Genomic DNA, 576,716 nt, shown 5'->3' with positions numbered 1-576,716 from the left:
GTTTCCTACCAACTTAATACACCCTGCTCCTTAATAATAGCAATCTGTTTTATTATTATAATAAAAGCATACATGTATTGTAGTGTGCTGCTATTAGGTTAAGTCCTTGATGAATCCTCACCAGAGCCCAAGGAGTAAGGTGCAATTTCTTTTCAGTTCACCTGTGGTAAATCTGAGGCTTTTGGGGTTTAGAATGACTTGCCTAAGATCATATGGCTAATGAGTGGCAAAGCTGAACCCATCTTCTCTCCTGACTCAGAGGGGCAAGCCTCTCATTGTTGTAGCACATGAGAATCACCCGCACAGACTTCAGAGAGGCAAAAGCCAGAGGCAGGGTGGTGCCGTGGAGGACAGAGGTACCAGCCTTGCTGGCAGCTTGGCTTGCTCTTGGGCCCTCTGTGACCTGGAGCGAGGCACGTCCTTCTCCAGAATTCAAGATGCCTGAGGTTAAGGAGGCGGCAGCCCATATGAATTCTAAGGTCTATTCCAAATCCAAAGCTTACATTTCCCCTTCTAGGTTTTTATTAACGACTTCCTTCCTGGCTCACTCAGACAGAACACTTCCATCCATGGGCTTTCCCTGACTCATCCCCCCACCTTCCATTACCTAGCACAAGATACTTCAGACCCATTACCCCTCATTCCATCAACACATAAAGGCATAGGATAAACGCTCCATTATTTGGCAATGATTCAAAAATGTTTTGTGTTTTTCTCTACCTTTTTTATATATGTCTTTTCTTTCAAACTTATTACTAAATTGTTCCATGAGTAGGACCAAGCTTTTTTCTTATTTTTTACCTCCAAGGTCTCAATGACGGTATCAATCAATAAAATTGTAAATTTCTTAAGAGAGAATGACCACTTACTGTTCATTTCTTCTCCTACATTGAGTCTAATTATAGCCCAGTTTCTGCCAAAGAGTAGCTAAGACACTAATGTTTGTTAAAATGTACTGATTTCTCAAAGGAAGCTGTAAAAGGGATGCAACCATCAATTTCTGTCTCCCAAAGGAGGTTTCTGGACATGTCTCCAAACTATTTATCTGCCATTCTAAGTATTTTCACGGATTTACTTTGCCATTTGGAAGGTCTAAATCTACAGACCTTCAGATCATACAGAATCTGAATGCTTCCGTCACTTTGTTTCTAAGTGCACCTCCCACGAAGGGCAAAGTGAATACAGGACTGGAGGGAGGGGCCTGGGGAGGAGGACGGGAAAAAGAACATTTCGTATCAACATTCAGATTTGATGTACATTATGTGCGGCAGGATCCAGGAGGTAAGGACTCTGCCAGCTGGGGGCTGTGATTCCAGAGGAAACAGCTGTTTTGAGATTAGAGGAACAAAGGAAGTTTCGGGCCGGAAGGAGAGCAGGAAGCCACTTCAGTTCCTCTGAGTGTCTGTTGTAACTACTCCTCCTACTAGGCCTGTGAGCCCTGCACTCCATGTTCCCTGAGACAAATTAATGTGGGAAAAAAAAAATAAAACAGCAAACAAATTTTTTATTGAGTTTGTCCTTTGGCTTGGTTTAAGCTAAGGGTTCCTGGTTTTTGCAAGCTCAACTCACAACCCTGCTGCCTCATGGAATTGTCCCCTGTGCCCTGGTAACAGGTCATAAAACATTTTTAAAACAGCTCCCTACTGTGGGAATGAAATTTTTGTTCAGTAAAGACGCTGTATTTTAAACTTTCCACCTCCCACGTGCAGCTTTAGACTTCTCCCACACAAATGTCTCTCCCTCACAGCTGCTTTCCTTCTCTCTCTTAACAGAATAAAGAATCCTCTTAAAATATCAAGTAATTAAAGTTCTTCATGGGTGAACTCACCCATTGAGAGGGATCCTTTAATATATGAAAAGGTGGTTCCATCAGATTCTAAATTTGTTTTTAAAAAAACCCAACATATTAACATGTTATTTTTCTGAATTTTGCCTGTAAAAGAACTAATTTTGTTCCAACACAATATATATATATATTTTTCTTTAACTTAATGGCTTTATATTTCCAAGCTCTTCTGGGGAAAAATTCCCATTGACCAGAACAGGTTAGAGAGAAACTAAATAGCTACCTACATATATTATTTTTTTCCTTGGGTGCAATCGTAATTTGTGTTCCCAGATAAATAGAGTGAGAAATCAGGACTAGGGAAAGTGAGAAGAAATGACGATAGGAAACAAATGGAGTTGTCTTTTCTTTTTTTAATTGCCTCCTTGTTACTTGGAGGGAAAAAAAAAAAAAAAAAAACACCCTTCCTAGACAGCACACTCAAGTCCATGTCTGCTAATCGGGCTGTGATGTGTTTGACTTTAATTTGTGCAACCAGCCCCCCTCTCAGGCCTTGTGCAGATGCCATGTCCTTTTAACATCAGCAGCCACTGGCCTCATTCTCATCCTCTGAAACATGTTCCCTGGAAGAATCTTATAACCAGCCAGGATGGGGAAGCAATCCTGAATTCAGGCAAAAGCAAAAAGCAAATTGGGCTTGTGTCAAAATATTTAGGCAATTTTACTTTCAATGAGATGTTTTCATTTTCCTCTATTTGGGCTTACGTGTAAACAGAGGGTGTGTTTAAGAAATAACCGTGGAAGGGAAATATATTTAATATCCTGTGATAAAACCATAAAGGAAGAGAATATGAAAAAGAATGTATATATATGTGTAACTGAATCACTTTGCTGTATAGCAGAAATTAACACAACATTGTAAATCCACTATACTTCAATTAAAAAAATGTTTAATAAATAAATAAAATAAAATAAATAGTCATGGAGAAAAGCAAGTCAGGAGTGATTTAATACCTGCTCCTGATGTGTACATGCACAGTGTGAAATTTCTTCTTCCTGGGAAGAAAATGGTGAAAAGGACAATTCTTTCACTACCCTTGCTGCCAAGGAACTCAGGTGGATATTTAATTCCTCACTTACAGTCAGAGGAAGGATGAATACAAGAAACTTGATTTGGAGCTGTCCATGAAAGAGCCCCAGAATAGAAGTTCGTATTGGCTTCCAGGCAATGATCAGAATTCCAGAACACACATTCAAGAAGCCATCTCACTCCTCACAGGTGAATTTGACTCTTCTCTTTAAGTGACATTTCTCTTTAAAGACAAGGCTAACCATAGTTAGCCAATTGTTGAGAACTCTGAGGTTGCCTCACGGTTGTAGATTGCTTTGCTTCCTGTAGGAGACTGGGAATAAAAACCAAAAAAAAGGGGGGTGGGGCAGCCACGTGGGCCTAGTGCTCTAAGGGACTCTAGGTGCCATGTGGTCCAACAGCAGCATTTCATGGAGGAAGAAATGCAGCCAGGGAAAATGTAGTGCCAGGCAAGATCCAAGCCTTGGATGGTAGGGCCAGGCAGGACCCCTATGACCTGTGAGCCTGCCTTTGCGCAGCTCAGGTTGCCTTTCTCAGTGGATTTCAACCTTGTAGGTTCTCTTTGATAAGACAGAAGGGCTAAAACTGTAGGCCAAAGAGACAGATGAAGGAGGGCAGGAGAGGTTAGAGGGAAGAGGGAAGAGAGACACTAGGGGTGCAGGCTGCAGGGAAGCCTGTGTAGGGAGTCAGAGCCGGAAGGTTAGGGGGGGAAATCTTTAAATTTCCATTCTGCCCGCTTTCTTTTTCCCATGATTACTTACGATAGTGAGAATTGGTTAAACTACGTTTTGAGGCTTTTTTCTTTTCCTTGGATAGCAATAATTAGTTGTGTCAAGATGACTACTCAAATGACAATGTGATTTCAATGAGAAAAAGTTGCAGAATAAACTATAATTATTTGGACAGTCATTTGATCAGGTTTTCTTTTCCTTGTCACATTTTAAATGATTTATGAAGTTATATGTGGGTGTCTGCTGAAGAGTTTACTTAACATGTTTTAAAGTCTTTTTTTTTTATTCTTTTCCATTTCAAGTGATAACACTTTGGGGGACTTTTTTTGTCCCTTCACTTTCAGTTTGGTTTAGATAGAATAATAGGCCAGTTAAGGTAATTTAAACTCCAATGTCACTTGCTCTTGACATTAGCAATCTTAAAAAGTAGCATTTTTCTTTGTCAAGTAGTCTAAAATATGCATCACTGCACCTAGCAACACATTTCCTAAAGTAAATTCCTTGAAGAATTAGACCAGTAAAGATGGTCTCAGAAAAAGAGATTTGTGGTTAAAAAAAAAAAAGAGAGAAACAGCATAAGTACATCCTCCACTGAGAAACTACAAGCTACTTTGCACATTAAAGGTTCTGGGAAGTTCTACATTTAATACAACTCTTTGACAAAGTTTAAATCAGTATTTCTCACTTTTTTGACCCAGAGTCTCTTTAGTTTCCTAAAATTTACTAATATTTTTGGGGATTATGTTACACAAAAAGCACTTTGGAAAATGTTGATTTAGCTGATATACACAAAATTCAATTGTATAATGTTCATCCACTGTCTTTCTCCAAACAAGAAAAAAATAATTAGAAAATGAGTGCACCAAGGGTGAATGTTCTGAAAATCAAAAATCGAAATATTTTGACCATGGGGGAAATCACAGCTTTAAAGGAGGGTTCCCAGAAAATTTTGCCTTGAAAATATTTTAGAGAGGTGTGAATTTGACATAGTTTAATAGCAATTCTCAACACCCATCACATCCGTACTCTGCAACTCCTGAGTCTTGCTTTGTAATCATCCTCTTAGAGCCCTCCTGGATTCAAACAAGTTCTGCTACAGTTGATTTCAAGTGGCAGCTAGAGGAGTCATTTATAATCACTAGACCTGGAGTTCAGTACCTGGGATGCTTGTACTGGTTAGAAAGGTCAAGTAATAAGGTCATGTCTATGAGCAAGGCACAGTAACATCTTTGAATGGCAAGGGGATTGTTTCCCTTTTATCTTTTATTAAAGGGTATCAGGTGTTTGCCCATAAGAATTGCACTCCAAGCAACATGCGGTTCTATTCTGGAATATGCCCATAAACTAGAGATATGTCTGTTTAAATAAACATAAAAGCATGAATATCCTACAGCCAAATGAGACAGTGGCATTTAGGAGTAAAGGCAGACAAAAATCCACTTAACTTTACTTACTTTTTTTTTTTCCTTCCTGAATGAATGACTTAACTTTGAGATTATCTAGATCTTCCCAGAACAAAGAACAAATAATCATGTACATTCTAATATTTACATATGTCCCTTGGCATATTTTCTAATTTGCATCCTGCAAAAACAAGCACATAAAAGGGGATTTTTTAAATCGAAGGCCTGTAAATATTGTCCCTGAAATGATACAAAATTTATTAAAGAATTCAGGGCCAACATTCTTGCTCAGAATAAGGTGTATTCTTTACTTTTCTGTGCTCGGTCGCACCCTCCTTTTCTTCAAGTCAGACTAGAGGGGAATTATTAGTTGCACTAGCCTCAGCGTTTTTGTATCTACTTATTTTGAAACCTTTCATTTGTTGCGACAGCTGCAAGGTGTCCCTTCAAGGATTTTGCTTTTTTGATTTATACTTTTATACACTCAAATCTCAATTGAGATATCCGAGCCTCATTCTATTTTCTGACCTTACACTATCAAGCCGGAGTGACCCCCAATCTCTTAGGACTGGGCTACATTCCAAACCAGGTTATGGAAGGACAAGGGCAGAGAATCAAAGCCACACATCACCCGGGCCCCAAGGAGACACTTCATGTAAAGCGGAGTGAAGGCCAGCCAATCGGCAGACCTCATTTATTCACCCACGTGAGAATTCTCAACTCTCCACCCTTTGAACTTTTGACATTATTCTTGAGTGTGTGTAAGTCCTGTTTATTCCAAACACAAAAGCCAGACAGATGTTCAGTTTGGCATGGAAATTGGCTTCATGGAAATAAATGTTCTTTCTTTTCCGATCTTTTTTTTTCCTGGTGGAGATGCACCCCGCCTGACATGCATCGTAGTTGCTGACATATTAGTGACTCTTCCCTGCATCTGTTTCTGGCTATTGTTCTCCTCACGACACACCTGTCATTGTGCCCACGCAGTGAGGCGTTTCAGATAATATAAACCCCTCTGAGCCTGGTCAAATGGACGTGGTAGTCAATAAGGCTGTGCACTAATGTATCTGGAAATCAACTCAGCATGAGTGCCCGAGCACTTTTCTGCTCTCCCAGCCCCCATGTCAGGAGGATCGTGTTCACTTAGATAGATGCTACCTTGGTTGGAGAGAGAAATACACTGGAATCCACCTTCCAACAGAAATCTTTTCAAAATGCTTATTTCCACTGAACACCAAGTCTGATTTTCGGGTGTGGGGAGGTGGGTATTAACCTGCTTCAATATAGATTTTAAAATATTATTCACATTGATGTAAAAATGTAATTTTGGACTCTGTATGATGTATCCTTGCTTGTTACCGAGTGTGAACATGGATGTTGAGCCCTGGGTACCATGCCTAGACATGATACACATTCAACACACTAAGTTGTTGTTCTTTTTATGGCAGTCACAGTGAGTCTAATAACACCCCAGGGAACTAAACGTATGTTTATATCCTTGGTGCACATGTGAGGAAACTGGCTCACGGGGACCAAGTGGCTTGCCTCACCCACATCACACGTCCAGTAAATGGAAGAAGCTGTCACCTCCCCCGCATCCGTGGGAAGTGGTGATGACATCCTTGCCGTGGAGAAGTAGGAATGAGCACACTTCTTTGCAGTGTAAACCAGATTCATGGTCGGTTTATGGCAGGCTACCAAACAACTCAATGATCCCGAAAGCTTCCCTGGTGGCGCAGTGGTTGAGAGTCCACCTGCTGATGCAGGGGACGCGGGTTCGTGCCCAGGTCCGGGAAGATCCCACATGCCGCGGAGCGGCTGGGCCCGTGAGCCATGGCTGCTGAGCCTGCGCGTCCGGAGCCTGTGCTCCGCAATGGGAGAGGCCACAGCAGTGAGAGGCCCGCGTACCACAAAAAAAAAAAAAAAAAAAAGTTCTTTAAATAACAACTCAAGTTTGGGTACAGGCTATTTCTAAACCCCAATTTATATCCTATTGAAGAGCTATCCTCCTCTGTGAATGAGACCAAGATTGAGAACAAAGGAAAATAGCATCCTCTCTCTTTTCAATAGTGTCTCGTGAATGTTGTAAGTGTCAGTTGAATTGTCCTATTTATAAGGCCTTTGTTTTTCCTTACTGTAAACTCTTAAGGACACTCCATTGCCCAGTGCAATTCAATATGACTGGAGATCTCAGGGGTCCTGATCTCCACATATAGTGCACCACAGGAGTGATTTATAAACCACAATCCCAGAGCATCCCAGGACCGGGAATGAATTGAGGCTTCTAAGTGAACACAAGTGCTATGAATCCCAATGTTAGACCAGCACAAGAAATGTCCCTAAACTCATTTCCTGCAAGTGAGAATGGGGATGTGGTTGGAGGGAATTAGGGGGAGCGGCAAACCCCATAAGGAATGAGGCTGGTACCCAATTAGCTTCTTTTCATATTATGGGTTTAGGGAGGCCAAGTAATCCCAAGATGGCTCCAGACATTTTCACGTTGGCAAAGAGGAACAATATCTCTTTTTAATAGTGTGAGGTCGGAGGACAAAAGGGCAGAGGGAGGAAAGGGGAGAGTTATCCTGAGGAGGACTGAATGCTCATAATTCCCTGGGTATGAACATCCTTGCAACCAAAAGAAAGCAAGAAAGGAGATTAAAAAATTAATAACTTGAATGTGTGATCAATAAAAATAATTATCATCACACAGTCCATTTTTCATAAAGCACTCAGTGGCCTGAAAGTAATTTCTGACATGGTTACAAGAGCAAAGCACTTGAAATGCACAATTACCCCAAATTTTCTCTTTTACAAAAGACTTTCCTGCTCAAATCTCAATGTGTTTTTTCTTCATGTCTTCTCTGCTCAACCGTTTGGTCTAAAGACAGTCAGGGAACTAAATATATATTAATTAGAACTCTTGGGGCTGGCATCAGTGAGATACAATTATACCAAAAGGATGCCATTCCGGGCTCTGATTGCTTCATTTAAATTCCTGAATAAAACATGAAATATCTTTAATGAGAAATGAATATAGTTGTCAGGAGGGAGTAGTTCTGATATTGTTACTGGTTGAGATGTAGAAGATGAAGATATAGTGTGAATACCTCCCATCTTATATAAAAATGATGGTTGTTAGAAAAGACAGATCCCTCTTTGGAGACATCACGTGTGCAGCAAAATCAAAAAATTACAGAACCTAACAGCACAATCTCCTCCCGAGGAACTGCAGCATTGGAGCTTCCGTGAATTCGCCGGCACAAACCCTCTCTGTCACCAGGAAAACGGATCGCCACCAATGGCATCGATGAGAGCAAACACGTGTGGCTCCCTAGAGCAAGTCACTTCTTCCTTCCAAGCAAGAGTTGGATACAATTTCACAGCCATAAACATTTTGTTGAGAGTAAAAGAGATCCATGCTTGTGCGCACTTATCTCCGATTGCTGTTCTCCAAAACAGCCACTGCTCCGAACAGGGGGAAGTGGGTTAATAAAATCACACTGTCAAGGAGATGAGCTCCTCACAGCTTGTCCCTCAAGAGGCCAGGCCTCTTTGATCACAGGCCCTGGGCAGCCCGAGCCTGAGCCCCAGCCTCTGGAGAAAGCCTATTCACCTGTTGGGCTGTGGCTGGTATTTGCTTCTCTTCTTTCCAGGGGCTTCCCTTTATTCATCTTGTCTTTGATAACTCAAATAGCAGCAGGCTACCTTCCATTCAGGCTGCACCTGTCTTAATCCCAGGTGACCTTCAGGCGCTTTAGAAATATGACCAACAGTAATGGGTGCTTGATCTGCCTGCCATTGAAATGGGAGGGCCAGTCTTCAGCCTGGGAGACTGGGAGGTGGGAGAGACAGAACTGGCCAGCAATTGGTCTGGAGCAACAGAGGAAGAGGAGGGTCTATTTTTCCCCTGTATCACCTGTCACCGTGTCCCACCCCACACCCCACACCTATATCGCCCATCACAGTGCTGAGCTATTTTAAAAGATAGAATGCCACCTCCTTCTCTTCTTCTAAGAGACACGATACAACTCTGCCTTTAGAAAGTAGATTGAGAGGCCAGGTGAAGCGACTGGGATGGTCAGTTAATAAAGATCTCGGCTTCCTGTTACTTTGCACAGCATCCTTTGGACAAGCAGGTGGGTATCCGTGTACAACTGCCCCAGGAAGGTACTGAGATGAATTGCGCTGGGTCGCTGCCTTTGCAGGGCTAATGGCAGCAATTTCCAAATTGCTGTTGCATGTGAAGTCTCTCCAAGATCTGCTCCCTGCCAGCTCTGCAGTCCATCTCTCACCCTGTGAGAGTGGAGGCTGCGACGCTGTGCTTCTAACCAAGCTCCCGGGTGATGCTGGCGTTGCTTGTCCCAAATGAGACTTTGAGTAGGAAGGATGTAGCTGGCTGAGTTTTCTGACTCTTCCATGCCTCCAGGTCTTCACTTGCATCACTCTCTCTACCAGGACTCACCTCTTCCCCTGTCTGTCTCTCAGGACGTTGCTGTGTTCCCTGCAGTCCTCACTTCTGGGGCCCCCAAGAGTCCTAAGGGCATCTTTTGTATCAAGTATGTATAACCTTTTTTTGAACTTATTGATTTGACCCTTGCTGCCTCATCTGCTAGGCTGAAAACTACTGTTGAAAGAAACCATACATTTTCTGTGTCTAGGCCAGTGCCTGACACATAATAAGAGTTCAAACAAAAAACCAAACTCATAAATACAGAGAATAGAGGTGTAGTTGCCAGAGGGAAGGAATCGGAAGTAGGGTAAAATGAGTAAATGGCATCAAAAAGTACAAAGTTCCAGCTACAAAATAAGTAAGTCATGGGGATATAATGTGCAGCATGGCAACTGTAATAATAATACTGTACTGCATATTTGAAATTTCTAAGAGAATAGATCTTAAAAGTTCTTATGGGGCTTCCCCGGTGGCGCAGTGGTTGAGAGTCCGCCTGCCGATGCAGGGGACGCAGGTTCGTGCCCCGGTCCGGGAAGATCCCACATGCCGCGGAGCGGCTGGGCCCGTGAGCCATGACCGCTGAGCCTGTGCGTCCGGAGCCTGTGCTCCGCAACGGGAGAGGCCACAACAGTGAGAGGCCCGCGTAACGCAAAAAAAAAAAAAAAAAAAAAAAAAAAAAGTTCTCATTACGAGAAAAAAAATCTGTAACTGTGTATGGTGACGGATGTTAACTAGACTTGTGATCATTTTGTAATATATATTGATACAGATATTGAGTCTTATGTTGTACATCTGAAACTAATATAATATTATATATCAATTATAGCTCAATAAATAAGTGTTCAAATGAACATGTGTTGACTAAATGGGTAAACAAATAAATGACGGAAATAGATAATATAACCTGTTGAGCTTTTCTAAGTTTATACCTTGCTGTGTAAAATAAATCCAAAGATCTGCTTTGTCCATGCTTGTATGAAGTGAAGAAATCTGGATAAGCAGGAAAATCACATTAAATTTTGTTTTTTCCTTCCATGAGACCAAATAACAATTTGGCTAACATGCATTTATTTTTCACTAGTGACTTATTTTTCAAAAATTGATTAAATCAACCATTTGTTTTGATCTTGTCCTTTTGGTTTTTGTTTGTTTGTTTGTTTGTTGCGGTACACAGGCCTCTCACTGCTGTGGCCTCTCCTGTTGCGGAGCACAGGCTCCGGACGTGCAGGCTCAGCGGCCATGGCTCACGGGCCCAGCCACTCCGCGGCATGAGGGATCCTCCCGGACTGGGGCACAAACCCGTGTCCCCTGCATCGGCAGGTGGACTCTCAACCACTGCGCCACCAGGGAAGCCCTGTCCTTTCGTTTTTAAGCCTCTTCTATAATTGTCTTTTTGTTCAGGGATGGATCAATAATAGCAATGATGGTCCTAGCTTACTTTTACTGAGTGCTGCAGGAGTGTTTCACATATGTTAACTCAATTCATCCTATCCAAACAATTTCCATACCCTCGTGAAGAGACAAAGGAACAAAAGAACTGAGAGGTTAGTGTTCTTACCCAAAGTCCACCAATCATTGTACATAGCTAATGGCCTAGTCTTTATCTCTGCAACAAACAAAGCAAGAATATGAATGATAGCGTTGCACGACAAGAGACTGAATCGACATAGGGAGAAGTTCCCGTGTCCTGACATGTTGAAGCAGGTTGCCCAGATAGAATAGCCTTGACTTGAAACAGTTTAACATAAAATAACATAGATTTTAAGCATTTGCCAGCCTGCTCAGGAGATATGGAAAGCTGCATCTTGTCCCAATTTGTGACTGAAAAGCCACATCTTGTCCCAGTTTGTGACTGAAAAGTGTCCTTGTTTCACTGCCAATTGGTTTTGACTTTGGTGTCCTAGGCGTGCCCTGCTTGGGCCATCCTGGCCTTCTTCCATCAAGACTCTAGCCTATGGCAGCCTCCCTCACTCCAACGGATGCAGCTGGGGGTTGGTTTGTGAGCACAGACCTAGGGGTCCCTCTGCATGGGTGGAGCCCCATGAGTCACAGCCTACCCCACTGCTTGTCATGGTTTCAAGATCCCTCCCCATTTCCCTGTCACCTGTGTACCCACTGGAGCTAAAGCCTCATCTGCTTGTCTTAGTATATTTAGGTCTTGTGAATTCCATTCCCTAAGTGGGGGGCAGGAGGGATACAGAGGACACAGACTGCTTTCTACTCCTTCTAATGTTCTGAAAGTCTGTGTGGCACCTTCTCCAGGGACGTTGGATCCTTCTTCCTGGTCACTGTCTGGGGTCTTGCTAAGAAAGCCTGGAATATTACATTAGAAATTCTCAACTTTGTGGAACTGGCAGAGCCATGGGATGGCATCGCTAATCAGTCAGCACTGAGCTGGACACAGCCTCAGGACTTTCCTCGAAAGACAATGCCTGACAAAGCCCACCTTTCACCCCTAGATCCCAGCCTTGATCTCACAGCCTGCCCACGTGAGCCTAAGCCTCCTCCGTTGCCTGGATACCTGACTGTGTCTGACTTTAACCCTGATGCCTACTTGAACCACAGATGCTTTGTCTCACTCCATCGACCCCCCCACCCCCCGCCACTGGTCTTCTCAAGCCAGACTGGGTTCTCCTTGCCCACCCAACCCTGAAGTCTTCCTTTTTACCCTCCTTCCACATTGGTGATGATCCACCATGGTTTTCAGGTCAACCTTCCCAATTGAAGCTAAGTAGCTAAAATAACTAAATGAAGAATGACAAGCCCAAGGAAGAGATGCCTCTGCCATACATAAATTTCAGCCATATTCAATGTCAGCAAGATTGTTGGTCATGTGAAAGTCTAACCATGACAATAGCTGTCAGTTAGTGTGTGTATCCTTTGTGTTCAGCTGAATGCTGGTCATGAATTATCCTACTGGATCTCAATGAAATTAAAGACACTTTATGATCTGGCCTCACCTACTTCTATGGATTCATCTCTCACCTTGTCCCCCTTGAACTATATTCTCCAGCCACAATGAGCTCAGTAGACTCTCGCATGCTTACATGTGTCCTACGAGGTGCTATATTACAGAGGAGTAAACTGAGGTTTGGAGTGGGAAGTAAGGTTGCACAATGGGAATGTGACAGAAATGGAGATCAAAGCCTCGCTTCTAACTAAACTCTTAACTACTCAATTATACCAGGAGAGGACCCCCCCCCCAAAAAAAAAAAAAAACTTTTCAAGTTTCTCCCTCTTCCAAACACCAGGAGAGAGCACATTCAAGATGTAATGGCTTTGCAGGACTGGATTTGTGCATCCTGGTTGTCTATAAATACTTCCATTAAACAAGCACATTGGAGACCCTGGAGGCAGCTGCAGTTCTCTGTAAACAGTGGTCTAGACAGGAAATGGGAACAATGTATATTCCCCATTAGCGGACACATAACCTTCAGATTTTAGCAGTTTGGTCTGGGGCACCAAGAGTCCAGAAGTTGCCTCTTTGGGGTTTGAGACATCTGACTACAGAACGGAAAGTTTTTGCAGGAAACTATTCCTCATCCTAAGGGTTTTCCCTATTTCCTCCTTCCCTACAGGATGGAAGCCTGTGATAATGGGGTTGAACTGGGGAAGGTGGGGCAGAGACAGGACTGGGATTAGGGTGAGGTGAGGGAGGCACTGGCCTTGGGCATACAATTCAAGAGATGCCCCAAAACTAGGTAATCAAGATAAGTAATATTTTAATGCAATATTTTAAAAAGTCAGAATTAATGCAAAAATCCATGACCAACAATCAAAATTTTAACTAAACACAGGATCAGTACTACTAATTTTCCCCTTTATCTTGGGCTCCAAAATGGCTCACTGTGGCACTGGCTAGGGATGAAATTGGGGGAGGAAATTTAAATTTGAAGAGCTTATAAAATCTCAACTAACTAGTCACTTCCTGAGTCAGACCCAACCAGAGAAGGCAGAAAACACAGTTATCCAGGCCTTTTTTTTGAGGGCTCAGTGGTTATAAGGAGGAAGTATTTGATCTTTTCTCCCCAGAGCTCTGGCACAGCCATTCTGGGATCCCAAACCTCCCTACCTGCTTGTAAACTTGAGCAGGACCCAAAGCTTTTCTAGTCATCACTCCTCAGTGAATAAATCATCTGGTCACTTTTGAGTAATAGAATATCAAGCCCAGGACCACTTCAAACTTCCACGCCCAATGCATTCAAAAACTCTCTTTTCGTCTGGCTCAGAATTCAATCCCTGGGCAAGGGAACTTGCAGAGGAAAAGAAGTCAGGGTCAGATTTTCCTCTTCCTTGAGCCACTTTCTCTATCACTTGTTCTTCCTTGTTAGGACCCTCCAGGAAGGAGGAGAGGTGAGGTGCAGGAAAAGGCTTCTATCTTGGGCACTGTTGAAAGCTGACTTTGATGGCTTCTGGGTGTGGCGGAAACCAGATGCTGAATCTTTTTCTCATAGGACCACTTGGGGCGGGGGATCTTCAGACACCTCCTTATTGTTCATGGTCTTTAGTCCCCAGTTCCCTTGATATGGACAAAGCCTCCTTCAGATGGACACTTAAAGTCAACAGTAGTCCTGTTTCCATGGTTCCACTCCTAAGTCCCCTCCCATAGTCTTCTTGGTTGGAGCTCTCTCAGCTGGACTCAGTCCTGCTTCTTTCCAAGAGGCCTTTGCCACACTCTGAGGATTTCAAGTTCATGGGCCCAGCCAATCTCAGAGCATAGACACCTCCCAATACAGCCTGGTCTCTTAGCTCTAATGCCCTGTAAGGGCATCACTATCTCTGGCATCCATCTGAGAATCAAATATCTGTCCCCACTTCCAATACCCACACCTACTCATCAGTGGGCACAGGTCAGACTTTCCAATTGGTTCTCCTAAGGTACCTACCAATTAGCCCAAGAAAAATGGAAAGACACACCCTCCTCTAAAAGGGTGAGGTTGGGAATCACAGGGAATAGACACCACTCTCTCTTTAGAGAAATCCTTCAACTTCTAAACTGACTCTTAGCCTTTTCTTACATAGTCTAGAGTTGTTCCCATAATGTCACACCAAAAAGTTATATAAAGGTTATGTTTTTAATTCTCCCTAAGCAATATGGGAGAAATCGTATATGGTCGAATTGTTTATTTTATTTTATTTTTTTATAAATTTATTTATTATTAATTTATTTATTTATTTTTGGTTGTGTTGAGTCTTTGTTGCTGTGTGCGGGCTTTCTCTAGTTGCAGCAAGCAGGGACTACTCTTCATTGAGGTGCACAGGCTTCTCTTGTTGTGAAGCATGGACTCTAGGCACACGGGCTTCAGTAGTTGTGGCACATGGGCTCAGTAGTTGTGGCTCACGGGCTCTAGAGCACAGGCTCAGTAGTTGTGGCACACAGGCTTAGTTGCTCTGCAGTATGTGGGATACTCCTGGACCAGAGATCGAACCCATGTCCCCTGCATTGGCAAGCAGATTCTTAACCACTGTGTCACCAGGGAAGTCCGAATTGTTTATTTTAAATATAAAATATAGGATAAAAGCAAAACACAGTTCAATGTGGCATTATTAGAAATAGTGTCTTTCCTAGATACAGTGAAATTTTATATAGTGAAAATGATAACACACACACATACACACACACACAGCAACCTAAATACAAATGGAAGAAATAAAGTTAAATATAAAGCCATGTTCTCAGATAATGTGGGGGTAATTTCTCTCAGCCAGATTTATGGATTTTTCCTTCAAAGCTAACTTCTATCCATTCATTTCCTCTCCTACTGCCCTCAGGCAGGACTCTGTTGATTCATGCCTGATCTCCCATGCACTGAGCCTCCAACCTAGTCTTCCTGAAAGCATGTTGCGTCCCCTCTTCTAGGACACACTGCATACCTCTGCCTACTAAATCTTCTTAAAATAAAAGTTGATCCTGCATTTTCCCTCTAGAGCCATCAATGGTTCCCTAGCACCTACTGAATAAATTTCAAATATCTAGGCATGGTTTCCTTCTGTGACTTCACTTCTTGTCTCCTTCATACAAATACTTCTATTTGATCCAAATTTATTGGGATCCAAAACAGCCACAATTTCCTACCTCCACACGCAATAGATATTTAATAAATGTGTTGAAGAAGGTTTTAAGTGCTCATGCTGTTGAAAAATTAGTGAGGAGGCAGTGCTTAATGTGTAAAGGGTATTTGAACAATGTCCATGAGTATATACCTATCATATTTCAATTCAATTGCCTCGTTTTGTGTATATTTTCCTAATTCATTAGGAATTTTTTTTTAAGGGCAAAATCTGTGTCCTTTTATCAATATAAGCCTGCTGTCTGGCAACCAATAAATGTTTGCAAGGCAAATAAATGAATGTTTCCTAAAGTATACCAGAGGTCAATTGTGTTTAAGAGATTGAAACACAATAAACTGACATTAAAATATAAGAAGTACAAAGCAAATGAAATAGACCAAAAATATAAGATAGGTAAGTTTTGGTCAGGGTAGGCTAGGTGAGCTGCGTAACTAAAAAGCCCTGCATCTCTAGGGCTTAATGCAACAAAGGTTGATTCTTGCTCCTACAGTGTCCACTATGAATGCTCCTGGTTGGCAATTTCCTCCTAGGAGACTCTCATCAAAGTGGTCACTTAGGACCACATTCCTTTCATCAGCTCAATATCCTTTGAGTCTTCCTTAAAGTCCTGTCCTGGGTCTTCTGCATCCAACCAGCCGACAAGCCAAGAATAAAAGCCTGAAGGGATCTCCTAAAATGTCGTGTTTCCAAAACCAGGCTGTGTGCATCTGCCACTTTTTTATCAGGGTCCTCCTCCATCTGGATTCAAAGTGAACTGGGAAATGTGGTTTACATTGTACAGAGGAAGGGGAGGAAAACCAGATCTGGTGAATATTTACAGTCTTTCCTGCACTAGATTTTTCTGTGTAGTTTCAGGGCAACTTCCATCAGTCCTACAAGCTAGACCTAGACAACCACAACTGAGGGAGATTATATTAGTTATCAATGACTGCATAACAAATCACTCCCAAATGTAGTGGCCTTATACAAGGACATTTATTATTGCACAGCGACTGTGGGTCAGGCAACCGAATGTGACTTAACTGGATCACCTGGCTCTGGTCTCTCCCAGGCTGCAGCCAAGGTGTAAGCCAGGGCTGAAGTCATCTCTGGGCTCAACAGAGGAGTCGATCCGCTTCCAAGCCGATTCAGTGGCTGTTGGTGGGATGCAGTTCCCTGTGAGATCTTACACTGAAGCCTCAGCTCCTTACTGGCTGTTGGCCGGAGGCAGCCCTCTGACCCTCGACGAGCAGACCTCCCCGTAGAGTAGCTCATAACGTGGCAGCTCAGCTTGTCAGCGTGAGCCACCCAAGAAAAGCCTGGGAGAGAAGGTGAGCAAGCCAGAAGTCAGTCATTTATAACCTAGCCTCACAAGGACATCCCATCACATTTGCCAATCTGTTCATGGAAAGCAAGGCACAAACTCAAAGGAGAGCCAAACTCAAGGGAGAGGACTCCACAAGGGCATGTGTATCAGCAGATGGGGATCACTGAGAACTATTTTGGAAGCCTCCTACCACAGAGATCATGGAAAAGACAACTCTAAATGCCCAAACTATGGGAGTTGAGTAATTGGATGGTGCACTTAAATGGTACCATCAGGAGATTTGGTACACAGCCCTTTGGTGATGGAAGGGAGAATGACAGAGGAGATTTGGGGGGGAAAAGAAGTCAAGTCAATGAAAGTTTGTTCAGGATATGGAGGGCATGAGGTTAAAGTGAAGCTTTACTGTGAAAAGGGGAATTGCTGCTGAGACGCTGGAAATAGCACACTGAAGAAGAAAATGTAGTTAAAAGCCAAAGAGTGATTTAAGCATAAAACATATTGCAAAGATTTCCGCGGTGAGAGTCATACCTCTCACAAAGGTTAGTGCTGAGAATTCAGTGAGATGATGAGTCTGAGATACCCTATTTCAGCAGGGCTCAGTGACAGCTGAAAGTCCTTTAACAAGCTTCTCCAATGACCTGCATGCTTCTGGTCTTTGGACCATACTTGGAGTAGCAAAGAGCCAGCAGAATGAGAGGCCTGTGGAGATGCAATGAAAACCTTATCTCAGCGGTCCTCACACTTGAGTGGGCATCACAGTGGCCTGCGGGCTGTGTCACCACTCACCTTGCTGGTCCCCTCAGCCGAGTTTGGGTTCAGCAGATCTGGGGCAGGGCCCCAGCTGCTAAGGACAGTAAATGAGGAAGTTATGTCATCATCCTGCCCTGGAGAAGTTACAATTTATAATTTGGAAGGCTTCCCTTTTCCTCTTGAGGAAAAGCTGTTTATAAACCCAGCTACCTGGAGTATAAGACACCTCAGAGCTATTAAAACACAGTAACGAATGCCTTAATTAGGGCAGGAACAGGGAGTGTTGTAAATCTCTCCGGGTCCCTCTGAAATAGCTTCCCACACTCATACAACCAGGAGTTCTTTTTCACTTTATAAACATTCCTGAACAACAACGTTAAAGCCCTCTAAAAGAGAGATTATAAACATTAAGTGCTATTTATGACTCTCATGATAGAAACTACAGTCGAATTCATTTTAATATTGTCACTTAATAAATGTACTGCAGGTTTTGCTTTTCCCCTGTAAATTATTTCAAAGATATTCAAAATCCTAGCTCAGAAATAAGGTAAACTCTGATCGTGAATGGCAAGGACTGGGGGAGGCACAAAATTCAATGAGCTACAGGCCCACCCCGACCCCAGGAGCCCAGCACGCTTAGATCGTAGGAGGCAAACTGGAAATCACCTGACCAAGTTCACTTCCAACTCCGGCCTTTGCATTGCGATTTTCTCTGCTGAAATATGCTGCCTTCCGAAGTTTGCTGGGCCTCTACCTTTTCTCCAGTCCAACATTTCACCTAACCTCGTTTTCCTTCCAGAAGAGGAAAGATCTTTATATCAGACTGGAAGATGGGGACGGTTTCCCAAGAGGAGTTGATGGCAGCTTGGATTGACCTGCGAGGGATAAGAAAGCATCTCTCAGATGTTGAGGGAGAGGGTGAGCGGTCCAGGCAGAAAGGAGAGTCCAGGTGCAGGCGCTGGAAGCCCACGAGGCATTTAGGTGCCCCACCAGCACCCGTGCTTGAGGGGAAGTGATGCACAGCCCTGTGGAATCTGGGGTGGGCAAGGAACAGACCGTAGTGTCCTGTTGGGCAGGATTTCAAGCACTGGAACTTCATGATGAAATCTGAAGGGCACTGTTGAGCAGGAGACAGGCATCCTGGGGCGCATTTTAGGAAGCTGACAGTGAGGAGTCAAAGAATGGAATACTGGGGCCCCGAGTGAAAGAAGAGCTCCTGGCTGGGAGACCAGTGTGTTCCTACAGGCAGAAGGGATGGGTCCTGAGCAGAGACTCAGGCAGCAGGGCCACAGGGCAGTCATTTCTCATTTTTAGGAAGCCTGGCTGAGCAAATCCACCTCATTCACATTCGTTTCATTTTTTCCAGAATGAGACTACCTGGATGTTTTGATCGCACGTTTGAAACCTAATCCATAGGCCAAATCCTCCCTCTTTTCACAGGTTCCCTAAAGTTCCCAGGTTGCTTCAATTGCCTGATCTTTCATCATTTCCTGCTTTCCCTTCTCTCAGGACAGTGACCATCTATTTCTCAAAGAAGCTAAGCTCATCTCCAACTCAGGGCTTTTGCCTTTGCTGTTCCCTCTGCTTGGAACACCGTTCCCTGTAGTTCTGACATCACTGACTCTTTCTCCATTCAACTTACTGCTCGACCATGACCTCGTCAGGGAGCCTGTATCCCAGGGCACCACATCACCAACTTTTCTTTTCCCTGCACTATCACCATCTAAAATGACCCAGCATCCTCATTTGTTAAAGTGTTTATTCTCACCTTTCTCTCAGTAGAATGTCTGGGTCAACAGAACAGAGATTTTTCTCTGACCAGACATCTTCATTGCCTCCATCTCCATCCCTACCACAAGGCATGACACATAGTAGATGCTCAATAAATTCGTATTGAATGAGGGACCTGAGGAACTGGAAAGATGGAGAGAATTGGATTACAAGATGCTGTGTTGCTGGAGAGCTACACTTGACTTCCCTTTTCCCAAGGACATTCCCTTGCTCTCTGATCATACTAATTCACCCACAATGAAGGGACAGACTAGCATCATTGGAAAAGCAAATTCCCAGGGAGGGGGTATGTGAGAGGAGAATAACCCGCAGCAGGTTTCCCCCAGTGGATGTCAGTTCCAGCAGAGGAATCGCTCACTTTTTCTCCAGGCCAGGTACATATCTGCACGACAGCCTCTGACTACAACAACTACCTCAGAGACCAGACAGGAGGCATTAAAAATTAAACACCACAAGAGTCGATTGGCTTCCAATCTCGAGTTTATAGACAGGAAAATGCTTAATGACAGGTGGTCTCTGTAACAGAGGTGGCCTCTGAGAGACATTTCTCTTGATTTTATTTTTTAATTAACTTTTATTTTCAGTATTTTGTCCCTTTTTTCTGCTCCTGCTGGAATGATATATAAATGATAAAAGGCCCAGCACTGTTTCTGGAGCAGTCCAGGCCACCTCTCCACCCAGCTGCAAGCAGAGGAAATCTTTAAAGATCACCCTGTCTCGGAATTCTAATATTGCCAAGTGGCACACACAGATCTCATAACACGGCCCTCAACTGCAGTTCTGAAAGCTGAAGAGTGCAGTACTTCACGGCTTTGCACTGACAGGCTCCTAATTACCCATTCCGAGCCCTGGGAAACAGCATCTTCCTAGTTAAGGACTGCTACCATCTGATGCAAAACACACCAGTGAGTTGAGTATATTTTATTCAGCATCTATCGAGGGTGCATGAAGAGTAAAACAGGCACAGTCCAAGTCTAATGATGTGGCATTAAGATGAATATATCCTGACTTAGAATAGGGTCATGATTGGATTATGTATGTATATGCACACATGTATACACACAGACACGGTATATAATACAGTCATTAACAGCAGGAAGCAAGTCTTATCTCAAGGCCACTGTTCTCTCAAGACCATGATCTCATCTGATTCTCACAATCACCCTGGGAGATAGCAGTCACACCTTAGTCATTTTATAGAAGTCAAGGCTAAGGCTCAGAGAGGTTGGGTAACTTGCCTAAGGTCACACAACTAGTGACTGCCAGGGCTGGGATTTGAACCCAGGCAGTCTGACTCCAGAGACTGTACTCTGAACCCCCTCACAAGTTAGAAGCATGTAGATGTGTCCTGGGGAAAAGGGAAGGAGAAAGAAAAATAATTTGGGAAAAGTAGCAAGAGCTAGACTGTGCAGGATCTTAAATGCCACCAGAAGTCATTTGGCCTTTATTCTTCGTGTCTCAAGGAAATATCAGGGTTTGAATGTGAGATCTTTGAATAAAGGAACTGACAATCAACGTCAATCCTCTAGTTTATCACCATCAAAAATTATACACATACATGTTTATTTGTTACGTGCACATTGTGTCTCTTCCTTTGTCCCATGAATAGGTTTTAGTTTTCTGATGCACCCTCAATGCCTTAACAATGCCTGGCACATGTAAGGCATTTAATAAGTGAATGAGTCAAGGACCCCAGGTTTAGAGTTCTAATGCTACTCCAAGCCTGGATCATCTGGGTTCTTAAACATACCCCAGGCTCCTTAAGCAGCTTTCCCCCCATAAAACTGATCAGAATGGCTCCTGGACCTGCCTCCATCCAACTCCACTCATTCCTCACCCCAGACTTGGACTACAAATAGCCTGGCCTCAGGTTTTCTCTGTGGGCAAGATAACCTTGTTCTGGTCCACTGATTGCAGGCTACCTCTCCGGATTATCTAATTTTATAGGGAGTCCTGTCAAAAGAGGTCATCCATGCCTACCTGCTGTTCAATCTCCCTTTAATATTAAATGTTGTGTTACATAGCTTTGTTTGAACAATAATAGAGGAAAAAAATTCACCCCTCCCTGTTCACTCTGACCCTCGCTTCATTACCTCTTCCAGATACTCCACATTTAGTATAGAGCACTTAACCTTCCACAGGATATTTTTATGCTCCATTTTCTGTGCCATTATGAAAGGAGATGAAAGTAAATGGACTTCACTTTGGATGGGTGCTACCGTCATCCATGGACGTGCTCTCCCACCCTCCCTACTTCCCAAAAGAGAAACACAGATGCAAAGAGAGCGAAGGTGTTTTCAAATTAAATGCATTTCAGAAAGTCAGGTGGCCGGAACAAATGCCTTTTTTGGGGAATTTCATACAAGGAAAGCACCTCCAATTGACCCACACAGACAAGAGTATTTACTTAGCAACAGAACAGACCAGGACAAGACCAGGTTAGCTTTCTTATTTACTCTCCCCTGGGGGTCTTGTATGTCTCCTTTCTAACACTTAGCACAAATAACTACTTGTTTAATGTCTCCTTTCAAAGATATTGTTATGGTTAGCTATGCTTATGTAACTTGTAGCTTAAAACAAAAACAGGCATTTATTTGGCTCACAAATATGCAATTTGGGGCAGGCACCAGCAACAGCACATGTTAGCTTCCCACAGGGTCCATTGTGTTAGCTCCACTGGAGAGCCAGCTTCCAAGATGGCTCACTCACAACTGGCAAGTTGACATTGGGGAACCAAGTCAAGACTGTTGGCTAGGAGTGCCCAGTTCCTCTCCAGATGGGCCTCTACATGAGGCCATTGGGTTTCCTCACAATATGGTAGCTGGTTTCCAAGAGATAGGAGGTAGAAGTGGTCAGTCTTTTATGACCTGGGCTCAAATACTGACTGTTATGGGGTGAATTGTGTTCCATAGCAAAAGATGTATTGGAGTCTTAACCACCAGTTCCTCAGAATGTGACCTTATTTAGGCTCTTGGCAAATATAGTCAAGTTAAGATGAGGTTATTCAGGCGGATTTGCTTCCAACATGACTGGCATCCTCATAAAAAGGGGACATTGGACAGGGACTCAGACATGCACAAAGAGAAGACGATATGAAGACACACAGGGAAAATGTCTTGTGAAGATAAAGGCTGAGATTGGAGGGATGCAGGTACAAGCCAAAGGTTGACAGCAAACCAGCAGACACTAGGATGGAGGAGTAGATCTCTCCCAAAGTTTTCAGAAGGAACCAATCCACCAGCACTTTATCTTGGACTTCTAATCTCCAGGGAGTACATGTCTATTATTTAAGCTAACAGCTTGTGATATTTTATTACAGCAGCCCCAGGAACCTATACACTGACAGAGCATTACTATTGGCCAAGATAGTCACAGAGCCAGCCCAGATTCAAACACAATCTCAGTGTCAAAAAATCCTTGGCCATCATGAAGCCACCACAGATACTGAATCAAAGGTTGTGGCTATCTTGCTTTCTGCTCTTTTACCAGTGTCTAACATGTAAGTGATGTACAATAAATACATATTGAAAGAAAGAAAATGAAGAAAGTTCAATATTTTGTTTTTCTGACTCAAATTGGTAGAATGTTACCCTTCTTAGCATAACATTTCTTTCTGAAAAAGCCTAGCTTTCAGTAAACAGACAGAATGGCACCATTGTGATCAGTGGTAGCTGCTTCACTTCTGCATTCCAAATCACAGTGTTTCAAAGAAATGTCTGACCTTCCATCCTCTGAGCCCTTAGCCACTGTATGTGTATAGGAAAGGGGACTCAGAGCCTGGTTGAAGCTCTAAAGATTGAAAAGCTGTCAAATAATCAGACTTGCATTATATTTATAGTTCCTTTTGCATTCATGACACCAACGAACCTCTGTATCCATTTGAGAAGGTCTAATTGGAAAGCCAAGCCGCTGTGCATATGACCATGCCAAACAAGGTCACAGTCAGCTGAAACCTCCTCATAACAGGACTCAGAACTAACCCTTATGCTCTACAGTTCCCCGAATTACAAAAAAAAAAAAAAAAAGAAGAAGAAGAAATAGAAGAAAAAGGAGAAGAAGGAGGAGAAGAGGAGGAGGAAAAGGGACAGAAGGAGAACAGTTATCATTACAACACTACCACCTACCTGATATTTTATATATGTTGCGTTATTTAATTACCATGAAATGTCTATGTCATAGGCATACTTCTACCTGTTGCACAGCGGAGGAAACTGATGCTGAGAGGAGTTACAAGACTTGCACCCAGAGCACACACTAGAGAATGGTGAGATTGAGATTCAAGTTCAAACAACTCTGAATCTTGTTTCTCACCACTACCCTGAGCTGCCCAGGCAAAGTGGATGAACTAAACTGAACGCCACAGGGCACTGTGCAAGATGGGATGCCCCAAAGAAAGCAACACAGAAAGAGTTATCAAAAGTCACCTGGTGGTGTCGCAAAAGAGATGGAAAACCTGGGACACGAGTCCCTGTTCTTTATTTGCAGACACTCTACCTTATTCTCTGAAATCAAAGAACAAATTTTCCCCTAAGTGCATGAAATCCCACTGTACAATTTCATGTCAATTCACAGGCACACTTCCTCACTCAGTGCTATTCCTCTTAAATATACCATTGGCACTTTCTTAATAACTGTGGTCTCCTGGGGAAATCATGTGAAATGTATCCGTTTCTATTTAAGACTGACAAAGGCAGGAGGAGAAAGGGGGACCCTGGCATTCCAGTAGCCTGCCTGCCGCCTTTTCCTGACCAGCATTGCTGGACACAATGGTTCAGGTCCGAGAAACGGTATTCATTTCGCTCCCCTTGGCTTTCTGGGCTTGATACTTGAGGCCTCGCAGTCTGGAGGAAGAAGGAAGCGGGGAGAGGGAGGGATGGGAGACAGGAGGGCATCACTGATAAGAACAAAGGCCCAGCAAACTCCGGAAGCCCATGCAGCAGGCAGCCAAGAGGAGCTGACTTCCAGCAACATGAAAAGATGAGTGAGGAGAGGATTACGGGAACTTCCTTTTCTTGAGGTGTGGCCGGGATCATTATGGTGTTGTGGTTACACAGCAAAGACTCATTAAAACAATAAATAAACCACAATCACTATAGCTAGGAGTTCTCTTTTCCAACATTGTTTGCTGAAAGAGGCTGGGTGCCTGTCTGCTGCCATTGACTAGCAGTGCTCCGGGTATAAGGCGAGATGAATTTAGAACAGCCAAGAAAAGCAGAAATCCCTTGCACTCTGTTATATAGTATGAGATGAGGGTGAAGAGAGGTGCAGGTATTTAAGTATTCAAGAAAAAGCATGGCCGTTGGATCTTTCTGGATAATAATGAGGTCTCAATTTAGAGTGAAATTCCACGTTCAGAGCACAGTTTTCTTTGGGATCTGTAGAAAAGTCCTATTGCATACTCTCACTCAAGAATACCTGGTTGCATTTTCAAAATGCTTCCCTAGGTGGTTCCATGCATTTGAATTAATGAAAGAGGTGGAAATGAAGAGCTGAAAGCAGGTAATTCAATATAACCAGTTGGCACTTTAAAAATTCCTTACTTCTTTAGGACCTTTTCCTTAACTCATCTAAAATGACAAACAGCCTCTTCTAGGATAGATACAAATAGCCCTATCATTTCAACAATACAAGATTGTAGGAGGATTTAATTCTAAATTGTCCATTTCTAAAATGTAAATCTGAACAAACTATAGGTCATCCAAGCTCTTTCTCAATTATTATATAAATGTATGTGACAAACACATTTGTTATTCCAAATCTTCAAATCAATATTTTTCCCCAGTCAGCACCAAGTGATATCCAAACTTTTCAGCCTGTCCTTGAAGGACTTTCAGGTTCAAGTTCTAGCTTGTCCTAGTCCTCAAATCTTTTCCCCAAGGCAGTCACAGAAGCTAACGTGGATTCCTCATTGTCTCCAAATAGGCCAAGCGTGTCTGCCCTTGGTGGGGCTACCTTCACCTCATGCCCTGTCTAAATCACTCTACCCCATGGTGCTGCCCCAAGGGTTAAGAGCATGAATTTGGGCATCAGGCAGACCTGGAATTGAATTTCTGTCCCACTACTTATCAGCGAGGTGATCTTGGGCAGAGAAAGCACTGACTCAGTTCAAAATGTTAATAAGAGTATTTACATCATAGAGTTCTTGCAAGGATTCAATGAGAAAATAAATCCAAAGAAGTTAGCAGAGCACTTGGCATGAAGTAAGGACTGACTAAAGCAAGGTTATTGTTGCTACAAATATTATTACCTGCAGGTGTCAAAATTCTTCAATCCAATCAAGACCCAAATGCAACCTCCAAAATTACTCCAGTTAGAAGCACCCTCTTTCCCCTCTGAGCTCCTAAATGGCATCTCACATAGAGTTTTTTAATGTCATTATTGCAGTACAATAATAGAAACATCTAGTGCTTATATATGTGTTAATCACGACTCTAAGCACTTTATATACATTTGTTTGCATTCACTCCCCACCAGAACTCTGGGAGCCGTGTACTATTATTATCCCCATTTTACAGATGTGATACAGTGAGATTAAGTCATCTGTCTCAAGCTTACACAGGTATTTAAAGGTGACACTGGGATGGGAAGCCAGCCAGGTAGGCTCCAGGGGCTCTGCTCTGAACTGTATGTGTCCTTCATCTTTGCTTACATCTTATCAGGGTGTGAGTGACTGCAGCGGCCACCTCACTTGCCTCACTGCAGTCCTGGCCCTATAATCTTCTTGCAATGGAAACAAAATGAAATTTAAGGTCATAGACTTGGCCTCAAACTCCATTTTAGCCACTCGATAACTGTGCGATCTTGGGCAAATCATTTACTATTCCAAATTTTTTCTAATCTAAATTTCATTTGCAAATCTGGAAAGTGAAAATTCTTAAAAGATTAGGAAAAATATATATCAAACACTTGGTATCCACCATATGGTAGGTACTCAACTAATATATTTTGTCAATATGTTTGAATACTGTAGGCAGCAGAAAAATCACATTTTATATATTTTCTTTGTTCTTCTGAATCTCAGAAAGAATCCCACATATTCCCTTGCACAGAAGAACCACTCAGCATATATTTATGGCTTGAATAAGTCAATGCGTAAATAAATAATGGTGTGACATAAGTAAATAGTTCTAGAAGAACATGGAAAATGGTGAATTTGGCTGTACCTAAAATCCTTATTAATAAAACAGCACACATTCTTTTATGTTGCAGTGACATTTAGAGTTTCCTGTAACATAACAAGTGATCTCTCCAACCCTGAGGCTGCCCTCATTCAAGGCCAGGGTCCGATCTGAGGTTCACGCAAAGGGAAACAGCACCACCTACTGAACTGTGATTTTTTCCATATTCCAGAAGACCACAATGGGAGCTACGTCAAGGCCACACCACAGCCCTTAACTCCAAGTCTAAACAGAGCTTAAGTGAAAGCTACATGATTGTGAAAAGGACAACGTGTCCAGGAAGCAAAGGGTTATCTTGCCTGCTCTGACTTCTATGCTCTGATGGGCTCTTGTCAAAGAGCTTCAGTGACTCTGGAAGGCAGGCAGCCAGTGGCTCTGATCTTAGCCATCAGTGAGGGACCACACCAGAGTTTTTCAACACTCGTCTTCTGCATAATTTGGCTGCACTTTACTAAGAAGTGTGACTTTGTACAAACACTGACTGAGGTCACTGAGTCTCTTCTGAGGACAGTGGGCATTTAACCAAAACATTCCGCAGCACGATGGCCTTGGATAAAGGGACAAGGTCAGCACTGCCTGGAAGTCTGTCCTTGATGAGTCACAAACAAACAACATTTGATTTTGACTTAGTTACCTGCTCATCTCTTCAGCGTCTGCCCACTTTCCTGCACATCATTAATTAAGGGGAAGAATGGAAGAACCCAAACTTTAAGATCCCGTTATGTTGGACTTGCTAACCCCAAACCCCATGAAGCATCTGACCCAGGTCCTGGTGTATAGTAGATGCTTAATAAGTGCCTGGTACATGGATGAATGAAACTCACCAGCCATCCGGTCTGGAAGTGGGAAGAGGCATCACTCCCTTGATGGCAAGCACTGCAGGTACCACATGGGCAAATCCACTGGGAGCACCACGTGGCCTCCTTCTTTCAACACCTCAGTTTCTGGCTCCACTTTTCTGTCCCTACATTTTATGCATCGTGATCCTGGTGACCATCACGTGGGATGCTTGGGGATCCAGATAGTAAAGCCCTTAATTAAGGAGATCCCCCACTAGGTTCATTTCACTGATTTATTCCCAGTGTTGCAAAAATATTGTAGAACATAGTAGGTCCTCAGTGAATATGTGTAGAATGAGTGAGTGAATGGAGAATGAATAAAAATACTAGCAAGGGGCTTCCCTGGTGGCGCAGTGGTTGAGAGTCTGCCTGCCGATGCAGGGGACACGGGTTCGTGCCCCGGTCTGGGAAGATCCCACATGCCGTGGAGCGGCTGGGCCTGTGAGCCATGGCCGCTGAGCCTGCGCGTCCAGAGCCTGCGCTCCGCGACGGGAGAGGCCACAACAGTGAGAGGCCCGCGTACCGCAAAAAAAAAAAAAAAAATACTAGCAGGGAGAGCCTTCACAGAAGAAAGGATGAGGAAGAGAGGAACAGACCGATGGAGGGGAGGAGGGAAGGAGAGGAAAGAGAAGGGTGGGCCTCTGGGGAGAAGAGAGGCAGGGCTGATGGGAGAGAAAAAGCCAGTACATGTGTCTCCAGCTCGGCCAGAAGGAATTCTCATTCCTTCCACCTCTGTTTCTCTACCTGTCCAGGCCACCCCTTAACTCCTTTCCCAAGCCTGCCCTGGATCTCCATTCTTAGGGGAGCCCCAAGCCAAGGGCTGGTGACCAACCATTCCCTCCGGACCAACAACCCTGCGGCTAAAGCCTTGCTTTCCAGATGGCCATGCTCTTTCTCCACTCCAGAGCCCAAAAGGTCTCTCCCATAACAAACTCTGCAGCTTTGTCTGTGTCTTTCCGTGTCTTCTGTTCTGTCTGGAGGTCTGTATGTCTCGTGCTTTTTTACTGCTGTCCTCTTTTTGTCTCTCTTTCTTTGCCTCACTCTGTTTCTCTTTCCCTCTGAGTGTGTACGTCTCTGTCTCTCTGTCTCTGGGTCAATCTCTCTCTCTGTCTCTCTCTCTCTCTCTTCTTTTTGTATATATCTCTCTCCCTTTGTCTCTCTCTGTCTCGTTGTCTCTGCTACTCTCTATCAAATTGTTTTTTCTTTATGTATGTCCTTGTGGCATCTTAAATATAAAACAACTATGTCAGGGCTTCCCTGGTGGCGCAGTGGTTGAGAGTCCGCCTGCCGATGCAGGGGACGCGGGTTCGTGTCCCGGTCTGGGAAGACAACTATGTCTCCCATGCCTCCCTTCATCCCATACTAAGATCCCCGGTCAAGGCTCTCGACACCACTTATTTAAATCACGGGATTGCAGAGTTCTTTATGGTGACGGCCGCACTTTGGGGGAATACGCATCACCATCCTCTCAGCTTCGATAACCACACGAAGGCCTGAAATACAATGTTCTGTAAACACATTACCTCCTTGACTCTCCCTGGAATGTCCAGAGAAGTCATCGGTTCCTGGGTCATTTGGAAACTCCCTAAACTGTGTCCACTGGGGTGGCCTGGGCTCTGCAACGGGGGGCGAGCAGGAGGCCTGAGAGAGAAGGCCATTAGGAAGATTTCGTCTTGGTGCTTCCCTGTGCTGCAGTCCACGTCTCAGCGCGCTGACAGATAACTGGCAGCTCTCCCTCCCTGGAACTTGACTTACCAGACTGAGCCGCCCAGACAGCAGTTTAACCCGAGGGTCAGAGGGCATCCAGGCGTTGTCTACCAACTGGCTGCCTTCCTCCGCCTCACTGAGTTCCGCCTTCCTGTATAGACACTGACAGGAAGGGCCCAGCCTCGGGGCTCCCCGCCAGGATTTAGAGATGCGAAGAGCCTTTCCAACCCCCATCCCCTGTTTTAAATGAATGAAACTCAACGCAGATTCCTTATTAACAACATATACCAGAGGGTACATCCTGAGACCCAGGAGATGAGAGTGACAGCTCATCAATTTGGGGTGTGCACCACACACACACACACACACACACACACACACACGTGTGCGTATCAAAGCCATCTTGCAAATCTTCAGCTGATTAAAGATGAGGGTTGAAACACATCTTAATAACCAGAAATAACTTACAATCTAACATCTTGATTGTACTAGATTTCAAAGGGCAGCAAGATGTGTTGAAATGCACATATCTAATCACTAGTGGAATTAACAGATTTGCCAAAGTTATGCTTGAGAACATTATGTGTAGCTGTAACACAGCATAATCAAATTTCCATTTAATTGTATTAATGCTAAAATTCAGACTATTTGCACATGACCCTTTTTTTTCTCATTTTAATTTGGAGGTTCTTGAGAAAGCACATTTTGAAATGTTTTCTTTCTCCTCGCTATTTTTAAAGCAGAATCACATGCTTTCATGGCATATGATTCACTTGAATGAGAGCATTTCCCCTCTGTTTTTTAACCTTGATCTCACAAACCAACTCAGGTCTGTGGAAACCAAGTTGGAAAGCTACAAAGTCCTCAGCCTCCTGGTCCAGGAACTTGTGGCATGCATTCTTTTGGCTGTTTTTCTTTCCTTTTCCTTTATCTGCCCACCACTCCCAGTCTGACTGTCAGTAATGTTTACACATTCAACCCATTGTCCTTCGCCTGCTGGCAGTGGCCCGTGCTGTTTCCCTCTTGCTCTGCAGCTGGCCTGGCCTTGCATCTCAGGAGCACGAATCCCAGAATACTCCTGTCACTCACCTGAGCCCTCCCTGGGCCAGAATCCCATACCCTCTGTGCATCAGATTCACCCTGATTAGGGGGTGGGATATGGCACAGAGCAGAGCGTGAATTTTAAAACAGAGACTCACATGATAAAAATGGCATCAGGATTTTATTTTTAAAAGTAGAAAGAAGGGATAGGAATTTGAGTAACAAATAGTTCAACGGCATGGCAGTGGTTTTATTTAATGCACACTGCAGTCAGGCACATAGAAATCAACATATTAAACCATTTATTGTGATTGGGCTTAACATTCAGGTTACTGGTTATGTGAGGGGTTTAGAGAAGGGAGGTAGAAGATAGAAACATGAAAGGAGAAAAAGACTAGTCTTACTTGGATTACCTAGCAGAGTTTGAAACATCACATATAAAATAACCTCAAAATGGTCACATCTTTAGAAACGCCATTTTTCCTGTTCATTGGAGAACTGTGGCTTGGAGTCAGAAGATTTGGGTTCAAGTCTGTTTTATCACTTTATAGCTGTGAAACATTAGTCAAGGAACCAAGTCTCTCTGTGCCTTGAAAATGGCCTCTGTGCAATCGTAATGATTATAATGCCAATTCACCAGAATTACTTCAATGATTTATTGAGAAGGACGGTATATATCTTAGTACTCTGCAAAAGAAAAAGCCATACATATAAGGTGCTATTTATATATAATGTTATTTATTAACGTAATTCTGGATAAATTTACTTCTTTCACATATAAAAAAAATAGCATGTCTTGGGGACTTCCCTGGTGGTGCAGTGGTTAAGAATCCACCTGCCAATGCAGGGGACACGGGTTCAAGCCCTGGTCTGAGAAGATCCCACATGCCGCAGAGCAACTAAGCCCGTGTGCCACAACTTCTGAGCCCAAGTGCCACAACTACTGAAGCCTGTGTGCCTAGATCCCATGCTCTGCAACAAGAGAAGCCACAGCAATGAGAAGTCCGTGCACTGCAGGAAAGAGTAGCCCCCCGCTCAGCAACTAGAGAAAGCCCGTGAGCAGCAACGAAAACCCAACACAGCCAAAAATAAATAAATAAAAAATAAATAAATAAATTTATTTTCAAAATAGCATGTCTAAATGCTCTTCTTTTCTGTATAATGCCTACACCTTTTTATTTGTGCAACCGTCTGTTTTGGCCTGAGACTTTAGGCAATGTCTTATTTATTGGAGCACAAAAAAATTATTGGAATTTGGGAACGTGCTTGTGCTTCAGAGTCATTCAGGCCTCAGTTCCAGTCCCAGTCCAATCACCAACAAGCTGTGTGACCTTGACTATTCCATCTAAACTCTCCATGTGTCTGTTATCTCAGAAAGAAAGGATGAGATGATACTCACTGCTTGATTGGGGAAGATTATAGATGATGTAAAAGGAAGCTGAGACATAGAGACATTTTATATTGGTCAAGAACCATACAGATATTAGTATCAGAAACCAAATTCAAGTTGATCCATGGGAATTTGTTGCCTCAAGTCACTTGGAAGTCCAAGTTCAGACACAGCTCCACCCCTAGTCTCAAGCTCTATCATCGAGTCTTCATCTCTCAGCTTCGACCCTCATAGTGCCTTGGTCTCATTCTTTTGGGCTCCAGATGTTTTCTTTCTTATGGCCAGAGGCAGATTGCAAAGGGAAGAGTCTTGTATGTATATATCATAGCTCACTTAGCAGAAAGAGAGCATTGTTTTTCACACATACATAAAAAGTACACACACACATGCACTTTCATCTATGGCCATCCATCTACAGATATATACCTATAGACAGATAAATAGAGAGATAATGGATAGGTAGATAAACAAAGAAAGAGAGAGAAAGAGAATATCTTGAATCCTATGCCCTTTGCTTTGACCTGGAACTGGGCAGAGTGCTGTGTTGGAAGGTCCCACTGAGTCATATAAATTGAGAGAAGAGTCAGTTTTCCCCAAGAGGAAGGGATATCGAACAGACAAAAACCATACACACCCCCTACAACTCATCCAGGGCCATGCAGCATCCATGTACCTGCCATTTTACTGTATATTTATTTAAAATCATTTTCTTGATGCCATGAACAACTGCAACCCACTCACCTCCTTTCCAAAAGGAGTCTGCACAAAGGCACGTCCACGTGCTTCATCTTGCTCAAACTACAGACTCTCTGGGTGATATGCATTCTTTTTAGTTGGGTCCAAATGTGGAGGCCTCCAGTCTGTTAATCTGGGATAACTACAAATAAAATCCCTATTTGGAGAAGGGAAACAGCATCCTGTAATCATCGGTGCATTAGGACACGACCGTTCCAAAGGCTTATTCCCAGAACCTGCAGATGAGGTGTTAGCCACGCAGTCAGTTCCACCTAGATCATGGGGAGGATCACAGTTATCCATCGCCCTCTATGACTGCACTTGAGAAGGATAAGAGGGGTCAGTCCCCTTTGGGGGCTGAATCACTTTAGCAGCAGCCACTTTCATTTAGTTAAGCTACCAGGACTGGGAGATTACTTTAGAAATGGAGCAATCGCAAGTCCCCAGTTGCTGAGCTTGGACTTTTTCTGGCAACACACTGCCTTAGCTTGATTTCTCGAGTCTTCCTGTTCTAATAAGTAACATCAAACATCTTGCTGAATCGTGTTTCTTGAATAACGAGCCCACTTTTGCATGTGTGTCTCCTAGCGACATAGCTGATGCTCTGGCCATTTCTCTAGCCTTCACTGACTCCCTCTGTGGCTTGGGTTTCAGGGTAATATAAAACATCACCTTTAGAGGGACGAGTCAGGGCTAGCACACTACCTTTTGTTCTCTTTCTTCCTCCTGGCTGGATCTGGTGGCCAGCATTCTATAGGCAGGGAGTGCATACCGACAGATAAATTTAGGGAAATACATGGAGATCAGGCTTCCCAAAATTCTTTCTGCGTCCTGTCAATTCAACTAGGCTGAACCATATTTCACAGAATTCCATTACCTATATGTTTCCTTTTGCGGACGGCCACAAGAGAGTTTCTGGTGTGAGATTAGATGTGAAGCCGGGGCCATTTTGTAGCTCACACATGTAGTTGCTGAGAGACTGACCCCCCCCATTTGGCATGAGGCAGTAGCCTGTCCTGCAACAAGTTCAGCTTCCTCATGGATCCTCCAGGAGCTTCTCTGATTCCTGGGCTGTGTCATGTTTAGCTCCACGATGTAAGACCCAGCTTCCACAGGACACGGCATCCACACCCACAGCAAGGGCAGAAGCAACCGGGACTAACACAGGTGAGAGTCCATCTTCGTGGGCTTTGGCTCATATTTATGGGTTCCTGCTCGGTCTGGCTCCCCCTCACCTTGCATCCACCTGTCCATCTTCTCTCCCTCCCTGTCCCATGGTCTTCAAGTTCCAGCAATAGACAAGAAGACTGCAGCCTTTACAGAGATCACAACTGTGGATGGTCAAATCACAGTAGGATTATCTGCAGTTACACATCTATATCTATCTATCTATCTTAGTGGTTCTACTTCTCTGATTGAACCCTGACAGATTCACCTTTCCATTCTAACACTTTCCTCATTCCTTCTCTTTGATAACCTTTAACCCTGGGTTGAAATGTTGGCTTCTACAGTTCCAAAGGTACCTGATTATCTAAGCCCCATTCATCCCGTTTGCTATTCACAGCACAGTGAGCTTCAGTTCTAACTCTGGATCCACTTGCTGTCTGCTCCCAGAGCACTAACCAATGGGATTCTTCCATACACCTGGAGAAGGTGGCCATTGTTAGCCAGAGTTCTACATCCTTCCAGATTGCCTGGTTCTTTGAATTCCATTATTCCCAGCCATAAGTCTGTGTGTTCATATCAATGGCAACAATGTCTAGTTACTTGTACTAAAGTACAAGTGGTTGCTCCCGTCAAGTAGGATAATAGGAAACTCCCAGTTGGTGTTTTTTTTTTTTTTTTTAATTTCCCCTGGTGATAAGAGGGGAGTAATGAGAATCTCTACCTATTCCAGGAAATTTGTCCTTTTTTCTGTCAGGGTTCCCACAATGAGGAGTTTCAATGCTTACCCTAACCAATTTCATAGCCGTATTGAGTAGATTTATTGTTAACCACTCAACCGATCACTTTTGAATGAGTTGGGTTTTCATCTTCTGGATAAACAGTTTCAACACGAATGGTCTTATCAGATATGTAGTCAGCCCAATTCTGTCTTAAGAGAAGATGCTCAGATGGTTGTTTTGAATGTTTTCCACCACACCAGTCATGTTCTCAATTCCCCATTATGACCACAGCTGGAAGTGTTTACACTTTATTAATGACACTGAGTTCAAATTGTTACTAAAGCAGCCAGCCATAGGGGGAATCTGGAGGAATCAAGGAATATGCAGTTGTTGTCTACAAGGGGAGATGGTTTAATTTCACCTTTGGGTCAGCAACTGACCTCAAGACCCATACATTAAGTTGAACCACATGAAATTTCTTTTTTTTGTAAGCAAAGAATCATATATTGGCATTCGCGTTTGTTACCCTAATAGAAAGTCCTTTAACACAGCGTCTATAATTTGAATATTTGCAAGAAGATAAAACAAGAAAACAACCAAAAACCAAGCTCAAAAGTTAGTTAAGTGAAGGAAATAATTATGAAGAACAAAAGCATCTCCACTACCAAACAGATAATTTAGGGAGAATAAAAATAACAATATAAACACACACACACACACACACACACACACACACACAACCATTTTTATTCCCAGAGGCCAGGGCTAATTGTGAGGAAATTAAGAAAGAGTTTATTCCAGATTTTCAGTAAATTAATTTAACCTCAACATTAGTCTATTTCTTAAGAAATTCACCTGCTTAACTGTAAAGCATGTTCTCATCATACTTCCTAATAATTTAGCTGTCAGGGTGACCAAAGAGACAATTATATGAAAAAATTCTGACTACCCATACCATTGAAACTCAACTGAAACTCACAATAATTAGAGTTCCCCCCTTTATATTATTTTATATATGTATTTTTAAATCTGAATTTAGAGTGTAAGGTTTGTTGTCTGTTTCTCTCCCATCTTAACTTCGTAACCAACTCAATGCAGCATATATTGCCAACTAACTATTGCTTCACACTAAGGTCATCCTTCTAAGTGAAATGGAATAGATGGAACTAGCAAAGAGACTTTAGTTATGATGCCAGAATGACATGATGCATTCTAAACAGGTGCTGTATATATAATGGGCAAGATTTTTTTTCAAAAGAAAGAGAGAGAAAGGAAAAAGAAGAAAATGATTCCATAGCCATTGGTTCTAAGAGAAATTCCTGAACCAGAATAACCAAAAGCCATTTGTATCTCCAGCTGTCATGATGGAGAGGCTCAGACAAGGCATAGAGAAGTCTGGCGGTGATACAGGACTAGGGAGGAGGTGAAAGAAGAAGAGGAGGAAAGGAGGAGAATGACGGTAAGGAGGAGGGGAAGCCTCAGCTTAGTGGGACCTCAGCCGGGAGTGAGGGTATGTTAAGACATGATCTCATTTCCTAGGGAGGGGGCTACTGATTGCCAGGTGGCATCTCAGGGCTCCAGTCAAGAGAGCTTGGGTTTAGGGTAGTGCCCCTGGGCTAGGAGGGCTATAGGAGTGCATGTATGTGTGGCAGAGAGTTAGGCAGAGTAACCAAGGAGAGTGTCACTGTAGTTTTGGGAAATTGGGCAAGATAGAGACAAGGAAACTGAAGCAGGGGCACAAGGGACATGTCTGTGAGTTTCTGGGACTAATCAGTTGTCACTATGTGAAGGACTTGGATGATGTAATAAAAAATGTTATTTTCTCTCTACATTCCACCAACCATCACCTTCAAATATACTCCGTGGGGGCTTCCCTCATGGCGCGGTGGTTGGGAATCCATCTGTCAATGCAGGGGACACAGGTTCGTGCCCTGGTCCGGGAGGATCCCACAGGCTGCGGAGCAACGAGGCCCGTGCACCGCAGCTGCTGAGCCTGAGCTCTGGATCCTGCGAGCCACAACTAAAGAGCCCGCGTGCTGCAACGACGCAGAGCCTGCGCGCCTGGAGCCCGTGCTCCACAACAGGAGAGGCCACTGAAATGAGAAGCCCGCGCACTGCAGGGAAGAGTGGCCCTCGCTCGCCGCAACTAGAGAAAGCCCGCGTGCAGCAACGAAGACCCAACGCAGCCAAAAATAAATATATATATTTTTTTTAAGGAAAGTTCACATTTCTAAAAAAAATAAAAAATACTCCGTGGTCCCAGGCTTTCCCCATCCCTCAAATGAAGTCCAGGGCAGGGCTCATGATTTTTCTAGCCGCTCAAAAGCATTCTTCTGCCACATTACTCGCTAAAACAGTCAGTTAGTAATTAGCCAGTCCAATATGATAATCAATATTAGAACTTCATCAAAACTAAAGCTTCTCGGGGCTTCCCTGGTGGTGCAGTGGTTGAGAGTCTGCTTGCTAATGCAGGGGACAGGGGTTCAAGCCCTGGTCTGGGAAGATCCCACATGCCGTGGAGCAAATAACCCATGAGCCACAACTACTAAGCCTGAGCGTCTGGAGCCTGTGCTCCGCAACAAGAGAGGCCGCGATAGTGAGAGGCCCGCGCACCGCGATGAAGAGTGGTCCCTGCTTGCCACAACTAGAGAAAGCCCTCACACAGAAATGAAGACCCAACACAGCCAAAAATAAATTAAAAAAAAAAAAAAGCATTAAAAAAAAACACTAAAGCTTCTCCACTCCCCTGGGCTGCAGCTTGACGTTAATAAGGTGGTGTGTGATCAGTTTCTTCCCTCTGCCCGCTCCTCCTTTCTCCACCTTCGGATAAGATTCCAGTCCCCCCAGCAACCTGCAGGTAACTCCTCACTGACTGGCTTTCACCTGGCCCAGAGTGCCTACTGTCTGTTGGAGAAGGGGCACCTCCTATAGCTCTCCACTTTGCTGCCCTAGCTGCTAAGGCCAGACTCAGACCCTCAAGACTTTTTTTGCGCCTGAATCAAGCAACATAGGCTTCAGGCATGCATGGCAAATTCGCCAAGAGATCTTTACTCATTCACCCAGTTCGAGCCTCTTGGGACAGCCAGACCATGCTCTCCAATCTCCAACTTCTCCTGTCTGGGTCTCTCCAACCTTTTTTATAAACAGGGGTAGGTAGACACTTATAGTCCCCAAACCAGTACTCACCTTCCTCCTTTAGAAATCTGTCTGAGGAGCTCTGGAACTATTACCAAACAGGGTTCTTGGCCTCCTTAATCAATAGAAATTGATGAGAGGCCAGACAAGAAATTCAGGCAAGGCTTTATTGGTGCCCCTGCTGCAATAGATGGGAGCGAGAACAAACAACAGATTCCTTTGCTTGCTCTCTCCCCAGGAGCGGGATGGGTTGTGTCAAGTTGGTTCCTTATAGAGAATGAGGGTAGGGGTATGTCCAGGGGTTGGGCTGGAGGGGGTGCTTAGGTAGTCTACCCACCGCTTTGGTGCTGTTGAGTGCAAGGGGCATGCACAGTACCCTGCTTTTGCTCCTGACACCCTGTTTTTGTTCCCGGCTCTTCAGAAGTGGCAGTTGGGATTTTTGGTCTTTTTGTATCTTGCTGTCCATAATTTGCCCCAACTGTGCATGCATGCAGTTATTTTTAGTCCCTTATAGTTTCTTTGTATTTTGTTGCTCGAGGAGACGTTTGTCCAGGTGCAAGCACTGCAGCAAAGGGTCCCAGGTCCCAGGTCCCAGCCTGTCTCAGAACCAAGCTTTAGAATAAGGAGTAACTGGCACCCAGGATTGAGACTGTACCATTTTATCAACCTGAAATCCAGACTCATTTGTAAATGTGAAGGTGTATCTAATACCCAGCCCATACCTGTCTGTGCATAAAATGAAGTTTTATATCCTCCTCTTAATATCTGAAAATATTCTTATTCCATGGTCCCTTTTGAGGAAGCATTTGGTTCAATATAAAATTCTATTGCATTTACTTTTAATGACCTAATTATGGCATTTGAGACCCTGCAGTCCTGACTGTTGAAAATTAATATCCCTCCAAGTGTCCTCCAGTTATTTCTGGTTCAAACCACTCTGTGTTCTGCAGTCTCCACACCACAGTGGGCCTGCTCCCCGTTCCTCTCCCAGCTGTCCACGAGGCCTCGGTCTGATTATTGCTACTCATCCTGGGACCTAGAAGCAGGATGCCAGATGCTCTGGAAGCTTCTAGGCCTTGGTTGCCAAACATCACTGTGTTCTTGAGACAAGCTGTGACCCGGGACCTGGGACACTTTGCTGCAGTGCTTGCACCTGGACAAAAGTCTCCTCAAGCAACAAGATACAAAGAAACTATAAGGGACTAAAAATAACTGCATGCATGCACAGTTGGGCCAAATTATGGACAGCAAGATACAAAGAGACCAAACAGACCAACTGCCACTTCTGAAGAGCCGGGAACAAAAACAGGGTGTCAGGAGCAAAAGCAGTTACTGAGCATGCCCCCTGCACACAGCACCACCAAAGGATGGGCAAACCTTTTAAGCCACACCTCCGGCCCAACCCCTGGACACACCCCTACCCTCACCCCATATAAGGAACCAGCTTGCTCCCCCTTGGAGAGTGAGTGAGCAAGGGAACTTGTTACTTATTCTCACTCCCCCCTGCTACAGCAGGGACCCCAAGAAAGTCTTGCCTGAATTTCTTTTTTGTCCTCTTATCAATTTCTATTGATTGAGGAGGCCAAGAATCCTGGTCGGTAACATTCTGAGCAGAGATGGGAGAACAGCTTCTCTCTGACTGTCCACCAGCTATTTTGACTCAGAGTAGCCCAGCTTCTGCCCCCCAAATCTCCCCTAAACAATTCTACCAGCTTCAAGTGATGGTTCTTGTCTGAAATCTTCTGAAAATTTTCATCAAAAACAGTTCCTTCAGTTACTCCCCTTGCTGTCTTCTGACTGAGGGGGCTCAAATCTAGCTCTGGAGGCTGGACCAGTGTAAGGATTTCAGGTGGGATGACCTGAAATGTTAGGGCTGGGGAATAAATTCTAAATTGGCTTTGCAGGATGGAGCACCAGACCTGAAAATGGACTATAGGACCAGACACATCTCAGTCGTTATAATATCAGCCACTAATCAAGAGGTCCTTTCCCTGTTAGTAGGCATGGCTTAACGAGTCCCCCACCCTTGTATTTTTTGTGCCATCCTAGAAAAAGGAGACACCCCAAAACTGGTATACATTCAGATATCTCACATCTAGGTGTGGGGGCATTTAGATTGAGATTGAGTTCATTTTACAAACATAAAATGTGGCAGTTCTTACTCACATATTCTTTACAACATCCCAGAAGGGAGCTACCATTATCAGACCCTTTTTTTGGATAAAGAAGCTGAAGCATGGAGAGTTAGTCATGCAGACAGCACATGGCTGACCTGGGCTTTGAACTCTTGAAACTTGACTCAATGTACTCTTCAGTAAAACAGTTACTGTGCTGTTCACCAGGGATGAAAAGATCACTAGGAGATTCTTACCTTTGAATTCAGTGTCTAGCACACTTATGTTTTTCTACCACTGGAGGGTGATTTATTGGAGCCACACGCTAATCTTAATGCATAAGAAACAAACATTTGACCTTGTCCACGTTAGGTCACATTGGGTTCCTGCCAAAAATCTGCCCAGTAACCAGGATTGTAAGGTGTTCTCATTTCGTTGTCTGTGACGATTTTATCTAAGCTGAGGATGGCCTCGATCTATCAGAAATGCTGCCCCGGGAGAATTTCTAATAACCACCAGCGTAAGAGTCAGTTAGGTGGGTCTCAACCTGAGTTCAGTTGGAAATATTTTATCTTTGGCCAAGGCCAAAAGATTTGTCCCCACTCAAGACCCTTCTCTTGTATCAGACATCCAATAAAACTGATATTTAATGCCAAATAATCACTTGAATAATTAACCTCTAATTAAGATTGCTTAATTCTGAATGCTAGTTAATGCAATTTCAAACATATTAACTCATGGTGTCCAAACTCTAGCCCCAAGAGTAAAAATATTTAGCCTTACTTGGCATCTTACAGAAGAGAGGAGGCACTGTCTCTCCTGCCATAAATTACTCTCTGACCCCCAAAGAGGAAGCTTGGGGCAGGTCTCCCTACAGCTTGAAGGCATAGAGCTCAGATAGAGGATGTCCCAGCACATTCTGGGCTCAGCTACAAGCTTGTGGTAAAATTGACTGAACTCTCCCCTACCTTCCCCAGAAGAGGAGTTTCTCTAATGGCTGCCATTGCCTCCCATTCTCTACTTAACCAACCAGAGTTTGGGATGCTGAACCTCTTCTGCAGCCAGGAGCCCTAATACTGACCTTGTCCATGGACTGCATGGAGCACTTGGGTCCCAAGCAGGAGTTATGAGGGTGTGGGGCATGCGTAGACCATGAGGATCTGGGGTCCTGATTTGGAGTAGATGACTAGGAGACACAGCATGATTGTACCCAAGGACTTCAGGGTTCATATGCGCTTCGCAGTGGTGTATGAGCCACTGGCCAGAGTACCTTGCATGGCTGTGCTTCTGTTCATCCACTCCGGCTCTCTCACTCTCTCACTCATTTATTTGGTATTTCTCCTCCATTCTAGGCTGGTACAAAAATATGTACTGGACATGCCATGGAAGAACATGACACCCTCAAAACCAAAAGCTCTGTGCAGCTGAAATGAGGAGTCATGGAGTAAAGAAAGGGGGATTAGGAATGGAAACTTGGGACCAGGTTAGACTTTTTTGGAGACAGTGGGAAACCACTGGGGATTATGTTGGCTTAGGAAAATGTCCAACACTCTTCTTCTGCATTCAACACAATGTATTAACATTGTAAAAGTTTGGTTTGACTCTGCACAAGAATAACAGATCAGTTCATATCTGAGAAGCACTTATTTCTAATTTTTAAATATAATGGATGTCATTTTAGAGATCACTAGATACATGTGATAGTTTTATGTGTCAATTTGACTAGGCAGTAATCCCAGTTATGCAATGAAACTCTTATCTAGATGTTGCTGTGAAGGTATTTTGAAGACATGATTAGTATCTATAATCAATTGACTTTATATAAAGGTGTTTATCCTGGATAATGTAGGTAGAACTGATCCTATCAGTTAAAAGGCCTTAAGAACAGAACTTTGTCCCTGGGGAAGAAGAAAGTCAGCCTGTGGACTGTGGAGGTAGCTTCTGGGAGAGAGTTTCCTTCCTGGTCTTGCTGACTCCCTGCCATTCAGATTTCAAACTAGCCTAGCCAGCTCCACTAATAGCACAAACTAAATCCATGCAATAAATCTCTTTATAGATCTGTCTGATACAATAAATCTCTTTATAGATATGTCTGATACCATGTGCATTGAATTAACTTTATTGTAAAGTTGTATTGTGATCCTGAATTTTTTATATAATTCAATATCATTTTCTTTCTTTCTTCCTCCCTCCCCCCCTCCATTCTTGCTCTCCCTCCTCCTCTTCTTTCTCCTTTTTCTTCTTTCTCTCTGTCTTCTTTTTTTTTTTTTTTTTTGTGGTACACGGGCCTCTCGCTGTTGTGGCCTCTCCCGTTGCAGAGCACAGGCTCTGGACGTGCAGGCTCAGCAGCCATGGATCACGGGCCCAGCTGCTCCGTGGCATGTGGGATCCTCCTGGACCGGGGCACGAACCCGTGTCCCCTGCATCGGCAGGCAGACTCTCAACCACTGCGCCACCAGGGAAACCCTGTCTTCTTTTTTTGACCCTGTAGAAAAGTAACTCTTGAGAGGCAGGCCATGTTCTGTTCTGGTCCAAAAGTATGCTCTTCATTAAACTACATGGAACAATCTAAAAAGGTCATGCCCAGCATATCCCAGGTCTTTCCATGACTTCTTGCAACTTAATGTGATATCACATTGTTATTCAGCCCAAAATATCAATGTCAATCCAGCCCCTTCTTTGCCAAAGTTCACAAGAAAAGAGGACAGGGAGGTTCTCACCTTTTCCAAGATCATCCTTACCCTTGAAGGACAGGGTCCACCTCTTGAGCTTCAGCCTGATTCTGAGGGTCATGCTGAATGTGACAGATGTCCTGGGTGACCACCATCTGGGTCACCTTTGCTGGGTCTGCCCCAGCAGACCCACTAATGCCTCATTGACATGATGATTGTAATAACTGTACATTAATAGACACCAGCCAGTACAGTTGGGTCCTGGGAGCCAGACCTTGTAACTGAGCCCTCAGATCTCCCCACCCCGTTCACAAACCATGAGCCTCATCCCAGAGTCCTCCTCCAAAGGGGCTGCCTGAGGTTTCGGAGCCATATGACCTCCTCAGTCCTAAACCAGACTTCTGTAAATCTGAGATATATATATATATATATATATATATATATATATATATATATATATATTTAGAAGATGTTGGGGATAGGAGTTTATTAATTTATTTATTTATTTTTGCTGTGTTGCGTCTTCATTTCTGTGCGAGGGCTTTCTCTAGTTGTGGCAAGCGGGGTCCACTCTTTATCGCGGTGCACGGGCCTCTCACTATCGCGGCCTCTCTTGTTGCGGAACACAGTCTCCAGATGCGCAGGCTCAGTAGTTGCAGCTCACGGGCCTAGTTGCTCCGCGGCATGTGGGATCCTCCCAGACCAGCGCTCGAAACCGTGTCCCCTGCATTAGCTGGCAGATTCTAAACCACTGTGCCACCAGGGAAGCCCTGAGACATATATTTTTACAATACATGTCTGAAAGCAGAATTCATCTTATCATTGATGAGCACACCTGCCGTTTTTGTTCTTCTCCATTTTGTTTTTATCCATTTGTTGTTCCCTAACTCCCCAACCCCACCAAAAAAAAAAAAAATCTATTATCAAATTGGTTCATCTACAGTCAAAGGTGTCTAAGAAGTGACACTTCGGCAAAAGATATGGGGTTCAGTAATGAGGGAGAGCCCCACCCCAGCATCCCAGTAACCCTGATATAAACTAGCTTTGTGAATTATTTTGATAAGCCCATCCTTCGTCAAGGTCCCCTCAGGTCCTCATTAACTCCAGGAAACTTTGACCTCAGACCAGCCCACAGCCTTGCAATTCCCCTGTCTCTCTACTTGGATTTGACAAGCCTCATTCTGTTGCTCTGTGTCAAACCACAGCCACACACATAACACAAGTCTTATCTCAGAAGTTAGATTTAGGTATCACAGCAGAATCTCTACCAACTGTCCTTATGTTCTATCACAGGGAGTCTCATAGCACCTGTGTGAACTCTCAGGCTGTCTAAGAGCATTTGCTTATTGGCATCTCTATGGATCTCTTACTTCCACTCCCAATATCAACTGCTTGAAGGTCTCTGCTTTAGACAGTCACCCATCAGGAGGGATAGAGTGACCACATAGCTTATTGTCCGAACTGGAACACTCTCAGAGTGCAAAGGAGAGCTATTAATTATGCCAAGATAACATGGATACATCAGGATCTTCCTGGGTAAACAAGGATATACGTATTCTCCTCAAGTATCAGCCACACTGGATTGGCCTGCAACAGATCAAGGAGTAATTTACTGGGGACTTCCTGGAACATCCCTTTGAATTCCAAATATTCCAACAGCAACTTCCAGAAATCAGGCTCCACTATCAGGAAGACACAACACGGCAAATGCCGAGCTGAGTGTTGACCACTTAACTCCCACAGCCAAATTGTTTTCTAAGGAGGTGATGGTGGTGGGGATGGTTGAAATGGATCAGACAGCTAAGAAATGCACTTTGCAAAAGGGAAAAGATGATTGGCACTTCCACACTAACAGATGCAGAGCCAACAGATGTAAACACTACATTCATTAAGTTCTCAGTCTTGAGGTTGAGAAGGTTCCAAAGGAAATGGGAAAGGGTAGGGGTGGAGCCAGCCAAGGAGAAGTTTGTTGCCCCATCTGGGGAATCAGGAAAGCTGCAGTCTCTGAGAGAGGGGCAAAACATGCAACACTGAACCCCAGTCCTTTGTGTCCCCCTACCAAGGTCAGTTCTTTCTTGCCCAAAAGAGAGAAACACCAATGGAATAAACATCTTCAAATGTCAGGGAAGCAGCAGGAGCCTAACCAAGTGTGGCAAACCTATGTGCAAACCCAGTGTGATTTGACACCACAGTAGAAGTTAAAAGCTTCTGTTTGAAATCATTAATAAAAAGGAAGAATTATTGTCAAAATCTTTGTAGATGAATTAGAAATGAATCTAAATGCATCTCTGTGTGTTTCCTCAATAATTATTTTAGAACTACAAGGTCAAATCAAGGAAACCTAAGTTGTTCTCATAACCTTTCTTGGTTCCTTCATTCTCCTCACCAGAGGCTGTTACTGGTTTCTTATTTAAACTTTACAGATATCTCTGAATATACACCCATTATGAATGGTCCTTGAAAGGAAAAACAAAAGCAAAAACAAAAAAACAAATGACAGTATACTTTACACATTTTCCAACATCTCTCCTCTTTCATTTAAGTATATCTCTTGAAGCTCCTTCCAAATAGCTTTATATAGAATTGCCTTATTCTTTTCTTTTTTTTCTTTTCTTGTCTAGTATTCTTGTCTAGTATGAATATGCCATAATTTATTTATAGTACTCTATTTATAGCCCTCTTGTATTTTTACAAACTTGTACTATTAAACCAGTGCTTCCATAAATATCTTTGTACCCATGTAAATTCCTTTGTGCTTTTCTCAGTAGCATAAATTCCTAGAATTCAAATTTCCAGATCAAGGAGTACACCGAAATTTAAAATTGAACAGATTTTGCTCAGTTTCCCTCTTAGAGGTGTACCATTTTCTTTTTAATATTTATTTTTTTATTTGGCTGCACCGGGTCTTAGTTGCAGCACACTGGTTCTTCGTTGCCATGTGCAGGATCTTTGTTGCAGCATGCGGGATCTTTAGTTGAGGCATGTGGGAATTTTAGTTGTGGCATGCAAACTCTTAGTTGCAGCATGTGAGATCTAGTTCTCTGACCAGGGATCGAACCCGGGCCCCCTGCATCGGGAGCATGGAGCCTTAGCCACTGGACCACCAGGGCAATACCAGAGGTATGCCAATTTTTATTCCCATTAGCAAAACACAAGAGTGTGTATTTTCCTTGAATTTCTTCAACCTCAAAGTTTTTGATCTTTGCCAATCTTATACATAATAAAATTTTCCCCATAGTTTTAATTTTTATTTCTCTTATTGTAAGAGTTATTGTTTGAGCAACTCTTCATAGGTCTAATAGTCTTGGGCACTTCATTTTCTGTTAGTTGTCTAATTCTTGCCCTTTTATCCTTAAGTTCTTGGTCTTTCACTGTTGATTACCCAGAGAATTTAATATGTTAGTGAAAGTAGATTTTGGTCTGTTACATGAATTGCAAGTATTTATTTTCCAATTTTGTGGTTGGTATTTTAATTTGATGGCCTTTTATTATTTTTTGTCCTGTAGCAATTTTTGACTTTTATCTAATTGTATTTAGACTTTTTCTGACATCTGGGATTTTGTCATTCTTAGAAAAACCTTCCCTGTTTCATAAAAATAAATTTTCCTATTTTATTTATTTAATATTTATTTATTTTTGGCCGCACTGGGTCTTTCTCTAGTTGCGGCGACTGGGGCTACTCTTCATTGCAGTGCATGGGCTTCTCATTGCGGTGGCGTCTCTTGTTGCGGAGCATGGGCTCTAGGCTCATGGACTTCAGTAGTTGCAGCATGTGGGCTCAGTAGTTGTGGCTCATGGGCTTAGTTGCTCCGTGGCATGTGGGATCTTCCCGGACCAGGGATCGAACCCGTGTCCCCTGCATTGGCAGGCGGATTCTTAACCACTGCACCACCAGGAAAGTCCCTCCCGTATTGTTTTGAGCATTTTATGGTTTCAATATTTACTTTTAAAAATCTTATATATTTAGAATCTATTTTGGTATAAATTGTGAGATACGGCTCCAACTTTTTCCTTTTGATCAAGATTAGCATTCACCCTCTATTAGGTCAGTCGTATTTTGTTCACTAATATAGCCTTCATTATATAAAATTCCTATATGCATTCCAGCTATCACCAAACTTTCTCTTCTTCACATGTCTTAATTATTATGATTTTTTAAAATAATAAGGGTGGTGTCTAGTGTAACTAGTTCTCCATTATTTTCTTTGAAATTTTTTTCCTGGAAATTCTGTTTATCTTTTCTACTTGAAACCCTAGAATTTTTTTATTTTGTAAGACGGGCTCATGGTAACTCTATTTCTTGAATTCTTGCATGTTTGAAAGTGTTTTTCTGTTGCATTTATACAGTAATAGGACTTTGGTTGGATATAAAATTCTGGAGTCATCTGCTCCTTTTTCCTTGATGATATTGTAACCACTACTCTAATCTTTTGTTTTATATGTATATATATTCATGATAAAATCTCTTATATATACATTATATTGTTACATGATGGATGGTGGGGAGAGAGACAGGCATGGAAAGAGAATAAGAACTCTTAGGCCAGCCTGACTTTTTTTACTTTTTAGGGATTAGATACTTTTACCTGGATTTCCAAAGGCTATTTCTTTATTCTTTAAATGCAGTAAGTTTAGTAGTATATGTCTTACTGTTGGATTGTTCTGTGTTAATTTTTTATTCCCTAGACACTGAGTACTTTTTTTTTTTTTTTTTTTTTTTTTGCGGTACGCGGGCCTCTCACTGTTGTGGCCCCTCCCGCTGTGGAGCATAGGCTCCGGACACGCAGGCTCAGTGGCCATGGCTCATGGGTCCAGCCGCTCTGCAGCATGTGGGATCCTCCCGGACCAGGGCACGAACCCGCGTCCCCTGCATCGGCAGGCAGACTCTCAACCACTGTGCCACCAGGGAAGCCCCATAGAAGACTTTTGATTGTATGGACTTTATTTGTATGCTACCTTACATTGTTTGTCAACAATTAATATGTGAAAGAAAATGAGTCACTTGTAAATTTATGATTTTATTTGAAAATCATGGTAATCTTGTCCCTTTCTTCCCTATTCTCTCTGTTCTCAACAGACAATTCATCTATCCTAGGAATAAACATTAATTAGTTACCATTATACGACAGTTGTAGGCAAGAAAACAAGAACAAATTTGTGAGTTCTAGTCTTTCAGACCAAGTAAGAAAATGATACCCAAGATAAGGTCTTATTTTAAGCCTAAATAGATATGCTTCCTCACCAACAATATGTTAAAATTCAACATCAATGATCATACTTTTCATTATCAATGCAAAGCAAATCATCCAGAAAAATTAATAAACAATCCCCACCACGCTCTGTCTATTGACTGTAAGTTGTGCTACAAAACTCATATCATCCTTTTGACCCTCTTTGAACAGAACCACACATTTTCTTTGAGATTTATCTCCAGACTTTAATAACAAAAGGCTTTGTCTTAGTATGTCTAAGAGCATGTAAACTATAGCACCATTACCACAAAGTATAGAGACAGACTTTAGAAGAATGGACTCTCCCAATTAAATGTATTCAATTGACTGGACATGTTGGCAATTTATTGAAAAAATTAATCGGCCCTCTATGTGACATTAAATAGCCTTTTAACAACAGTGCACTTAGATCCCACACCAACTCACACAAAATAAATAGCACCGAATTGCCTAACAATCAAATAAGGATTTGTCTTCCATTTCAGTTTAAATTACTCTGAACGATAAGCAAACCTAAAAAGCTAATGGAGGAATAAATCCCTATCTATTATGGTCTATTTGACACATATGTAACCCTAGTTGTCTTTGGGAAAATAAAGCCACATTATTTATTTGTATTTTCCATATACCAGTCATTAATGTATTCTCAGTAAATAGCACTAAATGGAATACAATAAGGTTATAATATTGTCACCAGTGAACATAAAGGGAGAAGAATTGGATGTTTCCAGAGAGAGGGACACTTCTTCTTGTGCTGTGAAGGATGAAGGAGAATAAGAGGGGGGATAAGAATTAATATTTGGAGATAGCAAGGAAAACAATTGATAGAACTCAAATCACATGGCTTGAAACATCTTCATGTACCAAAGACCTGTTTATCCACCAAAATGAAGACATTCACAGTGGGAGAGACACAGAGAAAAAGAAACATGGAAGTTGCTTTAATAGCCAAATAACATAGGCACTATGATGTCAATAGGACACTGAAGGAAGACTATAGCTGTAAGGACCCCACAAAGTTATAGCCACGTAGTGGACTCAATCCACAATTTTTTTCTCTTCCCCTTTACTCATCAAAGCACACACACACACACACACACACACACACACACAATAGAACTAGAATAAAAGAAAAATAAGCATAGAGGACGTTAACCTGAAAGATGAGAATGGCAGACAGTCAAGTGGGTATGAATTAGCAGATTACTCCCTTGGTATGAGCGTCAAGAAAATACAGAGCTGAGTGACAGCAACATATGTGATAGAATAAGAGAACAAGGAAGAATCAAGGGGTTCAAAGCATTGTAGCAGACTGTAATACTGTACCCACATATTTGCCTCCCCATTCCCTGTGAAAGAATTATGTATTCTTGCCTGTTGCTATTGCCTAGCAATTCATTACCTGCCCCCAACCTTGCGACAGGTACAGTCCCGCTCCACTGATGTCAGGCCCAGCCATACATGTGACGTAACGTGGCCAGTGGGAAGTGAACAGACTTACCATCTCCCAGTAGAAGACATAAGAACCTTTACTCTCTTGGCTCTTGCACTTTTCTCACTATCATGCGAACAATACGTCCCAGGGTATAATCCAGATGGGGCCACTAATAGCCTGCACCCTGGAATGAGACATGAAACAGCGCCATGACAGCCCACAGCCAACTTAAAATAAGGACCATTATCTTTTCCTATGATGGCATCTAAGAATGGGAAGAGCATCAGTGACTTTAATAAGAGCAGTTTTGGTGCAGTGGCAGGGGTAGAAGCGGACTTCGGCAGATGACAAAATAATTGGAAGGTGTTGGTGTGTGGGTAGCATCCATAAAACTCTTGAGAAGTGTGGCTGTGAAGGTGAGTAAAGTGAAATGGTGGTAGCTGGAGTGATGTGAATTTCAAGGAAAGGTTCTATCTAGCTTTCATGCCTGTTTTTGTTGAGGAGCGAGCATCAAGCAAACTTATCTGCTGATGATGGGAAGATGATTCAGATATTGGGCAGAAAGAAAATAATAAGGTAGTGCAATCCCTGGGAGCCAGCACTTGGAAAAATCTTCCTTTGATAGGACGGTGAAGTGCAAGCTGATGAGAGAAATAGAATGTTTGCTAGACATTAATGAGAGCCCAGCTGAGGCAGGTGATTCAAAGATTATGAATTCATAATGATCATAATCTGCCTAATTGTGTGATTTTTTTCCCTAGTTGAGCTTAATTTTTAGGATGGATATGAGAAGGAGAATGCAAGTGATTGGGTTTGCCTGGGTTGGGATTTTGCTCTTGCTGAATGGACAGAGAGGCAAGGGAGATAAGCATAATTGCAAAAGAATGTCTGCCTCAATGGAGCAGATGCTCTAAGCTGATGAACACAAATTGGATAAAAGAGAAACTGATTGATAGAGAGAATGGGGAGGGGTCAAGATTGGAACTCCAGGTGTGATAAAGTATTGTGGCAGAGGTACTTGAGCAGGGGCACTTGGAGGTTACAGGGTTACCTTGGGAAAATTAATTGTTTCTACTGGTGATTTCAGAAATGGTACAGTTTCTGCCAATTCTGTTCAGGGTGTGAGAATAGAAGTGAGTGGCTGAGGTGGGGAGATGAGAACAACATTGGAAAAGATGAGAAGCCAGACTGTCATTGGTTAATGGGAAAGAGTTGAGATGGAAAGGGAGACTGTAAACCAGTTGCCCACGTTTTCAGTGATTAAGGAGGAGTGACAAGGAGGATAGTAAATGTTTGACATGGGAAAGAAAGAGGGATGTATAGGCAAGCAGATGGAGCCTCAAAGGATTAGAGATTTAGGGGAAAAGTAAGGAGAACAATCATGTAAGAGCAGAAATAGGGAGCAAGGATGACTCACATCCACCGCAGACCCTGATGGCCGTTAAGGGTGGAAGAATGCCCAGTCATTTTGCTTTAACCACTATTTTTCTCTGATCCATCCTGCATTCCCCCAAAAAATGCAGGAGTCCTGTAACTTGCCAGATGGCTCTGCTTCCTGTTCACCAACTACTGAGGAGCTCACTTCAATGGCATCCTCTAGCTGGTGAATTATAAGATGATTAAGGAAGAGGTTACCATTGTTTCTCGGTCCTCGAATCTGCATCCTAGATACAGTACCTGAGTATGAGGTGCTTGACCTGGGGGAGGTTCTCAATCTTTCATCTGCTTGGGAATCAACCTAGTTGCTGATTAAAATGTAGGTTGCCAAGGTCCAATTCCAGAGACCGAAATTCAGAAGGGCAGAGCACAGGTGCTTTTCCTACCTTCCTTCTCAATAATTCTGAACAGGGGCACAAGGACTTCATTTTGATAAAAACTGAAGTATGGAAGAAAACATACAAACTGAACTTTAATTCAGGTTTCAGCCAAGCTGTGTGGCTGAATCACACGGACTACATATTGTGAGCTCGATCCTAGACCTGCAGTCCTACCCCCCTGCTCTTTCTGTATGACTGAGCTTTAGCCTGCTCACAAGGAACATGCCCAAGCCAGAGAGGTTCCCTAACAACTTTTACCCTTGCCTTCATCTGATATGAAAACTGGAAGAATGTCTTTTTTTTTTAAAATAGATATTTATTGGAGTATAACTGCTTTACTGTGCTAGTTTCTGTTGTACAACAAAGCGAATCAGACATATGCATACATATGTCCCCATATCCCCTCCCTCTTGAGCCTCCCTCCCATCCTCCCTATCCCACCCCTCTAGGTCATTGTATAGCACTGAGCTGATCTCCCTGTGCTATGCGGCTGCTTCCCACTAGCTATTTTACATTTGGTAGTGTATATATGTCGATGCTACTCTCACTTCGCCTCAGCTTTCCCCTCCCACCCCGTGTCCTCAAGTCCATTCTCTATGTCAACATCTTTATTCCTGCCCTGACAGAGTTGGAGGAATCAGGCTCCCTGACTTCAAATTATACCACAAATCTACAGTAATCAAGACAGTATGGTACTGGCACAAAAACAGAAATATAGATAAATGATATAGGATAGAATACCCAGAGGTAAACCCATGCACACGTAGACAACTAATTTACAACAAAAGAGGCAAGAACATACAATGGAGAAAAGACAGCCTCTTCAATAAGTGGTGCTGGGAAAACTGGACAGCTACATGTAAAAGAATGAAATTAGAATACTACCTAACACCATACACAAAAATAAACTCCAAATGAATTAAAGACTTAAATGTAAGACCAGACACTATAAAACTCTTAGAGGAAAACATAGGAAAAACACTCTTTGACATAAACCACAACAAGATCTTTTTTGACCCACCTCCAAGAGTAACAGAAATAAAAACAAAACTAAACAAATGGGACTTAATTAAACGTAAAAGCTTTTGCACAGCAGAGGAAACCATAAACAAGACAAAAAGACAGCCCTCAGAATGGGAGAAAATATTTGCAAATGAAACAACAGACAAAAGATTAATCTCTGAAATATACAAGCAGCTCGTGGAGCTCAATATCAAAAAAACAATCCAGTTAAAAAATGGACAAAGACCTAAATAGACATTTCACCAAGGAAGACATACAGATGGCCAAGAGGCACATGAAAACATCAGTAATTATTAGAGAAATGCAAATCAAAACTACAATGTAGTATCACCTCACACTGGTCAGAATGGCCATTATCAAAAAATCTAGAAACAATAAATGCTGGAAGAATGCATTTTGCTGATTCAGGTGATTAATGGTCATGGGAACCCCAGAGGTAGGAAAATACCTTGGTTCCCATGGGTGCAGACATGTTTCTCCCTAGTAGTCAGATTTTATTTTTATCTTTGGCCCCTTTTACACCCCCTGTACCCCTTGCAGTACTGTATGTAGAGTGCTGTTGCAAATGCTTCTGAATCATTAACTGCCTGATCGTAAGTTACCCACAATCAACTTCATAATGGCATTTCATGGAGCTGCCTGCTTCGTTTTTGGTCTCAAAGTTCCTTCTCATTCTACGAAACAGAAACAGACTCACAGACATAGAGGACAGACTTGTGATTGCCAAGGGAGAAGAGAGGTAGGGGAGGGGTGGATTGAGAGTTTGGGATTAGTAGATGCAAACTATTATATATAGAATGGGTAAACAATAAGGTCCTAATGTATAGCACAGGGAATTATATTCAATATCCTGTGATAAACCGTAATGGAAAATAATATGAAAAAGAATGTATATATATGTGCATAACTGAATCACTTTGCTTTATAGTAGAAATTAACACATTGTAAATAACTATACTTGAATAACATAAATTTTTAAAAATATCCACCCTCCAACACAAGCACTGGGGCTGTATGGTCATGGATGAGTCATATCACATCCCTGAATCCAAGTCTTCTCATATGTACAAATGCTGTGTGTTGGTTAGAGATGGGTTACATGGCTTATCACAATAAGCTTCAATCAACCATCTTAAATTAGATAGAGCTTTGTTCTTCTCTCATAGCAAAGAAGAATGGAGAGAGGCAGGTCAGTGTTGATACGGTAGCTTCATGAGCAGCAGAGAACCCAGGTCCTTCCACTGTTCTGTCCTACTATTATAGCACTGGCTTCTGTGGCTCCTGGAACTCCAATCCTCATAAGTGAATTGAATTCCAGAAGAATTAGGAAGCAGAGTAGTCTAAAAATGAGAAAAAGAAGAAAGAAATTGCCAATTATACCTCAATAAAGCTGAAATTTTTTAAAAGGAAGGGGGAAAAAAGCCCTCACTGTTCCCTCTTTTTTAGAAGCCTTTTAAAGTTCTCCACAACTTTTCACAGTACCTTTTACTGGCCCAGCCAACTGCAAAGAAGGCCGGGAAATATAGGCAATATTTCAGGTAACAATGTAACCAGTTAAAAGTTGAGATTGTTTCACTAAGGAACAATGGAGACTGGGTATTTGGAAAGTAGCCATATTTGCCCAGTGGGTGTGATACCACTGTATTAGTTTGATAGGGTTGCTGTAACGAAGTCCCACAGACTGGATGGCTCCAACAACAAAATTTATGGTCTCAGAATTCTGGGGCTAGAAGTCTGAGATCAAGGTGTCAGTGTGCTTGGCTCCTTTTGAGGTCTCTAAAAAAAATTTATTCTATGCTTCTTTCCTTGCTTCTGGGGATTTTCTGGAAATTTTTGGTGTACCCTGGCTTGTAGATGCATCCCCCAATCTTGGCCTTTATTTTCACATGGCATTCTCCCTGTGTCTATCTACATGTCCAAACTTCTCCATTTTATAAGGACACAGTCATCTTGGATTACAGCTTACCCTAATGACCTCATATTAATTTGATTATCAGCAAAAACCCTATTTTTCAAATAAGGTCACATCCACAGGTACTGAGTGTTAGGACTTCAATTTCTTTGGGGGAGACACAATTCAACCCATAATATCTACTTAATAGCTGAAATCCTGTGGCCCAGCCTGTCTAACCTATCCTCTCTACTCCTTGCTCCATATATTTCTTCTTTTCTGGTCCTGGGACATCCAACTCTATATGTATGTCAACCTTGATTCTTGGCCTTCAAAACTAGAAGCTCAGTGTCTGACCACCTCTTTTTATTTCTCTGTGCTCATTTCAAAGGCTCAGACTGAGCTGGTCTTCATATCCAGCGCCTCATCTGCTTCTTTCTGCTTCAACACACCACTGTGTCATAGACCCTAATATCCCACCTGCATTTATTAGTCATCCATCTTCAACTAACCTCCTGGCTGTGAACCCTGATTGCACAGAATCTCACCATCCATAGATACTACTAGCCCTAAGGCACTACTGACTGTGGTGCTGCCTCACAGCTTGCCCTGTTCAAGTTCTGCCCAATTCAGCTCAGAAAAAGAGAATGTAAGACCATCGTTGCTAGGCAGGATTATTATTATTTGCACCTGATAAAATATCTCCCACTGGAAATAAAAAATTCTCTACCCGTGGCTTCCCAAATTGGCTGCTGGGGTGGATTATATTGTTTCAAACACCAGAGCATGGTCGCAGGTAGAGATTAAGAAGCTGATGCACTCCTCAGCAGCCCATATCCAGCTTCAATTCACGCAGTTTTCAGAAATAAGGGATTGAATAGAAAACAGGGAAGCCAAGAGAATCTATAAAGAAAGAAGTGGCTCTAAATTAAATATTTTTCAATTTCTTGAAATTAGTATCAGCTGCTTGTTAAATATTAAGCAGAGAAATCTCCATCTGACTGTTACAGGAGTATTACAAGGGGAGGAAAGGCTGGTTTTCTAATCTCTGACATGGTAGGAGGGGGATAAGGGGCCACGGAGCTGGGATAATTTATCAGAAAAAAAACAGTGGCTTCCAGCAAAAGGTTCACAGATGTTGCCTTCTAATTAAAAATTTTTAATTTTAGAACACAATTTTACAGTCTCTATATCTGCAAATGAATGCCTCACACCACATGGTGTCTCCCAGTGTACTGTGAAGGGAAAAGCCAGGGCAGCTTTCAATGGCTTATGCCTCACTCTATGCCCCTGATCTTCTGTTTTGTGCTGCCAGAAACCACAAAAGGGGAAATTAAATTAAAATGAAACACTAGGTGTCCTGCATGGGTTTCAAAGTTACCTGGGCCAGTGAGATTGTGTTCTTTAAGATGGCAGAAGTTTCACAGGCTGCATCTGTTGTTTCTGAGGATTAAGGAGTCAGTAAATGAGCCATAAGCCCAGGGAACAAGCATGCTGTTGTCAACATCATCCAAAGGGAGGTTGTTTGGGAAAAGAACAAGAAGAAGTGTGGGAAATTCATAGCATCTTTCATCCTTGACCAAGAAAACTCTTTTCCCTGAACCCAGACATGACCTTATTACTCTCAAGACTCCAATAGCCACTAATAGCTGCTCAGAATTTGCAACTTAGATGGAATGCATTTGTCACCCTTTGTCTAGAGAGTTCGTTTTATTGAGGAAAAAAATTGAGACCCTGAGAATTTAAAATGTGAGGAAGAGATCTAACCACCTTCCCTTAGGATATGAAATCAAAAGGAAGTTAATACTTTTGAGATGATATCTTCTGTTCCCTAAAGTGAGAATGCCAAATTGTCCTGAATACAACCCATTGCTACTTGAGACATATTTGAGATAGTTTGAGAAGTGGCATTGGAGACTATCTGGATGAAAAAAGTACTTTGATTTTTTTTTTAGCAGTGTCTACCATGGTCATGGAGGAAGAGAATGGTCTCTATCCCAAAGGAGTTATTCCTAAATCTGGTGCATCACAAAAAGGGGAGGAACCCAAATTACATTTTAGGTTGCAGATCTCAGACCCTTAGACTCCGGCTTTTTGACTAGTGTCAGAGCCCCAACAAAAAACTATATGTATATATTTGTGAAGAGGCTGAGTCTAAGGAAATTAGGTTCCTACTCTAAAGCCACTGACTTTCCATCCTTGATTCATAAGGACTGGGAGTTAGGGCTGATAAAAGAAGGCAAGTTCCAACACTGGACCATATCATGAGCTAAAGGCTAATGGATGCCTCAACTCAGGGACTATTATAAGAGCATCATGTTAACCATTGGCCCCCACACCCTAGTGATGTCAGCTGGTCCTCTCAACCCAGGTTAGTACTTACTGAGCCTGGAGCCAATTGTGACAATGTTGTTTTGGTCTTCAAACTTAGAAACTTTGTTAAAGCATGTCCTATAAATTGCCTATTTAATAGAAAATTCTATGTATTACATATCTCAGACACCCTTAAGGGAAAAATTGGAACACAAAAATTTTTAATTTGACTTTGTTCATTTCGTTTATAAAACAAAATGTCAGTAGTCAGGGTCTCTATTTTACCATTATAAAGGTTAGTGGGAAGATGTATCTGTAAATAATTTTAAGTGAGAAATCAGTTAAGACAGAATGTCAAATGCTACTTAGCTGTATAAAAATAACAAAAAATTAAATACTTTAGTTTTCTCTATCTCTCTCTCTTACCTGGATAAGCAGAACATAAATCCACCAGATTGATAGATTCTGAGCTACTCATTAAAAATTCAGAATGGAATAACGTATGTGATACTTATTTTGATGACAATTAAAAATAGTGGCCAAACTTCCTCAAAAGGAAAGAAGATTCATTAATTTTAACTTTACTGATTTTCTGATCAAGTTAACATGTGCATTTTAGTTTGTTTTGACTAAATGCATCCTGTAGCAAAGAGTTTTGTATTTTTCCTCAATGATCATAAATAAGAATCAAGTGAATTTCTAGAGGTAAATCTATACAAGAAAATGTTTCAAAACTATCCCATCACAAGTTCAGATATCTCTTTAATGTTTATTTTTCATCATTCTGTCCTTGAGAATTCCAATAATCTAACAACTGTACTGAGATACTACAAGGAAAATTATATACATATTAGTTTATTGATTAGAGTATGTCATTTGGTTTTCAAAGAACAGCCATTCTAAAAGGTCACCCAAGGTTTTGAGAAATGGTTGACCTACCTTACCTATATAACCCAAAGACCCCAAGGCTCTCCAAGGAGCAGCATGAACTCATAGTTCTAATGAGGACAGAAGACCGAAAATGATCAGGCTATTTCAATGCTGAGTTACTCTAATCATCACATGAAGGTACATACAGAATTCCAAGCCCACAGATCAGGAGGCTAGCCCCAGGTCCCCCTCTGGGGGTCTGATGTAGGCCAGGAGTAGAAGTCCACTTACCAGAAGCTCCATAATACAAGACAGAGGAGGTGATCAATTATTAAAATGATAAATCTCCTAAACTCAGGTAGCTCTAAGCCATGTGGCCTAAAATAAAGATTTTTTTTCCTGGAAATAAAAGTCCTATACACTCATTGTGGAAACATTCCAAAGTAAAAGATAATGAGAAACAAGTAAATAAAGCTAACTGTCTAGAAAATATAGAGGTATATCTGAAACAATAAATTTTATCAATTTTTTTTGCATAATAGTTATATAATTATGAATATGTGATCATACGTTCTACACAGTTTTATGTTTTTGTATCAAAATGTTTTTGTATTTGTGTTAAAATGTTTCTATGTTTTCAAAAATTCTTTGATTTTAGTGAGGCATGATATTTCCTTATAAGGATATAGTATAACCCTTCATTCTCAACAAATATTTATTGAATACTACTATTATACATACCAGGATGTATGCTAGACCCTAGTAATACAACAATTTTCAAAGCAGACGTATTGTCTGAATACATATTTCTTATACCTAAAGATCCTCACTAAACAGCCATGAAGGAGGTATGCATTAATCAATGACTCAGCACATAAACATACATTTATAACTAAGAGATATAATATAGTAAATGTACATTGGGATATGAAAGTGTGTGATGGAGGAATTGACCTGATTAGAGCAATAAGAAAATGGAGAAAAAATTACTGAACTGAGATCTGAAGGATCAGTCAAAGTGAAATGGGAAGAAAGAAAGAAAGAGAGAGAGAGAGAGAGAACGGAAAGTAGGAAGGAAGGAAGGAAGGAAGGAAGGAAGGAAGGGAGGGAGGGAGGGAGGGTTAGGGAGGGAGGGAGTGAGGAAGAAAGAAAGAAAGAAAGAAAGAAAGAAAGAAAGAAAGAAAGAAAGAAAGAAAGAAAGGAAGGAAGGAAGGAAGGAAGACTATGCCAGGCTGAATGAGGGAATAGCTCATGCAAAACCAACTGACAAGAGAGGTCTTGGTATATCTGAGGAAATGTAAAAAGAACAATATAACTAAAACACAAGGGCTAGGAGTAAATGATGAGAGAGAAGGCTGGAGAGGTAGGTGGGGTTCACACGAACAAGAGATTATAGATCCTGCTAAGAGTTTCTTTCTGTTCTGTGATGTGTTTTAAACTGCTGAAGGAAGCCATGTGAGGAGGTGTGGAGATGGCGGTGAGGTGATTTGGGTTTCAGAAAGATCATTCTGACTATATTGAAGAGGATGGGCAGGAACATAAGTGAGGTGGAAGGATCAATTAGCAGCTGATTTCAGGGGATCATAAAACAGACTGGTCTCCAAGGTAGCTCATATTACCACAGACACATGGAACTAACTAGAGGGTGATGCACAGGATCGTCTAGGGTTGGGGATTTGTCAGATACAGGACAGATGAAATCAGTCCAAACTGCCCAACCCCCTTCGGTTGAGTGAATCACCTGAGCATCTGTTTCTGCGCTCACAGATCTTTGGTGATTTACTCTCACTGCTTCATAAAGTGTCAAACCTAGTGGATATTCACCAACTATTTCTTGAATAAGTAAATGGATTAATAACTAAAATTTTGCTCATCTAGAAGAGAATTTGGTTCTAGAAGACTGGGAATTACCTACTTTAGTGCTAAGTAGATAACTTCAGAGCTCCAGAGTCCTTATCTGTAAAATAAGTATAATAATGTCTTCCCTACCAACTTATTAAATTATTGTTGAAGATATGAGAAAATGAGATACTTTGCAAATTATTTAGTGGTATATAACGATGAGTTGTTTGAAGAATATTAACTTAATATATGCTTACTCATTGGCTGGGAATAGCTCATGGGAGGTGTGGTCTGGGTGCAAACAGGACAATGGTTTTCAGAGCACAACAGCTGAGACTCTTGGCCACTTAAACTCCATGAAGCTGAACATCAGAAGGCACACTCTCACGGCCATCAAATTTACTGATAGTATCTATTGATGCTTTTAACTTATCACTATGGACCAGCAGAATTAGTTTGCTGGGATGGCTGAAAGTTTCAGGGGAGAGGTGAACATAATGAGACCACAATGCAAACCCAAAATGCTTTTAGCAGGCAATTCTAGAGTTACACTAAATTTCCATAAACATAATTTTCTTTCACAATGGTTGAAGTTTTGGTCCAAACCATTCCACAAATACTCCTTATTCATAGTAAGTTGTTTTTGCAATGTTTGTACCACAAAAATATGTGCTATTATTGACATATCTTGCCACAAGAAACCAAGAATATATCACAATAGACACAATGGTAAAACAGTAGGATGTAAAACACTTGGCCAAACTAATTCGATTGGCTTTAGGTAATGCCAAGAGTTAGATACCTTCTTGTAAATATTCTACTTAATAGAAAATGCCAAGTATTTAACAGTTTTAGGTATCCAAAAGGAAATTTTGGAAAAATTATGGAAAAAAGTGAGGTAAATTTTTTGAAGTCAGTTCTAGGAATATCTATGCTTAGCATTCCAATAAAATTAAGAAGGGTCCACACCTCCTTACCTTAAGTCAGTGAAATAGCAGCACCATTGGTAATTAACTGATGCTTCAGGTGAAGCTGACTCAGGTTTATTGCTGGTGTTGGCATTTGGATATAGCAGAGCCCATCCAGTTTACCTGTACTGCCTTTTCACAGAGGAGATCTAATGGAAATTCTGTACCAACTTTACCTGAAACGTCAAGTCACACCTGAACAGAAGAAATGAGAAGAGTACAAATAGATAGGGTTGACCTCTCAGCATCCTCCCAAATTGCCAGAAAGATGGCAATTTAAAGTGCAGCCAGGACATGCTAATTTCAACTACCCCCCCAAAAAGGGAAGAACAAGTCAAAGCACCAATAAAATGGTTCCAATGTGGTAATGATATCCCACATTAAGTAGCTCAAACAAGGACTTTTTTGTAACCAAATTTAGAAAAGACTGACTTAAGTTCTCATTTTCTCTCTGTGGTTTCTTTATACAAAAGAAGTTTTCATTAAAAAAAAAATGAAAAATCTCAAGCCATGCCACTTAATTTCCCCTCAATAGACCCTCTACATTTGGAAAGTAAAAAAAAAAAAAAAAAATTAAGAAAAAAAATAAAGGAAAGAAAATGGGAGGAGGGGGGAGAAGGAAAAAAGAAAAGAAAAAAAAGGAAGGAAGGATAAACAGAAGAAGGAAGGAAGGAGGGAAGGAAGGAAGGAAAGAAGAAAGGAAGGAAAAGCCTGCTTTTGTAAAATTTCTCTGAGTATTTATACCACTTTGTTTTTCATTCACACAAGGGAAATAACAAGAGGTCCTCTGATGAATGTTACAGATCGCCATGGTTACGGTTCAGAGATGCGGCAAAAAGCAATTATGGTGGAACAGAAGAAAGAAATGCACCTCTTTGTCAGAATTTCATAGCAGCTGTAATAACACTAGAGCACCAAAATGAATGTAAAATAACTGAAATATTGTGGCATGTTAAATGCCAGCACATTAAAAAATTGTATTTCAATGTCACATTATTTAAAACGACAGGAAGCATTAATTCCAGCTGCACCAAGGAGCTTGTTAAGAGACACAGGGGTGGGGGCGTGTAATCCAGCATCTACACAGGGAGGAGACTTCCACATGATGTATGAAACACAATACTGTTTAGAGAGAGAAAAAAAGCAGGAATGTAAAAGAGCAAATTTAATCTGATACTCAGAATTAGTTCCCTTATTCATTATTGAGGTAAGTCCCCTCACCCCTGCCAAATCCTCTACAGAGTTAATCACTTAATCTTTCCTTGCAGAGTGTGCCCCAAATATTTATATTAATTAAAAGTTTTCCTGCTGAGGAATGTTATACCCATTTTATAGTAGAACTAAATGAGGCAGTAATGCCCAGATTATTGTTTATACTTCATCCTTAGGAGCTGGATTTGAGAATGAAGTCTTCGGCAAACAGCAGAGTTTAGGGATTCCTTTCGTTTCCAGTGAGAGAGAATTCTCTTTCATCTTGAATAGCTCAAAGTTCCAGGTTTTGAAACGTTAGTGACAAAGGATATAGGATCTAACATTTATGGAAAATCATGTCTCTATTTAGTACTCTTCAAATATCATTCCCCTTAGAGTGAAAAACTTAAATAGATGAGACGTGCCTCGGCCACATATACAGATTGCTCGGTTCTTCTGACACTCAGCCTGCTATTTCCTCTAGTTAGAACCTGTGCTCCCTTCCCGGCTCATATGCTGTCACAAGATCCAGATTCAAAATGGACCATGAGCCATGCCTTATATTTCAACGACCAATGGGATGGATATTATGGATATTTTAAATGGTCTAGTCATTCTAGTTATTCCTGTAGCCTCTTACTATGTTAACTGGGCTAGAAGACAAGCAATTGTCAATAGGATCAGTATGAAATCATCTTCACCACAGAGAACACATAACTCTTAAGAATAGCTATTACTTCTGTAACGATATATAGTTTAGAAAGATAATGCTTCTGTATGCATTACCAGGATTCTCTTTTTTTTTTTACTAGAATAGAACTTTATTTGTGGCATCAAGTTTTTTAAATGATTTTATATTTTAAAGTGTGCAATAAATTTTGATACATTAATCTTTATATTGATATATTTTCCCATATAATCTTCTCCTATGAGATTTTTAAAAACAATGTCAAGTGGCTTATAATCAAAACAAATTATTTTTTTTAATTTTTATTGGAGTATAGTTGACCTACAAAGTTGTGTTAGTTTCAGGTGTACAGCAAAGTCAACCTTTCTTTTTCAGATTCTTTTCCCATATAGGTTATTACAGAAAATTGAGTAGAGTCCCCTGTGCTATATGGTAGGTCCTTGTTAGTTACCTGTTTTATATACTGTAGTGTGTGTTCATCCCAATCTCCTAATTTATCACTTCCCCCCACATTTCCCCTTTAGTAATCATAACCAGGATTCTTATAACTCTGTGACTACGTTAGGGAAGGCGGTGGAATTCCTCTTCTGGGGAATAGCACAACCAAAGCTGAGTCAGCAGCCACATGTGGCATCGGGACCCATGTCTCTCTGATACTGATCCCCCAAGAGCTCTCCGCTGCACACCTCAAGTGTGGCTCATCCTTGCACACACAAAGAGAGCTCAGTCTCTCTAGCAGAATGACATTGGTCAAACATAATTAAATTTTAGATTTTTTTAGGTTCCTGTTCTTATGACTATTGCTGTCAAACAAACTACCCCAAAACTAACTGACTTAAAATAATGATTTTAGTATGCTCATGGGTTCTATGAGCCAGGAATTCAGTGAGGGGACCATGGGGATGACTAGTTCCTCACTGCCTGGGACTTTGGCTGGGATGGCTGGCAAGGACTGGAATCATCTGAAGGCTCCTTCCTTTATATTGTCTGGTGCTTGGGCTGAAATGACTCAAAGACTCGCCATTTATGACTCAGTCTCAGAACTCATATTTACATTCTATTGGTTTAAGGTGTGTTCAAGGGATGAGACAAAGACAGAACTTCTCAATGAGAGGAAATGTCCAGGAATTCTGTGGCAATGTTTTAAAACCGCCACAGCTCCTAACCAAAATCTACTTCATTGTGTTTGTATACATGCCCTTGACAAAAATGCTAAAGAGAAATCCAGACTAATGGTTAACTTTGGAATAATTAAACCCAAGATAGTATGGTGTATGGTGGTTAAGGTTGTTTACATTTGCTTTTGATACAAGGAGAGTGATTTTCTTTTTTTTTTTTTTTTTTTTTTTGCGGTGCGCGGGCCTCTCACCGTTGCGGCCTCTCCCGTTGCAGAGCACAGGCTCCGGACGCGCACGCTCAGCGGCCATGGCCCACGGGCCCAGCCTCTCCACGGCATGTGGGATCCCCCCGGACCGGGGCATGGACCCGTGTCCCCCGCATCGGCAGGTGGACTCTCAACCACTGCGCCACCAGGGAAGCCCAAGGAGAGTGATTTTTGGAAGCGTATAGAGAACTTTGGGCAAATTATAAAGAAGGTGAAGCATTATAAATGTCATAAATTTATGTCTCTCTAGAAACACTATAAATTAATGCTTCTAGAGAGACATAGGACTGAGGGTGAGTGAGGGGTTCTGCTTGCTCCAAATTGGTCGTATTTGTTCACCACTACACTGTCACCCATTTTAATGGAAAGGACTTCAATAACCCTCCCACATAGCCCCTAGTCTTCAGGGACATAAATGTCTTATTATCTTCCTTATACAGATAAAAACCAGTGAGAGAAGCAAGTGGCATGTGATATGGTCTGGAGACACCCTTCAATCCAGGCCATTAATCTGATTTCTAAGGTTTTCCCCTAGAGTAACATTTGAAAAATACAAATTAAAAATCAGCCACATTGGGCTTCCCTGGTGGCACAACGGTTGAGAGTCCGCCTGCCGCTGCAGGGGACACGGGTTTGTGCCCCGGTCTGGGAAGATCCCACGTGCCGCAGAGCAGCTGGGCCCGTGAGCCATGGCCGCTGAGCCTGCGCATCCGGAGCCTGTGCTCTGCAATGGGAGAGGTCACAACAGTGAGAGGCCCGCGCACGGAAAAAAAAAAAAAAAAAAAAAAAAAAATCAGCCACATTAGTTTTGAAATTCAGGGAAGACTGACCTCAGGGTAAAAAATATTTATGTAGACTTTTAATTGAGATACAGCAAAAGGCCCCAATCATTGGTGAACAGTTTGATGCTTTTTCACATAGTGAACACAGATGTGTAACCAGCACTCACATCAAGAAACAGAACTGAGTTGCCACATGATCCAGCAATCCCACTCCTGGGCCTATATCTGGAGAAAACTATAATTTGAAGAGATATGTGTACCCCAGTGTTCGTAGCAGCACTACTTACAATAGCCAAGACATGGAAACAACCTAAATGTGCATCGACAGATGAATGGATAAAGAAGATGTAGAATATATACACACTGAAATACTACTCAGCCATAAAAAAGAATGAAATAATGCCATCTGCAGCAACACGGATGGACCTAGAGATTATCATACTAGGTGCCAGAATGAGAAAGACAAATACCATACATCACTTACATGTGGAATCTAAAGTATGACACAAGTGAACTTATTTACAAAACAGAAACAGACTCACAGACATAGAAAACAAACTTATGGTTTCCTATGGGGAAGGGGGGAGGAGGGATAAATTAGGAGTTTGGGATTAGCAGATACAAACTGCTATATGTAATACAGATGAACAACAAGGTCCTACTGTATAGCACAGGGAACTATACTCAATATCCTGTAATAAACCATAATGAAAAGAATATGAAAAAGAACGTGTATATATGTATAGGCACAACTGAATCACTCTGTTGTATACCAGAAACTAACACAACATTGTAAATCAGCTATACTTCAATTAAAAAAAAAAATTAACAGAACTTAACCAGCACACTTAACCTCTTCCAGCCACCTCCTTCCCCCAGGTGGTAACACAACATGTGCTCTTTTTGGTTTGAATTCTTTATAAAACATACTGTGCTTACAAGCACTGTGCTTCACCTAACTTCCTAATTGTTCCCTAAAACTCCTTAACAACTTTACGTTTCATGTGTATTACATTTCATTACTTGTCAAAATGGTGTGATAACTGAATGTGTGCCCAATATTATTTAACAATTCAATACTGTGTTTTGGCTTGTTTATTTGTTTTGCTTTTAAAAGTCAGTACTTATGCAGAGAGTATTGCATTGTCAGAATAAAATGGAAGTCTGAGGTTCTTGTCTCAAATAAGCCCTTAATCATCTGCATGACCTTGAATAAGTTACTTCCCATTTCCGTCTTTGATCATCTCCTCAGAAAAGTCAGTGTAGAAATATATAATCCCTAAGATTCTTTCCTTCCTGAAACCCTCTGCTGTTGAGTCATTCACACTAATTTCATGTCATCATACTTTTGTATCTTTCTTTAAAAAGAAAGCCAAATAAATATTCTGTAAGTCCTTTCTTCTCAAAGAGATGACTATTCTAGAAAAAAAACTTGCAGTAACGTTAGAATATTTGCAAATTGCAATGTTTAAGATGCGACTGTTTGCCTGTTTTTTGTCCAATGAACAAGTGTCAATTGGCTGCTGGGTGACAGCAAAATAAAAATGCTAATAATCTGGGCAAATGTGGCAGTGTCATTGTAATGACTGAATATGTCCCTCCTTGGAGTGGTTTCCCTTCTGAGTTCAGCAGAATAGACCGGGGAGAGGAAGCAGTTTGAGCCACTGCCACTGTGGCATCTTCTGGAGGCAAGGATAGGATTGTCACAGCTTCTGTTGCGCTCTGGGCAATTGGAATTTAAACAGAGAGGAGGTAAAAGACTGGATTTTAAAACAAATATTTCATTTCCAAGTGCTGGTGCCTCATGGCTTCTTGTTTGCTGTATTCTCCCATCAGATAAGTGGGCTTGGAAAGCACCTTAATTACAATTGAGGATTATGCTGGGCCAGAATGTACTGGACATCAGGCCTTTTGGTGGGAACCAAAAATACAGCCCAGACTCATCAGAACACTGGGCAGACTTGAGGGTTTTACTGGAAAATAGACTTTAAGTAGCACAAATTTCTCCTGTGTCTTTCTCCTCCTTCCAAAATCTATTAATAATTTTCCCCTTCTTTAACATCTCAAGGAAAAAGAATAATAACTATTTTTTTTCCCAAGAAGAAATTCAAATACCTGAGAAGACAGCATAAATATGCCATGATTACAGAGGGAGTAATTTAGAGCAACAGAAGGAAATATTTGTCAGCTGGTTGCAAAATATTGGAGTTGTTGGTATCTCAGATTGTCATTTAGAATTTTCTATAAATCTAGGTATTTCTCCCATTAGCACTATAACTGGTCATTAATAAAGTTTTACTACCATGTCTATCTTCCTTATTAACAGATATGCTCCATGATAGAAGGACCAGGTCTCTCTTATTCTCTACTATATTCCCAGCATCTTTGATGACACGTGTTCTCTTCCCCCTGGTGGCACTCCATACTTTACTAACTAATGATTTATACTTGTTGATACTAATCGTACAGAGATAAAAGAAAATGCACTATAATTTTCTGAGCAACAACTTGCTCTTGTGGTTGAATGAATAAATGTGTTTTAGAGGGACAATGCCTGAGCGTATTCTATTGAGGGACTTTCTTGGATGAACCAAAATATGTGGTTGACACCTCCTTTTAGGACTACTCTGAAAACTATCTTTGAAAAATAAGCACTAGGTTCTGCTTCCATGTTACCAATGTACTTTGGCTGTCTTGCTCTTACGTTGAACAATAAAAGTTTCCAAGGTCTCGATATATTTATTAGTTGTTGGCTCTGGGTAAGAATTATTAATGAGGGAAGTGAGAGTTGGAAAGGAAGCAGTAAGGTGAATTAGGCTTCATAACGGCAGTGATGGCTTGGGGAAACAAAAGAAAGGTGAGTCAAAACACTGGGGGCTTAGACTGACTTCCTGTCAATTTGGGGAGAAAAGAGCCAAGATGTAGATGAGGGTCTGCTAGCTGCATGTCAGAGTTCTTCCGGTCCTTAATCTGATTTGGTCCATGGTAGGTGATTCTGAATAGAGAAGGAAGGGATTCATCAGAGAAACAGCAGTGAGTACTTTGACCCTAATGGGTTTACATATCCTTCCTTCCACCCTCTCTCCCCTCCTCCCTTTCTTCCTTCCTCCTTTCCATTCTTTCCTTCCTTCCTTCATTCTTTCTCTTCTTCCTTCCTTCCCGTATTTCTTCCACTTTTCCTTCCTTCTTTCCTTCTTTCCCTCTTTCCTTCCTTGTTTCCCTCCTTCCTTCCTCCCTTTCCCCTTCTCCCTCTACCTCATCACACCCATATCATTTACATTTTTCCTTGTTTCCATGTAAAGCTGGACATTAAGTCCATGAAGGAAGGAACCATTCTATATGTAGCTCTAGCACCTACACCAGACCCTGACATAGAAAAGAACTCAGTACTATTAGGTGGGTGGGTGAATTCCACAGAAAGCAAGGTGGCTATTCAATTTGATAGAGAAACTAAATCTCGGGGGCAAAGTTCATCCCATCTTATGTTAAAAGCAAAGAAGCTATTTAGTAATAGCTACTCCCCCCGGGTATATAAACTTTCCTAAAACCTACAAAGTATGAACAAGTTAGTCTTGTTTTCTCTGGTCCTAGTCTTAATGGCATGATTGCTCCTTAGGTTGGAGAGGCATCCAACATTAGGGATGAAGAGGAACGATGTTCCCAATGGCTTCTTCCTTACATGGAAAGGTACAAAAAAGACAGGTTATTACTCAGACCACTACAGTAAGTCCCCTACATACGAATCTCCAAGTTGCAAACTTTCAAAGGTGCGAACGTGCGTTCGCATATCCAATCACGTAAGTTAGTTCATGTGTCTGGCATACATTGTCACGTGTGGGCATCTTGTACAAGTGGTTGTGCTTTTCTGTACTTTACTGTACAGTACTCTATAGAGTATCTTTATTTATACTGTACTCTATACAGTATCTTTATTTCAGGCCCTGGATGTCGGAATCAAGCGTAAAAGCAGCAGTGTTGTAGCTGGTACTGCTAAGAAGCACCAGCTGTTGTACAGTACTACTATACTTTTCAAGGTACTGTACTGTAACATTAAAAATGTTTTCTTTATTTTGTGTGTTTGTTTGTTTTTTGTGTATTATTTGTGTGAAAAGTATTATAAGCCTATTACAGTAAAGTACTATATAGCCGGTTGTGTTAGTTGGGTACCTAGGCTAACTTTGTTGGACTTAACGAACAAATTGGACTTACGAACATACACTTGGAATGGAACTCGTTTGTTTGTAGGGGACTTATTTCATGCAAATACACTGTGGAAGTAACATGCTAAACAATTTCTTTTAAAATGTGAGTGGGGGGCTTCCCTGGTGGCACAGTGGTTGGGGGTCCGCCTGCCGATGCAGGGGACACGGATTCGTGCCCCAGTCCGGGAAGATCCCACATGCTCCGGAGCGGCTACGCCCGTGAGCCATGGCCGCTGAGCCTGCGCGTCCGGAGCCTGTTGCTCCGTAATGGGAGAGGTCACAACAGTGAGAGGCCCGCGAACCGCGGGAAAAAAAAAAAAAAAAATGTGAGTGGGAAGAGGCTCTTCCTACCTCAAGCTTTCAGTGGTTGACTCCTTGGCCAAGGTTTAGCATTTAAGCAAAATAATTGTTTACTTACCACTGATCTTCCAATTCCTTCCAAAAGAAGAGAGTAATTTAACAAAGCAAAAGTGGGTCTGCCTCTCCAGGTTGCTAATGCCTCTCTTGACTGAGGATACACACGAGACCTAAACTGAACGGTCCCTGATAACTACCCCAGTTGATTTTATCAACATTGGCTTGATGGGCATCATGAACATCAATGTCAAACCCCCTTTTCTTTTTTCAAATTTTCCTCTAACTCATATTAATACAGCCTTTGCTGCCTTTAGATCGAAGGGCTAAGAGAATTCAGAAAGTGATAATTGGTCAGTGTAGTTTATATTTCTGGATAAAATATTGTTTCTAGAACAACACTTTCAAACCTTAGGCTAATATTTTGCTAATGCCATGAGGCTTATCACACACCAGAGAACATCCACACCTCATTATGTCTAGTTGTCTCAGAGTTTTAAAAATAAAATTCATAATTATCAGTTTTGACTATTTTCAATTTTCAGTCCCTACTGTATTTCTTACAAAGAAGCTTTCAGTTCTGTGCCTGAAACCAGGTAATGGAATCCGTTTACCATTTAAGCACCTACTATTAAACAGCAATTACTTATGATCATTCCAGTCTTGAAAGGGAAATGGGACAGAGGGTATAAGACAAGATCAAATTCATAAAAAAGAGGGAGGCAATACTAAAATCAACTTGGTTGTGGACTTTTCAGGTAAGATAATGAATTTGTCCCATAACCAATGAGACGTCATTTTTATAATTCTAACTCCATGAATTTCAAATCCCACCTAGCCTTATAGGCATCTCAATATCCCAGTAAGCTAGGACCTGGATGGTTGTCACTAAAATGTTCTCCTTTTAAGCTAGATATATTTTTCTGCCTCGAAGAGAAAAGTTAAAAAAAAAAAAACACGTTTAAAGAAAATCTAAAGACGGAGAAAAAAAGAAGTCTAATAAATGTGTGACCGTAGTTTCAAGGGAACTAAAAATTGACAAAAAAGGACTGTTGATTCCTGACACAATGTAAAGCAGGTCCTCTTTCCCAGTTGTGAAAAGGATGCTGTGACTGACTGTAGCTGAGTGCATCATGCTTAGGAGGTCTCTGTCTGAATCTATTATTGACAGCAGAGCTAGAGCAGATACCATTATGCCCCGCCCAGCCCACTAAGCCCTCTCCATTATGGGATATGCCAATGGAATTCTACCCAAGCAGCTACCCAAGCATCTACACCCAGTATTCTTCCCAGGGCTTTCTCTTAGGAAGAGTTCTGGGGATTGAAGTAGTTTAATATCAATGAGGAATGGAAATTAGTGTATAAATACTCCAGTTTCCTCACCCATCTCCCAAATCTCCCTGGCAAGGTGGAGTTCCAGTTGTTGGCAGCAGTTACTTACTCATGAATGCACCTCATCGGCTTCTTTCTCCTTATTCTCCACCCCACTTCCCCTCTACTCTACTGGTGCTTCTTGGAAAACCACTTGCTCCTTGTCTCAGAGAGAACTGAGCCCGAGACAGTGAAGATAGTCAAAGAAAATGACCAAGTTCCCTCTCCACTTTCATAATAATACTTCTGATTCCTTACTTAGTGAGCTCTTGGCCTGAATAAACATGACCCCACACAGCCCCAAGATCATTGTAACAGACTGAGTTGACTTCTGCCATCAGCTCTCCTAGTCAGCTTTTGATGTCATAGATGTAACACTTCAAACAGCTCTATGATGATGGCAGAATCATACAAACACATTTTTCCTCTTACCCTCCTCCTGTATCATTTTGGTTTGTTTTGTTTCCAGTGGAGGTTAATTAGGGGCTAGGAAGTATAGAGAAAGCTTCATGAGCACAAAAATATATTCAATATATAACTGACTACATTGATTAATCAATATATAACTTTTGTGTCAATAGAAATTGTGCTATAGACTGAACGTTTTATGTGTCCCCCACCAAATTCATATGTTGAAATCTAACTCCCAAGGTGATGGTATTAGGAGGTGGGGCCTTTGGGAGGTGATTAGGTCATGAAGGTGGAGCCTGCCTGAGTAGGATTATTGCCCTTAAAAAGGAGCCCCCAGAGAGATTCCCCAACCCTTTCTGATATCAGAGGACACAGTAAAAGACACTGTCCATGAACCAGGAAGTGGGCTCTCACCAGGCACCAAATCTGCCAGTGTCTTTTTCTTGGTCTTCTTAGCCTCCAGATCTCTAAATAAATAGATGTTTGTTGTTATTAAACCATCCAATTTATGATATTTTTTATAGCAGCTCGATGGACTCAAACAAATGACAAACTTTATGAGATATATTAGAAGTATAATGCATGATCTCTGTCTTCAGTGAGCCAGAAATCTGAGGCAAAGAAAAAAAAAAAAATGGACGGCATACAAGGAGTGTGCTGTGAGGAACAGACTGTCTCACTGGCCCTTAGCTATGTTCCCACAGGCCACTCTTGTTCCCCAAGACAGTCAATGATGCTAACTGTTAAAATCATATATAATCTTATTTTTACTAATTTATGGAAAGTATTATGCTATTGGATAGAATTTTCTTATTTTTAGGTTTTGTTCTCATTTATTTTTTTCTAGTACATTTGGTACCTAGTACTACTTGACCATTCTAGACTTAAGTATAGCAAGGATTCTTAGCATTTTTTTTCCTTCATCCAACAATTATTAATACAGTGCTTGCTACATGTGAGGCACTGTTTAAGACACTGGGCTGTAAAGGTGAAGAAAATAAATAAGATCCCTACTCTTATGAAGTATTTATGCTACTGGTGTGGTGCAAAACATTAAATATGCAAACTAGTAAATGAGCAAGATGATGTTAAATAGTCACTTCTATGGAAAAAATGAATTAGGGTAATATTACATAGACTGACTAGTGGTGTTGGTCATTTAAATTGAGTCATCAGAGAATGCCTACATGAAGTGACAGTGTTTGAACTAAGAACTGAATGATTAGAAGAAGCCAACCATGTGAAGCTCTGGGGACAGGCATTTTCAAGGCAGAAGGTAGAGCAAGTGGAAAAGAACTAGAGCATCACTGAGCTTGAGATGTTTTATGACCATGAGGAAGAACTCCATATCTAAAGCTTGATGAGCAATGGAGGAATATCCAGAAATGAGATCAAGGAGAAAAACAGTGCTCCTCAAAATTGTGGTCCCCAGCTTGGTGCTGATCCAAGCAGTGTTTGTTCCTGGTCCATTATAAACATTACTGCAGGAATTATGAGTAAGGGAACTTCCCTGGTGTTGCAGTGGTTAAGACTCTGTGCTCCCAATGAAGGGGGCCTGGGTTTGATTCCTGGTCAGGAAACTAGATCCCACATGCATGCCACAAATAAGAGTTCACATGCCACAACTAAGGAGCCAGTGAGCCGCAACTAAGGAGCCAGCCTGCCACAACTAAGACCCAGCATAACCAAATAAATAAATTTAAAAAAAACCAGAATTATGAGTAAGCACTTAGAAACTTTACATTTGACAGAAGATATTACATTCACTGAATCTAAATTCACAGTTTCCAAATTATGTCCTGGGGGGCAGGGAGGGGCAGGGAAGGGAGTTAGCCACAGGGCACCATGGGATATTTCAAAATTTCAAGGAAATCACAGAAATACTCAACATCTAGTGGGACACTGTGCAAGGTCAGGGTCAATGTTCCCAACTAATTGGAGCTATGTTTCTTTTGATGGTGTCATACCTTTGCGAAGCTGGGTTTTCAACAGCTGTGATATAAAGCAAGCACTGTGCAGAATCAGTGTGGAACACTCAGTGAGACTGATGGTGATGTCAACTTGATCTCAAGGTTTGTGGAGCTGGGCAAGTGTCCAACAGGCACACACATCCCACTGGTAAGTGATGAGGATTATTTCAGAATCAAACACAAATATGCTTTTTTTCTGTCAAAATTATGTGTATTACTATTTTTCAACCTGGCCCTACCCCTTACCATTAATCTGCTTGGAGAACTGTTCATAGTTATATCAACTTTCTCATGGTCAAAGCTCACTATTATCCTAATAGGAACCAATATTGTAATTACAGCCCTATACTCTGTGTATATACTAATCACAACACAATGTAGCAAATATAAACACTATATCAATAACATTATGCCCTCCTTCACGTGAGAACACACCCTTATAGCCCTCCATATCCTTCCACTTCTACTCCTGTCACTAAACCCCAAAGTCATCCTGGGTCCCCTATACTGCAAATATAGTTTTAAAAAAACACTAGATTGTGGATCTAGCAACAGAAGACTAAGATTTCTTATCTACTGAGAAAGTATCACAAGAACTGCTAATTCATGCCCCCATAGCTAATAGTGTGGCTTTTTCAAACTTTTAAAGGATGGTAGTTATCCATTGGTCTGAGGAACCAAAAAATTGGTGCAACTCCAAATAAAAGTAATAAACCTATTCTCTTCTTTTGCCCTAATCACATTACTAGTACTAATTATCCCAATCATGATAACTAGTACAAACTTCTACAAAAATGATAAATACCCATCATATGTAAAAAATACCATCTCCTGTGCTTTCATTACCAGTCTAATCCAACAATAATATTCCTTCACACAGGCCAAGAAATATTCATTTCAAACTGACACTGAAATACTGCCCAAACCCTTAAATTGACACTTATCTTCAAAATAGATTATTTCTCAATTATATTCATATCGGTGACATTGTTCATCACATGATCCATTATAGAATTCTCAATATGATATATACATTCAGATCCTTGTATCATCCAATTCTTCAAGTATTTGCTCCTCTTCTTCATCACCATACTAATCCTTGTTACAGCCAACAACCTCTTCCAACTTTTTATTGGATGAGAAGGGGTAGGAATCATCTCTTTCCTGCTCATCGGATGATGACGTGGACCAGCAGACGCAAACACAGCTGCTCTTCAAGCAATCTTATATAACTGCATCGGAGATGTCAGATCCATTATATCAATGGCATGGTTCTTATCTAACACAAATGCATGAGATTTGCAACAAATTTTCATACTCGACCGAAATCCTTTAAACATCCCTCTCACAGGACTCGTACTAGTCACAGCCGGAAAATCAGCCCAATTTGGACTTCACCTCTGGCTCCCCTCAGCAATAGAAGGTCCTACCCCAGTCTTGGCCCTACTCCACTCAAGCACAATAGTTGTAGTGGGAACTTTCCTACTTATCCGATTTTACCCTTTAACAGAAAACAACAAACTCATTCAAACAATAATGCTTTGCCTAGGAGCCCTTACCACCCTGTTCACAGCCATATGTGCTCTTACCCAAAATGACATTAAAAAAATAATCGCCTTCTCTGCCTCAAGCCAATCACGTCTAATGATAGTAACAAGCGGTGTCAACCAACCTCATCTAGCATTTTTACATATTTGCACACACGCTTTCTTTAAAGCCATATTATTCATATGCTCTGGATCCATTATTCACAACCTAAACAACGAGCAGGACATTCGAAAAATAAGACGCTTATTCAAGACCTTACCCTTCACTGCAACAGCCTTTATCATTGGATGCCTAGTGCTAACAGGAATACCTTTTCTCACCCGGTTTTACTCTAAAGACCTAATTATCGAGACCGCCACCACATCTTATACCAATCTATCAATAACTCTAACCACTACCTCCTTCTGAGTTGTCAGGACAACTATTCAAATTCGGATTTAATTGGTCGATAATTCAACCTGGGCACCGGGACTTTCATAGCTCCTCCGTGACTGCAATGCGCAGAGGAAGAGGAACACTCCCAAAGTGTGTCTAGGCTAGAGACAGGAAACACTATAGACCAAGACTATTTTGGAATCCCAGCTCAGAAAAAGTCCTGCTCTGACAGAAATTTGCTTCTGTAGCAGATGAGGGACTCAAGCAGTGAGAGCCTGGGTGCAGGACCATGATGGGAAATTCTGCTGCCACATGTCACAGGGAGACACCCTAGAATCTACTATAAAGATATTCCATGTGTGTGTCTGTGTGCTGCAGCCTTGTCACCCACTGTGAACTCATCAGAAATGCACAATCTCAGACCCCACCCCAGAACCATTAAATCAGAACCTACATTTTAACAAGATTTTGAGGTGATTCATATGCATGTTGAAGTGGGAAAAGAATGGGTTTATAAGCAACGAGCTGATTTTATGAGGCAAACCCTTATGTACCAATCAAGGTAGAGTCTCTGAAGGAGGCAGCCTGCTCTTTTCACCTTAGTACCTGCATCTTCCCACTCTCTCCCCCTTCTCAATGATCAGAGGAAGAAGAGTGGTCTCTCCACTGCCCTTGGGATTCTATCGCCCTCTCTTGTCTTGGGAATCTGCAGCTTTGCCCACTCTTCTGGCCCCTTCCATGATGTTTAAACAAACTTAAGACTCACCCTGTATCTTTAAAATATTCACCTTGACCTCAGCCTTCCTGCAGGTTCCCTCTGTCCCTCAAATCTCTTTCTCAAAGCTCTTGGAAAAAGTTGGCCACACCTGCTAATGGCATGTTCTTATCTTACCCACTCCTCACTCTCTGGCTTCTACCCTCATCACCTCAACTTCTTCTCTCATCATAGTTGTTGATGGCCTCCTAGTTAGAGAACACCTTCTCCTACTTGATTTCTTGCGAATTCCTTCATTCTTGACTAACCGTCCCCACCCTACCTTTAAGAAACACTTTCAAGTTCTGACTTTGATGACCTCTTCCTATCTCTCTGCTCTAATACCTTATTTTCTCTGCAAAATCTTCTTCCTAGGCCCATCCCTGAAAGAAAGGTCTTCTCCATGGTTCTCCACCAGGGAGGCCTTCTTCTTATCTCATTGTCTGCATTATCCATCGGGACCTCATCTCTGTATGAATGGATTTCAATGGCTCCAGGCCAGCTCTTACTCTTTCCCACCAGAGAGTTCTATTTGGTTGTTGTCCTGGCAACCTTCAATCCATGGATACAAAATGAAACTCATTTTCTTTTCCCATCCCAACCACCCCAACCCTAGCCCACCTCTGATGTCTCTTGTATAAGTGAAAGTCATCACTATGCACCTGTTGCACTGGAGCCAGTCTTGAGCCTTCCCTTCCTTACTTTCCATATCCGGTCAATCACCAAATCCTATGCTTCCGTTTCTTAAAATGTTTCAAACATACCTTCCTCTCTGAATCATCACCATCCAGAAATTATCACCTCTTGATTGATTTGCTTTAACAACCACCTTACTGGTATCCCTGCCTTTACTTGTTCCCTCCAGATCATGCTTCTGGTTAATCCCCATCAGTTCAGAGTGGTGCTTCTGAAATGCAAATAGTATCCACTCCTTGGATCTCCAATGTCTAGAAGATAGAGTCCAGACTCCTTAATATGATTTCCACACTCAGTTGTGACCTGACCTTTCAAGCCTCATCGTAAGCCTTCCCCCATTACAACGTGACAGGAGACATTTTGAATTTTCTCTCATTCTCTTTTTCTTTCTTTCTCCTCATCCTCCATAGTTTCCAACCATGTTCATATATTTTTCATCTCTACCAGTAATAGTCTTCCCTTTTTTGTCTCTGGCTAATTTATATTCTCCTGTGGTGTCTTAAACTTAATTTCTCTTTGAAAGTCTTCCCTGACCCCTTTACACGGACTTCGGGGTTTCTTTAACATTGCAATTTCCATAGTAAAGTTTCATAACACCTATTTTGTTGTGTGTTTCATTGTCTCTATGTGGGCAAAGACTGTGTCCATCTTTCTCACTATTTCATCTGATCACTAAGCACAGTTTCTTGTACACACTAATGACAATATTTAATGTCAAAGTTGACATTTATTTTGTATTTATTATGTGGCTGACACTCTTCTAAATATATTATGTAAATTAACTCATTTAATTTCACAACTAGCCCTTGATGAGTCACCAGTATTATCCCCATTTAGGGAAGGGTAAACTGAGGCACAGAGAGGCTAAGTGACATGTACAAACAGCTAATAAGTGACAGACCCAGGATTCAAATGTAGACAGTCTGGCTCCAGAGACCATGCTCTTAACATTGATTCTTGATGAAACAGATGAGGATAAGTGAAGTGGTGGGGGTTTGGATTAAATTTAAAGGGGTCAAATTTATTTCCCCATGCCATACAGCTGGGACGTGCTGGAGCTAGGAAGGCATTCTGAGCCTTACGACTCCAAATTTCATGCCTTTACTGACTATTCCACACTGCCCCTTATATTTTTAATTGTTTTAAAAGCAAATGCATTTTTGCTCTCTGTGGACACAGTTTTAATAAGCCTATTTAAGTATTCATAATTCAAATGCAGAATCCCCTGCTGTAGCCTTCTCTGACTCACAGACTTCAGTAAGTGGCCTCTGCCCTTTACGGTACAGACCCCAATGAACTGACTGGCCCCATGTTTATCCCACTTCCTGTCTGATCAGACGCTCTGAACAGACTGCTGAGCCAGGGGGTTACAAGATTCTGTCATTGCTTCCAAATTATTAATTGGATGGTAATATTTTTGCTCAATAGGCAGCTGGTTCATAACCTCACTGGAAAAGTGCAAAATGGTGATAAAAAGTTGCTCAATTCTAGGAGAAATGAAAATGTTTCAGAATATCTCACAAGTTACCTGAGCTGGTGATTTTTTTCCCTTCATTTTCGCAAATGCACATTCACCAGACATCATTCAACCCTGGGATAAGATGTTTGAATCCAAATCTGTGACTCTCAGGCTTTTCTCAGATTTCTCCTGTATCCCCAGCAAAATCAAATGTGGAGTGCAGGTCCTACATTTTTATCCAAGCTTCCCTTAATTATCTGCGGTTTGGAGGTAAACTTTATTAAGTTATATTCTCAGTGTCTAAATTAATGTCACTTACATATTTTTTTCCTGAATAAACTTTGGAAGGATAGAAGGAGGGAAGGGGGAAAAAGGAAGGAAAAAAAGAAGGAAGGAAGGGAGGGAGAGAGGGAGGAAAGAAGGAAGGAAGGCGTTATCCTAACCCCTCATTGTTCTCTCCATTCTTTGAAGCAGATCAATAAATATATGTTTTGTAGCACAAAATTTCCACCATTATGTTCACATATGTTTGTATGATAGACCAGCAGAAGGCATAGTTCTCTTTGTGAAACACCATGAAATTCAAGATACTTAAAGTCATGTGATCTTCAAATATATACATTGTATTATCCTCCCACATCATTGACCCCTCTTCCTTACTCTCTTTGTCTGGTCCTTTCCTCTCTTTACATCTCCCTCCAGTGGTATGTGTCCTTATTACCTTCTCTTTCTCTTTTCCTGCCCAGTTCCATTGTTCAAACACCCTCTACATATGAATGATTTTCAAATTTTCATCTTCAGCCCTGACCTATCCAAGAAGTATGCAACTCATTTATCCACCATAGTAGCGGTATCCGATACGTATCCAGTACCGCAAAGTATTCCTCTCCTAGTCTTTGCCATCTCAGTAAGTGACTTAATCACAGGAGGAGGTTGTCGAGTAAAATACAGGACAACATGTATTCTGCAAGCCTACAGATGGTAGTTTGGCAGGAGTGTTGCCTGTAAGGAAGGCAAATTCGTATCCAGAGTCAGTATCTATTTCCAGTAAGAAAAAAGTACTGTCCCATTCACGATGGAAGTAGTTTGATATAACAAACCTGCCACCAAACCACTTCGGGTAATTCATGCATCTGCATCAACAGGTAAGTAAGGAGGTTGCTATACTGGCTAGAGTGATTTCTCCTGATTAACAAGTGTAACCTGAGCTGCTACTATGCAATGGATATAAGAAGGGTGTGCCTGGAATACAGGCAATCTCTTAGGGTTATCTCTTAGTACTGCTACATTCTCTGATTAAAGTCAGTGGAAAACTACAACAACAAAATCAGCAGAAGTGCTAGTAGCCCGAACTTTTCAGGAAGGAATGTTCAAGTTAGCCCAACAGGCAAAGAACCATGACTAGATGAGGCTTTCACTGACAGCAAAGGGAATATAGAATGGGCAATGAAGGATGACAGTTATCAATACAGCTATGACTATGTGACCAGTTGTAGAAGTGAAGACCTTAATAGCTATTATTTTCCTTATTTTTTATGAATATGTTTACATATATGTTTACATATTTATTAATTAAATATATTGTGCTTTCTCCCCTCTCTTATATCTTTATCATCTAACATAAGATGTATGAATTATTGTTCATTTTTATATTACAATATTTAAGTTACAGGACATCAGAGGAGAAGAGTGAACATACCCCAAGTACTTACATTCTCTTCTGGGGAAAGTGTTAGCTTTTTTGTTTGCTGGTTTGAAAGCAGGAAGTTATATCATATTAGGTGAAAATATAACTTTGTTATCTTTTTTGGAGATTAAACATCTTTTAAAGAGATGTGTATGGGTGCCAGGTTGACAAGGGGTGCACTGTGATGTCTTTTCAATGTGCCCATTTGACTAGGCAACAGCCCTCAGTTACTCAATCAAACAGGAATCTTGTGTTGCTATGAAGGTATTTTGTAGATGTGATTAAAGTCACTAAAATCAGTTGACTTGAAGTAAGGGAAATTATCCTATATTATCTATCTTCTAGATGTCACAGATAATCTTGGTGGCAAGCTTCAATTATTTGAAAGGTCTTAGAAAGCAGAATTGAGGATTCTCTGAGAGAAGAAGAAATTCTGCTTCTTTTTCTAGAATCTAAAATTTAACTGGGAGTTCAGCTCTCAAGAGTGCCAGCCTGCCCTGCCTGATGACCTATCCTACGGATTTCAAACGTTCCTAGCCAGTCCCCATAATTATGTAAGCCCATTCCCTGCAATAAATTACTTAATATAAATGTCCTACTTATTCTGATACTCTGGTTCAACCCTAAAGGATACACTAAATCTGGCAACCTTACACTGGGGTCAACTTGAAACCTCTCTTTCCATGCCTTACTTCCCCATTCAATCCGTCTGGAAGTTCCATTGGTTCTATCTCCTGAACATACACTGAATTGTATTATTTCTCAATATCTCTACTAATAATAATCTGGTCCAAACCAAGCCAGGCTTCTGTTTTAAATTCTTAAATTTCTGCTCACTGAACCTGAAGTAAAATCTTAACTCTTTACCATTGTCTAGAACAGTAGTTCTAGACCAAATTTTTAGTCTCAGGATCAAAACTTACAGTCTTAAAAATTATTGAGAACTCCAAACAGCTTTTGTTTATTTGGGTTATATCTATCAATATTTACAGTATTGGAAATTAAAATTCAGAATTTTTAAAAGTAGTTACTAATTCATTTAAATTGATAATAAACTTACTTTATGTTAAAATAAATGACATATTTGGTGAAAATAACTATATTTTCAAATAATTAGTAAGACAGGTAGCATTGTTTTACTTTTTTTTTTTTTTTTGGCTAAGGTCTTCAATATCTGGCTTATTAGAAGAGAGCTTGAGTCCCTTACCTGCATCTTTATTCAGTCTATTACAATATATTATTTTGGTTCGAGAATATAAAGAATGTTTGGTCATATCAGATATATAGTTAGAAAAGGGAAGAGTATTTAAGAACCTACTTGATAAATGTAGGTATTCTTTTACCATATTACACCAAAACTTGACACGTAATAGTTTTAAAAGGTGAGTTGCAATGTGGAATCTGAAACTATGTGAATGAACATCAAACTCCACTAATTCATCTTTTAGTTTGAATGAATCTGTTTCCAATGTGTGATTTTGTAACATCTTGCTTTGATCATTTGGAAAATAATGATTCACCAAGTTAGACAAACATTCCAAATCTTGATACATTTCATATATGAGAATGAGCAGTCATGTGCATTGATACCACCAAAAATCTCAGCAAAGAACTGTTGAACTCAACGGATGATGCAAGTTCTCTAAAAATTCTAATTTTCTCTTGAAAGTCTACATTTTGTCATTTGCAACAAACACTGTCATTTATCTTTAAGTGACAGGCTCACTTTGTTTACTTTCAAGAAAATGTCTGCCAAATACCCAAGTCTGAATAATTATACTTTGTCAGTTGTTCTTTCAAGTAAAAACAGTGTTCCATGAAAAAGTGGCTAGTTCAGCTAATAACTCAAATAATCACAGAAGTGTTTTTCTGAAGATAACCATCATACTTTGCTATGGAACAGAAGTGCTTCATGTGAACTTCCTATTTTGCCTCAACAAAAACATCAGAGTTAATAAAATAAATAATCTATATTGCTTTCACAATGACATTCTTTTTTTTTTTTTGCTAGTTTTTTAAACATCTTTATTGGAGTATAATTGTTTTACAATGCTGTGTTAGTTTCTGCTGTATAACAAAGTGAATCAGCTATACATAAACATATATCCCATACCTCCTCCCTCTTGTGTCTCCTTCCCACACTCCCTATCCCACCCTTCTAGGTGGATAAAAAACACCGAGCTGATCTCCCTGTGCTATGTGGCTGCTTCCCACTAAATATCTGTTTTATATTTGGTAGTGCATATATGTCCATGCCACTCTCTCACTTCGCCCCAGCTTAAGCTTCCCCTTTTCCGTGTCCTCAAGTCCATTCTCGACGTCTGCGTCTTTATTCCTGTCCTGTCCCTAGGTTCTTCAGAACCATTTTTTTTTTTTAGATTCCATATATATGTGTTAGCATATGGTATTTGTTTTCCTCTTTCTAACTTACTTCACTCTGTATGACAGACTCTAGGTCCATCCACCTCACTACAAATAACTCAATTTTGTTGCTTTTTATGGCTGAGTAATATTCCATTGTATATATGTGCCACATCTTTATCCATTCATCTGTCGATAGACATTTAGGTTGCTTCCATGTCCTGGCTATTGTAAATAGTGCTGCGATGAACATTGTGGTACATGACTGTTTTTGAATTATGGTTTTCTCAGGGTATATGCCCAGCAGTGGGATTGCTATGTCATATGGTAGTTCTATTTTTAGTTTTTTAAGGAACCTCCATTACTATTCTCCATAGTGGCTGTATCAATTTATATTCCCGCCAACAGTGCAAGAGGGTTTCCTTTTCTACACACCCTCTCCAGCATTTATTTTTTGTAGATTTTTTAATGACAGCCATTCTGACTACTGTGAGGTGATACTTCATTGTAGTTTTGATTTGCATTTCTTTAATGATTAGTGATGTTGAGCATCCTTTCATGTGTTTGTTGACAATCTGTATATCTTCTTTGAAGAAATGTCTGTTTAGGTCTTCTGCCCATTTTTGGATTGGGTTGTTTGTTTTTTTGATACTGAGCTGCCTGAGCTGCTTCTATGTTTTGGAAATTAATCCTTTGTCATTTACTTGGTTTGCAAATATTTTCTCCCATTCTGAGGGTTCTCTTTTTGTCTTTTTCATGGTTTCCTTTGCTGTGCAAAATTTTTAAGTTTCATTACATCACATTTGTTTATTTTTTGTTTTTATTTCCATTTCTCTATGTGGTGGGTCAAAAAGGATCTTGCTGTCATTTATGTCATAGAGTGTTCTTCCTATGTTTTCCTCTAAGAGTTTTATAATGTCTGGCTTTACATTTAGGTCTTTAATCCATTAAGTTTATTTCTGTGTATGGTGTTAGGAAGTGTTCTAGTTTCATTCTTTCACATGTAGCTGTCCAGTTTTCCCAACACCACTTATTGAAGAGGCTCTCTTTTCTCTATTCTATATTCTTGCCTCCTTTATCAAAGATAAGGTAACCATATGTGCGTGGGTTTATCTCTGGGCTTTCTATCCTGTTCCATTGATCTATATTTCAATTTTTGTGCCAGTACCATACTGTCTTGATTACTGTAACTTTGTAGTATAGTCTGAAGTCTGGGAACCTGATTCCTCCAGCTCCATTTTTCATTGTCAGGATTGCTTTGGCTATTCGAGGTCTATTGTGTTTCCATACAAACTGTGAAAATTTTGTTCTAGTTCTGTGAAAAAAGCCATTGGTAGTTTGATAGGTATTGCATTGAATCTGTAGATTGCTTTGGGTAGTATAGTCATTTTCACAATGTTGATTCTTCCAATCCAAGAACATGGTATAACTCTCCATCTGTCTGTATCATCTTTAATTTATTTCATTGGTGTCTTATAGTTTTCTGCATACAGGTCTTTTGTCTCCTTATGCAGGTTTATCCCTAGGCATTTTATTCTTTTTGTTGCAATAATAAATAGGAGTGTTTTTTAATTTCTCTTTGAGATTTTTTGTTGGTAGTGCATAGGAATGCAAGAGATTTAAGAGCATTAGTTTTGTATCCTGCTACTTTACCAGATTCATTGATTAGCTCTAATGGTTTTCTGGTAGCATCTTTAGAATTCTCTATGTATAGTATCATGTCATCTGCAAACAGTGACAGCTTTACTTCTCCTTTTCCAGTTCGGATTCCTTTTATTTCTTTTTCCTCTCTGATTGCCGTGGATAACACTTCCAAAACTATGTTGAATAATAGTGCTGATAGTACGCAACCTTGTACTGTTCCCGATCTTAGAGGAAATGGTTTCATTTCTTCACCATTGAGAACGATGTTGGTTGTGGGTTTTTCATATATGGCCTTTATTATATTGAGGTAGGGTCCCTCTATGCCTACTTTCTGGAGAGTTTTTATCATAAATGGGTGTTGAATGTTGTCAAAATCTTTTTCTGCATCTGTTGAGATTATCATATGGTTTTTCTCCTTCAGTTCGTTAATATGGTTTATTGCATTGATTGATTCGCATATATTGAAGAATCCTTGCATTCCTGGAATAAACCCCACTTGATCATGGTGTATGATCCTTTTAATGTGCTGTTGGATTCTGTTTGCTAGTATTTTGTTGAGGATTTTTGCATCTATGTTCATCAGTGATATTGGCCTGTAGTTTTCTTTTTTCGTGACATCTTTGTCTGGTTTTGGTATCAGGGTGATGGTGGACTCATAGAATGAGGTTGGGGGTGTTCCTCCCTCTGCTATATTTTGGAAGAGTTTGAGAAGGATAGGTGTTAGCTCTTCTCTAAATGTTTGATAGAATTCGCCTGTGAAGCCATCTGGTCCTGGGCTTTTGTTTGTTGGAAGATTTTTAATCACAGTTTCAATTTCAGTGCTTGTGATTGGTCTGTGTATATTTTCTATATCTTCTTGGTTCAGTCTCAGGAGGTGGTGTTTTTCTAAGAATTTGTCCCTTTCTTCCGGGTTGTCCATTATATTGGCATACAGTTGCTTGGAGTAATCTCTCATGGTCCTTTGTATTTCTGCAGTGTCAGTTGTGAATTCTCCTTTTCATTTCTAACTCTACTGAGTTGAGTCTTCTTCCTTTTTTTCTTGATGAGTCTGGCTAGTGGTTTATCAATTTTGTTTATCTTCTCAAAGAACCAGCTCTTAGTTTTATTGATCTTAGCTATTGTTTCCTTCATTTCTTTTTCATTTATTTCTGATCTGATCTTTATGATTTTTTTCCTTCTGCTAATTTTGGGGTTTTTTGTTCTTTTTTCTCTAATTGCTTTAGGTGTAAGGTTAGGTTATTTATTTGAGATGTTTCTTGAGGTAGGATTGTATTGCTATACTTCCCTGTTAAAGCTGTTTTTGCTGCATCCCTGAGGTTTGGGGTGGTCGTGCTTTTGTCATTTGTTTCTAGGTATTTTTTAAATTCCTCTTTGATTTCTTCAGTGATATCTTGGTTAATTAGTAGTGTATTGTTTCGCCTCCATGTGTCTGTATTTTTCACAAATTTTTTACTGTAATTGATTTCTAGTCTCATAGCGTTGTAGTCCGAAAAGATACTTCATACGATTTCAATTTTCTTAAATTTACCAAACCTTGATTTGTAACCCAAGATATGATCTATCCTGGAGAATGTTCCATGAGCACTTGAGAATAAAGTTTATTCTGTTGTTTTTGGATGGAATGTCCTATAAATATCAATAAAGGGGCTTCCCTGGTGCCGCAGTGGTTGGGAGCCCGCCTGCCGATGCAGGGGACACGGGTTCGTGTCCCGGTCTGGGAAGATCCCACATGCCTCAGAGTGGCTGGGCCCGTGAGCCATGGCCGCTGAGCCTGCGTGTCCGGAGCCTGTGCTCCGCAACCGGAGAGGCCACGACAGTGAGAGGCCCGCGTACCGCAAAAAAAAAAAAAAGAAAAAAAATCAATTAAGTCCATCTTGTTTAATATATCATTTAAAGCCAGTGTTTCCTTATTTATTTTCATTTTGGATGATCTCTCCGTTGGTGAAAGTGGGGTGTTAAAGTCCCCTATTATGATTGTATTACTGTCAATTTCCCCTTTTATGGCTGTTAGCTTTAGCCTTATGTAATGACGTGCTCCTATATTGGGTGCATAAATATTTACAATTGTTTTATCTTCTTTGATTGATCCCTTGATCATTATGTAGTGTCCTTCTTTGTCTCATAATAGTCTTTAAAGTTTATTTTGTCTGATATGAGAATTGTTACTCCAGCTTTCTTTTGATTTCCATTTGCATGGAGTATCTTTTTCCACCCCTCACTTTCAGTCTGTATGTGTCCCTAGGTCTGAAGTGGGTCTCTTGAGGACAGCAAATATACGGTTCTTGTTTTTGTATCCATTCAGCCAGTCTATGTCTTTGGGTTGGAGCATTTAATCCATTTATATATAAGGTAGTTATCAACATGTGTGTTCCTATTACCATTTTCTTCATTGTTTTGTGTTTGTTTTGTAGGTCTTTTCCTTCTCTTGTGTTTCCTGCCTAGAGAAGTTCCTTTGGAATTTGTTGTAAAGCTGGTTTGGTGGTGCTGAATTCTCTTAGCTTTTGCTTGTCTGTAAAGGTTTTAATTTCTCCCTCGAATCTGTATGAGATCCTTGCTCAATAGAGTAATCTTGGATGTAGGTTCTTCCCTTTCATCGCTTTAAATATGTCCTGCCACTCCCTTCTGGCTAGCAGAATTTCTGCTGAAATATCAGCTGTTAACCTTATGGGGATTCCCTTGTATGTTATTGGTTGTTTTCCCCTTGCTGCTTTTAATATTTTTTCTTTGTATTTAATTTTTGATAGTTTGATTAATATGTTTCTTGTCTCTCCTTGGATTTACCCTGTATGGGACTCTCTGTGCTTCCTGGACTTCACTGGCTACTTCCTTTCCCATGTTAGGGAAGTTTTCAACTATAATCTCTTCAAATATTTTCTCAGTCCCTCTTTTTTCTCTTCTTCTTCTGGGACCCCTATAATTTGAATGTTGGTGTGTTTAATGTTGTCCCAAAGGTCTCTGAGACAGTCCTCAATTCTTTGCATTATTTTTTCTTTATTCTGCTCTGTGGTAGTTATTTCCACTATTTTATCTTCCAGGTCACTTATTCGTTCTTCTGCCTCAGTTATTCTGCTATTGATTCCCTGTAGCGAATTTTTAATTTCAATTATTATGTTGTTCATCATTGTTTGTTTGCCCTTTAGTTCTTCTAGGTCCTTGTTAAACCTTTCTTGTATTTTCTCCATTCTGTTTCCGAGTTTTTGGATCATTTTACTATCATTACTCTGAATTCTTTTTCAGGTAGACTGCCTATTTCCTCTTCATTTTTTTGGTCTGGTGGGTTTTTACCTTGCTCCTTCATCTGTTGTGTATTTCTCTGCCTTCTCATTTTGCTTAATTTACTGTGTTTGGGGTCTCCTTTTCACAGGCTGCAGGTTCATAGTTCCTGTTGTTTTCGGTGTCTGCCTCCAGAGGCTAAGTTTGATTTAGTGGGTTGTGTAGGCTTCCTGGTGGAGGGGACTGGTGCATGTGTTCTGGTGGACGAGGCTGGATCTTGTCTTTCTGGTGGGCAGGACAGAGTCTGGTGGTGTGTTTTGGGGTGACTGTGAACTTATTTTGATTTTAGGCAGCCTCTCTGCTAATGGCTGGGGTTGTGTTCCTGTCTTGCTAATTGTTTGGCATAGGGTGTCCAGCACTGTAGCTTGCTGGTCATTGAGTGGAACTGGGTGTTCATGTTGAGACCGAGATCTCTGGGAGAGCTTTCACCATTTGATATTATGTGGAGCCGGGAGGTCTCTGGTGAACCAATGTCCTGAACTCGGCTCTCCCACCTCAGAGGCTCAGGCCTGACACCAGGCTGGAACACCAAGACCCTGTCAACCACACGGCCCAAGTTTACAGTTGCTCCCAAAGTCCACCGCCTCAATTTTGTTTTGATTCGTGTCTATTCAGGTATTCCACAGATGCAGGGTGCATCAAATTGATTGTGGAGATTTAATCCACTGCTCCTGAGGCTGCTGGGAGAGATTTCCCTTTCTCTTCTATGTTCACAGAGCACCTGGGGTTCAGCTTCAGGTTTAGTCCCACCTCTGAGTGTAGGTCACCTGAGGGCGTCTGTTCTTTGCCCAGACAGGATGGGGTTAAAGTAGTAGCTGATTCGGGGGCTCTGGCTCACTCAGGCCAGGGGGACGGAGGGGTACAGAATGTGGGGCAAGCCTGCAGCAGCAGAGACAGACATGACATTGCAACAGCTTGCGACACTACGTGTGTTCTCCCGAGGAAGTTGTCCCTGGATTACGGGACCCTGGCTGTAGCAGGCTGCACAGGCTCCCAGGAGGGGTGGTGCGGGTAGTGACCTGTGCTTGCACTCTGGCTTCTTGGTGGCTGCAGCAGCAGCCTTATGTTTCATGCCCGTCTCTGGTGTCCGTGCTGATAGCTGTGGCTCGTGCCCATCTCTGAAGCTTGTTTAGGCTGTGCTCTGAATTCCCTCTCCTCGCGCACCCCGAAACAATGGTCTCTTGCCTCTTAGGCAGTTCCAGACTTTTTCCCGGACTCCTACCCACCTAGCTGTGGTGCATTAGCCCCCTTCAGGCTGTGTTCACCCAGCCAATTCCAGTCTTCTTCCTGGGATCTAACCTCTGACACCTGAGCCTCAGCTCCCAGCCCCCACCCGCCCCTGCAGGTGAGCAGACAAACCTCTCAGGCTGGTGAGTGCTGGTCGTCAGTGATCCTCTGTGCGGGAATCTCTCTGCTTTGCTCTCTGCACTCTTGTTGCTGCGCTCTCCTCTGTGGCTCCAAAGCTTACCCCCCACCACCCACCACCCCTGTCTCCACCATTGAAGGGCATTCCTAGTGTGTGGAAACTTTTCCTTCTTCACAGATCCCTCCCAGAGATGCAGGTTCCATTCCTATTCTTTTGTCTCTGTTTTCTTTCTTTTTTATTTTGCCCTACCCAGGTACGTGGGGAGTTTCTTGCCTTCTGGGAAGTCTGAGGTCTTCTTCCAGCATTCAGTACGTGTTCTGTAGGAGTTGTTCCACATGTAGATGTATTTTTGATGTATTTGTGGGGAGGAAGGTGATCTCCATGTCTTACTCCTCCACCATCTTGAAGCTATCTCTCTCAATGACATTCTTAAGTGAAACTTGGCTATTATTTCCCTGAAATTGCAAGGTGGTAAAGAAACAGAGTTTGATGGCATTGCAATGATTCACTGTAAGGGTCATTAGTTTTATCCATCATCACTTTTGTTCCATCAGTATAAACCTCAACACAGCGAATTAGGCAAAGAACATCTTAGTATCATTATGACAATAATTTTGATTTTGTAGGTCCTCTGAAAGGAGGGTCTCAGAGATCCTCAAGATTCCAAAACCATATGCTGAGAATATCTGCTATTAGCTATATCTAGTCCTACTGCCTGCCTCACCCTCATACCCCTGCCAATAATTTGAATTCCACTGAAACCCCAGCCATTCAGAAGTCATGACAAGCAAGAAGATGTCATGCTGACTCCATTACTCTAATCTACAGAAATCTGAGTGCCGAGATGCTGTCTCCTTATTATTGGGCATAAATAAATCACATGTGTTCTTCCATGGAACACCTTCTATGTATTTCATCTACATAGCTGTACTGGGTTAGACAGTAGTTAAGTCAGGGTTCTCAAGAGAAACAGAGCCAGTGTGTGCGTGTCTGTGTGTGTGTGTGTAGTGAAAGGGCACGGGGTGGGGGAGGAGATTGATTTAAGGATTTGTCTCATGCAATTCTGAAGGCATGAAGGCTATCAAGTCCAAAATATGCAGATCTGGCAGACTGGAGACTCAGGAAGAGGCAGTGCTACAGTTTAAGTCTGAAGGAAGTCTGCTGGCAGAATTCCTTCTTGCTTGGGGGAGGGTCAGTCTTTTGTTCTAGTGGGACCTTCAACTGATTGGACAAGGCCCACCTCTATGGTGGATGGCAGTTTGCTTCACTCAAAGTCCACTGATGAAAATGTTAATCTCATCCAAAAACACTCTTACAGAAACATCCAGAATAATATTTGACCACATAGGTGGACACTGTGGCCCAATCAAGTTGACACACAAAATTAACCATCATAGATAGTGTTCCCCAAATTCACCTCCTTCCCAGAACCTCAGATGTGACTAGGGTTTGGAAATAGGGCCATTACAGATGCAATTAGTTGAGATGAGGTCATAGTGGAGTAGGGTGGGCCCTTGGTGCAATATGACTGGTGTCTTCAAAAGAAGAGGAAAGACAGAGCAAGAGATGCTTTGGCAAAACATTATGGGATGCCAAAGGCAGAGACTGGAGTGAGGTGTCTGTAAGCTGAGGAAAACCAAGGATTTCTGGCCACACCAGAAGTTAAGTGAAAGGCAGGGAACAGGTTCTCCTCTAGAGCCTTCAGAGAAAGCATGGCCCTGCCAACCCTAGACTTCAGACTTCTGACCTCCAGATCTATGAGGGAATACATTCTGTTGTGTTAGGCCACCAAACTTGTGGTACTTTATTATGGCAGCCCTGGGAAACTAATCCAATTGCTATATTACTATGTAGTTTAAAGCGTGTAAAACTAAAAATCTCTTTGGGGGTAAAAATAAATAAATCATCAGGATTTCCTCTCCTAAGGGTGGGGAAGCAGGAGCATGACCCCTGACTCAGACATGCACAGTGACCTGTAGTGTGGAGAGAGATTCAGCAAAAAAGCCCCGACAAAAGATGGAAGACAGTGAGATGGACCAGAAACAGAAGGAGTCATCTGCAAAATGAAGGATGCCAACTGAGGATACAGGAAGGAAGGGTCAGACACATCTTACTCATTTTCCTCTTTGATGCAGGTATCTATCCCAGAGAGCTTTGCAGGGAGATATCACACAGTCACTCAGAGGGGCCCAACGCTGCCTCCTGTAAAATTAGGAATATGAAAGAGAGTGGAAGAGGAGAGCCAGAGGGGTTGAGAGGAAGAACCAGACCTGCTGTCACTCTGGAAGGGAAAAGAAAGTGTCAGATCGCAGCTGGTAAATAAGATGTTACAGTGAAGCTTGAAAAGCTGGGTTCCTTCTCCTTTGTAAAGGCTCTACCTGCATCCCATGAAGGGACTCAGTGACAGACACATTAAAACACCATTAAAGTGTGAAGTAGAACACAGTGTGAAAATAGATCTAACCTTCACAGCATATCGATCGCTACCTCGCACTGTGACCAAGCTTTGGACAACTGTTTGATAATAGGTTTTACTTATTTTCCTGTTGCTATTTTGACTTCCTCCAAGGAGGGTGTTATTTCTTTTTTTTTTTTTTTACACACATGTTCATAGCAGTTTTATTTGTAAGAATGAAAAACTGAGAACAACCCAACTGTCATCAATAGGTGAATGGATAAACACAATAAACACACTGTGTTGTATTGATATGCACGGAATACGAAGGAATAAATTTTTGATTAAAACATAGATGAACTACAAAATAATCAGTCTAAGTGACAGAACAAGACAAAACAGAGTACATAGTATATGATTCCATTCACATAAAAATTTTTTAAATGCAAAGTCGTCTATAAGAAAGAAAACAGATTCTTTTTGTCATGGTATAGAGGAGAACAGGGAAACACAGGAATAAAGAAAGAGTAAAGAGGTATTAGGAAACTTCGGGGGCTGAGGGCTACGTTCATTATCTTGATTATGATCATAACTTCACAAGAGTATAAGTATGTCAAACTTACCAAATTGGACATTTTAAACATGTACATTTTACTGGTTGTCAACTTTATCTCAGGACAGGAGTAAAGACACAGATGTAGAGAATGGACTTGAGGACACGGGGAGGGGGAAGGGTAAACTGGGAAGAAGTGAGAGAGTGGCATGGACATATATACACTACCCAACATAAAATAGAAAGCTAGTGGGAAGCAGCCGCATAGCACAGGGAGATCAGCTCGGTGCTTTGTGACCACCTAGAGGGGTGGGATGGGGAGGGTGCGAGGGAGACACAAGAGGGAGGAGATATTGGGATATGTGTATATGTATAGCTGATTCACTTTGTTATACAGCAGAAACTAACACAACAATGTAAAGCAATTATACTCCAATAAAGAGGGTGTTATTTCTAAAAGCTCCTGACAGCGGAGAGAAGCAAGGCTTCCCTCTCAGGGAGCACCTGGCCTTGGAATGCTCCTGTCAGCTGCTTCATAAACAGAAATCAGTTTTGTGAAAGTGAGGAATGATTTCATGGTGGCTGCTGGGATGACAGATGCCCAGGGATGAGGAGGAGAACATTGCCAGCTTCCCAGGGAAGGGGAAGGAGACAGGGTTGGGTCCATACAATTATAAATAATGGCAGGAGTTGGGTACCTACATCTCTTGTGACTTAATTTAGGCACCCAAGGATGATGGACTATTGCTGCCTTGTAGGATGGCTCTTATGTTTTATTTTTTTCTTCAAAATGTGTACACACACACACACACACACACACACACACACAGAAAACTCTTTTCAAAATAAGGGAGAGGGGCTTCCCTGGTGGCGCAGTGGTTGAGAGTCCACCTGCCGATGCAGGGGACACAGGTTCTTGCCCTGGTCCAGGAAGATCCCACATGCCGCGGAGCGGCTGGGCCTGTGAGCCATGGCCGCTGAGGCTGCACGTCCGGAGCCTGTGCTCCGCAACGGGAGAGGCCACAACAGTGAGAGGCCCGCGTACTGCAAAAAATAAAAAAATAAAAAAAAATAAGGGAGAAAAGAGATTCAGTTCCCTGTAACAAAAATGAACAAGGAGCTGTAATTCTCTAAATAATTTTCTGAATAAGTTTTTGACCTACATGAGAGCAGATTAACAAAGAGGAACATAAAGACAGTAAAATCACTTTTCAATAAAACATTCATATTTAATTTTGTAATGGCGTAGAAGAGTAAGCAAATGGGAAGATACATTTGTATCTCAGAGTTAATAATAACGAGCTCAGGTATCCCTCTATGTGGGACTTATCTCACTAGTTTTTCTTCAGCCATCTTATTTGTAAAATGAGCATCGAAGGAATAGCCCCTTCCTAAATCGTAGCAGAATCAGAGAAAACTTATAATGAAAAGATCAGTGTGTGGCAAAGCATTCAATACATTTGCATTGTAGGCCATGAAAAACCAAAGAAGCCAATATTTAATGGTGTTTTATGCGGCCCACAAGACCACAGATCATCAAAGGTGGAAAAACTACCCATGAGCGGACTCAAATCTGAAATTTCACAGCTGTGTTTCCCAAATCATATTCTTAATATTCACCAAATTATGAATTCAAATAAATTTGATCAAACTGAGCATTATTTTTTATACAAAAACTGTTCATAAAAAAGGATAAAAAAAATTTTAATGGAAAAAAAATCTATGCCAGAGTAGTAACTGCATCAGGCTTAATGGTGAATGAATAAATTCTCTTTGGGTTTAGAAACATGACAAAGTTACCTACCCTCATTTAACTATTGTTATTTAGAATTACTGTGTAAATAATAACTGATAAATTAAATACAAATATGGAATAGTAGCTCTAATAATGAAAGCGATAATGAAAAACTTGTAGATCATATGATTGCCTAAGTAAAAAATTCAGTAAGATCTACTGAAGTCATTAAAACAATTGATTTAAATACACTTGTTGATTAAAAACTATATATAAAATACCAGTAATTTCCTGTGTAAGAAATATATCTAGTATGGAAATAGAATAAGAACAGAAAAAGAACCCTCCCCTCCAAAAAGATTGCACCCAATTGAGACCATAAATATAAAATAAAGTGAGAATAATCCTTATAGGAAATGTGTGGAAATCATATGAATAAAACTATAAAATATTATGTCATGTTCACATACTGAGAGATTATTATTGTAAAGAACACAAATCATTCCCAAATAATTTATGAATGTAATAAAATTCCAGTGGATATCTCAGAGCATGAAAAAATATCTTCCAAAAAAATTTATGTAGAAGACTAAGCTGGGTAAATAGCCTGGGACTTTTTTTTTTGCGGTGCGCGGGCCTCTCACTGTTGTGGCCTCTCCCGTTGCGGAGCACAGGCTCCAGACGTGCAGGCTCAGCGGCCATGGCTCACGGGCCCAGCGGCTCCGCAGCATGTGCGATCTTCCCGGACCGGGGCATGAACCCGCGTCCCCTGAATCAGCAGGCAGACTCTCAACCACTGCGCCACCAGGGAAGCCTGCCTGGGACTTTTTAAAATGAAGAGTGAGAGGAGATGACATGACCAATCAAATGTCAATCATTCATTAAGTAAATAATTGAGGACCTACTGTATGTGTTTTCTTTGGGAGACAAAAGGAGAGAATGGACATGGTTCCTAACTTCAAGGAGTCTACAATCTAATGGGAGAAAGAGATGGTAAAAAAAAAAAAATAAGGACACAAATAAATATCTAATTACAAATTGTGATAAATATTTTAAAAGAAAGCTGCAGGTATGGAGAAGCAGTGCCTGGTGGTGCTGTAGGTATCCTCCAAATCAGAGGACACTACTCACTTTGATTGGCACACAAATGATGTCACTGGCCTATTGTGCAGCTACCTGCAGCCTGAAACATCAGTCTTCATGATGAGAGTGACATTTAACCTGGGTCAAGGGACAGGAAGGGCAAGAGAGTTCCCAGTAGAAAGAAAACAGGCCTGAAGGTCCTGCAATGAAAAGATCTGGGCACAGTCAAGAAACAAAAGGGGTCCAATATGGCCAAAAAATGGAACTCCAGAGAGAGACATGGGGTAGGTGTGGAGAGAGAAGTAAGTGGGGGCCACGTGCAGACCATGCAAAATGGAATAGATGTTGAGTGCTGTGATAGTCTCCTCAAGGGTTCTGAGCAGGGAAGTGCATAATGTAATTAATGGTTTAAGGAGGTTTTTGTTGTTGTTGTTTGTTTTTTGTTTTTCTATTGTGTGGAGAATGGTTTGGAATGGCTAAGAATGGACGTAGGGAGATTAAATAGTGGGCTATGCAGTACTCCAGAAGAATATTGGTAGTGGAATTAACCAGGGTGAGGGCACTGGAAATAGAAAGTGGAAGGAGTTGATAAATATTTTGAAGGTAGAGTTAATGAGAACTGGTGATTGATAGAATGTGAAGTCAAAAGACCTATATAAAGCTGATATAGTTTAAAGATTTTCACTGGTATAAAAAAGACAGACTGATTGTTGGAACAGAGCAAAAAAGCAGAAACAGATCGATAAATATTATAAAATAAAGTTGGTATTTTAAAATAGTGGGAAAGAAGGGATAAAAAGAAAGGTAGGCCATTGACTAAATTTTTAGGGGAAGGAGGAGAGAACTGAAGAAGATGGAGACCTTTCTCATAATTTGCACCAAATAAAAACAAAACATTAGAAGTACTAGAAGATAATATAGGTTTTTTTTTTAATATAGTTATTTTTATTAATCTTACTTTGCTTTTTTCTTTTTTGCTTTTGGACCTCAGGAACAAACATGATACAAAAATACCCCTCAGGGCTTCCCTGGAGCAGTGGTTGAAAGTCCGCTTGCCGATGCAGGGGACACAGGTTCGTGCCCCCGTCTGGGAAGATCCCACATGCCGCGGAGCGGCTGGGCCCGTGAGCCATGGCCGCTGAGCCTGCGCGTCCGGAGCCTGTGCTCCGCAACAGGAGAGGCCACAACAGTGAGAGGCCCGCGTACCACAAAAAAAAAAAAAAAAAAAAAAAATACCCCTCAGTTCATGGCTCACTACCATGCTCTCTTGTCTTTTTATTCCTTCTCAGTCATCATTCCCATCCTTCTTTTCTGGCTTCATATTCTCCAACCCCACCAAGCACCCACTCTAAGGTTCTACGTAAGGTTAATGAGTAGTTTAAATGTTAATACACGAAAAGTTCCTTAGAAAGCTAGCGGGAAGCAGCCGCATAGCCCAAGGAGATGAGCTCGGTGCTCTGTGACCGCCTGGAGGGGTGGGATAGGGAGGGTGTGAGGGAGGGAGACGCAAGAGAGAAGAGATATGGGAACATATGTATATGTATAACTGATTCACTTTGTTATAAAGCAGAAACTAACACACCATTGTAAAGCAATTATACTCCAATAAAGATGTAAAAAAAAAAAAAATAGAAAATACATACCACTTTGTAACCAAAGTTGCAACTGTTAATATCAATGAATACTAACTAATAAGTTCATTATTAAGTTGTCCCATCAAAGAATATAGTATATCTCTTCATTTAATCAAACCTTTCTTTATGTCCTCTTTTTCTTTCGGGATTTTCTCCGTAAGTGCTTATTCATTCTTTGTTAGTTTAAACCCTAGTCACTTTGTAGCTTGTGTTGATATTAAAAGGTATCTTATTTTCTATTTCTTTTTCTGAATGGCTATTCTCAGTATAGAAGAATGCTACTGATTTTTAAATTTTATTTTTACGCTGAATTTAAAAAATAATCTTGGAGTAGGGAGGGCTCCCCCCGCCCAAACTAAGCATAATGCCAAAGCAGAACACATAGAAAAATGTTTGCCAAGAAAACCTACTGAAGTCAAAATCACATGACAATTTGGGAATAAAATTGCTACATATTTGACAGAAAAAGGACTAATACTCTAAATATATAAAAAGTTATGGCAAAGCAAAAAAAAAATGATCAAATATGGGTAAAGATCATGAAGGAATCAATTTGAAAGACGAAACTGAAATATCCAGCAAACTCAAATTAGTATTCAATTTTATATGTAATCAAGGCCTGCAAATTAGTAGAAGAAAGCACTTTTTGATTATCATGTGCATTCGCCGAGATTCATATCCTAGTGACAGAATCCAAACATAATGTAAATTATGCAAAAAAGAGAAATTATAGGATCAGTTCACTGGGATTTACGGGGATGATTCTTTCTTAAGTCCCAGGTGGATCCAAAAGCTCATGTTTCACAGCTATCATCTCTATTGGATTTTATTCTGTAGGTTGATGTTGTCCACTTGGAAGAAAAGATTGCTGCTGGTAGCTCCTTCCAACCTAGTGGGTGGAGAAAAAAATCTAAGAGCTCTCTTGAATGCCTATATATGAAACCTAGGAAAAACTCTGGTCCTGGTTCATTCACTCACCTATGCTGAATAGAGAGTAACACTCTACAGACAAAAGAAAGAACTTGAGAGGGTATTTTCCAATTCCTCAAAATTTAAAAACTACAGATCGTTATAAACAGACAAACAAACCCCAATACACTGATTGAATGTGGAGAACATCAGATATGGAGTTGGATATACTCTCTTTCCCAGCAAGACCCCGTCACATTGACGGTCACTTCCCAAACCACTACCGGGGACCTCTGGGCTGGAGTGGCTTGCTTTAGACATTATATCACGGTCCATGGAGAGAAAAAAAATTGCTTGCAGAAAGAGAAGAAGCAATTCCATTTTGCGGGACAAAAGCAAGCATTGGACAGGTCTGAGATGAGAAGGGGAGACGGACAGTGGATCCACACTCTGCATGAATAGGTTTCTCATAGTGAACCATGTGGTGTGTGCTGAAGATTAGTGACAAATACCATTTTGAGCATGTGAGAAGCCCCTCTCTTATTTTTTTGCTCCCCTCAATTGATGGGTTGGCAGGTTTGAGGCCTGTGTCCTTTAGAAATCCCACCGCACAGCGTGGAGGTTTAATTCAGCCAGAAAGGCAATCAACAGCTCGAAGGTCACACAGAGCCTCTACTACGAAGTGAAAATGTTTTACTTTATGAAAAGTACGAAACGCAGAGAAAATTGAGCCTACAAAGGGACGATGTGAAGCCTGCAGAGAGCAAATAATGAAATTCCACATTCCCTTGGAATTTTTCAGAAAACCTGAATTCCCTTTGACAAGAGATCTGCCACCTTCTAAATTGAAAGACCTTCAAATGGGAAATGGCACCTGCAGTTCTGCCTGAAGAGATGAGGCTTCTATCAGTTTCAGAAAGTTGCTCTGCCCGTATGGCTGTAGACCTCCTTCTCTGGATGTGGGGAGATCTGAACTCACAGAAAGAGAGGTGAGAAGCTGGTAAGAGCCTGCTCAGTCATAAAAGGAAAGGGGCCCTTCTCTCCACTGGTTTGCCCTGAACTTGGAGTTCCATGGAGGGTGTCATAATTCCCTTAAAAGAATTTACTAAATGTCAGCTGCAGGTAAGTACTATGAAGTTCTGAATATTATTTTCAGTTTTCCTATTGAAAAGGCGGAACTACGTCGTACTTGCTTTTTTGTTCTCATAACACCTAGCTCCAAGACCTGACATGTAGCAGACTCTGCAAAGCCTCTGAGTTAGCTGCGAGGAGACATCTAGAAGTGAGCGTAGCCCAATTCAAGAAGAGATGAGACGACCATACAAATTCTTACAATATAACGTGGAGGAACACAACTGCCATCAAGAAGGAACAAAGTGATGTATGAGGTTAAAAGCAGGAAAGCTTATGCATGGTTGTGGGGATCAAAACACTTTTCTTAAAGAAGTGTGATATGGGAAAAATCACGAAAACTGACTTATTGCCCCCTGGGAGAGAGAGAGGAGAAAAGGCGCTTCCAGATCAAGGCAGGTGTATGTATTCAGGTTTAAAAAGTAGTGCAGTTTGAGTGGAATCAACCATATTTCTGGGAGATTGTTATTATGTGGGACTGGAAAGCTAGGTTGGGGCCAGTCACTTCCTATTTACTCCAACATGCTTCAATTACTGGAAAAGAAAGTTGGTCTTGTGTGTTATTATTGCTTGTTTATTCCTCTATTTCCCATACTGAACTGTAAGTTCCTTGAAAGCATGGAGTATATCCGGTTCCTGCCTGGCAGGCATCTCTCTATATGTGTCTCTCCTAGCCCACAGAGTTGCTCATAATAGGCATGGTCCTTGCCGTGGGCCACTACTCAAGAGACTGCCATGAGGAGAGTGATTTAGAACACCAGTTCTGACCTTCCTCAGAGTCTCTATCAACACCCCCTCCCCAGGGAGCAGGAAGTAGGCCAGCCCGCTCAGACCCATTTCTTCTCTTTTTCTTTGGAATCTCCCTGTCTGCAGTGAATGGGCATTTTGCTCACCCTGAGTCTTAGAGGAGCAGGCTATGCCCGTGTCCAGGAGGCCTCTGGTATCCAACATTTTCTGTGTCTGGCTGGATAAGTCTATTTAATTCTGGGGTTCAGTATTAGGAAGCCCACTTGTCCTCATTCTTCAACAGCAGTAATAAGGATCTATTTTTATCTCCATTTGTTTGACTCCTGCATGTATCTCTTGGTGGAATTCAGGTGGAAAAGTAGATATGATAGCCTTTTTTTTTTTTTTTTTTAAGTCTTTACTGAATTTGTTACAATATTGCTTCTGTTTTATGTTTGGGCTTTTCAGCAGCGAGGCATGTGGGATCTTAGCTCCCCAACCCACATCTCCTGCATTGGAAGGCGAAGTCTTAACCACTGGACAACCAGGGAAGTCCCTGATAGTCCTCTTAAATGCTGTCAAACCCTAAGTGTGTGTTGATGGAAAGAATGAATGCATGATTTAATTATTGAAGCCTAGTGGATGCAAGAAGCATCAAAGTTCCCATCCCATCACTCTATTGCTCTGTCAAGGTCCAGCTGTGATCACCACATGCATTTGATAAGGGAATCTTACCATGAGGTCATTAGGGTCACCATAAATAGATCACTTTCTCTTTGTTGTCTTGGAATATTTGATTATTTCCTTCTTTTCTCCTTTTATGTGAAAGCTGTTTCTCAATTCTTGGAAATATTCCCATCACCTTTTACTCTTGGAATACCATTACCTCCCTTTCCCCACCAACACAACTTCCAATGGCTGTTATCTCATTAATTTCTGGTGTCCATTTCTGAAGCCAGGAATTTTAATAATCCTTGAAGTTAAGAATAAAGGAACTTATTGTTACAGCATCCCCAGCTGCACAGGGACACACCACTTACTTAGAATACTTTTGCGGTTTAGAAACCAAGCCCTTGGGTTCCTAGTTCTTTCACGTATTATTCACCAGGAGGATGTCATACACAGTGGACTGAAGCCCAATACGTTTTCTCTTTTAAAAAAATTCACGTTTGATTTGGATTTGTTTATTTTAGAATACACTGATACTTCCCCAAACTGGATATTGCATTTTATCAAGTTCATGCCAACTAAAACAAGAAATTGACCTGCAGTTCAGAGCTTGAGTTGGAGTGTTCAGATAGCCTTCTGAAATTGGATGGTCACCTCTAGTTCCAAAGTTTCTATAAAGATGATGAAACCCTGTGATCACTAAGACCAGACTAAGAATCTGAAAAAGTAGAAGAGATTAATAGCTCAGTTTCTACAGCTGTCTGGACAGAAGTGTCTGAGCATCAGCACAGAATTTTTTTTAAAAAGAGACAGGTAGAGCCCATTGAAAATGGAAAAACAATTACAAATATATTGAAAGTAGAATAAAAAGAGAAATCATCCTTAATTAATTCTGGTGCCCTGCTCAACCCCAGACTCTTTGTAATCCCACTGGGAACATCTTTATTGATCTGGGGGTCCTGCAGCAGGCTTCTGATGCTTATCTCAGCATAAAAACAGGCTCTTGTGATGAGCAGTGATTTAATTACATGACAATCACCGTTAACAATGCATGGCGAATACCAAAAAAGATATGCAGAGCAAAACTGGCAGTGATAAATGCAAAAAGGTGGCGCTGACTTTTAGTGAAGTTTCCGGCTAAAATTCCCCTGATACTTCTCTCATAGGAAAGAAAGATATTCAGTGACTTGAAATGTCTAAGAACCGACTTCATTGGTTCTTTTTTAGGTAACAATGAGGAAGTTTAAATTTTAAAATATTAATTTGTATTATATTAGTAAAACCTGTTTCTAAAACCTAAGAAATAGACACAGAATTAAAATTTTCCACAAAAATAGGAGGCTTTAAAAGGCAGAGAATTTCTCTTGTCTTAGCTCCTCAAGACTTACTCAATGCTTAAGTCCCTAGTCAATATTCAAAAGTTATGGAAGTATCTAGTGGAAATTGAATATATTTTCACAATAAGCTCCCATTCAGAATAAAATTTCAAGTGTCTTCAGATGTGTTACCATACCTAGGCTTTTAGGTATGTCAAGGCACGAATTTAAGTCTAGACATATTGAAAACAATAAAATACATTCCCCTCTTTATCACTATACTAAGTTGGATTAATCAAAGCTAATTAGTAGTTTAGAAAGATTATATCATAATGTTAATTGACACAGGTTGCTTTAAGACACTTGAGTAGATAAGTATGAAAGTAAGGGCCGAAACTTGTGTTTAATCTGGTTTCATAAAATCTGGTTAACTGTTTTATGTATAGTACATATAGCGTATGTGTTAATCCCAGACTCCTGATTTATCCCTCCCCCCTCCACCTTTCCCCTTTGGTAACCACAATTTTGTTTTTGAAGTCTGTGAGTCTGTTTCTGTTTTGTAAGTAAGTTCATTTGTATAATATTTTTTTTAGATTCCACATATAAGTGATATCATATGATATTTGTCTTTCTCTGTCAGGAAGGCCCTGCTATATAGCATGGGGAAATCTACTCAATATTTTGTAATAACCTATATGGGAAAAGAATCTGCAAAAGAATGGATATATGTATATGTATAACTGACTCACTTTGCTGTATTCCTGTAACTAACACAACACTGTAAATCAACTATACTCCAATATAAAATAAAGATTAAATTTAAAAAGATCTGGTTAACTGAACATGGTAGAATGGTTCATCTGGTGTCATGAGAGGCTAATAAAATGAGAACATAGTACAAATGAGAATAAATCAACAAGAATTAATAGAGTGGAGGAAGAGTCATCTCAGACAAGAGCTATGGAGAAGTTTCTCAATGAATGGAACACAGTAATAACAAGGGGGGACAGGAGTGCCGAACAGGAGGTGACACCAGTGGGGTCATCCACACCTGTGGAGTGGAGAAGGGAGCTCCGCTGTCTTTGGCAGCCTTCAAATAGCTCAGCTTGGAGTTGACAGGGTCTAAAGGTGCATAAATGGGAAAGGGTCTGGGAAGAAGGAGATTCACAGGAAGTTTATACAGAGGCATACACCAGCATGAGCTCAGTTTATAAAACTGGGGGTCCCTTCTTTTGAGAATACATGAGCTTTCTGAAGAGAGTTAAGGTAGAATATGTAACAGTCAAGGTAGAATATGTAACTCTGGAGCCAGACTGGCCAGATATAAAGTTCAGCTCTGTTTCTTACAAGCTGTGTGACCTTGAACAATTTCCTTAACCCTCTGAGCTTTGGTTTCCTAATCTGTACCATGCGGGATAATAATAGTACTACCTCACAGTTGTTTTGAAGAATAAATAATTATTATGTTTAAAATACTTAGAAGAGTGCCTGTTAAGTGTTAGCTATTAGTGATATTAATGTTTATAGTGTCGCGTTGGCAAGCCCAGAAAAAAGTTTTCCTGATCCTGGGATTTGGGAGACTCACAATCTGGAACTGACTCTGCCTACTTGAACTAAAGCACATACTGCCACCGGGCACACTCTTCTGAGATTCACAGCGATCTCCTTCCTAAAACAGGCTAATCAGGAAAGAGACCTACTGACACGTTAGCAAAGGAAACCCACAGCTCTTGCTTAGCACAGTCAATCCAATCCTTCATTCCAAAATAAGAAGAATCAACAATGAATCCACAGACCTGTGAGGAAAGCAAGCAATGGGAAAGAAAAACTGACATGGAAGAAATAGATAACTCAGGAAGACAGACAAAAACTTAAACTTAAAAAAAAGAAAAAGGAAGAAAATATTCTATTATCTTCAGATTTGACAAGATGATAAAAAAAAAAGATGGCTGGGGAAAAAATTAACTTAGAAATTAAAAATATGATTGGTCAAATTAAACAGTTAATCAAAAGATTGTAAGAAAAAAGCAAAGAAGTTTCCCAGAGTATAGAGCAAAAGCAAAATATGAGAGAAAAGTAAAAAGAGACAAAAGATTATTCAAAGACATCTTACTTCTGCCTACAGTGGTCTCAGTGAGGAAGAAGAGAAAATGGAAGAACAGAAACTATTGCATACATAATAGATAACAATTTCCCAGGTTTGAGCTGGATAATAAGTTTTAGCTTGAAAGGGTTCACTTCAGCTTGAGTGCTAACTGGAATGAATTGAAAAATGACACAGATCTAGATGAACCTCGTGAAATCTCTAAGCAGAGATAGAGTAAAAATTCTTAAAAAAAAAAAAAAAAAAAAAAGCTAATGAGAAAGGGAAAAAGGTTGCCAACAAAGCTTGAGTTAGCTTGGCAGCCAACCTCTTATCAGCTACCGGACCCAATACCTTCAGAATTCCAAGGGAGAATTATTGTGAAACCAGCACTGACCTATAACCTTTGAACTCTGGACAGTGTGAATGCTAAATAAATACATTTTCCGACAGTAAAGGGCTCAAATACTGCATATTCTTTCTTAGAAAGGCATTTCTCTATGTACTGCAGCATAAGAAAGAGAAAGACATGTAGCCCAGGAACCCGTAGATATGACCCAAGAGAGTAAGGAAGGGATATCTCGGGTATGAGGGAGTGGTGGGTGCAAGGGAGATGCACGGTGCAGGGGGTGGGACAGTGGTGTTCTGATCGTAAATACAGAGGAGGTGAAACACTGCCTGAAGTTAACAGAACAAGAAATACAGGCATGTGGTCAAAAGGATTAAAGAAAAATGAAAATTCATATATAACCTGGAATTATTTCACAATGTAGAAATCTACATATTAAACATAGATTATCCTAAATTAGCAAAAAAAAAATGTATCGCTTCCAATAATGATAAAAATACCTTGCACTTTTCCAAATTGTTTAAACAGCTGGCATCTCTCTCTCTCCCCCTCTCCCCACCTCCCACCCCCGTGCTTTGTCTGCATGAAATTGCTAGTTTTTATCCGCAAAAAATCCCCACTTGACAAATCAGAAATTCAAGGCACAGTGAGATTACACAGCTAGGAAGTTAACTTTTCTCTTGGTCCAGCATTAAAAAAAATTCTCTACAAAACTAATCCAGGCTAAATTTACATCCTAAAGGATTGTAGGTGGCAAGGTAGATGCCAACAGTGGAACTTCCATTCATCAAGTCCTAAAATGCAAAACTGCCATCCACTGCAGAGACTCACCTTTGTGGCAAATGATGACTCACAAAGTCCTTCGTGTCAACGCGACAAACCTATTAAAACATGATGAATTCCTCAGGTGAATGCTTCTCATTAGCCTGACCTGTTGTCTATTTTCTGAAAAGCATATGTGTATTCCCAAGTGTGCACGCCTAATATCTCTTCAGCAGACTGAGTTCTCTGCAGCTCACTGATATTAATAGAAAACAGACTCAGAAAGAAAAGAAATTCTGCGAGTTGCTGTTGCTGTATTTAGGTTTGAGCAAAGATTCAAATCTGCCTCTGCAACTCACAGCTTAATTGGTATTTCTATTAATATACAATTTCTGGCTTTAGTCTCTAGTTCTGACATAATCATTTCCTAGTGTGAGTTAGAAGGAATGCAACTTTACAGTTAAAATTTAAATATACTATTAATAAGATGATCAATTACTTCAATCCAATCATGGCCCAAATCCAGAGAGAAAATTCCCCAAACCAATCAATTTAAAGGACTGGAAATTTTAGTTTTAAGCCTCTATTTTTGACAGCTTGTTCCAAAAGAATTATGTAATTACAATTGCAACTTGTGATTTTCTGAAATGATAGGAGACAAGTATAACATGGATAATTGAAACTGAGAATTGGGGAACTATAAACCCGAACTATATCTAATGATCAGTTTCAACGTTCACTTTCATTGAACATTGAGGCAGTGTATTGTTACAGAACCAAATGGACTAATCCCATGCCAAGATCTTAAAACGATGCAAACATTTTATGCCCTATGCCAGTGTTTATGTTCTATTCTTAAATATTTCATCCTGTTACTTTAGTGGAGAAACTGAGTTAGGGTGTATTGCAATTTTGCATTCAATATTTCAACAATTAGCATTGGTGACGACGTCAAGAATTCGAGTTTTGGAGTTTGGCCCTTACTCAGCTGAGATGAGTCTCCTATTCAGGCTCTACCATATAAAAGCATCTCTTTTCTGCTAAATTGTTAAATCTAGTGTAGGTTTATCCTCCTTCCATCCTTTACCTCTGGAGCTGAGCATTAGTTGGTCCTGAGGTTCCTTAATGGAATTTTAATGATGGAGAATACATTTGAGATATTTAAATAAATGCCCATGACTCTCTATACAGCTTAATTACTACTAATAATAATGTTTTACATTAAAGTTTATTAAAGGGCAGATTCAGGTCAAAAACATGGATTTTCTGATTCCTAGTTTGATGTTCCTTATATCGCTCATGCTGCATTTGAGCCGTTATTAAGGATGTTGTCTCATTATAAATAGGATGTGTTTTTTCACCCAATATTGTTTCTCAGTGATGCTCTGAATAAATTAGGAATGTGTTTACGTGTGTATGTGTGCATGCACGTGTAAATGTATGAGTATAACCCATACAAGTATAGGAAATCTGCTTTGAAAATAAATATGTATGACAAAATCTCCAAGAAAAAAAAGGAAATGTACTCCTACCCAAACTGGTTAAATTAGATTAGAAAACCTTAGTGGATGTGATAGGCAGATTAATGGCCCACCATGGATGTCCACATCCTCATCTCCAGAACCTGCAAATATGTTAGACTACATGGCAAAAGGCATTTAAGATTGCAGATGTCATTAAGTCACTAATCAACTGGCCTGAAATATGGAGATTATCCTGGATTATCCAGTTGGGGCCAAAAAATTCACAAGAGTGAGTCCTTAAGAGTAGAAAAAAGACTTGGAAAAGACAACAAGAAAGATGGCAGAGTGGAAAAAACTCTGCCCAACATTGCTGGCTTCAAAGATGGAGGAAGGGGGGCAGGTGCCAAGGTACATTGGCCTTCAGTAGCTGGAAAAGGCAAGGAAACCATCCTCCCCTAGACGCTCCTCCCCTAGACGCATCCTCCCCTAGACGCTCCCCAGACGCTCCGGGGAATGCAGCCCCGTTGACCTCTTGATTTTCACCCAAGTGAGATCATTTCAAACTACTGACCTCCAGAACTGTAAGATAAATTTGTGTTGTTTTAAGCCACTAAATTTATGGTTATTTGTTACAGCAGCCACAGAAACCAATACAATAGGACTCTCTTTAATGCAATGTATCATTTTTAACCTAAAGAGGAGACACTGCATCAAAATTAAACATCACTGAATATTTCTGCTTATCAATCAGACTTTGATTTTTTAAAAATTCTAGGAGACTCTATACTTTCAGGCATTCTCACTGTACTTTATTATACTTTTAACAAATGGTAAAGGAAAGGAGAAAAATAGTCTGGTATGTACTGTTTAGTCAATTTTCATCAAAATGTTTATCTGTCTAAATCGTTGTTTTTCTAATTCAGCTAATGTGATAAGAAACTTCAGTAATGTGTATTTTCTGTTACATATGAGATTTAGATATCTACAACATCAGAATACATGATATGAAAGCTGTTGTTTATCATTTCTTGGATATTTTCATCATCTTCCCTCATATTATAACAACTGGCTATTATAAAGAAGATGAAAATGATTCTTTGTTTTCTAAGATTCTTATTTTCTTTCATTATAACAAGTACTCAAACTTCCTGCTTTTACATAATTTAACACACAGTGATTAAGTTACTAGATCTTTACATTTTTTTTAAACTGTGAAAACTGGGTAAAGTATTTTGAACAGCCCTCCAATAATTGTAGCCTCATTTATTTATAAATAATATACATATACAAGACTATTAGGGTGTTATGTACTTTATGAAACATGCCAGGAGGGGAATTTTTTAATGAGAAGAAGAAATATAAATAGACTATACAATAGCAGAAGTAAAACAGTATTAACCTTGTTGGACTTTATAGATGTAGGTTCGAGTCCTGTTCCACTTATTACCACTATCTGGCTTTGACGATGATTCTCTAATGGCTTTGTTCCTGCTCTGTAAGATGAAAATTATAATTATACTGAGAGAAATTCAGGGAATATGATGAAGGCAGATATATAGATGTGTACATGTATCTATATGTATGGAAGATTATATATATTATTTTTATCTATAGATAGATATAAATAATCTTCTCAAAACATTTCATAAAGACACACAGAGAAATTATAATAGCATAACCAAAACTCACATAAAACATAAGCCATCCAAACTAGATTACATGACATCCTCATGAACCCCAAAATATAAATGGGTGAAGACAAACTACTGATAGTTTTAAAACCTACATGGTATCAACAGAGGAAGCATGGGGTATCTGATGGACCTGACATCGAAAGAACACCCAAATTTCCAATTGATACACTGAGACATAGGGCAAGCAATGTGAGAACAGTAGCTGAAACTAAGAAGGACTTTTGCACACTCCAGTTTTTAGGTGAGTGCATGATAAGCTCTGAGGGCGGTGGAGCTGTCTGGGTACTATGAACTCTCCAATCTCAAAACCAATAGAAGAGCTCCTTCCAGAATAAAATCTGCTAGTGAGTCAGAAATTTCCATGAATAAAAAACAAAATTGAGTGGGACAGGGACCAATAAGGGGAAAGAAAGAGAAGGTTTAGATACCAGTTGCTGAGAGGAGAAGAGAGGAGGAAGAACTCAAATTGCAAAGCCATGTTTTTTTTTAATTACTTTGCAAGGACAATAGCTGTGAAGCTATCCTGACCCATATACCCACAGAAAAAGTTCAGGGAAAATAATTCTAAGTAAAAATGAATAAAGAGATGTCAATTCATATCAACTTAGAAAAAAATAAGCATGACGAGCCTTATTTCACACAGTACACCAAACTCAATTCTGGATTGAGTGAAGGTAATTCAATAAAGCTTTTCAGAGGCAACCACGGGAGAAAATCTTCATGACTTTGGAATAGAAAATAATTTCTTAAGCAAGATACTAAAAGCACAGATAATTTAAAAAGTAATAAATTATACTGCATTAAAATTTAGAACTTCTTTCCGTTAAAAGATACCATTGACAAGTCATAAACACTGAAAAGGCAAGTCATAAAATGGGGAAGAAATGCTCACAATACATATCTCTGACAAATGATTCATATGCAGATTATGTGTAAAGAAATTTTACAAAATAGTCAAAGAAAATCAGGATGATTCATTTTGAAAAAAATGGCAAAAGAGTTGAATAGACTCTTGACAGAAAAGAATATCTAAATTATCAGGAAATATATGAAAAATGTGCCTAACTTCTTTAGCTATCACAGAAATGCAGATTAAAACTGCAATGAGATACAATTGCATACATGTCTGATGTTTAAAATGAAATGGGTGGAGATATCAAGCGTTGAAGAGAATATGGAGCCACCAGAACTCTCTTACAGTGCTGTTTGAAATGCAAATAGGTACAACCACTTCGGGAAACTGGATGTATCTTCTAGAGCTTGATTTGCATACCCTATGACTCAGCAATTTTACTAGGATATCCCCAGCAGAACCTATACATTGACTTGATATTACATTTTGAAATATACTTGGGATAACTGAACTAGAAAAATCAACATGTAGACATTTTTTCTAGTAAATCTACTGGACTTCCAAGGAAAAATAGTAAGTCATTTACACGTAGTAGAGAATCAGACTGATCAGACTTTTAACAGCAGTCACCTTGCCAGTAGAAAACAGATATTTAAAATATAATAGTAAAAATCAATCAAGTATTAAAAAACAAGACAAAAAGCAAATAACAAAAAACATGGGTGAGTTCTTCTATGACATGTGAATGAGGAACACTTCCTTAAAAGTCTGGGGACAATATGGAAAAATATAGATAAAATGATTTTATTAAAAAATACAAACACTAAAACAATTTTTTTTTGGTGAAAGACATTATAATTAGAGTTTAAAAAATGACAAACTTGGAAAAGTATTTGCACCTTGTATCACAGATGAAGGGTTAATATTCCTATATAATTAATTTCTAAAAATATAAAAAACACCAAAATCTCTGTACAAAAATGGGTTAGAGAAATGATCAGAAAATTCATAGAAAAAGAAATGCAAATAGATATTCAACATATGAAAAGCATTTCTCACAATAAGAGAAATGCAAATTAAAACTACATTAAAATATCATTTTTCACTTATCAGATTGGAAAAATTCAAAAGTTTGTCAATCTACTGGGCTGGTGAGCCTGGGGGAAACAAGCATTCTCAAATCTTATTTGCGAGAATGTAAAATTGAAAAGCTCTACAGAAGAGGATTTAGCAGTTACTAGCAAAATTACCTATATATTTACCTTTTGACCAATTCAACATCTAGGAGGAAACACTAGTAAAATTATAAAGAAAGACGTGCAAAACAATTCATTGCAACGTCAATGGTAAAAGCAATAAATGGAAAGAACTAAATAAGTATTACTTGCTATATGCACAGGTGCAAAACAGAATGAGGATCATATTTATATACTGCGATGGAGTGCTTTCCAGAACATGTTGTTCAGTGTAAAAAGTAAGTTGGATAAAAGTGTTTTAGTAGGATACTAATTCTCTAAGTAACACATATGCTAACATATGTGTGTGTCTGTGTGTGCTTATGTTAAAAAAAATTTAATACAACTAATGTGATGGAAGGAGAAAAAAGTTACTTTGGGGGGAAGGTGATAATACTTCATAGATTTGACTTTGGAGGAGAGTAACTATTTTACCAATTATAAAACCAAATTAAATTTTAAAAGCAATCCCTAAAAACAAATAAAACAAATTAACTTACATATGTATGCAATCGGTGGCATAATTCCAGAGAAGAACAATTCTATGTGACTTAAAGACAATCATTTGGAGAACTACAAAAAAACTACATAAATAAATAATTACCTGTAATAATATTATTAGTGGTAGTGCTGGTATTGTTATTCTGAGACTGCTGTGATTGTGTTCTGGGATAAAGAGCATGCTTAATTCTGTAATATTCTAATTTACATTAGGTTTAATTGAAAACTGGAATTCTCCATATAGGCAAATAAGACATAGAAGTAAGATTAAAGAATTTAAGTAAAAACCCTGTAGCTGGAAGTATCAGCATGGATTTATCATGTATTGAAAAGAGCTAGAAACAATGAGAAACTCAGTTGTACTCAGCACTTTTAGCACCCCGTGTGATGCTTAATTTTATATGTCATCTGACTGGGCCACAGGGCACCGAGATATTTGATCAAACATTATTTTGGGTGTTTCTGTGAGGATGTTTTGTGATAAGATTAACCTTTAAACTGGTAGACTGTGTAAAGCAGATTGCTCTCCCTAATGTGGGTGGGCCTCATTTAATCTGCTGAAGGCCTGAATGAAAAAAAAAAAAAAAAGCCTCTCCTTCCCTGAGTAAGAAAGGATTTTCTACTTCAGTGCCTTTGAACTGGGACATGGGCTTTTTTCCTGTCTTCAGACTGGAACTGAAACATAATTCTTTCTGGGATTTAAGCCTGCCAGCCTCTGAACTAGAACTCCATTATTGGTCCTCCAGGTCACCAGCTTGCTGGCTCACCCTGCGGATTTGAGACTTACCAGCCTCCATAATTGTGTGGGCCAATTTGTTATCTTTACACACACACACTCACACACACACACACACATATCCTATTGGTTCTTTTTCTCTAGAGAATGCTGGTAAGGCACCCAGACTGTGGTCTTGAAATACCATTTCCCACTAAAAAACCCAGTGTTCTTGGGAGAAATGACTGATTCTAAATCCTCAGTAAGGTAGGTGCACAATGAGTTTCATGCATCTCATCATATCAGATACCAAGAAAACTATCAAAAAGTACTAAGATCATGTCAAAAGGAATCAGAAGCCAACTTAAAGAGACCTCATTGACACTGTCTATAAGGATAATAATGGCAATAATTTGAAACATTTAAAAACGTTTAAATCCATTGGTTCATAGAGACAAAAAATCTAATTGATCAACATTAGATGTGAATGGATAATGTGAATAAATCTTTATTTTAAAATCTGGTAAATAAAGGGGAAAAAACTTGAATTTCCTTCTTTGAAGTATAAGCTGATGAATAAGGAGAAACATTAAATGTAAAATATGCCTATATTGCAGTCCTAATGAAGTAATGGATCTAGACTTCATTCATTGCTAACATTATATGCCTCTTGATGGCAGAGTATAGCAGCACTATGAAATAGCATCAAAAAGTATCAAACCTTATTTTGTTTCTGTCTCAGCCTATCAATAGTAATGCTATCAGCTAGGAATATCTGGGAGCATTCAACTTGGCCCATCGTGAGTCCCCATAGACATTTTGAATGCAGTGGCTGGACCAGCCCTTGTGATTCTTATTCTTATTGCAAGATCCTGCAGACACCTCAGCAGCAGCCATCAGGGAACTTTGAAATGAACAAGATTTATTACTCACAGGTCCTGGAGGGTACACAGCATTCCTGGGGCCATACAACAAGGTCATGGGGGGAGAGAGAGAGACAGAGAGAGAGAGAGAGAGAGAGAGAGAGAGAGCATGGACCTTGAAGTTGTGCCTTTACTGGGGTCAAGGGTGGGGTGCCTAGGGTTTTGTGGGTTCATTATTTATTGGTGAATTTAAACCATAAGAGTGGGAATTAAAGTAGAAGAAAGGAAAAGCAGGGTCACCAAAAAGGTCAGTTATCTACGTCAGCCAGGACTTTCTGGAAGGAGAACGTCATGGGTGGGGTGGCCTGGCTCCTTACATAATGGCTAGTTGACAATGTGTTCATTCAAGATGAATGTCTTTGAAATGGATGCCTTTAATGTCAGGCACTTACATTACAATCCAAAAAGCTAATTGTCAGGGCCTTATACTTCAAATTGTATCTGAGAACACCTCTTTCCAATTACTATTTACAGAGAACAGGAGGACAGAGAACATATTAAATGACACCATGGGGATGCAATCATTTAAATTCAGATGATCAGAAGATTTACAGGACAAAAAAATCAGTTTCTTTAATAAATTGAGACAAAAAATACAGATTGGAAACATACAAGCTTAAAAGTGATTTCAGAGATATATTAACAATGAAATATGTGAACTTATTTGGAATCTGATTCAAATTATAAACAAGAATGTTTATTACAAAACAATTAATACTAATATTAATCTTCATCTTGAACTCCCCAGCTTTCTTGTAGTACAAATCAAGGAAATAACTTTTCTTATTTTCAGCTGTACTACTCCACTAAAATATACAGGTTAATTAATATGTTAATGTTGTCTGTTGCAAATTACTTCAGATCTCTTTTTGGGAAAGGCCAGATGTAAATGATTAAGTAAATACTCAAACTGGGGTAGTCATAGGGTACACATATGTACAGCTTAATAAATCCCTATAAATACTGCCAACAGTTTCCCAGAGTGGATGAACTAATTTACACTTCTACTAGCAAAAATTGGTAGGAGCTAGGGAGAAATGGGAAAAGAAGACATTTGGAGCCCCAGGCCCCAGGAGGATGTGGATTTCAGAACTCCTAGGCAGTGTACATACTTGGTAGTAGTTGGTACTCAGAAGTTTCTCTCAACTGCATGAGTCCCCACAGAGGAGGGAAGACAGAGGAGAACAAGTGACAGCTCACACAGGAGGCGCACCTCGGGACTTAGTTCCTAGTGGTATAAAGAATAGTATATAGCAGAGGTTCTCACCTGGGGGACATTTTGCCTCACCCCAACCCACCCCCCCAAAATTTGACAATATCTAGAAACACTTTTTTTTTTTTTTTTTTTTTGCGGTACGCGGGCCTCTCACTGTTGTGGCCTCTCCCGTTGTGGAGCACAGGCTCCGGACGCGCAGGCTCAGCGGCCATGGCTCACGGGCCCAGCCGCTCCGCGGCATGTGGGATCTTCCCGAACCGGGGCACGAACCCGTGTCCCCTGCATCGGCAGGCGGACTCTCAACCACTGCGCCACCAGGGAAGCCCTAGAGACACTTTTGATTGTCATATTTTGGCAGGATTGGGAGGTACTACAGGCATCTAATTGTCAGAAGCCAGGGATGGTACTAAACATCACGCTGCCACTGCTCTGCATCAAAGAAGTATCCGGCTCCAAATACCAATAGTGCCAAGTTTGAGAAAACGTGCATGTACCCTTGAGGGGTAGAATGAAAAGAGGCACAGGAGAGGCTTCTGGGGCGCTGGTAATGTCAAGTTCCTTGACCTGGGTGCTGGTTTCATAATGATATTCAATTAGTAAAGATTCATCAAACTGTGCACTTGATATATGCACTTTTCTGCATATATATATATATATATACACACACACATATATATATATATATCTTAATTTAATAAAAGCAGAGAGTGTGTGCCTGACACTGTCGAGTATTTATATTCTTTATTCAAAATCTGATAATTTGGGTGATATTATTTTTAATCTAGAAATGAAGAAATTGGGGCTCCAGGAAGATTAGTGTGCTGCCCAGACATACAGTAAATTACCACCATAGTACCCAATCTTGGACTTGAACCTCTCTCTTTCTAGCTCCAGGTCATTGAGGTCACCCAAGCCAATAACAATCAAATGTTAATGAAAGGCAGTTGGAGGAAGGGAACTGGTTTTCATTTCGATATAGTCCAAATCTGGGCTCAACCAGCCCTCTGAGTTTTTAAATCCCCCCTTTTAAATTGCCTGTTTCAGGACGTGTAAAATGTTTGCCATCTTTGAGTTAGAGAATTGACAGCTGTAAAAGAGAGAAAGTGAGTGAAACACAGATTAAATAAGGTAACAATTGTATAGTTTATCAGTTTACGCTTCACAAATTTGCATGCCATCCTTTCACAGGGGCTGTGCTAATCTCTGTATCATTCCAATTTTAGTACATCAGTCTTTTATTTTTTTAATGTTTTATTTTTTTAACATCTTTGTTGGAGTATAATTGCTTTACAATGTTGTGTTAGTTTTTGCTGTTTAACAAAGTGAATAAGCTATACATACACATATATTCTCAAATCCCCTCCCTCTTGCATCTCCCTCCCACCTTCCCTAGCCCAACCGTCTAGGTGGTCACAAAGCACTGAGCTGATCTCCCTGTGTTATGAGGCTGCTTCCCACTAGCTATCTATTTTACATTTAGTAGTGTATATATATCCATGCCACTCTCTCACTTCAACCCAGCTTCCCCTTCCCCCTCCCCGTGTCCTGAAGTCCATTCTCTACATCTGCATCTTTATTCCTGTCTTGCCCCTTGGTTCTTCAGAACCATTTTTTTTTTTAGATTCCATATATATGTGTTAGCATATGGTATTTGTTTTTCTCTTTCTGATTTACTTCACTCTGTATGACAGACTCCAGGTCCATCCACCTCACTACAAATAACTCAATTTTGTTGCTTTTTATGGCTGAGTAATATTCCATTGTATATATGTGTCACATCTTCTTTATCCATTCAACTGTCGATGGACACTTAGGTTGTTTCCATGTCCTGGCTATTGTAAATAGTGCTGCAATGAACATTGTGGTACATGTCTCTTTTTGAATTATGGTTTTCTCAGGGTATATATGCCCAGTAGTGCGATTGCTGGGTCGTATGGTAGTTCTAGTTTTAGTTTTTTAAGGAATCTCCGTACTGTTCTCCACAGTGGCTGTATCAATTTACATTCCCACCAACAGGGCAAGAGGGTTCCCTTTCTCCACACCCTCTCCAGCATTTATTGTTTGTAGATTTTTTTTAAATTTTTTAATTTATTTTTTTATTTTTGGCTGCGTTGGTTCTTCCTTGCTGTGCAAGGGTTTTCTCTAGTTGCAGCGAGTGGGGGCCACTCTTCATTGCGATGAGCTGGCTTCTCATTGTGGTGGCTTATCTTGTTGTGGACCATGGGCTCTAGGCGCGCAGGCTTCAGTAGCTATGGTGCATGGGCTTAGTTGCTCCGCAGCAATGTGGGATCTTCCCGGACCAGAGCTCGAACCCGTGTCCCCTGCATCGGCAGGTGGATTCCTAAACACTGCACCACCAGGGAAGTCCCTATTTGTAGATTTTTTGATGATGGCCATTCTGACCGGTGCAAGAATATACAATGGAGAAAAGACAAGCTCTTCAATAAGTGGTGCTGGGAAAACTGGACAGCTACATGTAAAAGAACGAAATTAGAACACTCCCTAACACCATAGACAAAAATAAACTCAAAATGGATTAAAGACCTAAATGTAAGGCCAGACACTACAAAACTCTTAGAGGAAAATATAGGTGGAACACTCTATGACATAAATCACAGCAAGATCCCTTTTGACCCACCTCCTAGAGAAATGGAAATAAAAACAAAAATAAACAAATGGGATCTAATGAAACTTAAAAGCTTTTGCACAGCAAAGGAAACCATAAACAAGATGAAAAGACAACCCTCAGAACGGGAGAAAATATTTGCAAACCAAGCAACTGACAAAGGATTCATCTCCAAAACACACAAGTAGCTCATGCAGTTCAATATCAAAAAAACAAACAACCCACCCCAAAAATGGGCAGAAGACCTAAATAGACATTTCTCCAAAGAAGATATACAGATTGCCAACAAACACATGAAAGGATGTTCAACATCACTAATCATTAGAAAAATGCAAATCAAAGCCTCCCACTTCTTATACCAGATTCGCGTCCAGCAACCTCCAGTTTCTGCCTGGGTGCAGCCCAACATAGAGTCTACGTAACATACAGGTGATTCATGCCTCGACTAAATAAAACCAATCTGCAGTCTCTCTTCACTGTGCCAGGAATGTTCCACTTGTCCCTGTTAACTTTGCTTGGCTGGACCACTGCTCTGGGTTGTGCAGACCTTTTGGGGATAAAAATGCCCAAACAAAAACAAACTCACAGCAAGCATTTATTGGGTAGATGCATACTGAGTCAGTTATGGCAGCTATTTATTATGCAGTTAAACAAATGATTTCATGTGTTTTCACTTTTCCAACCAGTTGTTTTGATCTGATAATGAAAATACATGGAGGGTAGAAGCTTGTATGTATTATTGTAATGAATTAAGGGAATGGAAAACCAACTGAAATTTTAGGATTTTTCAGCCTATAAAGACTAGCTTAATAAAACATTTCCCAGAGAAAAGCTGGATCAGAAATAAATGAGTCGGATTCTGGCAATGAGCACGCTACTGACACTGGGCTCCTAGAAAAACACACCCTGCACCCTGATGTTTCAAATGCAGCAAGAGACAAACTTCTAATAGTTTACCTGAAAACACAGTTCTTGGGTTCTTAATTGGAGTCTTTGCATCAATTTTTGGAGATATGTGAAATTTCACAAAAACGTACGACTATACATGTGTATGTATATACATATTGAAGGAGTACAGAATATACCATTGTGACACAAAAATTATTTGGAGCTGAAGACATTTGAGAATCAACAGATGATTTCTTTTTTTTTTACGAACTCCTTTATCTGACTGAAAGCAGAGCTTCCCAAAAGAACTCAGTTGTTTTAAATCCCCTGCCAAAGAGCAAACTAGGAAGGTTGACTCTTACCATCAGGGACAATGAAAAGGCACCACACCTAGACAGACATTGCCACAAAACTATTCTATCTCCCATCTGTCTATTCTCCTAAGGGCCCATCTAATTTTCCTAAAAGTCATCTGATTTCCCATGTGCTATTCCTCCCTTCTCCCCTCTAACAAGTCATTTGTCTTCCCATTTTACATGCCCTTCGCCTCCTTCCCTTCGCCTCTTAAGATGGTGTTTAAGTCCCAAATTCAACCGCCCTCTTTGAGTCACATTTCTTTGTGAACTCCCTTACATGGTTAAAATCTGTTCTTTCTCTTGTTTATCTGTTAGTTGAGTTTAATTTGTAGGCCTCCAACTACTGAGCCTAAGAAGGTAAAGTTTTCACTTCAGCTATATATATATATATATATATATATATATATATATATATATATATATATGCATATATATGTATATACATACACTCTCATCTATATCATCTATATTTATATCTATCATCTATCTCTATCATCCATTTATCATCTATCTATCTATCTACCTATCTATCATCATCTATCTCTATTTCATCCCATGGGAGAGAAGACACATAGCCTTTCTCAGGAACCACAAAAATTCCGTCACCTTTTTGCTCTACAAGCTTTAATATGTGAAAAGGGAAAAAAAATAACTCATGTGAGAGATGTTGTCTTAGGATGCCAGGCTCAATGAACCTAAGTATAAACTGTAAAAAGTTAAAATTTTCTGGAACACTTAGGATCCTGAGGTTTTATGGGTCAGTTTGCTCATGCAAAGCAACTTTTTAATGCTTCATCATGTAATCAGTTAGAAGTCATTTTTAGTACTCCTGATAATAAAGATTTTCTAAAACTGATGGTTGATTTAACATGAAATCGAATACTCAAAGGCAATAAGATTATGTAAGAACTGCCTTCTTTGGGTTTATCGTTTAAAGTGACTCCCAACTTTTACACAATTTTAAAGGTTTATTTGAAGGGGTTCTCTCTTTTCATGTTTAAAATACTTAACAGTGATTGGTCTTGGTTTCTTTCATTGTAAATTAGGGATAAAATTGTCATGCTTCATCGTTTTTCTTTTCTTTTTAGGAAACATGCAGGAAATTACATTAGTCTTAAGTTCAGGGAATTTCACAAAGTGAACAAGTTCATGTAATTAGAGTCCAAACCAAAACAACTGACCATTACCATCATCCCAGGAGCCCACTCATAGATTCTTTTAGTCACTATCCCCACAGCCTCCTGACTTCTAACACCATAGACTGTATTCTCCCTGTTTTTGAACTTGACATAAATGAAATCATACATTGCATTTATCTGTGCATCTGTCTTGTTCCTTTTGCTCAACGTTATTTGTGAAATTTTTCCATGTTGTTGCATGTAACAGTTTTTCATTTCATTTCTCTATGTATTCCATTGTAGAGTCACAATTTACTGATCAACCCAGCGATTGATGGGTATCTATTATATCTATCTATCTATCTATCTATATCTATATCTATCTATTTATCATTCTATATACTGTTTCCAGTTTGGAATTATACAAGTAGCGCTGCTACAAATATTCTTGGGCATGCCTTTTATTGACATGCACATATCTATTGGTTATAAACCTAAGAGTAGATCTGGGGGAAGGGTCATAGGGTATTCATATAGCCAGCTTTAATAGATACTGCCAACCAGTTTTCCAAAGTGGTTGTACCAATTCATGTTCCCACCCACCAGCAAGTATGAGAATTTTTTCCCCATATTCTTGAGAATGTTTAATATTGACTTTCCTACTTTAGTTATTCTGGCTTTGTGCAATTGTATCATTTTGTGATTTCAGTTTCCATTTGCCTGATGACTAATGCTGTTAAGCACCTTTTTATATATTTTCTGGCCATTTGGATAGGCTCATTTGTACAGTGCCTGTTCAAGTCTTTTGCCCATTTTTCTACTGGGTTATTGGCCTTTTCATTGTAGAAATTCTTTACGTATTCCGGATAAGAATCCTTTGTCAGTTTACATATAGAGATTGCATATCTTCTCCCACTTTGTGGCTTATTTTTACACTCAGTCATATTTTTTGAGGGAAAGATTAATTGTAATGATCAACAACTTAACAATATTTTCCCTTTATGATTAGCATCTTGTCTCCAGTTTAAGAAATCTTTTTGCTTATCACATAGATGTGAAAATATTTTCCTATGTCTTTTTCTGAAATCTTTATTTTGCCATCCACTTTTGGACCTGCGAACTCATATGGAATTGATTCTTGTAAATTATATATGGAAGAGGTCGATTCATTTTATCCACATGGATACTGAAATAACCCAGCATCATTCTCCAAAAAGGTCTTTTCCCTACGCATTGCAAATATGTTTACCTTTGACATAAATTAGGTCACAGGTTACCAAATATGTGTGGGTCTGCTTCTGGTCTTTTCTACTTCTTTGATCTATTTGTCCACACTTGTGCCAATACCACATTGTCTTAGTTACAATAGCTTTGTAATACATCTGGACATCTGCTAGTTACTACCTGTAAGATTGCTTTGACTATTCTTGAACTCTTGTATTTCCATATATATTTTAGAGTCAGCTGATTAATTTCTGCAAAAAAAAAACCCAAAAAACCCTCTAATTTTTACCAGGCTTACATTCAATCTACTGACATCTTAATATATTGAACTTCTAATCCATGAACCCCATCATTTGTATATCTTCTTCCTTTCATTAATATTCTTCAGAGGCTTATATATCTTTCATAATTTTACATTTATATTCATAAGGGATTTTGGTAATTTTCCATTCTTGTATCATCTTGTTGGGTTTGGGGATGAAGATTATCCTGGCCTCATAAAATGTGTAGAAGAGTGTAATCTTTTTTGCTGTTTTCTAGGCGAGTTTGTATAAGATCGGTGTTTTTTTTTTTTTAAAAATAAGTATTTAGAGGGAATATCATAGTTGCTTTTCAAAAAATTATTAAATGTGTTATTACATATAAAGCACCTAGAAAGTATCTGGCATTTGATAAGTGCTATAAAATGTTAACCGTCCTGATGTGCTTGACTATCGATTTTCCTGTGTAAATTATTACATTAAAATGCCGGAACAGAATGGCAGGTTTTACACAAAAACACCTATATAAAGAGGTAATGTGCTTTAAGCCATTCTTGAGAAGTCACCCTTCAACTTTTATTCAATTTTCAATTGACTACTCATTATATTTTCAGAGAATATTCTATTTCGATTTTTCAACCATTCTGTTGCCATAAAAGTTAGATTAAGACTACATAAATGAGAGCTGGGTTTTGACAGAACATAATTTTAAATAATGAATATAGTTAACTCCATCTCATACTCATGAAGAATTTTTTGTAGCTGATGGGTATACACTGAGTTCATGACACATCTAATTTTTTCTCTTACTACAATCATCCTGTAGCCCTTCTTTCATTCCCAATCTCTGCCCTCTCTCCCCCGTCTCCCTCCAGTGGAAATTTGCAAAGTTACCTCCATTCAGTCTCCACATTCTGACATCCACTCACGTCTCAACCCCGATCTTTTCTACTCCTACCGCTCCCCTGAAATGACTCGTTGCCAAGGTCCTCCCAAACTGCCATGTCATTACGGTCATCATTCTGTCCTCAATCTATGTGATCACAGTGGCATTTAGCACTACCGACCGCATCTTTCTGGAAACATGCTCTATCCTTGAATTCTATGACAGCACATGCTTACTGCTTTCCTATTTAATTCAATTTCTATTTACAGTTTTAGCTGACTAATCTTTATATATATATATGTGTGTGTGTGTGTGTGTTTGTGTGTGTGCGTGTGTGTGTTGAGCTCAATCTCTTAAAGCATGTAGCTTCATTCATCTTCTATGACTGTTGGCCCTTAAATGTATCTCTCTCAAGTACAGTGTATTTCTTTTAGCTCCATTTCAGTCACCTCATAGACATCCCCGTTTGGAGGTTTCTCAAGCATCCCAAATTCAACGCCATCTAAAATTGGGCCCCTGCAGTTCTTCTCCTGGCTGCTCTTACAATCCTCTCTCTTGGTAAAAGGCAAGATGATCTTTCCAGACCCACAGACAAGAGGACTGAGTGCCATCCTTGATCTACTCTCTCCCTCACCCCATAGTCAAGCAACTGTGAAGTCCTGCTCACTTTAATCTCTTAACCATTCTCTGATTTCACTTACATGTGTTTCTTTTTCCAGTGCCCTTATTTGAAAGTCCAGGCAAACATTAACTTATCAGGAGCTCTACAACTGGCTCTTCTCTGGTCATTCGTAATTGCTTGTGTACCCACTGCAGTCAGAATGATCTCTTTAAAAGCTGAATCTCAGAATGTCATGCCATTGCTTGAAAATATCTGTTTAATGTCTGGCTCTACCAAGGGAATGTACTCTGTTTTGTTCAAGTATATCATCAACATTCAATATGTTTGTTCAGTGATAAATAATAAGAAAAAGAATCAAAAATTGTTTTACAACCTACAAATAAACGTTACATTTTCCTTTGACATGTAGGTAAGGACTTCTCCAAATATGACACTGTTTAGTTTAAAAGTTTATAATCAACATGGCCAGAGCTTATAAGTAATATCACATAGTATGAGGTGTGCACTTAATGCAAGAAATTATTTCCTGGGATTGAGCACACTAATTTATCCAGCTCAGGCCTCTGTTCTGAGAATCACACATGAAAGGGCAGAGAAAGAAATGTTTTCTATGACCTGGTCAGTTAATCATATATTTTCTGAGTGACTATTAGATGCCAGATAGGATGGGCTATCCAGTGGAGGGAAGTGGGAGTCAAGGCCTCTGGTAATTATGAGCAATGGCAGAATACGGCAGATGCCAGAAAGATATCTAAGATGTCGGGGTGCAAAAGAGAAAGGTGGACTCGAATCCAGCCAAGGAACTAAGAAAACCAGTGTGGGTAGGAGACTTCTGAAAGCTCTGAAGGAGGTAAGAATTAATTTGGATAGAAACTGGGGAGAAAGTATTTACAGGGAAAAGAATAATCCGAATGAATATTGACCTGGCATAATGTAATTGGCACCTTTACTTTGACTTGTGAGAGGTTACAGAGGCCTCAGCTTGGGCGGTGGCTTGGGTGGTCACGAATGGAAATGTACAAAACATAAACGGACAAGATTATGTGTCAACACTGATCTACCAGATTTTATGGGTTGGGAGATGGTGATAAAAGCACGAGGAATGAAAAAAGGGATGCCAAGGGCCTCCCAGCCCATAAGATGCCTGTGCCAATAAGGAATAACAAAGCTAGAAGGAGACTGTGGGGTTAGGGGTCCTGCACACATGGAGGGAAAGATAATGCTGAATTTCCGAACTGCTGAGGAAGAGATGCCTGTAAGACACCAAGCAGGACTGGAAGAACCAGGAGAGCTTGGCCAGACTTCAACATTCCTACTAAATTATCTTTAATCATCACACTGTGAAACCATAATCCATAAATTTTATCTAAAGCATCCCCAAATCCTTCATACGAGTTTGACTACTTGTATGAATCTTAACATTTCACTTGCAGATAGCATTCATTTTTAACATCCCATGCCTACTTAATTAACAACTGCTTTCCATACAGTTTGTTAAAGGTTCATTCTGTCCTTGCTCTTGCATCCCAGCTACTGTTTGTGTCCTAAACTTAATGCTGAAAATTCCAGTCGGACTACAGAAGAGATAAGTCTAACTAATGATGCCTTCTTTTCAGGCGAATTATTTCATTTTGAAATTCTATTGCAAGAGAATAACAATAAAGTATTGGTTCCACTTTTAAATAAATAAGGGGTTATTTTGCTGCTGAAAGTTTTCATTCAAATGACTGATCAGATCTCACGTGTCTGTTTAAAAATGTCTGACTTAGGTCCTTACAAAATGACAGACTATGATAAACTAGATGGTAGTTGGGAGTGAGACAATGAGGCATTGTTTACACAGAAGATTAACTGGTTTAACAAAAGAGGTTCTTGGGTATCTATTGTATGTACAACTCAGAGATTTACTGGAGCTTTTATAATTTCTGCAAGGTTCTTTTTCAGCCAGCTTCATTAACTTGAAGTAAATCAAATCATGCAGAAATCTGGCTCAGCCAGAAAGCAACCCAGGAAGATAGAATATGAAGAAAAACAGACACAGGATGATAAGGTTTAGAATCTTTGGCATTTTTCATAAACATTTTGTTTGAAGATTATTAAATTACAACCCAGAGAGAGAGAGAGGAAAAAAAAAAAAAACAGTAAAACTCACTATTAGATCTTTTTACCTCAACTTTTCTTTACAATACATATATATATATTATATATATATAAATCTGCACATACAAAGTACGTGTCAACAAAATACAGTCTTTACAACTTAAACATTATTTGAACAGAAAGGTATTTGTATACATTTTATATATGCATAAAAATTGGGATTTTTACTTGGAGGGGGTTACAGTGAAACGATGAAGGCTGATATACTCAAAAAGACTTTGGGGGGGTACTTTTCTGGGAATGGGGTTCTGAGATATATTTTTATTATGTGTAGCCTATTTTGCTCAGGAACAAAAGATCCATTTGGATTGCTACAGCATTTTCACTTTCTTAAAAACGCAGGCAAATGAAGGGAGTATGACAATCAGATAAGCAGCCTCATACATTGGTCCCTTGCTGCTCAGCCTTTATCTTTCAAAACACTTCTCAGAATTCATTCATTCATTCCCCTCCCCCTCTTTCTCAAGCTATAATATTGAGATTTTACTTGGGAGATAAGCAAAAAGTCAAGTCAGAAGAAATGGCTATTTGAGGCAACCACATACTTTCAGGAAACCTTCAGGTTTGGGGTGAATGATCCCTTGGGGCCTTCCTGGGACATCCATTGCCAGCAACGGACCATGATGCAGGCTGGCATCCAGCACCAAGCAGCTTACTGAAATTTTACATATAGGTCTTTGGTAATTAAAGCTGAAAGATCCCTAAAGAATTGGGCTAATCCTGGTAATTATTTTAAAAAATCTATTTATAATATATATTATTTGGGTGGATGGTGACTATCTATCAAGGACTTGTTAACTCAGAGAAGAAAACGGACTCATGAACAATCATCTGAAAGGAGTGTAGGGGTGGGGAGTGAAAATAACTGAATCTTAATGAGAATCTGTTGGATGTGTGAAAACGAGTTCAAAGTCATGCTCGAATCCAAGTGGCCTCCTGGCTGTTCTCAAGGAGGGTGCTCAGACCCATGGAAGCCTTGCTTTATCTCCTACTTGAGAAGGGATGTTAGTCTTTTACCATCTCTGGGTTGTTCCCTTTTGCTGGGCTGACTCAAGATGCAACCAGGACACCCCTGCACACGGATGCACACACATGTGCATGCATCTGTGCCATGAAGAAGGGGGAGGATACAGACAAGGCTCCACACAGCACGCATTTCAGACTGACACCACGGATACCACTGAACGAGAGAGGATATTGGTCTAATCAGCCCAACACGGAATCGGGTGCTGGCGTCCAAGGTCGGTGTGTGTCCTAGAGTGCGCTGCGCTTCTTCCGAAGGGGGCTCTGGCTGCTGCCGGGCTTCAACTCTGCATACTGCACCTGTGAAAACAGACAGACGTGACACTGGCAGTTAGGTAACCCTAGCTCACCACAGTGTGCTAATGGCTCCCCGAGGACACACCAAGGCAAAGGAAGGAAGGTTCAAAGGTAATGAATCATTTTCTAAACACAGGAACATGGAGGGATTAATTGCAGGAAGGATTTGAAGAGTCATGCATCATTTCTTGAAACCAAAATATTAAAAGCAGATTTTTCTAATGAGATGCATGGGTTTCTGGGTTTCTACCTGCTCTCGGCACTGCTAGATGGTTTTAGTTCTGTGTATGCCCGTGTTCAACCAGAAAAGAGCTTAATAACAGCCTCTTGGGAATGTTTATCTTAGTATATGATACAGCAACTTACTAAGAATTATTCATTTAGAAATATCTAAGATCTTGGGGAAAAAGATCTCTGCCAATTACATACATTTCTTTTGCCAGAGGGGGGAGAGATGTTGAAATTAACGCTGGCCCCAGACTAATAAAGATTTCTCTTATAAATGAATTTCATTTACAGTGTAATGGCTAAAACATCTGTGACAAATATAAGCACGTGGGGAGTCCCCAGTGGCAAACTGTCTACTGTGTTATTAGCAAGTGCTCTTGGAGATACACGGAGATCTTGCTAGCTTACTGTACATCTTCCTCAAATGCTGTTTTGTTGTATCCCTCTGTATTCACGCCAACTCCAACTGGATGACCTCGCTCAGGGCTGGTGCCCAAACTGTGCACAGATAATCCTTAGCAGGGGCTTGATGGGAATTTCCATTCTTCAAGGATGCAGGCACAAACTCACATTGTGACTCAAGTGATGGTATGTTGCAGTCGTATTGCTTTGGTGTGTGGGCTTTGATAGGCTGATGGTGGAATGGCTTTATTTAAAGTATTGTATTACAGACCACATGTGCTCACTATTTTGAGTATTTGTGCCAAACTCCCCAAGGACATCCTACCCCATCACATAAACTGAGCTACACTTGGTGGAAAGCAGATATGTGAAAAAAGCATGCTTTCTTTAGAGTGTCTTGTGAAGGTTCCCTAGGGGATGACACGCCTGCCAATCTTCAAGGCCAAACAAACAGGGGCCAAGTTACTATTTTACAATCATGCAATGCAATGTTAACAAGGAAATTCATATTTATAGAATGCATTTTAATAGATAATTATATCATTAAATGAAAGTTAAAAGATAAAGCATCACAAGGTCTATTTTAATCTCTAGAAGTTGGAATGAAGAGGAAAGAAACTCTCCGGGGCCTTTCAGCCTTACGTCTCTGCAATCCACCCGGAGCTGCTGGGAAATGAATTATGGTACAGTGGCCTAGAAATTGATACTTGATTTGGGATTCTCTCAGACAATAAAAGATTGTGCCGTTGATCGTCATGATGGCATTTCATGCCACGGTCTCCCCATCTACCTATTCTATGATTTCTCTTCTCCATTAGAGAGGTCTTTGCCTGCCCTCCCGCCTCTGGATTTATAGCAGCCTGATCTGCAGGGGCCTGAATTAGGCTGCTCTATGGACTTTCCGGTATTGTTGCCTTGGTTAACCTCTGTGTATCCAAAGAAAAGGGACACTGCTGGACTAAGTGACCATTACCTGTGAATAATACTTCTGACTGATCTCAAATTATTGCATGCTGTCTCTGCCTCTATGTGTATTAGAGTAAGTGGGGGCTTTGCCCTCAGCATCTTTAAGTCTTCAAAGGGAAAGGGATAGGAGGGTGGCCTAGGAGATAATCGGGGCAAAGAAGAATCAAAAGAGTAATCCTCTTGCCCCCTACTTCCCGTAGAATGCCTGCCATCCGGAAGAGGAGGAAAATAAGCAGGCCTCCCCCAGCTCTGGATCTCACGCTCTCCTACTCGCTGAGCCCATCTTATCCTCTTTGGGAAGGCAAACGATCAGAAAAGGGACAAACCTCACTGCACTACAGCCTCACAGTGTGAGTTCCAGATCATTCTTAAGTAGCTCTTTTTCAGGATAATTTTCCCCAATCATCTCATGCTTCTGGACAAAGGTTTTCTTGCCACCTCTTTGCAAGGCAGGCCTCTTTAAGGATTTTCTGATTCGTTATCTCAATGACTCACACAAGCACAGCCCTGTGCTCCTCTGGCTCTGAGGCAGGCCAGACTTCGGGGTCGGGGCCCCTGTTGGGGGTGAGCGTTCATTACATACCTTTTGAACATCAGACGGTACTCTGGAGAGGAAGTCTAGTAGCTCATTATTGTCGATGGCGTAGGGATTTCGAAACTTCTTAGTAAATTTATTTATGCCTGAAATACAGAAATATCGGGAGATCTCTGTCTGTCTGCTGATGTCTCTCTATCCATCTATCTATCTTTAAAAACTCACCTGACTGGGACAGGGGAAGCAATCACAAGTAAAAATTAGTGTGAAAACAATTACTGGACCTCAAGTCATGCACACGTTGCTGTCATGTGGAATCATTCACAAATGTCTTTTCTTGGAGGAAGGAAAGGGGGATCATTGGAGAGGGGCTTTGCCTTCTTCAGCTGTGAAAATCCCATTACAATTCCATCAGCAGGGCGGCAGAAACACACACTAAAACTGTGGAGCTCACTGGTTTTTTGGACGACACTGATTAACAGCCTCCTTTGCTAGGAAAATGAATGTCCCAGATGGGAAAAGGCCTTCACTAGCCCAAACAAGTCTCTGCTTGGGAGCTCTGGACCAAACCTAGCAGCAGGAGGTGGAGGGTGGGAGTTGTTTTTCTGTTGTTAAAAAGAACCCACAAGAAATCTATCTCCCGCCCCCCGTCCAACTCATTTTCACAGGTTTCTCTTCTCTCACTGCAGAACAGAACTTGACATGTTGATTTTACTTTGATGCTGCAGGAAACTGTGAAAAGCTATTATTGGAAAATTATCTTACTGTGGTTGCTAGCTTAATTTATGGACCGTGGCACTGGTGCGAGGGTTTGGCTAGGCCATGAAGTCGGTGCTGATTGAGGACAACGGTGATTAGAAGGGGGTGTGACGTTTAATTTGTCCTTGGTGGCGGCACCTTGGGCAGGTGGGCACGTCCAGGACAAGCTCTGCCCACGGTTCCCTCTTCAGAGGGAGGCGCCCCTCCACCAGCTTTTGTCTCCTCTGCTCCTAGGAGCTTCTTGGAGGTGTGTGTGCCTGTACCCAGAGTTTATAAACGTGGTCTTTTCACTAAATGTCAACCCTTTGTGCCGAGTCTTAGAAGCAGAAGGTGGCCTTCTGAAGTTTGCCCACAGAGTGGACCATATCTGAAGTCCTTGTCAATCTCCGTGATGCTGAATGTTCACCTTGGTGGTACCCTGACTGGCTCTTACTCTGAAGGCAAGGTAACATTAACCTGTTCAATAGTCTACAACACAGTAGAGGTTTGATGTTTTTCTTCTCTCATTAAATATTATCTTGCCTTCATCTAAGAACTGGACTTTCGGCATGCCATTACACCTGACACAATGCCAAACTCCTGGTAGTTTCTTTAGAGAGGGTCGGGTTCACATCTGCTTGGCAAATGGGACCTGGCCATGTTCATAAGTCAAGGGTGCTTGTTGACTGGGCTGGGGAAGACTTCCTGCAAATAGCCCACTTTTTCTCAAGTCAGAGCCACTCTATGCCTTTCTTCCCTCTACCTCCACAGGCAGCTTCATGTTTCTAGCTAAAATTTCCCCCAGTGTTCCTTTAAAATACTCTCCACTGTGTTATTCTAAAGACATTTAATTGTAGCAGGGGCTTTCTGGCAAAAGAAAACAGACAAGGCAAAATGATGAAGGGAGACAAAGACGTATTGAGGAAAGATATATCTTCTATTGTTAATTATATATAGTGTGCGCATCTGGAGTCTTTACAATGAACAGCCAGGCAGGGATAATATCACAGCCGATCAAAACACTGCATTCTTAGTCACTGAGTAGATTATAAACCTGCCCAGTAGCTCAAATGCACCAATAAGGGCAGAAGAAGTCCACAAAGCACTCCGACAGTCTATGTTTGAAAAATTTTGTTAGAATAAAAATTATAAGGAACTCAGATTGTGTGCTTCAAAAGCACATCTTGTTTTTTCTAAGATGTCACAGGCTCAAATGTCAGTAATTCCACCATATTATCTACAGTGTAAAACCAAGTGTCAAGAGGGGATCATAGAGCCTGTGGTCATCTTTAAAGGGCAACTGGGCAAGGAACAAGGGTTTGGGAACAAGAATAGCTGGGTTCCAGTTCTGGCCTCACCATGTGCTATTAGCTGTAGTTTCAGACAAATTACTTAACCTCCCTGAACCTTAGATTTCTTATATTAAAATTTGAATAATAAAGACCTATATTATATAGTTCCTTGGGTTGAAGGGAGAATCACATTGGACAATAAAGGCAAGAGGATTCTACAATCTGAAATTCCACCACAATGAAGGGGGCTACCATCATTACTGTAGATGTCAATAAGCCAAGAAAACAAAGCAGGCGGTGATGGAAGAGTCTTTATACTGGCAGGTATGTGACTACATACCAAATTTGGAAGTTGTGGGTTTCTCCAGTAGCATGCTAGATGTACCTTTAGATTTTTTTCACCTAAACGATACAGATAGAGCATATCTGCCGTAAATTTTTATGGTTTTTTTTTTAGCCAAAGAAAGAAAGTGGGATTTCAATACCAAGGGATTCACATTTGGGAAAGACACTATAATTTAATGATGATAGATTGAATAGATCAGTGGATTGGAATGAGCCCTCTGGTTAAAAAAATAAATCACTCGGAGAAAGAGAGAGGAAAAATCGCATGGCTGCTTTGCACATATGGTCACTAGGGAATAGACACTTGAAACTGAATTAGAACACTTTATGAGTGACTGGCATGTAGCCCTAACTGCAAAATACTGCTGGGGATGGGCGAGATGGGGCAGAGGGTCCCTGCTTGCTCCTGTATCAAACACTAAGTGTCTTCCATGTGATATATATTGCACTATCAAATGGAGGTACAAAGTTAAATAGTCACAGTTTCTTTCAAGCAGCTCAAAATCTGGCTTGGAGAGTTTGTAATCTACCTGGGAAATCAGAAGTGGCTAAGATCAGAACTGAAAAAGTATAATTAGAGCATCTATGATGAAGAACAGAATGGAAGGAATATGGAAACCTCTCAAAAGGTACAGAAAACCTCCATGGGATCTAATCCTCAAAGGTGCCTTGCCTTCTAGAAACACATACAACAAACAAATGACCAAAATTCAGTAGATACAGTTTTCTAGAGAAAATTCCAGACATCCCTCCTAAACCACTTCTAACTTAATTTTCATAATTACACTCCCAAATAAGAGAGGTGGTGAGCTCAAAAAATGCCATCTATGTAGATCACAGGTATTAAACTTGCAGACTCATCCACTTATAAAATATTTGCCAAGTACCCACTAAAGATCTATTACCTATATGTAGCTGCACTAGGAATTATACGGTTAAAGAGGAAAGAAAGTATCTCACCATTTAAAACCTTACAATAAAGTTGGTGAGTCAAGGAATATTCCCCACAGCCATCATGAAATTAGGCTGCTTTCATAGACTTATGTTAAATAATTATGCTACTTAATAAATACTTATACAAAAATGTTATTTGGATGTAAAGAATAGGGAAATACAGAACACAGAGTTAAAAAATTTTGCTCCAAAAGGTTAAAAAACATCACACACAAAAATTTAAGGATCTTATCCACCACTTCAGGACTCAATGAAAATGAGTAACTTAGGATAAGAAATAGTCTTTTGATGCTTAATATGGTTAAAAGGAAAATTAGAAATTTAAGACGTATAAAGTTGTCTTCTTCTACGTGATAAATTCTCTGCCAAGAATACGATCATGTAAGAGACGTGCAAAGGAAAGTCCTGGATCTGTGCTAGCTAATAACTAACTTGTCTTGGAAAAGAATAAATCCTAACAGAATGGCAGAATATATTCCATGATGGTATGGCAGGTTTTACATGATGAGAAGAGGCAACAGGTCATGTGATAAGTCAAGGCTTATCTATGGTAAGCTCATCAATAAACTATAAACCTCTGTCTAAAACTAAAGAATGAGACACAGAACATAAAGATCAAAGGGTTATTTTCATCCAGGAGAGCATCTTAAACTCCATGCTATTTCATAATTTCATCCGTAAGTTGAACAATAAATAGAACAATGTCTCATTAAGTAGATGCAAAAAGTTGGTGTTGAAAAGCTGCCAAGAACTTGGAGGATAAGAGGAGAAGTCAAAGGGATGTGGGGTAAATTGAAAGATGGATTGGAATCCCAATACTGACAATCTAAGGAAGAAACATAGTATAGTCTTCTTTCTGGAGGGAGAGATGCAGAAAAGCAAATCAAGTATATACCAGAAGGATGAAGAAATCATGTGCAACAGTGTTTAACAAGCTGACTGTCAACTCACACCAACTTTTTAAAAAGAGCAAAACACTGGCCAAATGCTTATAATTCTGGATCAAGTTCTTGTTAGGGTTCGACAACAGTTTTTTTTTTTTTTTTTTTTTTTTTTTTGCTGTACGCGGGCCTCTCACTGTTGTGGCCTCCCCCGTTGCGGAGCACAGGCTCCGGACGCGCAGGCCCAGCGGCCATGGCTCACGGGCCCAGCCGCTCCGCGGCATGTGGGATCTTCCCGGACCGGGGCACGAACCCGTGTCCCCTGCATCGGCAGGCGGACTCTCAACCACTGCGCCACCAGGGAAGCCCTCGACAACACTTTTAAGATCTGTGTTTTAAATGTGATCAGCAAATGGATTGAGAAACTAACACTTAACGAAAAACAAGAAAGAATGAGATGATTCAATCTATACAGATAACATTCAGTATATGAGTATTCAGGGAAATGCTTTTATAAAATATGTATTCCTTCTTAATCAATGGGCCCCTGAAAAGCTCCATGCTCTCCTTCCTAAAGGTCAAATATGGGCCAATGTGCTGAAACTGAAAAACACAACAGAAAAACAAACAAAAACTAAGCATGGATATGAGACGACTTTCTCCAAGAGTAAGAGTCATGAAGTATTAAAATGGACCCCTGAAGAGGGAGTTAGAATATCTTTTCCTTTTCTAGGGCTTGTTACAAAGGAGACAGACTTTATGTAATAGGATTTTCACCTCCTGGATAAAATACAGAATGGATTATGAATGGATTATGTTCTTTCAAAATCATTCTATTTCTGAAATGTTATGAGTTATTCCATTTTTCCCATGACTTTTCCCATTTCTGAATGTCTAGTTTGGCCTTTCTCATCAGCAGGATTCTGCCTGGGTTCTCTTTGGAAATGGTCTACATTTAATGGTTTTAGAAATATTATAGCTCCCCCTCACCCTGGCATTTGCAGGCTTTCAGCTTTTGCTTACAGATGAATGCATCTCAACACAGTCACCTATATTTGGAACTTCTCTGAACCTCTCTTAACATCTGAAGATCCCTAGAAGTAACTACGGTTAAGAACTGAGCAGTGGTCACAGGAGCTGAGCAATGGAAAACGAAAACTGATAGATTCTTCCAGAAAAGTGTTGATTGCTTTTCCAATTAACTAACTGCAATGCACTCTCCTTATATCAACCCAACGCCCACCCAGCAACAGACACAAATATTCACGAAGTTGCTTGTAATTTTTCCAATTGCTAGCTTGAGTAGGAAATCAAGTCCTGACATTTATTTCCAGTTTGCAGTTTTTGTTTCTACTTTTTTTAAAAGCAGCTAAACTTTATATAGGCTCACCATTTCCCCTGGTAAATAATAGCTTTTTCTTTCCTTTCAGGCACTGGTTAGGTAGTCACTGAGGGTCCCTCCCTTTCACCTCACTGCTTCTGGATTTAAGTATTGGGTTAGGTTATTTTTTTCCTTCCAGGGGAGATAAAGTGTCAGGAGCAGGCTAGCAGTGGCTAGATCTACTTTTACATAATATAAAGGGCAAGATGCAGGTGTTTGCTCACTCTGAATAACAGTGTTTCCTGAAAGTTACTGGGCCACAGCAGTATATTATTCAAGAGTATTTATGACTCTGAAAGCCCAAAGGGAAATAGCATGCACAATCACATTTTTATTTGATTGCAATTATGCAAGCGGCCTATAAATATCTATGCTAATCGTTCATGTAACTGGCCTTTTCAGGGAGGTCCTGGAAGTTTTTGTTCCCCCAATACTTTTCTTAATCTCATGTTTAATTGCCAACAAGAGCACATTTAAAGTTTATAGCCACACTTTAAAAATGAGTTATTGGTTCTTACCTGGAATTGATTGCTAGCAAAAGGACCGTGCCAAACTTACCCCAGATTAAAATGATGTACCGCAGTGGAATGAAATACAAAGTGATGGTGGCGACTGCCAGTATCAAACAGGCCAGGAAGGAAAGGAATGGGACCGTCCAGTTAAACGTGCTGTAGACAAACCACATACATGTCATTTTCTCTGAGGCTCAAGAACAGCTGTAGATTCATTTTGCCATGTTTACTTCTTAGTTTATACACATGAGAAAGGTCTATTGGAAATGTTTCTTCTCAAAACTTGGAGATAAAATCTGCCAAACTGATTGGGCAGTAGAAAAACATTCTTGAGGAGAAAGTCACAAGACCAACTGCCATTCGGCTTGTCAGAATCTTGGTGACTTTGCCTTCCTGGAACCGACAGTACTGAAGAGACTTTGGCTCTCCAAAGTGATTAAACACTGCAATACTGTTATGTGGCTCCGTGCATGCAGAGCTTCAAAATGAAAGGTGAGTCAGGTCACTTCAAAGTCAATATTTCTCTCTCAATTAACACATGGTTGCCAGTAAATATTGAGAAAAGGGAGGATATTAGTACAGTGCTTTTGCATTTTTCTAATAACTTATATTTAGAATTTCCAGACTCACTGACTCCAGAAGGTTCATAATGCCCTGAAATGGGCTGGGGAGCATCTGGCTATAAACCATTACACCACCAACCCATAGACAATGTAGGGAATGTTGCCGTACATTATTTTCACAAGGCCCTTGGCTCCTTTTGTTCTATCTATTGCCTGCTTTGACTTGAGATCTAGAATATGGGATGTAGAACTGAATATACTATGGAAATCCTTGCACAATCCTAGAAAGTGATCATTAAATCCAGTGCCCTGATGAGAGCTCATGAGTGTCTGGGGCATTTCTTCTTCTGGGCCTTCATCTTTACTGAGATGAAAGATTTATTTCTGTTGTCTGTTTTTTTGGTGGGGTGGGTGTTTGGGGATTTGGGAAGAGCAGCTTATAATAGTTATTGGGCATTTAATATGTGCCACTGTCCTAAGATTTTTTTTTTATATATTTAGATTGTAATGCTCACAAGTAAGGATTATCCCCCTTTTACAGATGAGCAAATCAAGCCTGAAATTAGGAGTTTGGTGTTAACATATACACACTACTATATATAAAATAGTTCAACAACAAGGACCTACTCTATAACACAGGGAACTATACTCAGTATCTTATAATAACCTATAATGGAAAAGAATCTGAAAAAGAATATATATATATATATATATATACACACAAACACACACACACACACACACACATATACATACACAACACTGTAAATTAACTATACTTCAATAACAAATTTAAAAATATAAGAGCAATCCAGTTATACCTCACTCTCTTGTTAAAAATTGTTATTAATATTTTAAATCTTTGCCTATGGAGAGATACAATATTATGTACACATGTGTGTGTATTTAATGTCTTACTTCTTTAAAATATAAGCAAAGGTGAATGCATTTTAATATGACTGTTGGTCATTTTAATGTGTTTCTTAGTGATATCTAGCTTATTTTCTTGCAAGAGGCAACTATTTAGGGAAGTGCTTAAGAAAATTGATTTTATAAGCAAACTGACATGGGTTTGAGTTCAAGCTCTACCTCTAAAAGTTGAGTGACTAGAGGAAAGTGTTTCAATCAGTCTGAACAATAATTTATTCTCTAAAGAATGGGAATAATAATAATACCTATAGCATAGAGTTTTGCTAGAATTTAACAGGTACTTGCATTTACAATAGCTCTGGTAACACGTGAAAGATGGTTAGCTTAGTTTTCATATTAAATTTTTATCTTAAGTTTTGTTTCCAAAAAAAAAAAAAAGTTAGCTCTGCTTCTAGCACACTTGTAAAAACTCAAAAAAAAAAAAAGGAAAGACGTTACTATTTGTCTATCCCCACCCCCCTTGATGTTTTCTTCAAATAAAATCTCTTTGGATACTAAAGAAATCGGTCCTTTGTCATATTTGTTGCAAACATTTTCCCAGTTTGTTGCTTTCTTGTCTTTAAAAAAAATCTTGTTTATAATTTTTTAAAGATAAAAATTATGTATTTTACATGACTAAATTCATCAATTTTTTCCCTGTTGATTTTTAGATTTGGTATTTCTTGTAAAAGACTTCCCCTAGTCAAGTGACTTGACATCAAGAATTTGAATAATCAATATTTCCCCCACTCCTTTATCATATTGCTTTCTATGTTATTTTAAATGTCTACATATTTGTAGGTCCATTCCTGACTATTCTCTTCCATAGAAGAATTTGTAGTAGAACTTTTTAGTAGGCAACCTCACAATATTTGAGAAAATGTTATGGATGCCACAATTGCCCCTGTTATGCCAGGGCAAGAAATTTAACCTGCAAATATCTTTGCACAAGGACACAGGGATAGTACATGAATGTGTGATGCAGTATGGTTTGCAGTAGTTAAAAAAGAAAATAGCTTCAGTATCATCAATAAGATAATATCTAAATAAAATAAATATCTAAACTTATCTAAATAAAGAGGAAAAACTAAATAGATTTACATTCTGCAATACAATACAGCTTTAAAAAACAATGAGAATATGAAAAGAACACCCACACAAACACCTTTGCCCTCAACACAGAGGCTCAAAGCTAGATACAGTGAAAACCTAAGTTTCAGAAATATGTAAGTATGTATATATATACACACACACACACATACTGAGAAAACCTCTGGAGGATATACTCCAAACTGTGAATGATAGCTCAATATGATGGGGGGAGAGGGAAAGAAAGAGGGAAGATGGAGCTACAGAGAATAATGGGAAGCTTTCTGTTTGATTACTTTTATAATGGATGTATATCACATAATCAAAATAAATAAAAATATAAAATCAATAAATTAAAACTGAAATAAACAAGTAAAAACAAATACCAATCTGTGTGCCCTATTTCTGTTTTTGTTGTTGTTGTTGCTTTTTAAAGCAGCGACATAATAAGTGTCAGATCCCAGATGCCAATCCACAGGTAGGTAGCAACGAACCCATCTCCTTTCCATTAGGTGAGCCTAAGCAATGTACTCTACTTCTCTGTGCTTTAATTTTCCCATCTGTAAAGTGGGAATAATGACTTTCTACTTTATAGAGATGCTGAGGGGATTCAATGAATTAATAAATGTAAACCCCTTAAAAACAATATCTGGCACATAGTAATTATTCAGTAAGTGTTACTTAGCCTCATTTTTCTTGTTTTTATTGCACAAAAGTGACATAAATATGAAAAAAGCTAATTATATCAGGTAGCCTTTTGAAGATAATAAAAACTATGGAAAATGCATGGAACTACTTTTTATAAAGAAATATACATTATGGCTCCTTTTCTAAAAATAGCAAACCTGCCTTTAAAAAAAGTTAAATAATAGCTAAATAATTTTTAATACCCTGAAAAAAAAGAGAAGGCCACCATTAGGCTGACATAAAAATAAGAAAACATCAGAGTATAAAATATATTGCAAGAATTCTGGAGATTACCAACCTCCAAAGTCAATTTCACTCTAATAATTTCTGCCAAATATTGAAATTTTGAACTCCTGCATCTGTTACCTGCATGGGGGGCAGAAGATAAAGCCTAGGGCCTCCACAAAGGAAGATTCAAGTAGAAGAACACTGCATAAAATTTACATTTTCAGGGTAAGGATGAATTGAGAGAGACAGACAGAAAGACAGAGACAAAAAGGAAGAAAGGAAGGGAGGGACAAATCCACCATATATAAGTGGATGCAAAGAACTCTCTTGTGTGTCACGATGCTAGTGCCAGGATTTATCATCTGAGTTTATGCTACCAGTATACTCTGAAAAGCCTCAGCAAAAAATTTAATTAAAAAAAGAGATCCCAGGTTGAGTCACCCCAAAGTGACTCGAGCAATAATCCTCTCTAAGGAAATGCACTATCAACTCAGATATCTGAGTATGCCTCACACACACACAAATCCAAGGAATATGAGTTCATAATTAAAACTGCAAAATATAAAAGGACACACAGCATCATGAATAAGAGCCAGCAGAAGTAACAGCAAAATCCCAAACAAAAGTCTTCAAATACAGAAAGCAAACACAATGTGTTAAATAATAATGTTTAATAATTTAAAAGCCAAAAAACAGAGGCTTAAAAATATAGTCAAGGAAGAGATGATGAAAATGACCAAGAAGATTTGAAAACAAAGCAAGGAGAACTTTAAAAAGATATGCAGTGATTAAAGTTAAGACCCCCCAGGCTTCCCTGGTGGCACAGTGGTTGAGAGTCCGCCTGCCAATGCAGGAGACACTGGTTCGTGCCCTGGTCCAGGAAGATCCCACATGCCGCGGAGCGGCTGGGCCCGTGAGCCATGGCCGCTGAGCCTGTGCGTCCGGAGCCTGTGCTCCGCAACGGGAGAGGCCACAGCAGTGAGAGGCCCACGAACCGCAAACAAACAAACAAATAAACAAAAAGTTAACACCCCCATGCATGGATTAAACTGGATTTTAAATATCAGAGGAAATAAGGTTATGCAAGATAGTCCAAAGAAAGTACTTAGAAGGCATCACAAAGAGCAAAAAGATAGAAGATGTCAAAGAGAAGAGACATGGAACATAGATTAATTGACTGAATTGACTGGGAAGATGATAATAGTAACAATTAATATTAGACTGTGGTAATAAGCCATGCTGTAAACTCTAGGGTAACAACAACAACAGCAACAAAATGGCAAAAGGGTGCTTATATATAGAGGAAAATAGAAGAAAATTACAGAAAATAATGAAAAAAACCCAAATAACAGAGCAAGGGTAAAAAAGACACAATAAAAACCACAGATTTAAATCTAAGTATATCAGCAACCACATTAAATTTGCATGCACTACATGCTGCAAGTAAAAAACAGTGACTCTCAGAAACAAGAGAGATATCTAAAACATAAACAGGTTGAAAGAAAGTGATAGAAAACTTGTATTATGAAGAAAGCACCAAAAGGAAGACGGTATAGCCACATCATTAGTTAAACAAGACATTAAGAACAATTTTTAAAATCGGTCACTTTCTACTGATTAATGATCCAATTAAACAGGAAAATACAACAATTTTAACATGTACAAACCAAATAACATAACTTCAGAATATAGAAAGCAAAACCTGATCAAACTACAAAGAGTAGACAAATCCATGACCCCAATGGAAGGTTTTAACACACATCTTTAATTAATACAAGAAGAACCAAAAATAAAGACCAGTATGAGTATAAAAGATTTGAACACCATCAACAAATTAATCAATAAATGTATATAAAATAATGCACTCAATAACCTTCTTTTCAAAAATTATAAAAGTTGGCCATTTGTTAGAAATTAAGCAATATACTTCTTGGCAAGGAAGAAATAAAAATAGAAATTAGAAAAAAGTTTTTACTAAATGTGAATTGATAATGAGTATCAGTGCCTAAATGTTTGGCATGGAGTTAAGCATTTAGGAAACTGTAGCGCTTTAAATGCTTACGTTAGGAAAACAGAAAGATTGAAAATAAATGATCTAGTTATCCATCTTAAAGAGTTAGAATAAGAATAATAAATTAATCTGAAAGAAAGTAGAAGGAAGAAAGTAATAAAAATAAAAGTAGTAATTAATGGAAAAGAAAACAGGGAAGATTAACAAAGGCAAATGATGGTTCTTGCTAAAGACTAACGATTGATAAGTGACTGTCAAGAAGAAAGAAGGGAAAACACAATTTTGAGCATAAAAAAGTGAACAATGCTACAGATTCTACTGTCATCAAAGATAGTAAGAGGATTTTATAAACAACTTCACGTCAAAAAGTAGAAAATTTAAATGAAATGGAAAAACTCTTAGAAAATGACAACTTACAGAAACAGATATGAGAAGAAATAGAATAGCTGAACAGATCTCTATATATACTACAGAAACTGAATATTTAATTAAAATCTTCCCTGAAAGAAAACTCCAGGCCCAGATACTTCACTAGAAAATTATATAAAATCTTAAAGGAAGTAATTACAACAGGCTTACACAGACTCTTCCAGATAATGGTAAAGAGAGAACACTGCCCACCTATTGTATGAGTCTAGAATAACCTTCACACCATAAGAATTTTCAAGAACAGAAAACTATATATCAAATCTCACTGATGGTCACAGCTGCAAAAATCCTAGGCAAAAAAATTGTAAATAAAATCCCAGCATATATAAAGAGATTGGATAGCATGATGAAGCTGAGTTTATTCCAGAAATGTAAGATTGGTTTAATATTTGAAAATCAATCATAATAATATACCACATTAACAAAAATAGGAGAAAACAAAAACAACCATAAGGTTATCTCAATGAATGCAGAAAAATGTTTGACAAAACTCAACCTACATTCACGATAAAAACTCTCAGCAAACTAGGAATAAAAGGGAAATTCCTTAAGCTAATAAAGCACCTTTACAAAAACCTATAGAAAACAACATTCTTAAGGGTAAAATGTTGAAAGCTTTCTGTCTGAGATCATGTATGAGAAAGGAATGTTCACCAACACCAATTCTGTTCAACACTGTACTGGAGCTACTAGCCAGTACAATAAAGCAAGAAAACAAAGTAAAATGTATAAGGACTGAAAAATAAGAAAGAAAAAAAAATATTCCTAGATGATATGTTTATATAATACAACAACCAGAATAATAATTTTCATATAAAAATTAAGATAATTAAGTTTATCAAGGTTGATAGAGTCAAAGTCAATGTAGTAATATTAATTTCACTTTTATATCCCAGTAACAAACAGGTAGAGATGAAATCTGAAAAAAAAGATACCCTTTAAAATAGCATGAAACCGGGCTTCCCTGGTGGCACAGTGGTTGAGAGTTCGCCTGCCGATGCAGGGGACACGGGTTCGTGCCCCGGTCCAGGAAGATCCCACATGCCGCGGAGCGGCTGGGCCCGTGAGCCATGGCCGCTGAGCCTGTACGTCCGGAGCCTGTGCTCCGCAACGGGAGAGGCCACAACAGTGAGAGGCCCGCGTAACGCAAACACAAACAAACAAACAAACAAAAATAGCATGAAACCAAATACTTCAGACTATATCTCACAAAAATGTGTCAAATTTTTATACATAAAACTCTCAAATACTGAGGTAAATTAACGATGATCTAAGTAGATGAAGGAATATATTACATTCATATGTTAGAAAACATAAATTTTAACAAGATGTCATTTTTTTCCCAATTAATGCAATCCTTATAAAGATCTCAATGATCGTCTGCTTGTGTGCATGGTGTGTCACATGTGTTTATGTGTTGGATGCTAAAAGTGGAGATATGTACCAGACACATTCGTACACACACTGTCAGATTAGCCCTCCCAACAGCCAAGTCAGTTAAGTCATGTATTTTTCTCTTGGCAACCCACAGCTTTAGTGGTAAAATGTTTAAATGTTTCACAGTTTTTTAAAAATTTAAGACACAGAGGAAGAAGGTCAAAGCAATTTACCAAAAATAATACTCATAATAGTTAATATTTTTATGTGATTACTAAAGGCCATCCACTGGTTTAAACTCTTTATAGGCACTAATTCATCCAGGAATGTTATGAAGTAGGAATTATTATTATGCCCATTCTACAGATGAGAACTTGAGTCAGAAAAGGTAATAATGGGCCCCAATCACTTACTCCAGTATAAGTGGCAGAACTGGGATCTGAATCCAGAGAGTTGGCTCAAGAGCCTACACTCACTGTCTGTATAGTAGACATTTCAGAAAATGTAAGATGGCACATTTTACTCATTTAATCCACTGAATATTCCTGCTTGTAAGACTGAGGACTTAGTTCAAAGATACTGGCACTAACACTCAAAAACTTACTAGACCATCACTCCCGTTACCATGGAGTATCTTGTCTTTCATAGAATGCCCAAGATTGCAGAACTCTGATAAATCAAAGCTTTCCATCTCAAAATTAAACAATTTGTTAAATATTTTCATAGAAATCCCCGAACTTCCTGACTTGGCAGCTCCCTAAATTCTAAATAGGGAATCCCTGACTCAAACCTTTCAATGAATGAAAAAATCCAAGGAATCCCCATTCATTCATTCAACTCTTCAGGTTTACTAACACATCCTAAGAATGTCTTTGACAAAATTTCAAAACAAAACCCAGAAATTACTGTGATCACATCCAGTAAGGTGGGTAAAACTCCATCCTAGAGTTTCTCTCCCAACTGGGTGCCCCACTAGTTGACCTTTGTGTCAATGAAGTCATTATTTTTCTCATTTCCTAGGCATGGAAAAATGAAGTCCTCTGACTCTTCTACCCATGGAAACAGAAACGAGGGTCATAAAATCCTGTAGACCATTCTTTCCTGATTTACCCACATGATGCTTTCCTTCATACATGCATGGTATTCACCACAGTTTGTGAACTCTCTCCTCACAACTGGTCTCCTGTCCTCACCTTGGTCTTTCTGCCTTCATTCTCTGCCCCTTAAACATGTAACTTTAGATAAAATATAAGATCCATCAATCTATCATTCCCCACGTGCTCACCATCATTCAAACTTCACTTATCCTGCTTTCTCATCTTCGTTGCTTAATATTTCATAATATTACTTCAAAGAAGTTCTTCTTCCTAGGAGTGTGCCTTCTAAGCCTTACTCTGGAACATTTGCAGGGATGACTCCCCTGTCCTAGGTCTACCTTAATTTCATTACCTCCTCTGTGGAGATTTCCCTCACCACTCAAGGACACAAGTGTTGGAGCCACCACTCTATCATAACAGGACATACAAGATACCTCAGTATTCTGACCGACTCTGTCTGCTGCCTGGGATAATATAAACGTCACATGTTAAGCAAATAGTAGCCTGATGCATGCATACATTTGAAACCTGTATACAATGAAAGAAGGTAATTAGAGAATGTAGAGAAAAGAAAATACCGTTCACTCCATGTAAATGCAAAATCATCAGGGTCTTTGCTGTCAGGAGCAGGGAAGCCTTGCTCTGAGAGATTTATGTAAGTCTATCTATTTGTTAGCTGCCAAAAGTTGGGGTAAAAGTTTTTCCTGGTCCTTATGCGCTGAATTACAATGGAATTCCAACAGAGTTACACATGACGTTGTACTTGAATGCCCACTGGGAACTTTAAGGTCACTGTAGTAATGAATGGCCAAAGAATTAATAGGAGTTGAGCCTCATGTGCCTTCCTGTGTTGCAGCTGGGTAGAATAGTGCTCTGTTCATGGCTGAAAATACGTCTCAGACGTGGCCACCACAGCTGTGCTGGGCACAGCCGCCGTCAAAAGCACTGTAGAGCTGGGGGCCTGTTTAAATCGCTCTGACCTCTTCTCATCTGACACAGTTCCTTGACCATTATCAACTGCACAACAGCTACATTTGTCTATTAAGAGACATTCAAACATGGAGATACTTTTACCAAAGGACATGGCCTTCTTGCCTCAGTCTTGCCCCCACTCCATATCCTCTTATCTTCTTTGCTGCCAGTACCTCCCTCACTCAATTTTTTTCATTTGCATTTCCATCCACTCAAGGTCCTGCATGACCAGCCGCATCTCCAGGCTCTGCCACGTCCATCCCCAGTGGCACAGACCTACCGACACCCCTCCATCTCCCTGTATCTAGCACAGTCTTGGGCTTTGAGCCTCTGCACGAAGGTGCCCACCTACTGAAGCCCCCATTCATCAACTCTGTGCCCAGCTAGCTCTTCTCATTCTCGGAGATGCTGATAAGTTGTTGCTTCTTCAGAACTTTCCTTTGTTTCTCTCTCTCTCCTACAACCTTCCTGGGATGTAGGACCTCCCCCCGCATCCTACCTAACCTCTACCTAGTATCAATGCTATTCTAATTGTCTTATTAGTGTTCTTCTCCCTCGTTGGAAAATAGATTCCTAGAGAGAGGGAAGTGGGGAGTGGCAAGATGGGGGTGGGGGTTTAAAAGGTACAAACTACTCTGTATAAAATAAATAAGCTACAGGAATATATTGTACAACACAGGGAGTATACCCAATATTTTATAATAACTTTAAATGGAATATAATCTATAAAAATTTACTATCTTGCACACCTGAAACTAATATACTATTGTAATCAACTATACCACAACAAAAAAATGAATTAAAAATAAAGTATTATTTATTTTAAAAAACACACAAAGAAAGAGAATAGATCCCCAGAGGATAATGACATTATAGTGTAAAGTGAGGAGGGGAAGTTCAAACCGAAGATCCATGGCTTACTCGTTGTGTGATCTGGGCTTCATATTTAATCATTCTGTACTTCAGTTTCTTCATCTGTAAAATGGGGATACTAACAATCCTTACTCTGTAGGGTTGTTGGAATCATTTAATCCAATTCCTTTAAGTAACTCCTTAAAGAAGTTGCTATGTAAAGGGCTTAGAACAGTATCTGGCTGGCATGTGACATTAGTTGATGTTTCTATACCGCGGGCCTCTCACTGCTGTGGCCTCTCCCGTTGCGGAGCACAGGCTCCGGATGCGCAGGCTCAGCGGTCATGGCTCACGGGCCCAGCCACTCCACAGCATGTGGGATCTTCCCGGACTGGGGCACGAACCCATGTCCCCTGCATCACCAGGCGGACTCTCAACCACTGCGCCACCAGGGAAGCCCACATTTCTCATTCTTAAACAAAGCCAGTGCCTGAAACTCAAACACTGATAGTTGAATGTGTGAATGAAGAATTATAAATGCTCTCTTCATCATTTCACTATTTTCTACTGTCACTTATGTTTTTGCTAAGCAATATTGAGGGTACATTCAGGAATCATGTTTCAATTTATATGAAACCTAGAGAAATAAAGCAGATAAATATCAATGTACGTGACCAAAGCCCCCTACTGCTCTTTAATTTTTCTTGACATTGTTCATGGGAATAACAATGTGTAAGTTCAGTAAAAACTCACTACATTTGAAGATGACTTTGAACCTGTTTTTTTTAAGCAAAAGAAACATGTTTGCTATGCCAACAATAAATGGACACTCAAGGGCAATTTCATGTAATAAGGGATGGAGGAATAGCATCAGTAACCACAGAAAGTTCCATATTAGCTGTTTATATTTCCTGATGTTAATCACCACTTATTGATTTTCCTGCATCTTGATAGACAAAATTTCACTTGGCTTTTAGCACTAATTTTAGTCTCTTCTTTACCCATGTAATTTCTAAATATTATATTCTTTACTTAAAGAAACTAAAATGGCCAATAAAATAAGAAACAGTATTAATTAATCTTTAGAAAGAACAACATGGCTGACACAACTCTGGATTTAAAGGGGGAACAAACATCTACAATTCAAAAGAAAGAAAAAACCTGCTCTGTTCATTGGTATCATATGAAGACCAAGTTACGCAGAGTTCACAATGTATAAAACAAAATAAATAAAAAAATAAAAACATGAATCACAGAGTTTTTCTCAGTTGAAACTCCATTAGAGAATTTAGCCTTTATGCCCTAATGTAGGTGGATGGCAAGCTATGGGTTGGAGCTGAGTCAAATCTAGCCTGACATCTGTTTTTATAAATAAAGGTTTATTGGAATACATATCACATCCATTCATTTACATATTAACTATCTGCTTTTACACTTAAACAAGGGAGCTGAGTAGCTGTGACACAAACCATATAGTCCAAAGCTGAAAACATTTACTCTTGGTTCCTTTATGGAGAAAGTTTGTTGACCCCTGTCCTAAGCTGTCCATGTATGTGATGAATTAACTTTACATCTTTGCATCTGCAATGTTATTAGTTAGGTACCATTCTTTGGAGAACAGAGAAAAAAATTTCACTCAAGGCACTTACTGTATTCTGTGATTCAGATGAAAAAGCCTCCTTTAAAGCATATTTGCTTCCTTTTTTATTTCTGTATAGGACAATCTATTTTTTAATCTATAGCTTATCACTTAAACCAGAATATTTTTGAGAATGAATAGAGACACTATTAATAATTATGCTGGGACAACTGGTATAAATTGGGCCATACAGCCACCCTGTGAAACTGACAAGCCCAAAGAACACACCAACCAAAGTTAAAAGGCCCAGACTGTTGCTTTTGTTTTTTCTTTGTTTTTGCATTTTCTGATCCTATCCTTCCTAAGACTCCCCACCCTCGTTTGTCCTAGTGGATGGCAGTTTCACTTCACAACAACACAAATGTAGAACTTACTTTTTAATTCTTTCTCCAAAAGAAGCTATCTCCTCCAAGATGTTTTGAACAGTTGAGACAATATCCTGTACCATATAGATTCTTTCAATTAAGCCCTTTTTCTCAGATTCCTAAGAAACATAAAAGATTTAACTCAGTTACTTCATTTTTATTGGTCTGCTATAGAAATTATTATGCCATATTATCATAGCATGGTTATTATCAACAGAGTGACTTCAGAAGATAAATTTACGTTCTTCACAACTTATTTATTGACTCCCCCAGATCCCTGCCTACTCGTGAGATGTGACCACTTGTAGTGCGCAAGCATGTCGCTACCTCAATATCATGAGCTGATAAAGGGGAGCCCCACAGACAAAAGAACTTCATTTCCCTGTGGAGTTGCTGCTTCTCTCAGAGAATTCTGCAGTCCTTTCCATTGGCTGACCCTGATTTCTTCTGTCTTCACAAGGTTAGCTTACTTACCCTTCTCTCATTAGTCCTTCAGAAAGGTTTCCAGCAGGTAACAATAAGGCATGTTGGATATCCAGATTTTGGAATATATGGAATTCAGCTTCCTAAGAATATTACCCTTACTTCACTTATAGAAAACCTAAAATGTGTTTTACCATGTTAGGTAGCTAATGTTTATAAAAATAATTTAGAAATTACTCCCATATTGGAGAAAAGAGGATTCCCTGAAGAGTGGCATTTTCATGATATTTCTTATATTCTGATACCATATCCTAGCTCCCTTATGAACTCTACTGTAACTGGGATTTAGTTAGTGTCTTCTTAGCTCAGGCCTAGCTGGGTCACTGTAGCTGTCACATCTAACATATAGTACCTAAAACCTCAAATAAATCTAACAAAACATTTCTTTTCTACCTAAAATTTTACTTGGGTTAGAATTGTACTAAATTATTGAGCAAACATCTTCTAAATTTAAGAGACCATTTCTATAATAATCTTCTTTGCAGCAAAAGAAAAAAAAAATCATTCTCATCTTGTATTCTCTGTCCCATCAAACTGGACCCATGGATGCAAGAAGGAAAACACACCACCCCATACTGATTGCAGTGACTGGTAAAAGTACCAGTATGGCTGAAATGTCAAAGAGCACAAATTTCCCTTCTTGCATCTGCCCTTGTTTATGGAGCTACTGGCAGAAACAGAGCAAAGAGAGGGGCTGAGATTAGAATATACCATTGCTACCCCCTTTTGAGTAAGGGTGCTGGGCTGGTTTGAATAACTTCTTAAAATCTGTTCTGTACCCATTTATGCCACCATTCTGTATAGAAGGAGAGGTCATACTCATTGCTTCCTCTTGCAAAGTCAAACTCATAAGACATTTTTACTTTTTCACTCTAATTTTAAATTTCTTCTTTCCCTTATTCTCTTACAAACTCTAATTCTTCAAGTCGTTTGCATCAAAAATTGGATAGACTGTCAGAGCGACTTAATTCATCTTCAGCAATCCACCAACATCTATTAATGGGCACAATGGTGAAAACCCATCTCTGTCTGCCACAGAAGCATTCATGTTTATAAAGGAGGATTTGAAAGCACCAGGGAATTTGACCCAAAGGGCAAAAGTGGCTTCCTCTTCTCAACAGTGTAGAGTTTAGGTCAAAACAATTTCTTGGAAAATGACTCAAATTTCCATGTGGCTCAATTTCATAAAAATTTCCTATTTTAGTTGACTGATTTTTTTTTCCCCTATGGAACAGCCAAATGTGGAGGTTCTGGTTGTGAAGAAAAGCCTGAGTTAGTACACGAAAATAATAAGTGATTTTTACAATGTTCTTTTACTTTTTAATGAATTTGATGTTTTAGTTTGAATATTCAATATTTAAAGACTAGGCCAAAGAATTCCACTGTATCTAGGGTACCAGCATAATTTATGAACCGTATCTGTACACTTTTAAGAGTGAAAGTAATCAGAATTATAAATTTTTGAAATATTTATCAACTGACAACTTGGTTTATTAGTAGATCTATAAAGTTATTTCATTAAATTTTCATAATATTGTTTCAAAATAAAAAAATATATTTTACATGCATTAGAACAAAAGAGATGTGCTTATATTATCTGAATTTTAAAATGATACATGAAGAATGATTATTCATGCTACATATTCATATATTTAATTTGTTTCCTAGTTATATCTGTTCATAGTCCCATGTTAAGATTACTTTTCCAAAAAATGTACTTCTTTAATGTCATCTTTTCACTTATAATATTTCATAAAATTGTTCTTATCTTCAGAATTGCACTTAATGGTCATTAAATTGACACCTTTAATTGACTCTACTGTAGGCCATAATTTTAATTACAAAAATACTCTCTTTCCAGGCACTGAGGTACCTTGAAAACTCACAACAAAAATGTGATACATGAAGAATATTCTCAATTCTATATTTTAAATATTGAAATCTGTATATATTTCTGCCCAAATAATTTCAAAGTCATGATATCTTGTATCCATTCATATGAACTTTCTCTGTCAATCTTTTTTCAAGATAAAACTTTAAATAAGTTGTCTCTATGATTCTCCACAAAATTTATGCTGAAAAATTAATGGCTTCTCAATTTCCTTCCATTCCTGGGTAGAATTTATATTTATCCTATTAAAAATCAAAGGATTTTTTTTATCCCACAAATTGAGATAATCCAAAGTGTAACTTCAGAACTTAAACACTGAATCGTGCACAGATAGGTCAACTATTTGACCTCACAGTTTGCTTTGTGCTGAATATCCCTTTCTTTCGTAAAGAAAAAAAAAATCAATATCTTTTATGCCAGTTCTTGTAAAATTCACTTCCATTTACTAAAGGCTTCCAAAGATGAAGTTACTTAGCATTTTCAGTCATCAAAAATTTTGATTAGGTCTTCCCTGGTGGCGCAGTGGTTGAGAGTTCGCCTGCCCATGCAGGCGACACGGGTTTGTGCCCCAGTCTGGGAAGATCCCACATGCTGCGGAGCGGCTGGGCCCATGAGCCATGGCCGCTGAGCCTGCGCGTCTGGAGCCTGCGCTCCGCAACGGGAGAGGCCACAACAGTGAGAGACCCGCATACAGACAAAAAAAAAAAAAAAAAATGGTTAAAAATATTCCAACTGGGCTTCCCTTGTGGCGCACTGGTTGAGAGTCCGCCTGCCGATGCAGGGGACGCGGGTTCGTGCCCCGGTCCGGGAGGATCCCACATGCCGCGGAGCGGCTGGGCCTGTGGGCCATGGCCGCTGGGCCTGCGCGTCCGGATCCTGTGCTCCACAATGGGAGAGGCCACGGCAGTGAGAGGCCCGCGTGCCGCAAAAAAAAAAAAAAAAAAAAAAAAAAAAAAAAAAAAAAACCAACTGATACGACCAAAATGCAACAAACATTTAAAAGATTTCTTTTTTTCACAAGAGTTCAATAGCTTTGGGGAATGTTTAAGTTGACTGAGAGTTCTTCAAAGGTTTCAAACATTCTTAAAATCAGATTGATGGATGGACGACTGGCAGCAAAAACAAAGTGCACACTGCCATGCTGAAAGTATATTTTTATATCTGAACATATCTCTGCCATGAAAACTGCTGTTGCTATCCCAACTCTGTATACATAAAATATTTATAAATGTGGACACTACAGCTTCTAATTCAATTGGTGGTGCATTATCACTTGTCTGTATGCGATCATGGATAATCAGGGCACCATGATCTATCAATTGTACATTTCTGCTTCAAAGATCCCTTCAATTTATATGAATATCTTAGCCATGATGCTGTTTCATCAAAATCTGCATTCACATTATCACTACAAAATTAAATAACCTTCAATGCTAAATGTTTAAACTGAATTTACAATAACATTCCTGATGTCAGAGATTTCATTGTTTGTAAAATTAACTTGCAAAAGCTTTATTTTGGTTCTGTATAGTGGATGAAAAAAAATCATAATTTCAAGTCATCATGGCGGCGTATTGGAAAAGTTTTCAATTAGCAATAATCATGCCTCATTGATTGAGGCATTGTATGAGTACAACAATTTCAGAATTAACTTATTTGATATTCTGTTTGAATCATTTGATGGCATGCTAATAAGACTGGTATCACTTGACTCTTCACAAGGTTTTTAATATATTGATGCAATTGAAGTCAACACATTAATACCTTCCTTGCCCTTTTTCATACATGCATAATTAAACCTTGGAATGGAAGATGAGATAAATGTGGAAGAACAGTCATTTGATCTAAAAGAAAAGTCATGCTGCACAGAGAGATTTTTAAACACATCTTTCGGGCTGTGTAAATTAACATCATGTTTCCAGAAATAGTCTCCTAAAAGTAACTATTGACAGCTGAAGGCTCTTCAGCAGGTTTGTAACTTAAGTTTACATGTTTCAGTGATGTGATCATGGTCCCAGTGGTAGACAGTAAATGTGAACAGACATTCATCAGTTAGTCTGTCAACAATTATCTTGAGAAATGGATTGTCAGTACTTGATTATTCATTAAACATGTACTCTTTATTATTATTTACTCACTGAAAAAGCATTATCAAACAGTAAGAAGTAAGATTCCAGGCTCCCAACTCCAGCAGAATGACCTAAAGGTCCAACTTATACTCCTGGCCTTCGTGAAATCTTTCGTAGGGATGCCAGTCCACACCAACTACAGTCTTGTTCTTTCAATTTGCATCACACCTCTACTCTTTTCATCATTCTAGTAGCAAATGTTCTTTTCACTCTCTACACTGCAAACTTTATCTTTTAAAACACGTATTATTGATTTCATGGGTCTTTAATTATATCTGCCAGTATACCAATGGACATGTTATATGTCTTTGATATTAGCATTTCCATTAATAGGAAACCAAGGTACAAAGAGGTTAAGTGATGTGTCTATGTCCACTTTGTCTATGTTCACATATATGTGGCAGAGAATTCCAGTCCAGGACTATTAAGTCCAAAGGAAGAGTGGACATTTTCTAGTGGACATTTCACAAGGTACACATTCAGCTCACACTTGTTCTTTTTGTCATTTGCTTCTTTAGTGTCTATGGATCTCTGTTCTCTAGACTCACTATATAATACATGATTTGTAGACATTTCATTCAGTTACATATTTCTATCTACTATTCATTTCCAGTATTATTTGCCCAGTTTTCATGAGAATGTATGTTAAATTACACTTTTTGAAAATATTTGGGGGAAAACATTTCTTTCCATTCTTATTTTTTAACTTTTCTTGCTAAACATTTTAGCAAACTTTATGTATAATTTGCATAAAATACATACCATAATTTACATTATAACAAAATGCATTCGTTCTTACCTAGGAGCTGGAGTAGCCAGGGTTTACAACAGATGCAAAGTTAGGGGGAAAAAAACATAAAAAACTTAAGATGTACCAACTCCACAGGCCTGCATATTTTATTAATCACAGGCTATGGAGTCAGAGGGAAGTGAGTTCAACATGGGTTTTGTCATCTACGAGCTTTGTGATCATGTCAAGTTCCTACTGGGTTCTGAGTCACAATTCTGCTATCTGGAAAAGGGAGATCATAATCCTGACCCTGACAGGAGTATTTGGAGAATTAAATATTGTATCATATGCAAATCATTTGGTACACTCCAGGTGCTTCATAAACATAAGTCCTTGCCCGCCAAGAATGCGAAGAGACAAAAGAACAAATAACCTTTTGTCTAGTTTAAAGAATTCTGGGGTTCATTTAAGTTTCAAAAGCAACGATCTTCCAGGACAAGTCTACTCATGTTGCCCTGCGTTGTACGAAAGATCATCTGGCAGTTCTATCTGCATCATGCTGGCTTTATTTACACATTTCAGATTGAACCAGGGAATGTGGTGATAACACAGTTTAGCAAACACAGCATTACATCTGCGGCTGCTACCAAATTGCCTAGGAAGAGTAACAGTGATTCATTCACAAAAAGGAAACTGTTATCACATGTGCTTATATTTTTCCTTAACATATAAGGCTTCTAATTTATAGAGGGAAATGTGTAATAAAAATAGTGATGGCCACTGGTGTGATTAAACCAATGAACAAGATAATTGTGGCTGAACACGTATTTTTAGATTCCTATATTTCAGAAAGAATGGATTTTACTTCTCATTACTTGAAAAAAACACCAAGGCATAAGTAAAATTCGCATGATTTAGGGCCTACTTTATGAGCAAATAGGTAATAACATATAACAGAAGAGATGAAAGCATGGAAATTTTCAGATCCAGAATTCAAATTTCAAAAGGTTCCTTTGCTTTGTTATATACTACAGAGAATGACTGTAAGAATAATAATGTAATTGCAGTAATAATTGTAAGAAAAATAATGACCAACTCCAAATCTGTAACCTAAAAATGCATATTATTATATAAAATGTATGTAAGATCATCATTTTTTCACTGTCCTTTTGTTTATAAAATGTCAAAAAAAAGAAAAACAACACTGAGTCTTTAGTGGCTAAGTTTTAGAGACAGTTGTCTGAAGAACAAATAATGTGCCTGTGTTGTAACATGGTTGTTCTTTAAGAACAAAGCCAATAAATAAATAAATGAATCAGTCAGGCAGTGGATTTTTTCTTCTTCAAGGCTTTGTTGGCTTCCCCAATGTCTCCAAAGAGCATAGCACTGTAGGTGCAATAAACTAGCTTCGAGCCTCTGGGAGAGAATTAACACCATCAAAATGAATTTACAGCTAAGAATTCATTATATAATCAGTATGCTACTTTAAATCTTTCCCACATGTTCTGGTTCAAGAAAAAAAATTCTCATTTCTCTATTAATTACCTAAGTAAAACCAAAGAGCTAGTCCTGAAAATTGACCACGTCAGGAAAGATCCTTGGGACATGCTTAAAAACTGAGTAGTATTTGTCACAGGATGCCCAGGATTCCCACAAGGGATTGATGCAAAATTTCTATCTCAGGATCGTCCCAGTAATGCCAACCACCCAGGGCAAAGATAATGCAAAAATACGACTTTAGACTTTAAATGGGAATCTGTTTGGTCTGTTTCATCCCACTGAATATTAAAAGCCTGCAATTTGAAAACTTGAAGAATTATAAACATCAGAAATAGACTGAGTGGCATTTAGCAGGGAAAATTAAAAAAACCTCTCAGCATCTGTCATAACAAAGAATAAAAAGTAATATTTCTGATACACGAGATTAAAAATTGTTCTTTGGGAATCTGGCTTAATGCACTGGGAACTGTCTTTAAGGTTTCTTCCCATGAGCTATGTCCTGTGTGCATGGACGGACGGACACACACACACACACACACACACACACACACACACACACACACACACACCCCTTTATGGTATGCTATTAGAATGGGGGGAAAAGTCTGCAGTCTTTCAGGAGAATACTTCCTTCTCAAGTAGTATTTTTGCTTTGGGAAATGAATGTGAAGCAGACTGGATTTTGAACCAGTATCATTTCTAAGTAGTTATAAACCGCTCTAACTATCTGTTCATTACATAGAGCCCTTCCTTCTACACTGACTGGTATTTACCAACATGTTTCTTTGGTCTGCAACAGGATTCTCATCAGGGATCAAATGAGAGGGCTGAAAAAGTAAAAGGAATAAACATCATCATGAGGAAGATGTTGAAAAAACACTTTTGAAAAATTGGGAACAATTTGGAAAAAAAAATATATTTGGAATTAGACCCTGGGAAGATTGATTTCCTTAAAAGTTTCTCTGAGCCAATTGACAGATGCCACGCCATTACAAGGCAAACAGGGCTAATGGTTTTCTATAACTGTCACTACCATAGGTAAACACACAATTAGCTGCAGTTGCTGATTTAGCTGTGTGCGTCCTTTATCTTTCTTTGAGGTGGGGGAATGAGGAGGGTAGAAGATAAAATATTTATCACCTAAGACTCAGCTCAAACATCACCTTTAGCAGTCCTGACTCACCCAGGCACTGCATCGCTAATACCCAACGTAGTATATAAATTTTGATGAAAGTAGCAATCACAGATACAGAGAAAACACTCCATAAATGTTGTCAATAATAATGCGGAAAAATGGACCAATAAATTAATGACATGTTTCCTTCATAACAATGTAACATAGTCCAAAATAAACAGGATTTAGATCAGAAGGGCTGGATTTGAGTCTCGCTACTATCCTGGCTGGGAAATCTCTGATGCATTATTATATTTCTCTTCACCTGGGTTAGTTCATTCGCATAGGGGGAAAATAATATCAAATTTAATGGTTTACTTTGAGTACTGAATGAGCTAAAGCCTATAAAAACAGCCTGCAAATTGTAAACACTCTACAAATAAGAATAATCTTATAAATCTAATCATTTAAATAATTCTTACTCAAAATGGTCTCATTTTAAATTATTATTTTTGTGTCATTTATTACTTACTTTAAATTACTATATTCCCTTGAGGAAAAAGTGATGTCCCCACCTTTCTATCAATTATTTTGCAAATTATCTATCAATTACCTTGTAAACTCATTGGATAATTGGGACTTAAGGCAAACCACACTGAAACAGAGTGGATTTCAATAGGAAATTCCTCTTGTAGGAATGGCTACTCTCCTCAGAAAAATAATGACTTGTGGATAATTGAGATACAATGTCCAAGGTATTCTATATTAGCATAATGTAAAAATTTTAGACCACAGCAAGATAAATATCCAGATGTAGTATAGTCTATAACGTCAGAGCACCAGTTAGTGCACATTAGCTAATAAAAGGATGGCTAATCCACCTAATTTATAGTCTGGCACATCATATTTCACAATATTTGGGAGTAACCTACCAAGTATAATCCTTACAGTAGAAATCACAAAGAAAATCCATAAGTACTGGGGCTATTAGTGAACCTGGTAGCAGAATAATGCTTCAAATGTCAGATTAATAACATTTCTGGATTATTTCTGAAGGTAATGAAGCCAAACGTTTTTAAGAATGGAAGTTTGAGTTTTTAGAAGGGATGTGAGCAAATCAATGGTTCAGAGAAAAGACGGCAGGAAATAGGGAAGCCGATCCCTTTTCATGCAAAACATGCATAAACTGATCATTAAGAATTGGCTGGAATCCATTTTAATATTAAAGTCTTGGAAGTAAGATGGTACAGTTGAAATGTTAGCAATTAAATCACTTCATCACTGAATATAATATTAATTCAAATTAAAAGGAGTTACATCGGAACAACCATTTACTTTATTCCCTCGAAAATTATCCATAAGTAGGTCCTCTACAACATGCCCTGTATATAGACTGTATAGGCCTTGAAAATATGTGTGTGTATTCAACTATTGCTAACCTTTCAAAGATATTACCTGACTTTTCATTTTCTTAAAAATATTACACCATCTTAAAGTACCATGGCTTAGTCAATAGTTACCAAAAAAAATCACTGATCAAACTAATTTGCTTTGTTTCTGACATTCTTAAGAAGGCACAAAGGAATCATAAACAAAACTACTCTCACTATTAAATTGTAAGAAGACTTCTTCCAAGAACGAGTCTTCCCTGGTTGAGATACTATAGATCATCTTCTCTTTCTGGAACAAGAAAACACAGGGCATGAGCTATGCTGGCCCTGAACAACTCAACCAAAGGACTATGAGGTTAATTTACAATAAGAACTCCTAAATATTGATACATAATAAATATTGATATATACGCCACATCCTTCTCTCTCTAAGAAGGCTCTGCCTGGGTAATGATGAGTGAACTAATCTATTTGTAGGATGAAAATCATTTTTACAACTAAGATTGATGGTTTAAAATATACTTAAATTTTAATAATATCATCCTAATTTGTGAAAAGAGAATAGAGATATAATATTCATTTGCATCCTTTCATTATAAAATGTTCCACCACGTTCCACCATCAATCAACAAAAATGTATCAGATATTTCTTACTTTCTTAAAGGAAAACATCCATATCTGTTTTTCACCCATAACTGACATGAAAGGATGATCCCCACCCCCCCAAACACTGTAAAGCAATTGTGAACTCATTGATAATCTTAAAAGAACAGATGATTCAAGTCCTATTTGACAGCTGAGTTAAAAACAAACCAACCCACAATGCAGGCATCACAATGCAGTCTCTTTATGATAGCAATAGGCAGGTTTTTTTTTTTTTTTTATTACATGCCCTTATGATTCTTTCTTCCTGATGTTACTAGTAAATGCTGAAATATTCTACCTAAGTGATTGCTGGGCTGGAAAAAAGAAAAGAAACTCTAATGCAAGTATTTATACCTTCTGTAATGAAAACAAGATATTATTGCCCTGCATGACCTTTCCTAAATATGAGATACAGCATTTTACCCAATAGTTTCTTGGTTCACGCTTCAATTACTGACCTTTACTGTGTAGAAAATTAATGCAATTGTCATTGTAATCCATCTGTACAAATAAGGTCCACATAGAAGAATTCCACATATGGAATCTAATACAAATAGGAAATGTCAGCTGATTGCTGTTGGCTGAACTTAACCGTTATCTGTTTGTTCTGGGGTCCCCAGCAAACTCACTTGTAACAAGCAATTTCTTGTGTGGAGCCATCAGGTATAAGAAAGAAAAATCTCCTCTCCTCAAAGTTTAGTTTGTACATTTAGTTTCCTAAAAGCCAAAACACTAGTGACCTGAAAGTTCTACATTGTAACTGAAAGTCCACAAAAAGAAAGGAAGGCGAAACTGTGGAGCCTAATTTGGTTTCTAAAAATGCAGGTCATTTTCCATGGACTTTCAACAATGAGAAGAAGCAAGAGGCTACAGTGATGTCATTTTACAACCATCCCTGTTCCAGACAATAAAAAGATGACAGACCCCAGACCACGTCCTGGCCTGTGCATCAGAGACAGGCAGAATATGGGAATGCGTCCATCTCCCAAGGAAGCTGTGCCAAGGGGCCCCAGCATGCTTTCATCTTCCACAGTCGTCCATGATGGTATTTGGTGGGAAGGGGTGCTGGCAATTAAGGAGTGTCACTTTCAAGATGGATTGTTTGGGTAGAAAGGAGTTGCTCTCCTCTTCTGGTTTGGAAGGAGACGGCTGTGTGTTTATAATCTGTAAACAGTTCATCTCTCACTGGGTGTGTTACAGTTCCCAGAAGCCCGTCTGTCATGTCGAACACACAACAGAAGCCAGAAGGGCGCTGTGGGGAAGCCCTTGGAGTCAGCACACTGTGGAGGGCAGTGGCCCAGGGCCTGTGTGCTGGAGGGACCCATCCCAGGCATGGAGGCTGCTCTACATGGAGAAGAAATGATGAAGTGTAATAATATATAGGTGGATGTATGCTCCCGGAGTCTTAAAAGTTGAAAACTGCTCTAGTTTACCCATCTCTTAGAGAATTGAGAGTGAAGAGACGTGCAAAAAGACTGCAAAGTTTGCCAAAATCCCCTCACAATAGAAGGCTTGTGTTCAGCAGAAGAGGCACAAACAGAAGTCAACATTTCATTTCAGACTTATTCCTCTAGAAGTTTCCACAGAAATATGAAATTGAGGAAGCAAAACAAACATGGCCACGTGGGGCTATTAAAGGCCCTACAAACATACTACAATCAAAATATCTCAAGAATGGAATGGCCCTGGAGGAGACATGAAGAACCCCAGAGCCAACGTCCTCAGTGTGGGATGGGCTGCCGCGTCTGTTGCGTGGAGGGCTGTGCTTGGATGAACGCAAGAGCTCCCAGGCTCATGCTTGTAGATGTTGTAGTTCCAACTCAGTTATCCTTGCCCAGAAAAGCTTGATGCACAGCCCAAATGGCTCTACCTCCACACCCCCAGGCCCCCAGACAGCCCTTGAAGGACCACAATGGAAGGTTAGATGGTGAAAAACGCTGGTCTAGACTTTCATGGCTCAATCTGTTGCCTGACAGTTCATCGACACCACTTTTTCATCCATTGCCTTCTTGTTAGATGTCTCCTTTATCAGATGGAACAAAGCCCCATGGTCACAATTATCTCTCAAGGGGGGATGGCATCCTCCTTCCATGGGGTGGCTCGTTTACACAGACTTGGTCCAAGAGAAAGAAATCTTCTTCACTTCCAAACTTTGGTTAATAAAATTGATAATTATGCCTAATGTAGGTTTAAAATAATTTCATTAATACCTGTGTTTCCTTTGGTTAAACACCCCCTCATGCACATTAGCTTAGCTATGACTATTTTAATGTTCAAGGAGTTACATCACTCAGAAGCCACTCACGTCAATTCATCAAGAAGAAAGCTGCAGGCCTTCCCTGGTGGTGTAGTGGTTAAGAATCCGCCTGCCAGTGCAGGGGATACGGGTTCAATCCCTGGTCCAGGAAGATCCCACATGCCATGGAGCAATGAAGCCGGTGCACCACAACTACAGAGCCTGTGCTCTAGAGCCCGCGAGCCACAACTATTGAAGCCCGCGAGCCTAGAGCCCGTGCTCTGCAACAAAGAGTAGCCCCTGCTCACTGCAACTAGAGAAAGCCCGCGTGCAGCAACGAAGACCCAAAGCAGCCAAAAAATAAATTAATTAATTAATTTAAAAAAAAAAAAGAAGAAAGTTGCATCTTGGGACCTTCCTTCTAAAAAGCGTCAATTCCCTTTAAAAAAAATATACTTTATTACTTTGCTATTAATGATCATTTTAGCACAACAAATAAGATTTACTTTGTAATCCGCCCAGCATCCTTCAAATGGGCAAAACCATCTGGCTCGCTCAATTAATTTTAAGGCTGTCTGTGTCATGGAGCTAGTGTTTTTAAATTCGTTTCTATTTTCTGGACATTTTATATTGGATACTTAACTCTTAAGTTTCCCCCATTCGCCCCTTTCCTCTCCTGTCAGCCTTCTACACACTATCACCTTAGCCCCGTAGACCCATAGGTTCTAGGGGACTGGGCGGCCGTGAAGCTAGTAGCATCTCATTTGGCATTTCACTTTTTTTTTTTTTCATTTTATTCCAGAAGGTTTGTCTGAAAGCGTAATGACAACAAAAAGTAGCAGATTTGAGAGAATCTCCCAGGAGGAGAGAAAGGACAGATGTACACAGACGTGGAGCTGAAAACGTTGCCAGCAACAGCTGGGCAAGTGACAGGTTCTGAAGCGGGTGACCACCCTGCAGAGTGCAGACATGAGCCTAAAGGAATAGCGATTGCATTTGATTTACTTTTGACTTCCTGGGCTACCTTTCATCTACCTTTCATCCACCAAGGGGAAGGCTAATCTTTGCCTCAAATGACAGGCCTCCTAGAGGGATGCTTCTATAACATTTCAGTTATTCCTTATATTTCGTCCCTTTTCATCCTCATTTTAAGAATCTTAAAAAGGATACCCTTTATACATTATGAGAATATCGCTATACTGGTCACCCTATAGTAGTAAAAATATATATATATATATATAGTTTGACTCAACCGGCTAGAACACTGGAAGCAGTCATGTTCCCCCTTTGTGTCCTTTCTCGAGCACACCCACCTTGTCATCTTCATACTTCTCCTCATCTACGTCCGTGCTCTCCTGTAAGGAAAATCCATAATTTGTAATAAAACGTCAACCGAAATTATCGACTGCGAATGAAATGCATACTCATGCTTAAAGTTTTCCTATATCATTGCAACACTAGTCTTTTTAAAATACACTATAGGGCTTCCCTGGTGGCGCAGTCGTTGGGGGTCCGCCTGCTGGTGCAGGGGGCATGGGTTTGTGCCCCGGTCTGGGAAGATCCCACATGCTGCGGAGCGGCTAGGCCCGTGAGCCATGGCCGCCGAGCCTGCGCGTCCGGAGCCTGTGCTCCGCAACGGGAGAGGCCACAACAGTGAGAGGCCCGCGTACCACACACACACACACAAAAAATACACTGTAACTTCTTTAAAAAGGACACTTTTAAAGTTAAGGGATGCCTTGCCAAGGTTGTAAACAATATGTATAATCTACATAAAACTGTTAAGTATAAATAAAGCTATTAGGGGAGTGCCTTTCGAAGGCAGCCAGCTTTAAAAATGCATTGCGGAGTTGTACTATCTGTAAACAGTTTTGTTCTGAGTCTGACAAATGAAGCAGCTGCTGTGTTAAGGCTGAGAACACCACACTCCGTCTGTGCTGGGCTCATTGTTAGAATGACTGCACTTTTCCTCTGGGTCCATTACCGAAACATTAGACAGTATTAAATGCATTAGTCTGAATGTAATCAATCTCAAGAATAAGCTACAGGTTTCTATACGGCATTCTTGTTTTCCTTGGGCTTCAGGGTTGGTGGGGGGCAGGTGAGGGAAGGAAACTCAAGGCCCAGATCTGGACTAAAGGGGGGACTGCCTTTAGTTCAGGGGCCCCAGCACCAGCTGTGCTGCACAGAGGCTTGTTCAGATTCATTTAGAGATCTTGGCTAGTTAACAGGTACACTTGAATCATATCACTGCTACATTTAAAAGCTAACACATGTTGGTACACAATCCAACGATTTGGTAGCTTCAAAAGAATGCTGGGTATCAGAAAACCAAGGACTATTTTCAGTTTGAACACTTACCTTTCTGCTTAACCTTGCAAAGGTCAGGCATGCTAATTAGATGCCATTGTTCCAACAGAAAAAAGAATGGTCAATATAATGCTTGTATAAGGGAGTAACTCTGAAGTATCCAGACAGTACTCTGCTATCCTCCATAAACCACTGAGCAATTTCTTCAGGGCTGGTACTGTATTACGTCCCAGAATTCCTAGGAGCTCCACCTAGCAGTCTGTGGGATACTTACTGATGCTGGAGAACTAACCTATTCAATGATGACAACAAGCATGTTTCATAAAAGCACATGGATAAAAATGAATACAATGAAACATGTTATGGGAGGAAAAAACTCTGTAATGTAATTAGGAGTCAGAAGTCTTCATCTTGAGACAAAGTCTTCAGCTGGAGACATTGTTCCAGCACTGTTTTGCTGTGTGACTTTGAGCAAAATCACTTTGCCACTCTGAATGTTAGCTTTATGAAGCATGAAATGAAAACAGTAGTTCTTGACTCTTCATGGTTATGTTACCAAGATTAAATTAGGTAATAAATTAGAAAATGTTTAGTAAATTTAAAAGGTTTCATATACACACATACACATTTATATGCATACACACACAAGTACACTTATGTACCCATATTTACACACACACACATATATACATATATATACCTGCCTACAAATAAACATGTACACATACACACATATATACACATGCTATAAACATATACATATATATACCTGGGAAAATAAAATCTGATTAAAACTAAAAATGTTAGTTGACAGCACTTTTACAACAGATGCTTCTCTGTAAAAATTTCCCTCATCTGTACCTCTGTGAAACTTAGTCCTTACATAAACCTGTACTTTAAAGCTATTTATTTGTTACTTGGTTCTAGCATCTTCAGGCCCCTCATTTATTGATATATGCACATGCTTATTGCACTACACAATCAAAAACCAAACAGGACAGAATTTGGAATTTGTCTGAGGTTTTACTCCCGGCCATAACACTCATTTCCCCCATCCCAAATGAAACCAGAAACATTCCTTAAATATCCATTATTTCAGAGATGATTTTTTAAAATAATCAGAACATTTATAAGGAAAAATAGGTGAAGATGGTCAGCTTTTGAGTCTTAGAAAACCTAATATGCAGGTGATTTTTCTAAAGGATGTTATCAAGTCTCAAGACCTTTGATTTTTGTTTTAAAAACTTGGTTCTTGAATCTGGAATGCCAAGATTATATCATAAAGCAAGTCTATAAATACAAGTTCCTTCTAACCCAGAGCAGAAAAAGATTCTATGGGCTGGGATAAGAGGGGTAGGGGAGGGAGAGTTGGAGAAAAATTAAGAAAAGTAAATGCTGGGCGATGTCTTTGAGAAGAGGCCTTGCCTGTGCTTCCTTTAACACCACGGCGAGTTTGAGAATTGCAAGAAAAACTTGGGCACTCAAGAACAGAGGGGCCCATGCCCACGCACTCTCTGATTTCCCTGGGAGTTGGCAAGCCTCAGAGCATCCCCTGAGGCTTCAGCCTAGAGGAGAATATTGCACAGGATAATTACATGGAGAGGCCTGAGGCAGCCTCCCAGTTGTGTGTGCCCTGAAGGGGCTCAAGGAGCCACCAAAGGCTTTTCTCTAGTGATTGAGAATCTCATTCCCAGGAACCTTATGGAGAACCAGATGGGCACGCAGACATGTGCTGCCCGCATGGAAATGCTGACCAAGAACCAGATGGCTCACTCAGGCTAAGAAGGCAGGCCAAGACTCAGGAACATGAGATGCTCTAGGAAGAAGACTCCAGATTACACATGATAAATATCTTCCCTGTAACATGAATACACGTGCAGTGTTGCTCCTCAAATGCAGGGGACTCAGGTCATGATTTGGTGGTGGTGGTTTACTGCTAACACATTTTTTCTTTAGTCAAATGTCAGAATTATTGGAATGTTTGCTCACCTGGCTGTCCTGGATGCTGCCAACCTTCCCCATTGTAGGTCCGATGAAATTGTAGACACAGAGGAGCGATAATGCCAGCGGGATCATGTACAGTTCAAAATTCCAGACAGTGACTAAAAACACCTGATTGGAAGACACAGACAAAATGACTGCTTGAAAAAACAGTATGGGAGCAATCTTCAATTCCTATTCATTGACTTAAGGAGATTAAACCCAGGACTCTCTATATAGTTCCAAATAGGTTAAAACACACACACACACACAAAGATACACACATGATGACTAACACAGTTTTAGAACTGGTAGCAGAATAAGGAAGACAGAGAAATGAGTTGGCCTGTCACGCTCTGGAATAGAGTTCCCATATTTGGAAACCTCATTACCCTATCAACCTTATTCAGAGTTTTTTGCTGCTGGATTCAATGTACCAGAATTTAGGAGAAGTAGTGTGGAAAATCCAAAAGTCACGAAGAGGTTGGCCACAGGCCAAATTTCGACAACAGTGAAGTGTATATGAACTAGAAAGAATGATTACTTTTCAAAGAGGCTGCCAATGCTGAAAAATTCAAATATCTTGGATAAAATCTTCAGTTTTCTGAAGTCTCTTTAAAATAATTTCTTTTAATTTTATTGAAGTATAGTTGATTGACAATGTTGTATTAAGTTCTGCTGTACAGCAAAGTGACTCAGTTTTATATATATATATATATATATATATATGTATATATTCTTTTTCATATTCTTTTCCATTATGGCTTGTCACAGAATGCTGAATATAGTTCCCTGTGCTATACAGTAGGACCTTGTTGTTTATCCATAAAAATCTTAAAATCTCCCCATTTTGAGGCTACATGGCCACAAGAAGATGATGATCAGTGTGAATCTTTGACACTTGAGGAGACGTAAGGTTTATATTAGAAATAACATAAACAGTATCAAAATGTTGAGATCATTCTGGAATGTTTTTTTTCAATACTATGTTTTATAGATCTATTGGTGGTGTTATGTATAAATCAAGTATATTCATTTTACCTGATCTATGGTACCCCATTCCAATGAATGTTCTGCAATTTTTCCATTATACTCTCTTATCAATGAAAACTTAGGTTGAAACAGTGTCTTGTTTTTTAATATAGTCAAACATATTAATCTTTGACTTTAGCATTTCTGCCATTTAATATTCAATGTTCTACTTAAGAAATCATATGCTACCCTGAGGTGATAAAGCAATTTCCTTGTGTTTTCTTCCAAAAGATAATTGTGTGTGTGTGGGTGCATGTGTGCGTGTGTGTGTTCCTTGTTTTGTCTCAAATGCTTTTTGGTTTATCGTTGGAAACAAGCATCTGATTTGAACTCCATCCTCACATATAGCCAACTTTTATTTTTATTTCATTTTTTTAAATTGAACTATAGTTGATTTACAATGTTGTATTAGTTTCAGGTGTACAGCAAAGTGACTCAGTTATACACACATATATATCTTTTTTTTTCAGATTCTTTTCCCTTATTGGTTATTACAAAATATTGAGTACAGTCAACTTTCAGAATTAGATTACTGAAGGGATCCATACTTTGCTCACTGATCTACATGCCCACCTCTGTCACACATCAGCTTCCCACATGACTGTGTTGGTTGTTTACGGACCCTCTCATCCCTTCCACTGAATTATATTATTGTTCTTTCACCAAGACCATGTTGTTAAACAGCAGTTTAGTAACCAGATGATATCTGAGTGGGTAAGTCCCAATTACTTCACTATCAAAATTATCTCGGATCATTCTGTGCCCTTTATCCTTCCACATGTATTTAAAAATCAATTTGCAACATTCTATAAAATTACTGGTGAAATTTTTATTCAGATAGCCTTTAATGTATATGTCAATTCAGAGAGAACTGAAATCCTGACATTGACCTTCTGAATTAGAAGGACTGTTTATTTCTCCATATACTCAGGACTTCTTTTATGTTATCTCAAAATATCTTTTTTACTTTCACCATAATGATTTTGCATATGTTTTGTTATTTTTTGTAAGTAACTTAACACTTTTGATACTATTACAAATGGGGTCATTTTCAAATATGTATATTTTAGTTGGTTACTTCTAGGTACAGGAACATTGATTTATATGTTGTTCCCATTATTTCTGAGCCCTCTTATTGCTTGTTATGAGATTGCAAATGTATCATTTTGGAGATGTGGTGTGGAAAATCATATAAACTGCAAATCATGACATTTTTCTTTAGCCTCCCAGTCTATACATTATATTTTGTTTTAGTGCTAAACCTCTATGTATTTTTTTTTTTTTTTTTTTGTGCGGTACGTGGGCCTCTCACTGCTGTGGCCTCTCCCGTTGCGGAGCACAGGCTCCGGATGCACAGGCTCAGCGGCCGTGGCTCACGGGCCCAGCCGCTCCACGGCATGTGGGATCCTCCCGGACCAGGGCACGAACCCGCGTCCCCTGCATCGGCAGGCGGACTCTCAACCACTGCGCCACCAGGGAAGTCCCCTCTATGTATTTTTTAATAAGTACAGAATTTTTGAAATACTTTTTGATTCAATGCAAATTATTACACTGTTGATGTCTTCCAGTCTATTAATTTGGTGTGCTTTACCAACTTTCTTTTATTTATTATTTCATAATATATATATTTTCCTATAATTTCCTAGCTTTATAAAGCTTTCTTTTTCTTTTACTTTTTTGTCTTGTTTTGTTTTATTATGAACAACATAGAGAAAAGTAGAGAAAACAGTACAGCAACTTCTCTACTATGTAAAACTAGTGATTTTCCTTATTGTTACCTATTTCCCTTTCCCTGTTCTTAAAGTTCTTTTAGGATTAGAGGTTTTAACTGTGTTCTAAAGGATTACTATTTCTTAATGTGTATCTACTGGATAAGTGGGGTTTTACTGTTCTTTTAAATTTCTAAATATAATTTCAAGTAAAAAGAGGCTGACCTAAAACTATTGAGAAAAAATAGGAAACAACATATTTTTGATTTATTTTTATCATCAACTATTTATAAAATGTCTTCAAAAAAATTACTTGTGCCATCAACCAATACTAGAGGGACAGCTGTGTTAGACAAACACCTCATTTGCCATAATATTTGCCTCCACCAGGTATAGGTAAGTAAGCCCAGAGTGTTTTACCAAAAAAAAAAAAAAAAGAGCCACATTTACATATCACATTCAAAGGGCTTGAAACTCTTTTAGAGTGAGAGACTAGTACCTTCAGAAACATTTTAAAAATCAATGCCCAATTCCTACTTCTGTAATAAAGGATTAATTTCCTAGCAATAGCTTCTAGCAAAAACAAATAGAAACCCTTTGCAGGGAGGGGAGACCAATTATCTGAGAGTGTGAAACAAAGTTATTTAATTTTGCAGCGGAGTTGAAACCTTGGGAAAAGAACTCAGATCTGAATGGAGTCACTTTAACGTTTCTTGCACCTTTTGACTCAAGAGCAGCTGCAGACACAGAGATGATACCAGTTGGTACTCAACAGAAAAATTTGCCATCTTTCTGAATGAAGGATATAGGCAAAGGAGTCAGTGACAATTAGGGCCACCAGAGAGTGTACAAACACACTGGAAGGAGAGAGTAAGCAAAAGAAAATCCCAAATTCTATATGTGAACTCTGCTACAGTCTGTACCACACACATGGGGCAGACTCAAAGCAGTGTCTGAATTGGGATCAAAGCTGCCACCCACAGCAGGTGCGACCAAATGTGCAATTTGAGTCTAACAGGATTAATCCCTAGAGCAATCACTAAAGAACAAGCAGAGAAGAATAGATAAAAAGTCAACAGATGAATTAAAATGGAATTCTAAAAGGTAAGAAAAGGGAAATAGGAATAAGAAACATAGTAGACAAATACAAAACTAATAAAATGGTAACCTAAATTCAACATATCAATAATTACATTGAAAGTTAACAGAATAAACATTGCAAGCATAAAAGGTAGAGATGAGAATAAAACGAATAACTCTGTGGCAAAAACTCTGACCACTTAAACAAAGGAAAAATTTATTGAAAAATGCAACTTAACAAAATTGAACAAATGTCCCCACCAAGATAAATTCAGGTTCAAATGCTTTTACTGTTGAATTCTCTCAAACATTCAAAGAAGAAAGAACATTATGTTGGAGGGAACACTTCACAACCAATTTTATGAAGCCAGTGTTACCCTGATACCAAAACCTGGCAAAGCCATTACAACAAAATAAACTACAGGCAAATATTCAACAGGAACAAAGATGCAAAAATCCTTAAGAAAATAATAGTGAACCAAATCAAGAAATATATGAAAAATATATACTACAGTGTGACCAAGTAGAATATGTTCCAAGAATGTAAGATTAGTTTCACAGTAAAAAAACAATGTAATTCACCACATTGACAGAAAGGAGAAAAAAACACTTGATTATTTCAATAGATGTGGAAAAAAATATTGACAAAAAATTCAACACTATTAATAAACAATGAATAGAAGGAATTTCCTCAATCTGATAAAGGACACTTACACAAATCTTACAGTTATCGTATTTGATCATATTTGGCTATAGTTTGTAATATGTAAATTATGCTTTGAGAAGTTGCTTTTAAAAAAATCAACACTTGCTAGGAAGGAAATTTCTTAGGCATGCAACCACATGAATAAATCTCAAAAACACACTGAGAGAAAGAAGCCTTATACAAAAAAGAGCACATACTGTATGCCATTTAGATGAAGTTCTAGAACAGACAAAATGATTCTATGATGGAGAAAACTGCATGATTTCCTTCTAAAATTAGAAACAAGGTAGGGATGTCTGCTCTCACTACTCCTATTCAGTATTGGACTGAATGTCCTAGTCATTGCAATGAAGGAAAATAAATGAAATAAAAGGCATAAGTATCAGAAAGGAGGAAAGCAATCCTGTCTCTTTTCATTGATGACCTGACTTTTTACATAGAAAATCCTAAGGAATCTACAAAGCAAATCCTAGAAATAACAAATCCAGCAGTGACAGGGTATAAAGTTACTTTTTAAAACTCAATTATATTTTTAAAACTAGCAGCAAAAATCTGGAAAATAAAATTTAAGATTTTCCATTTACAGTAGAACCAAAGCCCATAAAATACATGGGAATAAAATTCACAAAACGTGAGCAAGATCTCTTCCCTGGAAATTATAAAATATTACTGAGGAACGTTACAGAATACAGAAAGAAGTGGACAGAAATGCCACTAGTTCATGGATTATAATACTCAATATTGTTAAGATGGCAGTTCTTCACAAATTGATCCCCAGATGCAAGCAATCCCAATTTTGTAGAAATTGACAAGCTGATTCTGAATATTATATTGAAATGTAAATAACAGAATAATCAAAGCAATTTTAAAAAATAAAGCTTATACTACGTAATTTAGTTTACTATAAAGCTATAGTAATGGAACAGAAAATAGAATCCACATATATGTAATTAACTGATCTCTAAGAAAGTTGCCAAGGTAATTCAATGGGAGAAAAGAGTGTCTTTTCAACAAATGGCCCTGGAACAACTGGATATATGTGTGGGGAAAAAAAAATCACTAACCCTTACCACTTACCATATTTAGAAATTAAATAAATCATAATATCTAAAAGTAAGTGCTAAAATTTCAAAACTTCTAGAATACACATATGAGAAAACCTCTGGCATAGGGGAGGGTAGGCCAAAGATTTCTTAGGACAAAAAAGCACAATAAAATAATGTAAATAAAATAAAAAGGAAACTTCATTGAAATTATTCTTCATTTGCTCTTTGGAAGACACAATTAAGAAATGAAAAAAAAGTCACAAAATGGGAGAAAGTATTTTCTACACATATACTGAAAGAGAACATGTATCTGGAATATATAAAGAATTCTTACAACTTAGTAAGAAGACAACTCAATAAAGATTGGTGAAATATTTGATCAGACTCTTCACGTACACACAAATCTATATGAATGTCTAAAAGCACATGGAAAGACATCCAACTTGATTAACCATCAGGAAAATGCAAATAACTCCTATGAAATAGCACATATTAGAAAGGCTAAAATGAAAAAAGAAAACTGACAAGATATAAAGTGTTGACAATGTGGAACAACTGGAGGTCTTATACACTCCTGGTACGAATACAAAATGATACCTGATTTGGGAAACCACATGGCAGTTTTTCAAAAAGTTGTGCATACACCTCTGTAATTCAAGCTCTCCTACTCCTAGATATTTAACATATGACCCAGAGACTTGCGCACAAATGTTCAGAACATGGCAGCTTCATTCCAAATAACAACAACAACAAAACTGTCAACAGCCCAAATGTCCACCAACAAGTGAATATAATATATCCATTCAAGGGAACAACTACTCAGAATTAAAACAGAACCACCCATAAAATGTCAGAATCAGTGAAGCCTGATTTCTCTGACACCAAGGAAACTTCTCACCCTACCACGCAGGTTTCCCTATGTTCCATGATGCAGATGCTATGGTGACCCCATCTGAACCTTCCCCAAAAACATAACTTTAAGAAATTACCTCAAATCTTCAGCTTACAAATATTTCTTCACTTTCTACCCCAAAATGTGTTTGCCATAATTTTTATGAAATTAGATATGAAGAATATAAGCATATCTATAGATATGAAGAATATAAGCATGCCAAATCATGAGGAAAAATGATTCATAAAGACACTTGCGTTTTCCTGGGGGAAAACCTAAAAACAGAAATACTATCTTAGGGAGTCAGTGGTTCCAAGGTAGCTGTGATTGAGGAACTTAGTCAGCATTGCCATAGACGAACATATCTCTTGAACGAATCCTCTAGGTATTGTTTCTTTAGGTAGGGCTGAGAAATATATTATCTTATGTCACAAAGAGTTTTAAAGAACAAATCAGGCTACATTTTTCTCAGGTTTCATTATGAAGTGGTCAATAAAATTGACCAACCAACCAATTATTAAATATCTTCTATACATCCAAGAGGATGTCTCACTATAAGGTAGTTAACTTGGAATACCAAATACAATAGCATGGCTATTTTCCCAAATACTTCAGGATTTACTCATTTAAGATGATCTTAAGATTTTGTCCTTCTGTCCCTTGAGAGTAGATTTAAGACTAGGAAATAGCTCAATTAAATGAAATCAAGTTTCTAAATAACCAGAAACATTGCATTTGTTAAAACAAATGAAACAAACATACAAAGTGTGATTATATAAATTAGCATTTTCCATTTGTGACCTACACATTGTTCACAATGTTTAAAAGAAATTGAACAATGGAATCAAGATCCTCATTTAAATATATATATATATATATATATTTGTTTATTTATATACACACACACACATATATATATTATGGTAGGGGTGCTCATACAAAATCATGGATTATTTTATGTTTGTTCTCATAAATAGCTAAGGATGCCACAGAAATTTGAGGAGCTGCTCAATACGATCATTATTCAGAGTATAACAACTTTGACCCAACATTGGTGATCTCAAATTGCTACTCTACTTTGTAGTAGAATGACATAACTTAAGATAGCATATAAACACTAAGCATGTAATAACAAAATTAAATGTTCACTTGTGGTAGAAAATCTTTGAGAAACTTCTATATCAAGTTTCAGCTAATGGAAAATCTACTCTCTGTTTTAAGTTACCCATTCCTATATCCCTAAGTAAACACTGAATTTTAAGGAATAGAATAAAGAAGTCAAGATTCACCTCATAAAGTCAATTAACGCTTAAGAGAAAATTATTATAAAAGTGGAACTGAGTATTTTAGAAGAAAAACAGACAAAAATTAACCAAACATCTACCTTCCTGACTAGACTCCTGGGTTAAAATTGTATGGAGAAACAGCATCTCAAGAAGCACAAAGGAAGGGCTAGTTGATTTAGTTTGGTTAAGGCGCTGCTGCTTTAAAGCCCAATGACTTTGAATGAATATTCAAGGAGTTGGAAGCTGTTTCGTTTGAAAAGTACTGAAGAGGGGTCTAACTTTCTGTGAAAACCACTGGTGTGGCCCCTATGACAAAGAAAATGAGAAAGAGAAGCACACACACACCTTTCAGAATATTGTGAAACTCAGTTCTTTTGTTACCCTAAAGATTAAATCTAGACATTTGTAAACAGTGTCTCTTGAAATAATCAGGCTTTATGAACATCCATCCTGTATGTGTCTGGCCCAGATTGGGGGGAGATTCACACACAGATGATTATTTTAGAATAAAGGAATTGAGTACTGTGAAACAAACTATGCTAGTTCTGATCCAAAAAACTCAAGGGTTAAAGAGAAAACAATGCAACAATTTGTTCTTAATTTGACCACATGCAAGTTCATTTCTATGACAACAAATCAGTAAGTGGCCCCTTCTCAATAAAGTATACCTGGATTTATTGTCATTAAAAGAGAAAAACAGGGGATGCCCTGGTGGCGCAGTTGTTGAGAGTCCGCCTGCCGATGCAGGGGACACGGGTTCGTGCCCTGGTCCGGGAAGATCCCACATACCGCAGAGCGGCTGGGACCGTGAGCCATGGCTGCTGAGCCTGCGCATCCGGAGCCTGTGCTCCGCAACGGGAGAGGCCACGGCAGTGAGAGGCCCGCGTACCGCAAAAAAAAAAAGAGAAAAACAACATGCCTTATGTACCACCATAATAAAGCAAAACAATAGAAAACCAAAAAAAAAAAAAAAAAAAACACCTACAGGTCATGTCATGCCCTTTCATCTGAATATTTTCTATTGCTTCCTGGCCTACCTTATGACATTTAGACCTCATAGTTTAACATCTAAGACCTTCCTCGAACTGACTGATACTTGACTATTTCATAAGCCAACACCCACCACGCATCCTAGATTCCTAGTCATGTTGCACTATTTGCAGACCCCAAGAGATGAAATGGTGTCCAGGATTTTGCTTCTGAACACATCCTTCTCTCATTTAGGAAGCTACTGCTTGAACATTTCCTCACTCTGAAGTGTGACCCCCTCACCCTGACCCTGAGCACTAACGCACTAACCCCATCTTTTTGTCACTGCTTTACTTCATGCATAAAATGATTGTCCCAGCATTTATTGAACACCTACCATGAACCACACTGATTTAGACACAACAGTGAACAAAACCAAGCAACCAACCAACAAACAAAACAGCCTTCATAGAGCTTACATTATATTTGGGGATTAGGAATGAGATTGATACATAAGTAAACTATATATTCTACATCATCAGATGGTAGGAACGGCTATGAGGAGGGTGACAAAAAACAAAACAGGAATGTAAGAAAGGGAATACCAGGCGATGGGGCTGGGACTGCAATTATAAGTAGAGTGGTTAGAGACAGCCTTGCTGAGAAGGGCAATATATGGGCAAAGCCCTTGGAGAAGTGTGCAAATCTAGGTGAACAGTGTTTCTGGTCAGAAGAACAGCAAATCCAAAGGTCCGGAAATGGGAGTATGCCTAGTACGTTCAAGGAATAGTAAGAACCCCCTTGGCTGATACAGAGTGAGCAAGAAGATTAGAAAGGCAAGAAGTGAGAAAGGAACAGGAGCCAGTTGTGGGGCTTGAAAAACTGGAAGACTGGATTGGTTCATTAATGGAGACAATAGTCTGTAGAAAGAACAGGTTTGGAGAAGGAGAGTCTGAGGCACCTATTAGACATTCCTGCAGAGACACAGAGTAGGCAATGGATAGAAGGTTTGGAGTTCAGAAAAGAGGCTAGGGCTAGAGGCACAGATTTGCATATTATCAGCATCCAGATGGTATTTAAAGGTATCAGACTGGATAATTTTAACAAGGAAATAACAATAGAGAAATGGCCTACAAGTGTAGTGATCCCTAGAAAAGTGCAAATTTATGGGTTGGAGAAGATTAAAAGGAACCAGAAAAGGAGACTGAGGAGCAGTCAGAGCAAAAGAGATACACTGGGAGATTGTGCTGTCCTAGAAAACAAGATAAACAAAGAGGAGGGCAACAATACATTTCTAAATAAGATGGTCACTGAAAATTGGTGATTTGAAATGAGCAGCTGACTGGAGTGATAAGACAAAAATCAGATAACAGTGAGTTTAAGAGAGAAGAGCAAAACTACAGACAGTGAGTAGAGATAACTCTATGAAACAGTTTGATATAAAAAAGAGCAGAGAAACAGGGTGGAAGCTGGAAGGGGATGTAGCAACAATACAGGAGAGAGAGGGAGAAAAAAATGATGATGTAGGAGACAGAAGAAAGAAGAGTTGGAACAATATTTTTGAAACAGTGGGTAGGAGTAGGAGCCAGTGCACAGATGGAGGGTTGGTCTTCAGAAGCAACAATTCAGTGATTCACAGTTAGAGGAGGAAAAGCAGAGGATACGGACATAGATGTTGGTAGGGGGATAGGTAGGTATGGTGAGGGCAAGATAGCAGTAGATGGGTACTTGTGTCAACCATGGTCATGATCTGAGTGAGGACAGGGAGAAGGTATTAGAGTTTGAGGACAGAAGAGAAGTTATAAAATAGTCTAGAAGAGAGGAAAAGAGAATGGCTCATCGAAATGTAATATAACTGTCAGGAGGCACTGTATGTTTTTCTCTAGCCATGCTTACTTGAGGTTGCTAATAAGTATAATGAAGGTAGAGAAGGAAAGAAAATTATTTTTAAAATGGACCATGGAATCTGAGCTGGATTACTGGTGAGGAACAATATAAAGTGGAGAGGATAAAATTTAAATGCAATGGCTATGTTGATTAACAGATTATAAACAGCTGATAAGAAAATTAGTGAACTGAGAAATTATTCCAAAGAAGTTTTTCAGAATGGAGATGAGAGAAACAAAGATACAGATATGTAAGAGGTTAAAAGACATGGAAGATAGAAACAAGAAGGTCTGACATATGTCTGATGGGTGTTGAGGGGGCAAAGGGTTAATGAGAGAATGGGGAAGCAATATATGAAGATACAATGCCTGAGGATTTTCCAGAACTGTTGAAATATACCATATAGGAAGATCCAAAAAACCCATATTAGGATAAATAAAGAAGAATTTAGGCCTAAAAATGTCATGGTAGAACAGAAGAATACTTGGGGAAAAAGTAGAAACATTCACAAGCAGCTAGAGAGAAAAGACAATTCAACTTCAAAGAAAAAGCAATTTGAGTGACTTTATATCTCAATGCAACAAGGGAAGCAAGGAGAGAGTAGAATAACTTAAATACATATGCTTTCAGTCTTTCAATTTGGAAACTTGTACCTAGCAAATTGTCTTACAAGTAAAACTGAGACTTTTCCAGAAAAGCATGAGCCAGCAGTGCTTATCACCCAAAGACCCTCATGAAAGTACATATAATAGATTTATTTCAAAGAGAAGGAAAATCGTCCCTGGTATAAAAAGGCTGAACATGAGAATGTATGTGTTCAAAAGCAATGGTAAATGTGTATACCAGTCTAAATAAACATGGATGTATTAAAAAAAAAAAAGGTTTAATTTGTGTGTAATGAGACAATCTAGTAGTAAAACAGGGGACAGAAAAAGCCCATAAACTGGGAGAGGTATGGGTTGATTTGAAAAATTCTTAGACACCCTTGTTGTTAAGCCTGTATGTTAAGTAGACGTGTAAATTTCAGCTTTTCAGTATGAAGCTGAAGCTTTCTCTCATTCTTTCTGCAAAAAACAAAATAACCCACAAAAAACAAACAGAAAGCCCCCAAACAGCTGTGAAAACTGAATAATCTATACAAACTCTGTATGAAGACATTTAGGGAGAATCAAGGCATCCAGGACCTGAGGGGACAAGATCAAGGATAAGAGACAAATGCAGCGAGGCACATCTTAGTTTGCTATTGCTTTAACTCCTTCAGAGTTTTTTGTTATATTTTGTTTTATTTTTGCCAATTCACTGTGTAAGACAAGTGGCTGAGCACACAGGAGCAGTTTAGAGCTCGCTTCAATCTTAATTATCTAGGGAGGTAAAAATTGGAGTGCAGGGGAACTATGGCAGCCAGGACTTGAAGGAGGAAAGGAATCGCAGTGATGCAAGCCTGACATTCTGCATGCATGTTCCCTTGAGAAATTTACTGTTTCCTAAAGCATGTGAGGCTAGGATGAAAAGTTGAGGCCAAGCAGAAAGTGGGAACTAAAAGTTTTTGGCAATCACACTGAGTTGGGAAATAAAAACTGGAGGTTAAGGACTCTTAGAAAATAAGGGCTCTAGTAAACACTACAGAATTTTATTAAGACTCCTGAAGGACTAAGCATAGGGGTAAAACCAGAAATAGATCAATCCTCAAAATGCTTGAAATCCTTCCTACCTTGGATCATTTCAATCCCTAACTGGATCATTCTGACTTGCTAGACCCTCACTGCCTCCTCTACACCCTCTCTTGTGGAAAATAACATATTCCATATCCTCTAAAATGTTTTAATAAATCTTATCCAGTATTTGATAAAAAAATAACCAGGTATGGTCAGGATTAAAAAACAATGACCAAAAATCAAGAGAAAAACAGACAATGAGAAAAAAAAGTTTATTTAGCTGTAAGAGTTACCAGTTATAAATTTTAAAATATCCATGATTAGGGCTTCCCTGGTGGCGCAGTGGTTGAGAGTCTGCCTGCCGATGCAGGGGACATGGGTTTGTGCCCCGGTCCGGGAAGATCCCACATGCCACGGAGCGGCTAGGCCCATGAGCCATGGCCACTGAGCCTGCGCGTCCGGAGCCTGTGCACCGCAACGGGAGAGGCCAAAACAGTGAGAGGCCCGCGTACCGCAAAAAGTAAAATAAAATAAAATAAAATTTTAAAAATATATATATCCATGATTAATATATAATATATACATGTGTATATTAATATATACATGAAAATGGATTAAAATAACATGGAGAATATCAGCAGAGAACTGGGGTCTATGAAGTAGAATCCAATGGAAATGAAAAAATTTTTTAAAAAAGATAAGTGAAATGAAGAGCTCACTAAATGAATTTAATAGCAGAGCAGAAAAGAGAGCATTTGTGATTTGGAGTATTAGTAGAAAATATCTATACTTAAAGCAGATATAAACATGATGACAAAATATACCAAAAAAAAAAAAAGCAGCTACATGGCACATTTAGAAAGTTTTAATTTAGATGTAAAAACTTGGAGTCCAGAAAAAGAGAGTAAGAGAGAAATGGGGAAAAGCTATAAATGATATTGAATGAGAATTTCCAAAAACCTAATATAAAAGCTGTGAAGTTACAGATTTAAAGAACCTCAAATAGGATGAAGGGGAAAAAAATCACAGGCAGGCATCTCATAGTAAAACTGCATACAATTCATGACCAAAAGAAAGGGGAAAAGTAGATATAGTGAAGTTTAAAGAAAAATCACATTTCCTCCACAATGAATAACAATCAAACTGACAACTGACTTTTTTTTTTTTTTGCAGTACGCGGGCCTCTCACTGCTGTGGCCTCTCCCGTTGCAGAGCACAGGCTCCGGACGCACAGCCTCAGCAGCCATGGCTCACGGGCCCAGCCACTCCGTGGCATGTGGGATCTTTCCGGCTTGGGGCATGAACCCGTGTCCCCTGCATCGGCAGGCGGACTCTCAACCACTGAGCCACCAGGGAAGCCCGACAACTGACTTTTCAATGGAAAAGATAACAGCCAGAAGGCAATTGAAAAGAATCTGTATAATATAGGATTTATCTGCTCCTTGAATGTTTGGTAAAAACGTGTCTCTAAAGTTGCCTGGGCCTATGATTTGTCTTCTGGTAAGACATTAAACCACTGATCCAATTATTTAGTAGGTGTAGGACCATTCAAGTTCTCATTCTTTTTCAGTCATTTGGATACACTGTGGTACAAGTTTCATCTCTTTCATATATCTTTCAACATTTTAAGCATAAAACTTCATAATATCCTCATATGTTTAATCTCTGCCCATCTGAATTATCTCCCCGTTCAATGCCTGCTGTTATTTATTTGTGTCTTTACTCTCTGTACATTGAAAACACTCAGAAAAGAATAACCCATTTTGTTAGTTTTTCAAAGAGACAGCTTTTAACTGTTATTCCTTTTTATTTTACACATATATTCTACTTCACCAATTTTTCTCTTATTTTTATTTCTAATTTGGCTTCATTCTGCTCTTCTTTATCAATGGCATGATTCTGACAGTTAACTCAATAATTTTGATTCTGACTTATTTTCCATATTGGCTTTGTCTTGTTCTGTATTTTGTGAAACACATGTCAATTCTAACTATTACGTGGAAGAGCAAAATGCCAAGAAGAGCCTAGGCATTCTTGAAGATGAAAAACAAATTGGGAAGGACAATGCTAAATTCAAATGATGCTTGTGTAACATTGGTACTGGTGTAGACAAGAGACCAATGAATGGACAAGCCCACCTATATAAGGAAACCTGATTTACAATATGACCTGGTGGAAACTATAGATCTCTGAGGAAAAGTAGAATATTCAAGAAATGGTACTGGATCAGTTAGTATCCAAAATACAAAAATGAAATCAATTCACAAGCAGATTTTTAAATTTAATATAAAAAGTAAAACCATAAAAAAATTAAAGAGCATCTTTATGACTCTGAGACTGGGAACGATCCCTCTACAGTGACACAAAATGCACAAACCACAGCAAAAATAATTAATAAACTTGACATTAAGTATCAGAATTTTGTTCATCAAAATATATAATGAAAAAAAAAATAAGCCACAAACTTGGAGAAGATATTTCTATTACAAAGAAGTTCTATCTAGATTACATAAAACACCTCTACAAATCAATAAAAAGGTAGAGGGGGGAAGAAAATTAGGCAAAAGGAGAAAAAAGGAGTGGAAAGGTCCCCAAACCTATATATATTATTAGTAGTGAGGAAAATGGAAATTAAAACCACAACAAAGTATGACAACTCAAGAGACTGACACAACTTAGAAGTCATATAATGAGAAGAGTTTTCTAAGATGTAGAACACTGATAACTTTTATTTGATGCTGACGGTTCAGTAACTTGGGAAACGGTTACATTAACTATTAAGCAGAATGTGTATATCAGATAATCATTTTTACTCCTAGGTATAAACTTGGGAGCAGTGGGTTTCAAACTTTAGCATGCATGGGAAATGCCAGAGGACTGGTGTAGACAAGATCTCTGGGCCCCACCTACAGTTCCTGGTTCAGCAGGATTGGGGAGGGGCCCGAGAAATTCATTTCAGCAAAGTTTCTAGGTGATGCTGATGCTACTCTCCAGGCACTACATATTGAGAGCCATTGCTCTAAAGTCTTGCACATGTCCGCCAGATGAAATGTACAACGTTGACAAGACCACTTTTCATAACAGCTGAAAAACAAGCAAACCAACCAACAAACAAAAAACCCCAATCAAGCCTGCAATCAATTCAAATACCTTTCTAGAGTAGAATGGATAAATAACTTATACATAAAGTTATATATCATACAGAATGAAGATATCTGACGGTCACATTTTGACCACATGGACGAAGGTCAAAAACAATACTGAGTGAATTAATTTGTAAGTTACAGAGTAAGACCTAAAAATATTACACAATTCCTTTATAAAATCTTAAAAAAGCAGACAAAATTGAATTACACTGTTCAAGATAGATACAAAGGTGGTAAAACCACAATGAGTAAATGACAGACATTCAGTGTTACCACTACTTCTGGGGATGAGGGAAGAAGGATTCAGTAATAAAGAGGCAGAGGAAGAACTCTAAAATAACGGGAGGGTGGGACCTGCAAGATGATGGAGAAGTAAGACATGGCGATCACCTTCCTCCCCACAGATACATCAAAAATGCATCTACATGTGGAACAACTCCTACAGAACACATACTGAACGCTGGCAGAAGGCCTCAGACTTCCCAAAAGGCAAAAAAGTCCCCACATACCTGGGTAGGGCAAAAGAAAGAAAGAAAGAAAAAAAAAAAAAAGAGACAAAAGAATAGGGACAGGACCTGCACCTCTGGGAGGGAGCTGTGAAGAAGGAAAGGTTTCCACACACTAGGAAGCCCCTTCGCGGGTGAAGATTGCAGGTGGCGGAGGGGGGGAGCTTCGGGGTCGCGGAGGAGAGCGCAGCCACAGAGGTGAGGAGGGCAAAGCGGGCAGATTCCCGCACAGAGGATCGTTGCCGACCGGCACTCAACAGCCCGAGAGGCTTGTCTGCTCACCCGCCGGGACAGGAGGGGCGGGGAGCTGAGGATTAGGCTTCGGTCGGAGCGCAGGGAGAGGACTGGGGTTGGCGGCGTGAACACAGCCGGCAGGGGGTTAATGCGCCACGGATGGCCGGGAGGGAGTCCGGGGAAAAGTGTGGAGCTGCAGAAGAGGCAAGAGACTTTTTCTTGCCTTTGTTTCCTGGTGTGCGACGAGAGGGATTAAAAGCGCCGCTTAAAGGAGCTCCAGAGACGGGCGCGAGCCTCGGGATATCAGCACGGACCCCAGAGACAGGCATGAGACGCTAAGGCTGCTGCCGTCGCCACCAAGAAGCCTGTGTGCATGCACAGGTCACTCTCCACACCGCCCCTTCCGGGTAGCCTGTGCAGCCCGCCACTGCCAGGGTCCTGTGATCCAGGGACAACTTCCCCGGGAGAACGCATGGCTCACCGCAGGCTAGTGCAACATCACGCTGGCCTCTGCCGCCGCAGGCTCGCCTCGCACTCCATGCCCCGCACTCCGTGCCCCTCCCCCCCCGCCCCCGCCCCCGGCCTAAGTGAGCCAGAGCCCCGGAGTCAGCTGCTCCTTTAACCCTGTCCTGTCTGAGCAAAGAACAGACGCCCTCAGGCGATGTACACGCAGAGGCGGGGCCAAATCCAAAGCTGAGCCCCTAGGAGCTGTGCGAACAAAGAAGAGGAAGGGAAATTTCTCCCAGCAGCCTCAGGAGCAGCGGATTAAATCTCCACAATCAACTTGATGTACCCTGCATCTGTGGAATACCTGAATAGACAACGAATCATCCCAAATTGAGAAGGTGAATTTTGGGAGCAAGATAGGCTACTTTTTTCCCCTTTTCCTCTTTTGGTGAGTGTGTATGTGTATGCTTCTGTGTGAGATTTTGTCTCTATAGCTTTGCTTTCACCATTTGTCCTAGGGTTCTGTCCGTCGTTTTTTTTTTTTTTTTTTTTAACTTTAAAACTTTTTAAAAATAATTTTGATTTTTTATTTTAATAAATTTATTTTACTTTATCTTACTTTATTTTATCCTCTCTTCCTTCCTCCCTCCCTCCCTCCCTCCCTCCCTCCCTCTCTCTCTCTCTCTCTCTCTCTCTTTCTTTATTTCTTTCTCCCTTTTATTCTGAACCGTGTGGAGGACAGTCTCTTGGTGCTCCAGCCAGGCGTCAGGGCTGTGCCTCTGAGGTGGGAGAGCCAAGTTCAGGACATTGGTCCACAAGAGACCTTCCAGCTCCACGTAATATCAAACGGCGAAAACTTTCCAGAGATCTCCACCTCAACAACAACACCCAGCTTCACTCAATGACCAGCAAGCTACAGTGCTGGACACCCTATGCCAAACAATTAGTAAGACAGGAACACAGCCACATCCATTAGCAGAGAGGCTGCCTAAAATCATAATAAGGCCACAGACACCCCAAAACACACCACCACACGTGGACCTGCCCACCAGAAAGACAAGATCCAGCCTCATCCACCAGAACACAGGCACTAGTCCCCTCCACCAGGAAACCTACACAACCCACTGAACCAACCTTAGCCACTGGGGACAGACACCAAAAACAACGGGAACTATGAACCTGCAGCCTGTGAAAAGGAGACCCCAAACACAGTAAGATAAGCAAAATGAGAGGACAGAAAAACACACAGCAGATGAAGGAGCAAGGTAAAAACCCACCAGACCTAACAAATGAAGAGGAAATAGGCAGTCTACCTGAAAAAGAAATCAGAATAATGATAGTAAAGATGATCCAAAATCTTGGAAATAGAATAGAGAAAATGCAAGAAACATTTAACAAGGGCCTAAAAGAACTAAAGAAGAAACAAGCAATGATGCACAACACAATAAATGAAATTAAAAATACTCTAGATGGGATCAATAGCAGAATAACTGAGACAGAAGAACGGATAAGTGACCTGGAAGATAAAATGGTGGAAATAATTACTGCAGAGTAAAATAAAGAAAAAATAATGAAAAGAACTGAGGACAGTCTCAGAGACCTCTGGGACAACATTAAACACACCAACATTCGAATTATAGGGGTCCCAGAAGAAGAAGAGAAAAAGAAAGGGACTGAGAAAATATTTCAAGAGATTATAGCTGAAAACTTCCCTAATCTGGGAAAGGAAATAGTTAATCAAGTCTAGGAAGCACAGAGAGTCCCATACAGGATAAACCCAAGGAAAAACGTGCCAAGACACATATTAATCAAACTATCAAAAATTAAATACAAAGAAAACATATTAAAAGCAGCAAGGGAAAAACAACAAATAACACACAAGGGAATCCCCATAAGGTTAACAGCTGATCTTTCAGCAGAAACTCTGAAAGCCAGAAGGGAGTGGCAGGACATATTTAAAGTGATGAAGGAGAAAAACCTACAACCAAGATTACTCTACCCAGCAGGATCTCACTCAGATTTGATGGAGAAATTAAAACCTTTAGAGACAAGCAAAAGCTGAGAGAGTTCACCACCAAACCAGCTTTACAACAAATGCCAATGAAACTTCTCTAGGCAAGAAACACAAGAGAAGGAAAAGACCTACAATAACAAACCCAAAACAATTAAGAAATTGGGAATAGGAACATACATATCGATAATTACCTTAAATGTAAATGGATTATATGCTCCCACCAAAAGACACAGACTGGCAGAATGGATACAAAAACAAGACCCGTATATATGCTATCTACAAGAGACCCACTTCAGACCTAGGGACACATACAGACTGAAAGTGAGGGGATAGAAAAAGATATTCCATGGAAATGGAAATCAGAAGAAAGCTGGAATAACAATTCTAATAACAGACAAAATAGACTTTAAGAAAAAGACTATTACAAGAGACAAAGAAGGACACTACATAATGATCAAGGGATCAATCCAAGAAGAAGATATAACAATTGTAAATATTTATGCACCCAACATAGGAGCACCTCAATACATAAGGCAAATACTAAGAGCCATAAAAGGGGAAATCGACAGTAACACAATCATAATAGGGAACTTTAACACCCCACTTTCACCAATGGACAGATCATCCAAAATGAAAATAAATAAGGAAGCACAAGCTTTAAATGATACATTAAACAAGATGGACTTAATTAATATTTATAGGACATTCCATCCAAAAACAACAGAATACACTTTCATTTCAAGTGTGCATGGAACATTCTCCAAGATAGATCGTATCTTGGGTCACAAATCTAGCCGTGGTAAATTTAAGAAAATTGAAATTGTATCAAGTATCTTTTCCGACCAGAACTCTATGAGGCTAGATATCAATTACAGGAAAAGATCTGTAAAAAATACAAACACGTGGAGGCTAAACTACTTAATAACCAAGTGATCACTGAAGAATTCAAAGAGGAAATCAAAAAATACCTAGAAACAAATGACAATGGAGACATGATGACCCAAAACCTATGGGATGCAGCAAAAGCAGTTCTAAGAGGGAAGTTTATAGCAATACAATCCTAAAGAAACAGGAAACATCTCAAATAAACAACCTAACCTTGCACCTAAGAGAGAAAGAAAGAACAAAAAAAAACCCAAAGTTAGCAGAAGGAAATAAATCATAAAGATCAGATCAGAAATAAATGAAAAAGAAATGAAGGAAACAACAGCAAAGATAAATAAAACTAAAAGCTGGTTCTTTGAGAAGATAAACAATATTGATAAACCATTAGCCAGACTTATCAAGAAAGATAGGGATAAGACCCAAATCAGTAGAATTAAAAATGAAAAAGGAGAAGTATCAACTGACACTGCAGAAATACAAATGAACATGAGAGATTACTATAAGCAACTCTATGCCAATAAAATGGACAATCTGGAAGAAACAGACAAATTCTTAGAAATGCACAACCTGCCGAGACTGAACCAGGAAGAAATAGAAAATATGAACAGACCCACCACAAGCACTGAAATTGAAACTGTGATTAAAAATCTTCCAACAAACAAAAGCCCAGGACCAGATGGCTTCACAGGCGAATTCTATCAAACATTTAGAGAAGAGCTAACACCTATCCTTCTCAAACTCTTCCAAAATATAGCAGAGGGAGGAACACTCCCAAACTCATTCTACGAGGCCACCATCACCCTGATGCCAAAACCAGACAAATATGTCACAAAGAAAGAAAACTACAGGCCAATAGCACTGATGAACATAGATGCAAAAATCCTTAACAAAATACTAGCAAACAGAATCCAACAGCACATTAAAAGGATCATACACCATGATCAAGTGGGGTTTATTCCAGGAATGCAAGGATTCTTCAATATCAATCAACGTGATACACCATATTAACAAATTGAAGGAGAAAAACCATATGATCATCTCAATAGATGCAGAGAAAGCTTTCGACAAAATTCAACACCCATTTATGATAAAAACCCTGCAGAAAGTAGGCCTAGAGGGAACTTTCTTCAACATAATAAAGGCCATATATGACAAACCCACAGCCAACATCATCCTCAATGGTGAAAAACTGAAAACATTCCCACTAAGATCAGGAAGAAGACAAGGTTGCCCACTCTCACCACTCTTATTCAACATAGTTTTGGAAGTTTTAGCCACAGCAATCAGAGAAGAAAAAGAAATAAAAGGAATACAAATCGGAAAAGAAGAAGTAAAGCTGTCAGTGTTTGCAGATGACATGATACTATACATAGAGAATCCTAAAGATGCTACCAGAAAACTACTAGAGCTAATCAATGAATTTGGTAAAGTAGCAGGATACAAAATTAATGCTCTTAAATCTCTTGCATTCCTATGCACTATCAACAAAAAATCTCAAAGAGAAATTAATGTAACACTCCCATTTACCACTGCAACAAAAAGAATAAAGTACCTAGGGAGAAACCTACATAAGGAGACAAAAGACCTGTATGCAGAAAACTATAAGACACTGATGATAGAAATTAAAGACGATACAGACAGATGGAGAGATATATCATGTTCTTGGATTGGAAGAATCAACACTGTAAAAATGACTCTACTACCCAAAGCAATCTACAGATTCAATGCAATCCCTATCAAACTACCACTGGCATTTTCCACAGAACGGGAACAAAAAATTTCACAATTTGTATGGAAACACAATAGACCTTGAATAGCCAAAGCAATCTTGAGAAAGAAAAATGGAGCTGGAGGAATCAGGTTCCTGGACTTCAGACTATACTACAAAGCTACAGTAATCAAGACAGTATGGTACTGGCACAAAAACAGAAATATAGATCAATGGAACAGGATAGAAAGCCCAGAGATAAACCCACGCACATATGGTTACCTTATCTTTGATAAAGAAGGCAAAAATATACAATGGAGAAAAGACAACCTCTTCAATAGGTGGTGCTGGGAAAACTGGACAGCTACATGTAAAAGAATGAAACTAGAACACTTCCTAACACCATACACAGAAATAAACTCAATGCATTAAAGACCTAAATGTAAGGCAAGACATTATAAAATTCTTAGAGGAAAACAGAGGAAGAACACTCTATGACATAAATGACAGCAGGATCCTTTTTGACCCACCACATACAGAAATGGAAATAAAAGCAAAAATAAACAAATGGGACATAATGAAACTTAAAAGCTTTTGCACAGCAAAGGAAACCATAAACAAGACAAAAAGAGAACCCTCAGAATGGGAGAAAATATTTGCAAACGAAGCAAATGACAGAGGATTAATCTCCAAAATATACAAGCAGCTCGTGCAGCTCAATATCAAAAAAACAAACAACCCAATCCAAAAATGGGCAGAAGACCTAAATAGACATTTCTCCACAGAAGATATACAGATTGCCAACAAACACATGAAAGGATGCTCAATATCACTAATCATTACAGAAATGCAAATCAAAATTACAATGAGGTATCACCTCACGCCAGTCAGAATGGCCATCATAAAAAAATCTACAAACAATAAATGCTGGGGAGGGTGTTGACAAAAGGGAACCCTCTTGCACTGTTGGTGGGAATATAAATTGATACTCTCACTATGGAGAACAGTATGGAGGTTCCTTTAAAAACTAAAAATAGAACCACCATATTACGCAGCAATCTCACTACGGGGCATATACCCTGAGAAAACCATAATTCAAAAAGAGACATGGACCACAATGTTCTTTGCAGCACTATTTACAATAGTCAGGACATGAAACCAACCTAAATGTCCACTGACAGATGAATGAATAAAGAAGATGCAGCACGTATATGCAATGGAATATTTTTCAGCCGTAAAAAGAAATGAAATGAGCTATTTGTAGTGAGGTGGATGGACCTAGAATCTGTCATACAGAGTGAAGTAAGTCAGAAAGAGGAAAACAAATACCATATGCTAACACATATTTATGGAATATAAACAAAACAAGTGGTTCTGAGGAACCCACGGGCAAGACAGGAATAAAGACTCAGACATAGAGAATGGACTTGAGGAGGACATGGGGAGGGGGAAGGGTAAGCTGGGACAAAGTGAGAGAGTGGCATGGACATATATACACTACCAAGTGTAAAACAGATAGCTAGTCAGAAGCAGCTGCATAGCACAGGGAGGTCAGCTCAGTGCTTTATGACCACCTAGAGGGGTGGGATAGGGAGGGTGGGAGGGAGGGAGACGCAAGAGGGAGGGGATATGGGGATATATGTATACATATAGATGATTCACTTTGTTATACAGCAGAAACCAAAACAATATTGTAAAGCAACTACATTCCAATAAAGATGTTTAAAAATAAATAAATAAAAATAAAATAATGGGAATTTTCATTGTTTAAGTTGAGTGGAAGTAAACAAGTGATTCTTATTCTTTAAAATGTACACGTATGTGCATGGTTTTATCAACTCCCTTGCATATACAATATATTTTATAATAAAATTTTTATGGCAGGTAACATACCACAGGAAATAATGGCTATGATTTTGCACTGACCTAGGAATGCCTTCCAAAGGCTTGGAATTAAGCGCTCCCAAGCAGCCACTTCTATTGTTTTACAGCTGCTATGAAGGACAAAGAGCTGATTTTGAAAGTGAGGAAGGCCAGGATGGGTGATAAAGAAGAAAAGGAGGAAAGACACCAACCAAACAACACACACACACTCACACATCAAAACTATGATGGGTACAAAAATGGGGGGTGATGCCGAGGTCCTGAGCAGCAGCTGTCAGTGTGCTTTTCTCACTTTCTCTATTATCAGCCTTGGGAATAAACGAGTAGCAGCATTCTTCCTAAAAGTCCCACCCCCATGACCCCTGACACCTCTCCCCCACACCTGTACAAATTCCTTTGTAGTCAACAGTGTTTAAAAAAAAAAAAAAATCTGTGGTCTAATACATTTGTAGACACTGCATAAACATAATAGGACATGCAGATTTTTTTTTAACTCTGTCAAAACTTACTACTTGATACTTTTGTTTCCCCATCTTATCTGAGAAGGGGGATACAATTTGTTTTCCCATATCAGATATATTAATGTGTGAAACACTGCTTATTTTACATCAGTTTCAGAAATGGTAGCTACTGTCAGGGGTTACAGATCCAGATGCCCACAGGGGTCAGGGTAAAATATAAAGTACAGGAAGCCCGGGTGTAAGACCATAGGGAGCGTTGGGGACCAGGGTGTGCTCAGATTGTAAACCTTCTCCAAGGGGTCCACCCCCTACTCAACTTTAGCTGACTGTCATCATGTGAGATTAGGTCTGATGTTACCCAGTATTCTGATTTTTCAAACATTCATGACAGGAGGGAACTACTGATGCATGCAACTTGGATGGATCTGAAAGCCAGTACGCTGAGTGAAAAAAAAAAAGTGCATTTCAAAAGGTTACATAATATAAGATTCCTTCTATATGACATTAGTGAAGTGACAAAATTATGGTGATGAAGACAGATAAGTGGTTGCTAGGACTAGAGTTGGGGGTGTGTGAACATTAAGGGTCAATAAGAATGAGCTTGTTTGTGATGACAGAACTTTCCTAGAGACACAGGGAATAAGGCGTTGAGAAGGAAAACAATAGACCAGTTCGTGGAAAGACCTGTATGTCATGGTAGTAAGTTGAAGATGTGATCGTAAACTAAATGAGAAGTCTTTAATGGATTTTTTAAGAGAATAAAAATAACAGGATCGGGCTTCCCTGGTGGCACAGTGGTTGAGAGTCCACCTGCCGATGCAGGGGACACGGGTTCGTGCCCTGGTCCAGGAAGATCCCACATGCCGCAGAGCGGCTAGGCCCATAAGCCATGGCCGCTGAGCCAGCATGTCCGGAGCCTGTGCTCCGCAACGAGAGAGGCCACGACAGTGAGAGGCCCACATAACGCAAAAAAAAAAAAAAAATAACAGGATCAGATATTTAACTAGATAATTCTAATAGCAAATTACCCTTAATTATGGGAATGGGGTAAGGAAATGAGAAACTGAGAAAAATTTTAGAAAGAAACAGCAATAGCCCAGGAAAAAGGGCAAAATCACTTTTCTCTGGGATGCTGAGGGGTGTTTTACAGAGAATATAGGCTTTTGTTGGTTCCTTAAACATGGCTTGTATTTTGGTTAACCGCAGGGAATCAAGTGGGGAAATGCCATGGATCTTATGCCCAGTAACATTCACCCACTTACCAGGAACTACATCTGAGTCCTGGACAAACTTTCAAGTCACTCCTTGTCCCTTTACCCCTTTTGGTTGCCCTCTAGAACTAGCCCATCCATTCCTCTCCCCGTTGGGGTTCTGATACTCAAGATCTGCTGTGTGGAGAGGAACATAGCTTCCTCCTAGATGTCTGACCCTCCAGCCATACACTATGAGCACAGGGAAGCAGATAGAGCAAGCCAAATACCAACAGTCTCTCAAGTTACTACTAACATGTGACTTCTGTATATTTGTAATTACAGCCCTCTCAGCCATTCTCAGGTTTAAATGTCCATAATATATAAACTCTTCCCCCCTCCCCCCAAATGTATGCTAAATTAATTTCTATGCAAGGAACCAGCTCTTGCTTCAGAAATCCTTATCCAACAGAAAGCAACATAAATAGAAGACAGGCATGGTTGTGGTAGGCAGAATAATAGTACCCCAAAGATATCCACGTCCTATTCCCCGGACCTTGTGAATATGTTACACTGCAAAGAGAAATTAAGACTACTGATGGAGTTAAGGTTGCTGATCATCTGACTTTAACAAAGGAAGATCATCATGGATTATCTGGTTGAGTCTAATGTAATCAAAGGGTCTTTAAAAGTGGAAGATGGGGGCAGAAAAAGAAATTCTGGAAAAGATGTGAGGGCAGAGCAAGGTCAGAGTGATGCCATGTGAGGATTGAACCTTGTGCCCTTGCAGGAAGGGGCCATGAGCCAAGGAATGTGGGCAGCCTCTAGAAGCTGGAAAAGGAAAGGGAACATATTCTCCCCAGAATGGAACACAGCCTTTCCAACACCTTGATTTTAGTGCAGTGAGACCTGTGGTACACTCCTGACCTCCAGAACAGGAAGATAATAAATTTGTGTTGTCTTAAGCCACTCATGTGTATGGTAACTTGTTACAATAGCAATAGAAAACTAATAAAGTAGTATAATGTAAAAAAGGTGAACACATCTAGGGAAATTATGAAAGGTTATCTAGACTGACCAGAAAACCAATTTTACACCTTTGGAAGGAACCACTGAGTCTAGGCAAGAAATTGTTTTTCCCAGTCCTTCCCAGTCCAGCCTCCACCTAGAAGGAGGTAAGGAGAAAACAGCACCAATCAAGGAAGAATGACTTTGGCAAACCTCAACTCAGATTGAGTCCAGAACTGTAAAGTCCTTTCCTGCTCTGACCCTCACTTTTCTCCCATCCTCTAACAAAACCTTTGTGCCTCGACATCATGCTCGAGTAACATACATAGAAAGTTTACCAAATCAACATTGATTAACCGCCTATTTCCTTGGGTGTCAGAATATACCACTTTTGGTGTTTATTTGGCATTGTCTTTGACTATTTCTACAAGACATGGAATGATCTGGTCACTTCATTGCGAGTTAAATCAAACTAGGTGTCTTGCCTTCTCTTAGAGTTAGTTCATCAATTAGTTCTAGTTTTGTGTGAGAATGATCACAACTGGTAGTTTATTCCCAATACTTTTGCAGAAAGATACCTGGATTACGTGTTCCCTACTTTTATTATCCTCTGTAACTGTTTGTAATTTTCAAACTGCCAATGTCACAATAACACTAAACTGAACACTTCTAGAAGAATGCAGCTTATTCCATTCTGATTTTAGAGGAAGTCTATACATAAAAAGTCCATAAAATACTAATATTAAATATAAATTGGAGACTTTTAGACTGTATTTTTCTAGACAGAGAGTTTTTGTTGACATTTATTTTCCCCTTTTGACTGTATAATGGGATTTTTTTAAAAACAGGAAAAAAATGATTCTAACTTGTATTTATGCATGCATTCCTTTCTAAATACATCATCATCTTTTCCCTCTTTTAAATATAAAGTATTTATTAAAACCCCATCATGTTAAGGTTTGTATCATGCTACCGGCCACTCTACACTTTACATTTCTTGATGATTCTAAATAAATGGGAACAAGTCAATCACCTGTAGCCCAATAAAAATCCTCATACCACTCATAAAGGCAGAACAACTACTTTAAAAAGTAGAAAAGCACTAAACTAAATGAGACAAAGGAAACATGTAATGTGCTGCAACTATTGGCTTTTTCACCCAGAATGATCATCATTCCAGGTCTAGAACCAGACAGTAAATTTCTCATTATGCGTTTTTGCCGAAGCTAGCAATTGAGCAGTGGAAAGTCTGATTTTGGTAAATACACCTTTCAAAGCCATCAGCAAATTATCTGCTCTGATTAAAGGATGTTCATGTGACTTTGGTCACATGAACATCAGGCTGCAATTCTGACTAAAAACTTCAACTGAACACTTAAGACTTATTCCTTCATATTCACAGAAAGATTGGATCAGAATGAATACAGGAAAAACGCTCTGGGTAATAAAGCAAGTGTATCTAATTAGCATTAGCACAGTGATGGAATAAAGTAGTTCACTGTATTAAGTTCCTCCACTTACAGCTTTATTTCTGGCACTCAAAGAAGCAGGGTTGCAATATGTTCACATTAAGCCTGCAGTAGCTCTTTACATGTTCAGTGTGCTTAAAATAGACTAAGGTGCCTTAATTCGAGAACTCTCCCACAGGGGTTAGTGAGCAATGCTCTTTATAGCAAAGAACAATTCCCTTAGGAATTGGATCAAGAATGTCTTGGATGGTCTCCCATTACTCGGATAGACTACCTATTTGCTTAATCAAAAAGAAAATTGTGCTTGTATCAGAGCCACACATCTTTGCCACTAAAAACAAAACTGATGCCAAGTTTGGATCTTCCTTTCCTTTAAAAATGCTCTTAGGAGTCCTGAGTTTATTTTGATGAGGAATCCAAGCAGCTTTCCGACAAAGCTGCGACATCACTATAAACCGGGAAGGAACACAAAATATGGTCTTTAAGCACGTATGTGCACACATACATACACACATACACTCACACACACACACACACACACACACACACACACACACACACACACACCATTGACATTCAAACAATCTTCTGCTCACCAAAATAATAGTTCAAATCAAAACCCAGCAAGTACGAATTCAATTTTTGGCCTGTTATGTTTAAAATCTGTTGCATCATGTAAGTAAATGTTCCCAAAACAACCACCAAAATTCCTGAAACAACAATGATCCTATTTAAAGATGCTGTGTGAATTTTAATGTTTTTCCTTTCAAACAAAAAATAATAAATTTGATGACATGAATAGAAAATAAAGTCTTCCTCAGCTTTTTTAGGATCAGATTCATTTAAGCACAGAATGAAAATATTTTAAAAGGCCCTTTAAAATCCAAGAGGCAGATGTTCAGGTAAAAGCAAAGCCAGGGGGCTGTTTATTTTAATAAAGCTATTATATGTGCTGCTCCGAATTAGGAGTGGCACTGAGACTAGGGCATGTCTAAACCATCACCACCTGTTTGCCCTGAAAAATCAATTAAAGCCACACTTTCATAGCACGGCCTTTCTAACCAATAAAACTTAGACAGCTTCACCGTGAGACTTGAGTTGCTCGGAGGGAATGTACTTGAAACCCAAACCCTTAGTCTCACATTCCTGCCCTGCTTGCATTCATATAAACGAACCACAGTAAAACTAGCCTTCAGGGGCAGTGGTAGAAATCAGAGGGAGAAAGAGACGAAAACAGGAGAAAAAAGAGAGGGATTCTGACTTCTATTGGTTTCATACTGAGAATCATTCCTCCTTTTGGTGAATTCCTTCTTCAAAGGTTCTTTTTCCCCCCTTTTCTTTTTTTATCCTTCAGAACAGAATCCTGTGCTACATTTTCTGTGCAGTAGAAGAGATCCAACTTTGCCAGTTGAAAGCAAGGGCAGGAAAGCCATCCCAAGTGTTTTAGTAATTAAACGAATATGCATAATGAACCATATGCCCAAAGGGCCTGTTCTTCATGTGGGCCAGATTTTTGTTTGAATTTTTAATTTTTATATACAGATGAAACATTCAGTGTAATCTACCAACAGTGCAAGGGAACATACAATAAGACGAAGTGCGAGGGACAGTCTACATAGGAGCAGGAACGGGAGACACGGGAGAAATTCTCTCCTGAAGATGTTGATTCCAATGTGTTTTTCCCCCTCTAGCAATAGTTCTCGTCGTCTGCTCAGTCTTCAGGAGACACACATAACGCATACACTGACAGCTTTACACAATATGAGTAAAATACAGTGCCGTCAGCTGAAAAGTGTGAAAATCCCGTGGGACAAACAAGGATTTCTTAAAAAAAAAAAAAAAAAAAATCCATCTACACCCATCATTCAGACTACCATCTTGAATTACAGGGAATCCTCCCAAGTCTCTTTTGGAAGCTACATAAATATATTGCAGGCTCTAGGCCACATATATTAGCAATTTGAACCAATCTAAGGAATTCTTACCTCTCAATGATGCAACTGCACATGGTGGGCGGAATATGCTCAGGGTGAAATGCAAGCTTGCCCTCCCCACTCCTACAGAAAGGCAGACTATGAATTTAAGGAATGCAATATCGTATCTGCAACATACAGATTCCCGGGATTTCCTAAACTCCCATCATGGAAGAATTGGTAAAAGCTTCCTTCAAGCTTTTCAGTGTCATTTAGAAAATACTAAGTTAAAATCAAAGCAATGTAAGAGATACAGAGTCTGATAAAATTATATCTCAGCTTCCAGACACCACAGAGGAATGAGTAAGCATTCTTTAATGCGGAGAGGAGAGGTTTTTAAAAATGTGTTTGCACAATGTATGAAATTTATAATGATGGTCTGGACAAAGTTATCAGGTCCTACGTGTGGGTCAGTCTTGTACGTGCCTACTTTAGGATAAACATTTCAGAATGGAGTGTGTGTGTGTGTGTGTATTGGTGGGGGAAGCAGCACAGAGGAAATGCTAAAGTCCACTATTCTTTACTTCTTTAACGGAAATAACTTCAATGCAAAATGCCACACTGGCCCTTATGTCATTGAGAAAAGATTATGAAAACAAACCTAATCAAAAGTCAAAGTGAAGCCTTGGATTTCTTTCAGCCCCCCTTTTTGAACGTGGATACGCTGTTGTTTTCACAATGTAAACACCAGAGATGGAATGCAAAGCATTTAAAGAGCAAGTCATAATGGAGCTGTAAATAACATCTCTCCTTGCTTTCACTATTAATTCAGAGTTTATGCCTTTGACACTGGCGAGGCTACTTGATCTAGTGGTCTCAGTGGAAAGACAGATAAACTTCAACTGCAGGCAGAAGACAAAAATTGACAAGGAGCATCACCTTTCCTGACTGTTTAAATCCTTTAAGGAAGTGTCGGAGCAATTAGAGAGGGAGTGTAATCTTTGCAGAGTGCATTAACACTCATCTGACCTCCCAGACAATAGATCAGACCTCAGACACATAATGCTTCCCTAAGGCTTTTTAGCCAGTGTATTTGATCTCTTAGTCACTGCGTGTGTGTGACTATAGGTATCGTCCATGTAGAAGGCATTATTCATTAGCACTACTGTCCACTGGCTCCAACAATGGACGGCAATCAAGCAAAAAGCAGGAAAATCACCAGAATCCACGGTATTCGGTATTTCCTGTATCCACTATTTCATGTATCTTTAAGATGGGGGGTGAGGGTGAGTCCAGACTTCTGGAAAATCATCTTTCACCATTCTCTTATTATTTTTTAAAGCTACAGACTTCGCTCTGTAAAAGTGAATTAGTTACATTAATCTGAATAGGTCACTGATGAGCATCTGGTGTGTGTGGCAGGGGTGGGGCGTGGAGGGGGGAGGTGACCTCCAAAACACTGGATGCTTTTTGTCTATAAAATGAACTTTGGAATAGATTTGTTGATAAAAAGCACCATGGGTGATAAACAACACTGTGATATGCAAAAGAAGGCAAAGGGGGGAAATCAAATAAACTCCTTGCACTGCAAGCTTTTAAATCTTCATCTATCCTGCAGGTTACGCAGCAGGACACACTGGTAAGGCAATAACCTATTTCCTGATGAACACATCCTGTTCCAACTGCTAATCTCACAGTGGAGGCTTGGCTTTTACCATTCATTATAAACATTTTCAAGAACTGCTTACCACGATATATTTTTTAATGGATTAGATTTTGGTCAGTTGCTAACAGAGCACAGAATTGAATATCCTTTATGTGAAGGCAGCAAAACAGGTTTTCCGAGGGTCTGACTTGCTTTCCACTCTTCCCCCTCATGAGTAATTGGAATAGCAATTGAAACAGAATATTAGAAGGCTAGAAGGTTTCTTTTCTTTTCTCTTTTTCCCCCTCTTCTATTATAAGAAATTCTGTATTCGACGGTACAGTATACAAGACCTTATTGGTTTTGAACTTCACCATAAGACTTAGTGAAATGTTCAGGAGACAAAGACTGAATTTCACGTAATTTGCTCAAGACCATCACAGTTGTCTGTTGATGACACTCAACATCTAAAGCCTAAAGCATTTAAACCAAAATAATTACATTTTCTAGAATCAAGGCAGTTCCCCTTGAAAATGTGCACTGCAAAGGCTTTTTAAATGAGGCTACATGAAAAGACGAGAGCTGAAAATTAGCTTTATGTTTAAGCAAATCACTTTAGAGTTTGCATCTTTGAACACAAACTTAAGAAAAAATGGCAAGTGAAAACATACATTCACAATAAGCAATTTAAGAACTTTTGAACCTCAACTAGCAGGAAAGAAAGATCTACTGAATGTTTTAACTTTGCTTGAAGAAAGCCTAATATCTAAAATAAAATAATTGAAAGTGTTATCATATCCACTATGTAATTTCTAGTGTTTTCAAACAAACTGTTTATGTTGCCTTTTTATTGTTGGGTAAAATAAATAGCTTTCAAAGAATTTGTGATTCCTCTCAGATTAAAACTAACCTTCAACAATTAGCTAAGGAAGGAAATGTCCTCTGGAAGCAACTGATGTGATACTCTGATACACAAGCAAACACTGACACACATACACCTACACAGCACTACCCTTATACAACTTAATACTCAATAGCAAAAGATTTTATGAACCTAACTAATGGCACAGGCATCAAATTTTAGCTATATGTTAAAAAAAGTAAAATAAAAATTAAAAAAACAGGCTTAAAATGGTTATTTGTCATATAAAATCTGGACCAGCTCGGCAATAACCTAGATCTCATCTCTTGTGCATAAAGATGAAAACGCCATAAAATATCTGAGAAAATTTTTATAAAAACAGAGATTACACAACATGGACATTTGAATTTTTTCTAATGTAATGATTTCGGCTTGTAGATGACTGTATCAAATTAAAAATAAATTACTGAAATTAAAATCCCCAAGAAACAGTGCACAGAAATTTACTTTGGGATTTTTATCATTTATGAGATTCTATCGCCACCTGCAGGACTGTCTTTAAGTAAACTCCAGCAATGGAAAGGCTATTTGCTATCCCTTCTCTTTTTTTTTTTTTTTTTTTTTTTGCGGTACGCGGGCCTCTCACTGCTGTGGCCTCTGCCGTTGCGGAGCACAGGCTCCGGATGCGCAGGCTCAGCAGCCATGGCTCACGGGCCCAGCCGCTCCGCGGCACGAACCTGTGTCCCCTGCATCGGCAGGCGGACTCTCAACCACTGCGCCACCAGGGAAGCCCTATCCCTTCTCTTTTCCCTTTTCCTTTCTCTCCTCTTCCTCCTCCTCTGCCCCCCTCCCCCTTGTATATGTTCGTGCGTGTGTGTATGCACATGCACAGAATTTCCTGGAAATCAATTATTTTTCTCTTGGAATGTGTACATTACTAAAAGTCTAAAAATCATGAAATGCAAAATAAAATGTATGGAAAGAGGTATAGGCGACTGAGGCCACAGGTGGCTAATTTTTTAACAGCTAAACACACATCACATTTTCCTATTTTGCAAAGTAGAATCTGGAGCACAAATTAGCCTATAGAAATTTCCTTACCAGAAATGTGAGGACTTCAATGGTTTCCAAGGAAAGCCACTTTTGCTACGGAATAATTGACAATAAAGTTTATAATTGCATGTACCTGGCTTATACCAGAGCAGAAGAAATGTTGCTATTGGCAAATTCATGCTTAGTATTCTGTTGCTCTTTAAACAAAAGATAAAATTTGAGACAGTATTTCACTAAAAGTGTTATTGTAGCCCAATAAAGTAAGAACAAGTTGAACAGCAGAAGTCAAAACTTAAACACCCAGAACATGCAAGCAGATTATCATCATCATCCTCACGTCATCATCTTTAGTGGCAGCAGCACTACCCCTCAAGTCTTAATGAGGAAGATTCATCTGCTGTAAGAAAAGCCCACATGAAGTAGCAGATATTACAGATATTTGTTCCTCCAGGGCATATTACCCCTCTGAGTAGCAGCTCTCCAGACTTATAAAATATTTTCCAAATGTAAGACTTGCAGAAAAGTATGTTTTAAAAAAATTTTTTAATAACCCAATCTGTGGACACTGTTTAAATACAGCTCATACTCATGAACTAAAACCATAATTGCAAAATTTATGACCACAAAAGCCACACACTGTAAAAATGGTATAAGGACTGAAAATCCTCTGTTCTAACAGGCCAGGAGAAAAATCACTTTCCCGAAGCCTTCAGTTTCTTCCCCCATGAATGAACGTAAAGACCCTCTGACTTAACATTCTATAGCTCCATGCTTTTCCAGACTTAAAATCGTAGCCATGGAGGTCTCAACACCAATTGAGCTAATAAGTATATTTCTTTCTTTTTATTTTTCCCTGACAAAGTGAAGTATCCCTGGCAACGAGTGGAAACAAAAAAAAATTTTAAAGCTAGGCCAGATATAGAAAAGTCATTTTAAAGGGCTAAAAAACATGGATTTGGGTTATAAGAAAATCCCAGGGAGACTAAAACAGTCTGTAAACACTGTACAGGAACATCGTTTAAATGATGACATAATGAACTGGCTGTTTGATTTAATTGTCTTCCTATCTTTTTAAATAAAATTGGGAGCTACAGTATCAGTCCAATGAAAACTACCCCCTCCAAATTAGCGCTGTTATTTCAAAAACCAATGATACAACTCCAAGCTCGGCAGAGAGGTAGCAAAACACAACTTCCTGAATTATAAATCAAATGGCAAAAGTAAGACACAGTATAGTAAACCCTAACCAGACCACAAAGAAGGTTTCTCTCCATAAACATCAGATCAGGCAGCTAGAATGATTACCAGGCTCTCTTGTAACTGTCATCTGTGGTGGGTCTAATTACAGGCTGTCCGGCAAGCATGCCCACATCACACAGCAATAAAAGGGCCAGCGGCTTGCCAAGCCCAGTCAGACAACGGAGAGCACGCGCCACCTGATGGGGAGCCCCAAAGATCAGCCAGAGAGACTAATAAAGATGACAGCTTCCAAACAAATGACAAAGCTCGGACCACCAAAAAGGCAATATCAAATTAGCCCGAAATGTAAGTGCTGAGCATGGTTCTTCAACAGATCAAAACTGAAGCAGGATATGGGTCCTGACTGTTTTCAGACACACCAGCACTCTATTCCTCCCTTCCAACCCTCTCTCTTTTATTTCTAAATCTTCTTTTCCATTTTTGCATCAGACAAAATGTTTGCACATCCAGGTGTCATATATGGCAACAGATGGAGTTGGGGGGAAAGCACTCAGCTCTGTAAGAATCAAAAATAAATCCCTCCAGATTCAAGGGCTGTTGATCTGGGTTAGAGATTTGCCAACCCCTCTCCTCCAAGTTTGCTTACTGTTGACTGTCTTTTGGACATTTTGCTGCAAATTAGCACCATCACCACCCCACCCCACCCCCGCCACCATGGGCAGGGTCGAGAAAAAGGTGGGAAAATGCACATCAGAAAAGATTATGATTAATGTGTTCAGTTGTCTTTGAATTTTACCCTCTGGTGGGGTCATAGATTGCTATGGTCAGAGGAGTAGTTGGAATACAAACAAACAGTATCTGGTAATAGACGGTCTGCATGAGTTCCAGTATTCTTCTAAGAAGCATTGATTAGATATCTGCAACGTACTCAGCACCATCATAAGCGGTAAGGACGTACACACAGATAAAAGACTGGGTCTCTGTCATTCAATCTGTAGCTCACAGTGTCTTAACATAATCCTTCAATCATATGGCTACATTACACTGAATGATTTTTTTAGCATATGACATTAACCTGAAATATTAAAATAAAATCCCTCCTATTTTGATATAAAGAACTTAATTTATTAGGTCAAACATGAAAAGTACTATCACAGCCTTAAAGGTAGAGTCACATAATTTGGAATTTGGTGGTTCCATGCACATTAATCAGCCCTAGAGATAGTTGACCCTTGTACATTAATTACATGACACAGAATACAATTGTCTGCATTTCTACCCCATTCTCGAACAGGTCCTCCACATCCTTTGCAATGAAACAGCAACTCTGTGTGTGTGTATGTCTGTGTGGGTACCTGTACCCACTTCAGTGAAGCTTTCAGCAACTGTGTGTGTGTGTGTTTGTGTGTGTACCTGTACCCACTTCGGCGAACCTTTTCTCTGAGTTAGGAGAGCCACACCCTAACCTCCCAATAGTTATATCAGCTAATAATTCCTACCCACATTTGTAGCTCACTTTATATGTTTAAAATAGTTCCATGCTTATTATTTAATTTGCTCTCCAAAGGGCAAACTTAATTTTTCTTATGGTGTGCTTTATTAAGTAAAAGTTTACTGCTTTGGTTTCAAATATAAGAGGAGGACAGTGGAGGGAAGCTGGGGGAGAGAAAGAAAGGGTGCAGCAAAGGAGGTGGAGAGAGATACTGGGGAGAGGCTGGGAGGCTGGTGGATGGGGTGAGAAGGGAGAGAGAGGGAGAGATGAAGGGGGGAAGAGAAGAAAAGAGGGGAGGACGACAGATGGTCGGATGACTTACTATGATCATTTCATCTCTGTATCTCAATATCTAGCAGTGTATGAGACACTGGACAAACAATGATTGTGGAAAGGGAGGGACGGAGGGAGGAAGAGGGGCAAGCTTGAAGGAGGCAGTGAAGCACTGGTTTGGTCAAGGAGGGACATGATCACTGAAGTCTTTTCTTCATCTAAGATTTAAGCTCCTAAATTCAGGATCAAGTTCAAATTAACCGTAGGGTATCTCTGGACAGCAGAGAGAACTAGACTGAGTTCTCTGGAATCTGTAAAGGACAATGGCTCCTAACCAGAAAATTCACAGAAGGCAAAAAATGTGTACTTGCAAGTACATCTCAATAGAAAGCTTAGGAAAGGCAGCAGGTAGAGACAGAGAGTCTCCATACAGGGCCTGGACCTATCAGAACCATTCACTTATTACCCAGCAGGGCCGTGTGAAGACTGACAACATATGCTATTCTGGGATTTTAAAACATGAAGATCTAATGCTTACTATTCAAAATTGGCATGCTCCAAAATACCAGCTGATTTCATTCAGTATAGCTAGGATTCTGCCTGGAAATGCAATTCAATTATCAAGTTGAAAATATAAACATGAAATATACTAAAATAGCTAAGAGTGTCCTTTTAAATTTTCAATAGATAATTTTTTAATGCAATTACTGTAATTTTATTAAATGGCATAATTAGTAATGCCTGAGAAGTTGTCAATAGAAGGTGCAATTATGTTGTAAAAAATTATAATCACAATGTGCAATAATGGATTGTTCTTATGGAAAAAAATACTGAAAAAGAACTTTAAAGTATTTTTAAAAGTATGTTCGGTAGTCCACTGCGAAAAGGAAGATTTTGGAAATCATTGTACAAATGTTAAGTAAAACGAATAATAAACTGGCAAATATTTTAAGCATTTAATGTAATATATTTATACATTTTTGCATGTAAGTATATATACGTAACATTTAAGATGCCTAAAAAATTTTCTCCAGACAAAATGGTGACTGTAACTGTGGATTTTTTTTCAGTTTAACTGTTAATCTTTAAGCAGCAACTGCACAAACACCCACCAAACAGGCAGTGATGCCTGCTGTGCACATCCGATTGTGACTTCTGGTGGATGTGGAAACAGCCACCAAAAGTTGAATCAAATGCAGTGCATCTAACTGTGAATAAACTGGTGATATAATTTTTTTTAAAAAAAAGAAAAATTTTTTAGACCCAGTTAACACATAAATATCTAAAGCATCAAAAAGACAACTGACCAGCACTATTTAAATCGTCCAATCTGAAAACAAAACATCCAGTGTAATTGTCATCTGTACCAAAGTAAGTTCAATCTGAATGTCCTGTGGGCCACAGAAGGGATTATAAACAGGGACACTCCGCAAGGTCTCATGAAATTTTTATCAAATCTTTCTTAGAAAACTTTCAGCAGCGAAACTTTTTGCTTCCCAAATGCCCTCTGCTTCTCAGTGTTTTGTGTGTGAGTGTGTGTACGCACATATGTGTGTGATGGAAGGGTTCGTTCTGTTACAGTTGTTATTGTTTTTAAGTTCAATGTGAAATCATTTCACACTTCTCAAAATTCTAGGATCCCTAAAAGCTAAGAATTCTATATATGTTAAATAGGGGCTATCACTAAGAAAGTGGAGAATTGTATTTTAACCCTTTTGGGGAGCGGGACAGTTGATTGATGCTTTAAATTATGTATCATATTGCAGGCCCTGTCAACTCTGAAGAATTAATTCTTCATTTTCTTACAATCCAAAAATGCAGGAAAAAAAGTCACAGATGTTAAAAGCATAGCTTTATGAAAATACCCATTGATATATGGTAGACTTAGATTGCTTTTTAACATCAAAGGTCCCAGTAAAATTTTAATAAATAAGGAATCCATCAATGCCCCCATAGACTCCTCTCCCTCAACGCAAGAGGCGAGGGCCTTAAAGAGTGGTGGAAAACCAAACTACATAAATGCAATCCTTTTTGGCAGCATTGGGAGACCTTTGCTATTAAAATAATTTTCTGATGATGCCAACTGTCAAGTAAATGTTTCCTGCCATATGAAAAAATTTATGCCATAATATAACCTTAGGTCTTTTTATAGACAATATTTGGGGCTTGTATATAAAGTACAATTACCCAAGAGAAAAACAAATCAAAAAGACTCATACAGATGATTGCTTCTACAATACAAATACCACAATGCAAAATTATCTTTTGAAAACAAACTCGATTCCTCTTAACTATCATCAAATAACGTATTTGCACTAGACATGGGAATATATCGTACAATAGAGCACCCTTCCCACAGTAGAAATATGAGCCAATTTCTCTGAAAGCCACTGTTTTAAGATATTTTGTAGTAATTTACTAATGTAGATAGTTACTCATCTCCACTACTAGCCCTTATTCTGAACAACCTGGAACTCTTGAAGATCTGAGAACTACAGATTCCTTCCATGGCTCCTTCCTTTAGTTGTTTTCACGCTTCACTCTCCCCTTGAAATCCCTTCAACATCATCTAAGAGCTTCCTCCAAAAGCGGGAAAAGATAACTAAGACCTCAATTTGGGGCTTAGCCTAGAACCAAGCACTGAGGTTTTCCAGACCATCAAGCTGAATTCCACGGATGTCATAAGCATGAGATTCCCACAGTCTGGGCTGTTCCCCAAAGATGCCAGAGACATTTCTACCTTTCACTTCTTTAATTTTACTCCATCTCTTGTGAATATAATGACTATGTCTGAGAATTATTCTTACCCATATAATAAGGATTTCTTTCTCCCAAAGCATCTTGGAATAGGCTTAACTTCCATTTATAACATCTAGATATTATACATATCTGAAATGACTCATATGGTTGTCCCTAGAGCCATGATATCTATCTAAATACAAGGATCGTGATCACTGAATCCTGGGTGTCAATGACAGGCAGTGTAGCCCAGTGTTTACATGCATGGACTCTAAATCCTGATGGTCTGGGTTTAAATCTCAGCTCTGTCTCTTAAAAGCATATGAGCTCTGACACTTTAACCTTTATTTAACTTCTATGGGCTTATTTTTCTTATCTGTAAAAAGAAGGAAATACTGATCCTGGCATCTACATCAGCAGCTTGTTATGAGAATTAAGTGAATTAACACTTATAACATGCTTTAGGACAGTACCTGACACATAGTAATCACTGAAACAACAAAAGCCATTCATTATCCCTAGAGTTCAAAGCCTGTGACTGGGAATGACCACGGGCATGTATACAAAATACCACGTATATTTACAAATCCATTCATAGGGAAATATACAGATGTGCTTCTTCTAGGCATGATGTTTCAGTTATAGGTCTCTGTCCATAAGTTGATATCTTATATTCATTTATCTTTCAATTGGAAAAACTGAGAATGTGAACTTTTGAGTGAAAAACAATTATCTTTAGCTTAAAGCAAGTAAAGCTCAGAAAACACATTAAAAAAAAATCTAGAAAACTTAGAGGAAGGAGAAAGACTCAAAAGAGGTAATGACACGGGGAGGGGGAAGGGTAAGCTGGGATGAAGTGAGAGAGTGGCATGGACATACATACACTACCAAATGTAAAATAGATAGCTAGTGGGAAGCAGCCACATAGCACAGGGAGATCAGCTGGGTGCTTTGTGACCACCTAGAGGGGTGGGATATGGAGGGTTGGGAGGGAGACGCAAGAGGGAGGAGATATGGGGACATATGTATATGTATAGCTGATTCCCTTTGTTATAAAGCAGAAACTAACACACCATTGTAAAGCAATTATACTCCAATAAAGATGTTAAAAAAAATTAAGCTTATAGAAGTATGATTTGGAATCTGACTACTCTAAACAAGTCCACATTCAGTGACCTACTGTATAGCACAGGGAACTATATTCAATACCTTGTAATAACCTATAATAGAAAAGAATCTGAAAAAGAATAGACATATATATAACTGAATCACTTGGTTGTACACCTGAAACTAACACAACATTGTAAATCAACTATACTTCAATAATAGTCCACTTTTAATTTCTTACAATAACAATGAATTAAACAGTATATAGTAACAGTCACGTGGCAGGTGTCAGGAAATGGAAGATAAATCTTCTCTTAGTATTGGGAGAACAACCACCCATGTTAAGTGGAGAGGGGATTAATCCTCTGGTGGGGGAGGTTAATGCTTAGACAGTCTAGCAAGATAAATTTTCTCATGTTTGTTCATCCACTTCTGACCGGACACCACAGGACCTAGATCTTAACAGGATGCTTTCCTTTAACTCCTGCTTTCAACAAGATACGATATATTCATACATACATCCACAGGATCCCTTAGAAAATGTATGGCTTGCTTTCATAAAGTCTTAAGATTAACAACCAGAATATACTAAACATGATCCTATAACATTCCTGCTTTGTATCAACTGAAAATAGAAACATGAACATGATGTTAGTAAAGCAATTTCATGTTACCTGACAAAACAGAAGTGAAAAATTCCTATGTTTCTGCCCTTAGCTTGTGGTGCTGTACCTCTAGGGGAAGGAAAAGCCCCAATGGAGACGGGTTTAGCCAAAACGGTTCTTTTCACACCTGTGCAGTGAACACTCAAAGAGCACTGATCCTAATTTCTAATAGAGAAAGGCCTTCACATGCAGTCCTATTGTTTAATAAATTCTTGGCTTAAGACCTTGCTTCAGACCAGCACGAAATTGCTCTGGCCCTGAAATGCCAAGGCAAGTGGACGAAGCATGAACAAAGTACCACATGGATGAATAAAGACCTGGAGCAGCATTCTGTCCTCAGTAGATCATAGGAGAACATCAGTGTGTACTGTACCACCAAGACAAACACAGTGTTCTCAGTAGTGGAGTGAGGGAGCGAAGCCAGGCTTCAGCATCACAGTCTCCCCATTCCTCCCTCTCTGGCCCAGGTCACCCGAGGATCCAACATTCTTCAGAAAGACAACCCTGAACAGAGTCCTACAGAGTCAGGGGCACAGCCAGTGGCAGCCCACAGGCCTGGAATCACCCATCAGCACTCCACAAGCAGCTAGCGTTAAGTCTGTAAGCAAGAGCCATGAAAGCAAAAATGTTTTCTGAAAAATATGAAGGCTTGGCTACCCCTGATCTTATTAAAGAAAATAAGGGAGGCTACAATGCATTTTTTATTTTATCCTAGAATGTATTTTTCTTTATATGTTCTCGCTTTAAGAGCAGAAATAGTTTTGGACTGACCATCATGATGGTAGCAACAAAAACATTCTCTAATGAAATTACACATTATCAGCTTAGGGAGGGGAGATACCTACGTCTCTACATCTGCAGTATCTCTGAGATCCACCATGGCTGGTCAAAGTAAATGTGAGATAAACATTCAAAAGTAGAGTTTCAAATGAAAACAGAAAACTAAGTGTATCTGAATGAAGCTGTCTTTATTTCAGTACCTTCAGGACAACCTAGAGAGAGAAAGAACGGATGCACAGGTGTCCCCCATCCACACCTGCAGTGGGGCCTCCCACCGTCTCATAAACTCAGGTACCCTTGCAAAATTACATTTTGGCAAACCAGCAAGAAGAGCTCTCCTCTATCTTTCGTTCCTTGGGCCTCAGGGATTTTAAAGGAGGATGTGCTAGCCTGCCTCTGGCAGCCAGCCTGGCAGAGGGCTGTGCGGTGCGGTGTCAGCAAGGAGGGTCCACTCAGGTCCCAGGCCATGCAGCAGTGGCCCCAATGCCAAGGCTCCCTTCCCGTTTAGAAGCCCCCTCTATGAAACAACTTATTTCTATTCATTGTTGTAATCTTTCTTCAGATCAGGCTGACAGCCCATTAATCATTTCTGTCATCCCCCTACATAATCCAGTGCAACAGATCTCTGTTTTTCTAAAAATCTCAGTGCCAGAAACTAAGCTCAAGAAAGAGGAAATCCTTCTTCCTCCAAGGGACTGGCCGGGGTGCTGACTGGAAGAAGCCACCAACCATGTTGACTTGCCTCGTTTGCCCAAAATCACACAGAACATTCCCTGGAAAGTTTGTAGAGAGGACTCAGGTGGGAAACAGAGGCAGGGAGGCTGAAGAGGAACCCAACACACGAAGCCCCCAGCTGAGGAGAATGTGAGAAAGGGAAGTGGATAAATCAGTGCCAAGTCAAAGGCAGATAGGGATTAATAAAATCCTTCTTAATTTTGTTATCAAGCCCAATTGTTCTAGCAACTTTAAAACAAAGAAAAAGTATATTAAACGCCAAGGCCGCAGCCATCACAGGGCTTCTACCTCCTGAACCAATGAAAAACTAACATTAACTAAAGATAAAACAAAGTGCTAAAATGGCTAAGAAAAAGCCTCTTATGGAGCCAGTATACAGCTTGCATTAAAGGTGGGAGTGACCTCCAACCCACTGACCTCTGGGACTGATTTTTTTTTTTTTAATGTGGATAAGCCTGGTGGGTAAGAGAGAGCATGGATGATAGAAACCAGAAGACAAAAGAGCCGTGATCATGACTCAACCACTCACACATCATATTAGGTCCTACTGTGATCTTTGCACCGTGCAGAAGTTAATGGCATAATACAAAAGGCACAAGATTAGCAGTCGAGCAAATTGGTTTCTCCTCCCATGCCTGACGCTACCAATCTGATCAATGACAAGTGCCTTTACAGAGGAGGGAGGATGCCCAGAGATGTAAAGTGAGGACATTATACTAACTTTCGAGTCCTTACAAGATTCTTGGACTCTCTGGTTGACCTAGGTGGTTTTAAGATCTCATGCAGTTCTGAGATTCCGTGATTTTATTATGCTCATAAGGAAAGGCCAACTCTTATTATAAGAATGTATTTCACAGACAGTGGTTCTCCTTTGTGGTGTTGAGTCAACTTGTAATGTGTAGTAATCAGTTACGTCTCAAGAGGTTTGATCTGAATAAATGTTTTTTTTATACCAAAGTTTGCCAATGATTTACTTAAAACATAAATTAGAGCGATTTAGTCTTCATTTAGTTATGTGATTTTTCAACTGCCATTTTTCAGAAAACACTGGCCCTCATGAGTACAGAAGGAGACAAACACATTGTGGGTACTATACGAATGGTTTATAATAACCACCACAAAAACATTTAAAAATGCATAGAACACTGGCTCTCTTTACCTTATCAAGAGATAGTATATAAGTATGATTTGGGTAATTTAAGGGATTTCCAAGGGTAAATCCGACAAGTATGGTCTTGGAAAGACACCTCCTACATAATCTCCTATGTCATAATATATTTTAGAAAGATGAATGACTATCCTTTTTTTTAAAGTTTCCTTACCAGTGTAAACTTCAGCTATGTTGAATGTGCCTCATTCTGCTTCACGTAAGTAAAATAAAACCCATCTGCTTTTGGACTTGGGGCTCAGAAGCAAGTAAGTTGAACATAAAAAAGGAAGCTTACCACGAATGCTACTGTACTTCTCAATGTGGATTCCCACCGGAAGCAGCTTGTAAGGAACTGTACTGTATTCCAGACTGTCATGGTGAGTCTTTTCACTCGGTCTACATCTCTTGATAAGATCTGATTAAAAAAATGGAAAACAGAGAACTAGGTTTAAACACTCCAAATATTCTCTTTAGATCAGACAGCTTGGTCATTTAAATTATATTCTGTATAACTGCCAATGAACAAAACAGTAAAAATGAAGAGTCCTAATACTTTCTCTAAAGTTCATTTTTAAACTATGATCATCCTGGGAGGAAAAGAAAATCCAATGCATTTTATAGCTCCTTTGAAGGAGAATAGGCTGTTTCAATAATGTTCAGCACAAAACTGAGCTGGTAAAAAATACAGCAGTCAGGGGACTTCCCTGATGGCGCAGTGGTTAAGAATCCACCTGTCAATGCAGGGAACACGGGTTCGATCCATGGTCTGGGAAGATCCCCCATGCCGTGGAACAACTAAGCCCATGCACCACAACTACTGAGCCTGTGCTCTAGAGTCTGCAAGCCACAACTACTGAGCCCACGCGCCACAACTACAAAAGCCTGAGCATCCTAGAGTCCACGCGCCACAACTACTGAGCCTGCGTGCTGCAACTACTGAAGCCCGTGCACCTAGAGCCCGTGCTCCGCGACAAGAGAAGCCACCAGTGAGAAGCCTGCCCACCGCAACAAAGAGTAGCCCCCACTCGCCTCAACTAGAGAAAGCCCACACACAGCAACAAAGACCCAACGCAGCCAAAAAGAACAAACAAAAAAAAAACCCAGCAGTCAGGCATGTGAAATGTGTGTGTGTGTGTGTGTGTTTGAGAGAGACAGAATGGAATGAGGGACTATGTTGCTTAGTTTGGAAGGAAATGGGTAGATTTACAGTAGAAATGTACATGTACTCTAGCTCATCTAATCCAGAATAAAAAGTCTATTCTATAGGAAAGTAAAGCTCTGGAAAGGAAATCCGGCTCTCCTACCTCTTTGCTGTGTGACCTTGGGCCAGTTTCTTAACCTCTCTCTTATTCAATGGGGTTGACAGGAGTGCTAACCTTGTAGGTTGTGAAGAGAATTAAAGGGCTTAGAAGAGAGCCTGGCACATACTAAGTGATTTTAAGTATTTGTGTCATGAGCACAAGTTTCAACTTTATAAAAATCTGGGGACACTTAGTGCTGAGAGGAACTTGGGGAGAAACCTAACATACCCCAGGGTCTCAGCCCCAAAACTCCCGGTGCTCTCAGAGCCCAAAGCCACCCAACGCGGAGGTCCTGTTTGGCAAAGGAAATGTCTTTTCTCCCAGTTGTAGGTAGATTCATTTCAATTTGTTTGCAAAGCAGCTGTGCCACCTACCTCAACTCAGGTTTTAACTTTCAAGTAAACAGAGCAAAAGGCAATAATAACAACAATAATAAAGCCATTTACTCAGATTACACAAAATAAATATTACACTCAATGTTACGCAGACCAAAACAAAACATTTGGACGTCCCCTTCAGGAGAGGTTTAAGGCCTTTCCCGAGTGTGTCCAGAAGTTCATGGGAAACCAAAGGATGATAAGATGCCTTTATATTTAACTTGCTTTCTGTAATCCACAGCTGCTCACCCCACAGGAAGTGGTGGAAGTAATAAACACTTTAAAAAGGGGACACTTTGTTCTTTGCTACACAACTGAAGAGGGACAGTAAGTACAGAGTGAAATCCTGAACTGTGTCTGAATAGGACAGGGAGGGGCTCTGAAAAGAACTGTAAAGGTCATGTTAAAAAAAAAATAAAATGTGAAACTTCCTCTACTTGGCCCTGATCTTCACTTTTTGTTGAACTGATGAGAGAGGCGTTAAGGGCAACAGGCAGAGGGAGTGAGAGTTAACAGGAGGTAAAATGCCAACACAATCCAAATTTAGGCAAAAAAACGTGGTAGGGGCAGGTATCAGTGAATCTGAGGCTGGACATCTCGAAAGATCAACTGGGTTAATTCCATGATGAACTCCACTGGCAGAATGCCTCCCTGAAATGTTGAAAGATGGAGACTAAAATGGCTGTGATTAAAGGAGGGTAGGTGGGGCAAGTAAGTTCAAGAGAAGGTTTATGGCTTGATGCTCAGAATTTTTGTTTAAAAAATGGTTCAGGGGATGAATGGAGGGCTGACACCCTCTGCAGCATCCAATAGATATGTTCTGAGTCTTTCCCTTCTTACTGAGCCCAACTGAAGTCCTTGTCTAGGGAGAGAAGGAGAGATAGAGGAAGGAGTGGAGAGATGGGGAGACAAGCGGGGAGAGGGAGGAGGGAGAGAGGAAAACAGAGAAGGAGGGTGAGATGCAACCAAGTCATGACCAGTAAGTACTCCGGGTGCTGGGTGCCGACTGTACCAACAAGCCAGTTTACTGCACTGACCTACCTTTTTGGACAGCTTGCGGCTATCTTCAACAAAGCGCTTTTCTCTGGGAGTAAAGGTCCGAATACTTGCTTTGATCTAGAAAGACACCAGTGTTAAAAGGGGCAGCATTGAGATGGACTTCACTCTCTTCTTTTTCTAATGACTGAGAAGCTCTGGAAACCAATACCTTCTGACCCTAAGGGCGCGGGGTTAGGGGTTTGGGGGGTGGCAGAGACATGGTAGGTACCCGGAGCTCTGCATGGGTCTCCGGAGTCTCATTTCATGAGCATCACTCGGGTAGGTCAGACTGGAGATTCCAGAGTGTTGTTTCCACGTTGCAAATCAAAGAGATATTTTAAACCACTGCAGAGATGGGGTTCATGAAGTCCTCAAACCAAAGTCTCTAAAAAAGTAAAACTTCCTTTCACATCAAAGTTTTGAACTACTCTACTCTTTGCCAGTAATACCTTGCATGTGAAAATCAGTTTCCGGCTTATAAAAACATCTTTTCCAAAGAGAATCTCATTTCCTCTCAATGATCCAGAAAAATAAGTAAATGAGTCATTTTAGCCCAGCTTTTAGGGAATAAACTGAGGGTCAGAGAGATTTCATGGTTTATCCAAATCACTAAACTGAGGAAAACCTGAAAGAACAAAATTCAAGTCCTTCTCCTCTACATCAGATGGACAACTAGAACATTACTTAACAGTTTTTAATTTAAGGCTCTTTTTCCCCCTAAAACTCAAGTGTTACCTGTGTGCATGGTCTATATACAAGTACCTGCCAGAAGAAAAGAGGAGATGAAGGGTGATCTGTGTGCAACACACACATATGATCTCCTGAAGGGAAAGGTTAAGAAATGGGGAAAAAGAGGAAGTAACAACAGACCCCATACTGGAGGCTGTGCCCAGAGTTCTAACATTCCCGGGAATAAAATATAAAACTTCCCTGCCATTGATTTTATGAATAATCTCTTAAAGATAGTAAACAATCAGCAATGCAGCATCGGGATAATTGAGAAGTCAGAAAGATCTGGATCTGGATCCCGACTCACTCATTTATCAGCAAATCAGCTCCCCTGTTTAATTCCATTTGCTCATCATAAGACAGCATTCATGACAGCTAGGGACCAGGCTTATTGCGGGGATGAAATGAAATAGTATCAGAGCCTGGCCCATCGTAGATGGCCAATAAATGGCAGCCGTTCTTCTAATTATTGTAAAAGCGCCATTATGCTACATTCATTTACCCCACTAACTGGATTAACCTGTGCTCTCCCTTCCCTTTCTAGAACTTACTGCTGGTACTATGACAAGGAATGCTCACAGCTAAGTAAGCCATGTCTGCGCACGCCTAGGGATTTCTGCTCCTGGCACTTGAACAGTATGCCCATCTAGAACCAACTGTGCTAATTCGCAAACCTGTTTATGCCCATTTTACCCGTTACTATAATTCTATATTAATTATATAAATTATTGAAATACAGATCAAAAGACTTGAAATCGATGTTGCTCTAGAAAGCCTTGAGAAAGGTCAGTGACTAAAAAGATACTGCTATTGAGGTGATGATTTTATGGAAAAATAATCAGGAGGAATTCCACATTCAGATTGTTCTGTGAGTGTTTTTTAAAAAATATCTCTACTTTCAAGAAACTGAAATTAGAAATCATAGATGTTATGGGTGTATTTATGCAAGGAATATGCTGTAGAACTAAAAATAACTTATCCATGCTATTTAAAAAAAGGTTTTAGGCCCACACCTAAAAATTGGCAAGTGAATGTAATATTTATGTATTTTATTTATATTAAACTAAAAGTTTAAGATACATTAAAAAAAATCCTCCTTTAACTGTAGTTTTCAATTGAGTAACTACCTGTCTTGATAGTGTTGGACAGCAGGACATCTACTATAATAATTAAATAACATGTGAGAGGCTTGAAGATCTCTCTGTCCAACAGCCAACTGTTGCCTCGGAAGAAGATTAAAGGTAATATAGCTAAGAACCTAATTTTCCTCTTATTTTTTTTTCCCTTGACATTTATTGAGAATTACACACCATCAATTCTACTGGTCCAACAGGATTAATACCAGACTGTCCAGCACTGATTTTTCTTGGCTCAGTTTTAAAACACTATTTTCTTTGTAGCTGCAAAAATTCTGAAACATTTTACATTGATTTGAATCTCTCCAGGCTGGTCACCTTTTACTTTCCATAGAGAGAAGCTGGGACATATGTCCAGTTAGACCTACCGGATTATATATGAGGTCCATCTCCAAGTAAATAACTCCTTTAAAAGCTTGTTCTAAATCTTTATTCTTCAACACGTAACAGTTTGTCTGTCCGTCTCGAATCTGTCATAAACAATAGATAAAATACAGACTTTCTATGGGATTTAAACTGAACGAGCTGACAAAATTGAAAATGCAGAATGTATACACAGATGAAGCCAATATTAAGCAAATATTAAAACTATGTAAATATTAAATCATAAATCAACTTTTAATTCTAGAGTGCTGCTATAACTGATAAGAAGATAAAGTAACCATCACCAGGCTGAAACTGATATACGAGAGGAAAATTAGTGGTAAAAATTAGTGGGTTTTCATTCAAAAATCCCAGAGGTTAAACATTTTTATTTGTTAAAAAATGATGAATATTCTACAAAATTTCTGGCAAGTACTACTCAAGATTGCCAAGGTCATGGGAAAAAGGAAAAACTTGGAAACTGCCACAGTCAGAAGACTAAGATTAGATGATAAAATGCAATGTGGTACCCTGGGTTGGATCCTGGAACAGAAAAAGGACATTAGTGGAAAAATTGGTGAAATCCAAATAAAGACCAGAGTTTAGTTAATAGTAATGTACAATGCCAGCTTTTTTTTTTAGTTTTGATAAATGCATCATGGCAATGTAAGATGTTAACATTAGAGGAAACTAGGTGAGGATAGATGGAAACTCTGTATCACTTTGCAAATTTTCTGTAAACCTAGAATTATTCCAAAATAAAAAGGTTATAAAATAAGATGTTTTATTTATTTATAATATGGTATTTTATTTTATAAAAATATTATAAAATATTTTATACAATATTTTATAAAATATTGCCTTGTAAAATATTGCCTTATAAAATATTATTTTATACAAATATTATTTTATACAAATACTATAAAATATTTTAAAGAAATGAATAAAGGAACGAGTTTTCTAAAAATGACCAGTGATTCACAGCCAAGGTACAATGCAAATTAAATAAATCAGCACAGCTAAAGTTGAGGTCAAAATACAAAAACATTTCAAAAGAACAATGTGCTGATAAACCTACAAAATAAACAACTTCTTCTGATAGCATCTCTCAGCCAAGCATGTCACATCAGTGCCACATACCAATCTACCTGTGGACCCCAGCGTGTGAGGCATCTAAGAAAAAATCCCCTGTATCATTTTGGAAATGACTTGGCTCCCATTATGGCATCTTCTTTTCAGATTTGATAGCAGCAATGCTTATATTATACAGAGTGGTAGTATATGCATTTATAAACTTCTGGCTTATTCGAAGCATATCTGTTAACTCCAACAGGGCAGAGCAAAACTTGAGCTGACCGAAAGCTCCATTTGGGATTGTAATGATCAAACATCTGAAATAACATAGGAAATTTGAGGGCATGAAATCTGAGCCATATTTTAAATGACTATTGCTGTCACTACAAGAATCCAGCACAAGTGTTCTTATAAACAGTGGTGGAGATGAGTTGAATAAGTCACAGGGGGGAAACAGAGCCATTCCACTTTACAAGGGAGAGGTCACCTTCCTTCCCAAAGTCACCCCACCTCTCTCAAATTGAATAGGTTTTAAACAGAAAGATGGTTTTCCTGGCCAGTGGCTAAGAGGAAGGGGGTACCCCATAAAGACCTGGCTTCCTTCCTAAACGGTATCCAAACAGGATTCTGAGCTTCCTCTTTTATCCACTGTCTCACTTAATAAATTGTGGGTGTTAAAGTTGAAAGAAATAAATACAAAAACAGCATATGACAATTTGCCAAGCTGACTTTGGTCCAGTTTAGTTTTGCCTCAACCCATAATCATTGTACTGTTATCTTAAAATTTCCATGATTTCTTAAGGGTTAGGAAGGGCAACAGAAGAACAAGAGGTATCAGTATAAAAAGAAATATTTTATAGCCAAAGAAGTTTTTTTGTTTTTTTGGGTAAATGATCGTTTCCTCTTTCTCAATGTCCTTGAATTGTGTCAGCAAAGCACAGAATCCACCTAGGACATTAAAGGAGTTTTTAAAGCTAGAGATATAATTAAGGGTACTCATGTTTGGCACTTTCATATATTATTTTAAAATATATAAATTGTAAGTTTAAAAATTTGTAAAAAGATTGAAAAATTATAGGAAATAAAAAAGTCCCTTTGAATGTCCATAAATAACCACAATTCTTTCCCTGAGAAGGAAATTAGATAGGGATTTGGCACGTACCCTTTCTAAATTTTTATTGAGAATTTATATTCATAAATATATCCTTGAAGAAAGTATTTTACATTTTTTTGTGTTTCAAACTGTATATATTTTGTAATTTCATTCTGTATGTATCAATAGTATTTGGTAATGTGTCTGTATTAGTATATAGATCAGCCTCATTTCTTTAAACTGCTATGTAAAATTCAAAATCTGAATAAACCACCATTTATGAACCCTTCTATTTATGAATATTTGGTTGATTCCACTTTTCAGTCTGTCCTCTATAAGGAATATCTTTTGGGAAAAGATAAACTGAGAGATAGAGGAAATACCCTACTTTTTATTTGGGATATGCTTGGGTTAAGAACAGATCAATGCATTTGAATATTTAGTGTTATAATTAAACACTGAGATAGTAACCAAAGAAACTATTTGTTAAATATTTTCATTTTCCATGGTGTTTATATAATTGAACTTCAAACACATGAATACAGGATAAAAAGTTCGGTAACACCCCAACTTGCCAAACTCCTACATGACAGTATTTATATAATAAATGAAAGCTAAACATATATTTTTCCAGTCAAGAACTATATTTATTTATACTTAACTCTGAAAATTATTTCTAGCATTTTATAATGTTAAAACCTCTATGAAATAGGACAACTAAAGCACAGCTAAAAGAAAACTTAGAGCAAAGAATCTATATATACTTTTGTCTTTAGGTATGAGATAGTCACTTCAATTAAGACTTAAGTTTAATTCTGAGAACTCTATCACCCAAGGCAAATTGTGACAAATGGAAATCTCGAAGTTCAACTGGAGAGTCTTCCTGGGCTGACATCGGGGAGGATTTCATTTCACTCAGATAGAAGGATGAAATAATAGATAATGTCCTTAAGTTTAGTGTTACAAGAAAACTCTTCAAATTGACTTATCACACACCTTTACATACTTGCCTTTCCATAGGTGAGGAGTACAGATATCAGGCAATAATTTGGGGAAGGCATCTCTGCAGGACAGTTATAAAGATTTAACCTAATTAGCAATTAAACTTCCATAATTAGGGAAATGGGCATTTCCATGTTCCTTTACATTATTTTCAGAAACAAAATGATATATCAGAAAGCTAACCATGCTAACCGTGAATTCTTGGTTACATCAGACAGCAAACGAAAGAGCACAGGAAGTCTGTTTCTGAGTAATGATTCAGGATTTCAGAGCCAGAGAACAAGTTACAGAGAAGGTAGTCTGGTTTAGATTTTAATCTGACCTGAAGTTATCTTTAACCTATGCAATTTTTCTCTACCTAAAAGAATTTTAAATCTGCTTACACAAGCTTTAAGCATGGTAAATATGAAGAACTTTTAAAAAGTTTGGTGATAAAACTAATTTTTGAGCCAAAGAGATACTACATTCATTATATTAGAAAACAAAACTTTTTAAATTGGCATATAACAAAGGTTAGTATGTGGGACAGAGAAAAAATATTTTTCTCAGCTGGAACTCTTTTTAAAGAATTCTCATTATTTAAAAAAAAAAACAAGAAAAAAAAGAGAATTCTCATTATTATGCTTTACTGTAAAGTTTTGATGTGACAAGATACCAACTGATTCAACAGCAAAGTTAATCAGAATCGATATGAAGGAATAAAACCATCAGTTGCTTTAAGGAGAAAAGATACACATTTAACATCAAAATCCAAACTGAAGAGTCATATTGATCCTCCCCAGCCCCCAATTCGACCTTCATGTGAATAAATGGAGTACATTTGGGTGTAAACAAGTGTTATTCTATCAGAAGCTTTTCATTGCATGCAAAAGGGAAAATAATGTGACATAACAATACAGCAGGTGATCCCCACTAATGCACATGCAAGGTGACTCCAACAAAATGTGATGTGAACAGACACATATTCACATGTGATATGTGACTAGGAGAGAAGAAAAGTAAATATCCTTTACTTGGTAGTGATTCTATTCACATCCCCACTTGGAAACACGCCTGTTTACCACCGCAGGAGTTACAAACAGCACGAGAGATTGAAAAGCCCATAAGGTCACTGTTTGCCCTGACACAGTCAACCACCAGCCAGTAGAGGCAGCACTGAACTCATCACCCCAGCTCTCCACATACAACTCACCTTTCTCTGTGCAAGGCAATCCAACCCACCCATTGCCTGAATTCAAAACCCAGCACTGAACTTTGGTAAAGGCAGAAAACCCTGCTGTACCCAAAATGTATTATCAACTCCTCTCCCTGAAATAGAAGCTGTCTTTACAAAGTAATATTTACTAATTGTAAGAATGGTGTACAATTTACAAAAATAGCTTAAAAAAAGGAAAAAAAATGTAACTTTTACAATATTCCATTTTTTAACAAACAGATCTCTAATTTTTAATGTATTTTTATAAATATTTATCTTATGAAAATAGGATCATAGTATATTGGATGAAGTTTGGGACTCCTTAGAGGCAGATGAAGTGAGTTTAAATTCTGGTTCTGCCTCAGAGTGGCTGGGTAACTTTGGATAAGTTACATAACTCCTCTCTTCTTCAGTTTCCTAATCTGTAAAGTGTGAGTTAAAAAAAAAAAAGGATACATATCTCAGCAGTTGTTGTGAAATAATCAGCAAAAAGCAGTAAGAACAGTGACAAGTACACAGAAATTGCTTATTAAATAACATGATTTTTTCTGTCTTACTTTCATTTATGTACTTTTTAATCACTCGTGTTTTAAACTTAAAAAAAGTATGGGAAACATTCTCCAATGTAAAAATCGATTCTCCATAATTTAGAATGGTTCTTCATCTTAAGAATATTCTATAATTAGCTTAACCAATCTTCCATTGTAACTAAGATTGTTTCCAATTTTTAACAACTGTAAACACTGTGATGGTTTAACACATAGATATCTTTGTGCTTCCATGATGCATTCCTAAAAATAAACTCTTAGAGGTGGAATTATTGAGTCATATGGTACACCTATTTTTATCGTTTTGGCAAGTATTGCCAATTTGCTCTCCTAAAACGTTGTATTAATTTATACTCCTAGCCTCAGTGAATGAGCCTGTCCGTTTCCTTCCAATGTTGCCAACCATAGGCATTTTTATTTAATATACAGCAATTTCATAGGAATAAAATGGCCTCAGGTTGTTTTAATATGTGCTTTTTTTATATAACTAATGAAACTGAACATTTTCTGTCGTATGTTTATTAACAGTGGGCCATGGTAGGACCGTGAAACCAGACAGACTTCACTTTAATTCCCATTTCTGGCGTTTAGCATCTGTGTGACCATGGGTAATTACTGTATCTCTCCAAGCCCCAGCTGCCTCTCTAAAATAGATATCTAGAATATAAATGCTCCGAGATATGTGTCTATTAAATTTTAATCCAAGGTGCCTTATAGGAGGCTGGTAGCAGGTCATGCTCCCTCCAAAAGCACCTGAGAGAGTCCTTTGACTACACTTAATCATCACTGCTCATGAAAAATCTTGACTATATTTCTTAATCTGACTGCTTAAAGTAATTTGGTAATTTAAGCTACTAAAACAAGGGTGATGAAGATAAGAGCTTACACTTTAAGTGCTTACTGTGTGCTACTGTACTCTTTCTACATTTACCAAACCATTTAAATCCTCACCACAGACCTCCAACACAGGTACTGTGAAAATTTTCATTTCATAGAGGAGGAAACAGAAATGTCAAGTAAGGTGTCAAAAGTCACATAGCCAGTTAATGGAGAAGACTGGGGGCTAACCCAGGTGATCTGGCTCCCTCTTCTGCACTTTAAAAAAATAAATAAATTTATTTATTTGGCTGCATTGGGTCTTCATTGCAGCTCGCGGGCTTTCTCTAGTTGCGGCGAGTGGGGGCTACTCTTCAATGTGGTGTCCGGGCTCTAGGCACACAGAATGTAGCACGCAGGCTCAGCAGTTATGGCGCACGGGCTTAGCTGCTCTGCGGCATATGGGATCTTCCCGGACCAGGGCTCGAACCCGTGTCCCCTGCATTGGCAGGCAGATTCTTAAGCACTGCACCACCAGGGAAGCCCCCTCTTCTGCATTTTTAACAACCACAATGGTGGTTGAATAAAGCATGAGCCATTCGTATGCTTATTAGCTATACAGATTTCTGCCTCCTTGATTTAAATTTTCTGTTAGGTTGAATTGTCTTTTCCATATTGATCAAAAAAAACACTTTTATATTAGTGCTGGCATCTATTTGTTTTATGCTGCAAGTATTTTTTACCAACCTATCCTTTGTCTTTTAATCTTCTATGGAAATTTTTGTTTTCACCATGACATCTTAAATCTTTCTTCCTTTATCATTCCTGTTTTTCAGTTTGTTTATGTAGCACTTCCCATTATTTTAATAGTTTTATTTATGGAACTATAAATAAATAAATATTTATTTTGTTTCAAGCATTTGACCTTTAATTCACCTTGAAATAGTTACTGTGTTTGGTGTAACATGCCGATGCATTTTTCCCTGATGGATAAGCAACCAACTTACCTCAGAATCACTTATATAGTGATCACTTAGTTTATCCTCTCAATGACTTCATGTTTCAAGTTTATCATATATTAAATTTCTCAATTAGTCTTTCTTTCATGTCCTTCAGTACAGTTCAGAAATTCCTCACATAGTTAAGCATTATAGCATTTTTTTGTTTCCTGTTATACTCTTTGATTTTTTTTTAGGTTTTTCAGATTTTTTTTTTTTAGGTTTTTCTTTAGGTTTTTAAGATTTCTATTGGGTATGGGCACTGGTTTTCATTTTCTTAATTTTGATATTGTTTATACATAACTGACCTTTTTTTATTCTAATACAGTGTCTATTAATTTTCTTTATATTTACAGATATTATCAGCTAGTACTTGCAAATAATGTGTTTCCTTCATTCAACTATCATTTATTTCTCTTACATTTTTGCATTGGCTGGATCTGACCTAAAAGGTTTAATTTTAATAGTTAATTCATAAGTATATAAGCTCATTAAATTCTTGCAACAATCCTAGCAGTAGAAACTACTGTTATTTTCATTTTAAAAATGAGGAACTAGAGCAGCTTCCCTGGTGGTCCAGTGATTAAGACTCCAGGCTTCCACTGCAGAGGGTGTGGGTTCCACCCCTGGTTGGGGAAGTTCCACATGCCACAAGGTGTGGCCAAAAAAAAAAAAAAAATGAGACACTAGAATAACTATCTCTAGTGTTTCAGCAATAAGTCTTAATGTTTGTGATACTTCTGATAGATATCATTCATCATGTTAAGGCACTGCTCATCATTTACTAATTTATTAGACTATTTTTTCATAATCAAGAATGGATGTTAAATTTTATCAAGTACACCTTCTACATCTATTGAGATCGTCAAGGTGTTTTTTTTTCTTAACTCAATAATATAAATTACACAATTAGATTTCCTAATGTGTTCAATCTTACTGATGTTCCATGAAAGGTATATAATTTGCTTTTTTTTTAAATGTGTTTTTTTTAATATCAGAATTATTTTAGTCTCAGGGAATGATTTCACACATTTTCCATTTTATGTTCTCAATAAACTTCAATAACATTTAAGAATTGCCTGTGCAGTTAAGGTTTCAAAACTCATGATTGAAATGTGTTATTTTCTTATTCGGGGGAGGGGAGTATGCAGGGAGAAAAGGGTGGAGTTATTTGATAACTGTTTCTGATATTTCCATCATTAATGATTTTCACTAAACAGTGCATTTAATACCTGATATTCAAGTTCCTCTAATTATATTTTTAAAGATAATTTCCTTGATATTTTTATACATTAATTTCTTCAAATGGGGTACTGTATTATATTTTTAGTTAACTTGGGGAGATTTTTATACCTTTACAATACCTAAGTCTTCCCAAGGTATGTCTCTATATTTATTAACGTTTTCTCTCATACTTAGTAAAATTTAGTTATGTTCTTCATAGCAATCCCCATATTTCTTGTTGTTCATTCATTCTTAATAGCATATGTTTTCCCTTTCTTTCATTAGCCTTGTAAATGGCTTGCCTGTATCGCTGGTTTTGGGGGGAACTAATACTTGGATTTATCAAATACACTGTTTAAATACTTTCTATGTAATTGCTCTTTTATTAATCTTCATAAATTTCTTTATAATTTTCTCAGTTTTCTTTATTTTAGTTCATTTTGTTGAGATGTTTAATTGATTTTCAACCTTGTTGTTCAATTATAAAACCATTCACGTAACTTCCCTGGTGGTCCAGTGGTTAAGACACTGTGCTTCCACTGCAGGGGGCACAAGTTCGATCCCTGGTCAGGAAACTAAGATCCTACATGCCCTGTGGTGCAGCCAAAAAAAATTTCCTCTGAATAATACTTTTGGCCCGTACCCACCATTTTTATATATTGTATTTCATTGTTAGTTTCTAAGAAGTTTATAGTTGCAGTTTTGGTATCTACATTAGCTACCTGAGATTTTTTTTCTACCAAGGGTTTTGATACTTGTTTCATTTTTGTTATTTATTTCTCTGTGCTGTGATCACAGTACAGGTTCTGTCTTTTTGAAATCTATTGAAGCGTTTTGGACCCACAACATAATCAACAATTAAACAAGTTAAGTGGGTATGTGAACAGAATATTTTATGTATTTCTGTGTGTGTCTACCCATACATATGTTGGACAAAGCTTACGGCTGATTCTCTAGTCTAAGAACCACCATTTTAGTTTGTTTAAAATTCACCTGAGAACTTGCTAAAAAAATAAAAACAAAAACAAAAGAGATTCCAGGGTTTCATCATCAGAAATTTAGTAGCTGTGGAATCATGTGCAAGGGCTTTCGCTATTAGCATACACTTCATGGAACTTGGAATTTCAAAGACTTGGCACTTTAAAACATCACTTCAAAGCTTTGTTTTTTGTTTGATTTTTAAAAGCTAGATAGATAATATATGTTATTTTTCTGCGATTCCAATTTTGTAATTTTTCTGGTGTTTCAAATATTATATATATATGTGTGTATATACATATGCACACACACATTTCCATGGGAAGTCATTCACGTAAAAGTTCCTGTCTTTATAACTTTATTGATAATTAAATTATTTTGTAACTCATAAAATAGCCTCCTCTGTATGTTTCTCACTTACCTTTTATTTACATTTATGTGTTACACTTTTGTTCATCCATTTTAGTATTGCCATGTTTGAGGTGTCTCATCTAGAAGAAGCACTTAGATTTTACTCTTTCACTCATTATGAGAGGTTTTTCCATTTAATAGAAAAGTTTAACCCATTCAACGTTTCCCATCATGCAGGATATGCTCAGATTTATACTTTCTATCTTCCCGTTATAGGACAGTAGAGGAATCCCACTAGTCATTCTTCTTTCTCCCTTGGCCTGTCGTAACCAAATATCATCCACCTTCTACACCAGTTACGGTTCATGATAATTCCAGCATATTCATGACACCCTTTGCTGGTTTCCAAGGCCAACAGAAAAGTGTGCCTTATCTTCCTTTACTTCAATGAACATGTTGGACCAGGATTAGATGAGGAAGACAGTTGAATGTTTGTGTCCAAAAATCACCATTTTGCCCTGTTAAATTTTGTATTTGGTTATACATCCATAAACATTTATGTAAAGTAAAATAAATATTATATATTTCAATGGCCAAAATTTCAGCATTAAGTTAAAAAAATATGATTAAGAATGTCCAGTACAATGTGCAAAATCCATCATAGGTGAGAGTTGGGCAAATACTTAATTGGAAATGCAAATGAAGATGTGCATGGACATTTATTTGGTACAGCAATTATAGAAAATTTATCCCATAAAGCTAATTAAGTGAGGCTGTTATTGGTGCACCTAGTTACCGTGCACTGGCTTCACAGAGAAAGCTAAGGGCTGCATGAAGGCCTGTGCTTCTGATATAAATTCACATATGCATGTTGGCATAGCTTACACAAGGGACTCAAATTTGTTTCAAAATGTAGGACCTGGGCTTCCCTGGTGGCGCAGTGGTTGAGAATCCGCCTGCCGATGCAGGGGGCACGGGTTCGTGCCCCGGTCCGCGAAGATCCCACATGCCGTGCAGCAGCTGGGCCCGTGAGCCATGGCTGCTGAGCCTGCGCGTCCAGAGCCTGTGCTCCGCAACGGGAGAGGCCACAACAGTGAGAGGCCCGAGTACCGCAAAAAAAAAATAAATAAATAAAGTAGGACCTCATCAAATTGAGATGACTTCTCCATAGATAGTAGGAAATAACAACAAACAGATGCTTTCCCTATTTTACAGAAAGCTGATTTTCAAAGTCTTCCAAAATTGACCCATTAGATAATTAATTCTAGGAGGGTAAACACATGTTTAAATAAGAAGGATGAGAAGAACTTAGCCAGATTTTCACCACAAAATCAAGATCACTTAATTGAGAATAGCAATGAAAAATAAATCTACTGAACTGGATAATTATTAGGAGACAATGTCTATGTTGGAAATGTTTTAAAACTAAAACATTCCTACTGTTTTCCAATGTATATTTACTATATTATTGATTAGAAGATTTTTGGAAGAATGTGGAAATGTACAAATATTAAAAGTTTTCAGGACTTCCCTGGTGGTACAGTGGTTAAGACTCCACACTTCCACTGCAGAGGGCACAGGTTAGATCCCTGGTGGGGGAAGTTCCCTGTGGTGCGGCCAAAGAAAAATTTTTTTTTCAGATTAGAATCCAATCCAACTGCAATTTTCTACTGCTTTTAATCATGAGTAAAAAGTTTTGCATATCTATATAATCATTTTAAAAAACTGTTTTTTAAAAAGTTGAACAGAAATGAAATCTATGGAAGGATGGCTCACTGTCCTGTATTTTTTCAATTCTGATGTATATCTGAGCACATGTATACGCTTTGAACAATTCACCACCATTAATAAATATACTGATTTTAGAATATGAATTTTAAGGGAGCCAAGAGTCATCCAATATATTCACCCTGATTAAAAGATATAGTGAATTCAGAACAGGCTCTTTATTTAACAGGCTGAAATGCACTTAGCACATTACCATTTCGAGAGAGTAAAAGTTGAAGTACTTTCAATACTTTACACTTAGACGTTTTAAAATGTAGTTTGCATTTTCTCTGAAAGTGTAAATCAAGTTTTAGTTTATGACTTGATTAAAGAAAACATGTTCTCACAAAAATTACGCACACTCTAAGAAATACAATTTTTGTTTTTAAATACGAAACAAGGTATTATAGGACACTGTTCCATATCCTATAGAGGTAATAGTGAAGCACCAACGAATCCATTTTTATGACTAAAAATATTAAAAAAGCAGGGAAATAAATTCTTTTCCTAAGAGGCATAGAACACAGAATTGAAGGGTTTTCTCTTTGATGCTTTTTTTCTGGAGTTGCAACCAATTCCTCCAGGAAGTCTTCCTCCCCTATAATTGCTTCACACAGGAGCCAAACTTTCTTCCTAGTTAACTGCTCTGTTATATCCATGCCAAAGCCTGCAGATAATCCCCCCTCACAGAACAGGCCCCAAACTCTCTCCACCCCTCCTGAGCTGCACTCTCCAGCCTCCCTGTTCACACTGAGAGCTAGGCACCAAGGCTGTTCTTTGCTTCCAGAATGTGGCCTCTCCTTTACCCTGCTGTTTCTCTGCTCATGCTTTCCCCTCTGCTTGGAATGGCCTTCATTCTTCACCTCACCCAGCAGTCCCCATCAACACCATACTCCTTCCTGGCCAGCTCAGACTCCCCACTTTCTAAAGTCTTCCCAAAGTTAAATTCAGCCCTCCCACCTTGCATATTCCTGTTCCTTTTATAGGGCACCTAATATTTTCGGTCATCTCACAGGCATCTCCCATGAAATGCAAGTCTTTACTTAACTCTGTATCCCACCTGCCCCCCTGCCCCCCACCTCCACTGCACTGAGCCCAGTGGCTGCACAAAACAGATCTTGGTTATGGCTTTTGGCACAATATTTACTTAACAGCTACTCACTATGGCAGCACAGCATCCTCTTAGGATGGCTCTGATATGAGACTGCCTAATTCAAACCCAGCCTCCCCTACTTACCAGCTACAGGTCTTTCTTTGCCTCAGTTTCCTCATTTGTAGATGGTCATAATAATAAAGCATGCCTCATTAGGCTGTCATAGAATTAATGATGGTAAGTGCACAGCACAGGGCTCTAGGTAAGTATTGCTCAATAGACATTAAATAAAGAAAAAACCTAGACCTAAATACATTTTAAAATATACCCTCTAAATCACAAGTTAGAATTATTTTAAAATAATTATAAATATAAACAAAATTTATAAATATAAATACTAAAGATATAAGTAATATAATTTTTTTAAAAAATCAAATGATCAATGAAATAACAAACAAAATTTGCCTGTTACAGATACTGAGGGTTATGGCCTTTTTTTCTATCACATTTATATCTACACTTTAGGTAGGGAATCATTTCATTTGGAGAAGGTATGTTGCGGGTGTATCGGGAAGAGCCCACACAGATCTTACGTAAGATCTGATCACTTTCCCAATCTACTGGTCAAAGCATCAGAAATAAATATGAACTGAAACAGCCATGATGAACAACAACTACTGAAATGTCTTATTCAGCTCAACATCCCTGGGCCCCCAAAGTCCCTAAGGGGAAACATGGCTCAGGCCACACTGCCTTTACACAGTGGAGACCTTTCAGATCTGGGCTTATTTCTCCACGTGCTACATTTATATTAGAAACAAGCAGTATAAACCAAGTCAAACACTCCCTGGCTGGAAACCTCCCTGTGGTTTCCCATCACCACTAAGAAAGAGCCAAAGTCCTTCTAACTTTCAGGTTGTCAGCGTCCTACAAGGTCCTCTTCCACGCCACCCTATCCCCTATTCTTTCCTATCTCACATTTGCTATTCTCTACTCACTCTATTCCAACCACATTGCTCTGCTATTTTTGGAATTTGACAGTCAAGGCCTGGCCTTGGAACCTTTGAACTTGAAGATTTCCTGCCTGGAAGAGTTTCCCCAGATATCCTCCTGGTTTGGTTTTCTCCCCTCCCTTACTTACTTAAGTTCTCAGTCAAATGTTCCCTTTCCAGTGAGGTAATCGCTGCCTGAACCACGGAAAATTGCATCCCTTCCCCACACACATCCTCTTGGAGGCCCCTCCCCCTGCTTCATTTTCTACATAGCACTTTTCACCATCTAACCTACTGTGCATTGCTTTTTTTTTTTTTTTTCTGGTTTGTATATTGCCTCCTGCAATCAAAAGATAAGTTCCAGGAGAGGACATAGCTTCACTGCAATCATTGTTAGAACATTACCACCTAAAACAATTCTTGGCACACACTGAACACTTGATAAATATTTATCAAATGAATGCTTAGATTGTGGGGCAGCTTATCAGCAACCTGAAAAATTAAGGGGGCTAATGGGCTTGCCTGCATTGAAACAAAGTCTTTCACAAATCACTCTATCTTGTATTTTGAAGGATATAGTTTGAAAGCTCTATTAATTTAGGTCAATGGTTCTCCACTCCACCGGAGTGACTCTGCCCCCTTCAGAGCACTGGGCGATGTTGCAAGACATCTTTGGTTATCACAACAGTGATGGGTGGATAGGTGCTACTGGCATCTAGTGGGTAGAGGTCAGGGATGCTGCTAAACTTCATACAGTGCATAGGACAGTCCCCGCAGCAGAGAACGATCCGTCCAACAATGTCAGGAGTGCTGAGGTTGAGAAAACCTAAACCTGATTTAGCCAGAGGTAATTTCTTAGATCTAACTCCACAGCGTATAGCGATTGTACATTCCTTGGGAGGGAGGAAAGAAAGTCAGTCAACTTGTTGGTATTCTAGGAAGACCAAACACACAAAATGTTTACATGCGAAACAGAGGGAGGTTAATAAAGATACGAAGTGGCGTTCACCCAGCAAGGAATCAAACATGCTACTAAGGATTTATCTATAAAACAAGAGGAGAAATGTCCAAAAAAAATAAATGTTAGAGAGAAAGGACACTAAATTCTAATGGAGAGCTTTGGTTCCTTGTCCCTTTAGACCTCTTTAAAATTGTGCGCCATGTTCTTGTTACATGTATGCTTTTAGGAATAACTGACAAAGTTGTAATAAAAAAAAAGGAGGGAAATCCCACATCACCATCTCCTCTCTGAGAGCTGGCGTGGCTTGCTGCTGGTGGCTCAGAACATTCGGCAGCAGCCAGCTCTGCAAGGGAGCAGCTGCTCCACCATGCTCTTCAAGTAACATCAGGGATATGAGAACTTGGGGAGAAATTAACCAAGCAATCAAAAAGATAAGAGATATTGAGAGGTGCAGCGTTTCCCCCTCTGTAAACACCATGTGAGCTAGTCTAATCTCATGGATAAATTACAGACTGCTCCAGCCACAAAAATGCACTAAGAGCTTTGGGAAAATAAGTCTTTGGGAAGAAAGAAATAAAGCCTTCCTCACTGATAAACGCCGTTACAACTCTACCACACATTGTATGAATGGCTGGATGAAAAACTGAAATTTTCTCCTCTAGAAGAGTACATTTGGCATAAACATAAATGCCCAATTAATAGGTGAATTCAGATCCCAGCTTTCTACCTTTGCCCATGTAAAGACATTATATGATGCTCTGAATTTTATAGGGTATTTTATTTTCATTCAGCTCTTAGCTCACTCTGACACATTGCCTTTTAAGGGGACTACCAAAACAGCACTCTTTTTCCAAGAGAGGCTCTCTGCTTTCTCCCACAAAGCACTTTTGGAGACTGAAAACAAACGGGACTACTAAAAAGACAAACAGAATTTTTGAGAAAATGGTCTTTAGTGGAATTGAGAACAACTATGCAGTTACCAGCAAGTAATCTTTGAAGAAATGGGCAGTAAGGAAGCAATGAAGAAAAACATGGATGTTTTTCATTCACCAATGGAAAATCAGTCATAGATATGTATCCCCTGAAACAAAAGAGAAACTCCTATCTTAAGATGGAAAGACTGAGCGTGGATTGAAAGACCGGTCAAAATGTTTTGGTTGGTTAGATCAATACGCAATTGACACACAGAGAAAATTATGTGACTTTACATCTGAAACTACTGAAAGTACTGGAGAAGGATAAGGAATAAAACAGCTGTTTCCTGCTATAGCTGGGAGGATTCCCCCCCGCCCCCAGATTGACAAAGATAAAGCAACTCTAGACCATAGAAACTTGTCAACTGTAAAATGACTCACACACTGTGTATTAACGAAGGTAACTTACAGACAGCAAGGGAATGGCAACTTTCCCAAGAAAATCAGGGGGTTTATCTCCATCTTCATCAAACACAGTCACTTCCAAAACATCATGAATATCTTTAACGGGACTGAAACAAGAAACACACCATGCGTTAGATACAAAAACACAAAAGTGAAGTCTGTTCCATGAAGATCTGAAAACACGGTTTCACTAATTAAATCTGTATGTCCTCAGAGTATAAAAGTACCATTTAATTAAATTCCAAAAATTAAATCAAACTGACTATTCCCAAACCTTCCATCAGAGAAGATTCAGACATCCATATGGAAAAAAAAGTCAACTTTTTTACTATGACATTTTCCATGTATATGTGTACTCAAGGGCAGAACTGTTAAAGAAACAGGATAAAGAAAGAGAACAGGGGACAGAATAAGGAGGACAGTGATTTCAAAGTAGCTTCCAAATGAGAAGAACAAAAATCAGATTTACTTTACTTTAAACTAATGAAGAATTCCCTAAAAAAAAAAAAAAAAGGTCAAAATCACTATTTGCCGAGATCCCTAGATAGCATCCTATTGTTGAAACACAGAGTACTAAAAGTCTCATGCATATTTACATACTTATAAACAGTTTTTATGTTGACTGGAAGCCAGACATTGGCTACAATGAAACACGGAGCCATGGTCATTGGCAGGGTGTTGACCAAACCAGAGACTTGCATATGGCAATTTGCAAACCTGCTTAGCACAGTTAATCCTCTTCTCATAGATCCTTGGGAAGTTTCTGCTTGGGAACCACCAATTCCATTCAATACGAACTATATTCTTTCAGTTATAAGCACAGACAGAGCATTTCTTCAGTGTTGTGAGGCCAGGGTACCACCATTTCACCCAAATTCAAAAAGGGGCCTCCCCCTTGATGGCCAGACGCCTTGGAATCTAAAGCAAACTAGGAATATACCCAGCCTCCTAAATGCCTGAGTCTGAAAAGTGAACATCACTACGGAGCAGGTCATTCAGAGAATCTGGAATATAAGGGGACTTTGGGAGTCCTTGAGGAATTGCAGATAATCTATATGTTCCAAAAGACTCTGGCAGGATACAAGCCTTCAGATATTAAAATAATGTTGTACCATATAAGCTCCTTGAATTAAAGACAGGTCTACATTTGTAATTTCCTTTAACCCAGGAATGAAGTAGTCTGGATTTATGGACGCTTCCTTCTACTCACAGATTAATTTAGTCACTAAGAGACCTACTTTACAAATGCCTCTCCTATAACACTCCCTTGCAGTTCCAAATGGTCTCTTCTATTATTAACACTATACTCTATAAAATGAAAGCATAAAAGGTTTTCAGAAAAAGAAAAACAATAAACTTCACTCTTTGCCCATAAAAATGGACAGAAAGTTCCACTCAAGAGCCCCAGACTGCCCCAAACATATCAGGGATAATTGGTCTCTGAGTTAAAGCTGCTCTTTGATATTCCAGGGGCTAAAGTACTTACAATGTAAAAACTTTGTTCCACTCAGGGTTGAGGTTTTTGTAAATGGTATGTGTCTGAAGTCGGTCATTTCCCAACTCCAACAAGCAAAAGGGATCGCTCTTCCCTGCAAAGAGAACACAGACGTGGGTCAGAGACAAAGGAATCTCCTTGGTCAGAGGCAAGTGAATCTCAAAAGTGACAGAGGCAAAGTGAACAAAAGTCATGCACTTTTTTTCCAATTATTATATTTTTTTAAATTTTATATTGCAGTATAGTTGATTTACAATGCTGTGTTAGTTTCAGGTGTACAGCAAAGTGATTCAGTTATACATATATCTATATCTATTCTTTTTCCGATTCTTTTCCCATTTAGGTTATGACAGAATACTGAGTAGAGTTCCCTGTACTATACAGTAGGTCCTTGTTGATTGTATATTTTATGTATAGTAGTGTGTATATGTTAATCCCAAACTCCTAATTTATCCCTCACCCCACCTTTCCCCTTTGGTAACTGTAAATTTGTTTTCTAAATCTATGAGTCTGTTTCTGTTTTGTAAATAAGTTCATTTGTATCATTTTTTAGATTCCACATATTGTAACAATAAAATTGGGCTTGCTGATAGAGAACAGACTTGTGGTTGCCAAGGGGGAGGGGATGTGAGGGAGGGATGGATTGGGAGTTTGGGGTTAGCAGATGCAAACTATTAGATATAGAATGGATAAACAACAAAGTCCTACTGTATATTCAATACCCTGTGATAAACCATAATGAAAAAGAATATGAAAAAGAATGTGTATATATATATATGTATAACCATCACTTTGCTGTACAGCAGAAATTAACACAGCACTGTAAATCAACTACACTTCAATTAAAAAAAAAAATGTGCTTGCTAAAAGATTGAACGTGAGCCTCTCTTTTTAGCAAGCCGTGTAAGCCCTGTGTGGGAATTGGGGAGGTGGACAGACATATAGGTGTCAGCACACTTATTGGACTGGGACTGACACACAACCCAGATGCAGCCTTGAGAGCAATGGCAACACTGGTTTCACAAGAGCAGGTGTCAATGTGGCACGTTAGAGAGTCCAAGTTTGTGTTTTGTTTCAAAACAGAAGCACATCTCTGTTTCCTTCCTAAATTCTCTTTGAGCCAATATAATTTTTTTTCTTGTTTTGGCCACATTGTGTCTGCGGCACGCGGGGTCTTCATTGAGGCATGCGGGGGTCTTCTGTTGCGGCACGCAGGCTCTTCGCTGTGGCACGTGGGCTTCTCTCTAGTTGCGGTGTGAGGGTTTTCTCCCTCTAGTCACGGCGCACAGGCTCTTTGCTGTGGCACGCGGGCTTCTCTCTAGTGGTGTGCGGGTTTTCTCCCTCTAGTTGTGGCACTCAGGCTCCAGAGCGCACGGGCTCTATAGTTTGCAGCACACGGGCTCTCTCGTTGAGCCACACGAGCTCAGTAGTTGTGGCGCACGGGCTTAGTTGCCTCGCGGCATGGGGGATCCTAGTTCCCCGACCAGGGATCGAACCCGCATCCCCTGCATTGGAAGGGGGCTTCTTTACCACTGGACCACCAGGGAAGGCCCTGAATGGATATAATTACTCGTCTACAACTGGAAGTCTATGATAACTTACATGCTTCTACGAGGTGATAAGAGAAATGAGAAAAAGTGTAACCATGGCTGTTTAGGAGTTAAAACTCTGCTCTGGAGTGAGTGGCCACACACACATATGATCTTATATATTTAGTAAATGGTGAGAATACACATGGGACATTTTTGGTGCTCAGACACATGTGGAAGTCTAATTTCATAAGGTTAAGTTCAAAGTTTTTATCTTAAAAAATAATGAAGCTTAACCTTTGCTTCTCCCATCTCACCTCCTCTTCTTCCACCCTACCTCACACAGCCTCCAAAAGAAAAAAATAAAAAGATTAAAAAATCCTGAATCCAAAGGGGCACACAGAAAGCTACCGCATAAGAAGTCTCTCCCCTTCTGTTGGGATTGGCAGAGGGATCCAGAGTTGAAACCGTCAGGGTCTTTAACGTTCGCAGGACGTGAACACACGGCCTACCTCTGCGCACACTGGCACTTTACAAAGTGGTGTGTACTAAATTAATTGGGAGCAAAAGGACAGACATGCCTCCAACAAATGGCCAAGGAATCCCAGACCAGGGCCTAACTCAGACAGTGCTCAGGCCACTTGACCTACTGGCCTACCATTCAGGTCACTGAACCTACATCTAATTCACTTAATAACCGGGAGCTCTGAAGTACTGCAAGTCATTAGAGAGACACATGTGCAGGAGCCAGCATGAAGATGATATTTCAAAAAAGGAAGAAAAGAAGAGCAGCTGCATGGCTAAGAGTCAGTGTTAAACAGGAGATTCCATTCAGCTGACTAGTGGCCTGGACACTTAGATGCCTGGCCAAAGCTTTTAAGTCAAGGCTATTATCTCAGTGGCCAGCAGACAGTGATCGAGCCATGGACACAGATGAATGCGTTGGGGTCGTCACTTACAAATAATGGAAATGATCCCTGTCTAAATTTAGCAGAAAAGGAATTTATTAAAATAATAGCAAGCAGCTCTCAGGATCAGACCACAGATTGGAGAATCAGGCTGGAAAAATCACTGGAGACCAAAGAATGCTGAGGCACAGAACCTCAGTCAATCTCTCACCCCAGGAAAAGTCTGGCATGGCCTCTGCTTCCCAGGAAAACTGGCCCCACCGACACTTCCGACCCCAGCCCCTAAATGTAGCTGCTTCTAATATGAATTCTCCACTCCCGCTTCTTTGCCTCACTTGATGTAGATGTAAAGGGATCGCCCCTGCCTAGCAAATCCTCATGCCCTAACTTCCAGGGCTCAGAAAGGGAGTACATATTGGCTTTCCACCACATGAAAGTGGCTCTGAGACCTTCCCCAAAACATTCGATGAGAAGCACCCCAAACCTAGAAGGGGTTTCAGATGTTGGGCAGCCCAAATCAAACACACACACAAATCCATCTGCATCTGTAAAGAGTCTTGCTTCTTTAAGACATTTTACTCAGCCATCAAAAAGTGAAAAAATGCCATTTGTAGCAACATGGATGGACCTAGAGATTATCATACTAAGTGAACTGAGTCAGATAGAGAAAGACAAATATCACATGATATCATTTACTTACGGAATCTAAAAAAAAAAAGGATACATTTTGTAATTTTGTTTCTAGTTGTGGCCTCTTCTTTTCTGCCTAGATAAATTCCTTTAGCATTTGTTGTAAAGCTGGTTCAAAAGAATTTGATACAAATGAACTTATTTGCCACATATAAATAGACTCACCAACATAGAAAACTTCGGTTACTTACACAGTTACCAAAGGGGATGGAGGTGGGGAGATAAATTCGGAATTTGGGATTAACACACTACTATATAAAACAGATAAACAACAAGGACCTACTGGATAGCACAGGAACTATATTCCATAGCTCATAATAACCTATAATGGAAAAGAATCTGATTCACATGTGTATAACTGAATCACTCTGCTGTGCACTTGAAACTAACTCAACACTGTATATTCACTACACTTCAATTTTTTTAAAAAGGCAGTGTAAGTCTGGGACTGTGTTTCACGGGCACAGGGTAGGGGTTGGGTGACAGTGCAAAAGGTCATGACATCTCTCGAGTAACATGAAAAGAACATGAACATGAAAGAACACACATGTTCTCATCCTCAACCCAAGCTGAAAGCACTACTTAACCGTTTGTCAGACTGTTGGGAGGTGTCAGGGCTGCTCCTCCAGAGACACTGACATGCCATCCCACCAGCACTTGCTCGGGGGGAACCGTCTGACACTTGTAATGAAAGCCCGGGGGCTCCTCCACAGGGACGTGGAGAGGGTCCGGGCCTGTGCCTGCACAGGTGGGCTGAGCCCTGCCTACCCCACCCCTCTCCAGCACACTCTTCCGCTATCCCAGCTAATAAGGAACAGCCTTCCTTCCAGGAACTGGGAACTTCAGTTGTGTGTCTCCAAGGAACACACTGCGCCGACTCTCTGAAGATAATTCCGTCAAAGCTCATTAAAATGCTGCATTTATTAATATTACAGTATAAACAGGCAGAGAGGAGGAAGAAGAAGCGAAGACATTAACACATTTATAGAGTAATGTATATACACTTTAGGATTGATTTCTTGCCCTTCAAAGATTCCAGATAGACAGGGACTTTCAAAAAAAATTTAAATAATGAGTATTTTTATTCAATCATGATAAAACGATCTCCCATCACAAATGTTTCCCAAGAGTGCCAAGCAAACAGTACCAGACAAAGTGACATATATACACTTGGGTCTGCACTTTTGCTCTTTGCTCCACCTGTTTTTACAGGTAAAACATCTAGATGACCTCTTCTACATCCAGATGCCGTGTCACCTTGACACGGCTACACCACTGGTGATTCCGATTCACAGTGGGGTGGTGTTTCAGCGCCTTGCTCTCAATAGCCTTTGCTATTTTTGAACAGCACGTTAAAATTCATTTGTATTCCTTGAATGGCAAGTGGAGGTTCCTCGCTTAAATAATTTTACCTTTATATTAGTTACAGAAGTTGAATGACAAGCAATAAAAGTATTTTAGAGGTCAAATCATTCATCCAACAAATATTTATTAAGCGCCCATTCTGCTCTTGGCACTGAACCAGGCCGGCCCCAATGTACACAGACCACCAAGTCATTACCTTCAAGGAACTCTCATAATAATTATGCTTTTCAGCAAATGTCACCTTTCCAGTGAAAACTTCGCTCACACCCTCTGCCAGAGGGCTAAGCTGTTCCCCTCTGTGATCTCCAACTGTATATTTTCCTTGCCCCTTTTCCACTGCACACCTGTACATCTCTGTTCTGTATTTAGCCCTGTATTTCATTGAAGGGGCCCATTGCAGGCACAACCAAGGTATGCGTGCCCCTCTCATGCCTTGTGAAGAGTGTCCTGGCCCAGTGACAGAAGGCAGCAGGGGACTTTGGGCTCTGCTGATGGGTGTTGGCTGGAGAGAGCCAGGCTCCTCCCACTCTGTGCAAAAAACGATGCTTCATGCTGGTTCTCCTTTAATCTTCACGTCCATTCTATGAGGTAAGGTATGTCTGTGCCATTTTGCAGGTGAGGAAACTAAAGTTCAGAGACATTTAAGTTGGTTGGTTAAAGTCCAGAAAGATTTCACAGTGAATTCTAAGCAAGGTTTAGGAGGAGACTGATTCGGTTAAAAGAAATGGGTAGGTCCTTGCTGAGGAGATAGGGACAGATCGGAGCCTTAACATTCATTAAGTAGATGGATAGATAGATAATAGATAGACAGATACAGATATAGATACATATATATGCATATATACAGCTAAAGAGTGGTGATCAGGAAATATAAGATATGGGTGGATAAAGGAAGAGACTGGCTGGAAGCCTGGAAGGCCATGACTGGTGCCGTTTTTAAAAATTTTATTTCTTTTTACTTATCAAGCAGCCAGGAGCCACCAAAGACTGTCAACACAAGGGGCGAGACTTTCTAGAGGAAAGTAATTCCTGAAGCTAACTGTGGAGCATTATAGCTCAGGCTAGGGGCGGATGTGGGAGTGGGGACAACAGCCACTCCAGACTTCATTTCCAAAATCTCTCCCTTCAATTCTTGCCCCCAACCGTCTGTTGATAAACCTTACTTTTGCATATTGGAGCCAATTCTAGTGTTCATCCTGAAAATCTGTGTTCTCTGACAACTTATCCCACACCATCCATCCTGATCTATCTCCTATTTCCTAACCTTTATCAAGTTGGCGTGTCTGTGCCCCACCCCTGACCAGCACACAGAGGTACAGGGCTCAGTCATGCTTCCTAACTCTGCGTGTGGAATGGCTTCTCCCTGCAATGCTCTTTCAAGCCCCGCTCCGTTCCAAAAAAAAAAAAAAAAAACAGGACCAACTAACCTCCAAGGCCTAGTTCAAGATGCATCATCTGCATGGAACTTTCTCTGCCACCTTAAACTCCAGGGAGCTCCCCACTCAGTCTCCTATGATCATTAGTTTGGGCATCATAATGCCACACCGTATGATGTACCTGCTCCTCCCTTCAACAAATAATTTATGGTTTCCTAAAATGTGGAAAGTACTGTGCTGGGCTGTGAGACGGATTTTAAAGAAAGAGAAAACACTGATCTCTATTCCTTCTGGACCTAACTTCCAAGTATCTCCTGCCTTCCCGAGTGGGTTGCAAGCAACTTAATCCAAACAATGGCCTCGGTGGCATCCTGCAGATGAGGACGGATCGCTTCACCGCGGCAGACATCCAGAGCTGGGGACAGACCGGTCTCACTTAGGACTGTGAGGTCTGCAAAGGAAGAGGACACTATTGCTGAAATGTTTTTTAACTACATTTCTGATGTTGTAATAATATTCTAGCACAAACAACTGATGACATGAGAATTTTTCCTTCTCCTAATTCCATTCCCCTGTCACCGCTCAAGCTCCATAAAGCACCATCATCCACTGAATCTGCCTAACATCTCCCCATTTTCAGTCTTGCACCCCCAAAATCCCTGCTCTTTGCAGCCACCAGAATAAACTTGTATTTAAGTTCATATCGGATCATATCAGTTCCCTACTTAAAAATGTCTCTAATTTCTTCACCTGGACCCCATGTTCCTATATAATCCGGTCCCGCCTAATAACAATAGCCTCCTTGCCCCTAAGGGTCTCCTTGCTCTGTTCTCCAGTTTGCTTTTCTGCATGTCTTGGGAAAGCCCTGCAGGCTTTGGAACATGCTGTTCCCTCCTTTGAAAACTTCTTTTCCTTCAGCTCTACTGTGCTAATCCCTCCTTATCCCTGACACCTCAGCTAAAACATCACTTCCTGCAGGAACACCAGTCAGGTGTCCCTTTAATGAACCTGGACACCTGTTCTTGACCTTGACAGTATCATTGTCATTAGATGCCACTGGGTTAGCAGTCATTCCATGAGAAGGCAGGGACCAATTCCTCTCCCCCACCATGTCACCAGGACCCACCACAGGCTCACACACAGAGGAGGTATACTGGTTGAGTAAATGAAGAGCGTACTAAGAAGCCAGCCAGTAAGATCAGTTGTTAATCAATGAACTGAACTCATTCACTCACAAGGTACCAGGTAAGCTACAAACTGCTAAATCTTCGATAAACTCCCAAACTTTACATCAACTAGAGTTCATGTTCCTTGGCAGACCGCTAAAGCAGATGGCCTGCCGGGGCAGATTTGTATCCTTTTTTACGTGTTTTTAAAAAGTTGTTCTTGACTTGGGCTCATCTAGCCATGAGGTTCTCATGAAAATTAAGAGCACTGAATCACTATGGTTGAGCTTCCTAGAAATTCAATTACAGTCAACCCTTTGAAAAGGGGGCATCTTTAAGAGGGGACATATTGCTATGAATATAGCTTCAAACAGCAGACAATGAAAACAAACTAGAAAATGGACATGTGACTTAAAATTCCCAATGAACAACAACCACAGGACTATTTTATTTCTCTTTCGATACAAGCAGTCTTATGTTTCAATAAAACCCAAAACAACAGAAAACAAAGCTAGTGTTATAATTTACAGAAACTACTCAAACGTCAGTATTACAGCATATGGCTGGAATATCTCTACACTATAATATGGTATCTAACTGCAGTATTTTGGTCAACAGTTTCTCAAAACAGCACTTTTATATACAACAAAAAATTGAGCTCATAAAAGCATTTTATATCGATAAAACTATTATCCATATTATCAAAATGTGAATACAAGCACTAAACTGGTTTAAGTAAGAGAATTTTCCTACCATGAAGCATGTTTTTTCTTCACTTTTATCAGGCAATAGAAACAGAAACAAAAAGAAACAAACATCATAGAGTGGTAACTATAGATTTCTAAAAGTGGTTGAAAAGCTAAAAGTGATTAGCAATGCTGATATTTCCAACATTATTTAAAATTAGAGAAATCATAAACAAAATACCAAGAAGACAATAACCTGTGAAATTCCCCAGGTCAACTCTACTCTAAAAAAATTAATTTAATAAAGAATGGGAAGAGCATTTATTGAGCATGTAATATGCGTCAGGTATGCTCATTTAGGTTTTAATTTAACTCTCAAAATACCCATGAGAAGCTGGAGGCTTAAGTGGACCCAAGGCTGGTATGTGGTAGAACCAAGATTTACACATCTCTTTCTATACATCTTCTATGCCATAATACATGGGGATTAAAATGAAAGGCAGCTACCATAAAAATAAAGAGCAAATAAAATGGGGAATCATTTTCATTTTCAGTGAATAAATTATTGAGCTGAAGATTAATTTACCCAAAGCATGAGTTTCAGTCTCTTGGAAAGGGATCGTGTACTTAATGAATGAATGGAGAACTTTACCAGTCATGGGAGAGCAACCCTGCGTGTGGAACAGAGAGCTCCTCCTAATGGCATTGCCAAGGAACCACTCAACTAAAAATGCCACCCAATTTTGAGCGAGGTCCTCATCCACATCAATGATACTCGCTGCCCCCTAGAGAAGGAAGAGTGAAGTGATCACAAGCTCCCTACAGGTAGGTGTGTCAGACCTGTAGTAGATGCTCAATGAACATTTCTTGTAGATCACTAGATCTACCCACCAAGGTGACTTTTCTTAAATTAAGACAAACTCAAAAAGCATTTGGAAAACTACACTGGGCTCCCTGAAAAGAAGTATGGAGTTCTTGAATTAAATGTCTTTGTTCTCCTGGATCAGGCACTGTTATGGCTCCTGACATGCTTATTTATCACATGACTACTTCCCCATAACCCATATTTTTTGTTTGAAAACATAGTCTTTTCCATTCCTCTGATAAAGATTCTCTAATTACAAGATTCTGTTAACTTGGTAGTTGCTTTACTCACATTGGAAACAGAGAAAGGGTCCAAGTGACAATCTTACAGCCAAGAAGTCAAAAAAATCCAGATATATTTGGAAAATTTTTGTGTTTAATGGGTGGGTTTTGTATGGCAAAAAGTAACAAAAAATCGCAATGATAAAAAAGACCCCTGGAGAACAGTAACTCCAAATTGTGAGGAAAGATGGTTATTTCCAGTTTTGCTCCTTCGTTGCCTCCTGATAATTCCCCAGCTTCTCATCATGACATACAGCGTATTATGACAGGAACATGAAAAATTAAGATGGGATTGTGCTATACCAAAAGAAGGGCTGTTGAGACCCACACCCTATTATGCTATGTTGTTAGAACACTTACTATCATCCTATATGGAGGTGGGCTTGCAATGCTGTTCTCCTTGCTCTTTTGCCACTGCTGGCATGACGAGGTAAAGAAAACTCTCCTAAGCTTCTATCGCCCCTATTTTATGTCAGAATACTTAATGGCTAGGGTCATCTTGGTGGTGTTAACACGGTGGAGGAATAAATTGGACAAAGACTAAAGAATAACCCATCCTGCCACTGGAAGATTCGTTAAGGAGAAGGGTGTTAATATATAAGAACTCTTTTAGAACAAAATTAATATACAGAAAGCTTAATTAGTAGGGAGGAAGATGTGTGAAACCCACACTTTGATTCTAAGAATATAAGAGAAGGATCACTGACTAAGTGCTGAATTTTGGCAGGTGCGTTATGCAAATAGAGGCCGTGATGGTTTCAGTACTGATACACGGAAGGAGCCCCTCCGTCGTACAATTCTGGAAGCTTCCCCACAATATTCTATCAATTATAACAAGGCTATCCAGAACATTTCTCCGTGTATGCACTGAACACAGTAAATACTTTCCTACTCTTCACTGGTGGATCTCCCAATAGGTAAGATAAGCATTGCCATTTGTACTGAAATACAATTCTGATCAGAAAATATTTCAGTTCCCTATTTTTCTGTTTACCTATTATCTACTTGATTACCTTTTTATAGCCTATGAAACAAACTCTGCATTGTTTTTGTTTGGTTTTTATTGCTTTCTTCTCAAAACAGCTGAGTTCTAAGACTAGCGGCAGCTGAGTGAAGTATGTTGCTCTCATTAAACATTACCAACAGCTGTGCTCACCTTGAGTTTCAAAGTACAATTTATCATCTGTTTTGTGAATCAAGGCTATGGCCTTGTACAGAAGAACTGACATCAGGCAGGATAACCTATTACTTAAAAATTTTAGGTTACATTGGACACAAGGTGTTTGTGAGACAAATGCTTTAATAAAAATATCTGACAGGCTTTTCTATTAGAATAACTGTGTATGGCTATCCATATCTCATATTGGCTGTAGAGAACATTAAAATATCTTTCACCAATTTTAGACTGCAAGAGAAGTTAATTACCTCCGATTCTTTAAAATAAAAAGTCTTCTCACTTATATACAAACAAATGTCAGATACACACACAAAAATGCCAAGCTATATATAAATTTAAATTTATTAATTCTAGGGTAGGTTCAATCACACAATAAAATAGCATATTTAGAAAAGAATGAATTAGTTTCAAAAATAATAAATTGTCTTTTCTACACACTAGAACACTGAAGCCTTTATCTTTTATAAATATCTTAATATTGGTAACATATCTAGATTTAGGTTATTAATATCTTATAACATTTGGAAAGCTACACTAATTGTTTTCTTTATATAAAAAAGTTAAGGGCTTCCCTGGTGGCACAGTGGTTGGGAGTCCGCCTGCCGATGCAGGGGACGTGGGTTCATGCCCCGGTCCAGGAGGATCCCACATGCCCCGGAGCGGCTGGGCCCGTGGGCCATGGCCGCTGAGCCTGCGCGTCCGGAGCCTCTGCTCCGCAACGGGAGAGGCCACGGCGGTGAGAGGCCCGTGTACCGCAAAAAAAAAAAAAAAGTTAAATTTTTAATTACAAAGAAGTTCACCTTAGTGCCTGTATATATATAATCTATATATATGATATATATTATTCCAATATTCTAAAGTACTAGCAAAGTAATGAGGATTCAATGTCCCCCAAGTTTAATTTATTTTTACAGCTACATAATCATAACATCAATAACCACTCATGAGGAATATCCACCTAACTTTGATCCGATTAGCATAAGTGACTGATATTTTCTTTTTCTAATTGCTACTTGCAAATATATAGATAACTTTAAAACTGGCAAACCACTGATCGCAGGGCTGCCAAGTGCTTTCATTTCTCCTCTAGGACAAAAGGTCCCTGCACTCTGCAAACCGTAACCTTCACCTCCATATGGACCACTGCCAAGATCTGCTCCCATGGACTTTTGTTTTATCAGAGTCCCTGAATCTAAGTTGAAGCATCAGTTATTATGGTTATTTGGTATTGTTTTCAAGAAACAAACAATTACAGAAAAAAAAAAAAAAAACCCACAAAACTATCATGAAAAAAAGTAGGGATGTTGGAATGTTCCCTTTTGCACTGTCTAAAACGACCACCATTCTTTGAGAATGTGCCTGGTTATTCAGAGTAAATGCAGTTCTTTTTAATTTGCAGGAGTGAATACTTTGTTCCCTGAGCAAGTGCAATGAAACACTCAGTTATAAGGCAAGGCTGACTGGAAAATGCTGGGTATAAATAGTTATTCTTTAAATGTTTCCGGCACTGGCAATGATGAGTACCTCTTCTGATCCATGATCAAGTGAAGCTGGCATTTTTTTTTCTGCATAATCAAGTGAATTGGTAACAATAATAACAGTAATAATGTATGAGTCGCCACTATATGATATGATCGTTAACATCTCAGAGGCATTAATTACATCTCTACTGCTACCTCACAGCAACCTGAATCCACTTCTTTTTTCACATAGAAAAGTTACTTTACAACTCTCTGGACTAGGTCCACTTTGTTGCCCTAAAGCAACACCTTGGTTTGGAAGAGACTGGATGAGGCTACCAACCTATAAAGAACATTAGACTGTGAAATTTGATTCTAAGAATAAAGATCGATATGGTCTAAAGACATGCTTAGCTAATGACAAGGATCTTTGTTTCAATTCAGAAGAGTGATGATTTTCTCATAAATAATACAGATATAGTAAAACACCAGGGCATTTAGCTAAATCGCTTAGCATTATTTGGCTTCTAACCACTGCTTTTTGTTCATGGAATCCTCAGGTACTCACCACCTTCATCCACTCCAAAACTATCTACTGAATATCTTGAAGATAAAGAAAATGACAAAATGGTAGCATTTTGCCCCAAAATTATTCTCCTGAAAAGTGGGTTTTGCCTTATCATCTGATCTTTATAAAAAACTTCCATTTTCCAGGTTTCTCTCCTATACACTTTAATAGTCAAAGTACTCTTTGGAGAACTCACATTGGCCTGAAACAACCTCCATCAATACTAGTTTTGGGGGTGCTTTATGGAAGTCACCTGATAGGAAGAATAAACTAAGGTAAGTTTTTAAAAAGTATTTCCACATATGGATGTAGTTGTACACAAGCCTTTTAAAAAAACGTTTAATGCATTTCAATTAGTTCCTGGCGAACACAAAATACACAACTACAGAAAGAATATTTGAAAATACTGCTTGAAAGCATAAATGAGTTCTTGGCGCCTGAGACATCAACAATCACAGATTCAAACAGTGTTGTATCTAAACACTGAGATGGAAGTAAAACACAATTTGCTCTGGAAAACTGGTCGATAACTCTACCTGGGCTTTAGTGATGAAAAAACTACTGTCAAAGGCACATGAAACGTCTGAATTAAGCATTTTCATAAACTGTAAGTTTCAGAAGGAAAATTTCTAAATCAATCTAAGACTATATAAACATTTGCAAGTAAACTGATGAATATTACAAGTCATTACTGAAGTATTTCATCCAGAACCCTGAGAATTTATATATTCATATTGGCTGAAAAAGCATTTTTGGATATTCTCACTAGGCATTTCCTTAAAGTTGAGATCACCTTATTTGGGGGGCTTATAGAGTAGTGATTTCCATTGGTTCATTTTTTGAAGGAGGTTGAGGAGAACTCTATTTTTTTAAACTAAGTTCATATATCCCATCATTTTTGTAATATAAAGTGCTTCTAATTAACATTCTCTTTTCCAGAGTTTGAGCTACCTCAAACTCAGAAGTTCAGAGGTTACACAAATATAGAGTAGACCACATTCTAAAATTGATATAACAACAACAACAAAAATGCACCACTGCATTAACAGATAGATCCATGTTGTGTAATAGTCTTCATATTCATCAATTTACTTGGTAAATAGCATCTGTCATATAGGTGCTTAAATTGTTAGTCAGTACAAGGGGGTAATTCGGCAATGAGCGGAGAGGCATCCTCTGATCAGACACTGGAACGTTTGGATTACCCTCCTCCATAGTCAAGCATAATTCAGCACAAAGCATGTCAGTTCCAGCCTCTGTCTATAAGTTCCAGGTAGTGAAGCACCGAGAGAAATTTTGTATATAACAATGGCAATGGCAAAGTGGTTCCACGGCCAAGACCTTGGCTACTGTTACAGAGAAGTGCCAGCCAGCCAGATTTAGGACCCATGTACTGTACCCTGTGAAGAATAAAACACTGTCTGCACACAGCGCTGCAAGAAGTCAAATCTGCCTTCTGAGGTCCTATAGAAAAGCTTGACCAAACACTCAACAAATAAAGAAGTCACGACGTGAATCATCCACAAATATCTTTGAAAGCTAAATGGACGAGCACATTATCTAATCGTAGGAAAATTACTTGAAAAAGATAATTTTGCGAAAAATGTGAAGTGAGAGAACTTGTTGTCTGCACCTTTTTTTCTTCTGTGACTCTGACTGAAAGAGTATGATTGCTCTGCACATGCTTCTACTTAGTAAAACATTTCACTCTGCCACCGGATCACTTCAAAGCAGGAAATAAATAAAAATGAATAAAAAGATGAAAATTTTCTATACCTGAGAAATCTGCTGCTAAGAGATCTACCGCCTTTAAAACCTTCACTTGTAAAATGCCGACGTCCTTCATATTTTTCAGGGAGTTCCGTAAGCTCTGGGGGGGGAGAAAAGTAGATCACAAATGAACATAGCTTTCTAATATACTGTTTAATGCCAAAAAGTCCCTATAGGAAGTACCTTCTAGATTTATCATCATCTTTCTCATGCAATGCTAAGAAAAGTTCCAATGTGCATTGCATCAGTCAACAGGAAACTTAGGCATTTGCAGCAACCAGATTAAAAGTGACTGAGAATTAATTAACTCCCCTTTCAAAATAAACAAATACAAAGCACATGCAATCTACTTTTAACATCACCCCCTGGCGATAGTACAGACATCCCACCGGGAAAATGGGTGTAGAACTACATTCATTCTCTTTCCCCCTTTCTCTTTAATGAAACTTTTAAATCATCCGAAAAGGCAACATTATTCTGACCTAGTTAGAACAAACTTTATGGATATCAGAGGACTAAACTTGGACCCTCCGTAGATACTTATTACTACCAGAAAGAGAGTAGGGATGGAAATGGAATGAATTTTCTAGTCCATGTTACAGCCAGCTCATTAGAGACTGAGCATCTAGTACTGCTCTGTAATCACATTTACTTTCATTTTTAGTTTGCATGTGCCAAAGCTCTAATATATCTACTGATAATTCTTAAGCATGTATAGAAATATTTAGATGTCTAAGCACATTGCCTTCTTTAGAAATTGTGCATGAGATAAGAGGTAAGCAAATAAATGCTCTTTGCATGCCTCCAAAACACGTTTGCTGAAAAAGATGCTGCTTTCAAACCTTTGGATACAGTATTTCCGTTATCATTAGATAACTAAAAACCTGTGGTAAGTGGACCCCAGGGATTTATGGAAGGGTAGTAAAATCCTTGTTATTTAGGCATTTCAGGAAAGAATAACAAAAGCTTAATAATAGCTAAGGTTTGCCTAACGTAAACCTTAGGAAGCACCATTCCTAAGAACTTTTGGAAGTTGTTTCTTCAAACAGTATTTTCAATCTTAAAAAAAAAAACAGAAAAAAAACTAGTGTTTAAGTTAAAATGGAAACATCTGAGATAAAGTACTTTCATAATTTAGAGGCAAAATGCCTTTGAAGATTATCTATTCTTAAAACCTAAAAAACAAATCCAGGGGTCCGGAACTTGTGTCTTATAACACAGTATCTTTCCCTCTAGCATGCTGGTCAGCTCCTTAGCTAAAAAAAAAAAAAAAAAAAAAAAAAAAAATTGATCTTTTTATTTTGATTACTGGCTTTTCAAATCTCTTTTCAATGAGTATTCCTCGAATCCTGAGACATTATTCAAAGCAGTCATTATGATCTTACCTAATGTCACCTAATAAATGCATGACACTCCTCATGAATTTGGTAAATTGTGCAATTTATCCATGGGAAAGTTTGGGGAAGTGTTTTATTTTCACTTGCTTAACTAAAGTCATCAAAGAGAATATTAAAAGTGGATTTTGTCAAAACTTCTTTAGAGTACATCTACCTTGCATGCAGAATCTTGTGTTGTCATTAAGATGTGTGGCTAGGCTTTGTACTCCTGAAGATAAAGGTTTATTCAATTAATCAATACGCCTGCACAGTGAAGGAGTCTGGTGGCACTAAAGTTTATGCTGAGAATAATATTCCCATTAAATAGGTATTCATCTTTGCTTCACTTCCATGCCACTTTCCTAAAACATGCCTTTCGTGTGTGTGGCAATAAAATAAATGTATTGATTCACAAAGAAGATGGAATAAAACGAGAATGCAAATAAAGACACCTAGAAAGCCAGAGCACAAAAAATAATGACAAGGACAAAGCCATTTGATTTAAAAATGCTGAGTGGTCTTTTAAGCAAATTGCAACTACTTAGGCAAAAATCACAAACTGCTCTTATCCAGGGTAGTATGGAATAAGTCTTTCATGCCTGTCTACGGCTTGGCTTTGCTTTATGAGACACAAGCGCTTTCTCACTTGATCTTAAGAGGTTCTAGAAAAGTATCTACAACATGGCAGACATTAATATTTGGTTTTTTAAAAAGCAGCTTTTGTGAACTTATATTAAAATTCCTAAAAATGATACAAATGAACTTACTTACAAAACAGAAACAGACTCACAGACTTGGAAAACAAACTTATGGTTACCAAAGGGAAAACGTGGTGGGGAGAAATAAATTAGGAGTTTGGGATTAACATATACACACTGCTATATATAAAACAGAAAATCAACAAGGACCTACTATAGAGCACAGGGAACTATACTCAATATTCTGTAGTAACCTATATGGGAAAAGAATCTGAAAAAGAATGGATATATGTGTACGTATAACTGAATCACTTAGCTGTACACCTAAAACTAACACAACATTGCAAATCAACTATATTCCAAAATAAAAATTAAAAAAATAAAATAAAATTCTTATTTACATATACAGACATGCTAAACAACCTTTTGCCCCCTTGAGGATTTCAAATTTCTCCAAAGAGATCCAGGATACTAAAAACTCAAATACCTTTTTTTTGGCTTTTAAAATAGGAAGGCAAACTCTATAATCTACTGTCACCTTCTCACTAATGCATTAACCTCTAGGGCTGATGTCTTGTTTTAGGAGACATACCATTAAACTTTGGACAAAGATCTCTTCGGAAGCAGTTTTTCAATTTATAGACTTTGTTTCAACTTAGAAGTGGGGGTGGGTGCGGGGGTCGGGAGCGGGTGTAGCAAGGCAAAGCACTCACGAATCGCTGGGCGATCTGCTTTCTCTCGCTGGGATCTGCCAAGGGGCACACACACAAATCTGAGACGGAGACTCCCGTGCAGGGCGTGAGGGTGACCAGCATCAAGAGTGTCCCCAGGCAGCTCTCCAGAGGCAGCTCCAAGCAGTTGGCTTGCTTCAGTGGGAGGGCTGAGATATCCACTTTACACCTGGCGAAGTTGCAGGAATCAGAGACAGAAAAGAGATTAACACGTGGCAGCTGCTGAACCTCCAAAGCACCTGATTTTCATTTCATCCTCCCCATGAAACCTCACGCTGTCTGGGCATGGGCGATTCCAGTTACTAGAATCCAGCGATTCCAGTTACTAGAAGAGGTGGCAATTAGAGCTTTTGCATGTAATAAATTCATCAAGTATTTCTACTGGAAACACATTTATATATGGGCTGGTTGAGTAGTGAAGGTTGCAAGGGCTCCCCTGGCTGGTAACACTCCATCTCAGCCTAACACACCCTGAATGAAGGAGAGAAAGTGATCAAGGAAAAACAAAGAAAAGGCAGCGTGGAGAAAGTGGCAAATGAACCTGAGAAGCAGCAGATCTTTGACAAATAAGGTCTGCAGAGAAACGATGAGATCAAGAACGAGGAAGAAAACAGTTTCAAAGTTTCAACACTATGGATGCCGGCTCTAGAAGGCTGCTCTGGGCTGCTCTTGGCTGGTCTTCTACCGGCAAAGAGAATAAGAGACATTGGTTCAAAAAAAAAGGAAGAAAAGATAGGAGCTTTGCAAGCTGGAGAGGGTTAATGGAGAAAGCACTTTCTTCTAGATTAATGCCGACTGGCCAGTTTTTATTTAAAGAAATGTGTTAAGGTGTTTTCCTAATAGGCATAGTTCCACAGGATTTCCCCAGGTGGGTTTCTGTTAGACAAATGGAGCGTGAAGTGCTACTGATGGATCCCATTTTGGCGGCACTGCCAGAAAAGGCTGCACCCATCTGCTATAAATTGCATGTTTTCCGCCTCTTAACAGTCAATGTTCTGGCGATGTTGAAAACCTCAAACACATTTAAATACAGAAGCAAACACCCATAAGGGGGGCGCTGAGGTGCTAAGCCATTTATTTGCTTTGACATGAAAAGTCTGGGATTGCCTGGACCACACTTGCTTTGTTTATGTGCAGGTAAGTGAGGTAGGCAGGGCTGAGCGGAGTGAGGGAGGGTAGTGTGTGTTTTTCGTTCTCATTTGCCATCTCTAGTTTTTGAATAAGATGACTATTCAAGACATTATTTAAAAATGGAAGCACGGGGCTTCCCTGGTGGCGCAGTGGTTGAGAGTCCGCCTGCCGATGCAGGGGACGTGGGTTCGTGCCCCGTTCCGGGAGGATCCCACATGCCGCGGAGCGGCTGGGCTCGTGAGCCATGGCCGCTGAGCCTGCGCGTCCGCAGCCTGTGCTCCGCAATGGGGGAGGCCACAACAGTGAGAGGCCCGCGTACCTCAAAAAAAAAAAAAAAAAAAAATGGAAGCACGGCCTCAGAATGTCTCACAGGAATGGATTCTTACCCTTAATCATCAATGGACTTTGTAAGTTTGCAGATAATAGGAAATAGGTAAACTTACTTTATATATAAAGCAAAGACAATTTCGAGCCACATGGATATGGAAAATGTTCCAGTTCAATAAATTTAAAAGAAAGCTTGCAATCCCTTCCCCAAAAAACATCAATATTAAAGGTCTATACCAGCTTTTACCACAGAAAATATTTTAATAGTGATATGTACCTATAAAATTAAATATATGTGGGTATTTACTTCCTAATTACCAAAAGCGATTCCAGTTACCAGAAGAGGTGGCAATTAGAGCTTTTGCATGTAATAAATTCATCAAGTATTTCTACTGGAAACACATTTATATATATATATATATATATTTTTAATAACCCTCTATGATTTGAATCAAAACAATTTTTTTTTCTGTGCAATAAGGGATATTTCAAAGTTAAAGTTCACTACTGTGAAAAGAGGGGTTAGTAAATATTTCATAAGTATGTAAATGGGGAATTAATTTTGCTTGGAAAGAAAGAAATGTCAAGTGCTTTAACTGTGCCATTTCTACAAAACTAAGTACCCGCAAATTCTGAACAAGTATAGCAGTAGTTCATCTGCTTAGGAATACTTTGCTAAGCATTATTTTCCACTGTTATATACACTTTCATTTAATAAACCTCTTTCTTACGGAAAGACGAATGATCCGAATTTGTAAGACTTTTCTCTGGTGGTCACCTCCATTAGTCCAAAGTAGCAATAACCTATTTATGACACATTCATTTTAATATCATTAATAATGGCAGTTTTGTCCTTTGAAGTTTACCTTTCTGTTGTGGTGGTGGTTTTATTTATCTTCTGAACAAAGGAAAAGTTACAGGATCTCTGAGAGCAAATAATGTTTGGGAGTCAAAAATGATGTATAATGAGGAAATAATAATTTTTTTCTTGGATAATTCAAAATGGACCTGACAGTAATTCTAAAAAAGTCATCTAAAAAGACTGTAAGCAATATTAGCATATTTACAGTAACTCTGCACACTCTCCTCCTGACTGTCTAAAGGCACAGCTTACTTGAACAGAGCAGTTTATTAACTTAAACAAGTGTGAATCACATCTCAGATGAAATGCAAACTAAATATTGAATTTTGTCTCAGAAATTACACATTTTCACAAATTTTTCAGTCATTTCTGCCCACTGTGAAACTTTTCCACCTATCCCAGTTTTAAAGATTATTTTGATAACGAAGAAAGAAACCCTGTACAAAACATAGCCTTGCCTATTTTAGATAAAAGAGCCCCATAAACACCAGATGGGGGATTTCAGGACAAACTTAATGGATTCTACATTCCCAGTTAACTCATGAGTGAATTCAATCAAATACTTACTTTTACTTTCTTAGTGACTTGAAAGAGCAAATTAAATTGATACATAGGCATCAGGCCAATCAAAATTAAACCTTGATCCTTCTGCACATAGATTATGACCCAGTTTCTTAGGGTCCCTGCCCCATCACATGAATTAATTGATTCTTAAAACACTGATGTCTTTAGTCTTATGAATTAATGTAAAGCTACCTTCTCCCTAGCGTTAACCGCCCGCTCTAAGGATGACTTTCTAGAACTGAACTGCTCTATCCACCTGGCTTCCCCATTCATTTTCACATTCTGGAAGACAGAAGGAAAGATGGGAGTAAGAAGAAATGAATCTCATACAAAACCCTTTCCTCCAGGCCTCCCATTTTTCTCTGTTTCAACCTCAGTCCCCATGGCTTCAGCTCATCCTCACATCTGAAGGAGAACCAGAATGTTCGGGAGGTTAGCCAGAGGCTGAAGAAATATTTACATTAACACCAAGCTAGGAACTAGCTTGTATGATCAGCAAAAGCAGTAGAAGAAAAAAAAAAAAAAATTAAGGACTTTTCTTCCAGAATTTCAGAATACTTTTACCACAATACTCATTGAATCTTCTAAAGAAAGGTTAAGTATCATATGAACTAAATGGCTTTCTTTAGTTTCAAGTAAAGATAAATACTCTAAAATCTTTAAGATATAATCATTCTGAAATATATTCATCAAAGACATGTTTAATATAAAAAATCTTGAAAGGAGACTCTGGGCTGCTTCCTTAATTTTCTATAGGGTACCAGATTCTACCCTGAGAAAGTACGAAATAATTTGGTCAGTCTCTTCATTTTTTCTCGTTGCTACTGAAGCATTACAGAATCTGCTGTTCTTTCCCAAGGCTTTCTGTTAACTGTTTAGTTACCAGTTCTGGGAAAAGTGCAGGGTTGGCCCCTAAGAATGCCTAGGAGAAGAGATCCAGCCCAGCTTCCTGGGCAAATCAAAACACCTCCTCCTCCCTTCCTTCTCATTCTTATAAACAATACTTGCTCACTCATTGATTCCAGAATTTTACAGGTGTTGTTATATATTCTCTTTCTCTTCCATTTTGTATCCCCTAAGTTTCTCCCCAAGCTCTACCCAAATGGCAGCCTTGTACGAGCACTGATGAAAACTGAGCTGACTACTATGGATGCAAATTTTCCTTGAAAAATAAACTCAGTTTTCAGATATGTGGTTTAAAGGGCTCTCCTAATGAGTGTTCCAATGATCATTAAAAACCACACCAACATTAATAAGTGATAGGAACTAAGACCATTTTTTCTGTGAAGGGCAAGACAGTAAATATGTTTTTAGTTTGTTGGCCACCTGGTCTCTTGCAACTACTCAGCTCTCTTCTTGTAGCATGAAAGCAGTAATAGACAATGTACACAAATGAACAAGGCTGTTTTCCAATAAAACTTTACTCAAAAACAAGCAGCCATCTGCATTTGGCCCATGGGCCCTAGTTTGCTGGCCCCTAACCTGGAGAAATGCCAGTCATTCAGCTGTGGTGAATTATAGCAATGGACGTATTTAAAAATTTTTTCCCAGGTTGGTAGCTGACAGTACAAACGCATTGATAAAGGTATCAAGAAATACTGACCTAAGAATAATTTAAAAGAAAAAATAAATTTTAACTCACCATGGCCCACGAGACTCCGGCCAACATATCTAAAGACACGTTTGTTAACAAAAACCGACAAAGCAATAAAACTTATAAAACTATTCTTCTATCTGAGGAAACAATGTGGAAAACACGTGCTCAGGGCATCCACGTAAAACACATGAGTAATGAGCACTAGCAAATTAGGTCTATTCCCGTGGCATCATGTCTGACTCCACAGGCAAGGGGGGTGACCGTGTTTGGACCATCGTTCAGCAGGTGCTACACGCTGGCCCTTAGGTGACCAGGAAATCCTCATTCCGAAGTCAGAACTTAGACCATTCAGTCCGAAAGAGCTCCACTACAATAACAAGCTTTGCATTAGGAACATAAAGTAGCAGAGCACTAATGCGTCTGTGTCTAGCCAGGAGCTGCTGCTGTTCATCTGCAGGTTATGGAATCCGATGGTTTTGTGACCTCACTCCTGCCTTCCTCTCTAGTTTGATCGCATGACGTCACCCACCCTTCTCGTTCCTTTCCAGTTTCTCAGAATGTGTTCTCCCTCCTCTCTAAGCCTTTGTCCATGTGGTCCCATCTTCCTGGAAAGTTCTTCCTCCTTGTCAGGCTAACCACCACTCATGTTACAGGTCTCAGCTTAGACTCTCTTCTTCCAGGAAGCTGCCCTTCCACCCCCAAGACGCTGCCCACAACCTAGTGCCTGAGGACAGGATCCACCTCTGAACCCCCAGCACTTGGCAGGATGTCTGATACACGACGTGCTCTACATTTGTTGAATAAAATGAACAAATGGACAAATGCATCCCAGTGGCAAAATAAAATTCCAAGTCAAAAACTCCAAATTATAAAGTCAGTGTTTTTTTTTTTTTTTTTTTTTTGTTAACCAACTAAATATTCTGTAGTGTCTATTTCCTCCCCTACCTAAAAAAAGAAGGGGAAATAAATATATGTACTAGGTGCCTCCCAGATTGAAGTCTGCGGTTCTATTCACCTGGAGGAAACAAGGACTAAATTACATTTATTTTTCCTCTGCAAGCTTTTTTTTTTCTCTGCATATATTAAAGCCAGCCCCTCTGGCCCACAGGCAGTTAATGTGCTGATTTAGCGTTGTTTCTGACCTCCTGTTCCTGTCTTTCTCCATTAATCCCACCGCATTTTAATGTTTTAATTCAACACATAATTTTACCATATCAGTCAGCCAAACCTGCTTAAGTTCCACTTGCCATGATAGCTTTTAACCTCTTATTCATTACCATAATTCTATGCTTTATATTATAGACTGGTCAGCTTTTCACTTAAATGCAAGGGGAAGAAAAGGGTGCTAGAGTTTTAAAAGCTGTACATCTCAGAGGCTAAGGAAGGCGGTGAACAGGAAGAAAATGGTGGCTGCGTCATGCCTGGCTGTAAGAGCAGATCAGCGACATGGGGTGCAGACTGTCCAAAGAAATCCTCTAGCCCTGATTCCCCTCTGCACCACAGTCACCAGTAAACTGGTAGCACGTCAGAGCCACTTTCTGAGGCACCGCGTGGCGCTGACGATTGGCTCTGAGGCAGCCCAGTTAAAATGAACTTGTGCATTCTCATTCTTAAGTTTCCAAACTAAATTAAGTCTAGAATATTCCGTGACAAATTAATCTCCGGAATCACAGGGAAATGTAAAATATACTTTAAGAAAATGATACGATCATGCTGAAATGGCACAGGTTGACAAGGGGGTTAATCTGTATTTCTACTCTTGCCATTTTGTTTAAAAGTTGGGGCAGGTTATATTTAGCTTTATTTCTTACTCCTCCCTAAAAATTCTGTCTCTAGACCACCGATGGACTCAAAAGACTGGATTATTTTGGTCCATGAATAAACAGCTGAATTAGTAGGCACCCTGGTCTGGGAGGGCTGTTGGATTTGCCCAAGCACCTTCATCTTACCAGCCCTGACTTCCTCAGGAGTTACCTGTGGCTCAGTGGAAGGGATTTCAGAAAGTTCCCCATGACTCAGGAGAGCCTGGAGGAGGCTGGCTACCAGGCGGGGGTGGGCCATTCCTGAACCATCACCAAGCCAGCAACCCACCAATGCCAACGTGATTTCTCTTCACATAACTGACCACTACTCCAGCTTTCTGTCCACAGCTACAAAACCCAGAATTGTTCAGGCTAATTGACACTGCTCAGATCTCCAGTCAACGAATGTCCTTCCCACCATGTCCTGGAAGACAGTCACTGATCACTTCTACCAAAAAATATAAAAAAATGTCTCTCCTGTTTTGAAGAAACAAAAATATGCTGAATTTTAACTAGTGTTTCAGTTACTTAAATGACACAATTTTAGTTGCAAATGTTGTGGGGATCTATAGTTACCATCCAGAAAAAAAATCTCAAAATTAATAGGAATAATAATAGCTACCAACAAGAGACATTGTTGCCAACTGCCATGATGACCTGCAAATTGGTGGAAAACGCCATTACACAAACAGAAAACCACAAAATCACTGCCCAAGGTCACGCACCTAGCAAACACCGTGGTTACCAGCCAGCCCAGGAAGTACAACTCAAAGGCTGGTGTTCCTTCCCTCATATCAAACTGCCCGGCAGAGGACTTTCTTAGGCCATGCAGAACTTTAAATTACTAGCATCAAGGTGTTATCCAAACACAAAATATGAGACAGGTCTGAGGACAGTTGTGACTCATTCAACATTGTCAAAGACCCTTCTCATGCAAAAAGTTATTTCCCAACAGTTGGGAGATAAAATAACTGAGGCTTAGAATTACAACAAAGAACAGGAAAACAATAAGTGAACATTTTCAAATAAGAAGGAACAGTAAGTAACAGGTCTGTGATACGCATATGCCAGCACAATCTCTCTTTTAACCCTGACAAGAAGTATGTATTTTAGGGTAGGTCTCACCCCACCTGGAAGTTCACTCAGGGTAATGCTGTGTAGCCAACTCCCAAGAGATACTTTTGTTATCTTTTGTACCTTAGGAGAGGAAAAAGGAAAAGGATACCAAAAAAAAAAAAAGAAAAAATCCTTTAAAATCCATGAAAAGGAAGGACAGAATGACCACTGGGGCAGGTATACATCTAAGTTACAAACAGGAAATAGCTCAAATAATAAATGACAAAACATGGCATAAGAGGGACATCTCCAATTATTCTTTGTGTCTGTAAAGAAACTTAACACTCATTTGGAAAAGCGTTTCCTATTATGTGAAAGAAACATAACAGCACAATGACATGCAGAACGAAAGGCCATTATTTTCTGCACCTACTAAAATAACACGCTGGCCATCCATCACTGGGGGCCCAAATTCCCACCATTCAGATAACGCTTTGGGACACAGAGTTCTCTGCATTTGCGCATTTACGTGACTTATTCCTGCTCTGCTGGCTAGCACAAAGTTTCTGACCCTCCTACCATGGGTGTTGGCAGGGCACTGGGGTGTCACGGTGGTGACCAGGGTAGGAGACACTGGCAAGACTCTGAGGTGTCTCAGTTACCCCATGGGGGAGAGGGTTGGGGGGAGACTAGTAAGGCATCTGACAGGCAAAATCTGTCAAATGCTTGACCACAGGAAGACCTCTCTCCTGGGTTGGAGAGTGTGACACGACCTAGTTTGGTACCCCAAAACACAAACCTGGCCCTGGAGATCTCCAAGGAAGCATGGCTACTACCTGCTAGAGCAGCACAGAGCTGGGGACCAGAGGGCTGTGCAAAGCAATGTAACCAGAGCCACGACACGTGGAGGGAAAAGCACCCATGTCTCAGTCAGCAGTGCTGCTCTCCTAGCAGGTGTTTGGACATGTGTGGATGAGCTGTCAGTGTGTGTGTGTGTGTGTGTGTCTTCCACAGGATAATTGGGGAATGTAGCTGGCATCAGGTGGGTGAGGGCCAGGTTTATTAGGCACCTGGAACATGCCCGGCCGTCCCATGAGACAAGGTGCCTCTGCTGAGAAGCATGGGAGGAATGTTCCACGGCCTCCAAACTCCCACCTGTCTATCTCAGGAGGAGCCACTGAGGTGGGACAGGGTAACGGCAGCAAAAAGAGCTGACGTTCCGTGCACCAGGCTCTGCTAAGTGTTTTACACAGAAAAAGCACTGCATCAGGTATCGGGTTAGCTGGGGCTCATCCCATTTCTGCCCCTAAATTCCTTGCTGACTTCTCTGAGCCTCTGGACTTCTTCATCTATAAAATGAAGGGGTTCTACTGGATGAGTGTTTTCAATCTTTCATTTTCAGCAGGAAACTCTTCCCTCGAATGGAGCTCTACCAATGTAGAGCACAGGTAAAAGTGGAGATGCTCTGGTTTCAGGAGACCCCCGTTCTCCAAGGTGACCCCAAGGCATCTCCCTGAACCCAGGGTTCCAGAGAACTTGGTTTGAAAAAGCCCACAAACAGCCGTTGAGAGTCCTTTAAATGCTTATACTTAGGACTGGTGGACAAATTGTATGCATATGGGCCGAACAAAAGGCAGTGGTTTGGTGGGAAAAACTTGGGTCTTTGAAAACACAGAATCCTGACTCTCGCACTCGCTGCTCTGAAGCCTACAGTGAAGATGTATGCAAACCTTTTGCACTCCATTTCCTCATCTATAAAACAAAAATAATACCACGAACTTGCAGGGCTATCAGAAAGATCAGAGATGCACGCTTCCACCAGCATCTCCTTCATGCTCAAACTGGAGCAGTCACAGTGCAGGCACAATTGCATTTGACTATATTCTTACTACAATCCTATAAGGAAGCAATAGTACTTACACTATTTTTTATTATGTACGAGTGAGCCCCTCAATTAAGTTGGGAAGGTCCAAAGTAAAGAAATAAAACAAATCTGGCCTCAATAGATTTCATTATGATTTGCCGCAAAGTTCATCAAGGACACTGAAAAGTTTCCATCAATTTGGGACACCTAGCTTCACAGTGTTACTAAATTATACGGTATTTCACTAAGTAGCAAAACCCAAATCATAGGGTGCATTGGACACTTATACCAATATTTCCCAAAGAGTCTGAGATGGTACATTATCTTTCTTTAGAGACTTCCTGGCACATACAATTTTCTTCTGTTGTAATCAATACTAAATTAAAAAAATGAAAAAACTTTCCCCAGGTTAGGGCCCAGCTAACTTATGGCTCCTTGGGGTGGGGATATGAGGTTTTATTCTAAGCTCAAACAGATAAAGATATTCCCTCAGACCAGCCTCAATGCAGACACATCTCCCACCGTTTAAAAAGCAGAGCAGACTCACGTGCCCAGACGTTCCTCGTGCTTTTTGCTGTCCTTTCCCCACACTTCAATGTCCAAAATGCCCATCCTGTCAGAGAAGTAGTGAAAGTCAAACTGTTCCTGCCACTGCGGATTTGCACTCTTACACAGTGTCTAGAAAACATGCAGTTATATTATTTATTTTCTTAAAATGGCATTCATTGCTACAGTAACTACACATTCATTTCATTTCTAAACAGCAGGAGATCATAATTATGGTTATGATTGCTCTTATAAAGTTAAACTTTTCTTTTTGGAAGCGAAAGGGACTTCAAGGTTCCAGGAATTGGCAAAACATCATACTCTTTTAGCTGACTCCCCAGACTCACTAATTTATCCACCAAATTTGGAGAAACACTGTTATCCCAAAAGAAACCATAAATGTTATATATATATATAACACATACTTTTGATATATATATATTTATTATATAATATTTTTACACACATACAATAATGACTATTGAGATATGCTCTCTATATAATATATTTCAATAGACATTTTACAGTTGTTCTCTCTTATGAAAGATACTAATTGGTTAACCAAATGGAAGTAACATTTTTATTGGCACATCCATTCAGTGCTGGCTTAAGAACTATATGAATTAACAGTCTGGGGTCTTAATTAACATCTGTCAGATGCATTACATGAGAAACCCATAACCTGTAGGCCGCTGCCTATTTTTAAATCCGAGTTTACTGAACCCCGTCACTAGAATGAGAGGAAGACTATGAAATTCCACTGCAGCCAAACCTAAAAATTAACAAGCATGGTCTGAAAACTCCACAAGTGTTCCTGTGTTCTCCGAAAGTGATTTCAAATTGCTTGTGTGTTTGATTCATTGGCAGGACTTTCATTTTTGTTTCAATTACACAGAGATTCAATTTGTGAATAAAAAGTGAGCAAAAACGCAGGCCACTAAGTATCAGGACGTCAGGGCCAACTATTAAATCCTGGGGCCAAATATCCCCGTGTGAGAAGACAGGGACTGCTCAGATCTCAGCTACAGCCAACATCACATAACATCATTTACGCTGTTTTTCATCATCATTGGGCTTAAATATATCAGATCACGGCATTTTGAAACCATGAAGGAAAAAAAAATCTATTAGACCACAAATTAAGTGCAATATTCCCCAAGGGGGAACGTAGCAGATACTGGAATAATTCTACACTTCCCCTTAGTCTAAAAGGGTACGTGTGCTTAGTGATGAATAATTTTTCTATAAATCCTTACCCTGACCCTGGATCATTAAAGGAATCTTAGTGGAGAGCTGTGGTCATCCTGGATATACTCACTGTGAGGTACAGCCTAAAACTGCCTGGTTAAAATAATTATCTGTATATTTCTGCTGTAACTTGTCTTCAATTTTTTGCATTTCTTATAATAAACGATTCTTCAATAAGAGCTTCAATTCTCTACTCCTTGTGGAGTAAATGACATTTCATATTTGATTCTGCACTGAAAATTGTGCAGCAGAGAAAACCTCTTGCCCCCCTAAATCATTTTCTAACTAGTCTGCTTCAGTTAAGTCCTCTACACTCGAAAGCCCAAACTGCAAATATCCTCAGGCCTATTTTCAAAATCTTCCACCGATGTTTTTCTTCCTATGTGGCTTTTGGCAAATGACTTAACTTTCAAGTACCCTAGTTCCCTCAATCCATAAAACATAGGAAATATTTCTGTCTGACAGTTATGTAAAACTAATTAATTACCATGGTTTGGAGACTAGTGTTTTTGAAATAAAAACCACACCAAATTACTGAGATTAAAAATTAAATGGAAGTTGGATCAGCAGAATAAGATGATTGATTTTTAAAGACGGCTAAAAAAAGCCATTACCTTTGGTCAAAACAAATCACTTTTAATACTTTTTAGATAGTTTAAAAAAATCACAGCAAAAAAACCCCCAGCAGCACTAGATGTCTATTTTTAGTGTTCATACCAACAAGTTAGAGAAAGCCCGGAGTACATAATTTTGAAAACATATTTAGTTAACTCAAATATTTTAATCCAACTATAACATATTATACCATTTTATTTTTATACGATGTTGAAAGCATTTAGTAATCCTTTTCCCTCATTCTCTGAAACATAGTTTGCTTATTTTCAAAACAAAAATAAGCCATGCATTCAAATCTATTATTTAATAAGCTTTCTCTAGCTTTAGTTTAGTATATTAAAATAGATTATACTAAGCGATCAAATATCCATATTAATAGACTGCACCTATACAATTATCTTGTTTTCTGGGTTGCTCCTAATACAGTTAGGAGGGTTAAAAATAAATTCTGTTCTTGCGAAGTTTAGAGTGGGAAAATATTTTTTTCCATTGTTTTAATCTTAAAGATATTGTTCTCCTTAAGGAACTGACAGAACTTACCTTACTTTTATACCTCTGATCTCCTAGTTTTAACTGGACAAACATCTCTGTCATGCTTCCTCCTGAGACATTCTTTCCTTCCAACAAAGTTATACTTATAATCCCATTCCAGAGTTGGTTCTTTTTCAAGAACTCTGAGAGCCGGAGGTTGCGTATCAAAGAGGACTAAAGCAAAAAATAAAGATAACATGTAAACTTACTGATAATTCTTGAGTGTGACTTTGGTGATCAGAGGAATTCCAGCTTTCAATATTTGATTAGAAATAGCACTCCCTGCCTGGTAAAAGTGTTAATATTCTTCACTGGCTTTGCAAACCTGCAATCACAGTTATGTGACTTCCTTCTCAAGCATTGGACTTGAAACATATAGCAAAGCATGAATTGGAACAACACTTGCATTTGGCACTGGCCTGTACTCCCACCTAGATGTGCTCTTTGGTAGGAATCCTTCAGCTGGGCCTTTGGCTATTTTAATAGTAGGAAGGGAAGAAAGGCATTCTGGGAAATAGAGATATAAGAACCAGGCACTGCTTTTCAGGGAAACAAAATACCTCTGGGCATTTAGAAATTATGGTTTTGAATTTATCCTTCACACTTGAATCTGTCCCCACTTCCCTTTATTCCTTGGGCTACGACTAAAAAGCCTAACACCACTGTGAGATTCACAACTCCAGATATAGCCTGTAATTGGCTAGCTAGCCAAATGAGCTTTGCAGAGGGAAGGCTGCGTAAAGAACACAGCCCCATGGCTGGGACCCAGTAGGGGTTCAGTAACTTGTTACCTTATTTTTGTTTCCTTTTCTACATTGTATTACTCACACACAGCTTAAACAGAATATAGAAAAAGGCAAATATCCCCTATTATTAAATTATAAAGAGGCCAAGCACACTTTATTTTTAATTTCCATTATGTAAATTTTCGAACACACACAAAGATAGAACAACAAACCTCCACGTGCTTATTTATCAGATTCAACATTTTGTCAACCTTATTTCACCTATCCCTTCACTATTTTTTTTTCTGCCTGAAATATTTGAAAGCAAAATCCTTGTTTGTTTTTACATAAGAACCATGCTATGATCACACTCAACACAAGTAACCATCATTCCTTTAATACTGTTAAATGCCCTGAAGGTCTCAACAGTGTCTTTTTATGGTTAGTTAGTTTGTTTGAGTGAGGATCCCCGACACGATCTGCAGGCTGCATGCCGTTCAGGCTGCGGAGTTCATTCACGTTCTCCGTTCAATAAGTGAAATGGCACAGAGTGTGGACGGCTTGATTTGAGGGAGAAATAAATGGGCTGAAGAAGGTAGACGGTGTCGAGTCTCATGGTAAAGCAATGCATTTCTCACACTATATATTCATTCCTGTCATCTGCTCACTCTATCTTCCAGATCATTTAGGCATCAATTTGCTCGGCTTGATGACCAGTTAGTCACAATTTATCACAACACACAGTATGTCAGTGCCATGTTAATTACATGCCAGCTTACCTCATCCAACACACGTCACTCCACCACCCTTAATAAATGATGCAATAACACCAAGTGTTTGGCTCATTTTATGATTTCCTTAAACAAAATACTTTTAAGGAAATCTGTACTCCCAACTTCATATCTGTGTTGCTTTTCTCTTGAAATTGGAATTCACACAAATGCACACACACACACACACACAAATGCACACATACACACGGGGGTTTGGAGGTGCTGAAACAGAGCAGGAAAGGGAGATGGAAAAATAAGTAATTTTTTAAAAAAAGAAAAAAAACCTCTCCTCTGGAAAACATGAACAATTCTTTCTCTAACTTCTATTTGCAGTTGAGTTGTGGACAGAATATATTCAATAATGAAGGTGTATGAAGTAAAGTTAAGTAATTTTATATTTGCCAAAAACAATGCACACCATCACAATATATAGACAGATACATATATAAATAGGTATATAATCTATATGTGTGCATACAGATGTAGATACACTTAATACATTCTCTAGCTTAGTAAGCACACGGGCTGAACATTTCTATCTTTAAAAAGAAAATGAGATTTTGATTCATATATCCTGCTGCACTTTCCTTTTTTATGTTTTTTTCTTCTTAAAGTTCGACTTGCCAACCAACAAGCTGAAGCATGACCTGTCTCATGGCTATGCTTCAAAGTTCCGACAGATATATTCCTCCCTAAACACTGCAACTATTTCAAAATCCTTTTTATAAAGAAGGGAGTAATGTCCACAAGGGATCAAAGGGCATCCTACAGTCTGGCAATTGCCTAAGAAAAATGGCAGTGCTTCCATGAAATATGCCCTAAAATAATTTTGTGGCTTGGTATGTCCTAATTTCAAATTGGATGTTTATCTTGGAAAGGCTTCTAACTTGTCCATAAAACAGTCCCACTTAGCTCTATGAGCTCTGTGAAAATGGAATCCAAAGCTGGTTATTAAGGGGGCCCAGAGATAGGTTCCATATGGCGGAACAGCATGGGAGGGCAAGGCAAAGGCCTACATCAGGCCCGGCTTGGCTGGAGCTCCTGATCTATCCACGGACACTCGTTGCGTTACACTCTAACATCTGGATTATTGCTTGCAATGTCCCTGGGAAATATCCACTTTCCATCAAAGCTTTTATCTATCTCAGTCGGACTTTGAACATTTTAGTATTTAACACAGTCATGTTTGATGTGATGGACTTGCTCTTTGCTGTCCAAGATTTTTTTTTTTCCTTACTAAAAGCGGGGTAGGAAAAGAGAAGTATTTATTGCACAGTTCACAGATAGAAAAGGACACAGGACCATTAGTCTACTTATTTCACCCTAAGTATTTCTGCAAAGCCCACTATAAGGTTATGTCCAAAAAAAGTTTCACTTGCGAGCGATGCAGTCTAGGATATGAGTATGAGCTTTAAAGACGTTTCTTAACTACTTTCGCATTTCTCTTCCACCCTTGAGACTTGTGATGAGGCTTAAGAGCAGGGTCTGTGGTTGTGGGCGGCATCCGGGCCATCCCATGTGTGCTCTGATGCAGATCTGGGCTATCCAAATCTTTTGTGCTTGTCAAAAGCTCCCTTTCTCCCCACCATAAATCGACTCCTCCGCACTCACTCTGTTAGCTCAATAGCTCAGGTTTTCATGACCGTGCCCGAGCCCTATATGTGAAATTTGTCATCTTAATGCAGCTTGGAATGTGAAAGCAGAGAAGGAAATGACCCATCAAAAGGAGAAACCCACCCCACCTGAGCTGAAACAAACACCAGGAGATAGAGCAAAGCTTCTGGGTCCCGACCCTAATTTCTCAGCAGACATAATGGATAAAATATAGTACATCAGGGTTTTGTTATTTTTCTCCTTCCTCCCAGAAGATCAGAACCTTTTACTACTTCTACGTGGATTCATTCATAGGCTCTCTCCCTTGGCCCTCACCCCACCAAATCCACACCCAGAAAAAGTGACTTTCTTTTGAAACATGCAACTTAGTTATGACTAGTGAAAACAAGGTGTGATATTTAACTTTAAAACATACTAGCTTTTGTAAAAATGAAACAGATTCCAAAACATTAATATGCTTCCAGGTCACGAAAATTTCACAGGAAGGAAGGGAAGAAAGGGAGAAAGACTGAAAGTATAGGCTGTGGAGCGTCTGCTCACTTCCAACAGGTGCAGAATTCTCAGGAGTTTTTGATCTAGGAATAGACTCTCAAAACAGTGAATAGATTTTCCTTCTTGGGACATAAAAAACAGATTGCAGCTTGGCAACATGCATTATTTGAGGATTTTGGCCAAGTGGCATGCTGTGAAGACAGCAATGTGGACTCCAGTACCCTGATTCCCGGTGTGGCTACAAAGGAAACCCTGGGATAGTGGACCTGTCAGCTCAATGCCTCCTGTCCGTCCCAAGCCAGGGAGAATAGCAGAGAGGTCAGAAGTAAAGAAGGATCCTGATAGGAGGGCACAGAGTCCAGAAGCTGGGGCCATAGCCTGCAGTTATCAAAAGCAATGTTATATTCAGTGATGCCACAGTCCATAACTAACTATGCTGACCAATACCACGGGGTAACAATTCAAAGCACTCCCTTGGGTGACAAAAAAACACCAAAACATTAAAAAAAATAAAATTAAAAATAGGGGTGGGACTTCCCTGGAGGTCCAATGGTTGAGGCTCCGTGCTCCCAATGCAGGGGCCGCGGGTTTGATCCCTGGGCAGGGAACTAGATCCCACATGCATGCCACAACTGAGAGTCTGCATGCTGCAACTAAGACCTGGTGCAGCAAAATAAATTAATAAATAAATATTTTTAAAAAATAGGGGCATTGAGAAAATGTTTTTACAAGGTTTTTGTACTAGGCCTACCTTACTGCTGCCAATTACTGTATGGGTACCTTTTAGATCATCTCAGTGATGGAGATTTAAAAGTATGCGTTCCGATGTTGCCAATCTGTCTTATTTTGACTCTCATTAATTATTTTTCCTGAGTCATTGTGAGAAAGTAGGGAGTCAAGGAGACAAATGCATGAAAAAAAAGAAAGGAACTAACTTTGTAAGCAAAATGAGGAGTAAAGCAAGATTCCAACTATGTTGGCAATGCTTAGAAAAACTAAGGAAGAACATTCAGTCTATAAAAGCTTTCCCTGAAATATTCCTTCCAAGCTTTTTCAATATGTAAAACTACTTCTCATTGTCAACAGCTTTTACAGCATGACATGAGAAGATCCATACGTTCATACAACAGGCTTCCAGAAAGCTGCTACTCGACAGCTCCTTATATCATCTGAAGAGAACCCTGTAGGCATAAATTCTCCTAGAACTACACAAACATTTTTGCATAGGATATAAAGGAAGCCTTTTAAATTTCCCACAGGGGAATGGACATGAAAGATGAGATTTATATTTATAGATGAAAACTATTTCACAGTCCCAAGGATATGAATAATCTGTGTGCACAAAGACATTAGCTCTAAAAGGATTATATTAATTTTTTTTAATTAAAAGGGAATATCCTCACTCCATGTTTGAACTTAAAAATAAAAATTAGACTAAGAGAAGATTTCTAAAAATTGATAAAGTCCATAAATACCCAATGATTCTCAGGGTTCTGGACTGAGGGGGGAAAAAAATGAAGGCCATGTGATTTAACAAGGTTTTCCTTTTTGCCCTGACCTCTAGAAAGCTCAATATTAAATGCTGGGCTCATATACGATAATATTCATCAACTAGTATTTCTTGATTCACATGTGTCATCCTGCGGGCCTTCATGTCTGTGTTCCGTATTTCTATGTCTCTCCTTCACTTAAAATAGCTTAAGGGCACCCCTATACGAGACTGGGACTAGGGTGAGGCAAGTGAGGCATTCGGGGTGAAACATTTAAGGAGGTGCTCACTTCTCAGTCTTCTGCAAGGGCAGGGCTGGCCCCTGAGCCCGAGTGCCTTCGCATGTTTTACACCCCAGGCACCTCGCCTACCTCACCCTAATCCCAGCCAAACGTAAGATTTAGCAGTGCTCCCCACTGCTCTACGAGGCCTGCCCCTCTAACATCCCTGGCTTTGCCGCCTACTTTGCCTAGCATCCCACGCCATACCCTAACCCTCACCAGTGGCTCTCAAACATCACTATGCTTCCGAATCACCTGGAAGCCTTGCTAAAAGATGGCTGGGCCCCGTTTCCAGAGTTTCTGATCTCAGAGGCCTGAAATGGAGGCCCAACATCCACATCTCAGAAAATGTCCAGGTGACGCTGATGGTGTTGGCCCAGGGGCTCTCCTTTGGAACTAATAACAAAGAATTCAGAGCACTTGCCATGCACCACATTATTTTATAAATGTCCTGTCTCAATTCACTTCCTCCTCCTTCTCATCTGGTGAGATTCACTCCAGCTTTCTCGGTCCCCAGCCTTCAATCCACCCCACCCACCTGTAAAGCCAAGATAAGGGCCTAGTCTCTGAATATCCCCACCTCCTCACTCTCACCTCTCCTAATCCCTCATCAGTTATGATGGCCAACTCTTGTCTCCGAATTCTCAGGACAGTGGTCTTGACAATATAGTATGTGCTCAGTAGTGAGAGGCTTTTTTTTTTTTTTTTTTTTGGCCAAAACTGAACCTAATGTCACTGAGAGGAGAGATCTGATGCAAAGTTTAGGAAGGAAGTGGCTCTGTTCTTCTGGGCTGGAGACACACAAGGTTTGAGAGTTCTAACAGATCCAAGGTCTTACCTGAGCATGACTGAAGCCCACAGAAATGAGGAAAGCCTCTAGAAACCATTCTGCTCAGGGTGATGCTGACCTAGACTTCAAAACAAGGCAGTAGAAGCATCGGGGTTAAGATATTTAGACGTGTGCCCGTGCAGTGTCACTTCTAGATAGACAGGCAGGCATGTAGGTAGGTAGAAAGCGAGATAGGCATACAGACAGAAAACAAATAAATTAGGTAGATATATAGATGAGATAGATAGGTATATGGATGTATATGGCTGTTTGGGGTATACCATTCTCCAATCCTTCAAATTTAACCAAGAAAACAAAAAAGTAAAAGGTATTACTAAGGGTGGGCATTTGAGTTAGGAATGTCTCAAAATGAAAAGGAACCAACCAAACAAAAAGCATTCTATTAATTGGGAAAGTGGTCCAGGCACAATACTTTCAGTTTAGTTCTACAAATGGACCACACTTCTTGCAAGGGGTTTTGCTTGTGCTACTTCCTGGGCTTATAGCGAACGAAGGGACATGGGTCCACCTAGAGAAAGGTACAGTGACAGAGGGCATTTACCAGTAAGGTGGGAGGAGTGGCATCTCTTCCAGTATGAGCAGCTTCTTCTCAACCCAAAACTATAGGACAGACAAAACAATCATCCAAACTTCCTCCTGGTTCTTACCTGGGCTCTGGTCACAAAGCACATCATGATATGTAGTTGGATAGATAGGTAGATGATAGATAGATAGACAGACAGGTAGATAGATAGATAGATAGGCAGACGGACAGACAGAGCTTCCCTCCAAGTTCTCTGACTGTCCTCTTTCAATTTAAGTTCCTCCACATTAAACTAGCTCCTACAGGAGCTAAATATGCTAAAACCACACTTCTAAAGCCACCGGAGTCCCAGCCCTGCAAAGTGCTTCAACCTGCAATGAGGTCTTCAGTGAACTTGGCCCACGTGTTAGAAGCAATATTGACAAGGTCAACCTGTATAACTGAATCAAAGTCAAAAGCACAACCACAATAATTTGCTGAGACTTCCCAGACTTCACTCATTTGGCCAGACAGCTAACCCACAGACACAGCCACCCCCGGGGCAGCAGCCTATGGGTGGGGTCACAACTGACAAGGATGCCACGTCACCCCCTGGCAAGACAGCGTATAGTCACAAGACCCAACCAGCATCCCATCACAGGGGGCTGCTGGGTGATGAGGCTGAGAATGGCACACTTCAAAAAGCCCAAGTGGACAAGCCAGTAGAGAAAGGAGGCGCTGGCCCATGCAACAGACAGCTCTCTGGGTTCAAGACCAACCTCAGCAAAACACTGCTACTACTAACTCCACCTTTCTGAGACTGCCTACCTGTTCTGAGTCCTAGATGTCAGAGAGCTAGAAACAGAGGCGCAGACAGAGCCCAAGGGAAAAAGAGAAAGTGGAAAAGGGGAAAGAAGGCAAGGGAGGACATAACCTAAATTCAGGCCGAACCCTCACCATGTAATTCATGACTCTTACCAAGTCATGACACTGAAATAAAGTATCCAAAAAAGCCGAAAGCAAGAGCGTAGCCCCTATACTTTGTCAGGGAATACAACAGGAAAAGAGAACCATTCCAGGTACTGCGAACAGAGGGAATATAATGCGGAGAACAGGTGATGGAAAAGCTGAGACGCCAAATAGAGTATATGGAGAAAAGTTAAGGTCAGTGACAGGAGGAAGCAGCCAGCACTCTTAGGCTGGAGTGAGGGCGGGGCGGGCAGACTTTCTGTAAAGTTCCAGGTAGTAAGAATTAGGGTCTGCCCCAAGTACTCAACTCTGCCACGTCAGCCAGAGGCAGTGCATACACAAATGAGTGCAGCTGCATTCCGATCAAACTTTATTTGCAGAAGCAGACACGGGGCTGAATTTTGCACTCAGGCTGAAGTTCAATGACCCCTGGGCTAGAGAGAGAAAAAGAGTAAATGCCAGGATCAGGGTACAGAAAAAAAATGTTGCACTAGGTACAGGGATGTCTTCTACCTTAAACGGCTGACACATAATTGCATAAAACAATGGGTCAGAAGAGGGGCCATGTGAGAATAAATACTTATCTCAGTGCAAATTATCTAAAATGAAGAAAATCCATAACTAAAAGGGCACTGTGGTCACTCATAATACAGTCCCAAATGAAAGGGCAAGGGTGTGGTCTGTATATACGCAGATTTTCTGAATACAATCAGTGACCCATCAATTCCGTATTTTATCATCGTGTTTTTATACCATTAGACTATTTGATGTAAGAGAAGTAACTGCTGTTAATTTTCTATCTCTGTAACTATTATATACATTAGAAAGTGAGAAGTAAGGTTTGGAAACAGATCTATTCACAGAAAAGATTGTGCATAGTAAATATCTAAAAAGAAGTAGTTATCTGATTCAGGTCCTTTTAAGTAAGTTTTTCAGTTCTCTCTTTAAAAGGGTCATTAGAAGGAAAACAAAGGCTTTTGTATGAAACCTAAAGCTATTTTTTAAAGGCAATCTCTATGTATTTACTGTATTAAAATCAAGGTCAGTATCAAAATCAAGGAAACGGGGAATTCTCTGGCAGTCCAGTGGTTAGGACTCTGTGCTTTCACTGCAGAGGGTGCAGGTTCAATCCCTGGTTGGGGAACTAAGCCCATGAGAGACCAAAAAAAAAAAAAAGAAAAATTCAGGAAATGCTTTAGAAGACAGTCCACAAAGACTCTGCCGTTCTGGGTCCCTCTAGATGATGCAAAATTATAAACTTATGGGTCTAAAAGCAATTATTTAAATAAAGTTAAGTTATTATAAGAATAAGATTGAGGTGAAAGAGTCAATGACATTTTATAGGTAATACATCACTTAGGGCTAGTGAAATTTTAGATACTCATAGTAAGTAATCTTCCTTATATTAAACTTCTGTTACCTAATTTTTAAATATAATATGGAAATCCTAAAAGAGAAGCTTATAGTTTAAAAATACCAAGATAGGTTGATCAGGGTATTTTAACTACTTACACAGAAGGTTAATCACAGAGTCTATAGATTTTCCACATGACTCATTTTCATAAGCTAAATTAGAAGCTATCTCATGTTTTCCTCCCAAACTGCAAACTCTAAGCTGCAAAATATCAACCTAACAATTGAAACTCTTCACCAATATATAAATGGCATCTCTCATATAAGATAGCAAGTAGCTTTCAATGACCTATATTCATCTAAGGTTTTACTAAACATTGTATTAGGTTTGGGCATTTAGTCTCTGAGCCCAGTGCACTGAAGTCAAAATTCTAGAAACGACAATGACAGGGAAAAAAGAAGATGACAGTTCCAGGATCCTCTGTTCCTTTCATATTTTTGATAACATTTTTCCTCCCCCTCTTCATTCCTTTGACTGTTCTTCCTAACCTCTCCTGTCATCCCCTAGACTCCCATATTCCCCAAGCTCACAATTTTTCTTTGTAGCCTTTATGTTCTTCCGCAAACTGCCAGTGCTCTTCCACAGGCCGGATGTCCCTAACTAAAGATGGTTATTGATGTACAGTACCAGTGTTTTAGTGCTGCAGCAGAATCAATAAATGAGAAAATACTGCTTTGTCAGGTTTCGCCAGAGCATGCTGGGAAACTTTACCGCTGCGAATGGTTACAGCAACTCTTAATACATGAGAGGGAGAGCCGGGCGCCCTTCTGTGCAGAGAAATGATGTTCTTCTACCCTCTAGTGACTATAAAGGAATAAGACAAAAGCTGGAGGAATTTTTTGAGACCACTTCACATGATTATTTACTGCCTCTGAAGTTTATTTCTAAAAAGAACCAGAGTCTTGGAAACCAAGTGAACAGGTAGGATTAAAAAAAAAAAAAAAAACACCTTAGCCTGGTTATTTTTAAAGTGCTCAAAAATGCAAAGGATATACATTTTAGGAAGAGTCAGAACTTTGATTCCTCTGGATTTGAAAAAGCAAGGTTTAGAAAGTTTACCTTCTTTCCTAGGAACTAGTCAGGTTTCAAATCTCTCCTTCTCTCTCTTTCACATACACACACTCTTACAAACACACGGAATCTGTTTCAATCTCCTTATTTTATAGAGAAGTAAACAACTGCAGTGTGGTGAGGTTAGAAATGAGAGATGGCATATAACTGTGTACACATGTGTGTGTATAAATAAATGCATATACAGAGATTGCCCACGCACCCTCCCCTCATACACGGACACATCACGGCCACCTCCATCTTGGTTATTCCTCTTTTAAAAGCAGTAGACCTACTAAAGTAAGTTATACATAATATTTTTGGTTTTGTTTACATTTACATTAATTTTGACATTTAGTCACTTAAGTTACAATGTGTTACCTTAATAACCTAATAATAACACATCCCTACCTTGGTACACCTATACTTTTTATAAATTGCACAGAAGTATATAATTGTTTAAAAAGAAAAGATACTAACAATGTAAAAAAGTCACCGGTATTTCATGGAGAAATCTTTAAAGAAACACTCACAAAAAAAAAAAAGGTAAAATAAAAGTAATATAAAAAAGATTGATAAAATATACCATGTATTCTTCTCAATCTTTTCACTGCCCTTATAACAGTTTCCACCTAATGGTAAATAGCTTTCTAAAGGACTAAATCTAACTGCACTACAACTCCAAATAATTCAAGCTTAATGAAGTGTAACATTCTAACACGGCCGGTACATATAAAATGTCAACACTAAAACAAGTGTAAGTTCAAACATCTGGCTATGCCCTTATTAAATGAAATTTTAAAAGGGAGTTTGTTTCCTTTTTACTCATAACAGCAGTAAGAGGAAAAGAAAGCCTTTCCATGTAAAGGTTGGATAATAATCTTGTCTACATTGGTCTTTGCTACAAAGGTGAACCACATGATGTAAAGAAAAAAAAAAAACAGCTGTATTTACCTTGCTGGCGCTTAACTGCTTCCGATCTGACCAACGCTAAGGATTATGTCCATTGAATCGTGAAAAATGGCAAAATAAAAGAGAGAAATAGAGCCGTTAACAACACGATGATGTTACCATGCTAGTTAGATGGTGCAGACTACGTTCAAACAACTGACACCCACATTCTGAGGTTTCAGAGAAAACACATTTGAGCAAGAAAATAGTTAGAAACCTAGAAAAATCACATTTCTGTGGTTGTGTTACATCATTTTCTCACAGTATTCAAAAATGAAAAAACAAGGACATAGAATACTGCTCAGTCCTTACAAGTACATTTATGTTTTTATTTGCCTGAAAACACTCTAATTTTACCTCGAAAAGCAATGTGGAAAGGCAGGTTTTTCCTACCTGAAATACCCAGATAGCATTATAAAAATGTTTAAGAAATTCATGGACAAAGTTAGTTCATGTTTAGGTTTCTGTAGTTTTAGATACTAGAAAAAATAATTCCATTGCCCTCTGCTGAGAAAATCTCAATATTCGAAATAATAGGAAAAAACAGTCTGAGTCATTTCTTCACAATGAAGAAAAATAGGCTAATGTACCAGTGAGGGAGGGAAGAAAAAAATGTTCTGAACAGCCAGTAACTTCACCACTGTTCTCTTTTGATCTCTCATTTGTCGAGCTAAGACTGCTGAATTTCGTCTACAAGTAAAGTTCTCTCCTAACAAAATCCTCTCATTACTCCTATCACCGTCCAGTACTGCAAAGCTCTACTCTGGCTGGTTAACCAGCTAACTGGATGTTAAAACTTGGAAAAATTTGGCGGATTACAACTCAATTATGAATCTAATTGAGCAGCTCATAGTAACTATTATGATTAAGGAAAAAAATGCCTTTAGGCAAATGACCTATCCACATTGCCAATAAGTCTCCCCAGGAAATTAGAAACCAGAAAACAAATTGTCTTTGGGGAAAATCCACTTATATTCCAGGGACCAGCAAGTAGAAACGCTGGTACAAAAATGTCTTGAAAATATTCTTCAGGAAAAACACTTTCCCTGGTGAAACTGGAAGCTCAACCACTCAGCATGTGACCCAGAGTTATAGATACTACAATCTGGGTATTAAAATCAGTTCTTTTTGTATTTTCCCAACAACATATGAACAAATATTTTCACCCAGAACAACCACTAAAATTAATCACCATCTTGTAGGTACACATGGCTATTCCTAAATAGCCTTTTGAAATACAATTCATTTGATTTTTATATCACCAAAGATTAAAAAATATATAAGGAAATGACTGGAAAATGAGTATTACTGTCTGCTTACTACAGTACTAAGAGCTACCATATATCGGATGTCTACTCCGTGCTAAGCACTATATTTGATCATGCTGGTCTTCACAAACCTATAAAATAGATAATCTTTCTTTTAAATCCGCATTTCACAAATTGTAGCTGAGAATTAAGTAATTCTGTGAATTTGATCTGATCAGTTAACTTCTCAAAACTAAAAATAGTGGAGTCGGGATTCAAACCCAGGCAGTCTGATGACAGAGCTCATAGTTATAACTAAAATCCTATTTTTGCTGAGAAAAGAGACAGAGGGCAGATGTATCAGCAAGAGACAGAGGGCAGATGTATCAGCCCTCCACCTAGTGCCCTACCTCCTAACTGTACCATGCCCGTATGCACTTAAATCCCTGGCCCTGAGGGTCAATTCACAGACATTTTGCACACGTTAAGATTTTTATTGGCTTGGCTCTAAAGCAACGAAGACTGCCTCAATGACAACGGGAAGAAATATGGGTACAAAACCAAGAATTCAAACTGAAATCTATCAGGCTTTAAATGAAAATGGAAATTTATAAACAAATTATTCCCAAATAATCTCAGTCCCCCGTGTTAGTTACCCCATTTAAAAACCCAATAGAAGAATATCTTTAAATACTAACTTAAACTCAATGAAAAGATCAACAGTTTTCTGATACTTACTCTATCCAAAGGGCCCCTGATGTGCACTGTTAAGTTGAATAGCCACACATGGCCAAGGATAAATTATTCCTTGCTCAGGTATACTTTGAACAAGTATATAAACAGAAAAATAACACTACCAGTCAGAACAAATAGAACAGGCATTACCATTATTATTATTTCTATAATACCCCATTTTATTATATATGTACATCTATATACACACACATACATATACATGGCTATGTATATATATGTATGTACACTCGTATATATAGTAAATAGATTGTACACGAGACCCTGCCAGACAAGCAAAGAACGAAGAAAATGAGAAATCGTACCAGCAAGGAGATAATGCGTACCATCTGACAAACTCTCAAAAACAGGGCGTGGAGGAGTCAAGGAAAGAAGGGCCAAACTAAATAGGATGACAAGCGTGTCTCCTTTTAGGGCTCTGAAAAGATAGGCTTTGAGATGTTTTCCAAAAACAAACTCAAGCTGCATTGAGTATTAATTGCTCTGCAATTTGAAATAAATTTTGACTGAAATGGCTCTACTTAAAAACTCCAAATTTTGGCAATATTTCAACATATTTTAAGTGCCAGTAGTACTGCTAAATATGATCCAATACACTACAGAAAAATCCACATGTGGAATAAATACACAGCTATTATGCAGCTGAAATATGCAGCTATCTTCCTGAGGTCATTATCCAAGTTTACAAACCCCACTTAAATATGTAAGAAATTTTCAGAACGTATCAGCTGGCAATTATGCAACCACGTGGCAAATAATATGCTCATTTCCATGGCATGTCATCGCAACCTGGCATCCAGCTCAAGGAACCGGTCACCTACTGGATGCCCTGCCACTGAATCCGATGGCAATGCCATCAAAACTAAGAGAAGTTAAAGGAAGTCCCTCGCCACTATGTTGGGTAGAAAAAAAAATATTTTTGACATCAATTTAAGACATTTTAGCATCAAAATATCAATGTTATTGAGGCCTCAGGTTTTAACATTGCCACTTCTTAATTAATAAATGGAGATCTCCCCCCGCAAAGTTATCATCAAGTAAATGCTCATAAGTAAAGAATTCAGATTAAAAATAGCAACTGTTTAGTTGACCCTCTGGCAATTGAAAAATCACTGTGCAGTTTTTTTTTGTTTGTTTGTTTTACTCCTTTAAACTATCCTCAGTGAGTTTACTAGTAAATTACTCATGATTTTCATCATGAAAATAAATTACAACTAACTGCAAAGGTAATGTCAAAATGAAGAATATTCTCCACACTGACCCCACTGACTCAATTCAAGAGGTATTATTGGAGGCCTACTTTATAAATAGGCTTCAGATTTTCATACCAGATTCTAAACATGCTGAAATTTTAACACATCTTAGTCCTTTTTCAAGTAGCTGTTTTTAATTGGCTTTTTAAATGCCTTTCAAATAAATGACAATCCAAGATGCTTTCATTCTCATTTTCATTCTTGGAATTTTAAGGTATAATACCAGAATATAAAATAAGATTATGGTTTGTATTCACATACTTGCTCCTAAAAACAGAGTCCCCATCATACTGTCACAAAATCCAATGCTTTCTGATGTTATAGACATCTTTAATAGGTAATGCATTAACTAGAAATTACCGTGTAACAGACTAGAGAATATTAAATGTGTGTCTTCCCAGAAGAACTCTCAATAGAAAATTTGGTAGCTAAAAGAAAAAGGAAGATGAAACGGAAATGCTGCAAATGTATACTTGATTACCTTAGTAATGTACAACACAATGACTAAATCCTGGGAACAGCTTTTCATAACTAAATAATGCCTAAGTCATCTAATACCTAAGAAAACAGTAAATGGAAACCTTAACATTTAGAAAAAGCATATTTTGTATGATCTGTGACAAGCAAACCATAAGCAGCAAAAACACTTAATAACAGCAATAGTATTATTGCTACAATATTAGTAATGTTTACATCCCTAGCCAAAATAGAGATCATTCCTTACTGGATTTCTTTCCAGGTTTCCAAAAGAAAGGGTGTACATTATCACAGATAGGTACTTTAAGTCTCTATACAGTTTTTCCCCCTACCCAAATAAATACAAAAATGTCAGCCATCTGGCAACCCAATTATCAAAGAAAAGTTGCAATGGAGAATTTTAAAAAGAACAAAAGGGTCACACTCACGTGTCTCTTGAAATCACACTGTTTTACTACTAGGCTCAAATTTAATACAATCACTCCCATGTCATCTTCTAAACTGTTTGGATCTTCCAATTTTAAAATATGTTCAGTCGTCCTATAAGCAAAAAGCAACAAATGATGGTAGCACTTATTGGTAGTACTTTATAGCCTTAGAATACATCAGGAGCTTATGATAAAAAATCTCCTACCCCTGAACAGGCGTGAGACACAAGTTAAAAAAAGCACCAGATTCAGTGAAAATAAACCAACCATCTTCAGGGGTAGAGAAACTGTTTGGCATTGCCTAATTCAACAGTTGGTCAACTGATTCTTCTCCCCTACTGCCCAAAGAAAATGTAAATACTTGTTTTAATTTTAAGGTAAGTAGGTTAATGAACACAAAAGTACAAAATTCAATACACCTTTTAGGTTATGTTATAGAAGATGTAATATCTGACCAATATATATTTGGGAGCTAAAAAGCGAAAATTATAGAAAAACTCACATTTTAAAGCACTCTTTCATTTATTCTGATTTTGTCATTTGATTATCTTGAGTTCCCTCTAAAATTCACTAACAACAACTAGATGGTAAAATTACAATACCTGTTAAGCTCAAGATCACTCAGAACGACAAATGCAGAACCCATGAAATCAGATGTAGTTAAATCTCGATCATACACCTACAAAGAAGAAGGGGACCAGTAACACACATTAATATGGCAAACCAGCTGAGTATATCAAAATATGGATAAATGCAATAGGCTGGGAATTTTGAATTCAGTCTTCTAGATCTAAAAATAATTTGCACAGTATAAGGAAGAATTTAACCAAGCTGATGGGGAGAACAAAATTATTCAAACCTGTGCATTTTGCTTACTATGGCCAAAATAACAGAAAATACTTTTAAGGCAGTATTCATATGCATTAAGATATTATGCACAATGGACCACTCTCTGTAGTTTAAATGGTCTCTCATTAAAATTTAGTATTTTCCGCAGTGAGCAAATCTGCCAATTAAATAGAAATGTGCTAAATATTCTATAGCAATCCCATCCTGCACTCAACTCATGCAGTTTTAACCCAGATGTTAGAGCAATTGATGCTTACAACCGGTAGCTTAAAGCTCTCTGAGAAAGGCTTTAGTACTTGTCACCACTGCACTGGCAGTAATATTTCTTCCACATTCAGTAAGTTTAAATACAATCAATGGAGATATGATTTTCACTCTGCTAGATCTGAGAGTAACATACAGTTTGACCAAGGGTATGAAGAATCCCTTCCATACTTATATTTTTAAGCCAGTGCTTAGGAATGACACAAGAATGAATTTGGGGAAGTTGACTTTTAAGAGGGTGAAGATGACTGAGAAATAAATGTTTTTAATAAAAGAGCAGATTTGAAAGTCATCTGGGATTACCTTCACACGCAGCTTTTGATCAAGGCTTTGTATTGGCAATAAGACTACTTCGTCCCAAACTGGGTTCAAGTTCTTATATATGACTTTACTTTTGTACAGAGTCTTCCCATTCAGCTTAAATTTCACATAGGGATCACTCGTGCCTTTAAATGAAAAAGAGAGCAAGACAGGTTTTTAAAATATACGTAAAAAGCCTAGGATCTCCATTAAATAAAGATTCTTTCCACGCTCTCCAGGCTCAGAGCACTTCACTGAGCACACCCAGAACAAATGTCTCCCTGCACAGAGACTGAAGGCCCCAGAGGTGGAGAGGGGAGAGAAGTGAAACAATCTGGGGTAAATGACTGATTCTTCTTTGCCTTTCCTGGTAGAATATAAATGGGCTCCTTGAGCTTTTTCTGTTTGGTTTCATCGTGGGTATGTCATCACTCTCCTACCCACAAAAAATTCAAGAAATAAAATCCACCAGCACCAGCCAAGCATCTCAGGAGTCCTGGGGAGAAGCCCACTCCTCCTAAGAATGGCAGTGAGTCAGTGAAAAGGGAAAGAAACCATTTTCAAACATTTGGCCAGATGGCTGACTCAACAGAACCCTGTACTTTATAATATAATCATAATACATCAATCAATCCCTGGAACCACCGACTCAGAAGCCCGGGGACTCGGACCCCAGAACCAGGGGTGTAGAGACTAAACTGACAAAGTTGCCATTCTTCGCCCCACCCTCCGCACCTGCGGTAAAGCAGAGAACATTGTCTCCCCCTGGAGAGCTGAACGCCCCTCAACAAGGCCCTCCGACCCGCTGGCCTCGGGCCAACACCCTTGACCTGCTGCCTCTTCCCGGGAAGCTTTGAAAAGGAAAGAATAATGTCCCGCTATAGCCACTATGTCCAAAGCAGAAAGAAGGGCCGATGATGGACCCTTCCCCCCATTTTTCAGATCAGTTGAGGAAAAAAACATGCCCACAAACATAATACCAGGCTTAATGTGTTGTGCAAGTGTTCCATCATACTCGGGACACAGAACAGAGACTGGGACATGCTTGCACATTACTACCTAGTGAAGGATGAATAAAAGAGGCACAAATAAATGAATAATCCACGAGGGCATGAATGAAGGCTAGCCGATAACGCTACAAAGAAAGGAAAAAAATCTAATTGGGGGAGGTATGCTGGTAGAATTCATCGTGAACCAGACTCTGAATAAGTGCTCAAAGACCAACAGTCTGTTTTGTTCACTGACACATTCCAGGTGCCTTGGACAATGCCCAACAGAGACCTCCACAGATTTACTGACATGAGTTCTTGATATTAAAGTCAAGCCAATGTAGTCTAAGAATATTACATCAAAAATTAATTAGGCTACTCTGTTACAAACACTTCCAACTCGTTAATACCCACCATGAATTATTTCAATCATTTTTTTTTTCAGCTCTTTCTGAGGTTTCTGCAGGACGGACAACTCCTGAACATGAATGCAATTCTTATACTAACTATTCTAACTGAGAGTCACATCCCTTGGGGGCAAGATAATACACATTGGCTAAAAGTCTTAACAGAATAACCAAGGTATCATTTGGATAATTCAGCCATTCCAGCATGGCAAGGCTGCTAACTTTAAAACAAAGAAATCAAGTTACAAATATACACATATACATATTCGACACTCACGTTGTAAGTTTGGCAACAAAGGGGCAGAAACCCAGCAGTCTTTACTTTAAACCTGGACACACACGTACTCGCACACGCTTAAGCAGCAATTCTGAGCAGGATAGTAAAAATGAAGGCATTCCCAGCCATTCAGTGGAATAGTCACTAGTGAGTCAGTAATCTGTCCACACCCCCTCTTTGAGAGTACAAGAGAACACCTGCGGCAAGTCAGATTTTAACAGTCATTCTGATATATATAGATAAAAAAAAAAAAAAAAAAAAGTGGGGGGAAAACTCTAATAAAAAGAGGCCTTTAATTAAATGAAATTGCCACTCTGGGATCAGGCCTTCATGCTTGTCAGCGTGCTCTCAAAATAAACATCTCAAAACCGGGCCTCGGTGGTGTCACTTTCTCACAGGCAAAGCATACTGGGTAATCCCCAGGCATCTTGACAGCTACATAATGTTCAAACTGTTTCACGGGTGAATGGCAGCAGTTGCGTGAAAGAAAATATTAATGTCTGGAATTAATAGAAAAAGGGACCGGGGTTTACAAAGCCAAACAAGGAACCAGGGTGTCAAGTGAGTACAGCGTTAATTGTTAGGGAAAATTTGAGAAGGGGGGGCAGGGGGCACGTAGTGATTTTTTCTCTCTGAGCCTAAGTGCCTCACTGTCAGGCAAGTGACATCTTAACTAGGCAGGTTCTGAAAAGGGGTCGCGGCTCAGGAATGCAACGCCCAGATTATACAAATGATGAGATGACACCTGAATGGGTGGACTTTAACCTTTTCTTCACAGGGCGCTTCATAAACAATGAGGCTCCTTGGAATAAAGAGGTAGTGTGGGGCTTCCCTGGTGGCGCAGTGGTTGAGAGTCCGCCTGCCAATGCAGGGGACACGGGTTCGTGCCCCGGTCCGGGAAGATCCCACATGCCGCGGAGCAGCTGGGCCCGTGAGCCATGGCCGCTGAGCCTGCGCGTCCGGAGCCTGTGCTCCACAACGGGAGAGGCCACAACAGTGAGAGGCCCGCGTACCACAAAAAAAAAAAGAGGTAGTGTGGAACTTTGGGAGGAGAATGAAACTAGGAGGCCAGAGACGGTGCCTCTCTCCTGGGGTCGCCACCCGTCCTGCCATGTGGACTCAACAGAGTCACGGAGCCTCAAATTTAGAATATGTAGCCATCACACATCCAGAGCCTGAGCTTCCTGCTCCCGTGCAAAAGGTACTGTGGTTCTGGGTGTGCTGAGACAGACTGACAGCCACGCACTGGTCCTCCAGAAATGCTGTGCCAGTTCACACTCCCGACAACGCGGGACAGTCCTTATTTCTGCACAGATGCTATGGATGGTCACGCCTCCCTTGACCCTGTACCTGTCAGGCCTGCTAACATCACTCACATGCCACAAACACAGGTTGCCTCAGAGCATGGCTCAGTGTTACTGAGTACTAAGGGGGACGGCAAAGGAAGATCCACCCCAGAGCCTTTTCTTCTGTACCTGGCGGGCAGCAGGCAGATGGTATATATAACCCAAGGTCCAAGAGGTAAGTGTCAAAATAGAATAGAACTTGGGGGGTATGCTAGTTCACAGGCGGGAAAGGTTAGCTCCAGCTGGGGTATCCGTGGAGGCTGAAATAAAGGAGATGGGAATTGAAACATGGGCGGATCTGGCCAAGCGGAAAAGGACTGAGGCCATGTGGGCTGGAGGAACCGGCACTGAAAGGGGAAAGAGGCCAAAATGACTAGATCTGTGCGGTGCCAAGCAAGCATTTCAATTCATCCAGAAATTAAGGGGATAAAATGTATAATGAGAAAGTTAAAAACCCCGGTTTTGAGTCAGACTGAAGTGCCTTAAAAGTCACAAAATAAGGAATTAAGTTTTTGTTCTGTAAGAAATATAGTTTTGGTTTTCTTGTTCTCTTTTTTTAATTTTTTTAACAAGTGTAATACATGCTCATGATTCTGAAAGGTATGAAATGAAAACTCTCCACCCTCTTAATCTTTCCTCATTCCCATTCCTCATATGCACCAGTTTCTTGAGTGTCTTACAGGAAAAAATACAAGAATTGTTCTTAACTCGAATGTAATCATAATAAATGCACTGGACTCTGTGCTTTCACAACTAAAGTACCTTGAAGCTCTGTTCACATCAGCAATACAGATTCACCAGGTTTTTTTTCCTTTTATCAACTGCATACATTTGCATTGTGTTCTTGTATCTTAATTTATGTAACTAGTTACCAAATAATAAACATTTACATCACTTCCAATTTTTTTTTTTTTTTACTAGCACAAACAATACTACAACAAGCATCTTTGTATGACTATCTCTGAGTTCATATGTGATTATATTCAAAAAGAATAGCAGGGTTTCCCTGGTGGCGCAGTGGTTGGGGGTCCGCCTGCCAGTGCAGGGGACATGAGTTCAGGCGCTGGTCAGGGGAGATTCCACATGCCGCGGAGTGTCTGGACCCGTGTGCCATGGCTGCTGAGACTGCTCTCTAGAGCCCGCGAGCCACAGCTGCTGAAGCCCATGCCCCTGGAGCCTGTGCTCCGCAGCGAGAGAGGCCACCGCGATGAGAGGCCCGCGTACCGTGGTGGGGGTTGGCCCCCTCTCGCCGTGGCTGGAGAGGGCCCACACAGGGGCGGAGACCCAATACAGCCAAAAATAAATAAATTAAATAAATAAATGTATTTAAAAAAGAAAACTGCAAGGGCAAATGAATGTGTCTTTTCTGGTTCTGACAGCCATTGTCAAATTGTTCTTCCAAAGTCTGTCAAAATTTACACTTCCACCAAGAATATACGTTTTGTATTTTTTTCTTTACATGCTCACCAATATTTGATGTCATAAACCTTTACTTTGAAAAAACGGCAGGTAAAAAAAATAGTATCTCCATTTTTCTCTATCATTAACATTTAGAGTAAAGCTTAGGGTTTTTCATATTTTAGTGACCTACATTTGCCTTTCTTTGTCAGGGAAATTCTCACTGATATAATTCACCCATTTTTCTATGGGCTCAAGGTTTTGTCTTTTGCTTATGGATTTGAATGAGCCCTTAATTATGGAAAGCAGCCATTGGCTGTAAATCTTGTCATACTTTGTTTAGACTTACCTTACTTCTTGCAATAAGTTATTTCCATTTTTATTTAGGCAAATTTACCAGTTTTATTTATGGCACTGTCGTTTAACATTCTGCTTAGAAGAATTTTTCTCACTAAAGGATTTTCAGTTAGTTCAGCCATGTTTCTTTCCACTGATTTTGCAGCTTTTCGTTTTTTACACTTAACTCTTTGGTCCATCTGGAATTATTTTAGTGTGAGAGGGAGGGAAATTCAGGTTTACTTATGAGTAGGAGAGTAAAATGATCAGAGCCACGCTTCAGAAATATAAATCTGGCAGCAGCTTATAATTTAGAAGGAAGAAGAAAAAGGCTAAAGCGAAGAAACCTGGTAGTTGAGATAACACAGCACCAGGGAGTTGAGGAGATAGCTATACCCAAATTATAAGAAGCACCGATCCAGGGTTTCACAGAGCATGATCCATGGAACACTCATACCTCGAGGTGCTCCATGGACTGAAAGGGTTATGTCATCAAAACCACTGGGAGAAGCTGTTTACTCTTTCCTTACTTGGAACTTCCCTATGTAGAGTAAAATATTAAACACTGCTAAGAACTGTATTAATGACAAACAAGCAATAATAAAAACAGCCTAAAACTTTTCTACTCTGTATTTCATAAAATTATTTAAATACAGAAAACATTTTACTTGGGGCACCTATGAACGTAATATTAAACTCCTCCAAATCAAAGCTCTGGAAGGTGAGATGCATGCCCAGAGTTGCCTGATATGCATGGTAGGTGAATTATATGAAGATATGATAAATGAATAAACTTTGAGGTAAGATGGGCATGGTGGATTAAACTCCCAGACCTTCCTTTCAGTAACTGTATAACCTTAGGCATCGTAATTTCCTCAAGCCTTACCATCTTCACCTGTAGACGGAAAAATGCCAGCTTTGTAGAATTATCTTGAGAACTGAATGAACCACTATACTTCGGTAACAAGAGGCTCCAAACATTTACATAGTATGTGCTTCTATTTATAGTATTACCACTCAATTAATTTAAAAGGGGAGAGTGTGTAACAATGTATGCAGTACTAATTAAATATTCATTTACTTTATTTTAGCTGTCCAAGTAACATGCACTGATAATTTGTCTCTATATGTCCCTTCTAAAGGTGTGATGTTTATAACCCCTTCTGTCTTCAAAAGTCGAACAGAAAATTCCTTATGTTATATACTTCTCACAGGGATCCCATGTGGTTTGGGGAAATTTCATGAAACAATCTGAGCTGTCTTGGAAGGAATGGGCCGTTTAAAATCTGAAAGTCACTAAGTATTCATGAGTACTAGCTACTGCCCCACCTACAGTCCTAAGGGGATTCATTAGGATTTCAGAGAACTTTGCAGGTATAATCTTATGAAAATAACAGGCAGCTCAATAAGAAGGACACATAACTCAAGTTTATCATCAGGAGAGAGTCATCAAGAACCATCATATTTGAAGATTCTGTTCTCTTGGCATTCGATTTATCAACCAAGGGGCCATTACCGGATTGAGTGTGTTATGGAAAAGATGGGCAGTATCAACAGGTGAAGTGGTTGAATAGAACAGATAAAATCACATGGACTGGCTCAAGAACTAGTCCAATATGCAAATAAGATACATCTGTAATGAAACTCCAATTACCAACACCTTCTCTTTGCTTTTTCTAGTATAACAGCTCATGGCCATGGTAGTAGAAAAAGCAGAAAGTCAAGATTAATTTAAAAAAGAAAGAAAGAAAGAAAATTACCACCATCTAGAAAAGCTTACTATCTTGGTATGCACCAAGACTTTACACACACACACTTTCCACAAAAAGGAATCAGACTCCATATTGTATTCTTTTACCTGCCTTCTTCAGTCAATAACACATCTGTCCCCTTCCATGCCTGTAAGTATATTTCTATAAATCAGTTTAATGGTCATTTATGTACCTATTTGTGTGTGTGTGTATATATATATACACACACACATATGCACTATATCATATAGTTTATGTACTATATCATATAGGTTTTTAAAACTAGCATTCCTAATTTAAACTAAAAATCCAATGCATTGAATGCGAAAGCTGTATTTGTAGACAAATCCTAGTTATTTGTCACCAGCAAAGCTCGTTCGCCAAGTTACAAACTTCAGCCATACAGCGTCTCCAAAAGAAACGTGGTCTTAAGCTAGAAAAGTTTCCTAATTAAATGCATTTCTCGGAGTTGTTTGTTTATGAAAGGAAATGATCTCCATAATTTTACACAAAGTTCACATTTTGTAATACCTGAGAACTTTTCTCAGGGGATATTAAGAGTTCAGTTTCAAGTCAATAATTATTTACTAAGTTTTTAGGGAAACTGAGATACACATAGATGAATTCATTCTGCATAAAAAGTATTTGAACACATATGAAAAGCATAAATTTGACTTTTTTCCTATCCTCTGGCTTAAGAGTTAATAAGATTCATTATATTTATACACATATCTTTAGACTCTTTGCAATATATATACCTATTTGGAATGTTTCTTCTTGCCAGAAAAAGAAGTAAATCTGAGTTGTTTTCATATGGGATCCATAAGTTCTGACTTTCTCCAAGGGTGGCTAAATAAGAGCCAGACGTGATTTCAGAAAACAAGCGAGTGATGATTTTTCAACAGCTGCTGCTGCCCTCTAGCAGTTACACTGAGATTTCCAGAGTAAGCCATGTCCAATTGCAGCTTTCTTAACAGACCCCTTCAGAAACCATAATGGGCCTTATGGAAACTCAAGGGCATTTTTCCTCAGTCCCATGGGACAGGAGAAACAACTTTCCCTTTATAGAGCACAGTCTACTTTACTTAAGAGAGCAGGAGATTCAAGTCTAGCAGAATTCCAAGCCAGGCTTTATCCACTACAATTAAATGAAGGGAACATGCACATTCCCCTTCTCCTGCACATGGTGGCTACATGCTTCTGTTTTTTTGGTACCAGCCTCAGAAGAACAGTTTCCTCCCAGACCATCTAAAGGCCTTGTTGGCCACCTTCTGTCACTTAGCACATCCTGGTTGAACCACTCCTGAACTTTTCTCCCAGTGAGATTGACTCCCCTCCTCTTGGGGAGCCCACCAAGGACAACAGTTCAGCGGTACCTTGGACAAGGCTTGCCCATGGCTGGACCCTGTGATGTAGTGTACAAAATTCACCGAAATCCTTTTTTTTTTGCGGTACGCGGGCCTCTCACTGTTGTGGCCTCTCCCGTTGCGGAGCACAGGCTCCGGATGCGCAGGCTTAGTGGCCATGGCTCACAGGCCCAGCTGCTCCACAGCATGTGGGATCCTCCTGGACCGGGGCACGAACCCGTGTCCCCTGCATCGGCAGGCGGACTCTCAACCACTGCGCCACAAGGGAAGCCCGAAATCCATTTTTTTGAAAGATCATCCAGTGGCCAACTTACAGTGAGACTGAGGATCTGAATTTACCAATTTTACCAAAACTTGCTTATTTTAACTATTTATAAAGTTTTACCAAAACTGTTTATTTTGACTATTTTTAAAGTTTGTATAGAATAAACAAGGGGAATTAAGAGAGCTGTGGAGAGTGAGGTCCTCATGGGGCCTTCAGATTCTCCCCCTGTACCATGCTCCCCCCAAAACTTCCTTCACCCCACCCACCCCACCCCAAGACTTCCCTACCTGCCCCACTCTCTGCCTGCTCACCTCCTCTGTTCCCCCTAATATTCTTTTTCTGTCTTCAGTCATCCCCTTTGTGGGATCTTCAGCTTAGGCCAGGCCATGTCCATTCCTTTCTATCATTTTCTTTGGCCTGAGACAAATTAAATATTATTTAAGATGCTGTTCTGGTTTTGTCTTCAGGGCCGATTAACTAATATGACCCAGAGACCTTCCAAAGTTGTTTTTTTGTTTGTTTGTTTTGTTTTTTTGTTTGTTTGGGGGGTACACGGGCCTCGCACTGTTGTGGCCTCTCCCGTTGCGGAGCACAGGCTCCGGACGCGCAGGCTCAGCGGCCATGGCTCACGGGCCCAGCTGCTCCGCGGCATGTGGGATCCTCCCGGACCGGGGCACGAACCCGCGTCCCCTGCATGGGCAGGCGGACTCTCAACCACTGCGCCACCAGGGATAGCCCCAAAGTTGTTTTTAAAAGTTCTCATCCAATAATGTTATACACTTAATTTTCTAAATAGATGAATGAAAAACATTGTCAATATACTGATGGATACAGTAAATGGGCCATTTGGTGAGTAATTGAACAAACTGGCTTTTGTTGAAGTGGTCACTAAGAAGAGATGCCTGCACCCCTATTCTTGATGAGGTGATCAGAAGCACACAGGGGTGTAAACTCGGCTCCCCATCCCTGTTGCGGGACCTTGGCAGGCTACCAAAACCCACCAAGTGGAGGAAATCCAACTGCTACCTGGGTTTCAGGATGGGTGTTTGCATCTTTAAAGTTTCAAGTTTGCTGATGAATGAGCATCTTTCTGAATAAGCTGACCAGATGTGTCTTCGTTGCTCCCACACAAGCACACCAATGATCGAGCGCCATCTGGTGCTCAGAGTAGGTACTCCAATGCGAAGCAAAGCCCCAATTTTTGCAAAATAAAAAGTATTGACTGTGACCCTTCAGTACAGTACAACTGTGATGTGGTGCTGGCACTGGAACAAAACAACACATCCATAGGAATCAAAGAGAAATCCAAAACGCAGACCCTCATATGGACTGCATTTTAATACCCAATTAAAAAGTGGCCATCAAATCATTAGGGAAAGGAAAATGTAGTCCTAGTTAATTAAATATCCATTTGGCAAAAAGTAAAACTAAGTTCCCACTCTGGGCCAAGAAATCAAAATAAACTTGATACAGATCAAAGAGATTAACGAAAAAAATGTAAAACCAGACAGAAAAGAATATAGATTAATGCATCTCTCTCAAGAGAGAAAAGGCCTTTCAAGGTACAAAAGCATAGGATGCAAGGAAGAAAGGAAACTCTCCAGAATAAAACTGTAAGACTGGAAAAGACGTTTGCAACAAAAACATTATAAACAAAATTAAAAGGCAAATGACAACGTAGAAAAATATACATGAACATATCCAGGAACCAGGAGAATAAGCCACAGAGATGGATGGAGTTGGCTGTGTACAAAAGAGAAGCAAATATCTCTTAACCAAATATATCTCAGGGTCCAAATTTCTCTGCATAAATTAAAACAAAACCAAGACGATACCTCTTGTTTATCAAAAGTGACATAGATAATCTACACACAGTGGAGTTGAGAAACGGGAAGTGGAACACTCAAATGCTCCTGGTGGGTGAGCAAAATAGAGGTGTTTCTCAAGAGTGAACTGGCAATTCTGTTAAGTAGAATCTTGAGATGTCAGATCATGTGACAGAAAACATCCAATTCACTGCAATAAATGACTTGCAAAGAAATAAAATTTGACAAACAGATGTAGGCACAAGAATGTGTTCTGTAGCATTATTACTGGTAATTAAAATCTGGAATGATAACCTAAACTGGCACATTAATTAAACAAAGAAAGGTGTACTACTGCTTTTAATTTCTTCTCAAAATAGAACTTTTAAAATACAGAAAAAAATATATATGTGAAGCAAAAATAGCAAATCATCAAGTAATTTGAAGTCAGATCCTATTTTACTTTAGAACTCAGTATTTTTTAAAAAATCAGATCAGTGTAGTACATTCAGTAAAAAATTTCAATAAGTAATGACCTACTGGGATGACTTCATCCACACCAAGCTTTCCCATGTTGGTCGCTATGAAACTTGAGGGGCATCTTCTGAGACAAATTTAAGATGAAGAAAATAAAAGCATCAATTCACAATGGGGTTCTTATTCAAATAATGCACCCTTAAAAACTAGTGTCTCTTTCATTTCTGCTGTTGCACTGACAAGAAAGCAGGAACTGGTCTCAGAAAACAACCTTAACCAACCCTTTGCCCTGCTGGCAGTGGGCGGGGGTGAGGAGTACAAAATCTAAAGAGAGGGCTTCCCTGGTGGCGCAGTGGTTGAGAGTCCGCCTGCCAATGCAGGGGACACGGGTCCGTGCCCCGGTCCGGGAAGATCCCACATGCCGCGGAGCAGCTGCGCCCATGAGCCATGGCCGCTGAGCCTGCGCGTCCGGAGCCTGTGCTCCGCAACGGGAGAAGCCACAACAGTGAGAGGCCCACGTACCGCAAAAAAAAAAAATCTAAAGAGAAAAACAAGAGGTATGCAAACGGTGGGACAAATTATCAAGAAACTGGGAAGAAGGGCCCTAATAAAATTGGCGTAAATGCCACAAGTCATTGCCTTTCCCAGAGGGAAAACACAGAAATAAAACCGAAAGGAGAATAACTAGAACCAGACACAGCAATAATAATAGCTCGTGGCCACTGTACATGGCTATGTCACCCCTCCCACACACACATCCCCATAAGCACACGCACCAGGTTAAACCCCATAATCACTGCTGGATGATGTCTGAGCTGGTATTCAAACTCAGATGATCTGTGCCCCGAGTCTGTGACTCTGACCCACTGTCCAGTGCCCCCAACACTTCCCATCCTAGCACAAACAAGGTCATCTGTGTTGGGCAGCACAGAGTATACCGAAGAGACTGCTGAGGGGCTGGCCCAAGCCCACAGAGCTGCCCGGAGGCAGAGGGGTGAACCCTCAGTGCATCCCATTCACAGCACACCTGCTGGGAAGCTACACGGCTGATCCTCAGCATATAACACAGAGTTCTAGAAACATCCAGCCTGTCCCCCAATCACAGCTGCAATGAGGAGAATGTTCCTCTCTAGGTCTAATACAAGAGCATCCTTTCCTTTTTAAAGAAGAAATATATAATCATAGAAATGGTACAATCTTTAAAATCAGCCTACTAAATCGCAAGAGGCAAACAGGACCCAAATCAGAGGTGCCTGACATTTGAACGTTTTGGTAGCAGTTTCGTAATTTATTAAACCCTTATTGCATGGCCAACTTTTCACACTAGTGGGAGATCTTTAAAAATTTTTGTCTAAACCATTCCTTTCAAATAGGAAAATGACTTATCCAATGCATTCTTCCTATAATCTGCAAAAGTACCTGTCCCTGCTCTAAAAACAGCTGTCCCAGTCTACCTGGGCTGGGATTAGAGAACCGTTTGCTGGATGAATGGGTCACGAAGTGTAATTGCCTAAAACTCACATCAAGAAGACGACCATGAACCCTCAGCCCTCTGGCCTACAGCTGAAGTGATATGTACGCCCTAGTGATGTTGCAGTGAACTCCTGCAATGGACTTTTCTTTCCCTTTTGCAGTATTGAAATGTGGCCACCAGAGGGCATCAGCAACCTAGTATGCTAGTGCACAGCAGGACACTATGCAACCACCCTTCACATCAACGGAAAACACAGGGTTTCAATGAAAGGGCTGTTGTTTTCCAGGAATTAATGCTCCGGGATTTAAGCTTTGAGTGGTGCATTTTTTCCAAGACAAGAGGCCTGCCCATGTCACATGGTGCTCATGCCAGGCCTAGAAAACAGGGCTGCTGGCATTAGCAATACCAGTTCGAGGACACCAAAATATTTTCTTGGCCGCATTCCCTTTCATGGGACACTGAGCCAGGGTTCAACACTCTCTATATGTCAACCAAACTGTGAAGCAGTTAGACTTAAAATGAATTGGTTCTTTTTTTGTTATTGAGCTGTATGAGCTGCTTGTAAATTTTGGAGATTAATCCTTTGTCAGTTGCTTCATTTGCAAATATTTTCTCCCATTTAATTCAAAAAGAGTCATGTACCAAAATGTTCATTGCAGCTCTATTTACAATAACCAGGAGATGGAAGCAATCTAAGTGTCCATCATCGGATGAATGGATAAAGAAGATGTGGCTCATATATACAATGGAATATTACTCAGCCATAAAAAGAAACGAAATTGAGTTATTTGTAGTGAGGTGGATGGACCTAGAGTCTGTCATACAGAGTGAAGTAAGTCAGAAAGAGAAAGACAAATACCGTATGCTAACACATATATATGGAATCTAAGAAAACAAAATGTCATGAAGAACCTACAGGTAAGATGGGAATAAAGACACAGACCTACTAGAGAATGGACTTGAGGACATGGGGAGGGGGAAGGGTAAGCTGTGACAAAGTGAGAGAGTGGCATGGACATATATACACTACCAAACGTAAAATAGATAGCTAGTGGGAAGCAGCTGCATGGCACAGGGAGATCAGCTCCATGCTTTGTGACCACCTAGAGGGGTGGGATAGGAAGGGTGGGAGGGAGGGAGACGCAAGAGGGAAGAGATATGGGAACATATGTATATGTATAACTGATTCACTTTGTTATAAAGCAGAAACTAACACACCATTGTAAAGCAATTATACTCCAATAAAGATGTAAATAAATAAATAAATAAATAAATAAAATAAAATAAAATAAAATGAATTGGTCCTACCACATTCCTTCTGCTTTACCAATCTCGAAATTATGGACCCTCAAGAGTTAACCAGACAATGGTTCAGACGGAGAACTTAATACAGGTGTCTGGTTTGGTCAAAAACAATACAGTCTGTAGAACCTCCCAGAAAAAGAGTGGGAAGGAAACGGGAAATATAAAGGAGTAAAAGGAAGAAGCTGGGATGAGGGAGAGGAGTGGAAAGATAGAGCAAAGGAAAATTAGGTGACAGAAAAGGAGGGAATGTGTGGCCAGCAGACAGGCAACAGGGAATAACCGGGACAGAGCAGAGAGACAGGGAGGGCTCGGGTTTTCTCCTAGAGATGGCTTGGGAAGATGGGCTTCAGGAAATGCCTGGGCATTTTACAGCATCCAAGTAAGGCTCATTTCTAGAAAGACCACTGTAGCAACCCAAGTGGCCCAGCAAAGGAAAAAAAAAAAAAGAGGCTGTTTAGCACAGAACTCTCCAACAGTGGGTCAAGTCCAGTCAAAGCTGAAGGACTACACACCAGGGAATTGAAGAGAAATTCCTGAGGAACTGGAAAATGACCTGTAAGAGGCAATCTTCTCAACGTGGCCACACTTCCAGAGGGACCTCATCAAAACCTCTCAGTGCTCCATGATACTGGTCTTACATCCACAGTGACTCATAGATGGACAGGCATGATCATGACAGCGAGGTGAGTTACTGCTTAGTCACTCACTAACTCCAGTTCTTTTTCATGAGCTGTGGGTTTTGCTGGGTTTACTCAGTGTACACACACACACACACACACACACACACACACACACACACACACACACATTCCCCTATCTATCTATTCTGTACAAGGAATAGAGGAGTTGACAGCTAAAGACCCTGGGATGCTCTGGGTGGCGACTACATAATAGTACGTTCCTGACACCCTCGCTAGACCTGTACATTGTTTAGAATTAGCAACTTCCTAATATAACAAACTTCACCAAATCTCCCAGAAAATCTCAAAATCACAACTTGATAGTCTACTTAACAAACCAGCCCTGTGTCTGAGCCAGAGAAGTGAGAGATTTAGATAAAATGTTCACAGCACTCTTTACACCAGGGAAAGCCATCGTCCAGCCCCCAGCTGATGGATTCATAACCCTGTGAGAAGTTGGGGGGATCCCTGTTTCTGAGAGGCTCTCCTCCTCCTTTCTGGATGGGCCGAGTGACAAAGTTTCCAGTCCTCAATCACAAACCCTAAAAGGGCCTTTGAACATCCTTTCTTTAGGTATGTCAGAAACATCTTTTCCTGAGAGAGATATGATGACTTTTCACTTTACTGCCCAGTGAAAATATAGGGGGGAAAAATGACTTTTTACTACCCAACATCTCCAGATTTTTCTGCATTATTTTATGTCACATTACTGAGATGTTTTCCAGATACTTCATTTGAAAACATGAGCTTCACAACTTGATCACTTCCTCATTAGCTTATACCTTCTTATTTTAAATAAAGATGTACTTGGCTACTCTAAAAAGCAGCTTCTCCAAGAGAAAATCCAAAATCAGATCATGATATTCTAGACTGAGGTCAGCAAATTTTGGACATGGGTAAAATCCAGCCTCGTGCCTGTTTTTAGAAATAAAGTTGTACTGGAGCATGGTCACGTCCACTGGTTTACATATTATCTATGGCTGTTTGGTCACTAGACCAGCAGAGTAACTGTCACTAAGTTTATGGACCTATGCCCCATAAACTCTAAAATATTCATTTCTGTCCCTGTACAGAAAAGGTTTGCCAACCCATGTTCTAGATGGAATGTTACCTACGCAGCAATGATTATGTAATAATCCAAAGAAAATGGTGACCTCTTCCCTCAGCAGGGAATGATTCATGAAAAAATTTTTTTTCTCCCTAAAAATTCACAAAGAGTGATGGCACAATTGGGTTAAATATCCTGGAGCAGGTCCTCTGTAGTCAACGGTGCAACACATTTCAACAACACTTTGAAGGCATCCCTGTCATAAGTGAAATCAATATTTGATCAAATTGATTATATTTTAGACAAATATAAAATACATGATTGAATATATGTAAAATAAAACATAAATCAACTCCTATGCTGAAGACGGGGCATAAAGAGAGAGCACGAGGGTACTGACAAATTAACCCAAACTAAGAGCCAAGTGTCCAAGGTCACTGATGGGAAAGCTGACACGGATCACAGGAACCAGCTCTGCAGTGGGAGTCAGGATCATGGGCCAAGTTCATTATCATTATTCATTAATTACCATAATACACACACTACTATTTATTGACTATTTTCTCTATGTACGGCACTATGTTACATACACTTTCTTTTTTTCAGTTCTTACAACTACATTATAAGGCAAGCTACATCATGCCCATTTTGCAGATGGGTAAATTCCACTTGAGAATGAGTGAGTCACCATCAGAAATCACAAGCCAAGAAGTAGATTGTAATGTCTCATTCCTCCTCTTGTCCCCCAGAACCACCCATTCTGGTGAGTCCTGCCTCAGCCACTGCCTCCCTGCAAGTCCCTGGTCAAGTCACTTAGTCTCTGTACTTCAATCACCTGAATTAGGACTTCTGTTAAATGGGTTGCTTGTATGTAAGTCTTTTTTTTCTGGACTCTATCACTAGGTCCCAGTCGAGTACCAGTGTGATGCTCATCTCACTGAAGGGACTGAATAAACGCTTGCTGAGTCAAGGTGTGAGTGAAGGAACTCCGTTCCCCCCTGGGAAGATGTTTTCCCTTTCACGATAGTCTTTAATACTCCTTGCCTTTAAGTCCGGCACTTAAGTTGGATTTCCCTAATGAAGAACTAAAATGTATTAAAAGCATTCTATGTATAAACCTCCAGTATGGCACGGTAGGGCATACGAAGATGAATAAAACGGTTACCCAGCTAATATAGCACTAATAGTAACAGGGATGACCACGCATTTATCCAATTGAGGGTAAAGGTGTATGGTGTATAGAGGTAAAATTTTCATAGGACCGAGATGACAGGGAGCTTATGTCCGTGAAAAACATAAAAGAAGACTAGATAGAAATGCCATGTGAATAGATCTTGAAGGATATTTAGTACTGAAACTATCGGCTATCGATCCCATATCCAGAGAATCGGAGAACATGTGATACAGCGTAGTGTAAATTCATAGATAATTCACAAGTCCTTTTATATTTGGTACTTTGGCACATCACACCGTTCTCTGTACCTAATTATGTTAATGAGGTGAATACCACGTTAAATTATGTTCAGAGAATACAACTTGAGTAAGAGTGCAAATGTACAATGAGGTCCGGCCCCAAGAAAAGAAAACGCTGTGTCTAATCGGGAATTGAAACTCTCCCTACCAGGGGAAGCACGTGTTTCTGCTCAAGTGCCACCACCCAGTGTCTAGAGCAGTGGTCCTCACAAGGTGGTTCCTGGACCAGCTGCATCGTGATCACTTGGGAACTTGTCAGAAACGTAAGTTCTCGGGCCACACCCCAGACCTACTGAATCAGAACCTCTGGGGGTGGGCAATGTGTATTTTCATAAGCCCTCTGGGTTGTTCTGATACTCACTCAAATTTGAGAACTACTGGCCGAAAGGACTGTGCTGGATAAAATTCTGAGGGTGGGCTGGGCTCCATAGAAAGTATTGGCATAGCGATAAGCCATGTCAGTCCGGGGCAAAGGAGGCAAGCACAGGCGCCAGTGACTATGATCCCTGCACAGATCAACAGTGAGCACCAAACATGCCCTGATCACTACCTTAATACTTGTGAAAATCGAGCAGTCATGAACACAGTCACAGTAAGGAAGGCACACCACACTGCAGAGTCTAGAAGAAGCACTTGCTGAGAGGGGGATGTTTTCTTAATAGATAATGATTAATCTTCCCAATAAATAAAAGAGACAGGAACAATGTTACTAGTTGTAAAAGATATAGGTGCTGAAACAGGTTATGATCTAGATGGCTTACTAGGTATTTATCCTTGGATTATATTAGGTTGACACAAGATAAAGCCAAATGTCATATGATGCTTAACTCGGATGAAACTACAAAGAGAGAGATGGTATTGACAGGATTAGAGCACAGATTACAGTCTCTCCTTTGGCCCTGAAGCAGCGAGGTGTGGAGTAGCACACAAAAACCCTATTGTTTCGGTCATTTTCTGATGTAGGCAATGGCTCCCCCGTCACCTGCCAAGTTTACTGTCTCCTGAGTATCTGTTGTAAGGGTACTGGTGTGATATATCAAGGGTGGTGTGGCCAGATCACTCACATCAATTAGGGATAAAGAATCAGAACAGATGGCAAAACTGGAAAAGGGGCAGCTGGTCCTGGAAGAGGTCCAAGGCCTAGGCACAGCCCCGAAGTTACACACTATATTGGAGCTTTCCAAAAATTTACAACAGGACGTGTATTTTAAAGGTTTAGAGCACTTTCTTTCCAGTAGAGTTAAATGTGCTCTCTGTGGAACACAGTTCCAATCTCCAGATAAACTGTTCCAAATCGAGCTCCATAATGATCATCATCTGACAGAAGCGTCCACTGGACACTGCAGGTTCTGAGCAAGAGTCAGGATATTTGTGGGCAGGCACCTCACTCTAGTTTATGATCGTGTCCCTCAGATGTGATTTCAGGTACAGAATTGCTATCTGCCCCAAATCATTCAAAATAACCTGAAGAGAGCCATCTATTAAGATGCAGACATTTATAATAATAGTACACAATGACAGTACACAAGAAGTTGCACAACTGATGGATAAGAAAGTATAACTTTGACAGAAAACACTATTTACCAACAAGTAGAAAGTGAAATTTGTTCACCATTTTGAAATCCTGAGAAATTACGAAAAGACAGAGAGAGAGAGAGAAAGAGACAGAAAAGAGAAAGATAGTAATTTTGTTTTTAAAAAGTGGGTATATGCAGATCTAAAAGATGGAAGTTGGTGAGATCAGATTGATGGAAGAACCCACAGTCCAAAACAGGAGCAGTAGAAAGTCACAGCAGAAAAAGTTTCAGGGGCAGAGGTGGGCCAGGAGGATAGGATGGCAGGTGAACCAGGGATGCTCCAGCTTGGAGGCAGTGGATACAGGAAGCAGAAGATGGCCTGAGCAAGTACCACGGTGACTGCTTGGCCCAGCACACATAGAGCAGCTGGATGGCCCAGCACTGCCCTGTCCCTTTGGTGCCGAGCAGTGACCAGCAAAGGCACTTGCAAGCAGGAAACGTGAGCGTGGGCAGGAAGCCATTGAGGAAGGTTTTCCATGACGGGGCATCACCAGGAGCCGGCCTGAACGACTGGCTCTCCCTGGCTGGCTGCATGTCCCAACCCTGCTTATGCTCAGTGAAGTCAGGACACAGTAAGTAAAAACAGCATCCACAGATGGCAACAGGGACACACAAATAGAAAGAGGAGCGGAAAACACAACCCAAGGATATCCGAGGGAGAAAGCACCCAACAGGAGATTTTCAACGTATACTTAATGCTCTCAAAGCTGACGGCAACCTCTCATGCATGAAATAGCCTGTTCTAAAAATGAAATAAAAAAAAAAAGCCAACTCAAAAGATGAACAGACTATCACAATGGTCATAACAACTGACGAGAAAACAGTGAGCTGGAAGGCCCGGCTGAGGAATTCTTCCTGAAAAAAAAAAGTAATGGCAAGAATGAGGAAGAAGAAGTAAGAGACACAGAAGACAAATGGAAGGGAGACCCATCCTCCGTTTCACAGTTTTTCCAAAACAAAAGTAGAGAGGAACTAGCAGGACAGACTGGCAAAGACCTGGAGAAAGACACAAAATTCTTTAGAATAAAAAGGTCCCACCTACTAAAAGAAATAAATGAAAAGAGACAACAAAGGAAAAACAGATATGTTTACCTGTAATGAGATGTAAAACCTCTGAAGGACAAAAGAGGCCATAAAAATGAGGGGTAAACAGCAGACTGGCAAAGAAAAATTGCCACAAACCAATGAATGGTGAAAATTTGAAAGACTCACAAAAATTTAGAAGGAAAAGCTCAATGGAAAACTGGGCAAAGGATACAGAGAGCCATTCACAGGAGAGGAACTACAAAAGGCCATGTTCATCACCATCGTAATCCACGAAGCACAACTTAAAACAAGTGGACACTTGACCTAGAAGATTGCCAAAAACTAAGCAGAATGATAAAAGGAAATATTCAATGGCGACAAGGTAGGGAACACATAACCATAGTGTAGGAGAGGACATACTCTGTACCTTTTAGGGGGCCACGTACCAGTATCTCTTACATTGGAAAATGTGCATCTTCAGGATCCTGTAATTGCATTTCTAGGTTCTGTCCTGAGCTGCTCACAATAGTTAACTTTTATTAAGTGCTAGAAGCCCAACAAAGTTTTAAGTCACTAACTTCAATCCTCCTAAAAGCCTATAAGGTAGGTCATTACTAATGTTCTTGTATTACAGATGGGGAACCTCAGTCACAGGGGGATCCAGGAGCATTTCTTAAATCAAATAGCAATAAATGGAAAAAACGGAGCCCAGGCAGTCTGGCTCCACTGTCTGCTCTTAAACATACACTATTTTTAATCTAAGATATATTCCTATCTGTGTATGGAGCCATACACAGTATGTTTATTACAGCATCATTTATATGGCTGATAAAGTAAGAAAAAACAACTATCATCAGCAGAGAAACAGATACTTAACACAGCATACTATGGAATACTATTAGTATTTAAAAGAAGGGAGATATAGTTATGTGGAAAAGCATGGAAAATCTTTAATTCATATTATAAAGTTTAAAAAAACTTAGTGCAGAATATGGACTATGCAGAATAATACTGCAGAATAACAATATTAAGATATCACTTTAATTAAGAAATATATGTGTGTGTAAATGCACAGAAAGAGGTAGCAAAGGTGAACAGATCAATCACATATGTTATAACATCATAACAGATGTTATCCAGAGGGAGGGGAGTCCAGTGGGATTTCAGGGCAGGAAGGAGGGCGGTTCAAAGGGCATTTCCATCTATGCGTATGTTTGCTAACTTAGATCAAGAATGTATTTACATATTTCTCATGGATAATTAAACTAGGATCAAGGAAACATTTTCTTTAGCAGTTGTTATATACCAGCCATAAAGCACTTACAGCAATCTTATTTCATTCTACAATAACTTTATGTGATCATCAATATTTGATTATTATTAATCATAAAAAAAGGACAGTAAGATTCCATGTGTTTCAATAACTCAATGCAAATACCTTGATACCTGGAGAAGCTCAGATTTGAGCTCCAGTCTAGCACCAGCCATGCTGAGATGGAAAAAGGTGACTAGCAAGGTTGACAGGAGAGTTGAGAGGAAGAGGTCTGCAGGCTACCAAGGGCGCCCAGAGCCAGGCCTTACCACAGCGATCCCGGACCACCAGGTTCCGGCCTTCTTTCAGGTGGATGGTGAGGAGGTAGGCGAAAGGGTTGGGCAGGTTACTCAAGCCGTCGCCGGCTTCCCCGAGAGTCTGCACAGATGGAGAAGCCATTGAAGTCAGTTGTCTTAGGCCCAAGAAACAGAATGTAGGAAACACTTCTTCATTTAAGGAAAAAAGATGATCGCTGTAATGGCGAATCTGTGAGCGTCATCCTCCGCTCCCACCCACCCATGTCGATGACATGGTTACACTGTTCTTTATCCTTCTCCCCAGTGGGATTCTATGAGAATTCATGACAATAGCTTCACAGTATTAACTTCCCAAGAAGAAGCAGGTAAGTTGCATGCCGACATCTGACATCCCCCTAAACTCACCCATGCCCTGCAGGATCCTTATCCTACAGCTCCCAGTGGAGGACCCAGAGAGGATATACAATGCAGAAGTCCAGCTATGGGGCGGGGTCCCACGACCCTGGTCCACACCTCTCAGCTCGGATGTGCGATGTCTCCCTCCTCTTCTCCCCTCAGCCCACCAACCCCCATCAGTTCAGGTACACCTCCTGCACATGTAACAAAAACACTCCCATTCACAACTACTCAGCTGATCACCTACTAATCCATGTCCAGCCAACATGGGCCCCACACCTGGGTCCATATGGGAGACACTTCCTCTCTGCTCTCCTGCCTGTGGCATATTTTTCTTTCACTCCCTGGCCCCCATTATAGTGTTTCCTACACTTACCCACACAGTCTCACCTCCCACCAAGTTCACTTTTCCTCTCCAGGAATGCATCAACTCCTACAAGCCACAACATCAAATTCGGTTTCTGAATATTTCTTAAACGAATCCAATTCAAGTTTTGAAAAGAGCAAATTTGTGTCTTTGGGGAGAAAAAGTACAAATAAAATGATTTATTGTTCATTTATTTGAATTTCAATGAATCGATCTGTGGCTAAGTCACTCTCCACAGCGTTCTTTTGAAAGTTCCTCGTCCACATTTCAAAGCACATCAAAATGGCTTTGTCTCCTGTACCATCTCACTCAATTTCATGGCTCTGTATTTTTAGAAGAATCTATCCCACTCTGACAAATCAATAGACACTGAATTCATCTTTTCCAGACACAATTTGCAAGGCCTGTCTTTGTGGGTGGTAACAGTTCGGGATCCTTTAGAAATAAAAGAGGCAAAGATCCAAACATTTGATAAGAAATATTTATAGCATTTACTTTAGTGTTTGTTTGTTTTTAATGAATGTCACTTACAGATAGCTCTTTGAAACGGGATGTCAGAGAAGCATTCAGATCACCACTTCCACAGAGCTTCTGTAAACAAGAAGAAAAAATAATAATAACCCTGCTTTTAAAAAACCAAAAGAATATCAACCTACAAGGATATCCTTTATCGGGTGTTTCCCTTTGAAGCTGCCATTTGCATAGTCAAATGCAGGCTGCCTTCCGGAGTGTGTGGCAAGTCTCGGCAGTAAAAGGCTGACTCACTGGAGTCCATCTGGTTGCAGCCTCTGCCCTCTTAGTCATTGATCAGCATGTGGATAAGGCCGATTCCGCTCTCCTGAAGGGTCGCTGAGGCATCCGTAGTTCATCCAAGTCATTAGCGTGCCAGCAACTTTGTCCCAGGGGAGGCAGTGTGAGCAGCAGGGCCATCCTGCCAGGTCCCTCCATCGAGGACCTGCCTGGTCCCCCAGCCGTCAAAGAGAAAAGGGCTATCAGGTACCAGAGACCGGAGTTTATCAGTCTAGTAGGACACATTTCAAATGTGACCACAAAGACCTTCCTCCAACCATAACCTCATGGGTCTAGCAACTGTACAAGAGCCAACCAAAGAGTAAGGAAATGCAACTTCTCAACAAATGATCTCAGACTGGGGGGTGTCTATGTTTCCTACTTAAATATGCCTCTGACAACCTAGGAAATGATGCCACCAGGCACTGAAGTGAGCGCGGTTCGGCAGTTAGTATGGGACGCAGTAAACATTTGCATTCTATCAGGTTTTATATGTACCAATGTGGGGTCCAGAAGAGCTCTGGGATTTTATGAAGGTTCTGGGTTAGATGTGAGGATAGCTACCTGCATGGAAAGGCAAAGTGGAAGGGAAGGGATTAAAAGGTCTCCCAGCATTTTAGGGATGTTCCCGTTTGTCGGACACATTAGCCAGGGCTGCTTTCCTGTGGGAAAACATGAGATTTCTCCCTCCAAACAAGGCTGAGTAACTCTGAAGTTATGAAATTTAGATACAGGCAGCAGGCCTGCAGAGATTGCTTAGATGACCATGAAGCTTTGAGGGGGCGAAGATGGGGAACAGATGCACTGTGGTCATTGGTCCTTCCCACCCACAGCAAAGATCAGGGAGATTCTGGCGCAATTCAGAGATCCTGCCTGGATGGAAGGCAGGTTGCCTTCCAAGACATTCTCTGTCTCTCTCTCTCTCTCCCTGTCTCTCTAACAAGTGGAGTTCAGGCAGCAACAGAACCTGGATTCTACAATAGGGCACTTCTTCAGGCCCTAAGAGGGCTGACAAAGGGCTGCAAACAAGCAGGGCTCTTTGGTCTACCCCCTCTGCATGCAGTGACACCAAGAAATGCTGCAGCGAGGCAGAAACGAGCCCTGATCACAAGTCGGCGTGGAGCCTCCCAAGCCCTCACCAGGGAGCAGAGAAGCCCTATGGCTGTTTGTATCTGTGCTTCTCCCATCACATCTGCCCCTTTCTCCCAGTCCCAGCTCGAATGTCCCTTTACTGTGAATACATTTCATTCAATTCAAATTCACACAGGACCCAGGGTGATTTCAGACACTTGGATCTTTGTCTAAGGACCCCAGCACTTCAGTCACTGGTGCCCCCTGGCTCTGGAAGGATCACCACTGCCCAGCTGGGCAAAGAGCCCTCACTCTCAATGTGGGCTCGACCTGACAGCAGACAAGGAAGGAGGCAGCTGGGCCTCTGTTGGTCACCTTCCTGTCCATTTCCCGGTCGGTACCTCCTACTTGTGTTGTGTGTAAAATGACACCCGGGGGAGCGGGACAGGACGGCCTGAAGACCGCTCTATGACGACAATCAAATCTTACTCAACTCTCCCAATTTCAAAAGATTTCTCCTCATGCCTTTTACACTATTACTCTCCTCATGATCATCTCCTGGAAGCTCAGCGATTCCTCTTCTGCCTGATTTGCAAAACCCAAAATACTCCGATCAGGTCTTCATGTGCAGAACCAACAAGTAACGTCAGCTGTCTGATCTTCTGCAGCCTGATCACCCCGTTAGTGTCTCCAGTTTTATGAAACGAATCAACGTTCCACTTAACCAATCCTGTTTGAAGGCAGTTCTGTAAAACTGCCAGTGTTGGGATCAGAATTCCTGTTTAAAGTGCATGGTCCCGTATCTTCTACTGTCACCTTCTGCTGTCAAACAGAAGAGTGAATGTTTCTTAAAAACCATCACTCCTCAGACCAACACACCATACACACTCTCCCAAGGGAGCCTCCTTGTACTTAATGATCACGTTCATTCAGTGACAAAATAAGTCCATATCACCACCATCATTTACACACTATCAAAAATGAACACGTTGCTTTTATTCAAATACTCAATAAGTCTTCCACTTAGAACAACGTGGAAATTAAATGTGAAGAATGACATTAATTCAACATTATGGCTCGTTTTACTCACAGAAGTCACAGAACTTAAAGTTATGATTCCCACAGCCGCCATAACTGTCACACGCCGTGTATACACACCGAGGAAGGAAAGTGATCACCATAAAGAAGCCAGGAAAGGCTACAGCAGTACAGGAGTACCGGGTTACAGCTGCTGGGGGACACATAACTTTGAGTATTCCTGACACTCTGCATGGAACTGAAGGTATTATTCACTGAGTAGAAGTTGCATTATTTTCAGCTTCTTTGTAAACCTAGTAACTACATCACTGAATTTTTCATTAAAAAAGTACAATTAGTATTTTTCTTACAGGAATCCCTGGTATCTGTCATCATGAGATTTTTTTTTTGATGTTCTCAACAAGCAAAATCAAGCACTCTAATTTTTCTTTTTAAATTTTACTTTAAAAAATTGATACACAGTGAAATTGACTTTTTACATGTGTGTACAATGCGATGGCTTTTTAACACATGTATATATTTGTGTAACTACCACCACTATTGGGACATAAACAGTTCCCCCAAAAAACTCCTGCATGCAATCCTACTGTTATCATATTGTTCCCTCACCCCTAATCCATGGCAGTCATTGACCTGTCCTCATCCTATAGCTTCATCTTTTTCCATAATGTCATATAAATGGAATACATGCAAACTTGACACTGGCTGACATCTTTCACTTGGCCCAATGCCTTTGAAATCCATTCAAGTTGGCAACTGTAAAAATAGTTCTTTTTTTTAAAGTACTGAATAGTATTCCATCATTATGAGTGTACCATAGTTTGTTTATCCATTAAGCACTGGTTTTAACCATTTTAAACAAATGTTTCCAAGGACGTACTCAGGAAAAGACAAATAATCTTGAATATCATCAATGCTGAGAAGTCTTAATATGACAAAACTCTCTAATTCTACACAAACATTCAGAAACTCAGCATTAACATGTTGGCATGAGGCTAGTCATCTCTCACACAACTCTCACTGTTACCTTTTAGATAAGTGGGATTTGTGTGTGTGTCTGTGTGTGTGTGTGTGTGTGTGTGTGTGTATTTAATGACAACAAATTTATATTGCTATTTCCATTTTATCTTGCTAAGGTGAAATTCATGGGAAGGTATGTAAATACATACAAGGTAATACATACAAGACTACAAATGTATTAACATGAGGAGATACCAGAATGGATGGGTCAATTATTTAAAACAAAAAGAAAATCTCCTCTAGCCTCCAAGGATCTTAAGAACAAGACACTGATGTGAAAAAACATTTTCTTTTGTGTACACTAAATGTGATCTTGTACAAATATCACCTCCCACGTGGCCGTCTGAAGGATCTTAGCACGAAGAATTCACAGGAAGTTAAATAATAAGTGATGTAAACAATCACTGGCTGTTTAAACTTTACTGGAAGAAGACATAAACCCACATGCAGGAAAGCTAAATAAGAGTAACACATTGGCTGAGAAGATCACTTAAGATTTTCTTTGGGAAATACTCTATTCAAGTACATGAGTATAGCAAATGATATATATTGATGATACATATTTAGTTAATTACTTAACCCACATCTATTTCTAAGAATGTGAATACTCAGGAAGAGCATACTCACAGACACAAATACCTACAGGGGAAAGGAAGCAGCAAAAGGAGCAAAGGGGATCAGATGGCTAGACAGATCATTAAGCGATGCTTGGATACAGTGATAGAAGTAAAACAACTCACATGACAATCAGAGGTCAAAATTAGAACGCCCGTTCAGAAAAATTCAGGTCTACCAAATGGCTGAGTTTACTCGTATTCAAATTTTTTTCAATACATCTTTATTGGAGTATAATTGTTTCACAATGCTGTGTTAGTTTCTGTTATACAACAATGTGAATAAGGCATATGTATACATATATCCCCATATCCCCTCCCTCTTTTTTTTTTTTTTTTTTGCGGTACGTGGGCCTCTCGCTGTTGTGGCCTTTCCCGCTGCGGAGCACAGGCTCCAGACGCGCAGGCCCAGCAGCCATGGCTCACGGGCCCAGCCGCTCCGCGACATGTGGGATCTTCCCGGACTGGGGCACGAACCCGTGTCCCCTGCATCGGCAGGTGGACTCTCAACCACTGTGCCACCAGGGAAGCCCTATCCCCTCCCTCTTGAGCCTCCTGCCCACCCTCCCTATCCCACCCCTCTAGGTGGTCACAAAGCACCAAGCTGATCTCCCTGTGCTACGCAGCTGCTTCCCACCAGCTACCTATTTTACATTTGAGAGTGTATATATGTCAGTGCTACTCTCACTTTGCTGCAGCTTCCACCTCCCCCACGGTGTCCTCAAGTCCATTCTCTACGTCTGTGTCTTTATTCCTGTCCTGCCCCTAGGTTCATCAGAACCATTTTTTTTTTTTTACATTCCACATATATGTGTTAGCATATGGTATTTGTTATTCTCTCTCTGACTTACTTCACTCTGTATGACAGTCTCTAGGTCCATCCACCTCACTACAAATAACTCAATTTCGTTTCTTTTTATGGCTGAGTAATATTCCATTGTGTATATGTGCCACATCTTCTTTACCCATTCATCTGTCAATGGACAGTTAGGTTGCTTCCATGTCCTGGCTATTGTAAATAGTGCTGCAGTGAACATTGTGACACATGTCTCTTTTTGAATTATGGCATTCGTAGGGTATATGCCCAGTAGTGGGATTGCTGGGTCATATGGTAGTTCTATTTTTAGTTTCTTAAGGAACTTCCATACTGTTCTCCATAGGGGCTGTATCAATTTACATTCCCACAACAGTGCAAGAGGGTTCCCTTTTCACCACACCCTTTCCAGCATTTATTGTTGCTAGATTTTCTGATAATGGTCATTCTGACCAGTGTGAGGTGATACCTCATAGTTTTGATTTGTATTTCTCTAATAATTAGTGATGTTGAGCATCTTCTCATGTGCCTCGTCGCAACCTGTATGTCTTCTTTGGTGAAATGTCTATTTAGGTCTTCTGACCATTTTTTAATTGGGTTGTTTGTTTTTTTGATATTGAGCTCCATGAGCTGTTTGTATATTTTGGAGATTAATCCTTTGTCAGTTGTTTCATTTGCAAATATTTTCTCCCATTCTGAGGGTTGTCCTTTTGTCTTGTTTATGGTTTCCTTGGCTGTGCAAAAGCTTTTAAGTTCAATTAGGTCACATTTGTTTATTTATGTTCTTATTTTCATTACTCTAGGAGGTGGGTCAAAAAAAAATTTTGCTGTGGTTTATGTCAAAGAGTGTTTTTCCTGTTTTCCTCTAAGAGTCTTATTGTGTCTGGACTTACATTTAGGTCTTTAATCCATTTTGAGTTTATTTTTGTGTATGGTATTAGGGAGTGTTCTAATTTCATTCTTTTACATGTAGCTATCCAGTTTTCCCAGCACCACTTATTGCAGATGCTTTCTTTTCTCCATTGTATATTCTTGCCTCCTTTGTTGTAAATTAGGTGTCCATATGTGTGTGGGTTTATCTCTGGGCATTCTATCCTATCTCATTTATCTATATTTCTGTTTTTGTGCCAGTACCATACTGTATTGATTACTGTATCTTTGCAGTATAGTTTGAAGTCAGGGAGCCTGATTCCTCTAGCTCCATTTCTCTTTCTCAAGATTGCTTTGGCTATTCGGGATCTTTTTTTTTAATTTTTATTTATTTATTTATTTTCATCTTTATTGGAGCATAATTGCTTTACAATGGTGTGTTAGTTTCTGCTTTATAACAAAGTGAATCAGTTATACATATACATATGTTTCCATATCTCTTCCCTCTTGCATCTCCCTCCCTCCCACCCTCCCTATCCCACGCCTCTAGGTGGTCACAAAGCACCGAGCTGATCTCCCTGTGCTATGCAGCTGCTTCCCACTAGCTATCTATTTTACGTTTGGTAGTGTATACACGTTCATGTCATTCTCTCGCTTTGTCCCAGCTTACCCTTCCCCCTCCCCATATCCTCAAGTCCATTCTCTAGTAGGTCTGTGTCTTTATTCCTGTCAGGGTCTTTTTTGTTTCCATATGAATTGTAAAATTTTTTGTTCTAATACTGTGAAGAATGCCGTTGGTAGTTTGATAGGGATTGCACTGAATCCGTAGATTGCTTTGGGTAGTATAGTCATTTTCACAATATTGATTCTTCCAATCCAACAGCATGGTATATTTCTCCATCTGTTTGTCATCTTTATTTCATCAGTGTTTTACAGTTTTCTGAGTACAAGTCTTTTGCCTCCTTAGGTAGGTTTATTCCTAGATATTTTACTCCTTTTGTTGCAATGGTAAATGGGATTGTTCCCTTAATTTCTCCTTCTGATTTTTCATTGTTAGTGTATAGGAATGCAAGAGATTTCTGTGCATTAAGTTTGTAACCTGCAACTTTACCAAACTCATTGATTAGTTCTAGCAGTTTTCTGATGGCATCTTTAGGATTTTCTATGTATGGTAACATGTCATCTGCAAACACTGACAGTTTTACATCTTCTTTTCTGATTTGTATTCCTTTTATTTCTTTTTCTTCCCTGACTGCCTTGCCTAGGACTTCCAAAACTATGTTGAATAAGAGTGGTGACAGTGGACATCCTTGTCTTGTTCCTGATATTAGCAGAAACGCTTTCAGTTTTTCACCATTGAGTACAATGTTTGCTATGGGTTTGTCATATATGACCTTTATTATGTCGAAGTAGGTTCCCTCTATGCCCATTTTCTGGAGAGTTTTTATCATAAATGGGTGTTGAATTTTGTCAAAAGCTATTTCTGCACGTATTGAGATGATCATATGGTTTTATTACTTAATTTGTTAATATGGTGTATCACATGGATTGCTTTGCATATACTGAAGAATCCTGGCACCCCTGGGATAAATCCCACTAGATCATTGTGTATGATCCTTTTAATATGTTGTTGGATTCTGTTTGCTAGTATTTTGTTGAGGATTTCTACATCTATGCTCATCAGTGATATTGGTTTATAATTTTCTTTTTTTGTGACATTTTTTCCTGGTTTTAGTATCAGGGTGATGGTGGCTTCATATAATGAATTTGGGAATGCTTCTCCCTCTGAAATTTTTTGGAAGAGTTTGAGAAGGATTGGTTTTAGCTCTTCTCTAAATATTTGATAGAATTCACCTGTGAAGCCATCTGGTCCTGGACTTTTCTTTGCTGGAAGGTTTTTAATTATAGTTTCAATTTCATTACTTGTGATTGGTCTGTTTATATTTTCTAATTCTTCCTGGTTCCATCTTGGAAAATTGTAACTTTCTAAGAATTTGTCCATTTCTTCGTGATTGTCCATTTTATTGGCATATAGTTGTTGGTAGTAGTCTCTTATAATCCTTTGTATTTCTGTGTGCCAGTTGTTTTCTCCTTTTTCGTTTCTAATTTTATTGATTTGCGTCCTCTCTCTTTTTTTTCCTTGATGGGTCTGGCTAAGGGTATACCAATTTTGTTTATCTTCTCAAAGAACCAGCTTTTAGTTTTATTGATCTTTGCTATTGTTTCCTACATTTCTTTTTCATTTATTTCTATCTGGTCTTTATGATTTCTTTCCTTCTACTGACTTGGAGGTTTTTTTTGTTCTTCTTTCTCTAGTTGCTTTAGGTGTAGTGTTACATTGTTTATTTGAGATTTTTCTTGTTTCTTGACGTGAGATTGAATTCCTATAAACTTCCCTTTTAGAACTGCTTTTGCTGCATTCCATAGGTTTTGGGTTGTCATGTTTTCGTTGTCATTTGTTTCTATTTATTTTTTAATTTCTTCTTTGATTTCTTCAGTGATCTCTTGGTTATTTAGTAGCATACTCTTTAGCCTCCATGTATTTCTTTTGTACAGTTTTTTTTTTTCCCTGTAATTGATTTCCACTGTGGTCCAAAAAGATGCTTGATATGATTTCAATTTTCTTAAATTTTCTGAGACTTGAGTTGTGACCAAAGATGTGACCTATCCTAGAGAATGTTCCATGTGCACTTGAGGAGAAAGTGTATTCTGCCCCTTTCGGGTGGAACGTTCTATAAATTATCAATTAAATCTATCAGGTCTATTGTGTCATGTAAAGCTTGTGTTTTCTCATTTATTTTCTGTTTGCATGATCTGTCCATTTGTGTAAGTGGAGTGTTAAAGTCCCCTACTATTATTGTGTTACTGTCGTTTTCCCCTTTCATGGCTGTTAGGATTTGCCTTATGTGTTGAGGTGCTCCTATGTTGGGTGCATAAACATATATAATTGTTATATCCTCTTCTTGGATTGATCCCTTGATCATTATGTAGTGTCCTTCCTTATCTCTTGTAACAGTCTTTATTTTAAAGTCTATTTTATCTGATACAAGTATTGCTACTCCAGATTTCTTTTGATCTTCATTCGCATGGTATATCTTTCCCCATCCCTTCACTTTCAGTCTGTATGTGTCACTAGGTCTGAAGTGGGTCTCTTGTAGACGGCATATATATGGGGCTTGTTTTTGTAACCATTCAGCCAATCTGTGTCTTTTGGTTGGGGCATTTAATACATTTACATTCAAAGTTATTATTGATATGTATGTTCCTATTACCATTTTCTTAATTGTTTGGGGTTTGTTTTTGTGGGTCGTTTTCTTCTCTTGTGTTTCCTGCCTAGAGAAGTTTCTTTAGCATTTGTTGTAAAGCTGGTTTGGTGGTGCTGAATTCTCTTAGCTTTTGCTTACCTGAAAAGCTTTTGATTTCTCCATCGAATCTGAATGAGATCCTTGCTGGGTAGAGTAATCTTGGTTGTAGGTTTTTCTCTTTCCTCAGTTTAAGTATATCCTGCCACTCCCTCTGACCTGCAGAGTTTCTGCTGAAAACTCAGCTGATAACCTTATGGGGATAACTTTGTATGTTATTTTTTGTTTTTCTCCTGCTGCTTTTAATATTTTTTCTTTGAATTTAATTTTTGTTAGTTTGATTAATACGTGTCTTGGTGTGTTTCTCCTAGGGTTTATCCTGTAAGGGACTCTCTGCGCTTCCTGGACTTGGGTGACAATTTCCTTTCCCGTATTAGGGAAGTTTTACACTATAATCTCTTTAAATATTTTCTCAGAACCTTTCTTTTTCTCTTCTTCCTCTGGCACCCCTACAATTTGAATGTTGGTGCGTTTAGTGTTGTCCCAGAGGTCTCTGAGATTGTCTTCAATTCTTTTCCTTCTTTTTTCTTCATTCTGCTCCTTGGCAGTTATTTCCACCATTTTGTCTTCCAGCTCACTTATTCGTTCTTCTGCCTCAGTTATTCTGTTATTGATTCCTTCTAGTGTATTTTTCATTTCAGTTATGTGTTGTTCATCTCTGTTTGTTCTCTAGTTCTTCTAGATCTTTATTAAACATTTCTTGTATTTTCTCAATCGTTGCCTCCATTCTATTTCTAAGATTCTGGATCATCTTTACTGTCATTACTCTGAATTATTTTTCAGGTAGATTGCCTATTTCCTCTTCATTTATTTGGTCGTGTAGGTTTTTACCTTGCTCCTTCATTTGTGACATATTTTTTTGCTGTCTTATTTTTTTGTTTTTTGATGGGTGGGACTGTGTTCCTGTCTTACTGGGTGTTTGGCCTAAGGCTTCCAACACTGGAGCTTATAGGTTGTTGGGTAGAGCTGGTTCTTGCTGACAAGATGATGACCTCTGGGAGACATCACTCTGATGAATATTCCCTGGGGTCTGAGGTTCTCTGTTAGACCAGTGGTTCAGATTTGGAGCTCCCACCACACAAGCTTCGGCCCAACCCCTGCCTCGTGAACCAAGATTCTGTAAGCTGTGCAGGGTGGCAAAAAAAAAAAAAAGAGAGAGAGAGAAAAAAGAGAACAATAACAAAGAGTAAAAACTAAAATCAGACTAGGAAACTAACAGGTATGTTAGAAAGAGTATAAAAATAAAAATATAGATGAAACAACAACTGGAAGGGAAAACAGAACCACAATAGTAAAATAGAGGAGAAGGAAAAAAATGGGGAAAAAAAGGCAGAAAAGGCCTTGGCTGTGGAGGGTAGGGTCTAGGCAGAGGCAGGGTTTGGGCAGCCAGCAGGGCCTGTGCTTAGGACCCACAGGGCTGGAAAAGGCTGTGGGGGGTGTGGGGGCTGGGGCTTAGGCTCAACGGAACAGAAGGGGCCCCGGCCTATGGTCTCATAGGGTGGGGGACCTCGCCTGGGAGCCCAGCAGGCTTCCAGGGCCTGAGTGGGTAGGGCAAACACTCTCCACTCCTCTCCCACTCCTCTGGTCCTGGAAGGCCCCTCCTGCCTGTCTCTCCTGTTCTCCCCCGGCCTCCCTCCTGTGTCCCCAGGACCAACACGCCTGGAGGGGGCCTCTGAGGGCATAGGACTTGGCCCAAGAGCCAGGTAGACTTTCCGGGCCTATTAGGCAAAAGAAATGCTCAGTGCACTCCCTCCTGATCTGAGCCCCCAAGGGTCCATCCAAGCATGGTAACCCCTCCCCCGCCTCAGCCACCCCTCAAGGGTGCCAGAACTCTTCATCCTCCACTTCTCCTCCCCCCTCAGTCCCCCCATGTCCAACCAGTTCCCTTGGGGATTCCTCCCGTCTCCATGGCCATCAAGGTCCCCCACCAGCATCCAGCAGGCACCCTAGTTGTGGGGAGACGTGAACTCCGCGTCTTCCCATGCTGTCATGTTGACTCCACCCTCCATATTCAATTTTTATACAACTTTTTAGGAGGTTATTGATCATACAATCAAGGTATACACATTTCTTTTTCCCCACCCCCCAGACTGTTCACTTAAACTGATTACCCTGGAATATTATCTAATATACAAAATATAAGTCAGGTGTGTGTATGTGCATGTGTGTGTATACACATATTCACTACCTATCCACCAGCAAAGTAAAGCCCAACACTTGTTTTTATAAAGTTTGAACTTTCAAACCCAGCCCCACCTATTCATTTATACATTGCCTATGTACATATCTCTATATATTTCTACGGCTAATTTCATGCTACAACACCAGAGTTGAGTAGTTACCACAGAGAGAGATCTATGGCTCACAAAGCTGGACCTATGCATTACCGGGTCCTTTACAGAAAATGTTTGCAACCTTGGTATAATGAACTTTTCTTACCATATTCAGTAATATTTCCTTACTGACCTTCCATAATTGTTTTCATTACCATTAGCGGTAGATACTTTAAAAGATTAACAGTGCCCCCTTTACTTTGCTTAGTAGTTCATAACTGACAAACACACACACTCCTATTAACTTCTTATAAGGAGTCTATGGGCTGTCATTAGTAATTTACAATGTACAAATTGGGAGCCAGAGCTAAGAGGCTAGATGGTTGCCAAAGAGAAGCAAGAGAGTTAGCCCTTCATCTGAGTCCTGGGTATCCACTCTTCACTGAACCACAACTGTGCCCAAAACCAGAAGAATGCAAAAGCAGGACACCTCATCTGACATACAGGCAGGCAGCTCTGCCCAGTAGTAGACAAAACTCTGGAGTCACAGAGACCTGGATTTGACTTCCACTTCTGCTACTTCTTGGCTCTGTGTCCTTGAAAAGTTTACTTACTTAAAGTCCACGACCATGGGAACATCTCTAAAAGGGGCATAAAAAATATGCTTATAAGTTATTAGGAGAAAAATTCATTCATTCAAAGCTATCTACTGCGTACCTTCTTTGGGTCGGACACTGCACAAGGCTCTTTGTATAAAGAGTGAGCCCAATAGATGTGGTCCAATGAGATGACATTTACATTGCACTTTGCAGAGTTTCTTACACATAACCTCTCAGAGTGCTACTGGATTGGTGTTGCCACTATTATTTTTATTATTATGAGGACAGTGGATGTGTTTGGGAAGACTGGAGAAAACAACTCAATGAAGGTGGTCAGCAACCCAAGTCCCTCCCTTCATTCTGACCATCCCTTCCTCACTGAAACTGTTATGATGACAGATAGACAATCAAGGTATAACATATCTCGGGACAGTGCTGTCTTCCCCTCTCCACACAGCTTATCAACCTGTGCCCACTTCCTCCACAGTTCCGATCCAAGGCAAACCCACTTATTGCTATTCCCGGTGTTCACAGCAGGTACAGCAAGCACCGCTATATGCTATTGATTCTTCCCACCCTGCCTGTGAGCAACACGGCACCAAGCCCATAGGGTTCCTTTGAAACTGCTCATCCAGCACCCTGGGTAGTTGTTATGGTAGCAGAGTTGCCTGGCAGGATGGGAAAGCCCACGTGATACATCCTCAGAAGTAACTGACACCTCCTACCATCCTCTCCAGTCACACTGCTTTCCTGCTCTTCCTGACAAATACCAGGCACACTCCTGCCTTCCTGGAACCTGCACACTGGCTATTCTCTCCTTTAGAAATGCTTTGTCTCCAGATACGCTCATGACTTGCTTCCTTGCCTCCTCTAGGACTTTGTGTAAATGTTATCTTCTCAGAAGAGATATTTCCTGACCACTGTGTTCAAAATGGTCACACCTCCACCTGAGCACTCCTCTCCTTTATTTTTCTCCATTACATCTATCACTTTCTGAATATATCTGTAGCCCGCTGCCATCTAGAACAGGATCCCCATGAGGAAATATCCTGTTGTCTCTTTTGTTGACTGCTGTGTCCCCAGTGCCTCAGGACAGGATCAGCACGTAGTAGGTATGGGAAGGAGGGGTGGAAAAAGAAAAAAGGGGTCAATCCCATGAAGCACCCTGGGACATGGTTTACATATTTGTCTCACTGACCCCATTTATGTTGAGCAATGATTTCTGAGACAAAATAAAAATAGTAAAGAACACGTAATTGAAGTGTAGAGAAATTGACGCACTTGTTTAATTCTGAAAGCCGTAGGTTGTTTCCTCTCCTCTCTGGTTTGTCATTTTGCTTCTCTGTGGTCACTAAACTGAAGCTCTGTGGTTGCCAAGCAGTTTCTGGAACTATCCCAACAGGGTACTTCTCTAAACCACTCAACTCATCCACTTAAACTTGCACCAAAGTGAGTTGTTTAAAACTCCAACTGTCAAATAAAGTGTTAGGGAAGGATGTACCCCATTGTGGGATTACATGGATGGTGGGGCGGGGATGGTAATAATCCTTCCATTCAGGATTACTGGCTATAGAGCATGATAATAAGCCATTCCACCACCATAATTATCCCTGCATTTAAAAGGGCACAGTGCACAAAGAAAAACATACATCTTCCCTTGATGATCAACATTTTTTAGATTACCAGCTCTGAGTTCTCCCAACATGCAGATGTGCATTTCTCTAAAGCCCTAATGTACACAGTTTTATGCACAGGCTTTGGATTCAAACAGTACTGGATTTAGATCCTGGCTCTGACACTTACTAGCCGGATAATATTAGGCAAGTCATTCAACCTCCCTGGCCCTCAATTTCATGCTGAAAAGGTAACGATAAAAATAATAACGGTAATAAATACAACCATAATCATAGCAGTGAGTCCTTGTTAGGCACTTGTGACTGCCATGTACTGGGCTAAGAGCATTCTATTTTGCTAGCATCATGAACAGCAACCGTAACTACTCGGATTTACTCCCCAACCACTTGGGTCTTAACCTCAAAACACATCCTCTTCAGGCCTTTCCGACCACATACTCAGAGCAACCACTCCCCTCTCACCTCAACTGGTTGGTTATCTAGCACTCTCTAGAGACTGCCTCGTCGTGTTGGTCACTGTTTCCAGTACCTCATCTAATCTCAATTCCATCATCAACACTGGAGATGAGAACCAGAGGGGACTCTCTGTATTCTCTAAACACTTAACTGATTTTCCAAGGCATGAGAAAGTATCTTGCAAAATAACTACTGGCGGGGAGAATGCTGACACGAGAAGGAAGTAAGAAAAAAATAGCAAGATAAGAAGAAAAGAAGGAAAAATAAGCTACTCTCCCTCTGAGTCTCCTTAATTTTAGTTTCTTCATATTGAATCTGACATTTGAGAACTCCTTCAGAACTCATCTACCCACTCAGGGCCTCCATGTATCACCACCTTCCCCAACCAAACTGAATTTCTTATGGCCCCACAGCACCTAGCAGTCAACTTCAGACACAAAGTGAATCAAAATATTTTACATAAGCAAGGTTTACAGAAAGGCTGGGAGAAGAAGAAGACAGCTTCCAATCTGACAGGAGAGGCTGACTTCTACACAACTAACCAAATACAAGGTGGTGGTGGTGTTTGGCAGTAGGGTGAGATGCCCTAACTGCCTCCTAAGCCCCAAGTCTTGGTGATGAGACCAATGGAAATGAAACGGTAAGACTACCTTTTGCCCATCAGAGGTGGGACATACACAGCCACCTACTGGAGACAATCTGGTTGTCAGGCAACCATGATAGGCTATCAGCCTGAGTAAAAGTGACAACATACAACTATGGTAATAGTTGTTAATAAAATGACGTGTCAACCACAAAAAGGGAGAGGTCCTGCAAGGAAGCCTAGGTAGAAGTTTGGACCTGCCCATTTGAACCCTATGGAGGGAAGAGGAAGCCTATCCCACAGGACTTTAAGAATCTCGGCTTCATTGGCAAAGCAGGTTGGCATGTGGAGATGGATGCAATGGGTCCTAGCAAACAGTGTGTCAAGTTCTCATCTACAGCTCAATCCCTCCTGTGAAATGGACAGCACACCAGTGTAGAACCTACCCGTTGTCTGTTCAGTGATTCATAGAGCAATGTCCTGACTCTGTGATTTCTCATGTAAGCTGACTTCAGGGAGTTAATACACCTAACATGGATTTTTCAAGTATTTCCAGGCCCTGAAATAATTCTTGTTCCCAGCAAGTTAATGAAGTAGGTGTTGATTATGATCTGGCTTCCAAAGTAACTTGACAGCATTGAAACAATGAGCTATTAATGTCAAAATGAGCATTAGAGTTTATATAGTACTTAATTCTCACTAAAAATTAGCTGTGATTGTCATTTGCAGCTTAGTCCCATGATCATTTGTTTATCATGAGTCGGTCCTCAGAGCCAGGGGGCCACTGGACAGTTAATACAGGTCTTGGAACTTGCGACCTTCTTAGGGTCTTATCCAATGACACTCTTGCCCAACACCAATATGCCTTCACATCTCAACCTCCTCTACCTGTTCTAATCCCTTTCTCTCTACAGACTTCTACAGAAAGCAGGATGAGGTCAGCGCTCAGCAACAGTAAAAGTAGCGATGCTTGCAAATGAAGGCAGGAGGGTCATATTGACTGTAGAGTTGGGAAAAGCACCACAGAGAAGGAAGATTTCAGCTGGGCCTTGAAAGATGAGAGGAAGGAAGAAAAAAGGGAGGAGAAGATGTAACATGGATAAATGAAAATTTCATAGAACATTAGAAGTAAAGGAAGTAAAACAGTCCAGCATGACTCACAGTTTTTTTTCCTCTTGAGCAAATAGGTGAATAATGGCGATGTTGCCAAGAAATGATGGTCTGTATTTGGGGGGAACTCCAGGTAGACAGTGAATTCTGTCATGAGACAAGGGTTCTGTGGGGTATCAAGTACAATATGAATCCAGGACTCAAGAAAGAGTCTGGAGACATGGAAGCAACCTAAATGTCCATCGACAGATGAATGGATAAAGAAGAGTTGGTACATATATACAATGGAATATTACTCAGCCATAAAAAGGAATGAAATTGGGTCATTTGTAAAGACGTGGATGGACGTAGAGAGTGTCATACAGAGTGAAGTAAGCCAGAAAGAGGAAAACAGATATTGTATATTAACTCATATATGTGGAATCTATAAAAATGGTATAGATAACCTTACTTGCAAAGCAGAGATAGAGACACAGACACAGAGATCAAATGTATGGATACCAAGGGGGAAGTGGTGGTGGGATAAATTGGGAGATTGGGACTGACATATACACACTACTATGTATAAAATAGACAACTAATGAGAACCAGCTGTATAGCACAGGGAACTCTACTTAATGCTCTGTGGTGACCTAAATGGGAAGGAAATCCAAAAAAGAGGTGCTATATGTATACATACAGCTGATTCATTTTGCTATACAGTAGAAACTAACGTAACATTGTAAAGCAACTATACGCCAATAAAAATTAATTTTAAAAAAAAGAGAGAGAGAGAGTCTAGAGAACCCCTTCTACCGGTGTGTCGTTTATTCTAAACCTACCTCCTCCCGTTTTGGTTTTATGGATGGTTGGAGCACCTGCACTGACTATTCCAGTCTCCACCTGGTCTCTACGTTCTCACATCCATTATTCCTCTTCCCTCACACTTAAATTTCTTTGCCTCAAATTCTTTCCCCCGTAACTGTCGGCCAACACTTCATTTCCTTTGCTGACACTGGCAGGACTAGAAAGTGACTGCAGGACATTCAGGCAATACTGCTGAAGCTCAACCTGGCACCAAGGCATCGGGCACTAAAACGTGAGACAAACCCCCATGGGTGCCTGAGACCACAGATGTTCCATCTCTCACCCCCCTCTGGAAAGCTCCACACGAAATAAGTTACACCAAGGATACTGGCAAACATCTTATTAAATTCGTTGTCCCCTGGGCTTGTCACATGCCAATCCCTACCTTCTTCCTCATTTCCTCTCCCATTTCATGAAAGCTGTAGAACTCTGTTTGCTCTTCATTAGGAAGAAACAGATAAACCAGATCTGAGACAAGGACTAACCAACTCCAGAACTCACAGATGACAGGAATTCAGCAGGACTTCCATTCATTTTATTTTTTTTAATAATTTTTATTGGAGTATAGTTGCTTTACAATGTTGTGTTAGTTTCTCCTATACCACAAAGTAAATCAGCTATATGTGTGTATATATATATATATATATATATATATCTTTTTTTGGATTTCCTTCTCATTTAGGTCACCACAGGGCATTGAATAGAGTTCCCTGTGTGTATTTTATACATAGTAGTGTATATATGTCAGTCCCAATCTCCCAGTTCATCCCACCCCCCTTCCCCCCTTGGTATCCATATGTTTGTTCTCTACATCTATGTCTCTATTTCTGCTTTGCAAATAAGTTCATCTGTACCATTTTTCTATATTCCACATATGTGATATTATACGATATTTGTTTTTCTCTTTCTGACTTACTTCACTCTGTATGACAATCTCTAGGTCCATCCATGTCTCTGCAAATGGCACAAAAACTACCATGTGACCCAGCAATCCCACTCCTGGGTATATACCCAGAGAAAACCAAAATTCAAAAAGATACATGCACCCCAATGTTCACTGCTGCACTATTTACAATAGCCAGGTCATGGAAGCAACCTAAATGTCCATAAACAGAGGAATGGATAAAGAAGATGTGGTACATATGTACAATGGAATATGACTCAGCCATAAAAAGGAACGAAATTGTGCCATTTGCAGAGACATGGAAGGATTTCCATTCATTTTAAAAATACATAAAGAACAGACTTGTGGTTGCCAAGGGGGAGGGGTTTGGGGGAGGGAAGAGGTGGGAGGTTGGGGTTAGCAGATGTAAGCTTTTATATAGAGAATGGATAAAAAACAAGGTCCTACTGTATAGTATAGAGAACTATATTCAATATCCTATGACAAACTACAATTGAAAAGAATATTTTAAAAAAGAATGTGTATATATGTACATATATATGTATAACTGAATCACTTTGCTGCACAGCAGAAATTAACACAACACTGCAAATTAACTATACTTCAATAAAAAATGTTTTAATTCATAGATAATAAATTCAGATTTTAAATGAGTATTCAACTTGGGCTCTACACCTGTCTAAATCTCTCTATATCTTCAGTCAATACTATATAAAAAGAGTTCCTTGATGGTATGATGAGTTTTTTCCAACAGCACAAAAAAATGCTGACTTTAAATCATAAACTGAAGAGAAGTCAAAGAGAAGACACTAAGAAAAGCCCTATGAATGCACACACTGCCACAATTGATTTCTCTATTAAAAAAACATTGATGGAGCACATACCATGGGCCAGGCACGGAGCTGGGCCCTGAGCAAAGACAAGTTAGACAAGACTTCCCCAGTCACACCACCCGAAAATTAACATAGCCTAGTGCAAAAGAGAAGCAAGGGAGGGGCTAACTTCTGTGCCAAGTGATGAACTGGATCCTCAGGTAGTGGGAGCAGCCCACCCAATACAGGGGGAGGGAGAGGAACGGGGGAGGAGCAGTGGGTAGGTGAGATAGTGCACCTGACCACAAGTGATCCTACAGGCCTGATGAGCTACAGCCCCGTCTCTCCATCCTCTGCAAACAGCTCACCAAGCAGATAAATGGCAATGAGGGGCCACGGAAGGCAGAGTCAGTCTGTCTATGTCAATTATTTTTAGGGCAGGGGAAGAGAAGCAGATTCTTTTTCAAGAAAGAAGTTTTTAGTTGTTGTTGTTTGTTTGTTTGTTTAATGGCTGAGTTAAATCACACTACCCAGAATAACCTAAAGGACTGCACATTCCAAGCTCTTCTGCATTTAGCTGGAGAAGAGAAAATAACCACTACCACCCATCTGCAAACCATCCATCCTCCACCATCACATCACTGACAGCCCTCAGCACAGCCCACAGTGACTGCAGATACATGTCATGTCAGAAAGCCCTCCAGCCTTCATTCAAGGAAGAGCAGAATGCTCACCACCCTTGACCACCACCCATCCACACTTCAGGCCTGTGTTTGTCATATTTCCTCACCTATCAAATCCTACTTATCCTCTGTGCCAACTTGAACACTGTCTCACACATGACAAGCCCTTGGATCCCCACATATGATCTCCTCCAACCTCTGAGCTGCCAGGAGAAAGGCTTGAATGTTTTGTACAGACAGCCAGCCCCAATATCTCTTTGCCTCTTATGCTACAATTAATGCTATGTCCTAATAGATCACAACTTGAAGGCAGGGTCACATTCTTATCCATCTCTTATTTCCAATAGAATCTTTATGATGCCCGAGTTAGAGCAGGCATTAAATATTTATAGTCAGCGAAATAGTTTAACAGCACTAACTTTTAAAACAACTTACTCTAACTTGAGTTTGTTAGCCTATCAAGGCCAAGAAGCCCTCCTATTTTTTTTCTGGTCAGTTAATAAGTAACAAGAAGATAAAGATTAACATTAGTATACAATTTAACATCTTACCTCCTTCATACTAAACTATGAATTAGGAACTACGTTTAAAAATTCACTTAATTTATGTTTTGATTAGTGGAAAAAGATATTTCAAATTTACAAATAACAGTAAACATCAAAAAAAGTTACAAAAACAATTTCATAAATGTTAATGGTTATGAAACTAATAGTTAAGTCATTTAATGGTTAATGGTATCTTAACATAATAATGCTTCCGAAAGAATATGGTCTTCAAATATCCACAGTCCCACTCCCCAGTGAAATCTAATTGTATGGCATAATTAAGAGGCTTTGGTTCTAAAAATAAAATCAAAATTCCTAGTGGAATAACCAGTTTTGTCCATAATTATAACACTAACCTAGAATATAAAAAAATTAAGCCATTGTCTCAACACTGAAACCTACTTCCAGTGCCATAAATGTAAGATTTTTTTAAAAAACTGATTAAACCGATTATCCTTGTAGTTATAGTTGGTCATCTGATGATTACGTTTAAATTAAATTCATCCTAGAAATATAATATTTGCCGCATAATTATATTTGGTTATTTTTACCTTATAGAAATACTAAAGCTTTACAAAAATCACTGAATTGATAAGAATTTGTTTCCTTTAATATTTGGCTTTCTTTTCATTTTTAGAGGAGGCAAGTGAAGTTGCCCACAGGTAAGTGTGCACAGGAGCAGACACTCACGCAGGTACGTACTTGTGAAGGAGAAGAGAGTTCCAACTCTCTGGCAGTCAAAAGGAGACACATATTCTTACATTTCTTAGGAATGTGAATATGCTTTTTTGTCTGTGGGTAGTGGAGACAGAGAGATAGAAACAGACACACATTTCAGCAAAAAGTTAAAGTTATGCTCTTGATTTCTTTGCCAGGAGATGGAAAAAGGAAAACTCATCCAACAGGGCTTTTAATGCCTTGAAGTATTCTAGGAAGGTTATTTGTAATACTTTTAAAAGACATAGAGATCAACCCCCAAACAAATGGGAACACTTGGTACAATCAATATTACCTTCGTTTAAATTCTTATAAATGACATCCTCTCCATGCAAGCTAACCACAAAAATAAATCCTAACCAAATTTTTCAAGGGCACTGAATACACTTTTAAAAAAAGAAAAAAGACAGACAAACAGGAAAATGCCCAGCCCTGGTCTCACCTCTGGCCCTTCTGGCGCATCCTCTCCAAGGGGAGTTTTCTGGAGCACATCAAAGATGCCATTGCTGGAAGCCCTCCTGTCCTCGGCAGGAGAGGCATAGGTCTCCTGGGAGTCTGTTTCCACTACATGGAAGTGGCCTGCTTCTTCCTGGCTCCATTCCAATTCTTCTTCAGACTGTTTCAAAGAGCTACTGCTACTTTTGGGAACGATCCCTGCCGTCGACAGGCTGCTAGGCACCGAGGTGTAGGACGACTGGGGCCGGGAGTAAGGCCGCCCCTCGGGGGCCAAGGCCTCAGCCTCCAGGAGGTCAGGGACGGAGAGGCTGAGGCGACGGTCCAGACAATGCCTGGCCCGTAAGTCCAGGGGTTTGTCTGAGTTCTTTTTCACCTTCCTCTTGCTCAGGTTGATTAACAAAGGCCTGGTCCGCTGTTTTAACGAGTCCCAGACAGAAGGTTTATCCAGATCCATGGCTGCATGAAGACCCAGGAAGTCACTCTGGGAAAGAGTGCGTCTCTACAGGCCCTTCCTAGGAAAGAGAAGACAAAAAGAAAGAACATGAAGTTGCTGTCAGGGCACATCAAAGTGGAAAACATGACTCAAGAATCTTACCCTTCCATTAAGTGATCAAGATCGAAACATTTGATTGGTAACATCTACAAATATCAGGAAAAGCATTCTTATGGAACTGAATTTTTAAGATCTTTTTATCAGAGTAGTTACAGAAAAGTTAGAGCAATGAACGCATGAAACTATAAGGTTGACACAAAAAATGTGACATTAAAAGACTGTTTTCTGTGTTTGGCTTATTTCACTCATTGCACTCCAGGTTCATCTTTGTTGCTGCAAATGACAGAATTTCCTTCTTTTTATGACTAATATCCCACTGTATATACCACATTTTCATTATCTATTCATGCTTCAATGGCCATCTAGGTTTTTTTCCAAATTTTGGCTACTGTGAATAATGCTGCAGTGAAAAGGGATGCAGATATCTCTTGGAGATACTGATTTCATTTCCTTTGAATATATACCCAGAAATGGGATAGCTGGTTTAATTCTAGTTTTTCGTTGTTTAAGGAACTTCCATATTGTTTTCCATAATAACTAGACCAATGTATATTTCCACCAACAGTGTGTAAATGTTCCCTATTCGCCACACCCTGGCCAACACTCATCTCTTTTTCTTTTTTATTTTTATAATCACCATGTATTTTTGAAATTTGCTAAGAGAGTAGATCTTAGGTGTTCTCAGCACACACACACACACATAAAAATGGTAAGTATATGAGGTGATGGAGATATTAATTAACTTGATTGTGGTACTCATTTTGTAATGTATATTAAATTGACCACTGTATACCTTAAATATATGCAATTTTTATTTGTCAATTATACCTTATTAAACCTTGAAAAAAAACAGGAATAAAAATAAAAAGTAAATAAGAAGGCTTCTTTCTTATCTCCTCTCAAGAGAAAGCAGAGCAAAAGACATTTACTAGAAAAATAACAGCATCTTTTAACCAGTATGTTCAAGGGAGTCCCTTTCTATGTCTCTAAACCCAGAGTCAGCAAACAATTTCAGTACAAGGCCAGTTAGTAAATATTGTAGACTTTGAGCGTGAGATGGTGGTCAAACTACTCAACTCTGTTGTTGTGACACCAAAGGAAACATAGATAATACCAAAATGAAAGAGTGTACCTGTGTTCCAATAAAACTTTATTTATAAAAACAGGCAGCAGACTGTAGTTTGTCAATCCTGCTTTAAGCTTATCATCTTCCCTTCTAGAGTTAAGTGTGCACTTTGAAGGACAAACAACTGCTCATATCAACTAGGATTCCATCTAGTATCTTTAAAATTTATATTAAAATAAGGGTGAGAGGTCTGCCCTTATTCCAGTGTACCAGATCAGAAGAACTGGCAAAACTTCTAGAATGGAAATCTTAAGAAAAGCCACCTTCAGAGCTGCAGCTTGAGAATGAAAGATTTAGAGAAAATGTTTCCCACGAACAGTTGGGTGTGAGTGATAGGAATGCTTCACAGACAAATATGATACATTATGGTGAATGCCATGCAAGAAAGGAAGTAATTTAAGATATAACAAGGCGGACGCATTAGGAACCAGATTAAAATCAAATTTGGAGCAATAACCCTTATTCTCTGTGTCAAGTGCCTCAGAATAAATCTTTCCAATATGAAAAAGTACAGTGCGGTCAAGTCACTCTAATTTGGCCTGTACTCACATTGCCACATTTGGCTGAGGACAAAAAAGACGAAGAGCCATGGCAAAAAGCATTTTCAAAAATCAAGGACTTCATGCATTTGTACCCAGCCCAGGATATTTAGTCATTGGGAAGTCACTGCCTTCTGAAGATCAGGACAATATGACTCTACAGCTCTACAGCATCCCAGGATGAACTTGTTATCTTCAGTAGGCAATGCGGAGATGAATGGATTCTAGAGACAGACTCCACAGGTTGGAATTTTACTTTTTTATGTTCTACTTAGGTGTACTATCACACTAAGTCTCAATGTTTTCACCTATCCACTGGGGATTGTATCACCTCGTTTATAGACAAAATGAGATAAAGTGTTAAGTCCCAGTGTCTGAGTATCTGATACAGAGAAAGTGTTCAGTCAGGAAAAGCTACTTTTTATTACTACTGATAATACTATCATAAGGTCATATTTTGATATCTTAAATCAAGTTACTTAAGAGCTGTCTCATTATAATTTCCATTTTTATACATAAGTTTAAATATAACTACCTCATAGGGATCTTGTGAGGACTGAATGAGTTAGTCCATAAAAAGTACTTAGAATAATGCTTCACACAGAGTAAATATTTAATATTACAATGTTACCCAGCTTTTAAATTCATTTCATCCTGGGTCATACCTGCTTTAAAATTTTTAAGTATTTTACAACTCTATGCTGCTTTTAAAACTGCTACTCTAAACATAAATTTGTATTTCACATTAGCAAGACACAAGTACATTATTTAATTCACATCTTATAGTTTAACTTGCAAATATGCTCAAAACGATTGTTTCTCTGTTCATCTAGAAATATTTTTAGTCAATCTGCATTTAATGGAGTGTTACATAGATATCTATTAGATCTAGTTGGTTGACAGTTTAGTTCTTTTATATTCTACTACTTGTTATTATTGAACAGGTGTTCGTATTTTAGCTATAACTGTGAATTTGTCTATTTCTCCTTTCAGTTATGTCAGTCTTTGCTTCTGTATTCTGAAGGTCTGTTGTTTTTCTTTTATTTTTATTCATGGAAAGGCATTTTATTTTAAATATGGCAGTGTGTACATGTTAATCCCAAACTCCCAATCTATCCCTCTCCACAACCCTTCCCCCCACCCCCCCACTCCGGTAACCGTAAGTTCATAAGTTCATGTCTCTAAGTCTGTGAGTCTGTTTCTGTTTTGTAAATAAGTTCATTTGTATCATATTTTTTAGATTCTGCATATAAGCAATATCGTATGCTATTTGTCTTTCTCTGTCTGACCTGCTTCACTTAGTATGATAATCTCCAGGTCCATCCATGTTGCTGCAAATGGCATTATTTCATTCTTTTTAATGGCTGAGTAATATTCCATTGTATATATGTATCACATCTTCTTTATCCATTCATCTGTCGATGGATATTTAGGTTGCTTCCACGTCTTGGCTATTGTAAACAGTGCTGCACTGAACACTGCGGTGCATGTCTCCTTTCAAACCATGTTTTTCTCCAGATATATATGCAAAAGTGGGATTGCTGAATCATATGGTAGCTCTATTTTTAGTTTTTTAAGGAACCTCCATACTGTTCTCCATAGTGGCTGTACCAATTTACATTGCCACCAACAGTGTAAGAGGGTTCCCTTTCCTCCACACCCTCTCCAGCATTTATTGTTTGCAGATTTTTTGATGATGGCCATTCTGACTGGTGTGAGGTGATACCTCACTGTAGTTTTGATTTGCATTTCTCTAATAATTAGTGATGTTGAGCATCTTTTCATGTGCCTCTTGGCCATCTGTATGTCTTATTTGGAGAAATGTCTCTTTAGGTTTTCTGCCCATTTTTTGATTGGGTTGTTTGTTGTTTTGATATTGAGCTGCATGAGCTGTTTGTAAATTTTGGAGACTAATTCCTTGTCAGTTGCATTGTTTGCAAATATTTCCTCCCATTCTGTGGATTGTCTTTTTGTTTTCTTTATGATTTCCTTTGCTGTGCAAAAGCTTTTGAGTTTAATTAGGTCTCATTTCTTTTTTGTTTTTTTTCCATTACTCTGGGAGACAGAAAAAGACATTGCTGCGATTTATGTCAAAGAGTGTTCTACCTATGTTTTCCTCTTAGAATTTTATAGTATCTGGTCTTACATCTAGGTCTTTAGTCCATTTTGAGTGTATTTTTCTGTATGGTGTTAAAGAATGTTCTAGTTTCATTTTTTTACGTGTAGTTGTCCCTTTTACCCAGCAACATTTATTGAAAGACTGTCTTTCCTCCATTTTACAGTCTTCCCATCTTTGTCATAAATTAATTGCCCATAGGTGCATGGGTTTATTTCTGGGCTTTCTATCCTGTTCCATTGATATTTATTTCTGTTTTTGTGCCAGTACTGAACTATTGTTTTTTGTATACATGTCACAGTTAAAACAGTTCTCTTCTTGCTGTTTAAATCCATTCTGACAATCTCTACTTTGTAGTTGGTTTGTTTAGACCATTTACATTTAATGTAATAATTGATATGTTTGTACTTAGGTCTAGGATTGTATTGTTTCCTGTTTGTTTCCTCTGCTACTTGTTCTGTTTCCTCTTTCCCGCACTGTTTAGATTTAAACATTTTCTTAGTGTGACATTTTAATTTATCAATTGTGATTTTTGACTATATCTCCTCATGTAAATTTTTGGTGGTTGATCTAGGGGTTACAACATGCAGAGTTAACCTTTTATCCTTTACTTGGAATCAATAATTCAGCACTCCAATTGGATTAGAAAAACCAAACCACAAGCATTTGTTTGCTATTGCTGCTATAATTTTTTTAAAAACCCACAAACTTAGTGGTTTATTGACATAAATTTATTACTTTTCAATTCTGGATGTCAGAAGTCCAATACACATTTCATCAAGCTAAAATCAAGGTGTTGACAAAGCTGCATAATTTCCTGGAAGCTCTGGAGAAAAATCCGTGTCTTGGTCATTCCACACAAAAAAGTCCTCATTTTCTTGCTGGCTATCAGCTGAAGGCCTATTGCAACTTCTAAAGGCTGCCTAAGTGCCTTGGCTCTCTTCTTCACCTTTAAAGACAGAAACTGCCATGAAAGTCCTTCTTAACACTGCAGCTCTCTGATGCAGTCTTCTGCCTTCCTCTTCCATTTTTAAGGACTCATGTGACATGATTGGGTGAACCAGGATAGTATATTCTTCCCATCACAAGATTTGCAGCCATAAAAAGAAAAAAAAAGAACTTTGTAGAGTCGTTTAACATCTTTATTGGAGTATAATTGCTTTACAATGGTGTGTTAGTTTCTGCTTTATAACAAAGTGAATCAGGTGTACATATACATATACCCCCATATCTCCTACCTCTTTCGTCTCCCTCCCACCCTCCATATCCCACCCCTCTACGTGGACACAAAGCACCGAGCTGATCTCCCTGTGCTATGCGGCTGCTTCCCACTAGCTATCTGTTTTACATTTGGTAGTGTATATATGTCCCTGCAACTCTCTAACTTCATCCCAGCTTATCCTTCCCCCTTCCCGTGTTCCAAGTCCATACTCTATGTCTGCGACTTTATTCCTGTCCTGCCCCTACGTTCTTCATAACAATTGTTTTTTTTTTAGATTCCATATATATGTGTTAGCATACAATATTTGTTTTTCTCTTTCTGACTTACTTCACTCTGTATGACAGTCTCTAGGTCCATCCACCTCACTGCAAATCACCCAATTTAGTTTCTTTTTATGCTGAGTAATATTCCATTGTATATATGTGCCACATCTTCTTTATCCATTCATCTGTCAATGGACACTTAGGTTGCTTCCATGTCCTGGCTATAGTAAATAGAGCTGCAATCAACATTGTGGTACATGACCCTTTATAAATTATGGTTTTCTCAGGGTATATGTTGAGTAGTGGGATTGCTGGGTCATATGGTAGTTCTATTTTTATTTTAAGGAACCTCCATAGTATTCTCCATAGTGGCTTTTTCAATTTACATTCCCACCAACAGTGCAAGAAAGTTCCCTTTCCTATACACCCTCTCCAGCATTTACTGTTTGTAGATTTTTTGATGATCACAATTCTGACAGGTGTGAGGTGATACCTCATTGTACTTCTGATTTGCATTTCTCTAACGATTAGAGATGTTGAGCATCCTTTCATGTGTTTGTTGTCAATCTGTATATCTTCTATGGAGAAATGTCTATTTAGGTCTTCTGCCCATTTTTGGATTGGGTTGTTTGTTTTTCTGATATTGAGCTGCTTGTAAATTTTTGGAATTGATCCTTTGTCAGTTGCTTCATTTGCAAATATCTTCTCCCATTCTGAAGGTTGTCTTTTCATCTTATTTAAACTTTCCTTTGCTTTGCAAAAACTTTTAAGTTTCATTAGGTCCCATTTGTTTATTTTTGTTTTTATTTCCATTTCTCTAGGAGGTGGGTCAAAAAGGATCTTGCTGTGATTTATGTCATAGAGTGTTCTGCCTATCTTTTCCTCTAAGAGTTTTATAGTATATGGCCTTACATTTAAGTCTTTAATCCATTTTAAGTTTATTTTTGTGTATGGCATTAGGAAGCGTTCTAATTTCATTCTTTTACATGTAGCTGTCCAGTTTTCCTAGCACCACTTACTGAAGTGGCTGTCCTTTCTCCATTGTATGTTCTTGTCTCCTTTATCAAAGATAAGGTGACCATATGTGCGTGGGTTTATCTCTGGGCTTTCTATCCTGTTCCATTGACCTATATTTCTGTTTTTGTGCCAGCACCAAACTGTATTGATTACAGTAGCTTTGTAGTATAGTCTGAAGTCTGGGAGCCTGATTCCTCCAACTCCATTTTCCTTTCTCAAGATTATTTTGGCTATTCGGGGTCTTTTGTGTTTCCATACAAATTGTGAAATTTTTTGTTCTAGTTCTGTAAAAAATGCCATTGGTAGTTTGATAGGGATTGCACTGAATCTGTAGATTGCTTTGGGTAGTATAGTCATTTTCACAATGTTGATTCTTCCACTCCAAGAGCAGAGTATATCTCCCCATCTGCTTGTATCATTTTTAATTTCTTTCATGAGTTTCTTATAGTTTTCTGCATACAGGTCTTTTGTCTCCTTACGTAGGTTTATTCCTATGTATTTTATTATTTTTCTTGCAACTGTAAATGGGACTGTTTCCTTAATATATCTTTTTCAGATTTTTCATCACTAGTGTATAGGAATGCAAGAGACTTCTGTGCATTAATTTTTTATCCTGCTACTTTACCAAATTCATTGATTAGCTCTAGTAGTTGTCTGGTAGCATCTTTAGCATTCCCTGTGTAGAGTAGCATGTCATCTGCAAACATTGACAGCTTTACTTCTTCTTTTCTGATTTGGACTCCTTTTAATTCTATTTCCTCTCTGATTGCTGTGGCTAAAACTTCCAAAACTATATTGAATAATAGTGGTGAGAGTGGGCAACCTTGTCTTCTTCCTGATCGTAGAGGAAATGGTTTCAGTTTTTCACCGTTGAGAATGATGCTGGCTGTGGGTTTGTCATATATGGCCTTCATTAAGTTGAGGTAAGTTGCCTCTATGCCTACTTTCTGGAGGGTTTTTTTTTTTTTCATAAGTGGATATTGAATTTTGTCAAACACTTTTCTGCATCTATTGAGATGATCATATGGTTTTTCTTCAATTTGTTAATATAGTGTATCACATTGATTGATTTGTGTATATTGAAGAATCCTTGCATTCTTGGGATAAACCTCACTTGATCATGGTGTATCATCCTTTTAATGTCCAGTTGGATTCTGTTTGCTAGTATTTTGTTAAGGATTTTTGCATCTATGTTCATCAGTGATATTGGCCTGTAGTTTTCTTTTTTTGTGACATCTTTGTCTGGTTTTGGTATCAGGGTGATGGTGGCCTCATAGAATGAGTTTGGGTGTTTTCCTCCCTCTGCTATATTTTGTAAGAGTTTAAAAAGGATAGATGTTAGCTCTTTTATAAATGTTTGACAGAATTCACCTGTGAAGCCATCTGGTCCTGGGCTTTTGTTTGTTGGAAGATTTTTAATCACAGTTTCAATTTCAGTTATTGTGATTGGTCTGTTTATATTTTCTATTTCTTCCTAGTTCAGTCTTGGAAGGCTGTGGTTTTCTAAGAATTTGTGCATTTCTTCCAGTTTGTGCATTTTATTGGCATATAGTTGCTTGTATTAATCTCTCATAATCTTTTGTATTTCTACAGTGTCAGTTGTTACTTCTCCTTTTTCTTTTCTAATTCTATTGATTTGAGTATTTTCCTTTTTTATCTTGATAGGTCTGGCTAATGCATTATCAGTTTTGTTTATCTTCTCAAAGAACCAGCTTTTAGTTTTATTGATCTTTGCTATCGTTTCCTTCATTTCTTTTTCATTTATTAACTGATCTGACCTCTTCTTTCATTCTACAAACTTTGGGTTTTTTTTAATCTTCTTTTTCTAGTTGTTTTAGGTGTAAGGTTAGGTTGTTTATTTGAGATGGTTCTTTTCATCTTTTTTTTTTTTTTTTTTTTTTTTTTGCGGTATGCGGGCATCTCACTGTTGTGGCCTCTCCTGTTGCAGACCACAGGCTCTGGAAGCGCAGGCTCAGCAGCCATGGCTCACGGGCCTAGTGGCTCCGTGGCATGTGGGATCTTCCCGGACCAGGGCAGGAACCCGTGTCCCCTGCATTGGTAGGTGGACTCTCGATCACTGTGCCACCAGGGAAGCCCAGTTCTTGTTTCTTGAGGTAGGACTGTATTGCTATAAAATTCCCTCTTAGAAGTGCTTTTGCTGCATCCCATAGGATTTGGGTCATCGTGTTTTCACTGTCATTTGTTTCTAGGTATTTTCTGATTTCCTCCTTGATTTCTTCAGTGATCTCTTGGTTATTTAGTAGTGTATTGTTTAGCCTCCATGTGTTTCTATTTTTTACAGATTTTTTCCTGTGACTGATACCTAGTCTTATAGTGCTGGGGTTAGAAAAGATACTTGATACAATTTCAATTTTCTTAAATTTACCAAGGTTTGATTTGTGACCCAAGATATGATCTATCCTGCAGAATGTTCCATGAGCATTTGAGAAGGGAGTATATTCTGTTGTTTTGGGATGGAATGTCCTATAAATATCAATTAAGTCCATCTTGTTTAATGTATCATTTAAAGCTTGTGTTTCCTTATTTATTTTCATTTTGGATGATCTGCTCCTTGGTGAAAGTGGGGTGTTAAAGTCCCCTACTATGATTGTGTTACTCTCGATTTCCCCTTTTATGGCTGCTAGCATTTGCCTTATGTATTGAGGAGCTCCTATGTTGGGTGCATAAATATTTACAGTTGTTATATCGTCTTCTTTGATTGATCCCGTGATCATTATGTAGTGTCCTCCTTTGTCTGTTGTAATCGTCTTTATTTTAAAGTCTATTTTGTCTGATATAAGAATTGCTACTCCAGCTTTCTTTTGATTTCTATGTGTATAGAATATCTTTTTCAATCCCCTCACTTTCAGTCTGTATGTGTCCCTAGGTCTGAAGTGGGTCTCTTGTAGAGAGTATATATATAGGTCTAGTTTTTGTATCCATTCAGCCAGTCTATGTCTTTTGGTTGGAGCATTTAATCCATTTACATTTAAGGTAATTATTGATATTTATTTCCCTATTACCATTTTCTTACTTGATTTTGGTTTCTTACTGTAGGCCTTTTCCTTCTCTTGTGTTTGCTGCCTACAGAAGTTCCTTTAGCATTTTTTGTAAAGCTGGTTTGGTGGTGCTGAATTTTCTTAGCTTTTGGTTGTCTGTAAAGGTTTTAATTTCTCCGTTGAATATGAATGAGATATGTGCTGGGTAGAGTAATCTTGGATGTAGGTTTTTCCCTTTCATCACTTTAAATATGTCCTACCACTCTGTTCTGGCTTGCAGAGTTTCTGCTGAAAGATCAGCTGTGAACCTTATGGGGAATCCCTTGTATGTTATTTGTTGCTTTTCCCTTCTGCTTTTAATATTATTTCTTTGTATTTTATTTTTGATTGTTTGATTAATATGTGTCTTGGCATGTTTCTCCTTGGATTTATCCTGTATGGGACTCTCTGTGCTTCCTAGACTTGATTAACTATTTCCTTTCCCATATTAGGGATGTTTTCCACTATAATCTCTTCAAATATTTTCTCAGTCCCTTTCTTTTTCTCTTCTTCTTCTGGGACCCCTAAAATTCGAATTATGGCGCATTTAATGTTGTCCCAGAGGTCTCTGAGACTGTCTTCAATTCTTATCATTGTTTTTTCTTTATTCTGCTCTGTGGTAGTTATTTCCACTGTTTTATCCTCCAGGTCACTTATCCATTCCTCTGCCTCAGTTATTCTGCCACTGGTTCTTTCTAGAGAATTTTTACTTTCATTTATTATGTTGTTCATTATTCTTTGTTTGCTCTTTAGTTCTTCTAGGTCCTTGTTAAACATTTCTTGTATTTTCTCCATTCTATTTCCAAGATTTTGGATCATCTTTACTATCATTACTCTGAATTCTTTTTCAGGTAGATTGCCTATTTCCTCTTCAGTTGTTTGGTCTGGTGGGTTTTTACTTTGCTCCTTCATCTGCTGTGTGTTTCTCTGTCTTCTCATTTTGCTTATCTTACTGTGTTTGGGGTCTCCTATTTGCAGCCTGCAGGTTCATAGTTCACACTGTTTTGGGTGTCTGCCCCCAGTGGCTAAGGTTGGTTCAGTGGATTGTGTGTGCTTCCTGTTGGAAGGCACTAGTGCCTGCGTCCTGGGGGATGAGATTGGATCTTGTCTTTCTGGTGGGCAGGACCACATCCGGTGGTGTGTTTTGGGGTGTCTGTGACCTTATTATGATTTTAGGCAGCCTCTCTGCTAATGGGTGGGGTTGTGTTCCTGTTTTGCTAGTTGTTTGGCATAGGGTGTCCAGCACTGTAGCTTCCTGGTCTTTGAATGGAGCTGGGTCTTAGCTTTGAGATGGAGATCTCTGGGAGAGCATTTGCTATTTGGTATTACGTGAGGCCGGGAGGTCTCTGGTGGACCAATGACCTGAACTCAGCTCTCTCACCTAAGAGGCTTAGGCCTGACACTTGGCCGGAGCACCAAGACCCTGTCAGCCACACGGCTCAGAAGATAAGGGAGAAGAAACAGAGAAAGAAAGAAAGAAAATAAATAAAGTTATTAAAATAAAAAATTAAAAAACACATTATTAAAAATTTTAAAAAAGAAGGAACGAAGAGAGCAACCAAACCAATAAACAAATCCACCAATGATAACAAGTGCTAAAAACTATACAAAAAAAAACAAAAACAAAAAACAGACAGACAGAACCCTAGGACAAATGGTAAAAGCAAAGCTATACAGACAAAATCACACAAAGAAGCATACGCATACATATACACACTCACAAAAAGAAAAAAAGGAAAAAATATACTTATCTATATATATAAAAAAAAGGAAGCGAGCAACCAAATCTACCAATGATAATAAGCTCTATATACTAAACTAAGATAAACAAAAACCAGAAACAACAAATTAGATGCAGAAAGCAAACCCCAAGCCTACAGGTGCTCCCAAAGTCCACCTCCTCAATTTTGGGATGATTCGTTGTCTATTCAGGTATTCCACAGATGCAGCGTACATCAAGTTGATTGTGAAGATTTAATCTACTGCTCGTGAGGCTGCTGGGAGAGATTTCCCTTTCTCTTATTTGTTCGCACAGCTCCTGGGGTTTAACTTTGGATTTGGCCCTGCCTCTGCGTGTAGGTCGCCTGAGGGCGTCTGTTCCAGCCCAGACAGGACGGGGTTAAAGGAGAAGCTGATTCGGGGGCTCTGGCTCACTCAGGCCGGGCGGAGGGAGGGGTACAGAATGCAGGGCGAGCCTGTGGCAGCAGAGGCCAGCATGACATTGCACCAGCCTGAGGCACACTGTGTGTTCTCCTGGGGAAGTTGTCGCTGCATCATGAGACTGTGGCAGTAGCGGGCTGCACAGGTTCCCAGTAGCGGAAGTGTGGATAGTGACCTGTGCTTGCACAGAGGATTCTTGGTGGCTGCAGTAGCAGCCTTAGTGTTTCATGCCCGACTCTGGTGTCAGCGCTGATAGCCTCGGCTTGTGCCTGTCTCTAGCGCTCGTTTAGGCGGTGCTCTGAATTCCCTCTCCTCGCGCACCCCGAAACAATGGTCTCTTGCCTCTTAGGCAGGTGCAGACTTTCTCCCGGACTCCCTCCGGGCTAGCTGTGGCGCACTAGCTCTGTTCAGGCTGTTTTCACCCAGCCAACCCCAGTCCTCTCCCTGGGGTCTGACCTCTGAAGCCCGAACCTCAGCTTCCAGCCCCCACCCACCCCAGCGGTTGAGCAGACAAGCCTCTCAGGCTGGTGAGTGCTGGTCGGCACCGATCCTCTGTGCGGGAATCTCTCCACTTTGCCCTCTGTACCCGTTGCTTGCGCTTTCCTCCGTGGCTCCGATGCGTCTTCCCTGTCCACCCCGTCTCCGCCAGTGAAGGGGCTTCCTAGCATGTGGAAACTTTTCCTCCTTCACAGCTCCCACCTAGAGGTGCAGGTCCCATCCCTATTCTTTTGTCTCTGTTTTTTCTTTTTCTTTTGCCCTACCCAGGTATGTGGGGAGTTTCTTGTCTTTTGGGAGCGCTGCGGTCTTCTGCCAGCGTTCAGTAGGTGTTCTGTAGGAGTTGTCCCACATGCAGATGTATTTCTGGTGTATTTGTAGGGAGGAAGGTGATCTCCACGTCTTACTCCTCCGCCATCTTGAAGGTCTCCCCCCACATCGTTCTTTTTGCCATTTATTGTAACATATTCATTCACAGGACTTGGGGATTAGAATGTAGATACTGGACGTGGGGCGGGGACAGGGGGAGATTATTCTGCCTTCCATACCACCATATAGGTTTCCTCGTCATCTCCCTTTTATAAAGTTCTTACATATTACATCTAAATACATTGAAAATTCCCATCAGACAATGTTTTACTTTGATTAAAATGATGAACCACTTTTTTAATAATTCAAGAAGAGAAGATTTTGTTATATTTACCATTTCCTGAGTGTATGTTTCTTTGGATTTATCTTGTCTGGGATTAGCTTAGCTTCTGGAATTTATAGGTTCATCTCTTTTGCCAACCTTGGAAAGTTTTCAGCTATTATTATTTCTTGGAATGTTTTTTAGCAACACACTCTTCTTTCCTTCTGAGCCTCTAATCATACAAACATTATGCCTTTTTGTTATTCTCCAACAGTTCAAGGGTCTCTTCAATATTTTTCCTCTCCTTTATTAACAACGGATAATTTCTACTGACTTATTTTCAAGTTTGCTGATTCTTTCCTCTGTCACCTCCATTCTGTTACTGAATCCATACAGCGAGGGTTTTTTTCATTTTTGGTGTGGGGGGTGCAGGGTAGAGAGGCTACTGTATTTTTTAATTCTAAAATTTCCATTTGGTTTACTTCATATTTCCTATTTCTTTACTGATTACTTCCTATTTTAACTTTTATTTCAGGATTTAAGATTATTCATTTGAGCACTTTTACAATAGTTGCTTTAAAGTTATCTTTTCTTTGTCATCTGTTGTCTTTTCCCACGTGATCTGAGATTTTTGTAGTACTTCATACGCCCATATGGAACATGCCTTGTTTAAATCTATGGTGAATGTTGATATTTTTTTATCAGGCACTTGATTTGGTTAGCTTCTGGCCACTAATTCCAACCCACCTCTATGGGCTGTAGTTGCAATATCAGTTCCATTTTCAAAAGCTATGTAGGGCCATTCAGATTTACACTGGGTGTGTACCATGTAGAGATCAGTCTGGGACTCGGGTGACATTCTATTCATTAATTCCATCCTCAAAGCCCTTGGTATGCTAATAAGGATGAGATCCAAGCATGTGCAGATTATAGTGAGTCTAGGAGTTCACAGGTTCATGGGTTTATTTCCAAAGCCCCTCCTTCTCACCTGTCTCCGCTGATACTTTCTGGTACCCTGGAACATCCCTTGTCACTCCTCCAATCAGCAACAACCCACTTCTATGACTGCACCAGAGTAGCAGGAGGATCGAGAGGGGGTGGGGGGAAACAAGCAATGGTTTAGCCCTGCCTTTCATAACTATAGCTTTACCAGATAGACAGGATGTTCCCTTAACTCATTGGCTCCTGCAGTTTCCCACTGCCAGCTGTTTCTGCTGCTACTGCCTCTTGCCACAAGATTGCCAGGGAGCTGGGGCATGACAAAACCAAGAAACAGGAGACAAAAAGGATGGAAGTATTCTCCCTTCTCTCAGAGCTTTAGGGCTTCCCTTTTCTACTCCTTGAGCCAGAACTAGAAGTGTCTCCTGAATTTCCATCTGTGTTCCAGTACTGACTTCAGGATTTTGGACTGCACTGAATTCAAGCTGTGGAATTAGCAGAGAAAAATACTGTAAGCCCATCTCTAGTTCAGTGGTATTTCATTCTAGTATTCTTCCTTATTGCTGATATTTACTTTTCAAAGAACTCAACTAGCTTCAACTGGCATTTTATCCAGTTTCATGTTTGTATTCATTGGGGAAAAAAGGTTGGAGTGGTTTTATTCAATTTTACCTGGAACCAGAATTCTTTTAGTAAGTTTTGCAAAAGCATTTTAACCAATTTCCCCAAGTGTGCAATGCCAAGTGTACTGACCTACAAACATATAAACACAAAAGACATGTGCCCAGGAAAAAAAACGTAATCTTAAGGGTGTACATAAAGCTAATACACTGTTAGATTGTGGTCTCTTTGATGCTTGAAAACGTCATCCCTCCAATTCACAATGCATTCTTCAGAATAAAGGAAACTTACAAATCTAAGGTTTGAAGAAAATGACAGTGAGGTAAATCCAACTAAGTATTAAAATATACTGAGTTTTCTTCATCTCAAAGGATACTTAAAAACAAACAAACATATCTGTTCCATTTTCTACAATGACAAAAGTTCATAGGTTATTGTCATAAACACCCAAAGGGCCACAAGTTAAAATATAACCCACGCTCTGCAAACCATCAGCACTAGAAGCAGAACCTCTTCGTAAAACAACATACCTATGCTACCCTACCGGTTAAATTTCAGCTTTCATTTATTGAACAAAAATAAGTATTCGGTTTCTTCAAACTACTAAAGGCAGGACAAGGTCTTTACAGGAAACAGCCCCAAGCCAAGGAGACTAATGGAAGCTTCATTTATTATGGTTTTAACCCAGACATCCTCCCCAGCTGGCTGGTAGCAACTGGCCAAATGCAAAAAGAACAAACCTTTTAAATTTCAGCTCAGAAGTTTCTGATTGAACCTGGACCACAACCCCTATCTGAATGTCAAACTCAAGAAAGGAAAGAGGTTCTGAGAATGACAACAGCATAAGTTATCATTACGTGTATCAGAGCTATTCAGTAACATTAACTCAAATTGTGCTTCTCAAAGCTCTCCTTTAGTGTAAATGTGATGAAAAGGGTTTGTTTTCACAATCTAAATATCAATTCCAATGACAAAGCAGCAGGTAGTTATTATGAGTCAGAATGTGTCATTACTGAGACATCTTTTTAGTTAACCACAATATCTTTTTTCTTACCAGTAGAAAGAAAATTTCCTACCACATTCTCTTAAAATAGGGGGGAAAAAAATCTAAACTAAATTCAATTAAAGTGAAAATCTGATGGTGTAAGCTTATCTTATGGTAAAAGACAAAGGCAAATAAAATTCTAAAGAAGGATTATTCAGTATTCTGATAGAACAGAGTAAGAGTCTGTACACCTGGGTATATTTAATTGTGCTTGTAGCAGAAATAATCCCCCCCACCCTTACCTAAAGGAGACTATCATTAGGGAAAGGTCTCTCGAGATCAGTTCCATATAAAGGACAGATGATTCTCTGCTTTTATAATCAATTTGGGTTTTTTCTTCTAAAATACAGCCTCCCAATCTATCATCCAACTTGTTACTAAATTTGTGAGCCAACTGAGAGAAGGGAGATCATTCCATATACCAGACATCTATTAAAAAAATATATCATGGAGACAGAAATTCCTCCAAAATTAGGATCAACAAAAAGGACTAGATGCATTTTTCAGTCCCACTACCTATGTTCTTGGAAAGAAACAAAATGTATTAATAGAGAAATAGGTTCTGTCTCCTCTGGTTAATGCCATACCTAGCCACACTACTGGTCTCTTAAAAAATCTCATCTACAGAAAAAAAGAAACCTCAGAATTTCTTACCTCTTTATCAATCACTCCTAATTCATAGGCTGTGCTTGGAGAGGATTAGAGGAAAGGAGAGGAAGGGGCTAGGGCTTCTGAAGCATCAAATACATGTACTTTCACTTTAATTCCATCTCTGACAGCATATCCACAGTTACCATCTTGCCCTGAAATGACCAGAATGAGTTTAATAAAAGGTATACATGATTCTTAAATGAGCCCTGAGTTAACATTCCATTCCAAAAGAATAAAGAAATTGCACAGAAAAGCATAAGTAGCTAGCTTTTAAAAGGCCTGTGTGCAAGGTTATTCCTTGGTTGGCATCTGGAAGGAACTTGGAGTTGGAAGGTTTCCCCCACCAAACTAAGTGACAAGAGCAGCTCACTGTTCCTAAACCATGTATGAAAACAATTTGTCTTATGCTAAACACCCACTTCCTTTCTAAGAGTCTGGAAATGAAATACACACTAGACAGAGGGGGCCTATGTGACCAGTTCCCAGCACAAATCTACTTCAAAAATCTCTCTAATGAGCTTCCCTGGTAGACAACATTTCACAGGTGCTGTCACACCTCCCCACTAGAGGAATCAAGCCTGTCCTAAGTGACTCCACTGGGAGAGGACTCTTGGAAGCTTACATCTGGTTTCCTCCAGACCCTCCTATGCACTTTTCTCTTCATTGATTTTGCTGTGTATCTTTCCTACAGGAAATCATAGCTAAGAGTATGACAAAATGCTGAGTCCTTCTAGAGAACCACCTGAACTGAGGGCAGTCTTAGGAATCCTTGACACAGAAATGTTAATAAAGAACTCAATGCTTTAACATAAGTTGCCAAAATGGACAGATTTGGAAGAAACAAAATATTCTAAATGATTCTGATTCATTCCTTAGTAAGAGTAACTGAAAGAAAACAAACCAGATCTTTAAAAAAAAAAAAAAAAGACTAAGAAGAAAGAATAAGTGAAATCTCATTATAGCATTAAAATTTTTTTAATATAAGCATGAAAAGACAGGCAGCTCAACTTAACAATAAACAGATGGGTCTGCAAGGAGGGTAGGAAGGACATGAGATGAGAAATGGTCAATTAAATCAGTGGTATTCTATGGGCCAGGCTTAACTGTGAGTGGTGTCTGCCCATCCAGAAACATTCAAGTGGAACCAGAAACACAACAGCTAAGAAGGAATAACTCAACTTCAGGGGGCAGGTGGTGCTCTGGCAGAAAAAGCTGGGCCAGTTTGGTGTTGAACATCCTGAAGGACAACTCAGTGTTAACAGGGAACACAGAGACCATGCAGGCCTTGGTCCTTCCAAGGGTTTCTACCATCTGTCTTTAATCAAAGTATCTCTGTCTAGAGTTCTGGCAGGGATGGATGGCCTAAGTAACATTCTGTAATTTGGGGATTTACCTTTATCCTATGAGAAGTGGGAGAGAGAAGGATACAATGATTACTAGGTACTCATCATTTCTGGAAGCTACAGAATTCTCTATAGTCAGTGTGAACGCTGACTCTCAGACTTCATAAATGTAAATTTCTTCAGCACTCTTTTTCACTTTAATTGCACTTAGAGAAGTTAAGTCAATTTAATAAGCTAAGAAGTAGCTCACCACCATGTCAAGTACCAGTCCCTCCTCATTTGATGTCTCTTGTTTTATTGCCATATTCTTTGTTAGGATCCAGTGAGATCATATCCATCAAACCGCTCTGCAAACGTTAAATACTAAGTAAGTGGGTTTTAACATTATAACTCCTACACTGAGGTCTTCTCTAATCTTTCCTGACTTTTCTTGATCTAAAGAGTTTATTTCATTGATAGGTCTGTTTATTTACTGTTTTATTGATTTCACCCTGACATTGCTTATATACCTTAGTTCATAATCATTTTTAGATCTCTGGACCTAGTAACTCCACTCAAACTTTCTCAGCCTTGGTTATGTATTCCTACTTCCACTCTTGTTATTTTATTACACTTAGTTTTCTTTGGTTACTTTCTTAAAAAAATTAGCCCTATGAATATATATAGAAAATTTTATAACACACAGGTACTGGTATAATAAAAACTTAACAGCAATTACATTTCCTGTGTGCTTCTTTCTGACTTTCCCATCATGCCCTGACAGAAGTAACCACTATTCTAAAATTATATTTATCACATGCAGTTATTTTGTAAGATGTCATTCAGGGATATATAATACCGTACTATTTTTCATAATTATAAACTTTATTTATTGTGAGATGTATATAAGTGATATATTACCCCATGCTCTTATTTTTTTTTTACAGTAATGCATAATTATTTTATCATGTCAACTCAGAGGTACCTGAGGGAAACAATAATCTTCCTCTATCCTTTTCTTAAATTTTTAAAATATTTCATACAATTTTTGAAGGTTACTTTCCATTTACAGTTATTACAAAATATTGGCTATATTCTCCATGTTGTATAATATATCCTTGAGCTATGCTTTTATTACTTTTTTATAAATTTATTTATTTATTTATTTATTGGCTGCATTGGGCCTTCACTGCTTCAAGCAGGCTTTCTCTAGTTGTGGTGAGCAGGGGCTACTCTTCGTTGCAGCGCGCAGGCTTCTCATTGTGGTGGCTTCTCTTTGTTGCAGAGCACAGGCTCTAGGTGCGCGGGCTTCAGTAGCTGCAGCACACGGGCTCAGCAGTTGTGGCTCACGGGCTCTAGAGTGCAGGCTCAGCAGTTGTGCCGCACGGGCTTAGTTGCTCTGCGGCATGTGGGATTTTCCTGGACCAGGGCTCGAACCTGTGTCCCCTACATTGGTAGGCGGATTTTAACCACTGTGCCACCAGGGAAGTCCAAGCTTTTAAATCAACATCTCCTTCAAGAATTTTATCCACAATGATAAATGTAGCTTTATTAACCTCATTTTAACAGTCATATCCTATTTCCATTGTCAGAAGATGCTACATTGTACTTAATTTCCCCGCAGATGGATACTTAAGATGCTTACTATATTTTACAACTACAGAGTTACACAAAGCTCTAAAGAAGATTCTCAGATGTGTCTTCTGATGCATAAGTCAATTTCTCCCAGAGTTTTCAATCAGCCATGGACTGCCCCACTAGAAGTGATTAGAAATGTTTGAAGAATGTTTGGATGTTTGAATGACCATGATATAGGGGGCATGACTCACACACAGTGGGATATGAATGATACCCCAGAAGAGAGGCTTACTCTGCCCAAATTACCAGTAAGGTCCCAATAAGAAACACCGTATCTCAGAGTTGAATTGTTGGTTTGCAGGTTGTATGGATCCTAAAGTTGACTCATGAGGTATTGCCAAATTGCTCTTCAAAGTAGGTATATTAATTAATACACCCAACGTCAGCCAGTAATTTCCTACTGTGCAACATCTTTGCCTGCACCTAGTAGTGCAAGATTTTTTACCATTTGCCAATCTGAAATTGTGAAAGGGGATCCATTATTCTCTTAGGATGATAGCTTTGGAGTTTTTATTTATTTGAAATGGTACTTTAAACATTCTAATAATAATGCTTTCTTAGTATCTTTTGTTACAAAACTTTTCACCCAATATCTAGCCTTTTTAAAAGAAAAAAAAAAACTTTATTATTACAGTACCAAGATTCACATGTATAAAAAAACTTGGTGAGCTGAATTTATAAATACTTTTCTTTGCAGGTTGTGTTTTTGTGTGTGGCAGGTATCTACGGGGTATGGCTTTAAAACCCTCAAGGTCACACATACATTCTCATATAACTTCTTGGAAAAGCTCTAAAGTTTTGCTTTTCACAATCTTTATCCTGAATTGTTTGCTTATGGTTTAAGGTGGGGATGATATTTTATTTTTTATCCATAGGATAATCAAACTTCAAAGCATCTTTTATTGAAAAGACCTATCCTAACTCCCAGTGACCTACAAGTCCATCTCTATCAGGTATATAATTTCCATAAATAAGGTCTCTACCTGTTTATCTATATCTGTGCCAATATCTCATAATAATTAATTCCTATAGGTTTGTAGTAAGTCTTGATATCTATTTGGGTAAGCCCTCCACCTTGTTGTAGTCCTTCAGATCAATTTCTTTTCTTCTTTGTTCTTCCATGTAAATTTTAGGATCCATTTGTCTAATATCCCCACCCCCAAATAAAAGCAGTGGAGAGTTTGATTGGCAATTTTTTTTTTACAAATTAATCTAAGAACAGCTTCATGATATCATTCTCTTCCTAGCCATGAATATGGTTACTTTCTATATATCTTTTTTTTTGTAATAGACTTTAATCTTTAGAGCAATTTTAGTATACAGAGTAACTGCAAAAGTACAGAGTTCCCTCCTATCTCCTCTTCCTCCCTATACACAGTATCCCCAATTGTTAAGATCTACCATTAATGTGGTTACAATGGACAAACCATAACTGACACATTATTATTAACTAAAGTCCATAATTTACATTAGCATTCACTTTTGTGTTGTACAGTTCTATGAGCTTGGACAAATGTATAATGTCATGTGCCTGCCATCACACTATCATACAGAATTGTCTCAACTGTTCTAAAAATCCCCTGTGTTCTACCTACCCATTCTTCCCTCCCCTCTCCTCCCCAACCCTGGCAATCATTGATCTTTTCATTATCCCTAGCTTTGTCTTTTCCAGAATGTCATATAGTTGGAAACACACTTTACATAGCCTTCTCAGACTGGCTTCCTTTTTTGTGTGTGTGTGTGATTTGTTTTTTTTATTTTTATTTATTTTTTAACATCTTTATTGGAGTAAAATTGCTTTACAATGGTGTGTTAGTTTCTGCTTTATACAAAAGTGAATCGGTTACACATATACATGTATCCCCATGTCTCTTCCCTCTTGCGTCTCCCTCCCTCTCACCCTCCCTATCCCAACCCTCTAGGTGGTCACAAAGCACCAAGCTAGCTCCCTGTGCTATGCGGCTGCTTCCCACTAGCTATCTATTTTACATTTGGTAGTGTATATATGTCCATGCCACTCTCTCACTTTGTCCCACCTTACCCTTCCCCTTCCCAATAGCCTCAAGTCCATTCTCTAGTAGGTCTGTGTCTTTATTCCCATCTTGCCCCTAGGTTCTTCATGACCATTTCCTTTTCCTTAGACTCCATATATATGTGTTAGCATATGATATTTGTTTTTCTCTTTCTGAATTACTTCACTCTGTATGACAGATGCAAGGTCCATCCACCTCACTACAAATAACTCAATTTCGTTTCTTTTTATGGCTGAGTAAATACTCCATTGTATATATGTGCCACATCTTCTTTATCCATTCATCTGTTGGTAGACACTTAGGTTGCTTCCATGTCCTGGCTATTGTAAACAGAGCTGCAATGAACATTGTGGTACATGACTCTTTTTGAATTATGATTTTCTCAAGGTATATGTCCAGTAGTGGGATTGCTGGGTCGTATGGTAGTTCTATTTTTAATTTTTTAAGGAACCTCCATACTATTCTCCATAGTGGCTGTATCAATTTACATTCCCACCAACAGTGCAAGAGGGTTCCCTTTTCTCCACACCCTCTCCTGCATTTATCGTTTGTAGATTTTTTGATGATGGCCATTCTAACTGGTGTGAGATGATATCTCATTGTAGTTTTGATTTGCATTTCTCTAATAATTAGTGATGTTGAGCAGTTTTCATGTGCTTCTTGGCTATCTCTATGTCTTCTTTGGAGAAATGTCTATTTAGGTCTTCTGCCCATTTTTGGACTGGGTTGTTTGTTTTTTTGATATTGAGCTGCATGAGCTGCTTATATATTTTGGAGATTAATCCTTTGTCCGTTGCTTCATTTGCAATGATTTTCTCCCATTCTGAGGGTTGTCTTTTCATCTTGTTTATGGTTTCCTTTGCTGTGCAAAAGCTTTTAAGTTTCATTAGGTCCCATTTGTTTACTTTTGTTTTTATTTCCATTTCTCTAGGAGGTGGGTCCAAAAGGATCTTGCTGTGGTTTATTTCAAAGAGTGTTCTTCTTATGTTTTCCCCTAAGAGTTTTATAGTGTCTGGCCTTACATGTAGGTCTTTAATCCATTTTGAGTTTATTTTTGTGTATGGTGTTAGGGAGTGATCTAATCTCATACTTTTACATGTAGCTGTCCAGTTTTCCCAACACCACTTATTGAAGAGGCTGTCTTTTCTCCACTGTATATTCTTGCCTCCTCTATCAAAGATAAGGCGACCATATGTGCGTGGGTCTATCTCTGGGCTTTCTATCCTGTTCCATTGACCTATATTTGTTTCTGTGCCCGGACCGTACTGTCAGACTGGCTTCTTGCACTTCTGCATTTAATTTTCCTCCATGCCTTTTGTGGCTTGATAGACAGCTCATTTACTTTTATCGCTGAATAATATTCCATTGCGTGGATATACCACAGTTTGTTTATCCACTCAACTACTGAAGAACATCTTGGTTGCTTCCAATTTTTGGCAATTATGGCTGTAAACATCTCTGTGAGGTTTTTGCACAGGCATAAGTATTCAACTCATTTAGGTAAATACTAAGATCACTGAATCATGTGGTATCTATACAACTTTAAACAGTCTTTAGTAATCATCAGTTACATTGTTTAAACTTTCTTAATAAGCATCTTGCCCATATTTTGCTAAATCAATTGCTAGGTAACTCGTAGTTTTGAAGTTATTGACATTTTTATTATATTTTCATTATGAGCTGCTGTATATAGAAAATTAAGTCAATTGTTTTTATATTGTTTTATATTGTTATAAATGTATTCTAATTCCAACCACCTTGTTGAGGTCATTTATTAACTCTAATAATGTGTCTGTAAATTATAATTAATTCTGGTTTTCAGTTTAAGCCACTAAATTAGTTTCAAATGATGAAAATTTTGATTCATCTTTTCTAAAATAACTATTTTTCCTTCCTGCACTGACCAGGGTTTCCAATTCAATATGTAATAGTCTACTGGTAATATGCTTTATCTCTTATTTTCTTGATCAGTCTTACAAGGGGCTTATTAGTTTTTTAATCTTTCTAAAACTAACTTTTCCTTTATTGATTTATTGATTTCTGTTCTTAATTTTACTCTTTCCTTCTTCCTATACCCTCTGAGTTTAAGTTTCTTTTCTTCATTTAAATTCTTGGTATGGAAAATTAGATACTGATTTTCAGACTGTACTCTTATTTAAGCATTTGTTATAAAGTTACCTTTAAGCACTGAGTTAGCTGCATCCCATGAGTATTATGTCAAATTATCATTACCATTTAATGCAAAATACTTCCTAATTTCTATATTAAGTTCTTCTATGATACATAGGTTTTTCTAGAGGTACAGTGCTTAATTTCTTTAAAAAATGAGATTGTCTAGTTATCTTTATGTTATTCATTTCTAAGCTTAATTCCTAATGATTAAATCAGAAAGAAAATCCTGATGTTTTCATTCCTCTACAATTGCAGGCTTTCTTTATGGCCCAGCTTACAGTCAGTTCTGCAGTTCCGGGTTCTATATATGTCAATCAGTTGAAGCTGTTTGTGTTGTCTAGAGCTGTCTTCTCACTTTTTTGTCTTCTTGTTCTATTAATAGAGAAAAGCGGGCAGGTATTGAGAAACCGTAATGATGTTGAGTTGACAGGACTCAATAAAGGGGATAAGAAAGAGGAAATGTCGGGATTGAGTCCAGCCCAATTAAAGTGCACTAGAGCCATTCACTCGAAAGTCCAGATTTTGAAGGGAAATCCGGAGCTCAGTCTTGGCTTCTTTGTGTTTGAGAAGTTCAGCTGGAGAAGCCAAGTTGTCATCTGGGCACAGGATTGTGGAGCTAAGAGAGAGGTCAGGTCTAGAGACAGACTTTGCAGATTGACATTCTGATGACAACTGGGAGCGTAGCAGTGGATAAGATTGACAAGAAGAGTACAAAATGGAAAAATGGGATGAGCCTTAAGCAACTCCAGCACTTGATCTGTTAGAGCAGGATAAGCTTGCAAAGGAGACTAAAATGACATAGCCAGAGAGGAAACAAATAGTGTGGCATTACCTTATGACAAATAGAACCCGCAACAGAGAAGACAAAGGAAGAATGTGTTATAGAGGAAGTGGTTAAGAGCATCAAGTGCCGCTTGCAGGCAAGTTAACATCAGTCCTAAAAGCATCCATGTGGTGCAAGAGAGATTACTGGTAATCTTCGAATGACATGTGTTGGTGTCAGGAGGGGGAAGGTTCAGAAGGAAGTGGGAAAGGAAGAAAAGGAGGCAACAGATTAACTGATTTTCAAAAAATTGGGCTGAAGGAGAAGAGGGGTATAGGTCAAGTTGAGAGACTTGATCATACCTAGAGGTATATCAATGTAACACTCATGCTAAAGGTACATGTTTCTCTGGCTACGGCACTCAATGAATATTTACTTGCTGACTGAATTGCTCCCCACCACTTGCCAACACACACACACACACACACATACACACACACACACACACTCACTCACTCTTCCTTGATTCCCTTATCAGAATATTTATTATCTGTCATGCAGCTATAGACCCCAGTTTTGAAAATCAAGCACTATCCAACAAATAATTTCATGAGTTTTAACAATACACACTGGGTATAAGAGAAGGTAATTCATATTTTCACAAAACCTATCAGAGAAATATTTGGACCTATCAATGGCAAGAAGGAAATTTTACATGCAAATACTTATCTTTTAAATAAGCATCTTGCACAGTTTATCATTCCCCTAATCCCAAAACATAAAGCCAGTGTTTTTTTTTAATAACGTAACCCTTAAAAGCATTTCCCAAGTCCATGTCTATATCAACAGAAGCAGCAAATATCTATCATCTAGCCAGAGAACAATTATAACTCCTCCAAGCACATAAGAAAACTCAATCATTCTAATATGCTATGGATAATATTATTGATGACCTCTAGAAATTTTGCAACCAATTTCAAAACACGTACTCCAAGATAATCACATCATTATTCCCTTAAAGCAGTCTCTTATAAAAACAAAAGGATCATGCTTTACTCAATTAAAAGTGAAGGAAGAATCACAGAGTTGAATGAGTAGAGAGTAGAGAAATTCGATTCTTAGACAACCTGGTGTCTGTTATCTTTTTCAATGTTTCTCAAAATTGTTTAGATGGAGAGATTCCCATAAATGATTAATTCCATCATCTGGATTAGAAACTCTTTACTAGAAAGTATAACTTTATTACACACACACACACATACACACACAGTCACTCTCTCACACACATAGCATATGTACACAAGCCAATCATAACTTCTTCTCTTTTGTTATTTTTAATAAGTCATTCATTCAATAATCATTTATTGGCATCTATGTACTAGGGGATATTAAATTGGGGATTCATCAGTGAACAAAACAAGAGTCCTTGCTTTCATGAAATGTATGCCCTAGGGACTTCCCTGGTGGTCCAGTGGTTAAGACTTCACCTTCCAATGCAGGAGGTGCGGGTTCGATCCCTGGTCAGGGAGCTAAGATCCCACATGCCTCGCAGCCAAAAAAACAAAACATAAAACAGAAGCAACACTGTAACAAATTCAGTAAAGACTTTATAAAAAATGGTCCACATCAAGAAAATCTTGAAAAAAAAATGTTCTACTTGAAAGAGATAGACAATGAGCAAAAAAATATTTGGTATGTTGGGTGATGGTAAGGGAAAGAACAAGAGCTGAAGGGAAGGGGTGGCTGCTGAGAGCCAGGCTGACATTTTTTATATCTTATATCAGGAAAGCCTCCTTCAGATAAAGTGATCAGAGAACAAAAGGAAGGAAGTGAGGGAGGAGTGCCAAGTGGATGCATGTAGAGGAAGAGCCTTCCACACAGAAGAAAGAACAAGTGCAGAAGGTCCAGAGACAGGCTGATCTCTCAGGGAGATGGAGAAACAGACAGAAGGCCAGAGTGTGACTGGAGCAGAGGCAGGAAGGAGAACTGCAGGAGATGAGTTCAGAGGGGAGTAGGTCAGATCAGGCCAAGTCCTTGTAGGTCACTGCCAGGATCCTGGGTTTTACACTGAGTAGGCTGGAAAGCCACTCGTGCTAATGATGCCTTGCTACTTCCTACTATGTATCTGGTCCCGTGTTCACTGCTTTACTTCCATCATCAGCGATGTTCACAATGATCTTATACAATATGCACTTTTACTCCAACTTTACAGGTGAGGAAAATGCAACTTGTTCAGGTCCACAGTGCTGGGAACTGAAACACAGGCTCATCTAGGTCAGCACTGCTCAGTGGCAGGGGGGATATTACTAGCATTTGGAGCAGGACAATTCTTCATTGTATGGGACTGTTCTACACATTGTAGGATAGCAGTTATCAATGCCATACCTCACCTTCAAATGCCAGCAATGTCCCCTCATCCTTCTGACAATCAGAAACATCATACATATTTTCAGAAGCCCTCAACAGGCACACTACCCCCACTAGCTGGAACCACTAGTACAGTCCCTGCCCACCCTCCCTTGTTTTACCCTGCTAGCAGAAAGCTGGTGATTGGAACAAAATTTGTAAGAAAAAGGGATGCATGAGTAAAACACTTTAAAGTTGAACCATCTTCTCTGTTGAAACCATTTGTTTTGGGCATTCCCCCCCTCTTATTTAAAACTCTGAAACAGCACTGTTAAATATCAGAGTTGGAATACAAATGTCTGGGACAGAGAATAACATAATATTCTTCAGAATATTGAGAGCTGAGCCTTCAAGTCCTTGGAATAATAAAACTGTGCCTGTGTGCTTGGGAGTAAAATGGGCTCTTTGGAAAACACTCAGGTGAGATTTTCTTTGGAACTATATATATGAAAATGTGCTTAGAGAAATAACTAACACGAAATACTAGGAAACTGTCCGCAGCAATGCATGATCATACACATGTGACCCTGATAAATTCAATCCTTATCAAAGTTGCTATATCCACTTGAGAGTACTTATATAAGAAACACCAAAAATTAATACTGAGACATCAGTTTTCAATAACTCTTTATAAAGCAGTCACTGAAAAGATTTGACCCAAGACACTCAAAGTTATAGGGATAAATCTGTATTATTATCTGTCTGAGATATTAATTATGCTTCCATTGGAATTTGATGAGAGCTTGAAAATTGGCAGAACTTGAAACCAAGCCCAAATCTTTATAATACGATCACTGAAACAATATGACCCAAGATAACCAAAGTTGTAGGGATAAGTCTATATTATTATCTGTCTAAAACATTAATTATGCTTACAACTCAATTTGAAGAGAGTTTGAAAATTGGCAGAATTTGAAACCAAGCCCAACCAAGCCTAACTGCTTCGACAGGAGGCATTTCAGTGGGCACTTCAGAAGTGACGAACTAAAAGAAGAAGGCATAGTGATGTAACTAATTTAATAAGCAATTAAAAAGTCCTTATACTAATAGCTTAAACAATAATATCAGTAACAGGGTTCTGCCAATTGATCCCCAATTCAGAACTGAAAAGCTGGCAAATATGCTTTTCTTAAGTCCTAAAAAAACTACCCAGAACACCTTACATACCAAAAGATTATAAATTAGAGTCTTTTTAAAATAATAATTTTTTCAAGACTGACTCTACTCTTTCTTATCCCCTACAACTCAATCAACATAGAATGTTACCTGAGTGCCTGCTGGTTCTTATCCGAGTGGCAAGAAACCTGCCCACAAGAAGTTCATGATCTAACAGTAAGAGTTCAGCAGGGAGCAAAGTAGTGTGTAATGCATACTACGAATATGCAGAAATAGAACTGGGACAGTATTTAATGAGGTGTTAATCCTACAGTCTATACAAACGAAGGCAGTGAAGGGGAAAAGCAAGGTGGAAGACTTCCTCAAGAAAAAGAGAAGTGATAACAACAAATTAAAGAATTAAAAACAGAAAAATGAACGTAAGACCATGCCCATACCATCACACTCAAAACTAAACCAACTAGCTTCTAGAACAACCCAAAACAAACAAAAAAACAAGCAAATGCAAAAAATGGACAACACAAAGTGCTGGCGAGAATGCTGAGCAACTGGAGCTTTCCTGTGTTGCTGATAGGAATGCAAACTGGTACAAACACTTAGGAAAACAGTTTGATAGTTTCCTATACAATTAAACATACACTTACCACATGGCCCAACAATCCCACTTATAGGTATTCACTCAACAGAAATTGAAACGGATGTCCATACAATGACCTGTACATGAGTTTATGGAAATTGTTTTCAGAACTACCAAAACCTTAACACAACCCAACTCTCCATAAACTAGTGAATGGATTTTAAAGATATGGTACATCCATACAATGGAACACTACTCAGCAATAAAAAGGAAGGAACTTTTTTTTTGCAGTACGCGGGCCTCTAACTGTTGTGGCCTCTCCCGTTGCGGAGCACAGGCTCCGGACGCGCAGGCCCAGTGGCCATGGCTCACAGGCCCAGCCGCTCCACGGCATGTGGGGTCTTCCTGGACCGGGGCACGAACCCGTGTCCCCTGCATCGGCAGGCGGACTCTCAACCACTGCGTCACTAGGGAAGCCCAGGAAGGAACTTTTAATATACAAAACAACACAGATATCAACATAAAAGCATTATGTTAAGTGAAAGAAGCCAAACACAAAAGGCTATATACTGTATGATACCATCTTTTACGACCTTCTGGAAAAGGGAAACCTATGTGGACAGAAACAAGATCAGTGGTGGCTGGGGAAAAGGCGGGGATTAACTACAAGAGGACAAGGGAACTTTAGGGGTGATAAGAAACAGTCTATACCATGTTTTTGGTGGTGGTTGCACAACTGTTTCTCTCAAACTCAGACAACTATTTACCTCCAAAGGGCAAATTTTAGTCTACGTATATTACACCTCAATAAAACTCATCATTTAAAAAAAAAAAAAAAAACTGAACCAACTGGATTTTAACCACACTACAAGGCAGTTCTTTAAAACAAACCGAAATGATGCAATTCACCCGAGTACTTTCTGGTCCTTGCCAGTCCCGCCACTGTGGAGAGTCATATGTCACAATGTCACTCTTCCAATCTTACAAATCCCTCAAACACCACCAGCAGCCCCTTTTGCACTGTACTTCAAGAATGCCTTACATTGTTCTAAATGAGAAATTGCATTTACCTATTTCATTTTCTGATTTAGCTCATTTACTCCTTCCCTTTATAAGTTAATACTGGTAAGGTGGGTCTGACCCAAATGCCAGATGTCAGAAGAGAGAGTCTGATCTCTCAATACAGGATATTTCTTACTGGCCTCGTGCCTGTGCTGCTTCCCTCCCTACCTCTCACCTCCTCTTCTGCTCCTCACATTACACACACCCACAGGCAGTGGTCTCCAAAGTTGAGTGTACGTATCTCAGCGTGGGCAGGAATTAAGTAACAGAACTTCTATGTATAGTTATCTTTATTTTTAAACTGAGAAGAATTAACCATTGCTAAACTTTAATATACGGGTTGATTCACTCATTTGACATTTACTGAGCCACGAATTTGTGCCAAGAATGGATCAAAGTGCTGGCAACGCCACAATGAACAAAACAAAGTCCCTGAACTCAGGAAGTGTGCATCCTGAAGGAGGAGACAGATAAGAAATTATAATAATAAAAATACAAACAAACCAAAAAGTATACACATGCAATTCCCTTAGTGAAAGGTGCTAATAAAGTCAGGAAAGGGAAGAGAAGGTGGTCCCCACACCTAATCCATATATCAGCCAATCACAAGCGATTTTGAGCTGCTCTGAGGGGAAAATGGAAATTTCACAGCACAGAGATCACAGGCCACAGGTTCTCAGGATCCCTGTGCTGTAAACTGAGAAACTCGTGTGTGTGTGTGTGTGTGTGTGTGTGTGTGTGTGTGTGTAAGTGCGCACGCATGCGCGCACACCCACACAACTGGCTGAAGACATTTAAAGATGTGATCAAGTTTTACTGAAAAAGATCCTTGTAAAGAAACTATGGGCTAAAGAGAACGCTGATAATTAAGCACAGGCAAAAGTAACAGAGTGGTACTTAGACTCCTAAAATGAGCTTTTCAATAAAACCATTAAGTGATTATAAATGTTAAGGATTCTGTTTAATCACATTGCTCTTAGTAACAATCGCATTTAGTTCTCAATACATCAGATGAGAATAAAAGGGATTTTTATATTTATATGTTTTAAGATGTTTATATACTGCTAATCCCATCTCTACCTCATCCCTCCTTTTTTAAACTTCTTTATGAAAGCATAATTTACATAACAGAAAAGTCACCCATTTTAACTGTGTAACTGAATGAATAATATTTAGTGAATTTTCTGAGTTATGCAACTATCTCTACAATCTACTTTGAGAACAATCGTCCTTCTTTTTCAACCTCTTCTTAATGCACATTATAATGTATAAATTATATGAGTTTTGAACTTCATATATGCGATCTACAGGTAAACAAATGCATACACAAGGGTATGTGTTTTTAAATATTTAATAATCAAGGGGCATGAACCAAAAGCATGGAGTATATGGCTTTAGGGCCCCAGCCACTGTGTCCTCCAAGTGCATGTGGCCCCATACACAAGCCACCCTAGACTCAGCCCCTTTATCTGCCTCTTATGCCTTCAGTATCTATACAGAACACCCAATGCCTTTTTCTGCACTAGAGCTGCATGTCTGTGATCCATGATAAAATCAGGAGAAGAGCAAACACAGGGCTCTTGTAGAGACAGGTGTTTTGGCAATCACATCATCAGAAGCAGGGATTCCACAGCAGGGTTAGCATCTCGGCGCTAGACCTGGAGATCTGAAATCAATGAACTAACACCCAGCCTCCAAGATTCCAAGGTGAGAGAGAGACACGGGTACACACAAACGTATTACAAGTCACCGTAACTGGCATCTGAATACCAAGGGGTCCTATGAAGAACCAAGAAAGAAATGACTCAGTTCCGGAAATAGCTGTGCACTTCCTGAACAATTGCTTTTATGTGAAAGATAATGAGAATCAGGCCTTTCTTTTTGGGAACTGGTCAACTCAGGGCCAAATTGAGAGTTTCTCTCTCCCTAACCCAACAGTTTGTTGTAGCATCACCTCAGCTTCACCTTTTCACACTTTGGAACTTTTCACCTTAATTCTTTTCCTTAAATTTTTTTGGGGGGTGTTGTTTTTGTTGGTGGTGCATCATCAAATCCTTAAGAAAAGTGAAAAGGCGAGTTGAGTATGGATAACTGAGTGGATTGATAGTTTATATGTGAGGGCTTACGCACCAACTCCTGTCTTAAATATCTGATATATATTAGATATCATATAATACGTTATTATAACCATTTTACAGAGAAGAAAAGAATGTGCAAAAAAGCTGAGGAGCCCTGCCCGAGGGCAGGCAGGTAGTAAGTGATAGAGCCAAAATTTGAACCCAGGACATGGGAACGCACAGCCTACTTTCTTCATCACCACACTCTTAATGTCTCCCAACTCAGAGACTAGGACAGGATGGGGAAGCTAACTGCAGGGTCATAGCAGGCCAAAGGCAATTCACTCGTGCAAGTGGAGGCAGGGACTGTGACCCAGAAGAGGTGAGAAACATCTAACAGGTCTCAAGTGTTAGCATCAGGTAGAGAATCCAGCCCTTCCCAGTAGGAAAACTTAGCTCTACTCACTTCTATCAGATCCAGCTCTTGGGAAGGAACAGTTTAACTACTCAACTTGTCATTCAAGGCATACATGTGGCCTCAATATTACTTTATTCTAACTACAGTTGAGCCTCATTATTCATGAATTTTGTATCTGTGAATTCGCCTACTCAATAAAATGTATTTGTAACCCCAGCAGCACTTTCCAGGTCCATTCATGGACCTGCCACAGGGTGACAAAAAATTGGAGTTGCCCAATGCATGCGTTCCCAGTTGCGGTCAAACAAGGTGAGGTTCTCGCTTCCTGTCTCAGATCTCATACCGTAAACAAATAACCAGTTTGTGGTTCACTGAGTGCCACTTTTTCGCATTTTTTGCTTTTTCATGGCCATCCTGCTGTTTATAATGGCCCCAGACACAGTGTTGCAGTGCAGTCTAATGTCCCTAAGCCCAAGTAGGCTATGCTGTGCCTTGTGGAGAAAATAGCTGCGGGAGATAAGCTTTGTTCAGGCATGAGTTACAGAGCTGTTGGCTGTGAGTTCAATGTTAATGAGTCAATAATATATATTAAATAAGGTGTCTTTAAACAGAAACACATATAAAACAAGGTTATGTATTAATAGGTCGACAAAATGTGACCAGAAGCTTACAGGAACCTATTCCTGTATTTCCCTTATGAGTAATGACCCATTATTTACTAATTGAGTGATCATGGTGACTTTCTAAAAGATAACTATAGTGAATAATGAGAATCAACTCTATGTCTCTTTGGATAGACATTTTGTCCAGTCAGTTATTCAGCCAAAAACCCAAGTGCATAATGTGTCCTGTCCTGCTTAGAAAACAGGTTTATGGTCACAAAGATTTAAGTCAAGAGTCTGTTTTGTACTATAAAGAAGAATAATAATCTGTTTTTCCACAGAGGACTTATATGCCCAATTTATTTTGCAACTAAAGTAATCGAACACAAATCTTTTAAAATACACTTTGAGAAGCAATAAACATGTTAACTGCATATTAAATGGAACCTATAAACACTGCAGCTATGACTTACATAAATCTTGTAGCCATTGTTGAATTTGTTTTCACAATTAAAGTTAAAATTAAGAGCGAGTTTATAGACCATTGATCTTGACAAATGATGCTAGGCCAATATGTTTCCAGCAATGTCCTAGTCATCTCCCAAAAGAAACAGTTCATATTATAAGTTGCTATAAAACAGACTACGGAATACAATAACTAAAACACACACACACTGCACAAATTAAAGCCACAATCCTCAAATAATTCTTTGCAAAGGAAGCTCAGCTAGCAAACATTACATATATTAAGGGGTACCATGAAATAACGTAATGATAACTGCATAATAAGAATACTGTAAAGTTTCAATACTGGTACTTAATAACACTAAAATAGTTTATGTGACTTTAACCAAAAATTCTTTAAGCATAATTTATTTTTTATCTTTTAAAATAAGCTAAATTACTCTGAATAAAGGAATATAGATTATATTGCTTGAATAAAATGTATAATGACAGTAATTAGAGGGGAAGAATATAAATCATTAACTTATTAATTTCCCAAAAGTAATGAAGTATCTGTCTAATCAGATTGACATATACAAGAAATTATGAAATAAATACTGTTTCCTATTCAACAAAGTTTTATAACCTCATATAGATGACAGTCTTAATGGGATGTTCCATCCAAAGTTATGCATAATGGGAAACACATTTATCACTAGTTTTAAACTATGGCATGAAATCATTCCAAAAAGACTTAAATACCAGTCAAGCAGGAACTTTATTTAATAGCCTAGTATATGGTTAGAAAAACTATTCCTTTTATTAACATAACCTAACTAATACTATCTATGTCCACTAATAGAGACACTATTTGGAATATCAAAATAATCAACTTCATATGCCGGGATTTCACAAGGTCGGACCTCAGTGCAAATATCTCATGGTGGGGTAGAGGGGAGTAACAACAGTTACTGAGAATGTACTATGTTCCTGGTACTCAGAACATGTCACAAACTTAATTTATAGAATACTCATAAAAATCCTGCAGAGATTATGAATAATCATTCAAATCTCTACTTTACAGATTAACTTGCCCTGAGTCAACAGTGTTGCTTTTGGTGGCAGAGTTGTCACTAAAACCCACAGCTGCCTAGCTCAGGATCCATGTGCTTTGTACTCTGCCAGGCCGTTTTACCAGTCAAGTAATAAAGTAGTCAACTAAATTAACAGTTTGAAATTGGAATGAAATACAGGGTTTTCTCTGAGCCTCTGCCTCTCTTCCCAAGCCTCTCTCCTCTGCAAACCCTCTTCTACACCCCCAGAGCAATGGTCTTACCAAAGTAGAGATAGAATCCCCTGTAATGGCTCCTGCACTGCCTGTGGGAAAAAGTTCACAGTCCTTCACGTGGCATTTGAAACCCCATTGCATATCTGGCTACAACCTGTATGCCCAGCCATTCCACCTGTGCTGAGGGATGAGAGAAGATGAGGGCCCAGTAAGAAAAGAAGGACTGGAATGGTCAGTCTAAAAGCATGCCAGCCTGTCAAGAGGGGCTCCACCCTATGATCAAGAGATGAGGAGATCGGGCTTCCCTGGTGGCGCAGTGGTTGAGAGTCCACCTACTGATGCAGGGGACACGGGTTCGTGCCCCGGTCCAGGAAGATCCCACATGCCGTGGAGCGGCTGGGCCCGTGAGCCATGGCCGCTGAGCCTGCGCGTCCGGAGCCTGTGCTCCGCAACGGGAGAGGCCACAACAGTGAGAGGCCCGCGTACCGCAAAAAAAAGACGAGGAGATGATGCCAACAGCTGAAGAGCAGGAACGCTGGGTGGACCTTGTCTCAGTGGGCAGCCTGCAGCCTCAGGAAGGAATGACAAAGAGATGCTGGAGCATTCTCAAATTGAATACACCATGCTGGAGGAGCCCCATTGGATTCTGAGTTGAGAGGAATTTTGCTTAGCCTTTTTATCTCCACTGAGATGCTCAGTGACCAGAATCCCCAGGAAAGGTCCAGCAAGGTTCTGAGCGTAGAGGAAACAGAGATAATGAGGGTAGAAGCAGGGCTGACATAAGTAGGACAGTCTTAGAGGCAGGGGTAGAGTCTTTTCATATATTCCTGAGATAAGGCAAATGATCCAGCTGGTAACTAGCAAAAGGGGGACGGGAGGTTGAGAAAGATAAAGAACAATGAGGTGAAAGGCTCCTCAGCAAATGTATGGGATCTGGAAAGGGCAATTATCTGGCAGTGAGGAGGGTATTACAGGTTAGACTGGAGTCATCTACTGTTCAATCCTATCATCATAAGGCAGAAATGACCATATTGGCACAAGTGAGCAAATCAGCGCAGGTACACTCTTTTCCATGGCAGAGATTTGAGTAAAGCCTTTTTAAGTAATCAAGACCCTCAGAATGCAGGTATCCTTTAAAAGAATGGTCTTACAGCAAGAACCTGAACAACAGGGCGATTTAGGCTTCAAAAAAGCAAGAGCAGCACATTCCCACATTCCTTATATGAAACTCTTGGGCCAGGTTTGTCTCGGAATATAGAACTTAAAATTTTAGAAAGTGTTGTGTATTGTATAACAACCTAAATGGTATTTGAGTCAGCATCCCATAATCAAACATAAGATTCACACTAAATGACACAGAGACCAAATAGCCTCCTAAGAGTTCAGGTCAGAATTTGGAACCAAATAAAATTTTTTAAAAACTTTCCATTTCCAAAAAATCTTTCCGTTTTCAAGAGGCATAAAGCAGCAGTAACAGCTGCAGGAATAGAACAAAAACAGAAACAGACGTGGAACATGAACTTCTGCATTCTGATCACCACCCCACACCAGGCACCCTATGCACTCTAACATGTTATGAAGAATGAAGAATGCAGTGAGTTTAGCAGATGACTTTCAGGACCATTGGCAGATTACTCTCTCTCCAGCCTCCCTGTGCAGAGTCTGAGCACCTTTTCATGGTGCATTTTCACGGAGATCCTGCAAACCCATGAGGCTCAGGGGAGGCAGTCCCCAGGATGCACTGAGCCTGCCCCATGGAGGGACCAGAACAGCCATGGGATGTGCACAGAAAACACTGGGACTTCCATTCAGACTGATCTAATGTGTCCTTTTAATTTCTATTTTTGTGAATGTTTAATAATACATGTACTATCAATACCACAGCACGTGTACATAATTTGTAAGTAAACATTGGGTGTGCCTGCTCAAAAAGTATCCACTAATAGGATTTCTGATCAAAAGAGCATGCAGAGAACATTTCTAGAGCACCTGGACAGTGAGATCCTTTAATCTGCTGGGGGGGAAAAAAAAAAAAAAGCCTGTAATACTAAGAAAAGAATTTGTTTTTCCCCTTTAGGCAATGACTATTTTCAGAACTGTGTCTCTTCTCTCAGAAAAATGTATCAGGTAACAATGTAATACAAACCAGACAAGCTTAAATAGGCAAGGTGCTTGTTTTGAAAGAAAACATCCAAGTGTGATTTAAACAGGGTTTTCAGTAAATACTGCTGCCACCTCTGCTAAAGGGTGTTTCTCTTGGGGAATTTTAATTTCAACAAATGATCTCATTTGTCTCAAGTTTACCCTAACATTTACAAACTACACTATACACTGCTTCCTGTTGCTTCCTCCGGCCCATTCATATAATTTGCATTTTCAAAAGTAGACACAGATGCCTTTCTCTGGACCCAGGTGATGAGGCAGACGTAGGGGAAAAAAAAAGAAAAAAAGATTTGCATCTCCTTTGAGAAAGGAGTCGCTCATTATTAGAGCAGAAATTCAAGCTTACAACATTAAAATAAACCCATTTAACATAAAGTGGGGTTACAAAAATCTGGTTCACTGAAGGCTTGATTTAGCAGTGAATAAGAGACAGGAGTTAGAAACCCTCATGAGATTGAAGCGCAATGAAAGGTCAATGTGCCGAATGGACCATAAATATTTTTTAAATGGTGACATTTCCAAAACAAAACAAGTTTTCTCTGTAATTCTTTCAGTTCATTGTAGTGAACATGCAGCACTGTTGCAGATGCAAAATGTACAGGAGATAAGGTTGAATTCGGTCTGATCTATCATAAACTCTGAAAGTTCTTTTAAATGGACTCCCAGGAACAGCTTCCCAAGCCTGACTTGACCTCTTGTATATTCAACCATTCAGTGGCCAAATCAATCAGAGGGATCTCCTCTCTTGAAGTGGGGATATATATGCATGGAGGGGGCGATGGAGCCATTTCACAGAGGAAGAAGGAACATAGGAGCAGACATCTAAGTGACAAGGAGGAAGAGAAACACTGGTTCTTTGGGGAAGAGGATTCTAGAGGATTCTTCTTTGGGGAAGAGGGGAGAGTGGATGCAAAGCCCAAATCCAGAAGCATGCTCCCTGTATCCTAGGAAGAGCAAAGAAGTCAACACAGCCAGACCTGCAGGACCCAGTGGGCAGTAGGAAGAGATGACATCGGAGAAGAGGTTGGCCCGACAAAGACTTTAGACTTTATTTTAAGTAAGCTGGGAAGTCAGTGCAGCAGGGAGGGAGAGGGGAGGGGAGGGGGAGGTCGGTAAGAGGATGGATCTTATTCGGTGTGTATTTTAAGGACCATACTGGGTGCTGTGGAGACTCCGTCTCACACAAGAGTCAGAGGAGTGAGACCAGCTTAAAGGATCAAAGGTTCTTTGGTTTACTATTCACTTTTTCGTTTTGAGCTTTCGATTATTCAGATTTCAATAAAGCGTATCCATAAATCCTACACCACATCTTACATTATCCACTGCCTATTCCATCCACGCAGGAAATGAGAACATGAGAGATTACACTTCCTCTCAAAAAGGTCTATGCAGGAAACAAGAACCTGAGAAAGTTACACTTCCTCTCAAAAAGGTCCTTTACTTCACGGAGGATCACGCTCACAGAAAAGAGACCAATCCCTAAGCCAGCTGCCTGCCTGATATTCACTAGGGACATTATAATGGCCTGTCAATCTAAATAATGCCATGCAAATTTTTGCAAGTATTTACTGGGACTTTCCTTTTTGTCTGAAAGGAGCCCCATATTTTGTAGGCGAACAGCTTAAGGACAAACTAAAATATATCATCAATAACAGTTGTTATTCCTTCAACAGACATGGGAGGAGGGGATGGGTGCTTGTATTTTATTCTTACCATACGTCAAGAATTGTTCTGGAAACTAGAATGTGGCTGTGAAGAAAAGACAAAACTCTTCATGGGACACTTAAGAAAAATCATCCCTGCTAAAATTCACACTATGACATACTTACAGAGAGAGAAGTCCAGCAGCAAAGTCGATAGAACACATGTTCCCCAAGATCACGCCATAGCTGTCAAACATTGTATTAACCCCCTACTGTCGTGAGTGATTATTTCTTTCATTCCAGCTCCCCCAACTTTACTTTATTCTTCCTGTCTCCTGAGCAAAGATTACTGGAATAGTCAATTGTTAAACTGCCCTGGTTTCAGGACAGCACACAGCATGGAGGTGGTCCCAGCCTCCCCTGGTTCTTCCTTAAAACCATCCAGCATAAACCCAGAGAGACCTCCTGCAATCCCTTCTACTAAAACACCCCAGGATTCCTCACGGTGTACACTCTCGCTGCTTGGAGGTCTTTATCTAAATGGAATTTATCACTACTCTGGGAAAACAGACAAATAAAATAAATAATTATTAAAATATTATTATGTTAGATGGTGATAAGTGCTATGACAAAAACAAAACTGCTAAAAAAAAAAAAATTAACAGTCAACTTTCTAGCCATTTACATCCAAATGATTGCTAATACCAAAGATCTCAGTCCCACAGAAGAAAATCTCTCTACTTGAAACAGTAACAAATCTAAAAAGATCTTCTAATCCTGTTTCTCTCTTAGGTCTCCAAAGTGCCTGGCTGACCAAACTTGAAACTTAGCAGTCTTCTGTAAAGATATATTAGAAATCATTTCAGTCAACAGTCCTGACTAGACTGATCATTTCACCAGGAAATTCAGTGTGTAGCTATAAGCTCAAAATGTTAGGGACTATTTTTAAAGTATTAATCAATGCTATTTATTGAAAGTTGTCTTTAGAAAGGGGAGATCTTCCAATGGGTGATTCAGAAAAGTTGTGTTTCCATCAACCCCAGCTTTGCCATCATATTACTGACCCTTCCCAAGCGTAATACATCTTTTACAAAAATGCTAGATTAAACCTATCTGAAAACTTCAAGCTTTAGAAAATGATACAGTGACACTGTTGAAATTACAAGCAATGCAACAGAGTTTGAAAATTCTCTCTGGTAAAGTCATTAGTTTCTAAATAAAGAGTCATCAGTTTCTAAATAGAGTCATCAATCATCTAAGGTTGTGCTCAATGATAAAGTAATGTTTACTCTCATAAGGACAAGAATGACAGTTTAAATTCATTCATTTATCCAACAAATATGTCTACAACTTAGTATTTATCAGAACATAAAATCTGTGTTTTCTTAACATTTGTATAGCTGAGTTTCGTTGATCTCAACTTCATCCACGTATGAAATAACTGCTTCAAGAAAACATACATTGGACACATTTGTCAAATTTCCAAATCAAGTGGGTAGTTAGTTCAAGAATGATAAATAGTGACCCTTTATTTTGTGATAACTATAGGCAAGCCCTCTACTGAATACTTTTTCTCTAAGAGTTTGCTGAATCCTCACAACCATAATAGAGGTACACAAAATTACTCTGATTAAACATGAGAGTAAATCAAGGATTAGAAATATTAAGCAAATCATCAGCTAGTAAGTGGCAGTACCAGGATTTAAACCAGCTTCTCTCTTACCACAAAATCTGTGCTTATACCTTAAGCTACACTGCCATCACTAACTAGGGATCACCAAATCTCTCTTCTGTGTAAATCAGTCAAAATTATAAAATAAGAATTTAAAAAAAAACAAAGAGACATGGTGGATGGCATAATTATTGATGCATTAGAGTGAAAAAGAATACAGAAAATTACAAAGGCTAATTAAATAGTGATGGTATTTAAATACCCTATGAAATAAGCAGCAATAATAAACAGAAGCAAGTGGAAAGTAACTATTAAAATATCCAAATGCTATGAAGAAATCATGTGCTGTCACCAATCCACCATCGAAGTATTTAAAGATTTCTATCATGTCACCCACCATTGCCCCGTCATTTCAGTGCACACATGTGCAACCCTGATTTATACAGTTTGAAATCTGAGTCATTGAAGGTGAAAGTAAACAGTGTGCTCTAGAGCATAAAAAGCCACGTTAAAAGCAGATGTTGGTTTCAACCCACCAATGAGCTAAAACAATACCAGATTTTTTTTTTAACTAATGAGAAAACTTTCTTTTTCCATCTTTGGATTTTAAGGGTTACAACTCCATGAATACTGAAACAGAATTAGATCTTTGACATGAAAAGGAACTATCACACTGTTCATGTTTTTATGAGTTTTTTTTTTTAAAAACTGGGGTGCAGTGGTAATGAGGGCATGATTTTTCTTCCCTAGGTATTAGCTCAAGGAGTAAAATATACACTTGTCATTCTCCTGAGGCACTCAATTCAGTAGGAGAGAGAACAAAACAATTTCAATACAGTGTGATCTATGAGGTATTAAGAATAAGATGCTAATAGAGCACTTCAGATGGATCAACCCATCATGGTTAAGGGCACAGACCAAGGAGATGGTAATTAGAATAGAGATGAGGGGACTAGTTGAGAAGCTGAAATATGTTGTCTATTTGCTTACATGTGTTGGGCGGGTAGGAGTAAGGCAAAGGCAGATGTCAAAGGTTTCTAGACAGGCAGCAGGGAATCCATGGAAACTACCAATGAACACAGGAAAGTAAAAGCAAGAGCCATTTACAGAAAACAAGATGAATTCCACGTGGAATATCTTCAGTCGGAAGGACTGATAAGTTATCAAATTGGAGATAGACTACATAGCCCAACTGGCTGTCCAAGTTTACAGTTTAAAAACAAGGTTTGGACAGAAATGAAGAGGATAGGAACCCTCCCCCTTTCCCAAGCCAGTGTGTAAAGTAAAAAGAAAACGAGATTAGGGACAGAACCATAGGGATCACATGCTTTTAGTGGCAGCACAGAGAAAAGACAACTTGGAATAAAAACTGAGCACTCTCCAGAGAGGCACAGGAGAGCTAGGGAGGAAAAGGGAGCCATCAAGGAAGCTGAGACAGGAAAGAGTTTCAAACAGGGAGAGACCAACCATTTCAAATATCTCAGAGAAGTCGGCTGAAGAAAGCTAAAGTGCATCCATTGTTTTTGGCTATTGGGAGGGAAGTAGAGCCCTGGGGAACACAGAAGCCAGAATGCAGAGCACTGAGAAGGCAGGAAAGGAAGATATGACAAGAGACGCCCTCTCGAGAAGCTTTGCTGTGAAGAGGAGAGAAATTCTCCGTAGTCTTATGCCAGCGACAATGTAATAAATAGTATTATCTGATTAAAATACGTTAAATTTTCAAAATCAAACTCATAACTTAAGACTAAGTGAAAGTTGTAAATATATAAAATTCAGATTTTAATCGTAGACGCCTCAAAAATCTCACCATTTCCTTTTCCCCTCAACGTTAACGTTTTCATGTTGTATTTTGATGGTAGGCAATCCTACCTAGTCTGAAGAGACCCTGGATTACACTTACATCCTTAGGTCACAGGTTAAAAACTTCAGAATTAGAAAAGATTTCAGCCGTCTTACTTTCAGAGACAAGAAAACTATAAACCAGAGACAGGAATGAAAAAATTGTGATTTATTTTTCTCCTCCCTGTGGCACCCAGTGCAGCCATCAGCGCTTGGCAGAGGTCTAATTCACATCTGTTAAATGGAACTGAAGGTCAGATGGCTAATTAGGATAGAGACTTGGCTAAAATCCACATCTTTTGCCTCTCCAGGTAATTTTTTTTCAATGACAATTCAAAAGGTCGTGTTTTGCACCTATAGTAAACTTTTAAAACATCATTAATCATTAGGGAAATGCAAATCAAAATTACAATGAAATACCACCTCACACCCATTAGGATGGCCACTATTAAAAAAATACCAGGGGCTTCCCTGGTGGCACAGTGGTTGAGAGTCTGCCTGCCAATGCAGGGGACACGGGTTCGTGCCCCGGTCCGGGAAGGTCCCACATGCCGCGGAGCGGCTGGGCCCGTGAGCCATGGCCGCTTGAGCCTGCACGTCCGGAGCCTGTGCTCCGCAATGGGAGAGGCCACAACTGTGAGAGGCCCGTGTACCGCAAAAAAAAAAAAAAAGAAAAGAAAAGAAAGAAATGGGTAGGGTGGTAAATTTTATGTTATGTTGATTTCCTGACAATTCAAAAATTTTAAATAAGTTATAAAATTGATTTTTAAGCCTAGTTGGAGTGAATATATGGATCTATAAAGTGATACCATTTAAGAGGATGTATTAGGTAAAATAATAAGACAAGTGTGTCTGTAGCAGGGTCCAAATCTCAGGTGATCATGGGTGCCACAGAAGAAAAACAGGAACACAGGCAGATGAGTTGTGGTGGAGGATGAGGCAAGCCAGAGAGCACACAGGACTCCCTGGAGCAAAGGTCCTCTCCACTGTGGCCAAGGGCTGTCCCAACACTCTGGTTTTTCAAGAGATGCTCCCAGTCCAAATATCTGTGTGAAATTTCCACATTTCCATACACTGTCAATCAAACAAAAGTCACCCAAGAGCCACAATTTTCAAATCAATTTCTACAGTTGTGTTTCTTATGTCAGTATATAAATATCCACATATTGCTTCTAATTTGGGTAGGATACTTGCTAAAACTTGACTAGGTGGACATTTTCTATGGCTTCTCACTCTATAAATACTCAGCACTGATTCACATTTAATAACACAATGAAAAGAGCTTTTTTCCCCAGAAAGGATCACTTTTGTACTAAAATTGTTGGGCTATGCTGTCGATTTTGCTCTCTTAGTCCCTTCGTGCTGGATTCTATAAATAAGCATACAAATCAAATGTATAGTTTCAGGCCACATTTCTTCATTTTATGATTGTGCTGAGTGATCTCACCTCGCAGAGCTCGTGGCATTTAATACAGCTGAGATACAAAGACCCTCTCTGAGCTACTAAAAGGAAAAATACACAACTCTCAGTCCCCATCGTGAGGTATAAATTCACTTAGATAAATTTGTTTTCAAGGTTATTCCACTGTGTTAGTTCTTTAGAGAGCCCAGTGATTTGCCTTAACGTGTTTTTATATTTAGAGTATATTAAAGAAAATCCATACAAAATCACACGGTTCATAGCCTTCTCTACTAACTCCCTATACATGCTCACCACGTGAAAATTTAAATTACCCCTTGATCACAGGTGAAGAACAGAATGCATCGCACAGTTTGCACACGGTGACAATCAGGTTAATATAAAATATAAATGTACTATAAGCCTAGGAAACTTAGCACAGAACGCATATTATTTCAGTGATGTATTTGTAGAGATACACACACTCGTGAACAGAAATGTGAACCACTAATCTTCATTAATGCCGCCATTAAAAATTAGTTCTCTGATGCTATGTAGCCACCTGGAAAATGGTTTATGATATAATTTTAAAAGGAAAACACACAAACTGAAATTGTACCTAATCTATGTTTGCAGCTCTAGAAAATGATGTGTAAGTATGGACTAGGCTAGAAGGAAACACAGAAAAACTGTGAATGGCTAGTTTTTTCAACACAGAGAATACCTGCTTTCTTTCTGAATTTTTAGTTTGTATTCTCTTTAGTATTGACATCATGCTGTTTGCATAATAAGTACACATAAAAATAAAAGCAATGTGTACAATGGTATTTTGTGGATGTGTGTGTCTGTGTGTGCTTTCCCCCAACATAAAGGAAAAGTTCAACCCCAGATTATCTTGGATGACAGCTAGGTTTCTGATGACCAGCTCAGATCAACTGATGGCAGCTGTCTGAAGAGCTATTATGGCAAAGAATTCTGAGGCTCAGTGGAAAACATGGTGTCATCAACATGAATATCTGCTATGGGCTTCAGAAGGGGAACAAATGCTCTATGCCAGCTATTTGCCATCTCTGTCTCGGCACTAATATCAGAAACGTGGATCCTGTGGAAGGACCAAGGGTATTCTACTGCTTTCCTTAGAACAATCAACTCAAGAGACCTTAGCAACTCAAAACATGACATAGCTAATTAGTTCTTATCTAACAGCCAATGTAGAAAAGTCCATGTATACAGTTTTAGAATTTAATATTCTAAAAATAAATTCTTAAAAATGAACGCAGTCACTTCATTGACATGGTACAGACACGTGCTAGGGAATCAGGACAGACATCTACTTAATCTGTCTTATTATTAGGTTGCTGTAATTCCTACTTATCTGCAATAAAATGTTTTCATGTTATTGCCTCTGTGCAGAACAGAAGTCTCCAAAGAGAGAAGAGCCTGAATAAGCATTTATCTACAAAACCCAGGGTGTGAGTAGCATCTAAGTTTGGGGTTAATATTTTATTTAATAAATGTCTGCTTCCCTATAAGGTTGTAATTCTGATAACCATTCTCTTCTACGGTAAAGGAGAAAACGGCACTGTTCCGTACTTAGAGTTAATCAACAAGAAATACAGAATACCAGCTCAAGCCACCGTGGCAGCGTTGACACCACTGGGCGAGTTCCCTGACCATAAAGCGTTCTCGATTCAGACACTTGAAGCTTTGCAAAGCCTCATCGGCTGCTTTCATTCGTTTTCTATAAATACACAAAACAATTCAAACTTCAGAAAAGATAGAAAAAGCCTAAAAATAATCCATAGTTGAAAAGAGTCAGAATGAAAAAAGAGGAAGCTCTAATTTCCAGCAGGTGTATTGACACCAGTGGGCAGAATCTTGACCATGTGAGAATACGGCAGGCTGGTGTGTCATTTACAGAAAGCTAAAGGCATCAAGTGAAATCACACGTGTATTAGGCATGATCGGAAAGTTAAAGTAAGCTCTGGGCTCACCTAACCAGCCAGGATAATTGGAAAGTAAACACAGAAGAGCTCTCATTAGGGGTAAAGTTCAGTTGACATGGGTTGTATGTATGCCAGGAGGAAGGCTCACCAACCCAGAGTGAACACCTGGCCTGGGAGAAGCCATCATTTCCAGAATGTTCAGTTTTACCAGGTCTAATGTTCATGCCTGAATGCAGGAGACTGCTGCAGCCCCAGAGCAAGGAGAAAAATGGGTGTAGCAAATATTTAGGATGAAGGTCTAGGGAGTTTTGGTTCGAGGCTGTTATATAATCTGTTCTCCCCACAGATCAAACACTGGCTCTTTCAGATCTCAGATCCAGCATCGCTTCCTTAGCAAGCCTGACCCTAACCCTAACCCAGAACCTGACCCTCTAGTATGAAGCTGCATTTCTGCACCATAATCTCTTGTCACACCTGACATTCAGCGTGGCCTTGATGATCAAAATTATCTCATCAGTTTGTTTACTTGGTCTCCCCAATCCACCTCCCACCCCCCACAATAATTAAGTCCTCTGAGGAGATGGGGCTGTATTTGCCTGGTCCACATCTGCAACTTCAGCACAATACCTGGCCTTAGCAGCAGAAAGAAGGAAGGAAGGAAGGAAGGGAGGGAGGAAGGGAGGGAGGAAGGAACAAACGAACTCAGACAGCAATTCCTCTACTACTATCATGACTAAATATTTCCCAGAACTCCAAGCCTGCCTAGAGACCAGTATATTCCATCAACCTGTAAAGTCTCACAATGCGTAAGCTCTTTAATACATGTTTAATCATTAATTAAATAACACTGGGCAATATATTTATTGCTCTGTGATAGGCTGTGTGAGCAGTTTCATGTATCTTATACAGAGCATTAAATCAGTCCTGACACAGCCTCATTAGAGACCTGGGTGTCATCATGCTGAGGGTGGAGCATGTTTTACCTGCCTGCCCTTCCCCTCTGGTTTTCCCCATTCATTTCATAATGGAATGATTCACTCCTCTTATCAACTTTATAAAATCACAGTCTGCAGGTTGACGATGAAACCCACCTAATTCATCTCTGAAACCCTCAACCAAGAACTGAAAGATCCTAGAACTGGGCATGACCGCAAAAGCCTACAAACCCAGGCCCTTTCCTCTCTTCCCATCAATGTTTGGATTTCAGTCATCTAAGATGCTCCTCAATCCTGAGGCTCCTGGAGATAGCCAGGGTCCCCTAGCAGGTCAGGACCAAGTAAAGACAACAGGTGAGGCTTCCAAGAGGCATTCATGAGGAACTAATTTATGTGCACCTGATCACCTCTGAACTGATCCAAATGCCTGAATCAAATAAGGAAAACTGCTATAAATGGATTAAAATTCATCAGTCACATATACACACACACATGCATACACCAAGCACCAAACCTTTCCTTGCCTGAGAAAGGATTTTAAGGAGGGATAAATTAGGAGTTTGGGATTAACATTTACACACTACTATATATAAAACAAATAACCAACAAGGACGTACTGTATAACACAGAAAACTGTACTCAATATTTTGTAATAACCTATTAAGGAAAAGAATTGATACATGTATATGTATAACTGAATCACTTTGCTGTACACCTGAAACTAACACAACATTGTAAATCAACTATATTTCAATTTATAAAATAAAATTTAGTTCAAAACAGAACTGTTAATTTTTTTTTAAAGTTTAAAGAGAGGTTTTTAAAATATAGATTATTGGCTATTTCCTACACTCATGTGAAATACGCTTTATTTGAAGAATATATTTCTAAAACTCTCAGTGGTGCATTAAAGTGACATTTGCCCAGATCACAGAACTTTTTGTCTCAAAATACCCAAAGGGATTACTCACTCTCAGAATGTAGTCAGCACACATTAGTGTTTATAAAGCATTCCATTATAGCAGCATCTCTCAAATGAAAAGGTAGAGAACACTATTATCAATATTAAAACCATCTAATCTCTTAAAAAGGTTATATCGATTCTTCCCCCACCACTCTGATTCCATCAATGCCAGTGTCAGATCCATGAAGTGGCCGCTATCATGTAACAGCTTAAATTCATAATTCCCAAATGAACTTTCCTAATTTTCTACACTCTCTCAACCCATGCACTTTGCAACTCATTTACTAGAACATCAGCTAGGAAAAGGCTTGGAGTGATCAGACGTATCCGAACAAATCTTCCCACTGAGCTAAAATACTGCAAATGAGTTTTTAAATACGAAGCAATAGTGAGGTTTTATTAAGATGGGCAAACAGGACACCTTCTAGGTCTTTTCAGCCAAAATAAGCCTCCCCACCATCAATGTTATAAAAACAACAGCAACAGCAGCAGCTACTGTAACTACTCCATACATGAGGCATTAGGGGTAACAGACGTCACGCACCAACCACTTTAAGTGCATCTGTCGTTTAATCCTCATAACCCTATAAGGTAGGTACTATTAGAAGCCTCATTCACTGACGGGTAAACTAAGGCACAGAAAGTTTAAGTAACTTGCCCAGCAGCACACAGTCAATATGTAGCAGAGCCAAGATTCAGGCCCAACAGCCCAACTCCACGTTCTTGATCTTTATGCAACCTTGTCCCCCCGTCTCTGTCACTTCATCTCCTGCTTCATGGTACCTAGTCCTAAAACATGCAGCATCGCAAAGGGTCCTTCAGCAAAGTTCCAGGAGGCCACACGCTATGAAAGGAACAGAGATAAACAGTGCAGATCTCTCCTGGCGACCTCTACAAGCCTTTGAGGGTCACTTCCTCTCCATCCTTCCAGATTCAGATCGCATTTTCCCTCGCATCAGCCTAAAACAGACCTCACCTGCCTTTAAAAAAGCCTCTCTGTTCCCAAGAGGGTGCCACTAATAATCTTTTCACAAAGATGGATCTTGACTCTCCAAGGAGATAAGCTTTTTGAAAGTAGGAACCACTTCTATTTTCTCTATTGCCCCGCATAAACAGAAAATCACAGCTAATCGTTCCTTTTTTCTTTCTTTCTTTCTTTTTTTTTGCAATCAGAAATGTAGGCATGTGAACCCAATAAAGACACTGATTAGCTGTCACCTTCCAAAGACAGCCTTCCAAGGTATTCTTTCATCCATATATATTTAGGCAACATTGTCAGGTTTCCCCCAGGAGTGGCTGGGCTTTCATCAAATTATACTGTAATCACCAAGAAAGTGCTAAATCCAGCACAATCAATAGAACGTGTACATGACCAATATCCACTTTCTGCTCTCAAGACTTACTTAAAAATGCAAAAGTGAAAAACACCTTAAAAGTGAAAGTAAAAATCTAAAATTAAAAAAAAAAAAAGGAAGGATGATGTCTCATCTCTAAAAAGAACGGCCTCAAGGTGGGTAAAAAGGACTGAATTTGATAAATTTTATTGCTCCCTAAAATGTGTCTCCAGTTAGTTTTTGAAATACTGTCATTTAGTACCAGCTCCTACTCATGCTTCCTGCCCTACTCCTTCTTACTCTTATTCTGGTTGGAAGAAAATATAAAACAAAGCATCAGCAGTGCTGAGGGGCCTGATCTCTGGGGAAAAACTCCCATAACACTGTGGGCACTCACTTCCCCAAACCTCTGCAGGTTTACTCATTACCAAGTAGCCAGACTCCCTCTTTTCCTTGAATAACAGGAATGTATAAAGTACTTATTACATACAAGGCACTCCGCAGGGATTATTATTAATCGTCACAGCACCTCAAGGTAAGGATTTTCATCTCCATTTTACAAATAATGAACCCAAGCTTTGGAGATGATGAAGTCCTACAAATGGCAGAGTTGACATTTGAGCCCAGGTTGGTCTGAATTCCAAACCCTGGCTCTTCCCAGTAACTGGGTCATGGTGAGTTAAGTGAGCCACAGAGTGGGGTCCCATAGCCAGCCTACTGGGGTGGAGGATTCTGAAGTGGTCCCACCCCATGCTTACCTCATCCGAGGTGGCCTCCAGGAAGGCTCATTGAGTAGATAGAATCTTGGAAACTTTTCTCTCCTTAATCATATCAACTAGCAGGCACTGTAGTGCCACTGTAGTATTTCCAGACCTCTAACAGAGAAGATGTTTGGCTGGTAAAATCTGATAATAAATACCGGAGACTTTTTAAAAGCTTTAAAATGTTAAAGAAATTCAAAGTATTTTTGATATTCTCATGTCCAAGGATGACTTCTTTTTAAATGACATCTTAAGTACAACAAAAAAAAGGCCTGTTATCTCACCATCCAATTAACCCTGGCAATATTTTTTCAAGGTATGCCTTTAGGAAATTGTAATTGTGCAGAGAAGCTCACAATGAAAAGTGACTCAGCCTAGACTAGACCATTTCCAAAAAGTAACCACTGGTAAGTTTCTAATGCTCATTTCCAGAACAACAACAACTATATATATATATATATATATATATATATATATACACACACACACACACACACACATTCATATACTAGCGCATAGTAACTGTATAAATACGTGTGTATGTAAAGGGGTTTTGCTCTATACTATTTCATACCATGCTTTATCACATAATGTTAAAAGCAACAATAAAACCAATGTTTTATAAATTCTAAGTCAGTTAGCTCTGACTCATAGCCACTACCAAAAAAAACAATATTTCAAGGCAGGGGCTGGTTTTCCAACTGGCTAGATTCGGAATGTTATTACAAACCAAAAAAACTACCAAAATCACACTGACAAGACATCCAGAACTGGTCAGCAAAATTTGCATTAAAAAAATAGTTTAACCGGGCTTCCCTGGTGGCGCAGTGGTTGAGAGTCCGCCTGCCGATGCAGGGGACACAGGTTCGTGCCCCGGTCCGGGAAGATCCCACATGCCACGGAGCGGCTGGGCCCGTGAGCCATGGCCGCTGAGCCTGCGCGTCCAGAGCCTGTGCTCCGCAACGGGAGAGGCCCCAACAGTGAGAGGCCCGCATACCACCAAAAAAAAAAAAAAAAAAGTTTAACCAAAGCACCAACTTATCTTTCATTATATATGAATGTCTGTAATGTTTCTTATTGGAATGAATGCAGATGACACTAATAATCATTCTGTTCAAAAGCACAGGACATCAATTCGCAGGGTGCTCGGGAGCTTACCTTAAACCCTCTCCATTCCCACTTCCACCACATCAGCTTCAGCATCTGCTGTCACATCCTACGAGGCCACAGGCTCTACGTCCACTAAAGGAGGGTTCTTAGGAGGTATGGCATAAGCAGAATGTCCAGCACAAGTAACTCCAGTTTCTCCAAGACCACATCAAACAGAACATCAACCTCATCCGTCTACTGTGGACCCTTAAAAGATCTCATTTGATAAATGGGCCTAATGCTCAGAAATAAATGAGTAACAAAAAAGCACCTAGATTTGATCAATTCCACCACAGGAATTTTACTTGGATTTTGAAATGTCAACATCTGCATGTACTTAAAAGCTTACATCAATTTAAAAACACAAAAACACTGTGAGGTAGCTCTCCTGTGAACACTAGGGAATTACGCATGGTGTTTAGATGGAAGGGACCACCTGCTTTGCTCCGCAAATCTATTACAACAATTACGTGTTTTATGCATCACTTGGGTCAGATAAAGGAGAGAGACCTTTCCAGAATATCCAGCTTCATGTATTCATTACAATCTTTGGGCATGAAACTGCTCTAAAGCAATATATTTATCAAGACCATGCCAAATCCATGTCCAGAAGAGGGTCTAGCAGGATTCCAGGGCTTCGCCGATGTGAAAGGTGAAAGGTTTCAACTATGCCTTCACCCTGGGAAGGCGCAGAGCAGCTGCTTCCAACCCCAGGCTGCAGGGAAATTCCTGGAATCTTATTTGGAACAGGTCTTGTAGATTCTCTGGTCTTGTGGTTAAACAGCTTCACTGGGAAGCAAGGCAGAGTGGAATGGTTGAAATAGCACTGGCTGGAATGGAAGAGTAGGAAAAAAACTAAAATTCCATCCAATTGTGTAACCCTGAACAAGTTATCGGGCTTCTCTGAGTCTCACTGTTTTCTTCTATTAAAAGGGGATGACTCCTACCTAGGAGGGTCCCTGAAAGGATTAGAGTAAATAAGATAATGCTCCCACCTAACAGAAGCTCAGCAGTGGCAGGCAGCTAGCACACTAAACGAAGTAAATCGCAGCTGAGCCTGTACGACCTGGAAACTAGGAAAAGCCAAAAACTCCTTTCATTAAAGGAAAAAAACACTATCAATGAAATGGCACATATTGGCGATTGAACCCCAAAACTAAGCAATAAATGAGTGATTTAGGATCTTGAGCACATGGTGACAAAGCTAGAAATGACACAAGACTGGAAGTTGGAAAGATAGTAGTTAATAAAGCAACTGAATACTAATCTGTTATTATGACCAGGGCCACGCCTCTGTGTTTAAACTTTTGTGTGTGTGTGTTTTTAAAATATTTAAAACATTTAAGAACAATTCCTCATGTACCTCTTCAGCTCTGCTATGTCTTCTTTTTCAAATATTAACACAGGAAACTTCCTGAAAGCCTTCTTTCTCATTTTTGGCTAAAGCTAAGTATCTCTGTGCCAGCTCACCTGAGATTAAAGAGAGTGAAAGAAATGTCAGAGAAATTCTGTTTCGACAGGCCTAAAATGCTGAAGGCAACTTGTGCCAAGGATTCCTAACAAGATCCAAAACACTAAACTATGTAGAAAGTGCATGACAAATAGAAGAGGAGATAAGGAAAATGGGGGTAAAGTGTCTGAGAAGATGGAGATAGTGAATTACGGAGCCTGGTCCAGCAACAGACAAGAAACTATAGGACAAAAAGTAACAGATACAGGGCTTCCCTGGTGGCGCAGTGGTTGAGAGTCCGCCTGCCGATGCAGGCGACACGGGTTCGTGCCCCGGTCCGGGAAGATCCCACATGCTGCGGAGCGGCTGGGCCCGTGAGCCATGGCTGCTGAGCCTGTGCGTCCGGAGCCCGTGCTCCGCAACGGGAGAGGCCACAACAGTGAGAGGCCCGCGTACCACAAAAAATAATAATAATAAATAAATAAATAAATAAATAAAAAGTAACAGATACATTTTACCTGACAGATTGGACAGATTTTGTTACCAACGTATGAGGGTAAAGAAGCTTCCAGCATCTCTGGGCCCCAGGTGGTTCATGAAGGGCCATCAGGAGGTGAAAGGGCTGACCCTAAAGGCATTTCCAAACTACAAACGTAGAAAGCTAAGCTAATTTTATATATTTATATATAATCTTTCACATTAGGCAAGACTATCATAGCAATAATGTTAGCTATTGTTCAGGTAATGCAATGTTCTTTTCTGACATACTACCTAAGTTCTCAGACTAACCCTCAACATCTTTCATAATGCTAAAAATAGTCCTCCTCACAACCAAAAAGTATTACACAATCATTATATTTGTTTGTTTCTAGTTTGGTTTGGGTTTTGCGGGGGAGGAGTGGTTGTTTTGTTTGTTTTTTGTGGGTTTTTTGGGTTTTGCTTCTTGGATCTGAACATGGTCACAGTCACACAGATAAAAGTTGATATGGAATTTAAGGGGAAAAAAAAAAGTTCATGAAGAACCTAGGGGTAAGATGGGAATAAAGACACAGACCTACTAGAGAATGGACTTGAGGATATGGGGAGGGGGAAGGGTAAGCTGTGACAAAGCGAGAGAGTGGCATGGACATATATACACTACCAAACGTAAGGTAGATAGCTAGTGGGAAGCAGCCGCATAGCACAGGGAGGTCAGCTCGGTGCTTTGTGACCTCCTGGAAGGGTGGGATAGGGAGGGTGGGAGGGAGGGAGACACAAGAGGGAAGAGATATGGGAACATATGTATAGCTGATTCACTTTGTTATAGAGCAGAAACTAACACACCATGGTAAAGCAATTATACTCCAATAAAGATGTAAAAAAAAAAAGTTGAATACTTTCTTTCGGGTTTTCCTGATCAATTCACAGCTCTCATGAACATTCTCTTTTATTAGCTGACTTTTAATGGACAAAACAGGCTATTCTAAACTTTCAGTTCCTCAAAAGCATCCATCCGTTTCTCAAAACAACCTCTCTGATCCTTCCAAATCTTCTTCCTGGCTGAGGTACCTGCCCATCCTTTCTGCTAAGCACTGGCAGCCCTGCCCCTGGAGGTGTCCTTCACTACTTAACTCCTACCACCCACTGTGCCTTTATCCTTAACTAACAGCACACTTCATTGTACTCACCTGTCAAGCTGTCTGACTTCCCCGCTAGGCTCTAAGGAGACAGAGCTCTCTGCTTTATTCACAAGGAAAACTCTAGCACATAGCATGCATAATACACAATTAATAGCTTTTGGATAAAAGAACAAATATTTATGTATTTCAGGTACTTTCTAACACATGTTTTAAACAAGCCATCAGCTTAACTCTGAGCACCTAAGAAAACCTGTATCTTCTATACAAATGAATCTTGTAACATCTGTATCGGTAGCAGCTACAAAACAGCCCTGGCCAATCTACATGGTATGTACTATCTACCTATATGTATGCATATGTGTACGCACACATGTATGTGTATATGTGTGTGTATCTGTGTGTATGTATGTGTGTGTACACATATGGCCAATCTACATGATATGATTCATTTACCATAAACATGATACACAAATGAGTGTTTTTAATAATACAACATAACAAATTATGAGGAAAGATGGTAAGGCATTTTAACTTGTGACAATAAGATGGGCTCAAAATCTGAAGACCAGCTTTCCGCAAGCCCCTTGTCACTCTCCTGCCTGGCCTGCTTTCCACACTGAGGGCCTCCTCCCATGGGCCAGAGCTCAGGCTGTCAAACTCGCAAAGGCCAGAGTGGAGGATTCATCTCCACCCTCTGAAGAAAGTGTAGAAGTAAACCTTTTTCATCTTTTCACGTCAAAGGAATTGGAGTGCATTGCTATCCTGCCTACTCAGGGGAAATGCCCACATTTCCTCCGCGACCTGCTTCTCACTTACCACACTGCTTGGGAGACAGCATTTTTCAGCTGCTGATAGTACTCCCCCCACTGAATTATTCAGTTCTCTGATTAGCTGCATTATTCTATCAGTCTACCCAAATCTCTACCTTGGAGTCATCCACACATTTCAAACTCACAACATCCACGAAACTCACGATTATTCTCTAGAAAACCGTCTTCTCTAGTCCTGACTTGTGTTACCGGCACCAACCTGGGGGCCCAAGACACAAACCTCAGCCCCAAGCAATCTCTCTCTCGCCACCCACATCCACCTGGTCACCTCTGTGACCTCCCAGATCTCTCTCAGATCCTTCCACACCTCTGCTTCCCTACTGCCTTACACTAAGTCCTATAACCTCAGTCCTGAACTATGGTAACATCTTAACTCCTCTCTTGACAACTCACTGCCAGAATTAGGGCATCTAACTCTGTTCACCTGTAACATCGCAGAGCAAGTTTTCCATTCCTAGTCCGTAGGGACCACATCTGGCTCATCACCACTGCATTTCCTTCGAGTGCCTAACATGAATGCTTAGCACAACCAAGCAAGCGAAAATGACCACATGAATGAATGAACGCACGAGTGAGACAGCCAGTACTCTCAGAATTGCATTCTACTGCTTGCCATAACTCAGATTAATGTTTGTCTAAGTATTTGTCTCTGGAGACGAAGTAAATGAGGTAGGAGACAGATGGGCCCCTGGGCCGGACAGCTGATGTTTGTTAAGTGGAGTAAAACTGAAGCTTTGTTCTCACCCAGACACTCCAAGGACAAAGCTAGTGGCAGAAGCTGAGCTCTGCTGAAGTAAAAAGATGAGATGACCTGAGGTCAAGGGAAACTTCCCTGTCTACACACGCACAGGAAGCCTCCTTGGGGTTCAAAAACGGAGGAGCACCACCCCATAGTGAGTGTGGACATGCACCCACAGGCCTCTGCAGTGAAATCCATCTTAGCAAAACGATGTGCACATTGGGGCTTCCCTGGTGGCGCAGTGGTTAAGAATCCGTCTGCCAATGCAGGGGACACGGGTTCGAGCCCTGGTCCGGGAAGATCCCACATACGGTAAAGCAACTAAGCCCGTGGGCCACAACTACTGAGCCTGCACTCTAGAGCCCACAAGTCACAACTACTGAGCCCAAGTGCCACAACTACTGAAGCCCGCACGCCTAGAGCCGGTGCTCCACAACAAGAGAAGCCACCTCAATGAGAAGCCCGTGTACTGCAACGAAGAGTAGCCCCCAGTCGCCGCAACTAGAGAAAAGCCCATGCGCAGCAACGAAGACCCAACACAGCCAAAAATAAAATAAATTTATATATTACAAAATAAAAAAAAGATGTGCACACATGTTGGGGAGGGTCCTAGAACAAGTCAGATGTGGGAAAGGAAACAAAATAATTGCCCAAAGGTAAACAAAGACCTGAAAGAACTGTCCTATATAAGGGATTTAAATCACCTCTTTACTGCTCTCCTCCTCATTAGACAGGACGCCCATACCCTTTCTCTCTGGGTGTATATTTCTGCCTTGCTTCTAACTTAAATAAATAAACTGTTTCTCTGTGTGCTCTCCCATACATTATGCTGTGTCTCTAATAATAAACTTTGCACCTGTTTTTACAGTTTATGCCTCCTTGAAACATTCTTGCTTTCAGTGGGGGTAAGAGCCAGGGCCACTTTGCTTCTAGGTGGTCTGGTGGCTAGGATTCCTGGTTTTCATCCAGGCTACCCAGGTCCAGGTTCTGGGCAGGAAACTAAGATCTCTCTTCAGGACAGCTCACTGCTGTCTCTCCGAGATCGTAAGAATTAGTAATCTGAGGCTCACACCCAAAAGCAAACCATCATTCTACACAGACACATGTACTCATATCTAAAGCTATATATTCTTTACATGCTGCCTAGCAAGATGGAGCTATTCCATGATAAAATGTACAGAATTGTGGAGAATGATTTTTTTCAGAAAGAAAAGAAAACTGAAAATGCAAAGTACAGTTCTTCTAGATACCTTCCAGGACATGATGAACAAACACACCATCATCTTCAAGTCCTCTGTGGCCTGGGGAGGGGGGTTGGCCTTTAGAAGAGAGGTCCCTGTGCTAATATCCTGATCAAATCCTAGTATTCCGAAACAAGGCCACCTTCCACAATCATCCCCTGGGGAAATCCATGTAAGCCCATCATCATACTGGGGAAAGAGGTGCTCCATGTTATGTAATCATATATATACAATCATATCCATTTACTTATGAAATTCTCAAAATTTGCACTTGGAGTGAATGACAGTAACATTCTTCCTCTCTCATCTGGCAATCTGTCCCTAAAGAAAAACTTGCTAACCCCAAGTGGTCAGCAAATTCCATGGGCCATTCCAAGCAGTTCCAGGCCTGCCTTCCAGACCTCTCCCACAAGGCCAACACAAAACAACAACAGTGATGGAAACTCTCCCAGACCTTCCCAGAGAGGGAAGATGGGCGCTGGAACCACACTGCCTGTGCCTGAATCCTGGCTGAACTGCTTTCCAATCATGTGACCTGGGACAACACCTTTGTCTCTCTGTGCCTTAGTTTTCTCTCATTTAAATGGAGTGATCTTCATGTCCATCTCAAAAGTGGACAGGACCTCAGGAAAAGGCAACAATTAACAGAAAGGCAGATTAGAAATAGCCCAAGGGGAAAAAAACAGGTAAACAACAAGGTCCTACTGTATAGCACAGGGAGCTATACTCAATATCCTGCAATAAACCATAATGGAAAAGAATATGTATATATATGTACAACTGAATCACTCTGCTATACATCAGAAACTAACACAGCATTGTAAATCAATAAAAAAAAGGAAGAGCCTAAGTAAATAAATAAATAAATAGAGTGATAACAGCTCTCTCTCTGGGGTCGTAATGATGATTAAGAGAGTTAATATTTCTTAATCACAATGCCTGGCACCATCTAAGTGCTCCATAAATGTCAGTGATAGTAAGGTAAGTTATACTACAATAATAATATATTAGCCTTAGTACCAATCTTCCTCCTCTCCTTTCATCTTCCCAAGGGATTCTATGCCCTACCAGTTCTCTTAAACACTACAAGCAATGGTTCTCAAACTTTATAGCATACACCGGAATCATCTGGAAGGCTTCTTAAAACACAGATTGCTGTGCCAGAGACACAGAGCTTCTGATTCAGGGGGCCTGGGATGGGGCCTGAGAACACACATTTTTAACAAGTTAATCTCAGGTGCGTGGGTGCTGCTTGGTTTGGAAAGACATGTGGAAAAATACTAAGGGGCCTCCCTGCATCAGTGGAGGACAGTGTGTGGGTCCAAACCTCCAAGGCTTTCTATGGCCCTCCACATCCCTAGACTGCCCTTCCCGGACTCTTCCATCTCAGTATCTCCACCCACAACTCCCAACTCAGCTCAAGCATCAAGACCTCTGTGCTGGCACCAACACTGTACTATCATCAATGACATCAGCTCCAAGAGACCAGGTGCTCCCTGGCAATCAGAACCCGGCCTTACCCAGTGCATGGGACATAGAAAACCCTCGATAAACGGTACCATAGAATGAAAGCTGGGACGGCCAACAGTCGAAGGCATCCCTGGAGAACCAACCAAACTGGAAGGTCTTAGACATCATCAGGGGCCTTCCTCTCAGAACTGTTCACTGGACATGAAGTGCCCTGAGACCCCAATGAGCCCAGGATCTCCTCCACCCCAGTCGGCAGCTTTTCTGCTCAGTGGACCATTGGTCCTTTGCCTCCAACCACAACTGTCGCTCCCACTCTTTGAAGGTAACGGAGCTTCATTTTCTGGACTCTCACTGGCATGGGCCAACGAGTGCTACAAGCCGCTGGGAAATGCTGAGTGTTCTCAGAGAGAAGGTTACAATCAGGAAGCAATTTTTTTTTTTTTTCTAGGAAGCATTTTTATGCAAGCGTTTCTGGTAAATGACCCAAAAAGATCTCTGCAGAAAGAGATAGCAATCTCCAGCAAACGGCTACAATTCCTTTTTCCATTCTAAATAGGCATTCACTTTCATAGCTAATTTTGTATTATTTTTCTTCACAAGGAGACCCATATTGTTTACCTTTCAGGTCTCCCAAAATCTGGATCTGCCCGTTTCACACCTCATGCACACACTGCCCCTTGGCCCTTCGGCTCTTCTGTGAATTTCTCTAAATCATTACACACCCTGCCCCTTCATTAAAGCATCTTAACCAAGTCAAGCACACTTTTATAAACACCTGCTAGGCAGGATTTCAAATGCTTTTAGAAAGAAGTTCAAGGTGTCTTGTCGATTTCTCTGTCAAATGAAGATAGAGGGAAAAACAAATGTGCCAAGCACGATCCAGGCAGAATATCTACCTGATCCTCCCAACAGAGGCAAAAAGCCTTTCTTCAACAAAAAACACTTTCTTCAACACCTGAAGATAATTTCAATACGAAACTCCTCAATTTTTGTGTGTAATTACCAACAGTTATAAGGAAGGTTTTCAGAGAGCAAGTGTTCTCCATGTCAGGAAATATTATTTAAAATTCTAAGTACTATTTTCATTCTCATTCTACACAGTATAATAATTTTAATTTGAAAAATCACTTGTGTGGTTTACATGCACTTAAAGAAACCGTCAGTTGAGCTGTTATGGCTCATTTACTCAAAAGACTAAACTGGAATTTTAGGATTCCTTCCTAAATAAGCACGTTGACATACTTACACTTCTAGAGATAGATTTAAGGAAAACTATATATATCTTTTCAAATAAATATTCATGAGTATAGATTTATACACACACACAGTCTTTTCTAGGTGACAAAGGTGGCCTCTATTCACCTGTAAGCTATAAAAGGAAATTAAGATGAAATATGTTAAAGCACATGGATAAGAAAATTAGCTGATACTTCAGCATATGAATAATATGAATATTAGTGGATACTTCAAAGTGTAATACACAAGGAATACATATAAAGTTTTACTACTTTGCCCAACTTGGCTATATTAGGTCCTTAAAAATATGTTAAGGAAGATACATAATAAATTTTATATTTTTTAAAATAGCTGTCCATCTTCTTGTCCCAGATTGGTTTCAGTTTAACAAGGAAAATGAAAACAAACAATGCTCGTTTTATTCATGGTGGTTACTTTAACTCTCAGGACGTGGATTGTTTTGTGAACATAAATTTGAAGTATTATTTCCATTAAATCTGCAGATTTACACTATCTGTCTCACAGTAACTTGGAATAGTGAAAAAGCATGGGTTCTGCACTCAGAAATATCCACACTCAACTCCCAGGTCCACCAGTTACTGTGCACAAATTCCTGGATTCTTCCCTGCCTCAGTTTCTCATCTGTACAGAGGAAGTAACACCTACTTTGTATATTTTATGCAAGTTTTTAAGTAAAGTGACCAGCATGGTGCTTGGCACAGAGTTGATTCTTACCAACCTTAGTTTAAGGATGGTTTTGGATAATCCTTGTCACTCTGGATGAGAGACCAGGCTAATGATAAATATTCTCCAAAGATTTTCATTTTCCCTGCATTTAAAATGCTTATTACCAGAGATCAAAGAGGCACCGTAAAGACAAAAGCACCACGTGCCACTGCTCTCTTTCTAAACACCCCCCTGTGAGAAACGACTGCCCTAAAATTCCCTTTTGTATCCACACCTGTGCTACCACACAGCACACCAGCCTGGCCCTCATAGAGATCCCCCCCTTAACAGGCGTGCAACAAATATCAGTTAAATTGAAATGCTGCTGACCCAAGCAAAAACTGAACGCTAATGGAAATCGCAATCCATAGACCTGTTTGTGATTCGGTGTGTCGATGAAACAGGTTTTCTAGAGTCCCCAGGTTCACCGGGAGGCTGTTTGGTAACTTTAAGTTCCCGATGCCGATGGAACTTCTAGAACAGACTCAGGTAAGCACCTAGACACAGGTGAAACCTTCACACAGCGCGCATAAGTTCATTCAGACATTCTAATCCACTTCATGGAAACCCAACCATATTTAAAAGCCATCAACGCACCATTTGCTTAACAAATGGACAGTGCACTGGGGAACTAATTGCGGAAGCAATTGCCTCTCAAGGTCGCCACCACCATCACGATATACATATATACTTTTTAATGTGACAAGACACTCTGGAACCTACACAATTATCAGAAGGCTTTCAACTCTCGTGGGGGGGTGAGCAAATGTCCGCGCAAGGAACCGAAGCGGACTCTCCGGGTCTTCACGAAGGGAGCGCATCCAATCCCACCCAAGTGAGGGACTGACCTCTGCACAAAGAGTCCCGGAGGTGGCAGTGACAAACTCCGCTGCGACCCAAGGAGACCTAATGAAGGTCCTTTAAAATGCAAAGAAATCCTAGGGCAGGCTGCCCTCCCCCGGTGCGCCCTCCAGCACTCCGGTCCTCGACATACCTTTCTGACTGAACCGGCAGCTCCGGAATTAGCAGCTCCACTGAATTCCCTTCCCGGTCGGTCAGGTTCCCCAAGTCCCCGGTTCTGTTGGCAGCGGACACCCCTCCACCCCCCAAAGGAGAGAGCCACCGGCGACCCGGTGCTCCGCCCGCGCTCGCGGCCAGGTGAACCCCGCACCGCCCTCACCAGTCCGAGGCCGCGTCCCAGGGGATGAAGAGAGGCCGGCGCACGCCGCTCACCTGCGCGGGCCCCGTCGCCGCCGCTGCCGTAGCCGCTTGCACGCGCCAGGAGCCGCCGAGACGCGGCGAGAGCGGGCGCATCTCCTGAGGCAGCCAGACTTCCTCGGCCCCGCCTCTTACCGGCCACGCCTCCAGCTGCCCCGAGAGCCTGCCCAGCCTCCAGGCGGAGGAGGCGGCCGCGCGTCACTTTGGGGCCCCGTCCCACCCGACCCGGCGCTGACGCCGCAGCGGGAAGCTCCGGCGGCTGCTGAGAGAAGGGGCCGCCGCTGGATTCCGGGTAATGGCTGGGTGACGAGAAAGAGGTTACCCGCAACTCCTTCGTCTGGGTTGAGTCACAGGAAAAGGAAGATGTGTCCAAAAAGTCTGGCAGTGACTAAAAGAGTTGAGTTTCTTCACGATTTAGTTCAGAGTAAGAACAAAGTGTGGATAAGTGTGGTTGGCAAAGTTGTAATTGCTTAATTAATCACTTGTCTTCGCTATTGCGCAGAGGCACGCACCTTGTTCCCTTCGCTCCCTTAAGGATCAATGGGAAGGGAACAGCCTCCGTTTTTACCACCCTGACCCTGGCAAGAGGTACCAGAGGCAGGCAAGCCATGAAACCTGTGCCACGTGCGCGCGATTGTGGGTGAAACCCCGTTTCTGAGGCTAAGTTCCTCATTTCTAAAGATTAGGTGACATTCGTGCCCAGCGAGCTGCCGGAACACTCAAAGAGTCCCTTAAAGAGAGACTAAGTGCGATAACTGGCACTAAGGCATTCAGTAAACACTTGCTTTTGTTCCTTTCCCTTAATTTTTTTTTTCTTCCTTCCTTTTTCTTCTTTTCCCGCTATAATCTTGCACTTTATTTACTGCTTATCTCTGCCCGGTCACTTTTTTTTCTCATCTATTAATGAGCCTGCATCTACTGGGCACCGAGTCTGTGCCCTGCAAGGCGTTGGGCGCTTTAAAAGGAGATGTTCTGGTAAGATCCCTGCCCTCTGGGAGGTCAGGAACTCACAAGACACCACCCCACCCCATCCCCCGCCACGAAACAGCTTTGAAATTAGATACAAGAGAGTTAAAGAAACCCGCTAATTGAGTGTTGGACAGACCTGCTAGGCCGTTCTGTAGGTAATTGTGTTAAACCAGCTACTTCACTTAATGTCTCTGAATTTCAACTCTCCCCTCCCCCAAAAAACAAAAACAAAACAAAAACAAAAAAACCTGGGATTAAAATAATAAGCTGTTGCACAGATTCTGAGAAATAATTAATTTACATAAATTAGTAGAATCAGAGAAACTGGAGGTAAATGGCAAATCTGGGCTTTTTTCCACTGTGCTCTCCCTCCTGCTACATCCCCTACCTGAGAGAACAGAGGTAACAGGGAAAATAAAGCAGCAAAAAAAGAGGAGGAGCATTGGGTAGGAGAAATAGCAACCAGACCTTTAAAGCCGACTAAGGATACAACTGAATTAAAATAGTAAATGAACCCACACAAAAAAGCTTTTTGCTTCTAACTCCTGCCGCAGTGGAGTTCCTGTTCTGTGGGTCCTGCAGCCTAACCGCAGGTTGCAAATGACTAACAGCATTTTTCAGTCATTAAATGCTGCAGAAAGTGAAACATCGAAAGATCACAGAAATCTAAGCTCATACCTCCTCTCCTCCCTCTCATGACAATACCTTCTTCTGTCCATCTTCCTTGTTTGTTTGTTTTTTTTAATTGCCCAGACATGTTACCTGCTTCTTTGTAATATGTTCCACCCAGGGAACAATATTGTTGCTTTAACCAGTTTAACTTCACTGTATAACCACAAGCAGCACTTAGAACAGCAGCTAGACTCATATAGGTGGCTGATAAATTTTCAATACACTGTTGTTACATTTAAAAAGGGTTTGAACCAAGTCTTATGGGCACTGTCAATGACGTCATAATTGTTACTTTATTTAAAAAAAAGAATCTCCTGCATTTATCATAGGTGGTCTTCGCTGTCTCGCCTTCTTAATTCACATGAGCAACGAGATATTTGGCCTCTGAAGAAACAACCCTATTGTCAATATGATAATTGAACATATGCTTGGTTGTGTGGCAATCTAATAATTTCAATGTTTAAAATTTGAAATGGCAGATGTGTCTTCTAGGGGTCCGATGTGCTTTTTTGCTGTCACAGCCAATGTACCTGTTGTGCCTTCAGAAGCACTGCCATAGAGGTATATTAGCAACTGTGGTGCCTGTTTAAATGAGTCAGAGCAAGTTAAACAGGACAAGTTACAATGTTTGTAGTCACCTGAAATCTCTGCTCAGGGGATTAAAGGAGTCTTCTGTAAAAGAGAGAAAACGTGTCTGTAAGTGCAGAGGAGCAAGAACTCCAGCTCCTTTCTGGTCCTAGGAAATCAGGACAGACCTCCTTGTGTCATCCTAGCAGAGCTGGCCAGGCAGTCAGACCAGTCCAGCTCGAATTGAAGGACTCAAGGCTAATCTTGGGAGTACCACTCCCTTGGATGTCCAAGAAAAAGGTTTCTGAGTTCTGCTAACGAAGGTATTAAGGGCTTGGCACCTAGCATATCTCATCTTCATTAGTGCTTCTTATCATTTTTGGGCCAATAAAAGCTAAAGTAGAAAATCAATTGAGATATAAACATAAATCTGGAACTATTAGGAGGTGAAACCAATGCCATGGTTAAGGCAAAATTTAGTTCATGAGTCACGTGGCAAATGTTTAGTGTGCGCTGTAAGGAAGAAGCATGTGTACTTTGTTACGTGGCATTGAGAAAACGGCATTTCTTTTATTATCAGTGCAAATAGGCTTTGTCATTATATTTACTTGGTTAGGGATTTTTTTTCCCATCTTTTAATTGTCATGGCAGATTATAGAAAGCATATTCCCTTTTTATAGTGGCAGTTGTGGAGAGACCAAATTTAGTGACTCACACCAGACCCCAGCTCTGCCACTTAACTAGATGTGTGTTTTCCTGCAGGTGGCTAGTAGGGTTTCAGTTTCTTGAACAAAGGAGTGGCCCCAACAGAAAAGGAGTGTTACTTTCTAATTACTCAGAAAGAAGACTTATTATAAAACCTTTCTTTGGAAACCAAGTATTTAATTGTCTTATTAATAATAATCCTATGTAGCAAATTATTTAAAATACCTAAGCATATATTTAATACAAGCGGATTAGCTAGAAATATGCACAGGTACTAAGTTGCTAAAAATTACACTTTTATGGATATTATGCTTTCTACAAGTGAGAATTTCTATGACCAGGATGAACATGTGCTAATAGTTGCTTTTAAAAAGTTATAATTATTAGAGACATGGAGGGTAAATCTTAAAAGCTTTAATCCCCTGTTCATCTGATGGGTTAAGCAGACCCAAATTTACCGCTTTCAGGTGAAGCTTGACCTGGCTCAAGGGTTCTCGCTTATCACCAACATGTCTGGTGATGTGAATTCCATCCATCTAGCTAAGTGCTTAGACCTTCTTCCAAAGTAAACCAGATCAGGAATGCATTTCACACTGTACATCATTGCTGTGGCTCCCTGTGGAATCACTTTTCTAGAATGTGCTGTACTGTGTTTCTACTGGTGATAGTGAAGAGCATCTCAGGATCAGCCCTGAGAAGTGGGTTGTTGAATTTACACTGAAAATGTTAGTCAGGGTCATTGTTTTTAAAATTACAGTGATCAAGCTAGAAGTTGTCCATCATCTCAGGAATGCTAATCTAGACTTTCCCACAGCAGTCTGTTTGCATCCTCTGGGTTCCATAAGTAACTCAAGTGAATTTGTTTTCCTCTCTAATTTGACTGTGAGGATGCTTAGGGTGACCTATCTCTGTCAAATGTTCAGAAATGCTTTTTCGTATGTTGTATAATAGAGTTATATTTTTCTAACTTACTGTCCTAAGTCTGAGATGAAACGAAAGGAATTTTCAAGTCCAGGGTATTAAGATAATAATTGATTTTTCCATGCAATAAGATGTACATCCATCGACACATTTGTCTGCATAACGTCCACTGAGCAGCGACACCCAGGGCCACACACTAGGATGCTTACAGGGGCCAGGCTGGTGAGATCAATGTGTGACTGTGGCCACATTCAAGAAAATAGAGACTGTCAAAACATGCAGAGCACATGCCCACCTAAAGGCATTCAAATTCTATTCTTGTTAACTTCTCTGCTGGCCAAAGCATGCAGGTGGCCAGATGCCAGGTAGCCATTTGTGTCCCCGATCAACAATGTATCCAAGCTCTAAGATAAACACTGTGGATATAAGATAAATAAAATATGATAGCTTCTGCCCTCCAGGGATTCACATTTTGCTGTGGGAAAAGATATGTAAACAAATAAGTAGGACAGATTTTCAGAGGGAAAAGTCTCTGACAGCAGCACCTGCAGGGCCCAGGGAGTAAAGTACAGCGTCAGGTGCAGGAGACCAGGTAGAAAATATATAAGAGAATTAGCAGGAGCGGTGACTCCACGCAGCCCCAAGGGCTGAGAAAGGAGATCCTGATGGGTGAAGCCTAGCTCACAGTACTGGGATGAACCCATACTCAACAGGCAAGAGAAGATCAATTCAGGGAATGAAGCCAGACCTGCTCAGCAATATTTCCATAATTGTTCACTCAAGTAATCAGAAAATTTAAATATAGATACATAGAGAGAAATAATAACAACACTTTTGGTTGAAGACATTAACAAGTTTTGGACTTGAAGCCTCCAGTCTGTCTTTGTGACCTCCTGGGACATATAATTTGAATTAAGTTTTAATTCAGCCTCCAATTACTGGCTTTTATGATGACCTACAAAGAAAATACAGAATCACTAATGAATGGATTGAAGAGTACTTAGGAAACACATGGGGCTTTATTACGTGCATAATAACACTATTTTCAAGCTGGCTTGGTATACAATTACCTGCTTTACTGATGTTTTAGGTACATCTATAGAATGACTATTGTTGCCACTTCCTGAAAAAATCTGGGCCCAAAATAGAGAATAAAACAGTAAGAAATTTGATCTCAAAACTAATTTCTTAGTTTCCAGTATACAGGTGTTAACTCTTTTTTTTATTATTGGGAAATACCTAACTATACTAAAAAATTATACATTCTATAAAGGACTTCTTTTGAAAAATAGCTTTGCTTAGTTTGAACTACTATTATGTTGATTTTAAAATGAAGAACGGGAAGGATAAAACCCTATCTGGTTCAACACAAAATATATTTTAGATCATTTAAAAGGAAGAGAGTTCGGGGCTTCCCTGGTGGGGCAGTGGTTGAGAGTCCGCCGGCCGATGCAGGGGACACGGGTTCATGCCACTGTCCAGGAGGATCCCACATGCCGCGGAGCAGCTGGGCCCGTGAGCCATGGCCGCTGAGCCTGCGCGTCCAGAGCCTGTGCTCCGCAGCGGGAGAGGCCACAACAGTGAGAGGCCCGCGTACCGCAAAAAAAAAAATAAATAAATAAAAGAGTTCTTTGCAAGAATTAATGTTTTTTGTTAACATGCAGTATCTTTATAACATGAGCCCAAGATGGAAGTTACAATTATCTGTGTACAATAAAGCATCTTTCCATCAATAAAGCATTGTTCCATCAATGTCTTTTTCTCATTTGCTAACACAACATTCTGCTCATGGTTTCCTATACAGACCCCTTGATTCCCCATCTCTCCTATTACCTGACTGATTCTTTCCCTCTGAGTCTTAGACTCCTTGTGGCCAAATTCTATCCCCCTCAAAGCTCACATAAAATATTATCTCCTCTGTAAAGAATCCCCTCATTTCTCAACCCAAAGCAATCCCTCTCTCCCGAGAACTCGCATAGCAATATCCTTATCAATCTTGTAATGCTTCAATCAGGAACAATTGCCTCGGGGCTTCACTGGTGGCGCAGTGGTTAAGAATCCGCCTGCTCATGCAGGTTAGTTTGAACTACTATGACCTGTGACCTGTGTCATGCAGGACACAGGTTTGAGACCTGGTCCGCGAAGATCCCACATGCCGCAGAGCAACTAAGCCCGTGCGCCACGACTACTGAAGCCCATACACCTAGAGCCCGTGTTCCGCAACAAGAGAAGCACTGCAATGAGAAGCCCGCACACCGCAACGAGTAGCCCCTGCTCGCCACAACTAGAGAAAGCCCGCACACAGCAACAAAGACCCAACAGCCAAAAATAAATAAAATAAATTTATATTAAAAAAAAAGAAAAACAACAATTGCCTCTATCTTTATAAAATAGTTATTTTGGGTACCTGTCTTATCTTTCAAACATTCATTTGTTTCACAGATATTTCTGGAATATCTACTTTGTGTGAGGATAATCTATAGAATATAAGATTTTATTTCCAATTCGTATATATACACAATATATTAGTTATCTATCGATGTGTAACGAATTACCCCAAAACTCAGTGGCTGAAAGCAAGACATTTATTTTTGCAGAGCTTCTATAGGACAGGAATCCTGATGTGGCTTAGACAGGTGTTTCTGGTTCAGGATCTCTCATGAGGCTGCAGTCAGGCTGTCTGCCAGGGATGCAGTCCCCTCAAGGCTGAAATGGGGCTGGAGAATTTCCTTCAACACTCACTCACATGGTTGTGGGCAGACCATAATCCCTCGCCATATGAGCTACTCCCTGGTAGCTGTGTGTACCCCTGTCATGGCAACTGGTAATCAAACAGAGAAAGAAACAGACCAAGATGGAAACCATCATCGTTTTATAACCTAGTCTTGGAAATGACATCTCATCACTTCTGCCACGCTCTCTACATTAGATACAAAAGTTCATCACATATACAGGGGGAGGAGATTACACAAGGGCATGAACACCAGGAAGCCAAGTTATAAATTCAGAGGCTGCCTATCGCGCCTAATTAGCACAACAAATATACAGTAAGTGTCCGATGAATAATCTATCTAGGGTTTGTTGAGATTCTTCAACTTGAAAGTTATAGTTGTCATCAAATTTGGATATGATGAAAATTTTTCAGTCATTATTTCTTAAAACATTTTTATGACCCTATTTCTTTTTTTTTTGGAACACCCGTTCCATTCATATGAGGCCACTTAATATTCTCCCACAGCTCACAAATGATCTGTTCATTTCTTTCTTCTTTAGGCTTCTATTCTCTGTATGTTTCATTTTGGATAGTTTCCATTTCTATATGGTCAGGCTAATTAATTTTTTTCCCTGCAATTGTCTTATCTGCTGTAAATTCTATCCAATGTATTTTTCATCACAGACATTTTATATTTCATCTTGAGAATTTGTATTTTCATCTTTTGTATGCCTTTTATGTTTCTTATTATCATGCTTTCTGCTACTTTGTTGAATGTAGAGCGTATATTAATAATACTGTTTTATCCTACTTCTAATCCTTATCTTCTGTTTCATTTCTGGTTTTTTTCCTGTTGATTAATTTTCCTATCTATTGTGGGGTTTTTTCCCTGGCTTCTCTGCATGCCTAATAAATCTTGATTCAATGTCATGCAGTATGAATTTTATGTTGTTGAGTGCTGAATTTTTAAAATATTATTCCTTTGAATATCTGGGGACTTTTTTCTGAAATGAAGATGAGTTACTTAGAAATACGTTTATTCCCTTGAGGGTTTTTTTTCAAGCTTTGTTGGATGGATCCAGAACAGTCTCTAGTCTAGAGTTATCCTCTCTGAGGATTCTAGCCCATGTGTTAGGACAACTTTCCTTACTGTCTTAGGGGAACTTGACTATTCCCGGCCCTGTATTAGCTGCAAGGGTTGCTCCACCTACGCCTTCTGGTGGTTCTTTCCTGTTCTTGGCAGTTTCCTTATGCACATGAGCTAATCAGTGTTTGGCCAAATGCTCGAAGGGAATCCTTTGTAGATCCCTGTGTCTCTCCTGTCTTTCTCTTTCTCTCTTTCCCTATAGATCTTTCCTCTGTAAATTCCCCCCGTAAATGATGGCCACCTTGGCCTTCCTAATCTCTCCTTAAATCAGAGAAGCTCCAGGGCTCTGCTTGATCTCCCGTCCCTGGGCTGTGACCTGGAAACTCTCCAGACGGTAAGTGGGGACAATAATAGGGCTTACCTCATTTATATCCTTTTCCTCAGGGATCATGGTACTGTGCTGTTCGTTGTCCAGTGCCTGAAAAATGTTGTTTCATATATTTTGGTGGTTCTTTTATTTCCAGGTATAGGAGAGCAAATCTAGTTTCCTTTATTCCATCATGGCCAGAAGCTGAAGTACAGTCCTATAGAAACTTGATTTGATCTCAAACGTATAACCTCTCAGTGACCTGTATGATATTTATTCTATACAAGAGAAGAAACTTGACTAAACATTTTTTATGGAAAATTTTATTCAAGACAAATTGAGGATTATAACCTGAGAACAGTCTCCAAGAAAGCTCTGAGAATAATTCCAGAAACTGGACTAAAAGTTTAAAAATCTGACACTAGGAGTCAGAATATCTGAGTTGATAACTCTTCACCAAATTATAGTGTCATTTTTTTGATCAGTCAAATGCTTGAAGAAATTGGACCAGATCAAAGTTCTTAGTACTTTCACCCCAAAGTTTATTGTGTTACTATTATTATTTTCAATTTGGTTACAATGAATATCTTACTGATTGCTCTGATAAGCGGGTCCAGCCCTCTTGTAAATGTCTGATGAACAATCTGTGTAGGGTTTGTTGAGCTTCTTAAACCTGAGAGTCCATCAGCACCCAGTCAGAGAACAGATAGCCATGACATCAGTGTTGATTCACTGAGTTGATCCAATTTCAGCCAAAAGCAAGGAAGCAACATCTTAGCCTATACAGTCTCATTATGGGAAATAGTCTCTCTTTAAGTGTAAGCCTTTATGAGTCTAGGGCTCAAATCTTATCAATCTTTGCCTCAGTTACTAAATAGTATCTTTACTTTTAACTAGGGTTCTTTTTTTTTTTTCAGACTTCACTCAAGGCTTGCCACTCTGAATACTGGCCAATCTTTTCAATGTCAATCGGGCACATTTCCAGGTCCCAGTGACACCTAGCAAAACTTCTAGGTCAGGACCCTGCTTCTTATCCTCTTTGAAATATACCAAGAACATGCTGATTTTTTCTCAAGACACTTGGACAAGATCTCATTGCATTCTAGATTAATGTAACCTAAAGTAATTTGACCACCAAGTGTGAAGTCACTGAGTGACTTTGCCTTTCAAGGTAACTGGCAGATAATCAAAGATATGACTCACGATCCAAAGCACTCACGCATCTTTCATTTGTAAGCCAAACAAAGGTGGAAATATATCATCAAAAGTTTTCTATAGAAGTGGCACGTTCTCTATTACTGTACTCAAATGAGTAACTCCAGTACAGTCAAGCTGTCTTTGGCTAACAGTGTTCCTTTCCTTCCCAAATCCAGTCCAGTGGCTCCTGTTACACAATTGGACTTCACCACTTCTAAAGCCATTTGCAACTTAATATCAGTCATGCATATTTTCATTTCAAATTAGCTCTTTGTCCTGATTTATCCGTATATTTCCATGGAATTATTACTCAAGTTGATCATTCCTTTTTCTGTTTACCCAATGTTTCCTATAATCTGAATGACAAAATTTCAAATTTGAGTCTCTAGAACCTTGTACTCTTAGTTGTTTTTTTGACCCACTGTGGTCATAAACAATAGATTTATGCAATATACATAAGCAATAGAGAACAAAAACAACAATAAACAAATAACAAATAGAAAATACTGGTATAAACTATAAGCTCAAGTTCAGCTACTTATCAGCTAGTGACTTTGAGCAAATTAATTTCCCTTATGTGTGTTGGAATTACTATCTACATCAGACTAGTGTAAAGGTAATAAATATTTTGAATATATCAAAGCCAAAGCAGATTCTCAATAAATTGAATATTTGGATATTATCATGATGATAATGATGATGAAGATGATAAAGCTCATACTGTGTAATTCTTTTTTTCCTCAAATTCATTGTTTTTTTTCAATATTTTATTATGAAAAATTTCAAACATACAACATACCTGTAAGACTTACCATGAAAACCTGTGTATCTACCACCTGGATTCCACTACACATTTTATGACACATCTAAACAACTGTATCTCTCTGCCCATAGACCATTAATTTTGGACACATTTCAAAATAAACTGCAGACATCCTTACACATTCCCCGCCATGTGTACTTTTAACTAGAGTTCTTTTTACTTTGACTAGAATTTTTTCTTTTGATATAAATCTTATATACATTCAAGTGTATAAGTATTAAGAGTACATTTCCTGAGTTTTTTTTTTTTTTCTTTTCTTTTTTTTTTTTTGCGGTACGTGGGCCTCTCACTGTTGTGGCCTTTCCCGCTGCGGAGCACAGGCTCCGGACGCGCAAGCTCAGCGGCCGTGGCTCACGGGCCCAGCCGCTCCGCGGCATGTGGGATCCTCCCAGACCGGGGCACGAACCCGTGTCCCCTGCATGGGCAGGCGGACTCTCAACCACTGCGCCACCAGGGAAGCCCATTTCCTGAGTTTTGATTAATAAGTACATCTCTGCAACCAAGATATGGGACATCTCTTTCACCCTCCAAAATTACTTCATGTCCCTCCCCAGTCAGTACTTCCCTCTCCACTCACACACATGCATACACAAACACATATGCTTACACACACACACACAAACATGCACAGACAGGCTGCCTTGGCTCTACCGTTTTGTTCATCACCAATTCGTTTTGCCTATTGTCTAGATACAGCGGTCCCCAACCTTGTTGGAACCAGGGACTGGTTTCGTGGAAGACAATTTTTCCACCGACGGGGGTGAGGGGGAATGGCGGTAATGCGGTAATGCAAGCGATAGGGAGTGATGGTGAGCGACAGATGAAGCTTCGCTCACTCGCCCACAGCTCACCTCCTGCTGTGCGGCTTGGTTCCTAACAGGCTGCGGACCAGTACCAGGGTTGGGGACCCCCGGTCTACAACATCAAATAAATGGGATGATACATTTGTACTCTTTTGTGTAAAGGTATTTTTTCACTCATAGTTTATGAGATTTCATCCACTCTGCCATGTGTTTCAGTAGTTAATCCTTTTGTTGCTGAGTAATATATATTCTATTGCACAAATACGTCACACATGTTTATCCATTCTATCAGTGGATATCTGACTGTCTCCAGATTGAGGCTTTTCTGAGAAAAGTTTCCATGAACTTGTTTGAATAAGCCTTTCTGTGGACGTATATGTTTCTTTATTAGGTTCTTAGTTCATAGGGATTAGATGTTGTTCCTTTCTGTTTTATTCCCCAAATACCTACTGTAATGCTGAACAGAGAAGCGTACACACACAGAAACACACACACACACACACACACACACACACCCTTAATTGCAAGACTAAAAGAAGAAAAGAAAAGGTGACTAGTTCTTTTGCTCCTCTATCCAAGGAAGGTCTTTTGTGAGCTAACAAGTATATAAATGTCAGATTTTTAATTTCTATAATTTTGTGAAAAATTACAGTCTTAATCCTGTAATGAACGGGTAAACATACCCCCCTATTTTATTGAACATGATGATCCAGTATCATTGCTTAGTTAATAAATTTTATAAAACAACAGTTGACCTAATTGACAAGGATCCAAGAAGTCAATTAGCTGAAGCCATTAAAGTCAGAGACCTTGTGCAAAATTTTAGGAACCTCAGGTTCAGAATGCTGGTCTCAGGTGCACTGCTAATGACACCCAGGTCCTCCTAAACTCAAAGTTGCATCATGCTTTTTTATATTTTTCTTTAAAGTGCTCTGATGGGCTGTTTGAAGCAGAAAGCTGCCCTGATGCCATCCAGCTGGGACATGGAGTTGGTGCAGGATTTCAGAAAGAGTTCTGAGTCTGGAGGGTGGGAGTCTAAGTTCTAAAAGAAAGTCTGATATGCTTTTAACATGCCACTTTGGAAAAGCCCCTCAGCAACTCCCAGCAGCTTCAGTTTTCCAGTAGTAAATGAGGGCAGGGGGCTGAATGATCATTAAACTATGATGGTGATTAATGAAGGCAATTTTAGAATGTTATCACAAATGAAATAACTATACTCCATCCCGTCTTCTCTTTTGAATTGCCTTGGGATTTCTGATTACAACTTTATCTCAGTTCTCCAGTAATTGTAATGTAAGAGTTACTTTTATTGAGTGATACTGTGTGCTTGACCCAGGTTGCCATGCAAATTGCTCTCCCGGTCCCATGATCATGTAGGCAATACATTCAGGAGTTTGAACCTAGTCCAGTCTGAACCTAAAATCTTTGGTCTTAAGCATTACCTTTGGGTAATGCTTCACATAGGCCTTTGGGGACAGCATGAGCTCCTTGACTGTTTGGATAGTTAGCAGGTATGCATTAAGGATTACTGTTGCTAACGGTAAACTACCTCCGCTACAGACTTCTCAGCATCCTTTAAATGGCAATGATTGCTTCTGGCTCTGTAGCCGCAAAGTAGCTACATTTCCTCCTAAGCAACGACTGGCTGGGTTCTGGCTCTTAATGGATAAGGCCACAGCTGCCTCCCACAGGAAAATAGTGCTGACCTTACATTGGAAGTTTCATCCTTCTTTACAGCTCTATGAAGACCTTCAGTAGGCAGCCCAATGTCTTTGTTGAATTTCGTCTCAGTTTGCAAGATTTCTTCCTTGCATTTTTGAAATGCAGTGTCAATTCTATTTGATGAACATTTACTATATATCTTAAATCAGGATAGGCATTGGGAATGCAAAGATGAGTAAAATAATATGCACATCCTTATTAAAGGATAATTTTCCCCAAATGGTAAAATTGTGACTCCTATACAGATGTCAAGTGAACATGTCCAGAGATTTTATTTAAACCCTTATTAATGAGAGGAACCTGCTAAAATGCTACAGCTAAATGTTCAAAGAGGAAAACAAAACAAAATAATTTATATGGGTGTTGGTTTGCAAACTGGACCCCATACACGGAGGGCAGGGAGCGATGGAAGAATGAGGCAGACTACACCAGATCGCTAGCAGTTTTAATAAGCAAGAGAAGTTACACCGGAGGCTTGTCTTGGGAGGCTACAGAACCAGTATAGTATCTCCTTACCTGCCTGCCAGAATTTTAAGTTTATATAGAGACCTTAATGGGACTCAGATGGTCTCAGGAACACCTTATTCTCTCAAGGCTACATCCTTGAAAATGTTTCCCACTGTGGGAAAGGTGGACAGAGCGTACATTCCAAAAACAGGGAAGGTACGAGGAGCCTCTCTTTGCCCAGGTCCAGCTCGAGGGTCAACTTGAGGTCACATCCACTCAATGACCTCCTCCAACAATGGAGTAAAAGAATCTTGAAATGAATTTGCCAATGGATGCAAAACCACCTTTTCCAAAGGTAGAGAGGAGAGTGGTCCCTCCGCAAGACAGAATTAATTTGCATAACTATACAGAAGGATTATTTTGCATTGCTATGAATTATCTAAAAATAATCAAGTTATAAAGTAGTTCAAGGGCAATGAGAGGTTAAAATCAGATCTTCTGGAAGGATTTGCTCTAGGCAATGCATAATTTTCCATGGAAACACACCTTTTTCTCTGCACCTTAATGAAAAAAGATAGTAACATTTATTGAGTACCTGTGAAATGCTCCCAGGAACTTTGGAAGATTAGTTAGCAGTACCTAATTTGATTAAAGCACAGCTTAGAGAAATGTTTAGAGCCCCTGCTAGTAAGTTGGAAAGCTGAGATTTATTTATACTATATCTGATGATTCTAAAGACTATTTTTCAATTTATAGACTACTGCCTCACAAGGAAATCAAGGTGTAATGGATGGGACAGTTGCATAAACAGTAATTATATGCTGTGTGTTACATTGGATATGTGTTTGCACAAGTGGGGGGCACACAAAAAAATCCAGTGTTACCTTTTCCCTTGTGTAGCTCTTTATGTCCCATAGATTTGGGAACTTACATTTTTCTAAAGACTTTCATTTTTTAATTCAAATTACTTGTTAGTTTCACCTGACTTTCCAACTTTTTTTTTTTGGAAGCCAACAATGAAATTTAGAGCAAAAAGGCCAAGATTTAAGAACATCATATGCTTAGATAAGTTTACCTATTTCATTTATTTACCCATCATCCTTGTCAGTATAAATTTTCTTTTTAAATACTTGTTTCAACAAGGTACAAACATCCTTTTTCAGAATAATTTTTGAGCTTCTCTAATAACCTTTCTGTTTTAGGGTAATTTTAGATTAACAGAAAAGTTTCAAAGATAGTACAGAGTTCCTGAACACCCTTCATCCTGGTTCCCTCATTGGTAATGTCATAAAACACCATGATACATTTGTCACAGTTAAAGAACTGACATTGGTATTTACTATCAGCTAAACTCCAGAGTTTAAATTTCATCAATTTTTCCATTAATGGGCTGTTTCTGTTCCAGGATCTAGTCCAGGGTACCACACTACATTTAGCCGTCACTTCTCCCAGTCTCCTCTGATCTGTGACAGTTTCCTGGTTTTGACCTTGACAGCCTTGAGGAGTACTGGCCAGGTGTACTTAGAATGTCCTCCAATCTAGGTTGGTCTTTTTTTTTTTTCTTTTGATTAGACTGGGGTCTAGCTGTTTTTGTTTGTTTTTTGTTTTTGGTGTTGTTTGTTTGTTTTTGGCACAAGTATCACCTAGGTGAAGTACCTTTATTGTCACATCTTATCAGGAGGTGTACAGTGTAGGGTGCATGATATCCAAATGACATCACTGGTGTTGTTAACCTTTAACGTACTGTAATTTCTCAGAACTTTTAAGAATACTTTTGGATCTTGTTTGAGGACTTCATCACTAGTATGAAGAGCACGAAGTTTAGGAGGTGGATATGGTTCTCTGCTCTGCACTCTGGCAGTTTCCACTGTACACGAGTCAACGACCTGGCATGCTCTACTGTCAATATCCTTCTCCAAACGGTAAAGGACAAGAAAAATCACCAGCCCTATTAAGTGGTGCTGGGTTTATCCTTGCACAGCCCAGAGCAGGAGGAACACAGGCTTCCAGTAATCTGCAAAGAAGCTCTGCTAAGTCATGCCTCACCCCTCCTATGGCAAGCCCTGTAGAGCGTGAGGGCATTTCTTACGCAAAGGCACAGCCCCATCACAATGACATAAAAGGCCTAGGTAAGTTTCAAAATTAAGGAGACCCAGCTGTGTCTCAGAGACTCAGCCTCCCCCAGTCCTTCTGGACTCATCCTGTGGTTTTTGATAGGTTTTATAGAAGTTTCTGTTGCCCTCTTTTCAAGAATAAAAGGATCACATCTCAGACAGACCCTCCTCCATGAATTCATATGGCAAAGGTATTTTCTAAAATACACGTACGATGGACTAAAAATAACCTCTTTCTTTTTAAGTCTTATCTTTTTTTCTTATATGGCTCTACATAGGCAGTTTTCTTTATAGAGATGCCAGATTTTAAGGAAATAAATCTCTGCATGCATGGGTCTTTTCATATAAAACAGAGCTCTTTTATTTTTAGGTGAGTTTGAGAGGGGATAAGGAACAAAGAGAAGTAAACATATATTTTTATTTGCTTATTTTATGGGTGGGTTAAAATAGGCTATGCCTACTTCCACTTAGGACAAATGCTAAAGGAGAGTGAATGCCCCATATTAAAGGAATACACTTGAATAAATAAAGTTTGGCATTAGCCTGCTGTCTCCTACTTCCACTTCTCACAGGCTGAAGCCCAGGGGAGGGAGAGGAACAAGGATTTGCAAATGACAAGGATTTGTTGCCAGGGATTACAACTTAACTATGGAACACAAATCTCAGTGGTATCTATAGATGGGCTTTTGTTGTGTTTGCTGTTTTAATTGGAGAGTAGGAAGACTTGTACAGATAGAACCATTTAACTAAATCTTAAAAAAGAAAATGTTTAGTGAGTCTACTAACTGGTTGAATTCCATTTCAGTTAGAGACTAACTTAGAAGGAATTGTCAAAGCACTCTTTCTCAGGACATTGTAAACTTTAAAATCAATTTTGTTCAACTGTATTAAATGTGTCATTATTAGAAATGGATACTACACTAGGATTTGTTGTAACTCTTACTTGAAAAAATTGAGGTATGGCTGACCTGTAATACATACTAAGTATACCTATTAAGGTGTACAATTTAATAAGTTTTAATTTATTTATACATCCATAAAACCATCACCACAATCAAGGCAGTGAACATACCAATCACCCGCAAAAGTTTCCATGTGCCCCTTTGCAATCCCTTCCTTGCTTTCTATAACTATAGATTAATTTACATTTCTTAGAGTTTATGTAAATGGAGTCATACAGAATTTTTATCTGGCTTCTTTCACTCAGTATTATTACTGCAAGATTCATCCAGGTTGAAGTGTATACCAATGGCTAATTTATTATTGCTGAGTTGTTTCCATGGTATGGATACACTATACTTTGTTTATCTAATTATTTGGTGATGGACATTTGAGTTCTTTCCATCTTACAGCAATTACAAATAAAGTTGCTATGAATATTTGTGTACAAATATCTGAAAGAACATAGGCTTTCTTTTCTCTTGAGCAAATAACTAGGAGTAGAATGAATGGCTCGTATGGTACCAGTATGTTTAATTTTTAAAGTAATTGCCAATTATTTTCCAAAGTGGATGTACCATTTTACATTCCCAATGGCAGTATATGAGCACTCCAATTTCTCCAACTACTTGCCAGCACTTGGTATGGTTTTAAATTTTAGCCATTCCAGTAGGTATGCAGTAGCTTTAATTTGCATAGAATTAATGATTTGTGATGTTTAGCATGTTTGCATGTACTAATTGGCCATTCATATATCTACCATGATAAAGTGTTTGAGAAATTTTTTGCCCGCTTACAAAATTGTGTTGTTTGTTATTGCTGGGTTTTGAGAATTCTTTATGTACATGTATTCTGGATTCAAGTGCTTTATCAGATCTAGGCTTTACAAATATCCTCCCAGTCTTGGCTTGTATTTTTATTCACCCAACAGAGCAGACATTTCAAAACTTTGATGAAGTCAATTAAAAAATCATTTACTTATAATCATACTTTGATGTTGTATCTAAAAAAAAAAGTATTTGCCTAATATTAGGTCACAAAGACTTTCTCCTATGTTTTCTTCTCGAAGTTTCATAGTTTTAGGTTTTACATTTAGATCCATAATTAATTTGGTCTCAGTTTTTTAGTATGTGTTATGGACCAAAGTTATTTTTTTGTTTTTAATTTCACATACGTATATCCAATTTTTTCAGACTTTCCTTTCTCCACTGAATTGCTTTTGCAGCTTTGTCAAAAACCAATGCTGATCAACTATACTCCAATAAAAATTAAAAATTAAATAAAATAAATTAAAATAGGAAAAAATCAGTGGTGCATATATGTGTCCATATATCTATTTCTGGACTCTATTCTGTTCAATTGATCTATTGATCAATTTGTTTATCTTAATCTATTTGTTTATCTTGACACTAATATGGCAGTCTTGATTTCTGGAGCTTATAATGAGTTTTAAAGTCTGGTGGTGTTAGTGCTGCAAATTAGTTTTTCTTTTCCAAAGCTGTTTTAGATGTCTAGGTTCTTTGCATTTGCATATGAGTTTTAGAAGCAGCTTGTCCTTTTTCACAAAGAAGTTTGTGGAAATTTTGATTGGAATTGTGTTAATCTATAGATCAATTGGGGGAGAGCAATAGCTTAAAAGTATTGAGTCTTCCAACACATAAATAAGAAAATATATCTCCATATTTTTTAGGCCTCCTTTAATTTCTCTCAACAAGGTTTTGTGGTTTTTATGATACAGATATTATACATCTTTGGTTAGATTTATAACTAAATAGTTTATCTTTTTTTTTTTTTTTTTTTTTTTTTTGCGGTAAGCAGGCCTCTCACTGTTGTGGCCTCTCCCGTTGCAGAGCACAGGCTCCGGACACACAGGCTCAGAGGCCATGGCTCACGGGCCTAGCCACTCCGCGGCATGTGGGATCTTCCCGGACCGGGGCACGAACCCGTGTCCCCTGCATCGGCAGGCGGACTCTCAACCACTGCGCCAGCAGGGAAGCCCTAAATAGTTCATTTTTAAATAATTGTAGATGCTATTGTTTTATAAATTTCAATTTTTGATTGTTGTCAGTATATATATACATATATATATACACACATTATATATATATATATATATATATATATACATACATACACACACACACATATAGAGTCAATTAAATTTTCCACATACATGATCATACCATCCAGGAATAAAAACTGTTTGTTTTTCTGTTTTCCTTTTAAATTGGCTAGATTTTATTTCTCTTCTGGTTTTGCTGCACTGGAAACAGCCCCCTGTTCACTGTTGAATATAAGTGGTGAGAGCAGTCATCATTGCGTTTTCCCAGTCTTAGGGGAACAGCATTTAGTATTTCACCATTAAGTGTGATGTTAACTATAGAATATCAGGTTGAAGATGTTCACTTTTGTTCCTGGTTTGCTGAAGTTTTCTTAAGCCAAGAATGGATTTTGAATTTTGTCAGATGCTTTTTCTGCATTTGTTGAGATTATTCTGTTTTTTCTTTTTAAATTGGTTAACATGGCTATGTTAACGAACCAGTGCATACCTGGATAAACCCTCTTGGTCATGGTAGATTATCCTTTTTATATATTGTTAGATTCAATTTGCTAAACCTTGTTTAGAATTTTTGCATCACTGAGCATGAAGGATATTAATCGATTACCTTCCTTTCTTGTAATGCCTTTGTCTGGTTCTACTATCAGGGTAATGCTGACTTCATAGAATGAGTTGGGAAGTATTAGTTTTCTTTTGCTGCATACAAAATAAGTGCATGTTTCCTGGCTTAAAACAATACAGTTTATTAGCTCAGCATCCCATTGTGGGCTGGCTGCATACTCTGCTCAGCATATCATGAGGCTGGAAGCAAGATATTGGCTGGACTGGGATCTTACCCAGAGGCTTGGGGGGAAACCTCCACTTCCATGCTCATTCTTGTTCATAGGATTCAGTTCCTTGCAGTTGTAGGACTGATGTCTCTGCTTCCTTGCTAGCTGTCAGGCCATTCTCATCTCCTAGGGTCTCCTCATATTCCTTGCCACACGCCCCCCTCTGTCTTCAAGCCAGCAACAGTGCATCAGATCCAATTTCTGTTTCAAGTCTTTCTCATTTCCTCCTCTGTGACTTGCCTGAGAAAAAGCTCTACTTCTGAAGACCTGCCCAGATAATCTCCCCACCTTAAAGTCAACTAATCTGGGATGTTAATTGCATTCTGTCACAGTAATACCTGGATTATTTTTTGGCTGAATGACTGAGAGAAGGTGTGTGTACACCAGGGGCTGGAAATTTATAGGGCCACCTTGAAATTCTGCCTACTACAGACAGTTTGTGTTTATTTGTGCATTATTTCTTCCTTAAATATTTGCTAGAATGTACCAGTGAAGCTACTTGGACTTGGAGTTTCCTTTGAAGAAAGGTTTTTAACTAAAATTTCAATTTTTCAAATAGTCAAATGATATATGTCTTCTTGCATGAGGTTTATTAGTTTGTGTCTTTCAAGAAATTTGTCTAGTTAAACTATATTGTTGGATTTATTGGCGTAGTTATTTATAAATTTTCCTTGATATGCACTAACGTCTGTAGAATCAGTTGTGATAAAATCTGACCCATTTGTCTCTTCTCTCTTTTTTTCACATCAAGTCTGACTAGTTTATCAATATTATATGCTCTTGGTCTTCTCAAATAATTTCAGTGTCATTTATTTTCTCTGTTCTCTATTTCACTGAGTTCTATTTTTATCTTTATTATTTTTTTCCTACTTACTTTGAGTTTAATGTGGTCCCCCTTTTTTCCTAGATTCTTAAAGAAGAAACATAGGTCACTGACTTAAGAAAGTTGTTCTGTTTAACAGAATTGTTTAGTACTATAAATATCATCCTAATGTTATTTTATGGTATTCAACAAATTCTACTATGCTGTGTTTTCATTTTCTTTTTCCATTTAAAATGTTTCCTAATTATCCTTTTAATTGCTTCTTTGACACATGGATTACTTAGATGTGTGTTACTTAGTTTCCATATTTTAGGGGTTTTCAAGAGATCTTTCTGTGTTTGAATTCTAATTTCATTATAAATTTATCATAGAACATGCTTTGCATGATTTGAATCTTTTTTAATTCATTGAAACTTGTTTTCTGGCCCAAATTATATCTTTATAAATGTTCCATGTGTGGTTGAAAAGAATGTGTATTCTGATGTTTTGAAGTGGATTGTTCTACATGTGTAAAATAAGTCAAGTTTGTCGATGATTTTGTTCAACCTTTTTACATCCTTGTTGATTTTGTGCCTGCTTATTCTATCAATTATTGAGGAAGGCGTATAAAAATCTCTGACTATATTTTTTAATTTGTCTCTTTCTCTGCAATTTCAGTAGATTTTACCTCGTGAATTTTATTTTATTTATGGATTTATTTTTTGGTCGCACTGCATGGCTTGCAGGATCTTAGTTCCCTGAACTCGGGCCCTCGGCAGTGAAAGGGCAGAGTCCTAACCACTGGAACGCCAGGAAATTCTCTGAATTTTAAAGCTTAGTTAGACACATAGACATTTCATATTTTTTGTCCTCTTGATTGACATTTTTATCATTACAAAGTTACCTTATTTATTGCTACTAATATTCTTTGCAATTTACTTTGTGGGATATTAATATACCCACTCCACTTTTTTTTAGTGCATGCGTAGTTTATCTTTTCCATTATTTTATTTCTAAACTATCTGCATTCTTTATAAAGTTCACTTCTCTTAGACAGCATATAGGTGGATCTTGCTTTTTTATCCAATCTAACATTTTTCTTTTTAATTGGAACGTTTGGGCTATTTACATTTACTATGATTATAGATATAATTAGACTTAAATCTATTATCTTGCTATTGATTTTCTATTTGTCCCATCTGTTCATTGTTCCCTTTCTCTCTTTTTCTACCTTCTTTGGGATTAATTGAATATATTGTGATTCCATTTTGTCTCCTTTTGAGTCATTAGCTGTACTATTTGTTTTGTTATTTCAGTCATCGCTTTAGGGTTTGTCTTGAACCTATCACAGTCTACCTTCAAGTGATGTCACACCACTTTATATGTAGTGTAAAACCTATAATAACACACTTCCATTTCTAGCCTCCTGCCTTTTGTGCTATTTTTATACATTTTACTTAATAATAAAAGTGAACAAAGGTAAAGGTAAGAAGGAAGAAGGGAGGAAGCAAGGGAAGGAGGGAGGAAGGAAGAAGGGAGGGGGAAGGAGAATGAGAGGGAAGGAGGGAGGGAGGGAGGGAAGGGAAAAGGAAAAAAGGAAGAACGGGGTGGGGAGAGAGAAAAAAAATAGAACTGTAATCACTTATCTATAATTACAAAACCCAAGAAGCTCTTCAACCCAGAAGATTTTCACAATACATGTTATAGCAATATCTGACCTAATCTGAGTTGATTTGGTGGCAAAGCCTGACCTGAAATGACATGAGGCTAATTATGGCCTTTACCACTGTTAGTGTAATTATTCATACATTTTGCCACAGAAAGTTGTGTGGAAAGAGTTAACATGGCAGGCCTGAGACTGCTCTCCTTAGAAAGGCCTGCATGCAAGGTTCCCGCTTACCTGGGAACTTGGATTCAGGGGGCTGCTTCCATTCCATCACATATGAGTGACTCACTGTGATAAACCATGCATAGAAGCCATGTGATGTACACCAAAAACCTGCCTTTTTCTTCCAGGAGTCTTGAATTTTGGTATGTACTAGGCTGAGGGTGTTTATGTGTCGAGTCCCCAGTAAAAACTCTGGTCACTGAATCTCTGATGAGCTTCTGTGGCAGACAACATTTCACATGTGTTGTCACAATTTGTAGCTGGAGACATTAAGCACATCCTGTGTGTCTCTTCTGGGAGGAGACTCTCGGAGGCTTATGCCTGGTCTCCTCTGGACTTTGCCTCTTGAACCTTTTATCATTGCTGATTGTGCTTTGTGTCCTTTTGTTGTAATAAAGCATAGCCATGAGCACAACTATATGCTGAGTTCTGTGAATCTTACTAGCAAATCGCTAGTCCTAGAGGTGTTCTTGGGAACACCTGACATGAAAGTGAATCTGATTGATTAAGGGGTGCTTCTCTAGAATTTGCTGGGATTGTTATGTAGCATATGCTATATTGTCTGTATAATTTATCTAAAATCCCCATATTCCAAATTCCGGTGTATGTGACCTGTGATTTTGGATAAAATGATTGTATAACCATGTCCACAAACACATATACAATAAAATATAAATAGTTTGCATATATAGTTGAGATAACCTACTGGTCCTTTCCAGGTAGGATAAACCATGATACCTTAAGCCGGGATGATGATGATAAAGTGCTAGTGATGTAATAATTAATAATAGCAACAACAACAGCTAATATTTTTTAAGCTTTCATGCCCAAAGTCAGACACTTTACAGCCTCCACAATAACTCAGCAAAGTACATATTATTATGATTCCTTGTTTTTTCTGTTGCAAATAAACTAAGGCTCAAAGAGGTTATAAAATGTAACCAACATCAAAAATTCACAAGGTTTGGAGACTGGATTTCAACCCAGTTTCGTCTGGCTGGGTGTCTGAGCCCTAATCACAATGCCACAGGAAGCAACTAGGCACGCTACAAAGTTCATTTCTTTATTTTCTTTCATTAGCTCTGTCTCCATCGCTCACAGACTCCCTTCTGGGATTTCCACTAGCCTGTGCCTCAAGCTTACTGACAGCATTACACACAGATCATTTGCTTTCCTCGGTGCTGCTCGTTGGCAGCAGAAAATGTGCTTTTGTGTTCCCTCACTGGGCTTTGTTCCTTCACCAGGTAATCACTACTATATGTCACATACCCTTTCACACAAGTGACCTTATACTGTATTAAATAATTTCCTGAGTGCAGATAAAGGCAAAGTTGATCAAGCCCACTTAGAGGGAAAGAAATCAAGTCACATAACAGAGGAGAAAAGTAAGGGAATTAGAATGGAATCTAGAACTCAGGTCTTAAACAAGGCTAGGACTTGGCTGGCCAGAGGGATGGGTTTAAAATTGAGCTGCCTTCTGCATGCTGTGTACTTAATGTCCTGGGCTCATAGCTCTTTGGGAAGGTCATCTGTAGCTGGTGTGAAAAACATAACCAGGGACTTATGGTGAAAGGCTCACAGAAGAGGGGACACTGAACTAAGAATCAAGAGATCTAGGTCCCGTCAGTGAAATTCTACTTCCTTTTGGTGTGACATGGGGCATGTCACGTAGCTTTACCACTGACAACAAAATAATGTTCTTCCAATTGACCTCTCAAGTCTCCTCCCACTCAAAAACTCTCTGATCATCCAAAATAAACTTTCTGGGTCAAAATAGGTCTCATAAGAGGCATCTGAAGAAAGAAAGGCTATTTTGTCAGTTGGATATTCTTCTTAAAGGACTATTATTAAAGTCAATATCTGGGGCAGGATTCCTAAGGGCCTCTCTATCCCCATGCTCTGAGGCTTGTGTTTTCTTCAAATGTCCTCCAATCTTTATGAGGTTTCAGAGGGTCTGAGAGAACAGTGTCAGAGTCTTAATGTTCTAGGAGACAGCAAGTTTGGTCTTGAGTGCATCACTTAGAAAACAACAGACAGGAAATAAATCTGATTTCATTTTCTTTGGGGAATAAATTATTTTGTCCTTAGTAAGGACATTTTGATAAATATTTCAATATTTAAAACCGCATAAGGCTTTTTGTTTAATGGCTGCACCGGGGATTATCACCAAAGACACAGGAGGCAATAAATTACAGCTAAGAAAGCACTAGACTTGGAGAAAATGAGAGGGTTTGGATGCTCACAACATGGCTTACGAACTATGTGACGTGAGGTGGTGACATACCACTGTGAGTGACCCCATGCTCAGGTGAAGTCAGGGTGGAAAGGCCAGCTCTGCCTGTCTTGCCGAGTTGTTGAGATGGATGAAGTGGGGTGCTCCATGGGACCTACGTGTCGGTGCAGCCCACAGAGTGGGTCCCAAGAGGTTCAATTCTAATGTCTAAATGCTACTTGGAAAGACCTTGAGGACAGGAATTATCACTGTGTTCATTTTTCTGCCTACAAGGTTACCTGTTTCAGTTTGGACACTGTGATGGTTAGTTTAATGCATCAACTTGACCGGCCATGGGATGCCCAGGTATCTGATTACACACTATTTCTGAGTATGTCCATGAGGGTGTTTCCAGAAAAGATAAGCATTTGAATTGGTGAACTGAGTAAAGCAGATCACCCTCCCCAACGTAGGAGAGCATCATTCAATCCATTGAGATTCCGAATGGAACAAAAAGACAGAGGAAGTTTGAATTCATTCATTGCCTGACTGTTGAGCTGGGATGTTGATCTTCTCTTGCCCTCAGAACTCCTGCTTCTCAGGCCTTCAGGCCCAAACTGGAATCTATACCGTCAGCTCTCAGGTCTTCAAATTATACCACTGGCTTTCCTGGATCTCCAGCTTGTAGATTTAAGCCTCCATAATCACATAAGCCAATTCCTTATATTAACTCATATACCTATGTACATAAATTATATCTATCTATCTATCTATTCCTCTATGGGTTCTCTTTCTCTGGAGAACCCTGACTAATACAGACACTAAGCAGGAAGAGAAAGTCCAGAATGATCGATAATCAGCTAAGTAATGATTCAAGGAATTATTAATAATGCTGATGTTAATAACAGCAACAGCAAGTTAAATGCATTGAATGCTTACAACATGCATCCTGGCTCTTAGTCCTTTGGATACATTAATTTTTTAAACTTATTACAGTAACATAGGAGGTAGGTTACTACCTCTGCTAGTATCTGCATTGAACAGAGGAGGATATTGAAGTCCAAAGGGGTTGAACCCACAGCGGTAAGTGATAGAGCTACATTTCCAACTGAGGTCTGATTTTAGAGTCCATTTTGACAAACAAAGCAAGGAGCTAGCCTCACAGCAAGAACAGGTATGGGAAGGAATCATCCTCAGAAATAAGTAGGTAAAAACTTGATACTTAAAATTTTGAGAATTGAGAGAGTCTGTAGTCCTACAAATTATCCTGATGTGAGGAAGCTAAATCCCAGGGCAAAGAGAATTTAGACAAAAAAGAGAATTGTACGGAGAATAAAATGGCAACCCTTCTCTTGGTCTTTCTGGTTAAGAGTTATTACCTTCTTGTTAAGGAGGGAATGAATATCTGTATCAGAACTTCACCATGGGGGGGACCTTCAAGATGGCGGGGGAGTAAGACATGGAGATCACCTTCCTCCCCACAGGTACATCAAAAATACATCTACATGTGGAATAACTCCTACAGAACACCCACTGATGCTGGTAGAAGACCTCAGACTTCCCAAAAGGTGGGGAACAGATGCTCTCAGGCGACCTACATGCAGAGGCAGGACAAGATCCAAAGCTGAACCCCAGGAGCTGTGCGAACAAAGAAGAGAAAGGGAAATTTCTCCCAGCAGCCTCAGGAGCAGCACAATCAACACAATCAACTCCACAATCAGCTTGATGTACCTGCATCTGTGGAATACCTGAATGGACAATGAATCATCCCAAATTGAGGCGGTGGACTTTGGGAGCAACTGTAGACTTGGAGTTTGTTTCTGCATCTAATTTGTTTCTGGTTTTATGTTTATCTTAGTTTAGTATTTAGAGCTTATAATCATTGGTAGATTTGTTTATTGATTTGGTTGCTCTCTTCCTTTTCATATATATATATTTCCTTTTTCCCGTTTTGTGAGTGTGTGTGTGTATGTTTCTTTGTGTGATTTTGTCTGCAGAGTTTTGCTTTTAGCATTTGTCCTAGGGTTCTGTCTATCTGGTTTTTTGTGTTTTTTTCAGTATAGTTTTTAGTACTTGTTATCATTGGTGGATTTGTTTATTGGTTTGGTTGCTCTCTTCTTTCTTTTTTTAATTACTTTTTTATTTTTTTAATTTTAATAATATATATATATTTTCTTTTAATAACTTTATTTTATTTAATTTATTCTTTCTTTTTTTTTTTTTCTCTCCCTTTTCTTCTGAGCCTTGTGGCTGATAGGGTCTTGGTGCTCTGGCCGGCTGTCAGGCCTGAGCTTCTAATGTGGGAGAGCTGAGTTCAGGACATTAGTCCACACCAATGGACATTGGTCCAGGACCAAATGGTGAAATATCAAATGGCAAAAGGTATCCCAGAGATCTCCATCTCAATGCTAAGATCCAGCTCCACTCAATGACCAGCTAGCTACAGTGCTGGATACCCCATGCCAAGCACCTAGCAAGACAGGAACACAATCCCACCCATTGGCAGAGAGGCTGCCTAAAATCATAATAAGTTCACAGACACCCCAAAACACACCACAGGACGCAGTCCTGCGCACCAGAAAGACAAGATCCAGCCTCATCCACCAGAACACAGGCACCAGTCCCCTCCACCAGGAAGCCTACACAACCCACTGAACCAACCTTAGCCACTGGGGGCAGACACCAAAAATAATGTGAACTACGAACCTGCAGCCTGGGAAAAGGAGACCTCAAATGCAGTAAGTTAAGCAAAATGAGAAGACAGAGAAATACAGAGCAGAGGAAGGAGCAAAGTAAAAACCCACCAGAACGAACAAATGAAGAAGAAAGAGGCAGTCTACCTGAAAAAGAATTCAGAGTAATGATAGTAAGATGATCCAAAATCTTGGAAATAGAATGGAGAAAATACAAGAAACGTTTAACAAGGACCTAAAAGAACTAACGAGCAAGCAAACAATGATGAACAACACAATAAATGAAATTTAAAATTCTCTACAAGGAAACAATAGCAGAATAACTGAGGCAGAAGAACAGTTAAGTGACCTGGAAGATAAAAGAGTGGAAATAACTACCACAGAACAGAATAAAGAAAAAAGAAGGAAAAGAATTGAGGACAGTCTCAGAGACCTCTGGGACAACATTAAACGCACCAACATTCGAATTATGGGGGTCTCAGAAGAAGAAGAGAAAAAGAAAGGGACTGAGAAAATATTTGAAGAGATTATACTTGAAAACTTTGCTAATATGGGAAAGGAATACTTAATGAAGTCCAGGAAGCACAGAGTCCCATTCAGTATAAATCTAAGGAGAAACACGCCAAGACACACATTAATCAAACTATCAAAAATTAAATACAAAGAAAAAATATTAAAAGCAGCATGGATATAGCAACAAAAATCATACAAGGGAATCCCCATAAGGTTAACAGCTCATCTTTCAGCAGAAACTCTGCAAGCCAGAAGGGAGTGGCAGGACATATTTTAAGTGATGAAATGGAAAAACTTACAAACAAGATTACTCTACCCACCAAGGATCTCATTGAGATTAGACAGAGAAATTAAAACCTTCACAGACAAGCAAAAGCTAAGACAATTCAGCACCACCAAACCAGCTTTACAACAAATGCTAAAGGAACTTCTCTAGGCAAGAAACAAAAGAGAAGGAAAAGACCTACAATAACAAACCCAAAACAATTAAGAAGATGGTAATAGGCGCATACATATTGATAATTACCTTAAATGTAAATGGATTAAATGCTCCAACCAAAAGATATAGGCGGGCTGAATGGATACAAAAACAAGACCAATATATATGCTGTCTAAAGAGACCCACTTCAGACCTAGGGACACATACAGACTGAAAGTGAGGGGATGGAAAAAGTTATTCCATGCAAATGGAAATCAAAAGAAAGCTGGAATAACAATTCTCATAACAGACAAAATAGACTTTAAAATAAAGACTATTACAAGAGACAAAGAAGGACACTACAGATGATCAAGGGATCACTCCAAGAAGATATAACAAGGGTAAATATTTATGAACCCAACATAGGAGCACCTCAATACATAAGGCAAATGCTAACAGCCATAAAAGGGGAAATCAACAGTAACACAAAAATAGTAGGGGATTTTAACACCCCACTTTCACCAATGGACAGATCATCCAAAATGAAAATAAATAAGGAAACACAAGCTTTAAATGACACATTAAACAAGATGGAATTAATTGATATTTATAGGACATTCCATCCAAAAACAACAGAATACACTTTCTTTTCAAGTGTGCATGGAATATTCTCCAGGACAGATCATATATTGGGTCATAAATCAAGCCTTGGTAAATTTAAGAATTTGAAATTGTATGAAGTATCTTTTCTGATCACAACACTATGAAACTAGATATCCATTACAGGAAAAAATATGTAAAAAATACAAAAACTTGCAGGCTACACAGTACACTACTAAATAATCAAGAGATCACTGAAGAAATCAGAGGAAATCAAAAAATACCTAGAAACAAATGACAATGAAAACACGATGACCCAAAATCTATGGGATGCAGCAAAGCAGTTCTAAGAGGGAAGTTTATAGCAATACAATCCTCCCTCAAGAAACAAGGAGCATCTCAAATAAACAACCTAACCTTACACCTAAAGCAATTAGAGAGAGAAGAACAAAAATAAACCCAAAGCTAACAGAACGAAAGAAATCATAAAGATCAGATCAGAAATATATGAAAAAGAAATGAAGGAAACGATAGCAAAGATCAATAAAACTAAAAGAAGTTTTTTTGAGAAGGTAAACAAAAATGATAAACCATTAGCCAGACTCATCAAGAAAAAAAAAGGGAGAAGACTCAAATCAATAGAATTAGAAATGAAAAAGTAGAAGTAACAACTGACGCTGCAGAAATATAAAGGATCATGAGAGATTACTACAAGCAACTATATTGCCAATAAAGTGGAAAACCTAGAAGAACAAATTCTTAGAAAAGCACAACCTTCTGAGAGTGACTAGGAGAAATAGAAAATATAAACAGACCAATTACAAGCACTGAAATTGAGACTGTGATTAAAATCCTTCCAACAAAAAAAAGCCCAGGACCAGATGCCTTCACAGTAGAATTCTATCAAATATTTAGAGAAGAGCTAATAACACCTATCCTTCTCAAACTCTTCCAAAATTTAGCAGAGGGAGGAACACTCCCAAACTCATTCTATGAGGCCACCATCACCCTGATACCAAAACCGACAAAGATGTCATGAAAAAGGAAAACTACAGGCTAATATCACTGATGAACATAGATGCAAAAATCCTCAGCAAAATACTAGCAAACAGAATCCAACAGCACATTAAAAGGATCATACACCATGATCAAGTGGGGTTTACCCCAGGAATGCAAGGATTCTTCAATATATGCAAATCAATCAATGTGATAAACCATATTAAGAAATTGAAGGAGAAAAACTATATGATCATCTCAATAGATGCAGAGAAAGCTTTCAATCAAATTCGATACCCATTTATGATAAAAACCTTCCAGAAAGCAGGCATGGAGGAAACTTACCTCAACATAATAAAGGCCGTATATGACAAACCCACAGCCAACATTGTTCTTAATGGTGAAAAACTGAAACCATTTCCACAAAGATCAGGAACAAGACAAAGTTGCCCACTCTCACCATTGTTATTCAGCATATTCTGGAAGTTTTAGTCAGAGCAATCAGAGAACAAAAAGAAATAAAAGGAATCCAAATCGGAAAAGAAGAGGTAAAACTGTCACTGTTTGCAGATGACATGATACTATACATAGAGAAACTTAAAGATGCTACCAGAAAACTGCTAGAGCTAATCAATGAATTTGGTAAAGTAGCAGGATAGAAAATTAATGGACAGAACTGTTTTGCATTCCTATACACTAATGATGAAAAATCTGAAAGATAATTTAAGGAAAAACTCCCATTTCCCATTGCAACAAAAAGAATAAAATACCTAGGAATAAACTTACCTAAGGAGACAAAAGACCTGTATGCAGAAAATTATCAGACACTGATGAAAGAAATTAAGATGATACAAACAGATGGAGAGATAAACCATATTCTTGGACTGGAAGAATCAACATTGTGAAAATCACTATACTGCCCAAAGCAATCTACAGATTCAATGCAATCCCCATCAAACTACCAATGGCATTTTTCACAGAAATAGAACAAAAAGTTTCACAATTTGTATGGAAACACAGAAGACCCCGAATAGCCAAAGCAGTCTTGAGGGAAAAAAATGGAGCTGGAGGAATCAGACTCCCTGACTTCAGACTATACTACAAAGTAGAGTCATCAAGACAGTATGGTCCTGGCACAAAACCAGAAATATAGATCAATGGAACAGGATAGAAAGCCCAGAGATAAACCCACGCACATATGGTCACCTTATCTTTGATAAAGGATGCAAGAATGTACAATGGAGAAAAGATAGCCTCTTCAGTAAGTGGTGGTGGGAAAACTGGACAGCTACATGTAAAAGAATGAAATTAGGGCTTCCCTGGTGGCGTAGTGGTTGAGAGTCTGCCTGCTGATGCAGGGGACACGGGTTCGTGCCCCGGTCCGGGAGGATCCCGCATGCCGCGGAGAGGCTGGGCCTGTGAGCCATGGCCACTGAGCCTGCGCATCCAGAGCCTGTGCTCCACAGCGGGAGAGGCCACAACAGTGAGAGGCCCGCGTATCACAAAAAAAAGAAAAAAGAATGAAATTAGAACACTTCCTAACATTATACACAAAAATAAACTCAAAATGGATTAAAGACCTAAATGTAAGGCCAGACACTATTAAACTGTTAGCGGAAAACATAGGTATTACACTGTATGACATAAATCACAGCAAGATCCTTTTTGACCCACCTCCTACAGGAATGGAAATAAAAATAAACAAAAGGGACCTAATGAAACTTAAAAGCTTTTGCACAGCAAAGGAAACCATAAACAAGACAAAAAGCCAACCCTCAGAATGGCAGAAAATATTTGCAAACAAAGTAAATGACAAAGGATTAATCTCCAAAATATACAAGCAGCTCATGCAGCTCAATATCAAAAAAACAAACAACCCAATCCAAAAATGGGCAGAAGACCTAAATAGACATTTCTCCACAGAAGATACACAGATTGCCAACAAACACATGAAAGGATGCTCAACATCACTAATCATTAGAGAAATGCAAATCAAAAGTATAATGAGGTATCACCTCACACCAGTCAGAATGGCCATCACCAAAAAGTCTACAAACAATAAATGCTGGAGAGGGTGCGGAGAAAAGGGAACCCTCTTGCATTGTTGGTTGGAATGTAAATTGATACAGCCACTATGGAGAACAGTATGGAGGTTCCTTAAAAAACTAAAAATAGAACTACCATATGACCCAGCAATCCCACTTCTGGGCACATACCCTGAGAAAATCATCATTCAAATAGAGTCATGTACCAAAATGTTCATTGCAGCTCTATTTACAATAGCCAGGACATGGAAGCAACCTAAGTGTCCATCGACAGATGGATGGATAAAGAAGATGTGGCACATATATACAATGGAATATTACTCAGCCATAAAAAGAAATGAAATTGAGCTATTTGTAGTGAGGTGGTTGGACCTAGAGTCTGTCATACAGAGTGAAGTAAGTCAGAAAGAGAAAAACAAATACCGTATGCTAACACATATATATGGAATTTAAAAGAAAAAGGGTTCTGAAGAACCTAGGGGCAGGACAGTAATAAAGCCGCAGACATAGAGAATGGAATTGAGGACATGGGGAGGGGGAAGGGTAAGGTGGGACAAAGTGAGAGAGTGGCATGGATATATGTACACGACCAAATGTAAAATAGATAGCTAGTGGGAAGTAGCTGCATAGCACAGGGAGATTAGCTCGGTGCTTTGTGTCCAGCTAGAGGGGTTGGATAGGGAGGTTGGGAAGGTGATGTAAGAGGGAGGAGTTATGGGGATATATGTATACATATAGCTGATTCACTTTATTATAAAGCAGAAACTAACACACGATTGTAAAGCAATTATATTCCAATAAAGATGTTAAAGAAAAAAAAAAAAACTTCACCCTGTGCAGGCACACTTTATTTTGTGCTTCACTTTATTGTGCTTTGCAGATAGTGCATTTTTTTGCAAATTAAAGTTTTGTAGCCACCGTGGGTCAAGCAAGTCTATTGGTGCCATTTTTGGGACAGCTTGTGCTCACTTCCTGTCCTTGTCTCACATTTTGGTAATTCTCACAATATTTCAAACTGTTTCAGTATTTTTTTTATATGTTATGATGATCTGTGATCAGTGAACTTTGATGTTACTGTTGCAAAAAGATCACAACTAGCTGAAGTCTCAGTTGATAGTTAGCATTTTTTAGCAATAAAATTAAGGTATATATGCTTTTTTTAGACATAATGCTATCGCATGCTCAATAGGCTACTTTTACATGCACTGGGAAACAAAAAAATTATGACTCATTTTATTGCAATATTCGTTTTATTGCAATGATTTGGAATGGAACCCGCAGTATCTCTGAGGCGTGCCTGTAAAGCCACTTTATGCTAGTCAATCTATAGTGAAGTATGTATGGTACCTAGTTCAGATGTGGGTTCGGTCATCCCTAATGAATCCTTTAGCTATCTTTGCACACAGCTCCTCTTCAAGATCTCCTTCAGGTTATGTGTAGATCCGGAGTTGGCATACTTTTACTGTAAAGGGCGAAACAGTAAATATGTTCAGCTTTGCAGGCCATGCAGTCTCTCTCACAACCACTCAACTCTTCCAGTGCAATGTGAAATCAACCACAGACATTATGTAAATGAATGGCTATGGCTGTGTTCCAATAAAACTTTATCTACAAAAGATAAGCAGCAGGTTGTTGGTATACGACGGGTATTTGTACTAGGTAAGGTGACCAACTCATCCCATTTTGCTCAGGACTGTTTCAGGTTTAGCAATGAAATTCCTATGTTCCATGAAACCCCTCATTCTGAGACAAAGCAGGAAGGTTGGTTAACATGGACTATTAGGTGGGTTCTATTTGTAATTTACAATTAAGTCGAGACGTAGAATACAGCAAATGAGATAAGAATCACTCTTTTTTCCCTAAAAAATGTTTTGACTAAGCTTATATCTGTCAGCATAAATTTATAAATTACAAGTGCATTCTGTAACCCCCCACATATTATGTACATATGAGGACAGGCACCAGATCACAATTTTCCTTTCTTCTGCTTCTGTACAGGGATTTCCCACTTCCTCTCATAGTTAGTACCATCTTCAGACAAAGCTACAATCTGAGTGTTGGCAAGGTGTCTGGACATCTCAGGAGATAAAAGTGAAGTTATAATAGAATTGTCATTCTTGAACTAATTATAATATTATTGTTCCATGTTAGAGCAAGCCCCAGAGAGTCTGCTGAACTTTGGGGGATAAACAAGAGAGCATCTTCAGCGATTGAGGGAATACAAAGAAAAAGCAACCCCAGAGCACTAATGGACTGTCTCCAGCTATGCTAGTGGGTGTGCCTATTTCTTCTTTAATAGAGATGTCCAGGAGTTTTAGTTGTACTTAGTGAGAGGAACAGGGAAAAACACATTTAGTCTATCTTCCCCAAAGTGGAAATACACCTTTCCATGGTTTTTATAATTGAAAAATAACTCCTGGTCTAGAGAATAGAAGCCTAATTTGAATCAAAATGTCATGACTCACTGCTTAATTCCAAGAATGGGTTTCCCTTGAGGACAGGTTTTGGAAAAAAAAAGTAAGAAGTACACATATTGGATCTTTTAGGCAACTTTCCTGAAGCTATTTATCAGGGTTATTTTTCCCTTAGGAAAGTGAGATACTCAGACTTTTTGAGGATCACTGGACACTAGCTATAATTTACACCAATTCTTGGGAACTCTGTAGACCATGGTTTTCCACTGGTCAGAATATCATCTTACAGGGGTCAATGGAGGTTTGATCCACAAATGACTCTCATAGTTCTAGTCAGTCACAAACCCTTTTTGTCATCAATTGTCTGGTTCATGAGCATAGAGTTGCTACATATATCCTCTATGCTGGATAAACATGCTTTCTATATTTAATATAAGGTCTATTAAGGTAGGAAGAGCCAAGTTGAGGCCCCTGAAGCTCTCTAGCTACAAAAATAATAATGCAAATGTATTACAATTTCTGTGGAGAAATTCCTACTATAAAAATTCTTGAAAGATACAGGGATAGTGATTTCTGTTTTATTTTTACTTAACTCTCAAATTTGGCCAGAGTCAGTTGGTCTTGGACTGGTCTCAGAGAATGAAAATTAACCTAAGCTTAGCAGGTGGTGATATCAATGGCATCTACTATTTGGAAGTACTCTTTTTCCAAGAGCAAATCAATAAAAGTCCTCCTATTGAGCCACTGGAATACAGTTTATTTTAACCTAGCTAGATACCTTGCATTGTGTCATCACCATCTTAGCTCAGAATTATTTCAACTGTTTGGCACTTGCCACAATTTAATATACAGAGACATGACTATCTTACCTTCTCATAAGATATCACATAGGTCAAATATATTGGTGACATGAGCTCCTAGAATCCGAAGAGAAGCAGGTTCTTTGGCCTTAATAAAACTCATGTATATCATAGAGTAGGAGATCAATTCTGTGAAAATATAACAGCCTTCTATTTCATGGTCAGAGATAGGTTGGAATTTTTTTTCCAAAGTAAAGGACACATTATTTCACCTTGAACTGTGTACTATTAAGAACATATACTTTATTTGGATGGATATTTAAAGCTAATAATTGAATAATCAGAAAGATTTCTGTAGTTGATTGAAACCCCATGTCCTAAACCCCAGGACCTGTGAATGTGACCTTATTTGGAAAAAGGGTCTTTGTAGATGTAATTAAGTCAAGGATCTTGAGATGAGATCATCCTGGATTTAGGGCATGCCCTAAATCTAAGGACAGTGTCCTTATGAGAAATGGGAAAGATATAAGCAGACACAGAGGGGAAAGCAGCATGAAGACAGAAGCAGATATTGGAGTGATATATCTACAAACCAAGGAATGCCCAGGATTGCTGCAACCACCAGAAGCTAGAGAAAAGCATGGAGTGGATTCTCCCTCAGAGCCTCCAGGAGGAACCAACCCTGCTGACACTTTGATTTTTGACTCTGGACTCCTGAAATGGGAGGGAATAAATTCCTATTGTCAAGCAACCAAGGCTATGGTAACTTGTTACAACAGCTGTAGGAAACTAATACAATGTCCCAATCTGAATTGGGCCCAGAACAAAAGAAGTTTCCCTAGACAGTCCAGATTTCAGTTTAAGCAGATCCAGTGGATGGTACTTAAAATTTTGGAAGTAGATCAAGGTATTATATGAGACTATGACAATCTCCAGTAGGGGAAACTCAGACCACTGGGGTTTTGTAGAGTTATTCTTCAGCAAGAAGTTATTCTCCTTTAGAGAAAGAGCTTTTGTTTTGCTATTGAGCCTTGATAAAAATTTATCTGGTTATACAAAACCAGCTGACCATAGGCCCTGAGTTACTCATTAGGATCTGTGTGTTTATTCCACTTAGCAAAACAGCGTCATGTAGAATTACACAAAGGTTAGGTCTCAGCAGGCCCTGAAGGCACAGTTAAGTTGTATCAGGATATGACTCACATCTCTCATATACCCACTTCTGCCATACCATATTAAGCCAAATTCTCAATTGGTCAATGTTTAGGCCAAAACAGTAAGTGACTTCTTCAATTTGCAGAAGCTACTAAACACTCCCATCCAAAGCTGTGTCATAGAGATGAAAACAAATCCTGATTCAGCACAGCCTAAAGTGACAGGAGAAAGCACACATTCTCCTGAGACACAGAAAAAGGAGCCCATGATTTTGTTTTTGCTTGTAAACTGGATTACAGTGAGGGTGCCAGCACAATGCTGAAAAAAATTCAACCAACAGCACAGAAAAATATAGAACATCAGAAAGTATAAGTGAAGAATGTCATGAGAGAAAAAGATCAAAGGGAGGAAGGAAAGGATAAAGAAGGCTTGAGAAGAATGTGAGAGGTCCCAATGGGAGAAAAAATAAAAATGACATTCTATGTACCTCAACATAATACAGACCATATATGACAAGCCCACAGCTAACATCATACTCAGTGATGAAAAACTGAAATCTTTTCCTCTAAGATAGGAACAAGACAAGGATGCCCCCTTTCACCACCTTTATTTGACATAGTATTGAACACAGTATTAGAAGTCCTAGTCAGAGCAATTAGGCAAGAAAAAGAAATAAGAGGCATCCAAATCAGAAAGGCAGAAGTAAAACTGTCATTATTTGCAGATGACATCACAAATAGAAAACTCTAAAGACTCTACCAAAAGACTATTAGAACTAATAAACAAATTCAGTAAATGTGGAGGATACAAAATCAATAGGCAAAAATCTGTTGCATTTCTATACACTAACAGCCAACTATCAGAAAGAGAAATTAAGAAAATGATCCCATTTATAATTGCAGCTCAGTTAACTCATTCCAGGTGGCTTTCTTGGGGGAATGCCTGATAATTTGTCTGAAGGAATTCCTGGAGTAGAAGGGGGCATGGTAGAAATGACAGGAGTGTCTAGGCTTAATAAAAATCTTAGTGATGCTGAAGTTCTTAAAGCTATGCCAGCTCCAGAAGTTATGAAGACCTTCCAGGATATGGCCCAGAACCTTACAGAGAAATTGAAATAACAAAATAATCCAATGATTACCATAATGTATAATATTGGTATTCCCACCAGATCTCCTTGGTTCCTTTAATTCTACGGTTTGGAGCCAGGGCTTTAAGGAGATTTTGCTCTCAATAACCAGCACCTGTAGCTCTTTTTTCAACAGACTGTCCTTGGTAGGTTCTGGGAATTTCCTTGCCTCTAAGCCAATGACTGATGAATTTGGGAGTTGGAAAGCTCTATGACCCTTGCCTTGGGTCAAGCCAGTGCTGAGGTGCAAATTGCACCCCAGAGATCTCCTTTGGGATAAACTGAACTGATTCTCTGTAACACTTTGCCTGAAACCATGTCCTTATTTGGCTTCCTCCCCTTCCTTTTCCTGCTTTCATCACTTTTCCACAAATTTTCCCTTGGGATTACTTCATAAATCTCCTGTACTATGCTGACTTAGAGTCATATTTTGGGGTGGTTGACCTAAGACACTTATCAATATGTTCAGTAAATGGCCAGTTAAATTTGGAAGTCAAGCCTAATGCCCTTAATCAAATAAAGCTATTGCTGAAAGAAAAACAACCCAGATCACTTAAATTAAGTTCAGAATAATACAAACAGCAAATATTTGGCCTTCTAATCAAGTAAGTTGGGAGACTTTGAAGATGATCCTTACAGCCTGCCCCAAAGCTGCAGGAACATTTTAAAACTGATTTGCCATTGGGCTTTTCAAGTATGCTTTCTTACTAAGAATTATAAAATTTATACAATTATGATATGTGAAAAATATTTAAAACACCAATGAATGCAGATGGTAATTCACAAATTTTTTTCTTTACTAATGATTTTGTTGGTTTCTTTAAATTGGTTGCTGTATGAGTTTTCTAGGGCTATCATAACAAAGTACCACCGAGTGGGTGGATTAAACAATAGAAATTTATTTTTTCATAGTTCTGGAGGCTGGAAGTCCAAGACCAAGCTATCAACAGGTTTGACTTTTTCTAAGGCTCCTCTCCTTGGCTTGCAGGTGGCTGTCTTCTCACTGTGCCGGCAAGTCCTTGGTGTTTCTTTGTGTGTTCAAATTTCCTCTTCTTATAAGGACATCAGTCATATTGTATTAGGCCCACCCTAACTGCTTCATTTTAGCTTACTCACTCTTTAAAAGGCCTTATCTCCAAATACATTCACATTCTGAGGTATTGGGGTTTAGGACTTCAACATAAGAATGAGGGGCACAATTTAGTCCATAACCATTGCCTATGGCATAAGAATTCGAGTGTGAAATATTTCTTGTTCTACTTTGAATAGAAAATGGTTTAATCAGAGAGAGGCATCTATTATTCGTTATTTACATAGGTAAAGCCAAAGTTTGGCTTAAGGCTATGGAGTTATTTTGATTTGTTATTAAACATTATTTTGTTAAAAATATTTATTTTGATAATAAACAGTAGGGGCCACTTGTGTAGGATTTGAGTGGGGATTTAAATTACCTAGTGGGAATACAGCCATCTTTTTATTATTTTATATTACATAAGCCTCCAAGAAGAAATCAGGAATAGGCTGGCTGATAATTAAAATCTTACAATGTGGTAAAGGGCATCACTTTATAGTTATACAGTAGGGTTGATTTACTATCAAGTAATATCATCTCTGTTTCTATCCAAAATATAACTGAAGCATTTTTTTAAAAAGAACAAGAAAGTTAGTGAGAGACAGTTGAAAGACTGTTGTAACTCTACACATGCAGGACCACCAGGCGCTAAAATACTCATGTATGACATTTTGGGTCGTCCCAACGATTAAGCACCCCACAGTTACCTAAGTGTGGCAGAAAGCAAAGAAGACGTGGAGTAGTGGGCTGTGGTGTGGTAAGCCATCAATATTACCTACAGTCCAGACCTGTTGCAAAGAAAATGACTAGAGCCTTTACCCAGAATTTCCTTCCTCATTGTTCCACATAAATGTTTTAACTAACTTCCTTATTTTTCTGTTTCCACCAACATAGCATATGCATTTGTAATGTCAACTGAAAAAAAACCGCACAACCTAAGAGTTGAGAATTATGTTCTATTTGGTGGACAAAAGTGAGGACTTAAGTCTGTGTCAGTCTGAAGAGGTAAGAGAGGAGCCAGGATATATAGGACTTTTTGCAACAAAAACCAACTAGTCAGAACATCAAAAGATTACCGTTAATTAAAGAAAACCAGACATCTCAAGTCAATGAATTTAGCACTTTTCTGTGCATGGGAAGATACAATAGTCTGGGCTCATTGAAATCATTCCTTTGATATGCACCTCAGCTATATGGGGCCAGTATCCTGTGTTTTTCCCATCCTGAGTCTCTTCAGGGTACACCATTAAGGAGTGGCTGCAGTGGCTGATGGCTTGATGGCAGGCATCCTGTTTCTATCCTGTGTTCCTTCAGGGTGCACCGTCAGGCCACTGTAATGTGATGGCTTGATGACTGCAACATCTTTTGTTTACTGATGTGGCAGGCAACACTTTTTCACTCACAGTAATTATTTTGTGGGTTTTCAATGTATCAGAATAAAATTGCTACAAAAACAAAAAACAAAAACAGGAATAGATGTTAGCCACAGGTCTTGGGAGCTTGATTAAAAAGGAGAGGTTTTACTGCCATGGTCTGGGGAGTAGAATATTTTTCGTTGTAAAAGGGTGAGTTGTTTTTAAGTTATGCAGAAGCCTTTTGCCTTTGTGCATTTTGTTTTGCTTTTGTTTTTGAAGTGCAGGTCTGGGAAATGGTAAGGCGGGATGTGGTGGGTATGTTTCTCTTGTTTTGGCTACTCATGATTGTAAGAACCTTACATTTTGAGGGAATTTCACACTGGGTGTCCTGGTAGGAAACCAAGTATGTCTCAGCTCTGCCTGCCAAAGCAGAAGGGTCAAGTTCATTTGAAAGTCATGGCAGTGAGGGAGTGGGCAGGTGATCGAGCTTTAGCCAATAAGATACATGCCACCAGTCTTTTGAATCTTGGCAGCACAGTTGCGGGTTTCAGAGTTTTGAGTTGACAGCACCTGTGGAAGGATAACACTTGTACTGTCAGTTTGCGTGTCCAAGTGGCAGCCGTGCCAGTAGAAGTGGTCTAACCTAACTTCATCCTATGGTTTGAACTTGCATGTATTTTTTTTTTTTTTTTGCGGTACGCGGGCCTCTCACTGTTGTGGCCTCTCCCGCTGTGGAGCACAGGCTCCGGACGCACAGGCTTAGCGGCCGTGGCTCACGGGCCTAGCCGCTCCGCGGCACGTGGGATTTTCCCGGACTGGGGCACGAACCCGTGTCCCCTGCATCGGCAGGCGGACTCTCAACCACTGCGCCACCAGGGAAGCCACCTGCATGTATTTTTTGAACTCAGCCTTCCTTGGTTTAGCCCTTTTCTGAGCCTGGCTATCTGGTCTTCCTATGAATTTTGATAGTTGCTCTAAATCCTTCCAAATACATTGCTGTTTGCATGAGTTAGCTAAATTCTTCAGCTATGGTTTCTAGCAATATATTTGACTAATAAACTCTCTTTTAACATTCATTCTCTCATCTTTCCCTCCTTTTATACCAAGTAGGAATAATTGGCTAATTCTCCCATCCGGGCCTAGAAATCTTTCTTTTCTACCTTTTCTGGAATTTTCTCACTTTGAGTGTCCTCCCTCCCATACACGTTAGCAAGTGTTGATGCTAACCGACACCTCCTGTTGGCGCTTTCCTCTGCCCTTTGGTATAGGGCAGTCTTTTGGCCCACCCTCTGTGTCTTTGGCCTCATTCCTCTGTCTTCATCACTTCCTCATCCTTCCTGTTTACACCCAGCTCAGGGCTTCTTCTTCCTTATTCACAAACTCCCTTGTTTATTAAATTGTATGTCATCTAAAGCACCTGTTCCAAATGTGATGTCTTTGGCTAACTGCAGCCCTGCTCCAAGGCTCAGCCCAAGACTGGCTGTTCCTCTGTCTCAAAACTCCATCCGAAACCATTCTGTCTCATCAAGATGTCTCTTTATCTCTGGACCCAACCTCTCTCTTGTGTATTTCAACATAGTTACCATCCTTTCTACAAATATTGATTGTATCATTGTTACCCTAATCCATTTGTACTGAAGTCTCAGAAGCACCTTTGGTACATTCCTAATGCCCACCAAGCTTCACCTTCAACATTTCTCATCTCTATTCCTTCCTTTTCATCTCTCTGTCACTTCCTTCTTTCAGGTCATCTTCATTTGACATTAGGATAATTTCTAAAACAATTATCTTTCTTTTAATGACCTTTGCTCTAGTTTTTCTCGCACACAGACAATAAAGATTAACGATCAAAAATACAATGAACACAATATGAATATTTAATAATCAGGTACTCATTTACCTTAAGATAAACATTATCCTTTTTCAAATTATAATCATGTTATTCCAGCATGAATTACTTTGTAAGAAGCTCATCACTAAGCACCAAGTGTGAATTGATTCTCTCTCTGATACTATTGGGCATAGTAGAGGGATTTTTTGGAAGTCAAAATTTTGTTCTATAGAGAACTTTGTCTTATTCAGAGTCAATGGCTAAGACATGCCCCCATATCTATGCAGCTGGCGTTTAGAATTGGAAAGGACCTTAAAGATTATTTAGGTCAATTGCCTCAATAAGTAAGAAAACTGAAACAAAAAAGGTAAAGTCATTTGTCAAAAGCAGAGCTACGGGAGGAGGCAGGGAGGGACGCGAGCGGCGCGCAGCGGCGGGCTGGGCGCTCGGAGGCCGTGGAGCCCCGCGCGGAGCCCAAAGTTTGCGCGTGGCCCCCGGGCGGCAGCGCGCGGGGGCCGGGACAGCCCTGCGCGCCGCCCTCGCCCCGCTGGACCCGCGCCGCCCCGGCCGCGCCGAGGGTCGCGGGCGGCCAGGCGGAGGCGGCCGGGAGCGGCGCTGCGGCAGCTTTGGAGTTGGGCACCATGCTGAGCCCGAGGAGGGGGCTGCGGGGGGCGACGGCCCCGTGACCGTGACCGGCCGCCGCTTCTCACCTGGGTCCTCTCGGTCCAGCCAGGCGGCCACCAGACACCCAGAGCCCCAGAAAAACCCCGACAGGTGCCGCGGCCCAGTCCACGCGATTTGAAGACGGCAGGAAGGAACCGATGGCTTTAGCGGTCGGCCCAGATTCCTTTCTGCACCATCCATACTACCAGGACCAGGTGGAGCAGACATCTTCTCGCCGTCCTGGAAATCTGGCAGGACCCGGCTTCCCAGCGCCGCCTGAACGGCTGGCGAATCACCAAGCCGCCTGCAGCAGGAGGACCAGCAGTTGAGGACGTCGTCTCCGCCGGCCGTCCCTGACCCCTTCCCCGAGCTCTGCGGCCCCGGGAGCCCCCACTGCGCTCACGCCGGGCTCCTTACCTCCTGGCCCGGCTGCTGCGAAGCAGGATCTTAGTCTTTAGCGAAGACGGGACGAGCAAAGTGGTGGAGATTCTGGCGGACACGACAGCCAGGGACCTGTGCCAGTTGCTGGTTTACAGAAGTCACTGTGTGGACGACAACAGCTGGACTCTGGTGGAGCATTACCCGCACCTGGGATTAGAAAGGTGCTTGGAAGACCATGAGCTTGTGGTCCAGGTAGAGAGCAGCATGGCAAGTGAAAGTAATTTTTTATTCAGGAAGAATTATGCAAAATACGAGTTTTTAAAAAATCCCACGAATTTCTTCCCAGAACAGATGGTTACCTGGTGCCAGCAGTCAAACGGCAGTCAGACCCAGCTTTTGCAGAATTTTTTAACTCCAGTAGTTGTCCTGAGATTCAAGGGTTTTTGCACGTGAAGGAGCTGGGAAGGAAGTCGTGGAAGAAGCTGTACGTGTGTTTGCCGCGATCCAGCCTCTATTGCTCCACAAAGGGAGCTTCAAAGGAGCCCAGACACTTGCAGCTGCTGGCCGACCTGGAGGACAGCCGCATCTTCTCCCTGATGGCCGGAAGGAAGCAGTACGGTGCCTCCACGGACTACGGCTTCTGCATAAAGCCAAACAGAGTCAGGAACGAAGCCAAGGAGCTGCAGTTGCTCTGTGCCGAGGACGAGCAGAGCCGGACGTGCTGGATGACGGCCTTCAGGCTCCTCAAGTATGTAATGCTCCTTTACCAGAACTACAGAATCCCTCATCAGAGGAAGGCCGTGCTGTCCCCCTTCTCAACTCCAGTGCGCAGTGTCTCTGAGAACTCCCTTGTGGCCATGGATTTTTCTGGGCAAACGGGAAGAGTGATCGAGAATCCGGCTGAGGCTCAGAGTGCAGCCCTGGAAAAAGGCCACGCCTGGAGGAAGCGAAGCAAGCGGATGAATATCCTCGAGAGCCAAAGCCCCCTCCACCCTTCCAGCCTAAGTACAGTGATTCACAGGACGCAGCACTGGTTTCACGGCAGGATCTCCAGGGAGGAGTCACACCGGATCATTAAGCAGCAGGGGCTCGTGGATGGGCTTTTTCTCCTCCGTGACAGCCAGAGTAATCCAAAGGCATTTGTCGGGCTTCCCTGGTGGCGCAGTAGTTGAGAGTCCGCTTGCCGACACAGGGGACACAAGTTCGTGTCCCGGTCCAGGAAGATCCCACATGCTGCAGAGTGGCTGGGCCCGTGAGCCATGGCCGCTGAGCCTGCGCGTCCGGAGCCTGTGGTCTGCAACGGGAGAAGCCACAGCAGTGAGAGGCCCGCGTACTGCAAAAACAAACAAACAAACAAAAAAACACAAAGGCATTTGTCCTCACATTGTGTCATCATCAGAAAATTAAAAATGTCCAGATCTTACCTTGAGAGGATGACGGGCAGACCTTCTTCAGGCTTGACGACGGGAACACCAAATTCTCTGACCTGATCCAGCTTGTTGACTTTTACCAGCTGAACAAAGGGGTCCTGCCTTGCAGACTGAAGCACCACTGCATCGGCGTAGCCTTATGACATCAGGTCTACCCTGGCTGCAGGCTGGAGGACGCTGACACTGGAGTGAAGAGGTCTGTGCATCATTCAGAACACACGTCTGTCTGCACCTTGGGGCTCGAAGCAAGATGGGTGTGTTCGGTGCTGACCGACCACGACCACGATCGACTGGTTTGTTGGACTTGACGATGATTTGCTGCTGCAGGTCCAGCAGGGCCGCGCCCCTTTCGCTGGCCTCATCGGGGAGGTTGGAAGACAGCAGACTCGAGAATAAACTGGAATGATGTTCTTGGCTGGGCCATGGAGGAATACAAGCTGGAGAGAAGTGATTGGACATGAACTCTCACACTGGAATAATCTTGACAATTAAAACTGATATGTTAAAAAAAAAAAAAAAAGCAGAGCTAAAATTTAACTCCCCGCCAGTTGCCTCCCATTCCTTTATTTTTATTGTTTAAATTGTGTTTTAAAAACACATAACATAAAACTACTTTTTTGTCTGTTTCTCTTTTTTCTGTTTTTTGATTCTATTTGTTTATTTTTAATTGAATGAAAGATTCTTTAGATTCTATAGTGCTTTACAATTTTCAAAAGTCTCACACACATGATTTCATATAGTCCCATAATAATCCTTCTTTTTTCACCCTACCCCTATATTGCCCCTTCCCCCTTCCCTCTCCCCACTGGTAACCACTAGTTTGTTCTCTATGTCTGTGAGTCTGCTTTTTTTTTGTTTTATTCACTAGTTGGTTGTATTTTTTAGATTCCACATATAAGTGATATCATACAGTATTTGTCTTTCTCTACCTGACTTATTATACCTAGTATAATGCCCTCCAAGTCCACACATGTTGCCAAAAATGGTAAAATTTCATTCTTTTTATGGCTGAGTAGTATTCCATTGTATATGTATATACATATATATGTGATATGTACATACATATATATGTGATACATATATGTAATATATATATGTATATATATCACATCATCTTTATCCATTCATCAGTTGATGGACACTTAGGTTGCTTCCTTACCCTGGCAATTATAAATAATGCTGCTGTAAACATTGTGGTGTATGTATCTTTCCGAATTAGTGGTTTTGTTTCTTTCAGATATATACCCAGGAGTGGAATTCCTGGGTCATATGGTATTCTACTTTTAGTTTTTTGAGAAAACTCCATACTGTTTTCCGCAGTGACTGTACCAATTTACATTCTCACCAACAGTGTACGAGGATTCTCTTTTCTCCACATCCTACCAACATTTGTTATTTGTGTTTTATTTTAAGATAGCCATTCTGACTGGTGTGAGGTAATATCTCATTGTGGTTTTGATTTGCATTTCCCTGATGAGTAGCGATATTGAACATCTTTTCACATGCCTGTTGTCCATCTGCATTTCCTTTTTTGGAAAAACATCCATTCAATTCTTCTTCCCATTTTTTATCGGGTTGTTTGGGTTTTTTTTGATGTTGAGTTGTATGAGCCATTTATATATGTTGGATATTAACCCCTTAACCATCAAATCATTCGCAAAGATTTTCTCCCATTCAGTAAGTTGTTTCCTTTGCTGTGCAAAAGCTTTTAAGTTTAATTTGGTCCCATTTGTTTAGTTTTGCTTTTATTTCCTTTATTTGGATCCAGAGAGATATTGCTGTGATTTATGACAAAGAGTGTTCTGCCTATGTTTACCTCTAGTTTTATAGTACCTAGTCTTACATTTAGGTATTTAATCCATTTTTAGCTTATTTTTGCATATGGTGTTAAAGAATGTTCTAGTTTCATTCTTTTACGTGTAATTGTCCAGTTTTCCTGGCACCACTTACTGAGAAGACTGTCTTTTCCCCATTGTATGTTCTTGCTTCCTTTGTCGTAGATTAATTGAGCATAAATATGTGGGTTTATTTCTGGGCTCTCTATTCTGTTCCATTGATCTATGTGTCTGGTTTTTTTTGCCAATACCATATTGTTTTGATTACTGTAGCTTTGTAGTATACACTGAAGTCAGGGAGCGAGTGATTCTTCCAGCTTTGTTCTTCTTTCTCAAGGTTGTTTTGGCTATTTGGGGTCTTTTGGGTTTCTATACAAATTTTAAAATTATTTGTTCTAGTCCTTTGGAAAGTGTCATTGGTATTTTGATAAGGATTCCATTAATCTGTAGATTGCCTTGGGTAGTATAGTCATTTTGACAAATGATTCCTCCAATCCAAGAACACAGTATATCTTTCCATGTTTGTGTAGTCTTCAATTTCTTTCATCAGTGTCTTATAGTTTTCCAAGTACAGGTCTTTTGCCTCCTTAGGTAGATTTATTCCTAGGCATTTTATTCTTTTTGATGCAATGGTAAATGGGATTGTTTCCTTAATTTCTCTTTCTGCTAGTGTTGTTAATGTGTAGAAACGCAACAGATTTCTCTGTATTAATTTTGTATCCTGCAACTTTACTGAATTCATTGATGAGCTCTAGTAGTTTTCTGGTGGCATCTTTAGGATTCTCTATGTATAGTATCATGTCATCTGCAAACAGTGACTGTTTTACTTCTTCCTTTCCAGTTTGGGTTTATTTTATTTTTCTTCTCTGATTGCTGTGGCTAGGATTTCCAAAACTGTTGAATAAAAGTGGTGAGAGTGGACATCCCTGTCTTGTTCCTGATCTTAGAGAAAATGCTTTCAGCTTTTCACCATTGATTATGATGTTATCTGTGGGTTTGTCATATATGGCCTTTATTACATTGAGGTATGTTCCTTCTGTGCCCACTTTCTGGAGAGTTTTTATCATAAATGAATATTGAACTTTATCAAAACTTTTTATGCATCTATTGAGATGCTCATATAGTTTCTATTCTTCAATTTGTTGATATGGTGTATTGAATTGGTTTTTTTGTGGATATTGAAAAATCCTTGCATCCCTGGGATAAATTCTACTTGATCATGGTGTATGATCTTTTTAATGTATTGTTGCATTCAATTTGCTAGTATTTTGTTGAGGGTTTTTGCATCTATTTTTATCAGTGATATTGGCCTGTAATTTCTTTTTTTGTGGTATCTTTGTCTGGTTTTGTTATCCAGTGATGCTTATCTCATAGAATAAGTTCAGAAATGTTCCTTCCTCTGCAATTTTTTGGACTATTTTCAGAAGGATAGGTGTTAACTCTTCTCTAAATGTTTGGTAGAATTCACCTATGAAGCCATCTGGTCCTGGACTTTTGTTTTTTGGGAGTTTTTAAAATTACTGATTCAATTTCAATACTGGTTATTGGTCTGTTCACATTTTCTGTTTCTTCCCAGTTCAGTTTTGGGAGATTATACTTTTCTAAGAATTTACCTGTTTCTTCTAGGTTGTCCATTTTATTGGCATATAGTTGTTCATAGTAGTTTCTTATCCTCCTTTGTATTTCTGTGGTATTGGTGGGGACTTCTTTTTAATTTTGATTTTATTGATTTGGGCCCTCTCCCTTTTTTTTTTTTCTTGATGCATCTGCTAGAGATTTATCAATTTTCTTTATCTTTTCAAGGAAGAAGCTTTTAGTTTTATTGATATTTTCTATTGTTTTTCAGGTCTCTATTTCATTTATTTCTGCTCTGATCTTCATGATTTCTTTCCTTGTACTAACGTTGGGTTTTGTTCGTTCTTCTTTCTCTAGTTTCTTTAGGTATAAGATTAGGTTGTTTAAGCTGAAAAACAGCCAGGAGAATAATACTTCCCTGGTTGTTTTAAGAATTGAAAAAGCATATAAAATATCTTCTCAAGCTATTTTACTACAAAGTGATGTTGATCACAAGACCAAATTAAGTTAGAAAAAGTCAACTAAAATGAGTTTGTCAGTTGTCTGTAAGCATGGCTGTATGGAAGAAATAGAGGCCAGAATCAAATCAGAAAAAAAAGAGAGGGAAGGATTCATTTACTCAGCTGTATAGATTTATTTCAAGTAAACTTCTAGGACAGTGCTTTTCAAACTTTAGTATGCATCACCTGAAGGGATTGTTAAAACACAGATATTTATCACCCTCCTCTCCACTTTCTGATTCTATAGTTTGGTGTCGGTGCCAGGATTTTTCATTTCAAAGAAGATGAGACTAATGTTGAGACTGATGATCATAGTACCACAACTTGGGAACCACTGCCATGACAGGGATTCTCAATGTTGATTGTACCTTGGGATCACCTGGGGAGCCTTAAAAGCTACTGATGCCTGGGCCCCACCCTCAGAGCTTCCGATTTCGTGATCTGAATATCAGGAGTTTTAAAAGTTTCCCAGGTGATTTTAATGTGCAAAAGTTAAAAATAACTTCCCCAGGGAATATCAGTTCTGATATATATTTTAGAAAAGAGGCATTCAATTATTCGTACAATAAATATCAATTGAATATTCACTATAACCCCAGCCCTATGCTAGGTGCTTGGGATACAGACATAAATAAGGCAGGGAGAAATACTGTCACCATGATAGCTAATGAAACGACCAGCTATCAATGAACGTACGCACAGAGAGTTGCTAAGGACTGTATGTGGAGGGCAATGAGGTTTAAGTGAGAAAAGGCTTAAGGACCAGAACTTAGTTTTGAAGAATAAGCATGTTCTATGGGCAGAGAATAGGGGTAAGAACATTTCAAGGAGATTCCTGGTTTGGGAATGGACACTGTGTTCACAGGTGTACTCAGGTAGCCAGAGCCTGGCATAAGTGGTAGGTAAGGAAGTAGGGGAAGTGGTCTAGAATCAGGTTTACATGCTCAGACTTCATTCTATGGGCCTTGGAGAGGTATCTGAAGATTCTAGGAAGAAAGTTATACAAATAGATTTGATCACCAGCTACATCAAGAGGTTGGAAGACCTACCTGAGAAATATATTCCAGATAGAATAATCTCTATTTTGAGATTATATCTAGAATATTCTCCAGATAGACATAATCAAGACACCAGAACATCCTAGAAAAATAGAATGATCAAGGCACTGCTTCCTTCTCTTTAGCTAACTCCCAAACTTCTGATTTAACTTTTGATGGAAAAGAAGGATGCTTTTGTTTCCCTTCCAAGTCTACCTGTTTTGGACTTTGAAAATATGGGTAGAAAAAGAGTTAATGGGGAGAAAGAAGACACTAGAAAACAGGAAAAGAGAGGGAAATGGGACGGAAATGATACTGAGGTTTGAACCAGCACAGAAGTGGCTGATAAAAATTAATGCTGTGAAAACAAGTTTCCCATCTGTTCCTGGTCCTCCTTTGAAACCCGTACCCCAGGACGGCCAAAGGCCACATCCAGTGGCCTGCACTGCCACCTTCAGGCAGAAGTGCTGAAACAGTGACTGACTCTCCACCTGAATTTTATCCTTGGCTTTGGACATAACCAGAATATGCCTTGTATCCCATCTGCTTGACCTCAAGGTGGACCATCATATTATTTCTTAGTTCTTTATATGTCCATCTAGCTTTTAAATGACTATTTTTCATGAATCTTAAAAGGTACTTCTTTCCCCTACATTTTTACATTTCTGAAATCAGAATGTGTCTTGGAATTATCAGTTTAATTGGCAGATTTATTTTCCTTTGTGATACATGAAGGGGCATCTTACAATTGATGTCATCTTATACTTGGAGAAATATGGCAATATTTAGTTTGTATATATCAGAGGTGAGGCCAGGTGGAAAAGATGTGGTTTTTTGAGTATGAAAGATCTGCTGTCACCTTGAGTCTCTAATATTTCCTCTTTCTTAAGTTCTGTATCTCTACTATTTACTAGTTATTGGATTTTTGGCAAGTTAATTATCTCTCTGAGTCTCGATTTCTTCATCCTTAATATTACATATCTTATATGGTTTTGTGAGAATTAAATGAAATAGTATATACAGTCCTTGAATGGTTTCTACCTAGTACATTAAAGTACTCAATAAATAACTATTATCATTTCCAAATTAATTCTCAAAAACCAATAACTGCTCCTGCTACTATTGAAAAGTATCCAGACAAAAACACTGTTCATTCTCAGAATGTGCTACTGAATCCCAAATGCAATCTGTGCGGTTTAATCCTTGGAATTTATGAGAACTACTGCTGAGCAGCTTGCTTTATGTTGATAACAAAAGGCATGAGAGTGCAGATGGAGGCTATAGGGGCATTCATTTTAAATGCACCGATTTGGATGTTTAAAGTCTTAAGCTGAACTTGGCTATCTTTGCCCACTATAATTCAAAACCTCTTGCCACCAAACTGTGTTTTTCCCTGTGCCCTTAAAACTAACCCACCTGATTTCTGCTTTATTCTGATAAACCTGGAAGTGCAGAGCCCAGCCTTTTAAGTAAAACTGCTTTTCCAGCATTTAAGGCAGCTGAACATAAATGAACTAGAAATTGACAATGATAGCAGGTAATGCTATCACTGCCTGCTGGATGCTGTTTGTAGCTTTCCCTAGCAATCACAGGATAAAATAAAACCCTGCGTTGGAAGGCAGCTTCTCTAATTGCTGCCACGGGACACAAGCAGCCTGGTCTTGAAGCCTCCGTTAGCTCTGCAGGAGGGCAGCTCTGCAGAGCGCCCCGATGGGGACAGAGCTTATAAAGATGTCTTGGAACAGGCTCTCATGTTTGCCAAGTGGCTGCCCCTTGAACTGTCTAATATCTCTTCTTTCTTAAGTGATATGAAATTGTACAGTTCAGGCTCTTAGCACAAGTCCCAAGGAGAGAGAAGCAGCAATAGAAAGGGGAAGAAATCAAAGCTTTTCATGGTGGCTGTCCCACGCTTTCTCTTCCTGGTACATCATTGCATTCCCTCAGCTTATGTTTGGAGGAGGAACTGAAGGGGGAAAGATGGGGATCGTCAAATTCTCCCCCTGCCCAGCCCTGCATCTCTATGTCGACCTGCGTCTATTCCTGGCCATCGTGCAATTTTATATCCACAACTTTTTAATGTAGGTATTAAGCTCATTTTATACATTGGAGTCTCAGATAGATTAAGAATCTTGCTAGTGTGTAATAAAGTCATGGTTTTAATCCAGCTTGATGGGACATCAACACCTGTGTATGTGTATGTGTGTGTGTGCTTTTTTCCTTAATTGAACAGTCCTGTCTTACACTTTCCCACTCCAAACAGAAACCACACCTGCATCCATACCCACCCTCCCCTGTAGGCATTTTTGCAGATAGAATACATGTTTATACTATTAAATTAATTATGTTAACATCTGCTAATTTATTTATGCTCTGGAACAGCCTGGTGAGAGAAAACCATTGGGCCCATTTATAAATGACCCCAAAGGAGTGAAGAAACTTGTTCAAGGTTAGAGAGATCATACATAGGGAAGCTCATATCCTAGCCCAGATTTTACAGTGACAAGTCCCACGTGTCACTAATAAGGCACAACATTCTAATTTTCATGCATAAAAGGAACACACAAACATATAATTTCTAGGAATACCATATTTTGGTGGCCAAAAAGGCTAATATTTTAAGGTTCCTTAAAGGTTTATAATAAGCAAGGATGAATTGGTGAGTGGGGAGAGATGGTGATAATTATTTAATAAACTTTGGAATTCCTTTTCACCCAATTTGTGTTCCCATTTAGCAATTTATTTATACCTCTCTGAATGTTTTCCTTCATCTGGATTAAAATTTATGAAAATTTTAATTAAGTACTCCATGAAATTTTGATGGGGCATCTAACAGGTCCCTGAGGTCTTATGGGACTCTCTTTTCCCACCTGCTATGATAATGAAATCATAGAAACAGCTGGAAAATGTGTTTAATATACTGCCCTGATCAAGGCTGCTGGGGTATCAGGAGGAGAAAATTTATCATGGCGATTTTTTTGTAGATGTTTATGACAGGGGCAAATCACTATGTTCTTATACTCTCTGAAATACCGATGTGGGCAGTAAAAAATGACATTACCTAATGGCCTCCTACTACCATGTTCTTCAAGGAGAGGCCAAGAGTGTCATGGGAAGAGCTGGAAGAAGGATGGGCAGTCAGAGACCTAGCATTGAATTCCAGTGTGTCCTCTAACTGGGATCATGAGGTCTGGTACTTTCTCTTCTCGTTGGTAAAGCCAGTCCAATGGTCTTGACATTGTAGAACGGTTGTGAATATGAAATGAGATAATATTTGGGACAAGCTAGAGCATTTATTCTTCAGAACAACCCCACTTATCATCCCCATTATACAGAAGAGGATACAAGAGGCTCAGGGAGAATAAAGTCTCTGCTAAAGGCCACATGACTCTAAGTACTGGAACAAAAATTAGAACCTGGACATGGTGGCTTAATGCCCATGCCATTTCCATGCTCCGTGCTAGTTGAAATGCCCCATCCGTCCTTTGATATTCTTTGCTCTCTTGGAAAATTCTGATTCCTAGTGAGGTCTTCGGAGCAGATTGTCCATCGAGACGTGGTGGGTGACCCATGCTGGTTACCCGGCCAAATGCAGTACCCACTGCAACTGAGTACATTGGCATTTGCATTTATGTTTCAGCCTCTCCCGAGTATGGCAAGTGTAAATGACAGCCCCAACCTCAACATCTCTGGCAAAGCTTATAATATCTAGTGGTTGAACCAAAAAACTGAAGACAAGTCCTAGGGGACCCATACTGAGCTCTTCCCTGTATGTTTCCCATGACAGAACTGATGCCGGTTCTTGAAGCATCCACAGTCATCCCACTGGCACTTAACAGGCAGAAATGTGTTACAGACGATGGCAGGAGATAGCTGTTCCATTTGGTTTGAGAAACATCTATCTTTTGTTTGCATTAGATTACATAAATATTCTTAAGTATGAACTAATATTAAGGCAAATGATGCAAATCCTTTGTGGCAGAAGGCAGTGTAATATTACGTAAATAAATATATTTACATAATGAATTCTATTGTCTAGCATCATATCATCTATTGATCCAGTTATGCACACGTATTTTATATATGGTTGTCTAGTATCATAATCTAATAGACACGTATGTACACAGAGACAGACACAGACACACATACACACACATAGGTGCCGATGAGGCTTGTTATCTGTTTGATTTATAACAGAACTAGAAACCAAAACAAAATTGTCCTTCCTCTTTCATGAACTGTGTGACTTCCTGGAAATGAGCCTCAGAGGTTTCCACAGCATAGATAAGCAAAGCAGCAGATACTGTAAATAAAGGGACTGCTGGAAATTGGGGTCCCCTGAGCAGCATGGACATGGGGCCTGAGTGAGAGTCTGGGCTCGCTGACACTAAGATCCTAAGGGGATGCTGAGGGAGACCGTGGGCCCTAAGGGTCCCTGAGGCTGGGACTTCTCAGGGGCACAGGGGCTTACTCTAGGTGCCTCAGTGGGAGGTGGACAATGCCTCTGCTTCCACTCTACTAGCCTGTGGGGCAGGGTGGCAAGAAACTGCATCATCTTCCATCCATCCTAGAGCCCTTGCCACATGGGGACTTGAAAGGGGGTACCTGAGTCACAGAATGCTGACACAGAAACATTGCAAACCATCTTAGGAGCAGCCAGGGGGAGGAAGACAAGAAAAAATAAAGAATGCAAGTTGAAAATATATATCAGATAAAGTCACAACTTAAAGACAAAAATCAAAGATAGATACAAGATTTAAATTTAAATGTAAATGCTTATATATTGGGAAGCTACTGGAACTTGAGCTTCAGCCCCTAACTTGAACGTAAGCCCCTCTCTTGCTTGGGCTGCTTCTAACTCCCTAGGAAAGACCCCACCATTGTGCCCATAGGGTCATAAAGCAAAGTTTTTTTATCCACCAACAGTTAAGTCCACTGTCTCTTCTCCCTTACAGCAAGCAGCCCGCCCATTTGCCCAGGAAGGACTGAAGCTGAATCCAGCCTCTGTACCCTGACACCGAATTAAATCTCAGAGACAGAGTTTTGGGTGAAGTAGAAAAGAATAGCCTTATCGCTTCGCCAGGCAAAGGGACCACAGCAGGCTAATGCTCTCAAAACTGTGTGTCCTGACCTGGAGGGGGTAGTGAGGAGTTTTATAGTAATGGTTCAAAGAGGGCGTGATCAGCTCATGGACACTCTTCTGATTGGTTGGTGGTGAGGTAAGTGGGAGTGAGCATTATCAACCTTTTGGTTCCAAGCCCTCTGGGGTCTATGTGCTTGTGGGCAGCATACAGTTAACTTCTCCCACCTGGCGGGGGATTCAGTATCTGCAAAACAGCTCAAAGATATTGTTATGTGTATCCCTTAAGGGGGGGCCAGGACCCTGCCCGAAGCTGCAACATTGTTTCTTTTGACTGTTGCTCCCTTGTCTCCGCATCCCCTCCCTTCCCTTATTAGCAACTCTTTGAACCTTCCCCATTGGAACTCAGGGAAGGTCATGGAGGCTGAATGAAGCTTATTTCCCCTAATCAAGAAATGGGGGACACAGAAAGGCTTTTGTACACAGGAGTCCAACAGGGTCCTGCCTGATATCAGGACTGAAAGAGCTACAGGGACCTGGACATTTCAGTGCTAAAATCAGCAAAGTTCCTGGCAAACTGAGACGAGTTGGTCACTATATTTTTCACTCTTCCTTTTCTTTCTACATCTTTCTTATCAGATGGCACTGGAAAAAAAAACCCCACAATGGTTTATGGGATTTGGCAGAGGGGAGTTTGAATAAGTTTATTTAGTTTAGGCTTAGTGGGATGTATGTCTGTGATTTGTAATTATTTTGTGTTAAGTTATTGGTAATCAGCCCAATGTAGGTAGGACCAGCCTCCCGGAAGCTAACACTGCCTACCACACTGACCCACTCAGCATTTTCTCACTAGACACGGGACCACGGCTTGTACCACACTCTAATCACATCCTACTGTGCCTGGCAACAAAGAACAAGGGGAGTGGAGGAGAAACAAGGTTTGGAATATATGGAGCCAGAACTCAATGTATGGAAACTTCCTCAAATCATCAAACATCAGTATACAATTGATGGTGGAAGACGGGATTTTCATTGAAATATCAAATATAGTCAAAATGATAGTTCTCTCTTCTCAAGCGTTGACAGGAGAATACAGTGTATATGATTACAAAGGCACCGTATTTTTTTTTATCATTGCTAGAATTGAATGAAATGCGTTTTTTCAGATTTTCTGTTTGAAGTCACAGCCATGCAGTGGTCCTATAGTGAGGATATTTGTGTCTGAATTCATGTGGTTTACATATCTCAACTATCAGTAATAAAACAATTTTTGATCGACTCTACTAACAGGAAGACTAACTTTCCTTTTTATTCTCTCTGTAAAAATTATTATACAATGGCAATAATATTGAGAGGTGATCAGAAAATGTGAAGAAAATATGTAAGAAAATAAAAACACTATAGAGCAATGTTAAGTAGTCAGTTACTATTGTCATCTTTCTGGATTTGGGGAATGTTTGAGGAATTTGTCAACATATCAAAATTTTTGTTCTGTTGTGATTTCTTTTCAGGTTTTGAACAAATATTCAATTTTGTATCTAATTTCATGTTTATGTTTGCATTTTTTCTTAAAAAGTCTTTTAACAGTTAAAATTATATGAAATTTATTCTTCAAACCTGGATCTTACCCTGACAAAAATGTATAAAAACCCTTCAAGAACATATAGGAGGAACTTCCCTGGTGGTGCAGTGGTTAAGAATCCACCTGCCAATGCAGGGGACATGGGTTTGAGCCCTGGTCCAGGAAGATCCCACATGCTGTGGAGCAGCTAAGTCCATGTGCCACAACTACTGAAGCCCAAGTGCCTAGAGCCCATGCTCTGCAACAAGAGAAGCCACCGCAATGAGAAGCCTGCACACTGCAACAAAGAGTAGCCCCCGCTCACTGCAACTAGAGAAAGCCCGTGAGCAGCAACAGAGACTCAAGCGCAGCCAAAAATAAATTAAAAAAAAAAAACAAAGAAAGAACATACAGGAGTCTGTGTACATTTAAGGTGCTAGAATCCTTCTTGGGCAATATAAAATCCTAAAAGCATGAAAAGAAAAGATAAGCAAATTTCCCTCTATAAATATTAAGTAAAAACATTTATATGGTAAAAGATAATTTCAACAAAGTCAATAGAAAAATAATAGATTTGGAAAAATATGTTTGCAACCCAGATAGCAGAGAGAGTGTTAATGTCCCATCTGTACAAACAGATGTTGAAATTGATAAGAAGGGAGTACACAGACTAGTAGAAAAAAAATGGCAGAGGATATAAAGAAAGAGTGCTTCTTTTAAGCACATGTATTAGGCCAGAAAACACATTTCAGCAATTAATACGGCTTTAATATCATACAGCCCCCAATGTTTGATAACAATAAATTAAAAAATGATGACAGAATAACCAAAAGAACCTATGTACCTGGAAACACGAAACACACATCTAAATGTTACTGAGTCCAAGCTTGGTCTGCTCACTGCATCACAGGCCAATAAATCGGGAGGCGAGTTGTTGAGGCAAGGAATAGCAACTTTATTCAGAAAGCCAGACTTCTAAGAAGATGGCAGACTAGAGTCCTAGAGTATCATCTTATCAGGGTCTGGATGCTAGTTTCTTTTATAGAACAGAGAGGGGGAGGAGGTGAGGAAGTAAAGTAAAAAGGTCATAAGTCTTACAAAATAACTTCTGGTTTGGCCAACCTGAGGGAGGGGATGTGTTAATTCTTCTTTCCTGCAGCCATTCACAGGTGGACAGGGTCAGGATGTTTCCCTGTGAGCTGAACAACGGCACTTTGATTTAACATTCAGGCAGAGGGGCAAGGTTCCCCAAGGCAGACCATTTTGTATGCTTATAGCTACAGACAGCATCCTTTTAGTGATTATATAACAAAAGCAATGAAAAGCAAAGGTTAAAGCAAAAGAAAGGGATCCAACATGGAGTCTGATTTTGTTTTTCTCTGTTACATAAATAGCTCATGGGTCAAAGATTTTATCATGGAAATTAAGCAATTATTTAGAAATGGGCAATAATGAAAATACCTCATATTAAAAGTTGTGGGAATGTACATAAAGGTAGAATCTTTATTGGAAAAGTAAGACAGAATGAATGAGCTAAGTAAGTGTCTACCTCAAGGAAAATTTTAAAGGATAACTTACCCAAAGAGATCAGAAGGCAGAAAAAAAATATGAGTACAAATTAATAAAATAGAACACAAAGATAATTGTTCAAAATTCAAAGGTGCTTTATTACTTTACACTGATTAATAAAATGGAAAATTCTGATGCAACTGAGCAACAAAAGAAAGAAAAGGTACTATTAAACAGTATTAGGAACTAGGGAGGGGTCACAATTAGATACAATGCAGATAATAGTAAGAGCACACTATGAAGTAATTTATAATAATTAAAAACTGAGATAAATGTATTACTTTTTAGAAATTATCTATTTCTTGTTATATTTATCCAATTTTCTAGTTATATATAAAATTTACAAAAAATGTGATTCAAGAAGTAGAAACCAGAATTGATGTTTAACCATTAAAATTTTTAAAATTCAGTAAATAAAACTTTATCCCCCAAATAATAAAAGTCGATCTGCTGGGTCAGATGTTTCAGGAGGTAATTTCTGCAAAAATCAATAAATAAATTATCCCCATTTTATACATAATATTTCAGAGAGTAGGAAAAAGAAGGAAGCCTCCTGAACTCATTTTCTGAAGGTAATAATAACTTTGACACCAAGCTATAAAGAACAGCGGTAAATCTGTTTGCCAATATGGTAGTCTCAGGTTATGTCTAGAAACCAAATACTTTAATTAAAAAGACACTGTACACCAATAGAGCATTCAGCTTACATGCAGTACTGAAGTCACCTTAGCTCAGGATTGGCAAACACATTTCTTTCTTTTGCCAACTCTGATCTGTTTATTGTGGGCTGCCTGGTGTGTAGTGATGAGAACAGATCTCACTTGGGAAGAACACAGTTACTGAGGTTTGTAGCAGGTTTGTATCAGGTGGGAACCCTTCCACAGATACATGCCATATTTCTCCTGATTTCTCACCTTGAACATTTTCCTATGGTATGCTAAATGTCCTAAGAACTGAAAATACAAATGCAAAATCTCATCTTAAAAACTGTCTATTTAGTAATGAGTGAGAAAAGAGGTATCTATTCATAAATAATTGAATGCATACCACATGGCAGGAACTTACATAGGTATTAAAAATTCAGATATGAAGAAAGCAAGAAAAATGTCCTCATTTGTATAGTTTAATCCTGGGAGTGAGGAGTGGGGAAAGACTCAAAAAATAAACACCAAAACTAAACACACTATATTGTGTATTAGAAGATGTTAAGTGCAAATGGAAAAAAATTAAAACAGCAGATAGGGATTCTGTGTGTGTGAGTGGGGAGAGGATTGAAACTAACCAGGATAAAAAACTAGGGGTCAGAATACTCAAAATACTCCATTTAGAAACGGAATAGTTATACACCTGAACCCTCCATCCTTTGCTTTACATGACACCTCCATCACGGTGCATTTTCATGGCCTCTCAGAGGTCCAAAGTCACTGAAAGTATCCCTCTCCATCCCCAGAATAAATTAACATGTAAAATACCTGGTCTTTTTTTTTTTTTTTTTTTTTGCGGTACGCGGGCCTCTCGCCACTGCGGCCCCTCCCGCCGCGGAGCACAGGCTCTGGACGCGCAGGCTCAGCGGCCATGGCTCACGGACCCAGCCGTTCCGCGGCACGCGGGATCCTCCCGGACCCGGGCACAAACCCGTGTCCCCTGCATCGGCAGGCGGACCTTCAACCACTGCGCCACCAGGGAAGCCCTACCTGGTCATTTTTAAAGAAAATCCATATGGGCCACAGATTCTAACCAATTAAAGAATCTACAAACAAAAACACAGCAATTAAATCCCTGCTTTCCAGATGCAAAGTTATTCACCTGCTGGGTTGCAATCTTGCTAGACTAGCAAAACTGGGAAAGTATCCCAGGGCTACCACCTGACAGGAGACCACTCACCCAGAGAACCTCAGGGGAATCCAGTGGAGAAGGGCTGAGACGCAAGGTAATGCAACTCAAATCCCAAACTCAGACTGTTGAATGGGGGAGAATTGAAGACAGTTTCTCCAATAAAAGGACATAAAATAAGAGAAACTGTTCTCTCCAAGCAGAACAGACAGTATGAAAAATAAGGGAACGTTTCCCAGAAGTGCCTTACATTCAGCAGGCGCCCACAGAATTCACTTAATTTCAATAAAATGTAATCAATTGGTTACAATTACTTTCCTGAGGCAGGTTTTTGCCTAGCTCAAATAGTTCAAGTCCAAAATAGAACAGAAAGCCTTCAGGAAATTTTTGTCACCTAAAAATTGCCTTGTAAATCAGGGTCATGGTGAGGATTCTAAGAATAAATGTTAAAATGAGGAAAACTACTCTTTTAAAAAGCAAAATACAAAGAGGTGGGTGGGATTTTTGTGCCTGGAATAAGATAGATTGCTTTTTGTAATGGGCTTCTTTGTGATTCAGTGTTTTGGGTTCATGGTTAACTTAATAAAATAGATATAAATTAAAATGTCCACAATAATTCTATGCAGCTCACATGGCAATGGTCAGAATTTGACTGAAGACTGTCTTCATCTCCAATTTCTAGTGATGAGTCAAGTGCGAACCATATCAAAGTTGGTCTAAATAACTAACAATAACTAAGAAGACGACCCACCAGGTACACCTATTAGTAATGTTCTTTTACCTAGTTAGTGTACCTCACAATCTTTTTTGATCTCTACAATGATCTTTCAATGTAAATGAACTCATGAACTTCTGAAGGGAAAATGAGTCCTTTTGCTCAAGAGGCAAGTTTGTAAAATTGTCATTTATTTAGCAAAGGAAAGTCCTGGGATCAGAGGCCAGGTCTATTGGTCTCTGTCTTGAACTGTGTGAGCAAAGGGCTCTATTTCTTTGCCTGATGTCATTGTCCCCAAGAGCAGCGGTGCAGACTATTGTATGACCAGGATGAATCTGCAACAAAATGAGAGGAAAAAAATTCTACATAAAGCCAACTATTTTTTAAACTATTTTTTTTTAATTCTGAGATTTTTATCCTGAAATTAAAGAAATAATAGCAAGTAAGAGGGTTTTTATGTGAGTGTATGTCTGTACTTGACACAATTTGAATCTGCCTCTTATTTTCATCCTCTAGGGTTTTTTTTTTTTAACATATTTTACTGACAAAATCCAAAGTTTAGGAACAACTGATCTAAAAACATTCATCTCATTCTTTGTTCTCCTTTCAAAACACTAGACCAGACCTCAACTATGAATGATCTAAGTTTTGCAGAAAGTCCCCCCAAAATTAGTAGGATGAAAGATCAAATAACACATCAAAAAGTCCAGTTACATCAGTGTGTCAGAGTTTTAAAAAGCTGACTTATATCCAGTGAGAGGTGTGCTTTTCCACTAGTCTATTTCCAGGGCAGGATTGAAATTCTCAACTTAGAAAAAGTAAAAGATCTGTAGGGAAATGGTGAAGAATTTGTCATTGCTCAAATCTGGTGCTCAGCCTTGGACTGAATTTAATATTAATCTTGATAGAAACATGTTTGCAGAGGGACAGAGAATACGAGAAATGCACCAAGGATTTATTGAACCTGCTGTAAAAAGTCCATTTTTGTAGCGCTATTTTTCTTCTGCAATAAATGATTAGGGAGGAAAAAAAGAAAAGCTTAAAATTGGTGTCAAGCTCTTTATTCCATCCATTGGGGATTAGCTGGAAGATAAATATATCTGTTTATAATGCATCACTTTTGATGAAGTTGAAAAGGTGGAGAGGAAAAAAGTATCAAGCAGGCTGGGGTTTGTGAGGATTTAGCTCAAGTCCTTACACTAAACTTTGTCAAATAGTAACAGACTATCGATGAATTTTTACTGACTGAATTGGATATACAAGCTGAGTACAGTCCCTAACCAATTCTATGAGGAAATAAATGTTACAACATGAGAATATATCACTCCTTCCTGCCTAAGATTTACAGATAAATGTATTTTTCTCATCTGTTTATGAAACCTATGATACTAGAAAACATTGATCTTTGTCAAATTGGGGGGCTTGTGCTAAATTGCAATTGTGAAATTAGACTAGTAGGCTATTTCTCCCTGTTACCACATTAATTAAAGGCCATTGTACTACACACAAAACAGAGGCTTCAAAAATTGTCCATTGTTCTACCAAGCACTGTGTTGAATCAAGAGGTGTAAATTGAGACAAGATGGTAGCCTAGTGATATTTGCCTCCTTTCAAACTCCTTTCTAATTGTCCCCAGGATAGTCCCCTTCTTGTTGTTAGTTGTGGGTGTTTAGTGCTTATCTCTTTGCTTTGCACATGTTAATGCTGGCCTCAGGCAAACCTGTGCATTCAGTGTTGGTGAACTTCTAACAGGGAAGTTACAAGAGAAGAGGAGAGTAGTGGAAGGGGAAATATATGTTCAAGGTCTTGTTTGGTCCTGGGTATTATGAATATATTATTGGTAATATTTCCCATCCCCCTGAAACATTCCAGTTTATGTTGCCCCAATAGCACCAATAGACCAGATATATGATGTTACAGATGATGTGAGACCCTGCTTGACCACCTCCTCCTCCCCCTTCCCCTTCCCCTCCCCCTCCTTCTCCTCCCCTCCCCCTTCCCCTTCCCCTCCCCCTTCTTCTCCCTCCTCTTGTTTTTGTTCTTGTTCTTCCTCTTCTTCTCCTTCTTCTTCTTTAGAGGGAAGAGAAAAAAATTGTATTCAGGTATAAAATGAAGTAAAACAAAAACTGACTATTAACTGCTTGACTTTTTTGAGCCATGAAAACATTTTTTTTCACACTTTCCTACACATTAGTGTTTTTAATTTGCATAAATATTTCTGGCCTACTCTTATTTTCATAAATCATCCCTGTACTGTAACTATAACAGAGTCTTTTGAATCCTTTAAGCATCCAGCCTTTAAATTGATGGTGGCTATGTATTTATCCCACAAAGTCCCATGGTTTCCTCTCTATTCCTTTCCATTTAGTTCTTTTTATTTTATTTTTAAATTTTTTAAAATTTTTTGTGGTAAGCAGGCCTCTTACTGTTGTGGCCTCTCCCGTTGCGGAGCACAGGCTCTGGACGCGCAGGCTCAGCAGCCATGGCTCACGGGCCCAGCCGCTCCGCGGTATGTGAGATCTTCCCAGACCGGGGCACGAACCTGTGTCCCCTGCATCGGCAGGCGGACTCTCAACCACTGCGCAACCAGGGAAGCCCCCTTTCCATTTAGTTCTTAATGTCTTTTTCAGATTTACCAGAACAACTTCCTTACAGGGAAGATGCTATATATTTAATCATCGCTTTCCAAATCAAGTTCTTTGGAAGCTGGAAGAGCGCGTAGAAAATACTTGTTTCCTGAGGTCTATATTAAGTAAATCCATTACTTTTAAGGACTCAGTCTGTTACACACTTATTTATTCCTAAACTTCCAGCCTAGGTCAGTCTAACTTGAATGGTTAGTCAATGAATTTGCATAAACTCATCTGGATCATTGAGCAGCGTCGTTCATTATATCTCCTTAGAGCACTGATGCTTTTAGAAACTATGGTTTATAGTCTGTGGCATTGTTTGCCCAGCTCCTTCCTAAGCACTCAACTGTTCAAATCAAAACACTATCAGCATCTTACAGAATATAACATATATTACAGACATTCCCCAAGAGTGTTAGTGTCCAGTGTCTTGAACATTGCCCCCCACCCTAATGTTTCTTGATTGAGGACTCCTTTTTATAAAAAAAAATATTTATTTGTTTTTTTAATTTATTTACTATTTTTTATTTTGGTTGTGCCGAGTCATAGTTGTGGCACGTGGGATCTTCACTGCAGCACGTGGGATCTTCACTGCAGCACGTGGGATCTTCGCTGCAGCACGTGGGATCTTCGTTGCGGCATGTGGGATCTTTTAGTTGTAGCATGGGACTTCTTAGTTGAGGCTTGTGAACTCTTAGCTGTGGCATGCATGTGAGATCTAGTTCTCCAACCAGGGATCAAACCCATGCCCCCTGCATTGGGAGTGCAGAGTCTTACCTACTGGACCACCAGGGAAGTCCTGAGGACCCCATTTTAACATCAAATATTTCACATGATTTAAGCTATTACCTATTAAGGAGTTTATCAGTTTCTATGATAATACGCTTTTCTTAGCTCTGAGGTTGAAAATACATCATGTGGTTCATATAGTCAGAGGAAATTTCTAGAAGCAATAGATTCTATGACCCTTTCCCCATCCCCACATACATTCAAACACACACACATGCACTGTTTAAAAGTCTCCCAGACTTCAAAAATGTAGTGCTAGAAAGGGACCTTACTGAATTCTTTCTGAATCTGTAGTAAATATAGCAGAAGTTATCTGAGTCCAGCAGTTGATTTTAAAGTGTTGGAAGAAGGCAGGAGCTATACTTAAGGAGAATTACAATAGAAGGGGTAGGGGAGAAATAAGAGATATTAATGTTATAAGAACAATATTTTCCACTTAGTGTTACTCTGATGATTTGTGTATCTTCTTTTATCATATTCCAAATTTTCTCAATTACAGGTAGTAATTTGGGATTAACTCAAGATTATTAATTCCATCATAACCTGGTTTAAAATTCCATCTCAGGCTTTCCCTCTCTTGTCTTCTTTCTGACGCCTAACTGGAGTTGCAGTAGCAAGGCAGAAACAAGAGAATCCCTTTGTTCTTATCACAGGCATCACTCACAAGCAGGCTAGCCTCTTGCCTCCAGCAATTAAGGTTTCAAGGAAAGATATTCTTGGAATACATTCTGAGCCAAAAGATCTAAACAAGATCTATGGGGTGAAAAAAAAAGAAAAAAAAGATCTATGGGGTGTTGAGCTGAACCTTCTAGGGTCCATGCTGGTATTTATATGTTATGCCCCACCTGCCATTTCAATTGTTCCCCATATTCCCAGTGGCACTGTTAGTGTCTCAGAGACTTTTGCTCTCAAACTTTGTCTGGGATACAGGGCATTTATGCCTCTCACTGTCAACACATCTAAGATCTCCAGAGCTCATCCTTCATTCTCTCTTGTCCCTGCTCTGCCAGGGGGTGAGAGCAAACTGCCAAGTCTCCTACTTTCCTGATGCTACTTCTTCCCTTTCCTTTGTCTCCCTTCACTGCATGTCCACCCTTAGCCCAAAGATCCTTTTGCAGAAGGGAGTGATAAAAGCAAGCCCATTGTAAAACCTGTGGACCTTCAAATCTCAATCTCACCCCTGAATTCCTGACTTGCTACTGTAGAAACTGAGACTCTCCATGTACTGGTCACTGCATTAAGAAACTGAGGACCTAATTTCTGGGCAGAGGAAAAAATAATGCATACTGTGGGATGCTCCAGATTTAAACAGGCATAAGAGAGTAGTTGATAGGATAACATGTGGATATCAAGTAACTCAGTTCAAATCTTAGCTCTGCTATCTACAAGTGGTACTTTATCCAATTTTTAATGTATCTAATTTGCCAGTGCCTCAGTGTCCCCATCTGTAAAATAAGAATGATAATGGTTCCTACTTCCTAGGATGCTTTTGAAGATTAAGCACATTTTTATACACAAAACTTTTAGCCAAGAGCAACTGATGCATAATAAGTGTTCAGTAACTGTTAGCAATTGTGATTCATCAGTTTTATTACCAACTCATATATCATTCTGCCACACATCTTTACCTTTTTAGCACAAAGCATACCAAATATCTCAAGTTGAAAGGCCAAATGCCATTTAGCAAATCTCAGCATGGACTTAGGTTCCCAACAACATGTATAAGGAGTACAAATCAATGTAGTATGGATTAGGTGTGTAGTATGTGTGGTGTCTTCACATAAGACTGAGAGGACAGTGCCACTGGCCTGCCCTCCAGGACATGAGCATCACTCCATAGTCACAGCTGGTCTTTTATATAAAACTGCTGACTGCCTGGCAATCTAGAAATTCCTAAAGTTCAGTGGCAGGTATGTTCTTTTGTGAATATTATTTATCCAAACAACTATTTGAAACTTATAAAAAATTGTAGGGGTGGGAGAAGAACTGGAAAGATTTAAGCAAGTAAGGGCATACCAGTACAAATTCACGGAAGTGCAATTTAGCAATTGATCTAAATTTATACCTATGTCCACACACTAAGCATTCACTTTTTGAAAATCTTAAGCCAACTGTTCATTTGGAACCAAAGAATAAATTGCAAAGAGGGAATACATTGCAAAGAGATAACTGTCCCGGATCATCAGCTTTTCCATTGTCAAAATTTATATGAAGAACATTAGAATTTAAATGAATACGCAGAACATTAGAGCTAAAGGGCAGATTGTGTCATACCGGTAAGTCTACTAGCTTTGGTAGGACATCTTGGCACAAAGATCAAGACTTGACAAAACTCTAATTTGAAAAGATACACGCACCCCAATGTTCATAGCAGCACTATTTACAATAGTCAAGACATGGAAACAGCATAAATGTTCATCAACAGATGAATGGATAAGAAAGATGTGGTACACACACACACACACACACTAGAATATTACTCAGCCATCAAAAACAATGAAATAATGCCATTTACAGCAACATGGATGGACCTAGAGATTATCATACTAAGTGAGGTTAGTCAAAAAGAGAAGGACAAATACCATATGATATCATTTATATTTGGAATCTAAAATATGACACAAATGAACTTATTTACAAAACAGAAACAGACTCACAGACATAGAGAACAGACTTGTGGTTGCCAAGGGGGAGGGATGGATTGGGAGTTTGGAATTAGCAGATGCAAACTATTGTATGTATATATAACTGAATCACTTTGCTGTACACCAGAAACTAACACAACATTGTAAATCAACTATACTCAATAAAATAAAATTAAAAAAAAGACTTGTTTTGTAAGTAACATGAGCATTAGACTTTGCAAGATAATCCGTCTTCAAGTTTAGGATCTACTCCATCTCTAACTTCCTTTCATAACTCAGGTGCTTTATTAAAGAAATTATATAAATTTGTACTAAATGTCTACTTTAAATCTAAGATTGAAAAGTCAACACTTAAAAATTAATTCCTATAAAATTGTATAATTGTAAATAAAATTTTATAAAAAAGGTAAAGCAGTGATCATCACATAATGCATTTCTTCAAAGAAATCTTTTTTTGCCCTCTTTTTCTCTTGTCTTCCCCCTTCTTCTCTTTCTCCCATGTCAGCCTGTCTTCCCCTCCCCTTCCCATATCTCCTTATCCAGGGAACCCATGCTAACAAAACACATGCCCCTCCATGACTTTCCTCAATGTAATATACAGATATGTGTACACATATCCACATATTTTAAAAATTATATTCACATGTCTGTATTCCCATTTAATGCCTCAAAACAAGCCCTTAAACTCAAGTGGCATAAGTACCCTTTTTAAAGGCAGCATACTAGTTCATCACGTGGTTATACGATAATTTATTCAGCCCTAGCCTTATTAACTGAAAGACGTTTACTCTGTTTTTAAAATTTTGCTACTATAGACGGTGCTACTATAAACATCTTAGTGCATGTACCATAAGAACAATGCAAAAAAAGTAATTATTTTTCCCATTTTACAAATGATGAAACTATAGCTAAGAAAAGTGCAAATGGTCACATCATCTGTCTTGTTTGACTTTAATCTCATGTTTCACTAAACCATGTGAAACTATTTTGTTCTTATTCTGACTTTTTAAAAAAAGATTTATTTATTATTTATTTATTTATTTTATTTAGTTTTGTCCGTGTCAGGTCTTAGTTGCGGCAGGAGGGATCTTCGTTGAGGCATGTGGGATCTTCAATGTGGTGCGTGGGCTCTTTGTTGTGGAGTGCAGACTTCTCTGTAGTTGTGGCATGCGAGTTTTCTCTCTCTAGTTGTGGCACACAGGCTTCAGGGTGCGTGGGCTCTGTAGTTGTGGTGTGCGGGGTCCAGAGAGCGTGGGCTCTGTAGTTTGTGACATGAGGGCGCTAGTTGAGGTGTGCGAGCTCAGCAGTTGTGGCACATGGGCTTAGTTGCCCCACGGCATGTGGGATCCCCGGTCTGGGATCAAACCTGTGTCCCTTGCATTGCAAGGTGGATTCTTTACCACTGGACCATCAGGGAAGTGGTGACTTTTTAAAAATTATAGGTTATTAAATGAAAACACACGTGACTTCAAGAGAGTCAAGCACCTGGAAGTTAAATAGAACTTTGAAATTTAAGGAGAAAAGATGATTTTACATTTATTTTTATAAGGGGGTCTCTTAGAGTACGATGGTTTATTACAAATTTAGGTTTGGGGGTGGAAGTATGGCAAACTAGAATTTTAAAGAAACAGTTTCCAATACAGGATACTTCCAGTTGCCAGATAAAACATGCCAAGCATTGCACATTTCTGGTTCTGGGACAGATGGATGATTTCTAATGGGACTAAAACGCTCATTGACAACTCCATATGAAACAACACTTGGAGCTCAAGGAAGAGAGACTAGCAGAAGCAGGACTAATACAACTTTGATCTCTGGGAAGAAAGATGCACACAGGAGGCTCCACATTTATCCTGGCTTTTTCCATGAAAGCATTTTCCCAGTTTTCTGTGGAGGAAAACAAAGGCCAAGCAGAAAGTGGCTGTCTGACTAAAGTAAAGATAGGAAGTCAGGATTCCAAGCTGACACACCAGCTGGGATCTCAAGGGCAAAATCCTGGAGTATGGGGAAGTACAGAGAAACTCCCCAGACTTCTAACTCTTATCAAGTCATTGGCTGATTCTTCAGCTAAATATGGCAGGCCATATGGTTAGGATTAGGCATTAATTATATATTGATCGCTCCCCTCAAAAGTCTTTATTTTCTGAACATTATAAAATAAAAAAAACAGTAGGTACTATGTATCTAGGAATAAAGGAAGTGGGTTAAAAATAGTAAATAATGTGATTTCTTATAACTAATTTGAAAAATGAATTTTTCAAATTATAATACCAAATCAAGTCAGTATGCAGATTATTGAGATAAGTTATTAGGAAATGCCATAAAGAGAAAGGAACAAGTAATATGAAACATGAAAATAATTGCTTACTTCATATATATATATATATATATTTTTTGATTATTTATTTATTTTTTTTAAACATCTTTTTGGAGTATAATTGCTTTACAATGGTGTGTTAGTTTCTGCTTTATAACAAAGTGAATCAGCTATACATATACATATATCCCCATATCTCCTCCCTCTTGTGTCTCCCTCCCACCCTCCCTAACCCACATTTATATTTTTAAAAGGCACAAAGCTTCCAAGGTAAGCACAAAATCAGTCTCAGCAAAGATGATATTAACCTAATAACAAAGTTTTCGTTTTTCAAATCAGGATCAAAATTTCCAAATTAATCTAAGAAGAGTTTAAACTATGATTTTAAACTGTCAGAAGAAATGGATAAAGTTATGTGAGAGACCATCTAAGGGAATTAGTAATTGGGATGTTGCAGATAAACAGATTAATAATGTACAGGGAATGCTCTGAAATTAGTGAACAAACTGATGTTTCAAGTTATTCTTATTTCATGAGGAAATTTCTTTATCTAAATATAAGGTGGTAGCAATGCTTTCAATTGTTAGAGATATAGAAGCTATTATTCACTTTTAGAAGAAAATCGTCTGGGTAATACATCCACAAGAAAAAAAGAATATGGCAGAGCAAGAGTCCAAAAGTCCAGCAAACTAAGCATCTGGGAGGCCAAATGAAGCAGCAGAGATTTCAGCAGCTCCCTGTTGTTGGAGGGACTATGTTTGGAGTCCAATTCCTGACATTTGGAGGGACTTTAAAATATAGTCCAGGCTTTCAGTTGTGATTCCAGAAGAGCCATGAACTAGGAATAAATGCCACAAACTCAGAATAAAGACCACACCTTAGGAGACAGAGCCATGGCTTAGGAATAATCACAAAACTGAAATATAACCACCCCAAACAGTAAAATCAAACATCAACTGAACTACAGTGATCTGCAGTCCCTATGGTCTCCCCAGGACAAAACCTAACCCTTGTTAGAGGGAGAGGACATCATATATAGACTCTGTAGTGTGCCATCTACACTGTCAGAGCTCCATTAAAAATTACCAGGAGAATTAAAACCCAGGACCAACCAAAACAATTCTTTTTCAACCATAGAAGCAAACTCAAAAGAAGTTCAGCTAATTGACTTAAGATAACCATAATTAAAATGTTTTAAAAAATAGAGATAAAGATGGAGAATTTCACCAGAGAATGAGTCTTTAAAATTCTAGAACTGAAAAATACTATATCTGACAGCAAGACATTAATTTATGGTTTTAATAGACAGACACAGCAGAACAGATGATTAGCAAACTGGAAGACAGGTCAGTACAAAATATCAAGATTGAGAGAAAGAAAGAAAAGATTTTTTTAAAAAAGAAAAAAGATAAACCATATGGGACATGTGTCTAACTAACATAGCCCTATAAGGAACACACTTTAATTAAAAAGAAGCAAATGGGTTAAAATGATGGGAAAAGATATTCCATGCCAACCTTAATCAAGGTAATGCTGAAATGGCTATATTAATACAAGACAAGACAAACTAGATTTCAGAGCAAAGATACCAGGGATAAAGAAAGCCATTTTACAGTGATAAAAAGGTCAAGTCATCAAGAAGGTTTAACAATCCTAAGTATTTTTGCACTTAATAATGGAGCTTCAAAATATACGAAGCAAAAACTGATAGAACTGCAAAGAGAAATACACATAGAGGAGAAGAGAGAGAGAGAGAGATTTAATCCCTGTGTGTGTGTGTGTGTGTGTGTGTGTGTGTCTTCCTCTCTCTCTCTCGCTCCTTCTCTCTCTACATACATTATAGGACAGGTAGATAGAAAAATCACCAAGAATAGAGAAGACTTGTCAACCAACCTGACCTAATTGACCTAATTTATAAAACATTCCAATGAAAAAACAGCAGAATTCACTTTTTTTATGTGCACATGGACCATTCACCAAAACATACCAAAATTCTGTGCCGTAAAGCAAGTCTCAATGTATTTAAAAGGGGTAAGATATACAAAGTATCAATTCATTATTTGATTACAATAGAATTTAATTAGAAATCAATTACCAAACAAAATATCTGAAAGAGCCCCACATATTTGGAAACTAAACTACATACTTCTACATACACCATGGAACAGAAGAAAAATGAAAGTGAATTTAGAAAGTATTTTGATTTGAACGAAAACAGAAATACAAATTCTGGTTTCAGCTCTGACATGTAAAGAGCTAGGCAGATGTCACTTGCATCCTTACAACAGAAAAAGCTGAACAAACTCCATATCAATGACTTTTCTTGGACTAATCACAGATCTGAGGTTGAAAGACGAACTGCCACCCCCAACAGTGGGGAGAAAGGCAAATCCCAAGAGTCACAGCTGAGCTATACATACCTGGAGCAGAAGCCGCAGGAGCCGTAAACTCGTAGGAACACTTAAAGGGTAATTTGGATGAATGTCTGGGGGCTGGGTGTGGACTAGTGTGAGGGAAAAACTCCTTGGGGCTGCAGGCTTGGGGGAAATCCTAAGACTTACCTCCAGGAACTCCACCAGATTTTCACAACGAAAAGCCATGCAAGTCCCCTTTGTGACTCTAGCAGGGAAAGGAGAAGAGTAATCTTTGTGAATATGTGCAGGAAGTGCTCCCTAAAAAAGCCCTGCTTCCCAGGGGAAGAAGCTTTACGGAGTCTTGCCTTACCTCAGATGGAGAAATTCATTTCTCCTATTCCAACTCCCTCTTGGCTTTTTGTCTCACCAAGGGTGTGTGAAATGGGAAGGAGGAAACTAGGCTTCTGAACAAAGGACTGTTTGTCAGAACATCACAGCCCAGAGAAGCAGGTCCACCAAAAGGCTGAAAAGTAGTCACGATTATAAAATGTCTCAACTATAGTTGGAGATTTTAACACTCCCCTCTCAGTGATTGATAGAACAAGCAGACAGAAACAAATGAAGATACAGAAGACTTGAATAATTCAACATATATAGAAAAATATTTTCTTGCTCTTTTAAAAATTTTTTATACAATTTTTAAAGGTTACTCTCCACTTACAGTTATTACAAAGTATTGGCTATTTCCCCTGTGTTGTGCAATACATCCTTGTAGCCAGTCTTATACCCAGTAGTTTGTACCTCCCTGTCCCCCACCTCTGTATTTTCCCTCCACCCCTTCCACTGGTAACCACTAGTTTGTTCTCTATATCTGTGAGTCTACTTCTTTTTTGTTATATTTACTAATTTGTGGTAATTTTGATTCCACATATAAGTGATATCATACAGTTTTGCCTTTCTCTGATTTATTTCACTTAGCATAATACTCTCCAAGTCCATCCTCTTTGCTGCAAATGGCAAATTTTCATTCTTTTTTATGGCTGAGTAGTATTTGACAATAAATAGAACACTTTAACAATCAAACTAAAACCACAAGGAGATACCAGTATACAACAACTAGAATGGCTAAAATTAAAAACAAAACAAAACCTTGCCAGAAGTTGTTGGTGAGGACGTTGAAGCAACTAGAACTCTTATTTATTACCTCTGGGAATGAAAGATAGTATAACCAACTTGGAAATCACTTTGGCAGTTTTTTTTATAAAGCTAAATATAGACATAAACATATGACCCAGCCATCTCCTACCTATTTATTTACCCAAGGAAATGAAAGTGATGTCCACATAAAAACTTGTGTGAGAATTTTCATAGCAGCTTTATTCAAAATAACCCAAACTGGAATATCAAAGATGTCTAACAACAAGTGAATAGATTAAAAATTGTGATATATTCATACATCGGAATGTGGTTCAACAATAAAAGAGCACAGAGTACCGACACATACAACAACATAGATGAACCTTAAAAACATTATGCTGAGCCAGAGAAGTTAGACATAAAAGTGTCCATATTGTATGTTTCTATTTACATGATATTCTAGAAAAGACCAAACTAATTATTGTGACAGAAAGTGGATCAGTGGGCACCTGGGGCTGGGGTGTCTGAGAGGAACAAAGGCAAAGGCAAATGGGGAAATATTTTTGGTGTTGATGTCCTATGTCTTGATATTGTTGATGTTCACATAAGTATATATATATTTGTCATAACTTATTGGACTGTACACTTAAAATGGGTGCATTTCATTGACTGTAAACTAAACCTCACTATAAAGAAAGACAAACATTCATCAAGAATAGAAAGTAAAATTTAAAAACTGTATATCCCCCCCAAAGGGTACTAAGAGGCAACAATGAGTATAAATGCTCACAACTACACACCATAATAGGGATGAGTCTTACAAACAAAATATTGAGAGATAGTAGCCAGACACAGAAGAGTTAGTATTTTGGGATTTCAATTATATAAATTTCAAAAATTTTAAATTGAATTTCTGCTGTTAGAAGTCAGGATCGTGTTTACCTTTGAGTGCTGGGTGGTATTAGGAAGAGGACCCTAGCAGGGATTTGAGGTGCTGATAATATTTCTGAATCTGCAGTGTCAAATGCTGGCATAAAATGAGATGTGGTGAAAGTGCTGGTGAGAAGGCAGAGGAAGAAGAACTCACAAGTGTTGCTGACAGAAATGCAAAAGGGTGTCACTACTCTGGAAAAACCATTGTCAATGTCTAAATAGTTAACATACAATTACCATGCAACCCAGACATTGTACTTCTTGGTATGTATCCTAGAGAAATGAAGCTTACATTCATTCAAATTCTATGCATGAATGTTTGTAGCAGCATTATTTATAATTGCTGATTCCTGGAAACAGCCCAAATATCTTTCAAGGGATAAAAGTATAAGCAGTCTGTGCTACATCCATACAATTAATTTTTTTTTTTTTTTTTTTTTTTTGCCTTTCAGCAATAAAGAAGACCTGAACAATGTGAATTAATCTCAGGTACACTGTGCTAGGTCAAGATTTCTCAACAGTGGGGTTTTTGACTTTGCCAGGCTGGATAATTTGTTGTGGGGCTGTCCTATGTACAGTAGTAATTTAGCAACATCCCTGGCCTCTATTCACTAGATGACAGTGACACCTCCCAAAGTTATAACAACTAAAAGTGTCTTCATACATTGCTAAATGTTCCTGATTGAGAACATCTGTGCTGAGGGAAATAACCTACTCTCAAAAGGTTACCTATGATTCCATTTATATGACATTCTGGAAAAGTGAAAAATATAAGAACAGACAATGGGTCAATGGCTGCCAGCGGTTGAGGGGTGGTAAGAGAATCTGAATACAACAGGCAGAACAAGGGAATTCTTTGGGATGTTAGAATTGTTCTGTATCTTCTCTCTAGTATAGACTGATAAAATTCTGATCTATGATGTGTAAAAATACACACAATTCCATGTATGTAAATACAGTACATATGTAATTTTTAAAAATTGAAGAAATAAAAGCAAACAAAAATAAGTGTGGTATAGAGACTTCCTTCGGGGCATGAGGTTAAGAATCCGCCTGCCAGTGCAGGGGACACAGGTTCGAGCCCTGGTCCGGGAAGATCCCACATGCTGTGGAGCAATTAAGCCCGTGCACCACAACAATGACCCTGTGCTCTAGAGCCCGCAAGACACAACTACTGAAGCCTGCGCACCACAACTGCTGAAGCCTGCACGCCTAGAGTCTGTGTTCTGCAAGAGAAGCCACCACAATGAGGAGCCCATGGAGTTACAAAGAGTAACCCTCACTCACCGCAACTAGAGAAAACCAGTGCACAGCACTGAAGACCAATCGCAGCCAAAAAAAAAAAGAAAAAGTGTGGTAAAAATGGAAAAGTATATTTTGATTCGCTAATCAGAAGGTGATCTGGACAGAAGCATTTCCAGTGAGGTTAGTGAGAGTGGCAAGGATGAGTCGATTCTGTAAGGTGACTAGCAAGTTCAAGTTAAGAAGAGTGAAAGTAGAAGGGCATGCCCTTTTAAGAGTGCACAGTACTCCTACCCTAGACTCTTGCTTTATTGGGACAACAAAAGGATGGTAGAGATGTAAGCCAGCACTCCTAATAGAGCTGAATACAGGCGGGAGCAGGTAAATGCTCTTGTGTTAAGGAGGGGGCAGTCCCAGTGTGGGACTTGAGTAAATCAATGGGGACATTCCCTATAGTAAAGGCATCTAGGAAAGTTCATCCTGTCCACAGTGCAATGTGCAGCCTAGGTGTGTGCCCCAGTGTGGGACTCTAAGACAGGGCTATTGGGTTGGGTGTTAATGAGCTGTACTCTTCAGAGGTGCCTCCTTAGTTGGTCTCCCCACATTCCATAACCCCTATTTCAGGGTTGTTCCATAGAGCCATTTTTGGATATATGGATGTCCTGTGCTCTAAGTGTTGCAGAGGCTGTGATTGTTCTTGGACTATCTCTGTTCTGCTATCTGGACAGTAGCTATGTCTTTTCCAAGGCTTTCTAAAGGATCTTAAACTATAGATTGTTCTAGAGACATTGAGTTACATCAACCTTTCCAGGATCAAGAAATATGGGCATATCTGATCTCCTGGGAGAAGAGAATGGTCTCTAGATTAGTTATTTCCTTAGATTCATGATGTTCTGTACTCCATTTCTTTTCTAGGAGACCACTTGGATGTGCATAGGGCAGACAACATGCAGATTGGAACATGGAACGAGGAGGAGAAAAAAAGAGATTGTATCATTCAGAGGATGGAGATGTCAAAGGTCAATGAGGTCTTCAATCAAAGGGCTAGAGGTCAAAAAACTAAACTGAGTAATGAAACCAGCCAAGTGTGAGAAGCAATGGAGGAATGGATATGGAGCATGCTCCTGATTCATTTTGCAGATAAAATTTTAGTTCTAAGACTGGGTCTTTACATAGCCCTAGCCTTTATCAGACTGGAGAAAGTGAGTCATCTGGAGATTTATGGACTGAGTTGGACAGATGGACCCAGCTGGAGTTTAAGGTCTCATCCCAGGGACTCCTGTTAGCAGGGCACCACATATATCTGTATAGATTGTGACCTGTACAATTCCAATGGCATCGTTCACAAGAATGACACCTCAGGTGTGCTGTGATCAATTGTGGATTACTCCAGGGTCTCTTAGTAGCCAGGTGTCAAGAACATGGGAATACAGGTGTTAAACATCATAAGTGATGGCAGGAAATACAGAGAGAGAAGGAGAGTTGGAAGTGGAGGAAAGGAGAAAGGAAGAGAGAGAGAAAAAGAAAGAGAGAGGAGGAGAGGAAGAAGAAGAAGAAGAAGAAGAAGGAGAAGGAGAAGGAGAAGGAGAAGGAGAAGGAGAAAGAAGAAGGAGAAGAAGAAAGAGGAGGAGATAAAAGGAGATTTGAGTAATAGTTCCAGTGGCTACATAGTTTATTGTCAAAACTGGGATACTTCTGAAAGGAAAAGAGATACTATCAAAACTACATAAGGACAGCATTTAAAACAAGATTATTTTTGGCAAACAGTAATCGTCCATTCACCCCAGAAATAGGGCAAAGTTCTCTTGGCTGCATTTGACCCAGAAGTTATTCTTTTTGCTACATCTAACCACAGATGGCTGTAAAATGTCACCCAAAGAGGAAGCAGAGGGCATCTGAGAAGCATGGCAGGGACATGGCTAGGATATACGACTCTAGCTCTTTCTGCATTGCACACATTTGTGACAGAGCAATTCGTTTTTATTTCTTGTCGGTGCATCTTGTAGATTCTCCACCATCCCCTTACTGCTTGGATGAGCTGCCATCCAGCAAGGCTTCTCAAAGTCTCATGCCAAGAGTATGTTTTCTTAATTGTCCTGCCCAGGAACAACCACAGATGGATTCTCCTATCCATCCCTGGTATAATTAACATCATCATGAAGCTTTGGTGATATTTTGCCTTTTCTCCTCTTTTCTGATGTCCTAATGACTAGGATTTATGACTGGCAAAAAGCCTTGCTCTTAATGACTTAATCATTCAAATGCTATTTTGGCTGGAGATACTTCCTAGTGTGGGGTTATCAGAGCTATCTTTATTTACAATATCAATTAAGTGTTTTAATTTAATGTAACCCTTGCATATAGCATAGTACTAGATACATGTCAACTGACTGGCATATCACAGGGACTGTCGTGTTGAAGGTTACTTATCATCTGATATGCTATCAGGCTCAGTGTGCAGGAGACTTAAGGTGCTTGTTTGTCTGCAGGTGAGAGCCATTGAAATCATGTGCGAGGTCCTGAACAAATGAGGGCTGTGACCCTCCAATGTGAGTGTGCATCCGAACTGCTTGGAGGGCTTGTTAAAAAGCAGATTGCTGAGCCCTGCCCCCAGAGCTCCTGATTCAATAGATCTGAGGAGGGGCTTAAGGGTTTACATTTCTAGCAACTTCCTAGGTGATACTGTTGCACTTTTTTAGAGATCTCACTTTGGGAACCACTGTCTTAAAATTACTGATTTAATAATGATGCAACCTACCCACCACAATCACTGTGATTTCTTCCCTCATTTGAAAATGTCAGCAGTTGTCATTCTTTTTTTTGAGATAGCAAACTAAATGACCAATTAAACTTATTGCTACTGAAGGTAGGGTCTGGCTGCTCACCGCTTAAAAGCCAGTAAAGAAGCAAGGTTGGTGGAAAGGAAAATTTGCTTTATTTCAGGGGCCAGCAACTGGGGCCAGCATGGGGGATGGGGACAGACTCATGTCTAAAGGCCACCTCCACCCCCTACTGATAATCAGTGGGCAAGAGCTTTTATAGGTGGAAGGAGGGGGCTACAGGCATAAACAGCAGTCAGCTCTGACAATCATTTTGAAATTGGTCATGCGGTGATCTGATCTGTGTCATCTTGATTGTTATAAGTACAGTTAGTCTTCAGTTCCAGGGTCGGTTTGTTCCATTTCTTTGAGGCCAGGTCTCAGAATTGTGGCAGCTTACGTCTGGTCATAATGTAGTTAACTTCTTCCACCGGGTGGGGGCTTAAGTATCTTCAAAACAGCTCAAATGTTATGGCTCAGAATATTACCTATAACCCTTGAACAGGAAAGAGAAGTCCTTGACTTTGTTTAATGACTAAACTATTATTATTTAGTCCTGTTTGTTTTCCTTTCCTTCTGCATTTTCTCACCTCTCTGATTAAACTTACTCTTTGACTAAAGTTTTTCTACAGACAAAAGGCAGGCTGAGGATATGGGGGGAAAGGATCGTAAGGTCCTACTTTTTCATTATCATTTAACATGGCACCAACTTAGTAGTGGCAAAAGCAATTCTCAAACTCATGCAGTTTTTGCCAAGCTTACATCATGAGTGAAATAAACAGTTGAATGAACACATTCAAATAAATCAAAATATTTTTTGAGAACTTACTCTGAGCAAGGCACTGTGGTATGGACCTAAAATGGAGCCAGACATTGTGTGCTCTTAGGGAAACATACAATGTGCATACCATAAATTAGGGCTCCTGCTGAGAGTCACACTAGTAAAATCCTCACACAATGGATGGGATTCACACGAGCTATGGAAGAAAACCAAGATATGGTTAATTATCATGAGGCTGACGACTTTGAGAAAATTCGATACTGTCTCAGTATGATATGGTAGTAAAGGGGAAAGATTATAATATAGAGAGTGAAGCTCTAATCAATTGTATTATCCTCTGGAGAAAAAATGCTTGGAGAGGAGGAAGATGGCCAGCACAGATACAGAAGTACCATGACACTGATTCCCTAACTCTGCAATTAGAAGTGTTTTCTCTGCCTTTGACAGATAAAACTTTTTGGTGGAGGTGGATCAATTTAAGTAGCATAGGCTGATGCTACTAAATATTTTTGGTCATATAATTTATACCTTCCATACCTCCCCTTAATTCTCATAGACTTCTCATTATACTCATATCTGACCATGCCATATACTAGATATTGTAAATTAATAACTTGCCATTCTGTGTACTATTTTTTTTTTAACTTCTGTATTGGAGTATAATTGCTTTACAATGGTGCATTAGTTTCTGCTTTAAAACAAAGTGAATCAGTTAAACATATACACATATCCCCATATCTCCTCCCTCTTGCATCTCCCTCCCACCCTCCCTATCCCACCCCTCTAGGTGGTCACAAAGCACCGAGCTGATCTCCTTGTGCTATGCCACTGCTTCCCACTAGCTATCTATTTTACATTTGGTAGTATATATAAGTCCATGCCACTCTCTCACTTCGTCCCAGCTTACCCTCCCCTTCCCCGGGTCCTTAAGTCCATTCTTTACGTCTGCATCTTTATTCCTGTCCTGCCCGTAGGGTCTTCATAACCTTTTTTTTTTTTTTTTTTTTTAGATTCCATATATATGTGTTAGCATATGGTATTTGTTTTTCCTCTTCCTTCCTTACTTCACTCTGAATGACAGTCTTTAGGTCCATCCACCTCACTACAAATAACTCAGTTTCATTCCTTTTTATGGCTGAATAATATTCCATTGTTTATATGTGCCACATCTTCTTTATCCATTCATCTGTTGATGAACACTTAGGTTGCTTCCATATCCTGGCTATTGTAAACAGAGCTGCAATGAACATTTTTGTACATGACTCTTTTTGAATTATGGTTTTCTCAGGCTACAGGCCCAGTAGTGGGATTGCTGGGTCATATGGTAGTTCTATTTTTAGTTTTTTAAGGAACCTCCATACTGTTCTCCATAGTGGCTGTATCAATTTTACCATTACAACAAAAAGAATAAAATATCTAGGAATAAACATACCTAAGGAGACAAAAGACCTATATACAGAAAAGTATAAGACACTGATGAAAAAAATTAAAGATGATATAAATGGATGGAGAGTTATACCATGTTCTTGGATTGGAAGAATCAAGACTGTGAAAATGACTATACTACCAAAGCAATGTACAGATTCAATGCAATCTCTATCAAACTACCACTGGCATTTTTCACAGAACTAGAACAAAAATTTTCATAATTTTCATGGAAACACAAAAGACCCTGAATATCCAAAGCAATCTTGAGAAAGAAACACGGAGCTGGAGGAATCAGGCTTCCGGACTTCAGACTATATTCAAAGCTACAGTAATCAAGACAGTATGCTACTGGCACAGAAACAGAAATATAGATCAATGGAACAGGATAGAAAGCCCAGAGATAAACCCACGCACATATGGTCAACTTATCTTTGGTAAAGGAGGCAGGAATATACAGTGGAGAAAAGACAGCCTCTTCAATAAGTGGTGCTGGGAAAACTGGACAGTTACATGTAAAAGAATGAAATTAGAACACTCCCTAACACCATATGCAGAAATAAACTCAAAATGGATTAAAGACCTAAATGTAAGGCCAGACACCATCAAACGCTTAGAGGAAAACATAGGCAGAACACCCTATGACATAAATTACAGGAAGATACTTTTTGACCCACCTCCTAGAGAAATGGAAATAAAAACAAAAATAAACAAATGGGACCTAATGAAACTTAAAAGCTTTTGCACAGCAAAGGAAACCATAAAAAGACGAAAAGACAAACTTCAGAATGGGAGAAAATTTTTGCAAATGAAGCAACTGACAAAAGATTCATCTCCAAAATTTACCAGCAGCTCATGCAGCTCAATATTAAAAAAACAAACAACCCAATCCAAAAACGGGCAGAAGACCTAAATAGACATTTCTCCAAAGAAGATATACAGATTGCCAAGAAACACATGAAAGAATGCTCAACATCATTAATCATTAGAGAAATGCAAATCAAAACTGCAATGAGGTATCGTCTCACACCGGTCAGAATGGCCATCATCAAAAAATCTACAAACAATAAATGCTGGACAGGGTATGGAGAAAAGGGAAGCCTCTTGCACTGTTGGTGGGAATGTAAGTTGTGCTGTTGGATTCTGTTTGCTAGTATTTTGTTGAGGATTTTTCGTCTATGTTCATCAGTGATGTTGGCCTGTAGTTTTCTTTTTTCTTGACATCTTTGTCTGGTTTTGGTATCAGGGTGATGGTGATCTCGTAGAATGAATTTGGGAATATTCCTCCCTCTGCTATGTTTTGGAAGAGTTTGAGAAGGATAGGTGTTAGCTCTTCTCTAAATGTTTGGTAGAATTTGCCTGTGAAGCCATCTGGTCTTGGGCTTTTGCTTGTTGGAAGGTTTTTAATCCCAGTCTCAACTTCAGTGCTTGTGATTGGTCTGTTTATATTTTCTATTTCTTCCTGGTTCAGTCTCAGAAAGTTGTGCTTTTCTAAGAATTTGTCCATTTCTTCCAGGTTGTCCATTTTATTGGCATATAGTTTTGCTTGCAGTAATATCTCATGATCTTTTGTCTATCTGCACTGTCAGTTGTTACTTCTCCTTTTTCATTTCTAATTCTATTGGTTTGAGCCTTCTCCCTCTTTTTTTTGATGAGTCTGGCTAGTGGTTTATCAATTTTGTTTATCTTCTCAAAGAACCAGCTTTTAGTTTTATTGATCTTTGCTATTGTTCCTTTATTTCTTTTTCGTTTATTTCTGATCTGATCATTATGATTTCTTTCCTTCTGCTAGCTTTGGGGTATTTTTGTTCTTCTTTCTCTAATTACTTTAGGTGTAAAGTTAGGTTGTTTATTTGAGATATTTCTTGTGTCTTGAGGTATTGCTATAAACTTCCCTCTTAGAACTGCTTTTGCTGCATCGCATTGGTTTTGGGTCATTGTGTTTTCATTGTCATTTGTTTCTAGGTATTGTTTGATTTCCTCTTTGATTTCTTCAGTGATCTCTTGGTTATTAGGTAGTGTATTGTTTAGCCTCCATGTGTTTGTATTTTTTGCAGATTTTTTTCCTGTAATTGACATCTACTCTCATAGCATTGTGGTTGGAAAAGATACTTGATACGATTTCAATTTTCTTAATTTTACCAAGGCTTGATTTGTGACCCAAGATATGATCTATCCTAGAGAATGTTCCATGAGCACTTGAGAAGAAAGTGTATTCTGTTGTTTTTGGATGGAATGTCCTATAAATATCAGTTAAGTCCATCTTGTTTAATGTATCATTTAAACCTTGTGTTTCCTTATTTATTTTCATTTTGGATGATCTGTCCATTAGTGAAAGTGAGATGTTAAAGTCCCCTGCTATGATTGAGTTACTGTCGATTTCCCCTTTTATGGCTGTTAGCATTTGCCTTATGTATTGAGGTGCTCCTATGTTGGGGGCATAGATATTTACAATTGTTATATCTTCTTCTTGGATTGATCCCTTGATCACTAGGTATTGTCCTTCTTTGTCTCTTGCAGTAGTCTTTATTTTCAAGTCTATTTTGTTTGATATGAGAACTGCTACTCCAGCTTTCTTCTGATTTCCATTTGCATGGAATATCTTTTCCCATCCCCTCACTTTCAGTCTGTATGTGTCCCTAGGTTTGAAGTGGGTCTCTTGTAGACATCATATATACAGGTCTTGTTTTTGTGTCCATTCAGCCAGTCTCTGTCTTTTCGTTGGAGCATTTAATCCATTTACATTTAAGGTAATTATTGATATGTATGTTCCTATTAGCATTTTCTTAATTGTTTGGGGTTTGTTATTGTAGGTCTTTTCCTTCTCTTGTGTTTCCTGCCTAGAGAAGCTCCTTTAGCATTTGTTGTAAAGCTGGTTTGGTGGTGCTGAATTCTCTTAGCTTTTGCTTGTCTGTAAAGTTTTTAATTTCTCTGTTGAATCTGAATGAGATCCTTGCTGGGTAGAGTAATCTTGGTTGCAGGTTTTTCCTTTTCATCACTTTAAATATTTCCTGCCTCTCCCTTCTAGCTTGCAGAGTTTCTGCTGAAAGATCAGCTGTTAACGTTATGGGGATTCCCTTGTATATTATTTGTTGTTTTTCCCTTTCTGTGTTTAATATTTTTTCTTTGTATTTAATTTTTGATAGTTTGATTAATATGTCTTGGCGTGTTTCTCCTTGGATTTACCCTGTATGGCACTCTCTGCACTTCCTGGACTTGATTACCTATTTCCTTTCCCATATTAGGGAAGTTTTCAACTATAATCTCTTCAAATATTTTCTCAGTCTCTTTCTTTTTCTCTTCTTCTTCTAGGACCCCTATAATTCGAATATTGGTGTATTTGTTGTTGTTCTGGAGGTCTCTGAGACTGGCCGCAATTCTTTTCATTCTTTTTTCTTTACTCTGCTCTGCAGTAGTTATTTCCACTATTTTATCTTCCAGGTCACTTATCCGTTTTTCTGCCTCAGTTATTCTGCTATTGATTACTTCCAGAGAATTTTTTTTAACATCTTTATTGGAGCATAATTGCTTTACAATGGTGTGTTAGTTTCTGCTTTATAACAAAGTGAATCAGTTATACATATACATATGTTCCCATATCTCTTCCCTCTTGCATCTCCCTCCCTCCCACCCTCCCTATTCCAACCCTCTAGGTGGTCACAAAGCACTGAGCTGATCTCCCTGTGCTATGCGGCTGCTTCCCACTAGCTATCTATTTTATGCTTGGTAGTGTATATATGTCCATGCCACTCTTTCACTTTGTCACAGCTTACCCTTCCCCCTCCTCATATCTTCAAGTCCATTCTCTAGTAGGTCTGTGTCTTTATTCCCATCTTGCCCCTAGGTTCTTCATGACATTTTTTTTTCTTTCTTAGATTCCATATATATGTGTTAGCATACAGTATTTCTTTTTCTCTTTCTGACATTTCACTCTGTATGACAGACTCTAGGTCCATTCACCTCACTACAAATAACTCAATTTCGTTTCTTTTTATGGCTGAGTTATGTTCCATTGTATATATGTGCCACATCTTCTTTATCCATTCATCTGTTGATGGACACTTAGGTTGTTTCCATATCCTGGCTATTGTAAATAGAGCTTCAGTGAACATTTTGGTACATGACTCTTTTTGAATTATGGTTTTCTCAGGGTATATGCCTAGTAGTGGGATTGCTGGGTCGTTTGGTAGTTCTAGTTTTAGTTTTTTAAGGAACCTCCATATTGTTCTCCATAGTGGCTGTATCAATTTAAATTCCCACCAAAAGTGCAAGAGTATTCCCTTTTTCCAGAGAATTTTTAATTTCCCTTATTGTATTGTTCATCATTTTTTGTTTGCTCTTTAGTTCTTCTAGGTCCTTGTTAAACGTTTCTTGTATTTTCTCCATTCTAGTTCCAAGATTTGGGATCATCTTTACTATCATTACTGTGAATTCTTCTTCAGGTAGACTGCCTATTTTCTCTTCATTTGTTTGGTCTGGTGAGTTTTTACCTTACTCCTTCATCTGCTGTGTGTTTCTTTGTCTTCTCATTTTTCTTAACTTACTGTGTTTGGGGTCTCCTTTTCCCAGGCTGCAGGTTCATAGTTCCTGTTGTTTTTGGTGTCTGCCCCCAGTGGCTAAGTTTGGTTCAGTGTGTTGTATAGGCTTTCTGGTGGAGGGGACTGGTGCCTGTGTTCTGGTGGATGAGGCTGGATCTTGTCTTTCTGGTGGGCAGGACCACATGTGGTGGTGTGTCTTGGGGTGTCTGTGACCTTATTATGAGTTTAGGCAGCCTGTCTGCTAATAGGTGGGGTTGTGTTCCTGTTTTGCTAGTTGTTTGGCATAGGGTGTCCAGCACTGTAGCTTACTGGTCGTTGAATGGAGCTGGGTCTTAGTGCTGAGATGGAGATGTCTGGGAGAGCTTTCACTGATTGATATTACGTGGTGCTGGGAGGTCTCTTTTGGACCAATGTCCTGAACTCAGCTCTCCCGCCTCAGAGGCACAGGCCTGACACCCGGTGGGAACACAAAGACCCTGTCAGCCACAGGGCTCAGAAGAAAAGGAAGAAAAAAGAAAGAAAGAAAGAAAAAAAGAAAAGAAAATAGCTATTGAAATAAAAAATAATATTAAAAATTAAAAAGTAATTTTAAAAAAAGAAAGAAGAGAGCAACCAAACCAAAAAAGAAATCCACCAATGATAACAAGTGCTAAAAACTATATTAAAAAAAAAAAAAAGGGCAGAAAAAACCCTAGGACAAATGGTGAAAGCAAAACTATACAGACAAAATCACACAAAGAAGCATACACATACACATTCACAAAAAGAGAAAAAGGAAAAAAAAAAATTATATATCGTTGCTCCTGAAGTGCATCTCCTCAGTTTTGGGATGATTCATTTTCTATTCAAGTATTCCACAGATGGAGGTACATCAAGTTGATTGTGGAGATTTAATCCGCTGCTCCTGAGGCTGTTGGGAGAGATTTCCCTTTCTCTTCTTTGTTCGCACAGCTCCTGGGGTTCAGCTTTGGATTTGGCCCCACCTCTGCGTGTAGGTCGCCTTAGGGCATCTGTTCCTCCCCAGACAGGATGGGGTTAAAGGAGCAGCTGATTAGGGGGCTCTGGCTCACTCAGCTGGGGGGAGGGAGGGGTACGGATGTGGGGCGAGCAGACGTTGCACCAGCCTGAGGTGTGCCGTGTGTACTCCCGGGGAAGTTGTCCCTGTATCACGGGACACTGACAGTGGTGGGCTGCACAGCCTCCCAGGAGGGGAGGTGTGGATAGTGACCTGGGCTTGTACACAGGCTTCTTGGTGGCTGAATCAGCAGCTTTAGTGTTTCATGCCTGTCTCTGGTGTCCGCGCTGACAGCTGTGGCTCGTGCCCATCTCTGAAGTTTGTTTAGGCTGTGCTCTGAATCCCCTCTCCTCGTGCACCCTGAAACAATGGTCTCTTGCCTCTTAGGCATGTACAGACTTTTCCCCAGACGCCCTCCCAGCTAGCTGTGGCACACTAGCCCCCTTCAGGCTGTGTTCAAGCAGCCAACCCCAGTCCTCTCCCTGGAATCTGACCTCCGAAGCCCAAGCCTCAGCTCCCAGCTCCACCCGTGTCCCGGCAGGTGAGCAGACAAGCCTCTCGGGCTGGTGAGTGCTGGTCGGCAGCGATTCTCTGTGCAGGAATCTCTCTGCTTTGCCCTCTGCCCCCTGTTGCTGCGCTCTCCTCCGTGGCTCTAAAGTTTCCCGCCGCCCCCCGCCCCCCCCCATCTCCACCAGTGAAGGGGTTTCCTGGTGTGTGGAAAATTTCCTCCTTCACAGCTCCCTCCTAGTGGTGCAGCTGATGGACACTATTCTTTTTTCTCTGTTTTTTCTTTTTCTTTTGCCCTACCCAGGTATGTGGGGAGTTTCTTGTCTTTTGGGAGCTCTGAGGTCTTCTGCCAGTGCTCAGTAGGTGTTCTGTAGGAGTTGTCCCACATGCAGATGTATTTCTGATGAATTTGTGGGAGGAAGGTGATCTCCACGTCTTACTCCTCCGCCATCTTGAAGGTCTCCCCTCTGTGTACTTTTTAAAATTTGGTGAAGTTAGTTTGAGAAAGCCTCCCTAAGACTGTATGGTCTGGAATACTTAGAAAATTGGGTTCCCAGGCCTGTGAGGCTGATGACCAGATTCTAGAATGTGTCAATCTAGCTGAGTGTGCAGGAGTGGGAGGTGAACTTGGGAGGCACTTGGCAGTCAGCCTGAAAACCGATAATGTCCCAGCTCTGCCTCATGCTTCTGTGAAAATGAAATCCTGTTCATAAATAGAAAGAAGACACAGACACAAATAGCGATAAGCACTGTAATGGATGTTTACAGGTAAGTGATACAGGGACTCAACAGAGAAGATTCGACTGGTTCTGAGTGTCTCTAGACTTAATGTAGAAGTTGGCATTTGAGATGTACCTAAAAGGATGCAACAATTTTCTACAGGCAAAGATGGAGAGGGTAAGATTTCAGACAGAAGGGACAGTTGGGTTCTGATAATTCCATATGCAGAGAAAAATATTACTGTTAGGTAAAATGGTTGTTTAGTCGATTACATCCTGTGTTCTGGAGGAGCTGGGAAGCCGTTTGCTTCAGGGCTATGGTTTTATCATGAATGATGTCATGGGATCTTTCTGAATGCCTGTACTTTTCCTTGGTCACTCAAAGCAATGTGGTTTGGGGTGAAGCAGAGAAGGAGAATCTACCAAGAAACTAAGAACCATATAGTCAACTGATCCATTAAGGAAATTGTAGGTACACCTAGAAAGAAGGCATAACAGGAAAGATTTTATTTAGTGACAGAAGCAGATATGAGATCCTTTTTATATTTCCAACTATAAGACACCAGATATGATGATAGGTCCAAGGAGGTTGGTGTCAATTAGGGGAAAGAACTAAATCATTCACTGAATTCCTCTGGCTTAATTCTTTAGAGATGTGAAGATCTCAGCTTGGACCTGCTTTGAGACCAAGACTTGAGGGGTAGGATTTAGTGGAAGAACAACGCCAAACTGGTTGAAACTCTCAAATTCTTAAAGGATCTTCTGACTACTTCCTTTGGCTTCTTGCATCATCTTTAGAGGGAAATAGCATGGACCGAGGGTTGAGGATCTATACTCTGAAGTACAGACTATCTGAGTTCAAAACCTTGCTTTACTGTTTATTATCTATGAGTACTTGGACAATTTTCTTAACCTTTCTGTGCCTTGGTTTCCTCATCTATAGATGGGATTATAATAGTACCCACCTCAGAGAGTTATTGAATTCAGTAGGGTGATCTGGAATAGGTTGTTATTATCTCAGGGAGAGGGAAGACAGCAGGGAAGGCACTGACTGCCCATGAGACTTTGAGCAATTATAGGTCTAGAATCTGCTGGAGCTGACCGGGAGCTAAGAAAGCATTTTGTTCCAGACCTATACTTTGCAGGTGATTAAATGAAGGCCAAAGTCATAGAGATTCTTTTTTTTAAAAATTGAAGTATAGTTGATTTACAATATTGTGTTAGTTTTAGGTGTACAGCAAAGCGATTGTCACATATATATAATTTTTCAAACTTTCTTCCATTACAGGATTTTACAAGATATTGAATATAGTTCCCTGTGATATACTGTAAGTCCTTATTGCTTATCTATTTTATATATAGTAGTTTGTATCTGTCAATCCTATACTCCTAATTTATCTCCCCCGCTTTCCCCTTTGGTAACATAATTTTGTTTTCTATGCCTGCGAGTCTGTTTTTGTTTTGTATATAGATTTATTTGTATCAACTTTTAGATTCCACGTATAAGTGATATCATATGATATTTGTCCTCTTTCTGACTAAACTCACTTAGTATGATAATAATCTCTTGGTCCATCTATGTTGCTGCAAATGACATTATTTCATTCATTTTTATGGCTGAGTAGTATTCCATTGTATATATATACCACATCTTTATCCATTCATCTGTCGATGGACATTTAGGTTGCTTCCATGTCTTGGCTATTGTAAATAGTGCTGCAGTGAACATTGGGGTGCATGTATCTTTTTGTTTTCATAATTTGATGAATTCACTGAGTTTTCATCTTTTCATGGAGATTCTTAATACCTGGGTGAGGACCAATGCTATCCTCCTGAGTAGTGTTCTTTTCAATGCTCAATGCCCATTTTGTTAACAGCCCATCTCTTCTAGAAAAATTCTTGAGTTCCTGAGCATGACTGTGTAAATTGATAACTAAAAATTCACAGCCATTTACAGGTCCCTTCAGTAGCCACCTTCAAACTTTTACCTCTCACCCCCCTCCACCCTGAGCAGACAATTGTGCTTCTGGTGATTATTACAGAGAAAAAAACTTGTTTAATCCATGGATGCTTTCACTTTATGCCCTTTAAGTAACCCATCCTGCATTGGCTACCCTCTTTACCTCTTCTCTTTTAGTCTCCCATGCCCTCTGAGCTTTTCTTCTCTTTTCCGTGAAGGATGGAGTAGACAATAGTGCCAAAATTGGGGGTGAGGGCCTAATATCTAAATAACAACTGTTGGGCTCAGTAATATGGAAGTCTTCGTTCAGTACCTAATTCCCTTCATTTTATTCATCTGCCACTAACGCCTGCTCTTGCTAAACTCTTGAGATCCCTGTTGCAGTCTAACAAACACTTTTCTATCTTAGTTGACCCCTGGGAAACATTTGACACCATCCACCACCCCCACTTCTCTGAAGCCCTCTTCCCTCCCCATCTCCCCTGTTTTGCCTCTTACTTCTTTACTCCTCCTTCTCCAGCCCCTTTTCCTGCTCCTCTGTCTGACTCCTTAAATGTCCATCCTCCCCCTGAGCTTCCTGCCCTCCCTTCTCTTTGCACCGTACGTAATATCTATGGCTGGGTCTACCACTCACACCAGGTTAACTTCTACACTCAAATCTCTAGCTCAGCCCTCTCTTTAAATCCCAGATGAATTACTAGATAGTCCTACATTGGTGCTGCAATATTGCATGCGAGTGTCTCAAAACCATATTTCTATTCAGCATCAGCTCACCTCCCTTTATTTTATTCTTTGGGGGAATGGTACCTTCATTTACCCAGGTGCTCAGCTGGGAGGCGGTAGAAGTAGGCAGAGAAATCACTCTGGGAATTATCTTGGTTTCTTCCCTCTGCCTAACCTTCCACATCCAATCACTCATGCTTCTGCTTGTCCAGCTTGTCCAGCTTGGGAATGTCCATCTCTTCCCCTCCTTCCAATCCCACTGTCAGAACCCCATCACCCATAGACTGAGTTCTCCTAGTAACGTTTTTGCCTGTGCTCTTTCCTCTCAGGTAGCTTTGTCAAATCCACCTTCACCCTCTTCCTACGTACTCTTTCCATGAGTCAGATTCTGTCCCTCCCTGTGCAAATGTCCCATGGTTTCCTGTAACTCATCTACATGACGAAATGCCTACTTGTTTGCAGGATCTACAGGATCTTGAATTCTTGGGCAGTTTTTAATTCTTACCCCCGCACTAAAAACATTACGGCTCAGGAATCAATGAATCCTTATACATTCTCAGCAATAATGTATGTCTGCAAACCGCTGCACCTCTGTGCATTCATGTTCTTTACCTAGAATGGTATTTGGCTTCCATTCCCACAGGATTGCTGGCAAGTGCCTGGATCTGTATACACTTCCCTGGAAAGCTACTGTCTTCTCACTGGAGAAGACTTATGGGGATCCCTGTTTTTTCTTTCTGCTATATTTTGGACATTCTTCCAGGAACTAGATTGCTTTACTTATTCTAACTGCATGCATGTAATTCACCATTTAACAGCATGCATCCTGAAACAAGGAGGGCTCTTTGAAAAGAAACCTCACTCAGCACACTGCACCCAAACATACAATAACATTGGAACGAATACATGAGTGCAATCTGGCGCCACTGGCTGGCTTGTCACCCAGGGTTCGTTCATGAGTCAGGGTGCAGACCAAGTCACCCGGGAGCTCACATAAATACAGATTCCAAGTATTTCTGAGTTGGGACCCAAGACACAGATTTCTAACAAGCTCCCCAGTTGATTTTAAAGCGTCTGGAGGAAAGCATTTGGGAATCACTAATCCAAACCATCTCAGATGCATGAACATCTTCTCTTATTCTCAAAGGGATCTGGTGCTCAACTTCCTTGGGTAAAAATTTGCATTTGTTTCTAGCACCAAGATTCCATGACATCACAGATATTGAACTGGCAATGTGACAACTATCCACAGATAGTTAGCCACTGTTAGCAGTCACATACGCACAATTTGATGGATATTTCATTTATATTCTGGGCCTCAGAGCTCTTTTATATGTGTTCTGAAATCTCGGGATAGCTCAGCAGATGGCAACGTTACCTCAAGAACTGATGTTGGGACGCATCAGGGATGTAGCCTCAAGGTGGCAGCATTGCACGGTGTTCGGAGTTAAAGCCTGAAAATCACGCTTAGACCGTTTCAGCCGTTGAAAAGCCTGGTATCTCTATTTGATTTAGTAGTAAGCATTACCTTCTCAGGATACTAAAGATGATTATTTAAGAGGCAGCATCCACTGTGTTATTTACATTGTTTCGGATAAAAGAGTAAACAAGTAAAAGATTTGACGGTTAGTACCTGGTATGTAGGCAGAAACATTTTATAGCTTGGCTTTCTCATAAAATGAAAAATCTCCATGCATAGGATAGGACAATACATCTTCATCAATCATTACTGATGTAAGGTGAATGCTAGAAGCAGGTTTTAAAGGTTTTGTAAGGTTTTGAATGATTTGTAAGGCACAGGGTGTGGCAAATTCCATTTCCCAGGGTGACGCCTCACGCGTGGTCCAAAGACCCCCCAGGAGTTGGAGGACTGTGAGATCAGCTCTACCAGAGCCTCCAGGTTTTCAAGAAGATCTGGTCATTTTTATGTGAAGTCTCCCAATTCTCCAGTATTGGCAACTAATTCGAATCATTTACAGCAGGATAAACAAATCACAGTTCTGAGCCCAGTGCAACCTTTGCCTGCCAGCTGTCTGCTCCTGTGTTCCTGGAAGCGTTTGGAAGGGCAGGAGCGAGGCTAGAAGGGGTCAGAAAGGGATGGTGGGGGCCAGGACCACCACAATATTTCCCTCTGGGTTTCCCTCCATGGAAAGCATGTTTAAATAATCTCCAGAACACTTGTCACCAAAAAAGAATGCAGATGTCTATGAAAGAATAATTTTCTTCAAAGAGCATCCCCCAAAGAAGTATTGACTATTTGAATTTTTAAATAGTACTCAAACTGCTCCCTTAGACTATTTTTTTTGGCTGTATTGGCAGGGAAATCATCCTTCTACTTGTGCCATAGAAATATTTTCATAAATAATACTTGCCACAATATTTCTAGGTGACTCAATTTTTTGTTTCTATTGGAAATTTATTTGTTATTTTTCCTGATTCTGAAAGTAATATATGCCCTTTGGGGGCAAGAAGTGGGGGGACCTCAAATACTATATGAACACTTCATACGCCATAAAACAATTTCCTCTCACAATGCTCCCCTCCCCCATCATGGTAGTAGGGTTTAATATGCTTTACAGTCTTTCTTATGCATTTCAGTACATCCCCAAAGGAGATAAATATGCATATCTAAGTGTTCATAGTTTGTTATACCAAAAATGGATAATACTGGTTTGTAACCCACTTTTTCACACAATAATATAATTTGGTAAATAGATTGATATGTTGATTGGCTTCTTGGAGGTCATTGTCCCCAACAGACAGAGAAAACCTGTGTCCAAATTGTAATCCCACCATTTACTGATAGTCACAGGTGACCGCCTGATCTTAATGGAAATATTTCTGGTTTTGCACAATTGAGCATAAGGCTGGCTTTGGTTTACTATGTGTAATATTTTCATCATGTTGAGGAAGTATTCACTTATTTCTATTTAAAAAATGATTGATTTTATTTTAAATCATGGATGGACATCAGCTCTTATTAAAATTCCCTCTTAACATCTATTGAGACATTAATTTTTTTTTTTTTACTTTATAATATCATTAATTATTTTAATAGATTTCCTTTTAAGGATCTATCCTTGCATCTTGGTACAAACTTTACTTCACTGTAGCATGTTTTTCTTATAAGGTTCTCCACAATTATCTTTTGTAGGATGTGGGATTGGCCTGTGGTTTTCTTTTCTTCAGGTTTGCTTTTATTGTTATGCTAGTGTGAAAATTAATAGAAGGAAACCTCAACTAAAATTGGAGTCAGGGAGGCCTGTAGAGGGAGGTCTCATGCCCTACCACTCATCAATTACTGCCAAACAGGAAGATGTCAATTACCCCAAGGGGACGAAGTCAGTTCCCGACCTCAACAGGAAGTATGTTGCACTCCCCAAAAGTAAGTGCAGCTACTTTACTATCCCAGCAGGAGAAAGGAAGCCTTCCTTCTTGCTCAGCAACAAGCCCAGCCAATGGAAAATGTCACAGCTCAGCCAATGAGAAATCATCATCACCTGAGCCTTACTTTCTTCTAATGAATGTCCATTTTTTTCTTAGTTGATGACTTTCTTTCCTTGTCTAGCCCTTCTTACTATGAAAGCCTTCCCTGTTGTGTAACCCCTCAGAGTATGTGTGCACCAAAAGACATGTCCAAGAAGTTCATAGCATTGATATTCATAATAGCCCCAAACTGGAAATAATTCAAATATCCATCAACAGTAGAATAAACACTGACATATATGTGCATACTATATATTCATGAAACCAAATCCAACTGCAAAAATGTGGATGACTCTCACAAATATAATGTTCAATACAAAACAAAATCCAAGGACAAAGAAAATGTACTTTAGGATTTTTAAAAATGGAATTTGAAAGCTGGCAATATTAACTAATAGTAGAAATCAAGACAATGGGTGGGTAAGATTAAGAGGGAGCGTGAGAGGGGCTTGATGTTGGTGGGCATAATGTTCTATATCTTGATTTGGATTACAACTACATGGATTTTTTTTTTTTATGTTGTGCTCTTTATTGCCCCCCCAAAAAACAAACAAACAAAAACTTTTAAAAGACAAGTACCGTTAGTAAATATCCCTTCCTCTCTGTACTAGATCTCTGGTTTTCTCTAGGCTTCTCCTGCCAGGCTGCTAATTAACTGCTTTGGGTATGTTCCTACCTACAGGAATTATTGAGTATAATAAGTCTTCCCACAACTTAGTAGTTTAAAACAACAATAATAATTTACTAACTCATAGTTTCTGTGGATCAGGGATTCAGAGAGGGCACAGCAGGGGACTGTGTTTCTGTATAATGTCTGGAACCTTAACTAGAAAGCTTAAAATCTGAGGCCTGGAGTCATCTGATGACTTGAGTGGGGTGGGAAGATTCTCTCCAAGGCATAAACCCACAGGCCTGGCGGGTTGGTGCTAGTGAATTGTTTCTTCTACACAGGGCTGCTTGAGTGTCCTTTTATTTATTTATTTTTATTACATTTTTTTTTCACTTTGTAGGTTTTATTTCATTTAACTTTTTATTATGGAAAATTTTAAACATGTGCATAAGCATAGGGTATAAGAAATACCCATACACATAATCTACCTTCAACAATTAACAACTCGTGGTCAATCTTGCTTCACCTCTACCTCCCAGCCAACCCTCCCGCATATCATTTTGGAGCAAACATCAGATATCATATAATTTAATCCTTAAATTTTTCAATATGTATCTCTAAAAGATAAGGATTTTGAAAAAAAAATAACCACTATAGCATTATCACACCCCAAATAAAATTAACAGTAATGCCTTAATATCATCAAATATTCAGTGTGCTCAAATTTCCAACTATTTTATAATATTAAAATTTTTGCAGTTCGTTTCATTTAGTATTCAAATAATGTCCACACATTGTGATTTGTTGAAATGGCTCTTTATTTTAATCTTCAACTCTCTTTTTTCTCCCCCCTTGCAATTTATTTGTTGAAGAAACTGGGTCATTTGTCCTGTGGTCTTTTCTACAGCCTAGATTTTACTGAGAGCATCCTGTGGTATAGTTTAAAATGTTTTTCAGTCCTATGTGTTTCCTGAATATTAGTAGTTGAAAATATGATATCCACATGTAACATCTTTTTTTTATTTTCACATTCACAGATTTTATTGATTTTTATTAGATTACTTTTTTTGTTTTGTTTTGTTTTTCCTTAAATTTTTATTGAAGTATAGTTGATTTACAATGTTGTGTTGGTTTCAGTTGTACAGCAAAGTGAATCAGTTATACATATTTAATACATATATTCACTCTTTTTAGGATAAATTGGGAGATTGGGGTTGACATATACACACTACTATATATAAAATAGATAACAAATAAGGACCTACTGTATAGCACAGGGAACTCTACTCAAAGCTCTGAAATTGAGTGTCCTTTTAGATTTTTTTTTTTTTTTTTTTGCAGTACGCGGGCCTCTCACTGTTGTGGTCTCTCCCGTTGCGGAGCACAGTCTCCGGACGCGCAGGCTCAGCGGCCATGGCTCACGGGCCCAGCCGTTCCGCGGCATGTGGGATCTTCCCGGACTGGGGCACGAACCCGTGTCCCCTGCATCGGCAGGCGGACTCTCAACCACTGCACCACCAGGGAAGCCCAGCAAGGCAGAAGTGGCAATATTTTTTATAACCTAGCCTTGGAAGTCACACAATATCTCTTCCAAAGTATTGTATCTGTTGCACAGTCCAGCAATAATTCAATATGGATGGGATTACTCAGGGTGTGACTACCAGGAGCCAAGAAGTTTGGGACTTAGTTTTAGAACATAGCTAATCAATAAGGAGTTCACTAAGGTGTTTACGTCCTGCAGTTCCCTGTAAGTATGCTGGATTTCAATACAACATTCACTTGAAATAAATTTTTATTAATGTTATTTAGAAAATAACAGCAATGGGATACACCAAGAGGGAAAGCCTATTCTTAGATGTTTTTGTTATTATTGTGATAGAATGAAACTAAATGAACTCTGTAATCAGCCCAAGCCCTTCAATATGGGGATAAAAATAGTACCTACCTCACTGAAATCTTCTGAGGATTAAATAAGTTATTATTCTTATTAGGATAATGGTTCTTTGAAAAAAATTATAATAATAGCAAGAAAACTCAAATACATTTATTAACAAAGGAGAAGGGCTTCTCTGGTGGTGCAGTGGTTAAGAATCTGCCCGCCAATGCAAGGGAAACGGGTTCGAGGCCTGGGCCGGGAAGATCCCACATGCCACAGAGCAACTAAACCCATGCTTCGCAACTACTGAGCCTGTGTTTTAGAGCCCGCGAGCCACAACTACTGAAGTCTTTTCACGTAGATCCCATGTTCCGCAACAAGAGAAACCACTGCAATGAGAAGCTTGTGTAGCACAATAAAGAGTAGCCCCTACTCGCCGCAACTAAAGAAAGTCCGCATGCAGCAACGAAGACCCAAGCAGCCAAAAATAAATAAATTAAAAACAAACAAACAAAAGAGAAGAAATATAATGACACACAGAGCAGCTGAGCCACTGCTGTGATAACATAATGGTCAACTCTAATATTTTAAAACAATTTAAATGCACGTTTCTGAAAATATAAACAAAATTAACATAACATTATCAAGGAAACGAAACCTAAACAGAGCAATAAAAGTTGAAAAATAGCTGAAAATTTTGTGAAAATTTTATCTTGAATAAAGTTTTCAACCTGCTGTCTCTCATATCCCCTGAGTCCTACAGAACTTTCTTGTTTGTAAATTCTTTTCACGTTCTTTACCTCATTGTCCTCACAAACACGTAGAGAGTCAGGCAAGTAGGTATATTTCTCATTTTACTAAGAAGGAAGTAGATGATCAGAGAAATTAAAAGATTTGTGGACTGTCACAGGTGTTAAATCTCTGAGCGTGAACTCTTGTTAAATATCTTATTATATTATTATATTGCCTTCAATAAAACAATGCCAGTTTAGACTTAAATTGTCACAAAAACTTAAATTTATGTTCCAAATTCTATGTATGAAGAAGGCAGCAAAATGCACATACCATTTTAGAAAGATTTAAGGTAAAAATTCATAAGCATCCTTGTAGTGTTCATTGAAATAATTCAGGGTAATTCAAATACTGAAAACACTCAAAGCTTAACTTTTTTCCAGCAACATTTTCAGGGAGAGGGGCTGAATGGTCAACTTAAAATGCTGACAGTTTACAAATTATACTTGAGTTTACTTAAATGAGACTGAAACTGTGATTTTCTAGACCTATCATTTCATACTTGTAGACCAAGGTAGATTTGGTAATTCTCAGTTGTTTTACACCATTAGAAAATGTTATGCTCTTAAGTTGTAATCAGCAATCATCTCAGACATTGCAGAAAATCTGGGCTCAGGAAGGTGTTTGTTATATTTTAGACTCTCAAATTTCGTGTAAGACATTTTTGACTCTAAACTTGTATGTGTTTCTCATTCTCTCCTCAGTTTTTCTGGTTTGCTTAAACCAAGCAGCGATTTCTGCATCCACAGAACCCAGCAAGTCTTAACCATGTTTACATTCTTTTCTGCATATTTCTTCACCCAGCAGCGCCTGAGCCCTGAAGAGTGTTCAAGCGTAAACACCATTCTTTATATGGGCTTGAAGAAGAGGTAACCCAAGCAAATATCATGTGACTCCAAGCCTTTGAAAGCTAATATTTAGCAACCTCTTGTGTTCTTCACTTTCAAAATATTTGTCTCTGGAAATAATGTGAGAATGAGTTTGTCAAGGGGAAGCCAAAGTGGACAAGACCCAGTACTCAAATGTTTCTTTCTCTCTGTGTCTGAGTCTCGGACAGATCAAAGGAAGTCCCTCCATCACCTGTGGTGATTCTGCGACCACAAAGCATGTAACCTGAGATTCAAACTCTACACCTCAGTCACATGCAGAGGAATGGCAACTTAGGGTTGTAGTTCAGGGAATTTCAAAAATCATAAATAAAAATATGGCTTCAAGGCAAGGGCACACATTGCCAACTTTAAAGCTATTTTCAATGTTGGTGTTGCAAGCTCAATATTTTTAAAGTAAAAATAAACTCTTCGATGATAATAAAAACAGATCCTGGCTTTCAGATTTGCTTTTTAGTAAATGAAATGTTGATTGTTGATGTTTGGGTGAAACGAAGCAGACACTTTACGCTTACATCAAATGTTAAGTAACCTTTAAAAAAAGGATGATAAGTCCAATAGAACATACTCTTTGAAACATATTTAAAAAGACTTATTAAAAGATCATTAAAGTCTGTTTAAGAGGTTGACAAATTCAAGATTACAGCCAGGTATAAGTGACGAATTCTTTGTTTTGCAGAGCTAACTGAACTCAAACCTATTTTTATCGTTTTTCTTGATAATGAAGAATCAAATACTAGCTGCATCTTTAAGGAGAGAATTAGTGATCTTCCTAAATTCCATGCAAGTTTAAAAATTAATAGTAAGCCTCATCTAAATACTGGGTTATTAATATTTCCAATAGAGATATAAGGTATAAGCTAGTATGCTGTTAATCAAAAATTCATGAAAATTCATTTATTCAACAAGTCTTTAATGGGCACCTACTGTATGTCAGGTTCAATGCAGGGGATTTGGGTAGGGCACTGAATAGGCAGACAAAGTCCCTTTTCTCATGGGCCTGAGCATCTAGCTGGGAGGCATAAATAAGCAGAGAACCATTAGACAGAGTTAAGTGCTCTGGTAAGAGATGGAAAGGACCGACAATGGGGTATACAACCGATCCTGGGGAGTCAGTGGTATTCTAGAGGGTTATTCAGACTAGGGGTTGTTAGGAGGTGGCCAGGTGAAGCGGAAAGTGTTTCCATGCTTTATTTCCTTCTCCAGAGGAAAACACCAACTTCACCATTAAGTTCTCTGAATTAGTAAAGAGGCATCCTCTTAGTGAGGAACTTGGCATTGGTACACTGTCACCCTACTTTAGGTCAAGAAGCATGTTTGGACCTCAGAGAGAGGAGATGGCACAGGAGTGATGTAGGCAAGTTCCAAGATGCCTGGGGTTAGAGGGACCTGTATCCTCCAAGGCTCCTGTCCAGGGCTAAAAAGTAGGCCTCATTCCAGGTGTCCATGTCCCAAGGGGCTTGGAAAATTCAATCTCATTCAGGCTGACTGGTGATCAAATGCTGGGGACCGAGAAGTAGATATGTCTTGGTTTCAGTGAAACTCAACACGTGGTAAGAGCCTGGTGATCATGGTATGGCCAACAGTTTGCAGATGAGAAGGACTGATTGTAGGGAGAAGGCAGAAAGATCTAGACTGTGTAGAGAGGAGGTTATCAAGAGTCATGCAGATGTTCACTGTAACAGGTAACCTCACTGGGGTTCCAATGGATTCCTCAGTCCTGCCTAGGAAAAAGCCAGTCACCAAGGATGCTTTAAGAACCCCAGGGAATTTGGGCTGGGAGAGAAGGGACTGGTCAAGGAGAGGCTGCCTAACTTCATTCTACTCAAGCTTCTCTTGAGCAAAGGTTTATTTAGCTCTTAAAAATTGTGAAAATCTCACATTTAATTGTTGAGGTATGTCTCTTAATTTGGTCATCCAGTAGCTATGAATCCTTGGGAAATTTAACCTCTTTTGGTTTCGTGTACTCCTGTGAGAATTTAGGTAATAGCACCTACCTTACAGGGATGTTGTGAGGATTTCATGAGCAACAGCAGGTAAAGTGATCAGAAAATGCCAGGAAGGCCACCATGTACGGTTGTGTAGATTGGCTACTGTACAACTCTGGTCAAGGGTCTATCTGACGGTGCCCTGCTGAGTTACGAAGTTCAAAATCGGTATGACCTTATATCAGCTCTGGCAGACACAGAATAAGAGGGTAATAATGGTAACCATTGTGTTGATAAGGAGGCAGAAGTCTGGCTAATGAGTGAAATAAACACAGTGGAAAAGGGAAAAGGTTGCAACAGTTTGGGGTGGAGTTGGGGAGTATAAAGCTGTCCAGAGTACAACCCAACCACAGCAGTATTGAGCTAGACCAGAATGATGAAATCCAGCCCTCGCTGGCTGGTGCATCTGAGCTCAGCTCAAAAGTTGGGTAGGATGGAGTAGTGTTGGTGGTCCTAACTGTTGAGAGGCTCCAGAGCCTGCCTTCAGGGAACCTTCTGCTAATCTTCCTTTGAGGAAATGTCTGGCAAACACTGATGATTTCTATGGAGATTTTAAACCCTAGTAGACAAGTTTTTTTTGGAATTGGAAAGCTGGGACAATGGCCTATTTGGCTTTGTGGAGGGAACCCAGACATACAAGGTGATTCTTGCAAGCCCAATGTCAGTGGGTTAGAATGTCCACCCAGCTTGGAGGTATCAGAGTTGCTAGCGTCATGAGCACGATGTGGTCGACACTGGCAGGTTACCAAGGTGACTTGCAGCAGATGCATTAGGTCTTTGCCTAATGACCTGGCTTCTCCTGTAGGAATCAGCAGGGCTCCTCTTGCAAAGCTCTTATTTCAACAGATTATTTCACTCCCAGAACAAGTTCACAATGAGCATGAGTTAAAAAGATAAGAAGTGAGGGAATCAACCAAATACTCATAGACTACTTTACATGTATTTGGATTTACATGTATTTGGAAAGTGCCCGACCAATTAATCTGAGACGGTAGGAAAAGAAATAAGATCTATGCTGTAATCACTGCTAGTTTTTCATTCTAATATCAGCTTCCACTTCACTGGGCTTTCACACAAAAATTAGAAATGAAACTTCACTCTTGCTGAAGTATGGATACTCGTGTGTGTGTGTGTGTGTGTGTGTGTGTGTGTGTGTATAAAATGCCAACAAACAGTGACCATTTGGATGTATGTAAGCATGACCTTCCGAGATTATAAAACTTTGAAGAGTAGAATCTTTATAACACAGTTCTTAAAAAAAAAGTAAGAAGCAATTATTTTTGTTTCATTGCCATGAAATGACCTTAGATTTGATCCAGTTTAACCCCTTTATTTAAAAATATGAAAACATTAGGTCGAGAAAGGGGAAGAGACTTCTATAAAATTAGAGGATTAGAGCTGGTGGGAGATGAGTAAGTCTCTCTCACATTTCTGCACATCTTGTGAGAAGTCAGGTTGACTATCTTCATTTTGTACTATTTCAAGGATATTCAAATGGCCTGGGAAGAAAGAGATAGTCTCTTCTTCTGGTATAAGGAATATTACATCCTTATTGCCCATTATAAAAGATCCAGATTTCCTCAGCTCAGGGTCCCTCTCCTGTAGCACAACACACTGTGTGTGCATGTAGCCATCTGGTTCCATCTTGCATTGCCTGCTGGGACTTGGGGAACAAGGGAAAGTGACATGAATATGCTGACCTCATGCTGCCTGCTGTGTTGGGAGTAATCAAGTCTCTTGTCTCTGACCCGAGAGTCTCGTGTTTTCTGCCCTCATCCATGAAACTGTGGCAGGCTAACGTGCCACTTGCAAGTAGGATAAAATCCCAGACCCTTCACTATTGTTGATGAGAGTCAGGGGCTAAAGCAAGAATTCTAATCCAGAATCAGGTGCTGTGGTCTTAGTTAAATATTTGCTAAGTAGTTTGCAAAATGGTGCTTTTCCTAAAGAGTGTTTTCTAAATGAATGAAACACACACACACACACACACACAGCAAAGTTCTAGCCTCAAATAGGCCTCAGATGGTAAGATTCTATGTAGAAATTAGGACACATTCAAGCTCATTCTAATACCTTGGGTTGTGAACCAAGCTATAAATTGATCCATGCCAAGTGCTTGTTAAACTTTCGAGAATTTTGTCTTTGGAATTTAATGTTAGGAGCCTGTATGCCTCATCCTTCATATCCACAACACTGTTATCCTTAACTTTATTTCTATAGTGTGTGTCTATGTTTTATTTCTCCTTTCCCCATCACCTTACCAAAAACTCATTCTCATGTGTCTTCACATCTAATCCTTTTAAAGTCATTTTTGCTCACAAGGACATGTATCTCCCCCATTTTTCTGTCTTAGCAGTATTTGTTCTGGGTTTTCAGGCTTCGTGGCTGACCCCCAGGGGACCACCACCACCATAACTGCTCTGAATGGGAAGGCTCCTCTGTTTCCCTATTCTCCTGAGCACCTCTGCCATAAATCCTGGGGACTTCATTTGCCTTTTATTCTCCCTGACGTGCTGCTTGGTTTTCAGAGCAGCAGGCTGAATGCTTTTCCATTTCACTACCTTCATCTGTTCTGCTCAAACAGGGACATGCACTTTTATCAACATGAATCATGATTTGTACCCACCCCATCATTTCATCCACGGGCATGGACTTTAACTCAGGAGATCTGACTCATGAGAGAACAAGGAAATCAGAGCTGCCGGGCCAAGGAAAATAAGGGCTCTTGAGGTGATTGCAAGGATCTTCTAGGAATAATGAGAGAAGATTGGATGGTGCACAGGCGACTGTACTCTTTGGCATTCAAGGAACATCTTAGTCAGGGCACCCGCACCAGCCCAGACTAATAAACACTTCAGCCACAATTTCGAGAACAGGCAATAATTCAGGCTCTTGAACCCAAAAGCAAAATCATACCGATGATCACTAGGTTTGAAATCTCTTCTAACCTTTCAAATTCATTTTTGAACAAGAGAACACTTTTATTTCTCTGTCTGTCCTAGCTCTCTTAGGACTCATGAATGTTTAATAAACATAAAGAAAGTTGAGGATTGCAGATGATGGCAGGACATGGCCACAGATGCCTCAAAATACAGTTTTTGCATAAGCCAGGATGTTCCATGGGAAAAAAAGTGAGTTACTTTTCATATATAGTAGTAATTCAATTCAGTCTGCACGTGACTTTTCTCCCCCAAAGGATCGTTCATTCTTTTTGGCAAGAATAGTGTTACAATTATATATTTTGTAAAACCATCCTGCTATCTCCTTTTGCAAAAGGGAAGCTTAAATAGATGTTGTTGTTAGCCTGGAAAATGGATACACTTTAGGGTCTCCCAGGCTAACCCTGGCAAAGTCCATTGAGGGACATTTTGCTTGTTTCTCAATGGCACCCCACTTCTTTCGTGTCTGATCGGTGGAATGTTCCTGAGAAAAGCAGGGAAATGTGACCCTTCTGGGTTTGCACACAGCAGCCACACAGGTCTCCTGCAACTGCAGCCTCTCCTGTTGCACTGAGACCCTCTGAGATTCTCACTAGGTCTCAAATGCATCAGCTGCCCTTAACTCCCAGGTAGCTGACGATGATCCAGAGGACCACAATTTCAAGAGTACGTCTTTTTTGCTCTCAGTCATGACATTGTCCCATCTCTCAATATGTGCACTGATGCTTACCTAGGAGGTCCAGGCTTTTCCTTCCCTCCTCATGCCTGCTGCTCTCCAAGAAGGGTGGGAGGGTGGATTAGACTTTTGAGGGATGTAGTTGTAAAAGTTCTCACTATCCCTCTTCCTCCCCTCCACCGTACACACACACACACACACACACACACACACACACACACACACCACACACACACAGAGCTATTGAATTCCAGGCATTTCTGAGGATGAAGCTGAGGTTATTCAGGACCCTTGTGCATAGACTGGGCTTGTGATTTATGGCTTCTCTCCCTCATACCTCCTGGTTAAAACCTCCTATGCATGATTTTATAGAATCATCTGTTTGGAAAGAAATACAAACAGTTATGATTGAACTTTTTCTTCTCCTTTCAGATGAGGAATAGTTTAAGCTATGTCTCCTGTGATTTAAGGGAACACCATGTCATCTCTAGAAGTCCCCTGAAAGAGACTGGGTTATGTTAGAGTTACCTGCTTTATTAGAACACTTGAGCTAGAGTACTTGCATGTCCAAAACAACGTGGGGGAAACGTGCAATCTCCAAGAAATTGAATCCCTAAGGCAGAGCCTGCAATTTCATCCATACAATCTCATGGTGATATGCCCAAGGCACCCAGAAAAGAGGGACAGTATCAAACAGACTTTGTAATGAAGAAATCCTCCTTTAGCTTAACCCAATCTCTTCTGTAGTGACCTAAGCCCATTTTTTTTTTTTTCCCTCCTGTTCTACACCTACTGGCAATAGAGAACAACTGGCTTGCCTTTTCCTCTTAGAAGTCACTGAGCTCATGAAGTGGAACGTTTTCTCTCTCTTTGTGCAATTCCAATTCTTCTTTTTCCCAGCTTGGGTGAGCTCCACACCTGGTATTCAGCATCTGGGTACAAACACCAGTGACTGAAAACACTTCTGGTGTCAGGGAGGGGAATTCACCACTAAACAAGGCTCTCTGCTGGGGTCTTTGGATTTGATGCAGAGTCAAGGGACATAGGACTTCAATAGAAGTCCCTGAGCAGTTCCAGAAAAAGCCCCCTCTTGTAGTTGATTCACACAATTAGTCCTCTACAGCAGTGGTCCCCAACCTTTTTGGCACCATGGACCGCGTTTTGTGGAAGACAATTTTTCCACGGATGGGGTGGGGGATGGTTCAGGTGGTAATGCGAGCAACGGGGAGAGACTGGAAGCGGCAGAGGAAGCTTCGCTCGCCCGCTGGCCACCGCTCACCTCTTGCTGTGCAGCCCCACTCCTACCAGGCTGGCCTGGTACCGGTCCATGGCCCAGGGGTTGGGGACCTCTGCTCTACAGTTTACACAAAAGGCATCCCAGGGAACTGCTCTCCCTCTGTGCCTGTTCCCCCTCCATGTATGCCTGCTAACAGAAATCAATAATGCAATTAAGCTGAGGAAAGGCACCTCCACTAGAACACTGTCTGCAGCACTTTTTTGATTAGCTACTTTTTGTTCTTGATCCTTCCTTCCTCAAAACCTGTCCGTGTATAATGATGATTAAGGATCTCTAACAAAGCTGATCGTCTGCCAAGCAGAGCCCCACCCCAATTCCTAGGTCATGTGTTATATGGAATTACTTCTCTTACTGCAGTTTACCTTTTAAGATCTAGTTCAATTATTACCACTTGCATTACGCTATGTCTCCCAGATCACAATATTTTGTCCAATGTCTCTAGTGTGGAGGATTCTCAAGCTCCTTAATATGTCTTTTCGCTACAATTGTAGAAATACTCTCTTACGTTGAGTCACACTGAGGCCTCCCTATATCTTTTACATATTGCTTCTCACCTTGTCCTGTTTGCTTTGTAGGTTATTGGAATTTTTTTGTAGCCAATTGCACAACTTTGTGTTTATTATGGTTAAATTTCATCCATTAGATTCAGCAATTCTTGTGTCTAATAGGAGTACAATCCACTCTCAAATTAATTAGCTTTTTCATTTCTCCCAACTCCATGTCATTGACAAGTTTGCTCAACATGAAGTCAGCGTCTTTATTTTGTAGTGGATAAAAATGCTGATCCGAACAAGTCTGAGGATGAGTTTAGGGTAGATTTGGAGTTATTCAGCATTGTGGGGACCAGGTGGGAATGAATGTTAATTCCATACAGATGCCTACAATGAGAGTTAAAGAAATATGCTAATCATGGTGGTATGGAAGCATCCAGAAGGTTGGGACTTCTGACCTCTGACTACGGGAGGAAAAGAGTCCCTTTCTATTATTTCATAAGAGGTTGAAGTGGGAAATTTTCCAAGGTTAACAGCACAACAATTAGACTCCAGGGAGGCATCTGTTTGAAGGTTCTCAGAGCCACATAAACAAACATAACCCAAACCTAGCACTTCCAGAGCATGTTTACAGAATGTCAACACAAATTCCTTGCAGAAAAAGTTCAGCAAAAAAGTTTGGAAAATGCTGGATTAGGCAAAGTGAGGCAGATTTCTTTCACTGCTAGACTTAAAGTTTTTAATATGCTCGTGTGCCAAGTAAGTTTCTTAACAATGTATTAATTATGCAAGATTTTTAAATTTATTGGCTGAGAGGACCCATTTTTTCTTAGGAGCACCTTGAAGGGTTCTTGTTCCCCTGGACAGTGCTAAGCGACCAGGGCAGGACTAGGATGTGGCAAGGGAGCCATCAGCCTTTGAACACCTGAGACTGAGTACCTCCTGAAACTGTGCACCTATAGGAGCCTCACAGCCTCAGGCTGGTCCTCACCCTGGCTCTGAACTGTGGGTCGCGGTGCAGGGGGCCAGGGAGAAGATGCTGGGTTTATGCACAGAGCCATACCACAGTGTGCCTGCTGCAACCGGTTGGACACTCAAGAATTTTCCAAATGAATGAATTGAAAATAAAGGGAAGAAGTGTTGGGCTTCCCTGGTGGCGCAGTGGTTGAGAGTCCGCCTGCCGATGCAGGGGACACGGGTTCGTGCCCCGGTCCGGGAGGATCCCACATGCCGTGGAGCGGCTGGGCCCGTGAGCCATGGCCGCTGAGCCTGCGCGTCCGGAGCCTGTGCTCCGCAACGGGAGAGGCCACAACAGTGAGAGGCCCGCGGACCGCAAAAAAAAAAAAAAAAAAAAAAAAAAAAAAACGGGAAGAAGTGTTATCCTTGAACACCAGCATCAGGGAGCAAGTTGGCAATCTGATATCAACAGTTATTTTGTGACAGCCCTTTCCATTCACACTCCGTATGGTGTGTATATGCATGTGTGCTCACACACACACACACACACACGCACGCAAACACATACACACACACAGCATCCGAAATATCAAATTACAGTCTTGCCCTGGTCCAGCATGGAACCATACCTAACACAACCATACCTAACAGAGTGTCTTAGCCCCTACAGGGCTCATGAAGCATAGAAGGACTTGAGGAACTATTAGAATTCTGGGTTCAAGTTGGGAGGCAGTTGCCTCCATCCACAGCACATGCCCTTGGAATCTACTTCTCCATCAGCAGAAGGTGAATCCTCCACAGGGTGCTGCTTTAATACCGGCAGTCTCTGTATTGGGGAGAAGCCCCTTCCTCCACAGTTCTCTATCCCTCTTAACCTTTATGACATATCCACTCTTTTTCCTCCACCTCTGGTGGAAATACCTCCTAGTGACTTAAACTTCACAGCCTAATCCAAGGTGTAAAGATGACACTCCAGGACTTCCCTGGTGGCACAGTGGTTAAGAATCTGCCTGCCAATGCAAGGGACATGGGTTCAAGCCCTGGTCCAGGAAGATCCCACATGCTGCGGGGCAACTAAGCCCATGTGCCACAACTACTGAGCCTGTGCTCTAGAGCCCCAAGCCACAACTACTGAGTCTGAATGCCACAACTACTGAAGCCTCATGCCTAAAGCCTGTGCTCCGCAACAAAGAGAAACCACCACAATGAGAAGCCCTCACACTGCAACGAAGAGTAGCCCCTGCTCGCCGCAACTGGAGAAAGCCCGTGCACAGCCACGAAGACTCAAAGCAGCCAAAAAGTCAATTAATTAATTAATTAAAAAACATGACACTCCATGTTTACTCTGCCAAGGTTGCAAGTTCCCTCTGTTCCCCAATATTTCATCCCTCCACTCCCTTTGACTTTCCCTCTCCCCTCGAAACTCATTAGCTGAATTGACTTGTCTTACCATTCCTGAGGACCCTATCACGCATTTCCAAGTTGATGTTGTAAGTAGCAGAAGAGTTGAATATGTGTGTATACACAATATATACTTTTCCTATTTGAAATACATATGTGGTCAGTGTGTAGATGTGCATTCTTGGAAAGTTGTAATTGACTCTTTCTCTCCTGGTCAGAGTGTTATATTGTCAGGGCACCATAAAAGGTCCCCTGATTCTCTATTCTAAGTACTATATTGGGAACGGGACTCTTTAAGGTGTCATGGGTAGTTGAGAAAAAAAAATCTTGTCTCCTTTCTGGAGATGGTTATTGGAGTATTTATGGCCATTCCTAATCCTATGACACCAGCTGTTACAAACCAAATGGGGAGTGTGCTCTCTGTACACTGAGTGGCAGCAATCAGGCTGAGAGCCCTCAAATTCCATGCAAATAGATTAAATAAAACCCTTGCATATAGTGAAACACACTCAATGGGATGCTATCATGAAGTCCAAAAGACTCAGCAGAAACAAACTCAAAAGATTCAGCAGCAACAAATTCAAAGAAGAAATCCTGGCTAGTCAAAAGGACCCTAGATGTGTTCCCAGGATAAAAATAATGGGAAAAAAGAATTTTATTCAATTAATTCAGTGGTAACAGCACTGGGATGGAAATTTTCAGTCTTTCTTTTTGCTATTTAAGGGTATCAGAAGTAAGCAATACCCAAGATGCTGGAGGGAAAGGAGACCCGTGATCAAGACTAGGAGCTTCTAAATCGACCTCATTAAACTGAATTGAAAATGTCTCCCACAGATTCCTAAGGGAAGAGTCTTGGTTTAGGTGCAGTCCTCACTAGATACAGCCCAAAGAACTTAGCTGTACTTCTGAGAAATGAATAGATTTGACATTTGATGCTATATACTAGTATTGGTTCTGGTTCGTTCTGGCCAATGTCTTTATTGCATGCTTAATAGAAATGGCTAAAATATAAATATTACTCAGTTGACTCTTCAAGCATGCAAATTTAACTCATAAAAGGAGTTACACTGTAGGAACAGAAGATTACTTAGCTGGGAATCTAAATATTAGGATCATTTATACAGAGAAAGCATGATGGTGGTGGAATCCAACCTCCTAGTCTGTGATGTCCAAATCTCTTAACTATAATATGAACTGGGAAAATTAGGGCTACTTTATGTTGTGAACATTTCATAAATTTTGTGTTTCAAAACAAAGATATCGCAAAAGAAAACAGATGGTGCTGAGAAAACTTTTGAAAAGCTATCATTTACTCCTTCAGCTTCTGTAGATGAAACCGCCACATCAGTTGTACATGAACAAAGTTTTTTTTTTTAATTGCAGAGTGATCCATTTGTCATATTTAAGACAATGTATTCACTTTATAAATTCTGATTGAAAATTGCTAGTTTTATATTAGTTTATGTAGCTAAATATTTAACTTTATGCAATATGTTATCTTTCAATTTTCAGAACTATCAATTAATGACAATGATAACAGGTCTCTAATATATTCTTTGGTTAACTTAAATAATGTATTTATGTTCAACAAACATTTTAAAGGTACAAATACTTTAAATCTCATAAAGCTTTTACTGTATTTTATACACCATATTCTAGACTATTCTTTGCATGACAAAAATCATCCCCATTTTTTTCACCCTGTTCTTTTGTGGCGCTTATATATCTAAACTCTATAAATATCATTAATTTGGCAAAGGTTAGGGTCTGTGACTTTTTCAGAGTTTCCCTCAGGCCCCACAGAAAACAGATTGCACATTCAAATTGAGTGATTTTCAGAGAGCTTAATAAAGAGATGCCTTGTGAAGATACAGGCAAGATGTAGGAAAACATCAAAAGATAGGACAGCATCCTAGGGCAGGTCCACCTCTCTACACCTGAAGTGGCAAGTGGGGCATACAGTCATGGGATGTGGGGAGAGACAAAGTGGACTCAAGGGCTGAGCTGTACAGTCTAAAGTTGCAGCAAGCCTGTGAAAGGTAGAGAGCCAAGTGACTAAATGCCTAGTCTTCATTCTCCTTGGCCCCTCGAGTGACCAGCTAATGTTCCCCACTGGCAAATTCAATGGTAAGCCAATGTTGATCCAGACCATAGAGGTCAGCCTCCCATCTCTTATCACAGGTTGGGGTTATCCAGGATAAAAACAAAGCTATCTTGAACATCACAAAAATATTCTTCTGTATCAGATCTTGAACATTTTGTTGCTACATACTTAATCTAAACATTGTTTGAGGTTGCTTGAAGGGTAGACATTTCATCCATGTTCCCCAATCACTAGCCTTTATCCGTGTATGTGAATTGAAATCTCATGGTGAGCTTTACCAAACCTCCACTCTGGACCTGTTAAATCAGAGTCTCTGGTTTGGGTCCTAGGTGTTTGGCTCTCTTGGGGAGTTCTGATATACATTTCAGTCAAGAACCATTGAATTCGACCTTCTATATATACTTGGATTAATTTTGTTCATAACAGAGATCCATTTATGGATACAGTATTTTTGATATCTCCCCTCCCCCTTCATTTCTTGCCCATCACTCCTCTTCTTCTTCAAAAATAAAAAATAAAAATAATTGCTTTTACTGTATTGTGTTTTGGTACTTGATGGAGATGATAAGAAATAGTCTTATGAAAAACTTTTGTTTGGATATACTATAAAGATATTGAAGACATTGCTCATAGTATCTTCTTTAAATAACCCATGAAAGAAATGCCTCTTTATCTCATTTCTAAGAATAACTAGATTTTTCTTGAGCTTCTATTTTATTTTTGTCATATAATGACAAAGTAATGAGATAGTAATGATTCTCTGAGTCATAGTAATGGTTACACACAATTTTTTGTTATTTTTATTGTAGTAAAAATTCATAGAACTAAGTTTTGGCCCACCTTAGTTGTACCTATCTGCAATTTTCTAAACATTTTTATTACATTAATTCCATTGAAATATAACCAATGTTATCTTTAGCTGGTATATTGCATGTATGTCTCAAGTACACCTTAAGTTCTATTCAATTTAATTAATTTAATGTAATCAATTGAAATATTGAAAAATAGCAACTTTGAATGAAGAGACGGCAGAAATCCTATGTTTTCCATTCTTTTTAAGGTTGGTTTGTATACACCAACCTTGAATTTTCAAGAATGATTTAAATTTCTCTCTTTGTGTTTCTCTATTTATATTCTATGATGCTCTAATAATATTCCTGATGTATACAGTTAGAATTTACAAAGTACCTTTCTATCTGTTATTGCATTTGACCTCCACAAAATTCTGAAATAAGTTGGGTAGCTCATTATTTTGATGATACAGAAAAAATATGTTAAAATGTCTACCTAGAGTATTAGGGAATGTTAATTTTCTTATTTTACTGTTACAGATATGAAATTTCAATTCTTTCCATTCTACTACTATCAACCAGATTTAATGACAAGGGGCAGAAATCACCCTCAATTTTCATGCTGTTCTATTTTTCCTTTTGATCCTACACAATGTTGGTTGCAAATATTTTAACATAATGAATTATTAAAGCAGGAAAGGCCAAGGCCCTTCTGGGTTGTGCACAGATTCATCATCAAAGCTTTTTCAGGGTAGGTAGAAAACCATGTTAATATATTTCTTACAATCTCCTACTGCCCAAAGGAAGCCATTTGAATAGATACTTGATATGTCAAATCTTAAGCACAACAATTTTGGACAAATGTTTCTGATTTAAAGGCCAAATCTTTTCTAAGTCGAAGTCACTCTAACTTCAATCTTACAAATAAAATGTCAACTAGCAAAAGAGTACACAAAATATTTTATAATCTATATAACTGAACTACTGACCCAAGAGTCTTAGAGCTAATGCACTGTGCATTAGTAGAAGAATAGGTAATAATTCAAAGAAAGGGAGCTAGTTAATTTTCAGTGAATTTATTTCTTGGCAGGAAAACTGCTGATAGTAATTTTTGCAGGTGACCTCCTTCATGCTTGCCTTCTGCCTCTCCATTAGACAAGTCCAAGACAGCACACGGCATTGGTCAAAGTGACTAAATGAGCTCTTGTTTACGGGTAATGATCCATTATATTTATGACTTCCTCTGGCTGGTGCTACATGCTCCTTTGCAGGTATCATTGAATTTTGATCACTGTTATCTCAGTGGGACTGATTAATTCACCTTACGCGAGGAAGATGCTAAGATGAATCAAATTAGAAGCACAATAAGATATCAGGTGTTCAGATTAAGATGAGAAAGTCTGGCAGAGTTAGTCAATATGTCAATTATAAATGTATTGAAAGAGGAATTTATTGTTATGGAAGAATGGAATCTATTTGTCCCTTTAATCAAAAAGAGATTCCACTAAATATGTTTTAATAAACTATTTTAAAAATTAGAGTCAATATTGTTGTTAGAAAAGACATAGAGCTCTTAAAATGCTTGAAAATGTTTAAACTCCTAAAGAATTAGATATCATATATTTATTTATTTACTTACTTTTAAAAAGTCCAGAAGTACACTGAATTTAGAGCCTGACTACTCAGAGTGGTCCACAGAACAATGGCATCAATCTCACCTGACAGTTTGTCAGAAATGTTGACTTGAGTCTCACACTAGATTATGGAATTATTCTTTCTTCTTCCTCTTCTTTTTACTTTCTGTTTTTCAGGTTGGTAATCTCTATTGCTCTATCTTCAAGTTTGATGATTATTTCTTCTATCATCTCAAGACTGCTATTGAGATCCTATAGTGAATTTTTATTTCAGTTATTTTACTTTTCAACTCCAGAATTTTTATTTGGTTGTTTTGGTTTTTTTAAAAATAAATAATTTCTATCTCTTTATAGATATTCTCTATTTGATGAGTAATTTTCATTTCACTTTCCTTTAATTCTTTAAACGTGATTTCCTTTTAGTTCTTTAAACATATTTATAACAGCTGCCTTGAAATATTTGTCTGATAAGTCTAACATTTGGGTGGTCTCAGATGAGCCACAGTTGTTGCCTGTTTCCTTGCCTATCTTGTAATTTTTTTTGTTGGAAACTGGGCATTTTATATAATTAATTGTAGCAACTCTGGATTTTTATCCCTCCCCCCCCCCACCCTCCCCCTTGCAACTTGCTGGGAATGGTTGCTGTTTGTTTATTTCTTTTAGGACTTGCCTGGACTAATCTGTGTAGTCTGTTCATCTGCAGTGTGTGGCCTTTGAAGTCTCTGATAAACATTTCTTTTATTCTACTTTTTATTTTCAATACTGGCTTTTGTAGGAGTTGTACCTGTGTCAGCATATTTTAGTGGTCATCAGTGATTGGACAGAGACTGTGCTCTAATACCTGGAGCCAGTAAGTCTTCCACCTTTTTCTGTTAGATTTGATTGTAGCTTGGTGTATTAGTCATCTATTGCTGTGTAACAATTTAAACATAAAGTTAAGCAGCTTAAAACAACACACATTTATTATCTCAGATTCTGTGGGTCAGGAGTTTGGACATTTCTGCTTCGGGGGCTCACAAGAATGTAATCAAAGTGTTGGCTAGGGCTGTGGCCTCATCTCAAGACTAAACTGGGAAAAAACACACTTTGAATTTGATGTGCTTATTGGCAGAATTCACTGATTTGTGGGTTATTGCACTGAGGGCCTCAGTTTCTTGTTGACTGTGAGCTGGAGGCTGCCCTCTGTTCTTTGTCACACTGGGCAGTGCACACCATAGCAGCTTGCTTCATCAAAGCCATCAAGGGAAAGAGTTTACTAGCAAAATAGACATCACAATGTGATGTAACATAACAAGGAAGTGACATTCTGTCGCCTTTTTCATATTCTATTTCTTAGAAGCAATACACACATCCTGCCCACACTCAAAAGAAGAGATTACACAAGGGTGTGAGTACCAGGAGGTGGGGATAATTGAGGTCATCTTGGGGAATGTTTTCAAAGTTCAGGAAGTTTACAAGTGTGCTTTGGTTTACACTTTCTGAATTTGTAAGACCTTATGTTCAGCCAGGGATGAGTAGCTCACTAGAGCCTCTCTGGCTTCTCTTAAGCAGGCACAGCCTTGCACATGTGCAAAGATCTCCAGATGATCAGGTGTAAGTAGAACCTTAGCAAGGCTCTTTTTGGCTATCTCATTTCCCTGAATCTTCCTGTTGCATTTCTGGCTGGTGTGCTGTTTTGTTGATTGTTCTAACCAGTATAGACCTCAGGCTCATGTTATCCTCCCCCTGATTGTTTAGTACTGATATCTTTATTGTTTTGAACTATAGGGTTGTCCTTTTTTTTTTTTTTTTTTTTAGTGTATTAGTTATCTATTGCTGTGTAACAATTTTTCTTAACCCCTACCATGTGGCATGTGGGATCTTAGTTCCTTGACCAGGGATTGAACCTGTGCCCCCTGCAGTGGAAGCACAGTCTTAACCACCGGACCACGAGGGAAGTCCCAACTATAGGGTTTTCTACTCTCTGATCCAAATACTTCCAGTCCCCCTCTGATGGGAGGAGAGATTCTAGTCTACTGTTATCTACTATGATCTGTCCCACCTGCCTGGTTAGAACTTCTGCTCCATAGTGTTGGTGGCTGAGAGTGCAGAAATGGGACTTGACTAAAATGCCACAAATTTCCACTGTTCTTACCATTACACAGTAGACATTCTTAAATAAATGTTTCTCAAATTTGTGTATGTCCATTGGTCAATATCTGGAGTCTTTAATAATTTTTAACAAATTGTCCTTTTTTAAAATATTTAATTAATTAATTTAAAATTTTTTGGGCTGTGTCGGGTCTTAGTTGCCTCATGCGGGCTTCTCTCTAATGGTGGTGTGCGGGTTTTCTCTTCTCTAGTTGTGGCGCTCAGATTCCAGGGCATGTGGGCTCGGTAGTTGTGGCGTACAGGCTTAGCTGTCCCATAGCATATGGGAACCTAGTTCTCCCACCAAGGATTGAAACCTGTCCCCTGCATTGGAAGGCAGATTCTTTACCACTGGACCACCAGGGAAGTTCCCAACTTTGTCCTGTTTTATCATCACTTTTTGGAAGAGAAAATTTGTTGAGCCCCTCACTCTGCCATTCTGGAAGTCTCAAACCTACAGAATTAGCAACTACATTTTAACAGAGTTCCATGTGATTTGCATGTACAATAAAGTTTGAGAGAAGTGGTCTAGGTCATTTCCAGAATGCTAAATCAGAAGGATGCAAATATGTACTGATACTTGAGATTATCAATTTTAGTGTTTTAGTACTACCTACTGTGGGGTTAAGAAAAATTGAAAACACAGCTACTTGTTTCTAGAATATGAGATAGAAAAGAGTAACTACTTTGTTCATATATTAGGAAAAATGTACTACGAATACACCTATCCCAAATATATTTAGTTTTGAAATTGGCCAGGGTGGGAGAATTTACACCATGGAAACTGGTAAATTCTACAAATGCTTCAATTTCCTTTTCCTTGAAAGTCAGTTTTAAACATTTCCCAACATACCACTGCATGTTTGATTCCCTGCAAAGCTTCCCATGATACTTTAAAAATCCACAGTACTTCATTAAAATGTTTAGATAAAGTTTCTTTGTTTGGTTCTCTTAGCATCTTTGGTTTTCAGTTAGAGTTCCAGCAGTCTATATAAAAGAGTCTCTGAGATAGTAATCTGATGGGGTTATGGTAGGGGAATAGTCTCAGACTTGTACTGAAGCACTGTTTGCGTAGCATTTTATCTGATTTTGAGGAAACATTCATTGTTCGTATCAAACATTAATATTCTAGAAATGTACATGAAGCAGATTTGCACGTGCTCACAGTTTCCTTTCAAGGACATGGCCACTCCTATAACTTGTAAGAGGATCTGGAAAGGAATACAATCCTGGCTCCTTACACCATTAGACGAAAGGACAAAGATGTTTCAAAGTGAGTGAATCATGTGATGCCTGCCATTGTTTTTACCCTCACAGTCTACACTAGGTACCATAAATCTTGCTTCCACTTAGGGACAAATTGTGCCATATACAAATTCCTGAATAAAGACATGCATGTCTGATGAGTACAGATTTGTTCTTTGTTCTGTTGAACCTTTAAAAAGGCCCTTTTTTTTCAGAAAACATGTAGATCGCCTGAAAGACTCCTTTCAACTCTTATTTATGTGCAAATAAATACAATTATTTCTAAAAGATGAAAGTGAAGAGTGTTAATCATGAGGTGGTGGTGGGAGCATAAAATTCAGACTTTAACATGAAGGGAGTTAGGATAATTTGATCCTGGGAAGTCTGGTGCGAAAAAGACTGAATAATGCTATTAACTATATGTAATGAAAGTATAAACTAAATTTTAGTGAGTGATGCAATTTGGTCCATAGCATCTGGTGATGGTTATTTCTTCTAACACCAGTACCACCTCTTACCATGGTGATTTTCATGGATACCATGATGAGTAAAATAAACAAAATCATTTTTTGTCGTTGGCTTCAGGTTCTATTATGTGCATGACCTTTCTACTAACTACCTAAAAGTAATAGCTTCAGTGGCTTTGCTTATCTACCTTATACTATTAAATGAATTCAATCAATGATGATTAAAAATAACAATAATACCTATAAGGGTAGTTATCTCAGCTTTATTTATAATAATTGAGAATTTCAAATGACCTACAACAGTGTCGCCAAACAAGAGGTTAGTTAGCTAAATTATATCACAACACTGTAATGCAATGCATCCTTAAAAAAGAGTGATATAGAAGATCATGCAATAATGTGAAAAGATGTTCACAATATATACTGCTGGGTAAAAATGAGTTAGGATATGGCATATCCCTGTCAGGATGATTATAAAAAGATAAGAGACAGCCAGAGAATAAGACACTAGAAGGATAAATACCAAAATGCTAAATTACCTCTATGGGTTGGGATTATGAGTAAGTTATGGTTTATTTGTCGGCTTATATTTACCTGTTTTTTTAATTTCTAGATGGGCACATTTCATTTTAAAGAAGAGAAACAAGTTACAGAAAAAAGGAGAGCCCGCCATTTACATGTGCATCATAAAATGAACTGGTTGTTTTATTCATGGGGTTTCTTTCTTTTTTAAAAAAAATTTTAAATTTTTGGCTGCGTTAGGCCTTCGTTGCTGCGCATGGACTTTCTCTAGTTGTGGTGAGCGGGGGCTTTTCTTGTTGCAAAACATGGGTGCTGGGCGTGTGGACTTCAGTAGTTGTGGCTCGTGGGCTCTAGAGCACAGTCTCAGTAGTTGTAGTGTAAGGGCTTAGTTGCTCCACAACATGTGGGATTTTCCCGGACCAGGGATCGAACCTGTATCCCCTGCATTGGCAGGCGGATTCTTAACCACTCCACTGCGTCATCAGGGAAGTCTTTCTTTTTAAAAAAAATTTTATTATGGTTGATTTACAATATTGTTAATGTGTTAATTTCTGCTGTACAGCAATGTGACTCAGTTTTATATTGATATATATAGATATATATTCTTTTCCATTATGGTTTATCATAGGATATTGAATATAGTTCTCTGTGCTATACAGTAGGACCTTGTTGTTTATCCATCCTGTATATAATGGTTTGCATCTGTTAATCCCAAACTCCCAATCCTTCCCTCCCATTCATGGGATTTCTAATCTTACAAGAACCCAGCAAGGTAGACACTCTCATCCTAACGTTATAGGTGAGAAAAAGAGCCCCAGGAAAGCTTTGTGACTTGTCTCAAGGTATGTGGATGGTGGGTGCTGGAGCTGCCAACCCCAGGTTCTCTCCCTCATGCCCCTTTGGAGTTCCCATGTGTGCTTTTAATGGCTTTCCTCTTTCATCCCTTTTCATCACATAGATGGCATCATCTTCTCTTTCCCTCAGTCTTTTGTAGCCCCTTCCTATTGACTCTCTCACCACTCAGCAAATATTCACTGAACACTAGCTAACCTATATATGCAAGAGATGGAGTTATGTGCCAGTGATATGGAGATAAATTACACATAAACCCAAGCCTCAGTGAGGTCACAGCATAAACTGATAGGTAAACACAGCTTGCTTTGCCAAGTGCTCAGGGGTGGACCGAAGGCTTTGGTACAGGGGAAGGGGTTGGGTGTGTGCCATGAAGTAGGAATCAGATGACTTTATCAGAATTTTGCCTAAAATAAAAGGGAACACATGCTGGGGTCCTCCTAGGCCAGAGTAGGGATAACGGAGTATCTAGGTATCCATCTGAGAGACAACGTTTTAGTAACTTTGGCATCTTGAAATTACTGGGCACTACTGTAGTTTTGTTGTGTGGTCTTCCTGTTGAATTTTGCCTTCTTTTGGGCAAATATGGGTTTTCATCATAGCCTAACCCCACCAAATTAAAGGGAATTAAATGTGTGGATAAAAATGATCCCTGAAGGGAATTTGTGAATTCTTACATTTAGAAATAAGTACTTTTTATTATAAAGTTAGTAAAAGAAAATAAGAGAACTTAAAAAATTTTAAACAGTCAGAATTATTTCTTGTACCCCAAAACACAAACTTAATCCTTTATAAGTCTTATGAAATATAATACCATCTGTGTTCCAGACTTTATTTTAAAAATAACAGTGATTTCCTTTTTAATAATTTAATTTGCATTTCCTCACAATAGTTACTTCTTTCCAGTCTTTAATTTTCTGATCAGGCTAACATAATGAATCCCTGATATGTTCACTCTGTTTTCCACAGTTTGAGTTGACTGCTTGGAATGCCTGGGAAATGCTCCTTTTTTTTGTTGTTTGTTTTTCTGTGAAACTCATATTGAAGAAAACGCAAATCTCGCTATGAAAGGGAAGATAAGGGCTCCATACCTCCCCCATTTAATCCTCTCATCTTAATGCCCTATGTAGATTATTATTCAAAGATATTAATAGATTTGATGATTGTTGAATCATCTGGTTGGCATTTAAAATAACACTGTTGAGGAATTGTTAATGTTCAATCAATACGTATTGATTAAGGTCTCAGAAATGCCAAGCTTTCAGCTTAAGAAGTCAATCTTTGTTGCAAAATTTGAGGAAAGTCCAATTTATTTAGAATAACAATTAAAAAATTTTTTTTCAGTATAACATATTTTAGGAAACTGGTATAACTACATAACAAGCAGTGTTCTGTGCTTTAAAAATCTCTAACTTATATTCTTCTTATTTTCATCATTTTCCTTTGGTTTCTTAAAATAAATGTGAAAGTGTTCCTTCACAGGAATCTTGAGATATGTTTAACTTGAGCTATTTTTCTTACAACGGAAAATGGCCATTTTCCTTCATTTAGTGTTCATAGTGTATAAACAGTTTCCTGAATTGATGTCCCTCAAAACATTACATATGAGAGAAGCTGAAAGAACACTCTTTGCAATAATATCAGAGGAACTGGGTGCTTACATTTGAAATGCATGATTCTAGTGCTACTATGGCCATGATGAGGAGGGACAGCATGACAGTAGAGAGTGCAGGTACTGAAGTCCCACTTGGGTTCAAATCTTACTTCTGCCACTACTGGCTCTGTGCTTTGGGACAAATCTCTTAACTTCTCTAACACTCAAGTATCTCATCTGTAAAATGGAGAATACAACATTATCTGGCTGTGATTGTGAGGACTGAATGACAGGCTGTAGATAGTGCTAGTAGTAGCCTGGAGTCAAGTACATTGTCAACAGCCTTAATCAAAGTCAGCAAATATCGTTTTCTTAAAGGAAAGTGGGTAGTCATTCTGCTGCTTTGTCTATTTTATCCTGCCTCTGTCCCTTACTAGTTACAGGGTTTGAGGCCATGTCACTTCACTTTGTTGATCTTTAATTTTTTTATTGGAAAGATGCAATTACCTAAATCCTGACTGCCTACCACAGTATTCCTGTTTATCTGCAAGGTTCTGTCAAATCTGGATGAAAAGTGACACTCCAGAAAGAAGAGCCCGTATCAAGAACCTGGGAGCTGAAGCAGACTGGCAGATGTGCTCTCCAGATCTTGATCAAGCTGTCAAGTTGCGAGGAGAATGGTTATCTGACAGCTGACATCTTGCTATTCTCAAGGGGGGTCCCCTACCAGTGACCTGACCAGTAACCCAGCAAGGCAGAGGTGTAGCCAAGGGCAGACCCTTCTTGGGTGGCCCTCAGCCAATGAGTGAGCAAGAGGTGGTGTGAGGGACTGGCCACTTTTTTCCCATGGTGGACCCTCTCGTAGGCATTCTTTGTTTGGAGATGCCCCGAGGGGAGCTGGCAGAGAGAGCAGATCTTCAACATACTAAGACAGCTCCCACTGCCCAACTGGAGAGCCACACTTGAGGCAGGAGCGAAGGGTAAAAACTCAAGATATTCCAAAACAATCATCGTGTTTGGGCAGGATGCTGAGTTGGACACTGAGAATCAGATCAGGGAAGAGGGTCAAGCTAAACTGAAGTGGAGTGGCTCAGCACCGAGGATCAGCTAAGGCTAAGGTCCGAAGGGTGGGGGGCAGGGGCGGGAAGTAGCACCTCAGAGGGATTCCCCAGTGTGGGTCCTCATAGGGAGCATCAAACCATCCCACTAATTTTAAAAAGCTCTGCACACTCCAAAGTGCTATCCAAATGCAAGCAATTTGGCAATGCCTTGTTCTGCACTCTGGAGCATCAGGGAACATTTCTAACAAGGTTTTGAGGGTATTTGGTAATGTTTGCAGTCTTCCCTCTATTGGCAAAGTTGGTATAATTTTAAAAAGCAGGTCTTGGAGTGTTTGTTCTACATTTCCTCAAATCTCATGGGCAAAAGTTGCCAGAGGTGCGCAAGGTTGGGCTCACTTCCAACCTCCAAGCTTTTAAGGGGTGCTCCAACATCTGGTAAGATTGCTCACCGCCTTGTAATCAGCATCTTGCGCCAGAACTGGGGTGTCAGGTGGGGCACAACCCAACTATTATCCCCTAATGTGGACACGGACCTATTGTCCGTGTGAGCCGAATGATTCATGCCTAGCCTCTCGTTACAAACTTTACACCTAAGGGTTAATGCGACAGCAATAAAATTCAGAATATATGGAAGGAACACAGCATCTTTGAGGCACGTGGAGTTCAGGTGTTTTCTCTGGGTTGCAAGCTCCAGATTCTTACCTTAAGGAAAAACACACTTACTTCATTGTTTCAAAGACCTGTGTTAATGCAACAGAAGATAAGAATGTAGAATTGTTGGAATTTGCCCTCAAGATAATTCCATCTCTCTGTATTAGACTTTTATGAGGAAGCTTGTTGAAAATAAAAAGATACATTATTAATTGTAGAGCAAGAACAGAACAGATTTATGGCCATCTCATTCAGCCTTAAACTTCAATGAACATTTGGTAAAAGACACAGGAGAGAAAAATGCCCTGTTATATTTATTACTTTTGAGCTCATGGGATGGAGACATTCTCTTTTAGCTACATAACTACCTTGGCTTCCCTATATATTATATATATATGTATTGTCTTTTTTACCCAGGAACCCCTTTTGTGACCATTTTTATAGAACCTCTCACTTTAAATTTGTAGCAGGACAAATTAGCTATAGAGGTGTGCACCACCCATGCTGCTCTGTTTTCCACTATAAAGACACTCCTCAACACTTTCTACTAAGGACATGAAACAAACAGAAATGTTCAAGTCACTGGGACAAAGAAAATCTGTATTATCAGTCTTGGAAAGTATGAAAACAGGATGAAAATGTTCAAAAATATTATGTTTGCGAGTTAGGACATAAAAGTTGTGAAATTTGCTTCAATTATCATATTTGGTATACTAAATTTAGAAGTATAATAACTTTGAAAGATGTTTAATATAGTATAGATTTTCCGGTTGAATTTACTTTTTATTAGATTTCATGTTTGTTACAACTGGACTTTTGGTCATATTCTGAGAATCAAAACTGAATTGTAAAATATACCCTTAGGTGTCATAGCTTAAATATCAGTAAATTGCCCTGAATTTTAACCTCTTTCTCTTTATTGTTAATGGGCAAAACACATCCTATGGGTAATGGGAGAAAGTTTAAAAAGAAGAAAAAAATTGGGACTTCCCTGGTGGCGCAGTGGTTAAGAATCCGCCTGCCAATGCAGGGGACACGGGTTCTAGCCCTGGTCCAGGAAAATCTCATATGCCACGGAGCAACTAAGCCCGTGCACCACAACTACTGAGCCTGCGCTCTAGAGCCCGCGAGCCACACTACTGAGCCCACATGCCACAACTACTGAAGCCCATGTGCCTAGAGCCCGTTCTCCACAAGAAAAGCCACTGCAGTGAGAAGCCTGTGCACCACAACAAAGAGTAGCCCTTGCTCACCGCAACTAGAGAAAGCCCTCGCACAGCAAAGAAGACCCAACGCATCCAAAAATAAATAAATTTATAAAAAGAAAAAGAAAAAAAATCCTCAACTTTGCCAACTTTTCTTAATCAGCTGGATTCTGTAGTTAACACTATCAAAAGTTCTTTTCTGACACACTTTTATAATTGTTGCCAGTTTCTGATACGCAGGGTTTGATTTGTTAGAGACAAGGCACAGGGGCTGATTTCTATGGGGGCTACACCTAGAATCTAGTTATTACTACCAGTGAGTTCTGTAACCTGGGACCATCTTTGGACCTTACTGTCAATCTCCTTAGGTTTGGATAGAGGAGCTAACACTAGACTGGCTGAAAAAGTCACTTGCTTTAACGTGTTATATGTTTCTACTCCTCCCCATGCTTGTTATTTCTGAAATCTGTACGTTTACAAACACAGATAAAATTTTTCCATGAAACGAAAGTCTGAGGTGTCTGAAGTAAACCAGAAAAGGAATCTGAAACAATTTTATGCTAAACCTGCCACTGTGGGTCAGCTACAGTCATAGAGAGACCCCTCAGGAGTTCTAACACCCACTAACATTTGAAAGTAACTTTTGCAGCATCAAATCCTGGGGGTTCCTGCATGTTTCATAATCCCTTCAAAAGCAGTAGAAGTGGAATCTCACTTTCGTTACTCTGTGCCTTGAATCTAAGAGCTTTGCAGCAGTATGAATTTTGTGACTGTGAAATTGTTCTCTTCTACTAATATGCTTTTGACTTGCCTGTGGCTGTGCTTTGTACTTGTAAGCAGACATGCTCTTGGATTAGCTGGGTCATTTGGGAAAGAATGTCTGACAGATGTGCATTGTAGGATTCAGATATTGTCATTGTTGAAGACATACAATTTTTTTTCATCTTCAGCAAGTTTGACAGTTGAATCCAAACACATTTTCATTGATTGCAGTATTTGTTATATTTCCATATACTTTAAGAGCCCCAACGATGACTGTTCCATAAAGAGTTTCTTTTTCCTTCAGTAAGCCCTCATAGGCCAAGGAGCTCCTATAGAGTTGGAATGATGTTGTGGGCTCAACTTCTTTTTTTCTTGCTCATTCTTAAAGAAAACTGCTAGAAAAGACAGCCAATAGATGTTTCCATACTAAGAAATAACTTTTTTTGTTTTTATTTTTGTTTTTAGTTTCTTAAGTGAAATATTCAATACTCCCTGAAGACCAAACTTCATTTGGCTTTGGAAATCAAGAAGAATATTTTTCTGCTGTTCCTCTTCTACCTAGGGATTATACTGATCTAGTACCATGTATAATTTTCCAGTTGCATGTTGTTTGATATGTTGTATCAAAAGTTGTATGATATGTTTTATATAAATGGCATAAACATGTATTATGGAAATAGCACAAATGCCGAAGACAGCCACTTCCAGTTGTGCATACCAACTGTGGGATGTTTGGGTGGTAACTGACCTCCCTAAGACTCAACCTGTGCATCTGTGAACTTGGCCATTGCTGCCCTCTCAACATCCCTGTAGGAATGAAATGAAGGCATGTATGTGAATTTGTAGAGCAGTGCCTGGCAAATACAAATTAAATGATTATCTTGGCATTGAGAAACATCCTATTGACTACATTGTCTGAATCATGTTAACCATTTAAAATAATATTTTATAATCTAACTTAAAAATATTTGTAAGAGGGGGAAACATTTGATGAAATATATTGCTCTGAACATTTTCTTCTTTACTCTGGGAACTATGCACTTTAATGACCAACTGATGAGTGAACTTGGTACAGGTCATTGGAAATGCCATTTTTCTCCCCGTTCTTGGTATTGTATTAGGAAAAGTTTTAAACTGTTTCCTTCCTTTTTTAAAGTATCTTAAGGCAGGTAGTGTAAATTAACTCATTACTTTGAAAATGCTTATTTCCAATGTAATTATGGCTTACTACATTGACATTAAACATTGAAACGTAACTTCTAAATCCAGTAGCAAGGATAAGAGCCTTATTCTATGGATGCCTCTGGGGGAATTACTACATACTAAATAGAAAGAAATCTTAGTTTAAGATTAAAAAAAATCAAGGTACACTCTTAGAGCTAATGTGAATCAGGTATTACCAGAATCAGTGACGCTTCAGTTATTCCACAACACAAATGACATACTTTCATCTTTATAGACTTGGCAAATTTTAGACAAGCGAAGTTGAAACCTTTATGGATAAACTTTTTTAGGTTTACAAAGTTTCAGCTAATTATAAAAGCTTAAAGGATTATGAGAGAACCACTCCCCTGAAATCATTTCTAGAATAAAGTCTGTCTGTCAAATGTCACTCGGTGATAATGTGTTTAATGTAGGCACAGAAATTTAAGAGGATGACTTGGACACTCATCAGGTAAGGATCAAAGGTGCTATAGGGCTGGGTCTCAGGTGAGGCTGGAGTATAGCAAGGGCAGCTTTTATGGTGTGTACTAAGCAAAGATTCCTTTTAGGAGAGCAAATATGAAAATAAATTCATTTTTAAGTTACCCTAGTCCCTGATAGAAATTGAGAACATAGGGCAGGATGTGGCTAATGCCCAGTGGTGTGTTGTTAAACACTAAACAACTTGCTTTCTAAGTGGGTAGTGGGGAGGATCTGACTTATAGCGCTTGCTAATTTCTGTAAATAATCCACGTGGCTGATTTCAAGCTACCAGCATGAAATTGCTGAACCCATAGATGGTTAGAGATAACAAGAATTGGCTCTTGCAAGCTGGTATCATTGGGTTCCAGCACAACATTGACTCTTTGAGTAATGCTGGCCCGTCTATGCCTTACTTCCTTGTTGGCTTATCATAAAATGGAAACTCAGGGACATAGGAATACATTTGGTTGAAGTAGATAGATCAGAAGTGGCACATTGTATGACTTGGTGTGTGTGGGGGTGCCATTCATGTCCTAGGCTATGTGAAGTGTGCTCCCTGGAGTCGTGCAGGAAAGAGCCTGCATAGCCATATGTGCATATGGTGGCCCTGCTACAGCTCCATTCACTTGACTTTAACCCCTCCCCACCCCCAAACAAACACCAAGCAACTCCTGGAGCATTACATCATATCTACTGCTCTGTGCCAGGCAGCTATGCCAGCCCACTCCCTTCCTCCAATCTAGACTTGACCTGCTTCTGTTTGGGCTCTGCTATTCCTAGCTCCTATGGGCTGTGCGAGCAGGACCTGAAGGGGAATCAAGGTCATGGGGGCATCTGACAGCTGTGTTCAGAGGCTATGTGCAAAGGTGTTCTGGGACACAGCCTGGGAGGGAGGTTGGAGAAATCTCAGGATGCCTACAGCCCTGTCACCGGTCCAGGAACACTCAGGCACAGTGTCCATTATTTGGGGGAGGAAAAAGAATAAATCAGCGTTCTACATGTAGCTAAATTACCCTGAAAAGACCTCACCGCTCAGCTGGCTTCCCCAGCTGAGTCATGACTGCCTGAACAGCCAGGGGGCCTAATGAGCACTCCGTGGGTGGTTCTGCATGGGCAGTCACCCAGGGCTGATCCCCGCTCTGTGGACATGAGCTTTTAAATAAAAGAACAGCAAGCCTGATTGATGGATGGTGTTATTTTGGCCTTTCTTGAGGGAGAAACTCACTTTGGGAGGATACGGAAGCAGACTTGCCCCATTGCAGTGCTTGCAATCCCAGGGATGGTTCTGGAGGGCAGGACATCATGTGCCCAGTCATCTAGGATGCACCTAGGGGAGCACCATCTGGCGGATGGGGATTCGGGGGGCCTGGCAGCAAACAGGGCCAGGCACTGCCAAGGGCACAGATCTAAGGGTGGTCTGTGTCTGTGTGCACAGTCCCGGCCAGCTCTGCCCCTCCTCCCTGACACACACACTTACACATGCTCATCACTTCTTCCAAGGAGGGGATACCAAAAATAAACAAAAATGGAGGTGTTAGCACACAATGTCATGGCTACCATGATTTTCCCTGCCACAATGCCCAATAAAGTGGTCCTTATAAATTTGCTATGAGCTTAGGGATCCTTGAAAGGGAATGTCAAGCTATAAAGGTTTGTAGAATATGTGCACCATACATATTATATAGAATCTCTTGGCTGCAAGTAACATGAGACCGACTTCGAGGCAGCTTAGGAGAAAGAGCAAAGGCATAATGGGGGTGCCAGTGGGGGAAAGAGCTTATTGGAAAGTTATGAGGCCATTTCACAGAAACCAAAAGCAGAGAGGTTGCCAGGGCTGTGGACTGGAGCCTGGACTGGAGCTTGGGGGAGCCTGCTTGGTAACAGGTTATGCTTCTCTAGTTATAGATGAGGCCTCTACACATAGAGCCACAGAACAGAAAAGGGTGTCCTGAATTTTCCATGTTCCAGTCCAGGCACAAAAGAGATTTCTCTTTCTATCGTCATCTACAAAATTCCCAAGGAAGAAATAGTTTCCTAGCTCAGGACAGGTGCCACCCCTGTTAGGTCAATTGTGGGAAGGGAAGGGGGTCCGGGGAAAGATTCTGATTCACCTTGTTGAGATCTCTGAAGCCTGAACATGTGAGTTCTGTTTTGCTTTTGGCTGGAATACCTCTTCATCCATGAAAACACACACGAGAGTAGAAAGGCCAAGGGGTCTGAGTCAGGCAAATCTGGGTATAGACCTCGTTTTCCCTCTTATTAGTTGTTTGACTTTGGACAAATAATTGAACCACTCTGAAATTCAATTCTTGCATTATCCCAGCAAGAAATTCCTGTTCTATGGCACAGTGGTCTTCAGAGTGGGTTTTGGTAGCCTCGGCACCAGCCTCCTCTGAGAACCTGTTAGAAAGGCAAATTCTCAGACTCCACCCCAGACTGGCTGGGGGGGTGGGGGGTGGGGCTCACTGATCTGTGTTTTAACAAGACCTCCCTGAGGACGCATGCTGTGGTTTGGGAGCCTCTGCTTTAGGGCTCTGGAGGTAGCCTCTGAGAACCCTGAACAGTGGACCACAGAGTCCTGGATGAGGGCCCATTGGGCTTGCAACCCCCAGCTACCACCTTCTCCCACAACAGTCTATATAAGCAGACCATGGGCAGGAAACCTCTGGAGTCCAAATTCTTTGTGTACTGGGGAGTCTTGTGTACTTTTCATGGGGAGCAGTGGGGTCTCTCCACCCCAAGTCCAGTGAGGAGTTAAGATTGGAGGTGTTTGAAAGAACAGGGAACTAAGTATCCCCTGGCCAGTGCTCGTTGAGCTACAGAAAATTGCAGGCCCACCTTGATGTTAGCAGGTTTGGAGGAAGTTCTCAGGAAAATGTCTCTGCCCTCCCAGAGCTTCTAGACCCTGAAGGAGGAGGGGAAGCAGAGGGAAATCGCAGACTATATTTCCTCCTCACCAAAGGAGAGGCAAACCAGACAGGCAAGGAGAGTGAGAGCCTGCAGCTTCAAACAGGACAAGACGAAACTTTACATACTGTGATGACACTGTGCCAGTAACTGGAGGTGAATGGATGTGACCCATATGGCTTTGTGGCTTTAAAAGAATGTGGAAGAACAGAGTTGACAGCAACTGCTGGAAAAAAATAAATGAGGGTGTTTGAGATGCTGTATGGAAAATACATAAACATCATGGATGCTTAATAAGTAGCTGCCACTTTCTGAGTGCGTATGTGACCCAGACTCTTTCTAAAGCAACAACAGAAAGTGACATAACACTTTCATGACCCTTTTGAAGAGGTTATTATAATTCCTACATCACAGAGAAGGAAACTAAGGCTCACAGGAGGGGTGCTAAGTGGCCAAAAGCCACACAGCAAAGTAGCAGAGCCCGGCAGGGTCAGGGCCTCCATGCACAACTCTGACACCAAAGCCATGCTGTAGCTACTGCTTCTTCATGGGAACTATTGCAATACTATGCTGTTCCCTAAATCGGGGAGAGTACTTGTTTCCTTCTGGGAAGCAATCCCTGAGCTTTGTAAATGGCAGTTCATCAGTTCACATGGATCCCCACACAGGGGTCCTGGCCAGAGAGCCTATGAGACTCACAGATCTGCTATTTCAGAGCCAGAGGCTGCTTTGCTGAGCTGGCATTTACATGGATCTGTTTTCCTACTTAAAGTTCAAGGCCAAGATGAAGTCCCAGGGTTAAGTTTTGCTCCTCAGGCAAAGCTTTAGACAGTGTCTAGGAAAGGGCTTTGTCAATGGAAAAGACACTGAGTCACTGGACTCCATTCAAAATGGCGGCCACCATGAGTCTCTTTGGGGTGTGGTGGATCCTCCAGCCCTGCAAGTAAAATCAGAGCCATTCATTGCCTTGGTCTCTGCCTCACACACACACCCATTTATGAGCGTGAATCACGGATTTCCAAATAACAAGCATGAACTATTTTTTATTTTAACACCCACCGCAAAGCCTAGCTCCTTCTCAGCCTCCCAGCTACCTGCCTATCAAGTGGATTCTGACTCTCCGAGGGGAGGGGCAGGGCTGGTGGAGCTATTCAGTCAGTCCCCAGGAGGTTCAACACTTGCAGCAATTTGTAGTGAAATTACCAGCTGAACTTGATTTAGATCCTGGCTGGAGCCTTCCCTGAAGGGTGTGGTGTGAAAGCCCAGCAGTTTGCTGTGAGTAAAAGTCTTACAGTGGATGACTGGACTGAGGATCAGGTTGGGGAAGACAGAAGGGGATGGAGTTTGTACCAGCAAGGCTGTCAGCCCCTAGATGCTGTGCTCGGGGGTCACTCTAGCTCTTTTTTCAGTCCCTAGAAATATAATGCTGTTCATTCCATAAAACTAGGATATGCACAGGCTGACTGGCTTGCAGAATAGTGCAAAAGCTTCTTGTTTAGGTTAGGGGACCATCTTACAGGTCAAATTTACATGGGGCGGGGGGGGGGGGGTGGGTGGTGGGTGGTGGGGGGGTGGTCAGCTTTCTTTCCCTGGGGGATGGAGGAATGGAATCTGCATCTCAATTGAGCTCTGGATCCTCCCCTAGATTTAAGTCACTCCTAAAATAGGAATTAACGCTCACACTTCATGCTTGTAATTGTGTAGTTACCGGAGATGAAATGCTATCTCAAGTACTATTGAAGCCGAATATGGCCTCTGTGCCCTGTCGACTAAAAAAATATATTCACAATCTAAAAATTGATAGTTATGTTTTATTCCGTGGGAAATTTTAGGACTTCAAGCTTGGGAGGCAGCACCTCAAGTAACTCTGAGAGAGCTGCTCTGAGGAGGTGAGGGGGGAGCCAGGATATATAGGAGTTTTGCAACAAAGGACAGGTAGTCTGAACATCAAAAGATTATTGTCAATTAAAGAAATCCAGATATCTCAAGTTAAGGAATTTAGTGCTTTTCTATGTATGGGAAGAGGCAAGAGACTGGGCTCACTGAAATCATTCCTTTGATATGCATCTCAGCTACCTGGGGCCAGTATCCTGTGTTTTCACATCCTGAGTTTCCTCAGGGCTCACCGCAGGGAGTGGCTGCAGTCTGATGGCTGCTAGATGGCAGGTGTTCTTTTCCTTCCTGAGTTCCCTCAGGGCTCACCAGCTCACCAAGGGCTGTGGCTGCAATCATTGGTGACTGTGACATCCTTTGTTGACTGATATGGCAGGCAGTATTCCATTTATCAACCCCAACACGGAGTTAAATCTTGGAGACAGAGTTTTGGGTAAAGTAGAAAAGAATAGCTTTATTGCTTTGCCAGGCAAAGGGGGCCACACTGGGATAATGCCCTCAAAACTGTGTGTCCCAACCTGGAGGATGCAGTGAGGAGTTTTATAGTAATGGTTCAAAGAGGGCGTGATCAGCTTGTGGACACTCTTCTGATTGGTTGGTGGTGAGGTAAGTGGGAGTGAGCATTATCAACCTTTTGGTTCCAACAAGTCTGGGGTCTACCTGCTTGCAGGCAGCATACAGTTAACTTCTCCCACCTGGTGGGGGATTCAGGCTCTGCAAAACAGCTCAAAGATATTGTTATGTGTATCCCTTGAGGGGGAACCAGGACCCTGCCCTAAGGCTGCACTATTGTTTCTTGACTATTCCTCTCTTGTCTCTCCATTCCCTCCCTTCCCTAATTAGCAACTGTTTGAACCTGCCCCTTGGAACTCAGGGAAGGTCTCGGAGGCTGAATGAAGCCTGTTTCCTGTAATAAAGAAATGGGGGACACAGAAAGGCTTTTGTACCCAGGAGCCCCATGGGGTCCTGCTTGGTATCACTATCTCATTTAATATTTATAGTTAACCTGGGTCTGATGCATGTAAGTCTCATGTGACAAAAGAGAAAAAAAAAAAAAGCATTTGGGTTAGCACAGTAATGGATGGCATTACAATCAGTGCTGAGGGCTTTGTCTAGTATGTTTATCAATACCCCCTAGAAAATATTTCATGTCAGATTTTTTAAGAATTTATGCTCAGGAAAAAAATCCACGAAAAAGCATCTTTCCTTCCTTGGGAGTCAGAGTCCCTGTGTCTGATTAAGTGGTCATGCAGCTCATCATGCTTCCCTTTTCCCCCAGGCTGCCAGGAAGACCAGAGCAACAATTAGTGGGCAGTTATTGTAATTAGCCCACATGCTTAGCATTGTTTCTTTCTCCTTTCTTTTAGTTGCTCTGTTTTCTCTGTGTAACCTGTTTATATAGAGATACCTCAGAGTCCTTGAGAACTGGAGGTCAGCTGTGAATAAATGCTTGACTATAATAAAAAACAAAGAAACAGAACCATGTAAGTGGCAGAGCCTGGACTGGGCAGATCTCCTGATTCCAAAAGCAGCACATTTTCCACATCACCATACTGCTCATTCTGGCAGTTCTGGTGTGATTCTGCTAGAAGATGTAAGGTTGGATCTTAACAAACGGCACCGCGAAACAGAGGAAAGCTTCAAGTGAGCTTTATTAGGGAGTGCTCCCGGGTGAGGTTCACTGGTCCGAGAGAAAAGGGCCAGAGAAGTCGCACCCGGGCGAGGGTTGGGCAAGATTTTATAGGGGAAGAAGGGAAAGGGGTGTGGTGAATCTGGGAGGGCGCAGGGTATTCCTTATTTGGTGGTCTTTTCGGGTATCCTGGGGGACCGTTAGTCCCGCCCCTCGAAAGGCGGGAAGGCTGGGCCAGGTGCAAAGTCCCCAGGTCAGTTCCTGGAACTGGGTGGTCCAGAGAGTTTCGGCCTGATGCAACCTGTGAATCTGATTGTGTTCCCCTGCCTCAGGCCAGTTGGCCTTACAGAAGATGACCCAGGAACTAGGCACATTTTGGTTCCTAAGGGATGGGGTGACAGAGGCTGGGGGACACCATGGTAGCACGGCTGTGCCTTCACTTGCCTGGACAGCAGGGAGCTCAAGCCTTATCAGAGCAGGATGGTCTGGCAGTTGCTGGCTACATGCCATTGATTTTCCCTCTCAGGAACAACCCAGCAGTCTTTCCCTGAGGGGGAAAATTTAATTACAAGAAATTAACAAACATTTGGAAAAAAAAGGTAGAGCAGTTATTCTTCAATTAGAGAAAAGCTGGCTTTAATCACCTTCCTGCCAGATGTCCTCTTGGGAGGCAGGCGCTTGTGCAAATGAATACTGGAGCGGGGAATTAGAAAAGGAGCTTAGGGTCTGGGTGTCTCTCCCACTTGTACTGGCTACCATGTTAAATCCCAGATTCAAGGCTTACTTAGCTATTTTCAGATCTCTTAATCTTCCTTCCGTAAATATGATGTTGCTTCAAGTCTGCTGGAGCCAGGGAGCTTCAGCAGAGCCAATTCTTTGGTCTGTGGCCACCCTGGGCCAGAACAACAGGAGTGCCCAACTGTCTTCTGCTGGAAAATTCCATACTCCTCACACCCACCTCCTAGGAAAGAATCCTGTGTGTGTGTGTGTGTGTGTGTGTGTGTGTGTTTGAGAGTGTGTTTGCACATGTGTGTGAGTGAGCATGTGTGTGTGTGATGGTGTGTGTGAGTGCATGAAGGTGGGTGCATGTTCATATGTGTGTGCATGATGAGGAAATGTGTGTGTGGTGGATCTGTCAATGTGTGTGTGTGTGTGAGAGAGTGAGCATGTGATTGTGTTGATAAATGGAATATTTATAAATGGAATGGAATATTTATAAATGGAATATTTCCTTCCATATCAATAAACAAAGGATGTCACAGTCACCAATGATTGCAGCCCCCCAGCGTGAGCTGATGAGCCCTGAGGAAACTCAGGGCTGAAAAGAATACCTGCGGTGAGCCCTGAGGAAACTCAGCATGTGAAAACACAGGATACTGGCCCCAGATAGCTGAGATGCATATCAAAGGAATGATTTCATTGAGCCCAGGCTCTTGCATCTTCCCATACATAGAAAAGCACTAAATTCCTTAACTTGAGATACCTGATTTTCTTTAATTAACAATAATCTTTTGATGCTCCCAATTACCTGTCCTTTGTTGCAAAACTCCTATATATCCTGGCTCCCCCCTCACCTCCTCAGAGTAGCAGTTTCCCAGAGCTATCTGAAACACTGTCTCCCGGGCTGCAGTCTTCATTTTGCCCCAAATAAAACTTAACTCGCAACTCTCAGGTTGTGGATTCTTTTTAAGTCATCAGTATCTATGAGTGTGTGAGCTTGCACGTACATATGTGTTTGTATATGTGTGCCTGTGAATTGCATGAGTGTGAGTATGTGTGTGAGTCTGTATGAGTGTGTTTTTGAGTGAGTTTTTGAATGAGCGTGGATGTGAGTGCGTGTGTCAGCATGTGTCTGTGTGTTTGCTGGAGTCCCTCCAGCTGCATTAATGGGAGGCATGCAGGGAAGAGAGAGCACCGGAACAGAGTGCTTGACCTTGCCCTGCACTGACGGACAAGAAAGCGTGGAGCTCAAACAATTGACCTTGAAGGAGATGCCTTCCCATCTCCCTCACACACCCAACTGCCCTTAAATAAATAAGGGAAGGCGGACAGACACAGTTCCCTAGAAAATAAGATAATGACATAATCTTCCCAGTAAGCTTACTACACTGGACTCCACAGCTAGTCAGGCACATGGAATAGCCCACAGCCAGGTTCCTGATGAATTCTTGACCGCCCCAGCTTGTTCTGAATTTCATGAATGGGCTTCAGGAGCTGGAGTCATTTTAGGGAGCAGCAGGACCAATGACGTCATCTTCGCTGTTAAAGAGTAAAGTCCATGGGGCTTCCCTGGTGGCGCAGTGGTTGAGAGTCCGCCTGCCGATGCAGGGGACACGGGTTCGTGCCCCGGTCCGGGAAGATCCCACATGCCGCGGAGCGGCTGGGCCCGTGAGCCATGGCCTCTGAGCCTGCGCGTCCGGAGCCTGTGCTCCGCAACGGGAGAGGTCACAACAGTGAGAGGCCCGTGTACCGCAAAAAAAAAAAAAAAAAAAAAAAGAGTAAAGTCCATGAGAGGGATCTTGTTTCCCTTATATTCTGAGGACACAGAATGAATCCAGGGCAGAGCTGGGGCCAAGCTCCAAGTTCTTGGTGTACATGCAGAATGTGACTTATCCTGGTTTCCTCAGAGATGCTGCCGTCTCACACCTTGTCCTGCCTTCATGCTAATCCCTTCCCTGCCAGCCCTTCATGTGCCGTCTAGCTCATGGCTAGATTATTTACATGGTGTTATGATCGTTCTCCTTTTTTACCTCATTCTATCCATCACTGCCTTCATCAACCTTAAAATTGCCTTGAATGTGTTACTCCCTTGTTGAGAGATATTCAGTGGCTCCCTATTACCTAGATAATAAAATCCAAGATATTTAATTTGCATCCAAGATCCATGGTAGTCTAATTTCTACCTTCCTTATTTCCTATGTACCTTTTCCTTGATAAAAAATGGTTTACTAATTGCATTAATAATGTACTCTATTCTCCCTTTCATGCAACAAATACATATTGAGTACTTTCCAAGTCTCAGTCAGTGTGCTAGACACTGTAATAATAACATATACTTAATAAGTACCTACTGTGTGCCAGGCACACTTCTAAATTCTGTAGATGAAACAATGTACAGCCTTCTGCATGTACAACTGCAGGGGGAGCCATGTACATAGAGGACAATAGATGGTGACTTTTGGGTTTTGCAACACATCAGCCCTACGTGTAATCTTCACAACAACCTTAAAAGAGAAGTGGTTATATTTAACCCACTTTACAGTTGAAGGAAATAAGCCACATCGATATTAAAAGATAAATCCATCATAGAGTAAGTTTCAGTGCGGGTGTTGAAATCTGAGGCTTGGCTTCAGAACCCTTATGCCTGACCTCTACTCCACCATCCCTCCAAATATATATTATCTCATTAAATACTCACAACAATGCAATGAGGCAGTTGCATCATCATTATATGGGTAAAAAAATACAAGGCCACAAAAGTTAAATGATTTGCCAGATATGTTTCAAGCCCAGATTTGAACCCAGGTTATGTCAGTATTCTAAAGCCAAGATAGAATTATTCTAATTGTAATTAGTGTTTGTTCTGGCAAAAACACTAAGTTTGGATCCCAGAGGACATGGGCTAAGATCTTGCCACTGTCCAGCACTGGTGTTCATTCTTTTTGCAACTTAGTTCCCTCATTATAAATATAATGGGATTTGACTACACCAGCACTTCTCAACCTTGGATGTGCTAGAGAAGGACTTGGGGAGTTTCAAAAAATATGCCTATCTAGGATTAATGTTTTTCTATATTTCCCCAGGGATTTGAATGTATAATCAGGGTTGAGGATCTTAGATGTGCCATAATCACCACCTTGGGAGACTGACTTCTGTTGCTTCTCCCACTTCAATGTCTTTTCATTCTTCCTCAAGGCAATGTGTGGCTTCTGCTTGAAAGACATTGTTCTTGGACACTACGTTAGGCAGGATAGGCTAGGTTGTGCTGCAATAACAAATGACCCTGAAATTTATCTTACGTATTATTTCTCACTCATTATTGCTTGGCTGAAGTTTTAGTCCATGTTGTTTTCATTCCTGGGCCCCAGCTGACATAACAGCACCTATCTGGAAGATCACCAACAGATAGAAAAGAAAATGACAAACCATGTGCATGGAAAAGTGGAGAAACTCTGAGGGTGATGACTACTGGTGATGACTAGAATAGTCAATGTTGTTTGGTAAGTAGTGAAACCACAGACTGGAACTCAGTTCATCCTGATCTCAGAGCTTGAAAATATTACCCCTACCTTCAACAAAAGCTGTTCCAAGCGTACAGCTGTTCCACAGGAATCCTGTGGGATGCTGAGGGGCTCCAGCCTCTGTTATTTTGATTCAGTGGGACTGAGCAAAGGCCCAGAAATCTACATTTTATTTTTTAAAATTAATTTTTATTGGAGTATATAGTTGATTTACAATGTTGTGTTAGTTTCTGCTATACAGCTAAGTGAATCAGTTATACATACATACATACATATATATATATATATATATATATATATACTCTTCTTTTAGATTTTATTCCCATATAGGTCATTACAGAATATTGAGTTACAGTAGGTTCTTATTAGTTATCTATTTTGTATATAGTAGTGTGTATATGTCAATCCCAGTCTCCTAATTTGTCCCTCCCCACTTTCCCCATTGGTAACCATAAGTTTGTTTTCTACATCTGTGACTCTATTTCTGTTTTGTAAATAGGTTCATTTGTACCATTTTTATTAGATTCCACTTACAACCAGTATCATATGATATTTGTCTTTGACTTCACTCAGTATGACAATCTCTAGGTCCGTCCATATTGATGTAACTGGCATGATTTCATCCTTTTTTATGGCTGCGTAATATTCCATTGTATATATGTACCATATCTTCTTTAAAAGCCTTTCCCCACTCCAGATGATTCTGATGCAAGCGATTTGAGGACTGCATTTTGAAAAAATTGTGTTACTTCCTTTAAAGAAAAAGGGAATGGCATTTCTCCTAAGTACTTGGCCTATTTGTCTGCTTATCTAGTCAAATTTCCATTGACATATTATAAGTTCCCACTTTTTTCCTTTTCAACTTTTCTTATTCTTGTTGGTGAGGATGTTTTTGTGGGTGGATAATCAAATTATAGATCTGTTAATTCTAGAGTCTAGAATTCTAGAGTCTAACCCCTTTTCATGAACTTCTCAGCTCTGTACTAGATCCAATCTCCTTGATCCCCCTCTCACATCCCTTCTCCAAACTGCATGTATAGTCCAGCCCACTGGATGCAGCTAAGTAGACAGGGAAAGCCCCAGGACATGGGAGCACATAAAGGAAACCTCCCCTTCTTTTTGTCTTTGGATAAATGGAATTCTCTCCCAGACAGCTCAAACCCTCATATCTGTTTCCCAGGAAAGGGGATTTCTGTCCACAGTTGTGCTTCCCATGATCTACATGATCCTACATGATCTGCTCCCTGGCACTGTCCCAAGGTCATTTTCTAGCATCCTGCCCCCCATTTGCTAAGATGACTGCAACGGCCCTCTTTCTGTATATATTGCAATACATCTAAAGAATTCTCAGTCAGTTTATTGAAAAGACCTTCCCATGCATCAAGTGATCTTTGTTCCTTAAGTGAGAGGGGGCATGGGAGAGTGGAAGTTCTTGGGCTTTTAAAGCATATGATGGCTGCTAACAACAGAGCTGTGAAGTGAGCCTGCCTGGGTGAGAACCCTAGCTTTACTATGCAGTAGCCATAGCAACTTAGATAAATTACTTAGCCTTATGGGGTCTCATTTTTGTCACCCATAAAATGCAGATAATGGTAGGACAGTTCCAAGCATTACATGACAACACAGGTAAATATTAGCTGCTATATTCGAAGCCAGGCAGACTTGGATTAAAGCTCTCCCTCTGCCGTGTGCTTGAAGTTAACCTCAGAAGTCTCAGATTCCTCGTCGATAAAATAAATGGAAAATTGTCTACCTCCTAGGGCATGATGTGGAGAGAGTACAAATGCTGATGTTTAGAAAATTCCCAGATCATTTCCTGGCACATAGGAAATGCTTCAGAAAGTTAGTTCAGGAGCCTGCATTGCTGACAAACTCAAGGCCTGTTGCCTCCTAGATGCCCAATGTACCTAGACTGACTGCTAGAGAGAACGTGGTGGGGCACAGGGAAGGCATGCAAAATTTTCACCTACCACACTGACTGTGGAGGTGCCAGAAAAATTTTGCACATGCTGTAATCAATACGAAGGCTTTTCTCATGGGGGAGGGATAGATTGGGAGTTTGGGATTGACATGTACGCACTGCTATATTTAAAATAGATACCCAGCAAGGACCTACTGTATAGCACAGGGAACTCTGCTTAACATTCTGTAAAAACCTAAATGGGAAAAGAATTTGAAAAAGAATATATATGTATGTATGTATGTGTAACTGAATCACTTTGCTGGACACCTGAAACTAACCCAACATTGTTAATCAATTATACTCCAATATAAAATTTTTTAAAAAATCAGAAAACTGCTTACAATATCTTTCAGGAAAATGACCCTCCACTGTGCCTGTCATCCACTCATATTCGTAACAAGGTTGCAAGGGCATGGTGTATGTGTGACTCTCACCCCAGATCATGGTTTCTGGCTGAGTCTATCGACTATGCCCGCAGAATCCTTCTTAACACGGCGCTGCATGACATAGCACTGATTAATTAGTATTTGCAAGCACGCTGAAACCCATTTGCTCTTTCTCCAAGAAGAGATCCCTGAGCTGAACTCAGGCTTAATTCGATCCAACACACACCTTGCCCTGAGATTCCCATCTTAGAGCCCTGACTCTGGGCTTTTGTTGGCTTCACCTTTGTCATGTCTATAGTGATTTTATTACATCACTGTTAACTTCAAATCAGCCAAAACAACTCAGCAGGTCCAAGTGAGCCAGAGGTATATTTTCCCCCTTTATCTTCTTCAAAACTTTGTCTAAGAACAGCAACAGGGGACAAAAAACAAAAAAACAAAAAACAAAACAAAAAACCAACCAGAAACAAATCCCTGGGAAGCCCTGGAGTCTTCATCACCATTTATTTTACTGCCTGGATGTAATTTGAGGAGATGCACTAAAAATGTCAAAAATGAACAGATTGGAACGAGTGTTTCAGTCCTCCAGGCATGAGACAAACTCTCCAGGAAAGTGATCTTTAAAATATTTGGAATTGACCATGTTATTTTAAACCCTCATAGCGATGGTTCTTTTTTTTTTTGCGGTACACGGGCCTCTCACTGTTGTGGCCTCTCCCGTTGTGGAGCACAGGCTCCAGGCGCGCAGGCTCAGCTGCCATGGCTCACGGGCCCAGCCACTCCGCGGCATGTGGGATCCTCCCGGACCGGGGCACGAACCCGTGTCCCCTGCATCGGCAGGCAGACTCTCAACCACCGTGCCACCAGGGAAGCCCGACCATGTTGTTTTAAACCCTCATAGCAATGGTGCTTGTCTTCATCCTTGGATAGAAAACTGCCCACTGAAGTACAGTGGGCAGAAAGTCCCTCTTTTCTGTTTCCACCCACACAGCAGAAGCCCCACGGCAGAGGCATCTCTGTCGCCTGTCTGTGCCATTTCTGGGCTTGGTGCTTTCATGTCTTCAAGCCATTTTTCTGACTGGTCAAGGCTGATTCGGAGGACCCAGTTCCTGACCACCGAGGATGCCCCATGCCAAGCCAGAAAATGTCTCCCTCTGCCCTTGACAAGGGAGTCTGAAAGTTTTGTAAGAAAAATATCCCAGCAACATTCCAGCTTTGTCAGCTCATGCTGCTGCCTCCTGCTGCCCTTGAAGTTTCAACTGGACCCAGGATTCCTTTTTACTTCCTGTTCTGAGCCATTGTCCGGTGCTCATTACCCACCAGCTGTGGCCCAGCTGTTAAATTCCACATCAAAGGTGGCATCATGCACCTGGCGTGTGAGCTGATTTCCCTTCTGCCTCTTACCATGGTGCATTAAGCCTTCTGGGTCTTTATTTTAAAGCAACTCTATAAATGTCAAATACTATTAACTGTCCAAGTGAGAGGTGGGAAAGCCAAAGGGCTTGGGAAGACTGAAGAATGGAATAAAACCTTAAAAATATTTTTCCCCCACCCCTGTTCTTTCCTTTTCTGGCTGCCACTTTAATTTGGATACCCAGACTAGCAATCAAAGCATTGCAATGACCATCCCCATAAATATGTTAGTTGATACAAATCTGAAACATTAACCAAGAAGAAAACCAAGATGATGATTATTATTATTATTGCTCACATTAGCAATGATTTTGGCATATAAGATAGAAATGTAGGCAAATGTGGCTTATTATATTTAAAGAGCTTTCAGTCTAATAAGATGAAAAACGAAATCCTCAGTATATGTGGTGTCCATGTGACCACGAGTAGTTCTGCTTTCTCTGAGGTGGCAAAGTATGCCAGTGCGTGGATATCCCATCTTGATCGACATCAGAGCTGTTTTTACAATAATCTTTTAACTTCTTGCTTTTAGTCTCACCCCTTCTGATACATCCTCTCACTTCCAAGTGATATCCTTTAAATGAAAGTCATATTAGGTCATTTTCTTGTTATTTTTGTCAACATCCTTAGAGGAGGTGGAAGAAAGAGCAAAGGCAACTCACTCAAGTGTAAGCAAAATCTTCCTGAATTCACCTTTCAATAGCTAAAAATTCCTTAAAAAAACAAACAAACCTGTGTTAATTTATCTACAAATGGTAGATAATTCAATGGTAGATTGAATGACACAGACAGATAAAAATGTTTGTCTCAAGAGTAGAAAACTTTCAAGACTATATTGATATAATGACTCTTTCCTAAATAAGACTTTTGACTTTTGGAAAAGGTTTTGTGAGTGTGCATGCCTTCCACCAACTAATTTCATTCATTAATAGCCAATATGTCAAACTTAGAAGAATTTATTTATTTTCTTGGTGTTTTGCCTTCTTTGGAATGTAAATATTCAATAACCAAACCCGAGGGAGTATTAATAAATGAATACTGAAAGCTTTCAAAGCTTTCAAAGAGCAAGTGAAAGCTTTCAAAGTGTAAGATGTCACACGTGCACTGGGTTATTTATGTTATTTAGCTGAGTATTAAAACCCATTGGAGCTTTTCCCTTTAATTGATCTCAGCTAAAATCCTGGGGATATCTGGCTGGATTCCAAGCCCGCTGGATTAATTTTAGCAGGACCAGGCTTTTCCCAAAGGGAATGCTTGCTGGTAAGCTAAGATTTATTTACCTCATACGAATTTCTAAACACATTTTCAAAATTGATTTCAATAAATGCCATACTTTGAGGTACTATCTAGGTACGATTTATAGTTAAACAAAGGCTTATACTACATAGACTTACTATATTGTATGAGTTTTCTATTGCTGATGTAACAAATTACCACAATTTTAGTGGCTTAAAAAAACAAGTAGGGGCTTCCCTGGTGGCGCAGTGGTTAAGAATCCTGCTACTGCAGGGGACACGAGTTCGAGCCCTGGTCTGGGAAGATCCCACATGTAGCGGAGCAACTAAGCCCTTGTGCCACAACTACTGAGCCTGCGCTCTAGAGCCCGCGAGCCACAACTACTGAAGCCCCCACGCCTAGAGCCCGTGCTCCGCAACAAGAGAAGCCATGGCAATGAGAAGCCCATGCACCACAACGAAGAGTAACCCCTGCTCGCTGCAACTAGAGAAAGCCCGCACGCAACAATGAAGACCCAATGAAAAAAAAATGTAGGAATTTATTATCTTACAGTTCTGGAGGTCAGAAGTTCCAAATGGGTTTCACTGGGCTAAAATTAAGGCGTCAGCAGGGTTGTGTTGATTTTTGAGACTCTAGAGGAGAATTCCTTCCCTTGTCTTATCTGGCTTTAAGAAACTTTCTGCATTCCTTGGCTCCTGGCCTCATTCCTCCATCTTCAAAGCCAGCAATGTTGGGCGGAGTCCTTTTTCCTACTGCCATCTCTCTGGTTCTTACTTCTGATTCTTTCTTCCACTTTTAAGGACCCTTGTGATTATATTGGATTTACCTGGATAATCCAGGATAATCTCTCTATATTAAGGTCAGCTAATTAGGAATCTTATATCCATTTGCAACATTAAATCCTCTTTGTCATGTAAGGGAACATGTTCACAGGATCCAGCCATGTGGACAGCTTTCAGGGGCCAATATTCTTCCTACCATCCCTATTAGTAGGCCTTGAGGTTTCAAGTCAACCAGTTGGGGAAAAATATCAATCCTTAGTGAAATTCAGCAAAGATTGAAGAATAGGTCTTGAAGTGGATTAAAACAGAATAAGTGTTTGGCATGCTCTGTGAAATCTCAGATCCCAGTGTGGGAGCTGTGCTGTTGATTGTTTGAGAACAAGCATCTACTCAGTACCAGACACTGTTGAATCTGTGTGTAATTTAAAAACAAATAGGAAAGTCCCTGCCTGCCTTCAGGGAGCTTGCCAATGGGAGGGAGGGACAAGCATGTCAACAACATATAAAAGGCAAAAGATGCTGACTACTGTGGTCCAAAGCAAGGACTGCTTCATCTCGGTGATGGAATTTGAAAATCTCCTCACACTAAGGGCATGAATGGGGCTGAATATTTATCAATGAATGAATGAATGAACACATGAATGGAGAGGCATTCATGTTGAGGGAATTCTAAGAGCAAAAATTATTAGGCAGGAGAGGATTCAGATTTTGTGGGGTCTGAAACTTATACAATCTTGGGGACCCTTCTTAAGAAGAATATAACATCATGAATGCAAAATTAAGCCAAAAAGTAAATATTATTTAGGAAGAGAAAATGTTAGAAAAAATTGGAAAGCACCATAAGCATCACAAAATCTGGAATTATAATATAGTATTAATTAGCCAACTAACAACTAAACCTCTCTAATACATTTTCCCTTTGTTTTTGGCTACATGTCTTTCATCACTACTTCATATGACAATGACTTTACTATATTACATTTAAAAAATGAGGTATAACTGACACATAACATTATATCAATTTCAGGTGTACATCATGATGATTCGATATATGTATACATTGAGAATTGATCACCACAATAAGTCAGATGCTTTTTCTGCATTTATTGAGATGACCATAGGATTTTTATCCTTCATTTTGTTAACGAGGTATATCACACTGATTGATTTGCATATTTGAACCATCCTTGCATTCTTGGAATAAATTCCACTTGATCATGGTGTATGATCATTTTAATGTATTATTGAATTTGGGTTGCTAATATTTTGTTGAGGATTTTTACATCTAAGTTCATCAGGAATATTGTCTTGTAATTTTCTTTTCTTGTGGCATCCTTGTCTGTTTTGGGTATCAGGGTAATGCTGGCCTTGTAAAATGAGTTTAGAAGCATTCCCTCTTCTTCTGTTTTTGGAAGAGTTTGAGAAGGGTTGATACTAATTCTTGTTTGCATGTTTGGTAGAATTCACTAGTGAAGACATCTGGTCCTGGACAATTATATTTTGGGAGGTTTTTGATTACTGATTCAGTCTACTTACTTGTAACTGGCCTGTTAAGATTTTCTATTTCTTTTTTTTTTAGGCCGTGCCCCACAGATTGCGGGATCTTAGTTCCTCCACAGGGCATGGAACCTGTGCCCCCTGTAGTGGCAATGTGGAGTCCTAACCACTGGATGGCCAGGGAATTCTTAAGATTTTCTATTTCTTCATGGTTCAGTTTTGATAGGTTGTATGTTTCTAGGAATTTATCCATTTCTTCTAGGTTGTCAAATTTGTTGGCATATAGTTAGTTGTTCATGGTAGTCTCTTATGATACTTTGTATTTCTGTGGTATCAGTTCTAATGTTTCCTCTTTCATTTCTTATTTTATTTGAGTCCTCTTTCTTTTTTTCTTGGTGAGTCTAGTTAAAGGCTTTTCAGTTTTGTTTAGTTTTTCAAAAAATAGCTCTTATTTTCATTGATCTTTTCTATTTTCTTTTTAGTTCCTATTTCATTTATTTCTGCTCTCATCTTTGTTATTTCATTACATCTAACTTAGGGCTTCATTTGTTCTTCTGTTTCTAGGTCCTTGAGGCATAAAGTTAGGTTGTTTATTTGATTTTTTAAATTTGTTTGTTTTCAGAGTTTGGTATTTATTACTATGAACTTCCTTCTTAGAACTGCTTTTGTTGCATCCCATAAATTTTGGTATGTTATATTTCCATTTCTGTTTGTCTGAAGGATACACCCCCACAAACAAACTTGTCTGTAACCTAAAGCTAAATAATTGTTTTTTCTTGTCTGTATTTGCCTCTTTCTTATTGTCATCTTATTCACCAGAACTTAATGTAAGTAGATTTCTTAGAATTGAGATATTTATTGGTTTTGTATTTGTCATCCTTAGAAATGTTAATTAAATATTTTGTATTGGTAATATAAATGTATGTACAATGTGTGCATGTATGTATTTTAGGGTGTGAAAGGGCTGTGCTTTGTATATGAAAGTTTCTGTGTCATCATGCTAAATATGTCCATTTAGAGAAAAAAAAACCTAACAAACGTCTCTATAACATTTTGCCTTATTTTTTTTGCTGCATATTCTTTCACTGCTTCTTCATATTACAATGGTTTTATTATATTACTTTAATAAAAGTATTTGGAAGAATTTTTTTTCTACATGGTTGATACTTTTTCTTTATATTTCTTAGAATTGGGATGTAAAAAACATGTGATTTCCCACACAGATATATTCTTTGTTTGTATTAGTACCACAAGATATTATACTCAGAATAGGGGAATTTTGTTAAATCATATTTTGTGCAACTCCCATAAAAGAGAGAAGTATAGTGAATGTTTATAATTATATTTTATACTTATATATTATACTTTATAAAGTATATATTTTTATATATATTTTATAATATATACTTTATAAAGTGTATTTTATACACTTTATTATTATATGTACTTCTGATAATAGAGAACCACCCAATTTTGACTGGATATTAGTGAGAAAAAAATCTTCCACTTAAAATTTTACATGTTTGAATGAGAGCATTTTCCACAGACTATTCTGGCTATTCTGGCTTTGTGTGGTTTATACCTTGTTTCTCCTGCATGGTCCATATGCTGCCAGGTCCCAGAGTATATGTTATTATTGTGACATAGCTGCTGTCTTTATGTCTTGACACTATATGAGCTGTTATAGTGGGTAATATAAAAAACTTGGGAGCTGTTCTTAGGCTGAGATAGCTATAAGTAACTAATCTATATATAATATTGGTTGCAAAGCACATAAATATTTTCCAATGATCCAAAATTACAAGTATTCTCAACTCAAATATGCCTTAGCCAGATCCTCCAAATGCCCATGGCTACTCCAATGCCACCAACACTAGACGAAATGTAATGGATAAGAAATAAGAATAAAAAGATGTTATCTGTTGCTGCAAAACATATCACCCCCAAAACTTAGTGGCTTGAAACAAACATTATCATTTATTATGTCATGGTTTCTGTGGGTCAAGAATTCAAACAAAGCACAGAAGTGATGGCTTATCTCTGCTCCATGATGTCAAGGTTTCAGCTGAAAGATTTAAGAATTGGGCTGGAGAATCAACTTCCATGTTGGCTCATTCACATGGGGGGAAATTTGGTGCCAACAAATTGGTTTCTCTACACATGGGTCTCTAAACAGGGCTGCCTGAGTGTCATTATATTGTGGCTGGTTTCCCTCTGAGCAATCCAAGAGTACAAGGTAGAAGCAGCAATGTCTTTTATGACTTGCTCTCAGAAGTCACACCCATCCATTTATGATTGCAAAGGTAGACTCTTATTCATTATAAAAAAGACCACATGGGAATAAATACCAAGAGATAAGGATCATTGATGTTATGCAGTCAATGTTTGTGTTTTCCCAAATTGCTATGTTGAAGTTCTAACCTCCGTGGGATGGTACAGTATTAGGAGATTGGGCCTTTGGGAGGTGACTCGGTTTGGATGAAGTCATAAGAATGGGGCCATGATGGGATTAGTGTCCTTACAAGACGAGGAAGAGAGACCAGAGCTCTCTCTCTTTCCACCATGTGAGAAGGTGGCTATCTGCAAGCCAGATCTCCCTAGGAACTGAATCTGGCTGGCACCTTGATCCTAGGCTTTCCAGCCCCGAGAACTATGAGAAATAAATGTTGTTTAAGCCACTTGGTCTTTTGAATTTTGTAATAGCAGCTGGAGGTGACTAAGACATTTGGGAACTACCTTGGAAGCTGGCCAACAAAGGATATGTGATAATTGTAAACAACTAAAATTAAATTTTCTCATGTTGACATATTCTTACAATTATATGACCATGTGACCACATCGTTATGGTTTCTACCAGAGCTTTAGAAGGGGGAACTAAGAAACTGAATCATAAGGTTTATTTGTTTCTTTTCTGAAAGTTTGGCTTTGTGCTGCTATTCAGATCAATTCCCTCAAAATTCTCACTCCTTGAATAGAATTTTTCACATACAGCAAACTCTATTTTTATTTCTACCATAAGCCTGAGAGGCAGGGAAGTTCAGGGTTAATATTAATAATGAGATGCCATAAATTGGTTTACACCATTGAGGTCAATTTTAAAAGAATACCACAGGTAGCCTGAAAGGAGAAAAGAGGTTGGAAGATGGTGGCCTAGAGTTTGAGGCTGGGTGACTGGAAGTCCAAAAGGGCAGTCCAATTTGTGACTGTGAACCTCAGATCTTGTTTTGAACATTATGGCGCATGTTGCTAATTATCCTCTAGAATCCATTCTCCTGATCTTGCTTTTAGAATGGAAGACTTACCCTATAAACTACCTGCCACTTTTATCAAAGCACTTGGCTTTTTGGCTACAGATACCACATTGCACCGCTCCCTTGCAGATAGGTGTTTGCTTAAGTTCTAGCCAAAGGAACATGAGGAGAAGTGATGTGTGTAACATGATGTCATTTCCTTTAAGGAATGTTTGCTAGTTCTCCACTTCCTTTCTTTTTTCCTTTCTTCCTTTGGGGAAGGAATGGAGAGAGTCACCTTGGATTCTGGTATGGAAGCCACATGTTGAGGATAAAAGAACCACCCTCTCAGCTCTAGAACTCTCACCTCTGGACTGTTTTGTGAGCAAGAGAGAGAAAACTACCTTCTGGTTTATTTAACCCATGGAAATTTGAAGTTTCTTTGTTACAGCTCTGTAGACTGACCCTTCAAATAGTAAAATAACAAGTTAAAGTCTCATTACCCTTCACAGAAACATTTTTTTCTTCATTGACCAGATACTTGATGGAAAAAGACCCAAAACCCATGTTGGAATAATCCACAAATCTCCTCTGTGTTCCCCTGCTCTGGCCTGGCCTTGTAGAAGTAGTCTTTTCTCAGCAGCATCCTCTGAATGTGAAAAGACTATAAGAGTGATTATTTCACTCCTGATATCTCCTCTCTGCAGATATGTGATTGAATGCTTTGCCTGTGAAATTCTCATGGTGGGCATTTTTGCTATTTTCTCCTGCTCACCTGATTTTTTTTTGGATGGGTCAAACCTTGTAGTGGAAGCAAACCTGTCAGTGTGTGTGGGTGACAAGAGTGAGGTGAGAAGTGGATGTATGGTCTGAGGTTACAGGAAATGGTTGTTTATGTAGCCTTATTAGTACTCAAGGGATTGCAACATGAGTGTTAAATTCAAATGTTCTGACTCACTATTCCCTTGAGAGAAAGACTTCAGAAAACACAGGTGTGCGGTCTACTGAGCTGGTGGTTTCCTTTACAGTTCATCCCTGTAGAAATAAACTTTGACATTCTACCCCAGGGGTTGCAAAGTTTTGCCTCCCAAAGAGACCCCTGGGGTGATGTGTATTTTAGAAACCTCAGACGTGAACTTGTATTTAGGTGGGACTTACCTTGAGAGACATCACTCTTTCCTGGTTTTCCTTCTTCCTCACTGGATGGTGCTTCCTGGCCTTCACTTTGACTCCTTCTTTTCTTCTGACTATGAATGCTGACTTCTGAATCAACCTTCATCCTCAAGTATAAACTGGGCCCCATGGCTTTAAATATCATCTAGGTTTCAATGACTTCCATATTTCCACCCCTGACCTCTCCCTGGAATCCCAGAATTATACATTCCAAGTGCTAACAAGGCTTTCTTCTTGTCTAATAGGCATCTCAAACCTAACATGACAAAACAAAAAGAAAAATAATAAAACTCTCCCAATTTTGCTTCCTTCTTTCCCCAAACTGCTTCTCATTTTAGTTAAGGTAATGCTATAAAAACCCAATGATGGCTCAAACACAATAGAAGTGTGTTTCTCATTCATTTAGAGTTAAAATCAGGTGTTCCTGATCAGCAGTGGCTCGTTTCTAGGTGGTGGTTCAGGTTTCTGAGTTCCAAATCTCATGGTTCTACCATCTTGAACATTTCGTTTCTGAGATCACCATGCCCATCCTTATAAAGGAGACGGAAGAAAAAAAAGCATGAGGACCATGCACGGAAGATGTCTATGGACAGTGCTAGAGGTGACACGGGTCAATTTTAACTACATTTTCTGTCTAAATTTTCAATGGAACTGCAAAAGAGTCTAGGGATGAAGAGAAAATTACTTAGTTTGTGGCATATTTCACACTTTTGGCCAGAAAATACCCATTTCCTCCTTGTCCTCTTACACAAAGCACAGTTCAAAATCCAGGATCTCTAGCTGTTGTGCAAACCTCTTGGTCAGATCTGGTGGCGGGGGTGGGACCTATCAACCACTGTTCCAGTCACGTGGCTCATCCAACCCCGGAAAATCCGCAATCTCTTAATTTTCTATTTACATGTTGGTCTCTGCTTGCGAACAGCCAATTCTCACCTGAGCTCATCTCTTCTTTGTAATACTTCACTAAAGGCAGTCAATAGTAACCAATGCATACTAATGCTCTAAATTTTGCCAACCAATTGTCCCAGAGCTACAGGTCAGAAGGCCTTTTTACCAAATGTTTCACGATGCAGAGTGTGAATCTCCACCTTTCTTCTCTCTGCTATCAGGTTCCTCAGTGCCTGCCCATTATGCCAATACCACTTACCTTTTTTTTTTTCTTATGGTGACTCTCCCTCCTGGAATAATTTCTGTACTGTAGCAAGCACAGTAATGAAATGTAAAACATTTTGAAAATATTGGGCTTTTTTTCTATCATCTCAATAACTTTTTCTTCCTTCTACCCAGTACTTTCTCTGCTTCAAACTCTCCAGTAGATTCCTATTGGATTTAAAATAGACTCTATGATGAATTACAAAACTCTGTGTCATGTAGCTGTCATCTATGTTTTCAGCCTCCTCTGGCACCCTTCTTGTCCTATACCCTATGCCACATTTACTTAGGACCATTTTCTGTTTTATGAACATGTCCAGCTCCTGTCTTTGTATTAGTTGATCCCCTTGCCTATGATGCCCTTCCTTCCTCCTCTCCTTCCTTCCTTCCTTCCTTCCTCTCCCCTGTTAAAATGTAAGATACTTGAGACCAAAAATTGATTCAGTTTTATTCAATGACTATTATATTCATAGACAAGAACAGTGCCTGAGTGATCATAATTGTCTAATACATATTTACTGAGTAAATGAATGAACTCTTCTTGAGGAACTGACAGTACTAAATTTTACAATGAATCCTAGAAGTCTAGAACTAGGAGAGACTTTATTGATAATTGAATATGTCCAATTTAATAGGTAAATAATTGAGCAATCAAGTTGCAAGATTGAGAATATTTGAAACATTGGCTTTTCTACCTATACATTCTGTGATTATATAACATGATTTATTCCAAATATCCAACCAGTTATTCTCAGGGACCAAGAATTACCATATTATAATCCATTTGGAGTCAATGACCAAGTGACAATTGTCACTGTGTACCAGATTTTCTCTCTGCTAAAACTAATTAGTCAATGGGGTCAAAGATAAACTTTTCTAATGACATAGTAACTCTCAGGGGATTTCAATAAGGGTGAGAGAGAACATTTTTGCTGTTAAACTTTAAGCTGTGCGGCTAGTAAATCAGGAGTTGGCACACTGCAGCCCATGAACCAAATGCGGTCCACGCATTTTTGTAAGTAAAGCTTTATTGGAACAAAATAATACCTATTCATTTATGTATTGTCTATGGCTGCTTTATACTACAAAGGCAGAACTGAGTAGTTGCTTCAGAGACAGAATGTCCCTCAAAGCCTAAAATATTTACTTTTTTTGCCCTTAAATTTTTTGTCCACCCCTGTAAGTAAACTATTGTCCCTGCAACCTCCCTGCCCCAACCCTTATCCACACCCCACAAATCTATATCAAGTTATTAAAATATGGAACTTTCTCATTGAGAAATATAAAAAATACATGCTACCTTATCCAAAGGCAGAATTATGCTTCCTTTTAACCATTGTATCTAATGCAAAGCACTTTTTTTGTTTGTTTGTTTTTGTTTTGCGGTACGCGGGCCTCTCACTGTTGTGGCCTCTCCCGTTGCGGAGCACAGGCTCCGGACGTGCAGGCTCAGCGGCCATGGCTCACGGGCCCAGCCGCTCCGCGGCATGTGGGATCCTCCTGGACCGGGGCACGAACCCGCGTCCCCTGCATCGGCAGGCAGACTCTCAACCACTGCCGCCACCAGGGAAGCCCCGCAAAGCATATATTTTAGGAGGATTCTGACACATGAAGATGCTTCACAAGAAAATTTAAAAAATAACATTGAGACAACTAGAGATCCAATTATAGGTCATGGGGAGCAGTCTGTTGGTTGTCCCCAATATTTATATTTCATTTTTTCTCTTTAGTAATTGGAACTTTTAATTTTAGCTGGATAGGTAGCCACCCTGCTGAAACTGTGTTTTTCTAGCCTCTTTTGAAGCTTGGGACATATCCTTATGTTCTGGCCCATGATATTTGTGCAGAGGGAATGTGGGCAGTTCCTGGACCCTGACTTCCCTTTTCTCTCTCCACTTACCACTGACAGGGATGCAGATACAACGATGGAATTTGAAGCCACCAACTTAGACAATGAGATGGAAGCTTCTTGCTGAGGTTGGCAGAACAACAGGAAAGGAAGGTGGGGTCCTCACTACTGTGGATCCATCGTGTGGGTCTAGGACTGTTGACTAGTATGTCCTAAACTAGTACGGTGCTAGAAGAATAAATAATTATTTAGGCACTGTTATTTTCCAATCTTTGATACAATAGTTGAACTATATACTATTTGGGTAATAATTACAGTATTAAAAATTGTCATTCAATTATAAAACACCAAATAGCATGTAAAATGACTCCCTGTATCACTGAAACATCTTCTTACACATTTTATGAGAGAAAGCTAAGTTCAGAGAAAGAAGTGCGTAGAATACCACACAAACCAGATGGAACTTGAGACTGATTGCAAAGCAGAGTCTAGAACAGATGTATTGAAATCCTGACTGAAAGACTGAAGAAAATGAAAATATGGGCAATTTGGTGTCTTTTAGGGTTTTGATTTTTTTTTTTTTTTTGGTCACTAGTCATTTAACAGTGATAACAAGTGCAAGACCAGTACCACTTATTGAGTATATACAGTGGTATAAGGCTGTGTGAAAGACACTTTATAGTTAACATCTTTTTTAGTTTTCCAACATCTCACTTCTAAAATATAGAAATTGAGGCTATCAACATTTGCGTTGCCAGGGAAACACATTCACTGAGCAGCATGAGTGAGATTTATTTTCAGTCTTTGTTTGCTCCCAAGACTGTAATATTTGCAATCAATTGCACTTATCTCACATAGTCTTTCATGTCAACACCCCATAAAGTGTTTTGAAATCTCTTAGTTTTTCTTCATAAGAAAATGCAACAGGGGTCCATGAGAAACAGTTTGAAGTTGGCCACCCTTACCCAACTCCTGTTTTCATGTTACATGGTCATTAAGCCCTGATTTCTTTTATTAGTATTAATTCAGAATTACCAGATTCTGAAAGAGATGAACACTCTAATCCCATGTGAGTATGGAAATTATAGTAATTAATCAAAAGTGGGAGGTAAATTTTTTTCCTAACCTTACAGATGGGGAAAGAAAAGAAAAGAGATGCTAAAAAACTTTCTCAAATTTACAAAGGAAGGACTGGTCAGAGCCCCTATTCAGATCAAAGTCAGTATGTTTCTGATGAAAAAATGCTACTTGGGTGGTCCCCAATGAAACAGACCTTCTGGTATTCACTCTCTTGTGTAGTTTCCTCCCACATTGACTGAGCTTGGCCGTGAATCTCGCTTTGGTGTAATGCCAGGATAAAGTAAGCTGAGGCTTGGTATGTGTTTGTGCAGTGGGTCCTGTCCTTTTGAATTGCTAGCTCTTGGGACACTCCCTCTCAGAACCCAGATGTCATTCTGAGGGAAGTCCAACTAGCCATGTGGAGAGACCATATGGAGGAAATTCCAAGCCCAAGCTGAATTCCAGGCCATTCTCCCAGGGGACAGCCAGCACCAACTTGCCAGCCATGGGCATGAGCAAGTATGATTGAAAGTAGATCTGCTGGCCAGAGTCACACTGTCCCATTGGATACTACAAGGAGCAAAGGCTGGAGCCCTAACCAAATCCCTGAATTGTCAGCAAATAAATGCTGTTTTTCTATGTTTAGATCTCTAAGTTTGGGGTGATTTGTTCTCCAGCAATAGATAACCCAACCTTTCTGATGACTTTTTCCACTATATTGCAAGCCCTGGTTCACAGGCAAAATGGCCAAGGTTTTCCATACCAATATCCCATCAACACCTTACCTTTATAGGTCTAGAAAAGCATTAAACTTGATAACATGCATTTTATGTGTTGTTTTATAGGAAAATAATGTAATTCACTCACTGACATTAAGATGTATTCCTGTCTCTCTCTATCACGATGGTAGGAAAAGGTCCCAGAGGTTCCCAAGGAGACAAGTGGGCACGAGGTTGAATCTGCCCTCCAATCTGGGGCTTTGGCCAAGTCACTGAACCTGTCCGATCATGTGTTTGCACATTTCTAAACTGCAAAAGATGATCACTCTCAGCTTGTAAGGAGGATCAACACAAATGTGTGTGGACGGTTCTAGCATCATATTTGTCCTATAGAAGGTCCTTAATGTATGGTAGCTGCTATCGCCACTTTCAAGCTATAACTAGTATCTTATAGTTTACTGTCTGCAAAGATATGCTCTCCTAGAACTGACCAGCTGTTTAAGATCTACAGTTTATGCGACGGGGACAGGTTTATTGGTGTAAAGCTCTAGCTCTGATAACAAGAGACAAACGATGCAGCAGTTATTCTAGAAATAGGGACTAGAAGCCAGCCTGGCCAGTGTAACCTTCCTTAGCTTACCCGTTCTATGCAATGACCCCCTGCAACTTCAGAGCCTGGAAACGTGAACGCCAAATTGGATACTTCTCTTAAAAAGCATTTTCCCCTCAATTACTCCTGCTCTGTCAATTCCATTCTGGCATAATTCAGCTCTCAAGATATGCAAATGATTTCCCCCTTCTTCTCCCTGAAGTGCTGTTGATAGATGGAAACTTTGGGAAGAAAATCCCTGAAGAGGTTTGACATCAGTGAAGTGGATAAAGACATCACCGGAGAACGGTGCAGAATTTGTGCAGGGGACACCCAACAGCCTCAGGATGGTGCATGAAATCACCGGTGATTGTGAAGTGAGATTTTGTGATTCCCTTTGCCAAGTGCTCCTCTTTAAACTCTCCATATTTAAAGAATGCTCTTTCTCTTTACCAGGGAAGTTTAGGGAAAGAAGATACAGCAATGAATAATCAATGCACGCCTCACAGCATGGAATACTAGGAAATGATTGATGTGTGACAGCACTCATATGTCAGAATCCCCTCCATGACATTAACATGCAACCTGCAAAAGAAACCCGACTTAAGATGCTCACAGATCAGAGCACAAAGAAAAAAAAATATGTACGATACTTTCTACAAAGAGGGGACTTTAGCTCAACTTCTATGGCAGGAAAGAAGACAACAGGAAATCAAACATTAAATGTTGAAATGTTGGTGACAGCCTGAAGTGAGCAAAAAATATATATATATATATCACATATGGAGAGCTTAGTCTAAGACCATTACTGGGCCTGTCTGCTCCTTCCTTCCATCTCCCTCACCACTTTGTGACAGGTTTGAATCAAGGGGGTTCTACCTTCATTAGGGCAAACCTAGGAATATGTTGTAAAAGTGTTCATTGTTCTATGCTGGGCTTTGGAGTGAGCTAGACAACTTATTGGAAAGTTGGGACTGAAATTCGTAGAGTATATCAGTGAACCAGAGTGAGGAATGGGGGTGACTGTTCTCCTGCAGAGGTCTGGAGGATACTTCTGCTTTTTGGGGAGTAGCGCAGAGTGTCAGTGACATAGCTGGGATAAAAAATTAAAATAATGCCCCTAGGTTCTGAATTCAAATAGAATCCCAGAAGATAAGCCCAGCATTGCATAGAATGTCCTTGAAGGGAGAAGTTATGTGACAGTTTGTTGGAAGGAGAGCAGCTTACAGATTGCTATTTTGTCTGAAGTATAGACAGCTGAGGCTTTGCCGATTTATATTTAATTGATGTTTCTTTGCAGTGGATATAAAGGTAAATTGAACTTGATATAATAAATGTTTATTGAGCACCTGCTAAGTGCTTGGTGCTAGGATCAGCTCAAATAATACAGTGGTGATTGCAATGCAACCCCAAGAACAGAGGAGTTCTTGGTTACCTCAAAAGGTGGTTCACCTGGGCTTATCAACTGACCTGCAGCCAGGCTTCAAGGGCATGGTGTTCTCCTGCCCACACTGCCGCTGCTTTGATAGACTCTGGGACCCTTTCTGATGCAGTCCTCGTGGGCAGCACCATTAATGCAGGAGTCAGGATGCCAGTATGCCCCATGCTCCATGGCCAAGTGGAAGAGCAACAAGAGAATGCTTCTCCTTGTGTTTAAAGAGTATTCTAAGCAGGACAGTTCATGTCTCATATTGTAAAGGGATTGATGGAGCAGCGTTACCAGCTTGTACTTTTTGAACTGCCCCATCCCTTTACCACCATTCCCTCCTACTCCAAGTCCCAACACAGATCCTTGAGGCCAGGCTGAAGTCACATGAGACTGTCAGAAACCACCTTGTGTTCAGAATCACTGATACCCTCCAGCAACCAAGACTCAGCTCCAGAGCCAATCCCTTCATGCCTGGTTCCTTCTGTACTTTGAAATATTTCCCTTGATGTTTCTCTATCCCAGTCCTTGAATGGATGCGCTCCTGACAGATCCACCCAACAGACTGCTGTCAGATATGCTTAGATGTGTAAGTCACCTAGTCATATCTAGGGTTCTTGATACAGAGATATTTGAGGAATATGTACTTTGAGTACTGTGTAGAAGGACTCTTTCTAACAGCCACTTCTCTATGACTCTTGCCCACCTGTCTAACCTCATTTCCAATGTTTGTCCATATTTGTCCTACTTTCTATCCAACCTACCTGGACTATGTGTCATGCACTGTTTTACTTCTGTGCATTTGCCTATGCTGTTCTTGATCACATGTCTTTTTCCCCTTTCTCTACCTGATAAGGACTTTCTTATCCTTTGAGAGTCAGTGGAAATGCTTCTCGATCTCATCATTGCTTCCATAGTGTCTTGTGCACGTCTTTGTATATCACGGAGCCCATTATAGGCTAAGTATGTTTTTACTTGTTTATCCCCTTCTTTAAATTATGAGTTCCTCAAAAACAAAATCTGTCTTATTGTTTTATTCCCTATGCCCAGTACAGAATTTGACATGAGTAACTGCTTGATAGTTGTTGAATGGAAGTCAAGACAGATATTCATGTTTACCTTAAACAAAACAATAGCTGCAAATATTACCTGGAATTATCAATGATACTTGCTGAAAGTGATTGTCCCTCTCTCTTCTGGGAACTGTGTGAAGGAACATAAGTGGGGAATGCATGTTTACATTATTGATTTCAGTTCAGATAGAAGCCAGGGTCCAGAATGTGAGGCTTTATCTGTCACTTAAGAACAGCAAGGAAAGCAAAGGCAAAAATGACTGTAGTTATCTGTTTCTGAGCCCTGACCTCTTTGAAACTCCTTGGAGACTGTGCAAATCACTCTTAGCAAATTATAATATTGATAGCCTCTTTATATAAGTAAACTCAGAGTAAAAGCAGACATGTTATGTTGAAATAATCACGAGAAACTTCATTGCAATCTCTTGAGAAATGACCACAACTGTTGAACAAACAAACCACTAAAATGATAAATCAAAACAAAACAGCACAAGGCAAAGCTAATAACCAAGGTTTAACAGCATTTTCACAAGAACTAAGGTCTTGCTGAAGCTGTCGGACATGATAAAGGCAGATTCTAATGTCTCATGTGATTCTTCTGTTTTGACGGTTGTGGTTGGAAGTTCTGGGAGACTCATTTCTCCAAGACACAGTCTAGAAAGAATGGTGCTACTTTTGGTCTGGTTGGTGTGGGAGGCCAAATTCCTAGTTCTGAAGTCACCGAGACACTCACACTCAGAGCCTTAAACAAAAGTTTGGCTGTGCCTTTTCACATGTTTCTTCACAATCCTCTGTCTTCAAAACGTGTCACTTATATTCCTCAAATTGCAGATGATGCAATTTTGCTCAAGTGCCTTATATAGGAAAAAAGGGAAAGCACATGCCCATTTTTTTGCTAACCTTTTCCAAAGAGAAGAAATGAGGCTGTTTCTTAATTAAGTTTATGAGTCATGATATTTGTTAATCATAAAACAAATATATGGATTCTCATCTTCTGCAACAAATGATTTCTTGGGTCTATGTAAAGTAATAGTTTCATGTAAAGAATTGCTTTATTTTTTTTAACATTTTTTTTAAATGGAAAATTTCAAACATATACAAGAGAAGATACAGGTAGTAAGTAAATGTGCATATAATCATCACACAGCTCAACAGTTATCAACTTATGACCAATTTAGCTTCATCTCTCCCTCTACTCACTTTCCCCTTCACACACATATTATTTGAAGCAAATCTAAGACATATTCCACTTATAAATATTTCAGTATGTATGAGAGTTACTTTAACATGAAACATTTTTTTAGATCACTAGATTTAAAAAATAATCTTTAAGCACAAGAGAAAGATTGAACCAAATAAATTAGTCTACTTCCTGTCAATAATATAGGAGGTCTATTTCTATTTCAATTGATGTTTCCATTCCATTTGATGTATCAATAGTTATCAAAAGAAAGAGTTCTGAAATGAATTATTACCCTTAGATAACATGCTAAGTACCAAATAACCCGTATTCATTCCTGCTTAACCTTTGCTTCTTTAACATTTTCCATTGATTGATTCATTAATTCAGTCATTCATAAAGGGTATACTGAGGACCTATTATGGACCAGGCACCAATGCTTAATTCTGAGAACACAGAGATTTATTAGGGCTTTGGCCTTCTGGGAACTTAGACCCTTGTGGGGGAGATAGACCAAAAGCTAACTGTGATGCAGTGTGAAGACGACTGTGTTATGAGGAGCTGAGGACAAAGCTTCAGGTACCATAGCAGTAAATTTTCAGTAATTTTCTTTATGATTTGTGTTTTTGAGTCTTATTTAAAAAAACCTTTCTCTAGTCTATGTTCTCTTATGTTTTACTCTAATTGTTTTGAAGTTTTATTTTTCTGTTTAGGTCTTAATATATGTAGCATGTCTTTTAATTTTTTGGTATTAACTACAGATTATTTTAATAGTGTAAAATAGCCAATAATATGTATACAATAATTCATCATTCTCCTGGTGCTTGGATGTTATTATCAAGCAATAACAATAATTTTATCACATATTAAGATCACATGTACATCTCAGCGTCTGTTTTGAGCTTTCTACCATGATCTATTGATCTCTTTCTTTTTCTGTGCCGATGCTACATTGTTTTTATTATAAATTTATAATGAGATCATATCTGGTAGAACAATTTATCCTACCCCACTCCAATCTACCCTACCCCTACCTTGTTCTTTTTCAGAATTGATTTCACTATTATTGGAATTATATACTCCCATATAAATTTTATAATTAGTCTAAATTCACCAAAAATACCTATTGAAATTTTATTAATTTTATACAGTTACGTGAGATTATTTGGCGCTCTAAAATATTAGGTTTTTTTTGTTCTTTTTCCACTCATAGGCATGCTATTTCTTCTAATTTTTTCATTTAAATCTTTTGTTTTTACATTCTTCTATATAGGTCTTATATCTTCTTTTTAGGTTTACTCTTAATAGTAGCTACAATTGCTTATTTGAATGAGATATTTGTTTTACCTAATACTTTTTCAACTGATTATTTTTTTAAGTATGGAAATACTACTATATTTTCCTACAGTTGTCTTTTTATTCAGCACGCTAGCTGAACTCCCTAACTAATTCTATCAGTTTGACTACAGATACTCATACCTTCTCTTTGGACAATAATTTGTCTAGGAATAGTGTCAGTTTTGTCTCTTTCTGGCCCTTATAACTACACTTTTTTTCTTCACTTATTTTGTTGGTTTGGGCATCTAATGCATTTTGAATAGTAGAGTGATTCCAACGTTGTATCTGACTCAAATTAGTATGCTTCCAATATTTTATTATACATATGTATATATATTTCTTTTATGGTTAATTTTTTAAATATTCCACACTTTCTTAAAACATTTAGAGTTTGTTTTAGTGCAGAATTATGCACATACACACACACATATTGGTACTCAATGCTGGGCACTTGTCTAAGCATCCTGGCATGCATTATTTAATTTTATCTTCACAACAAATTTATGGAGTAGGCACTATTACTATAGCTATCTTGAAGCAGAGGAAATAAACATATACCTGTGGTAAGATAGCTGGTAAATCAGTGAGCAAGAATTTGAATCTAGTGAGATGTCTTACTCCTAATCTTCTGTTCTCAGCCACCATGCAGTAATGCTCTCCAAAGTCACAAATATTTTTATCTGGTTTAGCTAACAATTGTTAATTGTGTTGACCTTAATATTTGGCTTTCTTGCCCTATTATTATTATTTTTTGTGTGTGCTACGCGGGCCTCTCACTGCTGTGGCCTCTCCCGTTGCGGAGCACAGGCTCCGGACGCGCAGTCTCAGCGGCCATGGCTCACGGGCCCAGCCGCTCCGTGGCATGTGGGATCTTCCCGGACCGGGGCACGAACCCGTGTCCCCTGCATCGGCAGGCGGACTGTCAACCACTGTGCCACCAGGGAAGCCTTCTTGCCCTATTTTTGCCTGTCTTATTTACCATTTTCTGAGAGGAGTGTTAAATCTCTCACTATGATTGTGTATGTATTGATTTTGTCACATAAATAATTCTTTGCTTTATACAATTTGACACTTTATTTTGTAGTGTAGCATTCAGAATTGCTATATTTAGGTGGAGGGTTACACCTTTTCACTGATATCCAGCTTTAAGAATTGCTCTTGAGAAATTGCATACCCTTCTGATTCTTCACCTGTTGTATGAAATCTGATTTTTTCCTCTCTGGCAGCATTTAGGATTATTTTGTTTTTCTCTGAAGTACTAAAATTTTAAGATGAAGTGTCTTGGCGTGTGTGTGTGTGTGTGTGTGTGTGTGTGTGTGTGTGTGTGTGTGTATTCTTTTTCCCCATACTACGCATTTCTTTCTTTCAGCTGCAATCTTTCATCTTCTGTTTCTTTTGGCCATTTAATTTATTGCAGGGATTTCCACAAATAACAAGTGATCTACGCTTCATTCCTAAATAAGGAGATATTGAAATGTTGAGTTTAAGCTGTGTGCATGGAAGGATTTGTCAACTGGCAAACTTCATTAGAGGGAAATTGAACACGAATCTAGAAGTTTCTTTTTGGGATGCCTGAATATTAATATCTGTATGGCTTTTCTGTTGGATGATTTTATTTAGCCAAATTAGAATCCTTAAGCACCTTCCCTTAGGGTTTTGAGGCTACAGTCTGGTACTCTAGGAACAAAGAGGGAGAGGAGGAAAAGGGGTCTTACTTTTCAATTTACAGGTCTTCCTTACATCCCAATAAATCCATCATAAGCTGAAAAAAAATGCATTCAATAACCTAATCTGCAGAACATCCTAGCTTAGCCTAGTCCACCTTGAATGTGCTCAGAACATTTATGTTAGTCTACAGTTGGGCGAAATCATCTAACGCAAAGCCTTTTTTTATAATAAAGTGCTGAATATCTCATGTAATGTACTGAATACTGTGCTGAAAGTGAAAAACAGCATGATTGCATGGATACAGGATGGCTGTTAAGGGTGTTGGTTGTTTACCCTCGTGATCCCGTGGCTGACTGGGAGCCATGCTCGCTGCTCCTGCACAGCATCAGGAGAGAGTATCCCAGAGCATATTGCTAGCCTGGGAAAAGATTGGAATTCAAAATTTTAAGTGTGGTTCGTAATGAATGTGTATTGCTTTTGCACTGTCGTAAAACTAAATCCAACGATGATAAGTCACAGACCATCTCTATAGTTGTTTATTTGACTTGCCTTTTGGTGATTTCAAGGGCACTACACCCCTGCTCTCACCTGTACCTGGCATCTGGGGGTCCAGAGCCTAGAAATGTTTATCTTTTCCAGAGAATCATCTTTATATTTTGTTATGGTTGAGGGAATGTGAGGAAGAATGAGGGGGATCTAGGATCTAGATGCTTTTACAGTGTATCACAATCGATCCTGTTTTCAGATCCATTCTTCCCTCTGCTTTCAGAGGTACATGGCATTTCTAATGCCTGAGCTTCCAGAACTCCGAGACGTGAATTAGTTGCTTCTTCTGGTTGTTCTTGATTAGCACTTAGGTTCTTTATCCATAGTCATCTTGTCATTATTCTTTTTGTACTTGAGGGTTAATATATTTTTAAAAAGTCAGTTTAGTTGGCATTGTGGGTAGAATAGAGATTTAGCTATATTTAGTATATTTAACCGAGAGTCTATTTGATACACTTTCAAATTTGCATTTTATTTTATTCTCCTATTCCATTTATGTGTTCTCAGGTGTCGTTTATATGATTCATTTCTATCTCCCTGAATATATTTAACATACTTATTTCTAAGTGACTTTCATGTTGCCACAGGAAGTGAACTGTCCTGTGTTTGGACCAGTCGACTTTCTCTCACAATACAGTTTGCTTCTGGGTTTTGCTTACTGCTTCCTCTGTTGACATCTCAGATAATCCAATATTTGTCTTTCTTTTTAATAAGCAGAGTTGTTTTGGGGGTGGGGTGGGGTTATTTTCAAAGTTGCGTCTTTTTATTTTTTTAATTTTTCTTTTTGGTTTTTCTTTTTTTTTTAGGAATTATTTTGTGTTTTATTTATATTAAAATGTTTAAGTTACCCCAAATATTTTCTGTATCTTTGCAGAATATAAATAATTAATATGAAAAATATCTGTAACACTGGAATGTTCGTATCTATTTATTTAATAGGGTCTTTAAAAAATTTTTTTTTGAGTTTTATTTTATTTATTTATTTTTTATACAGCAGGTTCTTATTAGTTATCTATCTAAAAAATATTAGTGTATACATGTCAATCCCAATCTCCCAGTTCATCCCACCACCAACCCCGCCCCCACCACTTTCCCCCCTTTCTGTCCATACGTTTGTTCTCTACATCTGTGTTTCTATTTCTGCCTTGCAAACTGGTTCATCTGTACCACTTTCCTAGATTCCACATATATGCGTTAATATACGATATTTGTTTTTCTCTTTCTGACTTACTTCACTCTGTGTGACAGTCTCGAGGTCCATCCATGTCTCTACAAATGACCCAATTTCGTTCCTTTCTATGGTGAAAAGGAACCATTGTATATATGTGCCACATTTTCTTCATCCATTCATCTGTTGATGGGCATTTATGTTGCTTCCATGACCTGGCTATTGTAACTAGTGCTGCAATGAACATTGGGGTGCATGTGTCTTTTTGAATTATGGTTTTCTCTGGGTATATGCCCAGTAGTGGGATTGCTGGGTCATATGGTAATTCTATTTTTAGTTTTTTAAGGAACCTCCATACTGTTCTCCACAGTGGCTGTATCAATTTACATTCCCACCAACAGTGCAAGAGGGTTCCCTTTTCTAAACACCCTCTCCAGCATTTGTTGTTTGTAGGTTTTCTGATGATGCCCATTCTGACTGGTGTGAGGTGATACCTCATTGTAGTTTTGATTTGTATTTCTCTAATAATTAGTGATGCTGAGCAGCTTTTCATGTGCCTCTTGGCCATCTGTGTGTCTTCTTTGGAGAAATGTCTATTTAGGTCTTCTGCCCATTTTTGGATTGAGTTGTTTGTTTTTTTTTTAATATTGAGCTGCATGAGTTGTTTATATATTTTAGAGATTAATCCTTTGTCCACTGATTTGTTTGCAAATATTTTCTCCCATTCTGAGCATTGTCTTTTCATCTTGTTTATGGTTTCCTTTGCTGTGCAAAAGCTTTTAAGTTTCATTAGGTCTCATTTGTTTATTTTTGTTTTTATTTCCATTACTCTAGGAGATGGGTCAAAAAAGATCTTGCTGTGATTTATGTCAAAGAGTGTTCTTCCTATGTTTTCCTCTAAGAGTTTTATAGTGTCCGGTCTTACACTTAGGTCTTTAATCCATTTTGAGTTTATTTTTGTGTATGGTGTTAGAACGTGTTCTAATTTCATTCTTTTACATGTAGCTGTCCAGTTTTCCCAGGACCACTTATTGAAGAGACTGTCTTTTCTCCATTGTATATCCTTGCCTCCTTTGCCATAGATTAGTTGACCATAGGTGCGTGGGTTTATCTCTGGGCTTTCTAACCTGTTCCATTTATGTATATTTCTGTTTTTGTGCCGGTACCATATTGTCTTGATTACTGAAGCTTTGCAGTATAGCCTGAAGTTGGGGAGTCTGATTCCTCCAGGTCTGTTTTCTTTCCCTCAAGATTGCTCTGGCTATTCAGGGTCTTTTGTGTCTCCATACAAATTTTAAGATTTTTTGTTCTAGTTCTGTAAGAAATGCCATTGGTAATTTGATAGGGACTGCATTGAATCTGTAGATTGCTTTGGGTAGTATAGTCATTTTCACAATATTGATTCTTCCAACCCAAGAACAATGTATATCTCTCCATCTGTTTGTGTCATCTTTGATTTCTTTCATTAGTGTCTTATATTTTTCTGAATACAGGTCTTCTACCTCCTTACGTAGTTTTATTCCTAGGTATTTTATTCTTTTTGTTGCAATGGGACAAATGGGATTGTTGCAATGGGTGAAGGGGATTGTTTCCTTAATTTCTCTTTCTGATCTTTCATTGTTAGTGTATAGGAATGCAAGAGATTTCTGTGCATTAGTATTGTATCTTGAAACTTTACCAAACTCATTGATTAGCTCTAGTAGGTTTCTGGTAGCATCTTTAGGATTATCTGTGTATAGTATCATGTCATCTGCAAACAGTGCCAGTTTTACTTCTTCTTTTCCAATTTGTGTTCCTTTTATTTCTTGTTCTTCTCTGATTGCCATGCCTAGGACTTCCAAATCTATGTTGAATAATAGTGGTGAGAGTTTTCATCCTTGTCTTCTTCCTGATGTTAGAGGAAATGCTTTCAGTTTTTCACCGTTGAGAATGAGGTTTGCTGTGGGTTTGTCATATATGGCCTTTATTGTGTTGAGGTAGCTTCCCTCTGTGCCCACTTTCTGGAGAGTTTTTATCATAAATGGGTGTTAAATTTTGTCAGAAGCTTTTTCTGCATCTATTGAGATGATCATATTGTTTTTATTCTTTAATTTGTTAATATGGTGTATCACATTGATTGCTTTGCATATATTGAAGAATCCTTGCATCCCTGGGATAAATCCCACTTGATCATGGTGTATGATCCTTTAATGTGTTCTTGGATTCTGTTAAGGTTGAGTCTTTTAAATTATTCATTCTTTTTAAACCAGTTTTTACATTAGTTTCTTGGCTATGAGTTTTCTCCACATCCAGTTGGGTGGATGTGGGATTTTTTTTAGATGAAATAATCGATAGAGTTTATCTTTCCCTAATTTATAGATAATCCTAGTGATGAAACACGCCCAGGCTTGTTTATCGTTTGTATGGTTTGGTTTTTCAAACATTTCCTTAAGAGAGTTAGCAGTGCCCCAAGTATAGGAGCAAGCTCTGCCATCTCTTTGTCCAGATTCTAACATAGTACCTGGCACATCCTAGTCTATTACAAATATTTGTTGGATAAGTGGGTGATAAGAAAGGTGGTAGAGGACTAGAGAATAGCATTGCTTCAAAGGAGAATGTTGGAGGGAGTGGCCAAAAGAGGAAACTTGGTGATTGGGATTCCAGAGATAAATCTCTGTCTACACACTATGTTATTAGGCTGAAAAAAAAAGAATTAACCAAAGAACAAAAGAAAATTAATTTTAAAATTTCACGTCTGAAAAGATTTTTACCAGTATTACTAACACAATATCAATGTCCTCATTCATGTGTATGTAATGGATATTAATACCCATGAGAAGGTCTACACAACAAGCCAAGGATATTCTACACACAGCCTTCTCTATTAACCCATTCTAAAATGATGGAGAAAAAAAATTTGATCACAATTTTCAGATCAACTTCCCACCAGACCTCAAGGGAGCCTCCAAGTTTATCCCATCTCCATTATGTTTCATGGAAAGGCACAGGACTCCTTTGTCTCTCACAATAAGAACCAGGCTTCTCAGGCGGATGATGCAAGAGGCAATTATGTGCACGCCAACTGCCTCCACAGGCAATTGTAAGAGAAGTCACTGGTATCTACGCAAGAAATACTGCTTTTCAAAAAGTCTCTCACCCTGGACTGTATTTGATTGCATAAACCTTTCCCCCATTTCCAGTAGATTTTATAGTTAAAAGGGAAGGGACATTTAAACAGGTAAACGCCAACTGGGGCAGGTTGAAGCATGTTTTTTGAGGAGCTGCGCAGTTGCAACTTTAGCATAATTTCCTTCTCTCAAATCTAGTGAAGGTGTGGTGAAAATAAATGAAGTGGCACACATGGTGTTAAGTAGATTTGGTCCCTGATGCCTTTTCAAATATTTCTACCAGGTTTTCAGAGCAAAGTCTGCTGCCGATCATAGCGATTTACTGGAGAGGAGCTCTAAGAGGGAAAATAAATCATATGCTAATTCTCTAAGTTGGAGGGAGGTAGGGGAAGAAATACCTGACAGGGAAGGTCAAGGGAATACATTATAAATAAGTAGATTTCTTAATAACTGAAAAACATTTTTGAAAACTTCCAGACTAGCTTATCTTATACAGATTTCCATTTTTTTTCTCCTACTGAATACTACCATTTCTCTAACATCCTTATTTCCTATAGTAAATTAGTAAAACAGAAATTCTTCTCTGAAGTGAAGTCAGCGTTCAGAGTAAAGAAACCCCAAAGCTGTTTGAAACTAGCTGGAGCTTTGGAAACACACTCAGCACTATTCAGGAAAGTACAGGTCATTGTTCCCATCTTGCAAGGGCTCATGTCCCTCTAGCATCATAAATTATCTTTCCAGTAAGGGCACTAGTCATGCATTGCAAGTCAAGGACAAAGGGCTGGCCACAGACCCATTTTGAAATAGGTTAAGCTTGTTTCTGGAGCATACTGTTTTCTGTCAAGCCTCTGACGTTCCCCTCTAGCTTCCAGAGTCTGTGCTTTGCTGTGTTTAACTGCTGGCCTGGTCCCTCTCCTCCTCCCCACCCCAACCCCAGCTCCCCAAACATGGGCTGCTGTGGGGCCAGTAGGATGTTCACTGCAGTGTTAGGGATGTAGATTTCTAACAATATAGTGTAATTTACATTCTTTTGCCTAAGACCTTATTTTCGATCTGGCTCCCAATCCCCCAGTCAATCATTTACTAGCTCTGTGATCTTGCAGCAACTATAACAATTCTATGAACCTCATTTTCTCACCCGTGGAGAGAAAATTGAGATTATAATAATTATAATTATTCTGTGAGATGCTAAATGGAAAGAGCTCCCTATCATAGGCTAACTCTATTTTTCTTTCTTTCTCTCTCCCCTCCCTCCCTCCCTCCCTCCCTTCCTTCTTCTTCTTCATTGTTGTCATCATCACCATCATCATCATCATTATTATTGTTATCTATCTATCTATAACTATATAATGGGGCACATGATGTGATAATGGGTCAGATTTGAAATTGGGAATGCCTCATAATTTTCAGGGTGTATGGTTGTTGCAGTAATATGAACAATACTCACCTAATGAACGATGAGTGTGTGTTTATAACATCTATAATTTTAGTGATTTTAGTCATTGAATCCATTTATATATTCCATCATTCAATCAATATTTACTGAGAGCCATCTATTGTCAGGTTTTGAGTTAGATGATGGAGCCACCGAGAAGAACAGCCCACAGTTCCTGCCTTTAAAAAATTTATGGTTCCACCATGAAGTCAACAATTCAACAATTTCAATACAAGTCCAACAGTGAATGAACTTGCTAATGCCTGTTAAAATCTTTCCTTGCAGAATCTTGACCCCACTGATTACACAACTCATCCTTGAGGGAATGTTCTTATAAAGTGGCTCAGCCTCCCCGGAACAATGTTAGCCAGACATCTCTCACTGCGTTCTAAGGCTGTTAGCACTAGCCACACACACATCTGTCAGGGATACAATCTAATAATCACTGGAGCTCACTCAATATTCCTCAAAGGCTCATTTAAGAGCATGGTTTAAAAAGCTCACAGCTTATGACATCTAACAGTTTTCTTGAACATATTCTTGATTTGAGCCTGATAACCAGAGAATGAGGAATGAATGTGGACTCCATCATAGTAGTTATTCACCAGCTCCAACCCCTTAATATTTGTGCTTAGTCTGCTAGCACTGGCTGACACTGAGGGTTGTGCTAAAGATAAAATCTTAGAAAACTGTTATTAGATCAATTAAAAGATAGATTGGAGTTGCACCTTGGACTACTACCTCTTGGCTACAATTTTATCCTCTTCTCTACTGCATCATGCCCACAAGCATACAAATATCCATTTGGGAAAAAAATAAATACCCTCCCTTGATAACTTATCACTCTCCAGTCACTTATTGTTTCTCTTGTCTTCAGAGCCAGCCATCTAGAAATAGTCTCTGTGTCCTCACCCCCAGTCAAACCTCCATCTGCTACAGTCTGGCTTTTAGTCTCACCACTAAATGGAAACACATGATTTAAATCATCACAAATCACTTGTGCTATGGTTACCAACTTTCTCTTTGATGCCAAACCATCAAACCCTTTTCTGTTTTCATCTTACTTTACCTCTGGGAGCAGACAACATAATCACCTGCTCTCTTCTTCTTGAAACACTCTCTCCCCTCCATGCTTGGCCTTCCTGATAGCACTCTCCTCTTTTCCCTCCCTTGTTGGTTTCCACTGCTGGTGTCTGCATCTCTACATGAGCTCAAATACTGATTCCTGAGGATTTGGTTCTTGGCCTCTTCCATTGCTATACTTTTTTCTAAGTGATCTCCTCTATTCCCATGGATTTAAATACTATAGTTAGTGGTTTTTTTAAAAAATCTGAAGTTATGTCTGCAAATTCAGAATCATCTCTGAACTGTAGATACTTACCTGTCTTGCACATATCCACCTTGAAATATTTCTCAAATATCTCAAACATAACCAGACTTAGCAGAACTCTTTATTTCCCATTTAACAGAAAAAAATATTTTAACATCCTGTCTTCCCTGTTTGGCAAATGACTCCACCACTTACCCTGTTACCCAAACTGGAAACGCAATAGTTACTCTTAATCCCTCCCTTTCTCTCCCTCTTATTCTTTCTCTATCAGGTACATCTTATTGATTCTACCACCAGAATATACAGCACATCTGTTTACTTATTTTAGTCTCCCATGTCACCAGGATGATCTGGCCTCATCAGCTCCCATCTGGAATTCTACAACTGGACTCTCTGCTTCCACTCTGCCCATTTCTAACACATTGTCCATGAAACAGAAGTGATCTTCATTGAAGTGAATCGAATCATCTTACTCTACTCCTTAAATACTCTAGTGGATTCCTATTCTTATGGAATAACATCTAAATTCTTTACTATGGTCTGTAAGGCCATGAATAATTTATCTTCAGCCTTTTTTCTTTGACCCACTCTGCTCTTTGAATTCCTCTGGCTAACCCAATGCTTTCCTAACCTTGAGCTTTTGCAGAAGCTCCTACCCATACTTGAAATATTCTTACCCTGACACATTACGTCTTTTATGTGTTAACTTGAATATCACCTCTTTATAAACACACTCTATCACCATTCATCTTCATCACCATTCATCACCAAATTCTTCCCTATTCTGCTCACTATTCATGTCTGCTTGACATCTTTATTTTTAAAATAAATTTATTTATTTATTTATTTTTGGCTGCATTGAGTCTTTGTTGTTGCGTGTGGGCTTTTCCCTAGTTGCAGCACGCAGGGGCTACTCTTTGTTGCAGTGCATGGGCTTCTCATTGTGGTGGCTTCTCATTGTGGTGGCTTCTCTTGTTGCAGAGCATGGGCTCTAAGTACGCAGGCTTCAGTAGTTGTGTCACGCGGGCTCAGTAGTTGTGGCTCGCAGGCTCTAGAGCGGAGACTCAGTAGCTGTGGCGCGCAGGCTTAGTTGCTCCGTGACATGTGGAATCTTCCTGGATCAGAGCTTGAACCCATGTCCCCTGCATTGGCAGGCAGATTCTTAACCACTGCGCCACCAGGGAAGTCCTGCTTGACTTCTAATATATTCTTTTCATCTGTGAACTCAATCCTTTCTCCCACGCTGGGAAATTATCTTCTATTTTTTCTGTGATTATTTCCTTTTTCTCACGTGTCTGGTGTTTCTGAAATTTTATTAGACAGATATACTTCCTATATCCATCTTCCATATCTTTTACCTTTTTTCATGCTAATGCTTGATGTTTGTTTTTTAATTTTTAATCTGGTTTGATAAATTTCCTGGACTTTATGTTTTGGATCACTGATTTGGTTTTCAGAAATTTCTATTCTATTCTTTTGCTATTTTTTAATGTTTTTAATTATATTTTTTCATGTTCTCTTAATAGCGTTTCCTTATTTTTTTAATTCTGCCTTTCATGACACTCTGTTCCTGTTTTATGAAAGACTCAAACTTTTCTCTGAATACTGATTATATTCTTGTTTAGTTTATATTTAGATTATATGTAATGTTTAGTTCTTTTCCATTTTTCTTCTTAGGGCTGTTATTCTTTTTATTCACCTAAAACCTTTTTTTGCAAACCCTTGGTTTTCCTCAAATGCTCTGTAAGTTTTGGCTGTCTGAGTATATTAAGAACTAGTTTGATTGGTGCACTAGAAGGAGTGCTCCTCCCCTCCCCCAATCATATGGATCTGTCTCCAAAATGGGACTCTCTCCTGAACAGGAGAAATAACAGTGAGCTTTACAGAGTTCAACTGTACCTGTTAAAGAGGGAAGCTTCCCTATGTTTTGCATGGGCAGGGAGTAAACAGATAACTCAGGAGCAAAAAATTGCCTAAGAGAATTAACTCTCTGGTGGGAACATTTAATGTATATCTCTCCTGGGTGTCCAGATCTTATTTTAACTTCATCTGGATCCCCTTTTAAGGTCTTGAGTTATCTCAAGTTCCTCTCTGTTTGTCTTTCAGACCTCAGCACTTATACTAAGAGTCCTCTCTAACATGATATTTCTAGCTGTTTAGAAAAGAGTTCATAGCATTCTACCTAGTGAGCAAATACTGCAGCCAGCAGCTCTATATATGTCAGTGATGGAAAGGAGTTGTCTTACTCAGCTGTTCTTGAAACAGGCTTTTAACCTTGAACTTGAATGGTTGCCTCCTGCCCACATCTGCTCTGTGTTTGTTAAGTCCAGCTTAGTGTCCCTCAGACCCCTGTTGGGAAGAGTATCTCTTCTTTCTGCAGCAGCTTTTGCCTGTGGGTATGCAAGCTGCTGATTTCTCTACCTTGGTTGGATTTTCACTCAACCTCTTATACTTTCTACCATGAAGACACAGCTCAGAATTTCTGATCCACTAATGGTACCCATTTAAATTTTAGCACATATTTTAATTATATATTTTAAAGTACTTTTACTATTATTTATATTAGAATTTGGGAAGATAGGGAAATGAATACATGAGCTCAATTCTGCCACCATCTATTGGAAGTTTCTCTCCTCCTTCAGCTCCATCTCCTTCAGTGTGTCTTTCTGTCCCTGGGGCCCAAGACATTGGTTTCACAAGGCTATCCTGCCATTGTGGCACAATATGAGATATCAATGAGTTAGTTGAAATACACATGAGAAGTGTCGAGAGAATCAGGTATGAAAGCTTTCTGGGAAAGTGGGTTAATGTGACCAGCTGGAGCCTTGGATATTCACAGTGGAGCCAGCCCAATAGTCTTAACAAAGCGGATAAGTTGAGGCTAACTTTTGAAAAGAAAGAAGGTGCTAGGTCACAAGGGAGGTGATTCAAGACTGAGAGGACAGGATGTATCAAGGCATAAGGTAGGAAAATACAACACAAGGTGAAATCCATGAATAGTTCTATATGGCTGGAAGGGAAGGAGTGTGTAGGGTATGAAGCAGGATGCAAAATCAGGAGGCAGATCCTGAAAGGCTTTATCCGTTGTGCTAAGCAGTTTGGAATTTACCCCAAAGGCAGCAGTGACTCACTGAAGGATTTTAAACAGGAGGATAACATGATTAATAAAGGCTAACATTTAGTAAGGATGTGACAGGCAATATTCTAAATGCTTCATATGGATTAAGTCATTTAAACCTCATGACAGGCTGATGAGGCAGATGCTATTAATATCCTATTTTCCAGTGAAGGAACAGACTTTGAAACAGAAGTTCCTCGAGGACAGGTTATTCATCTCTTTACAGATGGATCCTGAGGTTCTAGCACTGGGACTGGCAAGATGAACATATGTTGAATGAATGAATGAATGAGGCACATAGGTTATACTCAGGAAAATGCAGAGCCAGAATTAGAAAAGGGGTGGCCTGACCCCAGAGCCATTACATTTAACCACTATCATAATTTCTACATTACAAAGAAAAAAAGATAATTTGGGGTGGAAGGAGAAGATACTGGAATCTGATAGATCTGGCAGGAGCTTAACAATAGAATTGAAAGCATTATAGTGTAACTCAAAGTATAATTGTTGAATGTTAATTTGAAGAAAATCACTGTGAAAAAAAAAGTAAATACTAGTTATTTACTTATTTGTTGTTTTGACTTGTCACTATCTTCTTCCACTGGAATCTATTCTTCATGAGAATGAAGATTTTGTCAACTTGTATACTGTTGTATTTCTAGCACCCCAAAGAGTTTCAGGCACAGAATAGTTGATAAATAAATCTTTGTTGAGTGAATGTATGCATGTAAAGTTACATAAGTTTGAAAACACTGCACACTGGGTCTCCCTTTTGGTGATTCATGACCCATGTTAGCATATTAATTGTAATAAAGAAGGCTGCTTAATTTTTTAACCTAATGTTCTCAAATTTCATTTACCCTCACACTCTTTTATTCTTAGAGTTAGTGTTTTTCTTAGAATCAGTATATTGGAATTAGAAAGACTCTGGGGGACCTTCTCTAAGGGAAGTTTCTGCTCAATCTTTTGTTACAGCGTTAAGTTGTTTTATATCCTGCAAAATATCTATATGGTACCCATTGTTCATAAAACAAAGAAACCATCACAGACAATGACATAACAACCCAAATAAAGCAAGTGCAGTGTGGTCCATTTGGGTTAAGTTAAGTAAGCAGCACTGTCTGGTAAGTCTGCATGGGTTTTGTAAAGATACAGTTTCCAAGGGCATCCAGTGTAATGTGAAAAAAAAAAAAAAAAAGAGGTGGACACCTACAATATTAGCATGAGTGTGCATGGATTAATGTATAGGATTAATATGGATTAATCCATTAATATGGATTAATGTATAGGTACCTGTGATGCTACTGGGACTGCCTGATTCACACATCCCTTGTCTTTTCTCTGCTTTGCCTTGAACCATGGGTGTTTGGAGGGATGTGAATCTGCAGGCTTTGTCTCCCAGATCCCCCTGTCATCTGGCTTCCAGATGGGTTCAGCCAATGGAAGGCACTGACAAGAGGAGGGTGGGAGATGCCAGGACATTTTTCTCCCTTTTTAACTGTCTTAGGTGGCATCTCCAGTAGCAGTGATGTTCCCTCCATTGCTCTCTTTCCTGCTGTACAAGACTGTGGTACCCGTTTCTTTAGGATGACATCAGTGCCAGGGATACAGGAACACCACATTCTCTCTTCAACCCTCCTGCCTCAGGATGGTAGTGACTTGATGTTGCTAATTCCCCAGTTGCCTCATTGCTCCCTATTTGGCTTGTGAGCTCCTTCATTGTCTCTGAAACCAATGCTCTATATTAAATTCCCTCTGCTTTGAATACTTAGGGTCGTTTTTATTTTCTTAATCATGCTCTAAATGGTCAACGTGGATGCATGTTGTGGTCCATGCATGGTCAACATCAAAGAAAGAAAAGAGTGCTGTTGGGATCATCTTTCTAATCTGCGAAACAAATGGTTTAGCTGTAAGATGAACTTCCATCTTTGAAATTCAAAGGTTTCATAAATGACATTTATTTTTTAAAGGGTGGTCCAAGGATCACCTGTGTCAGAATTTCCTGAGAAGTTGGCTAAAGAGGCATATTCCTGGACTCATCTTGATGTGGATGGAGAATCTGAAATTCCAGTCAATTCTCAATGAGATTCTTATAAAAAAATAAAGCTTGAGATCAAAATGTCTATCATCTTTGATCTTCCTGGGAATGTTTTGCAGAGAAATGACATGATGTGTGTATCAAGAGATTCTGAAAGATTTTCATTTACTCTGTTTCAAGAGACACCATCTGTCAAATCAAGAATTTTAGATGAATTTGGTTAATTTTTAAAATGTCATATTCTAGGTATCTTCCAGAAGTAAACTAAGCCTTAGGCAGGGGTAAATATGTTTCACACACTTCTAAGGAATTTTACCATCCACAAAATAGGAACATATGAAATATAAAACAATGTGCAGACTAAAATTTTATGACTTTCTTGTTAGACTAGTGATTGCCAAATCTAATTTTATCATACCCCAAGGAAAATTAACTTATGTAAGGGGTAGCAAGTATTTTGAATAGATTTCCAATACAAATAAATTTTTAGACATTGCTTGAAATATGCACCATCCAACACTTTGAAGAGAACATAAACAAATTGTTTGCTTCAATGAAAAAATGTGGTAATAACCTGTTCTTAGCTTAGGTTCTCCTAAGCAAAGCTTGAGGCAAGCACTTGGGTCCAGGTTGTTTGTTTGGGTAAGTGAACTCAAAGAGGAGGAGGTGGGAATTGGGAACAGAAAAGCCTCCCCAAGAGGGTGCTATCAGCTGATTGTGACTAAGGACAGCAGGGGCTGGATCCCAGCAGGGACATTTTGATGAGACAAATAGAGTAAACGTATTTACAAAATTGCTCTCCAGTTGGACAGAAGAGGGAAATATTCAACCACCAGTCCTTGTCCTTCCCTGGTCAAGGATTCCCTAGTGGTCCATTGACACCTCATACTTCCAGGCATGTTCATAGGTCAGAATGGCTGGATGGGTCTCTGCACCCACTCCATACAGTGGTGGCCAAGTAACACTGGGCCAAGCTGCCCAGAGTTTATACCTGCACAGAGCTGTTGCTACATGAATGGCTTCTGTAAAAAGGTGGGCAAAATATGACACAGGAAGCCCAAGAGGGACTTCTTATTTTTTACATACTTAATAATCAGAAATGATTCCCCAGGCAAAGGAGTGTGGTTTTTCTCAAATACATGAATTATAAATACTTTCTCTCCAGAGATGGTTTTTATATTTTTAGTCTGGATTATGTTTATGCCCCATCTCTTCTCCTCCTGGTCTGATGGGAAACATTTGTCCCTTTGTAGTTCACGTGCAAAACTTGGAAAGTACCCGTGAAATAAAAGCAGGTTAAAATAAATTCCCTATGAGCTACAGCTTGAAATTGTTTATTTGGGAACTGGAGAGAGTGTGTTGGACACTAAGCAGATTATGAAGTTACCACCAAGAGGACTTCTAAGCATAGGTTGCTTTTAAATCATTTTGATAGTAACATAAGCTGTGGCATGCTGGAACCATTTGATAAAGTGCAAGACTTGTCCCCTCATGCTTATTTAGAATAAGAACCATGAGTCATTTTTTTTTTTTCTTCTCTGGATGGTCTCAACGTCCTCCATACCATTTTCTACCCCAACTTTCCCTCTTTGTTTCTCACTGCTCCTCACAATATTCTCTCCTTATTTTCAATATTTTTCGTTAAACAGGAAAGGAACAAAGAACATTCTGTAACTTTTCTATTATTTCTACTGGTGTAGATTCATTTTTATTTACCTATATCTGACTCTGCATTCTTCCAGAAACTATTTAGGCTGCCAATGCTGGTCTATCGCCTGGCTCTTGTATGTTGGTATGAACATAGACCCCGGAGTTCGTCCATCCTGGATTTGAATCTTGACTCCACCACTTATAAACTGTATGAATTTGAAATGTCCCTTAACTTATTTGAACCATCTGTCCCCTCCTGTGAAATGGGGCTAATACTATCTCTCTTATAAAATTATTGTGAAATCTAAATGAGGTAATAGATGGAAAGGGTTTAACATAGTGTCTGACACATAAGAAATTTTTTTTTTTTTTTTTTTTTTGCAGTACGCGGGCCTCTTACTGTTGTGGCCTCTCCCGTTGCGGAGCACAGGCTCCGGACGCGCAGGCTCAGCGGCCATGGCTCACGGGCCTAGCCGTTCCGTGGCATGTGGGATCTTCCCGGGCCGGGGCACGAACCAGTGTCCCCTGCATCGGCAGGCGGAATCTCAACCACTGCGCCACCAGGGAAGCCCAAGAAACATTTCTGATACATGGTAACTGTCATCATTATTTAGTGCTGTCCATAATTTGTGTTTTTCATCTGTATCCTTAGATGTTATCTAGGAGTTTAACAACATGTGTATGGACAGGATCTCCTGGTAATGGGAGAACTTGGAAATCAGTCTGTTCTACTAGCTTTAAACTCATGCTCTTTGACCCAGAGTGCTAATGAACTAAGTGAGTGGAGAAATGCACATGGAAACAAGACTGAACGCATCTTGTTTAACAAATCTGGCCGGAAGAAATGGTTCTTAGAAGAAACCTCGAAGCAAAACCTTTCGACTTCTGACTTAATTGGGAAAGGGTAATGGAGAGCTGACCTGCCTTGGATGAGAACTTCAAATGTGAATAGCATTTTATTGAATCTCTCAAAGTCAGAAATAGCAATAGGTTTTGTTGCTGTATCTGCAACAGTGTAAAACGTACGTAAGCTTCCAACGAGGAAACAATGAGGAAATTGTTAATGGCCCATTTTGTGCTCTTCAATCCCACCCAAAGTGCAGTCAATACCACACAGTACAACATTTTACTCAAGTTGGTGGTTCGTATGGGCGATGTGAAGGCAGAAACAATAAGAAAATGAAGCTGTGCTGTGAGATCTAAACTATGAAATTCACTGGAGCGTATAGACCATACATGTGAGTAAACTTTTATACCAAAGTGGGAAGGAAGGGGTCTTCCTTGGTTGTCCAGTGGTTAAGACCCCACGCTCCCAATTCAGGGGGCCCAGGTTCGATCCATGGTCAGGGAACTAGATCCTGCATGCTGCAACTAAAAGATCCCGTATGCTGCAACTAAGACCCGGCGCAGCCAAATAAATAAACAAATAAATATTAAGAAAAAAAAAAACTGGGGAGGAAGAGCTGGGAACTTCTCAAACTCTTATTAATGTATCTTACTTGTGATATCAGGAAGACAGGACTAGACTCTGATAGGAGGGAGAGCAGGAACCTAATCAATGACCTTTGATTCTGTTTGGAGAGACTATGAGATTAAAAAAGGATGGTCAGCTGGAAACATGGGAAAAGGGAAGTCAGGGAGCCAGAATTTAGGGTTTATCTAGAGACTGCCCAGGAGAGAAAGCCACTGGTGTGATTAGCATGAGTCTTGCTAAACCCTAAAGATGTTTTCTTCTGAGGAGGGCTGCTAACCTGATTTCATGGGTATATGACTACATTACAGAAATCTCAGCACAGTTTTAAAAACTGGCATTTAAAAATTGCTTGCTAGGGACTTCCCTGGTGGTGCAGTGGTAAAGAATCCGCCTTCCAATGCAGGGGAGGGGGGTTCGATCCCTGGTCGGGGAACTAAGATTCCACATGCCGCAGGGCAAGTAAGCCTACGCGCCACAACTATTAAGCTCGCGCGCCTCAAAGAGAGGGCCCACGAGCTGCAAACTACAGAGCCCACGCACTCTGGAGTCCTCGCGCCACAGCTAGAGTGAAACCGGAACCGACCGTGTGCCCTAACAGAAAGATCCCGCATGCCTCAACAAAGATCCTGTGTGCGACAACTAAGACCCGACGCGGCCAAAAAATATAAGAAAAATAAATAAATATTTAAAAAAATGATTTATCAGCCATTAGAATAGAGAAGAAAAAAAAAAAAGAATTGCTTGCTAGCAGAATTATGGTTAAATTTGAGATGGGATCATCCCAAAGTAGGAAATGAAGTCTTGAAGTTATTTATATTTTGTATAGCAATCTTATCAGAGCATGAACTCTCTGAGTTACTAAAATCAAAATATTGGTGTACATGCTGTTGCATCTGCTTGGAATGCACATCTCCAGATCTGCTCAAGGTGGACCCATCATATCCTTTTCATCAGCACAGGAAGCATTTCCTAACCAGGCACTTTAAAATCATGTCACCTCCATGACACAACCAGCCACATTCCCATCCCATGACCTGAACTCTTTAATTGCCCAGTGCGAATTTCTTTGTAGGAGCTTCACTATCTGATATGACCTTATTGTTTATTTAGTTTTGCTTGTGTATTATATGTCTTGTACAAAGATGTAAAGTCTGTGAAAGTGAAGGCTCTGCCTATCTTGTTTAAAGTTAAGTCCCCGCTAGTCGGAACAGTGACTGATGCATAGTAGATGACCAATCATGAATATATGTTGACTAAATGAATCAGTGAATAAAAAAAATTGAACTAGATTTGTGGTTGCATTTTTCTACTGTTAACTCAATATCAGCAAGTTAGTTTTAGCAAATCATCATCTTTAAGATTCAGGCATTATTCTTGGCTTCTGAAATATTTTTGTGTATTAATTGTAAATCTCTCCAATTTTTGTTGTTTTGTTTTACTTATTACAATATATTATCCTAAAAATAATTTACATCAATCCTGAGAATACATATCAATGCTTGTCTTTTATTTTATTTTTTATTTATTTATTTTTTTACATCTTTATTGGAGTATAGTTGCTTTACAATGGTGTGTTAGTTTCTGCTTTAAACAAAGTGAATCAGTTATACATATACATATGTTTCCATATCTCTTCCCTCTTGCATCTCGCTCCCTCCCACCCTCCCTATCCCACCCCTCTAGGTGGTCACAAAGCACCGAGCTATCTCCCTGTGCTATGCGTCTGCTTCCCACTAGCTATCTATTTTACGTTTCTTAGTGTATATATGTCCATGCCACTCTCTCACTTTGTCCCAGCTTACCCTTCCCCCTCCCCATATCCTCAAGTCCATTCTCTAGTAGGTCTGTGTCTTTATTCATTTTACCCATAGGTTCTTCATGACATTTTTTTTCTTAAATTCCATATATATGTGTTAGCATACGGTATTTGTCTTTCTCTTTTTGACTTACTTCACTCTGTATGACAGACTCTAGGTCCAGCCACCTCATTACAAATAGCTCAATTTCGTTTCTTTTTATGGCTGAGTAATATTCCATTGTATATATGAGCCACATCTTCTTTATCCATTCATCCGATGATGGACACTTAAGTTGTTTCCATCTCCGGGCTATTGTAAATAGAGCTGCAATGAACATTTTGGTACATAACTCTTTTTGAATTATGGTTTTCTCAGGGTATATGCCCAGTAGTGGGATTGCTGGGTCATATGGTAGTTCTATTTGTAGTTTTTTAAGGAACCTCCAATGCTTGTCTTTTAAAAGTTATTTATTTATTTTTGGCTGCATTGGGTCTTTGTTTCTGCATGTGGGCTTTCTCTAGTTGGGCGAGTGGGGGCTTCTTTTGTTGTGGAGCACAGGCTCTAGGCACGCGGGCTTCAGTAGTTGTGGTTCACGGGCTCTAGAGCACAGGCTTATTAGTTGTGGCTCACCAGCTTAGCTGCTCCGCGGCATGTGGGATCTTCCTGGACCAGGGATCGAACCCATGTCCCCTTCAGTGGCAGGCAGATTCTTAACCACTGTGCCACCAGGGAAGTCCTGTCTTTCTTTTAAAGGGTGTCTGCGCATTATTCAAGCTTATGTACTCTTAGACAGAAACATCATTTTACGCATTACATATATTCCAGAAGGCTACAATGTAAGACAGGACTCTGAGTAAAAGAATGGAATGAATTTGATAAAGTTTCAGGAATCAGGAAGTGCTAGGTGATTTGTGGGGCTGAGGATGGGGACTGGTTTCTCCACCAGTGCTGCTCTGTACCTTAATAACCTGGATGATTTGAAGAAGAGCTTGGAGCTGCTCAGTGTCTAAACACAAACTTCCTCCACCTGTGAAACAGACAGCCAGTCATTCATTCACAAAACAAATAAATATTTATCAAATATTTGCTGTGTACCAGGTACTGCTAAAGAAAAAAAATGAAATAAAACTTGATCTTCCTCCTCAGGAATATGCAGTTTATCTTTTGAAGTTTTAATCTCCGATCATGGACTAACTCTTCATTTTAGAGACCCTTGTCTCTCTGGTTTTCCTTCAGGACTTGCTGCTCAAGTGACTCCCTTTTCTCCCGTGATCCTATTCTTCATGTTCTGTCCCACACTTTGCTGAAAACCAGCTTATACCTGATGAGGAATCTGCTTGATCCTGTATCCATCACTTCTCCACCAGGTTCCCTTTTTCTTCAATTCATCAGTCTCAATCTGCAGCCACTTTCCTCCAGAAGCTCCAACCCCACTGAATTAATCTGGCTTGCCATCTGGCAACTCAACCATTATACTACTTAATACAGTCTTCCCAGTTTATCCCTAAAATGTACCTGCAAGCCCAGTGTTCCCTGAACCTGGTTGGGGAGCCACATTAGTGGATGACTTTTCTACTACTTTCTGCTGCTGCTGCAGATGGTGATGGTGATACCAACATCCAGACTTGTCATGGATGTCAGGGTCTCATCCAATCCACACAACCACAAAACGGAGGCGGGCATTATCATCCACACTTCAGAGATTAGAAGACCCAACTCCTCGAAAGTAAAATAGTCTGCCCTACATCACCAAGTGGGAAAGTGGCAGGTAGGTCTGTCTGTTCCCTAAACCCGAGTTATTTCCAAAAAATATCTCTACTTGCTATATTGCTTCCCTTGCAATTCAACTCGAGTCTTCTTGCCCCTAAAACCTAGAAACATTCCTGTAAGCAAAGCTAAATCAGCACAGCACCTGAGAACATGGCAAAAATGAGTCACTGTCTGTGAAAACTCTTTTCAAACTTAAATACTATAATGAATTTCTCTCTGTCTTCGTAAATATATAATTCAAACTTATTTAGCCTCTCTCCTTAGGTTAGATCTTTTCTGATGATGATGGGAAAACACGCCTCATCATTTTGACCATTTCACCCATTTAAACATTCTAATACGTTACTTAAACCAAACCAATTTCCAAAACCTGCACTATCCAAAATGGCATCCACTAACCACGTGGAACTCTTTTTTTGCAGTACGCGGGCCTCTCACTGTTGTGGCCTCTCCCGTTGCAGAGCACAGGCTCCGGACGTGCAGGCTTAGCGTCTATGGCTCACGGGCCCAACCGCTCCGCGGCATGTGGGATCTTTCCAGACCGGGGCACGAACCCGTGTCCCTTGCATCGGCAGGCGGACTCTCAACCACTGCGCCACCAGGGAAGTCCCGCATGGGAACTCTTGAACGCTTGAAATGTGGCTGGTCCAAACTGAGATGTACTCTGAGTGCATCACACTGGACTGTGAAAATTTGTATACAAAATGACCATATATCTCAATAATTTCTTGAGTACATGTGGAAATAATATTTTGGATATATTAGGTTAAGAAAATGCATTATTAAAATTCATTTCACCTGTTTTTTCAGTGTGGCTAGTGGAAAATTATAAGTCACATCCATGGTTCACATTATATTTCTGATGGACAGAGCTGGCCTTAGTAGTTGTAGTGATATCAGTTCAACCTATCAGCTTTAACTACATTGTTATATCTAGAGTGTATAATATTCTGTTTTGCACAACTGGAAAATGCCATCCATTTTTTGAACGTATACCTAGCAGTGGGTCTTTATGGAATAATGTCCATTAAGAATGGTTGTGTGGCAGAGGGCACTCCAGCTGCTCTGTAGGGTCAGTCCAATGGTCCAGCATTGGGACTTGCTTACAACGGCACATTGTCTGTACCAGACTTGGGCTTCCTTGTGTGCTCTGTATTTGTAGCAGCAATTATGGCTTCCAGGGTCAGGCTCTTTCAGGCAATTAATAACCAGTTTGACTAAAAGTCCATCAGCTTTCTGGCCATTCATTAAATGCTAGGAAATGCTTTACCCCAAGGTCAATACTGCTTAGCTCAGTCATACTTTATGATCGAGAGAAAGAATGCTTTCCTCTTCATTGTCAATAGTATTGATTGGCAGTTCTTTGGGTGGCCCTCGTCATTTTTATTTGCCCCCCCCTTTGTTTTCAACTGCCAAGGGGGTGACATCATCTTTCCTTTTACAATATGGACATTATTGCAATGCTGAAAGCCCAGTACAAGGAGATCCACTGTCAGACATTGGACCTCACCTCTTCATTATTATTGTAAAGTGACTCACAAGGGAAGGGAAATTCAGAGAAGTGAGGAGGCCCATACTGTAAACTCTACAAGTCACTAGCCTGATAAACAACCATCTTTACCACCAGCCACAATGCTCCCATTAAACTCAAATGGAAGAGTAGGTATGACTAATTTTTCCCTTTACCCGCCAAAAATAAATCACAGCACTGAGCTGGAATGAGACACAGACTTTTCCAGGATGAAGAGTTGAGTTGGAGGCTGAAACATTGGAAACATTTTGAAAAGGAGCCAGGTGGCCTGAGCAGAGGATCTCTGAACAAGCTCCCCAGACCATATCCTTCTATGAAAGCTGAGTTGTTAGAGACAGGATGTGGTGGCATTTATGGAATTTTACTAGATATTAAATATGGATTGTCTTTTTTGATAGCTCACTCATTAATTAATTTATATAAGTCTCTGTCCTTCTAAGACCTTCACAGATGTTCATGCTAGGGATTCTAAATCTTCCCAAAAGTCATTTATTTAAAATTCACCGTAGCTTATGTACAAATATTTTGTTTGCATCTGATTCACTGCAGTTCAACTGCATCACTCAATGCAAGCAATGCCTAGGATATAAGAGGTAACAGAAAGAACTTAGGTATTGGGGCCAGACACATGGCAGATTAAACTCTAACATTTCATTTTGTGTTTTGAATGCTTCACTTGTAAAATGGGGCATTAATATGTATATTGTGGGATAAAATATATAAAAGACCTCCTAACAGTGCTAGTGCCTTGTGGATATTATCATAGTGACTGGGGTTAGTCCACAGTGGAATGACAGAGCTGAAGCTTTTTATTACTTTTGATCAGAATCAGTATATTTAAGTGGCTAGCACAGCGATTTACACATAAGAAGCATCAAATAACTGATTCCTTTTATTATTATCATTATTATTGCTTTTATCTAATCCTGATATCTTTGGAATGATGTAGTATAATTTACCATCAAAGGTGCAGCTTGGAAAATTCATTATTAGGATGGTGAAACTTTAATTATTGGAAAACTTCTTGGTGCTCTCTCAGATCATGCTTCAGCTCTGCCATATAGAATCCATCACCGTGGGATAGACATCTGTTCTTTGGACAGGCTGGAGAGGACGGAGATGGAAAGGGTGTGTTCTGGAGTAAGAAAACTTGAATCTAAATCCTGGTTTCATTACATAACCATCCCGTCACCCGAGGCAAGTTATTTAACCTCTCCATGCTGAGGCTTGGATTCCTCACCTATGAAACAGAATAACATCTCAAAGAGATATTTGTACACCCATGTTCATAGCATCATTATTCACAATATCTAAAAGGTAAAAGCAACCCAAGTGCCCAACAATAGATGAATGGATAAACAAAATGTGGTCCATGCATATAATGGAATATTAGCCAGCCTTAAAAGAAGGAAATCCTGTCACGTGTTACAACATGGATGAACTTAGAAGATGTTAGGCTAAGTGTAGTAAGCCAGTCACAAAAAAGACAAATATTGTATGATTTTACCTATATGAGGTACTCAGAGTAGCCAGATTCATAGAGACAGAAAGTAGAATGTTTGGGGACTTCCCTGGTGGTCCAGTGGTTAAGACTCTGTGCTTCTACTGCAGGGGGCATGGGTTTGGTCCCTAGGCTGGGAACTAAGATTCCACATGCCACACAGCATGGCCAAAAAAAAAAAAAAATTCTGCTCACAGAAAGTAGACTGGTGGGAGGGAAGAATGGGAAGTTGTTTAATGGGTACAGAGTTTCAGTTTTGCAAGATGAAAAGTGTTCTGGAGATGAATGCTGTTGACAGTTGTACAACAATGTGATTATATTCACTGCTGCTGAAACTTACACATAAAAATGGTTAAGATGGTAACTTTTGTTATGTATATTTTACCGCAATTTAAAAAATTAAAATATTAAAAAACCCTGAGTAACTATCAATTTTTTTAACTTTTTTTCACTGAGTGGGTTAAATGGAATAATGTCTTTTATGATATACCCTAGTGTGGGGTATCTAAGTACAGGTCAAATACATTGTAGTTAAAAAAAAATTACAAAAACAAAACACCAACAACAACCAGCAAAGGAATGTGTGTGAATTCACAACAGTTAGCTCTGAGCTAAGATTGTTAAGGCTGAAACAGACCAAAGTAGTTCCCCCAAACATGGAGGGAAACAGCAGTTAGAGGCAGGCCAAGATGAGGTTCTTAGCAAGACAAGACAGTCAACCTGTGCAAAGGTGAGGGCTGATCTCTTAGATCCCAAGGATGAATCCCAAGTAGAGCCAGCAGGAGGCAACAAAGAGGGGAAGCACACGGAATTAGGACAGCCCTTGGAAGGAAGGTCAGAGGGAAGTCTTGTGGATGGTTTCCCACTGTGGCGGGAGGTCCCTGGGTGTGCCCCCAGCCGGTCTAAAGTCCAGTCCACTGAACACAGCCCCTGACACTCAAGCAAGCAGTAATCTTCCCTCATTATATATCCTTTTCACAGGCCTTCACTCACTTGGATGTGCCTTTCCCTGATGCTAACAAGCTTGGCAAACCTGTTCTTCCTAACGAAACAGTGTTCCATAAGCAGACTTTTTTTAAATAAGAATATTTCCTAACCCATTGAAATGGTTCAGTACCTGCTGGGTTAGCAGGGGCTATCTCCTAGTAGGACATGCCCAAGCCCAGTTGGGGCTACCTCAGGTCAGGCAACAGAGATTTTTCTCAAAGGGCTGGGTCAGTTTGCTCTTTCGGCCCATTTGCACCATCCCTGCAAATCTGGCCACATTTGCTCCTCCTGATCTCAAATATTCCAGTTTTTAATTACTTCCAGGCCAGTCGATGTGACTGCCCCATCTGCACAATGCACATGTGCCAATTCAAAGTCTGAAGCCGATGAACTAATAGAGCCAACTGAAGACCTGTTGAAGGAGGCAAATGGAGCCACACCGCTGCTGGAAAATTCGCCCGGAGTGCCTGCCAGCACTGGGCCCTTTCCAAGCAATGTCTGAACCACAGGCCAGTTATGAAAGGACCTCTGAATTCCGTATTCTGCCTCTGCCTCTCCAGAAACCAAAGGATGATTAAAGCATGGGATGCAAACTCCCCATGAGTGGGGGCATGTATCTCATGATCAATAACTTCCTCGGCTGAGCAAGTGTTAGCAGAAGTTCGCAGAAGCAAAGGCCAGCAGAAAGGCGAAATAAACTAATGCCGGTACGGTTCCTTTTCAAAATACAGCCTCATTTGCCCCTGAAATCCAGAGTCAAGCCCATGACATCCAATGCTCAGTTTCACCTGCTCTTCTGTGTTTGATAGCTTTAGAGATTTTTGTGTCTAGTATTGTCCCTTAATAGTATTTCTTTCTACTTAATATATATAAAGAAAAAAAATATAAACATATAACATACAGGTGTGATATATACATATGTATGTGCTTCTCTCTCTCTCTCTCTATATATATATATATATATATTTATATACAAAATATCAGTTTGAATCAGTACAGTTAAATCCAGTCTGTTTCTTTGTATTGCACCTTAACACAATACAAATGTTTAAATTATACGCCCAGAAATAGAATAATATCATTCATGTGTTAAAATTTCTCATATCAGCAGGGAATATATTTGGTAGGGTTCAATTCAGATTTTATTAGACATGTAATGGATGCTAATTTTTCGCATTTTAAGTACCTTCTAAAAACATACCTTTAATTAATTTATTCTTTTTCTCGATGTGTATTTATCGAGTGTCTACTATGTGTCAGGGTAAATCTACCATTTAGCAGTGAACAATAAAAAATATGTAGACAAAACTCCTTACTTCATGGAACTTATATTTTCATATTATTTACCTTCTACTTATTTTCTTTTCTTTCTTTTTTAAACATCTTTATTGGGGTATAATTGCTTTACAATGGTGTGTTAGTTTCTGCTTTATAGCAAAGTGAATCAGTTATACATTTACATATGTTCCCATATCTCTTCCATCTTGCGTCTCCCTCCCTCCCACCCTCCTTATCCCACCACTCCAGGCGGTCACAAAGAACCGAGCCGATACCTCTGTGCCATGCGGCTGCTTCCCACTAGCTATCTACCTTACGTTTGTTAGTGTGTATATGTCCATGACTCTCTCTCGCCCTGTCACAGCTCACCCTTCCCCCTCCCCATATCCTCAAGTCCGTTCTCCAGTAGGTCTGTGTCTTTATTCCTGTCTTACCCCTAGGTTCTTCATGACATTTTTTCCCCTTAAATTCCATATATATGTGTTAGCATACGGTATTTGTCTTTTTCTTTCTGACTTACTTCACTCTGTATGACAGACTCTAGGTCTATCCACCTCATTACAAATAGCTCAATTTCGTTTCTTTTTATGGCTGAGTAATATTCCATTGTATATATGTGCCACATCTTCTTTATCCATTCATCCGATGATGGGCACTTAGGTTGTTTCCATCTCCACGCTATTGTAAATAGAGCTGCAATGAACATTTTGGTACATGACTCTTTTTGAATTATGATTTTCTCAGGGTATATGCCCAGTAGTGGGATTGCTGGGTCATATGGTAATTCTATTAGTAGTTTTTTAAGGAACCTCCATACTGTTCTCCATAGTGGCTGAACCAATTCACATTCCCACCAGCAGTGCAAGAGTGTTCCCTTTTCTCCACACCCTGTCCAGCATTTATTGTTTCTAGATTTTTTGACGATGGCCATTCTGACTGGTGTGAGATGATATCTCATTGTAGTTTTGATTTGCATTTCTCTAATGATTAATGATGTTGAGCATTCTTTCATGTGTTTGTTGGCAGTCTGTATATCTTCTTTGGGGAAATGTCTATTTAGGTCTTCTGCCCATTTTTGGATTGGGTTGTTTGTTTTTTTGTTATTGAGCTGCATGAGCTGCTTGTAAATTTTGGAGATTAATCCTTTGTCAGTTGCGTCATTTGCAAATATTTTCTCCCATTCTGAGGGTTGTCTTTTGGTCTTGTTTATGGTTTCCTTTGCTACACAAAAGCTTTTAAGTTTCATTAGGTCCCATTTGTTTATTTTTGTTTTTATTTCCATTACTCTAGGAGGTGGGTCAGAAAGGATCTTGCTGTGATTTATGTCATAGAGTGTTCTGCCTATGTTTTCCTCTGAGAGTTTGATAGTTTCTGGCCTTACATTTAGGTCTTTAATCCATTTTGAGCTTATTTTTGTGTATGGTGTTAGGGAGTGATCTAATCTCATACTTTTCAATGTATCTGTCCAGTTTTCCCAGCACCACTTATTGAAGAGGCTGTCCTTTCTCCACTGTACATTCCTGCCACCTTTACCAAAGATAAGGTGTCCATATGTGTGTGGGTTTATCTCTGGGCTTTCTCTCCTGTTCCATTGATCTATCTTTCTGTTTTTGTGCCAGTACCATACTGTCTTGATTACTGTAGCTTTGTAGTATAGTCTGAAGTCGGGGAGCCTGATTCCTCCACTCCATTTTTTGTTCTCAAGATTGCTTTGGCTATTCGGGGTCTTTTGTATTTCCATACAAATTGCGAAATTTTTTGTTCTAGTTCTGTGAAAAAGGCCAGTGGTAGTTTGATAGGGATTGCATTGAATCTATAGATTGCTTTGGGTAGTAGAGTCATTTTCACAATGTTGATTCTTCCAATCCAAGAACATGGTATATCTCTCCATCTATTTGTATCATCTTTAATCTCTTTCATCAGTGTCTTATAATTTTCTGCATACAGGTCTTTTGTCTCCTTAGGTAGGTTTATTCCTAGATATTTTATTCTTTTTGTTGCAATGGTAAATGGGAGTGTTTTCTTGATTTCACTTTCAGATTTTTCATCATTAGTATACCCTTCTACTTATTTTCTTTCAAATACTGAAAATACAGGCACCCTGAATACTTAAGATTCTGAAATGATTATTGCTAGATCATGGCCATATCATCATGACTTCTCTTAGCTTTAAGGCCATAAATATTTAAACTCTGTGGGTTACCTTGGACTTTGACAGTTTCCTGGGTGTCATTCTCCTATCACCCAGCAAACAGCATTGTCCCTTACACCTATGCCATCCCGCAATTCACTGACCCATCCAACGACCCACAAAACCTCTTTGGAGCTCATAAAGGTTGGATCACACTTTTCATGCTGGGAGTATATGCTTTCTGAGCCTGGCATATGTACAGATTCTGGTTGAGATAGTAGGAAAAAGCACAGTCATTTTCAGTGAACTGAATAAAACAAGCAGTCACAAGATGGATCATTGCAAATCCCTCTTAGGGGAAAAGTAAAACAAAAACTCCCTGTGTCCCAGTGACACTGGTGTGCAAACATCAAAGTCTCATGCCCAGTTGGCAGTGCTCTTGTCACTGGCTCTTCAGCATCCTGTGAATTGCTCCTGGACACTGCCCAGGTCCAGGTTTAAGGAGGAAAATTGCCATATTACATCTCCCAGGCTTGTTTACAGTAACCGTCTTCCTCAGACTATGTCACAGAGTCTTATTTCCCAGTGTTCGACTTAATCGCTTCTTTTACTGCTCCCTGAATAGCCCACCCAATCCCTGGATATCTGGTTTCTAAAGAAGGGTGTCATCACGAAGCAGGAAGTCTTTGGCGAAGAGAATCAGGTAGAAGGACGGAAATGTTTTGCCCGTGTTAACCTGTCCCGAAGCAGTAAGGAGAACAAAAGAACATTGGGAATGGGAGGGAGACTACCTTTTAATTTGGCTTCCCTTAGTCTGGATCAGCCAGGTCTACCTATGACCTGTGGTGTTGACCAGGCCTGTCAGTTAAAACTAAACACATTTCACAGTGGCGGCCAGCCAAAAACATAAATTCTGCCCAAAACTAAACACTGTAGAAGGTCTGCCTAGTTTTAAAACATCTGTGCCAGCTGCACACCCCACAGGGTGTTGTGGGTGTGATTTTGCAGAAGCACCAGAGGGGCAGTCTTAAAGCCACCAGCTCCCTGATTTGGGTAAGCGTCTCAGGAGTTTTCTTCATCTCCTAAGAAATAACCAAGAGTGGGTGTGGGGAATGACTAATAAAAAGGGCCATTGAATTTGGTAATATGCCCACTGAATAGCTTCAAGATAGGAAGTTTCCAGAGAGCCCTGGGGGGACTCAGCGGAGGATTGTGGGGAAGTGCAGGGAGTCTGTGTGGAGCTTTCTTTAAAGTATCTGAGTTTACAAGGAAGGGCAAAGTATAGGGTGTAAGAAGGTTGAGCTTAAGGGAACGAGGACTGCTGTTTTGTTTTATTGTCTCTTTTAAAATCAGATGAGATCTAAGAATATCTCATATGGCATCCAATTCGCGGAGTCTACAACCCAAGCTAAGAATGGCACGGTGACATTTGGGAACCACATGGCTATATCCAATGACTTGGGAATGTGGGGATCCATAAATACAGGGGCATACATTGCCTAAGAATAAACACATGCTCCTATTTTACCGCCTTTGTTTAACAAATATTTCTGAGAGATTTCTGTGTGTTGAGTGCTGAGAATAGAACAATGACCTGTTCTTTCTAAGCACTTACAACTTCATGGGCGATTTCGACAAGTAAGCAGGCAGTTAGGAGGGATGGGATAAGTACTATCAGAGGGATGAGCACAGAGTACCGCAGGGGTATATGGAAGGGACACCTTAATCTTCAGGAGTGTCAAAGAAATCAAAGGAGTTTCTGGAAGGATCTGGAGAATTATGGGAGTCAATTCAGTGATAAAAATGGGAAGGAAAGTCTTCTATGCACAGGAAATAGTTTCTGGAAAGTGATGTCATGGAAATCCTGTTGGATAAGAAGACATTTGAGTCGAGACCTGGGGGAGGCTAGGGAGCACGCTGGCCTTGCAGATTTCTGGAGAAAGGCCTTGAGAATGACATGCGCTAATGGCCTTGGACTTGCCCTCTCTTATTACCCTATTCAAATGTGCATGATTGCACCTAAGGAGATGCAGAAATGGCACCTGAAACTGAGAATACTGACTGTAGGATCTCACTCTATGGAAAGATTTTCTCTAAAATCTGCCAAGTTGATGTAACAGGGTGGTCTAACCAGGGAAGCTATTATCTAACTTCCAATCTCTAGAAATTGCCTTGATTAATTTGATTAAAAAAAAATAAATAAATAAAGCTACACATTCATCTTTCAAAATGTCAAATAATTCTGTCTAAAAACTGTAGTATTTATTTCACCCATCTAGACCCCAAATTCATGTTTCCCAGGAGCAGCCACATATAACTCTACAGTTTTTACCACTGTTATATAACCAACACATTTGATGTTTTCATTTTTAGAGATCATCTATGGTCTTCCACTAAAGATGAGTATTTCAGCATTCTTATACCCCCATCCCAACCAGATACATTTCCTTCCCCTCCTCCGCCATTTCCATTCTCCCAATATGAGTTCCGTGTTTATATTATTACGATAACATATATTAGCTAATGTTCACAAACAAAATCCTGTAGTATGCTATGATTATATTTCCTTTCTTGTACACAATTTTGGTTTTCCTGGAGTTTTTTATTTTTTGTTTGCTTAGCTTGCTACGTGCCTCTTAGCAATTCTTCTTCCAAACACTGACAGATATGTAAAACACATCCCCGGTCAGTCAGACACACCAGGTAATCTATGAGTCCCATTCTGTAAATGTTAGAACAGGAATAAGTTGGAAATGACAATCCTTGTATGTAAAGTAATAAAAAGCTGGGGGCTGGCAGAACAGGCTCCATTGCTTTTTAAAAAATGTATTCAGGAATAAATGTCCTTATGATAGGAAGAGGGCTGAGCAGTAGTACTTGGTGATTCTTATTCTGTAGATCATTAAAAAAATAGGAGATAAATATCTGCTAGTCAGTTGAAACATAAAAGAGAAAGTCTCTTAAAATGCCTTCCAGCTTAAACAGAGAGAGTGCCACACTAGACCAGGGAAAACGTTATGAACACATTTAAGGTATGAACTATGTGAGGATCTATGCCCAGATGATTCTTTCCTGTGTGTGCTCCCATCATGCATTCATATACACACATGTTAATTCTGATGCATGTAATCCATTCCATTATATAAAAGAAAGTTTCCCAGTTCATGAACAAACATTGCAAAATTCTGCTACCAACACCTGACAGAGCCCCAGTAATTAAATATGAAGGCTAATTTAACATGTGAATATAAATGAAAAAATATTAAATGAAAGTCCAGGGTATCAAATATTAAAGAATAACTTATGGGTAACTGTGATTTATTCCATGAGTTCATATATTTTTAAAGACACTTATCACTAATAATATATTAAATTAATAAGTCAAGTGAGAATAGACATTTGAACAAATTCATACCCATCTCTGTTTTTTATTTTTTAAAAGTTATTTTTATTTTTATTTTTTTGCGGTACGCGGGCCTCTGTCACTGTTGTGTCCTCTCCCGTTGCGGAGCACAGGCTCCAGACGCGCAGGCTCAGCGGCCATGGCTCACGGGCCCAGCCGCTCCGCGTTATTTTAACATGATAAGAAAGACAGTATTTGGGATGTTAATGAACACCAAAAAAGGAAGGGCTCTGAAAAATGAGGTTTGGGAACTGTTTAAAACTATTAAAACTGTTTAAAACATATTAAATAACAGGCCGGAAACAGCAACAACTACAACCAGATTTCTTATTTGCAGATCTCAGAAGCTTTTATGTGCTAATATGCATGTGACTTTCCAAGAAGCTATTTTTTTATTTAAACATTTAAAAAAATTGTATTGAAGTATAGTTGGTTTACAATGTTGTGCTAATTTCTGCTGTACAGCAAAGTGATTCAGTTATACATATATACATTCTTTTCCATTATGATTTATCACAGGATATTGAATATAGTTCCTTGTGCTATACAGTAGGACCTGACCTTGTTGTTTATCCATCCTATATATACTAGTTTGCATCTGCTAACCCCAAACTCCCAATCCTTCCCTCCCCCTCTCCCTCTCCCCCTTGGCAACCAAAAGTCTGTTCTCTATGTTTGTGAGTCTCTTTCTGTTTCCTAGATATGCCAAGAAGCTATTTAATATACAGTTTAACAATTAACCTCCTCCCTTTTCCCCATTAACATGTCTGTGACTCATTTCTCTCATGGCAAGGATGCCCATACTCAATACTATACTATGAATTAATTTTGTTCTGAAAGATCCAGCCAACGTAATATGCCATGAGCAGATATGAGGTTATGAATATTGGAAAGCATGGTAATAATTTACAATTGTTACAAATGACTCACTAACCCTCTTGATATAATTAAGAGAACAATTAAAATTATGCATACTGGAGAAACAATCTCTTTCCTTATAGCAAAAATAACAAAATGATACTTTGACACAACTTCAGCAAAAACTAGGTACAACAATATAGACACAATATAGCTTTACCAAGAAACATAGAGGACCTGGAGAAATAATGTAGATGTTACTGGATAGGAGTAGTACCCAGATGTCTGTTTTCCAAAATTAATTTTAGGTTTAATATCATAAAAATCACAATGTTGAAAGGGCAAAAAGAATAAATTTGACTTTATTTGTCCTCATGTCAGATATAAAAATATCTAGCAAAGTTGCCCTAGTTAAATAAAGGGTACTAATACAGGAACAAACAGGCGGAAAAATGAAATTGAATTTATAGTATATAAACAGCCTCTTTCGATGCATACATATGTGGATATTGCTAGACTACACAGGAAACCTGCTACCACAAATGACTGAGAAAAGAGGGAAGATTATTTCATTAACTCTGGAAAAGTATCAAGATATTGTCCTTCCTCACAGCCCAAACTGAAATATGCATGTGATGGACTTAATAGTTAAATGTAAAAAAGTGAAACCATACAAGAAGTGGAAGAAAATATAGGTGAAGGTATATCTGATTTGGGGGTGAAAGAGTCTTTCTAAACATAACCCCAAGGAAGGGTACAAACAGTGATTAATGGGCTTGAGGATTTAAGAGGGAAAACTTCTCAATATATCAGTTGACTTCTTAAGATTAAAGGGCAAATGCACATTGAAAAAACATTGAAAAATACAAAAAACCCTCATCAAAATCAACAATACCAAAAATAAATGTAAATGTGAGTAAACTCATGACTAATTCACAAAAGTGGAAATATAAATAGTAAATATAAACACAAAAGCCCAACTCAGTGATTATCAAAGAAATGCAAATTAAAAAGTAACAGTGATATGGCATGTTCACTAATAAATTAGCAGAGATTTAAAAATGTTTAATTTTTGTAATGGTGCAATGGCAAATATGTGTCAAACATGGCTAGTGAGACCATAAACTGGTATTTTTTTTCTAGAAAGTAAGTTAGAAATATATATCAAGAGTCTTGAAATAGTTTGTAATTTTTGACCTGATACTTCTCCTTTCAAGAATGTAACCACTGCAAGAAGTAAAAAACACAAGGCACTATGTTTTAGAATGTTCATCACAATTTTTATCAATAAAAATGGAAGGAAAGCAACTACTTCAAAAATGAAGAATGATCACATATATTGTGATGGGTTCAAATAATGAAATATAATATCAACATTAAAATTCATACTTTAAAATATTATTTGATAACATTGGACAAGGTCATGCTAAAATGGTATATAAAAAGGCAGGACACAGAAGTGTATGTGTGGGATAGTCCTGAATCATTGTCAAAAAAGAATGACAGAAAACAACCCAATGGTCACATGATTATCAATATATGATTACAAATAATTTTTAAATTCTCAAAGTAATTTTCAGCACTTAAAAGATTCCTAAAATTAACTTTTATACATTAATTATCAGGTAAACACAGCACATATAATTATTAAAAATTGGAAATATTGGAATGAATGAATGCATTCCTCCTGGAAGCTTTATTCTACTAGAAAGGACCTGGGGAGGCCACAGTGAGTTGTATTTCTGACATGACCTTGTTATTAGTATAGACATTAGTATGACCTTGTTATAGTATAGACTTGGATAAGGAGAAGTCCAAGCCCACCCAGTTTTCAAAAGGGATAAACAGGGTGACTGAGGAAATCTTACTGAACTTATAAAGGGATGTAAAATCAGCTATGCAAATTATAAAGCCCAAATTGTGTAAGTTATATTATTGGTTGGCCAAAAAATTTCGTTTGGGTTTTTCATAACCTTGTATGGAAAACCCGAACGAACTTTTTGGTCAACCAATAGTTTCCCAAAACAATGACCCAAACAGAAAACATACCTTTCACCAAGCTAGATAAACACTTGGGGTTAGATAAACTTATAATGATGCTTCAACCATGATTTTTTTTTTTTTTTTTTGCGGTATGCGGGCCTCTCACTGTTGTGGCCTCTCCCGTTGCGGAGCACAGGCTCCGGACGCGCAGGCTCAGCGGCCATGGTTCACGGGACCAGCCGCTCCGCGGCATGTGGGATCTTCCCGGACCGGGGCACGAACCCGCGTCCCCCGCATCGGCAGGCGGACTCTCAACCACTGCGCCACCAGGGAAACCCCAACCATGATTTTTTATATTCTATCTGCTAATTCATTTGTAAGATCTTATTTATCATCTCAAAACACAGCATTCATCATTTGTTACATAATTCTCTTTTCTTCCATAGTTCAACATTTTATTGATTGTTGGTGGTGATTTCTGGTTGGTTCTGGTTTATCCCTTAAAAAGAGATCTTATTTGAAACCAAGGTCAAACAAAATGGATGGTATTATTCCTTCTAAAATGTTGAAGTCTGGGGAAATATCAAGCAATGGTGATGATATGATGGCAGAAATGTCCTCTTCCTGATATAAAATGCAATTTTAACCACATAATTGGGAACTATTAGCCACATTAATTGGGAAAAAAAGAGTTGAGAAGCAGAACTTTTCTTGGGAAGACAGGTATTTTCAGTTTCTCCAATGAGCCCAATCTTGGCTTTCTTACAGTAATCACAGTAGAGAAGATATCTAAATCTGTTAGATCATTGACATATTCTTTTGGGCTGAGCTTCCCTCCTTCTTCCCATCCATCTCATTTTCTGATCTATTTTTCTAGGGGAAGCTCCATCTGAATAAACTGAAGATCAGCTTCTCTTTTCTGGCTTATTTCTGTCGTTAAGTTTGTATATTTCTCTTTAGAGCGGTCCTAATTCGAATAACTCTCAACGTGTTTTATGCTATACGGACACTCAGCTTCCAGGAAGAGTTTTAGGAGGTGGTTTATAAGACTTAAAAAAATATATATGATTTAAAAGCTACAAAAGAACCATTGACATCTTGAAGAAGTTCTGAATTTTAGGGAGTAGGTCAGCTCGCCTCACTTTGTCAGTAGAGGTGCCAAAGATGCAGAGAGCTCCCCTGACAAACATCTGTGCCGAAGCACAAAGACCTCTGTCTCTTTGCTCACAGAGAAGAGGAAACATTTCATCTCCAACAAATCAAAGCTTAGAACCTTGCCAAGTCTCAAGGCTCAGGAAGCTGGTGACCCTTTGGTTATCTGCACCAATTCCTGTTCTCTGGAACAGCTGAGCCTCCAAATCCCCAAGGCAGCAAAGGAAGGGCTCTCTGTTGTCCCCGGCACAGCACGCAGTGCCAGGCCCAGAGAGATTCAGAGCTCTGCTGTTCATGTACTTGGTTCCAAGTTGCCTGATAGGAATTGGGCCTCTGGAAAAATACCTTTGTGACTCTGAAACTACAAAGGCACAGGGATGGTGTTTTATCATTCATTTCCATCTTTCTATTGTATTGGATAATGCCCTCCACATAAAAAAAGAAGGCTACAAATTTTTATAAATTAGTTATAGTAGCCCAGGTCTTAAACAATTTGTGTTCCAACCAATGTTTTTTCATGGCTCTCTGATAATGAAGTCCAGAATTTTGTGCATTCTAACATTTATAACATCCATGCGTGATAATATCCAGGGCCTGGTTAAAATGTTTATGCGTTATATCAAGTAACATTTGTATTTTAATATTTACAAAATAATTTTTGCAGTGTTTGCTAGCAAAACAAACTCTCTCTCTGTTTGATGGGTGTTATATAAATTTTAATCATTGCTAGGTTGTATTATTTGGGTGGAAATACTAAATAGTTTGATCTGTGTATACAGTTTGCATGTATGTGCGTCTGTATGTTTGTCTGTTGGTATGTAATGTAGGTGTGTGTGTTGTGTGTCTGTGTGTATATCACATTTCACTATATTATATACTATATATATTATATAGTATTTTTTTCCTCAAGCAGGACTTACATTTTTATACCTGACATGATGACTAAACTAGATCCTTTATAAAGGATCACACATGCTATATGACCCTGGTCACTGGTACTCTTTCTTTATCTCCTTTGCTGTTTTGCAAAGGGAACCCAGGGTCTTCAACATTATTCTCTAGTATTACAGTTTGAATGTATCTCAAGGTAGCACAGTGATATTTAAACAGCAACACTAAATCGTTTCAAGTTTGTGAACTGCGTCCTGGTGTTATCAGTGAGGGTGACAGGATGTGCTAAGGAAGCCTGTCAGGGGCATTTCAATGGCACGTCTGAAGGACTGACTGCTCCTCTCCCTGGATCACAGAAAACTGTGTCACCTCTTAACTGTGGTTAAATGTGCTGCACTCCGGGTTACTTTGTATTTCCTGGATTTATAAGGTACAGTACTGGAATACATGATCTTAGCATATAAACTCCCTAAATTCTCCACGGGGCCGGGGGGAGGGAAGCTGGGACGAAGTGAGAGTAGCATCTACATATATACACTACCAAACGTAAAATAGATAGCTAGTGGGAAGCAGCAGCATAGCACAGGGAGATCAGCTCGGTGCTTTGCGACGCCCTAGAGGGGTGCGATAGGGAGGGTGGGAGGGAGGCTAAAGAGGGAGGGGATATGGGGACATATGTATGCATATGGCTGATTCACTTTGTTGTACAACAGAAACTAACACAGTATTGTGAAGCAATTATACTCCAGTAAAGATCTATGAAAAAAAAAAAAAAAAGAAACTGCAGGGTGTCTTGAATTTGAGTTTTCAAATGGAACTTCATTTGTGGTGCCAGGACACACTCTTCGAGGTCAAAGTTGACAGGACGGGAGAGGCGTACTCTGTCCAATCGACTTTCCAAGCCCAGCGCAGATTCCACCCTCAGCGGCCAAAGTCAGCACAGTTGGGAATCATAAACAGGAGGTCTGGAACCATCCCCTCAAGCTTAGGCAACTGAAATCTGGCAGGAAGTGTCTGACAAGCAATTCAAATAGGTCCCAAAATACATCTGTGGAAGTTAGGAAGGATCCAGCAGAGCCAGTCAACACCAGCAGGGGGGTTTAGATAGGAAAGGCTGAAAATTGCCCTCCTGGTGCAAAAGTTAACCAACAACACGTGTTAAAAGTGCAAGATGGGCCAAGCACTGTGCCAAGAGGTGTGCAGGAAGGGAGAGGTGGAGGTGAGCCTTAGATTGTGACTTCAGAAAGCTTAAATTTAATTGGTTTGTGAGATGAGGGGAAGCTGGGGACCACACACATCGCCTGGGACATCTCTGATTCTTCTGGCACTATTTCCTCATCAATATTAGGAGCTTGATAGGCTTAATTTCAGCCAAACCATATCCAATAATAATTTCCAAACCCCAGACCCGTATCATGTTTAGTAATTGTTGGAGGAGGCTAGGGGAATGCTCAAAATAAAAAGGACAAGAGAAAAGATGGTTAAAATCCAAGCTGTTTCAATTAAAGGGTGAAAGAATTAAGAAATAAGCCCAGAGCAACAATAACAACAAAAACAGTGGACTGAAATGACCCTTGATGAGGAAAGAAGAGACAGAGGAACTCAAAAAAAGTGTCATCAAAGGGCTAACATTTTAGAGGAAAGTGGTAGAGAGAGAGAGAGAGACTTCCATTTTTAGGAATTTTGTGAGCTGGTTGTTAAACACAGCCATTATTAAAAAAGAAAATATATAAACTTACAATCAAATTAATTACCTTAATACAAAGGTAATAGATATTCAAAACTCATCATTTCCTAATAATTTTGCTACCTTTACTACATCTATGTTCTGAAAACGATTTGTGTCTGTCCTTTCTGTATGAAGGAAATACTATGTAATGTTGAGCTCCTTTGCCTCTCTTCCCAATTCTACTTCTGAAGATTTCAAATCTGTAGTTTAAAATCAGCTACAGTGGGAGTACTTACACCATGAAAATCAACAAAAGCTAAAAACACATAAAGTACATAAAATTATATATACTGGGAGGCCAGGCAGGCAGGCATGTCTTTGCATGAGCTTGATTTATTATTTTGTTGGTTTTCTAGACTTAAGAAAGTGATTGTGGGCAAAGTATTTATAATGCAGATTAAACTTAAAATGTGTCAATTCTTTATCTGTTACTGTGTGAATTGCACAAATAATTAAGAAAATGTTTTTTCCAGTATTTGAAAACTATTATCTGATTCAGGAAAAGAATGAAGCACTTCCCTGGTGGTGCAATGGTTGAGAATCCGCCTGCCAATGTAGGGGACACAGGTTCTATCCCTGGTCCAGGAAGATCCCACATGCCGCTGAGCAACTAAGCCCATGTGCCACAACTACCAAGCCTGCGCTCTAGAGCCTGCAAGCCACAGCTACTGAGCCCGCGTGCTGCAACTACTGAAGCCTGCGTGCCTAGAGCCCATGCTCCTCAACAAGGAAAGCCATCATAATGAGAAGCCCGCACACTGCAACAAAGAGTAGCGCCCGCTCTCCGCAACTAGAGAAAGCCCACATGCAGCAATGAAGACCCAACACAGCCAAAAATTAAATAAATAAATAAATATTAACCAAAAAAGAATAAGTGGAATTTCAATACGCATCTTGGTTATTTCACTCTCATATTTCCCACTAAAAGAAAAGAAAACATTTACCAACATTCTTGTTGAAACTACATTCATTCATCCCTATTGCAGTTACAGGTTGATTATGGATATGAGTTCAGAAAAAAAATCAAAAATATCCTGTGAGAATCAATTAGCAATATGAAATCTATGACAGAGTATTTTACATATTTTATATAAGTTGTTTGCTGTATATCATTCATGGAGGTAAAATTCGTAATAGATTTATGTGCATACATACATGTCTACATTTTTTTTTAGTAATAATTTCTTTTTTTTATATCTTTATTGGAGTATAATTGCTTTACCATGGTGTTTTAGTTTCTGCTTTATAACAAAGTGAATCAGCTATACATATACATACATCCCCATAGCCCCTCCGTCTTGAGCCTCCCTCCCACCCTCCCTATCCCACCCCCCTTGGTGGTCACAAAGCACGGAGCTGATCTCCCTGTGCTATGCGGCTGCTTCCCACTAGCTATCTATTTTACATTTCGTGGTATATATATGTCATTGCTACTCTCTCACTTCATCCCAGCTTCCCCTTCCCACCCTGTGTCCCCAAGTCTGTTCTCTACTTCTGTATCTTTATTCCTGCCCTGCCACTAGGTTCATCAGTACCGTTGTTTTAGATTCCATATATGTGTGTTACATGTCTACATTTTTAAAAAGAGTTGGTTATTAAACATTTATCAGCACATCATTGGATAGAATCCAACAGGTACGGTGCAGCTGGGGAAATTAGTGGTAAGATTGTAGGAATAGAACCTAAAACCACAATTATCTTTGCCTCCAGACTGGGTAGCAGGTAGTCTCCTCAATAAGCCGAATGCAGGGCCATCTGTGTATATGACGGCAATAGTGTATTGAGAACTGGAGGATACTATAGCCAGTGAGAAGTTAGGAGAAATGCCTGGTTTTGTTTTATTTTGTTTCTTTCCCGCTTATCTTTATGGGAGAAGAACTGAATTGTGATTTGACTAATAGACTAAGAAATACGTGTGAGCTGTATTTGTGGCTTATAAACTTCCAAATGTTATATGTGATAGAGATAATAAGAGGGAATCTCTCTGTCTCTGTCTCTCTACCACATGAGTTCACTCACACCTTTTGGGGATGAATTGAACAAACAAAGCACTGCTGCTTATAAGTAAACGATGCAGGGCGTATCCTTGAGGTCCTGACCAGGACACACTCGTCAGGATTAGAGTCCAGATTCTGAAGATGAAGGCATTATGTCCCAGGCTGGGTCCTGGCAAGTCTTACATGGGGCTCAGCAACCATCAGCTTAGATGCCTCTCCAAGGTGACCCCATACTCCAGAAACCCAAGGCTCTAGAACACAGGACTTCCTTTTCTTGGGGCTTCGTTCACTCAAATCTTCAACCCCACCTTCATGTTTTGAACTTGGGATGAGCAGGCAGCCCAGCTGTCATCCACTGTCAACAACCTGTTTCACAGTGAAAAAAAGAAGTTTGGGAGGAGTTAAATAATGGGGAAATTCTTATCTTCCTTCTCTGATTCAGTCAAGGATCTGGGTCAGATGGTATCCGTAGTTAGACTCTCACACACTCACTAGTCTACAGAAACAGGGACGCAAGATTTTCTTATTTAAACTAATTTTAGGTGAGGTGACTCAGATCCAGTGCCAAAACTCATGGTGCAGGTATAGTACAGAGCATGTCCAGACAGGAACGAGCCTTATTGGATTCCTGGCCTATGATGGTGCCGCACACCACGTGTGTCCATTCTAGACCCTTGTTCTTGATAGGTATCTACAACAATGTTTGAAGGGGTCTGGGGAGCCACAGAAAAGCAAACAGAAGACTATTCAGGAACAGCTCTTGAATAAAAATTCTATCATCTACCTACCTATCTACCTACCTACCTATGGTTTCATCCATAAAGCTAAAGTGACTAAATTATATATATTAGGGAGTCAAACAGGCATGTGTTTGCATAAATTGATTTGCCTGGGAGTTACATGTGCCCACAAGAAGGTTGTATGTGGACAGCTAAGGCTGCATGCAGAACAGAGGAGAGAGTAGGGAGTAGCAGAGGAAAAATGGGAGTACTGTACACCTTCTTTTGTTTGAATACAGTGCCTGGGACATGCATTTATCATTCAACAGGAAAAATTTATCGAGGGTGTACGACAGGCAGTGTTCCAGACACTTCGGAAAGTATTGAAGAGCTGCTTTTCAGGAATCTTACACTCTAGTGACATGACACTGATATATATCGCAAGAGGAGGCAGATGAAACAGGGAGAGAAGGACTTATATTACAGTTAGGAAAGGTAGAATCTCCACAGCAATCTGTGTGTCCTTTTGTTTTTGGAATTTTAATCTGATTATGGATTTTTAAAAATGGTGGCCTGTAAAATCTGTGACCTTTTCATGGAGGATTTAGATTTCTCTTCTCTCCCATCCCACCTCTTCAGAAATAAATGACTGAAATGGATGATCAATGGCCAGGATATTAATTAGACCACCTCTGTTAAATTCTTTGGCATTCTCACTCTTTTCTCCTTACTCAAGTCGACTCTAAAATAGGCCTTGGGGTATCTTACTTGAAATTGGGTGCTTTTTCACACTGCAAAGGCTAAATTAGCTCTCATCTGCTTTGTCTTGACATATGTATTTCCTTGCACTCAGCTAGCATGTCTATAGGACCATTAACATACTGAGCATTTAGCCAAATGCATCTTTAGAGGAATGGGTGTGGATTGGGGAAAAGAAAACTAAGAAATTCCTCAGCTAATTTTTTGCTGTTTTAAGCCACTTAGACATGTCACTAGGTAGGGAAAAGTGAGCCCATTAGTTCATTGGAGTGGACATCAGTTGGCTTCCCAACATTCGTTCCTCCTTTTCCCCATTGTGTAGCAGACAGATGGTCTGAGTAGAATTCATAAATTGTCTAAACCAATCAAGGTAATGCCATCCTCCCCAACCAACTGGCTGGTTCAGGAAATAAAACCTAGGGCAATATTTGACTAGTTACAAGATGGATCAGTCCATTAAATGCTCAGAAACATTGCTGGGAATGTGAGACACCTGTAGTCTCTCCTCTTTCATAGATGATGTGATACATGGATGAAGCCAAAACTTTGATATGGGAAGTGTTGAGAGACATATAGAGAAGGGGATTTAGAACCCTGATTACAATGTGTCTGAAGCATACCTAATCTCCAGACGTTTTATTTGTTTAAGCTAATGAATTCTCTGTAATATCTGAGCTAGCTTATTCTATTTAAAAAATTTTTATTTAGAGTACAGTTGATTTACAATGTTGTGTTAGTTTCAGGTGTACAGCAAAGTGATTCAGTTATACATATATTTGTTCTTTGTCAGATTCTTTTTTCATAGAGGTTATCACAGAATATTGAGTACAGTTCCCTTTGCTATACAGTAGATCCTATCTTATATATACTGTAGTAGTGTGTATGTTCATCCCAAGCTGCTGATTTATCACCCTCTCCCCCACAATGTTTCCCTTTGATAACCATAAGTTTGTTTTCCATATCTATGTCTTATTTCTGTTTTATAAATGAATTCATTTGTATCATTTTTTAAAAAATTAGATTCCACATATGAGTGATGTCATATGATATTTGTTTTTCTCTGTCTGACTTATTTCACTTAGTATGATAACCTCTAGGTCCATCCTATTTGAGCTCGTTTAAACTAATGTTTTTTTTCTCTTACAACCTGAACCATCTTAACTGACAGTCAGCAAGATGTGACAGTGGGGTTTGGGAAGTACATCAGTAACCAAGCACTGTAAGGAAGAGTAAACATTTGCCTGGCCTCATCCTCTGTGCATATTCCTCTTCCCAGGACCATGCTGATTTCTGGCCATCTCTCAGTCGCTTTAGGGGAGAAGACATGAGCAATGTTCTCTACTTCCAACATGCCTCTTCTATTATGACTTCTTGCTCAAACACTGTACAGTCCCTGTACATATTGTCCAAGTAATCACTCAATTTCCCTTTGGAGTAGGAGGGAAAAAATAGGAGGCAATAGGTGAGGCAGATTAGCCAGATGTATTTTGTGACAATTAACAGAAACATCTGAGCAATTCAAATCCAGCCCTTTCCTGTTAAAGAACACTGGCTATGTATCAGTGTAAAGAACATTGATGATGTATATTAGTTTTATTTTTTTCTGACATGTGTTTTTAATAATAATGATGATGATATGAAAGCCCCCCAAAGTTGATAGCAAACAGAAAAATGATAGTACTGACCAGGATTTTTTTCCCCCTAAAGCTGGAGAGTGCATTCTTGGGACAACCTTGGGTCAATCCCCATCATCAAAATCTTGCTGTTCTGAGCACATCTCTTCTAAGGACATTCCTTTAGTGAATAATTATTCCCTTAAAAAAAAAAAAAAAAAAAAAACCTCTTCTAAGACTTAACTCTGAATTGTAACCTCATTCATGTAGAAATGTTCTTGATTTTATTTGGGACATTTTCCCCCCACTATTTGCTATATTACCTTATTAAATTGTTCTGTATTCACTTCCATACTTTATTAGTCTTTTCTCAGATAAAGCATTTTGTCAGCTGTCAGGAGGCTTGAAAACATGGTCGTGTTGAGATAGATGGTTTGGTTACTAAGGAAGATGAAACTGAGGTTTTTCAAAAGAACAAAATAAAACAAATCTATTCTTGACACTGTATTAGCAGTGATGATCTTTGACACCTTTTCTCCACACACTTTCTACTATATCTCTCTACCTCTGGGTACGTCCTCAACTCCACACAGCAGCCCATCCCTCCAGTTCTGACTCACTCTCTCAGTCTAGGCACCTGTGACTTGGCCTGCCCTCTTCTATAATCTACCAGTACTGGGGGCCAGCCTGGCTCTAATTGGAAGCTACCCTTCAATTCATAATCTGACCTGTACCTCTCACCTATATTCTTTATAAGTCAAACTTTTATGGTATAACAATAACTTAGATCAACTTAAATATATAAAATCTGTGGATTTCTAAAAAAATACACTTAATGCATGTTTATTGTAGAAAATATCAACAGGGGAAACTCATACCCCAAATCCCACATTCCAAAGATAACTGCACCTAATAATTAATATATGTACTTCCAGATCTTTGTAAATACTTCTCTACTGTGTGTATAGATATACAGACAAAAATATGGAGAGATATGTTCTAAAACACTCTAATATTGCTATATATTGCAACATAATACATGTGATTATACTATGCATGTAGTTTTATAAGCTACTTTTTCATTTGCCACAAATGAATTAGATTGCCTTTTTGGTAAATATGCATGTACTTCATCTTTGTTAATGATTACAGAGCCGCCAGTTACATTAATATACCATAATTTACTTATGGACATTTTATATAATCCTGTTTTTTCTTATTATGAACTTTGCTGACCTGAATATGTTAGTATTGTGTGGGATATATTCTTAGAAGTACATCTGCAGTGTAAAAGGATATAGACTATTTTTAGAGTTTTTGATTCATATCCATATTTTGCTCCAGAAATGTTGTACAAATGTACGCTTCAGCTAAAGCTTTGACTGTAGTTGTGCGTTCACCAGGATAAATGTTTGGAGACATCATGAAGACTTTTTAAATTAGTTGTTACTAGTCAATTACTATTCAAACAGATTAATAGTGGTCATTATCATTATTCTCACCATTGCCTTGGACAGAAAATAGAATTGTTGATGTTGTCAAGGATCTGAAATCCTTAATGAAATGAAATAAATTAGTACCAAATGAACAGGGGATTAAAATAAATCTGACAGAGCATTCATAATATATTTGTAGAGCAAAAAACATGTTAGCAAAAATAGAAAATAACATTTATTTCATATAACTTTTATATCAGAGATACAGCATTTATTTTCAACACATTCACTTCCCAAACTTGCTACTTCTGTTATGAGTACCATCAAATCTCCTGTTTTCCAGGATCAAAATCTGAGCTGTCTTTAGTGCATCAAAATCACTCTCAACTCTGTTTAATATCCCTGCTTTTCTATTCCACAAAATGAAATATGATTTTCTGAAGAATAGACACTTGCAGTCTCCTTTCTACCTCTGTTTTTCCCATTTCTCATTCACTTGCTATTTTATGACTAATTAATTTTCCTAAGTTGTGACTCTGACTCAGCTACTCCCCATATCAATGCTATAAATGACTCCTGACTGCTCACGGGATTAAACCCAATTATCATAACCCGGCATTGCATGCCTATGTACAAAGAATATCCAATTCAGCTCTCCAGTGATGGTACCATATTCTCTCCTATCTCTCCTCCTCATTCTCCAGTCTAGCTAACTTAGATCATTATTGTGTCATACTGCACAAAATGTGGTCTACATTTTTTCTATTCTAAAGATTTGCTCATATTATTCGTTGTCCTGGATGCTTCCCTTTCCCATCTCCTAGTCCTGTGTCTTCACTATGTACTATAACTTTGGTCTTTAGTGTTTCAGCTCAAAAGAGACATGAGGCCTTCTGCTGGTGAATTTCCAGCCCACTTTTATTTAGTGCTGTGGGCATTAACAGTAATTTGTTTTCTTATCTTATCCCTGTGGTTAGCCTGCTCTGTTGTTTGTGAGCAGGGACTATGACCAACTCATCTTGGATCTCCTGTAGTTACCCAATGCCTCAAGTGGAGTGTTTGCTCTAAAATAGCTGTTGGGCACCATAAAGACAGGAAAGGTTAGATGGAGAATTTAGTGGGCTAGTACATATTAAAACATGTTTTGATATTACAAAAAGATGTAAAAATGATGTTGCTTCACAGTTTGTGAAACTAAAGTCACATTAGCTACTCCAAGTTACATGACATATTTTATACTTAGATATCCCATAATCTAGCAAGTGATAATGGATTTCCCATATGATAGATTAGCTCTGTAATGGAAACTTTTTATTCTAAGTGTCTGTGTTTCAAAGGCTAGTACCGTGAAAGGACTTTACTCAATTAGCCTCTACAGTGATTGACAAAGCTGTTCAAAAATTGCCTTCTCCTCCAAGTAGCTAGTATGACTGATCTCACCTGAGCTTTGAGTTTTTTCCAAAAGTGAGAGAAAAATAACTTCCTTTTAAATTTCATTAATTTTATTTCTCAAAATCTCACTTTTTGGAATGCTGCAAAACCTTGCCTTTTATAGCTGGCATGCCCCGAATTGGATAGGTCTCAGAGGAAAGGTAACTTCCATTACTGATCATGCTTCTCCCTGAGCTCCCAGCACCCCCCACCAAAAAAAAAAAAAAAAAAAAAAAAGAAAGAAAGAAGGTGATGAGGCAGCTAAAACCTGTACTATTTTTTTGTTTCCTTCCATATTTTTATTCTAATTTTAAAGAAGCTTAAAAACTAGTTTCTACTGGTAATTTCAGTCCCTATCAATCAGTGAAGTTGGATTGATCCATTTTTTTTTTAAGGCAGTGAATTTAATAAGAATGCTTAGTCTTGGATTGTTTGACTTTGGGTCTGTTATATAATTTTAATAATGATACTAAGGCACGACACTCAGCTGCTCAAAAATCTCCACTGGTTCCTGTTGTCCCTAACATATAGCTCATGCTTGACCTGCTAGTTCCCTTTTATAGTCAAACCCCAGTACATCTTTCCATCCTTACTTCTAGGTAAAAGAATCCAGGTATGCAAAGCTAGGCTAAAGATTTTGTTTAATCTAATAAGCAGTGGGAATCATTTCCAGCATTTGATATGGGGAGTAAATGAGTCAGAATCATGACTTGGGAAGATTAATTAAGCATCAGATAGCAAATACAAGCCCTCCTTTAAACAGAGATGAGCACAGTAACACCTTCTTTTCTTGGATTCCTTTGTTTCACTTTTCTGGAATGCTGATTCCAAAGCTTTAAATCCTACTCATCCTTCAAGGTCCATATTAAGTGCATGAAGCATTTCCAGGACACATTATTCCTTTCCAGACATTCTTTAGCACAGATTATCTGAGCTATCCATGAGGCATTCAATTTGTTATTGCTTTGCTATATATGATTGTCATGCATTATCATTTAATGGGGTTTTAATGCATGTTATTTGTTTTTTCAACTAGAGTTTCTTGAGATCTGAAATTATATTGTATGCGTCACTGGAGCCAACTAACAACTTTATATAACAATGTATTTGCTATAGATACGTTGCCAATATTTGGCAAATATTGATCATGTACGATAAAGTTATATTTGGGAAAGATGGTGCTCAGTTGCCTCTGGCTCCCTCTAGTGATATCCAAAAGATAACTAGGGGCTGCATGCTCTTGTTTTATCCCATCTATTGTAATTTTACACCTTTCAGATGTGTCTTAGAGAACAAATGCAGCCACCAGCAAGAAATAAAATCATAATTATTATAGCCCTAGTGTATCATCTCTTATTGTATGACAAGAGCTGTTAAAGACATTAGACAAATTATCTCATCTAACCTGCACAAAAACTGTGTGAAATAGTTACTAATGTTCTCCAGTTTACAGGTGAGGAGACAGGCTCAGTCATGTCCAGTGACTTGCCTAAGGTCACACAGTGGGATTTTCCTTCATTTTATTTTATTTTTTTCCAGCTCTACTGAGATATAATTGAAAAATAGTGTTGTGTAAGTTTAAGGTATACAATGTGATGATTTGATATATGTTTGTATTGTGAAATGATTATCACAGTAATGCTGGTTAATATATCCAGAACCTCACATAGTCAGAATGTGTGTGTGTATTGAGAATTTTTAAGATCTACTCTCTTAGCAACTTTCAAATATACAATATAATATGGTTAACTGTAGTCATCATGCTGTACATTACATCCCTGGCATTAATTCATCTTATAACTGGAAATTTGTACCTTTTGACCACCTCCACCTGTTTCCTCCACCTCCACCCATGATCCTAGCAACCACCAATCTACTCTCTATTTCTATGTTTTTTTTAAGATTCCACATATAAGTGAGATCATATTGTATTTTTCCTTCTCTGACTTTTAGCATAATGCTCTCAATTTTCATTCATGTTGTTGAAAATGGCAGGATTTCCTTATTTTTTTATGGTCTACATGCACCACATTTTCTTTATATGTTTATCTGTCGATGGACACTTAGGTTGTTTCCATGCCTTGGTTACTGTATCATTTTAGATGAGGTAGTTTGGAGTATTGGGGCCCTTGAATAATTAGACTATTTGTCTGATGTGCGTTATTCCTAAATCTTATTGTATACCTTAATCAAGAATATATGGTTCTGACAAATACACGTACATAGCAGGTAGTACTTAGTTTAGTTTGAAAAGAAGTAAACAACTGCAAATGGCAATGGAAGAAAGGGAAGAAAAAGCATTATTCAAATGGCCAATGAATTCTCAAATCTCCAAAGAGAGAACTATATTTTTAAAAAATTTTATTGAAATATAGTTTACTTACAATATTGTGTTATTTGTAGGTATACATCACAGTGATTCAGTTTTACATATATCTATAAATCTATTCTTTTTTAGATTCTCTTCCATTATAGGTTATTACAAGATATTGTATATAGTTCCCTGTGCAACACAATAGGTCCTTGTTGGTTATCTGTTTTATGTATATTAGTGTGTATATTTTCATCCCAAACTCCTTAATTTATCTCTCTCCCCCACCTCTTTCCACTTTGGTAACCGTAAGTTTGTTATCTATGTCTGTGAATCTATTTCTGTTTTGTAAATAAATTCATTTGTATCATCTTTTTATGCCACATATGAGCGATATCGTATGGTATTAGTCTTTCTCTGTCTCACTTACTTCATTTAGTATGATAATCTCCATGTCCATCTATGTTGCTGTAAGTGGCATTATTTCATTCTTTTTATGGCTGAGTAATATTCCATTGTATATACCACATCTTCTTTATCCATTCATCTGTCGATGGACATTTAGGTTGCTTCCATGCCTTGGCTATTGCAAATAGTGCTGCTGTGAATACTGGGGTGCATGTATCTTTTCAAATTAGAGTTTTCTCTGGTTATATGTACAGGATAGAGAACTATTTTAGAATAGGCATTATTTGGTATCACTTTGCATGTATATAGGCTTAATTTAAAAACTCATTGTTTATAACATTTAAAAATTGTCACCTTTTAAATGTACATTGTTTTCAATTAATGACCTATCATTACATGAATTTTGTTATAATGGATAATGTTTTGATTTAGAAATAATAACAAGGTTGAAATGTAT

General features: G+C 39.5%; 2 protein-coding genes, 2 long non-coding RNA genes and 1 other non-coding gene across 15 annotated transcripts; 2 read left to right on the top strand and 3 right to left on the bottom strand.

Annotated features, from left to right (window-relative positions):
• Positions 1 to 66,244: 66,244 nt before the first annotated feature.
• Positions 66,245 to 69,721, bottom strand: LOC125963419 (uncharacterized). The gene is made up of 3 exons (XR_007475382.1): positions 69,509 to 69,721; positions 67,064 to 67,185; positions 66,245 to 66,506 (listed from the first exon to the last, which is right to left on the bottom strand). It is a non-coding gene; the product is annotated as an uncharacterized LOC125963419 (long non-coding RNA).
• A 42,349-nt stretch (positions 69,722 to 112,070) lies between these two features.
• On the bottom strand, positions 112,071 to 112,176 carry LOC117202033 (U6 spliceosomal RNA). Its single transcript, XR_004484210.1, has one exon. It is a non-coding gene; the product is annotated as a U6 spliceosomal RNA (small nuclear RNA).
• Positions 112,177 to 120,209: 8,033 nt separating this feature from the next.
• Positions 120,210 to 372,786, bottom strand: MCTP2 (multiple C2 and transmembrane domain containing 2). Of its 11 annotated transcripts, none has more exons than XM_049705578.1 (23): positions 372,649 to 372,786; positions 311,972 to 312,497; positions 291,321 to 291,380; positions 290,039 to 290,147; positions 269,460 to 269,602; positions 268,646 to 268,722; positions 268,044 to 268,155; positions 263,889 to 263,924; positions 252,785 to 252,949; positions 250,383 to 250,513; positions 240,615 to 240,801; positions 237,834 to 237,927; positions 223,978 to 224,080; positions 222,496 to 222,598; positions 207,026 to 207,127; positions 204,796 to 204,870; positions 202,372 to 202,491; positions 159,258 to 159,380; positions 156,272 to 156,313; positions 142,849 to 142,958; positions 130,668 to 130,777; positions 124,567 to 124,664; positions 120,210 to 122,390 (listed from the first exon to the last, which is right to left on the bottom strand). In XM_049705578.1, the coding sequence occupies exons 2-23, from the start codon at positions 312,437 to 312,439 to the stop codon at positions 122,322 to 122,324; spliced, it is 2,637 nt and encodes an 878-aa protein (XP_049561535.1). In that variant the 5' UTR covers positions 312,440 to 312,497; positions 372,649 to 372,786; the 3' UTR covers positions 120,210 to 122,321. The 11 variants fall into 11 exon arrangements, 10 of the variants coding, with proteins under 10 accessions (XP_049561535.1, XP_004271714.1, XP_049561537.1 ...); XM_004271666.4 differs by having other exon boundaries at positions 372,596 to 372,728; XM_049705580.1 differs by lacking the exon at positions 372,649 to 372,786 and adding an exon at positions 372,264 to 372,398.
• Positions 372,787 to 383,433: 10,647 nt separating this feature from the next.
• LOC101284329 (growth factor receptor-bound protein 10-like) lies at positions 383,434 to 416,022 on the top strand. Its single transcript, XM_049705844.1, is given in 6 exon segments — positions 383,434 to 383,438; positions 413,879 to 414,262; positions 414,452 to 414,539; positions 414,541 to 414,599; positions 414,601 to 414,938; positions 414,941 to 416,022. Coding segments are annotated over 6 exon segments (1,638 nt in total). The 3' UTR covers positions 415,705 to 416,022.
• Positions 416,023 to 498,409: 82,387 nt separating this feature from the next.
• On the top strand, positions 498,410 to 513,358 carry LOC125963423 (uncharacterized). Its single transcript, XR_007475386.1, has 3 exons — positions 498,410 to 498,484; positions 504,821 to 504,952; positions 512,333 to 513,358. It is a non-coding gene; the product is annotated as an uncharacterized LOC125963423 (long non-coding RNA).
• The last annotated feature ends 63,358 nt before the right edge of the window (positions 513,359 to 576,716 follow it).

This window comes from Orcinus orca, chromosome 2 (genome assembly GCF_937001465.1).
Source record: "Orcinus orca chromosome 2, mOrcOrc1.1, whole genome shotgun sequence".
In the NCBI taxonomy this organism is placed as follows: Eukaryota; Metazoa; Chordata; class Mammalia; order Artiodactyla; family Delphinidae; genus Orcinus; species Orcinus orca.
Note: the sequence above shows the minus strand (reverse complement) of the source record. Positions and strands in the feature narration are given on the sequence as shown.

Coding starts and splice junctions, on each gene's coding strand:
- MCTP2 (XM_049705578.1), bottom strand. CDS start 312,439: ATGGATCTGGATAAACCTTCTGTCTGGGACTCGTTAAAACAGCGGACC. Junction 268,723..269,459: donor ATCAAAAGCTGCGTGTGAAG/GTAATCCCAGAT, acceptor TCTTCTTTGTAG/GTGTATGATCGAGATTTAAC. Junction 202,492..204,795: donor GCCGCAAGCTGTCCAAAAAG/GTAGGTCAGTGC, acceptor TTTTTTAATCAG/ATCTTATCAAGAGATGTAGA.